Source organism: Pleurodeles waltl, chromosome 3_1 (assembly GCF_031143425.1).
Source record: "Pleurodeles waltl isolate 20211129_DDA chromosome 3_1, aPleWal1.hap1.20221129, whole genome shotgun sequence".
Taxonomy (NCBI): Eukaryota; Metazoa; Chordata; class Amphibia; order Caudata; family Salamandridae; genus Pleurodeles; species Pleurodeles waltl.
In genome coordinates, this window is record NC_090440.1 from 1,169,790,525 (window position 1) to 1,170,367,240 (window position 576,716).

Genomic DNA, 576,716 nt, shown 5'->3' on the forward strand with positions numbered 1-576,716 from the left:
GCCTGGCCCAGGATGGCAGAACAAAGAACTTCCTCTGAGAGAGGGTGTGACACCCTCTCCCTTTGGAAAATGGTGTGAAGGCAGGGGAGGAGTAGCCTCCCCCAGCCTCTGGAAATGCTTTGTTGGGCACAGATGTGCCCAATTCTGCATAAGCCAGTCTACACCGGTTCAGGGACCCCTTAGCCCCTGCTCTGGCGCGAAACTGGACAAAGGAAAGGGGAGTGACCACTCCCCTGACCTGCACCTCCCCTGGGAGGTGTCCAGAGCTCCTCCAGTGTGCTCCAGACCTCTGCCATCTTGGAAACAGAGGTGCTGCTGGCACACTGGACTGCTCTGAGTGGCCAGTGCCACCAGGTGACGTCAGAGACTCCTGCTGATAGGCTCCTTCAGGTGTTAGTAGCCTATCCTCTCTCCTAGGTAGCCAAACCCTCTTTTCTGGCTATTTAGGGTCTCTGTCTCTGGGGAAACTTTAGATAACGAATGCAAGAGCTCATCCGAGTTCCTCTGCATCTCCCTCTTCACCTTCTGATAAGGAATCGACTGCTGACCGCGCTGGAAGCCTGCAAACCTGCAACATAGTAGCAAAGACGACTACTGCAACTCTGTAACGCTGATCCTGCCGCCTTCTCGACTGTTTTCCTGCTTGTGCATGCTGTGGGGGTAGCCTGCCTCCTCTCTGCACCAGAAGCTCCGAAGAAATCTCCCGTGGGTCGACGGAATCTTCCCCCTGCAACCGCAGGCACCAAAAAGCTGCATTACCGGTCCCTTGGGTCTCCTCTCAGCACGACGAGCGAGGTCCCTCGAATCCAGCGACTCTGTCCAAGTGACCCCCACAGTCCAGTGAATCTTCAGTCCAAGTTTGGTGGAGGTAAGTCCTTGCCTCACCTCGCTGGGCTGCATTGCTGGGAACCGCGACTTTGCAGCTACTCCGGCCCCTGTGCACTTCCAGCGGAAATCCTTTGTGCACAGCCAAGCCTGGGTCCACGGCACTCTAACCTGCATTGCACGACTTTCTAAGTTGGTCTCCGGCGACGTGGGACTCCTTTGTGCAACTTCGGCGAGCACCGTTTCACGCATCCTCGTAGTGCCTGTTTCTGGCACTTCTCCGGGTGCTACCTGCTTCAGTGAGGGCTCTTTGTCTTGCTCGACGTCCCCTCTCTCTTCAGGTCCAATTTGCGACCTCCTGGTCCCTCCTGGGCCCCAGCAGCGTCCAAAAACGCCAAACGCACGATTTGCGACTAGCAAGGCTTGTTGTCGTTCTTTCGGCGGGAAAACACTTCAGCACGACTCTCCAAGGCGAGAGGGATCCGTCCACCAAAGGGGAAGTCTCTAGCCCTTTTCGTTCCTGCAGAAACCTCAGCTTCTTCTGTCCAGTAGAAGCTTCTTTGCACCCGCAGCTGGCATTTCCTGGGCATCTGCCCATCTCCGACTTGCTTGTGACTTTTGGACTTGGTCCCCTTGTTCCACAGGTACCCTAGATTGGAAATCCACAGTTGTTGCATTGCTGGTTTGTGTCTTTCCTGCATTATTCCTCTAACACGACTACTTTGTCCTTAGGGGAACTTTAGTGCACTTTGCACTCACTTTTCAGGGTCTTGGGGAGGGTTATTTTTCTAACTCTCACTATTTTCTAATAGTCCCAGCGACCCTCTACAAGGTCACATAGGTTTGGGGTCCATTCGTGGTTCGCATTCCACTTTTGGAGTATATGGTTTGTGTTGCCCCTATCCCTATGTTTCCCCATTGCATCCTATTGTAACTATACATTGTTTGCACTGTTTTCTAAGACTATACTGCATATTTTTGCTATTGTGTATATATATCTTGTGTATATTTCCTATCCTCTCACTGAGGGTACACTCTAAGATACTTTGGCATATTGTCATAAAAATAAAGTACCTTTATTTTTAGTATAACTGTGTATTGTGTTTTCTTATGATATTGTGCATATGACACTAAGTGGTACTGTAGTAGCTTCACACGTCTCCTAGTTCAGCCTAAGCTGCTCTGCTAAGCTACCATTATCTATCAGCCTAAGCTGCTAGACACCCTATACACTAATAAGGGATAACTGGGCCTGGTGCAAGGTGCAAGTACCCCTTGGTACTCACTACAAGCCAGTCCAGCCTCCTACATTGGTTGTGCAGTGGTGGGATAAGTGCTTGAGACTACTTACCACTCTTGTCATTGTACTTTTCATAAGAGAAAAATATACAAAACAAGGTCAGTGTATATACACATAGCCAAAAAGTTTTGCATTTCCTCTTTTCACTCTTTTCTAAGTGCTGAAAAGTACTTCTAAACTTTCAAAAAGTTCTTAAAAGTTTAAAAAGTTTTTTCTGTCTTTCCAAAAAGTTCTGAAAACTTTTTTTCTCTTTTTCTATCACTTTAACTCTCTCTAAAAATGTCTGGCACAGGCCAAAGTGTTGATCTGTCCAAACTTGCATATGACAACCTTAGCTGGAAAAGACCAAGGAGTCTTTGTATAGAGAGAGGTTTGAGTGTAGGGAAGAATCCTTCCTTGGAACTGTTACTTAACATGCTTAGAGAACAGGATAAGGCCATAGGTGCCCCATCTGTTGAAAAAGTACCTAATAGTTCCCAATCTGATTCAGGGACTCCCCCAGGAAAAGATTCAGGAAAGAAACTTCCTAGCCTGCCCATTACTAGACAATCTAGCATAGATGGTAATGATGATGAGCCACACCAAATAAATAGTGTTGTCTCACATCATAGCAAAAGCATTTATTCTCACCATACTGGTAGTAATGTTTCTGTAAACCAAGCTGTTAGGGTGCCTTCTGTAAGGGACAGGTCTCCTTCTGTTCATTCCCATCATAGCTCTGTTTCTAGAAATGTCCCTCCCACCAACCCTGATGACAGAATGTTAGAGAGGGAACTCAATAAGTTGAGGGTGGAACAAACCAGACTGAAGCTTAAAAAGCAACAGCTGGATTTGGATAGACAGTCTTTTGAATTAGAGAAGGAAAGACAGAAGTTGGGTTTAGATACCCATGGTGGCAGCAGCAGTATTCCCCATAGTCATCCTGCAAAAGAGCATGATTCCAGGAATCTGCACAAGATAGTTCCCCCTTATAAGGAGGGGGATGACATTAACAAGTGGTTTGCTGCACTTGAGAGGGCCTGTGTTGTACAGGATGTCCCTCAAAGGCAGTGGGCTGCTATCCTATGGCTATCATTTAGTGGAAAAGGTAGGGATAGGCTCCTTACTGTGAAAGAAAATGATGCTAATAATTTCCAAGTTCTTAAGAATGCACTCCTGGATGGTTATGGCTTAACCACTGAACAGTACAGGATAAAGTTCAGAGAGACCAAAAAGGAGTCTTCACAAGACTGGGTTGATTTCATTGACCAGGCAGTGAAGGCCTTGGAGGGGTGGTTACATGGCAGTAAAGTTACTGATTATGACAGCGTGTATAACTTAATCCTGAGAGAGCATATTCTTAATAATTGTGTGTCTGATTTGTTCCACCAGTACTTGGTGGACTCTGATCTGACCTCTCCCCAAGAATTGGGAAAGAAGGCAGACAAATGGGTCAGAACAAGAGTGAACAGAAAAGTTCATACAGGGGGTGACAAAGATGGCAACAAAAAGAAGGATGGTAAGTCTTCTGACAAGGGTGGGGACAAATCTAAAAATGAGTCTTCATCAGGCCCACAAAAACACTCTGGTGGGGGTGGTGGGCCCAAATCCTCCTTTAATCAGAACAAGGAAAAGAAACCATGGTGCTATTTATGTAAAATAAAAGGCCATTGGACAACAGATCCCAATTGTCCAAAGAAAGGCACCACTGCTCCTACCACTACAACCCCTACTGCTACACCTAGTGTCCCTACTAATAGCAGTGGTGGTGGGAGCAAACCTACTAATAGCCAATCCAAGGGAGTAGCTGGGCTCACTTTTGGTAATTTAGTTGGGGTTGGTCTGATTAGGGAGACCACAGAGGCTACTTTAGTCTCTGAAGGGGCTATTGATTTAGCCACTTTGGTTGCTTGCCCCCATAACTTGGAGAAGTACAAGTAACTAACCCTAATAAATGGTGTTGAGGTCCAGGCCTACAGGGACACAGGTGCCAGTGTCACAATGGTAATTGAGAAACTGGTGCACCCTGAACAACACATACTTGGACACCAGTACCAAGTAACCAATGCTCACAACATAACACAAAGCCACCCCATGGCTGTTGTAAATCTCAACTGGGGGGGGGTAACTGGTCCAAAGAAAGTTGTGGTAGCTTCAGATTTACCTGTAGACTGTCTATTAGGGAATGATTTGGAGACATCAGCTTGGTCAGATGTGGAGTTGGAGGCCCATGCAGCAATGCTGGGCATCCCAGGGCATATTTTTGCTTTGACAAGGGCTCAGGCCAAAAAGCAAAAAGGACAGGGAAGCTTGGATCCTGGAACAATGGACCAAGTGCTCCCTAAAGCTAGGGCTAGTAGAAGCAAACCACTTCCTACTATCTCTCCCTCTACAGTGGATTCAACTTCTGAGGAAGAAGAATTCCCTCCCTGTGCAGAACCTACACCAGAGGAGCTGGAAGCAGACACTGCTGAGCTTTTGGGTGAAGGGGGGCCTGCCAGAGAGGAGCTGAGTGTGGCACAGCAAACCTGTCCCACATTAGAGGGTCTCAGACAGCAAGCTGTCAAACAGGCGAATGGGGATGTCAGTGACTCTCACAGAGTTTACTGGGAGGACAACCTCTTGTACACTGAGCATAGGGATCCTAAACCTGGAGCTGCCAGGAGATTAGTGATTCCTCAGGAGTACAGAAAGTTCCTCCTAACACTGGCACATGACATTCCCTTAGCTGGGCACCTAGGGCAAATGAAAACTTGGGACAGGCTTGTTCCCCTGTTTCATTGGCCTAGGATGTCTGAGGACACAAAGGAATTTTGTAAGTCCTGTGAAACCTGTCAAGCCAGTGGCAAGACAGGTGGCACACCAAAGGCACCCCTTATTCCACTGCCTGTGGTTGGGGTTCCCTTTGAAAGGGTAGGGGTTGACATAGTTGGCCCCCTTGACCCTCCTACTGCTTCAGGCAATAGGTTTATCTTGGTGGTAGTGGACCATGCCACAAGATATCCTGAAGCTATTCCTTTAAGGACCACTACAGCTCCTGCAGTGGCAAAGGCCCTCCTGGGAATATTTTCCAGGGTGGGCTTCCCAAAGGAAGTAGTATCAGACAGAGGAAGCAATTTCATGTCTGCATACTTAAAAGCCATGTGGAAGGAGTATGGTGTAACGTACAAGTTCACAACACCCTATCATCCACAAACAAATGGACTGGTGGAGAGATTTAATAAAACTCTCAAAGGCATGATTATGGGTCTCCCTGAAAAACTCCGCAGGAGATGGGATATCCTTCTACCATGCCTCCTTTTTGCCTACAGGGAGGTACCCCAGAAAGGAGTGGGCTTCAGCCCCTTTGAACTTCTTTTTGGACACCCTGTTAGGGGGTCCACTCACACTTGTAAAGGAGGGTTGGGAACAACCTTTAAAAGCTCCTAAGCAGGATATTGTGGATTATGTACTTGGCCTCAGATCAAGGATGGCTGAGTACATGAAAAAGGCCAGTAAAAACCTTCAGGCCAGCCAAGAGCTCCAGAAGCAATGGCATGATCAGAAGGCTGTTTTGGTTCAGTACCAACCAGGGCAGAAAGTGTGGGTCTTGGAGCCTGTGGCCCCAAGAGCACTCCAAGATAAATGGAGTGGTCCCCACACAATTGTTGAAAAGAAGGGAGAAGTCACCTATTTAGTTGACTTAGGCACTGCCAGGAGTCCCCTTAGGGTGCTCCATGTCAACCGCCTGAAACCCTACTATGACAGGGCTGATCTCACCCTGCTCATGGCAACTGATGAGGGACAGGAAGAAGATAGTGATCCTCTACCTGATCTCTTCTCTTCCACAGAACAAGATGCTCTTGTGGAAGGGGTAGTTTTGGCTGATTGTCTTACTGCTGAGCAGAAAGATAATTGCATAAATCTCCTAGGACAATTTTCAGAACTCTTCTCTACTGTGCCAGGCACCACTTGTGGTGTGAGCACACTATAGATACTGGAGACAGTTTACCTGTCAAAAGTAAGATCTATAGGCAGCCTGACCATGTCAGGGACTGCATAAAGCAAGAAGTTCAGAAAATGTTGGAACTAGGAGTGGTTGAGCACTCTGACAGTCCATGGGCTTCTCCTGTGGTACTGGTACCAAAACCCAATTCTAAAGATGGAAAGAAGGAAATGCGGTTTTGTGTAGATTATAGAGGTCTCAACTTGGTAACCAAAACTGATGCTCACCCTATACCCAGGGCAGATGAGCTCATAGATACACTGGCATCTGCCAAGTATCTAAGCACTTTTGATTTGACTGCAGGGTATTGGCAGATCAAATTGTCAGAAGATGCTAAACCCAAGACTGCATTTTCTACCATTGGAGGACATTACCAGTTTACTGTAATGCCTTTTGGTTTGAAAAATGCACCTGCCACTTTTCAGAGGTTGGTGAACACAGTCCTGCAAGGGCTGGAAGCTTTCAGTGCAGCATATTTGGACGATATAGCTGTATTTAGCTCCAGCTGGGATGATCACCTGGTCCACCTATGGAAAGTTTTGGAGGCCCTGCAAAAGGCAGGCCTCACTATCAAGGCTTCAAAGTGCCAGATAGGGCAGGGTAAGGTGGTTTATCTGGGACACCTTGTTGGTGGGGAACAGATTGCACCACTTCAGGGGAAAATCCAAACAATTATTGATTGGGTTCCCCCTACCACTCAGACTCAGGTGAGAGCCTTCCTAGGCCTCACTGGGTATTACAGGAGGTTCATTAAGAACTATGGCTCCATTGCAGCCCCTCTTAATGACCTCACATCCAAGAAAATGCCTAAAAAGGTATTATGGACAGCAAACTGTCAGAAAGCTTTTGAGGAGCTGAAGCAGGCCATGTGCTCTGCACCTGTCCTGAAAAGCCCTTGTTACTCTAAAAAATTCTATGTCCAAACTGATGCATCTGAATTAGGAGTAGGGGCAGTCCTATCACAACTTAATTCTGAGGGCCAGGATCAACCTGTTGCTTTTATTAGTAGGAGGTTGACCCCTAGAGAAAAGCGTTGGTCTGCCATTGAGAGGGAGGCCTTTGCTGTGGTCTGGGCTCTGAAGAAGTTGAGGCCATACCTGTTTGGCACTCACTTCATTGTTCAGACAGACCACAAACCTCTACTTTGGCTAAAACAAATGAAAGGTGAAAATCCTAAATTGTTGAGGTGGTCCATATCCCTACAGGGAATGGACTATACAGTGGAACATAGACCTGGGAGTAGCCACTCCAATGCAGATGGACTCTCCAGATATTTCCACTTAGACAATGAAGACTCATCAGGTCATGGCTAGTCTTATTGTCCTTCGTTTGGGGGGGGGTTGTGTAGGAAAGTACCATCTTGCCTGGCATGTTACCCCCATTTTTCACTGTATATATGTTGTTTTAGTTGTATGTGTCACTGGGACCCTGGTAACCCAGGGCCCCAGTGCTCATAAGTGTGCCTGAATGTGTTACCTGTGTAGTGACTAACTGTCTCACTGAGGCTCTGCTAACCAGAACCTCAGTGGTTATGCTCTCTCATTTCTTTCCAAATTGTCACTGACAGGCTAGTGACCATTTTTACCAATTTACATTGGCTTACTGGAACACCCTTATAATTCCCTAGTATATGGTACTGAGGTACCCAGGGTATTGGGGTTCCAGGAGATCCCTATGGGCTGCAGCATTTCTTTTGCCACCCATAGGGAGCTCTGACAATTCTTACACAGGCCTGCCACTGCAGCCTGAGTGAAATAACGTCCACGTTATTTCACAGCCATTTTACACTGCACTTAAGTAACTTATAAGTCACCTATATGTCTAACCTTTACCTGGTAAAGGTTAGGTGCAAAGTTACTTAGTGTGAGGGCAAATTGGCACTAGCCAAGGTGCCCCCACATTGTTCAGAACCAATTCCCTGAACTTTGTGAGTGCGGGGACACCATTACACGCGTGCACTACATATAGGTCACTACCTATATGTAGCTTCACAATGGTAACTCCGAATATGGCCATGTAACATGTCTATGATCATGGAATTGCCCCCTCTATGCCATCCTGGCATAGTTGGCACAATCCCATGATCCCAGTGGTCTGTAGCACAGACCCTTGTACTGCCAAACTGCCCTTCCTGGGGTTTCACTGCAGCTGCTGCTGCTGCCAACCCCTCAGACAGGCAGCTGCCATCCTGGGGTCCAGCCAGGCCTGGCCCAGGATGGCAGAACAAAGAACTTCCTCTGAGAGCCTCCCCCAGCCTCTGGAAATGCTTTGTTGGGCACAGATGTGCCCAATTCTGCATAAGCCAGTCTACACCGGTTCAGGGACCCCTTAGCCCCTGCTCTGGCGCGAAACTGGACAAAGGAAAGGGGAGTGACCACTCCCCTGACCTGCACCTCCCCTGGGAGGTGTCCAGAGCTCCTCCAGTGTGCTCCAGACCTCTGCCATCTTGGAAACAGAGGTGCTGCTGGCACACTGGACTGCTCTGAGTGGCCAGTGCCACCAGGTGACGTCAGAGACTCCTGCTGATAGGCTCCTTCAGGTGTTAGTAGCCTATCCTCTCTCCTAGGTAGCCAAACCCTCTTTTCTGGCTATTTAGGGTCTCTGTCTCTGGGGAAACTTTAGATAACGAATGCAAGAGCTCATCCGAGTTCCTCTGCATCTCCCTCTTCACCTTCTGATAAGGAATCGACTGCTGACCGCGCTGGAAGCCTGCAAACCTGCAACATAGTAGCAAAGACGACTACTGCAACTCTGTAACGCTGATCCTGCCGCCTTCTCGACTGTTTTCCTGCTTGTGCATGCTGTGGGGGTAGCCTGCCTCCTCTCTGCACCAGAAGCTCCGAAGAAATCTCCCGTGGGTCGACGGAATCTTCCCCCTGCAACCGCAGGCACCAAAAAGCTGCATTACCGGTCCCTTGGGTCTCCTCTCAGCACAACGAGCGAGGTCCCTCGAATCCAGCGACTCTGTCCAAGTGACCCCCACAGTCCAGTGACTCTTCAGTCCAAGTTTGGTGGAGGTAAGTCCTTGCCTCACCTCGCTGGGCTGCATTGCTGGGAACCGCGACTTTGCAGCTACTCCGGCCCCTGTGCACTTCCGGCGGAAATCCTTTGTGCACAGCCAAGCCTGGGTCCACGGCACTCTAACCTGCATTGCACGACTTTCTAAGTTGGTCTCCGGCGACGTGGGACTCCTTTGTGCAACTTCGGCGAGCACCGTTTCACGCATCCTCGTAGTGCCTGTTTCTGGCACTTCTCCGGGTGCTACCTGCTTCAGTGAGGGCTCTTTGTCTTGCTCGACGTCTCCTCTCTCTTCAGGTCCAACTTGCGACCTCCGGGTCCCTCCTGGGCCCCAGCAGCGTCCAAAAACGCCAAACGCACGATTTGCGACTAGCAAGGCTTGTTGGCGTTCTTTCGGCGGGAAAACACTTCTGCACGACTCTCCAAGGCGAGAGGGATCCGTCCACCAAAGGGGAAGTCTCTAGCCCTTTTCGTTCCTGCAGAAACCTCAGCTTCTTCTGTCCAGTAAAAGCTTCTTTGCACCTGCAGCTGGCATTTCCTGGGCATCTGCCCATCTCCGACTTGCTTGTGACTTTTGGACTTGGTCCCCTTGTTCCACAGGTACCCTAGATTGGAAATCCACAGTTGTTGCATTGCTGGTTTGTGTCTTTCCTGCATTATTCCTCTAACACGACTACTTTGTCCTTAGGGGAACTTTAGTGCACTTTGCACTCACTTTTCAGGGTCTTGGGGAGGGTTATTTTTCTAACTCTCACTATTTTCTAATAGTCCCAGCGACCCTCTACAAGGTCACATAGGTTTGGGGTCCATTCGTGGTTCGCATTCCACTTTTGGAGTATATGGTTTGTGTTGCCCCTATCCCTATGTTTCCCCATTGCATCCTATTGTAACTATACATTGTTTGCACTGTTTTCTAAGACTATACTGCATATTTTTGCTATTGTGTATATATATCTTGTGTATATTTCCTATCCTCTCACTGAGGGTACACTCTAAGATACTTTGGCATATTGTCATAAAAATAAAGTACCTTTATTTTTAGTATAACTGTGTATTGTGTTTTCTTATGATATTGTGCATATGACACTAAGTGGTACTGTAGTAGCTTCACACGTCTCCTAGTTCAGCCTAAGCTGCTCTGCTAAGCTACCATTATCTATCAGCCTAAGATGCTAGACACCCTATACACTAATAAGGGATAACTGGGCCTGGTGAAGGTGCAAGTACCCCTTGGTACTCACTACAAGCCAGTCCAGCCTCCTACACTCCCTGAAATGTCACCTTAATCAATATTCAATGCATTCGTTCCAGTCAAGCATGGATAAATCTCACCATGTATGAAAGCTTTTCCTCATTCTTCATTTTGGTTTTAATCTGGGAAACATTTTGGATAATATATGTTATTAAAACCTTTCAGTTGCAATGGATCCATACTTTATATCTAAAATGTTTTGCAATGAAGAAATATTTTCCCTGATTTACCTCTCCTTCTAGATTCTTTTATGATTTCCAATATCTGATATTGTAAATGGTTTACATTATGTCCCTGTTCTTTCAGGACTTGCTACTGACATCTTTACATTACCCAATCTAAAGTTAAACCTCTGTTCACTCAAACAAATCACATGGATCTTTTATCCAGCCTTGTGTAAATCGTTCCCAATGGCATTTTAATGAGTAGAGACAGAATTTTATTTCTATGTACCAAAGTCTTTTAAACAAATCTTTTGTCCGGTGTATGGTTGTGTTGCGTTTTGATACTTCATTGTGGTATCCACAGTTTAAATATAGGAATGGTGCTGCAGATTTTTCACCAAAAGAAGACTGTGTTCCTTCTATTAGCATATCACTTCTGACAAATTCATATGAAGTACTTCTACTTCAGTCGCCTGCAAACATTGGCTGCTCCTTAAATGGTTTTGACTATTGTAGCTTCGATTCGATGATCATCTAACAGTGCAATGCATTTTATGAATTGACAGCTTCTAGAACTTTGTTACAACCATTGGATGCTCTGATTTAAGTTTGCCAGTTTTTGTTAAAATATCCTGTATTTCAATCCAGCCACCTTTGCTCTTGCTTTATTTAAAATCACTTATGAATATCCCAGATCCAGAACTGTCTGTTCATGAATACTCATGTTGATCAGATATGGTGCTACAACTGCACACATTTTGCCTAATGTTGGGATCCATTTGTCATGTCCATAGTTTACCTAAACATTAAGCCACTCAGTCTTTGTACAACTAATCGTGTAGGTGTAGTGAAGACTCTGGAACCCAAGAAGAGTTCAGTAGCATTACTGTAACGAACCCTGGCACGGCAGCATAAGGATAGCTCCACTATCCAGCATCTCACCTCATCAATTTAACTCCTGGAATACACAATATCCAGGATTCCAGACCTTGTTGTACCCATCACCAGGTTGCCATCTTGAAAGAACATCACATTCTTCATCCCTGGAAATAGTTCATTCATTAACATCTGGAACATTGCTGCAGGTGAGGGTACTCTGACAAATTGAAAGCAACCAAACAGACCTATAATAGCAATTAACCTTTTACTTTCTGGGTGTAATGGGACCTGGTGGTAAGCGGTGGTCAGGTCAATAGTTGTAAGCCATTTTTTACCTTTGGTTAAGGATAACATCTCATTTGGAAGTGGAAACTGGTCTTCTAAAACTTTCCTTTTTAGAACTCCTAGATCTGCACACAATCTTATCTTTTCATCGGCCTGCCGTGCCATCATCAATTGAGCAACCCAATCAGAAGATTCTACCAGTTCTATTATACCAGCTGATTGTAGTTTATGAAGTTCTTTAGAAACCTCTTCCCTTACAGTAATGGGAATATTTTGGGTTTTATGGATGCACAGTATTTTTTAAACACAGTTCTATGTTGAAAACCCTTAAGTTTTTCAATCTTTCCTGAAAAAAACTCCTGCAAATGATTTCAAAATGTGTGATTCTGTCTCAAATTCAGTTTGCACAATCATAACTGGATCAGGGTGAATCATTGATAAATAGCCTTAATCTCTCCACCCCAACATAGTTGGCCTTTCCTTAGAGACGCAGAGTTTGTCATGTTATGTTATGTGACTATCATCTGTAGAGCTTACAAACATCAAACAGTTTCTTGGCGCTGAGGTAACCTAGCACAGATGGCAGCTCAAAATTTTAATTATAGGCTTACTTAAAAACCCATGTTTTTAAAAGCTCTCTGAGTTTCCCATAGCTGGGGATCATCCTAATTTCTAAGAGCAGGGAGTTCCAGACGAAGGGGCAATGACTGAAAATCTGGATCCGCCTGTCCTTTTCCTAACAAATTGACGAATCAATAACTAGACCAGATGGGTAGATCTTAAATTTCTATTTGGAATATTATTGGATGCAAGTTATTACAAAGACGTTTGCTTTTCATGTGAAGGGATTTAAATATGATGCAGCATGTTTTAAGGTATATCTCTGAGCAACCTTGAGCCATTGGAGATTTTTCATTACTGAGGAGATGGGGCAATGTTTGAGATGTTGGTAAATCAGCAATGAAGCCTGCTTTTGGACAATCCGAAGCCTACGAATGAGGCAACCAGGTGAGGCCCAAGTACAGGGAATTGGCAAAGTCTATTCTTGACATGACCAGGCAATCATGACATAAACCTATGTCTCTACAGTAAGAAATGTTCTTATTTTCTTGATCCTGCGGAGTTGAAGGAAGCAGGATGAGATCACAGATAAGAGAGAGTTCCTCATCAATAAGCACTGCTAGCATCTTTACCAACGCCTTGGGTGGAGAGGTAGTACTCATCACAGTGGGACAAAAAGAAGAGCTCCTAAGATCAAGCTTGTTTTTGGTGATAACTATCTCTGTTTTGCCATCCAGTCCCATATGAACAGCATTGTATCTTGGAAGAACTTCTTTGATTCTGGGGTGTTATCAATTGTAAAAAAAAGTTGCATATCATCTGCATATTTAGATATTTTGACCTTCACTTTTTTAGGAGACTGCACCAAGGAGCGTAGGTTGAAAAGATGTGAAGAAAGGGAAGAACCTTTTGGCACCCCACAATTCAGTTGTATGTTAGGTGAATTGAAGGACGTATTGAGATCTATCTTTTAAAAAGGAGGTGATCCATTTGTTTGCAGAGTCCTGCAGCCCTGACACAGTTCACCAGTAGATTGTGGTGGTCCGTGTCAAAGGCCGCTGAGAGGTCAAGAAGGACGAGGGCTTGAGTAATGCCTCTGTCCACTTCCTCCTGCATGTCTGGCATGACCGAAAGGATGACCGCTTCTGTGAATTGGGAGGGGTCCAAAAAATGTGAATGCTCGAGGAATGAGCAAAGATTATGAGCCATATGGGCTTCTAGCATTTTTGCTAAGTAGGAAAGTAGGGAAATAGGATCAATAGTTTTTTTTAAATCGAGAGGGCCCCCACATACTTTCTTTTGAAGAGGTACCACTATTGCCTCTATGAAGGAACAAGAAACATTTCCTTAATTGAGGGACAAGTTGAGAAAGGAGATCACTGTGTCAGAAAAGAGAGTAAATACAGTTTTTAATACATTCGGGGGATGGGTATCATTGGGGGAGCCCGATTTAACTTTAGTCAGTAGATCCATAAGGGTTCCCTACTGATATTGGGCAACGTCGAGGGTGTACATGCGTTCCTACCTTCCGATTACATTGTATTAAGATGAAGGCTGGAGGGAATGTTCTTTCTGATAATCTCAATATCTCTTTCTACTTATTAGTGGAATCCAAAATTTGATTGGTGAAGAAAGTAGCTTTGGCTTGCCTAATGACCAATTTCTACTCTTTACGTTTTTTTAGATACATTTCCTTGGTGTCAGGTAAGTAGTTATTCTGCAATTTGCATTCACAACACAGTTCCACTTTGGCTTTTTCAACTCTTATGAGAACCATTTCGAGGTGTCTTGTTGTCTAATCTGTTTAGTTTTACAAAGGGGGGCATGTGTATTACTGTCTTTGACTAGCCACTCCATAACATCTTCCTCGTAACAGTCTATATTGTCCTTTGGTGTCAGGAGGGTGTTTCCAAGGAGTTGCAAAAGGAATTCAGGTCAGCTTGGGACCAGTTCCTCAAGAGAGTACCAGGACATGAGGGAGGTTTACAGGGGGTAAGAACTAATAGTCAAAATTTGATTGGATGGTGATCAGAAATCGGGGAAATTGTCAGATTCCTCATGGATAGATTGGTGGTCCATACTTGGTCTTAGGTGTGGCCTTTAATATGCATAGGCTGATATACATAAAAGATAATCTAGAAAGATATTCCAGAAAGGTCTAGGCTATTTAGGAGATCAGTTATATCAAAGACCTTTTCCTATGTTAGCATGGTCAATTATCAATGGTCAGTGCTAAAGTTTGCATTCTTCCTGTCTATATTTTAATTTAAAATTAATTTCCCAAACCCAATAATGTCTCTTCTTTCACCAGTAATATTTTTTAATGAAATACCAGGCGGTTGCAAATGTTCTCCCAATGTAGCAGACAATTTGTCTGCCTAAACGTCCTTATTTGCAATGGTATAAGGAGAACCTGAGTCTGCAACTGTCTCTAATTTTACATCACCAAATCCTTTTAACGTATGGATTTATTTTTTGTATCTTGTACATCAGAAGTCAAAACATCATCCTCGATGCCTAATACATACATGAGTGTCATCATCCAAATCATCAGGTTCAGAGTCAGATTCCTTATTTAGAAGTTTCACAGTAATGTCTCTCCTTCTTCTGCATACTTTGAAGAAGTGACCCATAATTCCACACCCAGACCACTTCCGCTTATGTGCAGGATACTTTTTGTCTTAGCAAAATGACCACTGTTCCCACACTTATAACACTTTCTATCAGGCACACTAAAGGTCATTTTTTCTTCCTATTGGATCTTTTGTTATCTTGTAGTTTCCTCATAGAGTCACGCTGGTTTAACAGAATTGTTTTTCCCGGGTTTATCTTAGCAATAGTATCTTTTTCATTCATCTTTCTCCTAAGAAAGTACTCCTTTAGCACATCTTCCTGTTAGTTCTTCCCTATTGACTATGTCAATGACTTGCTGCAATGGAGACGCTCTCTCAGCCCATAGGCTTTCCTGAATAGTAGGTATAGCATCTTCCCCAGCTTGGGTACCTACTGTAGGAGGCTGGCCTGGCTTGTAGTGGGTACCAGAGGTACTTACACCTTGTGCCAGGTCCAGTTATCCCTTATAAGTGCAGAAGCGGTGTTTCTAGCAGCTTAGACTGATAGAAGATAGCTATGGCAAAGCAGCTTAGGCTGAACTAGGAGACATGCAAAGCTCCTACTATACCACTTATATCATATACACAATATCATAAGAAAACACAATACACAGAGTTACTAAAAATAAAGGTACTTTATTTTTATGACAATATGCCAAAAGAATCTCAGTGAGTACCCGCAGTAAGAAGGTAGGTACTATACACAAGTTATATGTACACAAACCAAAATTAGGTAAGTAAGAGCCAGAAAAGTAATGCAAACAGTGTAGGAATACAATAGGTTGCAATAGGAGCACATAGGTATAGGGGCAACACAAACCATATACTCCAAAAGTGGAATGCAAATCCCAAATGGACCCCAGACTTATGTGACCTTGTAGAGGGTCGCTGGGACTGTAAGAAAACAGTGAGGGTTAGAAAAATACCCCACCCCAAGACCCTGAAAAGTAGGAGTAAGTACACCTACTACCCCCAGAGAGCACAGAAGTCGTGATAGGGGGATTCTGCAGGAAGAACAAACATCAGCAGAGCACTGACAACGGATTTCCGGACCTGAGTACCTGTAAGACAAGGGGACCAAGTCCAATAGTCGCAACAGTGTCCAGGTGGGGTAGGAGCCCAGGAAACCCCAGCTGAAGGTGCAAGGAAGCTGCCACCGGTTGGAAGAAGCTTGGAGTTCTGCAAGAAAGAAGAGGACTAGGAACTTCTCCTTTGGAAGACAAATGTCCCACGTCGCAATGAAGCTTGCAGAGGTGTTCCCACGCAGAAAGACCGCAAACAAGCCTTGCTAGCTGCAAGGGTCGCAGTAGAGGTTTTTGGGTGCTGCTGAGGACCAGGAAGGACCAGGGTGTCGCCTTTTGGAAGAGGGGACAGAGGGGGCGCTCAGTAACTCAGAGAGCCCTCACAGAAGCAGGCAGCACCCGTAGAAGTACCCCAACAGGCACTTAGAAGAAAAGTGAACCGGAGTCCACGCAAAGTCACAAAAGGGAGTCCCACGACGCCGGAGGACAACTCAGAAGGTTGCGCACTGCAGGACGAAGTGCTGGGGACCCAGGCTTGGCTGTGCACGAAGTAAATCCTGGAAGAGTGCACAGGAGCCGGAGCAGCTGCAAATCACGCGGTACACAGCTTTGCAGTCTAGCGTGAGGAGGCAAGGGACTTACCTCCACCAAACTTGGACTGAAGAACCCCAATACCCTGGGTACCTCAGTACCATATACAGGGGAATTATATGGGTGTACCAGTATGCCAATGTGAATTGGTAAATTTAGTCACTAGCCTGTTAGTGACAAATTTGGAAAGCAGAGAGAGCATAACCACTGAGGTTCTGGTTAGAAGAGCCTCAGTGAGACAGTTAGGCATCACACAGGGAACACATACAGGGCACATACTTATGAGCACTGGGGCCCTGTGACACATAGACTAAAACAACATATATACAGTGAAATATGGGGGTAACATGCCAGGCAAGATGGTACTTTCCTACACCTACCAATACCTATGCCGCACACTGAGCTGTGTATTACAAGACTTTATTCATCTGTATGAAACTGCAAACTCAACATCCTAAAACTGCATTCACTGCACCACGTTCTAACACTTACATCACAGTTCTACAAAGTCCTTCATTAGCCAAGAGGATTACATCATTCATAACTCACATGACACTACATCTCCCCCTATGTTAATAAAAAAAAATATTATACACAATTATAGTTCTTTAATGAGCCTTTGTGGTGCTCTGATTACTAGTCCCGCTCGTGTCTTAAGAAACTGGGAACCTTCAATAGGAGTGTCCATGATCTGTGTTGGCGATGCATAAGCAACAGCAGTCTGGTGTTTTTCAACTGTCCTTTCCGAATCAGTTTCTACATTGTCATCACTATCTTATGAGTGATGAGTCATATGTTTGAAATGCGAGGAATCTCATGTAGTGGATTTCCCAGGAAGCTGGCAGTCACAATGTTTCCTTTGCTGGTTACTACATGGAATGGCTCAGCATCAAATGGAGCATCAGACTTACATTTTCTTGGCTGACGGACAAGCACTCGATCTCCTCTCATGAAAACAATGTCTTTTACATGTTGTTGCTTGTAGGCATACGCCTTAATTTTCTTTTTACGATCCAAGTCTTTGGGAGGGGTTTCTTCCTCTATACTTGATCTTGTGGTGGTCCATTGAGGTAACTTGGTCGTCATTGCTCTCCCGAACATCAGAGTTGCAGGGCTTTCACCTGTGATCAAGTAAGAAGTTGAATGGTAAGCTGGTAGGGTAGAATTCAAGACAGTTTTAGGGTCAAGCTTTTCCAACACAGCACGCTGAACAGCTTTCTTTAATGTACTCATGAAACGTTCGACAAAGCCATTAGCCTGTGGCTAAAGAAGTGTGATCTTCTGATGCTTCAGATTAAGATGATAGAGAAATTTTCTGAATTCTCAACTGTTGAACGGTGAGCCATTGTCTGATTTTAAGATCGCAGGAATATCCCATGTTGCAAAGATGCCAGCCAATCTCTTGGTGAGTCTCTCTTGAGTGATAGATGGGAGATTTTCTACTAATGGAAAATGGAAGTGTTCATCAACAACCACCATCAGGTGGTGTCCATTGTCAAAAGCACCACTGTCAAGAGGACCGAAAAAGTCAAAAGCAATTCTTTCCCATGATTTGGCAACTCTGACATGCTTAAGAGGGGGTTGAGTGGTTTTCGATGACAGGCAGGTGTATAGATGACAGGCCTGAAATTCTCTTTCAACTCTTTCATTGAGAAGAGGCTACGAAACCCGGTCTCTAAGAGCTCGCTTTGTAGCAACTAATCCATGATGTCCTTCATGTGCCCCTTCAAGTATCTGTTTTTCTCAGACTCTCAGGAATAACAATTCTCAAACCTCTAAGGATAGTGCCTTCTTGAGTCACGGACAGTTCATCTTTGACATCTTGAACTTCTGGTATTCACTGTCACTGGCAAGAGGTTGAGTGTGCTGGTTCCAAGACAGATGTGTAATAATGTTTTTCAGTTTTAACATGTTACTATCTTGACTCATGGCAGTGATAATTGTCTCCAAAAATATGCCTGCTGGTGTGTTTGATTTCACATTGAAGTTTATGTAGGCTTCAGCTGTCTTAGAAGGAGTACTCTGACATAGTATAAGCACTGTGGAGAAGTAGTCGGCAGGGTTTTGATCTTTCCATGGATGATGCACTATTGTGTAATTGTACTCTTGTAATCGTCAACCTCAACGTTCCATGTGAGGAGGAGTCATCTTGGCTTTTTGATTGTCAAAGATGCTCAATTATGCTTGATGATCTGTCACAAGCGTAAAAGGCTTTCTGTATAACAACATGTGAAAATGTTCACAAGCCCACTCCACTGCTAAACTTTCTTTTCCGGGTTGTGAATACATATGTTCAGTTTGAGACAAACCTTTGATTGCATATGCCACAAAATGTCTTTGAGCATTTGGGTGGCCACTCTGCTGTGCAAGTATTGCGCCTAACCTGCCTGGATTAGCTTCAACAACAACCTCTCTATAGAGTTTTGGATCAAACTATGAAATTTCAGTAGTTTTCTCAATAGCTTGTTTTTTTTTGTTTTAAAGCTTTCCTCCCTCGCATTCATGTGACCAATGAAATGAAACATTATTTTTTGTCAAGTCTCTAAATGAAGCACTCACAGTGGAAAAGTCTTGTATATATCTGGAACAGTAACTGGCCCTGCCAAGGAATGAATGCAACATGGAAACATCTTGTGGGGGACTTGGAGTTGACAAAGCTTGCACTTTAGCAGGATCGGGTGTCACACCCCCATCATAAAAAATATAGCCAAAGAACTTTAGGTTTGTTCTCTGGAATTCACATTTCTCAGCATTCAAAATTAAACCTGCATCAACCTGTAACCGACACACTTGCTTGAGAGCTTTATTGTGTTCCTTCTGTGTAGCTCCGATGACTGATATGTCATTACTATAGTTAAAAGGCATTCATGACAAGATGTATGATATGTCGAATGACATCCTGGAAACTCTCTGCAGCTAATGACACACCATAACTTAGGGCCTGATTTAGAACTTGGTGGATGGGTTCCTCCATCACAACATTGACGGATATCCCGTCAGCTGAAATCTAAATCCCTTATAACATAATGGGATTTAGATTTCAGTGGACAGGATATGCATCACTGTTGTGACAGAGTAACTAGTCCGCCAAGTTGGCCCTTCATCTTTTATATAAAAAAAGACCAATATGTGTAGAAAAAGTTGTAATGTAACTGCAATTCTCCTCAAGTTCCAAATGATGAAACCCTATATTTAAATCAAGACGAGAGAACTCTTTCGCGCCATTCAATTGTGCTATCATGTCAGCAATTTGCGGTACTGGATATTGTTCTCTTTCAATTGCCTTGTTCGCTTGACGCACATCCACACACATGCATATAGCTCCTTCACTGTCCTTTTTAGGTACTACCACTATGGGAGAAACCCATGGCATAGGACCAGCAGAACGCTCAATGAAATCATGTTAAAGTAATGATTCAAGCCACTTTTCAACAGCTTCTTGTAAATGAAATTCAATTCTTCTGTGCCTTTGTGCAACAGGACAGACACCCTTATTAATATGCAACTGTACTTTCATAGTCTTGGTTTTCTTAACCCATGAAACAAAGAAGGGAACTAACCTACTATTTTGTGATGTGATTTCATGTAGTAGTTCACTGAGCTCAGTCCCATATCAGCAGCTGTACTGAAACTGAGTAAACAGGCACTTGACGCCATACCTTAGAGCACATGAATGGACACTTGCACTTTCACCTTCTTGTATTTCACTGTCGTTATGAATGGACCTTGACTTTTCAATGGTGTCAATGCAGCCCCTGTGTATACTTTAGTTTTCGATGGTGTCAGTCACATTAATGGAGATAGTTCATTATATTTCTCTTCAGGCATGATATTTATCGATGCACCACTGTCGATAATGAAAGGTATTGAACAACCATTTACTTTCAATCTAATTTTCAGACAATGTTTGAATGACTTTGGTGCTTCTTCATGTTGACTTTTCTTTCACTGGTATTTCTCTTCACATGCGGCCAGTCCCACATGCACACATTTTCCTGAGGTAAACATTGTCATTGCACAATCATCTTCTTCACTTTCACTTGATATTGAAACTGATGAACAGAGTGCATTACATGACCAAGTCTGGTAAGTTGAGAGTTGTACTGTGTCCCAGCATGAATCCACACTTTTCTTCATGCACCAGGGACACCACCACTTCTGCAGCTGCTCCGCCAGTACCTTGCAAAGAATCTTGGCATCTGTGTTGAGCATTGTGAGAGGGTGATATGCTGTCGGGCATGTCACATAACCCCTTGGATTTGGGATCATGCATATCACGCCTTCCCTTACAGATCCAGGCAGAAGCCCTCTCTCCGCCTCACGGAAGATAGTCAATAGTGACTCCATCAGCTGCACTGCATAGATGTGATCAAACTCAACTGAGAAGCCATTCCACCCACCACAACACCAGTGCCTTATTCCTGTTCATTTTGCTCAATGCTCCCCTCAGCTCTTCAAGTGTCACGTCTGCTTCTAGTTCCTCCTGCTGTGGGGCAGTCAGGACCAGTAAAAATGCACTGTGCAGGTAGGCATTCACCAGTTCAGGTGCAGCTGCTGCTCCACCCCTATATAGTGCCTGCAAGTATACCCCCAGCACATTATTAATTTCCTGCTGTGATATCGCCATTGTACTGTCTTGCCGGTGCAAGGCTACTATGGGCTCCATGGCCGTCTCCCACTGCAGCAGCCATGTCAGCATTTTTCTTGGTTTTTCCCCTTCCTGGTAGAGGCGGTTCCTGTTGTCTTTCCACGTCAGTCTGTCCAACCTCTCCCATGAGTCTAATATGCACAGTCACAGTGCCACTGTCGTGTCCCCTTCATCCCCCAGGCCCATCCCTCCCGTTGAACCTCAGCTAATTTAGTTTCCAGTGTTGTGAGCTCACCCTGTAGTTGCCGACGCAGACCACACACCATACCAAGACATTCACCCCTTATCACTACCTTCATCTCCTCCAAATCAGTTCCCCATTTCTCTGTGGTACCCCAGTTGCCCGCCAGATACTTCATAATCACCTCACCAATTGTTTGTCGAAATGGTGCATCAGCTGGCCTGCCTCAGTTTTGGGACCACCTCTCTCAATTCCATCAACAGAGGGGCCTGGTCATGCAGATATCTGCCCCTAAAGGCAATGGAACAGACATTCATTTGAGTAAGTGCATTACCCAGTGTGCGGTCTATTCTGCTGTGAATGTTATGTGTGGTTTAGTAGCCTGAAAAGTCCTTTTCGGTTGGGTAGACCTCTCTCCAAAGATCCCTGCACCCCAAATCATACATAACTGTGGTTAGCGTGTCCACCACACCTGGCTTGGTAAGTGGAGGAGCGGGCATCCTGTCCATTGAAGTATCAAGGACACAGTTAAAGTCTCCAACCCAGAGGAGGCATCCCATCAAATTGTCTGTCACTAATGTCTGCAGTTTCAGATAAAATTCCCTACTGTCTGTGTTGGGGGCATAGATAACGTCAATCTCCACAACATCCAGTGTCCCCTGCACCAGTACATACCGGCCATACATCTGACTAACAGTATATCAGCGTGAACGACACAATAGGTGCCTCCCAGATTGCCACCGCTCAAGCATACGTGGAATATGTGGATGATATAAGTTGGCCCCTCCATTTCCATGTAAGCTTCTCTGCCTTGTCCTCAGTGAGGTGAGATTCCTGCAGGCAGGTGATACCAATTTTGTGCCACCGCAGAAATGATAGAACTCTATGCCTTTTCATGTACCGATCCAGCCCCCTAACATTCCATGAGACTATTCTGTGTATATGTGCCATATCACCAGGTAGTGTTCTCCATTCTCCAGTCCCTAGTGGGTACAAGCACCCCTCCCGTGGGATCCTGTCCAGCTCCGTGGACAATCAATGTACTTCGCATTGATATTTTCATGACTATTGTATGTACCAATAAATCCCCTTCCCTGCAAAAAGTAACACTCCCCATCCATTTCCCTTCCCAGGCAGTCACCAGCCAACAACAAATAACTAAGTAGTGAGTGCCCACCCTCCTGTGCTGTGGTAGCACAGGTACCCCATAAGTCATAACTGGCAGAGTTGTTTTTATTGTGAGTCATCTACTGTCCTCAGTATGAGATTAACAAAAAACCCTACTAAGTTCCAATGTGCAGGAACAAGTCAATCTAGTGTTGTCGCCATGCTATACCAGGCAGTGTCCCGCACCAGGTCTTGCACCAGCCATCCTACCCCACCCACATATGTGCCCCATGTATCCACTCCGAGTCTTCAGAGGGAGCCCCCCATCATTCCCCTAGGGATGCCCTTACCAGCACTCCCAGTTTTGGTTGTAGCAGTCCATGGTGTGTGTTCTTCTTCTCTTTGCATCCCCCGCAGCCCAACCTCTCTACAAAAACTTAGCTTTTCTTTCAGGGTTCACCCCACCCTCACCTGAGTGAGTCAGGGCAACAACTTCCTAGGCATCCCTCTGGTGCACAGAGTTGCCCCCACTGCCCATCATCACATCCACCAGTGTACCATCCTTTGGTACCAGTATCCTGGAGGTCAATCTTCTAATTTCTGGAGACTGGGGTTGACGGCCCCCACTTTGACAGATGCTCATCTGCCCTGTTCCACCTCTGCCGCTTGTCTGCTGCGTCCCTCACTCTCGGCCTGTTACTCTGCCCCATTGCTCCAGCCATCCCCAGACGTCCTTGGGTCATTCCATTGGCAATCACTCTAAGTTTAGCCAGAAACAACAGCATGTAAGTGAGTAGCATTGTACATCATTTTTGTTTGACCTCAATGAACAATTGTCTCTGGTTTTATACTTTGAGTGTGTAGTCCAGGATCACAGCAATGGTGTAATTTTTATATTTCAAGGGCCCCCTTCTCTCTTGCCACCCTGAGGATGCAATCCATGTCATAGTTGAGGATTTACACAATGATAGCCCTGGGAGGGGCCCCAAGAGAAGGGCACGCCGCAAGTGCTCTATGTGCTCTTTCCACCAGAAACACTGCAGAGAGTCCCTCCGGTTTGAAAATGTTAAGTATCCACTGTTCTATGAAGTGTTCTGTTGTAGCACCTTCAGCACATTCCAGGAACCCTACCAGATGGAGGTTATTTCACCTGGACCTTCCTTCAAAATCTTCGGCCCTGTCCTCTAGCGTCTTGGTGACAGTAATTAGTCATGCAATTTTTTCCCTGAGGATGACCATAGCTGTAGTTAGTCCACCTTTTGTTCTATGGTTGTTACCCTTTCTTGTACTTTGCGGAGATCTGTGTGCAGAAGGCAAACCTCAATGGACACTGTATCGATCTTCCACTCTAACGCAACCCAGGATCCTTGGATCGCCTCCAGGAGTGTTGTGCATGAGGGCTTCCCCTCTGTTTCTGTCATCTGCACCCAGTGTTGTGCATACTGCGCATCGAGGTATCCTGCTGTAGAGCATATTGGGTGATCGTATTGGATTGCTGGCCCATGGTTGTTTCATCCTTCCCCATGTTCCATCCACCGGGAAGCGCAGCTCGCTGTTGGATCCGGTGGGCCCTCGCTACCCTGCTCTGGACAGCCTAGTTTAACTGACTACTGTTAGTTTGTTTCCGAATCATGCCTGCCCTGTCAGCGAGGCACAGCGTGCAGGTACAAGGCCCCAAGCAGTAAGTCAGCCCCACCGGCCCCTCTTACAGTGATTCCAGGTCCAGTGACATTCTCACTCCAGTGAGGGCCTAGGTATCTTCTCGGGCGATCAGCACCTAGTCTCCCAGGGGGCAATTCAGTACAATGTAAATTTCCTACTCACCATGGCCATCGGCAACTGTTTATCAGAGAAGGCACTGCAGGCCTCTCAGGTCCTGTAGATGTGTGTGGGTGGGAGAAGGCATTCTCTGGGTATCAAGATCAACCACTCCAGCGCTTGGGGCTCCTCGCCCCATCCGACTCAATTTCAAGCACTGAGTGAGTTTCTTGTTTCACCCTCAGACGGCCTGGTCCGGTTGCAGCGCCGGGTGCCCAACACACTCCTCTCTGGTGCCGCTTCGGGTGCCTAGATGTCACTGCTGCAGAGGGAGGGGGTGGGGCGCCCTGTCTCAGCCTCCCCGTCACCCACTGCTGCTCTTCAGTTCAGCTGTGGGCAGGCGCTGCCCGCCAGCTCCAAGTCCGCAAGTCGGGCCCAGCATTCAGGTTGGGCCAGGTGTCCACTCTCCCGGGCCCAGTGCAGAGATTCTTGGGCCCTACCCCAGTCCCCAGTGTTTCCTCAAGGGGGCCCGCTCCGTAGCACCACCGCCCAAGCCAGTCGCGGCAACTCAGTGCTCCGGCATAGCAGACTCACATCGGCCCTGTCTTCTCACCTCACTCCACGCAGCCTCCGGGCCCAGCCAGCCGCAGCTCTTCTTGTTGCGCTCCTCTCGCTGCAAGATCAAAGGTAGGGGTGGAGGGGGGTACGCTGGACACCGAGCATCCAAAGACTATACAATTAACAACATATTTTGGGCAGGATTATGAAGGATGTACTGATAGAGCATTGGAGCTCGGCTTTAGAGCTGCCGACTGGCCATCTTGCCCGGCTACGCCCCCAACATCTGAAATATTAGCAATTTTGCTAATTTTCTACACAGGAGAACAGTTAGAGGTTTCAGTTCTTGGTACACTTATGAACAGCTTAGCTTGAGGATTGAGATATCTGCATGAAGGAGGACAATTAGCAGAACTTGCAGAACTCTGGTAGACCATCGCCGATGGAGGAGATAATTCTTCTTGGCTCTTCACCACAGATGCAACAATATGTTTCAATAATTGGAAGTCCAAAACTAATTAACTTTCTTCCACAACAGCCTGGATAACATCTGAGTGCACAGCTGGGCAAACACTATTTCCTCGCCAGCTTTTTATTAATTCTTTGACTTTTTTTAATGATCGCACTCTAGTGGGATTTGTGCTATTGTTTTCCAATGTAGCACCTTTTTCATTCTGTTTTTTCCATGAAAAATTGGATAGACAACAGGTTCAAACCCAGATGAATTCTTGAGGATATCTTTTAAAGGAATTATGGGGGTTATTACAACTTTGGAGGAGGTGGTAATCCGTCCCAAAAGTGATGGTAAAGTGACGGATATACCGCCAGCCGTATTACGAGTCCATTATATCCTATGGAACTCGTAATACGGCTGGTGGTATATCCGTCACTTTACCGTCACTTTTGGGACGGATTAACACCTCCTCCAAAGTTGTAATAACCCCCTATGTATTTTAAATGTTACAAATAAATGTTCTAAAAACAATCTCTCAGATCCACTTGGAATAAGTCATACACTTTATTTTCATTTCTTAGGCAATAGGATTCACCAGCTTGTCCCCCAAAGTCTTTAAACTTAATTTGCCAGAAAACAAAGAACCCAGGACCAGGTTCGCTCTCTCATTATGGTATGAGCCAGGTATAGCTTGATTTCAGTAGCACAGTGAGCATGGGACTCACATCTGGGAATACCCATGGCACTTTGGGCAGCAACTGCAAAAACACCAGCGTGATGGATGGAATGCATGAATTAATCTCAGCCACTGGCAATCTCCCTGGACGCATCCCAATCCATCATTTGTCACCCACCATGCCGCCTCAGCATACGCAAATCAGTCTTGGCCCTGCTCCAATAGGAACAGCCCAGCCTGACTTGCCATTCCATTCATCACCTTGTTCTTGGTCTGGGTTCACTGTGCCACTGGAAGCAAGCTATATCTGGCTCAAGAGCCCTAATAAGGGTGAAACCGGTCCTGGGTTGCCTCTGTTCTGCTTCAGGGAGGACCTGGCCTAGCAATTCGGGCTGAACTATTTCCACGAGGAGCAGGGTCGAGGCTGATTTACATATGATTGTGTCCAAACTGAGGTGTCATGGTGGTTGAAAAACAATGGATTGGGATGTAGTCCAAGCGATTACCAGAGGCTGAGATTAATTCAAGTATTCCATCCGTTACCTTGGTGTGTTTGCAGTTGTCTTGCTTGGAAGCACCATTTTGTTAACATTGCTCTTTCAAACTTCAGGGAGCAAAAATGTTAGTGTTTAAAATGTCACATTTGCCCAAAAAGCCGCAAGGGCCCTTTTGTTTATTGAGTTAAATTACAGTACTTCTGACGGACCAGGAGCAATATTAATCCACCAAGGAATTTTGTTGCTCCTCAAATGGATCTTGTCAACAAAATTAAAATGCAAGCTGTAAAGCACACATTACATTTCACCCTTATTCACTCTCTGTTTTACAGACATCTGACTTACCAACATGCTGACGTCCGATCAGCGGTTGCTGGAACGGAGCAGAGCAGTCCAGCGGCAGCTCCCGGCCCAGCGCTCGGCACCTGGGGTAGTTGCCATTGGCCACCGGCTATCAGCCACCATGCCCACAGGTCATGGATCTCGACAGACCGGTCTCTGAGGCCCGGCATCAGCGGCGTGGACCAGAGCCAGAGCTGCGGTGCTGCGTGCCAGGGGATGGACCCACGTCACTGCCCCACGAGGATGAGGCAGCTGGCCGGTTCGAGCTCTGGCTCTGGTTCTAGTGACGAAGCATGAAGCCTGACTACCCACAACACTAATCCTAAAATTGGGGATATTCCGAGGACACCGAGCAGGAAGGAGAAGAAGGAGGAAAATTCTAAAGGTTCTGATTCCATCCAAGGAACTGGTGATGGTGACGGCGATTGGTGAGTGGTGAGCTGCACAGTGCAAGGCGCAAAACATTGAGCACAAAGCAGAAAGCAGGAAGAGGGTACGGCACACAAATCCCTCGGTGGTTCACAGGGCTGAGCAGAGCAACCGGTGCCTTGGGATGCACAAGGCACAGTTTACTCAACAGCTCAGTGCCTAAGGGAGCGACCGCAGGACTAAGGGAGCCACAGCACTATAGTACCACAGTGGGCTTCGCTGAATCGTGCTGTACAGACCATGCTCCCCCCAACTGCTCTGACCACGGTAATTGTGCAGTCACGGACCTGTCTGGGACCGGTCGGATCCCGTTTGGATTTGTTGGGCCACAGCTCCGGTCACTGCTGGTGCGGCAGAAGTTATAGCCAGACCTGCCCCACCCCTGTAAAGTAACAACAGATTCCCATGACACACTCATTGCTACTGCATATGAACAGTGGTCACCATGTGAACTAATTATGGGGTATTACGGAGGAGAAGAGGAGAAGAGGGTGGCTCCAAATACAGAAACAGCAAAGGAATATACACCGTATAAGGAAATTGGGGAAGAGGACAGATCTGATTCCATTATAAACACCATAGATGTCTCCCTTTTAGCTGCAGTGAACGCTCTTACATGGCAATCACATAAAGTGGAGATTTACCTAGAATTAACACACATGCTGGCTGAAAGCGAATACTGAACCTATTAAATGAGACGCTAGATTGGTTGGAAAACAAGTGGAATGAAGGAAAGGCGTCAGGGGGAAGATGCAATGATGAAATAATAGATAAGCTAGCGACCCTGCCTGACATCCTAACAAGTATCATTAACCACTGTAAAACCAGCTATGATGTAGGTAAGAAGTCGAGCTGGCAGACAATGCAAAACAAGCAGCAGGACCTAACGCCACCAGAATCAATAGAACCAATATTAACAGGAAAAGGGGGCATACCAAATTTGTTAGAAATAATGTAGGAGGTCACCCATAATTGCCCAGCCGATGGTGGTACCCCTACCCCCAAGTTCTCAAGCTGACCTGGACTACACAAATTATATAATATTAATAGACAGTATTACACCGATAGACGGGCATGGTATCGGAAATAATATCCATCCACACTTAACAAGATGCCAGCAGAAAAAGTTGAAGAAATCACTTAAAGTGACTAAAAAAAGTAACAGATTGAGCTGTAACAGGCTAGACACAAAGGTTTCCGGAAACACATCAAAGCCTGAGACCTATCCAATTTTCCAACGGAAACCCCCGCCTACACTGGCACCTACCCCTGATATACAACTTCATATTGCAAGTACAACTCCGGAGGTACCGGACTACAGAGGGGATCTCCATACTGTCAACAGTGGGGAAAGTGGGTCTAATGATCAGTCACTATGGCCAACAGCATTAACCAATCAGGCACCTTCGCACATGCTAAAGACGCTGTCCAACGACAACGGATGCGGAAGGCAATTCGGGGTCCCGGCTCCGACATTGAAGACTGTTCAATTGCAGGCTGGGGGTACAGAGATAAAACCAGCCCAAGGACCGCAGCATGTGGCTGAGGGGGTGAAGGTCAAATGGATGGAAGTGTTCCCAGTAGGAACATCTCGATAGAACAGCTGGGAAGTGTGGGAACAACGATCCCCCCAGTGACTTGGCCAGTGTGGGTTCCTCTAACCAATGCTATTATAAATAACAGAGGGCCACTCACACATAAAGCAAGTAAGGGGCAAAGGTCAGTGCAGGTATCACCCAACCGGAGATATATACCCAACCAGAGATATATAGAAGAAGAAATGCTAGCTATATGTAAAAACAAACCATGGAAGGTACAACTATATGATAAACATGGGAAACACAACTTAACTCCCAAACATTGATGCAGTCCGTAAAACTATTTGATCATCAGGATATCCAGGAGATGCCACAAGTTAATTCCCACACATTGACTCAGGCAGCACAACCATGCGATTACCAGGAACTTGTCACCACGCAAGAGGCAACCCCATCCACGGAGGGAGTATTGGCAGACCAGGCACACACCCTGAGTGCAGGGCTAGACCATTGGTTGCCCGCTCGTATAAGTAACAGGGAATCTGTTAACACAAATGGGTCCGCACACACTCAGAAACGCCATTTAGCATAGAGAGGACAAACTGTAAGGAAAACTCCAAGATATCAGCTATTAGTTTAAATTCTCAGATTCCCGCACAAAAGAAAAACCTGTTTGGAAGACACATGAGGTCTAGCAACATATGTTAAATTGGATCTTGTAGTCAGGTTGGAGGCCTGGGAGAAATCAACAAGTGATGTTCATGTGATATATATATATATATATATATATATATATATATGGCCTGGCTTTTTCAAATAAATCAGCGCCTGTATCCATTGTAAATTTATATCTACACCCAAGTCTAGAAATAAAACAAGTTATGGTAAGATCAGTACTTTCTTTAATAAAATAATTTTTCTATGAACATCCAAATCACAAATATGTGATTGATGGAGACTTTAATATCCGTAATTTAGGTGAGGAGACTGGGCTCCCAGGTGATCGTGCCAGAATGACTCTGGAATCTTTCTTCAAAGAATTTGAGCTTAGAATGCCTAATCATAATAAAAACGTGGCTGGTACAAACATACAAACTTTCAGAAATATCTTGACAATAGATTAATTTTTTTAAAGTAGAATACTAACGACCAGATGCTTAAGCCACAATGTTATTAATAGACCTGAAAGTGATCATAATCCCGTAGCAATAGAAATTGACCTTGGAGCAGTGAGGCATTTGCCCTACAAGGCTAGTGGAAAGCAAGTATCTAGTCTAGGCCCCCTTACAAAATGGATAAAATGGAGTATGGCCCGCTCTGTCAAGTATGAATTCTGGAAACAGGCCAATGGCCCGCTAAGACCAGAAACGAGGGCATTATCGGGCACATTACCCAGTGGGGAATTACGATAAAAAAATTGCACGATGCACTTAATAGTTCTGTACAGCTTGGGTGCACTGTTGCAAATAGAAGAGTAGGTGATAAATTCTTTGCACCTAGGGAATATCGGCATAGTAAAAAGGTATGCATGCAGGCAGAATCACGATACAAGAAAAACAAAACGCCAGTTACGGAAGCACATAGAAGGCAGGTAAGAAAAGAGCACAAGAAATTAACGTGGATACTGAAGACACAGGATATAGAGGAATGCTGGAAAAGATTACATGCATTGATGCTTCCAAGGAAAAATAAAGAATTTTGGGCCTATGTTAATACTCTACTATATACATCTTCGAGTAAACACAATGCAATCTCTGCTTGTGACTGGGAATGCCACGTTAAGAAACTGTACGTGGACTCAGATCTTGTAGGTGCAATAGGTCTGCAACACGTATTGGATGGCCTTGTCGATAAGTACTACAGTCGAAACAGTGCAGTCCTTTGTATACTTTGCAGTATACAGCATGATGGGGCCCCTGGCCCCTGGGCCAAATGGCCTTCCACGTATTGTTTTCAGAGATGAGCCTTACTTTTGGGCTGAGCCTTTGTCTGTGCTATTTAACAACTGTTTACATTTCTCTGTGATCCCAGAAGCCTGGAAAGGTTCAATATTGCACCCAGTCTATAAAAGAGGGGATATTACCTGATCCAAGAACTACAGACTGATGGCACTATTGGATGTGGATGAAATGGCATTTGCAAAGGTACTCCTACAAGAGCTTAAAAACTGGATCAATGAAAACAATATTATGCTGATATACCAAACCGGTTTTAGAACCTGCGCTTCCACACTAGACGTACTCGCCCTTTCGTACCTGGAATACAAAGCACAGAAGTTGTTATCCCAGCAGCTCTTTGCTTGCTTTATTGATTACACCACTGCTTTTGATGGTGTTGAGCGCCATATACTTTGGAAGAAACTTGCCGGATGGGGGATACCCAAAAAGTTGCTGACATCGATAATATCGCTTTATTCCGATACATGGGTACAGATTAAGATTTCACAAATGCATGGAACAAAGAAGATATATACTAACAGAGGATTAAAACTAGGTTGTGTTATCGCCCCCACTCTTTTTCATCTTTACACGGCCAACTTGGAGGCGGAACTGCTCAAAGGAAACACATTTCCCCCGAAGCTCAGACAGACGGTACTTCCTATAATTCAATATGCAGACGACTTGGTCCTACTTGCTCACACAAGGATATGGCTGAAAAGGGGCTTGGATAGATTACATAGTTACAATGAAAAGAATGCACTGAGGGCAAATGCGACTAAACTAAAGCCATGATCTCTAGCCACCAAGGACAAATAGTTCAAACTGACTGGAACTTTGGCCCACAAAAAACAGAGGTGGAATCAAAAGACAACTACCTTGGGGTCTGGCTGTCAAATTCAGGGAAGTCTTCATATCATATGTAGGAGGCTGGCTTAGTTTGTAGTAGATACCAAAGGTACTTATACCTTATACCAGGTCCAGTTATCCCTTATTAGTGAAATGTAGTCAGTGTCTAGAAGCCAGGCTGCCTAGAGGTAGCTGTAGGCAGAGCAGCCAAGGCTGAACTAGGAGACATACAAAGCTCTTGCAGTACTACTGTAGTCACACAATACGCACACACATGAAAAACAATACTTAGTGTTACAAAAATAAAGGTACTTTGTAGGCTATACTCCCTTAGGAGGTAAGTAAATCACACAATATATACACGAGTAACGAAAAACAGGTAAGTACACAGTAGGAAAATAGTGCAAATGGTGAAAAACACCCTAGGTTGCAATGGGCCTAGGGGGAACACAAACCATATACTAAAATAGTGGAATGCGAAAGTCAGTTTCCCACCTACGCAAGTGTAGTGTGTAGAGGGGCACTGGGAGTGTAAGAAAGCACCAAAGGTAAGTAAAATATCCTACCCAGAGCCCAGGAAAGCAGGAGTAAAACACAGCAAGTTTCCTAAAACACACGAGAAGTCGTGATAGAAGATAATGCAAGAACCAGAGGACACTGCAAGACACCAACAATGGATTCCTGAACCTGAAGACCTGTGGAAGAAGGGGACCAAGTCCAAGAAGCACTGAAGAGTCCAGGAAGAAGAGGAGCATGAAGTAATTGATGATGATAACACCGCCAATGCTTGAAGATTGATATATTTATTAAGATTTAAGTAGAGCTTATAGAAGCCCCATCCTGTCAGCAAGACGTCCAACTTCAACTGCCACAGTATAAGATTCTCTCTATGTTAGAACACATTCTACATTCTAAGGACTGTCCTGCTAACAAGAATGTGGTGCTCCCATAGTAACAGAACACTGTATAGTTTACAATCTACAACCAGATCATAAGTAAATAGACATTACCACATCATCTCCCTTCTATTACAAACATAACAATAATAATATTAACATATAACAAAGGTAAACTATAATATAATATAAACTGTTAAGAAATTACAGTTACAGCTTAAAATCATAAATAGTCTTGTAACCGTGTTGGTTTCTTTACTACTCTTTTAGGCCTAGAACACAAATCACCAGCTGAATTGGAATCAGGTAAAGGATACTTCCTAACTGTAGATTCTCCTGTTTCACCTGGTTCATGAATATAAAATTTCACCACTCTATTTAAGTTCCAGATCTTATGATCACTTGTTTTCACAGCGTTTTTGAATAAATTTATCACAGCAAATGGGCCTACATACTTAGTAGGTCCCCTCTCATGTCTTGGAGATTTTATTTTTACCCAATCACCAATTTTTATCTTTGTTTCTTCACCCTTTTCCGCACATCATACCATTCTTTCCTCTGAATTTTCCTCTCATGTTCTGTTTTCCTTCATCCATCAACATCACTCACACAAGGGTCAATAATTAACCGTTTTTCTTGTACCCACCCAGGAGCAACTTCATGACAAGGTAGCCTTCCTCTGAACAAGTGAAAAGGTGTTACTCCTGTGGAAGAGTGTGGGGTTAGGCGATATTCTCGCACTTTTTTTTAATTTCATTTTCCCACTTAACTTCTTGTGTCTGCGCCAATTGCATACTTTCCTTAAGCACCTTGATAAAATGTTCCACTACACCATTCGATTCAGGATGGTACAACGCCACCTTTTTGTGCTTAATGGCCCTGTCTTTCAAAAAGGACTCCATCACTTTCGAAGTAAACTGAACCCCATTATCCGTGAGAATGAAAGAAGGGAAGCCTTCCCTTTCAAAGAGTTCTTTAAGAAAGGTAAGCACGTCTCCAGAATCCACCAAATTCACAATCTCTATCTCAGGCCACCTGGAGTACATGTCTACAGAGACCAAAACATAACGATCTACTGATCCCAATTTTACTGGGCCAAGAATATCCAGCGCTACATCCACCCATGGTCCAGAGGACGCCTCCCTTATTACCATGGGTTGAACTCTGCACTTTAAAACTTTATCTGATTGAACACACATTTGACAATCTCTCACCTCTCTCTCCACCATAGTGTGCCTGGCAGGCCACCAATATGTAGCCCTTAACCTCTCTTTCGTTTTGGAAATACCCATGTGGCTAGCATGAGCATATGTAACTAACTTCTTCCTTAAGGAGCTAGGAGGAATTAACTTACTGCCTCTCACTAGTACCTGGTCGACAACTGCCAATTCATCTTTTACTTGCCAAAAAGATATAAGCTGCTCTCCATAACTTTTTTTAGCACCCAACCGTGCATCGTCAAGTCTATTACTTTCTGAAGAATGTCATCTTTCAACAGCTCTTGCTTCCATTCAGATTCCTGGATAACTGTACTCGTTATGAAACAAACTTTGACATCCTGATCGAAATCCTCACCTGCAAAATACTCACCATCACCACCATCACCAGCTTCACCCACTTCCTTGGAAGAATGCATATTGCAAAGTCTAGAAAGGCAGTCGGCTTGCACATTCAATACCCCTGGAATATAAGAGACAGTATACTCAAATTCCTGCAAAGCCACAACCCACTTACGAATCCTATGAGAGATCAAATTGATACGTTTGTTCATAAACACTTCCTTCAATGGTTTGTGATCCGTAATAATTTCAAAGTTGGGATCCCATAAACATTTCCTCAACTTCCTAACTGCCCAATAAACGGCCAGTGCTTCCTTTTCAATCACAGAATAATTGCATTCTGCTCCCCTCAAACTTCTTGACAAAAATAAGATGGTCCTACTTACGCCTTTGGTTTTCTGCATAAGAACAGCACCAATACCTTTGGAACTGGTATCACACATCCATATAATCGCATCTTTGACATCAAAGCTGCCCAAGTCAGATGCACCTTGCAAACTACTCTTAACATCATGAAATTCATCTGTGCACCGATCACACCACAGAAATTCAGCATGCTTCTTCAAGAGACCTCTCATACACCTTGTTCTTTCTGCGAATTTTGGTATAAATTTGTTGTAGAATTCTGCCATACCCACAAGTTTTACTAATTCTTCTTTGTTCTCAGGAATCGGCATATTGGTGATGGTGTTAACTAAAGCCACTTTAGGACGAATCCCCTTTTCTGTAATCTCATGTCCTAAATATTCAATAGCCAGGGTGTCAAACGCACATTTTCCAGATTTTAAAGTTAGACCAGAATCTTTTAATCTATGTAATACCTTTTCCAATTTTTCATCATGTTCATGCAAACTAGCTCCATATACCAATATGTCATCCTGATACATCTTAATGCCTTCTATCCCTTTCAAGACCTTTTCAAGTGGTCTTTAGAAAACAGATGCCGCCGATATGAGACCAAAAGGCATTCTGAGAAATTTTAATGTCCCAAAGGGCGTAATAAGGGTAGTGAGCTCCTGGGATGAAAGATGTAGCTTTATCTGGTGATACGCTGATGAAAGGTCAAGTGTGGAGAAATGCTTGGCGCCATTAAGAGAACACAACATCTCATTAATGTTGGGCAGAGGATGATGATCTACTACAACTGCTTTATTTAATTCTCTAAGGTCTACACAGAGCCTTGCCTCCCCATTAGCCTTCCTAGCCATAACTACAGGGGACACCCACTCTGATGCCTCAACTTCTTCAATTATTCCACTACTGAGTAATTTATCAATCTCTTCCTTTGTTTTCTGTTTCACAGACAAAGGAACAGTCCTTAATTTAGCAACCTTTGGTTGAACTCCAGGCTTTAATTAGACTTCAAGTAGATAATCATTTAAGCAGCCTTTCTTCTCATTGAAGACTTTAGGGAATTTATTTATCCACCTTTTCCCAAAGTCTTCCACCTGGTTAACAGAAGAAACGTCTTTCAGGATAACAGATGGATTTTCATTTGGATCTAGCAAGACCCGTAGATCAAGCTGATGGAACCAGCTGATTAAAGAATCACCCTTTAAAGAAACATAAATCTTTCCAGGAATCAAACGTCCCTTGAATTCAATGGTACCCCAAAAGTACCCAAGTAGTTTGATTGGTACTCCACCATATCCTTTGGGTTTGATGTCAGGATTCATCAACTTAAGTTTACCTTTTAAATGTTGATCATAAAAACTTTTGGGAATAAGGGTTATTTTCGGTCTGGAGTCAAACAATATCTTGACTGCCTCACCATTGACCAGAATGGTTTCAACGGGACCACCCAAACATCCATTCTTAGTTTGCATGATATCAACTTCATTCACGAAATTCACAGCATCATTTAAATCTTCACACTCTACTTCTCTCACTTTCTTAGCATTGATTTTCGCCCTGCAACATTTTGCTAAATGACCCTTTCTACCACAGATTTTGCAGATTACTTTCCAACCACGGTGTACGCAGTGCTCTTAGAAGAATTGTAGTTTTAGAGTCTTTCCATGAAGAACTATGGTTCCAGTGTCTTTCTGCAACTATGGAAAGGTAACGCGTCTCCCCAGCGCGTGTGTTTGTCTCCTCAGTGTGGCGTCTCGCCGTTGCTATGGAAGCAAGACTAGCACGTGTCCTGTCACCATGCTTTCTGTTGCTATGGGTGCAGATAAACAATGCGCAGAGTGGTGCGCGTGTGCCCTGTCTACGTACGCATCTCCTCTCTTCCTCATTGCTCCCTCGAGGACGGGTCCTGCGCCGCTTGTTTTCGTGGTCCTGCCGCAAGACTTCGGCCAATAGAGTAAGAAAATTTAACCTGTCAGAAATCCTCGTACACGGAGCTGCATCCACACCCCCAAGAACTTCTGCAGAGGATTGCGCTCGCAGTACGACGATTCCTCGAGTCCAAAGAGACGAATAGACAGGATAGAGGGCGCCGAGTTGTGGCTTCACGCTCCAGAGTTCCTCGTCGCCAAAATGAAGTAATTGATGATGATAACACCGCCAATGCTTGAAGATTGATATATTTATTAAGATTCAAGCAGAGCTTATAGAAGCCCCATCCTGTCAGCAAGACGTCCAACTTCAACTGCCACAGTATAAGATTCTCTCTTTGTTAGAACACATTCTACATTCTAAGAACTGTCCTGCTAACAAGAATGGTAACAGAACACTGTATAGTTTACAAGCTACAACCAGATCATAAGTAAATAGACATTACCACAGAGCCCCTGCTAACCCGGTTGTGGGTGCAAAAATGGAACCAGCGGTGAGAAGACAAAGTTAGTATTGCACCAAAGAAGACAGATGCAGGTTCCTGGTTGGTGCAGAAGATGTCCCACGCCGGATAGATGAATGAAGTCTGGTTTGTGTTGCTGGATTCCGCCAACAAGCCTTGGCACCCGCAAAGCTCGAGGTTAGCGGAAAATGCCACTGCCCGGGACCAGGAGGGACCGGGTGGTCTCTACCTAGGAGGGGGAGGGAGAGGGGGCTCTCAGCAACTCAGAGAGCTCTCAGAAGACCAGGCAGCGTGCACAGGCATTTTAAGCATGTTTGCTGACTTTATGTTTTCTTGCCATGTTCTCTGATTGGATTTATTTCCTTTTGCCTAGGGTTCGACCAGAAATAATGCTATCTAGCATTCAATGGATGCTTGGATGTTCCTTCCTTCTATGGAATGCAGTGTTTTTCCTTGGATGTTTGGACTTGAGTTTTCCTCGTTGGGATCTCTCTTTGGTAGCCTTTAAGTTGACTTTTATTGACTGAGTCTTGCGTAAAGAAAGAGGAATTTCATTAGCCTCAGATGTTTATATACTGTACTCTCTATGGTTATGACGTTTATATCCTTTGAATGCTGGGATATGTTTTTCTTTAATAACATCTTCTCTGATTGGCTGCTGTCTGGAATAAAGCATAGAAAGAGAAGAAGAATCTGAGACTCCATGTCCTTAACAGAATTGAAAATTCTTGATGCAAGAGTTCGAAAAAAAAATATTGACAAATGAGTGTGATAAGGGCACATGATGTACCAAACCAGCCTTTGTTGCACGTCTCAGACGACCAGAGAATGGCTTTGTATGTTTTAAGTGTTCCAAGTAAGCATGTCTTGCAATGGCCACAGCATGTGGCACTGCTGTAATGCTGGAAAGAGAGGATGACACAGTTCCCAACACCCAACTATGCAGTTTCTTGGAAGCACATATCCCAATACGTCTATAGACCCAGACAGGAAACTCCTGTTTTTTGTGCAAAAAAGCCTTTATTTTAGCTATCTCCATACATGCCAACGTTTTAGAAGCAGTAGTGGGAGATTTGTTAAACAAAATCGTGAGACTGCATTTCCCCCATTGACTGGCAATTTTAGGAGAGAGACTGACAAAATAAAGCCATTTTTGCTTCAAAAATCAGAAGTTACCCGTCTGAATCTGGTTTATTGGCAAGTTTGTCTCTCTAGTTGAAGTTCTTTCTGCTTCAACAGATATCACAGGGGAAAATCGGTTCCCCAGATTTGTTTTCAAAATCTCCTACTTTTCTGTTTTAAGATGATAAATTGCTCTCGTTTATTTGCTATTTGCCTGCTAGTCATTCCTTGGTTGCGCCAAAGACCTGCTTCACTAAAGTTCAGTGGGCCAGATGTTACTTTCTAGCATGGAAGGAAACTGATACATTTTTTTCAAACATTCACAGCACAGATTGTCGGCCCCGGTGAGGCTGGAGCAATCACTTCCGAAACAGATCGCTGTGTCAATGCCGGAGCATTTGTAATCGTCACTTCCGGGGCGGGATGCCGTTCATTCCGGGGTGGATTCCTATCTTTTTTAACGAATTGCAAGCCATGAGGGGGCCGTCTAGCCTCCAAGCCCCTCCCACAACCGCCCCTTAGCGTGTCAGTTAGAATTAAGCGTCTCTCCTATTGGCTCGTCTTGCTTTCAGTTTTCCAAGTACTTTTGGAGTCGAAAACAAGGCAGAGGCAATCGGATTTTTAAGAGCCTCCGGGCCTCCGTCTGGAGACAGGAGGTAAGTTCTGAGTTGGACAGCCTCCTGTCTGTTCTCCGGGGTTTAGCATGTAACAGTACTTGGCTGCAGTGAGGGTTATACAGTTTGGTGATGGCACCAGGGGCTGATCGGGTAGTCTGGAGGTTGGCAGAACTCCCTGTTCGGAGGCAGAATCTGTGGGCCTCTTGGTTGCATAGCTGGAGAGTGGTTGACCTCTTAGTTGATTTGTAGCATTCTGCAATGCTCTTATGGTCCAAAAGTGAAAACAGACCACAGATGTGTCTCTGTTTCTAGCAGACAGAATTATAGGCCTTGTCAGCTGCCACCCTTTTCGGAAACCTGTGACCTCTCCTGTCTGACTATACTGGCTCCAGTCAGATCAGAGTCAAGACTAATGTTTTACGCTTCAGCGACATTTCAGTGTGAAAACGCAGCAAAGCACTTTGCACCGCACCGTAACCAGCTTTACACGTAGCTGGAAATAGATGTAAAGCATTTTTGAGCAATAAAACACAAAAGGGGTAACAACTTCAACCTGTTAATTGAACAAAATGACCAAAAAGCTGATGAAACGCAATAGTCGAAACGTCACTGTATTTGTTTGATTTCCGCAACATTTTCTGTATTTTAAACATTTGAAGTATGAGTATTTTAAACATTTGAAGTATGGGTATTCAAAAAAAATTGACGTAATGAAACATGCTGGATCTCTGTTGGGGCGCCAGAGTAGTGTCAAAGTACTATTGGAGAAGACTCATTAACGAAGGGATATGGCTTTTGCGTTTTGGGGGGAGGTTTTCACTGTAGGTATATTCAAGCTAGACATAGCTGCTAACTGTGGTACTGAAGCACTGACAGTGCACTGTTGCCCACGATCACTTTGATAGGACTCTTCTGAGAGGGAACTTAAATTAACATGATACAGCTAGGAGGGCGGTTTTCCAGTAACGGAGCACTGCGCATAGCGAGCCCCAAGAGCCTTGCTTGGGGCTAATGGAAGAGAAACTACTGACGGGGCCTTTCCATGATTGAGGAAGCATTGACAGATTTCTGTATCGGAGCACTCTCTTACATGGCTCTATTGAGAAGGAAATAGCGCTGCAGCGTACATATGTGAATGAATGTCCGCATGCTAACAGGCTCCTTTCATTAATAAGAATAAACTACAAAGGCCCTTCTAAGAGACAAGACATAACAAGGCATTTCTGAGGCATGGTTTAAGCACTGTGTGTGTAAGACTAGAGATGGGCGAACCACTTAAAGCTCGAGCCAGGCCGGAGCCAGATGCCGGGCTCTGGCTCTGTTTGTGGTCCTCTTCGTATCTCGAGTCCAAAACAAGCTGATCTTTCATGCGGCTTCTACCTACCACCCTCAATCTACCTTCCCTCTCCAAGGTAAACGCACAGCATTACCCTTTGAGGTAAAAAGGATAGACAAATATATACCTTTTTGATTTGTACAAGGTGAAACCGGAAAACCTGGGATTAATTCTGGGTTCCCTGCTTAACCTACTTGCATGATCTTAGGCAAATATTTTATTTCACCAATTCCCCTTTTTCTTCATTACCTGTTAATTAACCTATAGTGTGACTTATTATTGTTCAAAGCTGCCGCATGTTAAAGAAATGCACTTTTTAAAATTTTGAAGCAACTTTATCATATTTTACGTGATGGTTGGTCAGTGCTTTATATGACAAATGTTTCCAGGGCTCAGCTTGTGCAAGGGCTCTTCTAGCCAAACCCAGCCCTTGGCTCTGTCCTGGCTCACCCCTCCCTTTTAATTTGTTGGCTTGCCCACCTCTGTGGAAGACATCAAATTTTAAGTGTGGCCCTCGAGCACATTCGTTTGAAATATATACACATTGATAGTCCAGTCTGCAGACGTAAGATAGGACCTTGTATGAAGTACAAATCTTGATTTTGGGGAAGTAAATGCCCTTCCAACTATTGAAACACTGATGAAATTTCTTGAGAAAGGCTGAAAAGCAGTCTGCGTGCAAGCGATGCTGTAACCAGGCAGTGTATATTTACCTTATTCTGGATTCTCACATTGTGTACTGTCAGACAACTGAAGCCGTATCATGCAAATACCTCTATACACATTTCCAGAGCGAGTGTGGTAAAGATGTTTAGCATCATGAAATGTTTAAAATGCTCAGGCTAAATAAGAAAGGATTGAATTTTGCTCTGAGCGCAGGCTTATTACCTTTAAGGGTGGTTTGGCATCGTATTTGTTATGGTATGGTGCATTATTGAGAAGGTCACTGTTACTCGAGGAGCTGTGTTTGCAGCAGTCAGGTAACTCTTTGATTGATATTGGTGTGCATGTTATTCTCACCTGATCACTTCATGGTACTCACGAACCAGTGCTTCATCCTTGGTCTTTTATTTGCATATCACAGAGGTCTGTTGTTACAGCACCTACAATTAACTGGTTCGTTGAAGAAAAACCTACTATCAGAATATTGCCCCTGGTTATACATTGTCATCGGATACTTCTATATTTAGAGTATTTTGAAAAATAATGTTTTCATTTACTTGTCAAATGAGTCATACATGGATTAGGAAGCAATACATACTTTATCTAATATCAAGCTAAGCTATTATTAATAATTTATTTATAAATGAGTTAGAATGATTAAAACAAAGAGTACAATTCAAAATGAGTTAATATCTTACTGAAAGAGCAGCCTGCATGCACCACATTCGCATTCAACCTGGCCCATTTTAGTTAACTTTCTGTCATTGGATAGCAGCATGTGTTATACTGTACCTGGGCACAGGAGATACAGGTCTGTGTGCTATGTGACCTCTGACTCATTCTTCATTTCTTTTGTATGCTTTTCCTTCTGTTCATTCTAATTCCTTCTTGCAATTTCTCTTCTTGTTATCCTTCATTTCTCCACTCATCTCTCCTTCTTCATTTTGTTGTTCATTTCCATATTAATCCATTCATGTTTCCTTCTGTGTCCTCCTCTTAACCCCATATCCTCCTTCCCTACTATTACTTTCTCTTTTTCATACTTTAATTTTCTCATTCAACTCTGCTGCCATGCCGTATCATTGCTGGCCTCTTCTGACATCTTCCTTTTCATCTTTGTTGTATTCTTTCTTTCTCCAAGGTTTTCTTGTGTCCATCTAATCTTTCCTTTTTTCTTCTACACCTTTTTCACTTCTAGTTCCTTTCTTCCTCAAGTCTCCTCTTGTGCTTCGGTTCCCTGCAAAATGTGGTGTACACGCCACTAGCCTCAGCCTTTTCACAAGCCATTTATTAGAAATACTCTCTGTAACCAGCTTTTACATGGCAACATCCAAACCCATAAACTCCTTGTACTTTTTCATATGCAGTGCATTTAAGTGATTCCACATGAACCTGTGCACCTCTTTACCACTTCTTTGAGAAAAACCCTTCTGTATCCATCAATTTTGAGACATGTCATATATCCCACCGATGTAGGTCACTTCTGTACACAGCAATTTCATGTTAAATACTCCTAGGTCTTTGAGTCCCACAAAAGGTCCCTTTGTATTTGTACATCTTTCCTTCCAAAAGAGGTGCGTCGTACAAGTATCACAACTGCTTTTCCGACAAGACAGTAGTAGCTCCAGAACTCTGAAGTTGGGCAAAGGTTAATATCTGCTAACACTGCATTAAAGGAGAGTGACATGCAAGTCCTGCCTTGCTCGATGTTGCTCTGTGGCGTTATGGGGTGAAGTTTATAACTGAATTTTTCTAAACAATTGGCCAAAGCCATTTGATTCACATGCATTAATGAAGGTACAATCGCAAACTATGTAAATGCATTATGGTTCGATTCTTTGCAAGCCCAAACCAAGTACCTCCGGTGCGTATTAGGTCTTGGCTAGACAGCGCTGTCTCTTTGCAACATGTTGTATAGACTTAGTAGACTTACAGCCTCCCCATTGCTTTTCATTGTCTGGCTCTGTCAGCGCTTTCCTATTCTTTTTCCCAATTTGTCCATGGCATGCATTTGTTCTGCCCCTTCATAGAGCAGGGACTAAGTACTATATCCATCCACAGGTCAGCATTTTTGCATCTGTTTTAGTATCTACTTTCTTCTCTGTTAAAGAGCACTTAACACAAGTGCTTGTGTTTTCACTCGCTGCTCCAAGCTCCTCTTTAAATAGGCCTGTAAATCTTGTTCTTATCTCGTCACTTTTGCTGTGCATTTAAAGACGAAGGTTAGATGTCAGACACTGTTTTCCGAGGGCGCCTGTTTATTTTCTTTATATGAACTGAAAGTGATGAGATTTTTTTATTGTAAATTAATGTCCCGGTGTTGCTTGCATGTTCAACGGCGGCCAGGCGGGGACAAAAGACGGCAGAGTGCAGTCTCATCTGTAGGAAGCAGCTTCTAGTCTGACACTCGAGTTGACACTACAAGCCTCACCCTCCTTGATTACTTGCCACGGCAAGCTCCGGAGCAGTGTCGAGGCACTGCAGCTGCATGCCAGTCAAATGTGCAGGCTTCCTGTCCCCTCCTTTAAAAAAAAAAATATATATATATATATTTCCTTGCTTCTCGCTCGATGCGCCTTCATCACTCTCCTTGAACTCAAAGCACAGCGGGGCTGCCGGGGAGCAGCAAGACTGGAAGTTTGCGAGTGGTGTCTGGTAGAGAGGCAGGCGCCACAAGTGAGCACTGCGCAGACTTGCAGTGGCTAAGAGTGAGCTTTGACAGTGTTACTTTCATCATAAGTCCAGGATTTGGTTGGTAACAAAGCAACCATTTCAAATATTAAAAAAAAAAAAAAAAAAAATACAGCAAGGGCTTGGTTTGGCTTTAGAGTGCACCGCCATGGTGTTCACCCAGAAACTATAACAATACTTACTTTCCCCTTTCATGCAACTCAAACTGACCTACCGCCGGAATAGTACGCCTTAATCCAATACTCAAGTGTCGGTCATTCACTCCCCCATCCTTGTGCCTCTCAATCAGTGAGTAGAATCCCCAAGTTTTAAGAAGGTTCAGCTTTCCTTCTCCACTGCCTATGTTTCTTTTTAATAACACTGCACAGTGCAAGGGTCCTTTAGGCGCATTTAGTTCTCAAAACGGTGGGGGAAAGCCACAGCTCTACTTTAATTTATGCTGTTGAGGCACCACTCCAGTAGTCAGCATTCCAATACACTAGAGGTCAGTATTCTGCTAGAGGAAGTGGGCTGCCTTCTGGGCACAGAGTGCATTCATGTGGCCTAGTGAATACATGATTGTAATTTCCAGGTACCTGTGGCCTGTCCCTGGGGTTTGAGTACCATTTAGTGTGTAACTGTATATTAATGAGACGTCCCTACGGCACACAGCCTACCATCCATGGGTGAAAGAAGGGGGCCTCACATGTGGATGGGTTCTAGAGCTGTGTAAACTTGCAGGATAGGCCTCCCCTCCACTCTTTTGTGAAGTTATCTGAAAAACTTTGCGAACTACATTTAAAATAAAATGTGGGACAATACCTACAAACGTCTGCTGTTACTTATTGAAGAACCAGCAGAATACCATGTTATCGTTTATTTTGCAGCAACATGCTTCGATCTTGTGATGCAAAATTTGAGTCCAAGAGTATATGCTAGGAAAAAAAACACCTGAAGCATAATTAGGAAAAAGTAAAAAAAATCATGAACCTCACCAGATTCTGTTTGGGGAATAAAACCTTAAACCATCCTCAGTGCAGCATGCGCTCAAGGATGATGCGCTATTTTTTTAACGGCCTGTTCTCCGGTGGCAGAACTCAGAGGTGCAAAGCACTTGAGGCTGAGATGGTGCTCTCTGTGCGCCAGGATGCAGGCCCTCTGCTAAGGCTTTTCTCTCTTCAGTCCTGACAGCATGGACTTGTCGGTTCACGTTTTGAGTGTGCTTTTACTGATGGCCACTGTTCCTTGACCATGTTGACTTTTCTTTGCAATGTCACGTGGTTATTTTTTACAAATTGGTGGTGGAGTTTCTTGCACTTATGACGTATGCCACAGGCTTGCAAATGGTGCAACACTAGGTCCAAGTGAGGCTCACTAGCATACCACCAGAATCAATGTGGTATATTTCTAAGACCATTTAGATTCTAGCCTCAGTATTGGAACCTGTTCTGACTTTCATGCCTTCAAATAATGGAACATTGTGCTCCTTTTTTAATGTTGTTCCTAAGTGGCATCTTATGCAGTATTCATATAGTCTATATTGTCCAGTGACTTGAAGCCTTAATGCTGTGTGCATATCATGTATACAGTTGTAGGACTTGCCTTCCGCGAACAGACACTGGCCTCTATTAGTGGACGTGGTATAAAGCTTGTGTCCGGTATTCCCTGTAAAAGGCTTTTGTAAGGCAGGTTGGTCTTACCTCCTGCTGGCTAAATCTGTGTATTTGGTTTGTGCTTGGGTTGTTTCTGTGGGGAAAGTGCTCACTGATTGGTACCCACGAGCTCTCACATCTCGGCTTGAGTAAAAAGTGATGCATGTGACATTGCATCAATAGCTGTATAGGAGCTCTATCAAGCAGATCATTTTACTCTAGTTGAGTGTGGTAGGTTAGAGCTGTTGTAGACTGCTCCAGTGAGTGACTGAGCTTTTTGACCAGTGATCTCTAGCATGGATTCTATCGGTTTCTGTTCTGCCGTTTGAGCTATGGATGGAATGTTCATGTCTGTCTCATGTTTTGAATAATAAATATGTCGAACCTGCAGCCATTTAAATATTTTTATTATCCGGAAGCTGTCACAGACCTGGAGACAGTCACCATATATGCAGTGCAGGAGTTAATGAGTTCTACATTTCCAAAGGTCCACCTTCCTGCAAGAAAGGGCATTCAGGAGGCAGCTTAGTGTGATTGTTTTGTGTATTTTCCTAATTTCTTTTGCCAGAGTGCATATGCACTTATTGCCAAACACCTGGATAAACAGGGGAAACGGGTTTAGTGAGACAGCCAGGCTCAAATTTTACTAACAAAAGTTGTTGTTGGTTCACATTTATGTAGCAAACAAAGTCGTTGAGCGCAATTTGCTTCAGGCAACAGTGACCATGAGGAAAACTAATTGGATCCTGAAAGGTTTATGAAAGAGGTGTCCAAAATAGGTCCAGGAGGGCCAGATCAATGTCATATTTTAGACCGCAGTGAAACTCACTTTTCTAGAATTTGGTTTGATAGTTACGAACAAAACAATGATGGTGCAGATTGAAAAACCCAAAATGTGTTTTCTGTGTACAAGATTAGAAACTGTATGTCTGAAATAGTGAACCTTTGAGGGACAGTGGAAATGGATATTGTATTAGACTGCAACATTGCTGATTGTGCATTATTAACAATGTAGATGTATTGTGTTTACGAAGATTGTGTACGACTGCTTCAGGAACTGATGCATCAGTATGTATGTCAGCGGTGTCTGTCTTCACTGCACTTGTTACTGTTACAAGATTAGTGGTTTACCAAAACGAGCACTTGGGAACAGCAATCTTAAAAACTACTAATGAGTCAGAGAACTCAGATGTGTACGCCAGCTGCCCAAGGTCTCTCGAATTGGTCATGGTTTCTATAATAGCACATTTTTTCTTTTTTAATGAGTTCAAAATCGTCAAAAAGGACCTGTCGAAGTCTCTAGTTCTAATTGCCCAATTGATTTGTTTTCACCTGATGTGTATTTTGCTTTGAGCTTCATTCAGCATTCTTCTTTGCAGCGTGAAGCCCATAACAGATGTTTTAACCAATTAAATAAATTACAGATACATTGCCTTTGCCACTGCCAAAGTAAATAGGTCTTGGATTACAGAGACCTGTTGGCTTTGCCAATGCTTGTTATTTTGTGTGGAGATTCGTTTCTTGATAACATTTGGATACAGTGGAGCAAAATAGTGCTTTTGATAGCACAAGATCCATAAGAACTTAGGGACATATTTATATGTGTTTTGCTCCGAATTTCCATCATTTTTTTTACGCAAATTCTGTGCAAAACTAACTCCATATTTATACTTTGGCCCTAGACCTGTCTAGCGCCAAATTTATGGAGTTAAAATCATTTTTTGGACGTGGAAACCTACTTTGCGTCAATGAGATGCAAAGTAGGCGTTCTTGTGCAAAAAAATTACTCTGTGGCCTTAGTGCCATATTTATCCCCATTCTAAAATCACACACGGGGGGGGGGTGGAGTCAAGCAATGGTGCAAAGCCTTGGTCAGACCACGCGTTAGGAGACGTCTGGGCTTATTTCCATGGTGGAACACCATGGAATAAGCCCACAGGTGCCCGCCCCAGGGACACCCCCACCCACACTAGAGGGACAGCAGAGGATGGGGGACCAAATCCCAGGTAAGTATAGGTAAGTACAGGTAATTTTTTTTTTTTTAAGTGCCATTGGGGGACCTGAAATGGCCCCCCCCCCCCCCCCTACTTGGCACTGGGTTCAATGGCCATTCCCAGGGGACCCTGGTCCCCTGTGCTGGCCATTGGGGCGGTGGGCATGACTCCTGTCTTTTTAAAGACAGGAGTCATTTTATGGATGGTTTTGCATCAGAAAATGACACTAGGCTGGTTAGTCATTTTTTTTTTCACTCTAACCTGCCTGACGTCATTTCTTGGTGCAAAACCCCCTTCTTCCATACCTCCAGCCCCACCCGACTAACGCCATTTAAAAAAAATGTTAGCCTACCCTTTGCACCAGCTTGCACCATTCCCTAAATATGGTGCCCGGCTGGTGCTCAGAAGTGGTGCAAGCCGGTGGTAAACATTTTGGTGCAAAACTTAATGCAGTTTTGCACCAAAAAATATAAATCAGGGCCTTAATTTTAAGTATATTTCAAATAAACACATTGTGCAGTTTGACACGCGTTCCTTTCATTGAAAAAATGAAAACCGCTGTCCTGCTCTCATACCTTCTGTGTTCTGTCATGTTACCATGGCGCTCTCTATTAGTAGCTTATCTGTGATTTAGTGAGAATCACCTTGGAAGTAGGATGGGAAAGTAAAAATTACACACATGATACAGTTTCTGGCGTGAGAAAGCAAAGCTGTCTCCAAGGTAAGACAAATTAGCAAAGTTTGATACAGACTAATGTATCTACGAAGGTATCTACTAACGGCCCAGTTATACAGAGTGATAAGTGGGAGAGGAAATTATTTTGAGAAAATTCTTAATATTAAAAGAAATACTAAAAGGAATGAAAATACCCCTGGTTGGATTGACTATGTTTTTAATGTAGCACAGGGCAATATTGTTATTTTTAACCGCAGTAAAGCTGTGGAAAGGGTTACTATCAGTACTAATACTGCAGATAAATTCTCCGTAGTTACTTAATACTATCAGCAATGCCATGGAGAGAGATTTATATCACTTTTTAACTTCAATATCAATGTTGGATATATGTTGTTTTCTATCTGCACTATTAATTTTGGACTGGGAATAATGTAGTTACTAATGCTCGCAGTCACTTATACGATTAGAAGAACTGAAAAAGACACCACCATTCTTAAGAAGTATATCTAGTAAGACATACATTAATACTATCAAATGGCACGTAAATAATACTAGCAGCCCTACTAACATGCAGTCTTTTTGTCCAGGCTGGTCCAGGTGGTGCTTACTCTTTTTATCCACTTAAAAATTATTCTAATCGTAATTTAAAGAGAGTTGACCCAATATTCAGTTACATTTTTGCTAGTTATTTTTGGTTTGTGACCAAAAAATCGCACTTGCAACAGATTCCTTAATTACTTAATGGCTTTATCGTCTCGTTTCTAGATTCCTTACGGTTCAGTTTAGTTTGTCTTGTGCAAAAAACACCAAGTTCCCAACTACAAGAGGCATTTAGTTGTTTTTGTTATGCTGTTCATAAGTGTGCTTTACCTTCTTTAAGGTTACTCTGTTCATTTGTATTGGTGTAAAATGTTGTGTCTTCTGTCTTGTATTCTTTGTCTTGCTACTTGAGATCTCAGTGTTCGCCATCAGACGTGTGGGGATGGCGTTTTTGAAACACTGTGCATGAAGTTTGATGGCACTGTGCAAATACCGATTTATACATTTGATCGAGGAGAGCAGTATCTTTCCCCTTTTCAAATGTTCTGAGAGTCAAGAAGCATCCACTTGTTTAGTGACATCCACATTCCTGTGTTCAGTCGGTGGGTTTTACATTTGCAACAAGATCTAATCGGAGTGATCTTTGTAAAGTCAAACTTGACTAAAAGGACAAAACTTTGTGTAACTGAGACACAAGTGAACAATATCTGACGCCTCACCAATGCCTAAACCCATCAGTGTACAATTAACAGTCAATATAGCTTTAAGATTAAGTCAGACGTAGCATAAACAGGCTTTTGTTTCATCACGTGAGTAATTTACGTTACATGTACTATTTTTTAAAAATATAACTGTTTGTTTATTGTTTGCTATACTGTATTCCATTTGTGCTGCTGTATAACTAAGCAGCTTAAAAGCGGTTTCCTCAAATTAGCATTTGCATCTGTATGACCTGTATTAAGGCTTCTGTCCTGTATTCTGAGTACTGATAGTATTTCAGGGTATCACTAATTTGGTGACAAGCTGACCATTAGCCTGTGTGCTGTGTCTACCCTTTTACTTCAGTTCTAGTGATGGTGTGAGAAGTACTTACAGGGTCGGGAGGGACGTAGAAAATTAAATATATGTCTACTTATTAACACTTTATGGAGGCCAATGCTTTGTACACTCTCGCGAGGCCATATATAATTGTGCATTCAATCATAATGTGTTTGTTCTTTTAACATATAATTATTAACACAAACGGAAATGTAGTAATGCTAATTATGCACGTGTATTCATTAATTCCTCAAAATAAATTCACGAGTCAGTCAGTATAAACGAAATGCAGTGAGGGAGCCCATGCTTGTGATATAATATATCTTGATTCAGGACTGGAAATCAAAAATAAATTGAAATGAAGTAATAGAAATAATGTACAAATGTGTGGATTGAACAAATGGCAAAATTTACCAGACATACTCTAAATAATCTGTATGACCCCACCCCCATCCGGCTATTTGTACACCATTGCAAATTAGTATGTGACAGACAGCAAAATTATCTAAATGAAATGCAAAGTACTCGCATGATAGACAGGTCCACCGGAATTATGCAGCATGAGAGGGCCAAATTATGCAGCAGGGTTGAGTAAATTATGCAGCAAGAAAAGGCAAATTAGCCGGCACGTTTTGTGATAGTATTACTTTATTGTTTTGTCATTTTTAAACTTAACACTGTCTCAGTATTAGTTACAACTCATTAGTACCAGTTTACACTCGAGCATAGCAATACACTACAGTGACTAGTCAACCTGAACAGCAGGCCTTCCATTGTGCGGCAACACCTGTCGCTGCATTTTTTTGTAGCGTTTGAACTGCTTGAGGTAAAAGCAATTTTTTTTGTCAACATCTGCAGATTATTCGGTAGACATTGACTTATTTGGCAAATCTATTCATATTGGTCTATGATAGACCAATAGCTCAATTTGGATTTGGCAGGGAACTTGTAAAATTGTGCACTTTACTGCTTACAAGAACAGTAATGAGGTGGTTACTTTTTTAACGATATTAGCACAACTACATAGAAGACCTATACCACTACTAATGCAATAAGTATTTATAGTAATCCACTACTTAGAGGGTACTCCTATTAGCCATACTACACTAATATTGTTAAACTGTGTAGTTTACACTACAGAGGAGGAAACCTATTAGATATACAATCAATAATACTACTAAGCCCTGTTCATTACAGTTACCATATTAAAATGGTTTAATATTAGTTGTACCAACACTGATGCTGCTGGGTCACCAAATCAGGAAAAGGACTGTTGTGAAAGAAGTTGGAGAGATTAAAGTGGGCCAACAAAATTATGATTGGGTGAGAAGCTGAATAATATAGTAGACCTCTTTGATGAGAATATTAGTTCTTCTAAGGAAGGACTATGTGGTGGATCCACTCAGCTAATGCTTCACTGTCTAATTTAGAGCTGATAACTATGGGGAGCTCACCGCATGCTCTGCAAACTCTAAAATCAGGCTCACCTTCAGATCCATGCATGCCTAAACTATTAGCAGATGGGACATCCGTAATCAGTCCTCTGGTAAATAGGATGTCTAGCATGTCATCAACAACTGAAACAGTACCCTCCTCCTAAAAGCAAGCAAAGATTTCGTCTCTGCTAAGAAACCTTTGGTTGATTCTTGTACTCCCTAAAACTATAGGCCCATTTTCCTACTTCCAGCTTTCTTTAAGATAATGGAAAAGCATGTCAACCATCAGCTCTCAGGCTACTTGTAAGCCAGTAATCTACGCCACCCTAGTCAGTCAGGCTTTAGGCCTGGCTTTAGCACATAGACTGTGTTAGTGGAAGTTGCAGAATACATCAAAAGCATTCTTGACAGGATGAGCAAGGCAATTCTGATAATGTTTTACACAGTCCCCCACTCAAGATTCCTAGAGCCTCTCCAAGCTATTGATGTAACAGGACTAGCCTTGGAATGGCTTGCCTCCTTTTTGGGTGATCAGAGTCAACAAATTTAGATCTTGCATTACTCGTCGAAACCATGAGAACTATCAGTTGGAATTCCCCAGGGCTCAGCCTTAAGTCCCACTTTACTTAATCTGCATCTCACTCCTTTGGCCCAGATTGTGAAGCCATTGGGACAAACGTTATATCTTATGCTGACGACATTCAGCTGTTGTCCTCATGTGGTAAGGGAGGAGAGTTATTGGAGTGCTCAGATTAAAATCTGTTTGGCCGCCGTTTTCCAGTGGATGGCTATTTACCAGCACAAATGTAATGTGGATAAAATTGAAGTTCTGTTGTTTTGGTAATACTGCGACGGAATTCTGGAAAACCTTTTGCCCTGATGATGCGCCTTTCCCATGCCTGCAAGAAGGCTCCGTAAAGAACCTAGGGTTGACATTTGATGAGAGTTTGTCTTTCAAATGTCAACTTAGATCAGTAACTGGCATGTGCTTTTGGGTGTTACACTCCTCAAGGGAATTTCTACACTCCCTTTCATTCTCAGCAAAATAGTTGGTGCTTCAGGCCTTGATAACTTTTAGACTGGATTACGGCAATGCCTTGCATCTTGGACTACCAGAACAACAGTTGAGTAGGCTTCAAGTAGTCCAAAACACCGCAGTCCGTCTAGTGCTGAACCTGCCAATCAGAACTCAGATGATCCCCCAGCTGCGAGATCTTCACTGGCTCCCCATTAAAAAAAATAACTTTGTTTAAAACTCTGGTACTGTTACATAGGGCCTTCTACCAGTCGGGAGTGGTCTGTCTCAGAGGACGGTTACGTTTCTGTAACCCACAGAGAATTCTGAGGTTGGCGAACAAATTGGTAGCAACTATTCCCCAAATTTCAGGAGGAAGATCTTTGGCATACCAAGGTGCGGTGGCATGGAATAAACTCCAGTTGGAGCATCAAGCTCTAATCAATGCTGCAATGTTTAAAAAAAGTTTAATTTAGCTGTTTGTGCAAAACTAGCTATCTTCCAAGTTCGATGGCAGACCTTGATGCTACTTGCTGGTACACTCTCATGTGTAGCTGTGCACGCTATATGTCGCTCCATCGTCATCATCATCGAGGATTATGTGGTATGAAATCTACAGCTTTAAAGCTTGAGGATCAAATAGTGCTGCAGAATGATCCAAGAGTGTCCGTCCTGGGACTTATTACAAAACTGTAAACGTCTTGAGAACAAGTTGCAGCTTGCAAATCTAAGATTTCAGCGCATATCAGAAGTATTATAAGGCTCCTTATAAGCCTCAGCCACTGAGGAAGGCTTTATTAATTGGGCAGCAGACTCCCTGTTGAAATTTGCCATGGATAGGAACTTTGAAAGTGAAGAGGCAAATTTCTCTTTTACAAGAGCCCACAAAGTCCCCTTCAGCCACCCCCTCAACCCTCCCCCATCAAGAAGGGAACATACGTCAAACCGTGATCGTAAGTCTAATGGTGATTGGATGGGCGATCAAATCTATGTTTTTTACAGATCTAATTACATCAGAAATGTGAGTTTGGGGGGGGGGGGGTGGCTCACCCATGGTGTTTGCAGCTATGAGCATTTAGTATTAGTTCTTCAATTGTAGGAGACGTGGAGGTTAAGGAGCTAAGTATACAGTGTGCTACGTCCTTCTTTCAGTTAAACTTGGCTTTGATCCAATATTTTCGGTTTGAGAGTCATTTAAAACATACATTTGGAACTAATTATAGCAGGCCTGTAAAGACATGCCCTTAATTTGAAAACGGCCAGGTGGATTTACTGTTTCATTATACTGATCAATCGAAATTGAGATATGACCAACAAAAAGTAGAACTCTAAGTTCGACTAAACCAGGAAGAGGTGCAAAACAGGCAAACGTGTAAACAAAACACATGTGAAGACCATAGTAAGATTAGTAAACCTTTGACTTGGCGAAGCGAGGTAATGAATGTGTTTTTGTATATTTCATCAGACCCTCTATGAAGAGAACCATTGGGATAATTGAGATTCAGAAGAGAACATTCCGGGGTGGGGGCTAAAAGTGCCAAAATGGACTTCAGCTCAGTTAGAAATTTTAACAGAAACTGAAGTTACATAGGCTATACAAAACGTATAATAGTGGGAATTATTGTGCTTGGGATATGAATATCTTAAACAACTTAATTCTATAATTGCCACCCCTCTTTAGCAACAATATACTTATATAGTCAGTGCAGTGATTTACTCGTCCCGTTTAGAAAGGAAGTCTTGGCAATATTTTTGGACTTGGTTAAAAAAAAAAAAAAAAAAAAATCCTCAATATTACCTCTATTGATAGAAATACTACTTAATGACTATTAAAGTTAGAAGTTGTGTTGCCGTGGAGAAGGAAGTAGTTGTCACTAATACCAGCAGAATGATGCTTTATACAATTCTAGGCAGTGAATTTGCTTTCTGATACTAAGAGTTGTAGCATTATTTCTATCATTGGCACTGTTTTTGGTATATGAATGAGTTCTCGTGTCAGCAGTCCAGGTGGTATTATTCAGACAGCTACAGTGCTCTTATTTCGGTTACCAGTACTAATATTCATACACAATTATTATTAAAATGGTTGCTGTAAAAGTATTGCTCGGTTATGATTTACTGGCTGGTACTGCCAATGGAATCGAAGTTGTACAACTCTCGACATGTAAATAGAGAATTACGCCATCAATATTTCTGTAAAAGCAAAGATTAACATGGTTTGCTTTAACATAATTTGCGGGAATGTTATTTTAACTATTGTTAGTACATAACTATTGCGAATTAAAAAACAGTAGTAATCATCGTGATAATGACAGCCAATTGACAATAATAGCTTGTTTAATGCTGTTGTTAACACCATTTTTGTTTTCATACTTATCAAATTGATATTATTTCTGCGACCACACTACTTCTAATGACAGCAGTGTTGTTCTTCATATGTGGAGATTACTACAGTGACACCAGATTGCCGAAGCAGCTGCGTGGTGCGATAACCACTCAGTTTCAGATTGGCTGTGTTAACAAATACATTGGAAAACAACCAGGTTTTGTCTGTATTTGGTAGCTTGCGAGGTCTGACTTGCTGTGGCAAGTAGGGGTGCGCCCAGTGCTTAATTTGTGGTTGTTGTTACCGGTGCTGAGGACCGGCACTTATTTTTGAGGGCCGGGGCTTATTCTTCTGCCTCAAGCAGTTGCTGCGAGCAAAGGACACATATGGGACAGACGGAGGAAGGGTAAAACGAAAAGAGTCACAAAGGGAGAAAGTAGAAAGCTGCTAGAGTGAGCTGAAGAGGCAGGGTGGCTGTATATGGATTGAAGAGGGCCGAGATGGCTTTAAGATTACGCTGCCCCAGTATTCCGTGTTCACACATTTAATTCAGCAGCCGTGTATTTAAGAGGAGGGCTTTGGGCACCAGCACCTTTTTATTTACAAATTAAGCACTGGGTGCGCCTGTTTCCTAAGTTTTTCTGCCGTAAATTTCCAGTTGTTCTTGCAAATACTACGATTATTACCCTTTGCTTGTGAAGCTTTCTGTATATGGATTTGCCCACTAAATTATGGCTATTTTAAGTTGTTTAGAGGACAGAATGATTGTTATCATCCACACTGAGAAAACAGCTTATCCATTTTCAGCACCAGTTAACTCTTACAAAGTAATATTATTAGGTTGTGGGGAAAAGCTATATCTGGTCTTTTTGTCTGCCAATCTAAACACACAAAGAGAGTCAGGGAGAGAAAAACAAGAACAACCAACCCATACTATCTCCCTATAACTATAACCATAAACACAAAGAGTATGGGGTTCACTTATATTATGGAGCCGCTGGCGAGAGATTTCGCCTAGGGTTCCTCAAACTCACACTGAGTTTCCGTGTCGGGTGCTGTGGAAGGTTGTATGGTGGGGGGAGTTTCCTTTACGGACTAGGTGGTCTCACACACTATATAGTGTCATGCTTCATCATATGACCACCTAGCCCCACCCAGGTAGGACAGTGCTACCTGGGCGGACTCAACCTCACCGTTAAAAGAACAGGAGGGAGTGCGTAAATTCAGTTTGTCTGGAAAAATATGGGATCCAGCTATACTAGGGAAGAAGTAAAAACACCTGGTCAGTCACCTGTGTAATAATACACTTTTATTTGTGGTGTCTGCTGGTGTGATTTTTGTCTTCCACACAAAGAACTCTGCAAACTATGAGTAGGCAGATAACCGCAATCTACAAAATAGCGCTTGCCTAATAAAAGCTTCTCACACCTATAATGTGGATGTAGGTTGCAGGGGAGAGTTTGCGGCACCAAGGAGATTTCATTGTTTTTTTTTCGTTCGTTTATGTTGAATGACCCCTTAAGGGATTAGTTTTAGCAGGTAGGTATAGAGGGTTTGTTTTAGCTGGAATGAATACTCAGAACTAGATAGTTTGTCAGGTTTTGCCATTTTGATGTTTATGCGATCATACTGGCGGTCACCATAGAAACTTTTATAGGGCTTTGTGTTTTGTGGTTAAATGTATGGGTGGTGTGTCTTCCCTAGCTCCTTGAGACCAAGAAATCTCAGTTGTCGATGTTTGATATGAAAAGTGGTGAAGCCGCTCTTTAGTTTCTCACAAGGTCATGGCTTCCAAGCACTGAAAAAGCTGTCCATTAGTTGAGTTTGTCACGTTTCCTTTGCCGGAAGGAGGGCTCAGATGCATTGTTCTAAATTAATGAGTATTTTAGTTATATAGGTTGTATTCCAGATCTGAATAGACATTACTTCTTAGCTGTCTCTGATGTTTGTAAAGACGTAAGGGTGTGTATGGTTTTTTTTTGTTTTTTGTAAGAGTTTTTTTTTTTGTCTCTTACTGGGGATAATAATTTATGGATATCTGTTGAAGCCAGTTCAGGATCCACTCCACCGCTAACTGTATTACATCTGTCTCCGACTGACCAGTGAATTGTGTCAGAACTGACTGAAGCACATATCATTTTTTATTGGGATAACATCATTAACAATATTTAAATTACACACTGGCCCTAATGCACATGAGACTAAGCATGAACACTAATTAAATTGGGAAAATAGAATGCTATGTTAAGTCTAGAAGTGGAAATATGCCACAAATGCCTTGATTACCAAAGGAATGTAGAGACTTACGAAAGATATGCTTCCATAATTTTTTTTTTTTTAAAGATTTCTCCATGTGCAATCTCCTCTGCTCTTCGTACTGGGTAGAAAATCTAAAAGAGTTGGTTAAAGCATTTGCGCAAACAGTAGCCAACATTTTTCTATTTTTTTTTTTATCCACCAGGAACTTTTTTTCACCTGGAGACATTGTTTCCCTAATTCACTTGTAAAACATGACCATGTTTGCATGGCCAGTTTACATGCTTGTACTAGTTTTTTTTTTTTTTTCCCCCCACACTAGGGCTTCACTTTAGATCCTCCTCAGGCGAGGCGGTAGACATCCTTTCCCCACGGACTCGCTTATCAATGTACCTCTAATTAAAAGGCTGCGGTGGAGATGAAATTATGCCAGTTGAATGACAGTCCACCACCTCACTTGGCAGCTAACGAAACAATTATCTTGTTGAAATGTGGTGATTATATTTGTTGTCTGGGTGTTGCAAACCCCACCTTTAAAGCAGAAGAATGGCGGTGGTTTGGTGGTGGGGCATCATGTGAGCTCTGAGCTGGTTGTTAATGTCTTGTGTCACCCAGGACCAGCAAGCCTGCTTCACGTGGCAATTCGGGGAGTTGTGGGAGAGCATGTAGGTACCTGAATCCTTGGCAGAAGGACATAGTCCATTAATCCGCACTCTAGGGTACCTCAGTCAGATTACCCCTTGTCCAAGCAAGAACCCTCACTCTAGTCAGAGTAAGTCACACCCAATCCAAATTATCCTGTGCCCACCCACTGGTAGCTTGGCACTGAGCAGTCACGCTTAATTTAGAAGACAGTGTGTAAATAATTTGTGCAGTAAATCATGCAATAACACAGTATCGCACCATAAAAATGTACCACACAGTGTTTAGAAAAATATATAATATAATTAAGATGCAGATAAAACGATTAAAATGCAATAAGTATATGTTGAGATATCACTGTAAAAGTGATATAAAGTGTCTTTAGTCTTTTTTTAAAAGCAATATATGTCTCTTACAAGCGCAAAGTACCTGGTTCGCGTTCACAAACTCCACAAAGAACCGCAGAGGAGGAGATGCATGGAAAACAAGGAGGTGTGTGTCGATTTCTCGGGCAGCACACAGCGATGCGTTGTTTAGTTTTCACTCAGGGACGGCTGTGCGTCTGTTCCCGGCGCTCGGTCATGGATCCTCTTCGGGTTGCGGGGTTTTCTGACGCCCTGGGGACGATGCACGGATTGCCGGCGCTGACAGGACAAAGTCTCAGGGGCTGCGTCGTTCCGGTGGGCGTTGGGTGGAAATTTCCACCGCACGGCAGACGCTGCGTCGATTTCTCTCTGGAAGTTGGGCTGCGTCGTTCCGGCTCGCCTGTGCGTCGATCCAGTAAGATGTGCGTCGATTTTCCGGTCGCTATGCTGGCGCTGCGTCGCGTCGATCTTCTCGTTGCAAAGTCGGGCTGCGTTGTTCCGGTTTGGTGTGCAGTGAATTTTTCACCACGATGCAGGCTGTGTGTCGTTTCTGGCAGGCTGTGCGTCGATTTTCACTGCACAAGGAGTCCTTGTAGAGATGAAGCCTTTTTGGTCCTGAGACTTTCAGGGAACAGGAGGCAAGCTCTATCCAACCCCTTGGAGAGCACCTCTCAGCACAGCCTGAGAGCAGCAAGGCAGTAGGGCAACAGCAAGGCAGCAGTCCTTCACAGAAAGTAGTCAGGTGAGTCCTTTGGGCAACCAGGCAGTTCGTCTGGGCAGGTTGCAGATTCTGTTTCAGGTTCTCTTCTCCAGGAAGTGTCTGAGTTGGTAGGGGCAGAAGCCCTGTTTAAATACCCAAATGTGCCTTTGAAGTGGGGGAGACTTCAAAGAGTGGCTTAGAAGTGCACAAGGTCCCCTTTCAGTTCAATCCTGTCTGCCAGGGTCCCAGTATGGTGTGTGACAGTCCTTTGTGTGAGGGCAGGCTACTGTCATTTGACATGTAAGTGTCAATCCCTCGACCTTCCCAGCCCAAGAAGGACCTATTCAAAATGCATATGTTTGCAGGTGAGGCTGAGTATCCTGTGATTGGGGTGTGTCTGAGTGAATGTGCAAGGGAGCTGTGAACAGCCAGTCATGGATTGTAAGGCACAGAAGGATTTAAGTGCAGAGAAATGCTCACTTTCGAAAAGTGGCATTTCTAAAAAATAATATTAAATCCAACTTCACCAGTCAGCAGGATTTTGTATCACCATTCTGGCCATACTTAATATGACCTTCCTACTCCTTTCAGATCAGAAGCTACCACCCAAGCAGTATATGAGGGTTGCCCGAATGTTAGCTTATGAAGGGAGCAGGCCTCACAGCAGTGAAAAACGAATTTAGGAGTTTTACACTACCAGGACTTGTAGACTACACAGGTACATGTCCTGCCTTTTGCCTACACAGCACCCTGCCCTAACGGTTACCTAGGGCATACCGTAGGGGTGACTTATATTTAGAAAAAGGGGAGTCTTAGGCTTGGCAAGTACTTTTAAATGACAAGTCGAATTGGCAGTGAAACTGCACACACAGGCCTTGCAATGGCAGGCCTGAGACAAGGTTAAGGAGCTACTTAAGTGGGTGGCACAATCAGTGCTGCAGGCCCACTAGTGGCATTTAATGTACAGGCCCTGGGCACATATAGTGCACTTTACTAAGGACTTGTAAGTAAATTAAAGAATCCAATTGGGTATGATCCAATGTTATCATGTTTAAAGAGAGAGAGCATATGCACGTTAGCACTGGTTAGCAGTGGTAAAGTGCACAGAGTCTTAAAACCAGCAAAAACAGTATCTAAAAAGTGGAGGGAGGCAGGCAAAAAGTTAGGGGTGACCACCCTAAGGCTGTCAGGTTTAACACCCAGGATTACCTTGCCTGGGGGTTTCTAAGCAGCTCTGTTAAAAGGCAAACCCCTTTTGGTTCCCCTGATAAGGGGCGCATGTGAACGAAGGAATTCCTGAGATCCTGGGCAGTAACAGGTGACCAGAGTTGGTATCCACAAGCACTTTATTCCAATAGGCAGGACAGGAGTCTAGCATGTCAGTGGCCTAAATAGAGCATGTGCTATATAAACCCATCAAGGGTTTACCAGAGGACTTTTCGTTTAAAAAATGTAACATTCAAGTAGCCACTACAACGTTTGCTTACAAAACTTTATGCCTTAAAATAAAACAAAACCAGTAACACATTTTCATCACCATTTAGTTTTAGAAATTGCTTAAAGCAGGTACATGTGAACAACGTGTTAAATACTCCTTGGGTACCCTGTTTTGCAATTCTTGTTTATTGCAAGCACTGTTTATTGTGAGTCCCAACTGAAAAGTGATTCTGTCTCTGAGAGCCGTGCATGGGAAATAATAGGCAACTCTCTGTGTCTTGTTTTTTAGGTCGAGCGCGCAAGAACTTTGACCTGTTGTCAGTATTGTGGGCTTTTAACCACACCGACCTCCCCCCCATTACTTTCACTCGTTTGTGGGATTGTTTTGCGTTTGGCCCGCCTTAGGGGCGGTTTTGTTACCGAGTTGCAGAATGACCCTGTTACACGGATAATTGCATGATTGCCAGTATATTTCAGCGTGGGTGAACTTTTTTTTCTTTTGCCTCTCCCCTTCGTACTCCATGGCAGCCATGGACCTCACAGTGCTCACAGCGCCAACAGTGCAAACTCCATCAGAGCGCTGGTCATATTGTTCACACTGTTACCTAATTCGAGTCATTTCCTTTGGCTCTCCCCTTTACGCTCCATTGCTTTCCCAAAAACACTTATAATTGAATACAGAAATCCGCCGCATGTCTCTCTCAGCGCAGTGGGAGAGCCAATACTACAATATTCCCTGCACTCTGGAAAAGTCACCTTATAATCTTTGCAAGTATTCTTTTTAAAAACATTTTTGCCCATACCTCAGCCTGTGGTGGTTCTAGGAGAATGGGACCACCACCAAAACATCCAGCGTGACACACTCTTTCTGTTTATTTCATCTCTTTGTTCTCCCCACTAGGTTAGTGGGGACCCCCACAATAATAACCCCTCCCATAGTTCAGTTCATTTTTAAGCTCTCTTATGGCTGGAACTGTTGTTTAACAGTTTGGAGTAGTTTGTGTTCTAGGGGCCGTAGTATTGCAGTAGGGCTGCTAGGCCTGAAAATGTGTAAGGCACTATGCCCTCTAGGGGCTAAATATATGCTTACACTACATTACTTTATGCCATTCTATTTTCATGTGGTTATTGTAGGAGGCTGGCCTGGCTTATAGTGGGTACCTTGTAGTACTTACACCATGTGCCAGGTCCAGTTATCCCTTACAAGTAGAATAGAAGTGTTTCTAGCAGCTTCGGCTGTTAGAGGTAGCTATGGCAAAGCAGCTTAGGCTGAACTAGGAGAGTGCAAAGCTCCTACTATACCACTTATATCATATAGCACAATATTATAAGAAAACACAATACTCAGAGTTACTAAAAATAAAGGTACTTTATTTTAGTGACAATATGCCAAAAGTATCACAGAGGATACCCTCACTTAGGAGGTAAGTAATATACACAAATTATATGTACCCAAACCAAAATCAGGTAAGTAACAGTTAGAAAAGTAGTGCAAACAATGTAGAATCACAATAGGATGCAATAGGTAGAAATAGGCCTAGGGGCAACATAAACCATATACTCCAAAAGTGGAATGCGAATCACGAATGGACCCCAGGCCTATGGTAGATTGTAGAGAATCGCTGGGACTGTGAGAAAACAGTAAGGGTGTCCAAAATACCCCACCCCAAGACCCTGAAAAGTAGGAGTAAAGTTATCCTACTACCCCAGAAAGACAGTATAGTCGAGATAGGGGATTCTGCAAGAACCACAACCACCAGCAAAACACTGAAGACGGATTCCTGGACCTGAGGACCTGTAAAGGAAGGGGACCAAGTCCAAGAGTCAAGTAAGTGTCCGGGGGGCAGGAGCCCACTAAACCCCGGATGAAGGTGCAAAAGGGCTGCCTCCGGGTGGAAGAAGCCGAAGATTCTGCAACAACGGAAGGTGCCAGAAACTTCTCCTTTGGTCAGAAGATGTCCCACGGCGTGCTGGAGGATGCAGGAGTGTTTCCACGCAGAAATACCACAAAAAAGCCTTGCTAGCTGCAAGAGTCTCAATTGAGGATTTTGGGTGCTGCTGGGGCCCAGGAAGGACCAGGATATCGCCCCTTGGAGGAGGAGACAGAGGGGGCGCTCAGCAACTCAGAGAGCCCCCACTGAAGCAGTCAGCACCCGGAACAGACACTTAAAAAATCTGAGGACAGCGGTCGACTCAGAGTCACAAAGGAGGGTCCCACGATGTCGGAGCCAATCTCAGCGAGTTGGGCAATGCAGGACGTAGTGCTGGGGACCCAGGCTATGCTGTGCACAAAGGAATCCTTGGAAAAGTGCACAGAAGCCAGAGCAGCTGCAGATCACGCAGTACACAGGATTACTGATGGCGTGGGGAGGCAAGGACTTACCTCCACCAAATTTGGACAGAAGGGCCACTGGAATGTGGGAGACACTTGGACCCAGCTCCTGTGTTCCAGGGACCACACTCGTCCGGATGAGAGGGGACTCAGAGGACCGGTGATGCAGAAGTTTGGTTCCTGCATTGGCGGGGGAAGATTCCGTCGACCCACAGGAGATTTCTTCTTGGCTTTCAGTGCAGGGTGAAAGCAGACAGCCCTCAGAGCATGCACCACCAGGAAACAGTCGAGAAAGCCGGCAGGATGAGGCGCTACAAAGTTGCTGGTAGTCGTCTTGCTACTTTGTTGCGGTTTTGCAGGCGTCCTGGAGCAGTCAGCGGTCGATCCTTGACAGAAGTCAAAGAGGGAAGTGCAGAGGAACTCTGGTGAGCTCTTGCATTCGTTATCTGAGGAATACCAGAGGAGAGACCCTATATAGCCAAAAAAGGAGGATTGGCTACTGAGAGAGGTAAGCACCTATCAGGAGGGGTCTCTGACGTCACCTGCTGGCACTGGCCACTCAGAGCTGTCCCTTGTGCCCCAAAACCTCTGAATGCAAGATGGCAGAGGTCTCGGACACACTGGAGGAGCCCTGGGCTCCTCCCCTGGGAGGTGCTGGTCAGGGGAGTGGTCACTCCCCTTTCCTTTGTCCAGTTTCGCGCCAGAGCAGGGCTGGGGGATCCCTGCACCGGTGTAGACTGGCTTATGCAGAGATGGGCACCATCTGTGCCCATCAAAGCATTTCCAGAAGCTGGGGGAGGCTACTCTTCCCCAGCCCTTCACACCTATTTCCAAAGGGAGAGGGTGTAATACCCTCTCTCAGAGGAAATCCTTTGTTCCGCCTTCCTGGGACCAGGCTGCCCAGGCCCCAGGGGGGCAGAAACCTGTCTGAGGGGTTGGCAGCAGCATCAGCTGCAGTGGAGACCCCGGAAAGCAATTTTGGCAGTGCCCGGGTTCTGTGCTAGAGACCCGGGAATGCATGGAATTGTCCCCCCAATACCAGAATGGTATTGGAGTGACAATTCCATGATCCTAGACATGTTAAATGGCTATGTTCGGAGTTACCATTGTGAAGCTACCTATATGTAGTGCACACGTGTAATGGTGTCCCGCACTCACAAAGTCCGGGGAATTTGCCTTGAACAATGTGGGAGCACCTTGGCAAGTGCCAGGGTGCCCACACACTAAGTAAATTTGCACCTAACCTTCACCATGTGAGGGTTTGACATATAGGTGACTTATAAGTTACTTATGTGCAGTGAAAATGGCTGTGAAATAACATGGACGTTATTTCACTCAGGCTGCAGTGGCAGTCCTCTGTAAGAATTGTCTGAGCTCCCTATGGGTGGCAAAAGAAATGCTGCAGCCCATAGGGATCTCTTGGAACCCCAATACCTATGTACCATATACAAGGGAATTATAAGGGTGTTCCAGTGTGCCAATGAGAATTGGTAAAATGAGTCACTAGCGTGCAGTGACAATTTTAAAAGCAGAGAGAGAGCATAAACACTGAGGCTCTGGTTTGCAGAGCCTCAGTAATACAGTTAGGCACCACCCAGGGAACACATACAGGGCATACATTATGAGCACTGGGGTCCTGCCTGGCAGGATCCCAGTGACACATAGGAAAAAACAAACATACATACAGTGAAAATGGGGGTAACATGCCAGGCAAGATGGTACTTTCCTACAGTTAGGGCCTCTAGGGGCTAATTACATGGTTACATGGCCATGTTTCTTACAAATTATATTTTTATTGCAGTGTTCTCTGGGGGCTGCTCTGAGCATTACAGTCAACATACTACAATATGTGTTGCACTGAACAATGGGACCACCTTCAGAACGTTCACCACAACTTGCTGTTTCTGTCTAGATCATATCTGGATCCCCACACTAGGTTAGTGGGGACCCCAAAATAATAACCCCCCTTCCAGTCAGTGTCTTTGTAACCTTTCTTATGGCTAGAACTTTTGTTTTACAGCTGAGATTAGTTTGTATTTTGAGGGTCTTGTTTGCAATATCATTGCAGTAGGCCTCATGGTCCTGAAAATGTATAATGCTCTGTGTCCTCTAGGGGCTAAATATATCGTTATACTGCAATACCTTCAGTCATTTTCTTTTCATGTGGTTATTGCCCACTATGGGCTAACTATATGGCATTGTGGTGTCCTCTAGGGACTGTTCTGAGCATTACAGTATAATGCCAAACATTTATTTCTGATAAAAAAAAAATATTGGGTTTATATGATCATTGTATATGTTTTATGAATCTCTCTTTATTGCAGTTATGACCATAATTCTGGTTATCTTAACATCCTTATTACACTATGACTGTTTGAACACTCTTGATATATTTGGGTGACCCTTCTAGTTTATTTCTGTCGTCCATGGCTTTCTTGTTTTTGGAATTGTGTTAGCCAGCCAACAACACTTATGGTGGGGTGGTGAAAGTGGTATTTTATTTAAATTAGCATGGCAAATTTAAATTAGGATGCTAAATGGCAACATTTTCATTTTTGGCTGTAGATAAAGGAAGAAGTAAATGGTAATGCTTTAGTTAAATGCAGAGCAACTGGAATTATATGGCAGGAAAAGACATAATTATGAGGCAGGGTTGACCAATTTATGTGTCAAGAAAAGTCCAGTTACTTATAACGCCAATAGCTCTAACTCGAGCGAATGCGAGACCCATTGCATTTCAAATGCTTGTTTTTTTTGTGTGTTATATTTTTTTATTGCATTTAACAGTAGAGAGTATACCAAGCCAATAAAGTGTGACATGTTACAACTTTACAAGGTGAAAAGAAAGATTAGTTGGCATGGATTGAATTAGCAAACAGCTTTCCGAAAACAACATGTTCTTAAGAGAGCATAGAGGTGTCGTCCACAATAGGTCTATAGGTACTTGTCACACAGCTCATTGATTGTGGGTCTCAACCTTTATCGGGGCGGGGGAAGGAGGAGAGAAGGAAGAGAAAGGTAAAGAAAAAGAAAAGAGGGGGAGGAGTGGCGAACAAATAGAAATAGGGACCCACTATAAAGAGCAGGGGATAAGAGCAATAATGATAATGATAGAGCTAATGCTTCTAATAACAATAATAACAACAACAACATCAAAGGCAATCGCTAATAATCAGCAAATCAAGAACAAATTATCAACACATGCTGGGGTGGGGGGGAAGGGGAATGGGAGGTAGGGGATGGGCAATAATGGGAGGAGAGGGAGGCAGGGGTGTGGAGGGAGATAGCAGATGACTTTGGGCACTTTTCTGAAGTTTGTTTGTCTGCCCCTGTCCCAGCGTCTCCGTTCATCGTCTTCTCCCTGGCTTGATCAGATTAGGGAAAACAAGAGTACCTGGCATCGGGGGAGGGGGGGGGAAGAGGGAGGGGGGAAAGGAGGGCGACTAAGAAGAAATAGATAGATCGGCAAATAAGTGGGAATAGAGGGGGGATGTGGGAGGTGGTGGGAGGTCCAGTCAGGTGCATTGATACCAGGGCTAAAGAAAACCAGAGAAAGGGGATAATATGGTATGATAGAGAATAATTAAGTATAAAGGGGGGGGTGTGGGTGGGGGAGGAAGGAAGAGAGAAGAAGGGGAGGATGATGGGGAAGAGAGGAGGGGAGTAGGAGGCATGTTTATGGGACCAGCTGGTGAGCAGCAGTACTGGTTATGTTGTTGATTAAACATCAGGGAGGAAGGGGGCCCATATCTGGGCAAAGATGGCAGCCTGATCTTGAAGATTATAGATGACTCTCTCATGCGCTGCAATGTTAAAAATAGCCACAATCCATTCCTCGGGCGTGGGTGGGGTCACAGACCTCCAGTGTCGCAGGATGCATATTTTGGCAGTTGCCAAGGCTGTGTGTAGGAGTCTTTTTTTTGGTCGTGATAGGGCCGGGAGAGGGGTCATATCATGCAGTATGAGCAACGTGGGGGGGGTAAGGGGGTTGGAAGCTGCATGGAGTCTGCCAGGGCATGCTCCACCGCCTTCCATAGGGGTTGTACAGATGGGCAGCTGCCGAGCACGTGGAGCAGGTCACAACGTGGTTCCGTACAACGCCAGCACGACGCATGCGGGAGGAGGCCGGCCTTACGTAACTTCATCGGGCTCCAATACCAATCATGTAGAATCTTGAAAAGGCAGAACTTTAGGCGAGCCTCGCGGGTCCCTCTATCCAACGCTTCCTCAGTGTCCGTCCAGTCCTCCTCTTCAAAAGTCAGCTGGAGGCGGGTTTGCCATTGTAGACGCAGCTTGTCCCAAACAGGTCGAGAGAATAGGTGGCTGGTAAGGACTTTATAAAGGCCAGCCATGATGCCTTTATGTTTCCCCAATGTCTTCAGGTAGGCGATAATGGGCGAGGGCTGCAGTCCCCAATGAATAGTGTCAGGATTTTGACGCATATAGTTCTGGAGTTGGAAATACTTACACTTCTGCGCGGGGTGGAGATGAAATTCCTCTACCAGGCTAGTGAAGGGTTTGAGCCTGCTGGTCTCCAATATCCGGCCTAGGCTAGTTATGCCGGCATCTCTCCACTGCGACCAGTTCTGGGCTGCCCCCCCCACGTGTATGCTGTCGTTATACCATAGGGGAGCCTGAGCGTGTAGGGAGGGGTAAACCCCTAAAAGGCGGTGGGCCCTCCTCCATGCTACGCTTGTTGCCTTCAGGATCGGGTTTGGGTCATCGTGGGGGACAGCGTCCCTGCGGTACAGTCCATTGAGGCCTCCCCTGTGGGCGAGCAGTTCCCTCTCCACTGATACCCATTGGGGCGAATCCGCAGGGCTATTCAGAGTGGCAGCCATTGGTGAAAGATGTAGGGCCAGAGCATAGTGTTCCACCGAAGGAAGTCTCATTCCGCTGTGTGACCTGCGTGCTATAAGCTTGGCCGATGCTAAGCGGGGCGTGTAGTTCCCCATACAAAGGCCCTGATAGCAGTGTCCAACGACCTCAACGTGGATAAAGGTATCTGGAGAGGGAGAAGACCCAGTATGTATGTGAAACGCGGGACTGTAACCATGCGCACCGCCTGCAACCTGCCCCACATGGAGAGGCCAAGCTGCGCCCATTTGTCAAAATGAAGTCTCATTCGGGCTATGAGAGGTTCTAGGTTGTCCGCTGTCATGCGTTCCAGACCGCGAATGACCAGAACCCCCAGGTATTTAAGACGCTTTGAAGTCCAATGGAAGGGGAAGCCCAGAATCGCTGACTTCATCATCTCTCGCGATAGCGGAAGGGCTTCACTCTTTTCCCAGTTTACCCGGTATCCCGAAAGGGAAGCAAAGCTCTCTATGATTATCATTAGATCGGGCAGTGAGCAATCCAGGTCAGTTAAGGTAAGCAGGATATCGTCGGCATACAGGTAGAGCTTAGAGGTGACGTCGCCCGGCAGTGGGATACCCGCTATCCCAGGGGATATGCGGATTGTAGTTGCTAGCGGCTCGAGTGCCAATAGAAACAGAAAGGGGGAGAGCGGGCAGCCTTGCCTTGTTCCCCTGCCAACAGGGAAAGGGTCTGAGAGGAAGCCTCCACAGTTGACCCGTGCAGTGGGCTGGTCATACAATAGACGTACTTTGGAAATAAATCGGTCACCCAGACCGAATTTTGTTAACGTTGCAAAAAGGTATGGCCATTCTATATGGTCAAACGCTTTTTCGGCGTTGAGGGACAGTGCTAAGGCGGCCTCAGGCATGTTCCGGACCCTCCAGAGGGCATGACAGTGTGCGAAGGTGATTCCGTGAGTTGCGGCCCGGCACAAAGCCGACCTGCGACTGGTGTATAAGGGCCGGAATGACCCTGTGCAAACGGGACGCTAGGGCGCTGGCTAATATTTTAATATCACCGTTCAGGAGGGATATTGGCCGAAAGATGCCGCAGAGCAGAGGGTCCCTGCCCGGTTTTGGTATAACAGCGATGACGGCGGAGTTGGATATCGCACCCAGCAAATTAGTCTGGCAGGCTTCGTCCAGTGCTCCGTGCAGAAATCAAGCGTCTCCTCCCCTCCCCATTTATAGAATTTCGCAGGGAATCCGTCATCACCTGGCGATTTGTGATACGGGAGACCGAAGACAGCCTGTGAAATTTCTTGACGGGTGATGTCTCCCCCTAGCATTTCTCGGCCTTCATCGGAAAGGGAGGGCAGGGTGACAGTACTGAGAAAAGCCTCTATTTGGGTGGGGGAGGACTGTAGTTCCGAAGTATAGAGGCGGCGGTAGAAGGTTGCGAATTCGTCCACTATGTTCTGCGGGTGTGTGAGGATCTCCCCCGACTGAGTCTTGATGGCCGGTATGGGGAGGGCCGACGCTCTTTGACGAAGTTGTGCGGCCAAGAGGCGGCCGGCCTTCTCCACCTGCTTGTAATGACGACCCTGCAGGCCCTCTCCAGATCTCTGCGGGTATGGAGGGAGGGATGGGTTGTATAACGTTGCGTCAGACGTGTAATATTGGTCTCTAAGGTCATTTGTCGCTCCGCCCTTTCTTTATTTGCCAGTGCGGCGTCGCGCATCATCTGACCCCATATTGTTGCTTTGGCAGCGGCCCAGAGTATCCTTTTGGATGACACTGACCCAAGATTGTCCTGAGTATATGTGGATGTGTGTGCTTGCAACTGTGCCTTCGCCTGAGGGGTTCGGTAGCGTTGGGTAGCAAAGCGCCACGGTTTGCGGCCTGTGGACACCATGCTCAGCTGAAGGGTTAATAAGATCGGGGAGTGGTCTGATAGGCCCCCACTCAGTATGTAGGAATACTGGGTTTGTGCTATGAGTTTGTGTGAAACAAGGAAGTAGTCCAATCGGGACTGGGTGCCGTGGACCGGAGATAAGAAGGTATACTCTCTATCACTCGGGTGCATCAGCCTCCATGGATCCACCAGGCCGTTATCGTGCATTACGTCGGACTGCAAGGCTCTATCTCCGTTATTAATAGTGTCCAAAGGTCCTGTCCTGTCTATTACTGCATCGCGGGTCAGGTTCCAGTCCCCGCCAATAATGTACCGGGCTGCTCCGATCTCTGTTTGTAGACGGTTGATGCGGAGGAAGAATTGTCTCTAGTGGCCTATTGGTGCGTAGACTGATCCCACACATAGCGAAGTGCCTCCCAGCTTTAATTTGGCAAATACGTATCGTCCCTCCGGGTCGGTCCATGATTTGGTAATTGTGAAGGGCAGGCTTCTTCGTAGTAATATCGTAGTTCCACATTTCCTTGGCGCTGCACTCTGATCCTCCAGCGGGGGGGTGCTACAGCTGGATATCGCGATCCCCACCCAGTCCCTTTGTAGCTTATCAGATTCAAGTTTAGTCAGGTGAGTTTCCTGGAGGAAGGCTATGTCCACTCGTTTGGTGTTAAGGTATGAGAGTATTTTCTTCCGTTTAATGAAGTGGGTAAGACCATTGACGTTCCAAGAGGCTATCCGTAATGGGGCAGGCAGGGTATGCGCGCATCCAGCCATGGGAGGGAACTATGAGGGATAGGAGGACGAAAGATATAGAGAGAGAGAGCAGAAATGTATGGGGCAAAGTATAGACGACGTGGGGCGTTGTGTAAGTTAGGGTAAAGTAACGTCTGGGTGGATCGGTAGAGTATAGTGGGGTAGTGAAAATAAGGAGGGACGGGATAGAATAGGGAGGGACACCAGGGAGGGGGGGGGTGGAGTGAGCGTGAGGCAGGAAATAAGGCTGTGGAAGAATTGTACGAGAGTAGGGAGTGGGAAGTAACAAGAGACAGAGGAGAAGACAAAAATAAGAGAAAGAAGGAAAGAAGGCAGGAGGAGGGAGGAGAAAGAGAGTGGAGCTAACCAGAGCCCCAGAAAACCTAAACTTTAATCTACGGGTCTATACCCAGATCACACTAGCTGTAGCGCGAGGCAAGGTCGGCCGGACCGCGGCCAGGGGCGGGGGTGCAACGCAGGGCCGCCTTGTCCATTGGTACCAGTTTCCAATGGTCCTGGCATACGGCTCCCCCCAGGAGGGGGATGCGCCGCAAAAAGGAATCCTTTGACTTGATGTACCCTAACGAGGGGGGGGGGCAGCAAGGAAGGGGCAAGGCACCGCAGCGCCGCACCGCCAGGGGGCAGGCACACCCGGGGGGAGGGGGGTGGCGGAGTGAGGCACAAGTGACTATGTCTAGATTCAAATTTAAAGAGAGAGAGTGAGTAAAAACAGCATCGGGGCTAGGGGGAAAAAAAAAACGAAGGCATGTCCATAGGAAATAACCAATCTGCATAGCATTCCTCACTGTATTAACAGCTATGTCGTTAAAACTATTGCAGTGTCCTAAGGCTTAATAAGCATGAGTTGTCCCACGTGACATCAGATCTAACATAGTATAAGCAGGCATTATCAAATTACACAGGTCACTTCTGCTAGGCCTTCGTTTGGTAAGTACAGGACACTTTGCTTGGCAAAACGAACAAGGGTATCATACGGGGGGAGAACAATTAACAATATAGAGAAATGAAAAGAGCTGTACTCAGCCAATCGGCGGGTTCGCAGGGGGTCCACTGTTGCAGGCCACGGAGAGATCATGGTCTCAATGTTCTCAGTTCCAACTGTCACAATGGATAGGGCAGGTTCAGGTGGTCTCCGATAGGGGTTTTAAAGGAGAGCGGGATTTGTCTCTGTCCGCCACTTGTGTATGGAGCGCCACCGCATGCAGCACCTGTCCCCTATCATTGTGGCTGTGAAGAAGTCTCTCCAGGTCTCGCCCCCTGGTGCAGGGGATAGCAGATTGATGGTCGGACCCTTACCCTCCTGCACAAAGGTCTTGCAAGGAAGTGTACTGATCTGTAGCCATCATTTCTCTATGAGGGGTCAGGGTGGAAGACTCCGTAAGGGACAAGCCATCCAGGAAGGCACGCAGGTCTTCCGGGTCGTAGAAGTCTTTGGATATGCCGTTTTTAGTTATCCACATTCTCGTCTGGTCGAACAGGCCGTACTTCATTTCCAGCTGGCGCAGTCACGGACGGAGGGCCAGGATTGCCCTACGTCGGTTGCTGGTTTCCTTGGAGAAGTCCGCCGACATTCGAATTGTGAGTCTGTCTAGCTGACAGGGACCTTGGGTACGCGCTTTCTGTATGAGTTGACGGGCCTGTGTATGGTGAAGAAGGCAGGCTATGATCGGACGCGGACGAGCGTGCGTACCGGTTCTCCGAGGGCCCAGTCTATGGGCTCTTTGAAACTCCAGGGGTGGTTCAGGGACAGTGTTGGTCAGCCTGAGCAGAGTGTCTCGTAGGAATCTGTGGAGGTCCTCCCCCTCGATGTTTTCAGGAAATCCCATAAATCGAACGTTGTCTCTTCGGCTCCTGTCTTCCAAGTCCGTTAATTTGCTACGAAGGAAGAGGAGTTCCTGATCTCTGTCCTGGAAAGAAGAAGCGTGGGCCTCTACCGTTGACACTTGCTGTTCTGGTCCCAGGACGCGTGTCTGAAAGCTTGCGATTTCCGTACGGATGGATTTCGTTTCCGCTGCCATTGAAGCCATTGCATTGTCCATCCCCTCCAGTCTACGGCCAACTGCTGAAATTTCCTGAAGGATACGGTCCATTGAGGGCTCCTGGGCCGGGTTCGCCATCTCGTGATATGTGGTAGAGGGCTGTGTCGCTATCTGTGGGGGAGCCCCCTTCGTCTGGAGTAAGGCCTCAGAGAAAAGTAATTGTCTTGCTAGCTTGCCTGTGGTCTTGTGTCCGCCTGGCATCTCCAGTCGTCGTCGTGGGGCTTGATGATGACCGCGAAGGGGGATGGAGAGTGAAGCGTGGAGAAGGGGGAGACCAAAAGTATCAGAGGCTCCCCTCCCGAAGCTGTAGTTGATCCCACTTTGCGCAGACAGGGGGTGATTGGAGGATGTAAGGGGGGATAGTTTGAAAAGATCCCCAGTCTCGATGTGGTGTGACCGATAAGTGGTTCAGCCCCCTCGGGCAGTCGTTGTGTCACCCGCGCTTCAGCAGTGGGAGAAATCCACGGACCGGAGGGCTCTGTGGTAAGCGTAGCACTGGTACCCACCTTGCTTTGGTGCGCAGTGATTCACCCTGGTTCTGAACCTCAATAACGGACCAGCGGGATAGTGAGGCAGGGACGAAGTTCAGCTGGCAGCCTGGTGAAGGTATCGGTCAGCTCTTGATGATCGGCACCGGCCCTCGTATGCTGGTAGTTCCCCCAGGACCCTCGTTCTTCTCAGGGCACGTTGTGTGGGGGATGGGGCAGGCAACCAGAGTCCAGCAGGCTGGCCGGTCTCTTCTGTCTCTGTCGTGACCCCAGATATGTTGCTGGTCACTGGGTCGCTGTCCCCCTCCCTGATCAGCCAGGTGCGCGGAGGAGGGGGCAGGTATGTACAGGAGGGGAGTAGGAGGGCTCACAGTGGGGGAAAAGGGTGGAGTTTCTTCTCCTCTTTATTCCTTGTTTTTCTCTTATGTGTTTTTCTTTTTCTCTTTCTTCTTTCCTTTCTCTTCTCCTTTTCTTTTTTAGTTTTCCTTTTATGTTTTTCACTTATGCTTCCTTTTCTTCCTTATTTTCCCCCATAGTTCGTCTCTTGTCTTTGTTTCCCGTATTCCCCTTTGCTCTTCCCTCTTTCTTGCTGACTTGCTTGCCGGTTCCTACCCGTGATGCTTGTTGCCCCCTCCTCTTGTGGGGGTGTGATTGTATCCTCTCTTTCCTTCTTCTTCCTTTTGGTCCTTCTCCTTCCCTTTTTCCCTCTTCCTTCTCTTCTTCCTTCTCCTTCCTCTCCCCCCTTTTCCCCTCTTTTGTCCTTTTTCCTTCTCTTTCCCTGTCCTTTTCTTCTTTTTCTCTCTTTCTACCCTCTCTTCTCTCCTTTTTTCTTTCCCCCTTCCTCTTTCCTTCGGAGCTCCGGACTCTCGGAGCTCCCCCTCTCCCCCCGCCCCTCGCTGCCCCCCGGTAGTCACGTGGGGGGAGGGAGGGCGAGCGGCGCAATGGTGGGGGTGTGGCAATCCGGGGCCCGCAAAAGAAAGAGCTCCGTGACATGGCCACCGCCCCCGGGCCGCGCCGGAACTCCGTGGCGACGCCGGGTCCCGGCGTTACCAGAGGCCGCGGCCCCAGGTCCTCTCCCGGGCCGCTGCTCCTCTGTGTCCGTCTCACGGGAGCCCCCGCTCCACGTTAGTCCACAAAGGCGGCGCCACCCGCCTGACATCGCCAGGATAGCCTTGCGCCCCCGGGGGGGGGGGGCATGTACAAGCCCCCGCTGCACCCTCGCTCGTGGCCCGGCGCAGTCGCCTCGCGGAGCGAAGGGATCAGGCGGCCATCACGCTGCGTGGTCAGACCACGTCCCCCGCAAATGCTTGTTTTTATGGCAAGGATTCCCATAACTGGTGCACGATAGCTGGACTCGTATCAGATTTATGGGACAGCCACATGGTATAAATTCATTTATTTGAATTTAAATATGGGGTTACATAAACAGTTATAGATTAGCCCGAAAACCTGTCATGGACCCCAATGTTATTTCCATTGCCAAACCGTTGCACTCCAATCAATGATTTGCTGTTTTTTTTTCTTTGCTTGTTTACTTCGTGTTTTTTTTTCTTTGCTTGTTTCCTTCCTGTTTTTTTGTTCTGCAATCTTGTATTTTGCAAGAAAATAAACATTCCAGTAGAGTCAGAAGCCTGTGGCAGGTACATGATCATATGCAGGTCCTAACGGTGACTGATAGATTCACTGATTTCTATTGATTCAAGTTGTGAACTAAAAAGTACAGAGAAAAGCGCATCCTGGTTTTAAGTGAAGCAGGATAACGAAGCTTGGAAGTTTTGGAGGTTATATGACAGGCAATAAGAAGCCAGAAATTTGAAGAAAAAAACCCATTCTTTGGTCTTTTAACAAATGTAGTAAACTTTACTTTGTTCTCCCTGCTTGTGTGCTTTAAAAGATTGACCATTTTTGGTGTTTATTTAAAGAATATTTAGGAAAACAAAATGTTGGACTTTAATGCTTTTTTTAATGTGCACGTAGCTCTTATATCTAGCTGTTAACCCTTAGTTTCCAGCGTAATATCATGCATCCGCCTCAAAGAGCAGATTAGTACTTCAGTAATACAGATCCATGAAACCATCGAAATTGACCAAGCTCATCATTAAGGATATCTGATCCATAAAGAGGTATTTAAGGATAGGAGCACAAACCTGCTTGTGTCTAATACACACCTGTTTTCAAGTTGCCATGAAAATGTGCCTGCTGAGCAGGATGGAGTTGCTAATGTTGTCAAAAAGTACATGTGCCTTGCTTCTGATACTGCTGTGAACATGTGGTATGATTTCTCATATTCGAAGAAATGTAGAGATTTGTATGATCTGCTTTATTTAGATTTAACCCAGAATCTCTTGATCTCTTCTTTGCTATTGAGAGCAGTATGAAACTCAGGGCCTAATCCACATGCGGCGCTGCTGTTATAAATTGCATTTCTAATTCCAAACACTTGAAATTATTAATGGTCACAAATTCTGGTTTACAAAAGTTGGGATTTGATGTTTGTTTCTGACCCTAAGTCACAATCTACTACTTGTATGTCAGATTTTCTTTTGATGTTAAATGTAGGGTCAGGTATAGGAACAAGTGAAAGGGCAGCAAGTTTCTATTCGGAAAGTAGAGAACACCCACAAGTTATAAATGTTAAAAAATGTCAACCTGAAATGTGCGCCACTAAAGTTAAGCACACATATTTGGGATGAAAGCCATCTTACTTATATGTAGATCAATAAGATTAGGGCACTCCCTGACCTAAACGCCCCATTCCAGTTTTTTGAGTGGATTAGACTGTAATTTGGTTAGTCTTTTTCTTCTTATGAAGAGTTTTTTTTTTTAACTTCCATTGTATCTCCCTGTTTCGCTAGGAGTGATCTTTCTATTAGTAAAAATAAGTGAGGCTGCAAATTAGGAATGACCAACTATTTTAGGGTTTTACTCGGTGGTTTCAGGGAAACAGCACAGGCCTTGAGAATGTACAGTCCTAACTTGGATAAACCCTTATCTAGAGTATACAGGGTTTGTTGCTTCTCCTTATATTATTGCTGTCTGCGAAACATATCCTGCCCTTAGGTATTGCACACAGGTGACTGAGTAGTGGAAGGCTGAAAAGTCTTAGTAAGTATTAACCCTTTAACTGCTGCCACCCCCCTTACCCAGTGCCAAGCCCTTTTTTGGATATTTTAGGTAGTTTTCACTTAGGGCTCTATAACTTTTTTCCACATAATGTATCCACACCAATTGTGTGTCCTTTTTTTCCACACATCCTAGGGTTCTACAAGTGTGGATTCCCCTGGAGGAGACAGAGAAAACAGGCAAAACGTATCAAAATGTTGATTTTTTTTAGGGAAAAAAGTGCTGTGGATAAAAGTGTCTGTTTTTTTCTCCTAAAAATTGAATCAGCAAACGGTTTGTTGTGCTAAAGTCACCATCTTCCCAGCTTTCAGAAACATGCATAGCTGTATTAAAAAAAAAAAAAAAAAAAAAAAACAACTCTAACTTTTTATCTCAGTTTTGGCATTTATTAAAGAGGTAGCCCATTTTCAGGGTCTAGCCTGCGAGTGCGTACGCTAGTGCATGCATATCACTTGCAAAACTCTGTTGTGTACAGTAAAGGGCTTGGAGCCCGCCTATAGCTCACCATTTGATGGTTTGCACAGCACTCTTCTTTACAGCCTTGTAATTTGTCAAGGCAGGAATGGCATCATTTTCGTTCCTCTGAGTGGAGCAGGGACCAATCAGTGGTTGATTCAACTTAATTAGTGCATCTGTCAACTGCTCCTGACGTGATTGAGGTACTATTTTGTTCTTTTTAACTTATAGTGCCCTACAACCAGAAGTCTTTGTGATTGACAAAAACGTGCCCAGCAGGACAAACAAAATTGCAAAGTTATTTTTTATATCTTTCTTCCTTTTTTGCCAAGTTGTCTTCTGTCACTTTGCACTCGTGTTTTCTTTTGTTTTTACTCATGGGCACTGTTCTCAAAAGATGACGTTCTAAATATTACAAATGGTCATTGTTTCTCTATTATGTGTAATTTCTGAAATGATTCTTTAACACAAAATCCTGCAGTACACCCCAATCCAACTGACTCCGATCTGCCCCACGACAATCTACCCCTCCTCACCCCACACTAATCCACCCCACTTTAATCCACTCCACTCCAACCCACCCCACTCCAACCCACCCCAGTCTAATCTGCCCCACCCCAGTTCACCCCACTCCAATCCAAAACAATCTGCTCCGCTCCAATCCAAAACAAAATGCCTCACTCCCATCTACCCCAGTCCAATCTGCCCCACTCCAATTCAAAGCAATCTGCCCCACCGCAATCCAAAACAATATGCCCAACTCCAATCCAAAACAACATGCCTCACTCCCATCTGCCCCTCTCCAATCTGCCCTAATCCATGCCATAACAATCTGCCCCACTCCAATCCAAAACAATCCGCCCCACTCCAATCCATTTGAATGTGCTCCACTCCAATCTGCCCCACTTCAGTCCAAAACAACCTGCCCCACTTTAGTCCACTCCAACCTCCCCCACTCTAGTCCACTCCAACCTCCCCCACTCCACCCTGCCCCACTCCAATCCCAAACAACCCACTCCAATCCAAATAAATCTACCCCACTCCAATTCACCCCTCCCCATTCCACTTTGCTCAATACAATCCACTTTAATCCACCCCACTCCAGTCCAATCCAGTCCACATTAATCCACCCTGTAGTCCAATCCACCACACTTCAAACCATCTTAATCTGCCCCTCTCTAATTCAGGCCACCCCTCTCCAGTTAATCCACCCCCACACAAATCCACCCCACAGTAGTCCATTCCAACCCACTCAATCCAATCCACTCCACTTCAGTCTAATCCAACCCAGTCCAATCCAGCCCCTCCAATACAACTCACTGCAATCCAGTCCACTCCGCTCCACTCCAGTCCACCCTACCCCAATTCACCCAGCCCTAATCCAATACACCACACTCAGTCCAATCCACCCCACCCTAATGCACCCCACTCAATCCAATCCACCCCATTCAATCTGATCCACCTCACTCAGTCCGATCCACCCCACTCCAGTCCACACCACCATGCCAAACCAATCCACCTCACCTTAGTGCAATCCACCCCACTCCAATCCACCCCACTGCAATTCCAGCACTCCAATCCATCCCTCCCCAATCCACCCCAACCTGATCCACCTCACTCAATCGGATCCACCCCACTCAATCGGAGCCACCCCAGTCCAATTCACCCCTCTCCAGTCCACACCACCATGCCAGTCCATTTCACCCGCTCCAATCCATTCCACCTCCCCGCAGTCCACCTCAATCCAATCCATCCCTCCCTAATCCACCCCAACCCAATCCACCCCATTTCACTCCACCCCACTCCAATCCACCTCACTACCCCAATGCAATCCACCCCACCAAACTCCAGTTCAGTCCACCGCATTCCAATCCATTCAATTCAGCCTACCTCACTCCAGTCACCCCAATCCAGTCCCCCATGACTAAAATCCCCCACCACTCTCAAGCCTGCCACACTCCATCCCACCCTGCTCTAATCCACCCACTATAATCCACCCCAATCCAACACACCCACCCCAATTCACTCCACCCCACTCCAATCCAAACCATCCCACTGCAGCCTACCACATCCCAATCCAATCTACCTGACCCCATTTCAGTCCACCCTACTCCAATCCACCCCACTCCATTCTACCACACTCTATCCCAATCCAGACCCCCATCACAGATGTTTCCACCCCGCTTCTGTCCAATCCAGTCCACCCCAATCCAGTTCACCCTACCTCACTCCTCCAAACCACTCCAATCCAGTGAATCTGTCACTGAACTCTACAACACTCTGCTTCCCCTATTCCACTCTGACACTCCAACAAATCTATTCTACAACACATTACTCCACCACTCCACTCTGCACCTCCACGCCACTAACTTTTCCCCATGCTAAACAGCAGCCTCACTGGTGTACAGCATGGCAAAACACATTGCCAAAGCCAATAGCTTTTGTATAGATGAGACCTATTGGCATTGCCAATGCTTGTCCCCATTTTTCGTGCTCCCAACCTATTTCAAGTTTGTGGTGGAAACCAATATGAAATCCATGGGCAATCCAGAAAAGTTATAGATTTCTGAAAAGTAGACAGAATTCAGCAAAAGGTCATGTGTAGATACCTCATGGTTTTCCCAAAGAAACTAACTGCTGAAATAAAAAAATGTTGCAAATGAGTTTGAAGAAATTGGCATTTGTGGCAACGTTTTCATCTGTAACGTTTTGTCGCAATGGCTGATTTACAAAAGCAATATACCATTAGGCCACTAGACCCCTACTAGATTCTCCAAAAACCCAAGGTACCCAGAGCCAACAACTGAGCTGCACTGCACAATGGTTTTCATTGTGTACCAGGTGTAGACCAATTCATTTGGCGATGTATGTAGAGTAAAAATGGGAATCAGTGAAACCTATATGTTTAAGAATGAGCACCAGATAGTGAATTTAGGAGCAGTGGTTATTTGTCCATCTCTGAATTTGTGGGTACGGGTATAGATTAGAGGGTATTTTTCAAAATGTCTCATTTCTTACACACTGCCCTATATTTGAAGGCACAAATGTAGCAAGATCCAGTTGGTAATAACAAATGTTTTACTATTCTTTGCTCCCACATGACTGCCGATAAAAATGGTAGCTCCCTTATAGGGGTAATCCTACTGCCCGCAACAGGAAATGGCCCAAAACGTACCATTGATACATCACATTTTTTCACTCAAAGGTGACCTTTTTTGCAATGTGGATAGTGTGGATTTTGGGCCCTAGCTCAGCTGGCACTTAGGGAAATCTAACAAACTTGCACAATTTTTAAAACTAGACATCTGGGGGAATTGAAGGTGGGGTGCCTTACATGGCTCTCACCAGGTTTTTGTTTTACACTGAATCCCTTGCAAACATCAAACTTAGACTAAAAACATATTTTTGTCACCTCACATTTCTGAGGCAACAAGAGGCCCAAAGCACAAAATGGATACATCACTGTTAGAAATTCGGTCTCCAGTTGGCAGAGGTATACAACCTTGTCCAAGTAGGGACCACAGTCCTAGTCAGGGAAAGTCACAACACAATCCAAATTATCCTGTGTTCACCCTCTGGTAGCTTGGCACAGAGCAGGCAGGTTTAACTTAGAAGGCACTGTGTAAAGTATTTGTACAATACCTCATACAGGAACAGTGAAGACACCACAGAAATACACAACACAGGTTTAGAAAAATAGATAATATTTACCTGTATAATATAAGATTAAAATGACAAAAATCCAATATGCACAAGTTGATATCACTTTTTAATGGTATAAAAGAGTCTCAACCCTTAATAATCAGTGGTTATATCCTTGTAACACACAGTCCCTGAGATGCGTCAACAATAACGATGCATGGGAGACAGAGAGGAGGAGATGCATTGAAAAATAAGGTGCTGCTTTGGATTTTGTGGCGCAGAACAGATGGTGCATTGTTTCTTTCCACATTGAAAGGTGATGCGTCGATTTCCAGGAGCTCAGCCTTGGTTTCTCCCTGCATTGCTGGGACATTTTAACGCCCAGGTATGATGCTTTGAAAGTCCTTGATGCGTTGATAAGAAAGAGCAGGTGCTGTGTCGATCCGGGAGGTGATGTGGTGAATTTTCAGCCACAAGGCAGGCGCTGGGTCGATTTCTGCAGCCGTTGCAGCTCGTCGATTTTCTGACACACAGGGAATTTCTTCTCTGGTGTGAAGTCTTTGTGGCCCTGAAACTTTAGAACAGGGGAAAAGCTCAAACCAAGCCATTGGATAGCACTTGTGGAGAAGGCAGAATCCTTCCAGCAGAGTCAGAGGCCAGCAGATGAGTCTTTTGGGCAGCCAGGCAGTCCCTCTGACAGAGTCCAGGTGTAGATCCAGAAGTGTCTGATTTGGTGGAGTCAGAGACCCTAATGTATATATGTACATATAGAAAAGTGCCTTTGAAGTGGGGGAAACTTCAAAGAGTAGTTTTGAAGTGCATACTTTCCCCTTTCAGCCCAGTACTCTCTGCCAGGATCCCTGTGCTTTCCGTCCTTTGTGTGAGAGCAGGCCACTGGACTTTGAAGTGTAAGAGAGAGCCCATCCTCCCTTCCTGCCCAGGGAGACCCATTCAGTATGCAGATGAATGCATGTGACTAAGTGTCCTGTGTTTATGGCTGTCTGGGTGGAATGCACAAGGGGAGCTGTCAACTAGCACAAAACAGATGTTGATTGTCGACAGGCTGTAAGGCACAGATGGCAGTAAGTGCACAGAAATGCCTACTTTTTTAAAAGTGACATTTATAATACAAAAAAAGTGAGGTATAGTTGTTAATGGAAGACTTGGGCAAAGGCTGGGTGGTATGAAATTTGGATCTCTCCACAGATTACAGAAGCTTTCTACAGACATGTAAGGAAAGTGTGTGTTTTTAGTCTGTTTGTGGTTTGCAGGGCATTGTGGGTTGAAAATGTTGTGGGATCCACATGAAGCGCACCAACCTGGACTCCCCCAGGTGTCTAGTTTTAGGAACTGTCTAGGTCTGGCAAGTTTTTCCAGGTAACAGTCTAACCAAGCCCAACAAGTGCAGACATTCAGCATTACAAGTGGGACGATATTGGGAGTTAGCCACACTCTCCCGGCCTATATGTAAAAACAACACCCAAAGCAATCAAATATCCTCTCCTTTGCCATTGTGGGATTTCGTAGTCTGCAAGGGAGCAGAAAGACTCTCTAGGCTTTAGAGGTGAGGGTGGGATAGGTGTTAGGATTGAGAAGACCCACCCCAATATTTTATTTAAAATGTTCCTGCCAGACAGTGGGCTTTGTGGTTACCAGTGGTAAATTGGGGCAAACCTTCCGTCTGTCCCAGGGCTGCGGGTGGGACGGGGTCAGAATAACTGGTTTATTCCTTTCTGATGATGTAATCTGGTGTTTGTGGTCTTACTGCCCCTCTCGTGGGTGACTGCCCCGAACCGCCACCAGTTGTGGAAGAAAGACGGTTTTATTATTGGGTTGGGGCATGGCCATGCCCATGGTGGGCAGTCCCCACCCCTATATCTTTTTTTTTTTTGTAAGAAAAAAAATCTTGGCTTCTAGTGGGTGGGGGAGGGGCAGATCGGGGGTAATCACCTCCATCTGCTCTCCAGGGGAGCTGAAAGACTGTCCCTGCAGTTTTCTGGTAGATGGGGGGGCATGGCCATGCACATAGTGAGCTGCCCCACCTGTATATTTAATTTAATATTAGACCCTGGTGTTGAGTGGGTGTTCTGCCCGCCGGTGGGGGGGGGGTTAATTACCTACTTGTTAGGATGGGGTATGGCCATAGTGGGCAGACCCCACCCCTGTATTTTTTTAATGAAAATTCTCTGATGTTTGGTGGGCTTTCTGCAAGCAGCAGAGAGAACCATGCCCCATGCCTGCACCTTTGCCAACCCCTCTCCCTCCCTCTTTTTGGTGCGGCATTTGATTTTTAGACGGTCATTTGTGTCTGTGGCTCCTGTCATGTGACCTCTCTCCAAACAGCCAGATAGCAGCCCTCCCCGGGGCCTCGAGATTTGTTTGTAATGAGGGGATCTCGAACACTCATTTCCAAACTTCTTGAGACACTTGTTTTTCATGTCCCTATAGCAAGTGCTGGATGGGTACTTGCAGAGTGCATTTGCAAACACGCTGTGCACATCGTATCATCAAACAGATTAGAGCGAAATATATTTTCTCTCTCTTGTTGTTTCTATTTTAAGGACATGTATTTCCAACTTTCAGTGTATAGACTGAGGCGCCTGTCACCACTTATCCATTTTATGTCAGGGGTGTGGAATTTCATAAAATATCTACTTGTCCATGGGACGTTTTCTTTCATAAATCTACTTGTCCTATGCCAGCTTAGGGCGGTAGCAGCTGGCAGCACTAGAACCACAGGGACTAGACGCAGTGGAAGATTGGAGACTGGGTGCTCACATAGAGCAGCGAAGCAGAACTCCCATTCCCAACCAAACTCATCCTTCCCTCGGGACCGCCCCTGATAACGGTAGTAGGGCATATGGAGGTAGAAAGGGGACAGTACACCCAACAATTGTACTAAAAGCAAGCTGTGGCCAGGAAGGACAGCAGCAATGTAGGTAGGTAGGGGGTTGGAGCAAGGAGGCAACAGATGGCCAGAGTGTTTCAATGCTTAGCAAATTGTGACCAAGATAACAGGCTGATTTTCTGTCCTGTTTCCTGAAACAGTGTTGCAGCTAAGCTGAGAGCAAGAATGTTCTGCACATGAAAAAGGGAAGCTTCGCCAAACACAAGGAGTAAACAAAGAAAAAAATAGTCCCCCAAAGAACAGATAAACAGGACAAAGCGCAAGTATACAGCAGTTGGTCCCTGTTCCTAAAGAGAAAAGGAAGGAACAAAGAGACATGACTCGCTACTAGGTAGCAAGGATTTTTAAATGACACTGAAACAAACAAAATAAATGGCTTTAAGCCCACAAAAGAAGTATACTTAAAAGTATACAAGAGGTCGTACACTTATGCCCCCTCTAAAAATAAATATGCAAATAAAGACTCATTAGCATTTGCAGGAGCTCTCTGAATAATCATGGTGCTGACAAGGCTTTAATTAACAGAAATTGATGCTGAGTTAGGGCTTCAATAGTATGTTTTCTCAGCATTTTATTGTTGTTTCTGCGGGGGCTGGAATGAAGTTCTGCTGTATTTGTACCTTGCCTCAGCTGGGATGTGATGGGACGTGCCAAGTAGCAGAGGCTTCTGGGAACCCTTAACTCCTCAGTGACCTGCACTTCAAGCTCCTTCATTTACTTTCTTTCATTTTAAATAATGTGTGTGACCTTTTTATGAGCAATGCAGAGACAGAAGGAGGGAGAAAGCAATACACAACTAATATTAAACTATCCACTGCACTTCCGATATACTGACAATTTTATTTTCAATGGTGTGTTGGGTGTGTCATAGCCTCCCAGCCATCAAGATCTTGAGTGTCTGCTCTCTTGCAGAATTAATTTCAGTGCACATTGTTACATTTTACCAAAGTTGTCCTGTGTGGATTGCAGGTTTGAGCACCTGTACACCACTTACTAAGGAAATGACAGATTTTTTTTTGTTCCATGTAAAACTCGTTCATGTACCATTTCCTGTTTTTGCTTTTAATATCAACTGAAATGCACCAAACTCACCAGCCCCGTTCTCAATTTTCTGTGGTCTCTTGAAGTGCTGATTGTACCAAGTTTTAGGATGCACCTCTGTTGAACATGCACCTAGGCCATATGGTGAAGCACACAGCATTAACTTGACGGGGATAATGGATGGTGGAATCTGGAAATGATGTTGCCTCCAGCTTCCGATAACTCCTTCTAGCGTTTACATATATATTTGCAGTGCATTACGTTCTGCCATTCTGGTATCATGTGGTTATGCTCTCTAGGGGCTGACTATATGGTTATATGACCATGTTTCTTACAAATGCTATTTTTTATAGTGGTGCCCTCTAGGGGCTGTTCTGAGCATTATAGTCAAAATATAAAACAATATAATAAATAATAACAATATTTTCATTTTTTGCTGCAGATAGAGGAAGAAGGTAAATGGAAGTGCTTTAGTTATTTGCATGGCCACTGGAAGTATGTGACAGAGAGGACCACATTATGCAGCAGAGTTGTCCAATTTATGTGGCAAGAAAAGTCCAGTTATGCATTTACAACGACAGTAGATCTAACTCAGGCAAATGCGAGGCTTATTGCATTGCATTGCATTGCAGTTTAAATTGTCGTTTAAATCACGTTTAAAAGATGTATTGTTAATATATAAATGTTTAAAGCTGCTTGGCTTTCGAAAAGAACAGACAGATGAGCATAATCTTCGAGTTCAGTCCTACCATAGAATCAGTCGAATGTGCCTTGCAAGGCCTAAAATTGTGAGATAAATGTCAAGCCACTTACTTTATTAGTTTTGGTAAACTCCGACCTTTTTTGAGGGAGGTTAAACACTAGAGCCATGTGCTATGTTAAACTATTTTTTCAGAGACAAAGAAGAAACATGCTTGCTGAGTGTCATTTTCTGTGCACATTTACTACTTATCCCACTTAAATTCCAGTATTCTCAGTGCATTTTAAATGCGAAGTTTATATTTTTTCTTTCATTTGTCAGTGTCAGACGTACTAAGTAGACAACGTCATTTAACACTAAGAGCAGAGTAGTCTGACTGTTGACAATTAAGTGCTATCTTAATCAACTACAACATCTGGTTTGCAAAAGAGTTATAGAAGCCTCGATTTGAGAATTACCCGCATTGCCTTTTGCTCCATTAAACTAGCCACTGAACGAAAACGTGTTGCTGCAGGTGTTTTTTTCTGGTGAATGCTAATTAATGGATACAGTTATTTGACCTGTTCTATAAACGGACGAGGGGTGTCACATCAGATGAATTTAATCATTGCATGGCAGTTTTGCTCCAATCATAAACCAACATTTACATCAGTCAGCTAGCATTACCTTTTGGTTTCTAACTGGACATCACTGCAAATGTTGCCGTGTTCCAAACAATTTTTCAGAGGCATTTCGCGAAAACCCCGAAAGATTAACCGAGCACCAGCGCAGTGATCATGCGTCAAAGAGAGCCTATCAACCAGCAGTTAAAAAAAAAAAAACTCATACCCGGGTAAAGTAAGCCTTTTTTTTATATACAACCGTCTAGGTAGATACATCGGGCAAAAATGTTATCAGCAAAACAAAATGCAGCTGTGCCGACTACTGTGGCCTGCAGTGTGATGAGTGCTGAGTCCAGTTTCGTGTTTGTACTGTGCCCTGCAGTTACTCTTTAACGCTGAACAGTGCTGCCTCTGTTAACATTGTTGTATTGACTTTCTGCTCTGGCGCATTCATGCAGTACCTGGAGAGGTCACAAGCTTGCATTCCATGCATTCCTGTCAAGCAGCAGAATGTTGTCCCATAAATTCTGCAACCATAGCCTTTTGTATTTTGGACGTTAAGAGAAAGGAGAATGGCCATCTCTTAAACAGTGTGGGGGTAGTTTTTTTTTTTTTAACGAACCCAGTCTATTTCTGAGTGAGAGTGAATGTCCCTTCAATTTCTTGTAAAGCGATCCTGTCCAATTTGCAAACGAAAACGAATGTCTATAATTATGGCATCTTTTCCTGTAGACCTTAGTAAAGTTTTATTGCCTTAGATTAGAAGTGAGTTACAGGGATCATTCTTTAACAGTTGTCTTTGATGTCTGTTAGATTTGGGTGTTTGGGTTCACTGTTTTTCCGTTTTTAGGGTTAGACCTGCTTGTGCATGAGCTAGGGCATGAGTCTCACTTGTTAGGGTCGAGCCTGCCAGTCCGTGCGCTAGCCCATGTGTTTCGTGTGCAAGACTCTGTTGTGTACAGTAAAAGACTTGGAGCGCACAAGTCACTCTCTATTTGTTGGCTTGCGTGGCACTCTTCTTTACAGCCTCATAATTGGTCTACTTCAGGCCTGGCATCATTGCCTTCCCTCTCTGTGGCACATGGCCCAAGCACTGATTGATTCAACTTAATCAGTGCCTGTCCACTGCTCCCAACTTGATCAAGGTAGTATTTTGCTCTTTTTACCTTCTAGAGCCCTGCAAACGAAAGGCTTGTGACTGGCAAAGGCATTCCCAGCAGGACAAACAAAGTTGCAAAGTTTTCTTTTTTATAGCTAACTTTTTTTTATTTTGCCAAGTCTCCTTTTCTCACTTTCCACTCATGTTTTATTTTGCTTTTGCCGGTGGGCGCTCTTCTCAAAAGTTTATCTTGTTCAAAATATTGCAATGCCACATAGTTTCTTTATTATGTGTAATTTATGAAATTATGCCATAATACATAATTGTGCTGTACACCCCAGTCCACTCCACTCCAATCCACCCATTCTACCCCCCTTTACCCCACACCAATCCACACCACTCCAAATCACTCACTTTGATCCAGTCAAACCCACCCCACTCCAATCCTCCCAACCCACTGCAGTCTAATTTGCCCCACTCGAGTTTGCCCCACTCTAATCTAAAACAATCTTCCCCACTCCAAAACAATCTTCCCCACTTCAATTCTAAACAATCTGCTCCACTCCAACCCAGAACAATCTGCCCCACTCCAATCCAAAACAGTCTGCCCCACTCCAATCCAAAACAAAATGCCCCACTCCCATCTGCCCCACTTCATTCCAAAACCATCTGCCCCACTCCAATCCAAAACCATCTGCCCCACTCCAGACTAAACCAACCTGCCCCAATCCAACCAGCACCACTCAACCTTGCCCCACTCCAATCCTAAACAACCCACTCCGATCCAAAACAATCAGCCCCACTCCAAAACAGTCCACCTCACCGCAGCTCAATCCACTCCACCCACTCAAACCCACTTCATCTCTCTGCAATCCACCCCACTACAATCCAGTCCACCCCACTTCAGTCCAGTCTACCCCCTCCAATCCAATACACCTCACCCCAATCCAATCAACCCTACTACAATCCAGTCCACTCCGCTCCAGTTCATTCCGCCCCACTCCAGTCCATTCTACCCTACTCCAGTCAGATCCACCCTACTCCAGTCTGATCCACCCCTCTCCAGTCCATCCCACCCAGTCCATCCCACCCCACTTCAATCCAACCCACCCTACTCCAGTCATTCCCTATGCAATCCAACCCACCACACTCCAGTCCATCCCATCCAGCTCCAATCAAACGCACCCTACTCCCGTCCAGTCCACCTCACACCAATCCAGTCCACCCACACCACTCCAGTCCATGCCACTTCAGTACAATCCACATTAATCCACCCTACTCCAGTCCAATCCACTCCACTCCAAACCATTTTAATCTACCCCACTTCAATCCAGTCCGCTACTATCCAGTTATTCCACCCCATACCAGTCCAATCTACCCCACTCCAATCCAACCCGCTCCAGTCCAGTTTACCCCACACCAACCACTCCACCTCAGTGCGACCCACCCCACTCTAAATCCAGTCCACCCCAATCCAACCCACCCCACCTCATTTCAATCCACCCCACCCTATTCCAATCCACCCCACCCTATTCCAATCTACCCCACTCAGTCCAAACCAACACATTCTACTCCAGTCCATCCACTCTATCCCAATCCAGTCCACCTACTCCAATCCACCCACCACAACCATATCACTCCAAACCATGCCAGTCCTATTCATCTCATCCCATTTCAATCCACCCCACTAAAATCCAGTCCACCCCACATCGGTCTACCCCACTTCTCTCCATTGCTCCAGTAATTTCCTCTCTGCTCTATTTCAGCGCTTTAAGTGATCTGTGTGTTGTGAAAAAAATTCCACGGCCCAGTGCAGCTTTTCACTGTCGGCTATGCAGATAGTGAAAAGCGCGACGGGTGCAACTGCACCAGTCGCACGGCCGCAACACCGCCGGCTCCATTTGGAGCCGGCTCCTGTGTTGCGGCTGAGATCCCCGCTGGCCCAGCGGGGATCTCCTGATGGCCGCGGCGGGAGTGCGGCTGCATTGGTGGCCGCCCGGCGGTCAGACCTTGGCGGGCGGCTTCAGCTGCCCGCCAAGGTCGTAATGAGTGCCATAATTTTTTGCCCTTGCAAAAAGCATGGGGAGAAATCGTAATTATCTCTTTTTTAACAATATAAGTTCAAACCTGCATTATAAATGATTGTTCCCATGCTATTATTTATCTTACGTAGGCACTTTATTTAATTTACTTTTTTCACATCATTGATGGGAATCATTGTGATTACCGTACATAAAGAAAGAGGTTTATTTTTAACTATTTAATCTGTTCCATCTCCTGATTCCTTAACATCAACAATAAAAGGCTAAAACATTCAGTTACGGGAATTCAGGGAAATTATCGCCACTTTGTATGATTCATGTCCTCTGAAAGGGAATACAAGACTTATCTGCCTCTTTCGTTGTTTTTTTATTTTTTTAATTTTTTTTTAAGGGTACTGCTTCCTTTATCCATTGATCATCGTGACCGCCTTCACTAGCGCTAAATCGATATCAGGTGGGCTTATCTTGAACTATTTACATTTGATTGCTTTGAAATATAAAAGGTCCTGAACAGGGGTTAAATTGCATCAAGACAGAACATTTTTGATTGCTTTATTTAGTTTTACCAGCCCTGTTTAAGGTTAAATATAAGAAAACGAGTCGGGTATTAGGCAGCTGGTGAAGTTTCACAGTTAGCTTTTCTTCCTCACCACCTTGTTTTGGTCAGCGTGTTTCATCACCTTAGTATGTGCTTAAAGTATTAAAGGGCTTTCTTCAGGACCTGGAGACCTTCCCTGACTTTCCTAAGTAGTTTCTACTTGTGTTACAGTCCTTTATGATTACCCTGTTTTTAACCAATTATCATCCTCTTCTGGTATCCCAACTTCCTTTATACTCTGACTTCTGGTGAACAGAACACTGTCTGGCCCTGTCCTGTGGTATATGATGCAGGCTCTTTCTAGGCATTTGCCAGATTAGTTAACCTACATGGTTTCTCAGTATCTGTTTTTAAAAACAGCCTAACAAACAGACAAGAAGTAAATAAATGTAGTAATTCCCTTCCCTTTTGAGAGGATAGAAATCATTGTGAACCACAACATTTTAGAAAAATAACGATAACCCACTGATATTAGAGTAAACGCCTAGAGGAAGATATATCAAGCATTCCACACTGCACTCGCACTGCACCACACCTGAAGGAGCTTCAAAGGCTCCCCGTTCACAATTGAGTAAAATTCAAACTCCACGCCCACACTTTCATAGAGCTAGATAACACTGACCCAGCACACCTCAGAAATTGCATCTGCTTACACAAACCATTCATATCCCTCAGCTCATCCCGACTCTTGCTCAAATTTCGTGAATACAGAAAACCAGATTCAGAAGTCGAGCCTTCTCCTACATCACTCCTAAAGTGTGGAACACCATGCCAATACACATAATAACCTTCTCACGTCTTGAGCTCCACAAGAAACTGAAGGACTGGCTGGCTTTTTGAGAAGTCATCATCATTATTCCTTTATTTCGACTCACATCGGGCCATGAAAGGTGTCAAACATTTATTCATATAAAAACAATATATACATTAAAAGAAATAACTTTTAAATATTGAAAATGTAAAAACAGGCTAGTTTCTAAGTTGATATATAAAGGGATATGTAAAATCATCTGATACAGTGATCTTTAGTCTCTAAGCAAGAATATTTGAACTTGTATGCCATATTATTAGTAAATATTTGACAATTGAAAACACAACCAGGCTTCTGATGTTAGTTTTACATACCCACACAGCTGAATGATGATCCATGAGACCCAGGAGTGTGCACAGAGGTTTGCCCCAGCGAGCATCCCTGAGTTGTCCTGCTACGCACTAGGTGTGCCTAAGTTCACACCTGCTTAGCGCTAGGCTACCTTCCTGGGTGATAGTGTGCTCTACAGATCTGAATAACATAACAACTAAATCTATCCTTAATGACGACTTGGATCAAAGACTGAAAATGCTTAAAAGTAGGATGTTTGTTCTCAATTCAGTATTTTAGAATTAATTGATTTGCAGATAATAGGTGGCTTAAACACGTTTGCTGAAGCTTATTTCTGGTAAATCAAAACAAATGAGAACATAATTCTAACATTCCACATAGAGGAGGTTATGCAATCCACAGCAAATTGTGGCAAAAGCCTTGCCTACTGGTAAAGCCTTACTCCATAAAATGTCCCAAAACCAAGTTTTTCAGCATTTTCTCATCTAATAAAATACAAGGAATGAAACCTGGAGTTTAGTGAAAGATTGTGGTGCAAGCACCTAAACTCTGGAAATCCCTTAACCTGAACTTGAAATCTGAACTCCACCACGAGGAATTCAAAATACGTTTGAAAACAAAGCAATTCACCAACAACCACGGCAGGCACTTAGTGCAAGAAATATGTAATTTATTAGAAATCTTTTTGTTCGCCTGTCTTCTGTGAGCTTTTATAATACTTAGTTAGCCAATATGCTTCATAACATCGTCACTCTTTCAAGATTGTAAAACAAATAACAAAAAGTACTGGGACTGCACCAAAGGCCATAAAGAAAAACTGACTTAAAAAACTGAAATTTTAAACAACAAAATTATACATAATATATTCTGTCCTGGAATTAATACAAAACAATTATATACATATGTCATAACAGTGGCAGACAATGTTTTCACTGATACCTTAAGACAGTGATGAATCAGTATTTAAATAATAGATTAATGTTGTCTCACCAGTTACAAAATCCTGAAAATTAATGAATTAATTAATGAAAAATTACAGAAGTAAAAATAAAGCCAATATAGGACAAGGCCTAACTACATGCTATTAAATGATTATCTTTGTCCACCCAATATAAATGAGTACAGAATGTAAAAATTTACTTAATCAGTTTCAGGATTTACTCAAGCATTGCAGTTTTCAATAGAATATCATGCATGCACTATTTTGCTCTTATTTTACATGTATTGAGGGTTCCAGTAGGTTCACGGTATTCATTGAGAGAGTCCACTCAGGCTTTGGGTTTTAAGACAGTTGATCTCTAGCAAAATTATTTACTGTTGCCTTTAGCTGAACTCAACACAGAGAATGGGTCGCAATTGGAGAACATTGAAATTGGTCTCCTGTCTTGATTGAAGTTGTATCTTTCCTACTGGTCAGCAAGATGCACTTTACATCTTTCAAGATTTCGGAATTAATGAAGGGTAACACGCAATGGTTTGAACAACTTTTAATTAATAAAAAAGTTAATATTAAATGCACTTTTCCCCATTCAGGATTTTCTAAGCAATTCCCTATTCTGGAGCACTAATTAAACTGAAACATAATTCTACACACAATTCAGCATTGTTTAGACCTGACCTCCTTAGCGTGGTTTCGCCTAACTCTTTACCCTCTGACCTCCTGTTTTCTGACTCATTTTTGTTGGCTTTTAGGATTCTGTGTACTTAACCACTGCTGAATAGTGCTAAGGTGCAGGTGCTCTGTGCTCTAAAAAGTGGTAACACTGACTTCTCCCAAGTTGGCATATTTAATGCCTAGGGCTGGTAAATTAAATGCTAAGAGTGGGCCTGCTGCACTAGTTGCACCACCCACTACAGTAGCCTCTCAAACATGTCACAGGCCTACCACTGCAGAGCCTGTGTGGGCAGTTTTAAACTGCCATTTCGACCTGGTTAGTACACCCATTTGCCAGGCAAAACCTTCCTTTTGATTACATGTAATCACATCTAATGTAAGGTTGGCCCTATTTAGCCCCAAGGGCAGGGTGCTTTGTATTTAAAAGGTTGGACAGTTTTTTAAAAGTTTAACATGTCCTTTAGTGAAAAGCCACTACATTTGTTTTTCATTACTGCAAGGCTTGTTTCTCATGTAGGTTAACATAAGCGTTATCTTGAAACATCCTTTTTAGTGGGTATAAGTATTGGACCCCAAACCCCACCAACTCAGAACTCTTCTGGAGCCAAGCAGACTACCAGAAAGGTAGGAGGGACTGCCACTTTGCTACTTGATTTGCTGTGTTGGCCTGCTGCTTCCTGCCTGCAGTGAGAAGGACTGGTCCTGTTCGCTACATCCTTGATCTAAGATTCTCAAAGGGCTTGTGGCTTGCCCTCTGTTCGTATGCAGTATCAGGGACAGTAAGACTGCCTGCAACTCTCCTGGTGCTGCTGGACTCTGCCATCTATGAGTCCTACCCTTGCCTGAGATGCCGCCTCCAGCCCTGGGCCTCAGAAGTGGGTTTCTGCAGCCTTTCCCTCTCGACGTGAAGCATCAGGGACTCTGCGTTGATCGTAACTGTACCATCTCCCCTTCGACGTATCGGTTTCTCGATGACATCACCTCAGTGCCCACTGCAGCACGACGCCGACGGACATCAGATCCACGATCTATTCGGCTCAACGATGACCCTCGGCGCGGCTCAGTCGACTCATTTCCATTCACTTCAACGGAGTTCCACAATGACGTAGGACCCCCTTTGCGCGGCTCGACTGCGACACTGTGGATTCCCAATGTTGACAGGGCTCCATCGAAGGTACTGTTTCAGCAGGACCTTTCTCGGTCCTGTGGCTGGCCTACCCTCCATTGTGGTCGGGCTGGACTTTGGATTTACACCAGTCCCTCAGGACCTCAAGTAACCTTTTGATCGCTATTGACTTCTAAGCGCTGTTTACACACTTGATCTTTTAAAAATTCATATCTCAACTTCTACTTACTGGATGTTTGCCATTTTGGTTTTGTTTTACTTATATAAATATTCTATATTTTTCTAAGAACAATTGAATAGGATTTCACAAAACAAACCTCTCTAATGATATAGTTATTTAACCACAACAGCACATTGGAGTGTCAAACATGTAACCCCCGTCTTCAAGCTCCTTGGATGAGAAAGCCTCAATTTAGACACATAGGAAAATGTCCCTTGTACTAGCTTTCTCTTTTTTCCTCCTTGTAGAGAACAGTTAATGAATTCCAAATATTAGAAAATAAGGTAAAGAGTCAGAGGGTCCTAACAAAAGTAACAATATAAGGAAAATAGGTGTTTAAGAGGAAGAGATTAGGAGACTCTTTTTTGTTAGATTAATAGTAGGAGGAAATGTAAGTAATAAAAAACAAGAATGATGCAAGTATTTAAAATGTATAGTCAATGTTTGTCAGATTATGAATCCTCCATACATCTTTTAAATTATGTGAGCTGCACAAGTTTAATAATTGGGAGTGAGACCTAATGCAGCTCATTAAATGAGCTGCACAAGTTTAATAGTTGGGGGTGAGACCTATTGCATCTGAATTTCACTGGTGAGAATCTGTCTAGGTCACCTTCCAACTGAAGTTTAAAGTCCCCCCCCTACCCGTCAGTAGTATTACTCCAATATTTTATAGTAAGTCAGAGATAACTTTGTTGAGCGAAGATCAAAATTCAGGGTCATTGTTGTTAGGGGCATGAATGTCAATGATACAGGATTCGGTGTTATCTTTTTTTGCCGAGATGATAATCCATCTACCTAGGTCATTCTGTTGGTGAAATGTTACAATATTAAAATTTTTGACAATCAAGGTGTTAACCAAATTTTCCTTTTGTTGTGCATGAGAACTGAAGAATCACTAATCCCATTGTAAATACTTTATAATGCTTCTTTATGGCCAGCCCTAGTCTTTTGTAATAGAATGATGTCCCCTCTACGTTTATTTCAGTAGGCCACTATTATTTTCATTTAACAAGGTAGTTGAGCCACTTTGTGTTCAATGAAAGCATTTTCAGTTTCTGATTAGTGTTGGCAGGCATGAGTACTTAATATAGCAAATTGTGTAGTGATCCTCTCAATCCCACTATGGTTATTAATGTAGATTTGAGTGGGGGAGCGTATATGCAGTCTGTTGATGTATAGACGGTATATACCTTTTGATGCAGGGTGTGAAGTTTTTCCAACAAGGGAGAAGAAGGAGAAAAGAGTGGGGAACAAGTACAGTTTAAAGAAAAGCAACAAACATGTACAATGGTAACAAAAACCACCCCTCCCTGAGGGGGCAACAATGCTCTCCAAACCACTCCTTGCTGATAAGTTGGAGTAAGGGAGCACCACAGGAGTGCCCCGGAAGACTATCAGATTGTTTAGAATTAATATGACTGACAACAGATTGTTGGCAAAGTCCAGTTCGGAAATCTATATCCTCAGAGATAGCAGAGACACAATATTTATCAATGTGATGTAGCAAAACCATAACACATAGTCATCACTGAGACAAAATTAAACATTAAAAAATAAGGAAAAATGCGCCTGCACGTAACTTTGTAGGTACATAAAAAAAGGACCATTGACCTTAAGAGTGCATTAATATGTTTGGGATATTGCACTTACTGATACACTAGCCGTTGTCTCATAGGTGAACCCACAACTAAAGTTAATATTAACGGTCAAACTAGCCTCCATCGAGGGCAAGTTATGGTACCTCAACTCTTCAGTTTCAGACTCCAACCTTGTTTGATATCGAGTTAAGTACATATTCACATCATGAAATGCAAGTCTTCCACAGGGCGAAACATCTTACCACCTGATCACATCTTTCCACTGACCTAGAACAATCCTCCAAGTCTTACTTTGTGGTGAAGTATAGGAGACTGGGAAGCAAATTATTAAAGAGAGGATAATAACCCTAACATCAGTGCTTGAATCACGATTATTTGTACATTTCTGTGTGATTTATGTTTGACAAAACATTTTGAGATCATCCAGATCATTGAGGAATCTTGGCATGCTGTTGAAAATAGTTTTGAAACCGGAATGATCAACTGAAAAGAATGAAATAGAGAAATCTCAGAATTATTCCATGAGTGAAAGAAAACCTTTCCTGCGTAGTACCTTTACTTTGGCATAGTATTGACTTGTGCCGAATTTCCCAGGTTATATGTTATGTTTTTATATGGTTGAGGATTTCTTTATCATGCTTATATCGCAAAAGTCTGGGGATCATGGCTGTAGGGTTTTTCATGTGTTTAAAGATTCTGTTAATTGTTTACCAGATGTGATTCTGTGGACTCTCTCGACCCCAAAGTGTTTTGTGAAGGAGAGGCCTAAGGTGCAAGAGTTGGCTGCATCCTTTGCTCTGTCTGGGAGAATGAAAACTCTCAAGTTGCCCCTGCGGTTGTGGTTTTCTAATTCTGTAACTCCCATTGAGAGGGTGGCAACTTTGGAGCAATTGGATTCTTTCATTTTCAAGGCAAATAATGCTTGATTCAGTGTCAGTGATTCTTTCTGCTAAACATGTAGAGTCTTTACTCAAGCCCTCTATATCCGCTTGCATCATGTCTTGGTTTGTCTTTGTACCCTGGGTCAGTCAGTTCATGAAGGGATGAGGGTCTTTATACTATATGATCCATGTTAGTGGATTGGTCTGACTTGGATTTTACTGATGATTCTGGCAGCATTGGAGAAGATTTGGTTATTTTCTGTCTGACTTTCATGCCTAAGTATCTTTCATCTCTTTCTCTTTGCAATGCCTCAAGATAGATCTCTCATCTCTCACTGTTTATTCAGGGAAATATGTGCAGCAGGGAAACTGAAACTTTCTGTGAGTGCAGTTTGCAGCTTTGGATGCCTACCGTTGTAGTAGCTACTGCTCTGAGACAAGGCAGACCTGAATGAGTGGTAACCGAGAGAACAAACCAGGAATATTCTTGTAAAACAGCCACCACCCCACTGGTGCTGTCTGATATTGGGTTGTCGTTTTAAGTTGGTTTGGAAGACCGCATTTGCCGCTGTAGTGACGCCGCTGACACAAAGTTAAGTAGTATAACTTGTATTTATTATAAGTCCTCATCAATATGCCAACACCTCTGCCTTCCACCCAGGTCTCTACCAACTGCCACCCTCACATTTCATTCCCCACATTCTATTACCTATGCATTCTACAAGAACAGCACGATACTAACATTCTTAATTACACAACACATCTTCCCCCTCTATGTAACAAAACAGAAATAATGATAACCAAAATAAAAAAAAACAAAGAAAAATATAGATTCCCACGGAGTGGTCATGTTAATTTACAACGTAATCTCTTAAATAAACAGGTTTCTTGACAATTCTACCCTGTTTACTTTTGTAAGTTTCGTTCCTCACAACTTGTTCTGAACTGGCCTTGCTAACCCTGGCATCTTCATGTGCAGAATTTCCTTCTTCTGTTGCATTGGCATCATCATTCCCAATGGAAAAGTAATCACTACAGTATCCAGCCAAAAATTATTATTAGTAGATTCCGTAGAAATGTTTCCATCCTTAAAAGTAGATTTGCCTCGAAACTTTGCAAAATGGCTCATTTGCCACACTCGCCCATCACTCAATTTGGGCGAATTTTTGTGAACCTCCAGAACTGTTTTTGGTTCAGAAAATTTGCTATCTCCTTTTTTTAATTTGCCTGGTAATTTAACACAAACTACATCACCCTCCTTTAAGTTTATTTCTTTGGCACCCCTCTTCATGTCCACATAGCTTTTATAATGTTCTTGAGCTTTTTGAATATTTTTTTTGATCTCAGCAGGAGACCATTCTTTCATCCTAGAATTGCCTAACTAACCCTGATTATCCTTCATGAAGGGAATTCTTCCTCTCATGATAGTAAATGGGCTGTAGCCCGTCAAAGTTGGGGTAGTTCTATACATCCAAATCATTTTAATACAGGTTTTCCAGTTAACATTTTTATATGTAGCTAATTGCAAAGAGTCTTTTAAGACCCGATTAAATCTCTCCACTTCACCATTCCCACTTGGATGATAGACTGACACAAACTTGTGTTCAATACCATTCCTATCCAGAAGTTCTTTAATTTCCTTGCTTTTAAATTGAACACAATTGTCAGTAATGATTTTCCTTTGTAAACCTTCCCTCTGAAAAAAGGTAATCCAAAAAAATAAAAATGTTCCCTGAATTTGCCTTGGTTACAAATGTAGTTTCTGGCCATTTTGAAAAGTAATCAACCACCACTATAATGTGCCATTCCATGTTTTCCTCAACGATTGGCCCCATCATATCAATACCAATAACTTCCCAAGCCATTTCAGGAGACGGGACAGGATGCAAAGTTGGCTTTAAGGTTACTAGGGATTTGTCTGCATTCACACATAAATCACAATTTCTAACAATTCTCTCAATATTGATATCCATACCTGGCCACCAGTAATTCTCTTTAACTTTCAGCTTAGTTTTGACAATGCCAAAATGCCCCTCATGATTAATCTTGATGATAGAATCCCTCAATTTTTCAGGTGGTACAATCCTATCACCCCTCATAACCTTATTATGAACCACTGATAACTCACCACGCAACTCTAAAAAAACGTTCAGTTCAGCTTCAATATCCTTTTTTCCCGGCCAACCATTTTGAATGTACTTCTTCAATGTGGATAAAATTGGATCATTTGAACTTGTTTCATCCCAAGTCTTACAACTAATAGCACTCCATTCAGTAGTGCTGGACCATGCAACATTAATACTTTCCACCTCATCCACAGATTCTTGGAGGGGTAAGGGCAATCTTCTTAAACAATCAGCCACTTTGTTCTTTACACCTGGAACATATACTAACTTATACTTGAAGTCCAAAAGTCTTATGGACATCCTAGTTCTTGCCGTAGCTTTAAAAAGTCCCTCAGTGGTTAACACCTTAATTAAGGGTTTATGATCACATCTAACCTCAACGTCAAAACCCCACACAAAATTCCTAAAGTGCTCTAAGCCCCAAACAACAGCAAGAGCTTCCCTCTCAATAACTGAGTACCTTTCTTCTGTGGGAGACAATGCTCTAGAGGCAAACGCTATAGTTACCTCTTCACCATTGGCGCCTTTCTGACTTAGTACAGCACCAATACCTTCATTACTCGCATTAGTGGTGAGAATGGAAGCAAGTTTAGGATCAAAACCAGACAGTGTTTTTCCCAAACATATTTCCTGTTTTATGCTGTCAAAGTCTTCCTGCAAAGTGTCTGTCCATATAAATTTAAAATTTTCCTTTAATAGTTGTCTTAAACCAAAAGTTTTTTCTGAAAAACTCTTAACAAATTTTGCATAAAATTCCGCTAAACCAAGGAATGATCTTAATTCATCCTTGTTTCTAGGTGCCGGTGCATCTTTAATAGCGGATAGCAATTCTTTTTTTGGTTTAATACCACCTGCCGTGATTTCATGTCCCAAGTACTTAAATTGTTGTACACCAAATTTACACTTGGAGAATTCAGCTGTTAAGCCCTTATTCCTCAAAATACCAAGTACACTATCCACTCTAACATGATGTTGCTTCTTGTTCTTCCCCATAATTAAAATGTCGTCCTGAAAAAAGACCACACCATCTACATCTTTGAAAAGTTTGTGCATAAGTTTCTGAAAAACAGCTGCAGTCCAAATGGCATGCGGGCATATCGATAACAACCCTAAGGAGTCATGAAAGCAGTTAGGTTCTTACTATCCTCATTTAATCTGACTTGGTGATAAGCCGATGAAAAGTGAATGGAGGTGAACCATTCCATGTCCTTTGTCAAGGCAAGCATTTCGCATATCCTTGGCAACGGAAATCTCTCCACCACAATGTTGTTATTTAATTCCCTCAAGTCGATGCATAAACAAATCTTCCCATTGGCCTTACGTACTGCCAACAATGGGGAATCCATTCAGATGCATCAACTTCTTCAATTATACCTTTAGTTAAGAGGGACTCTAGCTCTTTATTAACCTCTCCTCTTCTCACCCAAGGTATGTTACGAGATTTGTGAATCTTCGGTACAGCATTTTCCTTTAATAAAATTTTATGTGCAAAATCCCTAAGTGCGCCAATTTTTTCTGGAAATTTGTTTTTTAATGTGAGCCCATAATCTCTGTTGTCACTTACTACTTTAACTTGTTCTGTGTTATTGGGGTCCAACACAATGTTCAAAGCTCTTTGATCCAACCAACTCAAAACTGCCGGGCCTTCTTCAGCAACGTACAATATACCCACTGTTTTCCTGCCTTTAAACTCAACACATCTTCTCTAAACCCAATCATTGGTATAGATTCTCCTGTGAAACTCTCAGGGGAAACATCTGAAGGGAACAAAGTGGACCCAAGAACATTTTTAATTTTTTTCTCCCACAAATTTCTCTTAATTATAGTGAATGGAGAACCAGAGTCAGCCACAATTAATACTTGCACATCACCCAAGAGAATCTCACACACTGGTTTATTCCTGGATTGTACACTCAAGTGTGAAACACAAGAACCTTCCTTAAGATTCATTACCTCAATTTCTTCTAACACCAAGGAATTAATGGCACTGTTGATACCTAAAACACATTCATGTTCTTTTGTGTCTTGACTAGAATCAGAATTACATTCTGAATCGGATTTATAGATAAGTGCTGCAACTTTTTTACCTCTTCTACACACCTTGGCAAAATGCCCTTTAATGCCGCAATTAGCACACAATTGGTCACGTACAGGGCATTTTTTGTAGAACGCTCAATGCTCGTTACTCCCACACCGATAACACTTTTTATCAGTTTTCCTTTTCTCAATTTGTTGTTTTTCTTGTTTCTCCTCTCTATTTTTCTTATATTTGACTTTACTGACAACATCATTCTGTGCTTCTTTTTTATCAAGTGACATAGCCCTGGCACATTTATTGGAAATTTCTGCTTTTTTAACTAAAGCCACAACCTCTTCCAATGGCGACTCACCATGCACCCACAATGTCTCTTGGATATGAGCATTGTTTACATGCATAATAATCTGATCCCTGATCAGCTCATTATTTAACACACCAAACCTACAAGTAATCGCAAGTTTTTTTAGCTCAGAGACATATTCTTCTATAGATTCTGCTTTTTCTTGTTTTCTACTAAATAAATTAAATCTATCAATAGCAATACAAACAGAAGTAGAATAATATCTGTCTAAGTCTTCCAGGGTATGTGCAAAAACATTAGAGTCACCATCTTGTCGAATCTTTTTTTCCGGTGAGTTATACACTTTAAGACCTTTAGGTCCGAGACAGTGTAGCAAAATCTTCTTTTTCTTAGCCGGAGTTAAGTCTTCTTCATCAATCGTGTCCAAGTAATTAAAACATTATTCCTTTCACTCTTGCCATTTTACTTGTTGATCACCTGTAGAGCTCAAAAACGGTTGTGGAGGAGTGAGAGTAAAAGTTTGGGCAGCACACATTTTACTCTGAAAAATTAACACTCCAAAAAACAAATTAGTGCTGAAATCTGAAGAGTTCAAAACAAAAAACAAATTGTAATGCTCCCAAGATGGCTGCCAAAAGGATTCCAAAGTGGGTAGAGGTTACCTCACTAGTATCTCATTAATACTACTAAGATGGACGCCAATAAAGATTCACAGTTCCCACACCAGCATTCCTACAGGAAGTTGTCACCGGGTTCTACACGCCAGACGTTTCGAGAGACTGAATGCGTGCAGACGATGTGCATCGGAAGTAAACACTGTCAGTGTAAGGATCACAGCTCCCGCACGAGGTACAAATGCGCGCGATGATGCCGTACTATGTTGCAAAAATGGCACGTTTCGAATTCCTCGCGCAGGGTGCGGCACAGGCACGAGTGAAGAATTCCGTTGTGATGCTCCGCGCACAGTGCCACAAGCGTGTATTGAGCGTTAAGTTATGGTGGCGCGCGCCACCCTTGCAGTTACGCCGTTTTTTTGTCCGCGGCTAGTAAATCCGCCAAAATCTGTATTAAAGGCGGTGGGATGCGGAGATTGCTCTGTAAAATTGTCTTAAGGGACAATTGAAGCTTTAGGGGTGGGGGGAGGTGTTGGCGTACCGGAGATCCTGATTAATAAGTCGTGCAGGGATTCTAGCGTGGTTCATAGATGAACTCTCGTCACCAAAATTCTTGTAGTGACGCCGCTGACACGAAGTTAAGTTGTATAACTTGTATTTATTATAAGTCTTCATCAATACGCCAACACCTCTGCCTTCAACCCAGGTCTCCGCCAACTGCCAACCTCACATTCCATTCCCCACATTCTATTACCTATGCATTCTACAAGAACAGCACGATACTAACATTCTTTATTACACAACAGCCGCATATCATCCTTTGTGGGTGATTCCAGGATGTGAGAAAATGATCGCTAATTGTTTTGGGCGGCTTCAGATGTAAGATCAAAGCAGTGCTGCGATGCCATCAGTGTGAGCGATGTCTTAGAAGGCTCTGCGCTGGTTGCAAATGCTCACTGGTGTCCCATCTGACAGACTGTTGATGATCTAGGTCATAGGTACTCACAAACATTTTCCCAGGTGCCACACAGTTTGGTCTGTGAGGTGACCCAGGGTCGTATTGATGCCAGGAGAGTGGCAGTCCGAGAGCTGGGGTGGAGCGGGGGGGGGTAGTGGTAAGCTGGATGTAGGGGAAGTGAAGCATGTATATCTAGTGTTTGAATTGCACTGTGTGAAACCAGAAACTTTGGATTAATTCTGGCTTCTCTACCTAACCAAATTGTGTGATCCTAGGCAATTGTTGTATTTCACTTACCTCCTTTTTCTTCATTATCACATATGAGGACCTTGAAATACATGACTTCAGGATGTATGATGTACAAAACCTTCTGTGTCTGACATAATAAGCTATCATGTTGTTCACGTACAGTAGAAGCCCAGGCCTCCCAATGAGTTCATAAACCAACTGAGTAGCCTCTTAGTTCACAGTTCACATTGTAGTCCAGGTTGGGGGAAGAATGAACCTTTCTAAATTCATGTTTGAAAACGATCACTTAAAAAAAGTACTTCTCAGTGCACTGATATAATCTTGTATACTAAGGTGAAACAGTTCTGCATGTTAATGAAATGCACTTATTGAATTTCAAACAGACCTTATCGTTCTTTTGAAGCAAGGTGCCTTTAATAATGAAGGTGTTTCTAAAGTTAAGAAGTCCAGGACACCCTAGTTACTTCCTTTCTTTAACTTCAATTAGCTTTTAAATAAATACTTCCCTGTTTATTTAACATGTCAATGATTTAGGTGATGAAACAGAGCTCTTGAGCAATGAGAATTCATAAACTCTGCGGATCGGGGACGTACATGAGGCCGTGATGGGCAACCATCTTGTCCCATGCCAGGCTGTCAGGCTTCCATCCAACTCTTTCTGTCTCTGCAAACCTCTCCAAGTATTGAGAGTTTCTGCGAGGGTTGTTGTTGTGTAAGCTGCTGTTAGTAGTATTGTATAGTGCTGTTTAGCAGGCCTTGCGATGTGCACGGATGCGAATAGTAGCCTTTGTACAGGTGGGGGCGGCCATTTTGTCATTTACATACCGTCGGGAAGACCTCCAGTCTGTTGTTCCCTCTGGGTGTATGAATTTTCTTGGAAGTTACTGAAGCGTGGTCTAGCGTTGGTTGTGCCACTGTCTTTCAGGACCCAGAAGAATATGTTTAAAATGGGTCCAGGAGCAATTTTCGAATGGTCATTATCCTGTTTTCTCAACTTATAACAGATGGTGGTGCTGTACACATCAGAGACCAGGGAAATAGCTGGTCTGGAATCGGTCTTGAAATTTGGGCATCCAGACCAGAAAATGTTCACTGGAGTGCTTGTCTGTGAGGAGGAATAACTTTATGCTGCCATCTTGCCCGGGCACTAGTTTATAACACACTTTTGGGGGAGTTGGACTCACTTACATGACTGCCTCAGTGACAGCTTTTTACCAATTTGATCCTGACTACAGATGCACATATTGCCGCAGGAGCAGACTGGCAAGAGATGGAGAGAGACAGGAGTGGGGGGGCATAAAGCACAGGAGAAAAGTAAAAGGTGCAGTTAAGAACATGTTTGTGTGATGGAATGCCCGGCTATGCGAAGTAAGGAAAGAAAGACCCAAAACAAAGGGAGTTAGCTGCATTTGCCACAAACTTAGTTGCGTCTGGGTTGCACGCTTCCCATGCTAAAATGTTTGGGGAAGAGTAGCAAAAACAAGCATTTGCAATGTAATGGGTCTCGCATTTGCTCGAGTTAGACCTGTTAACGTTGTAAATTCCTAACTGGACTTTTCTTGCCACTTAAAATGAAAAGTAAAACAGTTGACATAAGTGAGCTGATTCAAAGTGCCAAGGCCGCCATGAGCGTGAGCGCGAAGGAGAGACACAAAAGGAAAAAGAAGTTCTCTCGCAGTCAAACGTATTGGCAAACATGCAGTTATCCTTTTAACAGGGTCGATGGCCAAGGCGGTAACAAAACTGCCCCAAGAAGGGACAAACGAAAGCATTTTCCAATGACCATAAAGGATTTTTGAAAGACAATCCTGTGAACGAGTGATAGTGATGGGTGTGCAGTGGGCATGGTTAAAAGCGTGCTCGACCTAAAAAAAAGTTTAGGTACATGTTTGAAGTGGGAGAGAAGAATAAAAGCAGACTAGATGGGAAATTCACAGCAGGACAGTCACCGCTGTGATACATGTCTCTGGCTCTCCAGTGGTGAAATGTATTTGATCTAAACTTTACATGGTAGATAATAAGTCTTCATCTCAGTATCTTCGTCATAGGTCATAAGTCTGAATATTCCGAAGTGCATTGCTGCTTTCCTAAGATTAGAATGATTTGATGAATGCCAAACGAGGATAATTATTCAAGAGGTTTATTGGAGATAAATAGCACAGCACATCCTCATCCTAGTCTCCCTTCCAACGAATCCCTTTCCCTTCCTCTGACATCATAGTACAAACATTCTACCATCCCTCTGTAAATTCCACAAAGGGAACTTACATACATATCATATTAATATCAGATTAATGTAACACAATACAACACATTTCCCCCCTTAAACAACATGAAACGAAACTATTTACAACAACATTTTGCTATAGAATAAGAATAACATATTAAGAGTTATACAAATGTCCCCAATTTTGAAGGCATTTGTATTGAGACTATTTACACAAACAGTTTGCCATAGAATAAGAATGACCTAAATAAGATTATACAAAATCCGCCAATTTCAAAGGCATTTGTCTTGTACGAGCTTTAGATTTAACTCTCAACGCTATAGAATTCTCTCCCAATGCTCCATCCTTGTTACTCACAGGATTATTCTGAACTTCTCCTGTAAGTGAAAAAGTATCATCAACACCAACATCACACCTCTCACAATCCAACTCTACACAATCCAACTCTACATTCTCATTTCGCCAATCTTTTCACATTCCAGACTTTTCCATCCTGTGTAACAGCCGACTTATTAAATCCTTTCACAATCCTCAATGCTTTACCAAACCTAGACATTCCTTTCCTGATAAATCCTGGCTTCTTCACTCTGACCCAATCCCCTACTTCAAATAATGGTTCCTTTACTTTCCATTTTTTGTCATACCACTCTTTATACTTTTCTTGTTTCTCTCTTGCCTTATTTCTGATCTCACCTATATCAATCTTTTCAAACTCTTCCTTGTGCTTCTTTTTGAACCACCATGGACATAATTTAGAAACAGGCTCTCTACCTCTTAACAACTTAAAAGGACTCACCCCGGTGGTACTTTGGGGAGTAATGCGCTAATGCCACAATTTCTCCCTTAATTTTTCCTTCCAAAGTCCACCAAAACTCCTCGCCCAAGAAACACTCTCTTTCAAGACACGATTGAATCTCTCAACTTGTCCATTCTCCTGAGGTTCATACAAAGACGTGGTCACATCTTTGATGTTACTCTACTTGAAAAATTCCTGCACTACATTAGATACTAACTGAACACCATTGTCAGATACCACAGTTTCTGGATACCCTTCTTTAGCAAAAATGTCCTTGAAAAATTCAACAATAATATTAGATGTTACCTGGGACATCAATTTCACTTCCGGCCACTTAGAACGATAATCAATCAATACCAAAGCATATCGAGCTTCATCAGGCAAGAAATAAAAAGGACCAGAAATATGAAAACCCAACTTCTGCCATGGAGAATCTGGCCATTGTATGGGATGTAACGGAGCCGGTACCGTCTTTAGCATCTTATCAGCATTAACACAAACATTGCATTCCCTGACCTTTCTTTCCGACATTTTATCCATCCCCGGCCACCAAAAACACGTCCGAATAAGTCTTTTCATCTAGGACATTCCAGGATGACCCTCATGAGCTAATTCCAAAATAACCGCTTGCATACATCTTGGCGGAACACACTTACCCCTCTTAAACAAAAGAGTATTATCTATTTCCAATTCATCCTTTACGTGAAAGAAAGGCGCAAACTCTTCCAAAATCCTACTCTTTTCCAGCCAACCATTTTTCACATACTTCCTGTAGAATAGAATCCTCTTGATCACTTTCAATCCATTTCTTGTCTTCTATCGCTCTGAATTCATCAGACATTTAATCCGTAACAGTAGCAACAAAATCCATATCCAAAGTATCACACTTGTCCTCTTTCTCAGATTCATGCTGAGGTAAGCGAGCTAAACAATCAGCAACACTGTTATTCCATCCAGGCACATATTCTACATGGAAGGAATACTCTTGCAATCTAGAAAGTAACCTTACTATAAGGGCAGTGGCATTCCAACCCCCACTAGGAGACAAATCCCAATTAAAGGCTTGTGGTCAGTTTGAAGAACAAAATGTGAGCCCCAAATGTAATTTCTGAAAGGTTCAACACCCCACACACAAGCCAATAATTCTTTCTCAATGACAGCATACCTTCTTTCTGCATCAGATAATGTCCGAGAAGCAAAAGTAACATTCCATATTTCCTTGCCATACTTCTGGGATGACACTCCCCAGTTCCATACATACTCGCATCAACAGTGACAACACACTGTACTTTCACATTGAAAGGTTTAAGATTAAGAGTAGGCGCATCAGCAATCTCCCGCTTGATAATTTCAAAAGCATTCCTTTGTTTTTCCGACCACACAAAATCAACTCCTTTTCTTGTTAGTTCCCTCAATGGTTCCATTTTTGTAGCAAACATTTCCATACATTTGCTGTAATATTGACATAACCCTGCAAAAGACAATAGTTTCTCTCGATTATCTGGAACAGGTGCATTAATAATAGCATTAACAAGGGATCGCTTAGAAATAACTCCATTCCCTGATATAGTGTGTTCAAGGTACTCTACGGATTTAGGAAAGAAATTACATTTTCCATTTTTAATGTTAATCTATGCACTCTGAACTTGTCACACACATTCAACATGTGTTCCTTGTGTTCCCTCTCATTCTTTGAAAACACCAACACATCATCCTGGAAACACTTCACAAAATCCCCAATGCCTTTGAATAAATTAAACATGGCCCTCTGAATCACAGACGCTGCAGAGGCTAATCCAAAAGGCATACTTTTAAATTGGGACAACCCCTGCGGTATGATAAAGGCAGTAAGATGCCTGGAATCTTCAGTAAGCTCTATTTGATGATGTGCCGATCTTAAATCTAAGGTGGAGAAAATCTTTGCCCCATCCAACATACTGACCATTTCATTAATATTCGGCAATGGATGGCAATTTACAATAATGTTGGAATTCAAGGCTCTCAAATCTATACATAATCTCAGAGATTTATCTGGTTTACGAGCTAAAACCATGGGAGAAACCCAATCAGAAGATTCTATCTCTTCAATAACACCATCTTTGACCATCTCTGCTAAAGTTTCCTTCAACTCGTCACACACTCCAATTGGAACATTCCTTAATTTCTGGGCTACAGACTTCGCATCTTCTTTCAGTTTGAACTTGTGACTGTATTTTAACAATTTACCTAATGCATCAGTAAAAACGTGTGGAAATTTGGATACCATCCAACCCCTTTCATCATAATTCCCAAATGTCAAAACAGGTTCCGAAGATCTGGGTTTTAAAATTATTCCCAACTTGGCTTGATCTCTTCAACCAAGTACATTTACTCCCTTGTCTGACACATACAATTTAATGTAAGCAGACATCCCTTTAAACAGAATTACAGTTTCCACAAAACCTATAATATCAAGCACAGAACCATTAAAACTCTCTGCAATAATAGCAGGGCTCTTTAAATCAGCAATTTTCCATATACCCCCAAATTATTCCATGAAATAATCACTAGTGATGATTGTCCAGGGCTACCCAGAGTCGGCCATAACTTCAAGTTCTCTTCCTTCAATGCAGACTTTGCATTTAGGTTGGTTCACCACTTAAGCAACATTGTCATCTTCTCCACTTTCTCCACGATTAGAATTAATGAGAGAGAATATAACCCCTCTTTCTCCTTCTTCGCCAAGATACACAACTTTATTTTTATTGTAACTGTTATTTTTCTTGAGATCCCTGCATACTCTGGCAAAATGTCCCATTCTACCACATTTTTTGCATTCTTTTCCCAAAGCAGGGCATTGTAGGGAATTAGCTAAATGATTCCAACTCCCACATCGATAACAAACTGAACGTTCATTCTTCCCACTTCTATCCTCCTTTTTGTTAAATGCAGCACTCTTGGCACTGGTAACATTGCCCGGAACATTTTGTCCCACTGCTTCTACTACATCAAATTCTGAGCTTTTGTTCTTTTCAGAGTCTTGGACAGTTATGATCCATTTTTCTGATTGCTCTAATGCTTTTGCAGTATTGATGACATCTTGTAATTTTGGATCCCCCATTACCCACAATTGTTCCTGAATCCGTTTACGTCTGACATGAACAATAATTTGATTACGTATCATTTCATCAGAAATGTGTCCAAAATTACAATGCATCGACAAACCCCTTAAAGCTGTGAGAAACTCATCAAAGGTTTCACCAGTTTGTTGCGATCTTGTATAAAATTTGAATCTGTTTAAAGCAATACTTGCTGTGGGTCTGAATCTATTCTCCAATGTATTTAATGCATCATTAAAAACATCAAATTCCTCATCTTGAACAGTAACTAGTGGTAAAGTCCTAAAAATCATCTGACCCTCCAAGCCAAGACAATGTTATAGTATATATTTTTTCCTTTCTTGTGACATTCCATCTTCATCAATTGCTCTCAGATATGTTAAACATTCTTCCTTCCACCTAGCCCAAGGTAAATGTGGATCTCCTTTGTGCTGTAGAAATTTTGTAGGAGGTTCAAATTGCATAGTCTTTTATTTCTACAACTGTAAGATTATAGAATATATAATCTTCAAAGTGCTGAGAAACTCAATAAAGCAAATTAAGGGCCTGATTACAACTTTGGAGGACGGTGTTAATCCGTCCCAAATGTGACGGATATACCACCTGCCGTATTACGAGTCCATTATATCCTATGGAACTCGTAATACGGTAGGTGGTATATCCGTCACATTTGGGACGGATTAACACCGTCCTCCAAAGTTGTAATCAGGCCTATAGTCTTTTTTCAATTTGCAAGGATGCAGAGTATTATTTTTTCCAGTTAATCACTTTCAACTTTCACTCCAGGAAGTGATAAAGTTCCCATAATTCCTAGCAAGGTTTCCTGTCGATAGGAGACACACAGCGTAAACGTGAGGCGAGCACTCTTTAAATAAACCTGTACCAGCACTTCAGGAATGTTTGTAACAAGACTTACACGCGCCGAATAGAAAGCGTAACGTAAGAGAAATAGAGTTTATTGGTCTCCTAGCAACTCCCACGCTCTTTAAAGCATGCGCAATAAATCCTTGGCTGAGTTGATCTGTTGCTAAGCAACTGCAGTCTTGGATTAGCGGCACGCACGTAGCGCTTTATACAACCGCCGCACAGTCAAGGATTATCTTGAAACAAATCATTTAAAGTTCACTGAAACCAACATTACTCGCCTGATCCAAATGATTCTGCGGATAATCAGTACTGTTTGCTGTTCACGAGTTAACACTTTCACTGTACTGCACGGTCGCTTTCCTTTCCCATGATACACATAAGTCATATCTCGTGCTTACTTTGGTATAACTTTTGTACTTCTCTCTCTAGGGCACGAGTTAGGAACGACTGGTTCCACGTTCATGTAAGTGATTGTTACTCCCCCCAGCTAATTGCGGGCTTATAGTAACTTGTATACCTTGTTCGGAAATTTATGTGGCCCTTAGTACTTAGGAGATACACATAGTCATATAAGGTCCTGATGAAGCATCACTGGATCCGTTTGGACCACCAGGATGCGAAACATGTTGACCCATGAGAGGGTAGATTTTGGAAAATTCCCAGACCCCTCCTTTTGATACATTTTTTCACTATAAGAGTGATTGATCTTAATTTCTCTATTCACTCTTCTGACTATATATTTTTAACCTTGGCCCTGACCGTCCATCTGGTCTAATAAAATCCATTGTCTCAGTGGCGGTTTTGGTAGTCAATTTTAAATCACATTCTTTTTTGATCTCCGTTGACACTTCAATTACCTTTGGGGTCACGGCACCACCACATAAAAAGATCTCCGGCAAAGAGCCCCCCTTCACGGGGTGGTGCCCGTCAGACATTGCAGCGCCGGTCTGACGAGGAGCAGTGCCTATGATGAAGCATGACACCCTATGGGTGTGTGAGGCCTCTTGCTCCTAGAATTTAGGACCCCGGTCACTACTTTCTGTTTTACATGGTTGGAACAGTGTATTACTTATTTTTGATGTTTCCATTTGGAGGATATACACTGGACCATAATTCCTCCTGATCCCTCCCGTATTTTGAACATATTAGTACAGCAGTCTAGCTGTGGGATTATTATCATTTTTCAAAACCCCCCCAATATGGATAATTTTCAAGGGTTGAGTTTTGATGACGATATAGTATCTGCTATTTTACAGACCCCTTCTATTTTGGGAAACAATGGCGCTGGACCCTCGGGTCCATCAAAAGAAGAGTGGGACAATTTGTCTTCACTTAAAAGAGACCTGATCAAAACCGTCCTACACGGCACAATTATGACCGAATATCTGAGGGCGAATATAGCCCCTAATGGTCTTCTCGTCTCAAACATGCCTAGGATTTTCTTGCAAGATTTAGCTTTTAGAAAAGACTGGGCCCAGGTAGCATGGAAATGCACTAGAGATTGGCTGGTGCTCATTATCAACACCTCCAAACGTTTGGCTGATTCCATCATGGTACAGATTACACTCATGGAAGGCGCTCTCAAAACTACAGTCTCATTGGCTGCTTTTAAGAGTCGACTAGCTGAAATCAACTCTGAACTTAATGATAATAGGGAGTTCCTAACTCAACAGAAAATTACGAAGTTACAAAAAGACATTACGAGGTTTAGCCGTGACAAAGTCTACCCCTACATCACAGATGACTTTACTACTGAGACACTTCCCTCCTCTTCTGATGAATCATCTGCATCAATGAAGAAACCACGGAAATATAGTAATAGCTCTTCATCCGATGGTTGGAGTACAGATGATGATGGGACTTATCCATTCTACCATTACCCCCAATACCCTCCTGGACATTCCCAGTACCCCCCTGGACAACCCTTAGCATGACAACAACCATTTCCGTTCTATCAACCTCGCCCCTTGCTCCCCTACATGCCTTTTTTAGGCCACGGCCGGGGCAGGGGAAGAGGCAGAAGGAGAGGAAGAGGCAGAAGGGTACACTGGGCCCAGGACGAACCACAGATGGTAACCCGCAGTCAAGGGAAGAATCCACCAAATCGGATCTAGTGGTCAACCTTTCATCACGATCGCTTTCCCCTATTGAACTGCAGGTCCTTAATAAAGGACTAGGCTTTGTCCCTACTCCTAGAGAAGACTCTTTCCGCCTCCATTGTGAAATGTCGCATTTCTTCAGGAAGATTAGATTGCAATTTTTCTTTGAGGATCGAGCTCCACCTGATCAGCCCACAGACACGGGCCTCCGCAAACCATCCACCTTCATGCCCCCTGCCACGGCGATGCCCTGCGAGGTTTTAGCATTTGAAAAAGCAGTATTAAGCGACCTAGCTTCTTTACAACCCAAACAGAGTTTTTCCAACATCTCCAATGTTGAAAGAGATGCCCTCAAAGCACTATCCACAGACACGAGTATTGTCATTAAACCTGCGGATAAAGGGGGAGCCACGGTCATAATTAATTCTTCCGATTATAGACAGGAATGCCTACGTCTATTGGGGGATCAGACCTACTATACACGGATTAATACTGATCCAACGAGACGATTACAAACTGAAATACGAGGCATGATTGAGGAAGCCTTAGGGAATTCTTGGATTTCATGCAACGAGGCTACTTTTTTAGACACCACGAGCCCGCGTATCCCGTATTTCTACTGTCTCCCCAAAATCCACAAGGGCAAGATACCCCCTCCGGGACGCCCTATAGTCTCCGGCATAGGGTCTATTCTCGAACCCCTTTCCACCTTTTGTGACAGATTTCTACAACCGATTTTCCAGTCATCTTCCACCTATTTGAAGGACACTAAAGACGTCCTCAATTTGATTGCAGCCATCAACTTAACCACTGAAGTTCACGCCCTTATCACTCTTGATGTTGAAGCCCTCTACACGAATATCCCACAAGAGGCTACTTTGGAAGTTGTGGAAACTGCACTTCATTCAACTAATGAGACACTTACTTCTCCTATACATTTCATCATGCACTGCGCTTCTCTAGCCTTGAAAGAAAATTTCTTCCAGTTCGAGGACCTCCTTTTTCATCAGACACGCGGAACATCGATGGGTAGCACCTTCGCCCCCAGCTTGGCATGTTTATATATGTTTGACTTTGAATCTAGGTTTATACTTCCTGACATCAACCCCTTTCATATCAACATTAAACTCTGGCGCAGGTATATTGATGACATCTTGATCATATGGCAAGGCGCCCAGTCGGAGGTACAAGCTTTTACTACCTGGATTAATACACTGAATCCATTTCTGAAATTTACATCATCTGTCTCCGAAACAGAGATATCTTTTCTGGACCTCATGATCTGCATCGAGGGTGGGAAATTATATACTCATACTTACCATAAAACTACAGACCGTAACAGTCTCCTTATGTATGAGAGTCACCATCCCAAGACATTGAGAGACAATCTTCCCTACGGCCAGTTCCTCCGACTACGACGGAACTGCAGTACCATACGTATGTTCAATTCCCAAGCTGATGACCTGACCAACAAACTTTGTAACCGCCATTATCCAGATAAGGTGGTTAGGACAGCCTTCAAACGGGCCAAGTTCTGCAATAGAGACATTTTACTATCTACTACTTCACAGGATACAGACCCAAAACTTACGTGTGTATCTACTTTCACTCCTCTTTCTAACGCCATCAAAAGAGTTGTGAATAAGAGATGGTCCATTTTATGTAGTGGTGGTGCACAGATTCCAAAACCTTTATTTGCCTTTAAACGCACCACTAATGTAAAAGATTTACTCGTCCATACTAGACCCAGCCCCATCCAATCACCCCCTGTAAAGAAATGGCTCCCTGTTGCAGTTACCCCCCACTTTTTGCCTGATACTGATGCTGACTTGACTGAGAAGAGTGCTGGGACCCTGCTAACCAGGCCCCAGCACCAGTGTTCCTTCACCTAAAATGTACTTTTGTATCCACAATTGGCAGACCCTGGCATCCAGATAAGTCCCTTGTAACTGGTACTTCTAGTACCAAGGGCCCTGATGCCAAGGAAGGTCTCTAAGGGCTGCAGCATGTCTTATGCCACCCTGGAGACCTCTCACTCAGCACAGACACACTGCTTGCCAGCTTGTGTGTGCTAGTGAGGACAAAACGAGTAAGTCGACATGGCACTCCCCTCAGGGTGCCATGCCAGCCTCTCACTGCCTATGCAGTATAGGTAAGACACCCCTCTAGCAGGCCTTACAGCCCTAAGGCAGGGTGCACTATACCATAGGTGAGGGTACCAGTGCATGAGCATGGTACCCCTACAGTGTCTAAACAAAAACCTTAGACATTGTAAGTACAGGGTAGCCATAAGAGTATATGGTCTGGGAGTCTGTCAAACACGAACTCCACAGCACCATAATGGCTACACTGAAAACTGGGAAGTTTGGTATCAAACTTCTCAGCACAATAAATGCACACTGATGCCAGTGTACATTTTATTGCAAAATACACCACAGAGGGCACCTTAGAGGTGCCCCCTGAAACTTAACCGACTATCTGTGTAGGCTGACTAGTTTTAGCAGCCTGCCACAAACCGAGACATGTTGCTGGCCCCATGGGGAGAGTGCCTTTGTCACTCTGAGGCCAGTAACAAAGCCTGCACTGGGTGGAGATGCTAACACCTCCCCCAGGCAGGAATTGTCACACCTGGCGGTGAGCCTCAAAGGCTCACCTCCTTTGTGCCAACCCAGCAGGACACTCCAGCTAGCGGAGTTGCCCGCCCCCTCCGGCCAGGCCCCACTTTTGGCGGCAAGGCCGGAGAAAATAATGAGAAAAACAAGGAGGAGTCACTGGCCAGTCAGGACAGCCCCTAAGGTGTCCTGAGCTGAAGTGACTCTAACTTTTAGAAATCCTCCATCTTGCAGATGGAGGATTCCCCCAATAGGGTTAGGATTGTGACCCCCTCCCCTTGGGAGGAGGCACAAAGAGGGTGTACCCACCCTCAGGGCTAGTAGCCATTGGCTACTAACCCCCCAGACCTAAAAACACGCCCTTAAATTTAGTATTTAAGGGCTACCCTGAACCCTAGAAAATTAGATTCCTGCAACTACAAGAAGAAGGACTGCCCAGCTGAAAACCCCTGCAGCGGAAGACCAGAAGACGACAACTGCCTTGGCTCCAGAAACTCACCGGCCTGTCTCCTGCCTTCCAAAGATCCTGCTCCAGCGACGCCTTCCCAAGGGACCAGCGACCTCGACATCCTCTGAGGACTGCCCCTGCTTCGAAAAGACAAGAAACTCCCGAGGACAGCGGACCTGCTCCAAGAAAAGCTGCAACTTTGTTTCCAGCAACTTTAAAGAACCCTGCAAGCTCCCCGCAAGAAGCGTGAGACTTGCAACACTGCACCCGGCGACCCCGACTCGGCTGGTGGCGATCCAACACCTCAGGAGGGACCCCAGGACTACTCTGATACTGTGAGTACCAAAACCTGTCCCCCCTGAGCCCCCACAGCGCCGCCTGCAGAGGGAATCCCGAGGCTTCCCCTGACCGCGACTCGTTGAACCTAAAGTCCCGACACCTGGGAGAGACCCTGCACCCGCAGCCCCCAGGACCTGAAGGACCGGACTTTCACTGGAGAAGTGACCCCCAGGAGTCCCTCTCCCTTCCCCAAGTGGAGGTTTCCCCGAGGAATCCCCCCCTTGCCTGCCTGCAGCGCTGAAGAGATCCCGAGATCTCTCATAGACTAACATTGCGAACCCGACGCCTGTTTCTACACTGCACCCGGCCGCCCCCGCGCTGCTGAGGGTGAAATTTCTGTGTGGACTTGTGTCCCCCCCGGTGCCCTACAAAACCCCCCTGGTCTGCCCTCCGAAGACGCGGGTACTTACCTGCAAGCAGACCGGAACCGGGGCATCCCCTTCTCTCCATTCTAGCCTATGTGTTTTGGGCACCACTTTGAACTCTGCACCTGACCGGCCCTGAGCTGCTGTTGTGGTGACTTTGGGGTTGCTCTGAACCCCCAACGGTGGGCTACCTTGGACCAAGAACTAAGCCCTGTAAGTGTCTTACTTACCTGGTAAAACTAACCAAAACTTACCTCCCCTAGGAACTGTGAAAATTGCACTAAGTGTCCACTTTTAAACCAGCTATTTGTCAATAACTTGAAAAGTATACATGCAATTTTTATGATTTGAAGTTCCTAAAGTACTTACCTGCAATACCTTTCGAATGAGATATTACATGTAGAATTTGAACCTGTGGTTCTTAAAATAAACTAAGAAAAGATATTTTTCTATATAAAAACCTATTGGCTGGATTTGTCTCTGAGTGTGTGTACCTCATTTATTGTCTATGTGTATGTACAACAAATGCTTAACACTACTCCTTGGATAAGCCTACTGCTCGACCACACTACCACAAAATAGAGCATTAGTATTATCTCTTTTTGCCACTATCTTACCTCTAAGGGGAACCCTTGGACTCTGTGCATGCTATTCCTTACTTTGAAATAGCACATACAGAGCCAACTTCCTACATTGGTGGATCAGCGGTGGGGTACAAGACTTTGCATTTGCTGGACTACTCAGCCAATACCTGATCACACGACAAATTCCAAAATTGTCATTAGAAATTCATTTTTGCAATTTGAAATTTTTCTAAATTCTTAAAAGTCCTGCTAGGGCCTTGTGTGTTAAGTCCCTGTTTAGCATTTTCTTTTAGAGCTTAAAAGTTTGTTAAAAGTTTGAAATTAGATTCTAGAAACAGTTTTAGATTCTTTTAAAAGTCTTCCAACTTTTAGCAAAATAATGTCTGATACAGAGATGAATGTGGTGGAACTCGACACCACACCTTACCTCCATCTTAAGATGAGGGAGCTAAGGTCTCTCTGTAATATAAAAAAAATAACCATTGGCTCCAGACCTACCAAAATCCAGCTCCAGGAGCTGTTGGCAGAGTTTGAAAAAGCCAACCCCTCTGAGGATGACTTCACAGAGGAAGAAATTAGTGACTTGGAGGGCAATTCCCCCCTTCCAGTCCTAAATAGGGAGACCAGGGCCTCTCAAGCCCTGTCTCCAAAAATGATAGTCAGAAATGTTGCTTCCCTCACAGGAGGGTCCAGCATTTCTGAAATCACTGAGGATGCTCTCAGTGAAGATGACCCCCTGTTAGCCAGGATGGTCAAAAGATTGGCTTTGGAAAAGCAGCTCCTAGCCATAGAAAGGGAAAGAAAAGAGATGGGCCTAGGTCCCATCAATGGTGGCAGCAACTTAAATAGGGTCAGAGATTCTCCTGACATCCTAAAAATCCCCAAAGGGATTGTAACAAAATATGAAGATGGTGATGACATCACCAAATGGTTCACAGCTTTTGAGAGGGCTTGTGTAACCAGAAAAGTGAACAGATCTCACTGGGGTGCTCTCCTTTGGGAAATGTTCACTGGAAAGTGTAGGGATAGACTCCTCACACTCTCTGGAAAAGATGCAGAATCTTATGACCTCATGAAGGGTACCCTGATTGAGGGCTTTGGATTCTCCACTGAGGAGTATAGAATTAGATTCAGGGGGGCTCAAAAATCCTCGAGCCAGACCTGGGTTGATTTTGTAGACTACTCAGTAAAAACACTAGATGGTTGGTTAACTGGAAATGAAGTGTGTGACTATGTTGGGCTTTATAATTTGTTTATGAAAGAACACATTTTAAGTAACTGCTTCAATGAAAAGTTGCATCAGTATCTGGTAGACCTAGGTCCAATTTCTCCCCAAGAATTGGGAAAGAAGGCAGACCACTGGGTCAAGACTAGGGTAACCAAAACTTCCACTGGGGGTGACCAAAAGAAAGGGGTTACAAAAACTCCCCAGGAGAAAGTGGGTGACACTAGAAACAAAGAAAAAGAGTCCTCTGTAGGCCCCCAAAAACCAGAACAGGTGGGTGGGCCCCAAGACACAACCCAAAACAAAGGTGGGTACCAGGGTAAGAACTGGGATGCCACTAAGGCATGGTGCCACAACTGTAAACAGTCTGGGCACCACACCAAGGACACTTCTTGTCCCAAAAACAAACCCCAGAACAAGATTCCAGGGGTAACCAGTGTAGCCATGGGAGATGACTCCTCAGATGAGGAGGTCTTCATAGCCTTCAACTGGAAACAGGGCCCAACAGGTGAGTTGGAGATTCCAGAGGGAAGTAGACACTTCCACCACCTACTGGTGAATGGGATCCCAACCACTGCCCTGAGAGACACTTGTGCCAGTCACACTATTGTGCATGACAGGCTGGTGCTCTCAAACCAGTACATCCCAGGTGAGACTGCCAGGGTAAGAGTTAGCCTAGACAGGGTCACTAAGAGGCCTGTGGCTTTAGTACCCATAGAAGTGGGTGGCACTCTTAGCTGGAGAAGGGTAGTAGTCAGTACAGACCTCCCCCTTGATTGTCTCCTTGGAAATGACTACCCAGAGGTTAGTCAGAGCCCAAGAGAGGAACTGGTCCAGTGCCAGTCCTCTCCCAAGGATTCTGGAAGTCCTGCCTCTGCAGTAAATGCAAGCAGGCCCCAGAAGAAGAAGAAAAGAAAACAGAGTAGGAAGGGTGGACAACCTTTAGCCAAGGTTACAGCAAGCCAAAGAGATTCTGCTCCAGTAGGGGAGAACTCCAAAAATGGCCCTGATAAAGTCCAACCTGACCCACAAGAAGTCCTGGCTAGTCAGGCAACTGTTAAACCTGAGTGGGTGGCTCCTCAGCTAACAGAAGAAAGAGTGGAGGAAGGGTGTTTACTACAAGATGTGGTAACCCCCCACTCTAATACAGCAGACAGGCAACCTGAACCCAAAGAGGCCTGTAACTTAGCCCCTTCCCCTTTAGGTGAAGAGCTAAAGGTGTGGTTCTGGGCACTGACAGCTGTCAGTGGCCTCTGCTGGGTGTTAGCCTTTATGGCTGCACTATCCTTAGCATGGTGGTCTGACCCCATGCCAAATAGCAAGCTAGGCCCCCTGACCCTATTGGTCATGGTGGGGTTACTCCAGCTCTGGGTAACCTCTCTGGGTAAGCTAGGGGTAACCCTGGCCAAGATAAAGTTAGCAGAGGTGGATACCTCTAAGACCAAAATAGAAAGAATGGGTGGAGACATTGAAGAGGCAGACAAGAGGCAATTCAGACTAGGTCCTATCACTGTGGAAGTAGGTCAGTTCCCCAAAGGGAATGACCTGAACAGAAGGATGTAAGGCAGAGTAGGCCCTGCAACTAACCAGACTATTTCTCCTACTCTTCCTCGCCTGACAGACTAGGAAGACTCTCCCAGCTTGGGCTGAGTCTCCTGGCCTGTGGGCTGGGGGGGGCTTGTGTAAAGAAATGGCTCCCTGTTGCAGTTACCCCCCACTTTTTGCCTGATACTGATGCTGACTTGACTGAGAAGAGTGCTGGGACCCTGCTAACCAGGCCCCAGCACCAGTGTTCCTTCACCTAAAATGTACTTTTGTATCCACAATTGGCAGACCCTGGCATCCAGATAAGTCCCTTGTAACTGGTACTTCTAGTACCAAGGGCCCTGATGCCAAGGAAGGTCTCTAAGGGCTGCAGCATGTCTTATGCCACCCTGGAGACCTCTCACTCAGCACAGACACACTGCTTGCCAGCTTGTGTGTGCTAGTGAGGACAAAACGAGTAAGTCGACATGGCACTCCCCTCAGGGTGCCATGCCAGCCTCTCACTGCCTATGCAGTATAGGTAAGACACCCCTCTAGCAGGCCTTACAGCCCTAAGGCAGGGTGCACTATACCATAGGTGAGGGTACCAGTGCATGAGCATGGTACCCCTACAGTGTCTAAACAAAAACCTTAGACATTGTAAGTACAGGGTAGCCATAAGAGTATATGGTCTGGGAGTCTGTCAAACACGAACTCCACAGCACCATAATGGCTACACTGAAAACTGGGAAGTTTGGTATCAAACTTCTCAGCACAATAAATGCACACTGATGCCAGTGTACATTTTATTGCAAAATACACCACAGAGGGCACCTTAGAGGTGCCCCCTGAAACTTAACCGACTATCTGTGTAGGCTGACTAGTTTTAGCAGCCTGCCACAAACCGAGACATGTTGCTGGCCCCATGGGGAGAGTGCCTTTGTCACTCTGAGGCCAGTAACAAAGCCTGCACTGGGTGGAGATGCTAACACCTCCCCCAGGCAGGAATTGTCACACCTGGCGGTGAGCCTCAAAGGCTCACCTCCTTTGTGCCAACCCAGCAGGACACTCCAGCTAGCGGAGTTGCCCGCCCCCTCCAGCCAGGCCCCACTTTTGGCGGCAAGGCCGGAGAAAATAATGAGAAAAACAAGGAGGAGTCACTGGCCAGTCAGGACAGCCCCTAAGGTGTCCTGAGCTGAAGTGACTCTAACTTTTAGAAATCCTCCATCTTGCAGATGGAGGATTCCCCCAATAGGGTTAGGATTGTGACCCCCTCCCCTTGGGAGGAGGCACAAAGAGGGTGTACCCACCCTCAGGGCTAGTAGCCATTGGCTACTAACCCCCCAGACCTAAAAACACGCCCTTAAATTTAGTATTTAAGGGCTACCCTGAACCCTAGAAAATTAGATTCCTGCAACTACAAGAAGAAGGACTGCCCAGCTGAAAACCCCTGCAGCGGAAGACCAGAAGACGACAACTGCCTTGGCTCCAGAAACTCACCGGCCTGTCTCCTGCCTTCCAAAGATCCTGCTCCAGCGACGCCTTCCCAAGGGACCAGCGACCTCGACATCCTCTGAGGACTGCCCCTGCTTCGAAAAGACAAGAAACTCCCGAGGACAGCGGACCTGCTCCAAGAAAAGCTGCAACTTTGTTTCCAGCAACTTTAAAGAACCCTGCAAGCTCCCCGCAAGAAGCGTGAGACTTGCAACACTGCACCCGGCGACCCCGACTCGGCTGGTGGCGATCCAACACCTCAGGAGGGACCCCAGGACTACTCTGATACTGTGAGTACCAAAACCTGTCCCCCCTGAGCCCCCACAGCGCCGCCTGCAGAGGGAATCCCGAGGCTTCCCCTGACCGCGACTCGTTGAACCTAAAGTCCCGACACCTGGGAGAGACCCTGCACCCGCAGCCCCCAGGACCTGAAGGACCGGACTTTCACTGGAGAAGTGACCCCCAGGAGTCCCTCTCCCTTCCCCAAGTGGAGGTTTCCCCGAGGAATCCCCCCCTTGCCTGCCTGCAGCGCTGAAGAGATCCCGAGATCTCTCATAGACTAACATTGCGAACCCGACGCCTGTTTCTACACTGCACCCGGCCGCCCCCGCGCTGCTGAGGGTGAAATTTCTGTGTGGACTTGTGTCCCCCCCGGTGCCCTACAAAACCCCCCTGGTCTGCCCTCCGAAGACGCGGGTACTTACCTGCAAGCAGACCGGAACCGGGGCATCCCCTTCTCTCCATTCTAGCCTATGTGTTTTGGGCACCACTTTGAACTCTGCACCTGACCGGCCCTGAGCTGCTGGTGTGGTGACTTTGGGGTTGCTCTGAACCCCCAACGGTGGGCTACCTTGGACCAAGAACTAAGCCCTGTAAGTGTCTTACTTACCTGGTAAAACTAACCAAAACTTACCTCCCCTAGGAACTGTGAAAATTGCACTAAGTGTCCACTTTTAAACCAGCTATTTGTCAATAACTTGAAAAGTATACATGCAATTTTTATGATTTGAAGTTCCTAAAGTACTTACCTGCAATACCTTTCGAATGAGATATTACATGTAGAATTTGAACCTGTGGTTCTTAAAATAAACTAAGAAAAGATATTTTTCTATATAAAAACCTATTGGCTGGATTTGTCTCTGAGTGTGTGTACCTCATTTATTGTCTATGTGTATGTACAACAAATGCTTAACACTACTCCTTGGATAAGCCTACTGCTCGACCACACTACCACAAAATAGAGCATTAGTATTATCTCTTTTTGCCACTATCTTACCTCTAAGGGGAACCCTTGGACTCTGTGCATGCTATTCCTTACTTTGAAATAGCACATACAGAGCCAACTTCCTACACCCCCCTATTCTCAAACATTATGGGGTATTCCACCTGTGGCCGGACATTTTCCTTGTGGTACATGTAATATATGCATTCTTACCAAACGTTTAAAATCCATCGAATTTGATTCTATAGGTCTCTGGCTTTTAGCCTCACATACGAATTGCAACACAAAGAATTGTGTTTATATGATCACCTGCCCATGTAAACTACAATATATAGGTATGACCACAAGAGCAGTAAAACTGAGAATTAATGAACATCGCAGTAACATCAGATGTGGCCGTGCCACGACCAAACTGGCTCTACACTTCCTTGATAAGAGACATAGCCCTGACGACATGTGGTGGGTAGTATTACAAATTGACTCACGCAATACATCTAACTCTCTGTTTGAGTTAGAACAACGATGGGTGTTTAAGTTACGCACCCATGTGTATGGCTTGAATGATGACATTCCTTGGAACTGTCTATCTAAATAATTCTTCTTTATACTTTTTGACTAGAAAAGTCACTACTGCTGATTTCCACTAGCTTGCCTCCTTCGACTTTGAACTTACATTACCCCATGTCCCAACTATCTTTGACTGATAATTTACTTGGAGTTACCCTTGTATTATTATTGACTTTTTAATACTATTAGCCCTGTGACTTCTGATCCAGTGTTGTGATCTGTGCTCTGAGCTATTCATAGACTTTGCATTCATTTCCCCCTTTCTGCTTCCCGGGCCGCTTCGTAGTCTTTCTTCACTTTCTAGCTTGTTCAGACCAACGCTCCCGCGTTGCCTGACTGCCTGACCTTGCCTCTTGCCGGAAATACTATTCTCCGGCTTCCGTTGTAAGGCTCATTCCAACGCCCCAGCCCGGTCCCCTCCAATCTTCGGGAACCACGGACCGGGGTAGGTTACGTCCTGGTCACAGCAGCAGACAAAAGTAAGTGCACCGCCGATCTCCGTTTTTACATTTCCGAGGCTAGTTTTCTCTCTCGGGACTCGGCCGGTCACACGTGCATTGCGCTCTTTATAAAGAGGCAAGATTCTGCTTATACTCTCCGGCGTTTCTCGCCGTTAGACCTATTACCAAGTGGCCTATTATTATGAACCGGTGCATCGATTAAGGTGATACCTCCATATTTATTGTGATCCACCTCATAGTTGACACTCGTTATTCTACCGGGACATTGACAAATATTTTGTACCATCCCATATACTTTTTGTTGTTTAAACTCTTTTACCAATACGGAACTAATGTTTGTATTGTTGTGTTTTGTTCTGCTTTCCAGAGACACCGTGTCTTTCATTACTGATCATCAGTTATTTGATTAGAATACAGTACTTATGACTTGTACCAGTCACGTTTGAGCTACCATGTTTACTGTGATGTTTCTAATTTAGAACCTACCATTATTACACATTAGACCTCTATGTTATTGGACATTTGAGACAGTTGAGTGGGTAATCTACTTGTCATTTAAACTTTTTGTTCCACATCTCCTCTGTAGACGTCATTTAGCGCTGGACCATTGGTCTATGTATTCCTAGGATGCGCGTCTTCAAGTTTAGGACGGTAAGCTCATATTCACAAGCATTTGCATGTTTGCTGTTCACGAGTTAACACTTTCACTGTACTGCACGGTCGCTTTCCTTTCCCATGATACACATAAGTCATATCTCGTGCTTACTTTGGTATAACTTTTGTACTTCTCTCTCTAGGGCACGAGTTAGGAACGACTGGTTCCACGTTCATGTAAGTGATTGTTACTCCCCCCAGCTAATTGCGGGCTTATAGTAACTTGTATACCTTGTTCGGAAATTTATGTGGCCCTTAGTACTTAGGAGATACACATAGTCATATAAGGTCCTGATGAAGCATCACTGGATCCGTTTGGACCACCAGGATGCGAAACATGTTGACCCATGAGAGGGTAGATTTTGGAAAATTCCCAGACCCCTCCTTTTGATACATTTTTTCACTATAAGAGTGATTGATCTTAATTTCTCTATTCACTCTTCTGACTATATATTTTTAACCTTGGCCCTGACCGTCCATCTGGTCTAATAAAATCCATTGTCTCAGTGGCGGTTTTGGTAGTCAATTTTAAATCACATTCTTTTTTGATCTCCGTTGACACTTCAATTACCTTTGGGGTCACGGCACCACCACATAAAAAGATCTCCGGCAAAGAGCCCCCCCTCACGGGGTGGTGCCCGTCAGACATTGCAGCGCCGGTCTGACGAGGAGCAGTGCCTATGATGAAGCATGACACCCTATGGGTGTGTGAGGCCTCTTGCTCCTAGAATTTAGGACCCCGGTCACTACTTTCTGTTTTACATGGTTGGAACAGTGTATTACTTATTTTTGATGTTTCCATTTGGAGGATATACACTGGACCATAATTCCTCCTGATCCCTCCCGTATTTTGAAGATAATCAGTACTGTACATCAGAAATACCGGCTCAATTTCCACCTGCAGTTTCTCGTAGAGTTGTGGACTGTGAAATAAGATACACTGCACCTATGCTGTTCATTCTCTAGCTGGTGTACTTCCTTGTAACTCATCGCCAAATTTGTAGTAATCCAGTCCAAACGAGGATAATTATTCAAGAGGTTTATTGGAGATAAACCGTACAGCACATCCTCATCCTAGTCTCCCTTCCAACGAACTCCTTTCCCTTCCTCTGATATCATAGTACAAACATTCTACCATCGCTCTGTAAGTTCCACAAAGGGAACTTACATACATATCATATTAATATCATATTAATGTAACAAAATATGAGACATAAGTCTGAATATTCCGAAGTGCAGTGCTGCTTTCCTACGATGAGAATGATGTGATGAATGTGTAAAGTGCCTCCCAGTTATTCACTTGAAGCATGAGACAAAACATTATGAATTAAGCAGACACAAGAAAATTGGTGAGGGAACAAAGGCTTCTTCGCCACTGTCTGCCAAGGTAATATTTACATAATATATTAAAATTTTCTAACCCAAATGATGATATGGAATCTGATATTTTTTCCTAGTTTCTTGTTTTTTTAAAATTATATATATATATATATATATATATATATATATATATATATATAATGTTTTAAATATATGGGTTTCCAGAGCAGCTGTCAAGCAGATCCATTCTTTAAGATATTCCAGGAGACCATAGACAGAGGGGCAATATGCCTTCACCACCCAACCCAAGATTTTCCAGCCCATCCTTCTTTGGCGAGCCCAGTTGCTATGGGGTCCTTTGCAAAATTGTACCACAACACCTTCTCTTTAACCCCTCTGGACTGCAGTTTTAAATATCTTAATCAGGGCTAAAAATGTTTGTATTGACTAGCTAATGCTTTTGGCCTTCATGCACGGTATGTGAATGCCTTTTGAAATAGCCATACTTGCAACCATTGGTCTCTGAGATCACGTGAAGGGCCCATTCCCTCACCTTGTCAGGGACGGTCTTGACACTTCAAAACAAATATGTAAATACAGTTTAGGTTTAGCCGTACTGTGGATTGTTTTTTGACAACAGCAGTGATCTTACTCAGGCTCATCTGGATACTGTCTACTTGATTTTCCAGATTCAAATAGCTTGCTTTAAAAGACTTGCCCTTTCATAGGAAGAAAATATTTGGAGAAAAGGCTGGAGAAATTAGTTGAGAAAACTATCCTTGAAATGGTTCAAGAATAGTCACTAGAACATTTACTGCTTTTTTCCATGAGAGACGAGGATTGTGTGGGACACAGAAGCATAAGCAACTTTAGTCCAAAATACAGCTACTGGTTCTGCTTATGCAGAATGACTCTGATTGGTCTTTTCACACCCATCAAATTCTAGGTGGGGGAGGGAGAAGTCTTACATTCTGAACTAGTGAGACTCCATCACCACAGATGTGAGTGCTTCAGTCGGACTAGGCGGATTTCTTCCTTTTGTTGCCACCCCTCCAGAATTTTCCCCAGCTGCCTCAAAATGTTTCCCAGCACATGCCTCAATTTTGAAGGAGAAAGTCCCCGAGCTTGTTTTTTTTTTTTTAAGTCAAAAGGAGCTGCCAGATATGTGCTTTTTGAGGAGAAGGGTACAAAATTGTATTCCCTTTACTTCCTGGTACGCCAAGGCCTCAATCTAATTCTGAATTGACACTTTCTGTCTTTCCCTATCCTCAGGACAAATTCAAGGTGCTGTCTTTGAGGTGGTGTCTTGGCCCTCATCTGAGAGGACTGGATAGCATTTTTGGACCTTCAGGTTGCCAGTATTCACATCCTGCTTCTTCCAGCCCTCAACTTCACAGTGCACCCCTGCATTAGTAACGCATGGTGCTGACCTTCAGGTTCAAAGCCGCTCTGCAGGTTTTCACCAAAATGTGAATTATGTTAGCTGCCTCGCTCAGAGTCAGAAGTTCACATACTTCTGTAATTGGATAACTGGCTGGTGACAGCGAATTTCAACTCTAGGTTGGTTTCTTAGTACTTGCCATACAGCCAGACTGCAGCATTGCCTGGGATTTTCCCCTAACCAGCAGAAGTTACACCTTACTCCAACTCTGTGTCTGGTCTTCATTGATATGGTGCTAGATACTAGCTGTGTGGAGTCTTTTCCTCCTCTTCAGATGTTCTCAGACATGAGGAAATTACCCCAATATTTTGCACTGCAATGCCAGTCGCAGACCTTACAAATCTGATTGATATGTGTATTCTCCAGGTTCCCCATAACTGGCAGAGAGTAATTTCATTTCACTGGTGGCTCATTCGCTAATGGTTGGAGCTTCAGGGCAGTCTTTAACATGACTATAGATTCTTTGTCTTGGTCTGTCCAGACCTCGTCTGGTGTATGGGTTCCTCCAACCTCACAGTGGGTCATTTGTTCTTCCTTTTGCTGGCAAAGGCTTCTGAGGTGACAGATGCCACCTCTTTGGGTTGGCATGATCACCTGGGAGCAATGACAGTGTGAAGCCTTAAGTTCCCTGCAGAGCAATAATTGTACAACAGCCTACTGGAGCTTCAGGCAATCCCCCTAACCTTGAAGGCATTTCTCCCCTCTATCTTGTACCAAGTGCTGGATGTTATTTTAGTTGCAGAAGGACCACTTACAAGTTATGTTTATGCTTAGTGCTGGAATAAGTTTGTTTCTTGATACCAGGATGAGGAGTAAGACCAATTAGAAATTAGTCTAACAGTTATTCTGCTCTTTGCGATCTCCTTGATCAGTGGGGCTTACCGGTCTCTATGACGAAATGTTACTTTGCTGCAAGGTCTGCCTTTCTGTGCTCACCAGCTGCCTTTCTTGAGGTTACCCAAGGCAGAGAGGTTCTTAAACGTTTTGCTTAAGAGGTTTCCACCCACATCTTTTGTTGTTCAATGTATAATTTAAACACATTTTGAACTTTCCTTAGGGAATTCCTATTTGAGCTGATGTCTTTGACTCTAAAGGCTGAGTTTCTGGTGCTTGATTCTGTGCCCCACAAGGTCAGAAAATTGTGGCTGTTTTAGTACGGTCACCGTATTCTTTGTTTTATCCATGCAAGTTAATTTTGCACACTTTCCCCCTCCTTTTTGGCAAATGTTGCATCTGCTTGAGTATGGGCCAGCCTCTTCCTCTCCCTTCTTTCTTTTTTCCTGCTCACCGTTTTATGGATTATGTTTCCCGTGATCTATACATAGAGTGCCATCTCCTACAAAATTGGTCAGACAAGATTGGATTGGGTGTATCAATAGTTTTGTTCCTTTTTTGGGGACTAAGAAGGCTAAAACAGTGATGTAGTGTGACATCTGTTATTGAGTCACTCTTTTTCAAGGTGTAGTATGTCTTAATGTAAAGAAAGGTCCACCTACAGCATTCAGGCAAATCCCACAAAAGCCTTGCCAGCTTCTACAGCTGTGGCAAGGGATGCTGTGGTGGCTGATATTTTCTTGGTTGCTAGTTGGTCCTTGTTAAAAAGGTTTGCCAAGCATTGTTGCTTGATTGTTTAGGAGGGAAGCAATTACTATTTCGCTAGAAATGTCCTGCATGACCTACTTAATTTGTTTCTATTCAGCCCTGCCTGTCGTAGGTAATGTGCTTCGGGACTCAGTCATATGGTGAAGAATCTGTGGGAAGTATCCACCAGACAAAGCATTACCAAATGTAAGGTTTATTCTTTGTGGTCTGGGCAGTGTTATTTGTTAAACTTGGGTTATAAGTGAAGTGAGTAGCATAATTTTAGGCCTTCTGCAAATTGTTCGGTGTTTTAGTGGGAAGTCCAGCCTACATACTATTAAAGTAATCCAGCAGGATAATTACTACTGTGAGGATATGGGAAATCCTATTTGTCCATTCCTAGTAGAGCATCTGCCAAAGGAGTCTCAGCTGATAAAATTAGACTGGATGTCCACCTTCACTTTGCAGCCTAAAAGTTAGTTAATCAGCAAAGGTTGCACGTACATTGTGATTGTGATTCTTAAGGTACCCACTATAAAAAGTTAAGGTGTTTCAGATTCTGTGACCCCAGTTGGGTGACCTTTCATAAAGTGACTGACATATTGGTCAACTGTATTCAACTGTATTTAAGGCAGCCTATACATCACACATGATCAAGGCACACACCTCTCTCTGGTTTAGAGGAAGTAACTGCCGGAAGGATAAAAGCACGATAAGTTTGATAAATTGTTTTAGGTGATAAGGTACTTTTCATTTTCTGCTGGAGCAACATGAACTTTTTACTGTTATATATTGAAGCAGATTTTTGAGGGTTACAACAATAGAGTCTGTAAAAAGAGTGGACACTGCTTTTTGGCGCCATTTACTTTATCAATTGGTCTTGAAAAGAATCAAGCTTATATGTGTGGTTATCATACCATGCCACATGCTTGCTCCCATCATTTATGTATGGTCTTTGAGAGAAACCGGTGTTTGCTAATGATTTTTAGCATCAAATGTGGGGCAAAAGCCTGAAGTGAGAATATATTTTCAGTAAATTCAAAAAAGTCTCCCTCATCTGTTGGGGAGAAAACGTTCGACCTAATGAACAAAATGTATACTTCCAAAAACAGTCGCTCGCTTATAGTTGCAGTATTTTATTCTGTCTTCCCTGCAGACTTGTAAGAAAGTAAACTAGAATGCCTGCATTCTCTTTGATGACAGACCTCTAGTCAGGCACCTGTGGTTACCCTCTTGTTTGAGTAGCACCTGTAATTTTACAGCATTTCTGGTGGAGAAGCCTGGCAATTGCAATAATGGGTTTTAATCATTATGAAATGCAGATTTGAAACTAGATTTTTTTCAGAAATTAAAATGAAAGTACCTGTTTCATTGTCCAGTTTTAAGCACAAAACCAGTATCTACCCCTCCAACAATTCTATGCAGATGATATTTCATAAAGTTCCTTTTTTAAACAGCTGGAGCTATAAAGCATGATGGGCAATGGCTGAGAATATTTAATTTTTACTTTATGTCTCCAATTGAATTTTTTTATTTTTGGCCGAGCTGCACTTCTGTGCCATAAAGTGAAAATTTGTGGAGTGTTATTTTGGGAAAAATTGACTACATTGAACAAAGTAACGGTTTATGTTACGTCTCTGCTTACCTCAGGCTGCAAGCACAGTGGACTAATTGTGTTGTATGCAAATACGTGTGTCACTGAAATATCGTCAATCAGTCAAGTCCATCAGGATTTATAAAGCGTGGAAAATCGTCTGTGAGGTTCCCAAACTACTGACGTTGCTAGCTGCTTCATGGTGCTCTGTTCATTTGCACAGCCATGTCTTGATTCCCTTTCTAAATTCTCAGAGCGATGCAGAGTCCTTGAGGTGCAAGGAAGGTTGTTCCAGGTTTTGGCCGCCAGGTGAGAGAGTGACCGTCCACTGCTGTTGGTTTGGTGGATCAGGGGTGTCTGTGAGGAAGTGGGAGGTGGATTGAAGGTGTCTGGTCGGTTGGTAGAAGATTATTTGTTTGTTGATATATGCTGGTCCTTGGTTGTGCAGAGCTTTATATGTGCGAGTCAACATCTTCAACTGAAATCTCTTCTGGATCAGGATTCAGTGTAGCTTCTTGCGGTGCGGAATGCTATGAGTCCTTCTGGGGAGGTTAAGAATGAGTGTTGCTGCCGAGTTTTGTATTTTCTGTAGTCTCTTCGGAAGGCGTGCAATGATTCGTATGTAATGAGTGTTACCGTAGTCCAGCCTGCTGGTAACGAGGGCTCGAGTGAGAGTTCTTCTGGTGTTTATTGGGAGCCACCTGAAGATCTTGCGGAACATGCGAAGGGCGTGGAAGGTGGCAGACAAGCCTATGTTTATTTGTTTCTGCATAAATAACTTGCTGCCCAAGATGGTGCAGAGGTTGCGGTCGTGGTCTATCGGGGCATGGGAAGGGACGATTTCAGCAGGCCACAAAGTGTTGTTTCATGACCAAAGACGAGGACTTCCATTTTGTCCTTGTTGAGCTTGAGACAGTTGTCCTTTGACAAGTCGGCAACGTTCATCTTACATCTGTGGAAGTTGGTTCTGGGGGTGCATGGGTTTTCTGACAGCAAGAGGATGAGATGGGTGTTGTTGGCATATGAGATGAGGGCGAGTCTACCATCTGACGGTGTTGGCGGGGGGATCATGTACGTGTTGAAGAGGGTAGGTCTGAGGGACTATCCTTGTAGGACACTGGAGATGATCTTGGTTTCTGAGGTGAATGGTAGGAGACAGATTCTCTTGGTTCTTCTGGTGAGATGTGAGGTGATCTATTTGAGGGTGTCTCCCTGGATTCCCATTTGGAGGAGTCTGTTGATCAAGATGTGGTGAAAGACGATGTTGAAGGTGGCTGACTGGTTCTGGAGGATGAAAGCTGCAGTTTTGCTGCAGTCTAGGAGGGCCCAGTGTTGTCAGTGGCTGCGATCAGGTCTGTCTTGTCACTGTGGTTAGCTCACCCCTTATTGAGAGGGGTACAGGAGGCTGTAGTGTTCCACAAGTTTGGGGAGTTGCTGGTTGATTGAGTTTTTGAGAACCTTCGTCAGAAAGAGAAGCAGAGAGATGGGCTGGTAGTTCTTCTGATCTGCTGGGTCAGCGGATGGTTTCTTCCGGAAGGGCCTCACTTCAGAGTGGTTCCAGTCCTCAGGGAAGGAGGACATGGTGATGGAGATGTTCAGGACTTTCTTGAGCTTGTCGCCAATTGCCTTGCTAAAGAGGTTGAAGATGCCTTGGGGACATGGGTCAATGGGTGCTCCCGAGTATATGGAGTTCATGATGGAGATTGTGGCTTGAGTGGTGAGAGGGTCCCATTGGGTGAGCAGGTGTTCCGCATTTGTGTTCATGGGTATGAGTCAGCTGATGCTGTCAGCGGCAGGGGTTTTGAAGTTCTCAAAAATGGGGGTGATTGTGTCAGCGCATTCCATGATCCCCTGGGAGAAGTACTTTGCAGCTTGTTTCGGGTCAGGTGATGTGTCTGGGAGGAGGGAATTGAGAGTTTTATTCCATTGGTCTTCTAATACATTTTTCCAGTTTCTGCTTGTGAAGCTGGGGGGTGCGTAGATCTTGAGATGGTGAATTGGATTCTGTAGTGGTCCTTCCAAGTGACCTGTGAGACATGGATGTACTTGACTCTGTTGCTGGACGTAAAATGGGGTTGAATGTGTGTCTTGTGATGTGGGTGGGGGTCGGTGGCAATTTGTTGGAGGCCGATGTTGCTCATGCTTTCCAGGAGGTTGGTTGTGTTGGTGTCATCGAGTTGGAAGTTAAGATATCCTTGGAAGATGTAGTGCTCAGAGTCTATGGCGAATGTGGCGAGGAAGTCAGGATGGTGTTGCAGAAGCTGGAGCATGGTCCTGGTGGCCTAAGTACAACGGTGCCTCTTCTATCTGTGTGAAGTTGGAAATTGAAATGCTCCACCATCATGGTTGGGTCATCTCAGAAGTTTATGTAGCGAATGATGTCCTTGTAGATAATAGCAGTTCCATATCTGTGTTTGTTGATTTGGTCCCGGTGTGTGACATTGTAGCCGTCAGGTGTGGCGAAGTTTGGCGCGGAGGTGGGGTTCAGCCATGTCTCTGTGAGAAAGATGACGTCCTGACTGAGGGATGAGATCATGTCCCAGATCTCTGTGTGGTATTTGTTGAGCAATTATGTATAAGGTAGAATGCACTGGAGTTGTGCTATGACGTTCTCAGTTGGCGTGGTGGGCACAGTCTTGTTTGCGGTGTCTCTGGCGTTGTTGGTTGCTTTGGTGTTGCAGGTGAAGTCACAGTGCTAGCAGGAGAATGGTCCTCTGGTGGTGCGTGGAGATGTCCTGCAGCTGTTGTTGATGCTCCTGGGGTTCAGGGCTCTGAGACCTGCAGCACTGTAGCTGTGCGGAGTGAAAGAACCAGGGTTCCTTGCGCTAGGCACAGTCGAAGCACAGGTGGGTGCAGATGGGCTTGACATTGGTGTGCCAGCAGTGCTCTGGTGGTGGTCATCTGCTGCAGCCTCCATTAAGTAGATCCTGGGAGGAGGAAGGGTGCTGGGAGGTGGTTGGAGTAGCTAGGCGGGAGGCAGGAAAAGGGCTGGCTGGCGCAAGCTACAAATGAGGGAAAAACAAGGGGAAGCAGAGAAAGCGGAGAAAAGCAAGAAACAAGCAGTGAAAAACTAAGGAAAAGCAGGAGAAAGCACTCAGAACATGGGGGAAAAGGAAGGAGAAAGCAGTAAAATAATTAGGGAGAAGCAGGAGAAAGCACTCAGAAAATGGGGAAAAGGAGGGAGAAAGCAATGAAAGACGTGGAAAAAGCAAAAGAAGCAAAATAGAGAGGAAGCAGAGTGAAGCTGCAGCATGGGAGAGCTTGGCATGGGACTGTGATTGTGTCTGTCATGTTGCAGAAATAGCTGAAACTAAGAGTCCTATGCCCCTTTCATCAGGCTGAACAAATATCCCCTTACAGGAAAAGACCTAGTGTACCCCTAAAATCTTACAACTCAAAAGCACTCCCATGGGTTGGGTGGATCAGAGATGGTGTTAACCTAAGTGTCATGAGGCAGTGTGTCCCAAGATAAGGTACAAGTCAGTATAAAAAATACAGTCAGATAAGAAAGGACTGATTTCATAAGTGAGTTCTATGACATAATTAGACATTTATAAAGATTTATTACAAAATTGAAAAGGTACAATACAGGATAACTAAATGCAGAAAATGCTTGGTTGTTGGGTGGCAAGATAAGCCTAGGGAGGAAAACACCCCAGGTGATGGATTCTGATGAAACAATTTTAGTAAAAATTCCCCAGATCCACGACCAATCCAACTCATCAGTCTTAGAATCAGGCAGCAGCTACCCTGGAGCATTCGGACTCCAGAAGCCCCACACATTCCAAGAAAGAATCATCATTGAAAAATAACAAGAACCACAGGGTACACATGAAGCATAGAGAACAAACAAATACAGTGCTTATTAATGCTTTGTAAAAACACTAGCCATGCATACTACATTGCTTCCCTTTTTTCCCAGGCAAAAGAAAACCAAAACTTCATGACACATCAAATACAACAGTTTCACTGGCAACTTGGTTTACATGAAGAACGTCTTACAGTGTTACCATCTGAATCCTCCTGGGGAGACCTAATTTAGAAACACCTTTATGAGAAATCTTCACTGCAGGGACTATTTCAACTAAAGAATCGAGTACAGGCCAGTTATTCCCCACATTACCATGCAAAATGTCCTCGCCCCCAAACTCCATAGTCAACACTGAATCATTATCATTCTAGTCAGAACAAGTGCGAAGGACATTTTTGCTTGTTCAACAGAAATAGTAATCTAGATACTCCTGTTTCACCACCCTTTATTTTGAAGGACAAGCTCTCCTGGTTTCATAACCTTAACCCCTTAGCTGCTGGGCCTTTTCCCCCCCCAGTGCTGAGCCCTTTTTTGGCTATTTGGGGTAGTTCGCGCTTAGGGCTTCATAACTTTTTGTCCACATAAGCTAACCACGCCAAATTTGCGTCCTTTTTTTCCAACATCCTAGGGATTCTAATGGTACCCAGAGTTTGTGGTTTACCCTGGAGGAGACCAAGAAAATAGCCAAAATACAGTGAAAATTTAGTTTTTTCCAAAAAAATGGGAAAAAAGGGCCGCCGAAGAAGGCTTGTGGTTTTTCCCCTGAAAATGCCATCAACAAAGGGTTTCTGGTGCTGAAATCACTATCTTCCCACCTTTCAGGAACGGGCAGACTTGAATCAGAAAACCACATTTTCCAACACAAATTTGGCATTTTACTGGGACATACCCCATTTTTACTATTTTTGGTGCTTTCAACCTCCTTCCAGTTAGTGACAGGAATGGGTGTGAATTCAATGCTGGATCCCGGAAAGCTAAACATTTCTGAAAACTAGACAAAATTCTGAATTCAGCAAGGGGTCATTTGTGTAGATCCTACAAGGTTTTCCTACAGAAAATAACAGCTGAAATAAAAAAATATTGAAATTGAGCTGAAAACAACAGCCATTTTTCTTTATGTTTTACTCTGTAACTTTTTCCTGCGATGTCAGATTTCTGAAAGCAATATACCGTTTTGTCTGCTGGACTCTTCTGGTTGCGGGGATATAAAGGGCTTATAGGTTCATCAAGAACCCTAGGTAGCCAGAGCCAATAAATGAGGTGCACCCTGCAGTTGGTTTTCATTCTATACTGGGTATACAGCAATTCATTTGCTGAAATATGAGGAGTGAAAAAGAGGTATCAAGAAAACCTTTGCATTTCCAAAATGGGATCAAGATAAGGTTTTGAGGAGCAGTGGTTATTTGCACATCTTTGAATTCCGAGGTGCCCATACTAGCATGTGAATTGCAGGGCATTTCTCAAATAGACGTCTTTTTTACACACTCTCTTATATTTGGAAGGAAAAAATGTAGAGAAAGATAAGGGGCAATAACACTTGTTTTGCTATTCTATGTTCCCCCAAGTCTCCCGATAAAAATGATACCTCACTTGTGTGGGTAGGCCTAGCGCCCGCGACAGGAAATGCCCCAAAACACAACGTGGACACATCCCATTTTTTCACAAAATACATAGCTGTTTTTTTGCAAAGTGCCTACCTGTAGATTATGGCCTCTAGCTCAGCCGGCACATAGGGAAACCTACCAAACCTGTACATTTTTGAAAACTAGAGACCTAGGGGAATCCAAGATGGGGTGACTCGCGGGGCTCTGACCAGGTTCTGTTACCCAGAATCCTTTGCAAACCTCAAAAAGTGGCTAAAAAAACACGTTTTCCTCACATTTCGGTGACAGAAAGTTCTGGAATCTGAGAGGAGCCTCAAATTTCCTTCCACCCAGCGTCCCCCCAAGTCTCCCGATAAAAATGATACCTCACTTGTGTGGGTAGGCCTAGCGCCCGCGACAGGAAATGCCCCAAAACACAACGTGGACACATCACAGAAAACAGAGCTGTTTTTTGCAAAGTGCCTACCTGTAGATTTTGGCCTCTAGCTCAGCCGGCACCTAGGGAAACCTACCAAACCTGTACATTTTTGAAAACTAGAGACCTAGGGGAATCCAAGATGGGGTGACTCGCGGGGCTCTGACCAGGTTCTGTTACCCAGAATCCTTTGCAAACCTCAAAAAGTGGCTAAAAAAACAAGTTTTCCTCACATTTCGGTGACAGAAAGTTCTGGAATCTGAGAGGAGCCTCAAATTTCCTTCCACCCAGCGTCCCCCCAAGTCTCCCGATAAAAATGATACCTCACTTGTGTGGGTAGGCCTAGCGCCCGCGACAGGAAATGCCCCAAAACACAACGTGGACACATCACAGAAAACAGAGCTGTTTTTTGCAAAGTGCCTACCTGTAGATTTTGGCCTCTAGCTCAGCCGGCACCTAGGGAAACCTACCAAACCTGTACATTTTTGAAAACTAGAGACCTAGGGGAATCCAAGATGGGGTGACTCGCGGGGCTCTGACCAGGTTCTGTTACCCAGAATCCTTTGCAAACCTCAAAAAGTGGCTAAAAAAAACAAGTTTTCCTCACATTTCGGTGACAGAAAGTTCTGGAATCTGAGAGGAGCCTCAAATTTCCTTCCACCCAGCGTCCCCCCAAGTCTCCCGATAAAAATGATACCTCACTTGTGTGGGTAGGCCTAGCGCCCGCGACAGGAAATGCCCCAAAACACAACGTGGACACATCACAGAAAACAGATCTGTTTTTTGCAAAGTGCCTACCTGTAGATTTTGGCCTCTAGCTCAGCCGGCACCTAGGGAAACCTACCAAACCTGTGCATTTCTGAAAACTAGAGACCTAGGGGAATCCAAGGAGGGGTGACTTGCGGGGCTCGGACCAGGTTCTGTTACCCAGAATCCTTTGCAAACCTCAAAAAGTGGCTAAAAAAACAAGTTTTCTCACATTTCGGTGACAGAAAGTTCTGGAATCTGAGAGGAGCCACAAATTTCCTTCCACCCAGCGTTCCCCCAAGCCTCCCGATAAAAATGATACCTCACTTGTGTGGTTAGGCCTGGTGCCTGCGACAGGAATAGATCACACAACGGTCAATGTTGGTCCTTACGTGAGGCAGCTGTTGACCCTGGGGTGATCCATTCCTGACACAGACACTAGGTGTAGGCACTCAAGTGGGGTAGTGTTTTTATCAGGACAGGTGAGGAGTCACTGGGTGGTAGGAATATTGTGGATCCCAGCATATTCCTGTAGTTTGTGTGACAGAAATGCGAGAAAAATTGAGTTTTTTTTCAACATTTCAGCTTTGCAGGGTATTCTGGGTAAGAAAACTTTGGGGAAGCCACACAAGTCACACCTCTGTAGACTCCCCCGAATGTCTAGTTTCCAGAAATGTTTGGGTTTAGTGTGTTTCTCTATATGGCCGCCGAATCCAGGACCAAAAACACAGGTACCTGCCTTACAAAACCAGTTTGTTTTGCCATGGATAATTTTGATGTCTCCACAATATGATTTGGGTGGTGGAATTTGGGGCTGAACTAAATTGGGGAGCTCCCAAGAGAGCACTCTCTCTCTGCTTGCCGCCGCATTCACCTGCTCTCTGGGTTGGCCTAACCCACTATTACCCAGTTGCACAAACAGCTTGCGAAGGGACAGCAGGACTGTCCTCATCACCTCCCTCATAATGTACTGGAAGAGGAGTTATCGAATGGGACTCCTCTGACTGAAAAATCACTCCCAGAGTCTGCGCCATTGTCCTATCCCTCAGATGCTGTCTCAGTATCTGATGTCTCAGTCTCTGATCCTATGTCAGAGCGGTCCTCTATAACCCGAGTGTAGGCAGCAGTCATCCATCAAGATGCCATCTCTGCTATTGGCTAAACTGTTGCTCTAAAACACTAGCCTACGTAGACAGTCACAAAATCGATGGTGTGTGAGATACGTGCAACAGTAGAGGCCACCTTACCTGCGCTTCTTCCCTCAATCAGCACGTACTTTCAAGACACTCAAAAAACACCTTGTCACATACCATTCGTCACAGTCTTTAGCACCTCCTGCGCCCAGTCCAACAATCATTATTGGTGCTCCCACTCCCTCCTCCTCGGATTCCCTCATTACCACCCAGCAAAAGTGCCCTTCATCTCTCCATAGACTTTGCTAATGTACTCAGCTATTTACATAAAATACAGATTTGCTCTTTGCAGTAGGCATATAAACCTTCTGCGCTTCTTTATGGCACTAAAACTGCCACTAGACAAGTCGGACCCTTTTCCCCCCAGGGAAACCACACACATATTGACAAAAGTGATATATATATGACAGCCAATCACCTGAAACTCAACTCAAGCAAAACCGAAATAATCCTCTTTGGCCCACACAAAAACACCTGGGACCCCTCATGGTGGCCCACCACGCTAGGCCCTGCACCCACCCCCGCCAACCACGCACGCAACCTCAGCATCATCCTAGACTCCTCCCTCTCGATGACCCAACAAATCAACGCTCTCACCTCCTCATGCTTCAACACACTCCGTATACTGAAAAACATTCAAATGGATCCCCACAGAGACCAGAAAAACTGTCACTCACGCACACATCAGCAGCAGGCTTGATTACGGAAACGCCCTCTACGCCGGCACCACTCTAAAACTCAAGCGCAAACTACACGCATCTAGAACTCAGCAGCACGACTCATCCTCGACCTCCGCCGACACGAACACATCTCTCCACACCTCAAATCCCTCCACTGGCTCCCCATTGACAAAAGGATCACCTTCAAGATCCTCATCCTCGCACACAAATCACTCCACAACACAGGCCCTGCCTACCTCAACGAGTCACCTTCCACACCCCCACACGAAACGTCCGCTCAGCTGACCTCTCTCTCGCCTCTGTCCCCCGCATCAAACACACCACCACTGGGGGCAGATCCTTCTCCTACCTTGCACCCAAAACCTGGAACGCCCTCACAACCCACCTTCGCAAGACCCAAAACCTACTTCTTTTCAGGAAGGGCCTCAAAACCTGGCTTTTCGAACAGTGAACCTCCCAGCCCCTTTCCCTCCCCCCGCCCCCCCCCCCCAAGCGCCTTGAGACCCTGACAGGTGAGTAGCACACTTTATAAATCTCTTTGGTATATATAGATCTACCTCTATATATATATATATATATATCTATGTACATGGATATATCTATAGATATATCCATGTACATAGATATATCTATCTACATAGATATATAAATATAGATCTATATATAGATCTATTTTTTGTAGTTGTTGTATGGTTTCCTTGGGGGCCAAAATGGCCCCCAGGGAAACCCTACAACATCTAAAAAAAAATTGCCCCCACAGGGGGTCACCCTGCCCACGGGCGACCCCCTGTCATTTTTTTTTTGTTTTAATGAATTTTTTTTTTTTTTTAAAACAATCCCCTGGGATTGCACCCCCCCCCCCCCCCCCAGAGGGCACCTACCTTTTTTTTAAAAATTAATTATGCCCCCGGGGGGGGGCGGCCCGTTTTCCGAGGGGGCCGCCCCCCCAAAGTGAAATCCCTGGCGTCTAGTGGTGTTTCCTGTGTGCTGTGCTGCGATCGGGGGCCAGAAACAGTTTGAGAAGGCCTCGTAAGAAAGGGGAGAGTCTCCCCTTTCTTACGAGGCTTTTTCAAAGTGTTTCCTGGCCCCCCGATCGCAGCTGTGCTGCGATCGGGGGGCGAGGAAACCTGAAAGTGTTTCCTGGCCCCCGATCGCAGCACAGCTGCGACCGGGTGGCCAGGAAACACTTTCAGGAAGGCCTCGTAAGAAAGGGGAGACACTCCCCTTTCTTACGAGGCCTTCCCGAACGTGAGAAAGGCCGTTTTCCCCATCAAAGCAGGAAGCGGCCGCAAGGCTGCTTCCTGCTTTGATGGGGAAAACACCTTTGCAACGTCAGCGCGCCGACGTCACAAAGGGGCGGGTGGGGGGGCGGGGGGAGACACGGAAGCTTCCGTGTCTCCCGGGGGGGGTTTAAAAAAAATAATAAATCCTCGGGTGCGACGCACCCGAGGATTTATTGATACCCTTCCTGGTGTCGGCCACTGGTCGTGACCCGCACCAGGGAGGGTGTGTGGGCGTCGGCCAGTGGCCGACGCCCGCACCTAAGCGGTTAACAGGTAAACTGTATCTCGATTTCCTTTCACAACTTTAAAATGCTTTTTTATTAAAACCCAATCCCCAAAAGCAACATCTGCATCCCTGGCATTTCTCCTATAGTCAAAATCAACCTTATGTACATTCTGTTTCTATACAACTCTCTCTCAAACCATTAATCTCATTCTCAATATGGTTAGTGGCAAAATGTCTTCCTCTAATCAGCCTAGTGTTGTTTTTTGACACCCAAGCAGCCAAAAAATGACTCCTAAGTATAGACAGGAGTAATTATCATCATCCCAATTCACACCACAGGGGACCAGTGTCCCCCTGAGCAAGCCCTACATACCCAGAACTAGCCAGGAGGCTGCATGTAAGGGGCCCTCAGTGGCACACCACTCACATACACAAACACTTGCCTGCAACTTACCTGGGATGGGCCCCATCCTCCTGTAGTGTCTCTGTGGTGTGGATGGTGGTTTTGCTGGGGTTGGGATCTTTGTGCCCATTCCATGGTGTTTCCCCAAGGAAATGGGCCTACCTTCACATTAACACCTGGTCTGACCAGGCGTTAAATAATGACGCTAAGAGGGCTTAGCGTCATTATTTTGATCACCTCTCACCCGCGTGTCTTTTCTTTGCCGGGACCTAAATATGGCGCTGGGGGACTAGCGTCATTTTTTAGGACAGGAACGCCTTCCTTGCATCTCATTGACGCAAGGTAGTTTGGCGCTTCCCCAAAATGACACTAACTCCAATATTTTGACGCTAGACAGGTCTAGCGTCAAAATATAAATATGGAGCTAAGTTAGTGCACCCTGAATTAGCATCAGCAACAGTTACAACACATTCATTCTGAAGTCCATCTATGCATAGTTTCTGCCATGGTAATGGTCGTGGCGAGAGACAGTCCGTCCTGTAATCTTTCCCTCCTTGTATGTACTTAAAATGCATGTAATATTCTTGTAAATTAGACAGCAGTGTCACCAAACGCGCTGATGCTTTACCCAATCTATGTTGCAACAACTGAACTACTATGGTATACCCAGGGACAAACCTGGTATAGTACTCATACAAACACATCAACACACGCAATGCCTCCTTATCCTCTGTAGGTGGCACTTTATTTGTAGCCTCCATCTTAAAAAATATTGGTCGTATAGCCTTCTCTGAAATGGTATGACCCTGATAATCCACTTGTTGAACAAGCAAATGACATATTTGCAGTTTTACAGTCATTCCCCCTTTCATCCAGGATATTTTAACATTATTTGAATTTCGATTGGTGCTCTACACAGAGACTGAAAGTTTGCAGTGTTCTTGCAACTATTACATCTTTTTCCTTGAGCAGGCCAAGTAACACTGTTCTCCATATGCCTTCTGGCCCCACATCTAAAACAATTATATTGCCCCCTTTTATTGTGGGTACTTATAAACTTTACAGCACACAGGCAAGCATCTCATTAACACAATTGATAGGGGCTAAGCCCTCTTGACTGGACAAAGCTTGTGAATATGAAATTGATCTCTCCACACTCCTTGTTATGCCTATTACATTTGTTAAGGTGGGATGTCTAGAAGTCAGAAAGCGTTCTTGCGTTTTGTTTTAGAACACACAAATTGGTCTCTTACGTAGAGTTTCACACTGTTCTCAAATTAGCAAGTGGAAGCTGACACTCGCAGTGCTGCAATAAATTCCTCAACAGACTCATCTCTGCCTTGCCTATTTGTATGATGACTATTGGTGGAATTGAAGTCCAAATGTATGTAGATTCAGGCTCACCTTACACTATTATTAATGAACAGTTGTGGTTTGATAAATTTCAAAAGAAATTGGGGGATATTCTGGTCCTTCCCGATATCGCTCCTGAAGGATTTTCGGGTGAGAAAATTGATTTAGTGGGATTTACCACTAGTTTGTTTGAATTCAAAGATAGATCTAGTTTATGCAAATTGTACGTTGCGAAGAGAGGTCCTGCAATTTTAGGTTGGCAAGATCAAGGCAGTTTAGATATCATATTGAATCCCAATAGTCCTGAACCAGTGATGGTAGTCGATGTGTGCGAATCTGGATCTAGTTCCCTTAAAAAAGAATTCCCTAAAGTCTTTAATGATAGTATTGGCAAGTTAACTGATTTTGTACACAAAATTGTGCTCAAGGATAATGCTTCACCCAAGATTTTCAAAGTAAGGAACATACCCTTAACTGTTAGATGTGAAGTTGAGAAGGAATTAAATGCTTTAGTGAGTGCAGACATTATAGAAAAGATTGAATCTTCTGAGTGGGTTTCTCCCATTGTGGTTGCTAGACGTTCCGATGGCAAAATTAGATTGTGTATTGATTTACGTCTTAATGACAACATTCTTGTTGACCAGTTTCCTTTACCACGCATTTCAGAAATGCTTTCCACAATTAAAGACGCAAAACTGTTTTCCACCATAGATCTTTCGGCCGCTTACCATCAGATTGTGTTACACCAAGATTCAAAAAACTATACAGCATTCATTACTCCTTTTGGATGCTTCCAATACAAGAGGATGAGTTTTGGTTTGGCTTCTGCTGCTGCTGTTTTTCAGAGACTCATGCATTCATTATTTGGTAACATGCCCAACGTACATTGCTTTCAAGATGACATCCTAAACCATGGCAGAGATAAAATTGAACATGATCACTTGTTGGATCGTGTATTAAGTATCCTAAATGAAAGAGGTTTGGTAGTCAAATTTTCGAAGTGCAAATTCGCTGTCAGGAGTGTTACGTATTTGGGTCACGTGTTGAGTGAGGAGGGAATTAGGCCCAAACCTGATTTAATTGATGCAATACGTTTAGCGCCGGAACCCAGTTGTAAAGACGATGTAAAGTCTTTTCTTGGTCTCACAGAGTTTTACTCCAAATACATTATGAATTTTTCTTACAAAACATTCCACATAAGACAGTTACTCAAGAACGGTAGCAAATTTAATTGGTGTAAGGAGTGTGATTATGAATTCAGAAACATTAAAACAGCTATTGCTAATGCTGTCCCTATGTCAGGTTTTGATCCCAATTTGGCCATCATTGTTACCACCGATGCCAGCTCGAAAGGTTTAGGTGCAATATTGTCTCAGAGAAAGAGTGATGGTAGTGAAAATTTAATTGCCAATGCTTCTAGGTCTCTGACTGACGCAGAAGTTAAATATTCTGTGATAGAAAGAGAAACATTGGCATGCGTGTGGGCTTTGGAGCATTTTAGAGCATTTGTCTGGGGCAAACATTGTGAAATTCGTAGTGATCACAAACCTTTGGTTAAATTACTCACCACTAAAGGGATGGCCAAGGCTTCGGCACGTATTGCTAGGTTATCCATGAGAATCCAAGATTTTCTTTACAATGTAACTTATGTTCCTGGTAAGGATAATGTGTCAGCTGATTTCATTTCCAGAATGCCTTTAAGTGGTAAACATGAAACTGAATCTGAGTGGGATGACTACCATATTGCCTGGTTACACGATGAATATATTCCTTTTATCAACCAACAGTCGTGGATTGAGGAGTATTCCAAGGATGCTATAATTCAAGAAGTTTTGAAGTACATGGTTGAGGGATGGCCAGAGAAGAAAGATCTGAGCCCTATTTTGAGGAATTTTTGGGAAGTTAGGAACGAATTGTCTCACTTCAAAAGTATACTATGGAGGGGTGATAGAGCTATTCCACCGACTAACCTTAGGAAATCTATTAATTTACAAAGAGATTGTGTAAAATGTGCTAATGCTGACAAATTTTTAAAAACTTTGAAACCCAATGAGTACTTTTCTTGTAACCCCAAGAATCCTTGGGAAGTCATTGCATTGGATATTATGGGTCCCATTGGCATTAATAGTAAATATATCATCGCAGCTATAGATGTTTTTTCAAAATGGCCGGTTGTTGAAATTGTAAATAGGGTAGACTCTGATGCTGTCCTAAAACTTTTAGACAGGATTTTTACTGATGAAGGTATTCCCTCCAGGATTATCACAGACAATGGGGTACAATTTACATAAAAAAAAGCTAAGGAATATTTTAGTAGAGTTGGAATTAGACATTGTACTACCTCTTTATACAATCCCAGTGGCAATGGTTTTATCGAACGATTTAACAGAGTGCTTAAAGGGGCAATTCAATCTGAAGGTATAGCGGATGAGAACTGGGAATTACAAGTCCTTAAAACAGTGTGGATGTATCGTATTACGTTAAATGAAATGACTGGATGTACTCCCTTCGAGATTATGAGAGGGAGGATTGCTAGAACTAAAGTTAATCCTTCTTGGTTGTTTGAGGATCCTGTAGTTACCATGGACTTAGATGTTGTAAGAAACAAATTAAGTAACACTCATGAGCGTTATCAAACAAAATTTGAGCAAAATTGTAGTAACAAGCACACCCATAGTGTAAAGGTAGGGATGCTAGTTAAAATTAAGAAACCTTGGAAGGTCAGGAAGGGAGAAAGTCAATATTCCAAACCTTTCAGGGTAATTGAAGTGTTAAGAAATTCAGTCAGGTTATCTGATGGTAGAGTCTGGAATTTCAGACGCATTGCCATATTAAAAGGTAATGAGTGGATGTATCCTACTAATAGCCAAGGTGAGCGTGGGACTTTTCTGGACTTTGACCCAGTAATTGAGTCGAGTAGGCCAAATAGCAATGAGGAGAGTGGGGGTCATGAGGCTCAAGATTTAGTAGTACAACAAAATGACCTAGATTTCGAGCCTCATAGACATGAGGAGAATAATTCCTTGAACAGTAACCTGTTATTCAAAGAGTCCGGAGCTAAGTCTTCATCTCCAAATGTACTTGATGATAACTTTGTTACCAAATGTAAAAGGAATAGATGTAAACCAAAATGGCGAGATGACTATGTTAATTAGATCTGCATTATTTTTGTTGACTGTTCTTTAGATTTCATTATTTTTATTTTTATTGTTTTTCTTATAATGTTTATATATTTTGGTTATTAAGAAAAGGGAGATGTGTTATGTCGTGCGCGCGTGGTTGCCACTTTGTGTTCATGGCAACGCGTGTATTGTTATCATGTGTATGTCTGTAACTTTCCACTCTCGGTCCGGCAGTTGTTCTCTGCTCATCCAGGAGTGGGACGCTTCTCTGGAGTGGTGCAATAAACATCATACTTACCTCCTCCACTTGTGTAATACTTGACAACGGGCAAGTCCCATCTTATATTAGAATCCCAGAGTACTGTCCTGTATTTTATCTGGAGTGAAGACTTGATCTGTCAATCTGGTTCCAGTACCAGCATAGTGATGCAAAAAAGTATTGTGATGTCACTGTGTCAGCTGTGAACCTTCCTGATTAAAACTAGCACACTCTCTGCATAAGTCCAGAATGAGGATAATTATACATTTTATCAAATGTAGAAGACCGAGTTACAGAAGCGAATGATATATAGGTTAGCTCTAACCAAACTCTGTAATGTTTTTAGTAGAAGAGATGAATATCTAAAAAAGGAAAACAAAAGCAACACCAGGCCAAATAGATGGTTTAAAGAAAAATCTCAGCAGTCAGCAGATCACATTGGTCCAGAAATTGGGGGCAAGGTAAGATGACTGGCAATGAATGTTTGGCTTATCGATGAGTTCTCAGATGGAGACCCAGCAGCAGATTTGTTTGGGATGGGAAATCCCTCAAATAGTTAAACAGAGCTATTTAAAAAAAAATTAAATCCATAATATATTTTGTTTAGCATATCCTGGCTTTCAATTGATCTTCACCCTTAATAAACGTATACAAACATAAATATATATTCCAATGCACACATGACAGCCTTATTTTGCGAGATATTCTGGAACAAATACCAGAGGTATATCCATAATCTACATTTTAATGTTTACATTGTTTTAACATGCTTTTTGCTGGTTTCTACCAGGCAAGTAGCAATACTAGGAACTCAATTGATTGTGTATGGTGGGATAAGGAGAGAGCGTGGGACCTTTTTAAGTTGGTTTTCTCAATATAATGACAGGTCAACAGCTTCAGTGAATTTTGATGTTGTATTTTAATAACATTAATAGTTACAGTAACAATGCTATTGATCAATAACATCGTCATCTGTTGCATACTGCTTCATACCTTACTTATGACATGCAATTTAATGTTATTCTCTGTATTGTTCTCAGGTTGGTGAAGGGCTGAGTTTTCCTTATCGAGCTCATTAGATCCACCCTGCCAACTGTTATGGTTCCTATTTGCCAGAAGATGAGTCTCACGAGTGCTCTTATTAGTGTGTGGGTATTCACCTTTCCATGCCTTCTTAATTTTCTGTAGGTTTCATCTTGCTGAAGCCCTTAAATGTACCTGCATCTGTTCAAGTGCATTTTCCAGTTTATCACTAGTCTTTGAGTTTCATGTGAGGAAACTCATGTGGAATGCTCTGCTCACACCTACCCCCATGTACAGGGAAAGAGTCCCTCAGTTTGGCACTGTGGAGATGAACTCTTGAGTTAGTGAATCACTTCCCCCTGATTGTAATAATGAATGTGGTCAAAGCTCTGGCATCAGCCACATTGTATGTGTCACTAACTCTGTGGACATTACACCTTTGTTCCTTGTAGCTAATCACTGCAAACGTTTTTTTGAGGCATGAAGGAGATCCTGTGCAATCACTTTTGGGCCCTATTTGATTACCAGACATAGATGCGACGTAATCTCCTGCTTGCCTTCTGTCTGACATTTCATTGACTCCTTTTCATTTTAACTGCAGTAGGTCACCTGCCTACAATTTACTTTATTAATGCAGCTATATTAGTTATTGCACAGATTGAGGGATGACTTTTTCTCAAAAAGACTAGTACAAATCCTCTGTATGAGGCTTGGAAAACATACCTTAAGCCAGCCACCTCCCTAATAACAAGCACCGTATTTGCTGCTGCAGTTGCATTTCTGATGGCTTGTGACTGTTAGCATTTAGTGTACGTGCAGTGCTGAAGGGATATCTAACTGCTTTGGTCTATATAATTGTGCACTTTCTTTAAGTTAGGAGTTTTAGTAGAATGTTGGTAGGTATGTTGGTTGCCATGGGTTCTGACTGTGTTCCGAAGGTGTCAGTTGCGCTGCTGCTTGGGGACAACAGTCGGTAACATGAAATGCTCATTTCCTTGAGGCATAATAACTTACTTACGCTATAACTGTGCCTCCTCTTCATCCTTTGAAGACACTACATAAATTGGCGACAAGTGGAGAAGGAAATTCGCACATCTATAAGAACCCTCGAGCCTCCTTATTTGTTTCCATTTTTGTGACCCCAATCATCGCATTAAAAAATATTGCCAAGAAAGAAGGGGAGCATATATCTGCAGGCCTGGTGTTGTGTAAGCCCTGTGGAACCTTTATCTATTAACATTGCCAAAGTATCCGGCCTGATTTGTTTAGTGCGTGTCTTGCACTTAAAACTACTTGAACACGTATGGGCTGTGCGCAAGGTACTACCCAGTTTTGTGTGCTAAGAACTCAACTGGAACTCCCAGCGCTCCGGCAGTGTGTGATCGCTTGTATTTAGCACTGCTGCCCATGCTGTGTAGTAAATATTCACAAGCTTCAGCACACCACAGCAAGTGCTATTAATCAATGCTCCTTGCTGGTGCCACTCAGAAATCTGGTGCTCAGTGAATGCTACACGTGGTTGTGTCTGCGTATCCAAAAGACATTAACCATGTTATTCAAAACGAAATCAACTTTCACTTGTGACTTTGCCTTGTCTTCTGCCAGCATTCCGTATCGTATTCCTCTGTTCAGATTCTGTTCTCTCTCACTATTGGTCAGTATATAAGGCTGCTGGATTGGTTGCAGAATCAGAGTTAATCAATACCGATTGGTTAGATTTGAGAGTGTCACTTTTCAATTCTTAAGCTTCATAAAGAATTAAGGCCTTCATAACGACCCTGGCAGTCGGTGATAAAGTGGCAGTAAGACCGCCACCAGGCTGCCACTAAGCACTGCCAAATTATGACCATGGCGGTGATATCACCGAAAGACAGCCAACGTACCACACCGACTGCCAGTGCGGAAACAAAACTGCGCTAGCCGCCTATAGCCAGGCGTAAGACAAAGTACCGGCCACCATATTATGACATGCCAATCCGCCACCTTTTCCGGGGCGGTACCAACGACATCAAAAGCCTGCCGGAAACAGAGTATAGAAGTGAAAGGACTCACCATTAGAGACACAGAGAAGAACGCCGCCGCCATGGAACCAGAAATGCAAGTCTTCCCGATGATCTTGTACGTTATGCTCCACCACGAACACCAACGAAGACGACAACGGTGACACAGGAGGGGGGGAGGAAAACGACAGTGACACACACGCACAACACACACCCATACACACACACACACACACACCCCATACTCACAACCAGCTGCACTACAAAAACAATTTATCCCCATAAATCGCCTGAATAATGCAAGGACAACAGGAATTGACTAAAGTGATTGTAATAAGATCAACATCAAAAGTAAAAATTCAGTTTGGCAAGGCAACAGATATGTCCAAATGTACGAAAAAAGGACTCTGCCCAGTCCTCAGTTCACAGGGCCACATGGTCACAGGGCAAAGTCCAAGGCCTCACTGGTTCCCTGCACCTATACAGAGAGAACACTGCAGGGGCATCAGTTGGCAAATAGGCAGGCACCTCAGGGGGAGGAGGGGCACCCCAGCCAGATGCGGAAACAAGACCACTGGTTCTGGAGGGGGCAACATGCCAATTGCTCTTTGTCCTGGGGAGTGCAAGGCCACAGTCTCTCTGGTGGGTGACTTGCCCACTGGTTCTGGAGGGGGCAACATGCCCTGTGCTTGGTCCTGGGGAGTGCAAGGCCACAGTCTTTCAAGTGGGTGACTTGCCCACTGGTTCTTGAGGGGGCAACATGCACCGTGCTTGGTCCTGGGGAGTGCAAGGCCACAGTCTCTGGTGGGTGGCTTGCCCACTGGTCCTGGAGGGGGTAACATGCCCTGTGCTTGGTCCTGGGGAGTGCAAGGCCACAGTCTCTCTGGTGGGTGACTTGCCCACTGGTTCTGGAGGGGGCAATATGCCCTGTGCTTGGTCCTGGGGAGTGCAAGGCCACAGTCTCTGTGGTGGGTGACTTGCCGACTGGTTCTGGAGGGGGCAACATGCCCTGTGGTCTTTGTCCTGGGGAGTGCAAGGCCACAGTCTCTCAAGTGCGTGTCTTGCCCACTAGTTCTGGAGGGGGCAAGCCGCACAGCAGCCCATGGAGGCTAGATCATATGGCGTCCGCTGGCGGTGACGGCTGCACTGTGGTGGTGGTGGTTGTTGGAGGCTCCTGCTCAGCCCCTGCACCCTCAGATGGCGGCACTGTGGTGGTGGAGGTTGTTAGAGGCTCCTGCTCAGCCCCTGCACCCCTCTGATGGCTGCACTGTGGTGGTGGTAGTGGGAGGCTCCTGCTCAGTCCCTGCACCCTTCGATGGCAGCACTGTGGCAGTGGTGGTTGTTGGAGGCTCCTGCTCAGCCCCTGTACAGCCCCTGTACTCACTGATGACTGCACAACCATGTCTGGCGGTGGGGGCTCTGTGACAGCTGGTGGTGCAGGCTCCTTCCCCTATTTCCTGGCTGGTGCAGGCTCCTTCCCCTTTTTGATGGCTGGTGCAGGCTCCTTCCCCTTTCTGCTGGCTGGCGCAGGCTCGTTCCCCTTTTTGATGGCAGGTACAGGGTCCTTCCCCTTTCTGCTGGCTGGTGCAGGCTCCTTTCCCTTTCTGTTGCCGGTGCAGGCTCCTTCCCCTTTTTGATGGCTGGTGCAGGCTCCTTCCCCTTTCTGCTGGTTGGTGCAGACTCCTTCCCCTTCAGTATTTGAGGCCTGGAGTCCTTTCCACCATGAGTAGCTGCTGATGGAACTGGGCCCGTGGACTGTTTGACTGAGGTGCTTGGCTGGGTTCTTGGTACCCTGGTCATAGGTGCAGGATGGAGAGAGGGAGGGGTAGGGAAGAGGTCAATGGTAGAAAAGAAAAGCTTTTTAGGGACATTGGTCGGGAAGAGGGAGAAGAAATGGGACTGGAGGATGAGGGAGTGGTTGTTGGAGGTGTTTGTCTGCTGATTTGGTGCATGGGTTGTATGCTGTTGTGAGGTGGATGGCAGTTGGGGTCTGAGTGCTTGCGTTTGTGTACTTTAGGAGTGGGGACTGACACAGTGGGAGAGGACACAGGGGACGTGTGCATGGATGTTGTGGAGGTGTCTGCCAGTGAGCTGTGTGTTCTGCTTGGTGTGGTGATGATGCAGGTATTGGATGATGATGTACTGCATGCAGGTGTGAGTGTGGCTGTAACTGGGTGGGAGGTGGAGGTGGAGGAGGGGGAGACTGGAAATAGTGGATGTTGTGTCGGCATCTGAATGATGTTTGTGTGAGTGCCTGTGGGATGAAGTGTGGTGCTTTTGTTTGCCTGTGACACTCTTGTGTGTTGTCTTGTGTGCATGCTCGTCTGGCTGTGTGCTTGAGATGGGTTGGGGTTGAGGAGAATGGGACTGGAAAGTGGAAGTTGGAGGGGACGTTTGAAACAGAGACAATGGCTGCCATCAGAGAGGAGGCGAGAGCATGGATTGATCTTTGTTGGGCCGCCAATCCAGTGTGAATGCCCTCCGTGAATGCATTAGATTGTTTCATCTGGGCTACCAGCTCCTGGATGGCATTCACAATGATTGATTGCCCTACAGAGATGGATATCAGCAGGTCAATAGCCTTCTCACTTAGGGCAGCAGGGCTCACTGGGACAGGGCCAGAGGTGCCTGGGGCGAAGGAGATGCCCACCCTCCTGGGTGAGCAGGCACGGGCAACTCGCTGAGGGGGCTGCTGGGAGGGCGATGCTGGTACGGGGGTGGTGGCTGTACCTGTAGCTGGGGTGGTCACAGAAGTGTCTGCCACCACCAGGGAGCTCCCATCGGAGGAGGTATCAGAGTCTGTATTGTCCCCTCCAGTCTCCGCCATGGGGCTCCCCTCACCCTCCGTCCCACTGGTGCCCTCAGCGTTGGTGGACTCTGCCTCCCTGGGTCCTGTGGGATGTAGCTCCCTCCGTCGCCGGTGCCTCTGTTCCTCCGCCAGATGATGCTAATGCACATAAGGACAGGATGACAAAACAAGAAAAGGGTGAGAGAGACAAAGGATACACTGGGTCAGTGACTGTACAAACACCACCGTTGGTGTACACAGCACCCTCACACAAAGGGGACAGGCCTACGCAGTTTCATTGCACTACCAGCAATATTGCTAGCCACCAAGGCATGAGGAGGAGCACACATCGCCAACTGCAGCACACCTGGGACCCACGCAGCCGTGACCAGTAGTAGTTGCTAACAAGCTAGGTAGGCAGTATTTCCCCTTCAGACCCTTAGCCACCAGAGGACCTACGCTGCTATGTCAGGCCTGGCCTAGGGGCACCCACTGACAAACAACCACCACCCGGATACCAACCTTCCAGCCGTGAGCTTCAATGATGGCCACTGTACTCACCCCCTTGAGGCTGCTGTGATGCTCTCAAGTGCCCATCCAGCTCTGGATAGGCCACCGCCAGTATGCCGGCGATCAGAGGGGTCAGGGTTCAACGTTCCTAGTTGAGAGGCCATCCCCAGCTATGCCTTTGCTGTCTTCCGTGCCCAGCGTCTCGGGTCCACCCACCGTTTCTGACAGTGGGTGCTTTGCCTGCCACAGACTCCCAGGGTCCGCACCTCCTTGGCGATGGCACGCTATATACCCTTCTTTTAATGGGCGCTGACCTGCAGAGGCAATACAGACAGGAGAACTCCATTAGACAAACAGTCCAGCCAGTAACACAAATGGCCCCCAATACCCGTTCCCATCACTGTTGGCACACACATAGCCCAGCACTCAGTGTGTACCCAGCCAGGAGGACATCCCTCCCCCCCCTTACACGATGCCTTCACACACACCTCCATACATTCATGCCACATGCATCATGCCCAAAGTGTACTCACCTGTTGGTCTGGAGGCCCATACAATAGTCCGTACTGGGGTAGGACCCCATTCACCAGTTTCTCCAACTCCTCTGAAGTGAAGGCTGGGGACCTTTCCCCGGTCACATGGGCCATGGTTAGTCCCATACACAGGTCACAGCAGCACATGAAGTGTAGGTCCTCTCCTATGGAAGGTCAGGAAACAAGTGAGGAATCAGATAGAAAATGGCGGTCACGTCCGTGCCGGGGCATACCGTCACCGCCGGCGTAGATCACCATTGGCCACTGTACCCCATAGGGCCCAATAATAACCAATGAGGAATTGCACGGCGGTTCCCGACTGCCTCCCGCCACAGTGCACAACGTCAGCAGCATTACCTCACTTTTACTTGTCCCTCCACACAGGACAGGCAGACGCCATTTCAGAGGGGGGCAGGCCTATGGAATAATACTGCGTCACAGGAGAAATAGGCACATACTGGACAAATCACACTGACCCATTAATGTTTACAGATTGCAGACCTCTGTTGTGGCTCCATTGTTCAGTTTGTGACAGCCTCCTCATTCTTTTGTCCCTTAGATTCCTACCGCTGCGGATGAATAGGAGATGGAGACATACCCCCGTGTACAGACCCCTGGTGGACTTGGCTACACTGGAAGACAGGCACATAATACCTATGGACTGGACAGGGCTACAATCACAGAGCTGTGTTCCCAATTGGAGCCTGACCTGATATCTGCTATCCGTCATCCCACTGGGATCCCCCTTCTTGTGCAAGTGCTATCAGTTCTCCATTTCCTGGCAACTGGTTCTTTCCAAGTGACAGTGGACTTGGCAGCAGGAATGTCATAGGCAATGTTCTCAAAAGTGCTGACAAGAGTGTTTTCTGCCCTGATAAAACACATGTGCAGCTACATTGCATTCCCCCAGGTTGAGGATTTAACCACTGTGAAGGCAGAGTTTTGTGCAATGGGACATATCCCCAACATAATTGGTGCGATTGACGGAACAGATATTGCATTTGAGAATGAACAGGTGTTCAGGAATCGTAAGAGTTTCCACTTTATGAATGTGCAGATGGTGTGCTTGGTGGACCAGTATATCTCCCACGTCAGTGCTAAGTATCCTGGGTCGGTGCGTATTGCCTTTGTCCTTAGGAATAGCAGCATCCCAAATGTGATGTCCCAACTACAGAGGCACAGGGTGTGGCTAATATGTGAGCCCTGGTTCCCACCCAGTATATTTTGGTGTATGGCTGTGGTGTTGACCATACAGGATAGTGTGTGGCTAAATGTTGACCCTCAATATTTGCAGATGACTCTGGTTACCCAGTCCCATCATGGCTGCTGACCCCTGTGAGAAATGCCAGGAGAAGGGCAGAAGAACGTTATAATGAGGCACATGGGCGAACAAGAACGATAATTGAGGGAACCTTTGGCCTCCTGAAGGCCATGTTCCGGTGCCTTTATCTAACAGGTGCATCCCTGTGCTACTCACCCCAGAAGGTCTGCCAGATAGTAGTGTCATGCTGCATATTGCACAACCTGACCTTCAGACACCATGTCCCTTTTCTGCAGGAGGAGGAGACTGGAGATGCCCCTGTGGCAGCAGTGGACCCTGTGGACAGTGAGGATGAGGAGGCAGAGGATGAGGACAACAGAACATCTGTAATCCGTGAGTACTTCCAATGGCACACAGGTGAGACAGTGTAACTTTACATTTCAGTGACTTGGTTTGTATTCTGTGTGGCATTGGCATGCTGGTAGTTCCCGCTTCTATGCCCACTTACTGTTCCCTCTGGCTATTCATTTTGCAGATGTTGGTGATTTGACAAATACTCCTGGTGTGATCACAACAGCCAGATACAGGTCATTAATTCTATGCTCATTCTATGTACAGTTCATTTTTAATGTTTGTACCTGTTTCAATCAATACATATTTAAAATACTTGACATACTTGAAATCGATTTTTATCAAAGGGTGTTTATTGAAGTGCTAATATGTAGAGGGGAAAGTGCAATTGGATTGGGTGATGATGGAGGGAAGTCCAGGGTATTGTTCCAGTCTGTTCGTAACACAGGTGCATAGTCCAAGGAGATATAGGAAGGGGAGCAATAGCAGTTAAAGGTGGACAGAATGATTAGGTGGGACACAAGGGGGACAATCAGGAGAGTCTCATTTTCTGTCGGGGGTCTTTGCAAGTGTCTCTGGCTTCTGTTATGATCGCAGGGAGCGTTTGCGGGGTGGTTCACCTTCTGCAGAGTGAGGGGTGCTGGTGGCCTGTGAGTTCTGTGGGGGGGCCTCCGGCCACTAGCGGCAGCCGAAGTGGAATGCTGTTCCGGTGACTGGCTATTGGCAGGAGTCCGCTGGTGTGAGACTGCCTCCTTCATAATGTTGGCCATGTCTGCCAGCACCCCGGCTATGGAGATCAGGGTGCTATTGATGGCCTGCAAGTCTGCCCTGATCCCCTGGTACTGTCCCTCCTGCAGCCGCCTGTTCTCCTGCACCTTGTCTAGTATCTCGCCCATCGTGTCCTGGGAATGTTGATAGGCTCCCTGGATCTCAGAGAGTGCTTCCTGGAGAGTCGGGTTCCTGGTCCTGTCCTCCCAGTGTCCCTGGTGGCCTGTGCCTCTGTCCCCTGAACCGTGTGCCCACTGCCACTGACCCCATGCCCCTGATTGTCTTGGGTGCAAGGTGTAGCCTGGGGTCCCTGTACAGGTGGGCACACTGCCGATTGACGTGTCCTGGGGACTGAGGTTTGGGTACGCTGGGTGGATGCTGTGGTGTTGAATCCTGATGGGGGAGGATCTGTGGTGGTCTGTGACTGGGCTTGGGTAACCGGCTGTCCAGTGGTCCCCAATGGGCCAGGTAGATTGTCCAGATCCTGAAGTCCAGAGTTACTGTCATCACTGTGGGCCTCTTCTGTTGGCAGAACTGGATAGTGTTGGCACCTCCTCTCAGGTGACATTGGCTGGGGTACCTGTGGGCATGTAAATGATGTGTTAGGGTTCATGTGTATGACATATTGTATATCCCTGGCTTCCCCTCTATGGGTGTTGTTGCCCTGCCAGCTTTTACTTATGTATGTTGGTGTATGGTGGGATTGTTAGTTCTCTATTCTCTGCATGCTTTAGTGAGGAGTGTCCATGCAGGGCTGTGACTGGTGTCCATCCATTGGTATGGCATGCAGGGCTTGGCATTGGGATTAGTGAGATGTGATGATGGGGTGTGTGGGATGTAGTGGAGTGATGGGAGTTAGGGTGAGGGTATGTGATGGCATGCAGGTAGAGGGTGATAATAGTAGAGAGTTGACTTACCAGAGTCCAGTCCTCCTCTGACTCCGGTCAGGCCCTCAGGATGCAGTATTGCCAAGACTTGCTTCTCCCATGCTGTGAGTTGTGGGGGAGGAAGTAGGGGTCCACCGTCAGTCCTCTGTACAGCAAGCTGGTGTCTTGCTGCAATGGAATGTACCTTCCCCCGTAGGTTGTTCCAGCTCTTCCTGATGTCGTCCCTTGTTCTGGGGTGCTATTCCACGGCATTGAGCCTGTCCATGATTCTCCGCCATAGCTCCATCTTCCGTGCTATTGATATCTGCTGCACCTTTGCTCTAAACGGCTAAACAGTACCCCAACGATTTCCTCCACCATGACGCTTTCCTCAGTGAAACGGGGGTGTCTTTGTGGTGCCATGGGTGTTACGTGATGTGTGTTGGTGAGGGTGTGTTCGGTAATGAGTTGGGGTGTGTGAAGTGGGGTGCGTGAGGGATGTATGGGTGTATGTGGTGTGTGTATGTAGTTGTGTCAGTGGTCTTGGTGTCAGTCTGGTGGCGCTTATTGGTATTCGTGAAGGGTTGTGGGTAATGTGGGTGTGTGTTTTATAGTGGTGTAGGGGTGTGGTGTGTGTATGGGTGTCAGGTGTGTGTTGTTTGAATTGTCCAATGTAGTGTTGTTTTGTCTGTGGGTTTCCATTGTGAGCGCGGCCGTATGTACCGCCAATGGTTTACCGCAGTTGAACGTCCGCTGTGGTGATTCGTGGGTCATAATGTGATGAGCATTGTTTTGTTGGCGTAACGGGTTGGGTTTTGATACCTCCAGTTTATCACTGACCTTTGGTCCTGTGGATTTGTGTCTGTGGCTGAAGTCAGATTGGTGTGTGTATATGTCATAATATGGTGAATGGATATCCGCCGCCGTGGCGGTAAGCGGTATTTACCACCAGGGTCATAATTAGGGCATAAGTCTTTTAAGCCAGTTTCAGTGATAAACGTGTGCTGTTATTGAATACAACAGGGCTTAGCATGCAGACTGCAAATCTCCCTGTCATTTTTGCCGGAAACTGGCTCCCCAAGAATTAATTAGCAACTATGGTCTGGGACATTTGAAAGGCCAAAGGTTTTTTGACCTATCAACCACAAATCTATCCTCCCTTCAGTTGAATGAGATGCATTTACGAAGGACATCATTTTAAAGAGGACCCTATCATAATAGTTCAAAAGCATAGATTTTTCAATAGAAAAGAATATTCACATAAAACCATCAACAATTATTTAGTGGAATTTTGGAAATTGCCTGCTACTTGTGAATTTGTTGGTCTCCTTGATGAATACCTGAGAGATCAGTTTGTGGTTAATTGCTATGAGAACTAGGTTCAAGAAAGGATCTTATGTTGCAAGAACCCATCCTTTAATTGATCTTTTGAAATCGCAAAATGAATTGAAAGGTTAATGGCTGCATCAAAAGAATTGGGTGGAGCAAAACAGAATAATGCGAGAGTCAAAAAAAGGACAAGACTCATTCAAATGTTTCAGGGGTGTGTTACAGATGCGGTTCGAAAAGTTACATGGCTAATGTTACTCATTGCCCTGCTGCAGGCAAAGTGTGCATGAAGAGGATGAAAACTGGCCATTTTGCGCCGGTTTGTAAAAACAACAAAAGTGAGTTAGGTGGATAGCCAAGAAGACGTAGTTACAGTAAACAAGGTGAGTGAACCAATTGACATGAATAGAGTGGTGCTGTCTTTAAGCGGAATTTCACCTGTGAACATGGTGGCAGAAGGAGAAATTTCAGCAAAAACAGAAGATCCGGTTTGTGAAATCAATATTGGTAAGGTATCTTCGAAGGTCACAGCAGATTATAGATCCTCAATAACCATCATCTCAGACAATTTTTGTGATCAAGAATGGAAACATTTAAAACTTTTTCCACCAGACATTCATACTGTTGCATTCAGTGGTCAAGAAATCGATATGGTGGGATATTTTTTGCAAGGACATTACTTATAAAGACAGAACAAAAAAATACCAAGCTTTGTGTCGCAAAGAGAGAATATAACATTGTGGGAGGAAGGGACGAAGGGAAGTTTGGGACAGTTCTCGGGCCTAGTACATCTCTTCTCACCTCACTGGTGGAGAACGTAGAATTAGAAATGACATCTCTGAATAAAGTTCTGGATGCTCACAGGACTGTCTTTGAGAACAGGTTAGGGATAGTGAAAGACTTCAAACATCCCTGTCATGCATAAGGTTCATAATGTACCCTTGAGTATCAGAAGTAAATTGAAGAAGTATTTGGAAGAATTGTGCAGAGTGAACCTGTGGGCTCATTGCAGTGGATCTCACCAGTGGTAGTGGCTTTAATCTGGTGACCTCAGATTGTGCATAGATCTCAGATCACTGATCAAACGTATCCAAGTAGACTGTTTCACTTTACCAAAGATCCAGGAAATGGTAGCAAAGTTGTAGGGGGAGAAGTTATTCCCTACATTAGACCTCGAGTCTGCCTACTATCATGTTGAGTTGAGTGAAAACTTGCGGTCACTGATGGCATTTAGCACACCTTTTGGAGCTTTCTGCTTCTTGGGCATGCCGTTTGGTTTGGCCTCTGCGGTTTCTGTATTCCTGAAACTAATGTTTCAGTTATTTGGAGAGGAGAACAGTGTCTTAATATACCAAGATGACATTTTGATCTTCTCTGAGTTTCGCCAGACTCATCTGTAAAAACTTAATAGGTTTCTGAGTATTTTGAAAGATTAAGATTAAGAAGGAGAAATGCAGATTTGTGGTGGCGGCGGTAGAATATTTGGGGCACAAAATTTCAGCAGAAGGAATTGCGCCTAAGGAGGACCTCATCAAAGCCATTAAGGATTGGCCTGATATGTCCTGCGGATAAAGATCAGCTGAGATCATCCATGGGACTTTGCGAATACTATTCTACATTAGTTGAAAAATTTGCTGTGCAAACAGACCAGTTGAGAAGGTTGCTGAGGAGTGGTGAAGAACAAACAAAACAACCCCCCTCCTGAAGAAAAAGGTCAAGAGTCATGATTTTTTGGCTGGAATTGACATTTTATTCTATCCTTCTCTCTTTGGATCCCAGACATGATGAGTTTTGATGATCCACTCTAAGAATTCTGAACTTTGATGATGGGAATATAAGGATGTATCAAGCAAATTGGAATTAATTCTTTGGAGTCCAGAAATATTGTGACCTGGATAAAAGAAAATGTTTAATCATTGCTATCAACAATGTATAGTATTTGTGTCTATATTAGGTTTCTAATGTTGGGGGGGGGTCCTCCTGAAAAGAATTGTTTTGTTGGTATCAAACTAGGGTTTTTATTTGGTGAGTTTGGTGTGAGAGTTGTTTGGATGGTATGTATGATGGTTGTATCCATTCAGGAGCATGAGACTTAGTTCCTACAGTTCAATAAAAATATCATGGATGATGTTATTAAGTACAGTCATGAATATAAGCAAATATTTGTTTTTATTACAGCACTGTTGGTTGATATGCAGTTTGTATGACTAACTCTTGTCCTTTTTCTTTTGTTATTTTTTTTATGTGGGACTCCACTTTGTGGACCATTTTTGGAGGTGGGTTGTTTTGCTTGTTCTTGATATAGTCCCTGTCCCGCTACTTTTTCCTTAGTTTTCAGGGAACCCTTTTGAAAGTGATGCTCAGAAGTGGTGTGAAGTATGTCTGGGAGCGTGAACAAAATAGTGCTTTTGATTTGCTCAAACGATTATCGTTAATGCAACAGCTTTTCAACCATTTCTAAATGATGTTCCTTCCATTATCGCTGTGGATGCAAGTAATTTGGTAATGGGGCCGTTTTGAGACTGTTGGTGGATCGAAAGGAATGTACAGTGTTGTTTGATTCAAGGAGACTGCCTATGGCCAAAAATAATTATATTACCATTGAGAGAGAAGCCTTGGTGTGTGTTTGGGTGTGCATCATTTCGTGACGTACATACGGAATGACAATTCACTTTGGTTACTGATCACAAGCCTTTGGTTTATCTCTTTAATGACAAGGGGCTTGGAATTGTGAGCCCAAGATTGGTCCGTCTACTGTCAAAGGTGTACAAATGTAAAGTCAAATTGAAACATATGGCTGGTGGGAAGAATTGCAAGGCTGGCCTTTTGTCCAGGTTCCTGACAAGACAGGCTTGGAAGAGTGAGATTCTGGATGATGAGTGTGTGATCGGGTTGGTGGATGGGGTAAACATAGTGGAAGTTACAATTACACACCAAGAATGTAATGACTGTGTGGTTGAAGATAGTTGCCAAAATCAGCTGATGGAGATGATTTGACAGGGTTGGCCCAGGGAAGCCTACTTTTGCAGGTGAGAAGTTGAGGCAATATTTTAAGGTAATAGATGAATTAAGTGTGGAGGGAGCACTGATATTGAGAGAAGCTGTCTGATTCCTCCTAGTATGTTAAGAAATAAATTAGTGAGACTGGCGCATTTGGTTCATGTGGGAGCCACTGGTACTAAGAAAGGTTTGAGAATATACTAGTGGTGGCTTGCTGTGGTTGTTGAGGTTGATGCATATGTGAGAAGGTATGGAGAGTGTCAAGCTGCAGACAAATCATTACGTACATACAATATGCCAATGAGTCCTGTGGTGTTTCCAGAGATTCTGTGGAGAAACTAGGCATGGACTTTATTGTACCAATTCAGGGGACGACTGAAGGTAAGAGGGCTGTGTTGGTGCTAACTGATTATCACTTGAAGTGGATCTCGGACAGATTCATGAGAGAGCCCAATACTCACAATGGTATTGCTTTTCTCAAGGAGGCATTTCATATGGAGGGGGTGCTGAGGTTTCTTGTTACCGATAACAGATTCCAATTGTTCTGCATCTCGTAAAAAATATTTGGGAAGGTTAGGGATCAAACATCTCACTGTTGCATTGTATAGCCCACAAGGTAATGGAATGGTTGAGAGGATGAATCACATGCTTTAGGAAATAATTCAGTTAGCGTGCAGGGCTGGAAGGCACGTTTGAGAAATAGTGGCAGACAGAATCTGGTGCTACCATAATGCTCCCCATTCTATGACAGGAGTGTCCCCTTTTATGTTGTTTTGAGGAGATATTCCACAATTAGTTGTCACCACAATGGGTCTTGCAGGGGACTAACAAAGGACGAGATAGGCCTAATATTGAGCTTGTCACAGGAAGGGTTGAGAAGACTCAAGAGAAAAGCAGACAAAGGTATGATGAATTGAATAATGTAAAGATGGTTGACTTTTGTGTGGGTGAGCATGTCAGAATTTGGAGGACTCGTGGTGTTAATAAGTCTCTTTCCAGATTTTATCGTAAAAAAATTGTGATTCAAGTTTCTAAACATTCTGAACAGCTGAAAAATGGGAAGTGGTGGAGCAAAAGGAAAAAAAGTGAAAAAAGGCCCGTTGTTCAAGAAACCTCTTCAGTAATGGTAGATTGCAGGGATGGAATTTAGACAGTGACATGTGTCCTAGAGGTCTGGAAGTTGGTGATGCTGGAGGTGAGAAACCAGGAGTATCTGGGACCCCGGTTGGTAATGAATCTAATGCTATGCTGGGTGAAGGAGAGGGAGTGGATGTTTCACAGTTGGGGTGTGATGGAGATTCTGTATTCTGCATTTTTCTCTTGCAAATATTGTTATTTATTGAATTTGTTCTAGCTTTGAGTTATGTTCTTTGTGGTGTAGATGGATGGTTTAGTCTAGTGTGGTTGTGATGTCACTCTGTCTTGTGGTGTTTGTTTTTGAAAGTAGAAACGTGTTATAGTCCGTCGGCTGTGATGTTGTCGTATGTTTTGTGGTGTCTCCTATTGTAAGGAGATAGATGTGTTATCGTCTATATAATTGTGTCATTTCTTCATGTTAGGTGGTTTATTGAAATGTTCGTAGGTATGTTGGTTGGCATGGGTTCTGACTGTGTTCCTGTGGTGTCAGTTGTGCTACTGCCTGGGGACAACATTCGGGAACATGGAGTGCTGATTTCTTTGAGTCATAATAAACTTAATTACGCTCTAACTGTGCCTCCTCTTCACCCTTTCAAGACACTACACTAACTCACTCATAAAGTGCACATAATTAGTTTCCCTCCCCGCCACATCTTCGGACTCACACATCAAATTATGCTGTTTATGTGTTGCTCTTTAAGTGAGTGGTGGTTGAAGTGTGGGGTAATTGTGAGTGCTCTATTTTGCTGTTGGGGTGAGGAAGAGAAACAGAAGTGTACAAAATATCCAAGCCCTTCCTATATATTTTTTGTTTGGTGCTGGTGATCCAGACTTTAATTGAGGGAATTTTGAAGAAAGGATTCAAGCAGTATGTTTCACGCCTTGTGGTTTCATTTCCTGTACAGAAGGAAAATCTTTCTGCTTGTGCATTACTTGGAGAGAGCTTCAGAGTAATTGACAGTTTGTCTGATTCATCTTAGAAAAAAGAATGAGATCTTGTGTTGTAATGAACTTGTTTGTTATTTGGCTTGAATTAAGTGACGAGGCCAAGAATCTTAGTTCTATTTTACTTGCAAAGCCAAACTTCATAACTTTGAAAGGCCCAAAACCAGCAGCATTAGCTGGAACTGTGGACGTGGACCGCAGACACAATGAGCTAGTAATAAAGTGGAATTTATAGGAGTACACATCAGCTGTGAATAAAACACTGCAAGTGATGCCTCTTGATGCTATAGAAGAACATTGTTAGGACACATTAGCTTGCCATTTCCAAGCACAGCCCACAGGGAACCTGGAAACATAAACAGGCCAACCCTATAGAGACTTCTGTTTGAAAGGGACTGAGCACAAGGAGGGTTTTTAGGTGAGTGCCAACAACCATAATAGTCATTGCCATTGGGATTAGATGGACTGAGACCAGAAGAAGGATATGGGTGCAGTAAAGTATAGAAGAGAAGTAAAACAGGGTAGCACGTTTTTTATTGTGTTTCTTCACAGCTATGAAATGTGAGTAAGGGTTCTGTCTCCAAGAAGACTCAAGCCACTTACACGTGGCACACCAATATCTTCCTCTCCTGTTAGGCATTAAAGATGCCTTGAGAATCTTCACCCAGTTTGTCTTATTCAGTGGTTTGGCAAGTATACCCCAAAAAGCCAGAACTCATGACAGGGACCCAGGATGTCCTTTAAAATACCTCAGTCTTTCATAGACTAGGTGCCAGAAGTGGGATCAGAATTCATTGGGTATCTGTTGCAGGCCCTGTTTGAGGGGCCAAAGCTTCTACAGGAACAAGGTTAAATGGACAGGAGGTTTTGGTGAAAAACTATAAATCACGGTAAGCACAACAAAATTAGGTATTTAATAAAAATAGGTTTCACCCCACTGCTCCCTCTGAATAACTAGAAGGAGGAGGATTCAGCCTTATTCTTTACCATCTTCAAAAGGATTGTTACTAGAGCAGGTTGACCTGAGGCGTTGTGGACCTCTGAAATTGCTTCCTTACTAGCCATATCTGCTTGTGCTGCTGGCAACATAGACCATAGCCTGATAGCATTAAGGACTTATTAAATTGTTTGGACTTGGACCCTGAACATTTTAGATTGAACGCTTATCATGTGAAACTTTATGACAGGGACACTCCTCCTATCCCCCCTGTTTTTAGAAAGGAAAGATGCTTTGCAAATAGTGGTTACAATTAGTAATGCATATGGATTATGGCGTAATTGAATGGGATTATCAGGTGCATTTTGTTGAAGTACTGCCACAAAGATTCCAAACCTGGGTTCTCCGACATACAGGAAAGCTTTCACCGAAGGACACCACATCTAACCATGTCAGATCACTGAACCCCATATATTTCCAACCACTCTGAAAAAGTCTCTTTGAACACTCAGTAAAGCACTTGAACAGTTAAATATTCTGAGAAGAGAGCCAGTTTGATTGCTGTCACATGGACTATAGTATTGTGAATGCATAGACAATGATACCTTGCCCAGAACTGCTCTCAACATATGATGGTGTGAAGAATGAAAACCGAGAACTAAGTGCCAATGGGCTTCTGCTGTCCTCATGAACCACAGCAAATGCTGTTACCACATGTCTGTTTGGAAACAACACCATGGTTTAGGATGGTTTGTGTGTTTATATGCATCATTTTTCATGTTCCATTTTATGCTTTTCTGGACTGCACCTCAACAGCAGAACTAAGAATAATCAAGATCCCGTTGACTAGTCTTACCATCAATAAATACTCTCTTGGGGAAGCAGGTGAAGATCTGCTTACTAATTTCTTTCTAGTTTCTTTGGCCTAGAACTGAAGATATCCCTTAGATACAGGGTTAAAATACGGTGGCTAGAACTGTTTATTTGCAGCAATATAAATGAGAACTGTGAACAAGAACGTTGATCATTATTCATGATTTCACACTGTACCAGTACTAATAGGAGTGCGTCCACAAACTGTTGTGTAACGTTGCATTTCTTGTTCAGATCTACCCATTTGGTGAGCTGAATATTAAGACGCCTGAGGGAGCTGTCATTCTTTTTCTTGTTTTTTTGTGAACCAACATACCATTGTGCACACATATGAGACAAGGGGATGGTATCTGAGAGGTGGGAAGCAAAGTTTCCTAACTATTGTATGTGAGGATGACAGAAACATACTGGTCCTGCCTGATGCATACTCTCGCCAGTGAACCATATCAGTAGTGTGGGATGTTAAGGGTCCCAGAGTTTTGGCATCCCACCTTGCTGGGTCCATGAGGTTTGAAAATAATGTCCTCATGTGTGTCTCCATAAAGGTCAACCTCCATTTTCACACCCCAGAAACCTATTGCAACAATGAACCAGAAAAAACAAACATAACTTAATAATTGCTTTCTATTGCCACTTTAGATTCCAGATCACCTTTGAAAAATTAGAAGACAGAGGAGGCTCAAATGGTATCATAAGGTTCCTGTCCATAAATGCTGTTAATGAATACAGGTTAGGAAGTGTCAGCAATCTTATACTTATCTTTTTAAAAGACCAAAGAAGGGAAGAAATGTTCATGATCGCTTTGAAATTGGCATTGGGTTTGAAGGAGCAACGGCGTAGACCCCATTTCTTCGGTGCATCAAAAATACCTATATGACAACAGAAAAGGGGTAGAGTAGAACAGACTTCCTTGCCCTTCCCATTTGGTTCCTTAATGGTGAACATGGTTCATGAGAGGCTTCTAGGGTGGCATATAGGCAAGAAAGATGATAGAAAAGGAGTTTCCAGAGGTTTTGTTGGGCATGCAAACACTATCTAGTCTACTCTGTATGTTAGAAATGTGAGGACGAGACCCACAGAGTACCACTAAAACCCCTACCCATTATAGATGTTAAATTTGAATGGATTGGAGTGGACCTAGGGGAACTTTTGGAGCCATTACTCAGAGGATATAAATATATTTTTGCACTTGTGGATTTTGCCACCATGTTATGATAAAGGCCCTTAAAACGTTATTTGATTTTCTCAGTCCTAAAGGACCAGAATAATGGATACTTCAGACATCTTTTGTCCAGAATTATGCACAATTATTCAAGGAATGATGAAAATATCTGAAAGTGGTGCCTCGGAAGCATCAATGTGAGAGAGACCTCCTGGGCTTTGTTTGCTTTATGACTGGATTTAGCCCATTTCATTAAGTCTGTAGCTGACAGACCCATGGTATGTTTATATGTTGATCTAGAATCTTTCAAAATGGTTTCTTTCTATGTACTAGGGCCAAGCTCACACATGGACGTAGTGTGCACAACCTCCTGAGTTATATGCGACAAAAGTAGTAGTATAATTCTGGTATCATGCAAGAGAGAGGGACTTACACCTATTTCAGTTCTCACTCATTTGACTCCGTAGTGCAATCACTATGCCATTATTGCAGTTATATGAGTCTTCAAATATGAAGGAAATGATTTAAACAAAGACCCGAACTGTGTTTTGTAAGTGATCATAAGAAGTTAGTTGACACAAAGGTAAAGACAAAGTTGTTGCTATATTTACCTCCTTTAATGAAAAGTTGGTAAATCTTTGCTTCGCAGAACAAAAAGTGAATATATACATTCTTGATCATCCCAAACTGTTATCGCCTACCTTTTTCTGTTACATACTGATCTATCCCTCTCTGATCGAGACACCATTCTTTCCACACTGAACAGTGCTCTCTTGTTGGTAGATAAGCACGCCCATTTTTGCTTGAAAAATGTAAACACTAAACCTTATAAATTGTGCTGTACCAAGAAGAAAGGTAACAAAAGGAATATCCTCAAGACATAGTATAAATCTCACACATTGTTAACTTTTCCATCCTTAATAGTACAAGTAAAAGAAAATGTTACTGCCAATGCTAATTATTTCTTAGAAAACATTATCACCGCTAATAACGGTAGTGTAGGAAAGTGAACCTTTTTAACTGTTTCTCTAACTATTTACTGAGTGAATGTAAAGGCATGCATGGATTGTGTTAGCCTGCTAAACTCCTTCAATATATGTGCTCGGACCCATGAAACATGGCATTTAATTGACTAACCCCAAGTGGCATATTTGTTTTGCACAAAAATCTTGAAAATTGTATAAAAGTCAAAAGTTGCATATCAGGTGCAGTGTGGATGCCCCCCCACTTCAAGGGAAAACAAGGCATCAAGACTTTGCGCCAAGCTGCAGCAAACATGCCAGACTAAAGCTTGGTAACAAGTTTGGAAGCCTATTGCTAACATTAAATACATCACCTATAAAAGGAGCTGTGTACCTTGCAAGACCTAGGAGCATAAAATGTAGAAATGAGGAATTCTGAGTATATAATTGTCATGTCTTTACTAATAGAATTCAAAAGTGCTACTTGCTGAAGAGGATAAAGATCTCTTTCCTTTTATTTTCCAAGGCGTTCTTTACTTTTAAAATACACAATTGTATTAGCTTAGCATTTTTCTTGCCTAAGCTAGACAATCAGGCCCTAATTGCCAGTGCTGGCGGTCTACTGGCCGCCATATTACGAGACCTGAAAGGACTTCCGGGTGGAAATCCGACTCAGTCTGCCCGGCCGACGGAGTTAAAGAGGCGGTTCCACCACCAGCACCGCCACGGCAACAAGACTCTGCCCGCTGTCTTATGATATGTAATACGGCATGGCGGAGTCCTGTCTGCGGTGCGGTGCTTGCGGTGGAAAATGCTGGGACCCATCCCCTCCCGGACGACCACCTCGCTGGAAAAGGTAAGTCGATCATCCGAAAGGGGTGGTGGGGGGTGTTGGGCCCATGTGTGTGGTGTGTGCATGTATGTGTGCCAGAATGGGTGTGCATGTGTGTATGTATGTGTGCGTGGAGGCTGTGTATGTCTGCATGTATGCGGAGGGGGAGGGGTGTGTGTCGGGGTGGTAGTGCATGTGTGTTTGTATGCAGAAGGGTGGGGTATCAGTCTCAGTGGGTGTATGTGTGCGAATGGGGGTGCCTGCGTACATGTTTGTGAGCAAGTGGGTGTGTCTGGATGTATGCGTGCGGTTGGGGGGGTGTGCATTTATGCGCCGGAGAGGGGTGTTGGTCGGGTTATGATTGAGTAGGTGTGTATATTGGGATGCATGTGAGTGGGGGTGTCTGTGTGCGGATGAGGGGGAAGTGTGCGGATGGGGGGATGTGTGCAAGTGTGTGGCTGAGGGTGTGTGTGCAAGTCTGCGGATGAGGGGGGGTGCAAGTGTGTGTATGCGGAGGGGGGAGTGTGAATGTATGCGTGCGTGGAGGGGATGGGGTGTGCATTAATGTGGAGGGGGTGGGGGTATGAATGATTGCAGAGGGCGGGTGCGTAGGTGAGAGTGGGGGAGGGGGTGTGTATGTCAGTGTGAGAGCGGGTGGGGGTGTTTGTATGAATAAGTCCGGTTAAGTGGGGGGGGGGGTTTGCATGAATATGTGTGGTTGGGTGGGGGGAATGTTTGCAAGTGTGTGGTTAGGTGGGTGGTGCAGTGAGGTGTGTGAGTGGGTGGGGGGGTACATGGAGGTGTGTGGACGTGTGTAGGTGTGTGTGCCGGCAACAGGAATAGGGATTCCTGTTGCCGGGTGTGTTTCCATCAGGGTTTTCATGGCGTGCCACCGCCACGAAAATCCTGGCAGTTTGTTGCCTCGTAATGTGTGCGGCTACCTGGGGCCTGCTGCTGTTCCTGAGGAGCTCACCACCGGCTGCGTCGGTGCAGCTGCACCGGTGGGCTAGGAGGCATTGTGGCGGTTTGGCTTCCGCCAAATCTCACAACTTGTAATGCAGCGGTATTACTGCCGGGTCCGTGGTGGTAAGGCCAAGAGGCTGGCGGTCTGATGACTGCCGGCCTCGTAATGAGGGTCTCAGTCTTCACAATATGCTCATCTATATTAAAAATGTAATTCAGGGGTGAACTTAGGTTCTTTTTTTTAATACAAACAAATTTTTATAGTTTTCTGTACCATACAACAAAACAAGACCACAGCCCATCAAGCCAGCACAGTATTATACAAAGCACATTTAACGTTCATTCATTCCCCGCATCTAGTCTGTAGTAAGCCCAACACTTGCCCCAGATCTTCTAATGTTTAAGGGGGCAACCCTGTGTGAGAAGGTAGCCTCTTTCTAGCCTTGTTACCCCCACTTTTGGCCTGTTTGTGAGTGTATGTCAGGGTGTTTGTCACTGTTTTCACTGTTTCACTGGGAGCCTGATAGCCAGGCCTCAGTGCTCATAGTGAAAACACTATGTTTTCAGTATGGTTGTTATGTGTCACTGGGATCCTGCTGGTCAGGACCCCAGTGCTCATAGGTTTGTGGCCTATATGTATGTGTCACTGGGACCCTGTCACACAGGGCCCCAGTGCTCATAGGTGTGCATGTATAAGTTCCCTGTGTGGTGCCTAACTGTCTCACTGAGGCTCTGCTAACCAGAACCTCAGTGGTTATGCTCTCTCATTACTTTCAAATTGTCACTAACAGGCTAGTGACCAATTTTACCAATTTACATTGGCTTACTGGAACACCCTTATAATTCCCTAGTATATGGTACTGAGGTACCCAGGGTATTGGGGTTCCAGGAGATCCCTATGGGCTGCAGCATTTCTTTTGCCACCCATAGGGAGCTCTGACAATTCTTACACAGGCCTGCCACTGCAGCCTGAGTGAAATAACGTCCACGTTATTTCACAGCCATTTTACACTGCACTTAAGTAACTTATAAGTCACCTATATGTCTAACCTTTACCTGGTAAAGGTTAGGTGCAAAGTTACTTAGTGTGAGGGCACCCTGGCACTAGCCAAGGTGCCCCCACATTGTTCAGAGCCAATTCACTGAACTTTGTGAGTGCGGGGACACCATTACACGCGTGCACTACATATAGGTCACTACCTATATGTAGCTTCACCATGGTAACTCCGAATATGGCCATGTAACATGTCTATGATCAGGGAATTGCCCCCTCTATGCCATCCTGGCATTGTTGGTACAATTCCATGATCCCAGTGGTCTGTAGCACAGACCCTGGTACTGCCAGACTGCCCTTCCTGGGGTTTCACTGCAGCTGCTGCTGCTGCCAACCCCTCAGACAGGCAGCTGCCCTCCTGGGGTCCAGCCAGGCCTGGCCCAGGATGGCAGAACAAAGAACTTCCTCTGAGAGAGGGTGTGACACCCTCTCCCTTTGGAAAATGGTGTGAAGGCAGGGGAGGAGTAGCCTCCCCCAGCCTCTGGAAATGCTTTGTTGGGCACAGATGTGCCCAATTCTGCATAAGCCAGTCTACACCGGTTCAGGGACCCCTTAGCCCCTGCTCTGGCGCGAAACTGGACAAAGGAAAGGGGAGTGACCACTCCCCTGACCTGCACCTCCCCTGGGAGGTGTCCAGAGCTCCTCCAGTGTGCTCCAGACCTCTGCCATCTTGGAAACAGAGGTGCTGCTGGCACACTGGACTGCTCTGAGTGGCCAGTGCCACCAGGTGACGTCAGAGACTCCTTGTGATAGGCTCCTTCAGGTGTTAGTAGCCTTTCCTCTCTCCTAGGTAGCCAAACCCTCTTTTCCGGCTATTTAGGGTCTCTGTCTCTGGGGAAACTTTAGATAACGAATGCATGAGCTCAGCCGAGTTCCTCTGCATCTCCCTCTTCACCTTCTGATAAGGAATCGACCGCTGACCGCGCTGGAAGCCTGCAAACCTGCAACATAGTAGCAAAGACGACTACTGCAACTCTGTAACGCTGATCCTGCCGCCTTCTCGACTGTTTTCCTGCTTGTGCATGCTGTGGGGGTAGTCTGCCTCCTCTCTGCACCAGAAGCTCCGAAGAAATCTCCCGTGGGTCGACGGAATCTTCCCCCTGCAACCGCAGGCACCAAAAAGCTGCATCTCCGGTCCCTTGGGTCTCCTCTCAGCACGACGAGCGAGGTCCCTCGAATCCAGCGACACCGTCCAAGTGACTCCCACAGTCCAGTGACTCTTCAGCCCGAGTTTGGTGGAGGTAAGTCCTTGCCTCACCTCGCTGGGCTGCATTGCTGGGAACCGCGACTTTGCAAGCTACTCCGGCCCCTGTGCACTTCCGGCGGAAATCCTTCGTGCACAGCCAAGCCTGGGTCCACGGCACTCTAACCTGCATTGCACGACTTTCTAAGTTGGTCTCCGGCGACGTGGGACTCCTTTGTGCAACTTCGGCGAGCACCGTTTCACGCATCCTCGTAGTGCCTGTTTCTGGCACTTCTCCGGGTGCTACCTGCTTCAGTGAGGGCTCTTTGTCTTGCTCGACGTCCCCTCTCTCTGCAGGTCCAATTTGCGACCTCCTGGTCCCTCCTGGGCCCCAGCAGCGTCCAAAAACGCCAAACGCACGATTTGCGTGTAGCAAGGCTTGTTGGCGTCCATCCGGCGGGAAAACACTTCTGCACGACTCTCCAAGGCGTGGGGGATCCATCCTCCAAAGAGGAAGTCTCTAGCCCTTGTCGTTCCTGCAGTATTCACAGTTCTTCAGCCTAGTAAGAGCTTCTTTGCACCAACCGCTGGCATTTCTTGGGCATCTGCCCATCTCCGAGCTGCTTGTGACTTTTGGACTTGGTCCCCTTGTTCCACAGGTACCTTCAGACAGGAATCCATCGTTGTTGCATTGCTGAGTTGTGTTTTCCTTGCATTCTCCCTCTAACACGACTATTTTGTCCTTAGGGGAACTTTGGTGCACTTTGCACTCACTTTTCAGGGTCTTGGGGAGGGTTATTTTTCTAACTCTCACTATTTTCTAATAGTCCCAGCGACCCTCTACAAGGTCACATAGGTTTGGGGTCCATTCGTGGTTCGCATTCCACTTCTGGAGTATATGGTTTGTGTTGCCCCTATCCCTATGTTTCCCCATTGCATCCTATTGTAACTATACATTGTTTGCACTGTTTTCTAAGACTATACTGCATATTTTTGCTATTGTGTATATATATCTTGTGTATATTTCCTATCCTCTCACTGAGGGTACACTCTAAGATACTTTGGCATATTGTCATAAAAATAAAGTACCTTTATTTTTAGTATAACTGTGTATTGTGTTTTCTTATGATATTGTGCATATGACACTAAGTGGTACTGTAGTAGCTTCACACGTCTCCTAGTTCAGCCTAAGCTGCTCTGCTAAGCTACCATTATCTATCAGCCTAAGCTGCTAGACACCCTATACACTAATAAGGGATAACTGGGCCTGGTGCAAGGTGCAAGTACCCCTTGGTACTCACTACAAGCCAGTCCAGCCTCCTACATTGGTTGTGCAGTGGTGGGATAAGTGCTTTGAGACTACTTACCACTCTTGTCATTGTACTTTTCATAAGAGAAAAATATACAAAACAAGGTCAGTGTATATACACATAGCCAAAAAGTTTTGCATTTCCTCTTTTCACTCTTTTCTAAGTGCTGAAAAGTACTTCTAAACTTTCAAAAAGTTCTTAAAAGTTTAAAAAGTTTTTTCTGTCTTTCCAAAAAGTTCTGAAAACTTTTTTCTCTTTGTCTATCACTTTAACTCTCTCTAAAAATGTCTGGCACAGGCCAAAAAGTTGAACTGTCCAAACTTGCATATGATCACCTTAGCTGGAAAGGAGCAAGGAGTCTCTGCATAGAGAGAGGTTTGAGTGTAGGGAGGAATCCTTCTTTAGAACTGTTAATTAATATGCTTAGAGTACAGGATAAGGCCATAAGTGCCCAATCTGTAGAAAAAGTAGCTAATGGTTCTCAATCTGATCCAGGGACTCCCCCAGGAAAAGGTTCAGGAAAGAAACTTCTCAGCCTGCCCATTACTAGACAGTCTAGCATAGTTGGTACAGAGGTTGAATCACATCATACTGATGATGTGCTCTCACATTATACTGGTAGCCAAGCTGTTAGGGTGCCCTCTGTAAGGGACAGGTCTCCTTCTGTTCATTCCCATCATACCTCTGTATCTAGAAATGTCCCTCCCACCCACCCTGATGACAGATTGTTGGAAAGGGAGCTCAATAGATTGAGAGTGGAGCAAACCAGACTGAAGCTCAAGAAGCAACAGCTGGATTTGGATAGACAGTCTTTAGAAATAGAGAGGGAAAGACAGAAAATGGGTTTAGATACCCATGGTGGCAGCAGCAGTATTCCCCATAGTCATCCTGCAAAAGAGCATGATTCCAGGAATCTGCATAAGATAGTTCCCCCTTACAAGGAGGGGGATGACATTAACAAGTGGTTTGCTGCACTTGAGAGGGCCTGTGCTGTACAGGATGTCCCTCAAAAGCAGTGGGCTGCTATCCTATGGCTATCATTTACTGGAAAAGGTAGGGATAGGCTCCTTACTGTAAAAGAAAATGATGCTAACAATTTCCAAGTTCTTAAGAATGCACTCCTGGATGGTTATGGCTTAACCACTGAACAGTACAGGATCAAGTTCAGAGATACCAAAAAGGAGTCTTCACAAGACTGGGTTGATTTCATTGACCAGGCAGTGAAGGCCTTGGAGGGGTGGTTACATGGCAGTAAAGTTACTGATTATGAAAGCCTGTATAACACAATCCTGAGAGAGCATATACTTAATAATTGTGTGTCTGATTTGTTGCACCAGTACCTGGTAGACTCTGATCTGACCTCTCCCCAAGAATTGGGAAAGAAGGCAGACAAATGGGTCAGAACAAGGGTGAACAGAAAAGTTCATACAGGGGGTGACAAAGATGGCAATAAGAAGAAAGATGGTGAAAAATCTCAAGATAAGCATGGGGATAAGGGTAAAACCAAAGATCCCACTTCAAATCTTAAACACTCTTCAGAGGGTGGGGATAAAACAAATTCTTCCTCTTCTTCCCAACCTGCACACATTAAAAAGCCTTGGTGCTTTGTGTGTAAAAATAGAGGCCATAGGCCAGGGGATAAGTCCTGTCCAGGTAAACCCCCTGAGCCTACCACCACTAATACATCAAGCTCTAGTGCCCCTAGCAGTAGTGGTACTAGTGGTGGGACTGCTGGCAACAGTCAAGCAAAGGGTGTAGTTGGGTTCACTTATGGGTCCATAGTGGAAACTGATGTAATCAGTCCCAAGACAGTTTCTGTCACACCTAGTGGCATTGGCCTTGCCACACTGGCTGCTTGTCCCCTTACAATGGATAAGTACAGGCAGACAGTTTCAATAAATGGTGTTGAGGCCTTGGCCTACAGGGACACAGGTGCCAGTTTCACTTTGGTGACTGAAAACCTAGTGCCTCCTGAACAACACATCATTGGACAACAGTATAAGATTATTGATGTCCATAACTCCACTAAGTTTCTTCCCTTAGCTATAATTCAGTTTAGTTGGGGTGGAGTTACTGGCCCTAAGCAGGTGGTGGTATCACCTAGCTTACCTGTAGATTGTCTCTTAGGTAATGACCTAGAGGCCTCAGGTTGGGCTGATGTAGAGTTTTATGCCCATGCAGCCATGCTGGGCATCCCTGAGGAATTGTTCCCTCTCATTTCAAGTGAAATGAAAAAGCAAAGGAGAGAAGGCCTGAAAACTCAGGATCCCTCTCCATCAACAGGGAAAAAGGGTTTCACAGTATCCCCTAACCACCCTACCATTCAGGATACTATTCCTGTGGTGGGAGAAACCTCTCCTGGGGTGGCACCTGTTCCAAGGGAATCATCAGCTGGCAAAGCTGGACTCCCTGAGGTGGAAGTACCTCTCTGTGGGATAACTAACATTGGTGAGAAAAACAGCACCATTTTAGTTAACATGGAGCATCCCTCCAACCCTCCCAGAGAAACTTTAGTGCAGAAACCCTGCACTACCTCCCAACACTTAGGACAGCATCCCTGCCCTAGTGTGGAGCTCATAGGACAGCATCCCTGCCCTGCTCCAACTCAAGAGAAACAGCATCCCTGTTCTCTCTTCCAGCCAGATGGACAAAGTTTTTGCCCAGCTATGGCTTTTCTGAGACAGCATCCCTGTCTGGCATTTCCATCACTACAAATAGGTTCAGTGGACAATTCCCACTGCTCTAAACTAAAACTTACTGATAGAAACTCTGAAAATACATCTTCACATTGTTGCTTAGCTAAAAAACTTCAAACAGGGTGGTTTACATCCCCACAGGGAAGTAACCATATAGTGGATGATAAAGGGAGTAACCAGTCTATTGCAGAGCTACTCTCTACTTATCACCACTTAGACAATAAAGTCTCAACTGGCCAAGGTTAGCCTTATTGTCCTTCGTTTGGGGGGGGGTTGTGTGAGAAGGTAGCCTCTTTCTAGCCTTGTTACCCCCACTTTTGGCCTGTTTGTGAGTGTATGTCAGGGTGTTTGTCACTGTTTTCACTGTTTCACTGGGAGCCTGATAGCCAGGCCTCAGTGCTCATAGTGAAAACACTATGTTTTCAGTATGGTTGTTATGTGTCACTGGGATCCTGCTGGTCAGGACCCCAGTGCTCATAGGTTTGTGGCCTATATGTATGTGTCACTGGGACCCTGTCACACAGGGCCCCAGTGCTCATAGGTGTGCATGTATAAGTTCCCTGTGTGGTGCCTAACTGTCTCACTGAGGCTCTGCTAACCAGAACCTCAGTGGTTATGCTCTCTCATTACTTTCAAATTGTCACTAACAGGCTAGTGACCAATTTTACCAATTTACATTGGCTTACTGGAACACCCTTATAATTCCCTAGTATATGGTACTGAGGTACCCAGGGTATTGGGGTTCCAGGAGATCCCTATGGGCTGCAGCATTTCTTTTGCCACCCATAGGGAGCTCTGACAATTCTTACACAGGCCTGCCACTGCAGCCTGAGTGAAATAACGTCCACGTTATTTCACAGCCATTTTACACTGCACTTAAGTAACTTATAAGTCACCTATATGTCTAACCTTTACCTGGTAAAGGTTAGGTGCAAAGTTACTTAGTGTGAGGGCACCCTGGCACTAGCCAAGGTGCCCCCACATTGTTCAGAGCCAATTCACTGAACTTTGTGAGTGCGGGGACACCATTACACGCGTGCACTACATATAGGTCACTACCTATATGTAGCTTCACCATGGTAACTCCGAATATGGCCATGTAACATGTCTATGATCATGGAATTGCCCCCTCTATGCCATCCTGGCATTGTTGGTACAATTCCATGATCCCAGTGGTCTGTAGCACAGACCCTGGTACTGCCAGACTGCCCTTCCTGGGGTTTCACTGCAGCTGCTGCTGCTGCCAACCCCTCAGACAGGCAGCTGCCCTCCTGGGGTCCAGCCAGGCCTGGCCCAGGATGGCAGAACAAAGAACTTCCTCTGAGAGAGGGTGTGACACCCTCTCCCTTTGGAAAATGGTGTGAAGGCAGGGGAGGAGTAGCCTCCCCCAGCCTCTGGAAATGCTTTGTTGGGCACAGATGTGCCCAATTCTGCATAAGCCAGTCTACACCGGTTCAGGGACCCCTTAGCCCCTGCTCTGGCGCGAAACTGGACAAAGGAAAGGGGAGTGACCACTCCCCTGACCTGCACCTCCCCTGGGAGGTGTCCAGAGCTCCTCCAGTGTGCTCCAGACCTCTGCCATCTTGGAAACAGAGGTGCTGCTGGCACACTGGACTGCTCTGAGTGGCCAGTGCCACCAGGTGACGTCAGAGACTCCTTGTGATAGGCTCCTTCAGGTGTTAGTAGCCTTTCCTCTCTCCTAGGTAGCCAAACCCTCTTTTCCGGCTATTTAGGGTCTCTGTCTCTGGGGAAACTTTAGATAACGAATGCATGAGCTCAGCCGAGTTCCTCTGCATCTCCCTCTTCACCTTCTGATAAGGAATCGACCGCTGACCGCGCTGGAAGCCTGCAAACCTGCAACATAGTAGCAAAGACGACTACTGCAACTCTGTAACGCTGATCCTGCCGCCTTCTCGACTGTTTTCCTGCTTGTGCATGCTGTGGGGGTAGTCTGCCTCCTCTCTGCACCAGAAGCTCCGAAGAAATCTCCCGTGGGTCGACGGAATCTTCCCCCTGCAACCGCAGGCACCAAAAAGCTGCATCTCCGGTCCCTTGGGTCTCCTCTCAGCACGACGAGCGAGGTCCCTCGAATCCAGCGACACCGTCCAAGTGACTCCCACAGTCCAGTGACTCTTCAGCCCGAGTTTGGTGGAGGTAAGTCCTTGCCTCACCTCGCTGGGCTGCATTGCTGGGAACCGCGACTTTGCAAGCTACTCCGGCCCCTGTGCACTTCCGGCGGAAATCCTTCGTGCACAGCCAAGCCTGGGTCCACGGCACTCTAACCTGCATTGCACGACTTTCTAAGTTGGTCTCCGGCGACGTGGGACTCCTTTGTGCAACTTCGGCGAGCACCGTTTCACGCATCCTCGTAGTGCCTGTTTCTGGCACTTCTCCGGGTGCTACCTGCTTCAGTGAGGGCTCTTTGTCTTGCTCGACGTCCCCTCTCTCTGCAGGTCCAATTTGCGACCTCCTGGTCCCTCCTGGGCCCCAGCAGCGTCCAAAAACGCCAAACGCACGATTTGCGTGTAGCAAGGCTTGTTGGCGTCCATCCGGCGGGAAAACACTTCTGCACGACTCTCCAAGGCGTGGGGGATCCATCCTCCAAAGAGGAAGTCTCTAGCCCTTGTCGTTCCTGCAGTATTCACAGTTCTTCAGCCTAGTAAGAGCTTCTTTGCACCAACCGCTGGCATTTCTTGGGCATCTGCCCATCTCCGAGCTGCTTGTGACTTTTGGACTTGGTCCCCTTGTTCCACAGGTACCTTCAGACAGGAATCCATCGTTGTTGCATTGCTGAGTTGTGTTTTCCTTGCATTCTCCCTCTAACACGACTATTTTGTCCTTAGGGGAACTTTGGTGCACTTTGCACTCACTTTTCAGGGTCTTGGGGAGGGTTATTTTTCTAACTCTCACTATTTTCTAATAGTCCCAGCGACCCTCTACAAGGTCACATAGGTTTGGGGTCCATTCGTGGTTCGCATTCCACTTCTGGAGTATATGGTTTGTGTTGCCCCTATCCCTATGTTTCCCCATTGCATCCTATTGTAACTATACATTGTTTGCACTGTTTTCTAAGACTATACTGCATATTTTTGCTATTGTGTATATATATCTTGTGTATATTTCCTATCCTCTCACTGAGGGTACACTCTAAGATACTTTGGCATATTGTCATAAAAATAAAGTACCTTTATTTTTAGTATAACTGTGTATTGTGTTTTCTTATGATATTGTGCATATGACACTAAGTGGTACTGTAGTAGCTTCACACGTCTCCTAGTTCAGCCTAAGCTGCTCTGCTAAGCTACCATTATCTATCAGCCTAAGCTGCTAGACACCCTATACACTAATAAGGGATAACTGGGCCTGGTGCAAGGTGCAAGTACCCCTTGGTACTCACTACAAGCCAGTCCAGCCTCCTACACCCTGGGCTTCATATATGGGTTGTTCCTTCTCAGCACAGCAATCTACTCCTCCCCAGTGTCTACTCCGCCACCGAACGGGGACTCTGGGATCTCAATTTACAGGCGATGTGTCACCTAGCTACTACAGTTGCTACTCCAAAAAAAAGTGATCTATCCTCTTCCAACCTATGTCCTCCAGCAACCCCAACAAAGCACCAATAGGAGTAAGAGTGAGTTAGCAGCCCAAAACTGCAAAAAGATCCCTTGCAATCCCCTCCCAAAAGTAAGCCAGCCCTGGGCAGGACCAAACTATGTGAAAGAAATCTGTATCTGGCAGAGAGCACCTGGTGCAAATGCCTTGAGAGGCCCTACCAGCTCGGTGGAGCTGCAGGGGGATCATGTATGTGATGTATAGGTATTTAAGTTGGACTAGCCGGAGGCGTGTGGAAATAGACAATTCTGAAGGGCCAGTCAAGCTTTGTGGCATTCCGCATCCTCATGCTCTCCTGCCAGGTCTCTCACTTCTTTTGCAGCCTGGGAAAGTAGTCTGGGGCCTTTAAAACTGAACAGCAATAAATCAAGGAGATAGCCCACTCATGTAACCTCCCCATCAACAGTTTTGCCTTAAGGGGACAGAACTTCAGAATCTGCATGTAATGGGAAATATTAGCCGACAGTACGTGTCGCACCTGCAGGTACTTAGGGAACTAGGTATAGGAGAGCTGATAACTCTCCTGCAACTTGTGAAACAGCTGCCATGTGAGTATACACCCAGATGTCCCCAAGGTGGGTGGTGCCTATCTTAACTCACAGCAAAAAGCTCTGCAGTGTCATCACATCTCCTGCCGCAAGTGTGTCAGCCCAGTGAGTCTACGATCCCAACCCTTAAAAGTGAGTGCTGCCCTCCAGCACAGCAACACCACCTGGGTACACTCATGAAGGCCCCGTTGAGCAGGGCCAAGAGCCTATAAAGGCCAAGCAAGGCCAGCTCCATTAGGAGGAAATGATTCAGCATCCTCTTCATCTGGGATTTCAAAAATGTTTGACCTCTGTCATATCGAAACAAGGTGCCAAAACTACCCAAAAAGGCACGCCATTAGCAGGCAAATTTTCCTGGTTCCTCCTACTCTACGCTTTTTTGTGGGGTATTGGATGTTTTTTTACATATTCTTTAAAAATGTATAGCACTTCAGTGCCACCTGGTAGTATCATTCGACCCTAAGAAGTAATAACACTGGCATACATACAGAGTTGCTTGGTGCGTTGGTATTGGTTCCTGTTTTTTTCCATCCCTACTGATATAGGTCCTGAGCCTTCTTTTTCATGAAAGATTCTGAAATATGAACTAGATTCAGCTGATACTGTGGGATGCTCCATAGATATAGCAGTTACCTTTAGCAGGTTTGTTTGGATTCACTCCCCTGGATTTTTTGGAAGAAAAAAATCAAGGCTGTCAGGATATGCCATTTGATACGATATACTTTTCAGCAAGAAAGCATACTCAGGAGAAGATTGGTACAAGTAGAAGATAAATAACTCGGAACTTACAGTTTCTCAGCCCAGATTTGGATAAAGGAAGATGTTAATAGAAGTATTAGCACAATGACCACTGGCTAGAATCAGGAGGCAAAGACATTGAGGGCTATAGTTGTAAAATAGTCCCTCATACAGTTACATGCAATAGGAGACAGCAGGATGATCCAAACAGCCAAAAGAATTAGGTGAGTGAGATGAATACTCTGGGCTGAGCCAAGACGTAATTGACAAAATCCCAAACCAGTGGCTGAAAGCGTCTTGTTAAAGAAAGTTAATGGTTGAAATAGATGGATCCAAAGCCTATTGTCGGAAATAGGTTTGTTTAACAGCTGTGCTATCAAAACCCAGAACTAAAAATGGCAATAAAACTATTGTCAATGATTTTTGCCTGGGTCGTTTGTAATAGCAGTTACTTTGGTGTAAAGATGCTCCTTGTCAGGAAGTCTAAGGTAAGTTTTCTTTATTTGAAGAACATCTAGTAGATAAAAGGAGCCCACCACTTTGCATCCTGTCTTCGTGAGTGCGACTTGCCAACAACCAGCTGCCAAGATATTAACATGAACAGTTTAATGAGCAGGAGCAAATCTAACATTCTACATTCAGGTAACTACTTATTCAACCTTTCCCCGTCATAATACACCAAATAAAATCTAAAATTGTAAAAAGAAAGAACAAAATAACCATGTTGAACTTAAAAAATCATAACAAAAATGAAGCATCTAATGATGATTCGGAGAACAGTCTAATAAGATTAAACATCTAAATCATGTAAATAAACAGGCTTCTTAGAAACGCGACCACACCTAGGGATGATTTGATTACTGTCAGTCATTGCGCTCTGGTCATCACTTATATTTGTGGCCTGTCCCAAATCACCACCACAGTTTCCAAGTTCTTCACTCTGAGTACAAGAAGACAAATCAAAATGTTCACCAAAATCATTCAAATGAACTTATCATGCACAGTTGTATGTTACACATCCCCTGAACTTCTCCGTTTGTCAGAAGTAACCTTTTTCTGAAATTAATCCAAGTATAAGATTACCCTTCACCCACCATCTTCCATCCTCCAACTTGACTGAACTACAACACACCAGTAATCCTAAAATGTCATGAAAAACTAAGCTTAGTTTGAATCACTTAGATTTCATATTTTTTAACATGCCCCAATATCCAGACCTATTTAGAACATCTTTTGGCGAAACAATCATAGTAATCTTTTCTTCCTTGTTTTTCAGCAACTTTGGATTTAAACATATCCAAACACACTCTGTCTTCCCCAACATGACATCTCTTTTTTCTCCAAGCCAACCCAGGACCAACCTGTAAAATATTTCCTCCATCTTAACAGCATAAAAGAAGAAACATTTATGGTATAATGTGGAGTATGCTGATAAGCCCACATGTTTTCGCTTAAAAAATCCACAACATCCACACGTCAAAGCTGATTGTATCCCGTCTTTCAGCATTCTGTGGTACCCAACAAGAGCATCACTCTACAGTATAATGCTTAACACCTTTATCTTTTAAAAAAAGTTTCCTTCCTTTAAGAAATGCATTGCACTCCATTTTCAGTGACAAGCTCGGAAAGAAAGCTTTCCAGTGCAAATAATTTGCTCAAAAAACACATAGCAACTTTCCAGTAATTAGAATCAAATGCCTCATATGCCCAGGCAATGGTTTCACAGCATTTAAGGTTAGTTTATCCCAGGCTCGCCCCGGGAAAGATACCGGTTGAAGAGATGTATCTCTGAACATCCATTGTTTATTAGACAACAATTATTTTCCCAAATATAACCGTGGAGTCTACTAGTTGATTGATTCGTGGCCACCAAAACTTTAGCCTCATACTTTTTTTTAGTAGATGTTTCACCTAAATGACTGGAGTGCACCAGAATAACAAGTCTTTGCCTCAAACCATCAAACCACCTGATGGTACAGTTTTAGAACATCTCTAAAAACAAAAAAATCTACACATAAACCAGAGGACCTAGTGAAAGAACTTTATCAAATCTTGCACATGTTTCATGACTTTAAATATAGTAGAATCCTGTATACTGGCTTCTTGCCACTCTTGTCCCGAAAATGCTTGTTTGACAATGTTCGATCACGTCCAACAAAGCCACAACACATTCATTCCCTGGATCACCATCCTTAGCGGAATGGTCATCTGTCGGCAATCTAGGCAGACTACATGTGCAAATGTTTTTACCTCCATCAATGTACTGTACATTAAAACCAAACTCTTGAAGTTTGAACAAGATTTGTATTAACCTAGAAAAGGCTGAACTCCCTTCTTTCTCACCCAACAAGCACAGAAGGGGTTTTTGATCCGTGCACAAAAACAAATTTGGTTCTCCATATGTCTTAAATTTATCAGTGTTTCACACACGTGATAAGGATTCTCTTTTCTATTGCGCTGTATTTTTTTTCCACGTTGCTTAATTCTCTGGCGGCAGAAGCACTAGTACTTTGGAATTTACCAACACTCTGACACAACATAGCTCCAGCTCAAATAGCATTGGCATCCATAGTGATAACACTTTGATTTCCAGGAACAAAAGTTTTTATAGGAGGAACATAATTGTATTTTGTAAGTTTGCGCTGCTTTTGCGTAAAATAATGACTCAAATGTGGTGCTAAAAAAGTATAAATATGGGCCCTTGTTTGTACATAGACATATTTATCTTTCGTTTTCAACATTTAATCAAATCTCCTAGTCCTGTAAACGATTTTAACTGTTCTTGCTAGGGAGAGGAAGCCTCCCTGAACACTTTGATAAGATCATCTTAGTTATTCGTGTTCCGGTTAATGTACTGAATCTGTTAAAATTTGTCATTTTTCTATTGAGACAGTTGTGCCTCTATCTTCTAGAATATTAAGTACTCTGTTCAGAATACAAATATGTTTAATAGCATCTTTAGTAAAGACTAGTATGTCTTCTTGAAATGTCTGTACCCCTGGTATGTCTTTAGCTAAATGATACATCAACTTCTGGGAAAAGCTTTCCACCAAAGCCAAGCCAAAAGGCAGTCCAAGAGTATTTATATGCTGCAAAAGGAGTTATAAATGTAGTAAGCAACTGGGATTTTGTGTCTAAAGCATCCTGGTGAAATTATGTTTTCAGATCAATAGTGCTAAAACACTTAGCTCTACCAATAAGTGTCAAGAGTTCTTGAACCATAGGCAGAGTATAGCAGTCTATCAAAATATTTTTTACCTCAATTCCGCACATAACAAATTTGTCCTCCTTTATTTTTGGCGATAACCATTCCAATGACCCATTCAGAGGTTCAAAGTTGTTTTTACGCATATCCTCTGAATGGATTTTTAAATCACTCCCAACGCTCAGTGGGACTTCACGCACATTTGCACTAGAGGAATAGCATTGTGTTTCTGTATAATTTGGTGTTCAAAACCATTCACATGAGCAATTCTGTCAGCAAATACCTTCCTGTGTGCTTCTGAAATATCTTGATTACTATCGGTTTTAATTTCCACAAGCATCACTGGTGTGTCTCTGCCATGCTTCAACACATTAACCAGTATCCCCTGGTCCACCTAACCAATGATGTCTCCTCTATTTACAGCAACATAAATTTTAGTAAATATTTCTCTGTCTGAAAAATGAAGACTATCCTTAATAAACCCCAATTTCCCAGTTTTTTTATTAGCATAAGCTACAGCCCTCATATCTGACATCTTTACCAGCCTACTATTATGATATTTTTTTGTAAGGTGGCCTCATCTAACATAGTGACTGATGATCCAGAATCCACCCTTAAACCCAATTTAACCCTTCCAATTCATACTTGTTTCGAATTAGCTAAACTACTACAGGTGGTGTCAACCTCTGCTGTTAAAATAACAGTAGGTAACTTTTTTTTTACATTTCTTGCTGTACCTCACTATTCTCATTGCTAATACTACTCACCTTAATAGTACAAGGCATGCTTTTACAAACTTACATGAAGTGACCAGTTTTTGTTTTACACCTATTACATTTTGTAACTTATAGCTGGACAATGTATATTGCTACCAATATACATTTGAGCCAACTCTTTCACAACTTATGGTCCTGGAAAGACGTTTGCCACTTTTAGTGGTATTGTCCTTGCTAATTACATTGACACTCATACTATTTGGATCACTTATATGCACAGATTCAACAGAATGTTAATTTCCCTTTGCAATCTTAATTGTCCTAACCAAAGTAGGATTGGTGCAACACAATACATTTCCTTGTACTTTCTTGGAAGCACATTTCTAAACAATTTTGTCTCTTACGTATTGGTCTATGCCGTTTTAGAACTTGCATGTGCTTGTCAAAATTTTCAATGCTGCAACATACTGGTCAGTAGTCTCACAACTTGACTGTTTACGGGAATTAAAATCGAAACATTCTACAGTGATGCTTGCTTCCTTTTGAAATGCATTGCTAGCCTTTTCTGATCCTCCACGAACAAGTTTGATCCTTTACGTTCAACTCCCGTTAGTTGAATTTCAGGTAAGTGTTCAAATATCTTTTACCCTTCTGCTCCCAAACTCCACTGGACTGAGCCAAGACGTGCTCCATCAATTGCCAGAAGATACTGCTGAAACTCACAAAACTAACATTTCCATTGCTGTGTTGGCTTTCCTGGATTTTGCAAAAAGTACTGGTGGGGTGTTAAACACGTCCTCCGCTAGCCATAACCACATGAGTGGTAATTATTTCCTTGAACCAGCAGACAATCTTGCTTGCTCCCTCTAGTATTCTCCCTCTTTAATGCAATGCACTTTTTAATTAAAGAAAGAAAGCAAAACTCTTGAAAATGTGCCATAAACCAGAAAATGTGTCACTGTTCTCATTGCTTATACTGTTCACCTTCGCAGTAACAGGCATGCTTTTACAAACCTGTATGAAGTGACCTTTTTCAAATACTTATTACATTTTTTACCAGTAGCTGGACAATTTACATTGCTACCAATATGCGTGCTTGAGCCACATCTATCTATACTTTTTTTTAAATCACTTTATTGTTTTGTACGAAGTATACAACCGACAACTGGCTTGAGCTACAATGAGCATATCTACACTGATAAAGTAGGGGTATAGTTTTGAGAAGGGAGGGTAGGTAAGGAAAGCAGTTCTGAATCCCATGGCAGTTGATTACAGTATAAAACATCTGTGTATAAGCAACCCCATCATTACAGCATATTGCACTGTAATGGAATGTATACACCAAGTAAGTACATTCGAGTGAGTAGTATATGTGGAATGTGTCTCGTAATCTACGTCCAATCTAGTGAGGGGGTTGGTGGTGCCTAGCCCACCGATTTGTGCTTGTATGTCTGGGTATAGAGCCACAGGCCTTTCCAAAAACACTGTGTAGGGGCTATGCTCGCCTCCTGAAATAAGGCATCTTGCTTCTCTATATGCCAGTAGTACCCAGAACGACATTCTAGTCCTAGAGATTTGCGAGTATTTACCTAATTTACTAATTCAACTGCTCTAGTAGCGTTTGATTAATGTAACTAAAATGTACTGGCCTGCTATACCTTGCTCAGGGGGGATGAATATCATTAGTGGCCTCAATTCTGACTATAAAGTTATCCCAGATCCCCAGTCCTATAATCTTCACACCCCTGTCATTGAGAGAACGAAGTGCTTGTGCCTCTGCCCACGCCCCTTGAAACAGATCGCCCAGCCATTTGCGCGTATCTGGGGTACTGCGCGGTTTCCATTACAATGCTGCGTTTGAATAGTACAAATGCCAAATCTATGAACCGGTGTAACTGTTTGTCTCCCTTTGCTTTGGTGTGGATGCCAAGCAGGCAGGACTTGGGTGTAGGGAGTAATGAATGAACTACCAGGTCCCCCGTCAGGGAAGTAATTTGTGCCATTCCTGTCGCACAGGTGGACAACTCCATGTCATGTGGTAAAAGGTGACGTCCTGTTCTCCACAGCACGGGCATTCATGATTGCTATGATGGAACAAGCGGTGGAACTGGTGGGGAGATAAGCAAGTTTGGTGCAGATAATTAAATTGAGTGAAGCGGAATCTTGGGTTACGTAACACCTCCTTTGTCATTCGAAGTGCTGCAGTCCAGGCGGACTGCAGCAGTGGCACGGGAAGGACCTCGTACCAACTCGCCTGAGCTCCCGCCTGGTTTGTGTCGAGGCTCCTGAGGAGAGTACTATACAACAAGGATATAATATGTTTGTGGCCTGCGCCTAATGATAAATTGTTAAGTATAAGAGAGGTTATAGGCTCCGCTTCTCGGCTTCGCCAAGAGTTGTGTATAAGTTGTTTCAGTGTGCAGTAGGTTAGAAACCGCCCTGGGCCTATATCATAAGTGTCTTCTAAGTCCATATACGTCATAATGGAGATGTCTTGAAAAAAGATCACCGATGGTGTGCATTCCTAGTGCTAACCACAGTTCTAAGGTGCGGGTATGTGTAGTTTTCTTGCGCCCTGAATATCAAGCAATGGAATCTTGGGCGAGTAAGGTAGAGTTGGGTCCCTTCCACGTATGTAACGGCGATAGCACATTGGGGCTACATCCATCAAGATATTTCCACGCAGAGGAGGGTAAATATGGTAATGTAACCATGTCAGTACGTCTGTCCTTCCTAGTCTATCTTTTACCATCAATGTCTCCATTTTGAGGGTGTTCTGTAGCCAGGTTTGCTGCCATTGTAGTTGTGCCACCACATAATACAGCTCGTAATTCGGTATACCTGGGCCTCCACACATCTACCATTGCGTATGCTCCTGGAAGTACCTTTCCCACTTTTAGTAGGACTGTCCTTGCTAATTACATTGGCACTCACAATTTGTCTCACACTTCCAGAAACTATGCGCACAAATTCAACAGACCCTTCAATTCCCTTAGCAATCTTAATTGTCTAAACTTAAGTAGGGTTGGTGAAACACAATAAATGTTCTTGTGATTTCTTGGAAGCATATTTCAAAACAATTTGGTCATTTCTGCATTGCTATACGCCGTTTTTGAAATTACAAGTGCTCGCCAATAAACCTATATATTTGTTTTTTTTAGCTTTAGTGTTACACTAAATGCAAAATGGGTTCTAACAGCCTTGCATATATGTCTTCTACCTGTCCTGATTTGGTCAGGTTCTGAGGCAGTGATACAGGCCAACAATAAAAAAAAAAGTTTAAATATGGTATGTGGCCCAAATAGTGTAGTCCTTTTATTTTCATATAAGGAGCTGAAGAATTCACTTGAACGTGTCAGTCTACAACTTTTTAACATTTTCTCGGGACTGAGAGTTCAAAAGTGGTTCAGCGATGATACAACAGTGATTGCAGAGGCAATGACACAATTATAAGTAATGTTTGTATAAACATTTACATTTGATCACAAACAAAAGGGACAGCTTCATCAGTAAAATGTGGCATTATGTTATAGCCTTAGAACCCGCCTTAGCACGCTCTACCGGCTACTAAAGGCCTGCACCCGCGTTAAAGGCCCGAGCCAAAGGCAAGGGCCTTTAACAAGGGAAAGGGCCTTTATTGGCCAGTAGAGCCCGCTACGGCGGGTTCTAAGGCTATTAGAACATTCTGCCACTAGAGGGCAGAATGTTCTATCAAATAAAACAAATTCCTCACGCAGCCCGAGGGGATTAAAATCCCCTCAGGCTCCGTGCGGCTTTGTTCACAGCTTATGCTGTGAACAAAGAACATTTGAATGTTGACGCTCCGGGCTTTTACCAGCGATTGAAAAGCCCAGAGGACTCCATTGTCTGCAATGGAGCCCCCGACATTCCAATGTTCTAACATAGCCTTAGAACCCGCCGTAGCGGGCTCTACCGACTATTAAAGGCCCGCTCCCACGTTGGGCCTTTAACAAGGGAAAGGGCCTTTAATGGCCGGTAGATCCCGCTACGGTGGGTTCTAAGGCTATTAGAACATTCTGCCACTAGAGGGCAGAATGTTCTATCAAATAAAACAAATTCCTCACGCAGCCCGAGGGGATTAAAATCCCCTCAGGCTCCGTGAGGCTTTGTTCACAGTTTATGCTGTGAACAAAAAACATTTGAATGTTGACGCTCTGGGCTTTTACCAACGAGTAAAAGCCCACAGCACTCTATTGTCTGCAATAGAGCCCCCAACATTCCAATGTTCTAATACAAGTTGATGAATGCTTGTGGAGCCTAGCAGCAACGTCACGAAAGGGGAAGTGTGAATAATACCAGGGGTGTGCTGCCAGAACATACGGTGCACTAGCAAAGGTATTTGTCATAATAAATAATGTACAAGATTTGTGGAGAAAACAAACCAGTACAGATTTATACTAGTCCTAAAGTTTATCCTCCAGCCAACAAATCAAAAAGCTTTGTCAAATCTCACAGTAAATCCCTGTTCTCAAATGGCCAACGATCAGGCATCCGAGTTTTTAACTGACTGGCATGTGACTAGGTGCTGCTTGAAATGACTGCTACTGACATACTCAAATTGATGTGTATTTGCAGATTGTGGGGTTTCAGTTCGTAATGCTGCAGGCTACCCACAACATTGTGATTCCCTGTGGAGAAGGTTGGTATACTGAATTATTTTTAGTAACACCTATACTATAAGTTCAGAGACGAACCCACCCTTGAAATGTGACGAACTATTTCACACTTAACAATAGTTTAGAAGACTGTGACTCGTGTGATAAATAATATGACAGGGAAACCTGTATTATGCTTTGGGTGAAATTTACAACCCTTCTCAACTTTCAATCAGAAGGCTGTCACAACTGCATCGTTATCTCACATTTCCTTTCTAAAGAGAACATAGCAGTTCTATACATTCATGTAAAAGAATACAAGTGATCAATGTATTCGTAACATAAAGTTATAGGTAGCCAATACAGGAATTAGAAAAATACATATTGAGGAAATTCATTACTTTAAATGTCTTTCGTAATAAGATTTGTCTATCTTCATACTGTTATATACCAATATGATTTATGAATCTGCAATAAAAGCACAATTAATTTATTTGCTTATTTACACATTGTCACTCATTCCACTTTGTGTGATATTCGAAATAGTAAAGAAGGACATGGTTGCCCAAACTTATTCTTTCACTCTTGCTATCATGAAAGATGTACTTAAAATTAGAACATTGGAATGTTGGGGGCTCCATTGCAGACAATGGAGTGCTCTGGGCTTTTACTCGTTGGTAAAAGCCCGGAGCGTCAACATTCAAATGTTCTTTGTTCACAGCATAAGCTGTGAACAAAGCCTCACGGAGCCTGAGGGTATTTTAATCCCCTTGGGCTGCGTGAGGAATTTGTCTTATTTGACTGAACATTCTGCCCTCTAGTGGCAGAATGTTCTAATAGCCTTAGAACATGCTGTAGGGGGCTCTACCAGCCATTAAAGGCCCTTTCCCTTGTTAAAGGCCATCACCTTCAGCTCGGGCCTTAACACAGGAGCGGGCCTTTAATAGCTGGGAGAGCCCGCTACGGCGGGTTCTAAGGCTATAGTAGTGTGCAGCATTATCAGTTTAGTATTTCTAACGCCAAGTGAGGTTGGAGAGTTCTGTCATACAGTCATTGTAAAGTCCTCAATTATGTTAAATGTGATTTTACAGTCCATACAGTCCAAACAATGCTCAGTATGTAATCAAGTGCACAGTTAATGATTTTGGTCATCATAGATGCGTATTCATATCTTTTCAGGATGTGAATGCCAGGAAGATATTACTGTAGTCAATTTGTGTAAAGCAGCCATATCCACAGGACTGAAAGAGCTCCATTATGTCTAGTATTGCCGTTTCTGGAGTTAGACTCGATGGCCTGTTGGCACTTATCCTTCACTTGGTACAGCTGCTAGCATCTGCAAGCATTCTAATACTTGTAGTATTTTGTAGGTGGGATGTGTGGAGTATGGTGCTACACAGTTGCTATGAAATCCTCAGGTAATGTTTTGCTAGTAGCGTGAAGGCTTAGATCAGTTAATAAATTATTTCCATTATCTTTAAAAAAACAAATGACATTTTTATTTTCAAAGCTTCATAGGATCTATAGTCAAGTCATCTTTTTTTCTTTCTGTTTCAGTGCACGACTAATAACATCATTGAAGCATACTGGAAACAAAAAATGGGATTAAAAACATTTACTCACACCTCCCCTGCCCACAGCCAGGAGATGTTGGGCAAACTCAACATGCTTCGGAATGATGGACATTTCTGTGACATTACAATCCGTGTGCAGGACAAGATCTTTATGGCACACAAGGTGGTCCTGGCTGCCTGTAGTGAGTTCTTTCGCACTCAGCTTGTTGGTAAGGTAGAAGAAAATGCACAATGTGTCTTGGACTTGCATCATGTGACAGTTACAGGCTTCATCCCCCTTTTGGAATATGCGTACACAGCAACACTATCTATTAATACTGAGAACATTATTGATGTGTTGGCTGCAGCTAGCTATATGCAGATGTTTAGTGTGGCAAGTACCTGCTCTGAGTTCATGAAGTCGAGCATTTTATGGAATACGTCAAACAGCCAACAAGAGAAGCTTTTGGATTCTGGTCAGGAGAACAATCCAAGCTGCAACTTTAGAGATGGCAGCCTCTCTCCTGTTTCCTCCGAATGCAGCGTGGCGGAGAGGAGCATACCTGTTTGCAGAGAATCTCGAAGAAAACGTAAAAGTTACATTGTCATGTCTCCCGAGAGTCCACATAAGTGTAGCACACAGACTAACTCTCCCCAAGTACTGAATCCTTCTGCTGGATATTCAGAGTCAAGGAGCCAGCCAGTAGACTCTTCCTTGGCTTTCCCTTGGACCTTTCCCTTTGGTATTGACCGAAGGCTTCAGTCGGAAAAGAAGCACACAGATTCCCGAACTTCGGAATTGCCAGGTCCTTCGGATGTGACCCGGAGGGTTACAGACTATGGGACATATGAGAGCACGAAGGCCAATTCTCCTCTGGTTATGGAAGAAGATATCCGGGTGAAAGTAGAAAGACTTAGCGATGAGGAAGTTCACGAGGAGGTGTCTCAGCCTGTCAGTGCATCCCAGAGTTCTTTGAGTGACCAGCAGACTGTCCCCGGAAGCGAACAAGTACAAGAAGATCTGTTGATAAGTCCACAGTCTTCTTCCATAGGTATATTAACTGTTTCTACTTGATATGCTTTTTTGTGCTGAACGAACTATCACTTAAGTAATGTTTCTGTTTATGGGTTGCTTCTAAATTTATTTTTAGCACGTTGATTCAAGTACCTGAAGCTTCATAAGTATAATCTTAAAAGTTTTCAATGTCATTTTCATGAAATAATGTTAAGGATTTTTTTCCATATTGAGGTTGATCAAGTGTGATCAGATTGAATCAAACATTCTACTTGTAAATACTTCTGAGTTGAATTATAAAAACATTCTGTTCATGGAGTAACAAAAGATTTTTTTCTAAATCTAATTCCTTCCTTTTTTCACAAGAGTACCACTAAGCGTTCATTCATATTGTTACAAATATTTCTCATACATTTAGGCAGATCTCCGTGTTTTAAATGTTTGTTGGGCAAATTGCCAGTGTTCCACTAACCTTTGCTTATTTGAGAAAGGTCATGTTGCTTTCTTTGGCCTGCCACAGTAGAACATTCTAGCATTTCAAATACATTTGCCAGTATTGGCTATAGTTACGATACACTCATGTGTACATGCACTGATGTCCATGTCATTCCTTGTACTACTTTGACACATTCATTCCCCATTTGGTGGTGGAAATAAAGGTGAGCCAGCAGTATTCTGGATCCTGCATCTAGTCCCAGTGAGATGTGCTAACTGTGTCTCAGTTCACTTTGCCTACATGGTACACTTTCAACATAGTCCTCCTTTATCTGCTTTGCATTCAGAGCAGCAAGCTGCTGTGAGTTATTTTCAGTTCAAACAGGGCCCCGCATAAATGCTTCTCTTAAAAGATCTTCAGCAGTCCTATAATTCAAGTCTTATGCTGGCTAGGAGCTAGCTGAAGCATTAATATATTGATGTCAGTGCCATAGGGTAAACAGACACTCGGCTTTTTTCACTTAAGTGTGCTTAAGTGCTTAAGAGGTCAACTGTGATTTGGAGGCAGATTTTTGCGTATTCTGACCTCTGTATTTAAGAAGGTCAGATAAACATGTCTATATGAGTAATTACATTAATAACCCGAAGGCAACCTTCATAGCACCTTAGAAGAAAGATAGAAAAACAGTAAGGTTGTAAACGTATGGCTTTTGTTTGTACGCTGTGAGCTATATTACAAGATTGTACTTTGTGACCGTTAGACAACACATGGATCACTGCAACAAACGCAGCAGCATACATAAAATACAAATCCGATACTTGCACGTTGTGCTTTGTAGAAAACACTTCAACTTTCAATGCTATTTTATGATTATTCAGACATGTGACTAGACAGCACACTGATCACCCCAGCAAGTGTCTTCACCACCAGAGTTATCTTACCCTTATTATGCGCTGGAAATTGCAGGGAACACAAAGATGTCTGCATCAGGTGTCGTAACCCATTACAATACTTAGATTTATTTAGACCTCTGTCCTTGTTGGCAGTTTTTTTTGGGCAGAGTTTTTAAAAATAAATATGTGACTGCACTCCTCTTTGCCCCACCATCGTTCCACTGCTTACCCCGTTACCCCCAATTTATGGGATTCCAGAGTGTTTTTTCTATTTCCAGTACTGACCCCATTGATTTCTGATTGAGAAGACGTTCAATAGATTTGAATGTTGCATGGTTGTTTGTGATTAAGTGCGCACAGCTCACAGCTTTTTAGCCAGTCAGTGAATTAGCATTGCTGGTACTCAAGAACTCCTCTGGAGGGGAGAAATATCAGGAAGCCGAACGATCTGTGTATGTCATTTTACTGTTTTCTTTTTGCTAATGTCAGGTTGTTTTACAGCTGTACTCAGTGGACAGTCTATTATCTCAAGTGTGTTGCCAACTGAATAATGATATATTAGGTTTTTTGACTCCAGGCACTTGAAGCTCTCATGGGCTGGTGGGGCACAGAAAGTGCACACTGAATAGGGCTGACAAGTTTAGTTAATTTTTTATAGTAAATCCTAACATCTGCTGAACCTAACCTATCTCGTATATTTCTTTATAAGGGGTGCTTTCTTTGTACTGCTCCAATTCAGAGGACACCTCTTTTAAAAGTATAAAATGTGCCAACATCATGTGCGTGTTACATATTATGAGTTCATTTGTCACCTATGGACATTTACACGAGTTAAGTGCCACAAAGGGATCTAGACAGGTTTGTACTCTCTTAATAGATTGATCGATTTACTTTGCAGGTGCCACTTTTTGCAAAGCCCACTCTTTCTTGACGCCATATTTACACATATGGCCTGTTTGTCTGGTAACTTTGTTTGTGAAATTGTGAAATGCATTCGCCATTGTAAATGTGTTCTTTCTTCAGTAAACAGTAAATGTGCCCCTATTCTGGACATATCTACAGTATGAGAGAGTGCCATATGCCTCTCTCATACTGTAGATACTGTAGATATGTCCAGAATAGGGGCACCTACACTTATGTACAGCAGCTTTAAACGCTATCGTTCTTTCTTTACTTAAAAATCATATATTTAGTTTCAGCAGAGTTGTGCTGTAGCACTGGACATACGATTTGCGATTATAGTTAGGAATGGGCTCTACTGTTTTCCTGTTCTGCTATCGTTCTTTTTGTTAATTCTAGTCCCCTTTTTAGTTCCTCATTGCCTTAAGTTGTTGATTTGTGCCAGCCTCCGCAGTAACCAACACGGAGCTTCCTGTTCCCCTTTGAAATACCATTTATTCGTGTTTCTTCCATACATTAATAAAAGTTGGTTCATATTGAAAATGGTGTTAAACGGTGCTAAGATTACTTTTGGAGAGGTCATTAAGGTCAAGATCTTTGAAACAGATTGAAAATAGGACTGAATGTTTAAATTGTTCATAAACAACGCTTCTGTCCATGTTCCGATAAACCTGCTGAATGGCAACACTGTTTGTAGTTGGAATATCTCCTTACCATTCAAGATCGAACTCGCTTATAATTTAGAAGTAGTGATGGTAGCATTAGTAATAATAGTAGTAATACTACGGTGGTGGTTGGCATTTCTGATTTTTGGGCGTACCTGAAGTGTCTCTACACCGTATCTGAGGTGGCTCTACACCTGCAGCAAATTACAAAGTGTATGCAAATAACATTTCACTTTGTGCCAGCCAGGGGGTTTTTAGGACCAGATTTTAATTTGGCACTCTTTCAGAAGACCTACTCTTCCATTTTGCAGACTGAAGTTCATTGATAAGCAATTTTCTTTTCATTGGGGGTTGAAGCTTGATTAGCTCACAGATACCTCCTGTTCTGAATATTGAAAGACTTAACTTTATTTTTGGCATGCCACCACAGTTTGTAAGAACAGCCATATAAGAGGGAGCGAAAGAGAAATCCCTTGTTTTTCTTTGCCAGTACCTGCCCCTACGGCACCATGCAGGGCTTACTGTCTGTGGGTTGTAGAGCCATGCCATTTAAACATACTACCGCCTATTCATCATCTCATTGCCACCTAGAAACAGCTGGTTCCACCCAGAGGGAACCTTTTTCATTCACTGTGCTCCATCTAATGCTGTTGACTAGCCTTTCAGTAAGAGCATAGGCTTCTCACTAGTCGTTGAAAATAGCATCTGTTAGAGACTTCTAGTTGCAGATTCCTTATCTTAGAATTTCCCCAGGTGTCAGACTGGATTGGGAGATTTTTTCTTCGAGCAGTACTCCTGCGCGCCGTTAGGTGGCATCAGTCGACTCTGCGGGTGTCGTTGGCATTGTGGTTTCCACATTAACGTCGCGGTTGTATGTAGGCGCCACCCCGGCACGCTGATGTCAGTTCTTTATTTCCGCGACAGCCTACGTGCAGATCCGGAGAAGAGCTACCCCAGTCATTTTTGGACTAACTGCAGTATTTTGTCAAATTCATTTTTGATGAGGTTTGGCTTGCGTCGAGGGATGTCCCGTAATACCGGATTTAAGCCCTGCGACTGCATGATGTCAGTGACGGATCCGCACCTTGTGTGCCTCTGGTGTTTGGAGCACGACCACGACCCGAAGTCGTGCTCTGAGTGTCGGGCCATGAACCTGAAAGCTTTGAGGGAGCGGTCCCTGAAGCTCATGGTGACCTGGCACTCGACTCCGTTCCAGGTCCCGTTCGAGAGGAAGGTCAGGAGACCAGTCGCGGAGTCACCACCATTCTTTTTCGTCCAAGTCATCTGGACATTCGGGTCAGAAGAAGAAGTTGAAGAAGGGGAAATTTTCTTAGACTTTGCCCCATCGCTCGCACGACGCAACGTGGGAAGAGCGTCGATGCTCTAGGCCTCCGTCCTCGGAGCCTCAGTCTGGGTCTGCTCCGCGCATCCCCAATTTTTCCAGGAGCCGGGGCTACCCCGGCCCATCTTAAGGAGGTTTATGAGGCCATGCCCCTTTTATTTGGGCAGCCCTACCCACCCTCGGTGCCTTCGGGCCCAGGGGAGTCGGTGAGGGCCTCCTCGGGTTCAAAGTTGGCAACTTCGGTCCCGACTCTGGAGGGCACCTCAGGATCCGCTTCCAGATCCGTCCTGACATCGGGTGTGCCAGCGTAACCTTCCCCGGCGTTGGGTCAGACGTCGACGCTCCTGGTGCCGATCGGGCCCACAATCGATGTCAACCCTATACTCATTCTCGATTTCCCGATTCGTTCGATGCCGATTCCGTTTTCCATGGACTCTGCAGTGCCCAGGGTTGATCCTGAACCCTATTACTATGGGTATGGCTACGGGAATAGTGTAAAGGGGTTGCTGGACCCTTTAGAAGACCAGCTTGAGCCTGAACTGGTCTGGGTACAGGATTTGGGTGATGCCAGTGGGTTGGACACCTCCCCTGACACTGGCATGTTTTCTCCCTGTACCGTGGCTAAGGAGGATGGAACGTTCTATTCTATGCTGGTGAGAAGGGCGGCTGAGGTTTTGAACCTCAAGCTTCCTTCTGTGGAGGTCAAGCCTAACCTCCTGACCGCAGTGCTTCATCCTGGGGCCTCCAACTCAGAACCCTTTTTCCCTTCAATGGTGCCCTTACAGACGTCCTACTAGGGACCTGGTCCAAACCCAGCACAGTGGCTCCTGTGAATAGGACGATTGCCCGCCACCATCGGCCTGCGCCGAATGACCCAGATTTCCTTACCCAACAGCCTATGCCTGAGAGCTTTGTCATCCAGGCTTCATCATCCTCTGGTGCATTCCCTACCGCTCCCCCGGACAGGGGATCAAAAAGACCGGACAATTTAGGGAAGAAGATGTTTTCTTCTGCCAGTCTAGCGCAGCGGTCCATGAAAACCGCATGCCTTTTGGGCCGCTATTCCCATACCCTCAGGGATACGGTCGCGCAAGTGCTGCCTCAAGTTCCGGAAGAGTCCCAGTACGTTCTCTCCCAAGCCATGACAGATAGAAGTGACGCAGCCAAGTTCATGATCCGTTGTGGACTGGATATGACCAACTCACTAGGCAGATCTGTTCATCGACGGTGGCACTGGGATGCCACGCCTGGTTGAGGACGTCTGGCTTTTCAGGGGATGTCCAGCAATCTTTGATGGACATGCCCTTTGATGGCACTCGTCTCCTCTGAGACAAGGCGGACTCAGCGCTCGAGCGCTTTAAGGATTCCCCGGCTACGGCTCAGTCTCTTGGCCTCACAGCTGCTCCTCGCCCTCCTCAGTCCGTCTCTCGCTCCTTTCGTGGCTATGTAAGGGGCACCCAACGGCGTCCATTTCCTCCAGGCTACTGACCCATGCACGCTGCACAGCCCCCGCGTGGACGTGGGATTCACCAAGCTCATGGATCAGGGAGTCAGCTGGCCGCCCAGTCCAACCCCACCCCCTCCTCTGCCTCAAAACCTTCCTGGTCAGTTGGGAAATCCGGGACCAGTTGGCAGCAGAATTCGTCATCATCTGCCCCACTGGGAATCCATTACCACGGACAGGTGGGTTTTACAGATCGTCCGAAGTGGCTACTCCCTCCCCTCGTGACTGCTCCTCCAGCCGTGCCGCCATCATTTGATCACCTGTCTGAGGATCATTTGGCACTTCTCCGCGAGGAAGTCAAAGCTCTCTTGGCCAGAGGAGCAAAAAGAGAGGGTCCCTTCGCCAGAAGTAGGTCGTGGTTGCTATTCCCTCTACTTTCTGGTGCCCAAAAAGGATAAGGGCCTTTGCCCTATCCTAGACCTCCGGTCCCTCAATCTTTTCCTCAAGAAGGAAAAGTTCCAGATGTTAACCCTGGCTCAAGTCCTTTCTGCCGTGGACCCTGGAGACTGGATGGTTGCGTTGGAGTTGCAGGATGCCTATTTTCATATTCCCGTCCTGCCGGCCCACAGACGTTACATACGATTCGTGGTAGGTCACGAGCACTTTCAGTTTAACGTGCTCCCCTTTGGCCTTACCAGTGCCCCTCGGGTGTTCACAAAAGTGATGGTAGTGGTTGCAGCTTATCTGCGCAGGTTAGGGGTTCCAGTCTTCCCCTACCTTGACGACTTGCTGCTGAAGGTGTACACGCCCCAGAAAATCGTCTCCCACCTCCACACTACGGCAAACCTCCTGCATTTGCTGAGGTTTACTGTCAACATGCCGAAGTCACACCTGACTCCCTTTCAGACACACCCTTTCATCGGAGCTGTTCTGGACACAGTGCAGATTCGGGCTTATCATCCTGAAAAGCGAGACAGGATATTCAGGCTATGATACTGAATTTTCAGCCTCTATCCTGGATTTCAATGAGAATGACTGTGAGGCTGCTGGGCCTCATGCATCCTGCTGGTCCAACATGCCAGATGACATATGCGGGCTGTGCAGTGGGCCCTGAAGTTCCATTGGGCGCAGCATCAGGGGAATCTCCCCGACATGGCTCAGATCTCTGAGGGAACTGCGAAAGACCTGCAGTGTTTGTTGTCGAATCCAGATTGGGTCAATGGCAGATCCCTCTCCCTTCCCCAGCCAGATCTCACAGTAGTGACAGATGCTTCACTCCTGGGATGGGGCGGCCACATGGGAGAGGCAGAGATCAAAGGCCTCTGGTCTCCGGCGGAATTTGGGCGCCACATCAACCTTTTGGAGCTCCGGGCGATCCGACTTGCATTGACAGCATTCCTTCCCTCTCTCAAAGGGAAAGGGGTGCATGTGTTCACCGACAACACCACCGCCATGTGGTACTGCAACAAGCAGGGCGGAGTGGGGTTGTGGACCCTTTATGAAGAGGCTGTTCGCCTCTGGACATGGCTGGAATGCCAGGGCATTTCCCTGGTGGTTCAACATCTGGTGAGCTCTCTGAACGTCAGAGCATAGGAACTCATCCATAGATGTGTAGTCGATCACGAATGGCATCTTCACCTGGAGGTGCCGTAAGGTCTCTTTCACCGGTGGGGAGAGCCTTGGTTAGATCTGTTCGCCTCCGCAGAGAACGCACATTGTCAGCTGTTTTGCACGTTGGAGTTTCCAAGACGCCATTCGCTCTGCAACACTTTTTGTCACAAGTGGAACTCGGGCCTCCTGTACGCCTTCCCGCCAATACCACTTCTGCCCAGAGTTCTGAAGAAGATCAGGCAAGACCGGCCCAAGTAATCTTGGTGGCTCAGGACTGGACACGAAGAGTCTGGTATCCCGAGCTCCTGAGCATGGCCATCGATCCTTTGATCAAACTTCCCCTTGGGGAGGATCTTCTGTCGCAGCAGCAGGGGATGGTTATTCACCCAAACCTGTCCGGTCTCCGCCTCCTTGCTTGGAGATTGAGCAGCGACAGTTGTCAGCTTTTGACCTTCCACCCGAAGTCTATAATGTAATCTTGGCAGCCAGGCCTCCCTCCACCAAAACTGTATACGCCTGTTGTTGGGAGAAATTTGTGGTATGGTGTATCAACAAATCTGTTGATCCGCTGGCTGCACCTCTCTCAGAGGTTCTCCTCTTTATTCTCTCTCTTGCCCAGCAGGGCTGTGCTCTGGGCACCCTCAAGGGATATTTGTCTGCCATCTCTTCCTTCTTATGGCTACCAGACCAACCTTATCTTTTCAAATCTCCCATTGTTGGGAGGTTTCTTAAAGGCCTCACTCGTATGTTTCCTCCCGTCCCGTTCATCATGCCCCAGTGTGATTTGAACTTGGTCCTCACATACCTCATGTGCGCCCCTTTTGAGCCACTCCATGACTGTCCTTTATGGCTCTTAGCCCTTAAAACCGCTTTCTTGAGTGCCATCACTTCTGCTTGCAAATTAAGTGAGCTTCAGGCTTTCTTCGAAGCCACCAAGTGGTGCTTCGTACCAGGGATTCCTTTCTTCCCAAAGTGGTAATGCCCTTTCATGTAGGCCAATCTATCACCTTCTGTAGGAGGCTGGCCTGGCTTGTAGTGGGTACCAAGGGGTACTTACACTCTGTGCCAGGTCCAGTTATCCCCTATTAGTGTAGAAGAGGTGTTTCTAGAGGCTTAGGCTGATAGAAGGTAGCTATAGCAGAGCAGCTTAGGCTGAACTAGGAGACATGCAAAGCTCCTACTATACCACTGGTGTCATATGCACAATATCATAAGAAAGCACAATACACAGATATACTAAAAATAAAGGTACTTTATTTTTATGACAATATGCCAAAAGTATCTCAGTGAGTACCCTCAGTATGAGGATGCCAAATATACACAAGATATGTACACAATACCAAAAATATGCAGTATTAGCAAAAGGAAGTAATGCAAGCAATGTAAAGTTACAGTAGATTGCAATAGGAGCACATAGGTATAGGGGCAACACAAACCATATACTCCAAAAGTGGAATGTGAACCACGAATGGACCCCAAACCTATGTGAGCTTGTAGAGGGTCGCTGGGGCTGTAAGAAAACAGTGGGGGTTAGAAAAATAGCCCACCCCAAGACCCTGAAAACTAGGTGTAAAGTGCACCTATGTTCCCCAGAGAGCACAAAAGTCGTGATAGGGGAATTCTGCAAGGAAGACCAACACCAGCAATGCAACCAACGTGGATTTCCGGACGAGAGTACCTGTGGAACAAGGGGACCAAGTCCAAGAGTCGTGACAAAGTCGAGAGTGGGCAGATGCCCAGGAAATGCCAGCTGAGGGTGCAAAGAAGCTGCCACCGGATGGTAGAAGCTGTGGATTCTGCAAGAACGAAGAGGACTAGGAGCTTCCCCTTTGGAGGATGGATGTCCCACGTCGTGAAGAAGCTTGCAGAGGTGTTCCCACGCAGAAAGACCGCAATCAAGCCTTGCTAGCTGCAAGGGTCGCGGTTAGGGTTTTTGGATGCTGCTGTGGCCCAGGAGGGCCCAATAGGTCGCCACTTGGATGAGGAGACAGAGGGGGCGCCCAGCAAGTCAGGGAGCCCTCACAGAAGCAGGCAGCACCCTCAGAAGTACCGGAACAGGCACTTGGAAGAGGAGTGAACCGGAGCTCACCCGAAGACACAAAAGGGAGTCCCACGACGCCGGAGGACAACTCAGGAGGTTGTGCACTGCAGGTTAGAGTGTCTGGGACCCAGGCTTGGCTGTGCACAAATGAAATCCTGGAAGAGTGCACAGGAGCCGGAGCAGCTGCAGATCACGTGGTACCCAGCAATGCAGTCTAGCGTGGGGAGGCAAGGACTTACCTCTACCAAACTTGGACTGAAGAGTCACTGGACTGTGGGAGTCACTTGGACAGAGTTGCTGAGTTCCAGGGACCATGCTCGTCGTGCTGAGAGGGGACCCAGAGGACCGGTGATGCAGTCTTTTGTTGCCTGCGTTTGCAGGGGGAAGATTTCGTCGACCCACGAGAGATTTCTTCAGAGCTCCTGGTGCAGAGAGGAGGCACGCTACCCCCAAAGCATGCACCACCAGGAAACAGTCGAGAAGGCGGCAGGATCAGCGATACAAGGTTGCAGTAGTCGTCTTTGCTACTTTGTTGCGGTTTTGCAGGCGTCCTGAGCAGTCAGCGGTCGATCCTTTGGCAGAAGGTGGAGAGAGAGATGCAGAGGAACTCTGATGATCTCTTGCATTCGTTATCTAAAGAATACCCCAAAGCAGAGACCCTAAATAGCCAGAAAAGGAGGTTTGGCTACCTAGGAAGGAGGCTAGGCTAGCAACACAGGTAAGAGCCTATCAGAAGGAGTCTCTGACGTCACCTGCTGGCACTGGCCATTCAGAGCAGTCCAGTGTGCCAGCAGCACCTCTGTTTCCAAGATGGCAGAGGTCTGGAGCACACTGGAGGAGCTCTGGGCACCTCCCCTGGGAGGTGCAGGTCAGGGGAGTGGTCACTCCCCTTTCCTTTGTCCAGCTTCGCGCCAGAGCAGGGCTGGGAGATCCCTGAACCGGTTTAGACTGGCTTATGCAGAGATGGGCACCATCTGTGCCCATCAAAGCATTTCCAGAGGCTGGGGGAGGCTACTCCTCCCCAGCCCTGACACCTTTTTCCAAAGGGAGAGGGTGTAACACCCTCTCTCTGAGGATGTCCTTTGTTCTGCCTTCCTGGGCCAAGCCTGGCTGGACCCCAAGAGGGCAGAAACCTGTCTGAGGGGTTGGCAGCAGCAGCAGCTGCAGTGAAACCCCGGGAAAGGTAGTTTGGCAGTACCTGGGTCTGTGCTAGAGACTCGGGGGATCATGGAATTGTCTCCCCAATGCCAGAATAGCATTGGGGTGACAATTCCATGATCTTAGACATGTTACATGGCCATGTTCGATGTTACCATTTTGACGCTATACATAGGTAGTGACCTATGTATAGTGCACGCGTGTAATGATGTCCCCGCACTCCCAAAGTCAGGGGAATTTGCCTGAACGATGTGGGGGCACCTTGGCTAGTGCCAGGGTGCCCACTCACTAAGTAACTTAGCACCCAACCTTTACCAGGTAAAGGTTAGACATATAGGTGACTTATAAGTTACTTAAGTGCAGTGGTAAATGGCTGTGAAATAACGTGGACGTTATTTCACTCAGGCTGCAGTGGCAGGCCTGTGTAAGAATTGTCAGAGCTCCCTATGGGTGGCAAAAGAAATGCTGCAGCCCATAGGGATCTCCTGGAACCCCAAAACCCTGGGTACCTTAGTACCATATACTAGGGAATTATAAGGGTGTTCCAGTATGCCAGTGTGAATTGGTGAAATTGGTCACTAGCCTGTTAGTGACAATTTAGAAAGCAGAGAGAGCATAACCACTGAGGTTCTGGTTAGCAGAGCCTCAGTGAGACAGACAGTCATCACACAGGGAACACATACAGGGCACACTTATGAGCACTGGGGCCCTGGCTGGCAGGGTCCCGGTGACACATACACTAAAACAACATATATACAGTGAAATATGGGGGTAACATGCCAGGCAAGATGGTACTTTCCTACACCTTCCCTACTTTTTACGCACCCCCACATCCCTCTCATGAAGAGGAGAGACTCCCCCGTCTGGATCCAAAAAGAGCGTTGGTGATCTACCTAGATCATACCAAAGATTTCCGGGTGGACGATCAACTCTGTGTGATATGTGGGTGCAAAGAAAGGGAAGGCGGATCAGAAGAGAGGATCATCTTGCGATGGATAATCCTCTGCATCAAGATGTGCTATGCTTTGGTAGAAAAGCAACCACCTGAGGGTTTGCGCGCTCATTCAACCAGAGCAACTGCAGCTACCACAGTGTTAGCACCCGGGGTTCCAGTCCTGGATATCTGCCAGGCCGCAACGTGGGCATCCTTACATACATTCACCAACCATTACTGCCAGGACAGTCAGGTCCGCAGGGATGGCTATTTTGGCCGTTCGGTCCTGCAGGACTTTTTGGTGTGATCTTAGTTAGCAGCTCACCACCGGGGATGGTATTGCTCGGGTATCTATTCTAAGGCAACGAATCTGCAACTAGAAGTCTCAATCAGATGTACAAGTTACTTACCTTCGGTAACGATATATCTGGTAGAGACATATTCTAGTTGCAGATTCCTTATCGACCCGCCATCCTCCCCGCACTGCGAACTGATTTCTAGGGACAGGTACTTCCCTCTAAAAGCCCTAGTTTTGGAGCACAATTCTCAGTGTTTTCATGACTCTGCTCTACTGGCGTGAAAAGTCGTGAAGAGAAACTGACGTCAGCATGCCGGGTGGGGCCTATATATGACCGTGACGTCATCACAGAGACCACAACGCCCGTGGAGTCGACCGATGCCACCTAACGGCACTCAGGGTTACTGCTCAAAGAAAAAATCTCTGTATCCAGTCTGACACCTGGGGAAATTCTCAGGTAAGGAATCTGCAACTAGAATATGTCTCTACCAGACGTATTGTTCCCGAAGGTAAGAAACTTGTACATATCATCCATTTAGAGTATTCCATGCAGTTAATTGAGTTTTGATGGGATGGTTGTTTTTTAGAAATGGATCCTGCCATTGTGATTTGCTTGGCGTTTACCTAGGTGTGCCCTTCTTACAGCAAGAAATGTCCTCAATTTTAATAACAAATATAATCATTCTAAGTATGTGTGTGACTTAAATGGTGCAAGACTATTTACAAGGCAGTGGAGCAGGACGAAGACGGATATGAGGGGAGTATGAGCTTCTCAAGGATACAATCCCAAGCATTACACTTTTAATGGTGGATTGTTCTTACATTGTGTTAAAGGCTTTAGTCAAATATTTTTACTGTACATGAAATCTCACAGATTACCGTTCTGTTCAAATGTTTTGACGTAGCCCTTGTATTAAGGCTGGCAGTGGGATAACCCTTGTTTGGCCCATTGACTAAGGTTTGCATATTGTTTTACTAGCAGACATTTTGTCAATATTTATCATTTTAGCACGTTACACCTGATGGTATGGTTGCAAGTTCATGCACAGTGCAGAAGGCCTGAGCGGTTTATGATAACTCAGTAATAATGACCTTATTGGTTCCTTGGGAAAAGTGACAGTAGATTCCACATGGCTGCTCTATTTATTGTGAAAACTTATGACAAAGGCTGTATATCTTACTTCTTTATTGTGAAATGTATTGGTTGAAGCCAGTAAGATTTAAGGAGGGATTGGCATCACACTGTGTTAAAGTCCATAGGTATTTTGTAATATAAAAGGTCACAGATAATCGGACTAGTCAAGGATGCTGGTAGTACTTACTCCCTTCAACAAAATCTGCAGGTAGATTCCCACTGTTAAGAATCCATGTTTGTCCCCCGTAAAACAGTTGCATATTCTTTTCTTAACTGTAACTTTGTACATATTTACAATGTTATGACTGCCTGATGGTTGCTTTTTGGAGAATGCTTATTCTCAGTGTACCAGACTGGTTTTGTTTACAGTGACAAGCAAATTAAAAAATATATATAGACCTGATTGGATCATTATGAAAAGTTATGTCAGATACTATAAGTCTAATCTGTTATAACAAAGGCAGCAGACCTGACCTTTTTTAGTAAGACAAGCATAATTTAAAGCCAAGAATCCATGAAGGTCGATTGTTATTAGACTCTCAAAACCTGTGGGCTGTTAGCAGATCGAAAGAGAAAGGGGTCACATCTGTCAAGAAAAGATTGAATTCAGAGGCTTACAGTTAAGAAACACATTTCCACTTAGTGTGGTCAGTGTTTAAATGTTAAATAGATACTCTAACGTCCATCCAGAGCCTGGTGCAACCAAAACAAAGGTTTGATTTGAATCCCTAAAATTAAGATGCAGTCTAAAGGAAGCAGGGTTTTTCTGTGGCCAGACCGATGTTTTGGAATGCTCTAATACAGCAGATCGATATGTCTTTTTTCAACTTTAAACTCATTGAAATCACATAATTTTTTAAATCACAGCAACAAGACTACTGCAGAGAGACTTACGAGTACTGTTGTGCTTAGAAATGTTATCATCTATTTGTGTAAGAAGGAAAAAATGAAAATGTCATGCAAAAATACGTCTAAGAGACCCGCATTCACATTTTTCTTCCACCTACTACATTATGGGGTAGTGGATCAGCTCACTTTAGACGTTGGCTAACATCTCTGCAAGTGGCAGCTTTCTGTTCTTTTTCAGTGAACACATTCACACAAAGTAATATCGGTTTGCTTTGTGGGACCCAAAACATTTTGTTGCTTTTAGCCACTGTTAGTTTATTTTATTTTTTTAGTGGTGAGGGTCGGACAGCTCCTAGAAAATTGACAAAGCAGAAGGTCGGCAGACAACACCAGACATATTGGCTTCACCAGTGCTTTTTAACATTGTAAAAGGTTTTATAATTTCCACAATGTTTCCAACTCCCGCAAGGACATTTCAGAACTCGTTGTATGATTACAAAAATAACATCCTTTCCAATGGTGAATAATTTTGCAGTAAATCCTCAGGATTCTTCTTTTACTCAACTCCACTTAACTTCCGTTTCTGCAGTTACTACAGATTTTTAAACTCAGTGCTTACTTTGATGAAGTTAAGTTCTCTGCTGGACCCATGTGTTGCTACATTTGTAGGATGGCTTTCAAAAATGTTACCCCCACTGCAACCAACTTGTGTACATTTGTTTTGAAAACTGTGACATTGGCCCTCGAGTGTTTTTTTTATTTCCACACGCATCTGAGATTTAAGAAAAGAAGGCAAAATTGGGTTGTCCTCCTGCCTAGAGGAGAGTGCAATCTTGTATTTTACCCAGGCTGACTTTTGACCTGTACTTTCAACTAAATCAGCTTTGGCTACCTATGTCTAGGTGTGTATGATGTAGAATAAGGGCAGCTCTGCCACACTGGCCTTTTTTGATTTGCCTACAGCTTTTGACATTCTCACTACACATTTTTACAGGGATTTCGTTCTGTTGTGGTGAGACACAGGATAAAATCAATGTGAAAGTTTGTATCCTCCCTTCAGGACCGGACACAGCCAGTCTCCATGCTCCCGCATCAGTCTCATCCTCCCCCATGTTCGTTTGTGACATCCCACAGGAATAATCTGTGAGGCTTTTAAATATGCATGTTTCCACTCACGGTCATTTCCTTAGTTGTTTTAGTTATGTATTATGCAAACAGAGATCACAGCACACAGTATGCAATGTAAGACAAACTAGAGTCAAATCATAGTCATTGTGAGGTAGAAATGAATGAGAAAAACGAGCACATCGGTGTTCAAATCTTGTCTCTAAAGAAGAGTTCATTTATTCTGAACGAAGTGGAATTTCATAGAACAGGGAACAATTTTTCCAAAGCAAAAAAACAGCCAACACGTGTTTCGTCACACCAGTGACTTTTTCAAGGCTGCAAATAAGCATATACATGCGTATCGGATTAAGCGTAACAGATCATCACATTACATGATTGTGAAACAAACGAAATGATATGGCTGTTTTTTGCATGTATGAGGCAATGTGTCATCATCATCATCACAAAATCTTTATTCGGCACAGAATGCCATAACAGAATACATTTTGCTGTACATTACCACCCTTCATTCATTACAACATAATTTTCTACCATCAAAAGGAAAGCAAAACCCATAACTAAAATGTTAATCATATTGTTTCCTGATTAACAGAGCTCCCCCTAATAAAGTTGATGACAGCACGGCACATTTTGGGGGGAGTCCAAATTTAATAAGAACCTATATCCTTCCTGGTGTAAATTAAAACTGCACGTATGCAATAAAGGGATTAAAAAAACAAATTTGTAAAGTTTTGTAGAGTGCACTGAAGAGTAGAAAGTGCTTAGTGGTTTGTCCAGAAAAATTATCTCTTGGGCAAGGGGGAAGGTTTTTATACTATCTCCCTTGAACTGGGAAAGCCGCCAGAAAGTTTACAGTGCTTAGTCGGGTCGTTGTTAAATTAAATCTATTTTGAAAGTTTTCTCTAAAATAAAGGTAAAATTTAATCTCATGTAAATGTAACCCAACTTCCATGTTTACCAAAGATATGGACTGGAGAGACTGATTCTCACGCTTAAACTGGACCTGTTCATAGTAGGTTGCTTTCATTAAGCGTTTGCTATAGCGAAGATGTTGGTTGGTTCTTCAAAATACTCCATGAATCCCAACTCTCCAAAGATGCACATTACGTACCCATGCCAAGGAATACTTCGGCACTGCACCAGCCTAGGCAATCCAGCAGAACGAGTCTAGATAAGTCAATTTCTGGTGTTACCCTTATATTTATCCATAATAGCAGTGGGTCCAAGCCCACCACATTCTCCAGAAATTCCCCCCCCCTGCACTCCCCTCAGAACAGCAAAAATAGGTTGAGGGTCCTTGAGAAAACATCAGTAATCTTTGGAGGAAGCTGTTTTCTACAGTTTGTCATCTAGGGCAGCCATGATACCCCCACTCTCCAGCCCCATAAGTTGAGATTGAAAGGCACTTTGCTTTATACAGGGCTACCATTTCTCTTGTCTGTCTGTGGCCCAGTTTAGCAGCAAATTGGAAGAATGCCTCCATAGCTCTATTTGTTTGTTTGGGCCTTAATGCAAGCAGGGGATCCTTTTTCAATTGTGTGTTGAAAAGGAGACCCATGTAGCAAAACTTTGTAATCTTACCAAACACATTTCCCTGGATATAGAATGTTTTAGATTTCACCCTTTTTGGACCACAGACCATCATAAAGGACTTCTGATGATTAATTTTTAGATCCAGTGAAAGCATAAACTCAACAAAGGCATCAAGGCCTTTTTTTCCAGCCCATTTGCTGTTCTTGCTAAAATAACTGCATTGTCTGCATAAAGGGGTGTGGAAATAAAACCAGAGCCTACCCTCAGAAAATCCATTTTGTTCTGTAATAGATAAGCTTCCAGGCCATTTAGGTTTACCAGAAACAATAATGGTGCCAGAATACATCCCAGGAATACGCCTTCAATGAAACTAGGGTGTTGAAAGAGGGCGTACACTCACTCCCAGGTCCATAGTATATCTTAAAAGTAGTATTCCAGTGCAGTTTCCGAAGGAGAAAGCAATGTGTCGCTAAGCAGCACCAAAACAAAAAAATTGATGAAGTAACATTTCAATTTTATAAATGTTCAGGAGTCTGCAGGAAAATGAAAATCACTAAGGTTTATATAAACAATGCAGGTGAAATACAGGGACCAATTAAATTGTAGAGAGAATAAGTATAAGGTTCAACTGAATGCAGGAGTAAATATTCTAAGTCCAAATCATAAGACAACTGAACAATGGTTCTGCCTTTAAAATCAAGGAGTCCGTAAACTGACTTGCCTCCAGAAGTGCATCATTTTACACACCTTTTTTCACAGTGTAGGTCAAAGGAAATCGCACAGTAGGCATAGGATGAGCAAATGTATCAATAAATAGACAAATAGTAGCACAGAATTATTCAACATCACACAATACCGCCATTCTAGCACTAGCTCCTAACCTGAATATTAATGTGCCCTATTCTAACTTAATGTCATGAGATGTGGCAGTACAAACATGTTACGAAAAGAATGGAAGTCCCACAAGTTAAAAACTATTGGCAGGAAAAGTCTTGAGTGTTGAAAAGGTTTCCACTGTGATCCTCCAAGAACAGCAGCTGATTCGAGGGTGTAGTACTTTTCCACCTCGACAGCATCCCTGTTGCCAACTGCGATCATATCAGAATCTGATTTATGAGCTGTAAATTCTACCACTGAGATGTCTTAAGCCAGTTTCAGTGATTCTCATAAGTTCAGAATATTTGTTCAATTCCTAATGGTAGTGCCAGAGGATGTCAGAACGCCCCTTTCTGACCACACCATCACTTTCCTCAATTTCCTCATTCCTGTTGGCGAATGGCAAAAGTGTTGCAGGATTCAGGGTATTCCAACTTCTGACTAAAATATGATCAGTCGCCAAATCTATTAGCTCCTATTCAGTGAGACGACTGTTTGTCAGATGCTGAGTTTGTGTATTAGTCAGTAGGCTCTCAGCTGAATGAGGGAGTAACACAGTAATTGCGTACATCATCACAATCCCTTTACTTTGCAAGGCAAACTGCTGCAACCAACTTCAGACATCCAGAAAGTGCAGTGTCAGTTGGCTCTAGGGTGGCAGAAAAATAAGCCACAGGCATGTTGACTTCACTATGTGCCTGAACCAATACTAGAAGAGCACATTTTCTCTCTTGTGACAGAATATGTAGCAATCGTTTTCGTAATTTAGCATTCCTGGAGCGGGTACACTACAGAGTTTATCTCTGAGCTCCAGAAAGGCGCTCATGCATTCATCATTAAATGGCACCGGATCAGAAATATCACTGTGACTAAGCCTCCGTAAAGACTTTGCATTAAGGCAAAAGTTTAAAATCCACTGTCTACAGTAGTCAATCATTTCCAGGACCATCCAAACTTCTGTTCAGGTACTCGGATGACTTATTCACTTTTCTTGCCCCTTCTTCAGTGTTTATCAACATAGATCACTTCTTTCATACAGTATTGTGTTTTTGTGGGGATACATGAAGGCCATTGCTGGCAAAATGGTTCAGGAGCGCAGCTGTATCCAACTTGCAATCTTTTGTTTAAAATGCTACCGCTAGGCCATCAATATACTGCACTAGCACAGAATTACAAGGTAGCTGAGGCCTCTCTGAATCATTCTTCAATATCTGACTAACGATTGAGGAGCTTTCCATATACGCTTTGTGATGCAACACCAAAAAAATACTTTATTGAGGAATCTGAATGTGAAAAGGTGTTGGCTGTCTTCATTAAGTGGGATAGAGAAGAACACCTGGCACAAGTTCTGCACCTGCAGGAATCTGAAACAAAATCACATGATGATTCAGTACCACAGGACAACTTTGAACTGTAATTTATTAATCTTTGCCAAGTCTTTGACCATCCTCTATTAGAGCCTTGTTTTTTCTAACATCTATCAGAGGAGAGTTGCAAGGACTACCATGTACCTCTCTCAGAATTCCCTCTTCTATCATCTTCTCAATTTCCTGTTTTATATCTGTTGGACCTGGCCCTCTCTGCATGGTCACTCCCAAACGTTTTGCCTTCACCGCTCCTGTTTTGCTAAATTCATTCTTTGTTGGCTTTAGGATTCTGCACTTCACCACTGCTAACCAGTGATTAAGTGCATGTGCACTCTGACTAAAACATAGTAAGACTTGCTTATACCTGGTTGGTCATTTAGTTTACTTGTAAGTCCCTAGTAAAGTGGTACAACACGCACCCAGGGTCTGTAAATGAAATACTAATAATGGGCCTGCGGCACTTATTGTGCCACTCACATAAGTAGCCTTTTCAAACATCTCAGGTCTGCCATGCCAGCCCGTGTGCAGCCTTAAACAACCATTTTGACCTGGCAGAGTAAACCTTTTGTCAGGCCTAAGCCTCCCTTTTTAATACATATTAGTCACCTTTTTGGGTTAGGCTCTAAACAGCCTCCAGGGCATGTTACATTGTACTTAATATGTTGGGTGTGTACTTTTAAGTTTCACATGGCCTGGTAGTGAAAAACTGACACATAAGCTTTTCACTACTTTGAGTCCTACATAGCCCATAGGATGATAATGGGTTACCTTATTACATTGAATAAGTGATAACGTTTGTGTGGGAGCAGGTCGGAATCTCATGTTTGGTGCCTAAGGAGTTATAATTTTAAATCCTCTCTGAAAATGCGACTGTAAGAAATTTGGCATTTTCTTGTCTTTACCTATTGGTGCCTGCAGCCTGTTCCTGAGTCACAAAACTAAATATAGTTGGGAGTAGACCTTTGTGTATTCCTCTCAGACAATATCACAAAATGGGGACTGGGTTTTGGCAAGATGGGCCATCCTGACTTCATGGTAGGGGCGGAGCGGTCACCTACCACACTTAGGCTTCAAAGGCCCTGCCTTAGCCACACACACACAAATAACTTTGCACTTTCCTTTTGCAACTGGAAACATCATGGGACCAAGGCAGGGAGGCAAAAAATAATTTCAGACACTTCTGTGGGGAGAAGCCTCCAGATGTTTTTCCCACTTCAAAGCTGGCACTAGGAATACATCTTGGACTCTCAGAACCCCTCTTCATATCACTACTTGACCTGTTGAAGACTCCGAAGAAGGGCTGCTCTGCTTCCCTACTGCTGGAAGGAGTGCCCGCTACAAGAAGGACTGCCCTGCTGCCTGAGGAAGGAAACCCCGACCTGCTCCTTGATCCCAGAACCACCAGAGTGACTTCAAGGGCTAGCAGACTGGGCTCCTGTTAGAAGTTTCGGGGAAGTAACAAGCTCCAGAAACCTGCCCTGCAACTGCCTAGCTGCCTAAACTCAACTAGACCTGCTTGTGCTCTACTGCTGGCCTCTGCTGTAATGGGTTCTGATCCCCAAGAGGTGCACCCCAGGTCTTAGAACCTAGGCTGTCATCAGAGTGTATTTCTCCTGGCCGAATGTGGGTTTCCTCAAAACCACTGCAGCTCGACACAAAACCGTATCTGGCAGCTCGCCGCAGCCCCTGATCGGCGGTCTCATAGGACTGATGCCGCGTGACGCAACTTGACACAGGATCTTGCCTCGCAGCGTCTCATTGGAACTGACACAGCAAGGTGCAGCTCGACGCAGGACCTCGCATCGCAGCCCTGGAAGCTCCTCATTAGAACTGACGTAATGCTCTGTATCAAGGACATAAGGTACAATTCTCATTTGGACTAACCTGGTACCCGGATCTGGCCTACACTCCATTGCAGTCAGATGGAACTTGTGACTTTGTCCCAATCTGGCATGACCAGATTACCACAGTTGGTACTTTGAGCTTCGTGGCGTTACTTTTACCTACAACTTTGAAATTGCATATCTCCAGTTCTACTGATAGGATTTTTGTTGTTTTGGTGTAAAGTCATTTATTACAACTTACTTATTTTACTACATTGGTGTGGTATCTTTCTTGTGTTGTATTTTCACTTTTATTATTGATTGATTGCTGCATAAATACTTTAGACATTGCCTCTAAGTTAAGCATGACATTGTGTCATGCTACCAGAGGATAAAGTGCAGGTTAATTGTTGCTTGATGTGGGTTTTACTCCCTCAACCAATAACCCAATTTCTTACTATGCCCTTCTCTGCTTCCCATGATAGCTTGTACTGATGAGTGCAAGGGTAAACTGCATTTTGCTTTACTGTGATTTTCATTACTTTTTATTAGTCCATTCTCACCCTCTGAGGCTCTCCTGTTGGCCAATCTATGACTGGTTTTTCATTCTGCCCACAAAGTCTTTGGAAATACAGTTTCAAATAATGTATTAAAATCTACCAAAAGCACTTTCAAGATGATCACTGGTCTGTCAACTTCCATATGCTACTTTTCTGGTTCCTCTCCAAGTTTAGAAAATTTGGTTATAAGTGCAAGATCATCAGATCTTGGCCGAGGAACATGCACATAATCACCTCCATGCACTTCTCACAGGGCACATCCACCCACCACTAATCCCTTTTCAGGTTCACTCGTACTTGTATTAGCATCTTTCTCTGTTTCAGCATTTTCTTCTTTCTTACTTTACCACCTTCTTTCCGGACCCATTTTATTCTAAAGCTTTTCAAATTTGACCAAAGTTTGATAATATTTATACGATTCTAATGGGTTCATGTATAGCAGTGACCCCTGTTTCATTCACACTATCAGCGTTCTAAGGATTTTGCACCATCTTTTTCTATGGATATCATGTTTGTCGACTGATTCCTCAAATCTCGCATGTTCATCACGCACACAGTCACCTGCTTCCTTACTCAGAAAACTTAAATAATTTATATTATATGAAATCAATTATTTCTCTATTCTTATTGTACTTTGCAAAATTATCCAAATGCAGTTCTCAATCTGAGGACATCAATTTATCTCCTTTGTGATTGAACTGGTTGAACTACAGTCACAACAGTAACTGTATCAGGAGCCACCATATCAGTAAAAGGAGTCATAATAATTTTACTAGGACTTGCTACATTTTTAGGTGAAGCTGTAGATAGTGGAATGTATTCATACTTGGCTTTTCTGTCCCATATCTTGAGGTGATCTTGGTGTATATAAATCATATGGAGGAGATCTGGAGTGCAGTCAATCATCTATGATATTATCCTCATTTTAAATATTTTCTTTTTCTTTGTCATTTTTATTTTCATCAGTTTTTGTCTTTCGTTTTCTTTTTGCCAGACTCTAACAATTGAAGGAAACACACCTACACTCAGCATGATGTCCCTTCCCCATGCTCTTTTCTGTATGCCCCATCTCGATTCTGACCAGTGGTTCACAGCATTTTAACCTGACCATTCATTCTTTTATATTACTTCTCTATTGCAACACAGTCTATTTCATTTGATGGCTTGAACTGTACACGTCTAGGTTGTGGATTTCTCTCAAGCATCTTTGGTCTCAAATATTTAAGCTTTCTTACATTTAAAGAACCCTCTAAAGCAGTGGTTCTCAAAGTTTTGACTTCTGAGGACTCCCACTTTATCATTACTGGAACCCGGGGACCCCCACTGAATCATAATTGGAATCCTGACCCCCCTCCCCCCCCCGAGTCATTATTGAAAGCTGGGGACCTAATCTGATGACATTATTTAATTTTCCAAGCAGTTGCAGACCCCCTGAGGAGGTTTCGCGGACCTCATCCAAAACAAACACACAAAAGTAAACTAACAGCTAGCCAATCACTGCATAACTGTGGCAAAGTTCACCTATAACATCATGATTCCAACAGCAAATAACTAATGGCAACGCAAATCGCAGTGACATTTTACCAATCCCAGCGCTGCTTCTTACTGGCAGTCAGTAAACTAGAGTATAAAGAGTCGTGTGATTTTTAGCAATCATAGTGCATCTCATTACAATGCAATGCTTTTTAGACCATAAACCGAAAAACAAAACCACTTGTCTGCTTTATTTAAATATTGAAAGGTAAGGAGACCACATCAGTTTAACTCAGAAATAAAATAACATCTTTCAGCACTATCAATCGCAATAAGACATGTTTTCAACAAGTGGTAACCTACCCTTATCAGAGTGCCTACTTCTGCCCAAAAAGAAACAAACTACCTGTAATACAAATTAGAACACATTGAACTAAACATTAGTAATCACAAAACGGTGCCTATTTTGTTTTGTATGCAGCATCTCACAATGCACAGATCCATTTCGCAGGCAAGTTCAACAAAATGCATATTTTGAGATCTCGGATTTAGACAAATCTGTTTTACAAACAAGCATAACCTATAACATGAAAGAAAAATCAACAATACAACATCAAAACCTAATTCAAAGTAAACAGAAAATCATCATATATTTAAGCCACCTAAGATACCATAGATCTGAAGTGCATAACCAAAGAGTTCGCAAGCATTGTAATGAATACCGGACACTTTCAAACTAAAAGTCCCCCAGTGCACTCGTCAAAGCTAAAATCCAGCACAATATATCCAGCCCTAGTGTCACTCACTCTCTTCCGCTCAGGAGCACTGGAAATAATCCATTTTAGCGAGACTAGACAAAATCCTGATTTTGAAATTTTGGGGTAACTAATTTCTAGGGTGCGCATTTTTGGGGTGCAGCCTATTTTTGGGGTGCCTGATTCCTCACCAAAAATATTGATTGTAATTGTATTTATATAGCGCTTACTACCCCTGACGAGGCGTTGAGTCGCATTTTGGCGAGTGGCATGCTACTCTGGAACCCAAAAAGATTAGTGGTGGATTAATATAGGGATATATGAGTATGATATTAGTATAGGGAGGTATGAGTTAATTTGAGCAGAGGACATGTGAGTCTGTTAGTTGATTTGAATAGAATAATAGAGGGCTAAAGGAGGGAAGAATCCAGAAGTGTTAATTGGGAGATCATAGTAGTAAGATGAGGTTTGGGATGAGTAAAGGAGAGGTGGAGGATGTAAGAGTTAGTAGAAAGGTATTAGGGAGATCATAGTAGTTAAATGGGGGTTGGGATGAGACAAAGGAGAGATAAATGAAGGCAAATTTAGTAGGATTGTTTGGGAGTTTGTAGTCGTAAACTGAGGTTTGGGGTGAGCCAGGAGGGGTAGGAGAGAGAAGAGTCTGGGAAGGGTTATTTTGGAGATCATAGTAGTAGCATGGTTATGGGTTGAGTCAGATAGAGGATAGACATAGAGGTAAAGGGTGATGGTCAGACAGAGTAAAGCTTTCGAGAGAGTAAAATGTTTTTTTTTTTCTTTTCTCTTGTACAGTAGGATTAGAGTAGTAAATACAGGCCTCAAAAAATCTACTTGCCCGCTCGCTATGGCGAGACATATTTTACCAGGTCGAGCTATTTTTAGGACCTACTCGCCCCTTCTGGTGTGATGCCCTGAAACCGGTCCCAAGATGCTTGTTTCCGGTCCAGGGAGGACCTGGCCTGGCAGTTCAGGCTGGTGTGAGAACTGATTTGCATATGGCTGGGTCCAGACTGGGGTGGCGTGGTAACCAAAAGAACGATGAATTAAAACCTGATCTGTGACGGCGGGTGAGTGTTTGATTGGTTCCCGGGTGCATTTCTTGCAATCACAGTGTCATTAGACAAGTCCAGGACAGAATTTGAGATCTTCAACTAGCTTTTTACTCTCTGTTCATAATATTTGAAGATCAAGTTTGGGAATGAGTACTTTTCTCCTGTCTCACAAGTAGATCCTGGAACACATTGCCTTTTAATTTGAAGAACTAGCCCAACGTGTGGCTGTTTCATAAAAGATAAAGAACGCATCTCCTGTGAGTTAAATTGCTGATTCGTCTTTACCCAGTCATTATTATCACTAACTGGAAAGCAAATAAACACCAATAACCAATTGATGGCAGAGGCTGTTCAATGGCTATAACGGTCAACGGATTTCTTGCAGATATTGGAAAAGATCTATTTTTTGCCATACACATGTATAGAATAACTGCCTTGAACAAATCTAGCACACACTAATCTCCCATATTAAGATTTTACTGTGAAACAGTTGTAATATATTACTTTTTGCATTGGCAATTATACTGTATCACTTTGTCGTGTGTTTGATTCCTTCCTAATCAAATGACAAGGCAGGTCTTATTTTGGTGCTATGGTGCAGATTGGCACAGTTTTGAACATGCAGAGTAACTATGCAAACTTTCCATGGGCTATATGCAGTTTCTTGCATGTTAAACATATAGCGATGGCGGCATATTTGAATCGGTTTAATTTTCTTTTTAGCTGAATCCCAGTTTGATTGCCGCTTTCATAGAAAGGGAGTGTTATGCAGGGTGAGCATAGAAACACCAATACATTTCTCAGCTGTTGTTGATTGATTGTTGCATTTTAGGAGTGCTTAGTTTACTCCCTTTTAAATGAAGAAAAAAATCTGTATATCTGTTCGTTAATGCTTCATAGAGAACCCTGAGCTTTTGAATGTGAACATTCAAAAGTGTTAGTATATGCTTCTTTGGATTCGCACCATTTAGCGATTAAGAATGTTTTTCAACTTCTGTGCATCTTGGCGTTTTCATCATACCTTGCTGTGGCACTAATATTAACGGATTCTGTTTATACACAATTCATTGCCCGTAAATGATAGGTCAGTTAAAAAAAAAAAGCAAAATAACAAACAGTGTGTGATATGGTATAGGTTATCCATTTATAATACGAACTTGTCTTAGATTCTAGCTTTCAGCGATTGCGTGAAAATGTCTGCCCTCATCTACATCATCTTCAGGAAGTCTTTTCAAGACTGATGCCCTCATTGTGCGTGGTATCGGTAGAAATTGGAATACATGTCTTACTGTGTAGTAATCGCACCAGTCTTTTCTAAATCATAGCAGGAATAGGCGTTCACCTGCAGAAGTCAGTTGGTTTGGTTGAACAGATTACAGATTTCTACGTCATTTCCCATTCCATAGAGGTCCATAGGTGATCAATTTGTGATTAGCTGGTCATAGCAGGCCGTAGGGTACTTTTACTTGGCCCGCAAGACTTATGACGTTCACAAAGTTGTAAAGGTTTTTTCTGCAAGATTAAAAATTCAGCTACAAATATTTGTTCAGTGGAAAACCATCTAGAATTTACCATTAGTGTGTACATTCTTTGGCTAAACGTTATTTTCGATGATTCACCTTTAAAGCCCACAAATTTAAATTTGCACCTTCGTAATCTTCACATAGTTCTGAATATGGAATTTAAAATGTTGACAGGCCTACTTCGGATGAATGCTTTTTCAGTCAATTAACACACCCCTGAAAGAAAGTCTTCCTTTGTAGAGAAGACAGATGTACAGGAGTTTACATTGTGGCGAATATAAACACAAGTATTCTAAAACCAGGGAGTGCAAGCGATATTTCATTTTCATAAACTAGTGTGAGAGTATTAAACAATGTGTTATAGGCAGTTCATTTTTATTAAAACAGGCAACATTAATTTGTGTCTGTGGCTTTCATCTAATTCCATGTTACGGTATATGAATGGGTAGTGAAGGTTTAGGTAAGAAGAGTAGATGAATAAGTAATGCGTGTTGGATTCAGCCGTCCTTAACAACAAAACACAGTCAACAAGATATCAGTAGTCAAATGCGAGCTATCTTCTGAAATAAAAGATAAGCTCCTATTAACCAGCGCTAGGGCATAAAACCCCTTGCCCTCTCCTTTAACGCTGACATGAAAGATTATCATACTCATAATCTTAGATTTATGTCAAAGGCCAAAAAATGCTTCAGTAGTATTGAAAGGAGTCTGGCCATCGTGTTCTGTATCGGTTGAAGACAATGCAAAAAATTACCAGGAAGAAAAAGTGTATTACACTAACCCACCGACTCATAATAAGTGCCAGCACCTGAGTTCTCAGAAAGGAACTGGAAAAAAAAGGGAGACCTTTCTCAGCATCTTCAAAGGGACAAAATATGTTGACATAAGGTCGTTCATGTGAGGCTCAAAGGTTAGATTTGCATCAAAGTTGACGCCCAAGTTATGTGCACTGACTTCAGGCACTGGAAAAGGTCACAGGCGTTGATACCACCACGTCGGTAGTCAAATAGATGGTTTTCCAAACGCCAGGACCTCTGTCTTGACATGGTTAATTGTATCAAAGTCTGCAGGAATGTCTAGCAGCAGCTTTACTGCACAAACGTCCTGTCCCTTGGTGCTCCCTGTTCATCAAGAGGGCCAAAACATTGTCTCAGTACCATGCCCAGCGCAAAATCTAACCTGTGACCATTCTTGGAAACCTTGATTATCCTCTGTATTGGCCAGCCACTTAGCCAGATGTTGTTCCATGATTTTAAAACAGGCTTCGAGCAAATGTATTGGATTCGGTTTTCCAACTTCTTCTGGTCCAGGTCTGCCTCTTTTAATATGGAAGTTACACTCTCCTTCCTACACACCTTTAACTTCGATCTCACTGACAGTGGTTAATTCATAGACTGAAAAGAGAAGTCAGGATATCAAGTACCAGTGTTTGCAGTACAGCAGTTGGACATGGATCTTGAGACAACTGGGCTTGAACTTCATCAAGACTGAACGTGTGATCATTCTATGACATCAAAGATTGGCTTGAAACCCATCCTTGAGGAGACACCACTGCCTGAGTCGAGTGTGTAAGAGGATGAAAGGTAATTGTCCTCATAAATAGTGCTCACCCTCTGCACCATATCAAGAAGTGGTTGAGTAGGTATGATCCTAGATGCGATGCTTGTAGCAGGACAGAACATTTCTCACCAGTAAGAAAAGTTCTTGTGCAATATTAATTGCAGAGGTAACTAGAGTGGGAATGAGTGCAGTTTCAGCTACAGCTAACTTCACTTTGCAATTACTGACTTGTATTTTCCTCCTCGGAGTATCCTCTCCTCCATTTGCACTCAGCTTTTCTAGACTGTGCTTCCTGAACTGAGGGACAAAGAACTGTTTTTGTTAGTATCCTAAGAAGATCGAGTATGAGGTTGGATATAGGAGCATGATGGTCTAAAATGTAGCAATGTCTGCTTAGTTGGTTAAGTTCTTCTGTGGCACCGTCACAATTATTAATGGGGGAAATCAAGTGTATTAGTTAAGCCAACTTAGAACCTATGGCAAGTTTCCTCTACAATATGTATTTCTGTTTGTGAGTGTGACAGTTTCTTTGGCATGGTTTAGTTGCAGGGCCGTAGTTGTCAGTCGGTTTGCACCCTGTCCAAGTAAGGACCCTCACTCGAATCAGGATAAGGGAGATACCTGCTCAGATAACCCCTGCTTCACCCCCTTGGTAGCTTGGCATGAGCAGTCGGGCTTATCTCAGAAGCAATGTGTAAAGCATAACATAACACACAGTAACACAGTGAAAACACTACAAAAGGACACCACACTAGTTTGGGAAAAATAGCCAATATTTATCCATATAAAAAAAGACCAAAACGAGAAAAATCCAACATACAGTAATAAAGATATGAATTTTGCAAGAATTAACGTAAAAATACAGTTCCTTGAAGTTGATAGCTCCACCAGGGGCTATCATGGCGTCGTGATCAACAAATCCAACAGTTCAGGACGGCCGCGGCGTCACAGGCCGGCTACAGTGTTGGGAAAACCTACAAAACTGTACCTTGGAAATGTAGGACATCATGATCCTTGCGATGAGATCTGGAGAGCGGCGTCACAGGCGTCGGTTCTGGAGATCGGTGTGGGGGTCGCCGGCCCTTGAAGTCACACGTGTTGCAGATCGACCTCTGGGCTGATGAAGTCAGGAGCGCTGGGGTGGATGGCGTTGGGGCTGCGGTGCGAAGCGGGATGATACGACGTGCGGTGCCCACAGGTCATGGTGCAAGCAGCGCTCATTGACAGTGTTAAGCGGTGTTGGTGAGACCAGGGCTGCAGTGTAAAGCGATGCGGTGTGATGTGTGGTGTCACTAAGTCGCGGTGCAGGCATCATCGTTGCTGAAGTGCTGTCGTCGGTAGGCCCAAGTCGGCGGTGCCACACGGGTGCAGACAGTGACACCTGGTGACGACACTGAAGTCGATGGTTCTGGCGTCAGTGGACCAGGGCTGCGGTGTGGGACGGGACGGTGCTTCGCGTGCCTCACGAGCCTCTCAAGCAGTGTCCACAGGCCACTGAGCAGGCAGCTGTGCCGGTGTCAGCAGGAGCGTCATCGTCGGCGATGCCCAGGCTGCAGTCTGAGCAAGGCGATGCCGGAGTGCTGGGCCCATAGGTCATGGTGCAAGCAGTGGCTCGATGTTGGCGTCGGTGAGACCAGGGTTGCGGTGCGAAGCGGAGCAGTGCGGCATGGGCAAGTCACAGTGCAGGTCACAGGCGTCGTTGGCGGTGTTACGGTAGTTTCTCTTCTTGGACAGCACAAAAATACACAAATCCCAGTGCTGTATTCAGATGAAACTGAGGTCTTTGATACACCTGAGACTTCCAACAGGAGGCAAGCTCTACTCCATGCTCTTAGAGAACTCCCTCAAGCAGGATACACAGCAAAGTTCACTCTTTGCTCTCTTTTAAGGCAGAAGCAGCAACTGCAGGCCAACCCAGCAAAGCAACACAGCAAAGGGGCAGTACTCCTCCTCCAGCTCTTCTCCTTGGCAGATGTTCCTCTTGATCCAGAACGATTCTGAAAGTCTGGGGTTTTGGGTCCATTACTTATACCCCTTTCTGCCTTTGAAGTAGGCATACTTGAAAGGAAAGTCTCTGTTGTTCACAAGATCCTGCCATGCCCAGGCCTGGCCCCAGACATACTCCAGGGCGACGGAGACTGCATTGTGTGAGGGCAGACACAGCCTTTCCAGGTGTAATTGACCATTCTTCTCTCCACTCTAGCCCAGATGGCCCATGAAGATATGCAGGCTACATCCTAGCTCCCTTTGTTTCACTGCCTAGAGGGAATTCACAACAGCCCAACTTAAAGTCTGACCCAGATGTGGAATACACAAGCAGGCAGAGGCACAGAATGGTTTAAGCAAGAAAATGCCCACTTTCTAAAAGTGGCATTTTCAAACAAACAATTTAAAAACAACTTTACCAAAAGATGTATTTTTAAATTGTGAGTTCAGAGACCCCAAACTCCACATCTCTATCTGCTCTCCAAGGGAAACTGAACTTTAAGGATAATTAAAGGCAGCCCCCATGTTAACCTGTGAGAGAGATAGGTCTTGCAACAGTGAAAACCGAATCTGGCAGTATTTCATGTTAAAAAAACAAATTACATGTCCCACCTTTAACATGCATTGCGTCCTGCCGTAGGGGCTACCCAGGGCCTACCTTAAGGGGGTGCCTTACATGTAGTAAAAGGAAAGGTTTGGGCCTGGCAAGTGGGTGCACTTGCCAGGTCGAATTGGCAGTTTGAAACTGCACACACAGACACTTCATTGGCAGGTCTGAGAGATGTTCACAGCGTTACTCATGTGGGTGGCACAGCCAGTGCTGCAGGCCCACTAGTATAATTTTATTTACAGGCCCTGGGCACCTGTAGTGCACTTTAGGGACTGTTAGTAAATCAACTATGCCAATCATGGCTAAACCAATACAATTTACATAGGGAGCACTTGCACTTTAACACTAATCAGCAGTGGTAAAGTGTGCAGAGACAATAAACCAGCAAAAACAAATCAGAAGACGAAATGTTTGTGCGTAACCCTGCAAAAAGGGCCATTTCAAACAAGGAAAGAGTTACCTCACTTACTAGCTCTAAAAATAATTTGTTAGCCAATCTTCATCAGTGGTAGGTTCACCACATTCCTTCACCTGCATATATATACTACTGTTTCAGACACTGAGCACTGAGGTGGCTTGATGTCTCTCTCATTTACCTCTACTGCTTCAATCTCTCTCTACTTGACGCTGCAGATGTTGTTTTTTCCGATGTGTGTACTAATCATTCTATCACTGCCAAAGCCAATAGGGTGGCCAGATAACTTAGAATGCTATATTTCTACTTCCAAGATGTCATCGTATCGCGCATAAATGCAGCACAGACCCCATCCTGAAGTAAAGAAAACAACATTCCAAGATGACCAGTCCCTGCTTTTCACTATGCCAATGTTGTGACACCATTTTGCATGCTGACCAGGACATCTTGGAAGTATAGAAAATAACGTTCGGCCATCTTGGAACATTGTTTTCTAAACCTCCAAGACAGTTAACTTGGAAGAATAGAATATAATGTTCCAAGGCCGCCGATCATTCTCTGTCATTCTTTTTTATGCTTTGCAGTATGCCTTTAACTTATTGATTCAAAAAGCCAAGAAGGCTCTTGGAGAGGAGTTAGAGAAAATGTGCTCTACTTTCGAGTAGAGCCAAGTACAAGAAGGCTGTGTAAGAATATGTGCAACAAACCTGACTGAATAATAACCTCCCCAAATTTGCCTAGGGGTGTAATTGCACTCATCAGCTTAAACAAAGAGTAACTGTTCTGACTTATATAATAACAAAAATGCCTAGCCCTTTAAGGAGACCCTTCTCCCAGAACACTTATCTGACCTTTTTCATGTAACCTACTGATATTTAAAGGTATACCAAATCTGATTTAATCAAGGTTGGCTTATTACTTGTTTAGGCAAGTAGTAAATGGAATTAGGGTTTTCAGCAAATAATTTTAAAAACATAATGTTGGCTGCCACCAAAATCCACCACGCTGTACATTTAAAGGTTTGTGTGACACTGTAATGGCAGATGCTGTACTCTGTACTAACGGTGCATTCATTTTTCAAATAATTACTGCTAAATATTAATGTTGTCATTAACGAAAGGTTTGCATCTGCGTGTTTCATTTAGTAAGCTATTGTTTTGAGCAATTAACTTGGTAATTAACTTTACAGAGATTTCAGTTTTGCTTGCCCATTTTATTGAAGTCTGTAAGGAAATGCCTCTTTTTGTATGGTCACCCTCAACTTTTTCGACTGATGCTGCTGGTTTTTTTACTCTGAGGGTGCAGTGAGGCCTGCTAACCATGCCTCAGTGCCATTGCTCTTACCCTAAACGTGTATGCTGAATTAGCTTTAGCCAATTGGAAATTACTAACTTACTTAACTTTCAGTCCCTAGTAAATGGGAACCTGTCAAGTTAGAGGGGTACCACAGGGCTTGCAGCACTGATTGTGCCACCCTGGAGGTCCCCCACGTAAAACAAGTCCCCGAGTCCACCACTGCAGACTTATAGAGCAGTCGTGCACTTCAAGCCGGGCTTTGCCATTGAAAGCAATGGCAAAGCCACCACTTCCCCTGGACATGTGTTTAAATCATCCCTCTATCAGGCTTGCAGATCCCTAAAGGCAGGGTGCAACATTTGACACAGGCAGGACATGCACTTTACATGTTCTGATAGTAAAACATGCAAAACAACAGTTTTTACTGTGGAAAGACTTGGTCGCCCAAATGGAGAGTTCAGGGTTACACACTGACCCATCAGCTGTGCTAACTCCTGAATGGTGCGACCAAAGTAAGCACTCCAAGGTATCAATGAACTTGTTACATTTGGCCTGGCTTGTATCTCAAGTCGAAATAAATATACATTGTTGCAGTGTACAACTTTTGCAAAGCTGCTTTTTTGTTGCCTTTAAAACTCCAGTGCTTTCTCGAGCAATCATGGTACCTGCTCCACAAGACAGCTTTCTGCTCTCCTGGTGAGACGTGCCAGCGACTATCGGGAAGGAGAACAATGAGGGATTTTGGGCCTGGGAGGTGTCACCTCCCTCCTGCAGGAAGCCACTTAGATGTTAAAACCAAAAGGCAGGCTTCAAAGGTGAAGCTGCTTTTAAAGAGCAGCTGTGGGACATCGGGGGAGGGCAGCCCCATTGTTGAAGTAGACAGACTGATACAAGGAGGAGAGCGGGGAAACCAGTTGCCAAATCGGTTTCCCCAGGGGCTTGTAGCCCTGAGGTAGCCGCACCCCGGTGGTGGGCTATTGAGATCTGTACACCAAGAGAGGGGTCTTGCCATCTTGGGAGTGGGCAGAATGGTGCATCTGGAATAGCCAGATGCCACACTGTTCAGGAAGAGGTCACGAGGCGGGAGGGAACCTAGTAGCCCATTGGCTACCAGCCGCGTCCTGCCCTGAGTGCACTATCGGAGCATAAAGGGGGACATCAACCCTGTAAACGGGACACCCTCACCGTCTTCGTGGACAGAGGAATCCCTGCATCTCATCCACAGCATCCTTAGAGTATCTTCAGCATCCTTCATCCCTTGCATCTGAACCACTCCATAGGAGTGGTTCTGATAAAGTGCCTGGAACTGCAAAAGAACTGCTTCACCTGTGAAAGTAACTGTTCCTGAGAACCTTGCTGGTCCCCTGACTAGCTCCCTGCCAGAGTTCATCCCTCCAAGTTCTTCTAACCGACCTACGTGACACTGAACTACTTGTGTCTTGAAAAAGTTTTTATGTCCAGTTTGTTGATTTTTGCCAAGGCTTGTTCGTGGTTGACTGAAATTGCACTGATTTATTATTGCTTTTATAATCTACATCTCCGAAACCTTCCATTGATCTTTTTCCTTCTAGTATTTTAAATTATTATAAAATACAGTCTATTTTTAAAAATTGGTGGCAGATTATTTTAAGTGATGTTGAATTTTTCTGCAATTGTTTTGATGCTGTGTAAATGCTTAACACTTGTTTCTCTGTGTAAGCCTTGCTGCTCAGTGCCACAGATAGCCAGGATTGAGCCAAAGGTTTTACAGATGAAGCCTACTCGACCTAAAGGGTTTGGTGAGTGCATTACATGGTGAGGTCGCACAACCACGCAATATAATACAAGTAATTTCCTCACAATGTCTATAATTTTTCTTTTAAAAAAAGTTGAAGGCCATTCCCTTTCACCAGTGAAATTTTATGTTACAGAGATTTTAAGGTAGATTTTTTAAAGTAAGCTTAGACATTTCTTAGTCTTTTTAGCTATATAAAAGATTAGGTATATCCACTACTCTAGTCTGATGTTTTGGAAATAGAGTATGCAATGGGCCAAATGGTCTACATCTATGATCTGTAATGATGTGTCATGGGATTTTCTTCCCAAAGATCTTGAGACTGATATTGACACATATGCTTTTTCATCACGTTGCCAGGTTCTGTGCCTAAATGTTTGATATTTTTTTGTGTTCATAGATTACCTAGTTAGCAAGGACATATTCTGTAGGTTTTGAATACAAGGAAGCTATCCATACTCGAGAACAAAAGCTACAAGTAAGCAACATTTGCTTCTTAATTCACCAATCCTTTTGTGACTGATGAGGCATATAATTCTTACTATTGAAGTCATTTCAAATTTAAATCCAAGGCCTTTTGACTGAATGGCTTGTAACTAATGAACTGACAGGTGTCTCTTGCATCTTGAGGAAAGTTCTTAAGTGTGGACGGAAAGGCACATAACCACTAGCCAGTTTAAATCTAAAATGGTTGCCAAGGCTCTTGCCAAACGTCAGTTTTAAAAGCATAATTCTGTGAAAAGTGTTGTCGGCCTGAGTTGTAGCATTCAAAGCAAGTTGTTAGTCTTTTAAAGCATGTGCCAAATCAAAATTGATTTGACCTTTTCTTTGTAGTCTAATTAGTTTTGTTTTTTCTTGATACAGGGTCCATCGATGAAGGGGTTACTGAGGGATTACCCACACTCCAAAGCACCAGTGGCCCAAATGTACACCCAGACGATGACGATCGGTATGTTCCCAAGCAGAGGACACTCTGTCCGTTGACAAATGTTGCTCTACCATAAATGAGCTACCATGTTTGACTCAGGAGTTTTGTAGATTTGCACATGTGCATCTGTCATACCGTACTGCGATGAAGGCCTCTTGCTTAAAATCAGAAAAAAAGAATAAAGGTAAACTAAAACGTTAAAGGGATCTCCAAACCTTCAAGTGTGTGAATGGCAGGATTAAATTATGAATTGAGTTTTTCACTGTGCCGTTTTTATTGCAAAATCCTTTTTTACCTAGAGGACCTAATATTGAATTAGGTGTAGACCTTTACTGTGGTGTTTTGCACCCCCACATTTCGTGTTATCCATTTGTACAGTAATGATATGTATTATTTGAATTGTTAAGTTTCTTTTGATTCTGCATGTTGATGGTGGTTTATTTCCATTTGATTTCATATTCTTTGCTCGTGAACTAAAATTACAACAATTTAGAAACCTAGCCATCCTAAAGTGATCACCGTGGCCATACCTACCAGCAACACATTGTTGTAAATTTTATTAACATCCCAAAACAAAGAATAATACATTATAGGCTTTCTGCAAACTGAAGTTATTGAAATATTCACTCCCTAATTTGGGAGGAAACTCAAATTTGTGACATTCGTTACTGAGACTTCATACTCCCCCCTTCAGTCCATTGTTTTGAAAATCCCTTGACATCTAGAAAGAATGCGTGCCTGATGTAAATGACCTTGAGGGCAAATCTCTAAAATCATAGGTTGCTCACAACCTCTTTAAATCCAAATATCAAGGTTCATGTTTGAAGATTAACTTTACTTTGGACCAGATCATGACTAAATTTTGTTTGTAATTGATGCATGATCCAATTTCAATTTTTTTGATGTAGTAAGCAAAGCCTTGCAACATGATCTCTTTGCCAAAATATTATTTATTGTTTATTATTTTAGAGCACTACACTCTGCTTTGAAAGACTCTTATTTTTTATTTAAAAAAAGTTGAGAAGACTTCTTTGATAGACCTTGAGACAGTGGATCCACATGAGTGAATTTAAAATTATTGTGATGAACCATAAATACTTGTTTGCTAGGGCTGTTGAATATACTGACATGTAACTGGGCTACTAAAATGATGGTGAATTAATTATAACGGGGCTGTTCTGTCTGCTTAGGACATATCCATTAGAAACAAAGTGACAAAGATAATTGAGAAATTGTGAGTGAGCTTTATATTCTATCAACTATCAGTAGTAGCACTCATGCTGGCAAAAGGTATTTAGTGAAATAGCTTCAGATTTTGGCCATACAACAGATAGATAAAATAAATGTTCCTTTGGGGGATTGATCACTTTAGGCAAGATCGAGAAATATATATGAGCTCAAGTGTGTCTCCTTGATATTGGACAAGGAATTATCGAGGGATTATTTAGTACTTATGCCACTTATTATGAATCCTAATTCTACAAAAATGAAAATAAGTGTACACTCTCTGTTTTAGAATGAATTTCGGGGATTTCCAACATTGATCCAAGATAACTTGTCCATGGTTGGTTTTTGAGATACTATCCGAATTTGTAAATAGGTCCCACTTATATTCATTGTAAGTAAATTATTTGTATATGGATATTGTGAAAATATGGCCTAGATCTACTTTAAGCACCACTGGTATATACAATCTCTAGACATTTCTCAATGAGCAGCTCTTTTCCTAGATGAATGTTTTCTTGGGTCAGTGATACAATACAAATATTTTCCAGTTTAAACCTAAGCATTGGCTCAACAGTCTGAATGAAGTACACATAGCTAGTCTAGATTAAGGCTTATCTTCTTTCCTATCTTGAGGTCCTGTAAATGTATCAATAAATTGTTAAACTTTCTAAAATTCTTCTTTATTCGGTTAGACTTTTTTGCAGAATTGAAATGCAAATCACATACCTTTTGTATGTGATTCATGGATATTGCGTGTGAATTATAAACCATTCAATCAAAGTATATTGTTATAACTGTAGAAAGTCACATTATTAGCCACTGTGGAGAGGCAATTACAGCACCAGACTGCAGCCTCCGTTTTGGTTACCATACTTTTCATATATTAGGAGTGTCTACTAAATGCTTAAATATTCCTGCTCATCTCAGCTTGTTTTGGGCTGTTACACAAATCAAGTTTACTGTGGAGACTGGCTATCCTCCTGAAGGACTGCTCAAGTTATTTATCCCCATGTATATGAAGTGTGAAGTGATTACTAGATTACATTAAGTACGTACAACATTTTCTGCATAGCACCTTGTTGAGATTAAGAATGCAGTAGAAGAGGAAACTTGGAACTTCAAGAAACGGGCATCTGAACAGACTCTGTTGCAGGTCTCAGAAAGGCGATAGCTTATGTATTCAAGAGATATTTTTTTTAGATTAGTTAGACCGAGTGCTCATCTTGCTTCAGGTGCGGGAAGCAGCCTTAAAACGTTATTTACATTGTGTCAGCATGTTTGATTTGTCAGATATTATTGACTGTGGTCCCTGATGGCATACGAAGAAATTTGAGTTCCAGAATGAATTTGAACCAGAATTGTACAATTTCGGCTTATCTCAGCCCTAGAGATTTCTCAGCACAATAAATTGTCATCTTCCAGACACTAACTCATGTAGAATGATGGTACCAAAATGAGGTTCCATTAACCAAAGGAGAATTGTTATGTTAGTCTAATTTCTATAACACATCTGCCATTTGATTGTCTTGTAGCACTCTTGAATGCCTGGGCACAGTTAGCTTCTTATGGATAAAGTGTAAGCAAATCTGCAAAGAGCCTTTGAGGTGCACTAAGGTGTGTGTGTGCTGTGAAGTAGGCCTTTTATTTCGGTCCACATAGCTGAACGATTTTCTGAAAGCTCATCTGAAGCCTGTCTGCTTTGGGGACAGCATTGTTTGCAGGCTATAATCCTCTGGTGCCTTCCTGTGTATGTGCTAATGTGGACAATTTAAGACAATTGGTAGATTCTGTAAAGTATGTTTTTGTAAGGAGTAAGGTGGGTGCTGGTGAGACTGCAACACACGTACCGCGATCCTGAGTTTCCTTTGAACTATGCAAGGAGATAACAAGGCTGGAATTAGCAATTCTGGCTGGGTGTTACCTGGTTACTGAAATTAATTTCTCCATAATGGGGAATAATCTGTTGGACTTGGATTTAGAGTCATGTTTAGGTGATTCTGGGTAGTTTAAAAGAATAAGCAATAGAGACATGCCTCCTTTTTCAGTATCCATCTCTGTGAGATGTGCCATCACTGAACTTCCCATAATCAGCCTCTTTAGGGAATGACATCATTGGTTGCATGCCAAAACCTTCTTTAAAAGAAGTCTGAGAAACTGACCTCGTTTTCGAGCACCAATTTCTAAAGGAAGTGCTCTAATTTCACCTCTCATCAACCACCTTTTCAGGACATGAGATCACGTCACTTCTGAGCATCCACTTCTTGAGGAAGTGACATCACTAAATTTCCTCCAAAACCATCTATACAAAAACAGGGAAGAAAAACTCATTTTACAATATCTACTTCTAATGATTTTGACAATACTCTTCCCAGTTGCCAGAATGTGACATCACAGGTTTCCAGCCAAAAGTGTCAGCACTGCGCTTCCAACCTGAAAATTCTTGCCTCCTCCCTACTTAAGTCAGACTGTTTAGAGTGTCCCACCACCCTGGAGTGCTCTGCAAAAAGGGAACACAGAAAACATTACTTGTTTGGGCCTGTTAGGCAGACACAGACAAAGGTGTTTGGGCTTGTTAGTGTCTGGAAAAGCCTTAGACTAGAACTCCTTGTTACACTACCACCATGACAAGCATTTATAAAGTAAACTTTTGTCATGTTCCCAGCTCAGCACTCCCCGCTACCCATTCCTTCAATCACACCTAGCCTTAGGTCCTGCACACACTCACACCACACCCTCTTAATACATAGACGCAACCCCATACATATCCCACTTACTACCATACACCCTCGCATTACCAACACAACTTCAAACTAATGCTTATGAACGCATGCTGTGCAGTACTCCATGCCCAAGTCATTGGCAGCTGAATTACCTTTGCGCCAGCTTGTTGCACTCTTCATCACAAAAAATGTCTCACCCCCAGCTTCTAGATGTTCAAGTTGTAGTAGCTCACAACATCCAGCATGAGGTCCGCACAAAAAAGACAGGAAGCTCGCCATCATACATAAGTCCACCTGGTCCTGCACCCTAAGCAAGCAGCCCTCCACTCATCAACACACTCAGTGTGGTGCAACAAGGCATGCAATCAACACACTCCAAAGGCCACATAATCAACTTTGTCTTTATGGAAACACCAATCCATGTGTACACTCACAATTCAACTAAAGCATGCAGATGCAAACCAAAGCCTTGTGCATCTTTGTACTCTAAACACTTTTGTGACAAAAAATACTCCACCGTCAGATAAGGAAAAAACAGAACTCCAATGTCCTTAAGCTACTGAAGTCACTTCACGCAACATCCAGACAGCTCATCACATTAGCCAAGGACAAGTACTATACCAGCACCATCTGAATAACAATTAGTAAAGAGGTCCCACTTCGATTAATTGTAAGTAAATTATTACTATCTGGATATTTTGAGAATTCAACATAGAACTGGCCCTACTGGATCTAAGTCAGTCACCCTTGGTATATACAAATTTATAAACATTTCAATATTTCTAGATTGGCCAAGGACATGTACTATACCAATTGTATCAATGAAGCTAGCAGTAGAACATTCATCAAGACAAACAAGCTGTCATCGATCCAATGCCTGATCCTCCTATATTTTGGCCCACAGACAAGCACAAGGCTATCAACCTCTTTTGCAGTGAAGTAATACAAAAGATGCAACAGTTTATTAGTAATGCCAGTCCTGTAGTGGTCGACTCCCAAACCCTATATCTTGCAGATCTCGCCCACAAATTCAACTCCCTTAGAGACACCTTATATGACGATGATGTCTTATGCTCGCCCTTTATCAAAGCCCTCTCTGGAAGAACTTTCATGCTTGCATACTGGCAATGTTTAATGCCTCTGCCGCTCAAGGTATCTTCCTTGAAGCTCTCAATACAGGCAATCCCCCCGTCACATCTTAAGAAACCCACAATACACCCTTATGACCTTGACAGTTACTGTGCATTCACTTGCCTACCCTTAATCAGCAAAAGCATTGAAGAACTAGCTTATACTCCACTTAAAGATGAGACCAGCGTCAAGCATCTCCTGCATGACTTCTGATCTTGCTTCAGATCAAACCAAAGCACGGAGACACCTCCATTGCACATCATAGCCAACACCTACATCACAAAACCCTTAATGATGCTCTCCTGCCAACAGATAAAGATGACAAGTGCCTTCTGGTATTCCTGTACTTCACAGCCTCCTTCAACCCCATTGATCACTTCCTCCGCACCCATCTCCAACTTGAAGTCTCAAGTGAAATTCACTTGCAGTGTGTTTCACTTGTTCGCCTTCTTATCCAACTCCCATCAGTTTGTTCTAATATAGTGGTTTTTAGCCTTTTGACTTCTGTGGACCTCCACTTAATCATTAATTGAGCCCGGGGATGCCCCACTGAATTATTATTGGAATACACGGACCCTCACTGAGTCATTACAAAGTTGGTGCTTTCCTCTGTTGCATGGTAAAGGGAAGACACCAGGCCAGTGTCTGGTGGAATGTTCAGGTCATTAGCATCTTGCAATTCCTCGTACCAGTTATCCTCTGTTTATTAAGGGGCTAAATTCTTCCCCGTCAAAATTATTGTTGTCCGAGTGGATTTGATGGGTTGCTGGAAGGCTGTGTCCCATTGGGATCGGAGCGTGGCCTTGATCAGTATTGAGACAAGTTTGGTGATGGAAGCTGTGGACTCTGGCCTAATCATGTTTCCTGATTTGAACCACAAAAAGTATTTATCAAACAAATGATTAAATATTTTATTTAATTCACAAATATATATAAAAAAACATCTTTTTATTTTAATGGGAAGTTTGGAACTTTTGTAAATTCAGTTTAGGCCGCTCATTGTCCACACTATAATCTGTTTGATGCACTTGCATTGCTCCAAGAAATCAGTCTGAGGATACTAACTTAATTTTCAGACTACAGTTTTGAATTGCTTTACATTTATAGAACATTTTAAAAATGTCAATTTTACACTTCCTTATTTATATACCCTCTTTTAATCTGTTCATATTATTTAATTTTCTAACCAGTCACGGACCCCCTAATTAGACTTTGTGGTTCCTTAGCGGCCCACGGCCCACAAGTAAACAACCACTATTCTGATTGGCACCTCTAGGTCCTCAAAGTTCCCTACCACCTCTGAGTCCCTCCATCTTGTCCTCTGTCATCATCAACCTATACCGCCGCCTTCAACCCCATTGATTACGCTGTAGTCATCCATAACAATAAGTATGCAGAACAGTGATGGAGGGAATGCTTGAATTAATCATACCCACTGGTAATTACTCAGGGCTGCATCCCCCATCCATTGTTACTTTGCACACCATGCCACCTCAGTTTGGACCCAGCGATATACAAATAATTCTTGATCCTGCTCCAGTGGAAACAGTCCAGCCTGAACTGCCAAGCCAGAGCCTCCCTAAACCAGAACAAAAGCAACCCAGGACTGGCTTTGCCCTAGTTATGAGCTCATCAACCAAGTACAGCTTGGTTCCAGTGATACAGTGGTCCCGAGACCTGCATCCAGGCATTCCCGTCCCACTTAGGGCGACACAATAAGTATCCAAAACAGTGATTAATGGAATACTTGTATTAATCTGAAACACTGGATAGGAGAGGCCCCCATAGGATATCAATTAGTTAGTTTTCAATACACAAAACAGCTCATAAATCCTTTATGTTTTATTTGATTTTGATCATGTTTTAAGCTTCAAGAATTTAAAAGGTTGTTACAGTGAACAGTAACAATGTGTTGCACAACTTTAGTGAACAAAAATACACTTAAAAACATACATTAGGTAGGACCAAACATCAATACTGATAATATATAAAGTTCTTTTGTCCAGAGTCATTAATTGAAGGGCTACCCATCTAAAGTCCTGCCGTATGGATTAGCGTAATAGGCCAATTTACTTGTCTCCTAGAAATCGCTATGAGTAGGTGAACCAGTTGCATAGAGTTCAGTTTCCTATATGGCTTGTGGTCCGTATTTCCCTTGTAGCCTGGCAGTGCGGTGCCTATTGGGAAATTGGAAATAAGTCTCTCCACCTCTCTCATGCACACACTTTCCGGTGCGTTTCGACCTCACCGAGGTTGGGAGCGTTATTTTGAGGTCATCATCAGGGCTCAAATTCTTAATGAACATCTGGATATCCTAGATAAGGAAACATGGTGTTGTGGAACACTGATTATCCTTGACAGAAGAGATCAATTTGTGCTCAAACTCCCCTATTATGCACAACCTAAGGTGCCATGAAAGCAAGTCAAGCATATGTGCTTGAAAATATAGTCAAGAAAACTATGTATGCGAGTGAAAACCACTTCGCTGAAAAATAAAGCAAGGATTAAAGGGCTTAGTTCTATATAAAAAAAAAGGTTGTGGTATTTTAACTATTGGTGGATTGATCATGCAGTTATAGTCCGAAGAGAGAGTGTTTTTTTAACAAATTGGGCAAACTACCTGTACAGAGTCCAGTAGAATCCCAGTTGCACCCACCCACGTATGACCAGTTGCTTCTGTTTCAAGGCATTTGCGCTTACCAAAAGGAATCCGTCTTAGTGGTGCCTAGCATGACCTTGCAAAACAAACACATGAGGAGACAGAATGAATTCCCGTATTTGGTGGATGCCAAATAAACAACCATTCAAGGGCTTTAAGCTGCAAGGTAAGAAAGGGTGATTGGCACCTGTGTAGGTGTTGCAGCACTTCTAGTGCTTCATCCATATGGCGTCTAAGTCACACCAGCTTTTATCTGTGTGGCATCTGTAAGCCTGCTCCTCACGTCTGGGCAAGAATGCAAGGGGCTGCCATTTCTAAGGTCAAAGTGCAAGTGTCGCTGGTACCCTTAAGGTATACATAAAATCCATGTCAAGACCAAGAAACACACGGCCGCTGCACTGTGAAACCGATCATGTTATCGCAGCTTATAATAGAGATAGTGCCATTTAAGCTTGTTAAATGTACAAAGTAGCATGATAATAGTCGGTATGGAGACCAGTGAAACAAGAGAAACATTTGTTTGTTCCAACGTTGCTATAAGTAATGTGCTTCTTACTGCCTAGCACATTGTCTGCTTTCACTTCCTGCTCTGCTTTGCCTTCCAGCTTTGCCCAAGGGCAAGCGAGTAGCATTAGTTGCCAACATTTTATGTCTCCTGTTTTTCAGCTTTGATGGTGTATTGCCTAAGGCGGCCCTGGTCTGACAAACAAATACTTTACCTGGAAATGCATGAAAAATAAATCCAGTGGTGGTGTTTTATCATTACATTTTTGTTAACCAAATTAATTATGTGTCTCAGTTCAATGCAGTAGGCAAACCAAGCTGGAATTCAACATGCACCTCTTTTATTAGGTTTTTCCTACAAAGCGCTTGTGCTCTGCTTGCGAAGTCTCTTGAATTTGGAAAAAAAATCTTTAAGAGGGTTTTGAACTCACCCCTTACATGAATTCACCATTTGTTTTTTCCAATGTCACTCTAATTTACCTGCTTCTGATTGGCCAGCATGTGTCTGCTTTCACTTCCTGCTGTGCTTTGCCTTTCATGCCAATGTGTGGGGCCTGGACCAAGTACACCTTCTAGTCACAGGCTGCTAGCCAGTGCTCTTCCTATTACCAGATAATTCCAAAGGTACTTTTTAGGTCAATCAATCAATCAGTCCATTTATAGAGCGCGCTACTCACCTGTGAGGGTCTCAAGGCGCTGGAGGGGTGTTACTGCTGCTCGAAGAGCCATGTTTCCTGAAGGCGAGATGGTCCTGGGTAGTTCTTAGGTGTGCGGGAGGGAGTTCCATGCTTTGGCTGCCAGGTAGGAGAATGATCTTCCACCGGCGGTGGTTCTGTGGATCCGTGGGATGGTGGCGAGGGCGAGGCTGGCTGAGCGGAGCTGACGTGTGGGTGTGTAGAACGAGAGGCGGCTGTTGAGGTATTCGGGGCCCATGTCGTGGAGTGCTTTGTGTGCGTGGGTAAGGAGCCTGAAGGTGATCCTCTTGTTGATGGGGAGCCATTGCAGGTGTTTCAGGTAGGAGGATATGTGGCTGTGGCGAGGAATGTCGAGGATGAGGCGTGCGGAGGCGTTCTCTATGCGTTGTAGTTGTTTCTGTGGTCACGCGCACAAGCCCTTCCGACCTGTTGTAAGTATTGTGGGCTTTTAACCACGCCCATGTCATCACTTTAATTCATTCGGGGGCTTTCCATTTAAAAAATCCCTTGAGGGTGTTGTTAAATGCTTTACGTTTGTCCTGTGTTGGGGCGGTTTTGTTATCGCCTTGCAAACGGACCCTGTTACATGGATTAATGCACGATTGCTGATATGTTTTATGTGAGTGAACTACTTTTTTCTTCTGTGTCTGTCCTTCGCGCTCATGGTGGCTGCGGTGCTTTGAATCGGTTCGCACTGTCATCCCAAACACCTCCCGCCTATCCCTCAGTTTCCTGTTTGTGTCTACCATCCCCACCACCCCCTCCCACATCGTTTTTTAGGGGCGAGCGCAAAGCGCACCGTCCCTCTTCTAATCTCCCTTTAGGGGGATTTTAACCATGCCCATGTTACGTCTGTCACTTACATTCGTTTGTGGGCTTCCCTTCTAAAATCCGCTTGTTTTCATTCGTGAAAGGCATGCATACGTCATGCCTTTCCCAGTGTTTAGCCCTCCTCAAGAGCACCGGTAAACTACAGGAAACCTACGAGGCTCTATGTTTTCTGTATGGTTTCTGGACTACTTTTTCTCTTTACTCCGCAGTGCGATCGCGCTGTGTATTACACAGCGTTATCACTCGTTCTTTTGTTTTCAATTTAATTTGGCAAGAAAAGTCTGATTAGGCGTTTACAACGCTAATAGCTCTAACTCGATGTAACGCGAGACCCAGTGCATTGCAAATGCTTGTTTATTGTGTAATTGTGAAACATTTTCTAGCGTCTTCGAGGTTTTTTTATTACATAGTTGTGAAGCTTTTTTCTGAGTCTTAAAGTTGTTAAAGGAGAAATGCAGACACTTATAAACCAGAGCAATGACATGAATGTGATTGTAGCTCATACCATATATAGGGAATGCTTATTGAAGTAGTCTTCTGTCGAATGGCAGTGTTTGATTTCACAGGGTAGACAGTTTACAGTGCGCTTCTTTCGCAGACATCTTATCTCTTCTACTCTTGCTTGTTCTTTAAAGATACCTGCGTGTGTGCATGTTTGTTTGCCTGGGTTATAGGTTTTTGTTTGTTTTTTTGATGATTGTCATCAAGCAGAGCTACGTAGCACACAGCAAGGAATTGGCCAGTCTGAGTAAATTTTCTTTCCATGTCTGTTTACAAAAAGCACAGTATATCACATAGTTTTGTTTTATATATAAATAAATAAATATGACTTATTTTTTTGTCAAGCCACTTATCATATGTTAAGTTGGGCCCTATAAGTGCGATGTTGTGCGGATGCTGTACTGAGATCAATACCGAGATCGAGATAACGAGACAATCATCCACTTAACAGTTTTCAACAGGATCTAAGGATACAATGTTTGCTGATTGCAAGGCTTGAAAGTATCTCTTGAAAGTCCTGAGATACAACATTTCAGGTGTTTTACAAAACACAAAATATAACAATATAAAACTGTTTAATTCTGAATTACCACTTATATTCAAATACATGTAACATAACTTGTACTTGTAAACCACACGTTTACCCTGAAGGCTACATTCACACTGAAATAAAATATACTTATTGTTACCCAACCCATTTATACAAATTTTATCAAGTTCGAAATGACGAAAGACTAAATTGACACATCAGGATTCAAACGTGTCACCACGAGGTCGAACACAGATGCCTGGAGTGGAATCATTAGTCCACTGAGTCACCAAACCCGAATGTCTCCCTAAATTGTATAGGTGTTGTATTTATATAGCTCTGTGATGTTTTCTTTTTAATAAGCCTGTTAACTGATGTGTTACCGTACTTTTCAGACTTATGTGTTGTAGCCCTTGCCGTTTGTAACTTTATTTTCCATTTAAACCTTTGTTTTGTCATTGAACAAAAAATCATAATTCGTGTTTAAGTGATGCTTGTTACAGCATATTTGCAACTTTGTAGCACTGTAAATGACAAATAGTTCTATTAGTAAACTCAGTTACGCCCAGCTTTATCAATCTCTGAAGGATGAATGCTGAGATGACTTTGCTGGGATTCAAACCAGTCCCCTTCAGGTTGCATATAGATTGCAGCAGTAGGCACAATCCTCACACTCATTTATATGTACCAATGAAGAGCTTGGGAACCCAGTAGCACTGTCCGTAGAATATTCTTTCTTGAACCCAGTGTTAAGATGCATCAATTCTTGGTGTTCAGTACTATAAAATGGGTCACAGGAAGTTATGGTTACAGTGCCTAGAAAAGGTAGAATAATTGTAACACTACATAGAAAAGAGTTATTGTTATATAGCTGGTCATCCCACTAGAAGTTGGGACTGACATTACATCAGGAATTTATTAAATCTACTACTAAGATATGTTTTCTAACTGCATGATTAGCTACCGATGGTGTATTTTTTTTTGCTTCGAGTCTTTCTTTTTTTCTTAAACTGAAAGTATTTTAATAACATTCACAGCACACTCAGTATGGCGGAATCAAGGATGCTTTTAGCTTACTACTTTGAATCCGGATTTTGAGAAAATCGGATCTCAGTCGTGAAAAATAAACGCATAGTTAATGAGTAGATGTATTGTTTGCCATCCGTTTTTTCCAGAGCAACAGCATTCGATTTCCTTCATGACTTGTATTTTTCTTTTTGCGACAATTCTGTTTAGCTGAGGCATATATTTTGTTCTTGGAGGAGACCGTTCCACAGAGGCGATTTAGGGCAGATTACACGTGTTGAGTTTTTAGGTGGAGCGTGCAAGCGCTTTCGACCTGTTGTAAGTATTGTGGGCTTTTACCCATGTCAAGCCTATCACTTTCATTCATGTGAGGGCTTGCCTTCGGTAAGTGGTTTACGTTTGTCCCACCTTGGGGCGGTTTTGTTACTGTTTTGCAGACTGACTCTACGCTCCTGGTGGCTATGGTGCTTTCAGTCGGCTCACACTGCTGTTCCCAGCACCTCCCGCCCAACCCTCAGATTTCTGTTTCTGTCTGCCGTCACCATCACCCCTCCAACATCGTTACAACTTCGGTTACAAGTGGCATCTTGAGTGAAAGTTAAATGTATGACATCTTTAAATGCCAACATTTCCTTGCAATTGTATTAAATTCAGCAGCAAAACAGTTCAAAAGACTTTGATGATATTAGATTGCCTGAATTGTAAGTTTGTTCATATTTGCATTTTATTTATTATTTTTTTGAATGTTGCATTTGAAGAAACACTAGTTTGCAGGCAGGGTTGACCAATTTATATAGCAAGAAAAGTCCAGTTATGAATTTACCACGCTAATAGCTCTAACTCAGGCAAATGTGAGACCCATTGCATTGTAAATGCCTCATTATTTTTTCTTTCACCTTTTTCTTTCACCAATGCAGGCTCTAAGAATGCATGTGTCTGTAGTCTGTCTGCTCAAGCTCACTGTATTCCTTTTTTTTAATCATTATTTGTTGAGCTGCACTTGCGTGACGCCCGTGCACACTTTCTACCGCTTACTACCATCCAACACTTCTTTTATGATCTAGTTGTAAGCGGGCAGCTTCTGTTTTCCCATTTGTATAGACGGAGCCTTTAAAAATACGAGCAGGGAATGTTGTCCTAAGAGGCACTGCTGCCACATGGAGTTTACAGGATGATAGACACCGATTTGTTTCTGACCGACTTTGAGAAGGACGTGGTGTAAATACCCTTTAAAGAATGTTTCTACATCCATGTAATGTAGAAAGATGCTTCCCTTGGTTAAAAAATGGAACACCGCACTGGACCGCCACCACAAAAGCATGGGTTCATACTTGGGTAACCAACCCATCTTCAGGGTAAAGCGTTCATGCTAAGAGGTTTCATTCTTATCCTACCCACACACTGCACCTCACCAACTCCAAAAATGCAGCTGCGAGAAATTTCCAGTACAGAACATCTCCATCACGCATCAGTGTGGGTCAAAGGGAGTGTTTTGTTTGTGGTAATTGTAGGCCTCCCCTACACCAACTACCAAAGAGCTCTTTACCAGGGGCTCGAGAAGTGCTGTGATGGGGCCAGCAAGGTATTGTTTGTCTCCCATTGAGGCGCCCCTCTTCAGTCTAGGATCGATTTTCAATCCCATGAACTTCAATAAAAGTTCTCGCCCGTTTGATGCATAATATCCCCTCACCATTCCCCCACACTCCCAAAATATGTGAATATAGTTTACCATTGGCCTCAAGTGGATCGTTTGAGATTCACCTTGCACACTGAAATTCGTCAATGTTGTGCTCTGCACTCTTACACTTGGTTGTTTTGAGTGGTGGTGCTGCTATATTAATAATTGTGGTGCCTGCCAGTTTCCAATTACCTTTTCTTTCTCCATTAAGTTTTTTATGGGACATACAAAGTAAGATCAGATGCTGGGCTAACAGAAACCCTTTTTGTGGGCATTGCCTCACTCCCCATGCCACCTTCTGTTTTTCTGTCCCAATCCAGCTTGTTCTTCAGGAACAGCCTCTGACACCCACCTCCTCAGGGGTGCCTCAGTTTCCTCTGACTACCTCCTGTCTCTGTGAATGACAGAACTGCCTTACACCAGTTCTATGGCTCTTTGAGAGCGCACGTTCACTAGCATTTTGCTATGGTACTTCCACAGACACCCCCCCATTCCTTTTTAGTGTTATGGGATTATTTTAGGATTTATACTGGCACATTATTTTAGCTCTAGGCCTGGGGCCTGTGCCCTTCCACCTAGTTGCCTTTCATTGTATACCTCTTATTTTAGCAGAAGCTTCATTTTATTGGAGATGTTTTATTATTTTTATCAGTTGCCCTTTCCTGCAGAATTTGTTATTCATTTCTTTGCATGACATTTTCATCCAGTGCATTATCCAAGGCTGCACACAATAGTTTACCGGGTATTTCCGGTACAAAGTGTACATTATACAGGTGTTGTCATGTCTGGGTAGTTCTTGGAACATCAGATGTTTTATTATAAAATACCACACTGCCCCCACCATCTTAGAGGGAACATTCAAGTCAGCTCGCCATCTCATGCTGCATGTGGTTGTCACAGTTTCGGCTGTAACTTTGCCCCTTCGCTTCATCTATGTGGGAGGACTACCAGCAGACCAACATACCTGTGCTTTACCTATTGTACAGGTCTGGGGAGTGGGTGACCTTCTGGGAACTAGATGGACAGATTAAGGTAACACTGCTATTGCTCTCATGTAGAATCTTAGTACTGCAGGTAGGGATTTTAGAATCACTATTGTGACAGTATGGTGGGACTTTTCCTTTGTTTCACTTTCCTTTTCAGCGCTCTGTTGGTATTGTGTTTCATTATCCTAATAATCACAATTCATGCCTTTCTACATAGAATGCAGTTGCTTCAGAAAATGTATTGAACCAGATCCTGCTTCTGTATGTCTTTGCATATATGAGACATGTATAACTGAGAGAAAGGAGTATGATATGTTCCACCACGACTTCCTTGAGGAGTCTTAAAGGGTCATGCACTAGGCTGCCACAAATCACCCTCGGTTCTGGTGCGGTGCTACTAGCTTGCTGAAATGGTTAGGCCAATAGCTGTCTTACGGCGTGGGATGAGGCTCAATCCCCCACGCTCGGTGATACTGCCCCCCAAAATCCAGCATACTCATTGGTACAACAAGAGTACTACGACATTAGAATTCGCATGCACAGCGCTTGCTCTGTTTGTGAAGTCTTTTGAATTCCTAAAAAAAATCTTAAAACGGGCTTAGAACCCTCCCTTTACTTTCCTGCGCTCACCATTTGTTTGTTCCAATGTCACTTTAATTTACGTGCGTCTGATTGGCTAGCACGTTGTCTGCTTTCACTTCCTGCTCTGCTTTGCCTTCCAGCCTGGACCAAGTACACCTTCCCATCATTGGCTACTGGCAGGTGTCCTTCCACTGACCACATGCTTCCTAAGGTACTTTTTAAAATTATTTTTACAAATGCAGGCTCTAGGAATGCACACATCTGCAGTCCATCTGCTCAAGCATTCTGTGTTGGTTTTTTAAAAAGTATCTCCCTTGTGTGACGCCTGTGCACGCTTGCACGCTTTCTACCGCTAACACTGCAGATACCAAAGGGTTATACTGTGGAGCCCACGGTGGTGAGCAGTGTGTCTCATGCCTCATTTTCCCATTTTGCCCATGAGCAGTGGGTACGCAGGGTCCCATTCTCCGCAATGGCAATGCAGTGGCTGCAGGTGGATACAATATAGAGCATGGCAAATGAACACCAGGTGCTGCCTACTGGAGTACTCTGTATTTGCAACAGCCTTCAGCTGTTATTGTGCTCCTCCTTCCCTCCATCGTCGTATTTTTCATGGTGGGTGTTCTTGTCCGCAAGCTGCCCTTGCATGCCTGTGCACTTTTTCCACTGCTGCCGATACCAGAGGGTTATGCTGAAGAGCCCAAGATGGTGAGCGGTGCCTCTCATTCCCCATCTTTCCGTGTTGCATGGGAGGACAACTACCGCACTGAAGCCTGTGAACACGAACGCTGCCGTGCTCATGCCGGCCCCTGTGTTCCTGCACATCTGGAGTCCTATTGGAAGAACTGGGTTAGCTATGAACGAGAGGATCAAGGAACAAGTTTAAACAGACCACGCTGGTCTGGACAGTTGGGGCCAGAGGGCTGCTGTTCTTAAGCCCCACACCCCTGAAATTTGTAGTGAAGGCTCAGTAAGCCTCTTGTCAGCCTGCAGTGAGCCTCTGCGGGATAACGTGCACAACTGTACTGCCCCCCCGCATGGAGCTGTGAGGTGGCTGGTGTACAGTAGTGTTCACGCTGTACCTGCTGAATTGGTCAAGGAGTAACTATTACTACTGACCTCTGCTCTGGTGGCATTAAAGAGAAAGGATAAAAAGGTCCCTTGCTGTATCAAGCCTCTGGGGGCCAAAGTAATGTATAGGAAATAATCTAAGGTCCAAAGAAACCTTTCGATGGTGATAGTGGACCGGCTTCTTGGCGCTAAGGTTTCAAGTAAATTCAGGAAGCAAAGGTAAGTGACTAGGCAGCTTAAGTGCCGAGGTACCTCACCTGCTGTATTAGCCAAAGGAGGATACCTGGGGATCCTGTTTTTGCAACTTTGGGTAACTCATGTGAGTAGCGCAAATAGTGTGGCTACGGGATATTAAGCAAGAGCTGTATTTACCCCTGCAAAGATTGTATTAACAATATAAGCAAAATGGCGCCAGGAAGGGGTAAAATTTAGAAGGGTCTGACCAGCCACCTGAAGAAGGATCTATCCAATGCAGCAGGAAACAAGTCCTTAAAAGAGACTCTAATAACTCACAAAGGAGAAATAAGTCAGTTGCGAGGCAACACAAAGAGACAAAATTACCATAACCTCAGAAGCCCTTCTTGTAGTGAGACGGGGGGCGTCAGTATCCAAATCCATTCGGGACTTTGTGTGTAAAGATTTTAAGATGAAGCAACCCCTTTCTGAACCACGAGGCCCTGGAGAAGGGCAACGAGGAGGATCAGGGAATGATAGCTACCAAATCCCAGACTTCCCTCTATAAATAATCTAAATATGATGGACCAGCATGGACTTGCATTGGAACCAAGGCTATCCTCATTTCCGTGGCTTTTCTCCCCATTAGATAACATTGGGTTGCATCGGGAGGGTGGTGTAGGCGACCAAGAGGAGAGACGAAATGTTGTGGCACCCAAGGATCGTAAAGAGGGCCCGGAAACTCACAGGAGCAGTTGTTGGCTGTAGGGAACAATACTTTAGAAAGATCTGTGCAAAATTCTATTTTAAATTTAGAGATAGCTGCATCCCCTTCAGCCTCTATGCTGGATAAAATGTTGATTTTACAAACATTTTTGCAAGGACTGCTGAAGGTTACTTTGATGAACAATGACATTATAAAATCTCAGAAGGACCAACTGCAAATTATTGCGTCGGAATTAAAGCAAATAAAAGATGACATGCCGACACTTGTAAGACGTGTTAAGGAAGGAATGAAGTTCCCTGCTCTTAGGGTTGTAGAAGAGGGTGGAGTCCCGAATGTTGGTTCACAGTGGTTTTATGTATCCAAATGCCCAATACTGGTAAGGAAACCGGGAGAATCTATCAGGTATAGGCAGTATAAACCCCATACAAGATGAATGTGGAAATGCCAGGGAGGAGGGGGGCGGTGTTTAGGGGTGTAAGGCAGAAGGAGAAAAATTCCCTAGAACTACCCAAAGATCTCCACCAAAAAGTGAAGGTCCAACCCGCTGTGATAATAAAAAGTAGGGCGGATTGGTGGACAGAATTCTTCCACTTCATGTTCCATGTTGTATTAAGCACAGGTTGTTTCCTGGATAACTGGATCAGATCTATACACAAGAGAAGGTAACATGAAAGCCCCAAAGAACTATACGCTGATTAATTTGCTGGACGTTGGAGAAAAATTATTTGCGAACATCATACTAGGGAGACTAAAGGAATGGGCCGAGTCAAACCATATTTAACACCCAGAACCGGGGGGTTTTAAGGAATGCCACTCCACGATAGACCACTGCTTCTAGTCGCTCGTGCGGAAGTCCGTGCAACAAAGGGGCAGTTTTTTCTGCTGCTTCGTAGACTTCCAGACCACGTTTGATCTGGTGGTAATAATGGACACGGAGGAGACCCCTACCCAGAACATTTTAATTGATAACGGGCCAAGGCAGGGCTGTGTCTTGGCCCCCCTGCTTTTCTTCTTGCTTATAGCTGACTTGCCTAATTCCCTTATAGCAACAAGGGGCGTTAGCCCCACAGTGAATGGGAAACATATTGTATGCCTTTTATATGCAGACAATCTTTTGAATCTGGATTTAACAGAGATAGGCATGCAGAGGAAGTTGGATCTGTGCAGGGAATATTGTAATAACAAAAAACTGGTGGTGAACCTGGACATAACGAAGGTACTGAGCTTTGGTAAAAAAAACCTGTAAAGTTCACATGGTATATAGACCCCACCATACAGGAATCGGTTAGTGAATATAAGTACCTAGGAGTTCCGTTTGCGAGGTCCCTAAAATAATATATGCATATGGAAGTTTTAAAAGCAAGAGCGCTTGCTTCATCAGCGGGCTGAAAAATGTAATAGGGTTTATGTGGAGATGTACCTTAGGCCCGCTTTAAAGCCTATACTTCTGTTTAACCTGCCCTCAGTTTCAGTATGTAGCGGAACTGAAGGGTAGGAGTGGAAAAAGTAGTCGCAATTATGAGGAGGGAAAATGGTTGAAAAGTTTACTATATCTGCCAGGCTCGTCAATGGTACAGGCTGAAAGATTAGAGACAGACACAGTGTTATGGAGTGTTATGGCCCAAGCAGCAATAAGTAGATTTTGGCAGACCTTGAACGCTGGTGATGTTCGAAAGGTCTCTCTCTTGTGTAAAAACGAGATGTTGCAAAGTGAATTGAAATGGCCCACGGAGGCAAGGAAGAATCTGGGGGTCACATGCAGGGAAATATGTGTTACAAAGTGCCGCCAGAGGTTGGATATTGAGATCTCAAGGAGTGAACTTCCGGCCCAAATAAAGGTTCTGTTCACAGAACGTGATAGGCAGTACCTAAAGGGGAAAAGCTCAGTCCAGTTCATACTTCACTCCTGGTACAATAAAGAATAGTTTCCGTATGTGGATGTACTACCAAACCGTCAGCTCAGGTATGAGTTACTAAGGCTAAGTACTGGCAGCAACTCATGTTACTCTAGTGAAAAAGTAAAAAATATAATGACCAATTCAGTGGGTAACTGTACATGTTGCCTGAACATTTATTGCGTCAATCTAACATTCTCATGGATTGTCTAAAATTTTTGCCCTCACGAGGATTATTTTATGCCCAGTATTTTTTTTAAATATGGTATCAGTAATCCTGCGCAGGCACTGGCATTTTTAACTGATATGCGTTTTGTGGATGAAGCATGCACTATTGAGCGGTTTATGTTTGCTATAAAAATGTCTTTAGAGGAACATGAGGAGGCTAGCTAATTTTGTATCTATTTTAAGTAGAATTGTAGTAATAAACTCAAAAGGTCTTGGGCAGTGACCCCTCTATACCTTGCATATTTTAGGATGTTATGTTCAAACGGATTATATGTACGGATGTACGGATTTTATGTAAGGTTTAATATGTATGGTTGGTATTTTAATATTTACTGTCTTTTTAGTGTACGTGTTTATGCAAAGTTTAATAATGTTTGTGTGATTATGCCATTTTAATGTATCTTTTTATCTAAAGATGAGATGTTTATATGTTGTATATTGTTTAAAGACTAATGGTCTAAACACTTTTTTGACTGACTGAGCTGACTGACTCCTGCCTGGGAGCAGCAGGCACGCATGTTCCCCTGCTTTGCCTTGAACAATGCGGGCACAGCATTAACTATGGTGAAACAGTATTGTTACGTATACATTTTATTTTCAAAGCGTACCGTACTCTTTATTCAACGCTTGCAGGAACACAGAGCAGTTTCAGGGACAGATGTGATTAATCTAGTCCCACTGAGGAAGCACATGCAGAACGCTTCCTTAGCTCTTTAATATATGGCTTTTTATAATATAGTTTTCCCCCCATCATGCTATCGGTGACACACAGACAGGGGTGTGGAATTCCTACAGCCCAACGCCTAGGGCATATTGTTTTACTTCAAGGACAACAAGTTTTCATGTTAATTTTGTCCTGGCACAAGTAGGCCCAAACCACTGCAGCACAAACCCTTCAGCTGTCAGTTTAAAGGGAAGGGAACTGTCTGCTGTTAAGGTAATACTTGTGTCCGTAAGTTAATCTTATTTGAACTTGTATCAATGCTTCATTAATGCAAAGCCTTTATTATTAGGGTGAGCAATCTAAATAAACATTGTAAGGTCAAACTGCACTATTGACAGTGGTTTCAGTAAAAAAAAAAAGGTGTATACACATTTGAAAGATTTAACAATTTAAGTTGAATGCTCCTATAATGCTGTCTGATTAGATGCAGATGTTTTCAGAAGCTTGTAACCAAGATTGGTTATTCTTTTTTCTTCAAAATTAAATGTTGAGGGAAAAAAGCAAGTGGATAAAAAGATTTTGCTAAATTACTGTGAAATTTTAGGAACTATCTCTTTGAAGCAGCATTTACTAAAATGTGTTGATGCATGCTAGTATTTCCAAAAAATATTAATAATGGAAAATCAGTGTAACCTTTTTCAACAAGATTATGGGAAGCATGAAAAAAAACAAGCACTGGCAAAGTCAACCAACTTGATATTGGTTGTCAGTCTTTTGGTTTTGTCAGTGTGTGTCTTTTTTTGACATGGCTTTTGTAACACTTTATTGTTGTGGGAGCTGCCAGGCCCTCACGACTGTAACAAACATTGGCTAAAAGCAATAAAAGTTTTTTGGGGGTTCAAAAAGCACACATTGCCACTGTAGTTCCTGGCACTGAACAAAACTACTTTGTGTGGCAATGTGACAGATGACTAGAGAGAGAAATAGAATTTGAATAAAACCAAAATGTCTTGGTTAACGCCAGACCTAACTGGGGCCCAATTCTTAAAGAAAGTCACAAAAGTGCACCTACAGTATATGTCTTTGTATTAGTGGCTTTCCTGAATTCCCAAGAATTTACAGAAGTAGACCAGGAAATTGTACTCCTAGAAAATATTTGTGAACTGTATTTTAGCACGAGCAAATATGCATGTGTAGATTTGCTGATGCGAAAATGTATTGAGCGTTTACAAGTTCACTTTCCTTTGAGCCACTTTTGTCGTGACCCTGGCAGAACGTCTACTTCTGCCCTTGCCAGGAGTAAATTTCCAACCTTGCTTAGTATTGGAAAAGATAAGAGAAGAGCTGGTGAAAATCTTTAAAACATGCAAGTTTGTAGGGTTGCACAGTATCAAAGGCATTCCAGCCCTGGAACTATTGTTTACTGTTTCCTCCAGAATGTAGATTTGTGGAAAGGTGGCAAAGTAAGGAAATTGCAAATGTAGGGCCTGGAATGGTAGTATTTAAACCCTACTATTGTAGTAGCCCTGGCATAATCAGAGAGGCTATTATCAGAGTTTTTACATAATGAAATTGCTGCCATACTTTGTCGCCGCACTACATGGCACCAAAGGCACAAGTACATTTTTTTACACGTCAAGTAGATTTAGGAAGCAACTTGTCCCATGGACAAGTAAATATTTTATTAAATTCCACACCCCTGTGCAGATCTCCATAGCAGTCCCTCAACCCAATGAGCCATCCTGTTGTTTACATTAAGAAGTTGCAGTGGCTTCTTTGTGGCCTGTTTGTGAAAGTTATCCCCTTTGACCTAATGGATAAGAAACACCTCATCCTGGTGTTGTGTAAATGTCTACAATTGGTCAATATAATATAACCAAAGTTAACATTGTGTTTTTGCAACTGCCTGGTATGAACTACAGGGGACTATCAGGGTTGTGTTTTATAAAGTGTATTCGGCAGCTGCCTTCCCGCTTTACAGCATGTTGATTCACAGGGATTGTTCATCAACAACTTGGGAGTGCACATTTTATCGACTTCAGAAGGATTAACAAATGAGTTGCCTTGCGCTGGATACACAAGTTCGTTTTGCACAAGAATCTCAGCAGCAGTGCATAAACCTGTATGGCTATTTAACTGCTTTCAAGGCAACACAGGATAAGAGGGGGTGCTTAAATCCGCCTGTAATTTCCATGTTAAACAATATGTTCGATTTTAGATTAACAAAGGGGAGATTTGCATGCCCTTTAAGCTCTGGGATGGCATCCCTACATAAAGTCACCTGGACTTAGATAACTGGGGTGGCAGAGAACAGTGGCTTTCCTGTTACTGCCTTAGGATAGCACTATATTTCGATATAAGATGATTTTTACAGGGAGTGCAGAATTATTAGGCAAATGAGTATTTTGACCACATCATCCTCTTTATGCATGTTGTCTTACTCCAAGCTGTATAGGCTCGAAAGCCTACTACCAATTAAGCATATTAGGTGATGTGCATCTCTGTAATGAGAAGGGGTGTGGTCTAATGACATCAACACCCTAAATCAGGTGTGCATAATTATTAGGCAACTTCCTTTCCTTTGGCAAAATGGGTCAAAAGAAGGACTTGACAGGCTCAGAAAAGTCAAAAATAGTGAGATATCTTGCAGAGGGATGCAGCACTCTTAAAATTGCAAAGCTTCTGAAGCGTGATCATCGAACAATCAAGCGTTTCATTCAAAATAGTCAACAGGGTCGCAAGAAGCGTGTGGAAAAACCAAGGCGCAAAATAACTGCCCATGAACTGAGAAAAGTCAAGCGTGCAGCTGCCACGATGCCACTTGCCACCAGTTTGGCCATATTTCAGAGCTGCAACATCACTGGAGTGCCCAAAAGCACAAGGTGTGCAATACTCAGAGACATGGCCAAGGTAAGAAAGGCTGAAAGACGACCACCACTGAACAAGACACACAAGCTAAAACGTCAAGACTGGGCCAAGAAATATCTCAAGACTGATTTTTCTAAGGTTTTATGGACTGATGAAATGAGAGTGAGTCTTGATGGGCCAGATGGATGGGCCCGTGGCTGGATTGGTAAAGGGCAGAGAGCTCCAGTCCGACTCAGACGCCAGCAAGGTGGAGGTGGAGTACTGGTTTGGGCTGGTATCATCAAATTTGAGCTTGTGGGGCCTTTTCGGGTTGAGGATGGAGTCAAGCTCAACTCCCAGTCCTACTGCCAGTTCCTGGAAGACACCTTCTTCAAGCAGTGGTACAGGAAGAAGTCTGCATCCTTCAAGAAAAACATGATTTTCATGCAGGACAATGCTCCATCACACGCGTCCAAGTACTCCACAGCGTGGCTGGCAAGAAAGGGTATAAAAGAAGGAAATCTAATGACATGGCCTCCTTGTTCACCTGATCTGAACCCCATTGAGAACCTGTGGTCCATCATCAAATGTGAGATTTACAAGGAGGGAAAACAGTACACCTCTCTGAACAGTGTCTGGGAGGCTGTGGTTGCTGCTGCACGCAATGTTGATGGTGAACAGATCAAAACACTGACAGAATCCATGGTTGGCAGGCTTTTGAGTGTCCTTGCAAAGAAAGGTGGCTATATTGGTCACTGATTTGTTTTTGTTTTGTTTTTGAATGTCAGAAATGTATATTTGTGAATGTTGAGATGTTATATTGGTTTCACTGGTAATAATAAATAATTGAAATGGGTATATATATTTTTTTGTTAAGTTGCCTAATAATTATGCACAGTAATAGTCACCTGCACACACAGATATCCCCCTAACATAGCTAAAACTAAAAACAAACTAAAAACTACTTCCAAAAATATTCAGCTTTGATATTAATGAGTTTTTTGGGTTCATTGAGAACATGGTTGTTGTTCAATAATAAAATTAATCCTCAAAAATACAACTTGCCTAATAATTCTGCACTCCCTGTATTATTACAGTTTGGATTATGTTTTTTAATGACATATTCACGCATACCGAGGCTGTTGCAAAATGTCCCATATAGAATCGTGTTAAATCCACCAATCTACCCAACCACATCCATCTATTCAAGTATTTCTCCATCCAAGTAATCATTCATCCAGCCATGCTGCAGACAACACAGCTCAGTGGGTTGGATGCCTACTGATAAGCTCGGTCTTTGGCTTCCAAGTTACAGGTCTTAATCCCGAGGTTACTTTTCAGCCATTTAGAAGAGGTAAAATAAGGAGAAGGACCCGGGCAATGAAAGCGAACAACAGTCAGTGTGAGGGCACAATTGAATCTGTTGTGTTAGTTGCATAAATGGCCAGTGTTCACATTACAATTCAGTCACATGGAATCTAGAAAGACACTGAAAGCTTGGATACAGGGATGTATAAATTGCTGTATGACGTGCATTGCGCACGAAGATTGCACACACGGTATTTTTTATTTTTTGTTGTATATAGCGCAGACTGGCCCAAAGGTACTGATGAGCTTTGCATGCATCCCATTTACATTACACAAGGTCGCATTAAGTAGGTTTGACTTGAGACAGCATTGTCGGCAAAATAATTTGTAAACTAAACAACAAATAACAAGCATGGGTTTCACATTTGCGATATCTAGTGACTTTGTCAATGAGGTTTTAGACATGCTGCACAGCAGCGCAGGCTGAGTAGCAACAAGGCTTTAAGTAAACAAAAAAAAGAAGTGCTGCAACGCGACCAGCGCTGGCAGCTTCATAGCACTATTTTCTTTACTTTCAGCTAGCTATGTTGCTCCGCTACTGTGCAACATATCCATAAAACAGTGACAAAACCAAAAGAGCATTCATAGGCGAAACCTATTGGAACAACCCATGATTTTATATGTAGTTGGCCACTGTGGCGTACGATTGGCCCTGTTTTCGAGGTTCATTTGAAAGTGTTTCCCCCAAGCATCAGTTTGTTCACTATAAATTATTTAATCTATTTTCACCTCAAAAAGATGACATGGTGTACTGAACACAATTCAGTTATAGTGCCACATTTTCTTCCTTTATCATAACTGTAGACTTTTCGTTCTTAAAAGAAACTAAAAATATGTGTTTTAAATTACCTGCCTAAACAGTGTTAAAAAACTATGTAAGACATGGTTGTAAATTTTACAATGAAACTTCAAAGTGCATATGTATTGAGGTCTGAACAATTTTACACTGGACGACATTTCACAGAGGCATGTATGCATTTGAATCAGAAATAGATAATATATTGTTTAACAGGGATATTTTAAATATTCTAAAAATAGAATTATTATACAGTTAAAAAATAGAATTATTATACAGTTATGTTAAACATTCCCAGACATCCTGCTTACCTCTGGTCTTAGATGAGGAATTGAATCCTGACTATATCGTTTTCAGATATGGAATATGATGTTTTTTCTGTGGCTCAACAGGTGCCAACATGTTCAGTACATAGTCTTGCACCAAAATAGTGAGTTTGAGCTTTTCTCTAGCAGATGGCCGAGTTTTTTGTTTTTTTTCTTCTACATTTCTGACGTGCAGTGGGTGACTGGTTCTGATGTTGTCCTTAGTCTCACTGCTGTAGTGTGCATTATTTTGTTCCTTTCCTGAAAACTTCGGTAGCCCAAGTCTATTGTTATTATATGTTTCACTTTGCGCCCATTCGTTCCCTCCTGAAACCTTATGATAGGCAACGCGTGCCTTTATATTGCAAATAAATATTTGTTTGTACATCTTTTCAGAAGGGATCCTTTTTTAACGTTTTTTATTCTTTCAGGTTGGACAATATCCAGTACCCGTACCAACTCTACATCGCTCCCTCCACCAGCAGCACAGAACGGCCCAGCCCAAATGGTCCAGACAGGCCTTTTCAGTGCCCAACTTGCGGAGTCCGTTTCACTCGTATCCAGAATCTGAAACAGCACATGCTCATACATTCTGGTAAGAGGTGCAAGTGCAACATAGAATAAATGTTGCTTCTTTCATATAAAAAAATAAGATAACTTCCAAACCTGGAGGCCAAATGGCTACAGACTATAAGCTGGGATAAAAGCTGAAAGTTACTTTTCCTTATACAGCTTGCAGTGAAGGACAGTTGTCTGATAATCCAAACACAAGCTGGAATTCATTACCGTCCGCACTAAATAGCAATCCAGTTTGGGAGCACTAAGAAAGTCATTACTGTGGTGGCTTGAGACGCCTTCAATGTAGAGTATAACACCTTTCTATTTGAAGATCAGTCTATTTGTGTTCTAAGAACGTGTAAACCATTTCCATTGTTGTGCAAACAGGTGTTTTTTTCTTAGAGGCAGAATTCAAATATGTGTTTTTGTAATGATTCAGAAAAAGTGTAAAACATGATTTGTTAAAAAATTATATTATTCATTTTCGCGTTCATTGAGACACCCAAGAAGAAAAGAGGACACCTTTAGTGCTGTGTTTATTGCTTCCAATTCCATGTAACTTTCTTCTTCTTAGAGTCAGTTATCCTCATCTACTTTATGGGAACAGAGGATAAAGTACATTCAGTCAAACATGTACTTCTATGAGGAATGCTTAATCTGTGGAGCTATATTTACAAGTTTTAAAAGATTTCTTCTGCGGTTATTTATTTTCAACAAGTCTGTACTTTTGATTCTGATTTGCTCTAGAATAGGACTGTGAAAAACTTTGAAAAAAGTATTTAAATTAAGTATTTTTCGTGCATCGTCACTTCCTTTACATCTTGAATTCCTACATCACTTTCCGCAATTCCACCACTCTGCTGTTTGTTGTCTTATCACTGGTAACTATGTAGGGTGTCGATAGGGGGTGCATGGTTCCTTGGCTGTGGCCATTTCATTTCAGTGTGGATAATTCCTGTGGTTGCAGTGCCATTCAGCTTGCATTCCTGTGGTAAAGCATGAACATACTTATCAACCCCAGGGTACTGCTGCAATTAATGACCTTTCATCAGAGGGGTGGTCCATGAGAAGGGTAGGTGAGCAGATTCACCGTTAAATGGACAGCTTACACTGTTGCTTGTTTTTTTTCAAGTCTGCTAAAAATAATGGGTTAGAGACCTTGCTTCAATGCTTAACCTTGCGAAGTTTTAGTGTACTAGTTGCAGTCATGTGTTGTGTGTCATTTTTAGAAAGTGAGTATTTATCTGATATTTATATAGAGAGGCATAGTTCCGTCTTTCTACTATTGTAACGATTAATAAGATTAGACCCCCCACATGTCCACTTCTCCCAGCTGTTGCCTTCTGAATAGACACCCTGCTTATGTTGTTGAGTCAGAGAGGACATTTTACATATTCCATCTTACTCTGTTTTGCAGCCATACCTTAATGCTGACAACCAAACTCTATCAGTAGTTAGTAAATGGAAAAAAATTGATCTTCTCTCCAATAAATATAGCTAAAGCTAAACTTATGCTTCTATGTTTTGTATGACTTCAACAAAACGTATCCCTAGTAGACTTCGCTAGAAGTACCAGACGATTCTGGTTGGTGAATTACATTACCATAGCACTTGAATATAACCAAGTCTGCTCTGGTGAAGTTCATCAAGGTCATACTAACATCTCTTTCTCTTCTTTGGTTTGAGGAAAAACATACTGTTCCTTACTTGGAAAGTTTGCTGTTATACAACCAGCGAGTTTTACATCACACCACATGATGACCTTTGTGACTTTTCTCGATGCAGAGCCACCTGCCAGTTCATACCCAGACCTTTAACACCTCCAACCAAAAATTGTATATTATCCAACATGGTTATTGTCTGGAGCTCACTTCCACACCTCCAAACATTCCACCTCGCAAACACAAACTCTCATCAGAACATCAGCTGTTGTTCAAGGAGGAAGTTCAAGCACTCCCCAAAAAAGGGGGCCATAGACCAGTGACAATATACCAGCAAGACACAGGAGCCTATTTACTCTACTTCCTTATTCCCCAAAAAAGAACTGGTCCTTGAGACCAATCTTGGACCTCAGACCTCAAAACAAATATATTCTCTCAGAGCAACTTCCACATGGTCACTCTTCAAGATGTAATTCCATTACTACAGCAAGGCGACTTTATGGCTACACTTAACCTCAAGGACGCCTATTTCAACATTCCTATTCAAACAGTGCATTGCAATACCTCAGGTTGGTAATAAACAACCAGCATTTCCAATTCAAAGTGCTCCCTTTTGGGTTCCCAACTGCACCCTTGGTCTTCATCAAACATCTCCAGGCCTTGAAAATTCTCGCCCACTCGCTATGGCGAGTCTTATGTTACCAGTTCAAGCTATTTTTTAGGACTTACTCATCCCTTCTGGCGAGTTGACATAGAACAGGTGTTCTGTTTGGTCAGAAAGTGAAGGATTCCTTTAAATATTGTTATTGCCACATTTGCTCTGAGCTCAGAGACAGAGGTAAAAAGTCAGTTTGTCTTAAAATTAATTTTCCTCTGACTGCAGAGTTTGAGGATTTTATCAGTTTTTTCCTAACACACAACATTTAAATAGCCAAGTCATCTGTACACACATTTCAAAATGTATTTCAGTAGTTGTCAAAGCCCATTGTTTGTACTTCTGTGTGATGTAAAAATATTTTAATAGGGTGAAAACAGATCAGAACACTTACTTGGTGATGTGCAAAGAATAAATATGTTTTCTGAAACCAGATTTTCACAGATTTGGTAATACATTATATAGTTTTATTAGTAAAGCAGCAAGTTAGTTGGACGGATTTCGGACATTTCTTTGAAATGTTCTGTCTGTAAATGACAGTGTGTGACCACATCATGCTTTAGTAACATATTTATTAAAAGTGAGTGTTAAAAAAAAAATCCTCCCGCCCTGGTTGCAATGCTATTAGTAAACTAAGAGACAAGTAGTGGATCATGTGTACCCCATATGTGGGCTAGGTTCTTTTTATACGTAGTGCAAACGTTTAGTCTATTTAATGAAACCTAGGAGGTTTTTTTGTACAGCAGAAATACTGCGCTCACATATTTGAAGGTACACTTATATGTGAGAATGAAGAAAAAGGAGACTCTGTAATCTAAAATATTTGCCTAGGATCGCACAATTTGAGACCCATTTACGGGTCAAGTACATTGCAGTTAGGGTTGAATAGATTATTCAAGTTACTCGACCTGCAGGTCTAGTAACATTTTTAAGGTTTTTCGAGGCCTGGTCTTGCAGTGGTAGCTGCTCACCTGTGCATGCAAAACATACACATTTTACCATATTTAACTGTATGGTTGATCAAAAGCGCTACTCGTCAAAAGTGCTTCCAGCACACTCTGGCCACAATGAACTTGCTTCAATAATTAGGCTTTACCATCTGTGTAGTCACATTCCACCTCCAACACCCTTCAAATACAGCCTTACTTGGGGGCAGTCCTAGACTTTCGATGGGGGATTACTTATCCCAGCGCCGCATGGATTTCCACTGAATGTCTGCCTAAGATATATGCATTAATCAATAAAGATATATAAACAATGTACATACCCAGGGTACAGTTGGTATCAAATAGTGTATGCATGTCTCATAACTGCTTACGATCCAGGCACCATATAGAATGCATACATATAATGTAAAGGAATGGCAAAACGTTAACCAGACCTGTGTGTGATGAACTGACACCACTCATCCTGCTTATTGAGTCCATCACGGATAGATTGTGTGTGTTCAATTCATCTACATTTATGAGCCAAAGGTTTGTTGCTGAGACTTCCGCCTCAAGGGTCACATTTAAGTATCTCCACCACTTGCCACTTGATGTCTTCAATGGCATGGCCTTGATGAAGGAAATGTTCTACCAGGGGTGCTCCAGTTGTTCCCCTATAGATTCTACTCCGATGTTGCAATATTCATGTTTTTGTCCGATATACATCGCCAGATAAGGGCACCTTATTGCATTTATGATATTGTTTGAGTTACAGTTAGTAAAGGAACTTAATATTTGATATTTTTATGTTCAAAATATTCAATCTCATGGCAATATTTACACACCAGGCAATTCACACATTTGAAATGTCTGTTTATTGGTGTCAAACTCCATTGAGATTATAATGTGGGAACAACTGGGGCCAGAAAACCTGCTCTCACCTTCCTATCTTTGATGTTGGTACCCCTTTCGAAGGAACACGTAGGAAACTCCTCATGTTCAAGAGTATCGTTAACCAGATGCCAATGTTTGTAATGAATGTTCCTAATGGCATTACTGTTAGTATGATTGTACTAATAAAGATCATACTTTTCTTGTTGGGAGAGCGGATTTTGGGTTTTAGTAATCTTTCTCTGTGCATGTATCATGTTCACTTTTTTGCTTGTTTAGGAGTTGAAACAGGAGATCCCCCTCACCCTATCATGTGGTCAGTGTATCAGTCTTTAAAGTAATCTTCTTTTTTAGTAAAATTCCTATGTGCCATCAAAAACTGCCCGTAGGGTAGATTATCCTGCAGGCCTCTGGGATGATGGCTAGAAAACAAGAGTAGAAAGTTTTTTCTGTGAGTTTTTTCTAGAATGTATTGTACAGTTTGCCTTCCTCTAATTCTTTGGTCAGATCACGAAATTAGATACTTTGATTTTTATAATTCATAGTAAATTGTATGTCAGCAAAACATTAGTCAACCCAGTTGTGGAATAGTTTGAGTGATGTCATCACATTCCCAGATTTAAAGGGCATCATCAATGTAGCCACACCAGTGGGAAATAGTTCGCCTAAATGTATCCATCACTAAACAAATGTGTCTGTTCATAGTTATCCATAAAAAGAATAACTAGATCTGGCACAAACCCATCCCCCTCACTCCCCCGGCTACACCCTTGCTCTGGTAGTAGTATGCATCAATGAGTTGAAAGAAATTACAGGTCAAGGCAATGTCAGTCAATACAACGATAAATTATGTTGGGGCCCAGTGGTGATGTTCCCTTGAGTCCAAATCTTGGCAATAACTTTAAGTGCCTCGTATGGAAGAATAATAATGTATAATACTGGAATGTCATGGTCACCAGTAGTTGGTTTGAGCTGTTGAAATCAAGATCCTCAAGTTGCTGGATAAAATCCATACTGTTGACAAATGACCTTGTAAAAGCTACAAATAATTTCAGGAATAAGTCTACATATTGAGCAACATCCTGAACTAGTAAGGTTTTTGTGAATCTTAGGAAGCGTAAATATCACAGGCATCCAAGTGTTTTTGATAATGAGAAAATTATATTCATGTTTAGATAATCATCCAGGCCCTTCTGTGTCAATCTTGTTTTATCATAAGCATAACCTCAGAAGAGGGATTACCCTTTGTTAGGGTCAAGCCTGCGAGAGCATGTGTTAGCCCATGCGCCTCGCTTGCAAGATACTACTGTGTACAAAAAGGGCTTGGAGCCCTCCCATTGCTTTCCATGTGTGCGCTTTTGCATCACTCTTCTTTGCAGCGTTCCCTAATTGGCTATTCCAGAGAAAATGTCACTTCTGATGCTTGCGGTGGAGTTGGGATCAAGCTCTGATTGCTTAACTTAACCAGTGCCTGTCTACTGCTCCTGGAGGTACTATTAATTTCCCACTCCCACCCACCAGCCTGCTGCTCCTTCTATAGCGTTTTTTATTTGTTCTGTCATTATAAAAACAGATTTCATGTGCTGTGCGTTTCCAGAGTTGTTTTGTTTCATAGCGCGGCATACAACCAGTGCTACTGTTCACTATCTCCAGGGTACTTAACTGATTAACCTCTGAATAAACACAGTGCTAGTACATCACTTCATCATAAGAAAGACTGTTCCAGTGTTACTGCTGCCTCATTTGCAAACATTTAATAATTCATAAACTTCAACCTTAATTCAAGAGTAGGATAAGGAGGATCAATTTCTTCCCGTTAATGCTCATTGCTTACATCCAACTCCACTCTCTCCTTCCCTAGTTGTTGCTTTTTCTCCCATCCTTGTAGAATGCTCTTTTCCCAAAAAGAAAACAACTATGACCCGGCAAGCTCTAGCTGAATCATAGTGTTTTTCCCCGCTGACTTTTAGCTATACTATAGACTAGCAATTAAACAACAAGATTTTGCAGCAAAACTGTACAACTTTTAAACTAAATAGATGAAAAACACTTCTGTGTTTAAATTTCCCAGAATGTACTTGCCTTCGGCCATAGTTAATGAGACGCAGAGGTAGTTTTCGTGAGTAGCTGGTGGTCCATCAGTGGTGAATAGGTTTAAAGGAGGATTAGGGTTTAGGAGATGCCCATATGGAGCTGAGAGTGCCCTGCCTTTGAGAAACATTAATGTTCTCCATGCATGCTGAGATTGTAAAATTTGGATGCTTGGTCTAAGAGCCAGGTTTAGCCTTGAACAATTTCCCTAGTTTCGGTTTCACTCAAAATATTGCCTCAGTAGATAGCGACATTTGCAGTCACCATGATGTTCCCTAGTAAGATATCATGGTAAGTTGACTGCTCACTGTAATATGTGCAATATAGCACGCATGTACAGCTGAATCATGTAAATCTGTTTAGATGCAAGCTTTCCTTTAGTATTCCTTGTGTCATTGTTAGGACACATGTTAACATTCAGTATGCCTCCTCATGTCCTGCGAGCGGTGAGCATGGATTCCAGAGCAGTTGGAGTGACTCACTTCTGGGATCTGAGTTGGTCGGTCACAGCGCATTGGGGGTGATCCAACCTTTGGATAAACGCCTACTTCATCTTTGAACTGAATTGCCCGCTTCTTATTACATTTGGTGACGTAAGATTTTACCTACTTTGTCACCCACCATCGTCCGCTTTTGTTAGGGCATTTTCTCTGTGGACACCTTTCCAGAGTCCCAGCTCCTCTCATCATCTATGCCTTGCCGATCTTGAAGTCCTGTAGCCCAGTCCCGGCACACCGCTTTTAACACTGGTGTGCAGAGATGGTGCCACTCCTGCGTGAGTACACCCGAGTGTGCGCTCTGTTTTTGGCTTCTCTGCGGCTCGTGCTGTCTTGTTGGACTCTCGCCGAACTCTTGAAAACCAGATTGTAGCCATTGATGCAAACGATTACATCCTTGAATGGAAATTTGCGTTGTTGCTTGGCATCCTGGGTCAGATGGTGCAGCAAATCTTTGATAACTTGCTCCATATTTAGGCTCCTTGTGGTCAGTCAGGAGATGCACGATGGAATATGTATGTTGAAGCCGTTGAGAGACTCTAAAAGCCATTTTCAGAGAGCCCGGCATCATGCTGGAACATCCTAACTTCCTTAAACTGAAGCAGTCTGCTGAGGAGGGGGTGGAGGAATACATTTCTGCCTTTAGGATTTTGGCAGGTACTTGTGAATTTGGTCCAAACTTAAACATGTACATCTGTGACCTATTTGTTTTCAGTTGCTCGTCCAGGAAAATACAAGAAAGACTGCTGAGTTGCAGGAACCCTACACTGACAGAAGTAATTGATCTTTCAAAAAGTATAGCGAGGTCTCTCATTTCTTCCAAAGTACTTAATGCAGACGCTTCAATGAGTGTGGTAGCTATTGAAGGGGATCATCAAGTGAAGCCTGAAAAGGGAGAACATACAAGAATGTAAACAAGAAACCCTCTAACGCATTATATAGGTGTTGTTCAAAGAGTCACCTCAGTAACATTATAGAGTGTCTTGCCATTGGCAAATGGTGCATGCTGTTTAAGAAGATGTGGCACTTTCATATTGCATGCAGAAGTAGCAAGACCCCTGTAGGAATTGATTGTGTGGATGCAGAGGTTGATTCCTGCACTATCTGCCAACATTGTAGTACTGACTATTGAATGTAATTCTATGTGTACACCAGTTAAGGATCCATGGCAGACTGAGGATCTCTTATCACTATTCTAATGGATACCACATTTTATGAAAATTGGGACAGACCGCTAACACCTACTGACCTAAATCCAAAAGCATTTGGAGAAAAATAAATTGGAAAGCTGGGATTTTTCTCTGCTAAATTGGTTTGCCTAAGGAGGAAAATTCTCACAAAGGTTTATGTGACCATAAAAGGGAAGGACATCGCAGGGTAGCAAGATCTGTCAGGTAAGGGGCTATTTTCAAGACCAGGTTATGATAATCCATTTGCATTAGGTGAGTTGCCTATGGACATCTGTGGTTTGGTAGATCCACAGAATGAACTGCGGGAGGAGTTCAAGGATCTTTCTCAAGAACAAGTGGGCATGGTGCAGGGTTTTGAACACTGCATCAGGTTGAAACCACAAGCACAACCTGTCATTCACAAGTTACAATCTGTTCCACTGAGCGTCAGGGAAGAATACGACTCACTTTGCAAAATCTGTGTTCTCAGGGCATATCATAACCCTGTGGCAGAGAAGAAGTCAGAAGAGATCAGACTTTGCACTGATCTGAGAGCTCTCAATCCCAACATTCCACCCCCTCCCAAAATCCAGGATCTGTTGGCCAACCTGGGTGGGATAAAGTGATTTTCAATAATTGATTTAAGATCAGCCTATTACCAGATGGCTCTTGTAAGGGGGTCCCAAGTGCTAACGATTTTCGTCATACCCTTTGGTACATACAAGTAACTGAGATTGCCATTTGGACTAACGTTGGCCACTAGTGTATTTCAAAACTAATAGGCCATCTGTTCAGCAATCTCATGGGAGTGCAGGCTTACCAAGATGATATTCTAGTTTTCACTGACAGTCTAGAGAAGCACAACCAGTTTCTAAGACAGGTTCTCATGATTCCTTTACAATGGGGAATGGCTATCAGACGTGATAAGTGCAGGTTTGCTAGAAGTAAACCTGAGTGTCTAGACCACTCAACATCTGCCTCGGGGATTAAGCAGTTTTCCCTTAGCAAGGTCATCAGATAAGCCAGGGTTCTCTTTAATAGAAATGCCTTGCAGTTTTTTTGGGGCCTTGCTGAATACTATGTACAGTTTGTACCTGGTTATGCCCAAACAGTTGAATCATTGAAGGTACTACTTAGGAAAAGGCAGAGGAAAGAGAGGATGTGTTAAAAAAAAGTTTAAAACCTTATATGGCACCAGCGTTGATTGCCTTTCATGAGGGATATACCTCCATCATCACTGTGGATGCCAGTCAGGAAGGTTTGGGGCCATTTTGAGTGAAAACATATCAGGCAAAAAAACAGAATTTGGTCTTCACATCAAGGTCCTGAAGGCAATATGAGAAACAATACAGCACCATAGAGCTGAAGACTTGCCTGTGTGTTGGCTGTTGCTGTTGATAAACTCAAGATGTATGCGTGGGGCTACAGATTTGAGTTACGCTTCAACCACAAGCATTTGGTCCATATTTTCACTGCTGGCACTACCAACAATCCGTCAGCCAGACTCATCAGATTGGTTTATTATCTTCAAGAATACATCTTCATGATCAAACATGTACCAGGTGGGATACATTTTCTCACGGACTGTTTGTCATGAATGCCCATTGAGGACATGAATTATGAGTGTGGTTTGGATGACATCAAATATGTTGCATTGTTAGACGCCGTCAATTGAGAATTCAGTGCAGTTCTGAGTGGATGACAGCATATCAGAATGATGAAACTTTAAATAAGGTTAAAGAATACATTGTTCAAGGTTGACCGGAAAAAAAGGTGTCTCTTAGGTGAGCTGAAGATATTTTGTCACGTTGCAGATGATTTGCCAGCGGTGGATGACCTAGTTTTGAGAGGGAATTCACATGTACCTCCCACTAAACTACATAACGCCATCATTACCCAGGCCCACCAGGGACATTTAAGTGCGACCAAAACCACTATGTGCATCAAACAACATTATTTGTGGACTGGCATTAATACCCAAGATAGTTTTATGATAGGCAAGTGCTCGGAATGGCTGTTCTATGACAAACATTGGCGAGTCAACAAATCCTAATGAGGCTGCTGGATTTGGGTGGCAACATCACCAGAATTGTGGGGCACTGAGTCCAGTCCCACACCATGTGACAACTGTCGGCCTAATCCGTTTCCTGCCAACTAGCAGCGCCTCATCTCTGCCCAAGAGTAGGAATGATTTGTGGCAACCGGGCGTAAGACAAGATGACGTCTTAGGGAAATCGTGGTGTATCAGATCTCATCCTTTTCTCTCTGTTACATTAGTCTCACACATGCAAAGACAAACAGAGGCAGAAAATGGTTAAAAAAGATTTATTGTAACAACTGCATCTTAGATAAAATGGCATAAATTGCAATCATTAGAATGATGAAACATAGTAATAGCAAAATGGTGGCAAGAAAAGTGAAACATAGGAAAACTCCCACTATACTGTCACTATGTGCAATATATGCGGTTCCTGCCTAAGCTATGTTAGAGCACAGCATGATGAGCCCTAATCCGCCCTTCAGGCTTCCGCCCTGGAAGACATCACCCCCCATACCTTAGCAAGGAAGCCTGTTGTCTATAGAGACACCATCCACATGTAGGCGACGGAACCGGTAGTCTCAGCAAGCAGCTGTAGCAAAGTCCATCATCATGCAGTTGTGGTCATCTGGCTGGAATCTCTCTCTAATGTGCATGGAACAGAGAAGTGTTTTTTTAAAATAAAACAGCTGATGTTATGAGAAAATGTCCCCACATCTGGGAACATTGGAGATGCAGTGTACCACTTGTGCTGGCAACCCTCTCTCTCCGCAGCCGTGAGGCAAGCACAAAGTGAAAAGAATGTCTTGCTAAGAAATGCAGTGCTTTCCTAGGCGAAAGAACAACTAGCTAAAAGAAAATAAAACAACACAACGAATGTGGCCTATTCTGAAAAAATAAAAATGAAGCAGAATAAAATGTAACTGGACTAAAGGGCACAAGTGGCAGGCCTAGTTACTAAAATAATGTACCCAGAGGCATCACTAAAATGGCTATACAACATACCTTTACATCTGGAGGCCTTTCCCGATGCAACATGGGAGAAACGTGGGCTAGATTTCTCTGGTCCATATTTGTTGTTACCTGATAATTTGAAGTATTTAATGTTAGTAATCAATTACTTTTCTAAATGGATGTATTTTTCCTTTGTGGGGTCACCCAATACTTAATCTTCTAGGAATCTTTTGAAGCAAACATTTTTTCTGGAAGGTGCTTCGAGAAGCATTGTCACCGACAATGGTACACACTTTGTCGGAGCAGATGCATACATTTTTAAAGTGTCATACTATAACACACTTGCAAGTGGCACTGTACTCCCCTTTTTCCAAAGGGCTGGTTGAGAGAGGTAACAAAATCATCAAGGAGGGGGGGGACAGACCGCTTTACCTTCAGATCTTGGTGTAAAACAATTTCTAAAACAAAAGGTGTGGTGTTACAATATGACACCGCACTGCTACACCGACGGTACCCCATTTTCTCAGAGAGAAAGAAGTACTCATACAGGATTGTTTCCAACTGTGTTAAAAAAAATAAGTAGAAAAAGTGGGTGAGGCGGATGGTTGTGTGACACAGAAGATATCTCTTTTGAAGTGGCATCAAGTCAAATTAAGATGAGGCATAAGTTTGACAAGAGGCACAGTGTTTCCAGTCAGGACATAGCTACAGGAGACTGTGCGCTGATAAAGAGTCCTGTAAAGGTTAGGAAGGGAGAATCGATTTTTTTCTGCCCCAGTCTAAGTCAAGAAGGTCAGTAAGGGTGCAGTGCTACTTGAGAATAAAGGATTTTGGAACAGGTGCCAGCTTGTAAAACTCACTGAACAACAAACCAACAGTATACGTGAAAAAGGGGGTCCCAATGTTGAATCAGATTTGGCTTCACGTGTGCAGCCAGTGGTTGAAACACAGGATAAAGGAAAAAATGTTCCATCTAGCCCTGGTCCTTCAAGTGGACAAGTGAATAGGAGGCTCCTGGAACACACAATGTAAAAGTACGGGTAGGTTCAAAGATTTTGTGATTATTTTTAAGTTTAAAACTTATTATATTTCAGTTGTAGTTATTCATTTTCTTTTCATTTTTGAGGGGAAGGTGATGTAGTATATGTAATGTAGCACGTGTAGCCTCATTATGTGAATGTGTTTAGGTTTGAACTTTGCTTTAGTATTCCTTGTGTCGTTGTTAGGACACACGTTTATATTCAGTGCGTCTCCTTGTGCCCTGCAAGCTGTGACTATGGATTCTAGAGCGGTTGGAGTGATTCACTGGTGGTATCTGAGCTGGCCGGTTGCAGTGTGTTGTGGGAGATCCAACCTTTGAATATACACCTACTCCAACTTTGAACTGAATTGTCCACCTCTTATGACACTCACACAAAGGTAAATAGGAAAGTGGCAGGTTCCAATCAGCACTATGCACAGGCAACCATCCAGGAGGAAAATGTGTTTATTCTTAAGTTTGGGTCTGGCAATATATTTGTTACATTTTATAGGAAAGTGCCTCTTTTTGACATGGTTTCCAACTACTTTTTGCCTGGTACCTGATGTTATTTCGACTGTAAGTACACTACGTTCCTGTTAACCAGGTCCCCAGTGCCAGATCTCTTTAACAAAACTGTACAACTGGAACCCCAATTGGCAAACCCTTTACCACCCTCTGTAAGTCCCTAGTAAATGGCACCCCTGTTACATAGGGCCTCAGATACTAAAGAGAGTCCTTAAGGGTTGCAACACGAATTGTGCCACCCTAGGGGGCCCTTCACCATGCACATGATAGGCTGCCATTGCAGGCTGCGTGTCTTGGTGCAGACAAAAGTGAAAACATGACATGGCACACAGCCTGTGTCTCATGTCCCCTAACATTGCATGCAATATATGTAAGTTACCCCTCCAGCAGGCCTTACTGCCCTAAGGCAGGGTGCTTTATATTACATGTGAGGACATATCTGCAAGAGTAGATATGTCCCTGCTATGTCTTTTCTTAGACATAGTAAGTGGACAGAGAAGCCATTTCAAATACATGTGCTGGACACTGGTCATTATGAGTTCACTAGCTACATGATGCTTCATTGAAAATAGGGATGTTTGGTATCAGACACCTGGTATTGAGAAGCCCACACTGATCCCAGTGATGGATTTATCAATACATGCACCCAGAGAGCACCTTAGAGGTGCCTCCTGAAAACTACCAGCTTCTGGTGTGCTCACTGACTAGTGTGAGCCAGCCTTCCACCACCAGACACGTGTCTGGCCCCTCAGGTAAGAGCCTTTGCTCTTGGGTGGTCAAACACAAAGCCTACTCTGGGAGGGTTGTTACACATCCCCACCCAAAAGGATGACCTGCATATCTACATTCCAAGGTGGGGAGCTTCAAAGAAACCCACTGCCGTTGGTATACAAGGGAAATCCTGACCCCAAGGCCCAATTTGGCACCTGGACAGGTGGAAATTTTGTATGCAGAGAGATGAGTCCCAACCCTAAGGTGAGCTGCCTGATGTGGACACAACATTTCAGAATCTGCCTCCTTGGTGTTTGCACATTTAGGACCTCTGGGGAAGGGTTATATCCACTTCCCACAGTAAGTGGCTATTTAGGGGGTGTAGTGACCCCAAGGGTAAGTAGCCCATTGGCTACTACCCTGTGCTCCCCAAAACGCCCCTAAATTCAGTATTTAGGGGAGCCCCTGGCACCAGAGGAGCAGATCTTGATGACTGAATAATCCCAAGGACCCTGAAGAGCCTTGAAAGCAGAAGAGGAGAAAATAAGCAGCTGATCTAGTACCAACCCTACCGGTTGTGTCTCCAGAATCTCAAAAGGACTGCCTGCTTTTGAAAAAGACTCAAGACCTCCCGTGAACAGTAGACCTGTTCTCTAGCACACTTCAAAGATGTGACTCTGAAGCCTCCGTAACCACCAAAACCTGACACTCAAAGTCACCACTTCATCCGTCGTCTCCAACCTGAGTTGAAGTGGACCACAGGTGCCAGAAAGGTTTCCCAGAGTCCGAGTCCATCATGGTTTCATACGTCCTGGACTCTCCGACAATGCCTGCAGCCTCTGCACGCAGCCCCCTTCTACCACATACTCAGTTAAGGAAAATCTGACACCTGAAGACAACTCTGCACCTGTCGCCCTGAGCCCTGGAAAAGAGAAGGAGCATCATGAGGCCTGAGCCCCGCTGTTGGTTCAGCCTGACTGGCCTTCTGGCCAGAGCCTGCAGCCTCTTTTTTCAGTGACTGATCTCCATTGAAACGCATTGGGCACCCAATGCTGTTTGGCACCCTGCACTCGGCCGCTCCTGTGCTGCTGATGGTGTACTGCTGGTGCTGCCTTGGACCTAGCCCACTACTCACCTTAACTCCTGGAGATTGGTCTTGTAAGTAGCTGTAATCTACCTGTTTGCAGAACCTGTCCTTCCTCTCATAGGATAACATTGCAGAACTCAGAAATTGCACTGTGTCCTCTTTTTAAGGAGAAAAAATACCTATTTAAAAACATGCTTACCTGAACGATTTTTCTCTGATGCCTGAACATATTTAAAGATACTTGCTATTTTTATGAATTGATATGGATCTCCTTTTTTAGTCATGTGTCTAATGTATTGACTGTTGTGTGTATCTGTGGATGTCTTCCACTCCTCTGTGTTAAGCCTAAGGCTGCTCGACCAAACTACCTCCAAATAGAGCACTTTGGGATTGCATATCAAGCCCTGCCCTCTCTCTGGGGAACACCTGGACTCTTTACACTTGGTATTTAGTTATTGATATATACCTAAAGAGCCAGCTTCCTACATATGTTTCAACCACCACGAAACAGCAGCACTGGCACTATTGGATTGTAATTTAGAATGCTGTTTAAAAAGCACCACAGCTAACTTGATAAAGTGCTGCTGTGCTAGCAGTAAAGGTCATACTGCCCTTAGGTGGTTTCATTTGGTGCATTACATTTGCAATTCTTTTGATCAGAGCTCGAACATGTAAAATGTCTAACAGATGTGAACAAGTTATCCTGTGATATTGAAATTGTGGCTCTACATGAACTTTACATTGCAGTGCAAACAATTGCCAGTGTACGGATAGTGTAGTTTGTATTGTGATGTGACTTGGAGAATGTGGTTAATAGCAGCAAGTTTCAGCTTTTCCACTGGTGCCTGCAGCACTGTGGCAGAGGTTGTGCCCAGGAACTGTGAAGCATTATCACAGGCCTAGGTGTGGAAACGCAGGCTGCCTACAAAGGTTTACTTTAAATTTCTCTCAGCAATGCAGGTCATTTTGTTTCTTCTCTAAGTACCATCTTTGAGAGGCATTTCAGTCTGATTGACCTAAATCATGGCAGCCAGGTCACCCCACCTGCTGAGCTTTTGTGTCCTGTCCATCCGCCCTCCCTCTCCTCAGAAAGGTTTTGTGTAGCAATTGCTGAAAATACGAGTCAAGCAGCTGCTGTCATCTGCACTTTTTCATGCTTTTGTGGGAGAGCCTTGAAAGGCTACCACCTCCCTGTTGAGTGGACACGGAGCAGGGAAGACATGAGGGATTATTGAACTTTCTCCGGGACTCCAGTTTCCTTAACAGCAGCACCCTCCACCTGGTCACCCACCCTGATCCCACAAACTTAGACCACACCAACTTTTTGCTTATGGAAGAATTAAGGCTGCAATTTATTAGGCAGGTTTTCAACTTACAAGCGATCCTTCGACGACGATTTCTTTCAGTATTCGGCGATCCTCTGCCCTCATTGCCAAAGCCACAAGCACTTTGCACTACATTCAGGGCCGGCCAGTTTTCCCAGGTGACCAATCATTTTGGGTATAATCATTCACTTACATTCCAGGCAAACGTCAGCTTCCAGCCCATCCTGGTGACCTTTCACTTCAGGTGCAACTACACATTTACTTCGGGGCAAGCGTCTGCTTCAAGCCCATCTGGGTGACCTTTACTTCCGGTGCAACCACATCGTTCCTTCAGGGCAAGCGTTTGCTTTTAGCCCGCCGGGTGACCATTCACTTCCGTTGTTACTAGTTGTTATAATTCAGGGCAATCATCTGCTTCCAGCCCATGATTGAATTGGTATCCTGGGTGAACATCTCTACCCTTTCCTGCAAGGTGACCCGGTCACCTGTACACCAACTTCTTCCAGGCAACAGGCTCTGCCTTTGACTATTTCCTTCCAGTTCAGCCCACAAGGCCATTGCCATAGCCTTTCAGTACCCCCTGGGTCCTCACTATCACCTGTTTGTGGTTTCCTCTGCAGCATCCCCAGGAGAAAGAGGGCCCTATCCCAGGCGCCTGAGTTTAAATACGCTCCACCCCAAGGCCACATTCCTATAGTTAAATTTACGACCGGGCTAACCCAGTGTCCCACTCCATTGCCCAGTATCTTCCTGCCTTCCTTTATCCCTCTCCTTAGCCCTGTCCAGCCTGGGTTCTGCTCCACAGGGGGTGGCCTCCACTAAGGCCCAAGGTCCAGCCATATCCCCTCCACCCCTTCGGGGGGAGGAGGGGGCAGGAATAAGGGGCATTCCCTGTCTTTGAGCTCTTGACTTCAAGCAATATCGAAACCAGCCACTGATTGCAAACCCTGGTCTGCCTCCTGCTGTCCGTCCCAGGGGGACTCGCAGCTGCCAGCCTGCCAGTTTGAAGTTCTGTATACACTTGGCCGAAATTTCTGGTTTCTGCAGCATCGTTTTTTGATATTCATTGTTTTGGAAAATGCTAGGAACTGTCCAACACAGGTTAATCTACCAACTTATTTTCCATCTTTTTTGTTCATTTCATGCATGCTTGTATTTTCTGATTTCACAGGTATGCACTCAAAAAGTTCAAGTCACTTAGTTATGTTTTCCTCTAAATATTTAAAAAACAAAGACTACATGTAACATAATGCAGTGTAAGCTCAAAATGACCCTTTCAAATAGTACCTATTATACTTATTATTTTCTCTAAATTCTGGTATCTGTAGTTTTAAGTTACTAGTTATTTAAATAACGCAGGCATGTACCAGAGTGCAGTGGAAACAGCTGAATGAGCATGTAGCATTTAATATGGTGAGGCAGCTCAAGACATGCTTTATCCCAACACACTCACTTTTGTGCTGGTTCAGTGAAACCTATGACCCTCATTACAACCCTGCCGATAAATGCTGCCTACCGCTGTGCTGACGGCCGCCAACATACCGTGTCCGCGGCGGTATTCCGCTACGGGTATTATGACCCACACTGAGAAATCCGCCACTATACAGACACCCACACAAGTCCGCCACACCAAAGGTCAGTGATAAACTGGCGGTACCAAAACCCACACTGTTACGCCAACAGGAATATGGCCACAGTATCAAGACCCACGAATCACCACGGCGGTCTTTCAAACACGGTAAACCATTGGCGGTACACTCCGCTGCGCTCAAAATACACACCACACACACACACTTACAAAACACCACCACATTGGACAAAATACACACACCTGACACACATACACACACCACACCCACACACCTAATCCAATATAAAACACACACCCACATTACCCACAACCCCTTACAGTGAAGAAAAAAAAGATTGCAAGCAGAGAGAGAGGCATAAGGCAGGAGCACCCAATCAATCAGGGGCACAGAACACCATCACCCATACACCAGCCATGCACCTCACACACAACACATCACCCCACACATCCTCACACCTTCCACTCACACCACTTCCATGGCACCCCAAAGACATCCCAGGTTTTCTGAGGAGGAGCTAAGGGTCATGGTGGAGGAAATCATCCGGGTAGAGCCACAGCTATTCGGATCACAGGTGCAGCAGACGTCCATTGCAAGGAAGATGGAGCTATGGTGGAGAGTCGTGGACAGGGTCAATGCCGTGGGACAGCACCCCAGAACAAGGGATGACATCAGGAAGAGGTGGAACGACCTACGGGGAAAGTGCGTTCCGTGGTTGCAAGACACCAGGTAGCAGTACAGAGGACTGGCGGTGGACCCCCACCTCCTCCCCCACAGCTAACAATATGGGAGGAGCAAGTCTTGGTGATCATGCATCCTGAGGGCCTCGCAGGAGTAGCAGGAGGACTGGACTCTGGTAAGTCAAATCTTTACTACTAAATCCCCCACCCTACCTGCATGCCATCACAAACTCCTACCCGTACCCTCACCGCCATCACTCTACCAATTCACATATACCCCACCATCACAACCCACCCATCCCAATACCAAGCCCTGCATGCAACACCAAAACATGGACACCCATCACAGACCTGCATGGATACCCATCACCACAGCATGCCCATCACAGAGATCCACCCAGCCCATAAAACCACCACCAACACAAGGCTAAGCTGACAGGGAAATCACAATCATACAGGGAAACACACCCGTGCACAAGATGGCACACGCAGATACAATAACACTGCATTTGCATCCCCATAGGACCCCTACTCAACGTCACCGGAGAGGAGGTGCCAGCTACAACCATCAGGGACCTCTGGACAGTTGGTTCCCCTGCCACAGTCCTAAGCCACCACAGAGCCTCCCCCCCTCAGGAAGCACCAGCACATCACTCACCCAGCGGGCCCATCCCTCTGTCCCCAGGACACGTCAATCAGCAGTGTGTCCACCACTACAGGGACCCCAGGCAACCCCACATACACAGGACTATCAGGGACCTGGGGTCAGTGGCAGTGGGCGCACTGTTCAGGGGACAGAGACACAGGACAACAGGGAAGCTGGGAGAACTTCTGTACGACAGGGGGAGGACAGGCCCAGGGGACCCACTCTCCACGAGGCTCTCCAACATCCTGGGAGCATACCACCATTCCCAGGAGACCATGGGCCAGATACTGGCCAAGCTGCAGGAGACCCAGCGGCTGCAGGAGGGACAGTACCTAGGGATCAGGGATGACCAAACAAACATCTACACCATCCTGGTCACCATTGCAGGGGTGCTGGGTGACATGGCCAAGACCATGAGGGAGGCAGTGGCACAACAAAGGGCCCCTGACACTAGCCACACAGCCGGCGGTAGTGGACAGGAGGCACCGCCACAGGGCCAACAGGCCACCAGAACCCCACCCCCTGCAGAAGGAGAACCACCCCGCAAATGGTCCCTGTGATCCAGGCAGAAGACAGGGAACATTGCCAAGACCCCCACCAGGAGATAAGACTCTCCTGATTGTCACCCTTGTGTCCCACACTATCACCCTGTCCACCTTGAACTGCCATTACTCCCCTTCCTATGCCCCCTTGTACAATGCACCTGTGATACCAAGAGACTGGACTCTAACTGGACATTCCTCCACCATCACCCCTGCCCATTGCACATCCCCCTCTACTTATGAGCACTGAAATAAACAGCCTTGGATCAAAAACAAGTACAGAGTCTGTCAATTGATTGCAATATGTATTAGGTTAACAAGCTGTAAACATTTCAATTCATATGTACAGTTATATATATTTTGGTATGACCTGTAGTGGGCAGCAGTACACATAGCCCGAACCAGAGTGGGGCACAGGGATCTGAAAATAGACATGGCAAAGGGTAAAGTCAGTGTCCAGAAACATAGGGTAAGAGCCTGTCTGTTACAATGTCCAACAGTTAAATGAAATGTAATATGAACGTACAATGTCTTACCTGTGTGTCACTGGAAATATTGCAGAATAATGTTGCTCCCGTTGTCAACATCTTCTTCCTCTGCCTCCTCTTCCTCGCTGTCCACAGGCTCCACTGCTGCCACAAGACCATCTCCAGGCTCATCCTCCTGCAGAAAAGGCACCTGGCGTCTCAAGGCCAGGTTGTGCAACATGCAACAGGCAACGATGATCTGGCATACCTTCTTGGGTGAGTAGTACAGGGATCCACCAGTCAGATGGAGGCACCGGAATCTGGCCTTCAGGAGGCCAAAGGTCCATTCGATAATCCTCCTTGTACGCCCATGTGCCTCATTGTAACGTTCCTCTGCCCTTGTCCTGACATTGCTCACTGGGGTCAGTAGCCATGAGAGGTTGGGGCTATTCCTCAAGATAAAGGCATCATGGACAGAGCCAGGGTATGTGGCATTCACATGGGAGATGTACTGGTCCGCCAAACCCACCATCTGCACATTCAGAGAGTGATAGCTTTTTCTATTCATGAAAACGTGCTCATTTCTCCGGGCGGGGGACAAATGCCACATGTGTACCATCAATGGCACCAATGATGTTGGGGATATGTCCCAGGGCATAAAAGTCAGCTTTCACAGTGGTCAAATCCTTCACCTGGGGGAACACGATGTAGCTGCGCATGTGTTTCTGCAGGGCTGACAACACTCTGGTCAACACATTAGAGAACATTGGCTGAGACATCCATGATGCCATGGCCACTGTTGTTTGGATGGAACCACTTGCCAGGAAATGGAGCACTGACAGGACTTGAACTAGAGTGGGGATACCAGTGGGCTGCCGGATAGCTGACATCCAGTCTGTCTCCAATTGGGCACACAGTTCCTGGATTTTGGCACAATCAAGTCTGTAGGTAATGATAATGTGTCTGTCCTTCATTGTTGCAAGGTCCACCAGGGGTCTGTACACCAGAGGATGCCACCATCTCATATGCAGCGTCAGTGGTTGAAGCCTATGGAAGAGAACGTTCAGCAGAGGGTCACATTCCCACATCTATTACACTAATACTGTTTTTATAACTTTACAGAAAAAATATGTGAATCCTAGTATCAGTTGCCGTGCCAATGTCTACTGTGACGCAGTTAGGTGCCATGCCCTGTGGCCCCCTGAAATGGCGGCTTCCTGACCCTTGAGGAGGGACAAGTGGAAATTAGGTAATTGCGCTGGCGTTGTGCACCGTCGCGGTAGGCGTCGACGACCGCCGCGCATCTTCGCATTGGTTATCATCGGGCCCTATGGGTTCCAGGAGGCAATGGCGATGTACGCCGGCGGTAACAGTACGCACCGCTGCGGACGTGACCGCTATTTTTTGTCTATTCACTCACTTGCTACCTGACCTTCAACAGGAGAGGACCTACACTGCAAGTGCTGCTGTGACCTGTGTCTGGAAGCGACAATGGCTCGTGTCTGGGGAAAGGGCCCCTGCCTTCACTGCGGAGGAGTTGGAGAAACTGGTGGATGGGGTCCTACCCCAGTACACTTCACTCTACAGTCCTCCAGACAAACAGGTGAGTACACTGTGAGCATGATATATGGGCCATGAATGTATGGAGTGCTGTGGATGTAAGCCACATGTTGGGGGGTGCTGAGGCGTCCTGGCCAGAGTGCAGCATATAAGGTGGTCATTGTATGTGCGTCAGGGGATGGGTGGGAACTGGTGGCCAATGTGTCTGACGGTCCGGACAGGTGAATAATACCCTTTTCTGCTGTCTTTTCCATGCAGGTCAGCACCCACCAGAAAAAGGGTATTTGGCGTGCCATCGCCAAGGAGGTACGGACCCTGGGGGTCTATCACAGGCGGAGCACCCACTGCCGCAAGAGATAGGAGGACCTGAGCCGCTGATCAAAGAAGACGGCGGAGGCCCAGCTGGGGCTGGCCTCCCAATGAGGAAGGGGTGCCCGTTGCACCATGACCCCCCTGATGTTCTGCATCCTGGCGGTGGCCTATCCGGAGTTGGATGGGCGATTGACGGCATCACAGCAGACACAAGGGGGTGAGTACAGATTCTGAAAGCTGACTTTGCGGGCGTTAGGAGGTACCTGGGTGGGGGATGTGAGCTGTGGGTGCCCCTAGGCCAGGGCGATCATGGCATGGTAGGTCCCTTGTTGGGCAGGCTCTGGTGCACTCCTACCCCAATAGTGTAAGTGGGCATCTACTACTGGGCAGGGTCTTGTGGGTTTCTGGTGTGCAGATGCTGGCATTAGGCATTGTACCCCATGGGCTGGTGACTGTCTTAGGAAATGGTAGTGCATCGCCTAGTGCAATAGGGCTGCTCCCTGTGTGTTGTGTCCGCCAACAGTAGTGTTGTTGCTGGCATTGACCAAGTGTATCCTCTGTCTCTTCCCCACCCCCCCCTTTTTGTTTGGTCACCCTGTCCTTGTGTGCATTACCATCATCTGGCGGAGGAGCAGAGGCACCAGTGACGGAGGGAGCTGCATCCCACATGGGCCTGGAGGCCGAATTCACCGAGGGTAGGGCACCAGTGGAACGGAGGGCGAGGGGAGCACCACGACGGGGACAGGAGAGGAGACCACAGACAGCATCGACTTCTCCGATGGAAGCTCCCTGGCGGTGGCGGACACCTCTGTGCCCACCCCAACAACAGGTACAGCTGCCACCCCCCCTACCAGCACTGCCCTCCCAGCAGCCCCTCATCGTGTTTCCCGTGCCCGCTCACCCAGGAGGGTGGGCATCTCCTTCGCCCCGGTAACCTCAGGCCCTGCCCCAGTCAGCCCTGCTGCCCTCAGTGAGGAGGCTATTGACCTCATGAGATCCCTCACTGTTGGGCAGTCCGCCATTCTGAATGCCATCCAGGGTGTCGAGTGGCATTTGCAACTAACAAATGCATACCTGGAGGGCATGGTGGCCCAACAGAGAGCATTTCAGGCTCTGGCCTCAGCACTAATGGCAGCCATTGTCCCTGTGTCTGGCCTCCCCCCTCCAGTTTTCTCTACTCAGACACAATCCCCTCAAACCCAGCCTATCCCAATCACACCTTCAGACCAGCATTCACCCAAATCACCACACAAAAGTGGCTCGGGCAAACATAAGCACCACACTTCATCTAACAGGCACTCACACAAGCACCATACCCATGCAGACACACCAACATCCATTGCCTCCACTGTGTCCCCCTCCTCCTCCTCGTCCACCTCCCTCACAGTAGCGTCTACACTCACACCTGCATGGACTACATCTTCATCCACTACCTCCATCACCAGCATGCCCATCACAACACACTCCTCACGAGCAGTCATCACCCCCACAACCGTGCACACGTCCCCTGTGTCCTCTCCCAGTGTGTCTGTGACCCCTCCTTCCAGAGTACACAAACGCAATCACCCACCCACCCAACAGCCATCCACCTCCCAACAGCATCCAGCCCATGCACCTTCACCCAAACTCAGCAGACAGACACCTCCTACAACCACTCCCTCTTCCTCCACTCCCAAACCCTCTCCATCTTCCCGTTCCAGTGTGTCTAAAAAACTTTTTCCTAGCAAACATTGACCTGTTCCCTACAGCTCCCCCCACCTGTCCTTCACCTCGGGCCAGGGTGTCCAGATCCCAGGCCAGCACCTCAGCCACCAAATCGGCGTCCGCTGTGGTACCTGCAACTCCCAGGGGATCAAAGGGGGCATCCATCAGGCCAAGCAGTGTGCAACCGACCCCTACAAAGGACCAAACAATTCCACCACCTGCCAAGGTGAAGAAGGGGCCAGCATGCAGCAAGGCCAAGGAGCACGACCCACCCAGCAAGACCTCCTCCAAAACTCCAGCTGCCAGAGCCAAGGTCCCAGCAGCATCTGCCAAGGTGAGGAAGAAAAGCCAAGGCAAGGCACTTCAGGCCTCGGAGGCTCCAGGTGAATGCCTGGTGCCCACCATCAGAACCGACAGCCCAGCCACCAGTACCGTGGCCAGCACCGCCACAACCACCTGCACTGCCACCTGCCCCGCCGCTGCCACCACTACTGTCAGCAGCAGCATCCCCAGTGGGCAGCCGTCCGAGGCTGCAGGAGACGGGCTGGTGCCTCCCACCACCACTGGCACCACCAGCACAGGCACTACCACCAGTTTCCAGCCTTAGTCGCCGCAGGATGGAGTCTGGCCCTGCCTCCATGGAGTATCATGCTACCTGTTCCCTGCAAATCCTGTGCCTCAGACACCCAGGTGAGGGTATGTGAACTGCCACACCCCAAGTGCTGCGTCACTGGGCACAAAGCCCCCTCCAGAACCAGTGGAGAACCACATCCACTCACCCAATCCTTGGCAGGAGGAAGCACACTAGGCACAAAGCCCCCTCCAGAACCAGTGGAGATGCCATCGACTTGAGAGACTGTGGCTTTGCACTCCCCAGGACCAAGCAGTGGGCAAACCACCCACTAGAGAGACTGTGGCCTTGCACTCCCCAGGACCAAGCAGTGGGCAAACCACCCACTTGTGAGACTTGAGAGACTGCGGCTTTGCACTCCCCAGGACCTAGCAGTGGGCACGGAGACCCCTCGAGGAGCAGTGGCGTTAATCCATCTTCCGGCTGAGGTGCCCCCCTTCCCCATCCCCCTGAGGTGCCTGTGTGTTTTCAAGCTGATGCGCCTGCAGAGTTCTCTCTGTATTGAGGCAGGAGTCAAATGTGGGCTTGGCCCATGCTTTTTGGCCCAGTGGGCCACGGACATTCGCAAAGGACAGTGTACGGCCTTCTGTACATATTGTAAATATTTGTATATACTGTTTTTCTATTCGTTACGTATATCTGACTATTTAAAAAATCACTTATTTCACTCAATTCCTTCTGTCCTTGCGTTCTTCCTGGGTTTAACGGGCTGTAACTGTACTGTTGTTGTTGCATGTGTTATTGTATATGGTGTTGTGGGTGAGGGTGGTGGTGTTTCATGTTGCATGTGTGTCACTCTTTCCCCCCCCCCCGTCCCCTGTGTGCTAGGTGCAGTACTCACCATGGTCGTCGCCGTCTCCGCCACCGCCTTTGATATTCCTCATGTATGAGGAGGTAGAACATCATCGGCAGGACCTGCAGCTGGGGCTCCATGGCGTCCTGGTTCTTCGTTGAGTGTTGAGCGGTGAGTGGTTTCCCTTCCAGTTCCTGGTTCCACTGTGCTTTTGATGGCATTGGTACCGCCCCGGAAAAGCTGGCGGTACACTGTCCTCCGCCTGTCTGTTGGCGCTGACCACCGTAATGTTGTTGCTACCGCCGTGGCGGTCGGAGTGTTAAAATGGCTGTCTGTGTGGCGGTTTCCGCCATGGTCGTGATCCAATTTTTTTTTTACCGCCGGTCTGTTGGTGGTATTACCGCCGCTTTAACACCGACCGCCAGGGTTGTAATGAGGGCCTATGTTTCTTGCCTGCATAGAGTGATGCACCCAACCGTTCCAGCAAACAGATGTTTTGGAGGTTACGTTAATCTGCCTCTGAAGTAAGGAACCACGCCTCGACCTGTTCTCCCTCTGAACCAGTTAGTGTTCTGTTTTTTTCAGTTTTATATGGTGTGACATTGATCCGAAAGTATTGAAGCGCTTTATGAGAGCACCTGGTTACACAAGGTAAGATTTCACTGGATTTGAGCTGATACCAGGCCCGAATGTGGTTTCCCCAGTTCCAAAGTTGGCAAATCTGTCCTTAGACCACATCTTCTGCATGTAATCAGTGTTTGGAAAGCACAACAGATCTGTGCAGTCCTGCTCCGTGGCATAGGTATTGGTTCAAATGATTCTTCATACTGTGGTGGGCAGGTACCGCCAATATTCACTCCTCCAGCACGCACAGCCCTTTGACATGGTAAAGGTTGTGTGGGTCCAACCTCTAGCTACGTGTACTCAGCTTTGTTATTTTCATCAGAGATAAGAAACCCACAATTAGTTTAAGGTATCACTCCAGTTAACTGCAACAATTTATAAACAGATCTATTTTTAAATTGAAAAATAGCTACTTTGCAAGTTTTTGTCCACATTAAAATATATGTGCATCATTAAATAGGAAAACTTGTGCCTGTTACATCTAAATATGTATAGCATAATTTTGACACATTTCCCTCACCCTTATCAACCAGTTTGTACTTTGTGTTCTGCATCTAGTTTGCTACTTGACACACCCTCAATAAAAATGTATCTCAATGTTAGATCTTTTAATTTTGTGGTTTTATTGTTTTGAAACATCCTGCTTCTGTAACTTTGCTATATCCAGGATCACCTTTTCCAAAAATCACTAGAAACATTCATATTTGCGAACGCCCTGTGATACTTGCCTAACTTTCCACTGTTTAGACCCCACATATTGTTATCTTATAGTGGGTCTAAGATCCTGGCCATTGTTTACCATTGGTTGGCATCATTGTCACACTCATTTGCTTGCTTTTTATAGTTAGCTATATGGGCTTTACTTGTGTCCTTCCACTGCTCATTTTTCAGGTTCTACGTTTCCCTTTCTGTTTAAGCACTCTATTAGAGTGCATGTTTTTAAGATGGCTCACTCCACCTTCTGTGTTTCTCCTTTGTGTTGCTTGGCCTCACGTGCCAGCCTTCTCTTTCCTCCTCTTGGAAATTGCTTGACACCCCACCCTTCATCCATCCTTCCGTTGTTGTCCCTGTTGTTGCTTGCCCCAGTCTGCTCTCCTTCCCTGTCCTCGTTTGATCCTAAACACCCTCCCTTCCCCAATATTTGTTTTGTTGTTTTCATACTTCCATCTTTGCCTGTGTTAATGCTTGCCCCCACCTGCCCTTCCTACTTCTGCTGTCCGGCAGCTTTCTCCCTGCCCTTTCCTCTCTTCCCTTGTTGTTTGTTTTGCCAGTAGACTACCCCTCGCTCAGAGTTGCCTCCTGCTAGTGCTGAACCCACCATAGCACTTTTTTACCCACACTCTTGGTTGTCAATGTTGCCACCCCCACATCCCCTCGCTCCTTCCATGTTGCCTCAGGCTCCTGAGCCTTAAAAATTGCTGGCCACATCATAACACTTAATATTTTCTCTTAACTTTCAGCTGTGCTCCGCAGCAGTTCGACTGCTGTACAAGATGGCTCAAAGACATTGACAAAGCTAATACCTCTCTCATAGAGGAGACCTATGGGCTTTGCCAGTGCTGGTTTTTGTGTAGTGGTCCTCCGCAGAAAGCTGCCTCATGATTTTTCTACAATAGAAATCTTTGTCTTGGATCACAGTGACACCCCCTTTATCAGCAGATTTGATTATGATTTTCTGATTGGAAGCTAATGTCTGAATGGCCTTTCTTCAAAAGTGATGTTGTATTTGATGTACCTCCGAGTGTAATGCAGTCTCTCTACATCCCTTACATCGGTTTTCTCATAAGTATAAATCTCTGGGGGAATGGTATTTGTTTGGGATTGAAAGTAGAAGCAGAGCGCAGTCTTTTGGCACTTGATAACACGTATAAGGATTATGTAGAAAACAAATGTGTTAATCTAATCTTCTGAAAAAATTATTTGAAATTCCAATTTGACCTGAAAAGGATCAGATTTGTTGGTAGGAACAAAACTCAGTCCCCTATTCAAAACAGATGATTCCTCTGGTCTAAGGGTGTGTTGGGATAACCTAGAGATGGGGGCTTCCACATTGTTGTCCCTGTTATGTCTGTTACCATTCGTATTTCTGTCTTCTTATTTGTCTGTCCATGGGAGTTGTTCTGACACTGGCTGGGTCTGCAGCCCCTTTTTCGTCCTCTGCCCCTGCCTTTCTGACATTGATATCCTCAATTGAAATATTTTCCTGGTGACCATTGATCTCTTCCTTTGTCTCTTAAAAAAATAGAATTACTGGGGTTAATATTCCTCGAATGATGTGATGCTGTGCTTCTGCTGGGTTATGAGTCAGAAACGGAAGCGCCAGACAAAAGTGAAGAACCTTTTGGGTTGTTGTCGTCCTCTGTTGGTAAATCTCCCTTTTGATCCTATTCGTAATACCCTTCCAAAAGGTATGGGTTAATAGCGTTTCTATTTCTGTGGCTGCCGAACTGTGTTTTACCGGCCATGCATCTTCCACGCTGCAGTCTAAAAAAGCTAAGCGGTAAATTCCAGCGCAGTACTGATTTATTTTTCCTATTTCATATATATTATCTTTTAAACATTTGCTGTTCCGTCTTGACATTTGACAGCGAGCCTGGAATACAGAGTTGTATGTGGAAATATACACGCATGGTGTTGGGCTTGAATCATTTAGCACTCATTTGACCCACAACACAGAATTGGGCAACGTTTGATGGCATGTGTAGCTGCAGATACACATGCTGTGCATTATCCTGCCATCTAGTGTTGGGCTCGGAGTGTTACAAGTTGTTTTTCTTCGAAGAAGTCTTTTCGAGTCACAAGATCGAGGGACTCCTTCCCTTTGGCTCCATTGCGCATGGGCGTCAACTCCATCTTAGATTGTTTTCTTTCCGCCATCGGGTTCGGACGTGTTCCTCTTCGCTCCGTATTTCAGTTTGGAAAGTTAGTTAAATCTCGGAAAATTCGACGGTCTGTAATTTGTGTTTGTCCCCCGAACACAAAGAGGATACCTGTGAGGCCTGTTGGGCATTTCGGTCAAAGAAGACGCTACGGTACCGGAGAGCTCGAAGGCTTCAGATGGCGTCGACGCCGGCAGGACACCACGACGCCGAAGAAGAGGAGACTTTTTCCATTCCTGATTCGGACGAGGCCGAAAGTGAGCAGCCGGCGAGGCAACAAACCGTGAGTAAATCTGCCCCGGCCAAAACTCACAGAATGAGGCCTTTCATCACAACTACAAGGCCATAAGTTTGGACATGAGTTAGAGATGGGAGAGCCAGACTATACACAAAGAAGGCTCCATATTCAGAAGGACACAGGGAAAATAAGAACTCTTCCCCCAATTAAAATGAAACGGAAACTCGCTTTCCAAGAAACAGAAAAACAGCCAAAAGCAAAAGTGGCTAAAGAAAAAACTCCACCACGTTTTTCGCCACAGCCATCGCCACAGTACTCACCACAACTGTCACCAATTGCAACACCCCCAATGATGCAATCACCAACGCACACAGGGATGAGCCAGGATGACCAAGATGCATGGGATCTATATGACGCACCAGTATCTGACAATAGTCCTGATTGCTACCCGGCAAGACCATCACCACCAGAAGACAGTACTGCTTACATGCAGGTGGTGTCCAGAGCAGCTACTTTTCACAATGTAGCACTGCATGCAGAAGCTATAGAGGATGACTTTGTATTCAATACCCTGTCATCAACACATAGCCAATACCAGAGTCCGCCTATGTTACCGGGCATGTTAAAACATGCGAAACAGGTGTTTCAAGACCCCGTCAAAAGCAGAGCCATCACACCTAGGGTGGAGAAGAAATACAAACCTCCCCCTACTGACCCTGTGTACATCACACAACAACTAACACCTGACTCTGTAGTAGTAGGAGCAGCCCGGAAAAGGGCAAACTCAAAGACTTCTGGGGATGCACCACCACCCGACAAAGAAAGTCGAAAGTTTGATGCAGCAGGAAAAAGGGTTGCAGCACAAGCAGCCAATCAGTGGCGTATTGCCAATTCCCAAGCTTTATTGGCAAGATATGACAGGGCTCATTGGGACGAAATGCAGCATTTCATTGAACATCTTCCCAAAGAGTTTCAAAAGCGTGCACAACAAGTGGTGGAGGAGGGCCAAAGTATCTCCAACAACCAGATAGGATCGGCTATGGACGCAGCGGACACAGCCGCCAGAACAGTGAACACGGCGGTCACTATTCGGAGACATGCATGGCTACGCACCTCCGGATTTAAGCCAGAGATCCAGCAGGCTGTGCTGAATATGCCTTTTAATGGACAACAGTTGTTTGGGCTGGAGGTGGATACAGCTATAGAAAAGCTGAAGAAAGACACGGACACGGCCAAGGCCATGGGCGCGCTCTACTCCCCACAGAGCAGAGGCACATTTAGGAAGCCACACTTTAGAGGGGGGTTTCGGGCCCAAAGCACAGAACCTTCAACCTCACAGGCCAGACCCACATACCAGGGCCAATACCAAAGAGGAGGCTTTTGGGTACAATATAGGGGTGGACAGTTCCCCAAAACAAGAGGAAAATTCCAAAGCCCAAAAACCCCACAAACTAAACAGTGACTCCAATGTCACAAATCCCCAACACATAACACCAGTGGGGGGGAGACTCACAGATTATTACAAAAATTGGGAAGACATAACTACGGACTCGTGGGTCCTAGCCATTATCCAACATGGTTATTGCATAGAATTCCTACAATTACCTCCAAATGTGCCTCCAAAAACACACAACATGTCCAAACAGCACTTGGATCTATTACAACTAGAAGTCCAAGCGTTATTACAAAAAGAGGCAATAGAACTAGTGCCCAGCCATCAGAAAGGAACAGGCGTTTATTCCCTGTATTTTCTAATACCAAAAAAGGACAAAACACTGAGACCCATCTTAGATCTCAGAACACTAAACCTTTACATCAAATCAGATCATTTTCACATGGTAACACTTCAAGACGTGATTCCCTTACTCAAACAACAAGACTACATGTCAACATTAGACCTCAAGGATGCTTACTTCCATATACCCATACATCCTTCCCACAGGAAATACTTAAGGTTTGTAATCCAAGGAGTAAACTACCAATTCAAAGTGTTACCATTCGGGATAACAACAGCACCAAGGGTATTTACAAAATGCCTTGCAGTAGTAGCTGCACATATCAGAAGACAGCACATACATGTATTCCCGTACCTAGACGATTGGTTAATAAAAACCAGCACTCAGAAACAGTGTTTTCAACACCCTAAATACGTCATAGAAACCCTTCACAAGCTAGGGTTCTCAATAAACTACCTAAAATCACACTTACAACCGTGTCAAATACAACAATACTTAGGAGCAACAATCAACACACAAAAAGGGATTGCCACTCCAATTCCACAAAGGGTACAAGCATTCCAAAACGTAGTACAAAGCATGCACCCAAATCAACAGTATCAAGTAAGGTTTGTGATGAAACTTCTAGGCATGATGTCTTCATGCATAGCCATTGTCCCAAACGCAAGTTTACACATGCGGCCCTTACAACAGTGTCTAGCGACACAATGGACACAAGCACAGGGTCAACTTCAAGATCTAGTGTTGATAGACCGCCAAACACACTCCTCGCTTCAATGGTGGAATCCTATAAATTTAAACCAAGGGTGGCCTTTCCAGGACCCAGTGCCTCAATACGTGATCACAACAGATGCTTCCATGGTAGGATGGGGAGCACACCTCAACCAACACAGCATCCAGGGACAATGGGACACACAACAAAGACAACTTCATATAAATCAACTAGAACTACTAGCAGTGTTTCTAGCATTGAAAGCTTTTCAACCGTTAATAGTCCACAAACACATTCTTGTCAAAACAGACAACATGACAACAATGTATTACCTAAACAAACGGGGAGGAACACACTCATCACAGCTGTGTCTCTTAGCACAGAAGATTTGGCATTGGGCGACTCACAATCACATTCGCCTAATAGCACAATACATCCCAGGAATTCAAAACCAGTTGGCCGACAATCTCAGTCGAGATCACCAACAGATACACGAATGGGAACTTCATCCCCAGATACTGCAACCTACTTTCAAAACTGGGGAACGCCGCAAATAGACCTATTCGCAACAAAAGAAAACACAAAATGCCAAAACTTCGCATCTAGGTACCCGCACCCTCACTCCAAGGGCAATGCGTTATGGATGAGTTGGTCAGGGATATTTGCTTACGCTTTTCCCCCTCTCCCACTCCTTCTGTATCTAGTAAACAAATTGAGTCAAAACAAACTCAAACTAATACTAGTAGCACCAACTTGGGCTCGCCAACCATGGTACACAACACTACTAGGCCTGTCAGTAGTACCTCATATCAAGCTACCAAACAGACCAGATCTGTTAACTCAACACAAACAACAAATCAGACACCCGAATCCAGTATCGCTCAATCTAGCAATCTGGCTCCTGAAGTCTTAGAATTTGGACATCTAGACCTTACACAAGAATGTATGGAGGTCATTAAACAAGCTAGGAAACCTACTACAAGACATTGTTACGCAAATAAATGGAAAAGATTTGTTTATTACTGTCATAATAATCAAATTCAACCACTGCATGTGTCAACAAAAAACATTGTAAGCTACTTATTACACTTACAAAAATCTAAGCTACCTTTTTCATCCATTAAAATACATCTCACGGCAATTTCTGCCTATCTGCAAATTACACATTCAACATCACTCTTTAGAATCCCAGTCATAAAAGCATTTATGGAGGGTCTAAAAAGAATCATTCCCCCAAGAACACCACCAGTTCCTTCATGGAATCTCAATATTGTATTAACACGACTCATGGGTCCACCATTTGAACCCATGCACTCTTGTGAAATGAAATACTTAACATGGAAAGTCGCCTTCCTAATAGCTATCACATCTCTTAGAAGAGTAAGTGAAATACAAGCATTTACCATACAGGAACCCTTTATACAAATACACAAACATAAAGTGGTTCTACGCACAAATCCAAAATGTTTACCAAAAGTTATATCACCGTTCCACTTAAATCAAACTGTGGAACTCCCAGTATTTTTTCCACAACCAGATTCTGTAGCTGAAAGAGCATTACATACATTAGACATCAAAAGGGCACTAATGTATTACATTGTTAGAACCAAACAATTTCGCAAAACAAAACAATTGTTTGTAGCTTTTCAAAAACCTCATGCAGGAAATCCAATATCCAAACAAGGCATTGCCAGATGGATAGTTAAGTGTATTCAAACCTGCTATGTAAAAGCTAAGAGAGACCTGCCTATTACACCAAAGGCACACTCCACTAGAAAGAAAGGCGCCACAATGGCCTTTCTAGGAAATATACCCATGACCGAAATCTGTAAGGCAGCCACATGGTCTACGCCTCATACATTCACGAAACATTACTGTGTGGATGTGTTAACAACACAATAGGCCACAGTAGGACAAGCAGTATTACGGACATTATTTCAAACAACTTCAACTCCTACAGGCTAAACCACCGCTTTTGGGGAGATAACTGCTTACTAGTCTATGCACAGCATGTGTAGCTACACATGCCATGGAACGGAAAATGTCACTTACCCAGTGTACATCTGTTCGTGGCATGAGACGCTGCAGATTCACATGCGCCCTCCCACCTCCCCGGGAGCCTGTAGCTGTTATAAGTTCATAGAAATAAACTTGTACATTTGTAAATATATATCACTTTTAAACACATTATGTACATACATACTTACTCCATTGCATGGGCACTATTACTATATACACAACTCCTACCTCACCCTTTGCGGGGAAAACAATCTAAGATGGAGTCGACGCCCATGCGCAATGGAGCCGAAAGGGGAGGAGTCCCTGGATCTCGTGACTCGAAAAGACTTCTTCGAAGAAAAACAACTTGTAACACTCCGAGCCCAACACTAGATGGCAGGATAATGCACAGCATGTGAATCTGCAGCGTCTCATGCCACGAACAGATGTACACTGGGTAAGTGACATTTTCCTTATGTGACCCTCGTTTGAGTTTCACAGATATGGCACAACTTGTTTGTGCATGATTACCGTTGTCTATTTGAAGTTGTTGACAACACCTGGACCTGACTCAGACTATTGTGCCTTTAGACATACTGCATGAGAGACTAATTATCCTTTAAGGTGCATGAGAGACTAAGCACTTCCCTCTTCTTTTATTACTTTGAGTTGGTTTGTGACTACACGAGGAGTGCATTCATGGCCTTAGCACAGTCTTTGCCTAGGATGCATGGATCATTTTGATACAGAGGTGTTATATTAGACTTTCCTCTCATGAGTTCAATGAGCTTTTACTTATTGGCCAAGAAGGATTTAAGAATATGAACTGATAAAGTTGGTAAGGAGAGCCTTGCGTATTTAAGGGCAATACACACCCTGGTTCATTATATCCTATCGGAATTCTGACAAGCATTCATGTCATTTCTTATAGGTTGCTGCTGTTTTAATTTGTCCTGATGAAGACCCTATGTGATTCCTAACATGGGGTTGAAACGTTGACTTATGAAGCTTCTAACAATTTCATATATTGTTGGACTGTTCAAGCCTGAGTATTAATATTATCTGATTTGAATACAATTTTGTACCGTTTTGACATTTTTTTATTGTAAAGTAAATAATGAAACTCTCCGTTATATATTTGGTTCACCCTTTTGCACTTGCACTGTGCTATCACTTGAAGCACCTACTTTGTTTTCATTGTTTTATGGAAATTTGAATATGAAAGAATGTATAATTCAAGTGGATTATTTATTAATTTGTATTGATTTAATCTACTTGGGACCGAATTAAGGCAAAATATACTTTATTCATAGAGATTCCTAGGGGAATATTGTTCTTGGTTGTCAGAATAAACCACAACAGGACTGAGAATAAAGTCCTTTTGGAGAGTAGGAAAGTAAGGTGGAGGCACATGGCAGATGCAGCTAGCTGTTCCTCCAGGGGCCAGACAAATGCTGTTGCGGTCTGCCCTTCCTGGAAGACTGATGGACTAATTATGATAATACTGACGATATGCGACATGTCAGCCATGAGGAGACACGCAAAGAGATATATCTGCATATGCTTGCTGGTACCGGCATTCACTTTTAAGCACCTGTTGGAAACTGCTTGGCCTACAGGCTCGTGCTGTGCCGGTTGGCGTCTGGAAGCTCAGCGGTGGTAGTAGCGGCTGTATCGCTGGAGACTGTGTTTGGGGAAAGAGACTGGTCACCTCCTGCCTGATTTACTGCCCAGCATAGGGGTGGTGCCTGGTTTCACACTACAGTCACGCTTCCATCAGGAGTGGGGAGGCTGGATCCGAGATGCAGTGCTCTCATGATCGTCAGGCCTTCTCTGGGGTGGACAGAGACTCCCATCAACCCCGCCCACATGGCCCTTCACTGGGAGAGTGCCTGAACAGCTGCCAGCAGAGCAGACGTTGCAGCTTCTGTTACTCCTGTTGTTGCAGCTTTGACTGTTTCAGCGTTGGAGATTGAGGCGTAGGAGCCCAAGCAGATGCCAAAGGAGCGCAGTGAGAGCTGAAGCACTGTACTTAAAGCCCAATGGAGTTGCAGAGGCATTGCAGAACCCTGAATCTTTGGCGCTACTGGATGCTCAAGTGCACTGCTTGGTTGGGACAACTGCAGGCAGAATACAAGACACTACGCCCAGTGGGGTGCTTGGTGTCTGCCCCTGTACATCCATATTATTATCCACAAATAAGACTCCTTCATTAGGAGCCCAAAGTATTTATTTTGCAGTTTCTTCAACTGTTCCTTCAGTTTTCAATGCTTCTTCTCAAATCCCTCTGCATGTATCTACTAATGTCTTGCATGCTTCTACCTACATACCTTACCCTTCAGAGGCTGCATTGGGGGTCAGTACTGTCTAATTGGCTGTCAACTGTTGGGGTTCCATTATAACCAGGAAGCTTTAGAAGCTTGCTTTCACTGTCTGATTTTTAAGGATTGGCAGTCTGGCTATGTCATGGACAAGCTCTGACTCTTGAGAATGAGCCAGTTGGGGGGGGGGGAGGATTCAGATATGCAGTGCTTCTGAGGTGACCAGTTGCCAGACCGCTGGCCAGACTAATGAGGCAAGTGCTGCTAATGAAGATGTGAAGATGAGCTGCTGTGGGATCCTACAGGAGTTAAATTTAATCCTATTAATGTTAAATTAAATCCTATTAATGATAGCCCGAGCTATCTCCAACCACTGCAACAGTAAGTGAACATACCTCCTTGCAATGCAGGCGTTAGATCCACAAAGAGCAACTGAAGTTAACTTGCTAAGGTCGAAACCTGCTGCCACAGATTTATCATCTCTTTCTTCAATGTTCAATTTACTGCTGTTGCACATGGAGGAATAGAAAAAGGACTCTCTGACTTAAAAAGCCCCACACCTAAAACATAGGTGGTATTGGGAAAAATGTCTAAAAATATGGATGTACACAACAGACTATTAAATGACATTGCGGCTCAGTCTTGCCAGTAAGGTGGAGTCTACACATGCTATTAAAAATCTGGCTGATGGCAGACTGCTGGGTTTGTCACAAAAATAAGATGATGTTGGGGAACGCATTTGATGGAACAACTTACCTGTGCTTGGGATCCCTGAAGGGAAGGGGGGTGGTAATTCTAGACGATATATTGTTCATCTATTTCAGAAGGCATTCCCTCAACTCAGCTGGGACAGTGATTGACAGATTCAGCGGGCCCATAGGTTCCCCTTTCGGAAGCCAAAAGAGGGCATCACAGCCCGCATCTGCAGGTCATTCTGATCTCTGATCTTTGTTGGCCATTTTATACTTGGCCTAGTCAACCAGTCAAAGCTCGTGGTATTGAATTTTTTGCCAGATCCGACTTTTGCCAGGAGACTCTTTGAGACAGTTACATCTTTCCAGAAACTTGGGGATACAGTTCTCTTATTAGGGCCTGCTAACTTGAAGTTATCCTTCAATGGTCAAATTATGTATTACCTGCTTAAGCAGTGGGGGGAACCTAACATTGAATGATGCTGAGGTACTTGTTCTTCGTTGCTGTATGCTGATGCTTGTCTACCACAGGTGGTTGTTGGAGGACCCACAGGAATTACATTTTTTTCTCTACTTTTTTTCTCTTTTGGGATTATTGGGTACACGTTGGAAAGTGTCTCTATCCTCTTGTAGTCTTTTCTTTTCCGTTGTTCTGGATTGTTTTTTTGTATGGCTACTTTCAGGCTAATCAGGTGGGGCATATTTAGATTATTCTGCTTATTGAGGAACCCTGGAAAGAGCGTTGCCATCAGCTGTGCCGCAGTCTAATACTATGAGGGTTATTGGTGTGGGATCACATCAAAGTTTTTTAAGTTCTGCTAGGCAGAGTAGGGCAGCAATAGGTTAGGGTGGTGGGAGTGAGTGCAAAGGGGGAAGGGATGTGGGTGGGCTCGAGGTTGGTGGGACAGGTTGGAGTGGGGAATGAGAGGTCACTTTAGGTGTTAGGCTAAAAAAATAGCAACTTGGGAGAGATACCAGCAGTGTTATGGTATAAAAGGAAAAGACACATCACCGATTGTGCTAACTTCCTTAAATTGTGTAGGAAGACATTTCTGCTTGCTTCTAAAGGTCATGGCCAGGATATGCACAACATTTGTTGGAACATTAATGGCATGCACTCCACTGCTGAGATACGGTATATCAGAGACGGATTAAACGTATTGAAGCTCATCTTCTCTTTATACAGGAAAGTCATTTTAGCACCAGGAACTCCATAAGTTGAGTAGTTTAGGATAGCATATATTGCCTGCAACTGAGATCGACATCCCCTAAGAGGGGTGTGGCATTACTCTCTAGAGAGAAGGATTGAGTTGCTCTGCAGGTTAAACTGGACATTTTAGGACTTTGGCTGATTTATCGTATTAAAAATGGTAGCCTACAGTTAACAATCTGTAGTTTGTGCTACAGATACGGATGACCTACTATGTTTAATTTCTTATTAGGCAAGTTCAGTATGTTGCTGGAACCAATCATTATATGTGGAGATTTTAATCTGACTGTTGAGGCAGGGTTCGAATCAACTATAGCTCTAGTTGCAAGTCAGTCACACATGAGAAAGTCTACATCTGCTCTAAAACAAATTCTGGAAACCCATGCCCTGTGCAGTGTCTGGTGGGTCTGTGAGGAGAAGAACCTGGTTTCACTTATTCTCCTGCTTCTCATAGTACGTTTTACTGTATTGATATGTTCCTTGTTAGTCATAGCTGTTTACCTGCTGTGTCGATCAAATTAAACCCTAGTATTGTATTGGTTCATAAGCCAATGTCCTTATTTATTGGAACAAATACAGTCCTGTGGGAGACCTTAGTGTGGGGCCCTTCTATTTGGCCACCCACCCAAGTGGAAAAGGCTAAAAGTCCTGAAGTGCTATTTGATGTTCAGTTTCAGTAACACATTTTCCAAATGTGAATCTTCGACATGCTTTGTTCATCTCATTGAGGTACATAGGATTTTGAGTTGCTTCATCATGCTCTCTGTAATCCATCAGTAATACCAATTGTTAGTTTTAGTCTTGACTATGAGAAGGTCCCCTCTTTAATGCTGTCGAAGTTTCTACTTGGCTTACATCCATTTATTGAGAATGTGTTAATGTACCTCTTAAATTTAATCTTGAAATTTGAGTCTTCTTTGCTTTTCATTCTGTCCTGAATTGACTCCCAGTGAATCGCACTTTTTTAGTTACTATGAGTGTCTGTCAATCTTTACAGATTTTCCTTAGGTACTGGAAGCAGAGGAAGAAAAGGTAGTTATCCTCAGTATTGTTCCCTGGAACAGCTTTCTTTAAACATTCATTACATCTTGACATTTGTCATTTTTTTCTGGAGCACTATCAACTTTCTGGATGTTCTATCAATTGCGTTACCATCTAAGAAAATAGTATTCTATTCCTGTCGGACTGCCCAGGTGTATGGGCTCACTGATAGTGATAGACATTGATATGGATTCTAAAGTTAAATACGCTTAAAATGGAGAACTGGGATAATTGGATTGCACTAAGATTTTCTCAGTACACAGTTCAGCAGTAATGTTATAAAATAATTTCGAAATTGTAGAGAAGGGAAGGAGGCACCTAAACAGAAGGACTTGCCTTTCCGATTAATTATTTGAGGTAATGCATTTCTTGATTAAAAGTACTTACTGAAAACATACTTGTCCGTTTGTTCTATTAATACTTGACTTGCTAAATGATATAATAGTCCAAATTTCTGTGAGTATTCATAATACTTGACAATTTGAGTAATGGTATCTGGTTGTCTTGTTCAGTTACTGCCCATATTGTTAAAGTGTACACTCCTCTTTCACATACTGCATTTTGGAGAAAGTGGTGATTTGTTGTGAAATGGGTCATGACACAGTGTATACTGTTTATTTAAAGAATGGTTTAACTTAAATAAAAATGTGCAAAAGTACTCTACAGCAATTTGATTTTGACGTACTCGGAGACCCGCTTACAAAGTGGACAGATTCAAGTCCGGGCATAACGTGATGCCAGAAATAACGTTTCCAGACAGTATTTGTCCACACACAAATCCAGCTATTATGTGTGTTTGATCCCAGAATGGGGAATAAGGTAGACCTGGAGTTACTGTGTCTAGTTTCTCATGGTACAGTGTCCAGCTTTACATGTGGTGTCCCCATCCAGCGGATAATTGTGCTTTCATTTGCTACCTGCTCTGAGCAGGTAATAAAACGAAGCAAGGGAGGACGTTTCAGTGCAGGATGTGATTGGACAGGGTGGGGATGGTATCGCGGAAGGGCAGAAGCTGTGGGCTGGCAGAGGGTGCATTATATGCTCCCTCTTTGCCACGGGAAGAGGTCTGTTGGGGGCTGCACTTGCAGCTGGAGCTCTTATGGGTTTTTTCCCCTCTGGTGTATTCAGATCCGAGCATTATGGGTGCGGGGACATTTGGCTGGACATACTGGGATCTCACACGGTAATATCAGTCTGCTCAACTTATATTAGGGCCCTAAGATGTTATTCAGCCTTGGCATTTCTGTAAGCCAAATAAAATAAGTGTGTTTACCCTTTTACTTTATCTTGCAACCAGTTGTCAACAACCACTGCCACAACTGTTTACTCTGAGGAGGAAACCCAAACAGCAGCTTTGTTGTTTTATTAATTGGTCTTTTTTAAGACCTTTTGCGTCTCCATAGAGCGGTATTATGTTGATGAGATGTGTTTGTCTGCCTGTCTTTCCGGATAGTGAAGGTAGATCCACACTCCAAGTCCTTCTAGTGTTAAGGACCCCTTTCCGGTATATATCTAATTTATTCCAAGACACAACGTAATGCTACAAGCCCCTTTGCTCATAATGTTTTCCCTGGGTAGCAGTATATTCAGATTCCTCTCATTTTAGGTGGAGATTGAACTGCTTCACTGTTCACAGGTGTTCTTTCAGCAGTGTTTAAAAAAAAGCGTGCCTTTGAGTGTTACAGTTGAGGATGATTAACCCTCCTTTTCTTGTATGACAGAAAGGTCATGATCTAGAAGGGACGTACCCGTGTCATATATATACATTCGGTGGGGGAGGAGTAGATCAATTCAGTGTTATATAGCTGATCAAGTTCGGCATTTACGTTTTGTGATGTTTTTCCTTGTCTTATATTTACCATTCACTTTACTTTTTCACCTCCCGTAGGAGGGTGAGCTTACTTATATTTTTATTTACATTTATGAATACCAGTGATGATCCATGAAGGGGAAGGCATCTTTACGTGTTTATAATTTTATTTCTCCACCTTTAGTGCCTTAATTGAATACATAAGCAACATATTTCCCCAGTAAATCGCACCCAACAATAGCAGATATACGTTTAATAACCCACTGGATGCACGAAAATGAACTGTTTTTCATTTCTTGCTTCATTGTGGTCCAATGCAGTGTAACAACCGTGCAGACTTGTAGCATAGTTTTACACGTCTGCCCTATTTTATCTAGTTATTCTATTTATAAGAATGGAAGAAACAGATTTTCATTTTCAGGTTTTAAATTTGTTATACTGGTTGGTGAGCCTAAAACGAGAATTTTCTCTCCCTAAATTATTCTTCGATTCTACACATATCAAAATGTGCGATGAATAAATAGTATTACACGTATATACATTTTCCTTCACAATACTGTAGCGCAGATTCTCCGTCCTGTACTGCCATGAGTGTGCTTGGTACTCCTGGAAACCTTTTGAGCAGTTCTTTTAGGGCACTCCATCAGCACTTACCTGAAAACCTTTGAGATTATCTTCATTTTTCAGCATGTAGATTTATTCTGCGATTTCCACCTCCACAAAAGTAAAGTAGGCAGACCCCTTTTAAGGTTTCGCTTGCACAGCTCTCAGGGAAGTCTTTTGTTAGTTTAAAAAAAAAAAGTGTCCAAAGGGTCTCACAGCCCGCCTTCAGCTTTCTCCAGCCTTTCGTTTGTTCTGCTGCTTATCACGCTGTTTATCTTTCTTTGTATTGGTTTTTGGTTGTTAGTTCCCGTTTGTTTCTGCTTGCTTTCATGTGTTTTCGAATCTGTGGAGCATCCACAAAGTTCTTATTCCTGTGTCAGATTTAATTCTTTCTTATGCAGCTTGTTTGTGGACTGTTCGTGTTTTGGGAAACTGCTGAGGTAGTAATTGAGCTTGTTGGTTTCTAATTGAGTTTGATGGCAGCATGAGTCGATATTTATTAAATAGCCAATAACAAAACCGGAAAACATCTTTTGGAATGTATGTCACTTTAGCATATGGTGTTCTGCAGCAACTTAAAGTGTTTATGCCAGTATTTATTTATTTGCATGATTAATTAAAATCTTAGCAACTTAAAGTGTTTAGGTCCTATTCACTGTGGAGACTTCAGAAGCTGTTCCAACGCGTAAGATCTGGATGTATTAAACATGCTGGCATTGTGTGCTCTTGCACAAGGAAATAAAAATGATAACTTTTAAAAACGTTTAAAAGAATCAGTCGGATTCAGACAAAACACGAACGTCCTCTCTGTAGTTGTTTACGTCATCACATCCTACCCCTCTGAAGCCTTTCAATCAAGTGTCTGCTACGCACATGGAAAGGGCTTTGGGTTTATCGCTTTTAAACGTGCATATTTAGCAGTTTCTTGATTTATTTAATGTCTTTATTGCATTTTTACAATACTGCCTAATCAGTGAGTACTACAAACAAATTAGTGTGTTCACATTGGATTTAATGTGTAGTAATACAGTTAGAGATACAGCTTAATAGTGCATACTAGGCACTAAAAGAATGGAGTGAAGGAGATCGAGGTTTGGCGTTTCTGAATGCCTGACTGTGTATTCTCACTCTTTCTGAAAGCTAAAACAGGACTGGAACATTTGAAGAAAGTTAGATAAATAAAGCCAAAAGTAAAAACCAAGCTGGCCAAAACATTCTTACAGATTCATGGGTGGCCACATCATTGCAGAATAAATTTGCATTAGTAAACACTTGCAAAAAAAGAACAATAATAAGAAAAGTATCAATCCATGTTGCATGTGTTAACACAACCGGTGTAAGCATGATAACTTGGGGGATATAGTGAGCCAAAGAGAGTAAGTAGTGCAGGCCATTTGACAATCAGTTCGCAATGGTGCATTATCCAAATGTAATTGGCCTAAAGGAAGTAAAGAATTAAATATGCAGAAAGTGAAAAAACAAAGAGGAATAAAACATCAAATATTGCTATATTTTACTATTAAATAGGCAGTCACAAGTGCAGTTACCTTGCAGGCACTAGGCTCATGATTTGAATGGTGCAGCAGGTGCAGTGACACTGGTGCCAAAAGCTCCAGGAACCCCTCCAAATACCTAATATTGCTATATTTTACTACTAAATAGGCAGTTACAAGTGCAGTTATCTTGCAGGCACTAGGGTCATTATTTGAATGGTGTAGCAGGTGCAGTGGCACCAGGCCCAACAGTTGTCAGAACACATCTAAACACCAAATATTGCTATATTCTACTACTAAACATGCAGTCATAAGTGCAGTTATCTTGCAGGCACTAGGGTCATGATTTTGATGGTGCTGCAGGTGTAGTGGCACCGAACGAAAGGGTGTCAGAAACTCTCTAAACAGAGATAATTGCTAAATTCTACTATGGTACAAAAAATAGGTAAAGTCCCACTCAAAACGGTTCTTGACGTTATCAAATTTTATCCATCTGAATAAAGTGTTCTCGGGTCTTTTTCATCGCCAGACCCGAGAACACTTTATTCAGATGGAGCTGGGAGCGGAGGGGCTACAGCAGCTCCTCAGGCTGTGGCGGGCCATTACCATTAGCTGTTGAACATCGCATGTGATTTCTACAGATTTTATAACAGACCTTCTGCCTTCCAAAGGATAGTCTTTGTTAAAGGCATCAAAAGCAGAAGCAATGGACCAACATTTTCTGACTAATATTTTTCATCTTGGTGGATTGCGTCATATGTTCATCTCAGATAAAGCCTTGAGAAAGCCCCGGCGCTTATAGCCAGAGGGGGCGAAACACGTGTCGGCTGATCTTTCCTTTGTCTCTGTGATCGCTTTGGACAATACTTTTGCTTTGAACAAAAACATTTGTTAAATAATATGGAATCAACACGTTTAGTCTGTACAACAATGAAAATAAAAATTTGAAAACATTTGATAACGTCAAGAACTGTTTTGAGTGGGACTTTACCTATTTTTTGTACCTTATACTCTTTCTAGAGGATTTGGGTCCTTGTCCTCTGGCCAAGTCCCCCATCACCATGAACAAGGCATTTTTTACAGGAGAATAGTGACTTTGGACCCTCTCCAGTTTTTGGAGCTTTGGTTTTTCACTAAATTCTACTATTAAACAGGCAGTCACAAGTGCAGTTACATTGCAGGCATTAGGGTCATGATTTGAACGGTACACAGGTGCAATGGCACCATGGCCAAAAGCTCAAGGAACCCCACTAAACTAAAAATATTACTAAATTTTACTACTAAACAGACAGTCGGAAAAGCAAACGCAGTCATCTTGCAGGCACTAAGGCAGGGGTCTTCAAACTGGGGGGCTAGGGTATGGGCTCCTCTAGGGGGGCCTCAAGTGATCCCAGGGGCTCGCCAGGCTCTGGCCAAAAGAAGAATTATGCAGAAAACAGTGTTTTGTTTTAAGCAGAAAACAGTTTATTGCATTTTTAAAAAAGTAACAGAACTTAACTGCAATGTTGAAATGGGTCTAGACATATTTACACATTGGCAACTTAATAGAACAATTGTGAAAAGTTCTGAAGGGGGCCCCATGATTTTTTTTTTCCCCCACCTGGCAGGGCGCAGCATTAAAAAGTTTGAAAACCACTGCACTAAGGTCAGAATTTTAACTGTGCAGCAGGTGCAGTGGCATTGGGCCACAAGGTGTCGAACCCCTCTAAACACAGATTATTGCTAAATTGTACTACTAAAAAGACAGTCACAAGTGCAGTTAGCTTGCAGGCATTATGGTCAAGATTTTAATAGAGCATCACGTGCAGTGGCCCTGGGCCCAAAAGTTGTCCGAACCCCTCTAAACACCCATTATTGATATATTTTACAACTAAACAGACAGTCACAATTGCAGTTATATTGCAGTTAAAAGGAGCATGATTTAAATGGTGCAGCGGGTACAGTTGAACCGGGACCAAAAGTTCTAAGGACCCCATTAAACACAGATTATTCTAAATGTTTCTACTAAACAGTCAGTCACAAGTGCAGCTATCCAACAGGCACTAGGGTCATGATTTGAATGGTGCAGCAGGTGCATTGGCACCATGCCTAAAAGTTGTCGGAACGCCTTTAAAACCAAATATTGCTATATTTTACTACTAAACAGTCGGTCACAAGTGCAGGTATCTTGCAGGCCCTAGAGTCATGATTTTATTGGTGCAGCAGGTGCAGTGGCACCGGGGACACAAGATGTCACAGCCCCTCTAAACAGAGATTATTGGTCAATTCTACTACTAAATAGGCAATCACAAGTGCAGTTACCTTGCAGACATTAGGGTCCTGATTTAATAGTGCAGCAGGTGCAGTGACAACATTACCAAAGGCTCTAGGAGCCCCACTAAACACAAATTATTACAAAATGTTACTTTTAATCAGTCGGTCACGAGTGCAGTTATCTTGTAGGCACTAGGGTCATGATTTAAATGATGCAGCAGGTTCAGTGACACCGGGACCCAAAGCTCTAGCAGTCCCTCTAAACACCAATGATTGCTATATTTTGCTACTAAACAGGCAGTCACAAAAGCCTCCTCAGGAGAACTTCTCTTTTCTCGCTGTTCAGGTTTGGACTTTCAATGGATGTGTAATTAGATCATGTGGAAGGAGGTTGAGCAGATGGAAGTGTTTCTAAACCCCTGTGGGAGGACTCTGCTCTTTTTGGTTGGTCTCATAATTAGCCCCCTGATCTGAAGGCACAGCACATCTTGGGGTTCCCTTTGTTCTTATCCTTTGTTGTTACCATGTGTATTGTAAGTTTGAGGTGATGAGGGGTGTTGCCTTCCCTGGGCACTGCTTCAAAACTGGACCAGGTAATGGCAATTCCATGGCTTCCCAGGAGGTCATGGTCATCTTATGCTGGCGTGCATCTGGTCCTCATGGGTAAAAAGAACTTAAGACTAGTCTGTACAGTGCTGTAGAGCAAATGACCCACTTAGTCAATGTGTTCATGTCTGTCTGTTTTTTTTGCCTTCCGTTCCTGCAACTCTTGCACATCCTGTCACCTTTTCTCCTAGCCCTATGATCCTCAAATTCTCCATAGGGCAAATTATTGGCCCCACTCGACACTGATCCACACACTGTAACTTATTCTAAGGAGAGAGATGAGACTGTTAGCCTTCACTTAATCAGGCTCTTCCATGCCCTTTGAGTGATTCCATGGTGTCCCTGAGCCTTAGGCTAACATTTAAGTATAGGTTCCTGCCTCTTATTTGACAAGGGAGGTTTCATACATACCTTTTGCTCAACAGATATAGTCCTGGTTGCCCTCTCAGTCAGTGACTTAGAAGTCCATTTTGTCTTCATATCTGCGAACGAAGCTCAAAAACTCACAGATTCAAGGTTTAATTTCGCAAGGCTTCTTTGCATGCTTCCGAATGATCTCTGCATTTGCCTATGTTAGTTTTTTATGTGCACCCACCTGCTGTTCAAAGAGAAAAACACATAGATTTGCAAAGAGTATGGAATTGTTGCAATTTCTTCTCAGTCTGAGGACATACCTCCATGCACCTGTGGGTACTTTCTCCAGTGGTACAAAGATTACAATTGCTATCCCACCAATTACCCAACGCTACCCCCCTCTGCATTGTTTTAGTTACCCCGTCCATTCTCAGTGGAGGTGCACTGTGTGGTTTAGAAGGTGCTTAGCATCTGGCCGGCCTGGTGAATCAGAGCCTTTACCACTTAACAATATCTCAGAAGTGTTACTGGCAAAATGCCAGTCTTGTACTAGAATCTTGAAGCCTTTCAACCCAACTATTTATTGTGCATCCTAGAATTCAAGGCTTCCTATTTACAGATTTTTATTTGGTGCCCCCATGGAAGTTTCTTGAGGTTTTTTCAATGGGTGACCAGCTTATTCAATAGAGTGCTGTTCATCCAGAACTTGGTGCTCAGGGTGATCACTAGAGTGAAAAAGTAATAGCGGACTTGCTGTGGCTTCATACTATACCTAGCTACACTGACATAACAATCAGCAGATGAAGACTTCATCTTCTCAGTACCCCCCAAGTCCCTTGGTCTAAACAGCGTTTCTTTTGACCTAGGTCTGTGAGGAAATGTGGCAAACTCCTGCGAGAAACCTAACTTCTTTGCTGTATTGGGCTGGAAGGTAAGAGAGGCATTTTGACTAAGAGAGCGTCAGGAGCCTCTCATGCTTCCATTCTCATTGGCGTTTTTGGCAGAGGCACCTAGATCACTTACTTAAATGTGGTTCCTCTGAGAAGTCTTCAAATAGGGTACAGCTTCACAGGGTTGCATTGAGAAGGTATGAATCAAATCTGAGGTCTATACTAATCCATTTCTCAGTGTAAGAGGGGCCTTGAATGTTTTCCATTTTCTGAGAATTTCAGCCTATGCATCTTCTGTACTGCAGGGCCCACTGCAGTCCATCACAACTAATTTGTTAAAGCTTGGTTGGATGGTCTCAAGAGTCTTCGATGATTGAGATCTCAGGTACTCTTGATCACTTTGTGACGCTAAAAGCTGCCTTCCCCTCAGGAGGGAGAGTTTCTTTGTACACAAGTGTTATGTGACCACTACGTTTTACTTAGAGAAGTCTAGTTCAACTTCTATGTGCCCTCATTTTAGAGCAACAACTGAAACAGGCAGGCTATCTTCACTCTTGAGAGGAGCTTCGCAAAGAATATCCTTTGCAAGATCTGGAATTCAACACAGAGGTCTGCTTACCTCAAAGCCAATACAGAGTGCCTTGCCTGAGGCCTGGTTGAGTGTGGACAACCTGTGTATGGGGTATGTATTTTTCAGCAGCTTCAAAATACGTTTCTTTACACATGCATTTCCACACCCCTTGTTCACAAATTATTTGCAGTCCTGGTATGGTTATGAGGTGACTGATGATCTTGGTGGCTCACGTCTGATCTAACAACTTCTGCTGTGTGGGCAAGAAATGTCATAAGTGGACTATGGGCGTTTTGTTTGTCTAAGCCTTCCTTTGTTTGTCTAAGCCTTCCTTTGTATGCCATTGAGAAGTTAAAGCTATGCATAATGCTGAAGCTAGATACTGACTGTTGGCAGTATTTGAAAGCACTCCATTTCAGTTACATTTGATACAGTGTCACATTCAAACCATGCCTATCAGATCATGTCTGCTGTTTCATTTTGTTACAATATGCTGCATATTTGACGGTTGTAATGGCAAAATATTGGAAATGGAACTTTCTCTGCCTTGGATCCTCAAAACTCCACTGTTATCCACCAAAATAATATTTCCTGTTTAGAAATAAAAGTTACTTTTCATCTTTGAGGATGCTGAGTCGCAATCACACTTAAGCAGATACCCTTATAAATAGGAACAGGGTGATAGAGACAGCCTACCTACAGAGTGGGTGACTACCTCCAGTGCTACATACTCCATTGCCGAGACATGGGGTTTGGCAGAAGCTTACAAAATGTATAGGTGGAACTGATAAAATGGAGAGAGCTGCATCTGTGGTGATTCACTTGTGTTAATTTTTACAAAATCTTTTCTGCTGCAAAGGAATTGTGATACTGCCATTCCTAATTTTTAAGAGTGCTCTAAATTGGTGTCTCCTGATACATTGGTACCACTATGGTGGCAGTGCAAGTCCCATGAGTAGCCATAAATAATGACTGTTTGCTGTTGGTGCAGCTGTGAAGAGTCAATACACAGCACCCGCCACTTTATGAACACAGATGTGGCACAGAAGAGAAGGTGGAAAGTGGGCCTGAGTGAGCAGGTTTTAGGAATTGTTACCCCACAGAGTGTTGTGAGCCTTGTCCCATAATATGAGAGATGAATTTCTAAATTACTTTGCAAATGAGAATAAGTGAGGAACTTTATTAGAGTGCAGTATGCCCAGAGCCCTGGAATATATTGGTGATCACCTCAATTAGTGTCATCACTGATGAGATCTCTATATAATTTTTCTCTTCCACCTACTGAGAATGTTGACAAAAGAAGGTGTGATGACATTTTCATCCCTCGCCCTCTTAAGGTGACTAACAATAGAAGTTTGGATTTTTACAAGGTGAATCACTGTTTATGGTGCCCTTGGTGATCAGCCTGCTGCCTTCTGCAGCACTGAAAATAATGTAATAGCCATGTAGGAGATGCTCGAAATATTGCAGATGACTGAATACGGTCTAAGTGACAATAGCGATTCTCAAAATTAAATGCAAAGAGAATCTGAATTTCATCAAAGACACAAAGGCCAGCATTATGCATTTATCCTTTAATGCCATGTCACTCCATGCTGCACTTTAAAGAACATTACATCATAAACAAGTCAATCTAGAATTTAGCAATGGCAACACATAAATAGTCGGTGCACATAGAGATCTGCCTCTTTAAAATGTTCAAGTCGTAGTCAGAACATGGTTCCTTAGCTTCTTGAAGTATCCTAAATGAGGATCCAACAAAATGTACAGTCTTGGACGATCCCTTCATCCAAATAGCTTATTGCTTATTATTGCTTATTATCTGTAAAGATAAAAACGATTAAAACAACGACAATCATCGCAAATAATTTTTTAAATAAAAGTCTAGTTATTCCAAAATACAAATAAAAATCATATTTCATATTATGGCGTCATTCCTTATTTTAATTAATCCTTCATTTTTTTGTCCCTCAAATCAGTACAAGCAAATTCCTCTCTTCTTTCCTTTTCTCTCACTCTCTTTTATTTTTTAATCAACCCTTCCTGGTGAGGGAGGGTGGGGATAATGTTGGCCTCTGTGTCTTTAATGAAATTCAGATTCTCTTTGCATTTAATTAGGAGAATCGCTATTTCATTACAAGACCGAAGCCCACCATTATACATGTCAGTAGCTCTCCAAGACCACATCAGACATATGCTCAATTGGTTTACAATAATGTTTTGCAAACATGGTTGCAGTAGACCAATCAGCAGCTTTCATAATGTCTTCTAATTTTACTCCTTTACCAAAGACTTCACTGACTATGGCTCCTCTTACAGAATGAGCACCAAAATTTGACAGATCGATACCAGCTTCCTGCATAATGCATTTAACCCACCTAGCAATAAAAGCACTAGTAATCACTTTAAAAGGTTTTGCAAAAGAGATCAATAATTGGTTAGTACTATGTGGACGGAATTCCTCCGTACGGCAACCGTATTCTTTCATACAATTTACTACGCACAATTTCTTACAGGTTCTTACAGGTACCAAATCTTGAATACAAGATAGTATGCAACAGTTTTTGATCTTCTAGTTATTTCAGATATCACCCCAAAGGGGTCATAAAGGTAGTTACTCACCTCCAACGCTTTAACATCTGAAACCCTTCGACATGAGATCAGGCATAGTAAAGTAGCTAGTCTCGGAGAAAGTTTCTTAAGTTATAAAAACCTGCTCCCTGACCATTCAGAAAGCATGTGCAATACCATGTTAACATCCCATAAAGTTCTAAATCTTGGTCTTGGAGGTCTTCTCAACATGATGCTTTTTTATACTCTACATATCAACACATTCTATCCTACGCTCCTGCCATTAACCATACTATGACCTGCAGACATTTCAGATCTATAGCAGTTAATGGATCTGTAAATGAGGCCTCTATCAAATTGCTCTACTATAAAATTTACCACCTGTACTATAGGAGCTTCCACGGGATTCAGATTCCTCTCCATGCACCAACATACCCAGGTTTTCAAGATTCCCTTGGACCTATACCTGGTTCCCGGGGACCCATGATTCTTCAAGGAGTTCTGCATATCTTCCTGAAAGGCCTGACATCTCTGAAGAGCTGTTGAAAGTCCCTGACAGTACTAGAGGGTGTTCCTCTCCAACAACGTCTTTAAGAAGACTCTCCGTAGCAGGAAAGAAAAACGGAATGTCGCAAGCGAGTTCCAAGGTCAATGGGAAACCATGCCTGTGACACCCAAAACGGAGTTACTAGGACGATGGAGCATTCTTCCTTCCTCACTTTCTGAAGAACCCTCTGAATCATCGCCAATGGAGGAAATGCATAAGTGTCTGCTCCTTTCCAGTTCTGAAGGAAGGCATTTACTGCTAGAGCTCCTTGATCTGGCATCCAGCTGTAATAGTTCTTCAATTGAAATGTCAGACTGCTCGCAAAGAGGTCTATCTTTAAGGGAACCCAACATTGGAAAGTGTTCTTGGAACAGTTCTTGTTGAGATTCCAGTCGCTGTAATCCCTTAAAAATCTTGAATGCCAGTCAGAGAGACATTTGCCTTCCCAGGAATGTACTCGGCCTGCAGATTAATTTTGTGTTCTATACAGAACATCCAAAGCTTCTTTACCAAGGTTGTCAGGCCTAATGATTTTGTTCCTCCCAAACAATTTATATAGGCTACTACAGAAACATTGTCTATTTTCAAAAGAATTGTTCTGCCGTGAAGATGATGTCTGAAACTCATGAGGGCATAAAGACCAGCAGTTAATTTTAAATAGTTTATATGGTGTAACCTCTCTGTTTTTGACCATGACCCACCAGTTTCCTTTACATCCAGACGTGCTCTCCAACCATATGAGCTTGCATCCTACTCCAGAATAAAGTCTGGTGATGAACCAAAGACTGCCCGCCCACTCCAGGCCTCAAAGTTCTCTAGCCACCAAGTAATTTCCGTACTTGCATCTGCATCCAAAAATACGTTGTCCCCATACCATGAGCCTTTCTGAAGGGCTCCTGCTTTTGTTCTTTGAAGAGCACGATAGTGTAATGGGCCCGGAAAGATAGCTTGAATAGATGAAGAAAGCAGAACTAGTACTCTTGTTAGTTCTCTCAGAGTAAACAATTCCCGTTTTAAAACATACTTTTTCTTTTTTATGTTGCAAATCTTTTTTGGTGGTAGAAATAAAAGTACTTTGAGAGTGTCTATAGTGAACCACAAAAACTCTAGAGACTGGGAAGGAAACAAAATAGACTTTTCTTTATTTACTATGATCCTCAAACTTAACAGAAGATACATTACCATGTCTAAATCTCTCAAGAGTTTTTTTTTTGGCACTGTGACATGATCAGTATGTCGCTAGATAGCTGATCATACGCACACCTCTTGCTCTTAGGAAGGATGCTACTGTTCTTATCATCTTTGCAAAACACCAAGGTGCAGAAGAGAGACCACAGGGAAAGAGCAAAACTGATAGTCAGCCAAATGAACTGAAGATAAGGTTGGAAATCTTTGGCCATGAGGATAGGAAAATGCGCATCCTTCAGATCCAGTTTCACTAGCCAGTCGTCTCTTAATAGCATGTCTCTTAAAAGATGGATCCCCTCCATCTTGAAATGTCTGTAAACTAAGAAACTGTTTAAGTTTCTCAGATTTATGACAGGTCTCCACCCTTTTGTCCTTCTTCTTCACCAGTAAAAGAGTGCTGACGAAAACCTTACAACTTCCCCCACCTCTATAATCGCCCTTCTTTTTTTAGCATGGACTTTACTTCCTCGTGCACTACTTTCTGTTGGTCTGTGGACAAGGTTAACTTCCTGGGAGTTTTTTTCTGGAAAGGTATTTTTATGAAATCTATTTTAAAACCTCCAACGGTTTCTAAAACCCAGGGATCTTGTGTTATGCTTTCCCACACATGAATAAAATATTTTAATCTACCTCCCACTCTTTCCTGGGAAAAAGAAGAAAGATAAGTGTTCGTACTCACCATGGACATTTGAAGAACTTTTTCTTCTAGTCTTGACTTGTTGGTAACTTTGACCCTCTTTGTGGATAAAAGGCTGCAGGTGAGGATGAATGGAAGCCTCTCCCTCTTTGTCTGTAGTAATAATATTAGGATCTTTGAAGATCTCGGCCGGCAGAAAGTACTTTGTACATATTTGTTTGGGCTTTGTCCTAGGGCAGTGAATGTTGCTACATATTTTCCCAGTGTTTTAACCGTATCCTCTCTGAAGAAAAGACCATTCGGATTCTCTGAGGCTTCGTTTCCTGCCTAATCTCCTAATTTAGGGTTTATTCTCATGACGACTGCTTTGCTTCGTTCCGTAGTCAATGCCACGTTGGCATTGCCCAGGAAAATCATTGTGCGCTGGCTCAAGCCATGCAGGAGGTCCAAATCTAATGGAATTCCTTTGAGCTATGCCTCTTCCGACATATCTATGATTCTAGTGAGAGGACCAACTATGTCCAACAGGCGGTCTTGGCAGAAGTTAAGTGACTTTCCAAGTCCTTTTCTTGGGTCTCTGCCCATTTTAAACAAAAAAGTAATTATTTCTGGATATAAGTTTGGAGTTGAGCAGACCTTTTTATGTACCAGTGGTCTTGAGAAATCTCCCTTAAGCAGGTTTCTGACCTCCTTTTCCAAGGGGTATCTTATCAGTTTTTTAAATAAAATTACCAACATGCTCGAGTTGCCACCACTCAGTTCTTCTTGGGTGTTTTATATTATGAGGAGCGAACAACTTTCCAAGAGGATTTTTTATAACATCCTTAGAGCTAGAAGGATCTGAATCTTCTGTAAGTGAGTAATTATCAACAGAAAAATGTTCATCCTTATCCAGAATATACTCATTGAGCATGCCTGTGTCATCAACATGGTCTTCTGAAAGCTCAATTTCATGAGATTCAAAGGTATCTGAGGCTGTCAAGCCCCCATGATCTATTGTGTCTCATTGGACACCTCTCCTGTTTGTGCAGCGTTGGGGTACCCATCCTTTTCAAGGTGCTTAGACCTTCTTTGAAGTGTTTTGGCCTACCGTATAACTTGAGGTGCTTAGACCCTACAGCGAACTAGAAGGAGCTGAACCTTCTTCCATATGTTTTGTTTTCCTCTTTCTCTTCCCCTCCTTGTTTCCTGAATCAGGATTATTCTCCACATTTGTTGAAGTCTCTATCCCTGAGGCTTTACTTTCTCTTTTTCTTGATTGGACTCAATTACGCACTACATATTGTGTACGTGTCCTAATACTCTCTTCATTAATAAACCCTTCAGAGCCCATAATAGCTTCATTCATTCTGTCTATAGACCTTGTGTAGTAAAAGTCAATTGACTAATGAAGCGCTTCAAATAAATCTAGGTTCACCTAATAATAATTAACATTTCTGAATATTAAAAAAACAACATGCTAGGGAATCTAAATTCCTTAATACTGAACTAAGTTTTGAATTTTTGAGACAGTTGAATCCTCTGGGTTTTTCTTATAAGCTATTGAAACACTTTGTAATGGTGCGCACAACTGTCTCCACAGATGCTCTAACTGACAACTGTCATTCTGTAGCAACACAAAAGGATGATGGACGGAGTGTTGAAACTTTTCAAACACTCGACCCCAGTCAAAGATCTGGGTTTACTCCATTGTTCTTTTGCTCACCATGCCACCCCAGTTTGGACCCAGCCATATGCAAATCAGTCTTGACCCTGTTCCCCTGGAAACAGTCCAGCCCGAACTGCCAGGCCAGATCCTCCCTGGACCAGAAACAAGCATCTTAGGACCGGTTTCAGAGTATCACCCTTCATCAGCCAGGCTAGCTTGAATCCAGTGGCACAGTGAGCACAGGACCCACGTCTGAGCAGACCCTTCCGACTTAGGGCAACTTTAGCAACACAAAAGGATGATGGACGGAGTGTTGAAACTTTTCAAACACTCACCCCCAGTCACAGATATGTGTGTAATCCATTGCTCTTTTGCTCACCATGCCTGTGTCAGTTAAGGCATCGCTAAATATAAACCTGAAACAGGTCTCTTTTATTAGGAGTCTACCAAACTAAAATGGATTGTTAAATACTGTGTTGGGACTCAATACCGTTGCCGAATGCTTTCCTCGAAACATGATCAGCGTGAAGACTGTATCGGTGAAGAAATTTCCTGAGGATGCGTGACGCCCGACTCTGCAATGATGTTCAGTGACGGTCCTTGCGGTAAGTGTCTTTGCACTTGCCCCAAAAAATGTCCACTCACAAAGAAGTCTGTAGCCGTGTCAGTCACACATAGCCTGTTTGAGACGGACGCAACTCGCCTATATTAAAAGAAAAAACCTAATTGCGCACGAAGTACCCCCACGCAGCGACAGTTGGACTAACAGAGATAGGCGGCCTGCACCTGAGCTATCGGTGCAATGAACGCAGGGAAATGCGACAGATAGGCACGTTCTGTGTTCACACGGTCGTCTTGAGTACCTATAATGTATAAATACTTAATATATCGCTATACTAAACCTTCAATCTAGATATAAAACATCTCCATAAACTGGAAATGGAACTAAGAAAAAAACAAACATCAAAATATAGACATTGCTACATAACAGTGCTAAATATACGATTCTAATCGGTAGGCTAAGTAATGTTAATTAATTATACAAATCTAAACACTCATAAATATATACATTTAGACAAAATTAAGTAATCAAGGTAATTAGTCTTAGAAGTAAGAAGTGCTACTTATCTGAGGAGCAGCATTTAAAAGAAGCAGATCTCTATGTGCACGGACTAATGTGTTCCATTGTTACATTCTAGATTGACTTGTTTATGATGTAATGTTCTTTAAAGTGCTGCATGGAGTGGCATGGCATTAAAGGATAAATGCATAATGGTGGCCTCCGGTCTTGTAGTGAAATTGCTAGAAGATGGCTGGGATTGATGCTATGTTGGGTCTGAGTCGATGAAGCCGTTTCAGTACTGTGCTGTAAACTCCAGATGTAGAAACATGGGGCCAGATGTAGGAAGCCTTTTGCATGTCGCAAACTGCGAAAAACGCAGTTTGCGACATGCAAAAGGCCTAACGCGATGCACATCCTCAAATTGCGAGTCGGTACCGACTCGCAATTTGAGGATGCGACTCGCAAATAGGAAGGGGTGTTCCCTTCCTATTTGCGACCGCATCGCCATGCTGAGTTGCTTTGTGACCACGAATGCGGTCGCAAACCAATTCGCAGTTACCACCCACTTGAAGTGGGTGGTAACGCATTCGCAAACGGGAAGGGGTCCCCACGGGACCCCTTCCCCTTTGTGAATGTCGCTGAAAATATTTTTTCAGAGCAGGCAGTGGTCCAATGGACCATTGCCTACTCTGAAAAAATGAAACCAAATGGTTTCATTATTTTTTTGAATTGCAACTCGTTTTCCTTTAAGGAAAACGGGCTGCAATTCAAAAAAAAAAAAACTGCTTTATTAAAAAAAAGCAGTCACAGACATGGAGGTCTGCTGTCTCCAGCAGGCCACCATCCCTGTGAGTGCATGGACTCGCTATAGGGTCGCAATTTGCGACCCACCTCATAAATATTCATGAGGTGGGTCTTTGCGACCCCATAGCGAGTCGCAGAAGGTGTCTCTGACACCTTTCTGCATGCACTTTTGCGAGTTGCAATTTGCGAGTCGGTATGACTCGCAAATTGCAAGTCGCAAAATCTTTTGTACCTACAACTGGCCCTTAGTGTGGTAATGAAGACCTAGTAAACAAAGCAATGTATTCCAATTTTCTTTTCTTTTCACTTTCCTAAGTCAACGAGAACGTCACATACGCAGTAAAACCATTCTCATTTTATCTAACTTGGGAAGGGAAAGAGAGGCAAATATGTCTTGAGTTACAGAACCTGAGGAATCAACTGTTGAACCTAGGTTAGTAGGCCTTTTATGGTGCCCTAATAAACTATTGTTGAGTCACAGACTGAAAGTACACGTGATAGTTAATTAACAGACTGAAAGTACACATGGCTGTACAGGCAGGGCCTGCTCAGGCCTTTTTGAATTATGTTATTAGGGATTAGATTGAAAAGTGAGGCTTCCCAAAGTACTTAATATATTTTTTTGTACGAGATAGGGAAGCTTCTGTAGGATTACCAGGTAAATTCTAGGATGAGGTGACAGCTCAATAGGAGATTATGCAATTGGTTTCTGAATGGATGGCTGTATTGTTTACTGTTTTATTGAGAATAAGTGTATATAATCCATTCCTTCTCACTCCAGTTTGGTTGCCTTAGCACAGAGAAAATAGGTGCCTCTGGAGCTATATTGGTAAGAACAGTATTGTGTAAACACTAACATAAAGACCAACATGCTAAATAGTGGTGGAATATGATGATCTTTTTGACTTCACAACAGAGTTGATTTTGAGTTGGTCCCCTTCTAATTAGATCTTGAGTTTTGTTCCATAAATATATTTTCAAAATAATAGAAACTTGAGTTGAACCTCTGCCTCTTTCTTTCATTCTCCCCCTGAGGGTGTGTGGAGGAGGCTGCAAGGGCTTCTGTCTCAGCTGAGAGGAAGGGAGCTTGGCTGCATGACAATTGAGTATTTGCCAACGTTCATCTATGTTTGTCTTAGTCTATCCTTGATGTTGTCATGGAAGTCAGAAATTCTTCCACTGTGCAACTTTACTAGAGCTAGTGCCTAGTCTCTTTGCGTCTCGTTATCCTTTTTAGGTCTCACCTTCTAGACAGCGTATGCACTGTCTGTTGAGAGATGTATTTTTAGCTTACAGTGGACTTATAGCCTTCCCAATGCTTACCATTGATTCGCTTGTCACTCTCATTTGCTTGCTTCTTATTCTATAGAACGTTTGGGCTTTCCTTCCTGTTCATGAGTTTGTCACTCCCCTGGAGAATTGGCACTCTCCTCTTACCCTTCCACTGCTTCCTTTTCAAGCACTACTTTAACTTATTCTTTTTGTTTAACGTCTCAATGAAAGTGTGTTTTTTTCCATTTGTCTTCATCCTTTGCTTTCTCTCTTCTACTTTGCTGCACTCTGTGTTCTTCTCTCTTGCCTGTATGCTTCCTCCCCAGTCGTATCCCCAACTTATTTTTTTCCCTTTTCAGTTACTGATCATGAGTGAAAAAAAACAGCTGCATCATTCTGTAGGCATTCGTTGTGAGCACGTCTACATAATGACACGATCTGCCCCATCAGAAGTTTTTCTTAGAATTGTTTAGCCGTGCTGCACAGCATCTTAGGTCTGGGCCGGCAGGAAGGCAACTCTCCGGATAAGGCCTCTCGAAATATATGTGTTTTTGCATTTATTATTCCTTTGTGCAGCATTTTAAAAGCACTGCAAAGTTCTTTGTACATTCAGCAGCTTTGGGGCAAAAATAAAAGCATCAAGAAAATTCTGATGATTAATGTACCTGCTGGAGAGAGATGGAACTTTTGTCTAGTGGCAGTTTTGATTCATCTAAGATAGTGCAGCTGGTTAATACGCCTGCTGCAAAGAACGTATATCATGCAAAGAACAGTATTTTATATACATAGCACAGTGAGTTACTGCTTTTGTCACAGAGATTATTTTGTTACTGTACGGTTTCTAAGTTACAATCGTAATCTAGAACAGTGAGCTATGAACTGCCATCAAAGGGTTGCATGCAAACTGCATGGCACCAATTAGAAAGGTATATCTTTTCCCCAGTCTTCCATTTTCCTTCTGCTGCTAATAAAGGTTTGCATGCTTGGAAATACATTCTTATTATTAAATTCAACGCTTACCACTGTGCTATGTTCTGATTCCTGAGTTTCTGCTCCTCCAGACCAAGCACTCTAAGAAAATGCCTACCAGTGTAGATGACATGTGAATCCTAAAGCTTGTAGTCCCCTGTTAAAGTGCTCCAACACCCTACACTGGTATGAGAGGTGCTATAAAACAGATGAATTAAATGTGACAGAGAGGCTCTGGAGAGATGAGAGGCCTTTATGGTTTTACTTCCTTTCCCCACCACATATTTATGTTAAAAAGCTCTCTCAGATCGTATGTACCTAAGAAATAAAAACAGAAATCGCCTGGGAATTGTAAAATATGACCTGAAAATTCAGCTTTCCTAAATAAAACCAAACATTGAAAAGTTTGTCGCAGAGATGCAGCGTCTACCTTCCCACTAAAATGTTTCTATTTTGCATATTTTTCTATACAAAATAATTATATCTTTAGTAATTTGAGTATTTGTTTGGTGTGTACTTGTTAGTGTATTTTTTGTGAATTACTGTTTTAATATTTGAAATTTAAATCATACAAATTGTTTGGGAGTCCTGGACTTTTCAGTAGTGATTCAGCAGGGGTCCTCAGGAGTCAAAAGTATGGGAACCACTGTGGTAAACAATAAAAATCCCAAAACAAATTTGAAAAACAGAGCAAAATATAATGGCCAAATTAAAACCAAAACGACAAAAGTCGAATAAACTGAACTGAAGATATGCATTTTAAAATTCAAGAATCTCTAAATACCAATAAGTCAAAAGTCACAGTATAACAGGACCTAGGTGAAATTCAATACTGACTGTGATGGAGCGCAAGTCAGACACACTAACCAGGTTCATTCTGGTAATAGATTTTAGCTTCTGGCCCTTTAAGTCCAAATCTGCCACATGAGTACACTTCTAAAGCCTTGAAAACCTCAGGGAAGGCACGCAGAGACTCACAGGGTGGCAGGCAGAGGCTAACAGGGGGACCCAGTCCAGTTCCAGTTGCCACGGGTCATCCGGGCAGTTGCAGGAAAAGGCCTCTTGTAGCTTTATGTGCCCTGTAGCTTTCACTGGAGGTCAGTCTTATGACGCTTGGAGTCAGCTTCTTTGTCCTGGGTACAAGAAGGTGAGCTGGCCCATTCTTCTAGACTCTTCTCAGGTCTCAGCAGGTTCTTCCTCTTTTGATCTTCCAAGTGTCCAGAAATGTTCTGAAGTGGACACCTGGAGATGCCACATTTATACCAGGCATGAGGTAGTGGGTGTGAATGACCCCTGGGAATGCTGTAATCAATGGGTTAAAGTTTCCTGGGGCTAATGCTACCCGCTTTGTGCATTTTCAACATGGCCAAGGACTTTATCCGCACTGACCTTAGTCTTTGATGGCTGGGGTGTATGTGAGTTATCCTGATGTCCTCTCAAGTAGAACACTAAAATCCAGTTTTAGGCACCCACTGTACCCCCAACAAAATCAGATGTTGGGTAAAATAAAAGCTGAGCATTGAGCAAATTGACAGTAGATACTTAAAAAAGTGGCTTGGCATTCGGTTTCCCTCCTTTGAAGTGTGACCCTAGTGTTATATGTAAACCCAACAGACCTGTCTAACAGGCTGTGCCACTGTAATGGCAAAGAGAGCCCCTTTATGGTTGGGGCCACTCTGGTTGGCAGGATAAAAGAAGGGCCCTGCTCCAGCATCACCTGACATTTGCCTGTTACAGGGGAGGCCTTTTTGAAGTGGGCCCCAAGTGTCATATTAAAAACCATAGAAGACCTGCCAGGTAGGATGTGACATTCAAGGATGAACATGACATTTTAATGTCAAGTGCATCCTCCCTGCCTCTCCTGCATATTCATGTCAGCCTATTGTTTACTCCTGAGAGCGGTTCACTCCTCACCACAGGCAGAGGCATCAAATGCCAAGTGACAGTTTGAGGGCACCGAAAGGCCTTAAAAGCTTTAAACAGGCAAGAGGTTACTTTTCTTAGTATCTTTTCTGTATTAGACAAAATTTAACTTTACCATTCCATAGAATTTCGTCTAACTATTACAAAGACACCTTGAGATGCTTCTTTGGCTGTTACCTATGAGTAGGCTACCTTCACTATGGACCATTAACATAGACTAATATTTATAATGCATTTTTTATGTAGCGTGTCATTTACGACGTCCCACATTACAACACAATCAAGTCATCCGTGGTGAAGGTAACATAAAATGTTTTTTGGAATTGGTATTGTGTTATGGGGATGGATCTTTGCACCTTGAGAGTGAGATCGGACATTTTATGGCACTAAAGACTGTGCTAAACGAGTGGTAAACAGAAGGCTGCGTACAGACTAGCATTATTTGCTGCTTACGTTTCAGCCAGCAGGCCACCACACCAATACTCGCAATGAAAACCCCTTTTTTGTACATTCGGCCGCTGACTCCCGTTAGAGAACATGTATTGTGCAGATGGCACAATTCTTTTGAACACTAGTAAAAATTGTATTGGACCGGTGTGAAACCCACTTCTGTTTGGGCAATTAAGATTTGTGATAAGAATCATAAATGTGGACTGATACGCATACTCTGCATTGTTGTAGTGCATTTATTTGTAAATAGGTCCCAATATCTGAAAATTCACACACGTGGATACTATTGAAGTCAATAAGAATCTAGTAAATCAGTAACACGTTTCTTGCTTTCAAACTATACAACTTACACATCTCGTCTAGAAGAGAGGGTGAGGCCCAACCATGAATAGCACACGGCAATAAAGAGCCCTCAGGGCATGGAATTCCTAGGCTTAACAGTAAGAATATCAGTAGACATGTACAACAGATTTTAAAGTTATCCAATTTAAAATACATTTTCAACACCTAAGCATTGTAAATGTGTTTTAAATTGAATAACATAACGTGTTGCACATATCTGCGATGTAAAAAATCCGTTGTAAATTAATTATATGTTTTTGTTTTATATGTAATGACAGATATCCACCTGCAGAGATAGCATTTTTATTAAACTTAATATTATATCCCAGTGCTTTCTTATGGAACAAATAACCATGCAAGAGTGAAGATAGACGTATGGACCTATTCACTGTAAGAATATGTTTAACATCAAACTTTCACTTGTCCTACTTTTAAATACTATTCCTTGCACCTTTATGGACCATAAGGTCTACATAGGGGGGAGTTGTACATTTTCTAAAGGAAGGTTTAGGCCTGTCAAAAGGGATTTCTTGGATGTGGCTTGCCAGCTGAACATGGCGGACGCTCTGTAGTAGGCTCCTCCATCTCACCGAGCGGCCTCACTACAACATTTACGTTGAAGGCCTCTAAAGTCCCCAGTTTCCTGGTTACTTTAACACAAACAATAGCAGCTGCAGGCACCTGAAAAGTACAGCATTGTCTCAACTCCTCACTGCATTCTTGGGCTGCACCGCTTTGGCTGTAAAACTAAGATGTGGGCCACCAGTGTGGCTGGAGCGGCGACTGGTGCTTAACAGAATTGGAGTAGCCAGGTCACTATCGCTGCAGCTCGTGGTGTCCACCAAAAGTGCCTGTCGGGGTCTCCACAATGGCATCTTTCCCCCCTCCTGCCTGGTAAGTAGTGATGCTGCCAGCAGCCACACAAAAGTACACTAGAGAGGGCCCTGTGCGTGTGTGGACCAGACCTCTATTTGGGCCCTTTATTGATAGCAGCATCAGCTTGACGGTCGCTGGAACTCTCCCTGGGGAGTCTGGGGCTACCGGCAGGGAGGCGACTGCCAGGATGACCTGGAAGCCACCAGGGCATCCTCCTACATTCTAGTTCCAAGGCCACTGGTCATAGAGGGGGGCCAGTGACGCTACATGATACAGCATCAATTTGAGTTCACACCCCCTGTGTGGCGGCTCACACTGTGCTTCCCCTGTGCCCCTTGGGCTGATCATGGTGCATCCAGTTGATGGACAGGGCCCTGGCTCAGGTTGAGGACCAAGGCAAGGTCCCTGAAGGCAAGTGATTACACGGATGGATCAACATCTTCACTCCAGCCACTCTGGGATCCTCCATGTGCCCTGAGTGGACCACTCCAGACCTCTTTTGACACCTTTTGAGCCAGACTGCAGGTCAAGGGCCCCCCTCCAGGACTATGCTTCTGAAGTGACAACACGCATGAGAGGATGGAGAGATATTTAGTGATTCGGTTGTGATGAGTAACACAAGGGAGCAGGCGCTTTGGCACATGATCCTTTTCCATTTCATTGCTGCCTTACTGGATCTCTTGCTCGGGGTTGCCTATGAGGATGGATCTAACAGGGTGATCACCTTGTGGTCTCTTGGGCCTCACCTCGGGTGCCTGTGTAAGGTGACATCTCAGGACTCACTCATATCAGCTCTAGCATTGTCCAGGAACTGTGAATTGATGGGCAAATCTGGTACCCCTCCCTGCTTGGGGACCGCAAGCACTACTCAGCCCCTGGCATCCATTATGCAGTAATGTTGATTAATTCACTCTGGATGACATGCTCTTGAAATCACGATGGGGACTCGTATTAACTCTTCACCTGTCCGTCTGTCTTTTTTCCCCGCTTATGAGTCGTTTTGATGTAATCGGAAAGCAGGCTGATCCAGGGAAATTCCATTGTGGGATCGCTTACCCAGGATATAGCATGCCTAAGTAGTTGGAGGTTTTGATTAAGCACCACATACTCTCTAGTTTTCTGTCCTGATAATGACCCTTAAATAGACAAAGGTCGAAACGTTGATTATTCTACAGCCAATTGGGGCTATTTTTTGTTGGACCGCCAATTGCAACAATTTAGCAAGGACATTTATTTTGGCTTGTATCCAAATTATTGGTCATAATGATAGCCCATAGGCAGTTTTTTTGTATATATTGTACATATATGTATTGTTTCGTTGCGCCGTTCACAAGCACTAAATTCACTATATTCACTGTCACCATTTTTGGTTTTAGAAATGTGGCTGCTGTCAAATATTTAGTTTCAAATATAGTTTTGCATTTGGTTACTCCCTTCTTTATAATTTGATTCATGGTTTGTTTTCTTCATTGACTTTTAAATGGTTCCCGTTGAGGCATTGTTGCAGATACACGTTATACCCAGGTCTCAACTGGGTTTATTTGGGTATCCCCTATTGTATATACTCCCTCCCTGTTTGGAGACAGTGATAAAGCCCACGGTGGAGCTGGTGCTGATGTGCGCCTTAGAACCACAGGATACACTGCTGATGACACTGCACAAAATATTGAAAGCAGTGATGGACAAAAGGACTTAAATTTTGGCCTTCTGAGAGGTGATAAGTGCAAACTTTCATACAGGGGCTGTACAACAGAATCTGTACTTCATAAGCCTCAACTCGAACTTTACGAACTAGAGTTGCACCTACAGGCTCTCCGGGATCAGGTGCGGTTCCTAGAGGGGAGAGCAGATGCCAAAGGAAAGGTCCAGACTGTCAGGATACTTCAATTCGATTTCCTCAGAAGCAGAAGATAACTCCTCAGTCCTGACCCGAGCTACTCACAACGAATATTAATCCTTCGTGCTGAGTACCCCGGAGGGGGAAAGGGGAATGGGATGGTAGAGAGACTGCCACAGAGATGATGAACGCCAGTACTCAGTCTGCCTCTTCACATCTAAGATTGGATACACCACCTGCAAGAGTCACAGTCGCAATTACTAGGGACATACAACATCAGTTTTTCACTTTCTACTCTCAACATTTAATTCTCTTTAATTCTATTATTTCTACACTCACCCTGAGTTCTCTGTAGCCTTGCTTCTCTCTATAAATGATAGCTCTTCTTAAAAAAATGCTTATTACTGATTCTGGAAGAACTTCTCAACCTTTGTTAGAGATTGGTTTTATGTTGCTATATATATAGTTGGTGATAATGAGTTCTTCAAATCAGCTGATGTTATTTAATTTCTCCTGTCTTATTGTGACTTCTGTCAATACTTGTATTTGTAAATGCTTGTTTATTAAAGTTCGTTTCTCCTTTCTTACTTCGACATTTGTTGCTAACTTGTATTTGTAAATGCTTGTTTATTACAGTTAGTTTCTCCTTCCTTACTTCGACATTTGTCGATAACTTGTAGTTGTAAATGCTTGTTTATTTAAGTTTGTTTCTCTTTTAAACTCTATTTTGGTTTATTACCATTGAATTTGTAAATGCTTATTTGTTAACAGTTGGTTTCTCCTTTAAACTTGGCCTTTGTTGATAACTTTGACATTTGTAGATACTTGCTCTTTTAAAGTTCGTTTTTTCTTTGACTTTAATATCTTAAACAAGAACCTTGTAAACATAAGGTTAATACATACATTAACTCTGTAGCCTTGCCGACTTCCACGGGAACGGTCTACTATCAAACTCTTCGAATAAACCTTGACAATATTTATCCGTTTTCTGTAATATAATCTTCAAATGTAATTTTACCTCACAGGAGTTTCTGTTCTGAAGCGCGCTCTCTCTCCACACAGCTGATTCCTGTCAGATCTCAGTTGAAGTGCAAGGCTTCCAGCTGGAGAGCTCGTAACCTAGCAACCAACCGATTGCAAGACTAGAACTGTAACTACCTTCAGGACTCACAGCGGCCATCTTGGCTCTTCTCTTCTTGATTCTTCCTTTGAAATAAGCGCAAGATTACTCTGCAAACCTTCTTCCAGTTTGGGCTTTGCTGTCTCCACTGAGGATATCTCTTTGCTTTTCTCATGCACTTCTTTGATTTGACTTGGCAAGTTTGTGTGGTCATGACACAGACAGAATAACATCTGCATCTCTGATCTACCTGAAAGGAATGGAGGACCCTAACCCTACCCACTACATTGAGTTCTGGGTGTCTTGAACTGTTGCTCTCAGGTTGCCGCCAGGGTCTCTTTGCTTGCTTCTCAGAGATGGTAGCCCACCTCATGCTCACTAGGCGGATAACCCCCAGGCTCCCTGTCCAATAGTAGCAGAGTTCTCAACTAAAATGAGACATCATTCTACATGGAGCCCGGCAGGAGAGGCACTATGAGGTGAGGGCGACGGGGAAGTTCATCACTGCAACATTTTAGAGTCCATTTTGTGGAGGTGAAACAGAAGCTGCATACACTGGAACTCAAGCATTCTTTTTTACTGAACCAGCTGAAGCCTGGGACAGGGCAGAATAATTCAAGGCCCAGGATTCCAAAAGAGATAGAGACATGGCCTCCTGTTACCAGACCTCATCCACACGATGAAGGGAGGTGACGTAGGAAACCCTTCACAACTAGCCTTCTCTTTCCAACTCACGCCCATTTAGGCAGGCCCACTGCAGGTATCATTTTGATAGAAGTTGGTGGTCTCTACCCCAATGTTTTCGATGGACAACAGTCGAAGGATGTAACTGAATTTGATGCCTGCAGTGAGATGTCAATGCTTATGCCCTCTGGCATCCCACAAACCGAGGACTAACTGTTAAAGATTCAAGTACAAAGGTTGGCATGCTTTAACAAGGTTTCCTGCCTCAAGGAGTAAAATTATACCATCTGAGTTCACTGCTGTCCCCGGCCCTGGGTTGGTGCATGGGAGCATGGATGAGAGGCCACGACTAAAGACTCAGGAAATGTTGCAGAATTTCTTTGCCTCCTCAATGCATCCTTTCTGGTCTGGTGTACCTGGCGACACCCAGAGTGGCTGGGCCAGATGACAACCAATCGACAACGCCTCATCAGGCCCACTGCTGGCACACAGGTCGACAATATATCTAGACCTGAACCCTTTAAACCCCTGTGCATTCTCCCCCACTTGCCCAATGCAATAGGACTATGGCACAAATTTCTCAGTCCACTGAGAAAAAGTGTGCAGCATTAGCAGTGGTTTTTTGTGTTTGGAGTTCACTTTTTCAAAGATTAGGCATGGACAGTTGGGGGTCTCTGCCTTGGGGGGATGAGGGAATGGCTTCACTGGGAGGGGAAACTCTTTGGTTGCACTGGAAGGTTCTTGCACAAGATAGTAACACTAATCGGACCACTGTGTTCCCACTATCACGAAACCGGATGGGCCTAAACACATTCAAGCTTTTGATCTGTAATGCTCGAGGTATGTCCTCTTTATCTAAGCGTTACAAGGTAAATTCATATTTTCACTACTGGGGCATACATGTGGCCATGATTCAAGAGGCTCACTTAACCGACGTCATATTCCTAGGAGTATTCAGCATATGCCAGAGGAACGCTCCTCTAGATAAGCCCAAAGATCCCATTCTAAACTAACCATGAGTTTATAGATCCAAACGACAGATATGATTTTGTCGAGGGCAGACTAGATGAGCAACCCTTTTTAGCGGGTAATGTATATGCGTCAAATGTATGGCGAGCATAGTTTTACGTGTCCCTTTCTCCTTTGCTGTCAGAATGGCCTAACTACTTTGCCTACATGGGGGAGACTTCAGTGGAGTCCTCTATGTACATTCAGATCAGTCTCACCACACACGCAACAACCCAGGCTCTAACAAACTGGCTTTCACAATGGTCATGTGGCACCACAAGCACCCAACATTGGGAGTATTCTTCTACTGTTCATGATGTCCATGTTCACCTCAATTGTGATAAATGTCCTTATGACCAGCTCCCCGAGGTGACCATGGAGGAGGCGCACTATCTCGGGACACAGCCCACTGTTGTTCCCACATTTCCCGGGGGAGGGGACTAGCTCCCATTCCCACTTGGAGACTGCAGTGCAACTCCTTAGAAGACCACACATTTCAAAAACAACTATAAGACTTTATAAGGCACTTTTTTTAAAGAGAACTAGGGTTCGATCTAACTCTTTTTTCCCTATATGTGAAGTGTTCAGGATGACGCTGTAGGGCCATTTTATTCAGACCACATTGGGGGTTCAGTAACCAGTTGTTCAACAGCTTGCCACACTAGCAGGCCAGCTTTGGATCTGGAGCTTAGAGTAGTCTCAGACCGTGTCTATATCACTACCTTACACAAGGCTTGTTAGAAGCACGCAGTTCTAGCTGAACGACAATTCTGCCTTGATTATGCAACATTTGGAACCCTTCAGCATAACACAGGGACAAATCTGTTAGGATCCTGGCGTAGCTGGCGGGTGCAGACAGACAAGAGTCTATCCTTACTAGATTGAGTGACACCAAGGGGACCCTTCAATTGACACACACTGCCATCTTAAAGCCTTCCTGGACTATTGCAGACATCTGTGCTATAATCACAATGAAGTGCCACACACCTAAATTGATGATCTTTTGATATCTATCCATCTTCCTAAGCTAAGAAAACAGAAAGAAGAGAAGCTGGGGCACACAATCTCCGTTCAGGAACTCAAAGAAACAATGACCTCCTTGGCAAGAGACAAAGTCCCTGGCACAGATGATATTCCCTCTGCATTTTACATGGCATCCTCAGATTTACTGCGCCCAAACTGGTAGTACTCTACAATACAGTGTTGGATAGCAAAATCTTCCCTCCCTTGTGCGGTGAAACAGTGGTCAGAGCCTGGGATGTCTCCAGAAGCGTTATCATCTTATCAAACCTCTCCATTCTAAATGTCTATTATAAAATACTTGGGAAAATACTAGCAAATAGGCTACTGCTGCATATGCCTCATCATTTCCATATCAACCAAAATGGCTTTATTTCGGGCCACAACACCTCACACAATATACATTGACTGTTTAAAATCTTTGAGACAGCCCCCAGGGGTGACCGTATTGATGGTAGAAATGAAGAACGCGTTCAACTCCCTTAGTTAATCTTTTCTGTACAAGGTGCCGGACAGCTTTGGGGTAGGCAACAATCACCACAAGTGGATTAGAAACTTCTCCCAGCCGACGGCATGGTTGATGAAGGATGAATAGTATACCAAGTTGCCCTATCTCACTTCTTTTGTTCATGTTAGCAATAGAAACCTTTGCAGCTCACCTTAAGCATAACTGTGGGCTTTGTGCACCTAATGAGGGTGAACATGACATCATCTCTACGCAGATGACCTGTTGGTGTACATAAAAGTGGTTTAGACTGCTTTGCTGTGGTCATTAGGAAATTGGAGGCATTTGTATTTTGGGGGTAAAACAAGTACATTCCTGCTGTGATCCAGGATTCGCATGGCATTGGCTGAGCCTTCTGAACTCCTCCGCAAATGAGAAGCTATTATCTTCAGATACTTGGGGATTCACTTATATCATAAAATTGTTAATGTGATTTATGGCAATATTGGGAATGTGATGATATCCCTCTGCACCAAAGTTACCTTTTGGTACTCCCTTACCTATGCTGTGGCTGACAGCGCAGACTAAAATGATTATGCTACTGCATCTCCTTTACTATTACACAACCATACCATGTATTCTTATCAGCAAACATTTTAAATAGATAGACTATCTGGTGTTAGACCTTATATGGAATGGCAGTCACACCAATGTGGCTTTAGACACACTAAAGCGACGAGTAGACCTGATATATGTGAATTAATGGAAAAACAAAAACTGAGGAGCCACATTGGAAGACACCAAATCAACCAGTTTTAAGGAAATACGAATACACTGAAAATTACAGGAAGCATTTTAAAGGAGAGATATTTTTAAGGAAAATCCACAATTATATTAAGTTTGAGTGCAGTTTAGGGTCAGTGAGAGTTTTTTAGGGTCAGGGATGGGTGGTGTTTAGGGGTGGTGAGTTTTTTTTATGATTCTGGTATTGGTGGAATTTAGGGTGGTAAGGGGCTTCAAGAATCGATGTGCTCTAGGCATAGAAAGGGCTTTTAGGATTCCAGAATGGGTGAAGTTTATGGGTCTGTGACAGTGGAGTTTAGATGTGGTGAGGGATTTTTAGGAGTCCGGGTGTTTAGGAGTGCTGAGAGGCCAGTAGATAAAAGCATCTAAAGTAATTGTTCGACAGTGTAAAAGATATACATCTGAAATCATATCCCCTGAAGTAGAGCACTAAAATAGAAGCACAAAAATACATACCTCTGACAAAAAACGTTTTTAAAAGTAAGACCTGCAGCCATTGCAGTTATACCTTAAAAATATCAATTTTTGGAGAAAAAAAACAATTTCTATGAATGAGGTTCTTGGAAATGGTAAGTGCCATTCAACTTACCAATTTCAATTAAATTGTTTAGTTGAAATGATTTCTCAGTATTGGTATTCTATGAAATTGTTTTTGTATGAAATGACATACAACTCATCACGCCAGGAAGGCAGAGGAGCCCCAGACTTTGAAATGCACTACTTAGAAGCCCAAACAAAATGGCTTTTTGCAATGGTTAGCACAGAGAAACCTGCGTTAGCTCAGACACAATGCACACCATTCAAGCGGTGCAGACTTAGCTTCCTGGGTGCTTGGGTTGGTGCGGCAGAGAACCACCAGCCCATCCATACCTCTTGCATGGAGGTCACTTCTGTCATTGGAGGACGTTTCAGTGGGCACAACTAGCTGTATTGTATGCTCCCAATATACCTCTCATCTTTTTACTAACATGCACACTGGGATATACCAACCTATCAGCAGCACGATGGAAATGATTAAGACTTGTTACTTTGGGAAGCCTATTAAAAAATGGGACGTTAATCCCTTTTTATGCCCAGGTGGCCAATATGGGGTTTCTCCCCAGATTATTCCTGTCTCGTGGAGCAATTTTGGTGCTGAGGTGCAGCCTCTGGTGCATCACAGAATTTGAACAATCTCTTATAACCATGGGACCCTACCAGCGACTGATTAGCTGAGTATACAGGGCTTTACAACCACTGTACAGGAGCCAACCAGCGACTGATTACCTGGGTATACAGGGCTTTACAACCACTGTACACTGCCAAATTGACTAAACTCAGAACCAACTGGAAGTCTGATCTCTGACATCCCCTGTCTGACAAGGACTATCGTAAATTTCTGGAGTACCCAAAGAACGGCTCTCACAATGCCTGACTACAACAGATCCAATATTACCAAGCACACACAGCCTTTCCTTCACCCAGGAGTAATTAGCAAATTGCAGTCCACAGGGATGGTCTGTTGCTCTCTCTGTCACACGAAATGTCAGTCCTTTTTTGTATGTTGTGGAGTTTTCCAGTACTTTCGCAGTTCTGACATGAAGACCAAGCTGTGATCAGCCGAGTGGCTGGCCTTGGATTCTTACACCACTCCAGAAGCATGCCTCATAGACCTGGCTCCTCGCCCTAAGCGGGTAGGCCGGGACTAAATTTGTTGATCTTTTTCTGATATTAGCCAAGCAGGCAGTTAAGATGGAAATCTGTTTCCGGCACCCAAATTAAACAATGGGAGAGCACTGTACGCACATTCGTGGTTAGTGAAGGCACAGCCTTACACACTGAGGAAGCATGAGGCCTCCACAAATATCCAATAGTGGGGCAAACGAGAGGAGCTTTACACAGCCCCCAAGAATAATGCTAACGATGACACAAGGCCCCTTAGAGCCATCAGCTGAATGTTCTCACCAATCCCTAATCAATCAATCAGGAATTTGTAAAGCGCACTACTCAACCATGAGGATCTCAAGGCGCTGTGGAGGAGAGGGGAGAGGGAGAGTGCTGCTACTGCTCGAACAGCCAGGTCTTGAGAAGTTTCCTGAAGGTAAGGACGTCTTTGGTCTGGCGCAGGTGGGTGGGAAGAGTGTTCCACGTTTTGGCGGTGAGGTGCGAGAATGATTTACCGCCAGTTGTAGTTCTGCGGACGCGTGGGACGGTTGCGAGGGTGAGGCCGGTGGAGCGGAGATGCCGGGTCGGGGTGTAGAAGGAGAGTCGTCTGTTGAGGTATTCTGGTCCGATGTTGTTCAGTGCTTTGTGAGCGTGGGTGAGGAGTTTGAAGGTGATTCTCTTGTTGACTTGGAGCCAATGCAAGTTTTTCAGGTGGTCTGTGATGTGGCAGTGGCGGGGGTGTCCAGGATGAGGCGTGCAGAGGCGTTCTGGTTGCGTTGCAGTCTCTTCTGGAGTTTGGCCGTGGTTCCTGCTTAAAGGGCTTTACTGTAGTCCAGCTTGCTGCTTACGAGGGCTTGGGTGACTGTTCTTTTGGTTTCGGTGGGTATCCATTTGTAGATCTTTCGGAGCATGCAGAGGGTGTTGAAGCAGGAGGAGGAGATGGCGTTGACTTGCTGGGTCATGGATAGTGAGGTGTCCAAGATGAATCCTAGGTTGCGTGCGTGGTCGGTGGGAGTCAGAGTGGTTCTGAGAGTGGCAGGCCACCAGGAGTCATCCCATGCGGAGGCAGTGGAGCTGAAGATGAGGACTTCCGTCTTGTTGGAATTGAGTTTGAGGCAGCTGCTCTTCATCCATTCGTCGATGGCCTTCATTCCTTCTTGGAAGTAGGTCTAGGTGGAGTCCTTGAAGAGGGAGAGGATCAGCTGGGTGTCAGCATGTGAGATGATTTTGAGGTTGTAGGATTGGGCGATGTTAGCGAGCAGGGCCATGTAGACGTTGAAGAGGGTCGGGCTGAGGGACGAACCCTAGGGTACGCCGCAGATGATTTTGGTGGCCTCTGAGCGGAATGGGGGGAGGCGGACTATCTGTGTTCTGCCTGTGAGAAAGGAGGTGACCCAGTCTAGGGCTCTGTCACGAATTCCAGCATTGCTGAGGCGTGAGCATAGGGTGTGGTGGCAGATGGTATCGAACACTGCGAGAGGTCCAGGAGGATGAGGGCTGCAATTTCGCCGCTGTCCAGTGTGGTTCTGATGGTGGCAGCAATGAGAACGGTCTTGGTGCTGTGGTTGTTGCGGAATCCGGATTGGGAAGAGTCCAGGGTGCGGTTCTCCTCAAGGAAGCGGGTTAGTTGTCTGTTGATAGCCTTCTCGATTACTTTTGCCGGGCAGGGAGCAGGGATATAGGCCAGAAGTTCTTGACGTCCTTTGGGTCCGCCTTGGGTTTTTTGAGGAGGGTGTTGATCTCGGCATGTTTTCAGCTCTCCGGGAATGTGGCGGACTCAAAGGAGCTGTTGATGAACTTCCGTAGTAGGGGTGCGATAACGGAGCTTGCTTTGTTGAGGATGTGGTGAGGGCAAGGGTCAGATGGAGAGCCGGAGTGGACGGTGTTCATGATTTCGATATTGTCATTGACGGGGGTCCAGGAGAGCAGGAGGTTGGTCGGAGGTGAATCTGTGGTGTTGGTGGTTGCCGGGGGGGTCTGGATGCTGAAGCTATCGTGGATGTCTGCAGTCTTGCGGTGGAAGTAGGAGGTTAGGGAGTCGCATAGGTCTTGGGATTGCGGGATGTCATTGGCGTTGGAGCTGGGGTTAGAGAGTTCATTCACGATGATGAAGAGCTCCTTGTGGCTGTGTGTGTTGTTGTTGATTCGGTCTTTGAAGGCGATTCGCTTGGTGGCTCGGATGAGTTGGTGGTGTCTGCGGATGGCGTTTTTGAAGGCTGTGAGGTTGTCCAGAGTCTGATCTTGGCGCCACTTTTTTTCGAGTCTTCGGCAGCTTTGCTTAGATTCGTGGAAGTCGGCGGTAAACCAGAAGGCCTTTCTGTCGGTGCTTCTGTTGGAGGGATTCTTGATTGGGGCAAGAGTATTGGCACAGGTGTTGACTCATTGCCTGGAGTTGTGGGCAGCTGCATCAGTGTTGGTGGTGTCGATGGGTGGGTTCTGGGAGAGGGTCGCAATAAGTTGGTCTTCGGTGACCCTGTTCCAACTGCGGTGGGGCGTCCGTTATGGGTGGTGATGTGCTGTGGGTTTCTTGAAGAAGTGGATGCAGTGGTGGTCTGTCCAGTGGAGTTCGGTGGTGTGGCTGAAAGAGACGTGATTGCTGGTGGAGAAAATAGGGTCGAGTGTGTGTCCTGCGGAGTGAGTTGGTGTTGTGACGAGCTGTTTGAGGCCGAGGTTGGAGAGTTTTTCGAGCAGGGTGGCGGTGTTGTTGTCGTTGGTGTTCTCGAGGAGGAAATTTAAGTCTCCGAGGAGTATGTAGTCAGTGGATGCGAGAGCGTGCGTACTGATGATGTCGGTAATGGAGTTGCTGAACTGCTGTCGTGGGCTGGGGGGCATATAGACGATGGTCCCTCGGAGGGTGGTGTTTGGGTCAGTGTGGATTTGGAAGTTCAGGGGTTCGGCGGTGCTGAGGGTGTCTTCGGTGTTGGTCATGATCCTGAGGGTGTTCTTGTGGATGATGGCGATGCCTCCTCCTGGTTTGTTGGAGTGGTCCCTGCGGGTGATCTTGTAGCCGTCCAGGATGGCTATGGCGATGTCATGCGCTGAGAAGGGGTTCCTCCAGGTCTCGGTCAGGAAGGCGATGTCTGGGGAGGCTGAGTCGAGTAGATTCCATAGCTCTACTGCATGCTTGTGGACGGAGCGGTTCTTGAGGAGGATACAACTGAGATGGTTGCATCCTGCCTTGGTGTGTGAGTCGTTGGCATGGGGGCTGGCGAAGGTGCAGTTCCGGCAGAAGAAGGGTCTGCAGGTTGTGTGCGGGGAGGCTTGAAGACAGGCGGGGGAGCGGCCGGTGTTCAGGGCGTGGAGGGTGGTGGCATCATAGTGAAGACGTGTGTGGTGGCAGTGGGGAGGACGAGAGCCAGGGGTTCTGGCGCTGGGCGCCATCCAGGCGCAGACGCCAGCGGCACGGCCATGCAGCAGCCGCTATTAAGTAGGGAGGTGGAGGGGAGTAGAGGACAGCTGGGAGGCGGGAGGGGGACGAAAACGGCACGAAAAAGGAGGCGAAGCTGAAAAAAGGGGGAGTGGGCAGCAGCTGCGGGGGAGAGCAAAAGTGTGAGAGAGAGAGCGGGGTGAAAGAGAAACAAGGAAAAGGAGCACTAAGGGACAGTAGTGAAGCAAAGCAAAAGGAGGATAGAGGCAGAAGGCAGCCTAGTAGGAGAGCAGAGCTCTACCACTAGATACCAGGGATGAGGCGCAGGCAGAAGCCTGCAGGTGGAGGAGGGCCTGGAACTCCTGACAGAGGTCAGGAGTTCAGAGGAGCCAGGGAAAGGGCTCTACTTACAGGGTGGAGCCACGGCAGGTAGAGCAATGCACTTACCAATGCACTAATGTGCAGTATTAGCTAAGGACAACCCCTTGCTGTACTTCCTGCAAACACACCCCATTCAACAGCAATTAGCTGACTCCGCTAGGTGATTGTCAAGGTGGGCTTCTGTCATACCTCGCTTGTTCTCTCATCGCCCATCCCAAGATCACATAAAGAATTCCCTAGACTTAAAGAATGATACCCCTTCCCTATGGAAACCGTTGGGGATTGTTCTACCAATCGTGGTTAGGTGTACCCTGTTTGTTTTACTTGTGACTTTATCCTGCACAAAACCATCATCACTTCCATATACCCAGATAGATTTCTACCATGTACAAGGACGAGACGGGCCTGATCTTTCATCAGATTGATGACATGAGTTATGGAATGAGCCAAAATTGGAAGTGTTTTGAGGTACAGCAAAGTGTTTAAATCTGGCAGTATAACTGGTCGACACAGTCTCGTCTTGTTACGTCTCATCATTGTCCATTATTGCTGAATAATTGCATGCTAAATTGTTATTCTGACTGTTTGTATTTGCAGTTAAAAGCTGCAGTCAGGCTAATGATGACATGGCTACAGTCATGTTTACATTGTCACTGTAGTGGATAGCAGAATAGCTGCTGCAGTTTACATATAACCTACAGGCCTTAGGTACACCTTGCTACCTTATACAGTGGTCTTATAGGTAAGTTTAATATGCCAAACAGGCGTATTCGAGTTTTACTAAGTTGAAAGGAGGAGCCCAAGCAATTTACCTCTGGTTAGCCAGGTTGAAGTACACAGAGTTCAATAGCCAGCAAAAATAGGGTCAACAAAAATGCAAAAGAAAATGGGATGACCCTGCAGAAAGGGCAAACTTCCAACATCTCCCTTTCCTTGTCAGCCACATTAGGCACAAGCACAGGCTGACAGGAACGCAAGATGCATGGGGCCAATAACCTTTAGTGAGCACATTGCCCCTTTACCTTTTCTTCCCTACAGAGCCAAATAATTGTCAAATCAGCGGACCATGTGACCTTTACCTTATAAAGGCACTTCGCCTTAGACCTCTGTGACTGGCAACACCCTTATGGGTACTTTATGCCTTATACAATGCTCAGTTGATAGCATGTTATCCCACATTAGTTATTCCACAGTTGTAAATAAATGTACAGCAGCATCATATTACAGCAAGTAATAGATTCCTTCATGGTTCCCTGTAATGTTTTCAGGTGATGAAATACAATACTTTATTGGGGAATGATTCCAGTACCAATATATGCAAATGTCCCTTAATTTTATGTTATATTGGAAATTCACTAAAAACCACGAACTACTTTGAAACAGAAGCTGCGCTTAAAATATTCTATACTATTGTCCCTGTAACTACTTTAAGTGCATTTATGATTTATTTATGGTCATCAATCAGTAAGCAGCACCACCACTGCAAACGTTATGTCTGAGTCCACTCCACCCTTCGCTGAGTGGCTCATGACCAGACCTCCGTAAAGATTCTAATTGGGGTTTAGATTTTTTAGTCCCACATCAACCATTTTCTTCCATCATCCACTTAATTCATAAGTTCATGTCAAGCTCCCAAACTGCTGATATCAGTCTCTCTGTAACATTCTACACGCTCCAACTCATTCTAAACAGCCCAGCGATATTCTCCTCTGTTTATCCAAATGACATATAATGTAGAGTCACTGACCACTTAAAAACAGCCCGAACAGCCTACACAACTGATTTTTTTGTAATATCCTTATGTGCACTGCACTGATTCGTGATAGCATTTAGTGTTTGAATTGTAGCAAAACAGTGTATCCTTACATGGTTTTGCAAGAGTGCATTAATCTTGAGTAATGAGGGATGCTGGGGGTCATTCTGTTGAAGGTGCCTCCAGATATTATATCATGCTTTCTGCAAAACATTAAATCCAGTGCATTTGGGCAAAAATACTAATGGCCCTGCGCTATCTACCTCGTGCATGACCGGTGCCCAGCCTGCTAAATACATTTAAAATAAACAGTTCTTTTCGTAGGGCGCTACTATGCTTCTCACTCACATAAATGATCAAGCATTACTTGTATTCATTGATTGATTCTTATTATTAAGATATTATAGTGAAAGCATTCAATACAATTTGTTTTCCTCTTTCAAAGATGGCATAATATATAATCTAAAGCCACCTATAATTTAAAGCCACCGTGAATCAGCACCTAATTCAGCCTGCATGTTTTGTGGCAAACAGGTCACTTCTTCAGGCCTGAAATAAAGAACAATTGTTATTCTATGACTGCACATAACCATATAATCTTAATATTACTTACTCTCATGATTACTCATAACAACATATGTTTCGTTTTACAGAATTGAGATTGCAATAAAATGGTTAAACAATGGCTACATAAATAGTCACTGTGGTTAGATTTAAAGGTCAATGCAAGGGGGAAGTAACTTAGACTTCCACTGTAATATATGTCTAAAGAAAATCTCTGTGCACAACTAATGTGGTATCAATGGAAATGTATTACATATATTACTTTAAGCATGCTGTTCGAGACATTTGCATGTAAATTCCATCTGTGTATGTAAAGTTTGCGTTTGTCTAGATAGGTGCTCCTAATAAAAACAGTGAAAGTGATAAAAGGTGCAGGAAGGTGAAAGTGATATATACAGTATGTACAAGGGTGGTTAAGAAAATGATGAACTTTTAGTGGCTCCTTCAGTCCAGGAAGCCCTGAAGTCTCACAAGATTTCTTTGTATTTATATAATCCACTCTTAGATATATGTCGACGTTTTGACCCTGTGGTTAAGGGGAGCCAAAGGGGGTCATCATAAGGACAAGGTAATCCAATTGGTAGCACCTATGGGTAGTATAAATTATTTGGTTACTAAAGGTCTGGGTTAGCGGTAGGTGACGTAAATTGTTCAGGGGATATAACACTCACCTAAGCTCCAGTGTGAGAGGACTGTCTGGTGGTCACGAACATCTTCCTGATAGGAACATGAGATTGCTTTGTGATAATCAATTTACATAGTAATTGTATGGAAGATGATCATGAATGATCTGTGGAGACTTACAATTAATGAAATGGTCCCAAGGTCTAGGGGTATGCAAATATCCAGTAAATGGTTTGCAGTCGAAGAACCGATAATATAAATTATCTGGTGCTCGGGTTATCTAGAAAACACAATGGTGATGTATGCCAATTACTGTGAGTATTGCTCTAGAATTAAGGAGAGAATACAAATTATTTGTGAAGAAGGAGGGTGAAAACACTTACTTCTCATAAAATGCTGGTGGTATTGACATTCAATCAGTCTGAGTAAGTAATGACCAGTAATTTGGCATTACCACGGCAAGTCAAAGCGTCCTGGATCTGTACACGATGTATCATGTGTTAGCGAGTCAAGCCGCACGTATTGTGGACGATTTGGCTTAAAAATGCTGCGTGTCAATTTTGGAGCGAGCATTGAGTCGTGTGATTGGTCCAATAAGCAGCCAATCACAGTGCAGGGTCTAGGAAACACTTCCGACCCCCGGAGGACCGTGAAGGGAGAGTTCTCCTTCTGGTCTGCTTCATTAGCATGTGAGCACAGATAGGCTGCGGGGTCTGTGGGTGTCAATATGGATTGATCACCGGGTCATGGAGGGGAGTGTAACAAGTATGCTAGTGTTCATGCTGCTCGATTGAACCATATCGAAAATGGTGAAATTACACTGAATTGGTGTGTTACGCAATGTGAGTTCGAAAGTGTAACAGGGCCGCATCGAGTGCTGTGTGTTCATCACAATACGTGCAAGTATATGTTTGGTAGAAAACAGGATAACTCGTATACCTTCCTGCACCTTTTATCACTTTCACTGTTTTTATTAGGAGCACCTATCTAGACGAACGCAAACTTTACATACACAGATAGAATTTATATGCAAATGTCTGGAACAGCATGCTTAAAGTAATATATGTAATAAATTTCTATTGATACCACATTAGTTGTGCACTGAGATTTTCTTTAGACATATATTACCGTGGAAGTCTAGGTTACTTCCCCCTTGAATTGACCTTTAAATCTAGCCACTTTCATTACCCTGGTCATAAGGGTTAGAGGATATTTGCCTCAATGCTTTACTTAATAAAGAAATAGTCACAACATTCACTGCAAGCCCATAGCAAGATTTAATACATCACCCATATTTATTGCTAGTTATTAAAAATACACATATATATTTACCTACTGGCGGTCGGCAGTTGGTAGGTAAGGTTAGGACCTAGTTTCCAAAGAAAAAGTGTTTTTGACATGCCTATATCTTTGGCACCATTTGACAAATCTTCACGATTTTTTTTAAAGTGCCCTTTAGGATCTTCTTGTGCATGTAAATTTTGGGATGATCCGTCAAGCAGGAGCCAACAAAAAGGAAGGGGGGGGGGGAGTCTAAAAAAGTGCATTTCCAATAGATTCTTTAGACCTGCCTGCAGCCGAACCACTGAACAGAATTACACCAAATTTGGCAACAAGGTAGCTTTTGGCGGCAGATCACCTTTTTCGTTATTATGTGTAAATCCGTTCAGTAGTTTTTGAGATATTCAAGGAAATCCAAATGTGTATATCTGGGCGGAGCCTAAGCACAGATCTCATGGTGAGACTTTATTGGCTGTCAGCATTTCACCCAGAAAGTGATGGCAGTCATCTTGGGACCAATATACATGATAGCACCCCATTAAAAATGCATTGTAGTCAATGGCAAGTTTTGAGGGTCACAAAAAGGAGTATAAAGTGTGATAATAAATTTTAGTTACAGTATTAATCATTTGTTAATGCTTCCATACTAATTTTAGGAATTGTGGGGTGTTCTAAGGTGATTTTACCATGTGAAAAAGCCTTCTGCTCGGATTTCACAGATTTCAGGAATCACGTTTGAGCGTAAACTGTTTTCCCATGTTCTTTCCATAGAGGTTATAGAAGGTGCTCCAGAACCTAAATGAGCGCATATGTTCAGTAAATTCACACTATATGTCCCATCCATATAAGAATGAAGTCTGACATTCACAGTAAAACATGTACTTCCAGCAGAAGAAGCCTATCAATTGATTTCCTTGTGTTCTACTGTAGCCTCCCATAGTGTTCTAAAGAACAACTAGAGCTCTAAGAATCTTGATAATGGCAAAAGTGTGGCACACCCAAAGCCATTGTGATTGAATCAAACTAGTAAAACTTAAAACATTTAACGTAGAAAGGGAAATAGATGAGGGGGTTCATTTTTTCATTGAAATTATGGTTTGTGCTGTAGAAAGAAAGAATAGCACATGTTTTAAGTGAGTTTTTAAATATCTTCCTCTTCTATTTCATAAAAATATTCTGACATGCTGACTGAAACATGCACTATCTGATAGAGACTTCTAGTTGCAGATTCCTTACCTTAGGAATTCCTTGCCTTAAAATTCCTTACTTTACTTTAGAAATTTCCCCCAGGCTTCAGACTGGATCTGGAGATTTTTTAATCGAGCAGTACCCTTGCACGTCGTTAGGTGTACGCCGCCTCAGAGCAGTGACGTCAGTTCTTTTCTTTCCGCACCACGCGCTGATCCTGAGAGAGCTACCCTAGGTCAATTTTTGACCGACTTCAACACTTTTGTAGAGTTTTTTGGTGAAGTTTTTGGTTCGTCGAGGATGTCCCCAAAGGCCGGCTTCAAACCTTGGGAGAACTGTCACCGCATGATGTCGGAGACCGATCCGCATCGGGTCTGTTTGTGGTGCCTGGAGCGCAACCACGACCCAAAGTCCTGTTCTGAGTGCTGAGCTATGCACTCGAAGAGCTTGAGGGAGCAGTCCCTCAAGCTTATGGCGGCCCAGCGCTTGACTCCCGGTCTCGCTCAAGAGGAAGGTCTCGATACTGTTCGCGAAGGCACCACTACTCGTCCTCCTCGAAGCCTTTGGGTCAAGGTAAGAAGAAGAAGTCAAAGAAATCTTGTCATCCTTCGACTTCCCCCCATTGCTCGGCTGAGGCTACCTGGGAGGAGCATCAACGCTCTAGGCCTCCGTCCTTCTTTTGAGTCCGCTCTGCGTCTCCCTGAGTTTCCGGGAGCCAGGGCGACTCCTGCCCAGTTAAAGCAATTCTGTAAGGCCATGCGCCTCATTTTTGGGCAGTTCTTTGGGCCAACAGTGTTAGGTTGGAGGACCTTTGGGTTCTGCTCCGGCGGCTCTGTCCACCAAAATCCCCTCTGGATTCTCTCTCAGATCCGTATCGACACCAGTCATACCATCGAGTCCTTCTCCGTCTTGAATGTCGGCGCTCCCGACGTCTGTGGTGCCCACTATGATGTAGGCCCTAACCCAGACAACTCAGAGTCGTAACGGCATCGGCCGACTCTGCCTTCTTCTTCGATGGGGCCTATTCACCCCAGGTTGGATTCTGACCCTTATTCTTATGGTTTGAGTGATCCCTGGACCATTATGAATGCCAGGTTGATCCTAATATGGACTGGGCACAGGAGTTGGCGAGGCTATTGGTCTGGATACTTCTCCAGAAGATGGCATGCTGTCTTCTCCTACTGTGGCTATGGCAGAGGGAGCTACTTATTCCATGGTGGTCAGTAGGGTGGCTGAGGTCCTCGGCCTTGTGCAACCTACTGTTCTGGTCAGGTCTAATCTCATGACTGAGGTGCTTCAACCAGGGGCTTCAACCTCTGAGCCTCTTCTTCCACTCAATGAAGCCCTCACCGATGTCCTTTTGGGTCCAGCCGCAACACTGGAGCTCCTGTGAACAGGAAAATCGCACGCCACCATCTGCCCACCCCGAATGACCCTAAATCCCTGTCCCAACACCCCACGCCTGAGAGTCTTGTTATCCAGGCATTCTCATCCTCTGGCACATTCTCTTCAGCACCTCCAGATAGGGAATCAAAAAGCCTTGACAATTTGGGAAGAAGATGTTGTCTTCCTCCAGTCTAGCGCTGCGGTCAGTGAACACCACATGGCTTTTGGACTGTTATACTCACTCTTTGTGGGATACGGTCGCGCAAGTCTTGCCTCAGATACCGGAGGAGGCCCGTGCTATCATCTTCCAAGCTGTTAGCGATGGGAGAGACGTGGCAAAGTTCACTATCTGATTTGGGCTGGACACGACCGACTCTCTGGGTAGATTGGTTGTGTTGACGGAGGCCTTGAGGCGCCACAGCTGGTTGCGAACATCTGGTTTTTCAGGAGATTTCCAAAAGACCTTTATGATCATGCCCTTTGATGTCTCGCATCTCTTTGGACTCAGCGCCGGAGAGGTTCAAGGACTCCTGGACTACGGCGAAGTCCCTCGGCTTTCCACTGACCCTCGTCTGCAGCAGCCTGCCTTCCGACCATTTTTGTGGCCACCCATCCACCATGCCACCCATGCTGTTCAGCCGCTGCGTGGCTTGGGACACAGAATCCCACGTGTAAATGGGACAGGGAACCAGAGGTCTGCACAGTCCACCCCTGCCCCTGCTGCAGCCTCCAAACCCTCCTAGTATATACCTTCTCTCTGGTCCAGTTGGCGTCAGGATTCGCCATCACCTGCCCCACTGGGAATCCATCACTACGGACAGGTGGGTTTTGCAGATCGTTCGGAGGGGCTACTCCCTCCCCTTCGAGTCTGCTCCACCAGCCATGCCTCTATTATTTAGCCGTATACCAGAGGATCATTTGGCACTTCTCCACCAGGAAGTCGCGGCTCTTTTGCCCAAGGGAGCCCTATAGAGGGTCCCTGCGCCAGAAGTAGGTCATGGTTGTTATTCCCGCTACTTTCTGGTGCCCAAAAAAGACAAGGGCTTACGTCCTATCCTAGACCTTCGGGCCCTCAGTCTCTTCCTCAAGAAGGAGAAAATCAGAATGCTCACCCTGGCTCAGGGCCTGTCTGCCCTGGACCCAGGAGACTGGATGGAAGCATTGGACTTGCAGGACGCCTATTTCCATATTCCCATCCTGCCTGCCCACAGACTTTATCTACGATTTGTGGTAGGTCACAAGCACTTTCGATTTACCATGCTCCCCTTTGGCCTTACCAGTGCTCCTCGGGTGTTGCAGCACATCTGCACAGGTTGGGGTTTTCAGTCTTCCCCTACCTCGACGACTGGCTGCTGAAGGCGGACTCGCCCCAGAAAGTAATCTCCCACCTTCAGACTTCGGCGAACCTCCTGCACACGCTGGGGTTCACTATAAACGTGCTGAAGTCACACCTGACTCCCTCTCTGGCATTCCCTTTCATCAGAGCTGTTCTGGACACTGTGCAGTTTCAGGCCTATTCTCCCGAAAAGCGAGACCTGGATATTCAGGCTATGATTTCTAACTTTCAGCCTCTAGCTTGGGTTTCAGTGAGACTGACTCTGGGGCTGCTGGGCCTCATGACCTCCTACATCCTGCTAGTACCACATGCCAGATGGCATATGCGGGCTGTGCATTGGGACTTGAAGTTCCAGTGGGCTCAGCATCAGGGAAATCTCTCCGACATGGTCCAGATCTCGGAGGGGACTTCGAAAGACCTGCAGTGGTGGCTTTCGAATCAGCATTGGGTCAATGGCAGATCCCTCTCCCTCTCCCTTCCCCAACCAGATCTATCCATAGTGACAGACGCGTCACTTCTGGAATGTGGCAGCCACATGGGAGAGTCTGGGCTCGATATTAATCTTCTGGAGCTCTTACTTTCCTCTCTCAGAGGGAAGTGGTGCAAGTGTTCACGGACAACACTACCGTTTTGTGGTACTGCAACAAACAGGGCGGAGTATGGTCCTGGACCTTTTGTTAGGAGGCACTGCGCCTCTGAACATGGCTGGCACATCAGAACATCACCCTGGTGGTTCAGCATCTGGCGGGCTCTCTGAACGCCAGAGCAGACAAACTTAGCCGTTGATGCATAGCAGATCACAAATGGCGTCTCCATCTGGAGGTGGCGCAAGGTCTCTTTCAGCAGTGGGGAGAGCCTTAGTTAGATCTGTTCGCCTCCTCAGAGAACGCACAATGTCAGCTGTTTTGCACGTTGGAGTTTCCAAGGCGGCATTTGCTCTGAGACACTTTTTGTCTCGAGTGGAACACCGGCCTCCTTTACGCCTTTCCCCCTATACCGCTTCTATCCAGAGTTCTCAAGAAGATCAAGAATGACCAGGCCCAAGTAATCTTGGTGGCTCCTGACTGGGTACGGGGAGTATGGTATCCGCATTGCCACCGATCCTCCACTCAGACTGCCCCCTCAGGAGGATCTTCTGTCGCAGCAGCAGGGGACTGTTCTCCACCCGAACTTGTCCAATCTCTGCCTTCATGCGTGGAGATTGCGTGGCAGCAGTTGACGGGTTTTGACCTTCCACCCGAAGTCTGTGATGTGATCTTAGCAGCCATGCGTCCCTCCACCAAAATGGTATACGCCTGTCGTTGGCATAAATGTGTGGCATGGTGTACCAGAAAATCTGTTGATCCTCTCTGTGCTCCTCTTTCTGAGGTTCTTTTGTTCATTCTTTCTTTGGCCCAGCAGGGCTCTGCTTTGGGCACCCTTAAAGGCTATTTATCAGCTATCTCTGCATTTCTTAGGTTGCCTGATCAGCCTTCATTCTTTCAGTCTCCTATTGTTAGTAGATTCCTTAAGGGTCTCACCCATTTATTTCCTCCCATTCCGTTTATCATACCTCAGTGGGACCTCAATCTTGTCCTTACTTTGTTAATGTGTGCTCCCTTTGAGCCGATGCACAATTTTCCATTATGGCTCCTTACTTTCAATACTGTTTTTCTTGTGGCCATCACTTCTGCTCGCAGAGTGAGTGAGCTTCAGGCTCTATCTTCTAAGCCCCCATTTGTGTCTGTGCACCCTGACAAAGTGGTGTCACGAACTAAGGTTTCCTTCCTTCCCAAAGTCATTATACCTTTTCATGTAGGCCAGTCCATCACTTTGCCTACTTTTTATGCACCTCCACATCCTTCTCATGACGAGGAGAGACTCCACCGCTTGGATCCAAAAAGATCCGCTTGCGGACTGATTTCTAGAGACCGGGCTTCCCCATTCAGGGCCTTAAGTCTTGCACAACAATTTCCATGTTCTTCTCGGCTCTGCACTTTGGCGTGGAAAGTTGTGAAAAGAAACTGATGTCACCGTGCTGAGGCGGCATCTATGTACTGCTCCCAATGTTGTCATGACGACTACGACGCCCGCGGAGTCGACCTAATGACGCGCAAGGGTATTGCTCAAAGAAAAAATCTCTGGATCCAGTCTGACGCCTGGGGGGAATTTCTAAGGTAAGGAATTTTAACTTAAGGAATTCCTAAGGTAAGGAATGTGCAACTAGAATGTGCTTCTACCAGATATAACGTTACCAAAGGTAAATAACTTGTACTTCAACACCAGCAGCAGACTGCCAGTTTACTTCCTGGTGAACAGCCACTTTATTAGAGGGTTGTAATGAGCAACTAGAGTGCTAACGTTCTGCATTTATGCCAAAAGTGTGGTACATCTGAACTCCATCTTTATGGAATCGAAGTGGAAAACTGAAAGTATTTTCTACTGAGGATGCCACAGTAAATAAGAAAATTAGGGATCTTCATAACAAATAAGTCTCACAACATGGCCATTGAGAAAAAGACTCCAAACACCACCAATATGGAGCCCAATGACAAAAGTGTGCAAAACGCATATTTTTTGCAGTTTCATAATGTGCAGTCATGATTGCCACACTTTTGTAACAAATAAAGAATGCTATCAATCTAGTTGTTAATTAGAATACATTAGGTAGGCAGTCGTCAAGGGCACAGACTCAAACAATTGAGGGCAGGTAGGAGGGTACAGAGGCAATAAGTTGACCACGCTGGGTAGGCGGGAGGGGCAGTGGCAGCACACCGGATCATGGAGGTTAGGGGGCAACGAACAAACAATGAAGGACAGGCATGAGAGATGTGGCAGTATAACAGACCATTGAGGACAGAAGGAAGAGGTAGTTGCAGTACAATCATACATGCCAACAGACCTAATTCAAGTAGGAGAGTCACTGTGTTTTTAAGTTCAAAGGGGCTTTATTTTATCTGTCTCCTGCCTAAAATCTCCTCTTTTTCAATGTAAGTCAATGGGTAAAATCAATTCCCCAAGTTTGTTTCTGTCAGATTCTCCCACTTACCAAGTTGAAAATTTTGACAGCAAAATGACTACACAGCAGGTGGGAGGGGCTGTGGCAGCACAGAAGACCATGCATGACAAGAGGAGGATTAATGACAGCAAGAGGAAGAGGACAGGGGTATGCACAAAGGACCATGGAGGACAGAAGGGAGAGGTAGGGACTGGACACAGTCAAGAGGGGAAAGTGGTTTCACTACAGACCATGCAGGGCAGGCAGGAGGAGCAGTTGCAGTACAGCAGAGCATGGAGGGCAGAAGGGAGTGGCAGCAAAATGGACCATGGAGGACAGGTGGGAGGGGATAGGGGCCTGGAACTCGGACTGGCAGGGTAGAGGTGGCAGGGACAGGCAGCAGCCATCTGACCATTCTAGGTGGGAGGGGCAGTGGCAGCTCAACAGAACACTCAAAGTAGATAGGAGCAGCAGGTCTATGGAACATGGTGGGTTAAAAGAGGGAGCATGGGCACGCACACAGACATCGAAGGGCAAGGGAAGGAGGGCAGGGGCAGCAAGCTAAGCTTAGAGGCTATGATGGGGCATGTAATTGGGCAACGAGGGGCAGAAGAAGTGGGCAGGGTCATCAAGTTAAATGGAGGGCAGTAGCAGCACATTGGACCAGGCAGGGCAGGAGAGAGGGAGCTGGTGCATGGACTCGCACAGCAGAAGGCAGGGAGGAGATGGATGAGGCAGCAAGCTAACTGTTAAGGGCAGGCGGGAAGGGCAGTGACAGAACGACCACAAAGGGCTGTAATGAGGGAGCAGGGGCATTAACTTGGAGAATGGAGAAGCGGGGGCAGGAACAGCATGCTTGCGTGTGGGTAGCACAATGCCAGACCAGGACCTGCCTCCATCTTCCCCACCATGCATTGCGATGGGCATCTTAATTAGCTTTAAAAAAAAAACTAGAAATTCACTGAAAGAAAACAAAGGTTACAGGGACATTATAATTAGGAAATAGAATAAAAAAATCTTAGAAATTCACTAAAATACCAAAGGTAACAGGGACGTTATAGTTAAGTTCACATTTAAGTGCACAAAACCATAGAAGTTCAGCTGTTATAGTTAGAGGTATTTTCAAGTCACTATAACTCATGCCCCAAGGTAACTATAACTCGCGCCTTCGCCATGGACTGCTAATTACCCCAGATATTACATCACTCATGACATCTTCAATGACATTGATAATATCACTGTAACATTTACATAAAATTTTTGATTAGAAAACTGTGCATGATGGGGGCGCAGTTTATAGTTACCTTTAGGCATGAGTTATAGTCACTTGAAATAACTATAACAACTGCATTTCTATGGTTTTGTGCGTGTAAAATCTGAACCTAACTATTATATCCCTGTAACCTTTGTTTTTTTTGAGAATATATATTCCATGGAAGGCGGGCAGCCAAAACACGTTGATGTTTTTTCTGGGGAAGCACTGCACTTTAAATAAATAAGAAGTAACCATGTGCTGCTCCAATTTATAATTCATGGATTGAATGATGTGACCCTTGGATGCTACGGTGCGGCTGTTAGCGGTGTAAAGGAATTCACCAATATCTATTTTTATATATATATATATATATAGGTAACAAATATATATATATATATATATATATATATATATATATATATATATATATATGTTACCTACTGGCAATAGCCCATAGGTAGTTATAGCTAGGCCCACTTTTTTCCATTATCGGAGCGTTTTTTTGTTTTGCCAAAACTTTGGTGCTGTTTGAGGAATCTTCCCAAAATTTTCATAACTAATACAACACTCACTTTAGCTGGTGTCTTGTAAGTTTTGGGGTGATTCATCAAGCGGGGGCTGAGATAAGAGGGAGGGGGGTCCTAAAACACTTTTTCCCCATTCTATGTCTATATGATTTCTCAAATTTTGAACACTACAGCATGAACCACTGAATGGAATTACTCCACATGTGGTAGAAAGCTAGATCTTGGTCCAGAAAGCGTGCTTTTTACAACTTGGTGCAAATCAGTTTAGAAGTTTTCAAGTTATTTAAATTTAAAAAATATATAAATATAGGGATGCAAATCCATCCCCTGTTGATCCTTCGAGGATCCACCAACAGTGGATCTGCGGGAAAGGCAAGGGCCTGATTAGCTGGCTGGAACCTGACAAAAGTTGTGGCTGCCATTTTGTGTTTCACATTGACTGGGAGGGAGGGTGTATGAATAAACAGTGCAAAAACACATAAGGGATCAGCATTAAGGTATCTTGACTTCATAGGACACACAGAGGGGTTCGTTAGGGACCCCTCATGAACAAAAAATTGGCCAATATATATATATATTTTGTCTGATCTGCAGATCCTTCAGGGGGCTCAGCGCAGCCCCCTGTGTAAGTCTGCGGTAGGTGAAGGGAAAAAAACATCTACTGCATCCAACCCAATAATGTGCATGCCCAAAGGCTGTGCACAGCTTGGGTTTGGGTACTTGCGGGAGGGTTGGTCACAGGTCTTGTGGCCAATCCCCGTCACACGTGGCCGAAGAACATGTGTGTTACAGAAACCATAGAAATTCACTGAAAAAGCAAAGGTTATAGCGACATTATAGCTAAATTTAAGTTTTACCTATAAAAAACCATGGAAATTCAGCAGTTATATCTATCCTTTTAGTTATACTTATCTGAGAAAACTCTAACTCGTGCCTGAAAGTAACTTTAGTTTTAAAACACACCAGGGACACCCCAAAGGTACTAAAGGATCAGGGGCACGTATTTTATAAAGTAACAAGGGTCCCTTAGATAAAAGAACTATAGAATTAAATACCACATAGAATCATAATGAAGTCTGTGGAAAACATGCAATAAACCAGTATATTATTCCAGACAAAAATAAGAGAGAACAGTGTAGTGGGAAAACACAAACGTCTTGGAAACCATAAGTCATGATTGCTCCGGCATACCCCATGTGACAGAAAGCATAGTTAAAGTCACAATTTTACGTTACTCTTGCTCATGTCAAAACATATATAATTGTACAGAGTTCAAGCACTAAATGTCGACTTTTCGATCCCTTATTTGATAGTTGGGATCATCATCAAGACATAAACATTGTGCCTGAGATGCACATAAGTAGTCATTGACTATATAACCAAGACCTGTTAAAAGCAAGTGAAGAAAAAAAGGAGAAAATAAAAAAAGGTTAAGAGAGAAAAAAGAAAAAGGAATAGATTAGATATTGCTATATGTCAAAAACATCAAATAAATGTGCTGCCACACCATGCATCACGTGTGGGAAAGATTTGCCATGCAGGGTCTCATGTGGTACCAACACTCGGATTGGGATAATAATTGAAGCTAGTAAACCACTGAATGTGTCCTAGAACAGTAAGGAATCAGGGCTAATGTATATAGTCACCGGTGTCACAAACATTGTGAACCCAATCAGTGCTTGCACAAACCAATCACTTTTTGTTCTGTGGGTACACCAATGCAAGGTTATGTGCCATGAAGCTATGAAGTCATTCCATGCTTAAGCAAACTAATCACTCAGTGAGTAGCACAGCAAAAGGGTTCTAATGGTACAACCCACCAGAATAAACCTTTGTAGGGACATCTGTCAGTTAAGAAGTCCTCAATAAATCGACCGTAGTTATGATCCTCAGTCAAGGCCCTGAATGCTCAATTAGCAGTAATTACTGGAACCCCAAAAAAACAAATGACTACCAAATTATCACTAATAGAACCAATTGTGCAGCATGCGAGCTAATAACTGACCTTAGGGCAAAACAAGTTACCGGATGTCCCCAAGGGAGCCAACTGTGTCTAGAAAATAGCAGGCCAAACCAATTATTACATGCAATAAAATCTGCATTTAGAGTTTAGATGTTGGGCCTTCACCTATCAAAGTCTTTAAACAGAAGGAGAAACAAAAGGCAACGCAACAACGTCAGCCTTCACCATCACATTCTCCTTCCTTTCCTTCTAACCCATTACCACCACCTTCACCTACGCACTCAACACAGTTCTCTCCACAGGAATCTTCTGCATACCCACATAGAGACGATTTAACTGATCCTCAAGAAGAGGTAGACCCCTGGGATATATATGACACAGATCCCATTTTCCCTGATGATCTAGATTTATACCCAGCAAGGCCATCTCCCCCTGAAGATACCACGGCTTATAATCAAATTATAGCCATAGCAGCTGCGTGCCATAACGTACAATTACATACAGATCTTATTGAGGATGATTTTCTGTTTAATATTTTAACATCTACTCATAAAGAGTACCTGTGTATCCCTATGTTTCCAGGCATGTATAGACATGCTGAAGACATTTTTAAAGAACCTGTAAAAGCAAGAATCATGACAGCCAGGGCTGATAACAAAATTCAAACCAGCACCCTCTGATCCAGTTTTTATTAGGGCACAATTATTACCTGATTCTATAGTGGTAAGTGCAGCAAGAAAACAAGGCAATAGCCAGTCTACAGGAGATGCCCCTCCCCCAGACAAAGAAAGTCTAAAATTTGATGCAGCATGTAAAGAGTTGCTGCTCAAGCTGCTATCCACTGGAGGATTGCAAATTCCCAAGCACTCCTAGCAAGGTATGATAGGGCTCATTGGGATCAGATGGAAGACTTGTTACTAGATCTACCACGGAACATCAAAAAAGGGGTTCATCCCCACATCCTACAAGATTACTTTCTACTCTGGGGAACGCCAAAAATAGACCTATTCACAACAAAAGAAAACACAAAATGCCAAAACTTCGCGTTCAGGTACCCACACCCTCAGTCCAAGGGCAATGCATTATGGATCAGTTGGTCAGGGATATTTGCTTACTCTTTTCCCCCTCTCCCACTCATTCCTTTACTGGTAAACAAACTAAGTCACAACAAACTCAAACTAATACTTATAGCACCAACCTGGGCTCACCAACCGTGGTACACAACACTGCTAGATTTATCAGTAGTACCTCACATCAAATTACCGAACAGATCTGTTAACGCAACACAAACAACAGATCAGACACCCGAATCCAGCATCGCTCAATCTAGCAATCTGGCTCCTGAAATCTTAGAATTTGGACATTTAGACCTTACACAAGAATGTATGGAGGTCATTAAACAAGCTAGAAAATCCACTACAAGACTTGCTATGCAAACAACCAGCACCAGCTCATCACAAATCTAAAGTCCTATATGGTCAGACACAACCATTCACTCCAAGAAACTTTCAGCCGAGCTTTCACCTATTTGGATGAATTACTATCAAGGCTTAGGTTACTCAAAGTGGCCCTGATAGTTGAGAGTCTGCTGCAATAGATATGTTTTTATATGCTGTGAGGAAAACTATTAATCAAACTATTTGCATACTACCCAGTGCATAAATTGCACTCCAGATAATGCACACCCATTTTTCGGCCTCATGTACAACATCACAATACAGTACACATAGCTGATCCCCCATCCAATACCCTTTTCCAGATATAGGCAGTACACAGATTATGTACTAAGAAGTCCTCTTGGAAAGTTCTAAGGAGCCTCATCAAAGCATATGAAGTATCTACTGATGTACTACAGTGAGCTATCTGTACATGGAGTGAGAAATAGCTGCACATGTTGACTTTCCAACCATCCAGCAGAGGGTAAGGTTGTAGTTCTATATGTAGTTTTAAGCTGTAGAGGAGCAACCTTCAGTATTGTATTTATTGAAGGCTGGCAGGGTAAATATTCTAAAGTGCATTCAGATGAAAGAGGTCCAACCCACTGGATGCACTGGATATTCAAAGCAGATGATCTGTATAGTCTATTCAACAGTGACGGATAGGCAGCCCAAACAATGCAGTAGTTACAGGCAACCAGATCTATGACCTGCAGGGTTCACACTGCAGCGACAAGGTGGAATCTGCATTACAGACATGTGGCAGCCACAACAATTGCGTGGGTAGTAGTTTCCTTCTCTGGAAGGGATTTTGTTGGTATAATAAATAAAGGAGTAAAAGGAAAGAAGTGGTGTTGGGAAAGATAGGGTTGGAAGTAGTCAAGTGGTATTTTTTGTGCAGACTCTCTCCTCCAGCTGGAGGCGCAATCCATGCTTCAAAGGTTGCAGTGGAGTTGGTTCCAGAGGAGGAACGGGGTCAGGGATGTTATTTGTGTTATTTCCTGATTCCCAAGAAGGACTGTCGTACATCTGACCCTAGACCTCAGGATTTTGAACTGGATTCTCAGGCAGGAAAAAAAATCAAAATGCTGACGCTAGCTCAGGTGCTTCTCATTTTGGAGAATGAAGGCTGGATGGTTTCAGTCGTCTTGTAGGATGCATACTTCACTTCCCTATTTGACAGTCGCACAGGAAGTATTCTTAGTGCACGGTGGGGCCTTAACACTATCAGTTTTCAAGTCTTGTTGTCGCTTTTCGAGTCTTCACAAAGGTGATGGATCCCAGTGGTAACACTGCAGCGACAAGGTGGAATCTGCATTACAGACATGTGGCAGCCACAACAATTGCGTGGGTAGTAGTTTCCTTCTCTGGAAGGGATTTTGTTGGTATAATAAATAAAGGAGTAAAAGGAAAGAAGTGGTGTTGGGAAAGATAGGGTTGGAAGTAGTCAAGTGGTATTTTTTGTGCAGACTCTCTCCTCCAGCTGGAGGCGCAATCCATGCTTCAAAGGTTGCAGTGGAGTTGGTTCCAGAGGAGGAACGGGGTCAGGGATGTTATTTGTGTTATTTCCTGATTCCTAAGAAGGACTGTCGTACATCTGACCCTAGACCTCAGGATTTTGAACTGGATTCTCAGGCAGGAAAAAAAATCAAAATGCTGACGCTAGCTCAGGTGCTTCTCATTTTGGAGAATGAAGGCTGGATGGTTTCAGTCGCCTTGTAGGATGCATACTTCACTTCCCTATTTGACAGTCGCACAGGAAGTATTCTTAGTGCACGGTGGGGCCTTAACACTATCAGTTTTCAAGTCTTGTTGTCGCTTTTCGAGTCTTCACAAAGGTGATGGATCCCAGTGGTTACAGTGCATCTCAGATGTTTAGGAATATCAGTATTCTCTTACCTGCGTGATGGGCTCATCAAAGTCAATTCTCCAAAATTAGCGTTGCCACTTGTGGTTAACGAATCAGTGGTTGTTAAGCCTGGGCAAACCCAATTCTCACCTAGAGCCCTATCGGTGCACCCTTTTCCTAGGGGCATTACTGGACACTACGGTGAGTCAAGCTTTTCCTCCTCTAAGGATTTGATGTTTAAGAATGGAGCAGTGATTCCAGTTCTGAAAGTCTTGTTAGGTCTGTTAGCCTCCTGCATTCTGTTGGTCAACCATACATGTTGGCACATGAGGACCGTCCAGTGGTTTCAGCACAGCGGGAATTTCCAGGCGACTGTCTCCAGAGAGACTGCAGTGGATCTTGCAATGGTAGGGTGTAGGAAAGTGCTCCTTTTTTACATGGTCACCCCAACTTTTTGCATGGAATATGATGCAATTTTGACTGAAAGTGCAGTGGGTTCCCTCTATCCAAGTCCCCAGTGCCAGTTCATTTTCCCTAAAATTGTGCAGTTCACCAGTTGGCAACACCTTTGGCACCCCTGTAAGTCCCTGGTAGATGGTACCTCTGGAACGTACGGCATGGCTACCAAAGAGAGTCTCGAAGGGCTGTAGCATGTATTGTGCCACCCTCAGGTACCCCTCCCCTAGCACTTGCCAACTGCGATTGTAGGCTGTGTGTCTTGGTGCAGCTAAAAAAAAAAAAAACATGGAATGGCACACAGCCTTTTTGCCATGTCCCCTAACACTGCATGCAATATATGTAAGTCACCCCTACAGCAGGCCTTACAGCCCTAAGGCAGGTGCATTAGATTACATGTGAGGACATATCTGCAACAGCAGATATGTCCCTGCTATGTATTTGTCGATTCTTAGCTATAATCATTGAACACAGAAGCCATTTTTAGGTCAAGCGTGCAAGCACTCTGATGTGTTGTGATCTATCTGTGGGCTTTAACCACTCCCACTGCACGCCTATCACTATCACTCGTTCATGGGCTTGCCTTTCAAACATCCTTTATCATCATTCATAAATGCTTTATGTGTGTTCCTCCTTGGGGCGATTTTGTTACCGCCTTGGCCATAAACCCTGTTACATGAATAATTGCACGTTTGCCGATACTTCTGACTGCGAGCGAACTTCTTTTTCCTTTTGTGTCTCTCCTTCATGCTCATGGCGGCCATGGAGCATTGAATTGGCTCACTTATGTCAACTGTTTTACTTTTAATTTTCAATTTATGTTGCAGGAAAAGCCCAGTTAGGGATTTACAACGCTATAGCTCTAACCCGAGCAAATGAGAGACCCATTGCATTGCAAATGCTTGTTAAGTAGATGTGCTGGACATTTAGTAATACAAGTTCCCCAGCTACATGATTGCTTCACTGAAAATAGGGATGTTTGGTCTCAAACATCTGGCATTAATAACCTCTCACTGATGCCAATGATGGATTTAATACATGCACCCAGAGGGCACCTTAGAGGTGCCCCCTAAAAAACCTACCATCTACATTCAAAAAAGAAACCTCCCCTCAAGATTGACACCTCGCCTCAAAACACCACCAAACAAGAAAAAGACAATAGGTGGTACATCTTTCTCTGTTCAAGTGGCCAAACTATAGAATTAATTTCCCCAAATATAAGATCCATGACTAACTATCTCATCTTCAGAAGACTACTCAAGAGTTGGCTCTTTCCTACATAGCCACCGTACTCAAACAGCAAACATTATAAACATTTATAATTTCATTATGTGTATATAGTTAGGTATGTATATTTCTTTGTACAAATAGGTATAACTATTTTATCTTAAAATATATAGATGCTCTTTATGCCGGTTTTAACAAATGTATATTTTACTTATAGTTAAATGTATACATGTACGTATGTATGTGTATGTGTCGCTGTATATATGAGTATACATTTATTGTGTATATTTGTATGTATATATGTGTATATTATTCTACGCTTAACATAGGACTTTGCATAATTTCTATATAAGTTGTTTGATCGGATGCTTAATAGTCTCTGTTTTTATTTTATCTGTTGCAATCGGCAAATATGATCCTGTCCACAAGCATTTCACTATTGAAATATTGAGAAAAGGTCAAATAATGTTATAAAAGTACACAAAAAAATTAACTTCAAATACTGGAACTCTTAAGTCTGTGTTTATAAGATCTTACTTAAATCTCAATATATTATATTCCTTACAAATATATTCCCTTACCATGTAATCATGTATCTATATAGTTATTATTTTAGTCCTGCTGTACAAGAGGAAAATATTTTTTTGTTTTAATGTTCACCCACTTAAAAGTATTCAGAAACATAATTTTGACAAGGACTTTTATTTAAGAGTTAGATAGATACATTAGTGCTTCAGTTCATCACCTCTGTGTGCCAGCCTGGGTCATAAATCTGACTGAGCCCTGCTATCTGCAGCCTTATGATAGTAATGGAAAATAAACCAGCCTTCCGTTAACTTTAAAAGGAGAGTTGATACAGTGCTTATTTAAAAATGAAGTTACGGCTCCAAACCACTCTGAAGGTGTCTGGGAGGTACTGGTAGCTTGCAATCGACTGGTTGGCGACACCTGGTTTGTTCCACGATTATGAATGTGGTGATGATCCCTGTAAACCACCAGTCTCTCCAACACTTGATAATTGAAGTTGTGTTCAGGGGTGGCTCCTCTGCTGTGGCGGGAGAGCGTGTCTCACCTCCCAAGCACACCCCCCCCAGCAGGAGCAGCTGCAAAACTTTTACAAGAAAAGGATAATAAACTTTGTTTATTATCCTTTTCTTGTAAAAGAGGTGGGGCCACGGGCGATGACAGGGATGGAGGGGGAGTGCACAGCACTCCCCCTCAGTGCGCATGTATTTTTGGCCGGCCACCTCGGGCCGGCCAAACACACGTGCACACTAGGCGCTCTTCAACCTGGCATTGCATTGCCGAGTTGGAGACAGCAGGCAGAGACTCTCACTCTGCCTCGAAGCACCCTGGCTAGGTGCTCCGTCCAATCCTAACTCTGCCAGCTGCATGAAAGCAGTGCTAGGATTGGATGCAAGTCAGGCTGAAAGCCTGTGCCTGGAGTGGAGGACCAAGGAGCGAATCGGCGCATTGAGAAATGTAAGTTTAAAAAAAAAAAAAAAAATGGTTGTGTTAGCTTTTAAAATGTACTAATATTTGTACTCGGTCAAGGTATGCCTTTTTAGATTATGTCTGAAACCAGTGAATTTATTATAAGCATTCAACTCTAGGTAAGCGTACCATACCTGGAGGTCAGTTATTACAGAAAAGCATTTTCTTGTTCACTTTATAATATACCGACAAGGAAGAGGTATTTTGGATGAACTTGGGAGTTTGCACTTCTCCCCTGCTCCCTTCCAGTACGCATCCACCCCTGAACATGTCCAGAGGAGTAACACAACTTGAGTGAGCCCTCCTACAAAGTACATGGAGGGTCCCCCTCAGGCCCACCACTAATCACTATGCTCATAGTACTCTGCTGAGCCCCCCCTCCCCCCCCACCAATCACTATGCTCATAGTACTCTGCTGAGTGCCCCTCCCCCCCCCCCCCTCCCTCCCCATTAAGCTCAGATCCCTCCTCCCCGCACTACAGGGGCTAATATTACACTACTCAATATGCCAGTTTGCCTGTGTTAAATTGAAGTGGAGGTACTTTCCCCTCTTTTTCAAATATGTTGCTTTTTCTTTTCAGGCATTAAACCATTTCAGTGTGACCGCTGTGGGAAAAAGTTTACCCGGGCTTACTCCTTAAAGATGCATCGTCTGAAGCACGAAGGTAAACGCTGTTTCCGGTGCCAGATTTGTAGTGCCACATTCACTTCCTTCGGGGAATATAAACACCACATGCGGGTGTCCAGACATATTATCCGCAAGCCTCGGATTTACGAGTGCAAAACATGTGGCGCCATGTTCACCAACTCTGGAAATTTAATCGTGCACCTGAGGAGTCTGAATCACGAAGCATCAGAGCTTGCAAACTACTTCCAGAGCAGGTGAGGTACACAACAAGACACAAAAACAAAACGGAACCCAAATCCAAATAAGGAGACAAATTCTTTACTTGACCTATCTAAATATTCCTACAATTAGGTAAACCTAGCACGGTTTACTGAGGCACTAAGTAACGGGCCTTTGATTCTTGCATAAATTACTCGTTGTCTCTCTCTTGCATGCTCCTTCCTTCCCTGGGTCTGATGTAATTTTCCACACCTAAATCTAGGCCTGGGTTTGGGAACATTCTCCGAATAGCAAAGTCCAGTCAGGTTATCAAGATATCTATAATAAATATGTAAAAGGAAATTCACGTATCCTGTATTTTCAATGAGATTATTGTATTACGTGCTGATTTCACTCTTCAGTGGCTCTATAAGCCCAGTCCTAACTACATCCCTTCTTGAAATCGAAGCCTAATGTTTTGAAATTAAAAGAAGCCTCCCATCTTCCTGAGCACATCTTATACTTTTTTCCCCATCACAAAATTAGTTGTTGCTGGAGTTAAACTTTAGATAAGTCTGAAAATGAACCTGTCTCTGCAGCTGGCTTCCATTTTCCTCTTGTAGCAAACAGACCAAGTTAGCTTTTGGAAGTTGAAGATGTTGCCTGACTCTCAGTTGCACCATGTTTATTTTACAACTGAGAAAAAGTAGTTCAATGTTCAAAAGACAGGTATATGCAAGCATTTTCATGAGTGCAAATTCTTAGTGATTATGAACCCTAACGTAGTTTGTGGATTGTTTGCATATTGTTGTTTTCCTTCTAAAATGTAACATGGTTGATGGCGGACAAAATGATTACACTGTGTGGCACCTTACCCCCACACCCCTCTGGATATTTCAATACGTGTTTTTTTCCAGCTTTGAATATGTGAATTAACTCAATCTTTTATTGCATCATCTTTTGGGATGTTTATGGATTTCCTAAAAAAATATTAATTCTCCTCAGGCACCTTTCATGTTTTAAGTACAAAACGTATGGGCATACATTTAACAGTTCCTGTTCTGTAGGATGTCTCTGGGATGGTTAGTTTCATCCTCTGACTGTTCTCACACCAGAATTAAAAAAACATATCTTAATAATTTGAAAGTCGGTTTCACAGTTTAAAAAGTGGAACAAAGAACAAATTTAACCTAATAATTCGTTAGATTGCCACATAATATCGCATTTTAATATAAACTATAAATCATGTAAAACCATAAACTTCGTCTACAGCATTACTCTTTTCTTCCATTGTTTCCAAATATCTTTCACAAGGAACTAAAGTCTCATCGCCTTTCTGCAGATAATCCCGGAAATCTAAAATCCTAATCTTCTTTCGATAATTCATCATTAGTTTATAGTCCGTTCTTCCCACTTTGGTAACCTAGTATCTTTTTTCCTGATAACCAGTACAAATGTTGCTTTGGTCGTTGCAATGCAAGTTCGTTAGGACTGCTGCCTGAGTCAAGACACTGTACTAAAGGAAATAGAAACAAATGCTGCCAGGATTTCTTCTTTTGTACAATTTAGTTTTTTAGTATTCTGTGTAGTCTCTAATACTACTACTGATGGAGACAGTAGTTTGAATTAATCCAGTTTTACGTACAGTATAGTAAAATATGAGTGATTGAACTACAAAGCATGGCCAGAAGCCTGAAAACAAGCAAAATCAACAACTTTAAAATGGTTGTGATGAGTTTTGAGTTAGTGAAGTGATAAGATACTTGTCCCTGTATTCTATAAAAACGATCAAAGCCGAGTAGATAATGCACACAAATATTGAAAACGTATAACATTCATGAGGACTATATGCTATACTTTAGCATTTTTCAAATTGGTGTCCGTGAATTGCTTGTTAGATTTCAAATCATGCCGTTTCGAACATTGGGCTAAAGATGTATTGGTGCTGACCCACTTCTTTCACAACTTGTCTTATGATAGCAATATACAAAGCAGGTAACTTTCTCTGTTACTTTCACCAGTCAAATTTCTATTGTCCCAAACCTTTTTTTTTTTCCTTTGCACTTAGTAGACGATCTGCATGATTTCATTTCTATTCCTTAATGCAGAGTTAGCTTCTTGGGCATTTACCTGTCCTGTGTCATCCAAGCCATCATGCTCAATAATCACAAATGCCGTCCTGTTCAATACAAAGCAAACACTCTGCAATGTTGGGTAGTATTTCTTTTTCACTTTTCGGAGTGCAACATTAACTTCTCGGAAAGAAGCTTTTAATTAATCCCCAAAGATTGATAGAGTATGTACCATGTGCACCTCTGAAAGAAACAAAGGTGCCTTCTTACCTTAAACTTGTTTGTTTTTTGTGCCTTTGCCAGATTCTTCCATTGTGAGACTAAGTATAGTTGGTGGCATGTAAAATTCAGATCCTTGTTCTTGGAACTCAGCAAATTGATCCCTGAGAAAACAAAATGTCATGTCTTTAGGTTTTTACATCAGTAGCTCTGTTAAATGAGAGTAGAGGCTAAAGGCCGAGCTGAAAAATAAGGAGATTCAACACACATTTCTGATGAGAACTCATTTTCTGCTCAGCTAAGGTAAAAGTTCTGACTAAGAGGTTATTTCTAGCAATTGCTGATTACAAATGACTACCACTTAATGGAGTAATTTTGCGATTTAAATCTGGTCTTTAGAACAGGGTAGTACACTGGTTTATATAATGTCATAGGAACATTGTTGATATTCTAAAAGATCTCAGGGAGTGTCTTCAAAGTTCATATTCAATTCTGTTTGAAATGCTGACAACGTATGAGAAAACCATCAACACTCTTTGTTTTCATCTGGCCACAAATACTCCGTTACGCCCTCCGACCGTTATCTAATGCAGGATCTGAGGAACCATGTTTGTCTAAGTTGACCTTCACACAACATGCCAATGCCCTGGTCAGATATGTGAAACAACATTTCAATTTGACCAAGAAGTGGTTCTGGCTGCTGAAGTCTGTTAAATTAACTAATGAGATCACTGATCCTATCGACGCTTAACTATTTGAACACTCTGTAAATTTGCCTCTGTATATTCTAGATTCAGAGGCTTCAGAATAAGATGGCCAGAATACATCTTATCCTGAAGAAGCACAAGCACAGACGTCTAGCCATAAAAATACACTGTTTGATGGATTATTCTTCCTGATGCATCTTCAACTTATGAATATCCGTTGTGTGCTTGACTGGGTCTGCAAACATTTCATCCTCAGCACTAGCTGTCCAGCCCTTCGAGGTTGCACTGTGTGACTTTAGCCACAGCTTTATGTGCCCAGCATGTGAAAATATTGGACAATATTGACTGATATGCTGGGGTCAGTTCCTGTATTTCCACACCTCATCAACGAGAGTCCACAGCTTACTCAAACCCTTGGTCTGTGCTTCACAAACATTATTCTTCAGCTTTTGATAGTGACTTGGTCAAATGTCTCCTCTTAAGTTCTCAGGGTTTATATCAATACAATAAAAAGATGTCCTCATCAAATCTTCTATGTCTCGCCTCTCTTGACAGGGAACAATCTTTGAAGAGATTTTCTCATAAAAAGCAACATCTAAAAGAGAGATCTGCTTCATTGTCGAGAAAATGGTGCGGTTTCTGGAAACATTTAGAGACCTAGTGTGGGTTTGTTCCTTGCCATCAAAGCTGGTACCGGTAAAAAACAAGATGAAGCCAGATTTCCCAGCTTCACCTGCTTATACTGTGCAGATTGAAGTTTTTTCGTAGGTTATGGTGAGCATATTCAGAATGGACTTTCTGCCCTTGGCCACTCCTCAAGGGAGGGCCTATCTCTGCAGGTTTGCCGATTACTTCCCTAAAACAGCTAGGCTGCTACCATATACTGTGATCTCAGGCTGCTTCCGAAGAAGGATATGCCTTTCAATAAGTCTAATCCCCGTGCTTTCGGTGCCCCCGAAGATCCAACTTTGATGCTTTTACCCCTTGACGTCGGCAGACATTATCTGAGCAGTGATAGAAAAGTTTTGTGCCTCCTAGCAGTAGCAGTGCACCTTCCTGTGACTTTGAGGTACACCCAGTGTGAGCAACTTTTTGGGCCATACTTGGATGCTCTGGCTGTTGCTGACAAACACGACCCTCCATTTCACCTGCAATTGGGCATGATTACAATAGAGCTTGCCCATAAGGGATGCATCCTACCCTTCCTGTCTTCCCCTCTTGACCACCCTTCTTTCACCATTATGTGCTCCCCATCACGTTTGCCTTGCTGAACATAGAATCCATTAAGGGGAAAAGGGGTTTTAGTTGCCTCATTACGTGTTCCCCAAGAAGAACTGAGGCTTGAATTCCATCTTGGGCCTCCTCCTCCTCCTTCTCTTGAATCTGTTCATTCAGCGGTACAGGTTCAAAATGCTGTTGTTGAGCCAGATGCTTTCAGCACTCATCGCTGAGGATTGGCTAATTACTTTCATCTGCACATCTTGACTTCTCCCATGCACTAACCGAAGTTTACTATGGCGCTACATCACTATCAGTACACTATTTTGTCTAAGGATTGCAACTTTTTTCAAAAATTCTAACCCTGGTGTGGTTCCCTAAGTAGGCCATGGGTTCTTGTATTTCCATACTTGGGCCACTGCCTGGTGAAAAATGGTTCCCCTGTATGAGCCATGGTACATGTTCGTCGCCCTTGTCTCCCCAGCACGACTTGGGCATTGTCACCAATGCCCATAACATCCGTGCAAAGAAGTTGACCTTTATATGATCAGGCCTTCAAAACTTTTCTCCAAGTCTCACTCATTCGGTTGCCTCAGGTTTCTTGTTGGTACCACAAGCCTGATGGTGGACAAGGAACTTTAACTGGTACTTGAGGAAATAGCTTTCCCAGGATCAGGGAAGGCTCTCAGTTTGTGAGCATATTAAAATTATTTTTTCCCTTGCACTACAGAGGTCGATGTGCCCATCCACTCTTTTGAAGCACTGTCCCTCCTGCCCTCTGCAGTCGCAGGCTAAAGTGGTTGTGGGTGCTGCCTTATTAGGCAAGTGTGCTCATATAGACATCACTGTAAGGGTTCTCTGGCTCCTGTTGGAGTGATGCCTGTGCATAACTGTATTGAAACTGTGGGTGGTCCAACTTGCTTTTTCTCCCTCAATCCCATCAAGAACCATTCCTTTTGCCACCATCCAGTTTTTAAAGAGTCATACCAGTGTGCAGTCTTGGACCGCTGTGTTTTGAGGTGACGCGACTGCGACGATGGACTCTTCAAGGGAAAATTTTTCCAGATTCAGCCAACCTGGCAAGTACCCTCAATGTGAAAGCAGATGCAAAAGTCATCTCTCCTTAGAGGACCAAAAGTGGGAGCTTCCAAATGATGTCACAGACATGATCTTCTCCAGAATAAGGGGTCCGTGCATGGTTCTCCTCAGCTGTGTTCAGAACAGGAAGTATCCTTGGCTTTGTGCCCTGTACTTTTCCTCAAATGGTTCCCTGGGGGGATGCCTTAAGGTTCACTTGGTCTCAGGGTTTGCTTTTTTCGCACTCGCTGACTTTGCTCATGTTGAGAGCCCTGCAGAGAGTTGAGGAGAAAAGAGCACAACTGATCACCCCGATTGGGCAAGGAGGGCCAAGTCCATCAATATATTGGGACTCTGCATTAAGCCAACTCAGCCAAACTGCCTGTCAGCCAAGCAAGTGTGCTTTCACGGGATGGTAGTTGGGTACTCTGGCTCAGTCCTCTAACACTGCAACAGCAGGCATAGGGATTGAGCATTGCTAATCACAAAGCTACTTTTGCCCACAGAAGTAGAAGACTTAGGGCCTCATTCCGAGGCCGGCGGGCGGGCGAAAGACCGCGGAGGCCATTCTGGCTTTCCCGCTGGGCTGGCGGGCGACCGCCAGAAGGCCGCCCGCCAGCCCAGCGGGAAACCCCTTCCCACGAGGAAGCCGGCTCCGAATGGAGCCGGCGGAGTGGGAAGGTGCGACGGGTGCAGTTGCACCCGTCGCGAATTTCAGTGTCTGCTAAGCAGAAACTGAAATTCTTTGTGGGGCCCTCTTACGGGGGCCCCTGCAGTGCCCATGCCATTGGCATGGGCACTGCAGGGGCCCCCAGGGGCCCCACGACACCCCATATCGCCATCCTGTTCCTGGCGGGCGAACCGCCAGGAACAGGATGGCGGTATGGGGTGTCGGAATCCCAATGGCGGCGCAGCAAGCTGTGCCGCCATGGAGGATTCTTGAGGGCAGCGGAAAACCGGCGGGAGACCGCCGGTTTTCCTGTTCTGACCGCGGCGGTTCAGAATGCCCTGCGGGGCACCGCCAGCCTGTTGGCGGTGCTCCCGCCGACCCCGGCCCCGGCGGTCCTTGACCGCCGGGGTCGGAATGACCCCCTTAATCTCAGTTGCTAGGAAACCCACACTGAACCCAGTTTATGCTAACTGCTGCCGTAAGTTTGTTAAGTAGGGAGAGTTGAAAGGTGTAGATCCTTTCAAGATCTGCCATTTTGATATTCCACTCTCTCTTTCCCAGCAGGGCTTGGCAGTTGCCACTTTTAAAGGCTAGTTGGCTGCCCTGTCTGCCATCATGTGCTTGCCAGACAAAACTTCTTTATTTAAGTTGCAACTTGTCCCACCTTTTCTGAAAAGTTTTGTTATTTCTTTGCTGAATTTAAATTTACTGTTAACGCTTGAATCAGTGCACAGTTGCTTTGTTCGCCTACAGACCAGTTGGCTTGGTAACAGTAACTTTAGCGCATACGATTGGAGAATAGCTGACCTGTTTGGTCCATTCACCTTTCCCCGTATTCTCTCCAAATAAAGGGGTACTTTTCACCTTCCCTTCATTTTTGCATAAGGTTGTGTCTGCTTTTGTCAATCCATTACTATTCCATCTTTCTTTACTCCTCCTCCTCATCCCATCAGAAAGGAGATGGGGGGGGACTGTATAGTATGCCCCAGGTGTACTGAGTCTTATCTCAACCACACACAACCTGACAGAGTGATATCTTCTTCATCTTAGCTTTAGCATGGCAAATATGACTAAACCCCAGTGAGGAGCCACAAGAACAAAATTGTGAAAAATATATTCACGTGGCAACACGTCCCAAATGTGCAGGACCATGAATGGTAAGGGCTGAATTATACACCAAAGTATTAGGCAACCTAATCATTTCGTTAGGTCCTACCCAAATCCCATCAACCTAGGAGCCCTCCTTTTGTCTCAGCTAAGGCAGTAGGTTTAGCAGTGTATTCAGCAAAATTATTACCCCTACTTACATCATCAGTCACTTTCTGACCTGCAGCACATTTAATAACTGCTAAAGCCTTGGGCAAAGCCAGTCCATTGAGGAGGGCACAAATTAAGGTATCATGGTTTTATTTTAGCACAGCTAGAGATCAGGAATCCTCTTTCCTCCCATAGCCTACTAAAATTGGGTGCCGTCCCACAGACATATTGGCTGTAAGTATATATGTTCACTATCACATCTGCAGTTAATTCACATGCTTGAGGGCTATTATTTCTACTGCTTGGGCTGACAATTGTGATGTTAGCCTTATCTCTACTGCTGCTTGTGATGTAGTTCCAGCATAAGCTGCTGTAGTTTCTCCTGTACGTAGTTTAAAACATGACTGATCCACCCATAAATGTAATTTCTTTAAAAAAAAAAAAGCTTTGTCATATTTCAATTCTGCCTTTAGTTTGTTGGTTTGTCACCAAAACACAGTCATGCAAGTTTGTCATTTGATTCCCCACAGGCAGAGGCATCAGTGTGGCTGGATCCAAAGAAGTACAATGATGCAAATTACTAATTTCAGCCAACAGTAGAATTGGTTCATATTTAGTTTATTTTGCATTAGTTAAGTGCTGTCTACGTGTTTTATTTATCAATGTATCAATACAATGAGAAACATATACATTCAGTGTATTTCCCAAAACCAAACTGTCACTGTGTTCTAATAGAACTGCCGCTGCTGGCCTCAGACAGTTGGCAAGAGCTCTGGCTACAAGGTCTAATATTGCAGACAGATATTCACACGGTCTCTTAAGACTGCATGTTCCTGTATGAGTACTGCTAGGACACATCCTTCCCACTCATGTGTAAAGAGGTGGAACTCTTTAGTGTAATCTGGAATCCCCAGTGCTGGAGACTCACAGAAAGCCTTTTTAATAGTATGAAAATGTTCATGATGTATCCGCATCCAGGGGACAGGGTCACTAACATCCTTGTGTGTCAGGTATTGTAACGGTTTAGAACTGAGGGAAATATTCGGAATTCTCTGCCTGCAATACCCTGCTATTCCTAGAAATTAACGTACTTTGTGTTGTGGTAGCAGGGTGTTGCATTATTGCCCAAATACTTTTGAATGATCTTCTCCTCTTCCAGTTAGAAATCATGTGGCCCAAATAGGATAGAAAATGTGGTGGTTGGTGCTAAAACATTCGCACATCTGAACACAAACGAAATAAATGTCACAATAGTCGATCCAATGAGTTCTTGAATGGGTGCAAAGCCTGGTAAGAATACCCAACCACCAAGGGTATTAAACTGCACTAGATCAGAGATCGTTTGTGTTCAGATGTGCAAATGTTTTAGCACCAACCACCACTTTTTCTAGACTTGTCACTTGATGCTATTCAGCACTCTGTTACCTTGACTCTGTATAATATACTTTGTTATTATTACGTTTTCGCTGCACTACTATTAGACATACATTGCAATTTTGTTTGTGAATTATGGCAACCTTTAACGATAACAGAGATACCCTCTTAGAAGAACTGTTCCAGGCAGGTACCCGTAATGCACCGTCTAACACACATAATCCATCTCAGGAAGGCTTAAGAATAAAGTTCATTAAACTTGAGCGACTAAAAAAATAGGAACTCTCACGGTGGTGGGATTATACTATCCTGCAAAGATATATGGATAACAAACAAATCCCCAGGGGTTTGAGGGTCATTTTGTTCCCCTCATTCGATGATCTCAGTCCGGATCTATTTAAAGAATGGGAACAACTTCTCATAGCATCATCATTTGGCATGATGGACATTCTTATTAAAGATGCCAAGGCTAAAAGAGACAAACTCTTACAGGACATTGTCTTGATGGAGAAAGAGATCAATTACATTGACTCACCTGAGACTAAAGCCCAAAACTTCAACATTCTCAAGGATGTCTTACAGAAACACCAACTATATATTAAAGACAAAAAACTTCGTAAACTTAGAAGGGATGACAATGACTATAAAAATGGTAGGGTTTTTACCTTTGCACGTAAATATGCCAATTTTAAATTGGACAAAGGAAATGAGCTCATACCGAAAGATCGTACTTTTTCTAACGATACAACCAGTGATACAGATCTTTCCAGTATTTCCAGTAGTGCAAGTGAAGATACGAGAGACTCTTTACCACAACCCTCTTCCAGTATCTCCCACAGATCGCCTTTTATATTGGAACTGGAGAGATACCGGAAGGGCCAAAAACAAATGCACAGGAGGGAAGAGGTACCTGCAAGGCCATCAGGCGGGGAAAGCATAAATCCAGACATGGGCAAAAAAATCAGAGGGAGTCACCACACATTCGACAACATGCAACCTACAACAGTGATGGCCAACTCCGCTCCTCTGATACACACCCCTAATGAGATCTCGATTGTTAACATTTCAACAGTGATTTTGAACCTTGAACAAATAAACATTCTTAAAAAAGGTTTAGGCTTTGTACCTGCTTCTTTACCTGATTTCACGCAACTACATATGAGTCTTTTCAAGTTTATACGTAAATGTAAACTTTTCAAATATTTCCAAGACAACAACACCCCAATTCAAGTTGCTACTGCTCTGTGTACTACGTCCTGTTCCATGTCCATCAAAGATGTCAAGGATGTCCAAACTTTGCTGTCCATTGACCAAACGGGAGGTCTTCTACCATCACTTTCTGAGATTCTTTCTGACCTTGAAGTAGCCCCTAACACCAGGGTACCTAGCGGTTTGAAAACTGCTTCTAAATTTACACCTGTCATACCTGAGGACAATGTGATTGACTTATTCTATAACAAGGTCACAAATGACCTCTATTCCATGAAGGAACAATGCCAGTTGGGACACAAAACCATTTTGCACAACATCACCAAAGCAGAAAGACTTGCATTACACTCACTCAAGACACTGGAAGACATTGTCATCAAACAGGCCAATAAAGGGGGGAATATTGTCATCATGAACAAAGTGGACTATATATCTGAGTTGGACCGTCAACTCTCAGACGTCACTGCATACCAGAAACTCAATCATAGCCCAATGCGGGAAGTCAATATTTGTGTACAACAAAAATTACAGACATGGCTTGACCGTGATCTTATTTTGGATATGGAGTACAGGTATCTCTACAACACCACTCCCACATCACCATGTATCTATATCTTGCCTAAAATACACAAGTCAGGTACGTTTCCCCCGGGTAGACCTATTATTTCCGGCATAGGTTCCCCTACGGAGAAACTATCTGAATATATTGACATCTTTCTTCAGCCCTTTGTGCACAATCTACCCGCCTACATTAGGGGACACCAAAGATCTTCTATGTAAGATCACCGATTTTGAGTGGACAGCGGGACACTTCCTAGTAACCCTAGATGTTACCTCACTGTACACCAGCATCCCTAGAACAGAGGGTTTGATAGCCATCCAACACTACCTTGACACCAGGGATGCCACATTACTCAAACACTCCAACATGTTGATGGATCTTATCTGTACGGTTTTAGACAATAACATTTTCACCCACAATGGTTGTTGGTATCGTCAAATACAAGGAGTCGCCACGGGGGCTAAGTTTTCTCCATCTTTTGCCAATTTATACATGGGATACCTGGAAAAAACACATAGTTGGCAATTTTGTCCACCCATTCTAACACAACACATCTTGTATTAGGGAAGATACATTGATGATATCCTTTTGTTTTGGTCTGGTGACTCACACTCTTTGATGCTTTTTACTCAACATCTCAATGGGAATACTTTTAACATCAAGTTCACTCATGAATCCAGCCTGTCCTTTATAAACTTCCTTGACCTTACACTCTATATTGACCACAATAAAATCTGCACCAAACTGTTCAGAAAACCCTCAGCATGTAATGCCATTCTATATGCTACAAGCTCACATCCTAAATCACAGATAAAAGCAATCCCCTTCGGGGAAAGCACAAGGATTCGTCGAAACTGCAGTGAAGACGTTTTTTTGTTGTTGAGAGAATTACATAACATGAATCTACGATTCACACAGAGGGGTTACCATCCTACCACCCTGCAAGAGGCTAGTAATAGGATCAAGAAAATTTTGGGCATCACAATACATGGGATCGACTCAGTAAGCAAACAACCAAGAGGGGGGAACAGGACTCTGTCCCTCAGACGCCTTGAGAGCAAGTGGATTATTAAACCGAGGGCTGTGGAAAAGGGCCTGAACATTCATAAGGACCTACACACGTTCTTATGATTCCACATTTTGCCTTGTTATGTATGATTTTGTTCTAGCTGGACTAGACCCATATGATGTTAACTTAGAAATGCATATGTATATATGACTGTACACACCAGTGTATATAGTTAATGTACGGTTGATCATGTCCCCTGAGTTTTTTTCATGTATATCTTTGTAGTAGTGAGTTAACTATAGGGGTTATCTTCTCTTGACCCCAGTTCCGTGCACTGATTTAAGTACTGTTATATTTTATAGGTAGTTTACCTCTAGTCATAATTTTTGTTTATGTGCCTATCCTTTCTCCTTTTCTTTGGTCCACTATCTATTTCTTTTTCACCCCTGATCACGTACTCATCATACCTTGTTCACTTCATCTCGGTGTTCTGTTTAAGTAGTCTCCATAATACTCACCATGACGCCTCTTTCCTAGGGGGAGTTTTTACATATATTTAGTGCGATACGTATACCAGGAAAAGCATTCTCTAATTTTATTTCTGATTATGATCTAATGTCGGTATCTATTTCCCTACACATTGCTAGTTCAACCTGCATTAAGCGCTTCTTTCACCTTCCCAAGATGGCCCCTATTATTCCCCGGTGCTTCGGGCACTAGGCTATTCTTTTCTTGCGCGCTTATCCTTCTTCGATGCTTATTATCAACACACACCTTTAAAATGGCGGGTCGCTGTTTCCTTGCGGTTACAACGCACGCACGCCGACATCGGATTCCAACTCTCAGTGCCCATGAGAGTTACGGGTAAGCTGTTCGGGACGTTGTCAGGGTCCCGTTTCTTTCTTCTTTTTTACTTCTGACGACCTCTTACCGTAATACCCCCTGACATTCTGGCTGTTATTATGCACCGGAATTTGGGCCGTGTTCCACTGCCGGTTCTGGTCGGTCCATGTTTCCCTGTTGTGACTCTCCGTAGCACTGCTCGTTTCTGTTATTCTCATGCGGATATATTCTCATTTTCACTTAGGTTTACATGGAGACCTTTTTTTTCGTTTTTTCTTTTGCATATACAGTGGCCCTTGCCGTATTTTTGTCCATAACTCACTTTGACTGTTTTTTTACACCCCGCTCCATCTCGTTTTAACTACCATACATAGCCTTGGGGTTTTTTCTTATTTTTTATTCTTTGACCATTCAGCTGGTTTCTATTAAACATTTGAACTACCACCTATTCCTGATCCATTAGAGTATATATTCTCTGTTTACACTCCTCAGGGTTTTAAATGTTCACTTTCTCTTTATGTTTTTCATTTTATTTGTGAGCTTACCTCACTTTATATTTCCAACTTTGTTTATAGTTCGAGGGGCTTATCAGGGACCTCCACCATACAGACTGACTCAATTTCAACTACTGCTGCCTCTGAGGCTTCAACGTTCATCATTTTCAGGAACCGCTTTATTATGAAACACTACTAGCCGCCACAGGAATACACGCTCATCTAGTGGCTTCACACGGATACTTCCCTTTTTTTTTTTTTTTACAGTTCTGGTACGTTCTCAATATACTTACCCCCCCCCCCCCTTTTTAAGGGTTATCAAATTTCACAAACGATTTGAAATAATTTCAACTATATGTGAAGTTCACTATCACTCCTATTGGCATATACGGTCATATGCACACGTTTGACTTGTTCACATCTTTGGGCGCGGTTTCTCCTCGTAACCGCGTTGGTGATTTTCGCATGTCTTTCTCACATAACACCGAGCTACCTGCTATCACCAGCAGCTTCATTTTCTGAGGATCACTCTGAGTCTTTTGTTTAAATAATAGTAATTCTTTCTAGAACACTTTCAAATTTGGTTAGTCTCTCGATACACAATTCTCACCGTTTTGACTCCATTCTTTCACCGATCTCTGGCACAATTTTAATAATAACCTGTCTTTCTCATACTGTATGAGGGTATCTCGTAACTTTTCTGTTTTTCTTTGTTTTTCTTCCTTGTAACTTTCTGTTTCTCTTTATTGCATTATTAGACAAGAAATTTGTTTTCTATTTTTTCAGCCTTGAAAAAGTCCCATTGGACGAAACACGTATTGGCTGTATTCTGGATTAATATTTAATATGTTTAACATAAGGAATTAAAGTTCATTACTATGTGACAACGATCTTCTGGAACATTGGACTCTCATTTATTTTTAATTTGATTCTCTTCGGACTACTTTCAGGAGTGCCCTGGTATCTTTGTTTTGAAAATGGCCCAAATAGGATACGTGCTTTCGACAAAACTGTAATTTGGAGATGTTTGGTACCCCTTGGACGCTAAGAAGTTAACCAGGTTTAAAGTGGCCCACATGCATTGTTTTTCCATATGAGCTGCTACAAGAAGATCGTCTACCTATTGCATCAATGCCACCCCAGATTCAAAAACATCTCTGATCAAGGTCTGCATTTATTATTTGTGAATGTTTGGAAGGAGATTCTGTATACCCTTGAGGAGTCAGGGTCCTAGAAAAACTGCACGCCCTAAAGGTAAAGGAAAATAAATATTGACTATCCGTACTGTAGAGGAACGGAGAAGAAACCTTTTGTCAAATCTGCAACTGAAAAAAAACTGGTATAGTGGGAATGGTGGTAAGAATGTTAGTAGGGTTCGGCACCACAGGAAATCTGGCCTGTACTATCTTATTAATCTCACAAAGATCTTGCACAAGACACCACTCATCAGGCTTTCAGCGGTTCTTACTTTGTTTGCGCACCAGGAGAATTAGGGAATTACAAACACTCCTCTTTGTTTCTACCAGGACTTACGCCTTTAACTAGTGCTGATGTTATTTCTTACAATCCCATCTCTCCCTCCTGTGAGATATTGTACTTTGGAATTAGAGGCAACCCACCATTTTTCGTCCAAACAACATGAATAGGCTCATCATTCAATATTCTTCCCACACCAGATTTGTTTAAAGCACAGACATTAACTGTTACATTGTTTAGCACAATATCAGGTAAACAATCCAAAACATCAGATGCAACTTCAGTATGGTGGGCACACATTTGAGATATAAATGGATATTCATCTCTGCATGCAAAGAAATCACCTTCTAGTGTACATTTTATGACAGCATTCACATTTATCAATAAATCAAGACCCAATAAATTAAAGGTACCTTTGTCAGAAACCACAAAAGAAAGTTTGTCCGTAATTGTAGCAATGGTAAATGTCACAGGGTGAGTAATAGAGCTTGTAATGGCAACATTTGAAATCCCCCACTTTGGTGTTGATCATCTCAGGGAGGCGTAAGTAGGGACCAGTATTAGCGGATACTGTGACATAAGTGGCACCAGTGTCTATGAGAAACTTAACATTATGACCATAGACCTCTCCTTGAACATAGGGACCCTCATGGTCAACTGGCAATGCAGGCATCCTTACTCTAGTTTCTCCTCCAGGGCACTCCTGGTCTTCATAGTAATCCTCACCATAGGTGACTTGGGCCATCAGTTGATATGGGTTGTGCTGTTGTCGTTGGTCGAAATGATTCCTGTTTATTGGAGCCGATGTTGGTCGTGAACAGGAAGCGGGGAAAGAACTGGGTTGACATTGCAGGGGGGTGTCCATACCAGATTGGGAATTGATGGGGGTTATTGGGACATTCATTGTTCCCGTGATCATTAACACCACAAATACAAAATCCTTTGTCTGTCTCTGGGGGGCTGTCTTTTTCTACCACGACCTCATCCCCTGAAGCCTCCACCTCTCTAGGTCTGCATGCTGCCACGGAACCCCCTACCCCGTCCCTTATTAGTGGTATTAAACTGCAGTAACTGTCGAATCCCTTACTTGGATTTAGTATCATTTTTTTGCCTCTCTTGTTTGTCCCTTTGTTGTTGTTGACACTCAAAGTAGTATTAACCATTAGCCAGTATCTCCTCAAGGGGTTCCCTCGACCAGTAAGTAATAACTGTCTGGAGTTGTTTCTTAACAATGGGCAATAATCCTTGCACAAATGCATTCAATCGGGCTGAAGTAGAACCAGGATCATCTATATCCATCCCACTGTGGGCTTTAAAAGCCTTTCTCATCCTTTCATAATAGCAATGAACAGATTCATCCTTTTTTAACTATCTGAAATATTGTTTTTCCAATCAGTACATTTACGAGACACAAGTTCATTGAGACATTCTAGAATCTTTTGTGGCTGGTCCAAGGTGTCCTGGGAAAAGGAACTATTGTTTTGTCTGTCTGGCTCTTCCTTTGACCACTGCACCTTTTGATCAGTTTAACCTTAGCTCACAATTGTGAAGGTATAATTATGGAACATAGCATCAATGTCTTTCCAGGTCAGATCACCTAATTTCAATACCTGTTCTACTTTCAATATCATGCATCAAGGCTCTCTCGTAAATTAGGGAAATCTTTAATAAAAATGCATAAGTCCATTGTGGTCTGTGGAGTATAAACATAATGAAACTTCTCATTTGCCATTCCTGGGACTTCCCTCATAGAAAGAATTTACTAGGGGTACTGTCAGGCTACAGAACTATCCGCGGACCAAGTTTACTTTCAGCAGTCCCATTCCCCAGAAAGTGAAATATATGTAACCATCAGGCCTGTAACATGTCTGGTTTTGGCATCTTCAATTTATTTTCCTTTTGATGGCTTTTACCTGCCTTTATCTCTTGTTCTCATTTGTCTGCCCGATCCTGCCATTCCTGTACCTTTGGATACAGTTTATCTCTTGAACGCCTAGCTTCTTCTCTATCCCATTCTCATTTGCCCAGTTCCATACAGTCATTTGTTAATTCAGTATCTCATGGTACTTCTAGTTTCTCTTTATTCTCTTTATTATTAGGAGCAAAGAAAAAGAGCATCAGTATGTGTTCGATATCCAAATTCCCCCATCCTATGTGCCACCCCATTCATTACTCTTTCCTCCAATGTAACTATTATTGAATCATCTCTGTATTTGTAGCAAATGTCCAGCTAACTTCCTCCATCTCTGAATCTCTTGCAGTATCGCTCTTTGACCTTTTTCCTGATCCTACCTTTACCTTTTGTGCTTTTGGCAATGTTGTCTGCCCCTTCATCACCTGCCTTAGTCTCACTGTAGGGAGGAAGCCTTCCGTCCAAAAGGCCCTCTGTTATTAGATCTGCCTCCTCTTCCTGTTGTGGGGCCAAAGGCTGTGCCACAAAAGCCTTACTTTCTGCCAAATCGTCTTTGCACCAGTATTCCTTAATCTTGTGCACACTCTAGGCTTGTCCAAATTCCTGTAACTCCTGTTTCAATGTATTACCTACTATCTCCTTAATTTGTTTCGCAGGCCTCAGTTGTGGGGCATACTCCCATTCATTCAAGCAATCAACCTGTGCCAGTCCAATCTTTTTCCTGTCTTTTTTCACCATGCAGTTTCTTAAATACTGTGTTTTCACAGTCAAATGTTCCCTCCAAGAGGAATTGCAAATAAATGTATTCCTTAGTATACTCATGCCATTGACTTAAAAATAATCCTGTTGATATAGAATCCTTTGACATTATTTCATGGGCTGGAAACCCTTCAGGTGGGGAAGGCTGACTCTGGTCTGACCTATTATATTTTCTTAATGTTTGACCCATTATTGAAATTAACCTTAGTCACTCCAAACATCCTACCAAACCCTGGGAACTTCAAATATCCTATTGTGGAGGACCCGACCTCCTAAATTAAGGTAGAGCCAATTTCCTCAGGGAAACCAATCCCCTTTCTTCCCTTTATCAGCACATCTCTGTCTCCTTTATCCTGTTTGCCACCCTTTTCCAATGACTGTCTTCTCAATAGTTCTTTGGGATAAAGCATAGGTCATTCACCTTGTGTCGAGGACACACAGATGGCGACTCAGAAAACCAGTGCTGTTGTTGAGGTGCACACTTAGAGATATGTAGGAGACCACTCTGTCCCCTTCACAGCTGTGCTGAGAACCAACTGGGGTGGGCTCTACTGATCCCCGTACAGGCCACACCAACTGTTAAAGCTGAAATGAAGAAGTCTTTAAATAGCAGAAGGATAAGGCATGAAGAATCTCCAGTATCATTTATGCGGCTCCTTCTGCAGCAGTGCAGTCTCTGAGCATTTGCACGGAGAGTCTACTTAAGCTTACAAATTACTCAGCATAAATAGATTTGTAGTCACATAGGGGATAGGTAAAAACAATTATCTCTAGTAAAAAATTATCATGAAACACAAGGTCCTTGAGAAATGCAGATGCAGGAGGAAACTTTCAGACAGCTTGCTATTTATCATTAACAACAGATGATTGGTTTCCTCCCTTTTTCACAGTGTCTAGTTACAATTTAAACACACAATTTTTCACTGACCTTCACGACACATTGGGGAGTTTGTAATATTTATAGCTAATCTTATGAGAACATCTGTGCAGCATTCACTTCCTTACTGACACCCAGGCCCTGATGACAGTAGTCCTAGATAAATACACTTCTACTCCAGTCAGACTCCGGCTGACTAGCCACTAGGGAATCTGTTTTTCAAGAACACAGCTCAAGTGTTCTAGATTCTTTGATCTTTTGTGAAAAGGAGAGAGAAAGACTCTTCAGTAATCTCCACTAAGGAATGCCAACTTCACGCTTCCTCCTAACTATTACTGAGGGATGAAGTCACAGAGACATATGCTGCATTATGAAAATACTTCTTGCTCTGACTTTGTTAGGTCTTGCCACATGTTTCAACCTCCTGCTGCATTTCTGCACCCTACATATTTACCACAGGACACTGAGCATTTGGAGACATGTGGAGGTATCCTTTGTTCCTTTTAATCTCTAACAATTTAGCTGCATGACTTTGGAGAGAGGCTACTTCATACGTCGTTGGTTCTTTTTTATTGAAACTATGAAATCACAGATCATGAAGTAATTTTTCAGATGACATTTTGCGACACTGTGGCCTGGCACATTTGTGAATCTATCACCACACGAGACCCAAACTCTGCACAGAACCTCATCACAACTCCTCTGCTAGTACTGTTGCCCAAGCTTTTTTATTTAAATACATTGGCTACAGTGCTTAAATTGTGCCGGTGGTTGCATGTTGGGCCAACCCTGGTGTTCATTTATTGGGAACAGCATGTATTTTCCCTCATCAGGCTTTGACCCAGAGCAGGAGCGAGAAAAGAGTGAAAGAATGTGGAAGAAAAAGATGGAAAACAATAATAAATGCAGAAAGCAGTGGGGAAAAATAAGCTGAGTTAGAGATATAAGGCGAAAGAAAGTGTCTGCTGATAGAGGCATGAGGTTGAATCAACACACTACACAGCTTTGGTACGCTGCACCCCGACTTTCAGTAGCCCCCATAGTGGGCTTCTAAAGAAGCTTTGGGCCCCAGCACTGATTTGCAAATTAAGTACTGCTTTACTCCTACACCAGTTCCTTCGCTCATTTCTAATTACTGATGTTTTCAAAATGGGTTTCTTTTTAGTTCTGCACAAAATGTCATGCCTGATCGGTATCATTCGACTTCTGAACACTGTGATTAGATTTAGCACTTGTCTCAGAAAAACTTGAACTAGCCCCCAGAATGGTGTTCTGGCTTCTGCACTGCTAAGTCAATTTGGAAAATAATATGCTGACACATATACCTTGGTTGCTCAAATCTAAAATTAGCTTAGCTCTTTCCATGTAGCCATCAAGAATATGAATAGCAAGATCAAGATGCTGGCAGCGGCTTAAATGTATTTATTTCCCGAATTGTAGACATGGTTAAATGCTTGTCTGCATCCTCTTTGACACCTCAATGTAATAAAGTGAGGTGCTACAATTGAATGGGAAAAAATGCACCAACTGATGTCTCTTTTCTAAATATTAGAAACATTGCCATCACTATTCGGTTGTTCTTATATGGATTTCTGGAGAACTCTGTGATTGTACACGTACCAAGGGATGTCTAAAAAGGAATGGAACTTTAGAAGTTGCTTCTTCCCTATGACTGGTAGCAAGTGTAGGCCTCTGGGGGAAGCCTTGCTTTATGACCCGTCTTGGAAGAAGAGGAAGCCATTCTGCATGGACAGTAGGTAACCCCTGTACAGGTGGGCACAGAACACAGCCCAGGTAACTAAAGCCCACGTGCAGGTTTGCTTGAAAAATGTATCTACCCCTGTGCTGTGAGGTCCTTATAGCCAAGTTGGTCAAAAACTGAATTATCAGCTTTACAAATGGATAAACGTCATCTAGGGGCCTTTCCTTGATTGTGATTGTGGCAAGCCTGAATTGTGCTTCCACAGCCCATGTCATTCCATAAATTTGTGGGTGCTTGTATCTGTTCATTTCCAGCCAAAGTAAGATGAAAAAGATGATGCCCTTCCCCTTAAAGCTTAGGGTAGTGCAGTGTTCTTTGTGGCTGATTCCAGCACTGTCTGAACCATCCTTCTAACCATTGCAGTTCTGGATATTGGTTGTGACGATGGTGTTCCTCCCCCTGTACATGTATATTGTGCAGAACTCACTATATATGATCGCCCATAGTACCTTCAGGGTACTAGATAGATTGTTAATTTTGTGTGTGTGAGCGGAGATGAGTAGTGGGGTGGTAATGGCAACAGTTAAATTGGACCAAGAAGAGGAGGTCACGGGCTTCCCTGACCTCTAGTTGCATTATTATGGGTCTCTACTGCAGCATGCTGCGCGGTGGATGGCGGAGGACAGTAGGGAGAAATGGCTATTGAGGGAAACATGCGGAACTGCACTCGTTTTGTAATTGTTGATGATGGGGGTGACAGTGCCACGGCACCTCCCACAGTTGGTGAGGAAGACTGCGATGATTTGGGAGAGAGTGATTGTCAGGGTCTTGAAGAGGCCATTGTTTGCGAATGAGTTAAACATATGGTCCCTTGTGCCCTTTAAATGCATTAGTGAAACTTCCGGTACTGTGGATGTGGCTTGCACATCTGTCATAATTGCTTGGAGGGGAGAAGGGACTTATAAGACTCCTGTCAAGTTGGACGTGTCGATAATGTTGTCTGTTGTGATTGTAATAACACCAGTGGTGTCGCTGCTTTCTGTTTTTTTTCTTTGTATCAGTGAAAATAAAAGCACACTAAAAATACATTGCAGACTGTAGCTATTGTGTATAAATATGATATGGGACACTGACATTAAAACTGGCTCCCTAATTGCTACTGGCAACCAGTTGATTCAATAGACCCCTCCCTCAGGTCCTACGGTTGCCCCCACTAGATACAAATCTCATCCATGCTGTGCCATTCATAAGATATATCCCCTAAATATATTAATCTTTTGTGTGATGTATTTTTTTATATGGTGTGTGATAGTCCATGTGCAGCATGAGAAGTCCCCGCTTAGACTTTAGAGACCAATTAGAGCAGCAGCTAAATTCTTATTGAACTGCGTCCCGTGATCACTTTATCACCCTCCTCTGGTGACTGGTTGATTTATTATTTGGACGCTAGAACTTGACTTTGGACCAGTTCATGGTAGTTAGAATTCACTTACTTTCTGTGGATGGAAATCTCCATTCAGTATTGAGTGGGACGATTTTTTGATGTTGAACATATTGTACTGTATTGCATTTCTTTAGGGAATTTTAGGTTGCCTGGGTGTCCCTTACACCTTATTAAATCGCTATCGTCACCATCCACCTCCATGAACACCCCACCCCCAACACCACCCTCCTTCTTTATCAACACTTAGGGTCGCTCAGTAACTAGAACTAGGTGATTTCATATAGCGTACTTGATACATTGCAGCCTTATCTTTAACAGCGTAACTGCCATTGACCAGAAACTGTAAACAAAGCCAGTGGAGAACCGAGTTCCAACTGATTTCAAAAGCAATTGAGATCTCTTGATCCTTGTGTCTTAACATAACATTATCCATAGGAACCAGTTTTCTTTTTGATATAGCACTTCACATTTAAGCACAATAAATATGTTGGATGTTTGTATCTTGGTCTCAGAGGTTGCTAGAACCTTCTCATTTATGTTGATGTTTACCACTTTATTTGCCACCTTGCCGCAGATAACCTGAGAGCATCAGTTTTGGCATGGCATTGATGTTAATGTGAGAGGTCAGTGTATACTGTTGTATCAGAATTCTAATCTGACTAACTCCTCTTTTGTAAATTTGAACTGCTCATTCCTGGCATATTTTGAGAGTGAGGTGTACAAGAGTAACATTCTTAACTATTTGTTATGTAATTTGACCTGTGGTCCGAGGCATGATTGGTAAACACTGTACCCACCAAGGAAAATATACATTTAACTCTGACTTGTCAGTAACCAGGAAAATCACCTCTAATAATTTTTATTATCGGTTTGCAGAGAGCTTCATGCAAATCATTGCATGCATTTGAGAGTGGGGCCGTCTACTTATCTCTCTTCTTTTTCCTGGAATATTTCAGCCTGACCCTATCTGCCTTTCAGTATTACGTTATTGTGCATCTTTGTTGTTAAGTAATGCCTGCTGTAGACCTTATGAACTTCAGTCCTGAAGTGCTGAATGTTTCACAGCATCTGGGGCCAGATGTATCAAAGGGTTTTACCCATTTTGTGTCTATGGGAAAATGTGTTCATACATATTGCCCCTAGTCTTTCTCTTGTTTCCTATTTATTGGGATTTTATGTACCCTTTTTCCATCAGTATGTCTTTGGAGTTAGCAGTGGTATCTTTCAATCAGAACCCCATGCGGGGCAAGAACCAATATTTAGCTGAAAAAGGTGCTTCCAATTGAAGTGCCAGGCGCATTGGTATATGCTTCACAATCCTTTCGTAGTGCAGAAACTGGAGCTCTTACAAGTTCATTCTGCAAGATAAGTTGTACCTCCTTACTGCTGTTAATCTGAACAGCACCCATTCACTATTTCCTGCTCATCATCACAATTGGTTGATACTTCATTCAAGGTGATTCTTAATTCTAAAAGATGCAGTCAGTCTCATATTAGGGTGTCATTCTTTTCAATGCAAAACCAAAACGGTCGATCTCTTCCTGCCCTAGGTAGTTTGTCAGTTTATATATAGCTTTTTGGTAGTGATTGTTGACGATCGTCGCCTCTGGTCACTCAGTGTTTGAAGTGTAGTAGCTCAATCAAAGTATCTCCCTCAATAAGAGAACTGTCTCTATCAGGTCACTTCCTTTTACAGTGCATAATGTGACTCATATGAGGAAATGTAAGCTCTCTGGACACCTACTTGGTTGCCTACCAGTGCGTTTTCTCTTTCCCATCACCAAGTGATTCCATAATCTGTCTAACAAATCATTTATCACAATAGCGTTATCCTTTTTCTCACACTAACACCATCATCTCTTTTGCCGTCCAGAACATGCGCAGTTGTTTTCCCTTTTCCTGATATCAAGCGATAAACCCTATCCAAGGGCTTGCCCTGCACTTAAGAGCTCCCTTGTTCCTGCTGTCTGTTCTATCTCTCGTGAAGCCTTTACTACCCGTCTATCTCCCTGCAATGTCCGCGTCCTCAATGGAAATATTTACACTGAATTGTGTTGATTTTAGGATCTAATTCAGGTATCAAAAGATTTTCCAAAAAAGGTTTTTTTCCCGGGATTTAGTAAATTAGAGTTACACATGCAACTCCTTCAAATAAAGAAATGTTTTGCTTTACACAAAAGAGCCGTGTGTCAGCCTGTTATTGTGTGCGTGTCGTTTTTGGTTCAGACCAGATCAGCGAGGGTGCCTTGTATTAGATATCCATCCAGGGGTGCCTTATCAAAGTCCAAGCACTTGCATCCTAACATATTTAACATCCATTGCATGAAGGCCGATGAGCTGCTTCTTGGATCTGTTCCTCGATTTTGTGGACGAGTTTCACAATAAGTTGGAAGTTAAAAGAAAACAGGATTCCGGCGAAACTACTTGAGTAAACAAGCAAGGTGTCAGCGGATGCTGTGCACCCATGTCAGGTTCATATTATTTAAAGCTCAGAATGCTTTATTGTAAGAATTTTATGTAAAATATTAAAACTGTGATGACTTTTCTTAAATTTAACTATATTCTTGAGAGGCGAGTTGGACGACCAACTTCTATAGCGCAAGAGGGTGGCATAAAACACTGTGTTTGGTTTTAAGTCTGTTGCATTGACCACTTTAGGTAGTCTTTGGTGGTTGTAGGAAGGGTGAGGGAATCAATGCATTTTTCAAATGCTCAAATGAGAAGAGGCTCTGTATTTTGGGCTCTTCCTCAGACCCTTAACTGATTTTGTTGCCCCTGTTCTAAAATGGTAGGGCATTATGAAGTACTAACATCAGAAAATTCAAAATATGGTATATTTGTTGGGTGGCCCTCTTTTATGGAGCTATACTCAGTAGATTTATTTAGTGCCAAAAGAAATGTATATATCAATAACTTCCACCCCGAACTGTGGCCTTTCTTCGGAGACGTTTGGGGGTGTTTGGAATCAGGCCCACCTGCTTTTGCGGAGTACAAATGAGGAACTGTACCCCCGAATCACCAGACCGGCAAACGCACAAACCTCGGTGTTTATAATAAATAGGGCTTACTGTGTGCTTCTCCTGCGTACAGAGTTTGCATTAGGCTCTTCACCATAAAAATGATTAATCCACCAATAATGAATATTATTAGAATATAAACCCCAAACTTTGTTCTTCACACACCCTGAAATAATTTTAAAAGTCCCTATCTGCCTTTCAGCATTATGTTATTGTGCATCTTTGTTGTTAAGTAATGCCTGCTGTACACCTTAAGGTCTTCAGTCCTGAAGTGCTGAATGTTTCATAGCATCTAGTCTTTCTCTCTTTTTTCCTACTAAATGGGACCTTATGTACCCTTTTACCTTTAGCATGTCTTTGGAAGTAGCAGTGGTAGCTCTCAATCAGAACCCCATGCGGGGCAAGAACCAACATTTAGCTGAAAAAAGTGTTTTCATTTGAAGTGTCAGTCGCATTAGTATATGTTTCATAATCATGTGGTAATGCAGAAACGGGAACTCTTACAAGTTCATTCTGCAAGATAAGTTGTACCTCCTTGCTACTCTTACCCTTGAACAGTGAAAGTGGAAAGTTCCTATTCAAACTTAGCATTGCAGAGAAGGCATGAGACAATTTGCACTCACTAAAAAAGACAATTCTGTGGGCTGTGCTCACACAAAGGAATAGCTCATGTTAAATAAACACCCTCGTTCCAAGGCCTCATTCTGTAGTCTGATGTAAACTTGAGCTTCGTAAAAAGGCTCAAGCTCAGAAATACAAAGTAAGCTGCTATATGTATGGGTTTTTGGTGCTTTCAGTCGCCTGCCTCCAAAATCTGTTCTCTGCTGACTTACCAGTCTGTTGCCTGGTGGATTCGTCCTTTCTTCTGCGTCAGTGGTGCTACCTGGAGCCCCGAGGACAGAGGTGACTCTTGGGTGGGATATCTCGTGCCCAGCAAACACTCTCTCCCTCTTCTCTCTCTCTCTCTGGTACCAGATCTCCCTAAGACGTGCTTCTTTTGGTTTCACCATTATGGCCATAGTGAAAGTAAATTAGCCACCTGCCCATTCTTTTATTTAGTTATAACATGTATAGACATGACAGATCTTAATGGTGGAGACTATCATGATCTTTATTTAGGTATATGTTTGTAGTGAGACGATGGTTTACATTATAACTGTAAAATGTGGCTTGTAACAAAACCTGTGTAAACTGCTTGTATTCAATACAAAGTTTTCATTTGTAAAGTTCTGCGAAATCATTTGGGTGTTGTTCATGCAACATAACATTCAAGATAAATAATAAAATAAACGTCAAGGCCTAGCAAGTATATTAAGTTAAACGCAAATCCCGAGCTTGTTACATATCACAGTTTGGTTGTGGAGTAAGTCCGCTTTTGCTGTTGACTTGCTCTTGTCGAACTGGTTGGTTTGCAACTGGTCACAGTGTCTCTCACGAGGGTTGTCTAGACACTTCAGTACACTGTATCGGGCGATCTGGAAACCACCGATAACTGATTATTTAACAGATATGATGTGTCTTAGAGAGCATGTGAATGGCCATGCTGGGACCGCAAGTGCAGGATCGCAATCCGAGTCATATCTTGTTATGTAGACCACTTGATTGTAAAACGTTCTCATGTAATGCCGAGCCTCGTCTTTCTTACGATGGAAACTGTTATAAATGTGTTTTCTGTTGTTGGTATGTTTAGTCTTTGTTTGTGGCTTGTCTTGTTTTAATAAATAATCAGAGATGTATGATTGTTAAATCTCCCAGGAAGAGCAGTTTATGTTTTTATCTGAATACTAAGACTCAGGATTTCCAACATTTTGGGTCTGTGTTGCTGATATTTTGATCTTCTGCTGTGATTGCTAATAAATACTTTTTTTCTCTCCTTTTTTCTAGTGATTTCCTAGTGCCAGACTATCTGAGCCAGGAACAAGAAGAGGCCCTTGGGCAGTACGAGCTGGCAGAGCACAGCTTCGAAAGCAACTCCTCTGTCCAAATGCCTGTCATTTCCCAGGTCTCGTCCACTCAGAACTGTGAAAGCACTTTCCCCCTCGGGTCGCTGGGCGGGCTGGTCGAAAAGGAAGTAGAAGAGGAGGAGGTGGAAACACCTGAGCAGCCGAAAACCAGTGCCAAGGCCGATGCCACCAACGAGGACCCCGCCAGCTCAGAGCTTTGTTCTATTGCTGTTGAGTAGTTAACAGTTTCTTTGCTTGAGACTTTTGAAAATCTCCATCATTTTTTAATTCTTTGGAAGTGCCTGTGATTGGTCCTGTACATTTTTTATTTTATTATCTTAAACGAGGAAAAAGGGGTTGAGAAATCGCCGTGAAGAGAAGTTACCTTGTGAGTTGTTTGTTTCTAGTGAACTTTTTTAAGCTCTGCCTCAGGCAGACCTGCACAGTGTACCATGTTTCACAATGTAAAGGTTTGCTCCTTTGATGGAGCTGAACCAAAGCAACCTAACCTAAATGCACAAAGATCACCTGTAAAATAATCATGAAAGCTGTGACGCGTGTCGTGCCGTAGGCCTCAAAACTTTTGGGCCCTTGCTGTCCCCTGCACCAAAATTGCCCATTTCTGCGTTTTCCATCAATGCGCCTAACCGTATCCAAGTACCTATGAAGGAGGTATGGTGTTAAGATCATTCGTATGATGCAAAGAAGAAAGAATGGAAGGTAGACTATGTAGTGATTTGGATTTATACACTTATAAGGGAAGTGTACAAGTAGAATCTCTTATGCAATTATTAGAATGGACTGGTTGGGAATAAGTGTTGTTGTTTTCCTTGTGTGCTTTCTCATATGTAATTTGCTTAAACAAGATGGTGGTTCTTTGAAGTACATCCAGACAGCAAAGATCCGTCTTCTCAAAAGAATTATTGCACACCAGTAAAACCAGATCACAAAGAGATTTAAGCACTGTGAATCAGTAACATGTCGTATTTCACAAAGTTGAACACATTTTGTTTGATATTTAAAAATACCTATTACTGCATTGAAAGTGTGGCCATCTACTTTACAGTGTTATGGGTTTTGCTGTTGAGTGTGCCTGTAAGTTGGGTTTGTTTTCGGGAACATCCTATGACAGGAGTAAACCTCATTCCTGGGCCAGAGTGTACTCTTGTAAATTTCTGCACTGCAAGTAGCTGAACATCCTTTCCTTGTAAACGTCCTGTGCACAGATTCCAGCACTAGCCGTTGTAAATGTGAGCATTTTCTCTGACTCTGGTCACGCTGTATAGATGTGTAGGTGTGATGTCCTTAGCACATTGCCCAACAGTTTGTACATGCGGGCCTTGTAGGGAGCAGGTGCACAAAAGCAAATGTGTAACCGAAATTATATTTAGACAGCTTTTTTCTTGGATAAACCTCCAAGAGCAGGCTTTGGCACAGTTAGACACAAGGGGGCACATCATGTTTCAATACACCTGTCTGTAAAAACATTCAAATACATCGTAGAGTCTTATAAAAGAGTCACGTTTTCCTCCTAATCTCTTTGTGCAGTATTAGTGTAACATAGGCTACACAAAATAGACTGTGTTTATTCTCACATCCGCATTGGCAAATCTGCCAGCAGAGATGCCGTCTGTAGCTGCACTCTTACCATCAGTGCAGAACTGTCATGCATGCTAGGACTGCTGCCTCTGGCTTCTTAAGAGTCAGGTCAGTGTTGTTTTAAGATTCGGATGGGTATATGTAATATGGTAAAGATTTCCCTCAATATGTTCCTCAAACAAGTAATGTCTACCTGTCCCCTCGGTTATTTGAATGTAGATAATATTGGCTACAGTCGGGTGACCTCTTTTTAAACACTAAAATAATTCCTTCATTATATTGTTCTTCAAATTGTAACAGTTTGTTAATCCTCGACGTGTACACGGATAAGGAGTGATCTGTGACCTTACTTCCCGTCACTCACTATCAGCACTGCCTTCTTTTGTCCGCCATATGCATTCAGTTTCTTTGCACTGGTAATGAGTGTACCTTGTCAAATTATATCCAAGTGAACCTACGTCCCTTGAATGCTGTGCTGATTCAGGTTTAAATTCAGTTGATGCGCAAACGTTTTAGAGGATCGAGTTCAATATAATTAAAGTTCTAAATCCGACTTCCCACCGTTATTTTGTGTATTTGGTAAATGTTTTAAACCATCTAAAAAAAAAGCAGATCAGACGGTGTAGTCCGTCTCAAAACTAAAATCTAAGGTAGTCTGACATATCATACCTGGTTTGGGGCAATGTCAACTTGCCAAAAGGTTCTGCAAGCCCCTGGCTCACAACTAGTGGTGTGCGTGCTTAGTTACCGGATTCCCAGGGGTGTATTTGGTTTCCTGAAACAGAGTTCATAATTTCCGTAAAAAAATACGTTTTGTTTAAGGTAAGCAGTTGTGAGGTTTATTTTCCACTGTATAAATAGTTTCTTGATGTCAAAGCAGGGCTCAAAAACTGTGTTCCTTAACCTAACGCGGATTCGCTGGTTGATGGGACAACGCCAAGCACATGTGCCCTGTGAATTGAGACTTCCTATTTTCTTCTGTAGAAAATATTTTTTCAACTGCCAATCCCCTTTTATAAAGAGATGTTCTTGAAATAACAGATCAAGCAGAAATCGCTTCCTCAAGCCCCATACAGTTCCTTAGTATTTTACCCATACTTGCCAGCGGTATTGCAGATCCACACAGACAACCAAACGTGGGAAACACTGGTTGTTCCAGGAAATAACTGTGGCAACCATTTTGTTGATAAGAGTCACCATGACGAGTGTCTTTCTGCCTCATGTCACCTACCTGTTAACTACAGATTTTAGGATCCAGTCTTGCCAGTTGATTGTTTTCATTGGGGTCTACTGTGCCTGATACCTTGATCAAGATGCTTAAAATGGCATAGCTGTTTTTTGTTTCTAAACTTGGGGCTAAAGATTTTGTCTGTTGCCCCACTCACTCCTGTCAAGTCATACTGTAGAAGGGGGAAGGTTTTTTTTTTTTGCACAGTAGTTTGACTTTGAGAGAAGAATGCGAGCATCACCTCAGAGGCATTCATTTTGGATGTTGAAGAACAGTGGTAAATGTCCTCTTCAGAGATGCCGACTGCCTCTATTGGACACTAATTTTAAGACTGTCGGTGATCTTGTTGCGGGTATCTAAAGGGTTGCAAACAAGAGCTACGTAAACACCTTTAATAACGTCCAGCTTTACTGGATGACTGGAACTGTTAAATTATAGCCTGGCGCAACTTACTGATTGGGCTTGACGGCAATCACACACTTTACTGCAGGCCCAAGAAAAAGTCTGCTCCCTCACAGGTTGTGTGAAATCAGGCTCCTTAACTGAGATCGTTGGCACAAAAAAAAGGAATGGGTACTCACTTGGACATCCTGGCCAATGACCACTATCATTAATTTGCACTCAGTCATCACCACCATTGCAGTTGCACATTACAGAATGAAACCCCTTCCTGTTTAGTTTTTTTTGTACTACTTTCCCCACTTTTGGGGACGTCCACCTAGTGGCACTGTGTAAAACACGAAACATAAGTAAATAAGAATATAGGAAGCAAAAGCAAAAACATTCGAAGAGGAAAAATGAACATGAAAGATGTTATTAATAACAATTAGAATTGCGTTTTATGTAGCTTGACACTACAAACTGAATTGTCTCTAGGTTCTTGAAAAATAACGTCTTATTACTAAAATCATGTGTGCTCATTTCACGGATCTTGGAAGGATGACACACTGAATTATCATTTACCAGTGTTTTAATCTGCAACCTATGCAAGTTACTGGCCTAGTGCTTAGCCCGCTTAGTTATCTTACTGGTGTTGCAAAGATGATTAAGAAGTGAGACTTGTGTATTTAAAGAAGTTAAAGATGCAATTTCCATATTTTGAAAACGCTACTCAAATGTATACCTTCCCTTTTTCGTGTTCATTATTCTTTGGCTGCTTGGACACACATGCTTTATTAGTAAAAGACTGTAGTTATCCCACATCTGTTATGCCAGTAAGTATTCCCATTTGTGTTCTAGTGCCCTACAATACTTTGAGGTAGTTAAATCATACAAGGAACAGGTGTGAAAGGCAGACTGAACAAGCAGGAAGCTCCCAGCTAGGCTAAACAGGAGCTTTGTATGCATGGACATCAGTTAGGGTAACCAAGTGTAGTAGCTGCTCCCTGTGGCACACCCATGTTTCACTCTGTCACTATCCTTGCTAGCTCTGGATTCAAGGATGATAAAGAGAGCTGCATAAAATGAAAGCAAAGTGGGCTCTAAGGGTCATGTTCACTTTTTGTAGTTTTACACCTTGGTCATCCTGAGCCATCCATCAGCAGGGAAGAGAATGAGGAAGGGTTAATGGTGGGACAAGTGGTTATCCCTGTAATGTCAGCCTGAACGGTCAGACGAAGGACCCTAAATTTGTGTTGTCAAGTGTGCTCCGATAGAAATAACTACCAGTCAGTGTTCTGGTTTCTTTTAAACACATAGACTAATCATAGTTTAAGAGAACTCCGCATTTGTTGGCCTGGATACAGATAAGTGTGCCGTGCCACAAGTTCAGCTGATCTGACCCTGTCGCAAGCAGATCTCTAATCCTTCTATCCTCTGCTGCCTTTGATTCACCTTGAGAATCCACTAGCTTGTTTACATCTAGTTGTATGCTTTAGGCAAGCAATAACAATAGTAAAGATAGCGAATTTTGTAACGTTTCACCACACAAGTTTCACACATTGACTAAATATTGTACTGCAAAATGTACTGATTAGAGTAGCAAGCCCATGCTTTTCTGTGAGCTGGAACTACCTTCTTTGTCCCTACTTACTTATGCTATTACTGGCCCAATCGTTAACAAAATATACCCTGCTCTACAAACTAAAGTGCCTTTTTTGTGGGGTCCTTTGTTGAAAAGTGAACTTGAAGTCAATTTCAAGCAAAGTAACTCTCTTGAATCACTGGTTATCAAATTGAGACCCCCCCTCCCCCCCACACACACACACACACCCACACCCACCCTCCCCTCCCCCGGACGTATCTGTTCATGGCCTTGAATGTTGCCAATGAACAGAGTAGGAAGCAATTATGATGAAATAAAGGCCTCCGTTAGTTCACCTGTAAGCCACCAAGCTGCTGGTTTTTAGCTCATCAAGGTTCTGTATTTCACCAAACTCTGCAACTATGACACGCATGCAAAGCATTGGCTGATGGTTGTTTTTTTGTCTTTAGTGCTGTTTAAGTACTCGCACAACACAGTATCTATATGTATGTGCCAGGTTTTCGTCTCTCTCCCTTTACCGTCACTCTAAGGCACTGAATACTCGTGAGGTAGGCTGTTTTCTAAATACCCTAATAGGCACTTAAGTAGTTTACCCAGACACAGAATACCCCCTTGGAAATGTTGTAGCGTGTCTCTGATGATGTGGTTAGCGGAATAATCGGAAGGTTAATTTTGAAGTGTTTCCTTGATCATTTAACAGTACTGTGGGTAATGTCTTCATGTTTTGTTTACTTTTTAAGGGTTTGCTTCAATTTTATACAGCTGTTGCAGTAGGAAATGGACTCATCATGTGTGTTGTGTTCACTAGTAGTAACAGTCCAAACGTACCGTTTTACTTCCAGGTGCAGTAGGTAAAACATTTGCCCTGGCATTTGGTACTGGTGTGAGAGCATGCATAAGCAGATTTCATATGACTCGGATCTTATCTGAAGAGCTGAAGAGCACTAAATTGAGGATGATAAACATGCTCCTCTTTAGCTATACCCACATAGGATGAAACCAGACAGTAAAATGTCTTCTAAGTAGCAGTCGTACTTAACTTCTACTTTAATAAAATTTATCCTGGGCATTTTTTTAGTGGCTGATCACGTATCTTGGCCTTCCCCAGATGGCAAGAATTTTATTGCCTGAGGCTTTTTTATAAACGTTTATGATTAACATTTGTCGCGAAAATATATGTGTGCTATTTTTCTTAAGCACGTGATGCAAAGTTAGTAGCAGTGCTAGGCAGACTTTTAAGTCTAACTTGTGTGCAGCTAAATTTAATGACATTTTACTTTTTACAAAATGACTGGAAAGCCATCTAGTAATAGACAGTAGCATTCAAGTTCTCAGACCTGTGTAACTGTTAGGATTACAATATCCAAACATTTTCTTCCTTCTAATCCTTTTTGGCATTATCAATTTTCACACATTTTGAAAGAATTTGCAATAACTGCGATATAGGAAAGAAAGGCCACAAAGACCTTTGATCAGGAATGATTAAAGGAGTGCATACCTGCCTAAGCTGGTAAACTGAGATGATGTTGCAGTGTTTTACAGCTGTACAGGCTAGACACAAAACAATCCCTTCAAAATGGTATGTGTGTTTCCAGTATCTACGTACCTCTACATACTTACCTGAACAACATAATCACCCGAACGAATAGCACTGAGACAGTACTTATAAACTATATGCAGTATTTAGAATAGCAGTAATTTTATAATTTCTCATCAAAAGAAATGCAATCCTTTATGTGAGGAAGCCAGTAAATTATTAGTTGGCAGCTTAAAGTGGCGTATGAGTGTCTGAGATTGCACAATCATTTTACGGTACGTATTGAAAACCCTATTCATCACATTGCAGTCAGATTTGTCATAGCATTCTCTGCTGGGGCCAGCAACATTTTAAAGCTTTTTTTGCTTAGGTTTTCAAATGCATTCAAGAGATTATTGAAGATGTGCAGCATACACCACTGTGAATGCTGTCATCATCGCAAGTAATGCACATGTATTACTGTATGTAACAACTCTGACACCTGCCCTTCCTCCCTTCACTAGCTATGTTGTTCCCTGGGCGATATTCCAAAGACCTTGAGGATGTGGTATCATCCTGCAGTCCACCCACTAACCATGCCCTGTCTAACCATGACACATGCAGAGATCACCCAAGATAGGATTTATTTTTATCTAATAAGCATAGTTCTTTCAGCTTCAGGGGAGTATGTGAGGTCTCTGTTGTCCAAGAGAACCCACCAGGAAAATGCATCTCTTTTTTACCAAGTGACATGCAAAGTTTTCCATTGCTATAGTGTCCTAAATATGCCCATACCACCTTTCCCATGTAGGAATTGACCTTTGTTCCCAGTGTCGTGCAATCATTATTTTGCCTCCAAAAGTCATTGGAATGTTTGTAGTCTCTGACTTGCAAAGCTTCCATCAACTCTGGTCTTCGGCTCAGCAATACAATTTCTGGTGAGGCGGCTATTAAATCATTATTTTATTGAAGCTAGGAACTGGGCAAAACCACCAAATATATACAGGATTCCCAATGAGAGAGCACACACTATGGCAGTGGTTCCACGTTGTGGAGAAAGGTTTTTCAATTTGTCTGTGATTAGATACTAGACTGTCTTAACTTTGATAACAGCCTCTCTCTGATGAACTTTATTGTGCCTTATAACATCCCTAACAACTTCTCCAACGAGGCGTGTTGCATTATTTCATGTTGTAGGGATTAATATAGTACGCTATCACCTGTGAGGGTACCTTGGCACTGTGCTTTAAGCTTCTTACAGAATTCAAGAAGAGCCGGGGAGGTTCTGGTGTAAAGTTGGAAAGTGACCCAAGCTTTAGGAGGAATGTGGGAGTCCTCTGATATTTCCCTGCCTCAGCCTTTCCCATTTGGCTCAGTATCTCCACTGAGTCACTTTTATGAGTTGTTAGTGATCTATAGAAAGCATAGAAAGCATAACCAAGCCCTAGATACCATTGATGAACGTCATGCTTACCTCAAATTGTTTTCCCTTTTAGCAAGCATCATTTTTAATGTTGGAATTTGTTCTCACTTTGGATAGCACATACCTTTTGAAATAGTCTGTGTTTTTATGGCAGTAGTCAATGAATGAACTTCTGAGGCGTACTGCTTACTGTAACTTTCACTCAAAACCTAAAGGTGCCAAACAATTATTGTACTTGATGATCCCATCACTTTAGCGTTTCTTTATTTCATTTCCCCTTTTCTAGCCTATTTCTCAGAGTCTAACGTATGTTTTCTGTGATACATCTTGTTGTGATGTGTTATGGGAAATGGAAATTCACAACAGTTTCTAGATGCTGGCTTGATAATTATATGGCTAACACACCTTGCACACATTCTTGTTTGTAGTATATTGGAACAAAGGGGTCAATATATTTCTACTAACTACTGTTTACTGACTAGTTTGGGCCACTGCTACTGTTTGTGGCAGATCAGACGCAGCTATGATCGTGACTACTTTTTTAATATGACGTGCTATAATATGTGGCGCCTCGTCACTGATCATATTACACGGCTAAACAACACTTTATACCTTGACCTAGTTTTGAATTCTTGGCATGTAAGTTCTCTGAATCAGCTAGGCTTTGGCATGTTAGCACTGTAAACCACAACCAGATAAGTAAATATGCTATGTGCTATTGCTAATTTATTTCCAGTGTAGACAAACCGAAGACTTCATTTTTTACTTTGAGGTTTACGATAGTGATGTATGACATTACATAAAAATGAAATATTTACTTTTTAAAATGGTCACTGTATTTATTTGACAGAAACAGGAAGCCGTACGTAGCATTTAGTAGGTACATAGTTTAATCTGGCCATACAGGAAAACATTTGTGACCATTTTAAGCAAACAGTATTGAATGGCGAATATAAACCACTGAAGCAGATCAAACGTAGAACACTGTTCAAGCCAACTAACCACAAGTTTGAGCCACAGTGGTGATGCAGACACACTTGCTTTGTTGTTACGGTCAGCTATATTGTTGGTCCGAACAGATAGCAGGAAAAGCACAAACAACACCATAATGTAGTCAAACATACTCTTATCTAGTTAGCCAAATAGAAATTCTTGCACTTTATTCAATTTAACAATATTTTGGAACCTGCGACAGAGTAAGAGGTATTTATGTCATTTAGGCAGCTCCAGCATGCGCTGCTGTTCACTTGAGTGCAGTCATGAGCACATATGGTGGTAATGGGAAAATGAATCCAATATTGCAAGGCCAGTGTACTATATGGAAATTAACTGAGCTGTACTTAAGGTGCTTTAGCTGTAACGGGACTATATATTATGCTGAGGATCTGTAGCTTGACCCCCTTTGTGTTAGAATGAAATACTTTGCCCTAGTTGTAAGAGAGCAAATGTTTGTTCCCTATTGTTGTGCCTTACCTTAAATATAATTATTTAAATTTCACCTTCCTAGTTTCAACATCATAAATCCATGTTAATTGTTCAACCAATATTCTAAATTATTGCTCTATTCAGCTCCACGTCACATTTCATATTATCTAAATGTTGATTACTAACTTTGAAAAGCCCATTTGATGGCTCCCGAAGTTAGACTGGTGCTGGGCTGGTGATAATCCTTAGTGTTTATGTTGGAGCTCCTTCTGGTACCAATCCATCTTTTTCTCTTAGCGTGGTTCTATGCTAGCTCATTTTGTGGACAGTTAAGTTGCTTGACTGAAGCCCAAAGGAAAAGCTAAATGCCCCTTGCCAAACAAGACAGGCAGGAGAAACCTGCCTAAACCAGTCCATGTATATGCGTATAATTCATATGTATATATTAGTGAGTTTAACCAGTTTAAAATCTTGGCTTCACAACCATAAGAGGGGCATTTTTCTCACCTGTGTTTTAGTTGTTCTGATAATATATTTAATCATAAAGTGGGTTTCAGTGCTGGAGAGCGTCCCTGCTAACAAAAACCAGCTGTGGAGTTAAATGAAAATACCATATAGTTTTTAATTACTTGCTAGAGAAAGGCTCTTTACAACTTCAAAATATTAAAAACAACTGTTGTGCCTTTTTAAAATATATTTGATGTTTGTTTCCGCCACAGAGTTCAATTCTGTTCCTGTTCTGTGAATTTAAAACCCCCATTATAAATCAGCGACAACATAAACCTCAGATGGCCAGACCCAATTTCTGATATTTTTAATTACATTTAGGAGCTTAGCTTTTGACATATTTGAGCTTTGTTTGTTGAACCAGGGGCAAGTTGTGGTGTCTAAATAAAAATGCTTGTTAAAGAAAGCACTTTTTACTAAGAATTGTCAGGAGAAAATAATGAGAAATTATTTTTGGAGCTTGTACGATTTGTCATTCCCCCTCAGCCGACCAGTTCCATTGATAGCAATGTCACAAATGTCATAGGCAGACAGTGAGTTAATGACTACTCTAGGAAATAGAGCTGGAACATATCAGCAGATCTTTTTATTCTCTAAATTGTGTGATGTGAATGTTCTAACTCCTAATAAAAGCGAGTTCTTGTTTTAAAAGAACCTATTTAAAGTCAAATAGGTGTAAGGAAACAGCAAATGTGAAATTGAGTGGGCATCGTTGTACGTACCCCAACCTTTGAAGAGAGGGGTGTGTTTGTGTGTGTGTGTGTGTGTGCGTGCATACATGTGTATTTCTCCTGTGTGTTTTTATGTAAAATTACCAGCTGTGTAAACCATTTTTCCCTGCTGTACAGGTGCTGTGCTACACAGCCCTGGTCACAGCTTGAAAGGGTGGTTTATGTTTAATAACTTCTCTGCTGTTAACGCATTTTCGTTTTTCAATGTATACAATGTTTAAATACAGTTAACATTTTATATACTGATGTCTGGCTAATAGTATTTTACAGTTGCCCATTGTTCTTGGTGGCTCAATATATATTTTTGTGACCATTTTTGGAAACTAAGTGCCGTTTTGACGTTACAATCATTTTCTTGTAATCAATGTGAATATCATGTTTTTTCAAAACTTGGTTCTGAGCCTGTAGTGTACGCTAATGTGGTTTTATGTGTCTTGTATATATTCTGTATAGCTACATTGTACTGAAAACTAGCTTGTTTGATATAAGAGGAGTATGTCTTGGATACCTTTTTGCTAGCCTGGTTGTTCTAATCTTTAAAAAAAAAAAAGTAAAAAAGGCAAAAAAATTCTCAACGGTTATGTTGATAGGTCAGAAGTAAAGAAAAACAAGTTAGGTTTGAGTGTCTTTGAATAGAAACAGGAAGCTAAAATTTTACATTAAAATATATTATTATTAATGTTCTTTTGAGTGAACCTTTTATTTCATGTGTAAATGTTGTTGTTTGCTACCACCAGAGGCAAAGTACGTTTCTGGTTGTGCTTACAAAGTTGAAGTCCTTTTGCATCTGTATCTTTTTAGAAGTTCTGTTTGACTTTTTGGATGAAGTGTTTTCTAATAACATTAAAGATATTATATTCTAGTTATTTTCCCTGCTATACCCGGCAACCTTTTCTTAAGAATGTTTTCTCTTGGTACAGATCCACCTAATCAGATGGATGTCTTTCAGTAGGACTTACAAACCATTAACTCCTAACCCCTATACCCCAAACCCTTAACCCTCTACACAAAGCCTTACCCCCCAAGCTCTTCGTCCAGAAAATTTGTGGGAATGTGCATCCTGGACGAGCACCCTGGGCTAAACTGACTTGCTATGGATTTATTAATGAAGTGATCGTCTTATGAAATGTCTATGCTAATACTTGAGCTAAGATTTTAATTCAGCTGTTTATAAAACAGATATGTCACTAACTAGTACAGTCGAAAGGGTCTTCTTCTCCTCTGGAGTAAGTGAGAAAAGAGCATTTTTGGCGAAAGGGAACAAGGAGCCAGTTATTTCGGTCTCAATAAATGCAGCATGTAACATGGGTTCATGGAACATCTTACAGTTTTGTAGAATTCTCCTTCGAAGCTGTCCTGCCCTGCTAATTTACAGGTAGGTTGATCAGTGATTGCCATCATATACTCGTCTATGGTATTTTCACCCTCAATATTGGTTGTCTTTTCTGGTGTTTATGTAGGAAGATACATGGATTTTACAAAGTCTTCCTTGACATGTATGGTATCACCTTTGTCAGAACTGTATAATCTTTCATAGAATGCTGCATAGATTTTGGTAGCGCCTATGGGAAGTGTAGGAAGGTGACTGTAAGCAAAATTATTGAAACATTATTTTTCTTTTGTTTTCAGCGTTGTGTGGATTAATTCCAAATCTTGGACCTAAATCATTTTAGGCTTTAGCCTAACACTGCGTAGCCTTGGGGGTGCATGTTGCTTTAGTCAGTTGATGGGGGTGTCAGGACCCAAGCCAACCCAGCTTCTAAACTTAAATTTCCTTATTTAGAGCCTCATGGAATCTACATTTGTTGTGCTCCTTCTCTTTCAAGGTGCCTTGCATCGGCTTAATTAGCTGAGAGGACTCCTCAACAGACAGAAATATGAACACATTTAAAGACATACAAGGTGCAAGTCCCAATATAATGCCCCAGGAGAGACAAGGTGAAGGATTCTTTGGCTCAGCAAAGCTGAGTGAGCATAAGAGTTAATCCCATTGTTGCTGTCAGCCAAGCAACATTGTGGGATGTATGCATTATGTATTTGCTTTGCTGCTGTGCAGTACACAGCTGGCCTTTGGTTTTCTTTTCCTTTTATGATTTTGTCCTTTACATACTCTTACAGCATCGGGCTCTCCTTGTCAAATTCTGGTTCTGCTGAATCCTGCTCTTCAGTAGTCCAACATGCTGCATTATTTTACTTCCTCAAGACCTCTTATCTGCAGATTTCTGAACCTGTGCTTCACTCGTTAGTTATTTGGTAAGACTCTTAATACTACAGAAATGCAGATGTAGCTTGTGAAGTTTGTAACAGTGAATCATTATTTCCACGCTTTTCTATGTGTTAGACTTTTCATCCTTGGCGTGGTCCCCCTTAACTTTTGCCTTTGTTTCCCAGGTTGTTGATGTGTGCTGGACTCTGTTTTTGCTGTTTTTGTTACTCTGGGCACTTTACCACTGCTAACCAGTGCTAAAGTGCAAGTGCTCCTTCACAAAATGTGTATGTAATTGGCTTATCCATGACTGGCATATTTGATTTACCAGTAAGTCTCTAGTAAAGTGCACTAGAGGTGCCCAGGGCCTATAATTCAAATGCTACTGGTGGGCCTGCAGCACTGGTTGTGCCACCCACATAAGTAGCTCTGTAATCATGTCTCAGACCTGCCACTGCAGTGTCTGTGTGTGCAGTCTTTAACTGTAAATTCGACATGGCAAGTGTACCCATTTGCCAGGCCTAAACCTTCCCTTTTCTTACATGTAAGACACCCCTAAGGTAGGCCCTAGGTTGCCCCAAGAGCAGAGTGCAGTGTATGGTTAAGGTAGGACATATAGTAATGTGTTTTATATGTCCTGACAGTGAAATACTGCTAAATTTGTTTTTCACTGTTGCAAGGCCTGCCCTTCTCATAGGTTAACATGGGGGCTACCTTTAAATATGATTAAAGTGTAGATTCTCTTTGGGAGCGGATAGACATATGGAGTTTGGGGTCTCTGTGCTCACTATTTAAAAATACATCTTTTAGTAAATTTGATTTTGTGATTGTGTGTTTGAAAATGCCACTTTTAGCAAGTGAGCATTTTCTTGCTTGTACCATATCCATGACTCTGCCTGTTTGTGGATTCCCTGTCTGGGTCAGTTTGACAGTTGGGCTGGTTGCACCTCACACTAGACAGTGACATAAAGGGAGCAGGGGTGTAGTCTGCATTTCCTGATGAGCCATCTGTGCAAGGAGGGAGGGGAGGAGTGGTCACTGACACCTGAAAGGGCTGTGCCTGCATTCACACAATGCAGTCTCCAACCCCCTGGTGTGTGTCTGGGGCCTGGCCTCGGCAAGGCAGGATTTGACAATCAAGAGCGACTTTGCTTTGAAGTAGGTCTACTTCAAAAGAGAAAATGGGTATAAGAATGGCACCCAAAACCACAGACTTTAGAACACTTCTGGAAACCCAGAGGAACCTCTGCCTGGAGAAGAGCTGAAGAGCTGAGGAAGAAGAGCTGCCCTGCCTGTGACTGTACTTTGTGGAGCTATCCTGCAGTTGCTGCTTCTACCTGTGCTAGAGGGCAAAGACTGGAGTTTGTGTTGCCTTCCTTCTTGTGAAGATCTCCAAGGGCTTGATTTAGAGCTTGCCTCCTGTTATTTGAAGTCTCAGGGACAGCAATGACTTCAGACTTCTTTCTGCCAGCAGCTGGAGTCTCTGGAGAGTCTCCTACTCTGCCAAGTGGTGCCCATCTGGTTCCTGGGACCCTGAAAGGAAAAGCTAGTAGCCCAAGAGTGAGAAATCCACGCACAGAACGCCGTGGGGGGAAAAGATCCACGCAACTCCGATCTGCGGCTGAAAAATCGATGTGCTGCCAGCTTCGCAGCTGAAAATCGAACCTCGCCAGCAACGCGATGCACTGAGCTAGGGAAACGACGCGCAGCATCGCTGACGGAGACTGGTGAGATTGCAACCCACGCTGCGTGGTTTTCGGATCATCATGCAGCTGGATTCCGTCACAAACACCGATGGGCATGTAACGCAAGGCATGCCCGGACCCAAGAGTGCTGACCGGATCGACGCATCGCTCTCCTGCGGAGAGAAGAAACAACACACGCCGACCCGACTAAAGGAGAAACGATGCAAGGTCTCGTGAGTGAGTGAAATCAACGCATTGCAAGCCCTTTTTGCCACACACTTGCACATGCTGGTTTTTTTTTACACACCCAGGGTACATTTTCACACTAAAAGCGTTATTTTTTGTCATTTTGGTCTTGTTTTATTTAGATACATATTTTCTATTTTTTCTAAACCTATGTTGTGTCATTTTGTAGTGTTTTCATTGAGTTACTGTGTGTGTTGGTACAAATACTTTACACCTAGCACTCTGAAGTTAAGCCTACTGCCTGTGCCAAGCTACCAAGGGGCTAAGCAGGGGTTAGCTGAGAGTGATTTTCTTTTACCCTGACTAGAGTGCGGGTCCTTGCTTGGATGGGGGTAACCTGACTGCCAACCAAAGACCCCATTTCTAACAATGTGTTATTGTCTTTTCTTCTTCTGGCAGGTCTCCCTCATTCAAGGTTGCTTGCAATATCCCCTATATATGTCTCTCATGTTTTGTTTAATGTTCCTCTGGAATTAGACTGGATCCAGAAATTTTTGAGCAGTACCTCTGCGTGCCGTAGGTGGCATTGATCAGCCCACGTCGGCATTTTCTGTGCTGGATGTGAATTGCATGGTGCCAGCATGCTAAAATCAATTCTTTTCTTTCCATGTCATCATCACAGATCGGGAGAGAGCTACCTCAGTCCAGTTTTTGTTCTATTGTTTTCTACATTTTTCTGACCCTTTTTGAGCTTTTCGCTCCCAGTGTAAGGATGTAAAAAAAGTGTGGCATTTAAGCCCTGTGGTTCCTATCACAAGCCCACTTGGTTTTCCTCAGGGGCTTGGAGCTGGGCCATCACTCCAGGACCTGTCCTAACTGCTGCATCATGAATCGAAAGAAGGTCTGGCAGCATTCCCTGAAGCTCCGGGTCGCCTGGCGCCAGTCGACTCTGTGACGCTTCAGGTCCTGGGTTTGTTTGCAGAATCATTATCATTGTGCTTGAAGTCATCATCGGGTAAGTCCCACAAAAAAAACAAGAGGTCAAACCGCTCTTTGACTTCACAGCGCTGGTCGAAATCTTCAGAAAAGGCACAGGAGTAACGGCACCGCCACCAGTCTGAATCCACTCTGCACCTCCCGGAATTTCCTGGAACGACCCCTGCATAGTTAAGAGCTTTTTGAAGCCATGCACCTCTTATTTGGGTGTGCCAAACCCTCTTGACCGCCTTCATACCCCATGGGTTCGCCAGGTGCTCCACTCCATTTTTACTGGTGGGTGAGCCCTTGGCACCAGTCAGGCCCTTGGACCCATTCCTGGATCCAGATTGGCTTTGGTCGCATACCAGAATCTTCCCAGGAGTCATTGCAGTGACATTATTCCCGGTGCTACTGACCTCATCGTCATACCAGACTCTGATACGAAGCTGGACTCGCATCACCTCTCATCTACTCCAGCGCTGGGCAGAAGTCAACCTTCCGAGTTGGAGCCAGCACCTCCTTTTTGCGATAGGTCCTGTAGGGCCTACAATTGGGAGGCATCTGAGGATCCTTATGGCTACCCCAAACCCTTGGAAGATGGAAGAGCCTGAAAAGAAATGGTATGAGGAACTGGCGAATGTCAGTGGTTTGGACACCTCTCCAGACACTGACTTAGTCTCTCTTCCTAGTGTGGCTACAGAGTGAGGGGCTTCATTTACCATAGTGCTGAGGTTGGTGACTGAGGTCCTGGACTTTACACTCCCCTCGGTGGCAGTCAAGATGAACATCTTGATAGAAGTGGTTCAGCCGGGAGTCACCCTCACGGAATCTTACCTCTCCTTTAACAAAGCCCTCACAGATGTTCAGCTAGGGGCATGGCCCAAGCCTTGTACAGGGCCTCTTATGCCCAGAACAATTGCCAAATCCACCACCCTGCTCCTGGGGACCCGGCTTTTCTCAACCTGCACCACACTCTGGAGAGCCCGGTAGTCCTGGCCTCCACATACAAAGTCATCCCTGGGGCATGCCCTACCAAACCACCAGATACTGAATCCAAAAGACTGGAAGCCTTTGACCAGAGGATGTTCTCTTCCACCAACCTTTCACTGTGGTCAGTGAACACCACATGCATCTTCTCATGCAGTTTAGGATTCTGTTGCACAAGTGCTGCCCATGGTGTCAGAGGAGGCTGAGCCATCCTGGCACAGGCTTTGCTGGTGGCAGGGATGCAGCGAAGTTCACCATACTCTGTGGACTGGATACAACCAACATGCAAAGGCAGAGCAATTGCGTTGTCAGTGGCGCCAAGACACCATACTTGTCTGAGATCTACTTGCTTTTTAAGGGATGTTCAGGCATCCCTTATAGACATGCCCTTCGATGTTGTTAGAACTGACAGACTTAGGGTGGTTCCCCTCCCCCAATTTGCTACCTACCTCCTCCACTTCTGTGACCTCATTTGTGCTGGCTTTAGATCTCTGTGCACTTTAGCATTGCAACCAGGTGCTAAAGTGCTTGTGCTCTCTCCCCTAAACATGGTAACATCGGCTTATCCCCAAATTGGCGTATTCAGTTTACTTATATTTGACCCAATAGATGCTTCACAGAAGTGTAATCTGTTACATCCCTTGGACTATACTGGTCACCAGGGTATATCGTGTTTTATGGTTATTGAAAAACAAGCCAATACCCAGAGCCACCAACTGCAGCTTATAATTTTCCATTGTGTACCAACCATGTGTCAATAATGTGTGAAAAATGGGAATGAAATAATCAAAGGAAGCGTGAGAATGCCAGGTGTTAGGAATTTTTTCGATCCCCACAGATCGGGACGTTCCCTCAAATGTGCGAAATGTATGATTTAGTTAAAGTTTGATGTTTGAAGGACAGTCTGGATGAGAAAACAATGGGATAGACCCAGGTCACATCATCCTGGACTGTATAGTTTTCAGAAACAGCTATGTTTGGTAATACGCCAATCACAACTACGTGAAAGCACTATTAACTGCATTTGGATGCAGTCTGAAACCTTTCTCTTTGTTACAGAAAGCACATGCATAGCTGCCAGGATGACTGTAGCATGAAAAGTGTGAGAATGACAAATGAACAATAAGTATGTACAGCATTTATAATAAAAGGCAATAAACATTCCATTGCTCCATATGTGTCCTTTTTTTTTTACTATCATCTAGGATTCAAATTTTGAAGAACGTAGACCGTGTGGCATGCTTCATCATCGTATCCACTCATATATTCCTTGGAACCTCCTTCTGTGTGTCTTGCATTTGCATAAGTGGTATAAACATCCAGATTTTACAGACTGACTTGTATGCTTGGTTAGAGAGGTGTGTTTATAGTATGACCTATACAAGTAACGATGAGTGGAGCGATTGGTATGTCACATCTACCTTGACCATCTGCTGTCTACTTACATGAGATCCCTCTGAAAACAAGACTAGACAGAGCTTTATCTCCTTATGTCTCAATTTGAGTCCTGATTAATATGGCTTGGAGGCCAGAGAAGCCTTCACTTAATCCCTACCCATAGTTGTCTGCTGAGGCTCAGGAGGATATCTTTATTTCGCCTTCAGCACACTCACTGTGCTTCGGGTGGAATTTGGTTCCTGACCAGTAATGAAACTGCCAAAAGTCAACAACTACTAAGTCCATCTTCTTCCACAGCATAGTAGTAAATTGGGGGTATCTGAGGTCCTGTGGACCCATTCCTGGGAGAGTTGAGCAGATCTACATTTGAAAACTGTGGTAAAAATCCTGAGGCACACTATCCTAAGTACCCTAAAAAGCACTTGCAGAAAGGCTAAGGACCTTTACGTTGGACAGACCTTGTACTTCCTAAAAAATGTGGTGGATGTCCTGTCTATAGTTATGTGCAGTGCATTGACTAATGCGCTAATATGGTGAAGAGAACATCTGCCACATTTTGTCAGAAGATGAAGCCAGCATGCTGGCCGAAAATATGCCCTATGCGATAGTGGTGTATGCACTGATCTTTGAATCAGTCCTACCTTGAACAACTTCCTTCTAATCTATAAAAAAAACCCTAGGCTAAGCTTTGACTATTCAATCATGTTTCTATCATTCAGAATCCTGATTAATAATTTGATGGGCCAGTGAACTTTTACTAATCCCTCCTCATGGCAGCCTGCTTAGAGTCAGGAGGATTTGCCTTTCACCGGCCTGAAGCACACTTACTGTGCCAATTCAAACTCCTTCCTGTATGCAGTAGTAAGCAGGTGATGTCTAAGGATGACTTGTTGACCCATTCATCAGACAAGATTAGCATAACTATGTTTGAAAACTAGGGTAAAAATCCTGGGGCCAACTCTCCTCGGTTCCATAAAATAAACTAAGGACCTTACGGTTTTTCAGATAGGGTACTCTGTCAAACCATGGCAATATCCGGTCCACTGTTATGAGCACTACTTTTGGTGGGAACTGTTAGAAACATTTTCAAAATTAGATAGAACAATTTGAAGCCTGCATAGCCGGGCAAGTTATTAGCCATGGAAGCTAAGTATCAATGCACAGCATTTCAAGTCATGTGCTAACTTAATCTGACTGCTTCATTCAGCTTCCCAGAATTTCAGTTTTGTGTGGTAAAGAGTGAAGCAAATTGGAGAATACAGGCAAGGCTGACATGCACACGGTACATCTTTCACACATCTCTTTCCTTGATGAATACAAACTCTGCATTGGCAATATGTCTGACTCTTTTTCTCTATTTCAGATTATACGAATTATGGGATTTCCCACATCTGCAGAGGCTAGATTCCTACCAGACGAGTACAAGCACATAGTTCAATGTACTATGCTGAGGAAGAATGAAATGCTGTTTGCACTGTCGCTAATCCACCAAGCAGTCCTGCATGGGCCGTTATGTCAGGTTACTTATGAGTCCTGTTACATGGACACAGTGGTAATCCAGACCATATTTCATTCTTGAACAACACAAGCAGAGTTCCGGGAGCAGCAGGGATTTGTTTAAAGTTGTTATCTTCAAAGTTTTAATCTAGAATTTATACACAATAACCAGACAGAATGAAAATAGGAAAGCAATTGTGCTTGTAAAAAAGTAGCGATAGTAAAATTAACATTTTTAACATGTTTAAAAAGATTCTTGCACCCTCTAGCTATTTCAAAGATCTACACTGTACTCTAGTCACAGTATTGAATAGCAAACTTGACCGTAGAGTTTCTCGAAGGTGAACGGACATCATACCTGTTGATAGCTAATACATCTCTCTTTTATCAGGGTTCTGCCTGAGAAGAAATGTTCTCTAGGTGAAGAAAAACACCCTCTGCTAGACGTCCAGCCCAAACTCTGACTGAGAGTGGCTGATAAGCAATATGGCGTGACCTCGGGCGATAATCTTAGTGCTTACTTCTAATCAGTGATCAAATCTTCGACGTTGCATAGGGTTCTACCACTGATTTAACTTGTATTTACAAAACAAGTGGAGCTCGGAGACTTGAAATTCATAACAAACTAAGCTATCAGGACACAAAATGCAATAGCTCTCTCCATGTGTTTATTTTACACGGTAATTACTAAAACCTTGAGATCTACACAATAAGTGGCCATGTTAGAACTGTAGCCCCCATCACTGGAGATAATAAGAAACAAGTGACAACCGTCATTATGCCGTTCACATGTTCAAATGAAGACATACATGTGAGAATAATGGGGAAACAATCTAACTCAGTCTAACTAAAATGGTGTCCATCACGGGGTACACATCATCCCCGGAATAGGGATAAGGAAAACTCATCTTTAGTCCTGTGAATTACAGTGTATGATGATAATGTGTAGACAGGGTCACTGGAATTATGCAGTGTGGAAGGGCCAAATTATGCATCAGGGTTATGCAGCAAGAAAAGCTAAATTATGCAACATAATGCGGCACATTCTGTGATAGATCATTATTGTTTAATATTCACACTTGTTAACACTGGGAGTTGGTTGTACCTCATTAGTAGCAATTTAATATCCAAATACAGTAATAAGCATCAGAAATTTGACCAGTCAAACTTAGCAAAGGGCCTTTCACTAAGTGGCAACACTTGTTGCTGCGTTTTTACTAACTTTTTGAACCGTTTGACCTAGAAACATTTTTTTTTGTTAAACTGCAATTTATGCCGCAGATGATGGATTATGTGCCAAATCTATAATTACGTAAAAATCTCATAATTCCAGTGACTTTGCATATACATGAAAACACATGACCAATGAAATATAAGCATAAATGCATATAATGTGTTAGATGTAAAATCATTTAATATAAAAAATAAACCTGCAACCATAAATGCATATAAAACCAGATAGATGACTAAAATGTGTTTTGATACAATAGCAAACCAGGCATTATCTATTGTTTTAAATTAATATAGCTGAGTGCAAATAGTAAAAACAGCAAAGGTACATAAAGTGTCCAAAAGTAGTTTCCTTCATTTGGATTCAGAAAAACAGGAACAGTCCCTTCCCTCTGGGTTGAAGATAAGTCCGGTAGTCCACAGATTTGTTTCCAGTTGCATCATATTACATCATATGATGGCATCATATAGACTCCACATTTTTTAGCGGATGTGGTAGCAACAAGTGAGGTGGAGGCATAGGCATGATTGATGCAAAGATTTGGTTCTGTGTTTAGCACCAGTTGCTAGTAAAGCAGATGGACAGAAAAATCGGAACATGTAGTTCAGTGGCATTCAGAGGTGGTGGTGGTGATGTTTTGTTCTTTATCTTTGTAGCTGCAGATCATTCAAGTGTTCCCTCCTCTAGCTCCCTCGTGCGTGTGCCCGCCCACAGGTCTCGAAGACGCCCTTCACAGGCGCTAAGAGAAAACCTCCCAGAGCTGGTATGTTGGAGCAGGAGGACGGGAGGATTGCAATGGATAGATGAGGCCATTATATCTATCTTGATCGGTCAGATCACTGGGGAGGTGGTCATGGAAGGCAAGGCGGCAGGAGTCGCATGCCGGTGAATGCTTGACCCTAAGGGCTGGAGGACGAAAGTCGGCTGCAGTGGCAGGTCGTGTCCTCGGGTGCACTTTGTCCTGAGGTGATCTGTATGAAGGAGGCCTCCTTCCAGGGCTCCAACGCATGGGGGGAGCTTTAGAAGTTATCCTCCCCCAGCTTCATCCCGACCTCAGGGTTAAAAGTACTGGGCATTTGAATTTCTCAGTACTCCCAATGATTTCCAATGGCTGTGTGACCCCGTGAAATCCCCCAGTGAGATTCTGTGAGCGTGTCATTGTGCCAAACGTGCCATCTGTGCCTACTGTGTATCTACAGAGGGTATTATCGGAGATATGGGAGAGAGAGGTTGAAGGGGCAAAACAAGTGAATCTATGGTGATGCATCATTACCCACTTGTGTTTCTCTGATTACTGCAAAAAATGGGAAAAGCTGTGGGCTAATAACCTAAGAGGAGGTGTATAGTGTGGCATTTATGTTTTCTCATTTGTTTATTTTTATATGTTTTATTTCATTTCTTTTGTCCGTTGTGGTGTACGGGTGTACAGTTATTTTTGGATCTACACATCACTTTCTCTTCTCTCCTGGGACTCCATAGTGTGAAGACTCTGAAGTACAGTGTAGTGGGAGGATTTTTCTATCTACTGGATAATATGGTGAAGCATAAGGTGCCAGGAAGGGGGAGGAGGGTTGGGGGGCTGTGGGCGGTGGAAGGGGTCCCTTCCTGCATCCATTGTGGCTTTCTTGATTCTAGCAGTTTGGGTAATCTCGAAGGAAATTGAAAGAGACGAAGACAGGAGAAACTTCTAATTGACTCAATCATCTATGATTTCCCAGAACCAGTCTTTAGCAAGTCTTGCACCCAATTTGGTACCAGTGGAAGCCCAACTATCTGACTTATTCAGTTCTAACTTCTGTGTAAACTCCATAGGGGTCTCTTGGCTTATCTTGTGGCGGCTAACCCCTGACCCACTGTCCCACTCATTGCCAGAATCTCCTTCTTCTACACTGGGGCCTGTTCCTTCAGGACAAAAAAAACTCTGAGTCCTATACCTTTAATAAATGAGGGTATTGACATCCTTTGACCTGACAGGCATAATGGATTTAATTTGTGCCAAATTTTTAATGCTTTTGGCTGAGAGCCTTAAACCCTTAACCAATCGCCTGAATGCTATTGACTCAGCCCTTCCAAAGTTAGCCACTAATCCTGTGAGTTTTACTAGTTCTCCAGTGACCCAGACTTTTCGAGATATTTGGGGGCAGGGATCCAGGGGAGTGCCACTCAGTTCTTATGATCAATGTCCATCTTCACCATCCAAAGTGCATGGGGAGGTTGACTTTTTGAGGCTCATTATACCCAGGAGCATCTCATTCAATGAATGGTCCTCTTCTGGGATTTAACCGTATTACAACACTGCAGCTTCCCCCTGAATGCACCCTTATGCTTTTGAGCTGGCATCAGCCCCCCCTCTTTCTAACTCTGAAAATTACTTAACCCTAGCGCTGCTAAGCCTTTTCCCCCTCCTGTGCTAAGCCTTATTTTTTGCTATTTGAGGTATTCTGTGCTCAGGCCTTCATAACTTTTTGTCAACATAAGCTATCCATGCAAAATGTGCATCCTTTTCCAAACATCCTGGGGATTCTGCATGTACCCTGGGTTTGAGGATTCCCCTGGAGGGGACCGAGAATTTAACCAAAATACAGCTAAATTTTGTTTTTTGGGGAAGAATTGGAAAACAATGCTGCACAAGAAAGCATCTTTTTTTTATACAGTCCAAAACGCAACATGGATCAATACAATTTTTCCACGCAAAACGGACCTGTTTTTTGCAGTGAGTAGCTGTTGTTTTTTGTTCCTACCTCAGCTGGCACTTAGGGAAACATAGCAATCCTATACATTTCTGAAAACTAGACAACCAGGGGAATCTAGGATGGGTTCACTTGTGTGGCTTTCACCAGGTTGTTTTACCCAGATTCCCTTGCAAACCATTTATTTTTGGCAGGGCATAGTCATGCCTATTCTGGGCAACTCATACTCCTACTCCTACACCACCCAAAAAAATCCCTGGTGCCTAGTGGACTTTCTGCCCCCCTGGGGAGGCCAGATAGGGGCCTACTTAGACTGTGCTGATTTCTTTTGTGAGGGGTGGGGGAATTGCATTGCCCATCTTGGGCAGCCCCCACCCCTAGATGAATAAAAGAAAAATCCCTAGCACCTAGTGGGTTTTTTTGACTGCCCCCTGGGGGTCAGATTGGGGACTATTGCCCCCATCTGCCACCTAGGAAGGCAGAAAGACTGCTGATTTTTCTTTTGGGGTGAAGAGGCATTCTAATGCCCTTTCTGGGCAGCCCCCGCTGCTAGATGAATAAAAAATAAAATCTCTGGTTCCTATTAGGCTTTATGGCCCACTGGAGCCTGTTGCACCTATCTGCCCCACAGAGGAATGGGGCTGAAAGACTGTGCTGCTTTTTGGGAGGGGTGGGGCCATTACAATGCCCATATAGGGTAGCCCCCCCACCCGTAGATGTTTATACAAAATAAATCCCTGGTTTCTAGTGGGCTTTCTGCCCTCCACGGGGGAGCAGAAAGACTGAAAATGCCCCAATAAGCAGGGGGGGGGGGTGGGCAAAAGCCCTTGCTCAAGGGGCCACTCCCCCCTCCCTAGTGCCTAGTGGGTGACTTCATGCTTGGGGATCACCCCCTGCGGTGATACCCAAGCATGGATCCACTAGGGAGGGGTACAATTGGGAAAGAGGAGATTCTCCTCTTTCCACTGATGCCTCTCCTGTCTGCCTCGTTGCTCATGGGGCTGAGATAGCCTCTGAGCACCGAGACAGTGAAAGTGAAATGAGCCCATCGGCTCATTTCATTTTCAGTTTCAGTGAAATTATGTCAGCATGCCGCATGTTTGATAAACTAAGCTTGTTGCCATTTTGATCCTAAAAGAGATGCTTTTGACCTCAGCAGAAGAAACATTTGACTTATTAACAGCTCACTCTGTTTCAGAACTCTTGTAAATACAGTATGCTACTGATTTTTCGCACATTATCATCAACTCATTAAGCACAGCTGGTATAATGCAGTCCTCCAAAACCATCAGATCCATTCTGGTGCCCGGATTTAAAGCTGTGTTCAAACTGATTTTTGCATTCTTTCACTCCCTATTTCAAGTCTGTTTGGCAGATTCCCTACATCCCTTCTGATTCTTGGCTGTGGAATTCTCCTTCTGCTTCTGGCAAAGAGATTGTACCAGTCCCATCAACAACATGGATTATAACTACCCAGCTGAACATAAATTCAGCAAGACCCTGGGTTATGATTGGCATTTGATAGTGAGCCAGTACGGACTTTGTCACTTTGTAAAATGGATGCTCTGTGAGTACAACCTGTCTTTTAGTGCATGGGCAGTATGCAGGAAACCACCCTAAAACTGCTCTGGAAGTACGTCAGATGGCATCCATCAACACAAATTTTGAAACCATTGAAGTTGCACCAAACCTACTGCGGAGAAATCCTGATTTTTTTGTAATCAAAAACACTTTAATTGGGTTGAGGCCTTAAAAGCAAAGAACAAATAAATTGGATACAAAAATATACAAAAGAATAAAACAGACATAAAATTACAGCATTACAGAGTTCCATAATGTTCCCTAATGGTAAGTGTGGCCTTGATAACATTTAATACAGTATAACATATATGAGAGGAAGGTAATTTCTGTAGATATACCAAGTCAGCATGTTGTTGCCGGATGTCACCAGCACACAGATAAGGGTCCAAAAAACGTCTGCACAGAACACTATAAATTATGCAGGATAACAAAGTGGCTTGTGCTTTGAGGTTCAGGTGGATCTCAGTAATATATGGGTAACCAATCAAACCACCTGCGCTGTATTGGGAAAGCAATTAAAAAATACAAAGTACTGAGTCTAAACCAAGTAAGGTAAAATCTATATTGAAAATCTTGGATAAAAGTTAGATATGGTTCTAGCCCTGCCGAATCACATAGGGCCAAATGCGTAACCACTGTCCTGAAAGATTTTACCTTTAAATTATGCATCCTAGCCTTTACATGGTAAATATGTTTTTTTATAGTGTTCTCAGAAACTATACCCAACACTCAGGGGCTATCATAGTTCTGGGGAAGACCCATGCCAGGGTAAATGTTTCAGATTTAAAAAAAAAACTAAATTTGAAGTACATTATTAACCCCTTCGCTGCCAGGCCTTTTCCCCCTCTTGTGCCAGGCCTTTTTTTGCCTATTTGGGGCAGTTCGCGCTTAGGCCCTCATAACTTTTTGTCCACATAAGCTAACCAAGCCAAATTTGCGTCCTTTTTTTCCAACATCCTAGAGATTCTAGAGGTACCCAGACTTTGTGGGTTCCCCTGAAGGAGGCCAAGAAATTGGCCACAATACAGGGAAAATTTCGTTTTTTAAAAACAAAATTGGAAAAAGTGGCTGCAGAAGAAGGCTTGTGGTTTTTCCCCTGAAAATGGCATCAACAAAGGGTTTGCGATGCTACACTCAGCAGCTTCCCAGCTTTCAGGAACAGGCAGACTTGAATCAGAAAACCCAATTTTTCAACACAATTTTGGCATTTTACTGGGACATACCCCATTTTTGCAATTTTTGGTGCTTTCAGCCTCCTTCCAGTCAGTGACAGAAATGGGCATGAAACCAATGCTGGATCCCAGAAACCTAAACATTTCTGAAAAGTAGACAAAATTCTGAATTCAGCAAGGGGTCATTTGTGTAGATCCTACAAGGGTTTCCTACAGAAAATAACAACTGAAAAAGAAAAATATTGAAATTGAGGTGAAAAAAACATAAATGTTTCTCTACGTTTTACTCTTTAACTTTTCCCTGCAATGTCAGATTATCGAAAGCAATATACCGTTACGTCTGCTGGACTCCTCTGGTTGCAGGGATATATAGGGCTTGTAGGTTCATCAAGAACCCAAGGAACCCAGAGCCAATAAATGAGCTGCACCCTGCAGTGCGTTTTCATTCTATACCGGGTATACAGCAATTCATTTGCTGAAATATAAAGAGTAAAAAATTGTTATCAAGAAAACCTTTGTATTTCCAAAAAGGGCACAAGATAAGGTGTTGAGGAGCAGTGGTTATTTGCACATCTCTGAATTCTGGGGTGACCATACTAGCATGTGAATTACAGGGCATTTCTCAAATAGATGTCTTTTTTACACACTCTCCTATATTTGGAAGGAAAAAATGTAGAGAAAGACAAGGGGCAATAACACTTGTTTTGCTAATCTATGTTCCCCCAAGTCTCCCGATAAAAATGATACCTCACTTGTGTGGGTAGGCCTAGCGCCCACGACAGGAAACGCCCCAAAGCGCAACGTGGACACATCCAATTTTTGGAAAGAAAACAGAGGTGTTTTTTGCGGAGTGCCTACCTGTAGATTTTGGCCTCTAGCTCAGCCGGCACCTAGGGAAACCTACCAAACCTGTGCATTTCTGAAAACTAGAGACCTAGGGGAATCCAAGATGGGGTGACTTGCGGGGCTCGGACCAGGTTCTCTTACCCAGAATCCTTTGCAAACCTCAAAATTTGGCTAAAAAAACACATGTTCCTCACATTTCTGTGGCAGAAAGTTCTGGAATCTGAGAGGAGCCACAAATTTCCTTCCACCCAGCGTTCCCCCAAGTCTCCCGATAAAAATGATACCTCACTTGTGTGGGTAGGCCTAGCGCCCGCGACAGGAAACGCCCCAAAGCGCAACGTGGACACATCCAAATTTTTTAAAGAAAACAGAGGTGTTTTTTGCGAAGTGCCTACCTGTAGATTTTGGCCTCTAGCTCAGCCGGCACCTAGGGAAACCTACCAAACCTGTGCATTTCTGAAAACTAGAGACCTAGGGGAATCCAAGATGGGGTGACTTGCGGGACTCGGACCAGGTTCTGTTACCCAGAATCCTTTGCAAACCTCAAAATTTGGCTAAAAAAACACATGTTCCTCACATTTCTGTGGCAGAAAGTTCTGGAATCTGAGAGGAGCCACAAATTTCCTTCCACCCAGCGTTCCCCCAAGTCTCCCGATAAAAATGATACCTCACTTGTGTGGGTAGGCCTAGCGCCCGCGACAGGGAACGCCCCAAAGCGCAACGTGGACACATCCCATTTTTTGAAAGAAAACAGAGGTGTTTTTTGCGAAGTGCCTACCTGTAGATTTTTGCCTCTAGCTCAGCCGGCACCTAGGGAAACCTACCAAACCTGTGCATTTCTGAAAACTAGAGACCTAGGGGAATCTAAGGAGGGGTGACTTGCGGGGCTCGGACCAGGTTCTGTTACCCAGAATCCTTTGCAAACCTCAAAATTTGGCTAAAAAAACACATGTTCCTCACATTTCTGTGGCAGAAAGTTCTGGAATCTGAGAGGAGCCACAAATTTCCTTCCACCCAGCGTTCCCCCAAGTCTCCCGATAAACATGATACCTCACTTGTGTGGGTAGGCCTAGCGCCCACGACAGGAAACGCCCCAAAGCGCAACGTGGACACATCCAAATTTTTGGAAGAAAACAGAGGTGTTTTTTGCAAAGTGCCTACCTGTAGATTTAGGTCTCTAGCTCAGCCGGCACCTAGGGAAACCTACCAAACCTGTGCATTTCTGAAAACTAGAGACCTAGGGGAATCTAAGGAGGGGTGACTTGCGGGGCTCGGACCAGGTTCTGTTACCCAGAATCCTTTGCAAACCTCAAAATTTGGCTAAAAAAACACATGTTCCTCACATTTCTGTGGCAGAAAGTTCTGGAATCTGAGAGGAGCCAATTCCTTCCACCTAGCGTTCCCCCAAGTCTCCCGATAAAAATGATACCTCACTTGTGTGGGTAGGCCTAGCGCCCGCGACAGGAAACGCCCCAAAGCGCAACGTGGACACATCCACATTTTTTAAAGAAAACAGTGCCTACCTGTGGATTTTGGCCTGTAGCTCAGCCGGCACCTAGGGAAACCTACCAACCCTGTGCATTTTTGAAAACTAGAGACCTAGGGGAATCCAAGATGGGGTGACTTGTGGGGCTCGGACCAGGTTCTGTTACCCAGAATCCTTTGCAAACCTCAAAATTTGGCTAAAAAAACACATGTTCCTCACATTTCTGTGGCAGAAAGTTCTGGAATCTGAGAGGAGCCACAAATTTCCTTCCACCCAGCGTTGCCCCAAGTCTCCCGATAAAAATTATACCTCACTTGTGTGGGTAGGCCTAGCGCCCGCGACAGGAAACGCCCCAAAGCGCAACGCGGACACATCCAAATTTTTGGAAGAAAACAGAGGTGTTTTTTGCGAAGTGCCTACCTGTAGATTTTGGCCTCTAGCTCAGCCAGCACCTAGGGAAACCTACCAAACCTGTGCATTTCTGAAAACTAGAGACCTAGGGGAATCCAAGATGGGGTGACTTGCGGGGCTCGGACCAGGTTCTCTTACCCAGAATCCTTTGCATACCTCAAAATTTGGCTAAAAAAACACATGTTCCACACATTTCTGTGGCAGAAAGTTCTGGAATCTGAGAGGAGCCACAAATTTCCTTCCACCCAGCGTTCCCCCAAGTCTCCCGATAAAAATGATACCTCACTTGTGTGGGTAGGCCTAGCGCCCGCAACAGGAAGCGCCCCAAAGCGCAACGTGGACACATCCACATTTTTGAAAGAAAACAGTGCCTACCTGTGGATTTTGGCCTGTAGCTCAGCCGGCACCTAGGGAAACCTACCAACCCTGTGCATTTTTGAAAACTAGAGACCTAGGGGAATCCAAGATGGGATGACTTGTGGGGCTCGGACCAGGTTCTGTTACCCAGAATCCTTTGCAAACCTCAAAATTTGGCTAAAAAAACACATGTTCCTCACATTTCTGTGGCAGAAAGTTCTGGAATCTGAGAGGAGCCACAAATTTCCTTCCACCCAGCGTTCCCCTAAGTCTCTCGATAAAACTGGTACCTCACTTCTGTGGGTAGGCCTAGCGCCCACGAAAGGAAATGGCCAAAACACAACGTGGACACAACATATTTTTTCACAGAAAACAGAGGTGTTTTTTGCAAAGTGCCTACCTGTGGAGTTTGGCCTCTAGCTCAGCCGGCCCCGGGAGGGGGGGGGGCAGAAATGCCCTAAAATAAATTTGACCCCCCCCAACCCCCCCTGCCCGGGAATGACCCTTGCCTACGGGGTCGCTCCCCCTGCGTGACATTGGCGCCAAAAAACAAATGCCCGGTGCCTAGTGGTTTCTGCCCCCTTGGGCGCAGATTGACCTAAAATCGCCCAATCTGCCCCCAAGGGGGGCAGAAATGGCCTAAATGCAATTTGCCCCCCAGGGCAGCAACCCTTGCCTGATGGGTCGCTACCCATCTCTAAAAAAACAAACATACAAACAAAAAAAAAAAAACATTTTTTTTTTTGCCCTGGCGCCTAGAGGGTTCTGTTTTTTTTTTAGCCCTCGGAGAGACTTCAAAGGGAAGGAAATACATTTCCTTCCCTTTGAAGCCCCTCCGGGCCTCCCCCACGTGATTGAAAGAGAAATGCTTAGCATTTCTTCCAGCGCGATGGGGGAGGCCCCTGTGACTAATCAGCGCGCGCTGACGTCACAGGGGGGGGTCGGGGGTGGAAGGGGAAGGTCTTCCCCTTCCATCCCCGGCTTGGGGGGGAGGGGGGTGCACGGGGGGCGCGCTAGCGCTCCCCCAAGTTCCCCTGTGCCATGGACGAGATGATCTCGTCCAAGGCACAGGGGAACTGTAGCCTTGGACGAGATCATCTCGTCCAAGGCACAGAACAGGTTAAGGGCCAGGCAATCAGTCAAAAAGGCTTTTCATAATCCTGACCCTGATTGACCCCATAATTTATGCCATAGTGTAATAGGAGCCAAGCCATTCAAATTCTCAAAGTAGTTCATCCCTACTTTGGCATGACAGATTATGTTCGCTGTGGACCTTGGTCCTTTCAGCTATCTTTAATTCTCTGAAGTAAAAGAGAATTAGTATGCCCCCAAATACCAGCATCACATAAGATCACTGCAGAACAATTTCCCTTTTAAACATGAATAAGTTCCTTCACAGGTCTATGTCGGAGTTTTGATGCAAATCTAAAGACTGCTTCAGTAGTTCTCTGAAACTGGATAGACCTGACGTTAAGAAGATAGGACCGCTTTAGCTCTTCATCAAAGGGAATACCTAGATAGTTAACATTTTTAACCCTGGTTATCAATGAAGTCCCTATTTCATGTGTTTTGATCTTAGTTTTTCTAGGTCCTGAAACTAAAGTGTAAGACTTGGACATATTTCCTTCCATGGCTGTCAATGGTCACTGCATCATGGCTCTTGTAATTGGAGTTCCATTAATGAGCTTTGCCCCCATATAATTTCATCTGATGTTGGCTCTATTGGCGGTTCATAGTAAACCACAGCATTAGTTTGAATTTTTGCAACTCTAGTCAAGACAGCACAAGATGCGTCCAGGGAATCTGTTACTTGGTGTTACGCTGGAGACGCAGCAGATTTGCCAATCTCCCGATTTGGACACAATCTCACATCATCAGTCTATTCATCGTGCAGTGCTTCTTACAGTAGAGCGAGGTAGTGAGGCTCTACTCTGAGGACTCCTTGTTATCAGAGGGAGGCCTGCTATACAGAACTGGCTACATAGTGTTTTAATGTGATCAATGGACACCTTCCTATTTTTCTTTGAACCACGCAACGGAGACAGGGTTACAGTTTGTGTGCATTCTGTCCCAAGTACTGGAACAGGTCAGTAAGACGGGCCAAACACTTGTTTGTCAGGATTTTTTCATAGACTGGATCTCCTACTTCTGGGGAGCCACCCATCAGCAGCTTTAAAAATCTTTTATTTTCTGGTGGCAGACCTGGAAATCTCCAAATTAAATAGCTTGACTGTAACATCTTGGACTCTCTGTAAAATATTGAAATGTTGGACCGGGTCAAATCTTTCTCTTACGCTGCCTTTTCCAGATTATGTAGGTCAGGTACATACTTAGATCATTCAAAGAGCATCTGATATGGAATGTGACTACCCAGTTTTCCTCTAACCAAGTTATTAAATGCTCTCTGGACTCCATATTATAATGATGGGACCAACTCAGTACTAACCTAAGCACCCAATTGCAAGAGTTTGTTTAAATATACCATTGGTGGGCTCGATAATTCTATTGCTCTCTGTGTAACACATGTGTTAGTAGTGGAGGCATACTACCAAAGCAGACATAGCATCTCTGAATGCTTTGGCAGCAAATGCAGGACCATTGTCTGGATAAAAGGTATGAATTGTTCCCACCACTACTAGGCACTGTAAGTCCATTATGACTGCTCAAGTATCAGCACTTTTTGTAATCAAACCAATAAGAAACTGTAGCATGAATCGTAGGATACGGAATGACAGTTTTCATTGTGCCATGTTTGGATTTGTGTTTTACACTGGTTACCACCTGTGCTAAGCAAGATGAATTAATAGGTGGTCTTTCCTGATAGCTTCCTTATTTCCCTGCATCTTGTATTTGTAAAAAAAGGGAAATAGTTTTTCTTGAATGCCATACTCTTCTGTGTTTTTGCCCAGATTTGGATTTACTAACATGATACACTTACGGAGGAACATTCTCCCTTTGTTACCATGTGAACTAAAACATTGTTTTCATTTAGCTATTTTCACCACTGCCTGTTTTAGGTATAGCTTGTTTGCTTTTGATTTGTCTCTTTACTTGTATGTGACTTGGATGCCCTTGCAGGATTAACCTCTTATTTTGAGAATGTTAAAAACAATTGTAAGGAAAAATAAAGTTTGCGAATGAATCTGGTATGCTTCAGACAAGGTTGTCCTTCTCCTGGAGCACAGACACATTATTTGTGTCCATCCACTGCTCATTTTTCAGTTGCTGCTTTTTTTGCTTTTTTCTAAGCTATCAATGAGAATTCATGTGTTTTCCATTTGCCTCCCTAGTCTGTTTCTTTTCCTCCTCCACGCTGCTTGTTGTGCTGTCTGTTCTGCCTGTGTTTTTCTCCCTTACCCTCTCCCATTTCTCTCCCGCCTGTTTAAATTTCCTTCCCTGAGTTCCATGTTCCTCTCCCACTTTGGTTTGTTTCCCTCACTATGTCCTCTGTGTTGCTTCCCCTATACATACCACTGTTTTGCCCTTGCTCTGCTTTCTGTGTTGCTTCTACCATCCTCCTGTTGCTTTTCCCACCCACCCTGTCCTGTGGTACACATTGGGCAACGGATAAATTGGTGGGACCACCTGTAGAGGGGAATAATAAAATATGTGTGTAGGTGTGCGTTATCTATTTTCTCTCTCTCTCTCTCTCTCTATATATATATATATATATATATATATATATATATATATATATATATATATTGAGAGAGAGAGAGAGAGAGAGATGTATGTAGGTTTGTAGGTTACAGGAACATTATAGTTCGGTTCAGAATTTACATGCGCATGCCATAGAAATTCAGCTGTTAGTTATTTTAAGGTATTATAACTCATGCTCTAAGGTAAGTTTAACTCTCGCCGTCACCATGCACAGTTTTCTCATCAATAATTTTACTGCAAATGTCAGAGGGATATTATCAATGATATCAAAGATGTCAAGAGTGATGTAATATCTCAGGAAATTAGTAGTACGGGTGAGGCCGCAAGTTATAGTTACCTTAAGGAACGAGTTAGTTACTTGAAAGAACTATAACTATAACAGCTAAATTTATATGGTTTTGTGTGCGTAAAATTTGAACGTTCATGTAGCCTTTGGTTTTCTAGTGAATTTCTGAGTTTAAAAAAAAATTATATTTGCCAACTATAATGTCCCTGTAACCTTTGTATTGTTTCAGTGAATTCCTTGGGTTCTTCTAACGATAAGTAAGATGTCCATCACAATGCAAGGACGTAGGGCCTGGTTCCCCAATTTCCTTACTTACTGCTGTATCCTCAGTAGAACATGCTTTCAGTTTTCTACTTTGATTCAAACATAATGGCATTCAGATGTGCAACACGTTTGGCATAGGTTCAGAATGTTAGCACTCTAGTTGGTCATTAGAACACTGTGAGCTGCTGATCAACAGAGAGTTAACTGGTGGTCTGCTGCTCGTGTCGAAGTGCATGTTTATGTCCACATGTCAGACTTTTTTAATGAATAGAGGAGAAAGACATTTGACAACTCACTTAAAACAGGTTGTAATTTTTCTTTCCACAGCACTAACCATAATTTCTATGACAAAAAGAACCCGCCCATTTTGTTCCTTTCTAAACTTAATGTTTTAAGTTTTACCAGTTTGATTCAATGTGCCACACTTTTCTCATAAGTAAGACTGTTAGCGCTTTAGCGCTTTAAAACACTTGGGGGGCTGTAGTAGGACACAAGGGAATTATATCAAAGGATGCTCCTGTTGGAAGTACAACAGGAAGATATTTTAGAACTCACTTGAAACATGTCCAAATTTTTCTTTCTACAGCACTAACCATAATTTTTATGACACAATGAACCCCCTCATTTTGTTTCTTTCTAAATTCAATGTTTTGAGTTTTATCAGTTTGATGCAATCAAGATGGCTTTCACGTGTGCCACACTTTTGTCATAAGTAAGACTGTTAGCACTCTAGTTGTTCTTTAGAACACTGGGTGGCTGCAGTAGAACACAAGGGAATCAACTGACAGGCTGCTCCTGTTGGAAGAACTTGTTTTACTGAGAATGTCCGACTTCATTCTCATATGGCTGAGAAAGGTAGTGTAAATTTACAGAAAATATGCTTTCATTTTAGCTTCTAGAGCACTTTCCATAACCTCTATCGGAAAATCATGAGAAAATAGTTTTCTCTCACATGTAATTCATGAAATCTCAGCAGGGTAAAATCACCTTAGAATACACCACAATGCCTAAAATGAGTATGGTACCATGAACAAATGATTTATATTGTAACTAAAATTTGTTATCATCTGTTATACCTTCTGCTTTTTGTGACCCTCAAACCCTGCCATTTTCTCCCATGCATTTCAATGGGGTGCTATTGTGTATGTTGGTCTCAAGATGACTGCCATAACTTTCTGGTTGAAGTGCTGGCAGCCAATCAGATCTCACCATGATATTTGTGCTTAGGCTCTGCCCAGATATACAAATTTAGTTTTACTTTAATATCTAAAAAAATACTGAACAAATTTACACCAAATAAGTAAAAGTGTTATCTTTGAACCAAAAGCTACCTATCTGTCAAATTTGGTGTAATTTCTTCCAGCGGTTCGAGCTGTAGTGGTGTTCAAAACCCTTACGGGAATTGAAAGGGTAAACACACTTCCCCCCCTCCATCCCCCCTTTTCTTGGCCCCTTCTTGATGGATCAACCTGAAACTTTCCATGTACAACAAGACCCTTGGGCACACTTTTTGGGAAAACTTTGTGAAGTTGTCAAACGATGCCAAAGATACAGCCAAGTTAAACGCTTTTTTTCAATGGAAACCAGGTCTTAACTAGGCTTGGGCGGAGTTCGGTTAGCCTTGCAATGCGGAACGCCGCAAAGTCAGAAAAAAACTCTGTTGTGCTATACGAAGTTCCGCTAGCAGGCAGAGTTTCTTGCCAAGCAAGGTCGTGTGACTTTAACGTCACTTGCAATGCGCAGTATGTCTTCACGTTGGAATTCTCGCACAATCTGCACCTCGCAGTTCACATAGCCTTTTTTTTGCTTGTTATGGTGCTGGGGCCTACTTTTATATCCCTCTATATCCGTCCCATCCCACACTTTTAAAACCTATTTTCCCCTAGTTTCTGTTTATTATGTTACTTTTTCTGTTTGTGTTTTTATATTTTAACTTTTCTACTAACTTGTTTGTTTTTTTTGCGACTTTTTTGCTTTTTAAGTTTTTTGCTTTACTTTATTTTTTTCCCTTCCTTCTTCCTTATCTCTTCCCTCCCAAGTCTCCAGTGCCATGGCAAAGCAGGGGAGTGGCAGTGCCAGGGCCCCGAACCACACCTTCAGCCGCCTTCCTTGCAGCCCCGCGCCATTTTTTCTGAGGTGGAGGTGGCTGCCTTGGTGTATAATGTGTAGCGCACCCTACCCTCCACATTGGCAGCAGACGGCATGCCCGGGTCTGGGTACAGCCTCCGGGGACGCCAGTAATGCCGGTCCAGGCCGTGCGCTGCAGCTCTGGGGTCCTGTGCACCCAGCAACAGCTTACGCATCAGTGAGCCGATATTCTGGACTGTGAAACAGACTTGCTCGACCTTCTAGGCGTAGAGGTTGCGGGGCTCGGTGAGTAATACTTATTAGTTGTATTCGATGCTAATAGTTTCTTCCCAAATAGTAAGTATGCTGCTCACACGCAGGTAAGTTAACTTTATGTTACAAATATAATATTATGTGATCGTCATCTAGACAGGTGCTTGGCGCAACCTAATTGCACTAGCTTTTGGCGTTTGCATGGGCTGGTTAACCCCTTAGCTGCTGGGCCGTTTCCCCCCCGTGCTGAGCCCTTTTTTGGCTATTTGGGGTAGTTCGCGCTTAGGCCTTCATAACTTTTTGTCCAGATAAGCTATCCACGCCAAATTTACGTCCTTTTTTTCCAACATCGTAGGGATTCTAATGGTACCCAGAGTTTGTGGTTTCACCTGGAGGAGACCAAGAAATTAGCCAAAATACAGTGAAATTTTTGTTTTTTCCAAAAAAATTGGAAAAAAAGGGCTGCAGAAGAAGGCTTGTGTTTTTTCCCCTGAAAATGGCATCAACAAAGGGTTTCTGGTGCTAAAATCACCATCTTCCCACCTTTCAGGAACGGGCAGAATTGTATCAGAAAACCAAATTTTTCAACACAAATTTGGCATTTTACTGGGACATACCCCATTTTTACTATTTTTGGTGCTTTCAGCCTCCTTCCAGTTAGTGACAGGAATGGGTGTGAAACCAATGCTGGATCCCGGAAAGCTAAACATTTCTGAAAAGTAGAAAAAATTCTGAATTCAGCAAGGGGTCATCCTACAAGGTTTTCCTACAGAAAATAACAGCTGAAATAAAAAAATATTGAAATTGAGCTGAAAACAACAGCCATTTTTCTTTATGTTTTACTCTGTAACTTTTTCCTGCGATGTCAGATTTTTTAAAGCAATATACCGTTATGTCTGCTGGACTCTTCTGGTTGCGGGGATATATAGGGCCTGTAGGTTCATCAAGAACCCTAGGTACCGAGAGCCAATAAATGAGCTGCACCCTGCAGTTGGTTTTCATTCTATACTGGGTATACAGCAATTCATTTGCTGAAATATGAAGAGTGAAAAATAGGTATCAAGAAAACCTTTGCATTTCCAAAATGGGCTCAAGATAAGGTTTTGAGGAGCAGTGGTTATTTGCACATCTCTGAATTCCACGGTGCCCATACTAGCATGTGAATTGCAGGGCATTTCTCAAATAGACGTCTTTTTTACACACTCTCTTATATTTGGAAGGAAAAAATGCAGAGAAAGATAAGGGGCAATAACACCTGTTTTGCTATTCTATGTTCCCCCAAGTCTCCCGATAAAAATGATACCTCACTTGTGTGGGTAGGCCTAGCGCCCGCGACAGGAAATGCCCCAAAACACAACGTGGACACATCCCATTTTTTGACAGAAAACACAGCAGTTTTTTGCAAAGTGCCTACCTGTAGATTTTGGCCTCTAGCTCAGCCGGCACCTAGGGAAACCTACCAAACCTGTGCATTTTTGAAAACTAGAGTCCTAGCGTAATCCAAGATGGGATGACTTGTGGGGCTCTGACCAGGTTCTGTTACCCAGAATCCTTTGCAAACCTCAAAATGTGGCTTAAAAAACACGTTTTCCTCACATTTCGGTGACAGAAAGTTCTGGAATCTGAGAGGAGCCACAAATTTCCTTCCACCCAGCGTTCCCCCAAGTCTCCCGATAAAAATGATACCTCACTTGTGTGGGTAGGCCTAGCACCCGCGACAGGAAATGCCCCAAAACACAACATGGACACATCACATTTTTTGACAGAAAACAGAGCTGTTTTTTGCAAAGTTCCTGCCTGTAGATTTTGGCCTCTAGCTCAGCCGGCACCTAGGGAAACCTACCAAACCTGTGCATTTTTGAAAACTAGAGACCTAGGGGAATCCAAGGTGGGGTGACTTGTGGGGCTCTGGCCAGGTTCTGTTACTCAGAATCCTTTGCAAACCTCAAAATGTGGCTAAAAAAACATGTTTTCCTCACATTTCGGTGACAGAAAGTTCTGGAATCTGAGAGGAGCCACAAATTTCCTTCCACCCAGCGTTCCCCCAAGTCTCCCGATAAAAATGATACCTCACTTGTGTGGGTAGGCCTAGCGCCCGCGACCGGAATGGATCACACAAGGGTCAATGGTAGTCTTTGCATGAGGGCTACTGTTAACCCTGGAGTGATTAATTCCTGAAGCAGGCACTAGGCGCAGGCACTAGGTGCAGGCACACAAGCGGGGTTGTGTTTTTATCAGGACAAGTGGGGAAACACTGGGTTGTAGGAATTTTGAGGATCCCTGCACATTCCTGTAGTTTCTGTGATAAAAAAAGAAAGGAAAAATAGTGGTTTTAATCAACGTTTCACTTTTGCAGGGTATTCTGGGTAAGAAAACTTTGTTACATCCAAACACACCACATTTACGTGTGCTGCCTTGGGTGTCTAGTTTTCAGAAATGTCTGCATTTGGTAGGTTTCCCTACATGGTTGCTGAGCCCAGGACCAAATACTTAGTTAGGTGACTGTCTTAAAAAACGAGGCTGTTTTGTGGTAGGTAATTTTAATGGCTCCCTGCATATCCCTGGACTTCTGCTCATTGGAATGCAAGGAATATGTGTTTTTTAAACACATTTTGTGATTTCAAGGGGATTGTGGGTGAAGGAAAACTGGTGAGAGCCATGCAAGTCCTGCACCCTTGGACTCCCCTGGTACTAGTTTGTTAAAGTTAACCCACCATTCACACTGGTTGGTTTTAGCACCTCCAGAAATTATGGTTTCAAAGCATGATTACTTATCAAAGTATCTGAATATTGAAACGAAGCCTTCTGAAGGTGGGCCATAAAGCCGCGTCCAGGGACCAACCTCTTTATGGTCCATTCACACGCCATTCACGCACAACAAACAACCCTTTCATATCACCAGCCACGGGCCCAATCCAACCAATCACTGCACTCACATTAACTTACCGCTGCCAGACAAGGGCCCATCACATTCACACGCCACAGAACGGAATAAGTTTGACTACATTCTACCACCTGTCAAGTAACTGCCTCCTTCTTCCTTAACATTACCAAATGCATGCGTAACAAACCTTTACTAATGACTCCTGTGAAAGCCACCTGAGGCTTAGGAAGACATGTTTTTCATGCGCCTTTGACGCACTCTCTGTGCTAAATCCAACTCCTTCCAGTTTGTGGATGCAAGTTGGGGGTGTCTGAGTATGCCGTACAAAGCGATTCCTCGAACTGAGTGAGCATATCTACCTTTGAAACTAAGGGAGACATGCTGGGGATTTCTCATGATGTTACCTAAAGAGAAGGTCATAGGCTAACTGCCTCCTTCTTCCTTAACATTACCAAATGCATGCGTAACAAACCTTTACTAATGACTCCTGTGACAGCCACCTGAGGCTCAGGAAGACATGTTTTTGATGCGCTTTTAACGCACTCTCTGTGCTAAATCCAACTCCTTCCAGTTTGTGAATGCAAGTTGGGGGTGTCCGAGTATGCCGTACAAAGCGATTCCTCGAACTGAGAGAGCATATCTACCTTTGAAACTAAGGGAGACATGCTGGGGATTTCTCATGATGTTCCCTAAAGAGAAGGTCATAGGCTATGAAAAAGGGTAGTATTTGGTACATAGGGGAGTCCATGAGAACGTAGCATATGTCCCAGCCAACATTATGTACAGTGATGTGACTATAATGCACTTATACAGCAAACTGAACATCTACTAAGTTCTGATGGAGGATGAACATGAAAAGCAGGTCAAACACTGACCTATACAAGTCATTCTCCTTCAGTGCTGGGATGGCACAAATGGGTTTGAATCCATAGGTGTAGATGATGTACATCTGTACTACCTTTACTATCTGCCTTCTACCTGTGCAGTAACCCTGTGAAGGCACTCCTACCATAAGCTTTCCTTACCCATTCATGTCTCTGTTCTCATCAGAGTCCTGGCTAATCCTGCATAATTGCCAAGTGAACCTATACTAGTTTGTGGAAGCAAGTTGGGTGTTTCCAAGTATGCCGTACAAAGTGATTCCTCAAACTGAGAAAGCATATCTACCGTTGAAAGTAAGGTAGACATGCTGGTGAAGAAAGGGTACTCCGTGGCAATGTGGCATATGTTCTGTCCACTAGTATATGCAGTAGGGGGAATATAATGCATGTTAATTAAACAGAACACCGACCACGCTCTGACGGTAGATTTAGCTGTCAAGCAGTCCAAAAGGAAGTCCATGATGAAGTAAAATTCTGTGGCTCCTTGCCTAACAAAGCAGTGGCCCATGGACGTTCGTTATCCATGCACTGAAACTGAAAGGATTACCCAACGGCAGCTTAACCTCAGTAGATTTCCCAGAACTTTGCTTTAGTATGATACAACGTAAAGCAAGTAGGGATACAGAGGCCTGGTTGTGATGGACACTGGGGACAGTAATACCGACTCTCCTGCCGCTTTCCATGCTTCGAGCACACTTTACAGCGACGACATGGACGATCCTTTTTGGGTGTTTTAGGAATGCGATCAGCAAAGTGTCGCTCCTGCAGCCTTGCCACATCCTCCAGAACATATGAGGTGGCGGCTGCTGCTTCTTCTGTAACAGCAGTGAGGCTTTCAATTACCGAAAACTGGAAGTCAAGGAAAGTCATGAGTCTTCCTGTGGTTGTCTAACGGTAAACAACATACGCATTATATATTGCCATCTGAATCAGGTGGGTAAACAGTTTCTTGTACCAAGTGCGAGTTTTACGACACGCATTGTATGGTTGAAGAACCTGGTCGTTCTTGTCCACTCCGCCCATGTACTTATTGTAATCAAGTATACAGATGGGCTTGTGGACTTCGGCCATCTGACCCCAAAACGTGATGGGAGAAGTGCTCTCAACATGAATTGTAGTGAGCACGCATACATCACGCCTATCTAGGAACTAGACTGCGAGCAGTTCGTTAGAACGCAATGTAGTACTCTGGGATTTCTGGAGCTTCGGGAATCCTTTGCGGTTACAACGAACTGTACCGCAGGCCACAGTGCCAGCTTTGTAGAGCTAACTGAACAGCTCTACTCCTGTATAGAAATTGTCCACATAAAGGTTATAACCTTTGTGAAGAAGTGGCTGGACAAGTTCCCATACAATCTTACCTGTGACCCCTAACGCGGGGGCAACCTACAGGGTTTAGGGTAGAATCCTTCCCTCTATACACTCTCAAGCTGTACACAGAGCCAGAAGAGCTCTCACACAGCATGTACAGCTTTATGCCATAGCGAGCTCTTTTGCTCGCAATGTACTGTCTGAAAAGCAGCCGTCTTTTGTACAGGATCAAGGACTCATCGACTGCTATATTCTTTCCAGGAGTATAGATCTCTGGAAACCTGGCAGACAAATGTTCCACGACAGGCCGAATTTTGAACAACCTGTCATGATCTGGATGGTCCCGGGGCAATGCAGCAGAATTGTCATTGAAATGTAGCATGCGCTGCAGTAGCAAAAAACGATCTCTGCTCATATATGGTGCGAAGATGGGAGTTACCCAAACCGTGCGAGTCGTCCAGTAGGACTGCAAGGTGGGTTTCTGCACTAACCCCATTTTGAGCGTAAGGCCCAAAAATATCTTCAAATCCGCCAGCGAAGTGGGAGTCCACTGGTGTGCCCTAGAACGGGGCCCTAGAGTGCCTCCGCTCTCCCTCAGAAATTGGTCTCCACGCAGATTTGTTTGCTGCACAACTTTCTGAAGGAAGTCAACATCCAAAAATAGATAGATGTAGTCGACTGGCAAAAAGTTAGCTGTATCGACTTTACATCCAGCGTCACCAGTAAAAGGTGGAATTTGGGGCTGAACTAAACAGGGGGGCTGCCAAGAGAGCACTCTCTCTGTGCTTGTGGCCGCAAGCACGTGCTCTCTGGGTTCGGCTAACCCAATGTGGTCCCGCTGCCCAGAATGTGCTTGCGAAGGGACAGCACAGATGTCGTCATTGTCTCCTTCAGACTCACTGGAAGAGGTGTCGTCGGATGGGACTCCGCCGACTGAAAAATCACTCCCAGAATCTGCCCCATTGTCCTCTCCCTCAGATGCTGTCTCAGTGTCTGCTGTCTCAGTCTCTGATCCTACATCAGAACTGTCCTCCATATCCCGAGTTAGGGCTTGATCAGCAGTCATTCAACGAGACACCATCTCTGCTACTAGCTAAACTGTCCCTCTAAATTACTAGCCTACGTAGAAGGCAGATAGTCACAAAATTCCTTGTGGGTATGTTTGTTGTGTACAATAGGAAATGTTGTCACCTTACCTTTGCTTCTTCTCCAATTCTGCAGATTCTCTGAAAACACTGAAAAAAACAAAAAAATAATGTATTACTTCACCTTACCACACACCCTGTGCAACAGTCATTTTTGGTGCTCTGTCTCCCATTACCTCCTCTTCTAATTCCCTCAGTACTACCCAGCAAAAGTGCCACTCATATCTCCATAGTCCCCCTGGCATAACATTTGTTTTAAAGCGCAGGTAACGCTTGCCTTTACTAATCTACTCAGCTAAATACATATAAATGTATCTCCTTTGCAGCAGGACAATAAACCATCTGCGCTACTTTATGGCAACTGCCACTACAGAAAAGACATGCATGCATGCATATATATATATACATTTTGTGAACAAGAATCTCACCGCACTCCACGAGGTTCAAATTGGCATCTTTTATTGCAAGCAACAGCCACGTATGCGTTTCGACTCTCAAGGAGTCTTGATCACAGTAAATGAGCCCCTCTTTTCTTTCATTTTTTATACCTGCAATAAAACATGTCAATTTGAACCTCGTGGAGTGCAGTGAGATTCTTGTTAACATCACTGAGCACCGGCAGTGGAGTGCGCTGCGCAACAATCTTTTAACCAATTTGTGTTGCATATATATATATATATATATAATAATAATATATATATATGTATATATATGTTTAGAAACAAAGTGGTTGAAGGGTTGCTGGGTGGCGCACTCCACTGCCGGTGCCCAGTGACAGAGAAGACTAATCTCGAAATTATGTAATGGTGAAAAATTTCACTGCACTCCACGAGGTACAAATAGACGTGTATTTTATTGTAGTCAATAACCACCAACGCGTTTCAACTCACCAAGGAGTCTTGTTCACGGTCCTCGTGGAGTGCGGTGAAACTGTTCACCATTATAAAACAACACACAAAAGAAAAACAAGCATTTACAATGCAATGGGTCTCGCATCTGCTCGAGTTAGAGCTATTAGCGTTATAAACTCCTAACCCAACTTTTCTTGCCACATAAATTGATAATTGAAAGTTAAACACTTTCACATAAGAGAGCCGATTCACAGCGCCACGGCCACCATGACCATCAGGTGAAGAGATACACAAAAGGAAAAGAAGTTCTCTCGCAGTTAAACCTAACAGCAAAAGTGCAATTAGCCATGTACCAGGGGCGATGACCAAGGCGGTAACAAAACCTCTCCAAGGAGGGACATAGGTAAACCATTTACCAATGTAATCAAAGGATTTTTGAAGGGCAAGCCCACGAATGAGTGGTAGTGATGGGCGCTGCAATGCTCGACCTGAAAAAAAAAAAAAAAATATATATATATATATATATATATATATATATGAGAGAAGAAGACACTCATTTCACATAACTTTTTTTTCATACGTGTGCTTGCCCTTGGCAAACCACACATGTATAAAAAAAAAAAAAATGGCCCCATAGATGGTCACCCTAAGGTGTTTTTGGTACAATTTTTACCCTGGGGGGGGGCGATCGGCCCCCCCAGGGAAAACTACATGTTTTTTTTTAGCCCCAGGGGTCGGTCCGTGTTCTGAGGGCCGACCCCGCCATTTTGGTTTCCCTTTTTTGGGTTTTTTCTTTTTTTTTTTATGTGGGGGGTGCGATCGCCCCCCAAAACAGTTGAAATCATTCAATAATGCCCTCCCGGCCCTTTTACAAGGGGGCCGACCCCCCCAAAGAAGATCCCTGGTGCTTAGGGGCGTTTCCTGGCCATGGATCGCAGCCGCGCTGCGATCCATGGCCAGGAAACGGTGCCAGGGAGGCACCCCTTTCCATCAATGCCTCCCTGGCATCTGGGGAGGCCGTTTTGGCCTTTTTTTCCCTACCGGAGAACAAGAGAACGCTTACCTGATTCTCTTCTTCTCCGGTGGGGAAAAACAGTAACGTCAGCGCGCCAACATCACAAAGGGGCGGGAGGGGGGCGGGATGGAGACGCGAAGTTGTTCCGCGTCTTCTACGGAAAAAAAAAATACAAAATCCTCCGGGATTTTTAAACCCCTCCCTGGTGTTGGCCACTGGTCGTGACCCGCACCAGGGGGATGCCCGCACCTAAAAGGTTAAGAAGTAGTGCAAAGACTCCTCCTGTATCCTGTCTAAAATAGTCATAGTTAATTTTCGTATTAGTGAGTTAGCATGTCCTCCCACTTCTTTGTGCCTTTATTTTTTGTAGCTCGTACAGTGCCAACTGCCAAGCAATTTCCCAGTAATATGTAGTAGTTGTGCATGCATGCATCCAATATATGCATTGTGCGATTGAGAGTGATATGAGAACTGTAGAAATCATTCATTGCAATTTATTAGTAATTCCAAAATATAGTTTAGGAAATTTGGAATAGGAAGGCCCCTGATACTAGTATTATTACTATACCGGCACTCTGAACCTCTGATGTAGGAATGTTACTGCGTTTGCCTTTTCCTTTAAAAAAGAAACCAAAATATTCTTTGAAGATTTCTTATTAACAGTACCACTAATCGTTTCTAAATTGTTTTCTTACATCATCCAGCATCCAGGGGCAGGAAGAGGGCTGGAGAGGTGGGTGAGGTAGCTGAAGGTGGCCCCTCCACAAGTGCTGGGGCAGATGGTTCTGCTGGTCCCAGCAAGTCCTCCTGTTGTTGTTAATATTAATATTTACTTCTCTAATTTTTACCGCTCCACATTTATGTTATTTTCTACCTTTTCACTGTACCTGTCTCCAAATTTATTTCCAACTCCACTTTAATATTTATGTTTCATAAATTCTTCTCCCTGCATAATCCTATTTACTTATTTTCTATATTTCAAGTTTCTTTACTTCAAACTGCCTGGCTGTAGTAGTCTGTCTGTAGCTTCCTTTCTTCTGCTTCGTCACTGAGTTTTCCCTCTTCCCATAAAATGAACTTGAACTATGATGTGTTCTAGAAAAATGAAAGAAGGATAGAAGGAGAAAGGATGGGTGAAAGGATGTGTGGATGAAAGGGTTCACAATAATGACATAGGTGGGTGATGAGAATGATAGGATACATGGGTGGGTGAAGGATGGATGAAAGGGTATATGGGTAAAAGGATGACAGCCCAGGTAGGTGAAAGGGTATGGGTGAAGGGATTCCATGCCTGGATGGGCGAACCAACTCCTCAGTGGGTTAGATTTCTTGGATGGGTGAATCGGTGAAAGGATGCATGGGTAGTTATTGGGTAAATGGATGTTGGTGAAAGGTTAGTAGAGAGACATGTTTGGAATTTTGATGGTTGTAAATGGCGAATGGCTGGATGAGAGAACGTAATGCTTAAATGGTGTGTATCTAAGCCAAGGATCAAGAATAAGAGTACTAGAAGAACAAATTTGCAATGATGAATAGATAAATGCTTGGAATGAAGAAACATGGGAGCTCTTCTGGATAGGGGTGTTCTCACCTCCTTTATTTGCTTGGAATGGTTTTTATCAAAAGTTTGATTCAAAGGATTGGATGGTATTTCAAAATATTCCTTTGACTCACAGTATTTTTCAAGCGAGGCAGGTAATATATATCCCAGCATCCATTAACCATCGCCTCCCTCACTATGGCCTTTTACCAGTGCCCCCCATGATGACCTAACAGCTGCATGGTTCAATTCGGCATAATCGGCACTGCAGTGTTGGCTGTGCAATGTGCTTCTGTCTGCTTAAGTTAAGTTAAGGTGTTAAACACTTCTCAATGCATGGCAATGCAAAAACAAGGTGTGTTTCCCTTTCCTCTCAGTCGCTTCCTAATACTTCACTCCTTTAATCTTTCTTAAGTTCTGTCCCAGAATTTTGAATAATTTGGAAAATCCAACCTCTACTTGCGCCACTTTTTTCTAGCCAAGTGATATAAATATAATCCATTATGGCTTCTATAACGGATTTATTTCTGTTCTAACATTTTCCTTTCAACATTTGCCAACCACTGTGAGTCACGCAACTAGCCAATCTATGGCACATGATGATGATGAGGAATTGATTGATCAGTAAAGTGTGTACGCTACCTACTTATCCTAATCCCCTTTATCTTACCTTGCAGTTGAGTAAGTTAAGATTCCTTTCCTTACTGCAAAGCAAATGCATTTTTGGGGGAAAAAAGTAGTTATTACAAAGTGTGGTGGGGGGGTATGAGGACAGTGAGTAAAGTGGTAAAGGGCCGTTGGAATAAGATAATATTCTAATACATCTGCCCCAGCTGCAGACAGTAACGAGTAGGAATAAGGCGCCAGCTGAGCAACAGTGCCACCATTAATTTAGCACAAAAGGAGAGAGAAGAATACTTGTACCCCATGGTGCATGATGGCTGTGATTCTAATCACTTTAAAACTGAATGGCCTGAGGTGACTACCAAATGTACTGCTACTGTGCCATTGCACTACATGATTTTATACAAGTGTTTTGCTCAGAGCATTGTTTATAAATTCTCTTTTTTCTTTCTTGATACAGCTATTCCTGCTGGTCCACTTTCATGGTAGAAAATAGCAGCCCAGTGGCTTTGACAGAAGCTAGAGGCCATACAGGCCAAGAGCCAGTGGTTTGTGGTCCTCACAGAAGAGGAGGATGCCGCAGCGGCAGTCACTGCTAGTACTCAGGACCCCAGCTAGACCCCAGTGCCTCCAGCCCAACAACACCAGCACCGCAGTACCAGGGCAGCCACCCACCGCTATACCATCCCTGCTGCACCCCCTCGGACACTGTTTTCCAACACCGCGTCCTTCGGAGGCTGGCGATGTTAGCGCTCAGCAGGCACCCATTGAGGGGCTCCTCAGATTAATACTGGCCCGCCTTTAGTGCCTTCTTCTTTTGGGTGGAGAGGGTGGGAATGGGGTTGTGCTGGACTTTTCTACTTTGTTTTGTGTTATATCATGAACAATTGGATGTTTTTGTTTGGGACATTGTTTGGGGGAAAGTACTTTTGTTTGGGGAAAAGGAGGGGGCAGTTGTGGGTGGAAGGGGTGGATGTTTATTCTTTTTTGTTAAGGATGGGGGAAAATAATTTTTTATTTACAGTTGTTTATGCCTAAACTCTTTTTTGGGGTGTTTTACTTCACACTGCTGCCTTTAGGCAGCGTGTTTTTCAAATCTACTGATAGTGTATTCCTTTTAGCGCAGCATGTTTTAAAATCTGCTGATAGTGTATAACAATTATTTATGCAGTTAGATACCATTATGATAACACTGTCCTATTCTCTGCAGTGCATTCTGCAAAATTCAACCCATAGGAATGGGGCAGAGAAATTTGACATTGCTAATTATATTTCCTAAACCAAAAGTACAACAATGCTCCTTAATTATCTTACCTGAATAGATAAAGCGAGGGATGCATGGTTTCTCAAGGTACCATGGTGGTATAGTAGTAGCGTGCTAGCACGCTAGAAGTGAAGCATTGGAAGTGAGGTCCCACTCCACCTAGGTGAACTCAAATGAAGATCCTGCACACTGAATTGATCCTGCTTCTACCACATCCGCCCCACCAAATGTGTGATTAATCAATGGTGTAAATTATTAAGTAACATCTCAATCAATCACACAGCCCGGGGGAAGAGGGTTAGGGATTTGATGAATGGATGGGGAAGGGATTTTTGGAAAGTTGTGACAAAAAGACAAATACTTCACAAACACAATATTCATCTGGGAAATGATCAGCAGCCTATTGTGGGAGGAGTTGAAAAAATGAATATGTATGACACAGATAACTTTACAGTCCGTCAGCCCCAGTGAGACCCAAGTTGTTATAATATATATTTAAAAATGTTTGGTCACCTACGTTTGCAAAACAATAAATATAATAAATCTTGGGGTGAAGCTAACATACACCGTTCTAAAAAAAGATTATTGAAATAAAAATTATACTAGTCTGTATTGCCAAATTAGGTTTTGCATCTGCAATCTTCTTGGATTGCTCTGTCAATCTTCTTGGATGCTTACATGAAGCAATCCGATAAGGTAAGCATGAGTGTTATGCTGCAGGAGAAGAGAAGGCATATAGATTGTAAAATAGAAATGATTATCATGATATTGTGGAATCAAGAAGAATTTAATGGAAGGTAAGCTTCATGAGGAGTAGTGTACCAAGAAGACTCAGAGGTGGCAGAGCAAGAACAAATACCTTTGCGATCATTTATTTTACGATGATGTGTGATCAATTAAGTGACAGCAAATACAGCAACCATCAATCATAGATAAGTGGCTGCATGTATCTGGGCGATCAAACTCGCAACTGTCATGATCATCATAACATTTAGCCTAGAGCACGTGCATAATGTCCAGACAGAACACACACCCCACAGCATTGCATTTCCCAAATCAAGTAATTGACGTACCTCTCACTACCAGTTCATAGATTGGAGTAGTCTTCTGAGACTCATTATCATCCATGTTGATTTCCATGAAATTTAAAACTTCCTTCTTCTGGCAGTTTTTCTAAGTTGTCAATTCACACTCCGATTCCTTACATCATCCGCCAGTCTCTTATTAAAGATTATTATGTCTAACTCCATACCAACTGCTCCGAGAGTCGCAGTCTTCCGACCCAATTGAGATAGAGCGACCTGTAGCAAATTGCTCGGTTTAAGAACAAGAGAAACATTAAGTAGTTGTTTTTTCTGGACTATAATTTTGTTTATTAGCTAAATGGAATGGTCAGGTCTTCTTTAAAAAATGTGAACCAGAAAACAAAGCAGTGTGAAAACACTGGCAAACAAATTTGGCTAAGTGTTAAAGGGGAAGGGAAAAGAAATCACCTTCAGGAAAAACATTTATCACCCATTATTATTATGCCACTAACATTGTAAATCAATCATGACACATACACAGATAAGAGTAATAATATAGTTAAACAATAAACACCCAATTTCACTATCTGCCACCATTAGACATGAGTCACACGAACCATCTCAACATTGAACCAAGTATCCCTCATAATACTCGTTTAGGTATATAGCATTACTTACTTGTTCCAATCACGCATAGTGGCTCATTGCTGATTCTCTTCGATTCAGGAAATGAAACACACATTGACCAGTAATTTGAAAATCAAATATCTGGGGCAGTCTTGCTAGGAACAAAAAGGAAGGTTAGGCACAGAATGGAGGCAGGCATTGTCTCTCAAATCTTCTTTAAGTGATTTTTGTGGGCTTTTTCAATGCACACTACTGCAACGCCAATCCAGCCATACATGTGCCTAAAACAGTTGTGGTTCATTAGTCGTTTAGACAGAAACAAACAATATAAAATAATAAGGTTCCCCCAGCTACCTATATTCGTTCTTTTTCTCAGAGCAGTTCATCAATAAAAGAATGTAGAAAGTTCTATGGTCCCCAGATCGAGTCAGGGAAATAGATTTCGTCCTCAAACTCAGGTGGTTTTCATAGAAGTTGGTCAGCTTTCACACTACCATGACCTGAGTCTGACCAATCACCCTCATCGACCTTCTGGTGTGCTTCAGCTATGTTCTAATTTGGTGGTATAAAGTGCTGATTTATTTTGATCATGGTCCATCTCCCAACGTTTTGGGGTGAGAGACTGGTTCTTCTTACTGTAACAACTGCACCAGCTACACTGAACACACGCTCAGCACAGACCCTGGCTACAGGGCAAGCCATATACTTTATAACTAGCCGGCTGAGCACTGGCCATTGGCGCTTCTTCTCATACTAATACACCAATAGTTTTTGATCCAGATAGACCTCCGTTGGGTCATCAGGTAGGCCTGGACCATCCTCTCAATAGTCATTGGTGCTCCACCTTGCTCGATTTCTTTTTCCTTTGCCTCTGCAGAGGACCTAAGCCCTGCCTTCAGAAACCAATCTAGTCCAGATTTTGGGGCTGCTGCTCCTGTTCCTGTTGTTGTTGCGGGTGTTGATTTTGGCTGCTGTGAGCCAACACCACTGTCCACAGGCTCAATGGAATTTGTAGGCTGCACCCCAGAACTTTTGCCCATGGGTGGGACTAAAATTTCCAGCTGTTCTTTTTCTAGATCTCTGGCTTGCTCAGCAATCTATGTCTTGTTGGTTGAAACATCCCCGCGTCAAAAAAAAAAAAAAATGAAAGTGGCCAGTAACTGTTTATAACGTGGGTCAAGAATTTTGGCACTGATGTAATGTTTGGATGACACAATGTCTCTTTGCAGCCTTTTATTATGGATTAAGCTCTCTGCCAACTCCTGCACATCTGTTTTTTCATCCACACCTGCATAAGTTTCAGTCACCTCTGTTAGCTGTTTCTGCAGCATTCGCACAAATGGGATAGCTTGGCCCATGGTACAGTCCTCCTAGCTGACTTCCAGTGTGAACATTTCAAAAGGAAGTTGCATTTGTGTCAGGCATTTGACCAGGCCGCATTGGTCCAACTCAAAGATTATGCCTTTCACAGTTGCATCCCCTCTTTGCATGACATATTCATTGATCAGTATGTACTTCTCAAACAGACATTGCAACATGTAATAAGTAGAATTACAACGTGTTGGCACCTCCTGTATGAGGGCTTTAACTGGCATTCTGTTATCAAGCTGGATAATCCTCAATAGCTTGCAGGCTTTTAAAGAATGGCTAAAATGAGTGCAGATTCTTCTGCATGTGGACAGTTTCTGACTCAGGGTACTTTTTTGAGAAAGTCCTGTACAATGATTTTTATGCAGTGCACCAAACACAGGACCTTGAAATAGCCACCATCGGACATGGCCTTAACTGTCCGTGGCAACAAATCCAATGTTAAGCCCTCTGGGGCGCAGCCATTCAAAGACCTTGTTGTTAAAATCGTCCAAGAGATTTGCAGCTGTTTGGGATTTCTCTGTGGCGAACATAGCTACTGTTGCATTCTTCCATTAAAACTATCAGCTGTGTCAACACCTACAGATGTAACTTCTGTAACCCCCACAAAAGAGATCCAGTGTGCAGTGATGCACATGTAATCAGTGGTTTGCTAACTGGTCCACATGTCTGTCGTCAGGTGTATTGTGTGGAGAGCACTCTGCTATGAAGCCTGTCCAACCAATTCCAGCACATCGTGAGGTAGCGCTGGAACAGCAACTGTGGCGAAATAGGTCCAGCAGGGAACCTTCCATTTCAGGCAGACGACTGCCACAAATTCTAGAAAACCCACTCCTTCCACAAAATAAAAAGGGAGGTAGTCCAACGCTAACATTTTAGCCAGCTCCCTGTTGTACAAACGTGCCATTGGGTGGTTGTGTTCGTACTATCCCTACTGCCGAAACATGGCAGTAATAGTAGCCTGGATTTTTTTCTTTGCTGTTGCCACTGATGCAGGCGACTTCAAAGCAGAAGGTGGTGGTAGGCTCAATATGCGTCTCGGGGGCAGCCACTGTATGTTCTTGCCTTGGTGTTTCAACCTGACTGTGAGTCATCCTGTGCCATTGCGATGTTGCTAATGTGGGCAACGATACTACTGCACTGCTGGGGACAGAGCTGATTTGTGTTCTTCTTCACCTTCACCTTTCACCATCATTGAATCAGACTCCCTGCTTTCAACACCTTCACTAACACCACTTACAGGGTTTTAGCCTCCAAGGTGTGCCTCCCAGCGGATTGCGTGGTGTTTTCTCAAATGGGTTGTTTGGCCTCCGGTTCCATAGTTTGTACCAAGGTTACCCCGACTAACACTTGCAAGGCAAATAGAACATATGGCAATGTTTGGCTCCTTTTCACTTACCGTAGAGTAGTCCCAAACTGGGTAGGTCCACTTTCTAACACTTGGGCCACTGACAATGCCTGAAGAAGTGGTGGTAGGTGGATGTTGTTTTGATGACATTTGCCCCTCTGCAGTGCCTTCTTCTACTGAGGTGGCTGTTGTAGTAGGTCACGCCCGGGGCCTTGTAAATATGGAAGCTGGTAGAGGTGGAGATGGTGGTATCTGTGCCACATCCCTCGGAGCAAGTTGAGAAGATGGGGTAATGTTTGACTCCACTGGGGCTGGGCTAACATCCTTGATGACTGACTCATCGTCAGACTTGTCATCCTCTTCTTCATCCATAACCCTAAGACTTTCAGGAACCTTCCTGTTAGTCCCTTTCCTTTCCTGGCATGTCTCAGACTGAGGTGGAATTCAAGTGGAGTCTTGATCATCAGAAGGGGGGCTTGAAGAAGAAGATGGAGGAGATCTGGAAGACAGTGGATCTTGTGAAAGAGGGGCTTCTTCAGCTTCCCTACTTCGGGAGGAACTGCTATTGCTGGCTGTGACTGTTGTTGTCCACTGGCCTGAGTTTCCGGCAACGATTGGGTACTACTTTGAGAAAGAGATAAGTCCAATTCAACGTCACTGCTCGTCAGCATTCCTGTGGTTAGAGAGGCTGCCTCTGTGCCAGACATGGGCTTGGGCCTAGTTTGGAATAGGGCTGCTGATGCTGGAGTGCTGCTTCCAGCTTTCTCCCCAGAGACCAAAAAAAGGTCTGGGGCAACATATCAGTGGTAAGAAGCTCCTTCTTATCACTGGCCACCTTCTTGGTAGCAGCTTTCTTTGGGGCCATCTTGAAGCTGTCAGTTGGCAATAGCACTTAGCTTCACAAGCTGAAGAGATGTCCGTGTGGTCATCATTGTGGTCATGCGTCACGTGCACAGGCATTCTGTCTGGCAGTACTGTGGATGATGTCTCTTTCTCTCTTGCATTAGTAGTAGAAACAATATAATTTAATGGTTACTTAACTAAACTTATAAATAATTATAGAATAATTACAGTGTAATAATTTGTAAAACCACACCAACATTAACTTTCATTATCATGTACACTCATGAAGGATAAGAGAGCAATAACTACAACATACAGAATGTAACTGTTAGCTTTATCTGCATCAAGTTGGCATGTGGCACTCAGGGAGGAGCTGGTGATAAATGAAATAATAATCCTTGAATAATGTAATGCAACTGTGCACCTTTGGAAGACATGGGGCTAATGGGGAAAATGGAGAAAAAAAAATACATTGTAATTTTTTTTTTTTACTAATTCTAAAACCAAGAAAAAAAATCTTCAATAATATTATATTGTTATTATAATATTAAATAAACGAAAGTTTGTGAAACAAATTACAAAAAAAAATAACATTTAAAGAAAAATTAAATTAAATTGCTGATATACTAGGGGAAGGGGACTACCATGAAAAACCACAGGAGTTTGGGAGGCAAGGAGTGGTGAAAGTAAAAATGCAAAAAAAAGTATATAATAAAACAGTGCTCATACAGTACATTTAGTAATAAACATTGACCTAATAGGCCTGAAAAATACACAAAATGGCTGCCAGCCACATGGTCAAAAAACAACCAGTAAGGTGGTGTGACCACCACAACAAAGAAGAACACATGCAGGCCTAAAATCAGACTGGCTTCCTACACAAAATGGCCGCCAGCCGCATGGTCAACAACAACCAGCAAGGAGGCATAGCCACCACAACAAAGAAGAACACATGGAGGACAATTGGCTGCCTACACAAAATGCCCACCAGCCACACGGTCAAACAACAAACAGGATGAATAGAAAACAAAAAAACTTATAGGTATAGGACTTTAATTGACTATACAAAAAAGGGCCCCTGGCCACCAGGCATGGGGAACAAAGACAAATGATGGCCTATGACAAACACTCTTATGCACTGCCCAGACAAAGAAGGCATTGGTACAGGAGAAAGAAACAACGTTAAGTCAGTAATTCCAGATTGTAAAATTAAAGGGGCTAAAAATTTCACAACAAAACACATCATACAAAGGCATTAAGCACTATTACCCCATCATACACTGTTTGCAGAAAAAAAATGTAAATACCGCCAAACAACATTTTATCTTTAATCCAGTGCCATCAATGGTGTTTCAGTTCAACAGACACCACAAACAGTTGTTTCATCATGCACCCATGACTAGTACTTGGCCTACAGCTGGAAGGCCTATTCCATTCTTAGACTATGCCACTTAACATTAACATAGTTAATTAAATGAATATATCAAATTTACAAAACAAAACATGGAGAAAATGTAGTGATTTGTAAAACATTTGTACTTTATAGAACAAAAATTACAAGTAAAACTGTAACTAGGCCCCAAATGCAGTCCACTCACCACAATAACTTCTAAAAATTGAATAAAAGTACAGATAAATCTTGGTGCATGCGCTCTATCAAACAAACAAGTTGTACGACACCCTCATACAAGTCTTTTTTTAAACTTACTTGTGAAATCTCAAATACAACAAAGTCCTTAAATCCAGTGATACATCAAAGAGACAAAGAAATTGATCTTTCCAGCTCAAAATCCAAGTGAAAAGTGACCAGGAGATGGAAAAAGCAGTGGGAGGAGTCTGCCGGACTGGAACAGGAAGTTGGAGACTCTGAGGCACTTCCTGTTGTAAAAGAAAAGTACTCCTCGGACAAAAATATCAATGCAAATGGTCCATTAGAGATGATTTTTAACTCTAAGTTGTAGATTTTAGCTGCTTCAGCTTTGTCAGGTTACAGCAGCAGTCAATAGAGTTAAATTGTGCTTGCCTACATCACTAAAGTCACGCCGGAAGTCACTGGCACACCACCAACTCTCTCAAGCGGGTAAAAAAATCTTGTTTGTGCTCGCAACAGACACCGGAAGTCTCTTGTTTTATTCCCACACAAGCAAAATGACAGTAATCGCGCACCAACAGGGGAATCCCAGAAAAAAAGTCCACTACGTTGCAGAGTACAGAGTCTATCGATAACTTCATGTTCTCCAATGGGCGTGGAGTTGCTCAACTCCACAAACTCTGCCAGAGGATTGGAGTTTTTCACCCAGGCCTCGTCCCAACTAGTCCTAACTATAACTACCTACTGGTGACCGGTGGTGGTAGTTATAGTTAGTATTCTGTTCCATAGGAAATTCCTTTCGTGTATTGCAGATAATTTTGGTGCCATTTGACAAATCTCCACAAAACTTTCCAAAGAAGTTTTACTTTTTAACTAGTTTGTGCATGTAAAGTTCTGTGGTGATCTGTCAAGCAGGAGACGAGAAAAAGGAGGGGGTGTTCCAAAACACAATTTCCCCATTTATTTTTTAAAAAGAACTTTAGACATAGCTAAGCCCAAACTTTGGAATGAATTTACATCAAATTTGGAAGAAAACTAGATCTTCGTACAGAAAGAGCACTCATTGGGCTTTGATGTAAATCCATTCAGTAGTTTTGGGAAAATGAAGGTTCAAAAAAATTATATATCACAGTACGGAGGATCTGTGGAGGGACATATCTCATCCAAAAATCTGACAGGCTGCCACCACCTCAACGAGGAACTCTAATAAAAATGCAAAAAATACCATATACTAAGGCCTGCTGTTGGGGTTCATGGGGACTCCGCCTGGGGCAAAACATGTTTTTTAAAAAAGTTTTGATGCAAATTCACAGAGAACCCGTAAATCCGTTGCAAAATTTTTAAAAAGAAAACAAGCACAGACTTCCAAGCTTTTTTAAGCGCCCCACCTCCCAGATTCGCCAGAGCCTGGGAAGGCAAGACACTTTATTTTCTTGGGGAAGGTGGGCACAGGCCCCTCTCCCTGAGCCTCAGAGAGTCCTCGGGGACCCAATATCCTGTGGCCAAGGCAAAAAAATAAGGGAGGGATGCTCACCCACATTCTGGAGCCTAATTAGGCCTCAGGGACCCCATTTCCAGGGGCTATGTATTAGAAAGGGGAGGGGGGCAAGGCTTCCTCCCAGACCCAAATTAGGCCCTGGGGACACCTGCAGCGCCCCTCAAGTGTTACAATGCCCTGGGGAACCCATCCCCCAGGGCTGTAAGTTTAAGTTAAAAGGGAGGGGGCATTCAGCCCCATCCTGAGCTTTTAATGGCCCAAGGGACACCATCCTGCGAGGCCAGCTCACTTGCTGTGTCCTGGCGAGCTGACCCCGGGGCACAGTGGTTTGCCTGCCAGCTCCGGCAGGAAAACTTGTGTTTGCTCCCATCTGGCTGGAGCATTTTCAAATCTACTACCAAACGGGAGCAATCACAAAGTCTGTCGCCAGTGGACGGGAGCTTTCAAAATGCTCCAGCCGGCTGGGAGCAGATTTGAGATTTGTTTGCAGAATAATATATTGCTCCTGCCCAAGGGAAGCAGCTTAAATAGCTTCCCCCTGTGGGCGGAATCCATTCTGGCTTCTGCACCATGCTGGGAGCCTACCTGGGACTCCCCTACATCCCCCAGCATGTGCTTGGTAGGTGCCTCGGGTGGGCACTGGGGTTCACGCACCTTTAAATGATGTGGCCCCTGGTGGATGGGGTCCCCAGGACCAGAATAGACTCTGGCAGGGGGGGGCACAAGTCTTCCGTTCCCCTTTTAAAAAAGCTGAAAGGGGAGTGTGGCCAAGATGGCAGACGGGTGAGACATCTTTCCCGGTCTCTCCATCCCCACCTTTCAGCAACAGCGAGTAGCACCCTGCCTAGCGCCGGATTCCAGCGGGCACCAACTGAGTGGAACCTAGACAGCCCCTGTGCCCGAGCTAGTGGGTTGTGAGCGCATGGGACTTCTGTGCCTGGCCACTACTAATAGTGCCCATGGCTGGGCCTACCCCATGGGAAGAGGACTCAGGCCCGTGATCACTCGCCACTATGCGCTGCCTCCCCAGTGGACTTGGGGAAGGACCTGAGTGCGGCAGTGCTGCTGGCTCAGCAGCTGATGGCACCTGGAGGTGCTGTGTGCCTTGGAGGCATGACTGAGGGCCGCGGTGGCACCCTCTGCAAAACTGGCCCAATAAGAAGAGGCAGGGTCGGAGCACTGATGCTGCCTGACGCCTGCCGGAGTGTGGCGGGCTTGGGAACACTGTTATACGGGGCCTAGCGTGCTGGCACCTGAGACCCACAGGTGGCGGTGGGGCCTACATTGCCCAGTGGCCTGAGGCAGCCCCAGCTGACACGGCACCCCCAGACTAGTGGCCTGGGGTGCAGGAGGACTGGGCAGCCCTGCAGCAGTGACACTTTCCTGCTCGAATAATGAACGTGGGTAGAGCGTGAAGAGTCAGCAAATCCACAAGCAGAGAGGAGCACCTGCAAACTATCGATCAGCGCCTGGGTCAGTGCGGAACTTAACACACATTTCACCCCCCTCCCGGGGGTTGGAGTGCAAGTGGTTGGTTCCTGGCAGACCTCACAGGCCACGGTAGGCCTCTCCTGGGCTCCAGTCTGGGTAGTGCCCGATCATCGCTGCATGACGCGACTCCTCAGAACTGTCCCAGGTCTCAGTGGGATCACCATCTATGGGCCTAATCTCCCCCCACCCCCATGTGCAAAAAACTGACTGAACTGGACATTTGCTAAGCGCACCCTGGTGGTATGATAGGATGACCAGCAGTAGGGGGGAAGAAGTGCCAGTCACCATCAATTGTACTGGCCCTACTGAATTGAAACTAGGCCAGGCTGCCACTGCTTGCTGAAGGCAGCACATGATCAACCTGTGACACAGTCTATATTAGTTGCCCTACCGCTTATGGGACTGGACTACTGGGTCAGGGGCCCCACACTTCTGCATTTCAAAAGTGAGAACGCATCGGCCAGCAGTGTGTCTGACGTGAGAGGGTAGTCAGAGGGTAACACGGCCTCTAGCAAGAATATGGCAACTACAGGCAAGAAGGATAGCTTTGTGTGAGAGAGCCACAGGGGGGTCCAATGGCGGTATAGAGGATGAGGACCACTACATAGAATATTAAGACATTGAAGGCCCAGTAACACAGACCTTCCCAGGAGCTTTGTAAATCTCCCTGGGGAGGACTTGCAAACTGCCCAAAAAAAACTCTCAGCGGACCTGCGGGAGGTGCGCAAAGATATGGTGCGTGATAGGAGAGAGAGTTGCGATGCTGAAATAAAGAAGCAGACAAACGCAACAAAGAAACAGAATGGCTACAACAGAAAATTCTCAGCCTTCAATAGCAACAAATAGAACTTCAGTCTCACAATGAAGATTTGGAGAACTTCTTTTGGTGGAACAACATTCTTCAACATTCGTATTTGAGGGGTCCCAAGTGGGCACTGGGGCAGAAGGAATGGCCCTCAATTCCTACGTGACAGCCTTCTTTATCTTCATCTAAGGAGATGCCGCTCCTGCGACTACAAAATTCGACCAACTGCATAGAGTGGGAGTGTGGTGCCAGGTGCTGAACCCCCTGGCAAAATACTAGTCTGTGTACATGACTTTGGGCTCAATTAAAACATCCTCCACAAGACTCGGGAGCGTCAACCCCTCCACTTCAGAGACCACACACATTTACTCTATCAAGATCTAGCAGCTATCATCCTTCAGAGTCACCAAGTCACGTCCCATCTTCGAAGCTTAGGGATACCCTGCTCCTGGGTCCACCCCTTCTAAATTATTTTCCATCTGGAGGGCAAACTCTACCAGCTACGGTCTCTGCGTGAAGCTTGCAAGGTGCTTGACATCTCAGTGCCTGAGAAATAAGAGGCCCCATCAAGCCAGCGAATGCAGGGCTCAACTCACAGAAATCCAGGACAGCACACTGCCTGGACCCAACGGCAATGACTTTTGAGCGTGAGGCAGTTATAATCATGCTCTCAGGGGACCCATTGTAAGTGACAGCATTCGGGACAGATCTCATGCTCCAAGGGCCAGTTGGGGCAGGCAGTATAGTGGTGGGGATGGATAGTAACTATACAGGACTATATTCTGGCTAGTGCCTCCCCCGCAATGATACTGCACCTACTTGTGACTTACGGAACTAGCTCACCAGTCCTAGGAGGGTCCTATACTATCAGTAATACCACTGTTGTTGGCCTACTGACCTTGGCATGTTGAATTTGTTCTGCTGGGATTTTTGTTGATACTACTCCTGTGTCTCAATTTGCCTTGATGCGAAAGACAAGGCCACTGCATTCCTTAGGACGGGTCCCCTTGTAGGAGGCTGGCCTACTTTGTAGTGGGTACCTAAGGTACTTACACCTTATACCAGGTCCAGTTGTCTCTTATTAGTGAAATGTAGGCAGTGTCTAGAAGCCAGGCTGTGTAGAGGTAGCTGTAGGCAGAGCAGCCAAAGCTGAACTAGGAGACATACAAAGCTCTTGCAATACCACTGTAGTCACACAGTACTCACACACAAGAAAGACAATACTCAGTGTTACCAAAAATAAAGGTAATTTACTTTAGTGACATAAGGCCAAAATATCTTAGAGGCTATACTTCCTTAGGAGGTAAGTAATACACATAAAATACACACTAGCAACTAAAATCAGGTAAGTACACAGTCACATAATAGTGCAAATAGTGAAAATCACCATAGGCTAAAATGGGCCTACGGGCTACACAAAACATATACTAAAATAGTGGAATGTGAATATCGGTTTCCCACCTAGGCAAGAGTAGTGTGTAGAGGGGCGCTGGTAGTTTAAGGAAACACCAAAAGTAAGTAAAATACCCCACCCCAGAGCCCAGGAGTAAAATACAGCAAGTTTCCTCAGAACACACTAGAAGTCGTGGTAAAGAATTATGCAAAAACCAAGGAAGACTGCAAGACACCAACGATGTATTCCTGGACCTGAAGACCTGTGAAGAGAGGAGACCAAGTCTAAGAACAGCTGAAGAGTCCAGGAAGAACAGGAGCCCCTGCTAACCCGGGTGAATGTGCAAAAGTGGATTCTCCGGTTGGAAGAAAAAGTCAGAAATGTACCAAAGAAGACAGCAGGGGGTTCCTGCTTGGTGCAAGAGCTGTCCCACATCGAGTTGTTGGATGCAAGCTGGTTTTTGTCATTAGATTCTGCAAAGAAGCCTTGGCTCACGCAAATGTCGCAGTTGGCAGGAAAAGGTGCTACTGGGCCCAGGACGGACCTGGGGGTCTCAACTCGGACCGAAGAGACAGATGGGGATCTCAGCTCTTCAGAAAGCCCTCAGAAGACCAGGCAGTACCCACAGGAGTCCCAGGACACTGGGACAAAGGAGTTGCAAATCACTGTTGTCGCAGCACTACACAAAGGGTTCCCACACCGCCTTAGTACAACTTAGGGAGCTTGGCATTGCAGGATAGAGTGCTGGGGACCCAGGCTATGTTGTGCATGAAAGATTTCTTGGAGAAGTGCACAGAAGCCCTAGGAGCTGCAAAACACGCTGTGCACAGGGGTACTGTCTGGCTCGGTGAGGCAAGCCCTTACCTTCACTAAATTTGGACAGCTGGACCTTTGGACAGTCAGATTCACTTCGGTCCACCACCTGTGTTCCAAGGATCACTCTTGTCGACAGGAGAGGAGTCTCAGAGTACCGTTTGTCGCTGCAGAGAGGTGCCTGCTGAAGCAGGGAAGTGACTCCGTCACTCCACAGGAGATTCTTTCAGTCCATTGAGTGCAGGATGAAGACCAGCAGTCCTCAGAGCATGCACAACCAGGAAACTGTTTCAGTTGCTGGCAGGAGCTGTAGTTACAGAGTTGCAGTAGCCTTCTTGGATACTATGTTGTAGTTGTAGAGTTCCTGGAGCAGTTCTGCTGTTTATCCAACGGTAGAAGATGAAGTAAAGGATGCAGAGGATCCCTGCTGGAGTCTTGCAATCCGAATCTGAGGAAACACCCACAGGAGAGACCCTAAATAGCCCTCAAAGGGGGATTGGCCACCTAACCAGGTATGGACCTATCAGGAGGGGTCTCTGACGTTACCTGCTGGTACTAGCCACTCAGATGCTCCCAGAGTTCCCTGAACATCCTGAAAATAAGATGGCAGAACCCAGGGACACTCTGGAGGAGCTCTGGGCACTCGTGATGGACAGAGGAGTGGTCACTCTCCTTTCCTTTGACCAGTTTTGTGCCAGAGCAGGGACTGGGGGCCCCTGAACTAGTGTAGACTGGATTATGCAAGGAGGGCACTGTCTGTGCCCTTCAAAGCACTTCCAGAGGCTCTGGGAGGAAAGCCCTCCCATGCCTGTAACACCTATTTCCAAAAGAAATGTGTTGTTCTGCCTTCCTGGGATTGAGCTGCTCAAGCCCCAGAAGGGCAGAAGCCTGTCTGCGAGGTGGCAGCAGCTGGGGCTGCAGTGAAAACCTCAGAAGGCTGGTATGGCAGTACTGGGGGTCCATGGTGGAGCCCCCAGGGTGCATGGAATTGCCCCCCCAATTCCAGAATCAGATTGGGGGTACAATTTCTCACTCCTAGACACCTCACATGGCCATATTCGGAGTTACCATTGTGAAGCTACATATATGTATTGACCTATATATAGTGCACACTTATAATAGCGTCCCCGCATTCACAAAGTCCGTGAAATCAGTCCTGGACAATGTGGGGGCACCTCTGCTAGTGCAGGGGTGCCTTCACACACAGTAACTTTGCACCTAGCCTTCAGGAACTGAAGGTTAGACATATAGGTGACTTATAAGTTACCTGGTGCAGTGAAAATGGCTGTGAAATAGTGCTTGCACTATTCCACTCAGACTGCAATGGCAGTCCTGAAGAAGTGTTTGTATGAGTTCCTTATGGGTGGCAAAAGAAATGCTGCAGCCCATAAGGATCTCCTGGAACCCCAAGATACCATATACTAGGCACTTATAAGCGGGGGGGGGTCCAGTATGCCAATTTGGAGTGGAATACTGGGTTACCAGTCTGTAAGTAGAAATTTGGAATCTGTGACAGCGTAAGCACTGGAGTTCTGGTTAGCAGTACTCCAGTGACACAGTCAAGCATACTGACAAAACAATAAAACATACTGACATGCAGGCCACAAACTATGACCACTGGGGTCCTGGCTAGCAGGATCCTAGTGAGACAGTAAAAACACACTGACAAACAGGCCAAAAATGGGGGTAACCATGCTAGAAAGAGGCTTCTTTCTCACACATGTCACATATATAGGGAAGCACATTACTCTTACACTTCATGTTGTGTGCACTATGGACTTGAAGATTCTTAGCCTTAACATACGGGGTCTTAATAACCCCTCCAAGCACTTGGCGGTCCTCTCTCTCCTGGAACACTCGGCGTGGGCATCTGCCTCTTCAAGAAAATGCACTTATTACTGGAAGACACCCATAGAATGCGCGCTAGTCAATTTCCTAGGCAGCGGTGGTCCTCGGGTCCTGTTATGAAAGGAAGGTGGCCATGCTCTTTCCCGGGGTCCATGGGGGAAATCCTGACTACTGTGAGTGAGGTCAAGGGACGCCGCTATTCCTTAGAATAGGCACTTTCCACATGACCCTGATAAACATTTATGCACCAAACGCCTCCCAAGAAGCATTCCTGTCCTCCCTAGCACCAGTTCACCAGACGCGGCTATACGGTTTGGGGGTGACCTCAACCGAGGCAGGGGCACTCTCTGCTAGAGGACATCAGTGGCTTGCTGACTATGGCTTCCATGATCTATGGCGAAGTCTCCATCTATCGACCTGCAACTATCCTTTTTACTCAGTGGCTCCCAAAACATGCACAAATTGACCACTTCCTAGCCACTTCCCCCTTTATAGAGCTAATCTCTGATGCCTCCATTGCGCCTCGATCCCTCTCAGTCCACACACCTGCGGTAAGGGTCAAGGCCGGAAGGTGAGCACCTCTTGGCTCTGAGACACACTCCTTCAATCCCAGGCCATTGTCATCTCTCTCAAAACACTACTAGCAACATATTTACAACACAATGACACCGCTGTTAGCATCTATATGGGAGGCACTGAAACTGGTGGTACTCGGGGAGCTAATAGCTATAGTGAAAGATAATAACCCGTGCCGGAGGGAGAAACAGGAGGCCCTAGAGAAAGAAGTAGCAGCTTTAGAGACCATCCGTAGGCGTACTGTGGCTCAGAAAGTATGGAGAGAATTGGAAAAGACCTGATGTCTCCTTAAGCACATAGACCAAGATCGAGTACGCAATACTAAACCTCAAGCACAGATTTTATTTAGGCAGCAATCGTGGTGGACAGATGTTCTCCCACCGCTTGTGTAGCCATACCCATGTGAGCACAGTCAAAACAATCCACATAGGGCCCACCACCAAGACGGAAATGTCCACTGACACTTTCCGATCCTTTTATAGCACACTGTATTCCTCCCCTTTGGGGGGATCCTTCAGCATACCTAGAGGATGTGGCACTCACTCCATTACCGGACCATGAGGCCAGAGAGCTAGATTACCCAATAGGCTCAGAAGAAGTCATTTCTGCCATAGCCCAGCTGAAGCCATTGAAAGCTCCTGGTCCAGATGGCTTCACTCCTGAGTTACATAAAACCTTCTGTCAAGAGTTAGCCCCATTGCTAACCTGTCCCTTTAACTCATTTGCTGATACGGGTACAATAACGGATTTCATGGGAGAGGCCACTATATCCATTTTTCCAAAACCAGGCAAGGATCCGACACTGTGGATCCTACCGCCCAATTTCGCACCTCAACATCAATGCGAAGCTCTTTGCCAGCATACTGGCTGCATGCCTTATTCCTCTAATGCCTAGCTTGATTGAGCCAAATCAGACAGGATTCATTCCAACCCGACAATTAAGTGATAACACTAAATGCATACTATACATAGTTGACAAAGTGCACTGGTCACGTCAAGAAGCACTCCTGCTGTCAATTGATGCGGAGAAAGCATTCAGCAGTGTACACTGGCCCTAACTCTATGCCACACTGCGGAGGCTTAACCTCGGCAGCAGCTTTTGCAAATGGGTTGAAAGCATCTAATGCGCCCCTAGAGCATCTGTCAGAGTTACTGGCATGTGCTCAACATCCTTCCCAATTCAGAGGGGGACAAGACAGGGGTGCCTTCTGTCCCCTTTCTTATTTGTGCTGTATATTGAGCCCTTAGCGCAGCAGTTGCTGAACAACCCAGACATCCAGGGCATCCCACTTGGAGGCGCGCAACACCTGACAAGCCTCTACAATGTTATTCTCTGTATTGCAGTCCCTCTATGGTCCCTTCCTGCCCTCACTGACAAACTTTGCCTGTTTGGCGACATGGTGGGCTTCAAAACTAACTTTCAAAGGTCACAGACCTTAGGGCTCCACTGCCCTAGAAACTGCCATCCGTGCCATGTACCCGTTTTGAATGGGCAAGTGACTCCCCTGCCTTACTTGGGCATTAGCATAATGCAAACCGCACATAAAACATTGACTGTCAATTACTCCTACCTCATCTCACAAATGTGTAAAGACTAGTGGCCTGGAGCACACTTCAGCTCTCTTGGATGGGCCGCATTGCAGCGGTCAAGATGACCATACTATGCGCATTCTTTACATATTTCAGACTCTCCCGATCTCTGCTGCCACATGTGTTAAAAACCTTACAATTGTCCATCAATAAATTCATATGGGATGGCAAGAAACCACGTCTTCCCAAACACCTGATGTACCGCCCCAAAGCACAAGGGGCGCTTGTGGTCCCCTAGGTCTTGCGATATACAAAGTGTCCCAACTCTACTATGTGGTCGAATGGAATTGCCCGATGACGGAGAAATATTGGACCTTCATGGACCAAGCTGTCACTGGCTCGTATATCTGGAGGGGGATCTGGCACAGGGCGCATGGTCTCTATTTCTCTCCCATCACCAGCACAAGTGTACGCATTTGGGACATAGTTGTGACTAAGGCAGGCCTTACTACCTTTCTCTCTCCTATGACTCCGATCACGGGCAACCTCGGATTCACCCATGGACTGCACCTTGAATACTTCAAACAATGGCTTGGGGATGTAATTGCTTGGGCTCCCTCTTTGACAAGGTAGGATCATTCCCTTTGAGAACCTAAAAGCTGATCACTCCCTGTCTGACTTAGACTATGTTCAGTACCTTCAATTGTGCCACTGGGCAACTGGCCCCAGGACTCACATGGGGGCGGGAGCCAGCTTCTTTCATTTGCGAAATGGCTGGTACTTAAGACCGATGACTTGCCTCAGACCTCTACTGATTGTTGGACGCTCCCATCCCTTAACTAAGACCAAATGCCAACTACGATGGTAGGCAGAACTGGGTAGGCCTCTCTCCACAAAAGAGTGGAGTGATATTTACTATAGCGCACATCACACATCACACTCTGTAGCAGGGACAAAAACAGCCGATAATATTGCCTCCTATTGGTATTTTACCTGCCGAGGCTCCATAGATGGGCGGCTCACAAACCTTCGGACTGCTGGAGGATCTGTGACAATCCTAACACCTTATTACACCTCTTGTGACACTGCCCCAAGCTCACCCACTCCTGGGACCAGGTCCTTGTAGGAGGCTGGCCTGGCTTGTAGTGGGTACCAGAGGTACTTACACCTTGTGCCAGGTCCAGTTATCCCTTATTAGTGTAGAAGAGGTGTTTCTAGCAGCTTAGGCTGATAGAAGGTAGCTATGTCAAAGCAGCTTAGGCTGAACTAGGAGACATGTAAAGCTCCTACTATACCACTGGTGTCATATGCACAATATCATAAGAAAACACAATACACAGATATGCTAAAAATAAAGGTACTTTATTTTTATGACAAAATGCCAAAAGTATCTCAGTGAGTGCCCTCAGTATGAGGATAAGATATATACACAACATATATGTACACAAACCAAAATTATGCAGATAATAGCAAAAGGAAGTAATGCAAGCAATGTAAAGTTACAGTAGATTGCAATAGGAGCACATAGGTATAGGAGCAACACAAACCATATACTCCAAAAGTGGAATGCGAACCACAAATGGACCCCAAACCCATGTGAGCTTGTAGAGGGTCACTGGGACTGTAAGAAAACAGTGAGGGTTAGAAAAATAGCCCACCCCAAGACCCTGTAAGGTAGGTGTAAAGTGCACCTACAACCCCCAGAGAGCACAGAAGTCGTGATAGGGGGATTCTGCAAGGAAAACGAACACCAGCAATGCAACAACCGATTTCCAGACCTGAGTACCTGTAAGACAAGGGGACCAAGTCCAAGAGTCGCGACAGTGTCAAGAGTGGGCAGGAGCCCAGGAAATGCCAGCTGAGGGTGCAAGGGAGCTGCCACCGGATGGAAGAAACTTGGTGTTTTGCAAGAACGAAGAGGACTAGGAACTTCCCCTTTGGAGGATGGATGTCCCACGTCGTGAAGAAGTTTGCAGAGGTGTTCCGACGCAGAAAGACCACAAACAAGCCTTGCTAGCTGCAAGAGTCGCGGTTAGGGTTTTTGGATGCTGCTGTGGCCCAGGAGGGACCAGGATGTCGCCACTTGGATGAGGAGACAGAGGGGGCGCCCAGCAAGTCAGGGAGCCCTCGCAGAAGCAGGCAGCACCCGCATAAGTACCAGAACAGGCACTTAGCAGAGCAGTGAACCAGAGTCCACCCAAAGTCACAAAAGGGAGTCCCATGACGCCGGAGGACAACTCAGAAGGTTGTGCACTGCAGGTTAGAGTGTCGGGGACCCAGGCTTGGCTGTGCACGAAGGTAGTCCTGGAAGAGTGCACAGGAGCTGGAGCAGCTGCAAATCACGCGGTACCAAGCAATGCAGTCTAGCATGGGGAGGCAAGGACTTACCTCCACCAAACTTGGACTGAAGAGTCACTGGACTGTGGGAGTCACTTGGACAGAGTTGCTGAGTTCCAGGGACCACGCACGTCGTGCTGAGAGGGGACCCAGAGGACCGGTGATGTAGTCTTTTGTTGCCTGCGGTTGCAGGGGGAAGATTCCGTCGACCGGCGGGAGATTTCTTCAGAGCTCCTGGTGCAAGAAGGAGGCAAGCTACCCCCAGAGCATGCACCACCTGGAAACAGTCGAGAAAGCCGGCAGGATGAAGCAATACAAGGTTGCTAGTAGTCGTCTTGCTACTTTGTTGTGGTTTTGCAGGCGTCCTGAGCAGTCAGCGGTCGATCCTTTGGCAGAAGGTGAAGAGGGAGATGCAGAGGAACTCTGGTGAGCTCTTGCATTCGGTATCTGAAGAATTCCCCAAAGCAGAGACCCTAAATAGCCAGAAAAGGAGGTTTGGCTACCTAGGAAGGAGGCTAGGCTAGCAACACAGGTAAGAGCCTATCAGAAGGAGTCTCTGACGTCACCTGCTGGCACTGGCCACTCAGAGCAGTCCAGTGTGCCAGCAGCACCTCTGTTTCCAAGATGGCAGAGGTCTGGAGCACACTGGAGGAGCTCTGGGCACCTCCCCTGGGAGGTGCAGGTCAGGGGAGTGGTCACTCCCCTTTCCTTTGTCCAGTTTTGCGCCAGAGCAGGGCTGGGGGATCCCTGAACCAGTGTAGACTGGCTTATGCAGAGATGGGCAGCATCTGTGCCCATCAAAGCATTTCCAGAGGCTGGGGGAGGCTACTCCTCCCCAGCCTTCCCACCTATTTCCAAAGGGAGAGGGTGTTACACCCTCTCTCAGAGGAAATCCTTTGTTCTGCCTTCCTGGGCCAGGGCTGCCTGGACCCCAGGAGGGCAGAAACCTGTCTGAGGGGTTGGCAACAGCAGCAGCTGCAGTGGAGACTCAAGAAAGGCAGGTTGGCAGTACATGGTTCTGTGCTAAAGACCCGGGTGACAATTCCATGATCTTAGACATATTACATGGCCATGTTCGGAGTTACCATTGTGACGCTATACATAGGTAGTGACCTATGTATAGTGCACGCGTGTAATGGTGTCCCCGCACTCACAAAGTCCGGTGAATTTGCCCTGAATGATGTGGGGGCACCTTGGCTAGTGCCAGGGTGCCCACACACTAAGTAACTTTGCACCCAACCTTCACCAGCTGAAGGTTAGACATATAGGTGACTTATAAGCTACTTAAGTGCAGTGGTAAATGGCTGTGAAATAACGTGGACGTTATTTCACTCAGGCTGCACTGGCAGGCCTGTATAAGAATTGTCAGATCTCCCTATGGGTGGCAAAAGAAATGCTGCAGCCCATAGGGATCTCCTGGAACCCCAATACCCTGGGTACCTCAGTACCATATACTAGGGAATTATATGGGTGTACCAGTATGCCAATGTGAATTGGTGAAATTGGACACTAGCCTGTTAGTGACAATTTGGAAAGCAGAGAGAGCATAACCACTGAGGTTCTGGTTAGCAGAGCCTCAGTGAGACAGTTAGTCATCACACAGGGAACACATACAGGGCACATACTTATGAGCACTGGGGCCCTGCCTGGCAGGGTCCCAGTGATACATAGACTAAAACAACATATATACAGTGAAATATGGGAGTAACATGCCAGGCAAAATGGTACTTTCCTACAGTCCTTGATGATAAAGACGGTGCCTTTAAAACCACCATCCCACGATTACCCTCCAACACCATATTAGGACTCCCTAACGCTTTGACCTATCCTCTACATTCCTCTACATTCATGTAAAGGCAGGCAGATGGCCCTGGCGATCACTGCTGCTCACTCGGTTATACTAGCAATAGCACTAGCTCACATACCTGATCCAACTCGCTGGTTGCACTGATTGTGGTTCCTTTTAGGTATGGAGAAATTGTCTCTAGCAGTAGAACCGAGTCTTGTTAAATACACAGACTGATTGGCCATCTTCATTGAACTTCTCTCAAAGGAGTTCAAAGAGCTGACCTTCTCAAGTTACCTCTGGGTCCTACACCTACTCCCCGTTATACCATAGAGTGGGAATGCTGAAAAGACCGGGGAGCCAACACTACCCACTATCTGAATGTGATGCAAATTACTGTCTGTTGTCGATCATAATGCTACACACAGAAGTGGGGTGGGGCGTATGGGTTGAATTTCTTTTGTTAATAATGTTACTTACTACCTCTACCGTGCTGCCAGCCCCAGGGTTGTAGGCATGTGGCTATGTAGATGACTTACGTCAATTCTCTATTAAGGCGCAGCCGGCCCTTTAGGTTGTAGGTGAAATGCTGAGTTCAGATGCATGAGGTGCCCAATAAAAAATAATTGTTCCATATGAAAGGCTGATCAGTGTGCTTTCTCCACAAGTCCACATTGAAAAACAATCTGAAATCCTTGATGTTGGTGAATTCCTCTTTGATTTACTGGAGCGCAATCTCTTCTTTAGTTACTTTCTAAGATGAGTGTCTTGTCATCTTCTGGTCTGAGAGCACAGTCCACGATTACCCCTTTGGATTGCTGCTGAGTATTAAGAGGCACCCAATCACTTACAAGCTTTGCCCGTTTGACCCCGCCCCTTTCATGTCAGTGTATGCCAGTGTTCCTGCCATTTTCCAGGCTGAAAAACAGCTCAACTTACCAGTGACCTGAGCTCGTTTTCCACCGATTTCAATTGCGGGAATATGAGGATATCTCCACCAAACAAAGAAGCACTTTACTTGTTGGGAGGAGATTCAACTCTTTGTCTTTAGTCTCATTGCCTTCCCTATACAAGGATTCATTTTCTTACTGATTTCTACATGAAGAATCTTGAGGAACAATCACATTGCTAAAATTACTCATACAAAAGGTCACTGGAGACCTTACCTCAGGTGCAGCAGGCATCCATTGCTAGGAAGATGGAGCTATGGTAGAGAATCGTGAACAGGGTCAACGCCATGGGACAGCACCCCTGAACAAAGGACAACATCAGGAAGAGGTGGAACGACCTACGGGGGAAGGTACGTTCCACAGCAGCAAGACACCAACTAGCTGTACAGAGGACTGGCGGTGGACCCCCACCTCCTCCCTCACAACTAACAACCTGGGAGGAGCACGTATTGACAATCATGCATTCTGAGGGCCTGGCAGGAGTAGGAGGAGGACTGGATTCTGGTAAGTCAAATCTCTATTACTATCACCCCCTACCTGCATGCCATCACAAACTCCTGCCGTCATCCTCACACCCATCACTTCGCCACCTCCCACATACCCCACCATCACAACCCACTCATCCCAATACCAAGCCCTGCATGTAACACCAATGCATGGACACCCCTCACAGACCTGCATGGACACCTATCACCACTGCATGCACACTGGAGAGAATCACCTAGCCCACCAAATAGCAACAATCATAGAGGGCAACACACCCATGCAAAATATGTTACACGCAGAAACAATAACACTGCATTTACATCCCCACAGGTCCCCCAGCCAATGTCACAGGAGAAGAGGTGCCAGCATCATCCAGTCCCTCCACAGAAGACGCCCATAGTAATGACAGCAGCTCTGCTCGCCTGGATCTGGATGACCAACCTGGCCCATCAGTGACCTCCGGACAGTCTGTTACCCAGGCACACTCTCACACCACCACAGAGCCTCCCCCATCAGGAAACTCCACCACAGCACCCACCCAGCGGGCCCATACCTCTGTCCCCATGACACGTCAATCAGCAGTGTGTCCACCACTACAGGGACCCCAGGCCACACCACAAACACAGGATGATCAGGGACCTGGGGTCAGTGGCAGTGGGCACACAGTTCAGGGGACAGAGGCACAGGACAACAGGGAAGCTGGGAGGGCTGCTGTGTGCCAGGGGGAGGACAGGCCCAGGGTCCGACTCTCCAGGAGGCACTCACCGCGATCCTGGGAGCATACCACCATTCCCAGGAGACGATGGGCCAGATACTGGACAAGTTGCAGGAGAACATGCGGCGGCAGGAGGGACAGTACCTGGGGATCAGGGAGGACTTGAAGGGCATCAACACCACCCTGGTCTCCATTGCAGGGGTGCTTGCAGACATGGCCAACACTATGAGAGAGGCAGTGGCACCCCACCGGGCCTCTGTCACTAGCCAAACTGATGAACAGCCCTCCACCTCAGCTGCCGCTAGTGAACAGGAGGCCCGTCACAGGAACAACAGGCCACCAGCAATCCTCCCACTGCAGAAGGTGAACCACCACGCAAACGTTCCCTGCGAACCAGGCAGAAGCCAGAGGCTATTGCCAAGACCCTCGCCAGGAAAAACACTCCCGTGATTGTCACCCTTGTGTTCCACTCTGTCACCCTGTCCACCTTGAGCTGCCATTGCTCCCCTTCCTATGCACCCTTGGACAATGCACCTGTGATACAAATAGATTGTACTTCAACCTGGTATGGAGTATGTCAAATGATTTAAGTATGTATTCATTTGACAAGGTTTACACATTGAAAATCAACTGTACAGAAATGTATACATAGGAATGACCTGTAGTTGGCTGCAGTCAACACACGAGGAGCGATAGTGGGGCACAAATATCTGCAAATAGAGATGTCAAAGGCTACAGTGAGTTGCCATATAAGTGGGAAAATCTGCCTGCCAGTGACAATGTCAAACACAAAACTGTCAAGTAAATGTGAAGTTACACTTTCTTACCTGTGTGTCATTGGAAGTATGGACAAATTATTGTACTTCTGATGTCCTCTTCCTCTGCCTCCTCATCTTAACTGTCCACAGGGTCCACTGCTTCCACACGGCCATCTCCAGCCTCATCTTCCTGCAGAAAAGGCACCTGGCAACAGAAGGCAAGGTTGTGCAACATACAGCATGCTACGATGATCTGGCAGACCTTCTTGGGTGAGTAGTACAGGGATCCACCTGTTAGATGGAGGCAACGAAACCTGGCCTTCAGGAGGCCAAAGGTCCTCTCTATAATTCTTCTTGTTCGCCCATGTGCCTCATTGTAACATTCCTCTGCCCTTGTCCTGTCATTCCTCACAGCGGTCAGTAGCCATGAGAGGTTGGGGTAACCAGAGTCACCTTCAAATATCGAGGGATGACTGTTAGCCACACACCAACCCTGAGGGTCCCATCATACCCATACACCAGCATCCACTGGGTGGGAACCAGGGTTCACCTATTAGCCACAACCTGTGCCTCCGGAGTTGAGCCATCACATATGGGATGCTGCTATTCCTCAGGATAAAGGCATCACGCACAGACTAGGATACTTTGCATTGACGTGGGAGATGTACTGGTCCACCAGGCACACCATCTGCACATTCATCGAGTGAAAGCTCTTTTGATTTCTGAACACCTGTTCGTTTCGCCGGTGGGGGACAAATGCTATATGTGTACCATCAGTTGCCCCAATAATGTTGGGGATATGTCCCATTGCATAGAAATCAGCTTTTACTGCGGCCAAATCCTCCACCTGGGGGGAAATGATGTAGCTGCGCATGTGTTTAATCAGGGCAGACAACACTGTAGTCAGCATTACTGAGAACATTGGCTGGGACATTTCTGCTGCCAAGCCCACTGTCACTTGGAAGGAGCCAGTTGCAAGGAAATGGAGCATTGATAGCACTTGCACAAGAGGGGGGATCCCGGTGGGGTGACGGATAGCAGATATTAAGACTGGCTCCAATTGGGCACACAGCTCTGTGATTGTGGCCCTGTCCAGTCTATAGGTGAGGATAATATGCCTGTCCTCCATTGTTGCCAAGTCCACCAGGGGTCTGTACACAGGGGGAATGTCTCCATCTCTTATTCAACCGCAGCGGTTGCAATCTATGGGGCAAAATGGTGAGCAGCTGGTCAGTATCTCTTATTTCCAACCACACACTTAAGTGCATGTTGTGATTGTCACAGTATTTAATTTGAAAGGTCCAAATGGTGCATATGTGTACTGTGACACAGTAAGGAGCAATGGCCTGCCCCCTCCTCCCCCGAAATGGCGTCCGCCTGTCCTGTTTGGAGGGACAGATGGAAATGAGGTAATTCTGCTGACGTTGTGCGCCGTTGCGGGAGGCGGTCGAAAACCGCTGTGCAACTCCTCATTGGTTATCATTGGGCACTATGGGGTACAGTGGCCAATGGTGATGTACGCTGGCGTGACGGTATGCACCGCCGCAGACGTCACTGCCATTTTCTATCTAATTCCTCACTTGCTACCTGACCTTCAACAGGAGAGGACCTACACTGCAAGTGCTGCTGTGACCTGTGTCTGGAAGTGACCATGGCTCGTGTCACTGGGGAATGGGCCCCTGTCTTCACCTCGGTGGAGTTGGAGGGACTGGTGGATGGGGTCCTACCCCAGTACCGAATGCTGTATGAGCCTCCAGACCAACAAGTGAGTACATCGTAAGTACAATGCATGGGACGTGAATGTATGGAGTGCTGTATGTGAAGGCCTCATGTAGGGGGGGTTGGTGGATGGGCCCTGGGCAGCATGCTGTATGTATGGTGGGCCATGTCTGTGCTAATGGGGATGGCAAGGGGCATGGTGGGCCATGAGTGTAACAGGCAGGTTGGTCAGCGCCCATCAGAAAAACTGTATATGGTATGCCATCGCCAAGGACGTGTGGACCCTGGGGGTCTATGGCAGGCGGAGCACCCACTTTCGCAAACGGTGGGAGGACCTGAGACGCTGGGCACGGAAGACGGTGGAGGCCCAGCTGGCGATGGCCTCCCAACGAGGAAGGAGTGTACGTCGAACCCCGACTACCCTGATGGCCCGCATACTGGCGGTGGCCTATCCGGAGCTGGGTGGTCGCTTGGGGGCATCACAGCAGCCTCAAGGGGGTGAGTACAGTGCCCCAATATACAACTTGCGCCTGGTGGGGTGGGATCCGGGTGGGGGATGTGGGCCTGTGGGTGTCCCTAGGCGAGCCCTGACATTGCAGAGTAGGTCCCATGTTGGGCAGGGTTCTGATGTAAAATACCTCCAACCAAGCTAGTAGGCATCCACTACTGGGCAGAGGTCTGTGGGTCTCAGGTATGCTGCAATTAGCGCTAGGTGTCCCTGTCCATGGGCTGATGACTAGCATTGTGACTGGTAGTGCATTGCCTAATGCGTAGGGCTGTTCCCTGTGTGTGTGTGTGGGTCGTGTACGCCAACAGTGGTGTTGTTGCCGCCATTGACCAAGTGTATCCTTTGTCTCTTCCCCCCCCTTTTTCTTTTGTCACCCTGTCCTTATGTGCATTAGCATCATCTGGGGGAGGAGCAGAGGCACCGGCGACTGAGGGAGCTGCATCCCACAGGGCCCAGGAGGCCAAATCTACCGACGGTGACGGCACCAGTGGGACGGTGGGCGAGGGGAGCCCCACAGCCGAGACAGGAGGGGACAGTTTGGACACGGATTCCTCCTCCGATGGAAGCTCCCTGGTTGTGGTGGACAACTCTGTACCCACCCCAGGTACAGCTGCCAACCCCCATACCAGCACTGCCCTCCCAGCAGCCCCTCAGCGTGTTTCCCGTGCTCGCTCACCCAGAAGGGTGGGCATCTCCTTCGCCCCAGGCACCTCAGGCCCTGCCCCAGTGAGCCCTGCTGCCCTGAGTGAGGAGGCTATTGACCTCTTGCAATCCATCTATGTTGGGCAGTCAACCATTGTGAATGCCATCCAGGGGCTGGCAGCCCCAATGCAACAGACAAATGCATTCTTGGAGGGCATTTACACTGGCATGGAGGCCCAACAGAGATCCATCCAGGCTCTGGCCACCTCTCTGATGGCAGCCATTGTCCCTGTTTCTGCCTCCCCCTCCAACTTCCTCTACCCAATCCCATTCCCCTCAACCTATCCCAAGCACACTGTCAGAAAAGCAGGCATCCAGGACAACATACAAGAGTGGATATGGCAAATACAAGCACCGCACTTCATCCCACAGGCACTCACACAAACACCATCCAGATGCAGACATACCAACATCCACTGCCTCCACTGTGGCCCCCTCCTCTTTGTCGTCCACCTCCCTCCCAGTTGCGTCTACACTCACACCTGCATGCACTACATCCTCATCCACTACAGCCATCACCAGCACACCTATCAGCAAACGCCCCTCACTGGCAGTCACCACCCCCACTTCCATGCACACATTCCCTGTGTCCTCTCTCACTGTGTCTGTGCCTCTTCCTCCCCGTCCGAGGCTGCAGGGGATGGGCTGGAGCCTGCCCCCACCACTGCCAGCACCGACATCTGCACCGCCACTGCCACCACTGAGCATCTGTCACCACTGGTGGACAGTGTGTAGTCCTGCGTCTGTGGGCTGTTGTGCGGCCTGGCCCCTGCAAATCCTGTGGGTCTGACACCCAGCTGGGAGACTGTGACCTTGCACTCCCCAATACCGGCATCACATGGCACAATGCCCCCTCCAGAACCAGTGGAGAAGCCATCCACTCACCCCATCCTTCCCGGGATGAAGCACACTGGGCACAATGCACTCTCCTGAACCAGTGGAGAAGCCATCCACTCACTCCATCCTTCCCAGGATGAAGCACACTGGGCACAATGCCCCCTCCAGAACCAGTGGAGAAGCCATCCACCCACCCGATCTTTCACAGGAAGAAACACACTGGGCACAATGCCCCCTCCAGAACCAGTGGAAGTAGTCACCCACTAGGGAGACTGTGGCCTTGCACTCCCCAGGACCAAGCACAGGGCATGTTGGCCCCTCCAGAGCGAGTGGGAAAGTCACCCACTTAAGAAACTGTGGACTTGCACTCCTCAGGACCAAGCACAGGGCATGTTGCCCCCTCCAGAGCCAGTGGGCCAGTCACCCACTTGAGAGACTGTGGCCTTGCACTCACCAGGACCAAGCACAGGGCATATTTCCCTCTCCAGAGCATGTGGGCAAGTCACCCACTTGAGAGACTGTGGCCCTGCACTCACCAGGACCAAACACAGGGCATTTTGGCACCTCCAGGACCGTGGCGTTGTACCATCTTCCGGCTGAGGTGCCTCCCCCTTCCCCGTCTCCCTGAGGTGCCTGTCTATTTTCGACCTGATGCCCCTGCAGTGTTCTCTCTGTGTTGTTGCAGGAGTGAGGTTGGGCCTTGGAATTTGTGATGTGGTCCTGTGGCCCACAGACATTGAGGACTGGGCAGTGTCCCTTGCATTGTAAATATGTATATACTTTTTTAATTGGATGCACAAACTCCACCTATATTTATCTTATTACAGCCTTTTTACACTATAGTAGTTGTCCTTGCTTTATTTCTGAGGGGTACGGGGTGTATATGTTATGTTACCGCATCTGGTTGTGTGTGTGGTGTTGAGGGTGGGGGTGTTGTGTGGTGCGTGTCACTCTCTTTTTCCTCCCACCGTCCCCTGTGTGCTAGGCAGCTGAACTCACCGTGGTCGTCTTCGCTGGTGTTGGTGTGCGTAATGGAGCAGAAGGTAGAAAAGCATAGAGAAGACATGCAACTTGGGCTCCATGGCGGCGTGGTTCTTCCTTGTGTGTCCAGAGGTGAGTCGTTTCCCTTCGCTGCAGTGTTTCCGCAAGGCTTTTGATGTTGTTGCTACCGCCCCAGAAAAGGTGGCGGATAGGTGTCACATCCCTGTGGGCAGTACATTGTCTTCTGCCTGGCTGTTGGCGGTTACCGCCGTGGTGCCTGTTGATTTTGCCCTGGCGGTCGGTGTGTTCAAGTGGCTGTCTGCCTGAGCAGTTTCCACCGTTGTCATAATGTCATATTTATTACAGCGGCCTGTTTGCGGTATTACCGCCTCTCAAATCCCGTAAGGCCAGAGTCTCCTGCCCGAAGACCAGAAGATTTAATTAATTTACAATTTATGGTTGTTTGACAAATATACTAACCTATTTAATAGGGGCGGGGTAATGTGACTGAGGATGTGTGTGGTTGCCTCATTAAACATGAGCCATTATCCGTCTGTTATCGAACTGTGTTGTCCACATGTTGCACCATAATATACAAGTGACAAGTGAAATATTGAAGGTAAACAATTGTTTTAAAACGTGATAAAGTCAATATCCATTACCATTTTCTTGCATGTTATTAGCTGGGTAATTTGCTATGACATCTTTGGATGAGATTTAGGAAAACACTTTAAAGAAATTATATAAAGTGTACAGCTTTTGAGGCGTTCATATTGAAGAGTCAACGAGATGGAAGAATATTTCTACTCGATGTTCCTCAATACAAAAGTGTAATGATTTTTTATGACCAGCTTTCAGTGGCAGCTTACAGTAACTGCTTTCTGCAGCTTTTAAGTGAATATAAACATATTCACTTGAAATATCTACAAATAAAACTAAAATATAACTGAAGTCAAGAAAAAAAAAACACTATGACGCGGCCAGCATGGACCACATCAAAGTGCGTTCTTTTTACCTTTACTTTTAGTCATATTGCATAGCAGCCTGTGCTATGACATTAGCACCATGCCTTAAAATATATTTACAAAGCTAATAGATCTTGCATGGACAAAACCTACTGGCTTTATCAATGCTTGTTAAATTGGCTTTACATTCGGTGTCGGGGTCCCTGGGGCCTGTTAAGGCTTTGGGGTGGGGGGGGGGGGAGGCTGTGCAACTCCCTCCCCTTTTAAACAAAATAAGGCTCCAGGGGACTGGGGTCCATGGGAACTATGAAGGCTTGGAGTTTTTATTATATGTAGCCCAGGGGGTCGGGTCTCCCCTGTTAAATTGTATTGAGTCCCCGGGTCCTTCCACAGTCTGGTGAGGGGTCCACACAGCCCTGTTCCATTTTTATTGGAACTGGACCTGGGGGATGGGGTCCCAGGCCAATTAACAGTTGGAGAGGAGCTGCAGGCCACCCTCCCTTTATATATATGTTTTGGCCTAAGGGGATGGGGTCTATTATGAACATCCTTCCATACTTAGAACTCATCCAGATACCTACATGTGACTCATCTCACATGTACCATACAAGCCTTTGAAAACACAGTAGCTCAGTCTTTTAGAGCCAAGGCCTATTGACTTTGCCAATACTTACTAAAGTAAATAACAATGCAAAATTGCATTAACCCCTTCGCTGCCAGGCCTTTTCCCCCTCCTGTGCCAGGCCTTTTTTTGCCTATTTGGAGCAGTTCGCACTTAGGCCCTCATAACATTTTGTCCACATAAGCTAACCAAGCCAAATTTGCGTCCTTTTTTTCCAACATCCTAGGGATTCTAGAGGTACCCAGACTTTGTGGGTTCCCCTGAAGGAGGCCAAGAAAATAGCCAAAATACAGTGAAAATTTCGTTTTTTTCAAACAAATTGGAAAAAGTGGCTGCAGAAGAAGGCTTGTGGTTTTTCCCCAGAAAATGGCATCAACAAAGGGTTTGCGGTGCTAAACTCAGCAGCTTCCCAGCTTTCAGGAACAGGCAGACTTGAATCAGAAAACCGAAGTTTTCAACACAATTTTTGTATTTTACTGGGACATACCCCATTTTTGCAATTTTTTGTGCTTTCAGCCTCCTTCCAGTCAGTGACAGAAATGGGCATGAAACCAATGCTGGATCCCAGACACCTAAACATTTCTGAAAAGTAGACAAAATACTGAATTCAGCAAGGGGTCATTTGTGTAGATCCTACAAGGGTTTCCTACAGAAAACAACAACTGAAAAAGAAAGATATTGAAATTGAGGTGAAAAAAACATCAATTTTACTCTGTAACTTTTCCCTGCAAGGTCAGATTATCGAAAGCAATATACCGTTACGTCTGCTGGACTCCTCTGGTTGTGGGGATATATAGGGCTTGTAGGTTCATCAAGAACCCGAGGAATCCAGAGCCAATAAATGAGCTGCACCCTGCAGCGCGTTTTCATTCTATACCGGGTATACAGCAATTCATTTGCTGAAATATAAAGAGTAAAAAATTGCTATCAAGAAAACCTTTGTATTTCCAAAAAGGGCACAAGATAAGGTGTTGAGGAGCAGTGGTTATTTGCACATCTCTGAATTCCGGGGTGACCATACTAGCATGTGAATTACAGAGCATTTCTCAAATAGATGGCTTTTTTACACATTCTCCTATATTTGGAAGGAAAAAATGTAGAGAAAGACAAGAGGCAATAACACTTGTTTTGCTAATCTATGTTCCCCCAAGTCTCCCGATAAAAATGATACCTCACTTGTGCGGGTAGGCCTAGCGCCCGCGACAGGAAACGCCCCAAAGCGCAACGTGGACACATCCAAATTTTTGAACGAAAACAGAGGTGTTTTTTGCGAAGTGCCTACCTGTAGATTTTGGCCTCTAGCTCAGCCGGCACCTAGGGAAACCTACCATACCTGTGCATTTCTGAAAACTAAAGACCTAGGGGAATCCAAGGAGGGGTGACTTGCGGGGCTCGGACCAGGTTCTGTTACCCAGAATCCTTTGCAAACCTCAAAATTTGGCTAAAAAAACACATGTTCCTCACATTTCTGTGGCAGAAAGTTCTGGAATCTGAGAGGAGCCACAAATTTCCTTCCACCCAGCGTTCCCCCAAGTCTCCCGATAAAAATGATACCTCACTTGTGTGGGTAGGCCTAGCGCCCGCGACAGGAAACGCCCCAAAGCGCAACATGGACACATCCACATTTTTGAAAGAAAACAGAGGTGTTTTTTGCGAAGTGCCTACCTGTAGATTTTGGCCTCTAGCTCAGCCGGCACCTAGGGAAACCTACCAAACCTGTGCATTTCTGAAAACTAGAGACCTAGGGGAATCCAAGATGGGGTGACTTGCGGGGCTCGGACCAGGTTCTGTTACCCAGAATCCTTTGGAAACCTCAAAATTTGGCTAAAAAAACACATGTTCCTCACATTTCTGTGGTGAAAGTTCTGGAATCTGAGAGGAGCCACAAATTTCCTTCCACCCAGCGTTCCCCCAAATCTCCCGATAAAAATGATACCTCACTTCTGTGGGTAGGCCTAGCGCCCGCGACAGGAAATGCCCCAAAGCGCAACGTGGACACATCCACATTTTTGGAAGAAAACAGAGGTGTTTTTTGCGAAGTGCCTACCTGTAGATTTTGGCCTCTAGCTCAGCCGGCACCTAGGAAACCTACCAAACCTGTGCATTTCTGAAAACTAGAGACCTAGGGGAATCCAAGATGGGGTGACTTGTGGGGCTCGGACCAGGTTCTGTTACCCAGAATCCTTTGCAAACCTCAAAATGTGGCTAAAAAAACACATGTTCCTCACATTTCTGTGGCAGAAAGTTCTGGAATCTGAGAGGAGCCACAAATTTCCTTCCACCCAGCGTTCCCCCAAGTCTCCGGATAACAATGATACCTCACTTGTGTGGGAAGGCCTAGCGCCCGCGACAGGAAACGCCCCAAAGCGCAACGTGGACACATCCACATTTTTTAAAGAAAACAGAGGTGTTTTTTGCGAAGTGCCTACCTGTAGATTTTGGCTTCTAGCTCAGCCGGCACCTAGGGAAACCTACCAAACCTGTGCATTTCTGAAAACTAGAGACCTAGGGGAATCCAAGATGGGGTGACTTGCGGGGCTCGGACCAGGTTCTGTTACCCAGAATCCTTTGCAAACCTCAAAATTTGGCTAAAAAAACACATGTTCCTCACATTTCTGTGGCAGAAAGTTCTGGAATCTGAGAGGAGCCACGAATTTCTTTCCACCCAGCGTTCCCCCAAGTCTCCCGATAAAAATGATACCTCACTTGTGTGGGTAGGCCTAGCGCCCGCGACAGGAAACGCCCCAAAGCGCAACGTGGACACATCAAAATTTTTGAAAGAAAACAGAGGTGTTTTTTGCGAAGTGCCTACCTGTAGATTTTGGCCTCTAGCTCAGCCGGCACCTAGGGAAACCTACCAAACCTGTGCATTTCTGAAAACTAGAGACCTAGGGGAATCCAAGATGGGGTGACTTGCGGGGCTCGGACCAGGTTCTGTTACCCAGAATCCTTTGCAAACCTCACAATTTGGCAAAAAAACACATGTTCCTCACATTTCTGTGGCAGAAAGTTCTGGAATCTGAGAGGAGCCACAAATTTCCTTCCACCCAGCGTTCCCCCAAGTCTCCCGATAAAAATGATACCTCACTTGTGTGGGTAGGCCTAGCGCCCGCGACAGGAAACGCCCCAAAGCGCAACGTGGACACATCCACATTTTTGGAAGAAAACAGAGGTGTTTTTTGCGAAGTGCCTACCTGTAGATTTTGGCCTGTAGCTCAGCCGGCACCTAGGGAAACCTACCAAACCTGTGCATTCCTGAAAACTAGAGACCTAGGGGAATCTAAGGAGGGGTGACTTGCGGGGCTCGGACCAGGTTCTGTTACCCAGAATCCTTTGCAAACCTCAAAATTTGGCTAAAAAAACACATGTTCCTCACATTTCTGCGGCAGAAAGTTCTGGAATCTGAGAGGAGCCACAAATTTCCTTCCACCCAGCGTTCCCCCAAGTCTCCCGATAAAAATGATACCTCACTTGTGTGGGTAGGCCTAGCGCCCGCGACAGGAAACGCCCCAAAGCGCAACGTGGACACATCCACATTTTTTAAAGAAAACAGAGGTGTTTTTTGCGAAGTGCCTACCTGTAGATTTTGGCTTCTAGCTCAGCCGGCACCTGGGAAACCTACCAAACCTGTGCATTTCTGAAAACTAGAGACCTAGGGGAATCCAAGATGGGGTGACTTGCGGGGCTCGGACCAGGTTCTGTTACCCAGAATCCTTTGCAAACCTCAAAATTTGGCTAAAAAAACACGTTCCTCACATTTCTGTGGTGAAAGTTCTGGAATCTGAGAGGAGCCACAAATTTCCTTCCACCCAGCGTTCCCCCAAATCTCCCGATAAAAATGATACCTCACTTGTGTGGGTAGGCCTAGCGCCCGCGACAGGGAACGCCCCAAAGCGCAACGTGGACACATCCCATTTTTTGAAAGAAAACAGAGGTGTTTTTTGCGAAGTGCCTACCTGTAGATTTTTGCCTCTAGCTCAGCCGGCACCTAGGGAAACCTACCCAACCTGTGCATTTCTGAAAACTAGAGACCTAGGGGAATCTAAGGAGGGGTGACTTGTGGGGCTCGGACCAGGTTCTGTTACCCAGAATCCTTTGCAAACCTCAAAAAGTCTCCCGATAAAAATTATACCTCACTTGTGTCGGTAGGCCTAGCGCCCGCGACAGGAAACGCCCCAAAGCGCAACGTGGACACATCCACATTTTTGAAAGAAAACAGAGGTGTTTTTTGCGAAGTGCCTACCTGTAGATTTTGGCCTGTAGCTCAGCCGGCACCTAGGGAAACCTACCAAACCTGTGCATTTCTGAAAACTAGAGACCTAGGGGAATCTAAGGAGGGGTGACTTGCGGGGCTCGGACCAGGTTCTGTTACCCAGAATCCTTTGCAAACCTCAAAATTTGGCTAAAAAAACACATGTTCCTCACATTTCTGTGGCAGAAAGTTCTGGAATCTGAGAGGAGCCACAAATTTCCTTCCACCCAGCGTTCCCCCAAATCTCCCGATAAAAATGATACCTCACTTGTGGGGGTAGGCCTAGCGCCCGCGACAGGAAACGCCCCAAATAGCAACGTGGACACATCAAAATTTTTGGAAGAAAACAGAGGTGTTTTTTGCGAAGTGCTTACCTGTAGATTTTGGCCTCTAGCTCAGCCGGCACCTAGGGAAACCTACCAAACCTGTGCATTTCTGAAAACTAGAGACCTAGGGGAATCCATGATGGGGTGACTTGCGGGGCTCGGACCAGGTTCTGTTACCCAGAATCCTTTGGAAACCTCAAAATTTGGCTAAAAAAACACATGTTCCTCACATTTCTGTGCAGAAAGTTCTGGAATCTGAGAGGAGCCACAAATTTCCTTCCACCCAGCGTTCCCCGAAATCTCCCGATAAAAACGATACCTCACTTCTGTGGGTAAGCCTAGCGCCCGCGACAGGAGACGCCCCAAAGCGCAACGTGGACACATCCAAATTTTTGGAAGAAAACAGAGGTGTTTTTTGCGAAGTGCCTACCTGTAGATTTTTGCCTCTAGCTCAGCCGGCACCTAGGGAAACCTACCAAACCTGTGCATTTCTGAAAACTAGAGACCTAGGGGAATCCAAGATGGGGAGACTTGCGGGGCTCGGACCAGGTTCTGTTACCCAGAATCCTTTGCAAACCTCAAAATTTGGCTAGAAAAACACATGTTCCTCACATTTCTGTGGCAGAAAGTTATGGAATCTGAGAGGAGCCACAAATTTCCTTCCACCCAGCGTTCCCCCAAGTCTCCCGATAAAAATTATACCTCACTTGTGTGGGTAGGTCTAGCGCCCGCGACAGGAAACGCCCCAAAGCGCAACGTGGACACATCCACATTTTTGAAAGAAAACAGAGGTGTTTTATGCGAAGTGCCTACCTGTAGATTTTGGCCTCTAGCTCAGCCGGCACCTAGGGAAACCTACTAAACCTGTGCATTTCTGAAAACTAGAGACCTAGGGGAATCCAAGATGGGGTGACTTGCGGGGCTCGGACCAGGTTCTGTTACCCAGAATCCTTTGCAAACCTCAAAATTTGGCTACAAAAACACATGTTCCTCACATTTCTGTGGCAGAAAGTTCTGGAATCTGAGAGGAGCCACAAATTTCCTTCCACCCAGCGTTCCCCCAAGTCTCCCGATAAAAATGATACCTCACTTGTGTGGGTAGGCCTAGCGCCCGCGACAGGAAACGCCCCAAAGCGCAACGTGGACACATCCACATTTTTGAAAGAAAACAGAGGTGTTTTATGCGAAGTGCCTACCTGTAGATTTTGGCCTCTAGCTCAGCCGGCACCTAGGGAAACCTACCAAACCTGTGCATTTCTGAAAACTAGAGACCTAGGGGAATCCAAGATGGGGTGACTTGCGGGGCTCGGACCAGGTTCTGTTACCCAGAATCCTTTGCAAACCTCAAAATTTGGCTAAAAAAACACATGTTCCTCACATTTCTGTGGTGAAAGTTCTGGAATCTGAGAGGAGCCACAAATTTCCTTCCACCCAGCGTTCCCCCAAATCTCCCGATAAAAATGATACCTCACTTGTGTGGGTAGGCCTAGCGCCCGCGACAGGGAACGCCCCAAAGCGCAACGTGGACACATCCCATTTTTTGAAAGAAAACAGAGGTGTTTTTTGCGAAGTACATACCTGTAGATTTTTGCCTCTAGCTCAGCCGGCACCTAGGGAAACCTACCCAACCTGTGCATTTCTGAAAACTAGAGACCTAGGGGAATCTAAGGAGGGGTGACTTGTGGGGCTCGGACCAGGTTCTGTTACCCAGAATCCTTTGCAAACCTCAAAAAGTCTCCCGATAAAAATTATACCTCACTTGTGTCGGTAGGCCTAGCGCCCGCGAAAGGAAACGCCCTAAAGCGCAACGTGGACACATCCACATTTTTTAAAGAAAACAGAGGTGTTTTTTGCGAAGTGCCTACCTGTAGATTTTGGCCTGTAGCTCAGCCGGCACCTAGGGAAACCTACCAAACCTGTGCATTTCTGAAAACTAGAGACCTAGGGGAATCTAAGGAGGGGTGACTTGCGGGGCTCGGACCAGGTTCTGTTACCCAGAATCCTTTGCAAACCTCAAAATTTGGCTAAAAAAACACATGTTCCTCACATTTCTGTGGCAGAAAGTTCTGGAATCTGAGAGGAGCCACAAATTTTCTTCCACCCAGCGTTCCCCCAAGTCTCCCGATAAAAATGATACCTCACTTGTGGGGGTAGGCCTAGCACCCACGACAGGAAACGCCCCAAATAGCAACGTGGACACATCCAAATTTGTGGAAGAAAACAGAGGTGTTTTTTGAGAAGTGCTTACCTGTAGATTTTGGCCTCTAGCTCAGCCGGCACCTAGGGAAACCTACCAAACCTGTGCATTTCTGAAAAGTAGAGACCTAGGGGAATCCAAGATGGGGTGACTTGCGGGGCTCGGACCAGGTTCTGTTACCCAGAATCCTTTGCAAACCTCAAAATTTGGCTAAAAAAACACATGTTCCTCACATTTCTGTGGCAGAAAGTTCTGGAATCTGAGAGGAGCCACAAATTTCCTTCCACCCAGCGTTCCCCGAAATCTCCCGATAAAAACGATACCTCACTTCTGTGGGTAAGCCTAGCGCCCGCGACAGGAGACGCCCCAAAGCGCAACGTGGACACATCCCATTTTTTGAAAGAAAACAGAGGTGCTTTTTGCGAAGTGCCTACCTGTAGATTTTTGCCTCTAGCTCAGCCGGCACCTAGGGAAACCTACCAAACCTGTGCATTTCTGAAAACTAGAGACCTAGGGGAATCTAAGGAGGGGTGACTTGCGGGGCTCGGACTAGGTTCTGTTACCCAGAATCCTTTGCAAACCTCAAAATTTGGCTAAAAAAACACATGTTCCTCCCATTTCTGTGGCAGAAAGTTCTGGAATCTGAGAGGAGCCACAAATTTCCTTCCACCCAGCGTTCCCTCAAGTCTCCCGATAAAAATGATACCTCACTTGTGTCGGTAGGCCTAGCGCCCGCGACAGGAAACGCCCCAAAGCTCAACGTCGACACATCCAAATTTTTGAAAGAAAACAGAGGTGTTTTTTGCGAAGTGCCTACCTGTAGATTTTGGCCTGTAGCTCAGCCGGCACCTAGGGAAACCTACCCAACCTGTGCATTTCTGAAAACTAGAGACCTAGGGGAATCTAAGGAGGGGTGACTTGCGGGGCTCGGACCAGGTTCTGTTACCCAGAATCCTTTGCAAACCTCAAAAAGTCTCCCGATAAAAATGATACCTCACTTGTGTCGGTAGGCCTAGCGCCCGCGACAGGAAACGCCCCAAAGCGCAACGTGGACACATCCAAATTTTTGAAAGAAAACAGAGGTGTTTTTTGCGAAGTGCCTACCTGTAGATTTTTGCCTCTAGCTCAGCCGGCACCTAGGGAAACCTACCCAACCTGTGCATTTCTGAAAACTAGAGACCTAGGGGAATCTAAGGAGGGGTGACTTGCGGGGCTCGGACCAGGTTCTGTTACCCAGAATCCTTTGCAAACCTCAAAAAGTCTCCCGATAAAAATGATACCTCACTTGTGTCGGTAGGCCTAGCGCCCGCGACAGGAAACGCCCCAAAGCGCAACGTGGACACATCCACATTTTTGAAAGAAAACAGAGGTGTTTTTTGCGAAGTGCCTACCTGTAGATCTTTGCCTCTAGCTCAGCCGGCACCTAGGGAAACCTACCAAACCTGTGCATTTCTGAAAACTAGAGACCTAGGGGAATCCAAGATGGGGTGACTAGCGGGGCTCGGACCAGGTTCTGTTACCCAGAATCCTTTGCAAACCTCAAAATTTGGCTAAAAAAACACATGTTCCTCACATTTCTGTGGCAGAAAGTTCTGGAATCTGAGAGGAGCCACAAATTTCCTTCCACCCAGCGTTCCCCCAAATCTCCCGATAAAAATGATACCTCACTTGTGGGGGTAGGCCTAGCGCCCGCGGCAGGAAACGCCCCAAATAGCAACGTGGACACATCAAAATTTTTGGAAGAAAACAGAGGTGTTTTTTGCGAAGTGCTTACCTGTAGATTTTGGCCTCTAGCTCAGCCGGCACCTAGGGAAACCTACCAAACCTGTGCATTTCTGAAAACTAGAGACCTAGGGGAATCCATGATGGGGTGACTTGCGGGGCTCGGACCAGGTTCTGTTACCCAGAATCCTTTGGAAACCTCAAAATTTGGCTAAAAAAACACATGTTCCTCACATTTCTGTGCAGAAAGTTCTGGAATCTGAGAGGAGCCACAAATTTCCTTCCACCCAGCGTTCCCCGAAATCTCCCGATAAAAACGATACCTCACTTCTGTGGGTAAGCCTAGCGCCCGCGACAGGAGACGCCCCAAAGCGCAACGTGGACACATCCAAATTTTTGGAAGAAAACAGAGGTGTTTTTTGCGAAGTGCCTACCTGTAGATTTTTGCCTCTAGCTCAGCCGGCACCTAGGGAAACCTACCAAACCTGTGCATTTCTGAAAACTAGAGACCTAGGGGAATCCAAGATGGGGTGACTTGCGGGGCTCGGACCAGGTTCTGTTACCCAGAATCCTTTGCAAACCTCAAAATTTGGCTAGAAAAACACATGTTCCTCACATTTCTGTGGCAGAAAGTTATGGAATCTGAGAGGAGCCACAAATTTCCTTCCACCCAGCGTTCCCCCAAGTCTCCCGATAAAAATTATACCTCACTTGTGTGGGTAGGCCTAGCGCCCGCGACAGGAAACGCCCCAAAGCGCAACGTGGACACATCCACATTTTTGAAAGAAAACAGAGGTGTTTTATGCGAAGTGCCTACCTGTAGATTTTGGCCTCTAGCTCAGCCGGCACCTAGGGAAACCTACTAAACCTGTGCATTTCTGAAAACTAGAGACCTAGGGGAATCCAAGATGGGGTGACTTGCGGGGCTCGGACCAGGTTCTGTTACCCAGAATCCTTTGCAAACCTCAAAATTTGGCTACAAAAACACATGTTCCTCACATTTCTGTGGCAGAAAGTTCTGGAATCTGAGAGGAGCCACAAATTTCCTTCCACCCAGCGTTCCCCCAAGTCTCCCGATAAAAATGATACCTCACTTGTGTGGGTAGGCCTAGCGCCCGCGACAGGAAACGCCCCAAAGCGCAACGTGGACACATCCACATTTTTGAAAGAAAACAGAGGTGTTTTATGCGAAGTGCCTACCTGTAGATTTTGGCCTCTAGCTCAGCCGGCACCTAGGGAAACCTACCAAACCTGTGCATTTCTGAAAACTAGAGACCTAGGGGAATCCAAGATGGGGTGACTTGCGGGGCTCGGACCAGGTTCTGTTACCCAGAATCCTTTGCAAACCTCAAAATTTGGCTAAAAAAACACATGTTCCTCACATTTCTGTGGTGAAAGTTCTGGAATCTGAGAGGAGCCACAAATTTCCTTCCACCCAGCGTTCCCCCAAATCTCCCGATAAAAATGATACCTCACTTGTGTGGGTAGGCCTAGCGCCCGTGACAGGGAACGCCCCAAAGCGCAACGTGGACACATCCCATTTTTTGAAAGAAAACAGAGGTGTTTTTTGCGAAGTACATACCTGTAGATTTTTGCCTCTAGCTCAGCCGGCACCTAGGGAAACCTACCCAACCTGTGCATTTCTGAAAACTAGAGACCTAGGGGAATCTAAGGAGGGGTGACTTGTGGGGCTCGGACCAGGTTCTGTTACCCAGAATCCTTTGCAAACCTCAAAAAGTCTCCCGATAAAAATTATACCTCACTTGTGTCGGTAGGCCTAGCGCCCGCGAAAGGAAACGCCCTAAAGCGCAACGTGGACACATCCACATTTTTTAAAGAAAACAGAGGTGTTTTTTGCGAAGTGCCTACCTGTAGATTTTGGCCTGTAGCTCAGCCGGCACCTAGGGAAACCTACCAAACCTGTGCATTTCTGAAAACTAGAGACCTAGGGGAATCTAAGGAGGGGTGACTTGCGGGGCTCGGACCAGGTTCTGTTACCCAGAATCCTTTGCAAACCTCAAAATTTGGCTAAAAAAACACATGTTCCTCACATTTCTGTGGCAGAAAGTTCTGGAATCTGAGAGGAGCCACAAATTTTCTTCCACCCAGCGTTCCCCCAAGTCTCCCGATAAAAATGATACCTCACTTGTGGGGGTAGGCCTAGCGCCCGCGACAGGAAACGCCCCAAATAGCAACGTGGACACATCCAAATTTTTGGAAGAAAACAGAGGTGTTTTTTGCGAAGTGCTTACCTGTAGATTTTGGCCTCTAGCTCAGCCGGCACCTAGGGAAACCTACCAAACCTGTGCATTTCTGAAAAGTAGAGACCTAGGGGAATCCAAGATGGGGTGACTTGCGGGGCTCGGACCAGGTTCTGTTACCCAGAATCCTTTGCAAACCTCAAAATTTGGCTAAAAAAACACATGTTCCTCACATTTCTGTGGCAGAAAGTTCTGGAATCTGAGAGGAGCCACAAATTTCCTTCCACCCAGCGTTCCCCGAAATCTCCCGATAAAAACGATACCTCACTTCTGTGGGTAAGCCTAGCGCCCGCGACAGGAGACGCCCCAAAGCGCAACGTGGACACATCCAAATTTTTGGAAGAAAACAGAGGTGTTTTTTGCGAAGTGCCTACCTGTAGATCTTTGCCTCTAGCTCAGCCGGCACCTAGGGAAACCTACCAAACCTGTGCATTTCTGAAAACTAGAGACCTAGGGGAATCCAACATGGGGTGACTAGCGGGGCTCGGACCAGGTTCTGTTACCCAGAATCCTTTGCAAACCTCAAAATTTGGCTAGAAAAACACATGTTCCTCACATTTCTGTGGCAGAAAGTTCTGGAATCTGAGAGGAGCCACAAATTTCCTTCCACCCAGCGCTCCCCCAAGTCTCCCGATAAAAATGATACCTCACTTGTGTGGGTAGGCCTAGCGCCCGCGACAGGAAACGCCCCAAAGCGCAACGTGGACACATCCAGATTTTTGAAAGAAAACAGAGGTGTTTTATGCGAAGTGCCTACCTGTAGATTTTGGCCTCTAGCTCAGCCGGCACCTAGGGAAACCTACCAAACCTGTGCATTTCTGAAAACTAGAGACCTAGGGGAATCCAAGATGGGGTGACTTGCGGGGCTCGGACCAGGTTCTGTTACCCAGAATCCTTTGCAAATCTCAAAATTTGGCTAAAAAAACACATGTTCCTCACATTTCTGTGGTGAAAGTTCTGGAATCTGAGAGGAGCCACAAATTTCCTTCCACCCAGCGTTCCCCCAAATCTCCCGATAAAAACGATACCTCACTTCTGTGGGTAGGCCTAGCGCCCGCGACAGGAAATGCCCCAAAGCGCAACGTGGACACATCCAAATTTTTGGAAGAAAACAGAGGTGTTTTTTGCGAAGTGCCTACCTGTAGATTTTGGCCTCTAGCTCAGCCGGCACCTAGGGAAACCTACCAAACCTGTGCATTTCTGAAAACTAAAGACCTAGGGGAATCCAAGATGGGGTGACTTGCGGGGCTCGGACCAGGTTCTGTTACCCAGAATCCTTTGCAAACCTCAAAATGTGGCTAAAAAAACACATGTTCCTCACATTTCTGTGGCAGAAAGTTCTGGAATCTGAGAGGAGCCACAAATTTCCTTCCACCCAGCGTTCCCCCAAGTCTCCCGATAAAAATGATACCTCACTTGTGTGGGTAGGCCTAGCGCCCGCGACAGGAAACGCCCCAAAGCGCAACGTGGAGACATCCAAATTTTTGAAAGAAAACAGAGGTGTTTTTTGCGAAGTGCCTACCTGTAGATTTTGGCCTTTAGCTCAGCCGGCACCTAGGGAAACCTACCAAACCTGTGCATTCCTGAAAACTAGAGACCTAGGGGAATCCAAGGAGGGGTGACTTGCCGGGCTCGGACCAGGTTCTGTTACCCAGAATCCTTTGCAAACCTCAAATTTTGGCTAAAAAAACACATGTTCTTCACATTTCTGTGGCAGAAAGTTCTGGAATCTGAGAGGAGCCACAAATTTCCTTCCACCCAGCGTTCCCCCAAGTCTCCCGATAAAAATGATACCTCACTTGTGTGGGTAGGCCTAGCGCCCGCGACAGGGAACGCCCCAAAGCGCAACGTGGACACATCCCATTTTTTGAAAGAAAACAGAGGTGCTTTTTGCGAAGTGCCTACCTGTAGATTTTTGCCTCTAGCTCAGCCGGCACCTAGGGAAACCTACCAAACCTGTGCATTTCTGAAAACTAGAGACCTAGGGGAATCTAAGGAGGGGTGACTTGCGGGGCTCGGACTAGGTTCTGTTACCCAGAATCCTTTGCAAACCTCAAAATTTAGCTAAAAAAACACATGTTCCTCCCATTTCTGTGGCAGAAAGTTCTGGAATCTGAGAGGAGCCACAAATTTCCTTCCACCCAGCGTTCCCTCAAGTCTCCCGATAAAAATGATACCTCACTTGTGTCGGTAGGCCTAGCGCCCGCGACAGGAAACGCCCCAAAGCTCAACGTCGACACATCCAAATTTTTGAAAGAAAACAGAGGTGTTTTTTGCGAAGTGCCTACCTGTAGATTTTGGCCTGTAGCTCAGCCGGCACCTAGGGAAACCTACCCAACCTGTGCATTTCTGAAAACTAGAGACCTAGGGGAATCTAAGGAGGGGTGACTTGCGGGGCTCGGACCAGGTTCTGTTACCCAGAATCCTTTGCAAACCTCAAAAAGTCTCCCGATAAAAATGATACCTCACTTGTGTCGGTAGGCCTAGCGCCCGCGACAGGAAACGCCCCAAAGCGCAACGTGGACACATCCAAATTTTTGAAAGAAAACAGAGGTGTTTTTTGCGAAGTGCCTACCTGTAGATTTTTGCCTCTAGCTCAGCCGGCACCTAGGGAAACCTACCCAACCTGTGCATTTCTGAAAACTAGAGACCTAGGGGAATCTAAGGAGGGGTGACTTGCGGGGCTCGGACCAGGTTCTGTTACCCAGAATCCTTTGCAAACCTCAAAAAGTCTCCCGATAAAAATGATACCTCACTTGTGTCGGTAGGCCTAGCGCCCGCGACAGGAAACGCCCCAAAGCGCAACGTGGACACATCCACATTTTTGAAAGAAAACAGAGGTGTTTTTTGCGAAGTGCCTACCTGTAGATTTTGGCCTGTAGCTCAGCCGGCACCTAGGGAAACCTACCAAACCTGTGCATTTCTGAAAACTAGAGACCTAGGGGAATCTAAGGAGGGGTGACTTGCGGGGCTCGGACCAGGTTCTGTTACCCAGAATCCTTTGCAAACCTCAAAATTTGGCTAAAAAAACACATGTTCCTCACATTTCTGTGGCAGAAAGTTCTGGAATCTGAGAGGAGCCACAAATTTTCTTCCACCCAGCGTTCCCCCAAGTCTCCCGATAAAAATGATACCTCACTTGTGGGGGTAGGCCTAGCGCCCGCGACAGGAAACGCCCCAAATAGCAACGTGGACACATCAAAATTTTTGGAAGAAAACAGAGGTGTTTTTTGCGAAGTGCTTACCTGTAGATTTTGGCCTCTAGCTCAGCCGGCACCTAGGGAAACCTACCAAACCTGTGCATTTCTGAAAACTAGAGACCTAGGGGAATCCAAGATGGGGTGACTTGCGGGGCTCGGACCAGGTTCTGTTACCCAGAATCCTTTGCAAACCTCAAAATTTCGCTAAAAAAACACATGTTCCTCACATTTCTGTGGCAGAAAGTTCTGGAATCTGAGAGGAGCCACAAATTTCCTTCTACCCAGCGTTCCCCGAAATCTCCCGATAAAAACGATACCTCACTTCTGTGGGTAAGCCTAGCGCCCGCGACAGGAGACGCCCCAAAGCGCAACGTGGACACATCCACATTTTTGAAAGAAAACAGAGGTGTTTTATGCGAAGTGCCTACCTGTAGATTTTGGCCTCTAGCTCAGCCGGCACCTAGGGAAACCTACCAAACCTGTGCATTTCTGAAAACTAGAGACCTAAGGGAATCCAAGATGGGGTGACTTGCGGGGCTCGGACCAGGTTCTGTTACCCAGAATCCTTTGCAAACCTCAAAATTTGGCTAAAAAAACACATGTTCCTCACATTTCTGTGGTGAAAGTTCTGGAATCTGAGAGGAGCCACAAATTTCCTTCCACCCAGCGTTCCCCCAAATCTCCCGATAAAAATGATACCTCACTTCTGTGGGTAGGCCTAGCGCCCGCGACAGGAAATGCCCCAAAGCGCAACGTGGACACATCCAAATTTTTGGAAGAAAACAGAGGTGTTTTTTGCGAAGTGCCTACCTGTAGATTTTGGCCTCTAGCTCAGCCGGCACCTAGGGAAACCTACCAAACCTGTGCATTTCTGAAAACTAAAGACCTAGGGGAATCCAAGATGGGGTGACTTGCGGGGCTCGGACCAGGTTCTGTAACCCAGAATCCTTTGCAAACCTCAAAATGTGGCTAAAAAAACACATGTTCCTCACATTTCTGTGGCAGAAAGTTCTGGAATCTGAGAGGAGCCACAAATTTCCTTCCACCCAGCGTTCCCCCAAGTCTCCCGATAAAAATGATACCTCACTTGTGTGGGTAGGCCTAGCGCCCGCGACAGGAAACGCCCCAAAGCGCAACGTGGACACATCCAAATTTTTGAAAGAAAACAGAGGTGTTTTTTGCGAAGTGCCTACCTGTAGATTTTGGCCTTTAGCTCAGCCGGCACCTAGGGAAACCTACCAAACCTGTGCATTCCTGAAAACTAGAGACCTAGGGGAATCCAAGGAGGGGTGACTTGCCGGGCTCGGACCAGGTTCTGTTACCCAGAATCCTTTGCAAACCTCAAATTTTGGCTAAAAAAACACATGTTCTTCACATTTCTGTGGCAGAAAGTTCTGGAATCTGAGAGGAGCCACAAATTTCCTTCCACCCAGCGTTCCCCCAAGTCTCCCGATAAAAATGATACCTCACTTGTGTGGGTAGGCCTAGCGCCCGCGACAGGGAACGCCCCAAAGCGCAACGTGGACACATCCCATTTTTTGAAAGAAAACAGAGGTGCTTTTTGCGAAGTGCCTACCTGTAGATTATTGCCTCTAGCTCAGCCGGCACCTAGGGAAACCTACCAAACCTGTGCATTTCTGAAAACTAGAGACCTAGGGGAATCTAAGGAGGGGTGACTTGCGGGGCTCGGACCAGGTTCTGTTACCCAGAATCCTTTGCAAACCTCAAAATTTGGCTAAAAAAACACATGTTCCTCCCATTTCTGTGGCAGAAAGTTCTGGAATCTGAGAGGAGCCACAAATTTCCTTCCACCCAGCGTTCCCTCAAGTCTCCCGATAAAAATGATACCTCACTTGTGTCGGTAGGCCTAGCGCCCGCGACAGGAAACGCCCCAAAGCGCAACGTGGACACATCCAAATTTTTGAAAGAAAACAGAGGTGTTTTTTGCGAAGTGCCTACCTGTAGATTTTGGCCTGTAGCTCAGCCGGCACCTAGGGAAACCTACCAAACCTTTGCATTTCTGAAAACTAGAGACCTAGGGGAATCTAAGGAGGGGTGACTTGCGAGGCTCGGACCAGGTTCTGTTACCCAGAATCCTTTGCAAACCTCAAAATTTGGCTAAAAAAACACATGTTCCTCACATTTCTGTGGCAGAAAGTTCTGGAATCTGAGAGGAGCCACAAATTTCCTTCCACCCAGCGTTCCCCCAAGTCTCCCGATAAAAATGATACCTCACTTGTGTGGGTAGGCCTAGCGCCCGCGACAGAAAACGCCCCAAAGCGCAACGTGGACACATCCACATTTTTTAAAGAAAACAGAGGTGTTTTGTGCGAAGTGCCTACCTGTAGATTTTGGCCTCTAGCTCAGCCGGCACCTAGGGAAACCTACCAAACCTGTGCATTCCTGAAAACTAGAGACCTAGGGGAATCCAAGGAGGGGTGACTTGCGGGGCTCGGACCAGGTTCTGTTACCCAGAATCCTTTGCCACCCTCAAATTTTGGCTAAAAAAACACATGTTCTTCACATTTCTGTGGCAGAAAGTTCTGGAATCTGAGAGGAGCCACAAATTTCCTTCCACCCAGCGTTCCCCCAAGTCTCCCGATAAAAATGATACCTCACTTGTGTGGGTAGGCCTAGCGCCCGCGACAGGGAACGCCCCAAAGCGCAACGTGGACACATCCCATTTTTTTAAAGAAAACAGAGGTGTTTTTTGCGAAGTGCCTACCTGTAGATTTTTGCCTCTAGCTCAGCCGGCACCTAGGGAAACCTACCAAACCTGTGCATTTCTGAAAACTAGAGATCTAGGGGAATCCAAGATGGGGTGACTTGCGGGGCTCGGACCAGGTTCTGTTACCCAGAATCCTTTGCAAACCTCACAATTTGGCTAAAAATACACATGTTCCTCACATTTCTGTGGCAGAAAGTTCTGGAATCTGAGAGGAGCCACAAATTTCCTTCCACCCAGCGTTCCCCCAAGTCTCCCGATAAAAATGATACCTCACTTGTGTGGGTAGGCCTAGCGCCCGCGACAGGAAACGCCCCAAAGCGCAACGTGGACACATCCACATTTTTGAAAGAAAACAGAGGTGTTTTGTGCGAAGTGCCTACCTGTAGATTTTGGCCTCTAGCTCAGCCGGCACCTAGGGAAACCTACCAAACCTGTGCATTCCTGAAAACTAGAGACCTAGGGGAATCCAAGGAGGGGTGACTTGCGGGGCTCGGACCAGGTTCTGTTACCCAGAATCCTTTGCCACCCTCAAATTTTGGCTAAAAAAACACATGTTCTTCACATTTCTGTGGCAGAAAGTTCTGGAATCTGAGAGGAGCCACAAATTTCCTTCCACCCAGCGTTCCCCCAAGTCTCCTGATAAAAATGATACCTCACTTGTGTGGGTAGGCCTAGCGCCCGCGACAGGGAACGCCCCAAAGCGCAACGTGGACACATCCCATTTTTTGAAAGAAAACAGAGGTGTTTTTTGCGAAGTGCCTACCTGTAGATTTTTGCATCTAGCTCAGCCGGCACCTAGAGAAACCTACCAAACCTGTGCCTTTCTGAAAACTAGAGACCTAGGGGAATCTAAGGAGGGGTGACTTGCGGGGCTCGGACCAGGTTCTGTTACCCAGAATCCTTTGCAAACCTCAAAATTTGGCTAAAAAAACACATGTTCCTCACATTTCTGTGGCAGAAAGTTCTGGAATCTGAGAGGAGCCTCAAATTTCCTTCCACCCAGCGTTCCCCCAAGTCTCCCGATAAAAATGATACCTCAATTGTGTGGGTAGGCCTAGCGCCCGCGACAGGAAACGCCCCAAAGCGCAACGTGGACACATCCAAATTTTTGAAAGAAAACAGAGGTGTTTTTTGCGAAGTGCCTACCTGTAGATTTTGGCCTCTAGCTCAGCCGGCACCTAGGGAAACCTACCAAACCTGTGCATTTCTGAAAACTAGAGACCTAGGGGAATCTAAGGAGGGGTGACTTGCGGGGCTCGGACCAGGTTCTGTTACCCAGAATCCTTTTGCAAACCTCAAAATTTGGCTAAAAAAACACATGTTCCTCACATTTCTGTGGCAGAAAGTTCTGGAATCTGAGAGGAGCCACAAATTTCCTTCCACCCAGCGTTCCCCCAAGTCTCCCAATAAAAATGATACCTCACTTGTGTGGGTAGGCCTAGCGCCCGCGACAGGAAACGCCCCAAAGCGCAACGTGGACACATCCACATTTTTGAAAGAAAACAGAGGTGTTTTGTGCGAAGTGCCTACCTGTAGATTTTGGCCTCTAGCTCAGCCGGCACCTAGGGAAACCTACCAAACCTGTGCATTCCTGAAAACTAGAGACCTAGGGGAATCCAAGGAGGGGTGACTTGCGGGGCTCGGACCAGGTTCTGTTACCCAGAATCCTTTGCCACCCTCAAATTTTGGCTAAAAAAACACATGTTCTTCACATTTCTGTGGCAGAAAGTTCTGGAATCTGAGAGGAGCCACAAATTTCCTTCCACCCAGCGTTCCCCCAAGTCTCCTGATAAAAATGATACCTCACTTGTGTGGGTAGGCCTAGCGCCCGCGACAGGGAACGCCCCAAAGCGCAACGTGGACACATCCCATTTTTTGAAAGAAAACAGAGGTGTTTTTTGCGAAGTGCCTACCTGTAGATTTTTGCATCTAGCTCAGCCGGCACCTAGAGAAACCTACCAAACCTGTGCCTTTCTGAAAACTAGAGACCTAGGGGAATCTAAGGAGGGGTGACTTGCGGGGCTCGGACCAGGTTCTGTTACCCAGAATCCTTTGCAAACCTCAAAATTTGGCTAAAAAAACACATGTTCCTCACATTTCTGTGGCAGAAAGTTCTGGAATCTGAGAGGAGCCTCAAATTTCCTTCCACCCAGCGTTCCCCCAAGTCTCCCGATAAAAATGATACCTCAATTGTGTGGGTAGGCCTAGCGCCCGCGACAGGAAACGCCCCAAAGCGCAACGTGGACACATCCAAATTTTTGAAAGAAAACAGAGGTGTTTTTTGCGAAGTGCCTACCTGTAGATTTTGGCCTCTAGCTCAGCCGGCACCTAGGGAAACCTACCAAACCTGTGCATTTCTGAAAACTAGAGACCTAGGGGAATCTAAGGAGGGGTGACTTGCGGGGCTCGGACCAGGTTCTGTTACCCAGAATCCTTTTGCAAACCTCAAAATTTGGCTAAAAAAACACATGTTCCTCACATTTCTGTGGCAGAAAGTTCTGGAATCTGAGAGGAGCCACAAATTTCCTTCCACCCAGCGTTCCCCCAAGTCTCCCAATAAAAATGATACCTCACTTGTGTGGGTAGGCCTAGCGCCCGCGACAGGAAACGCCCCAAAGCGCAACGTGGACACATCCACATTTTTTAAAGAAAACAGTGCCTACCTGTGGATTTTGGCCTGTAGCTCAGCCGGCATCTAGGGAAACCTACCAACCCTGTGCATGTTTGAAAACTAGAGACCTAGGGGAATCCAAGATGGGGTGACTTGTGGGGCTCGGACCAGGTTCTGTTACCCAGAATCCTTTGCAAACCTCAAAATTTGGCTAAAAAAACACATGTTCCTCACATTTCTGTGGTGAAAGTTCTGGAATCTGAGAGGAGCCACAAATTTCCTTCCACCCAGCGTTCCCCCAAATCTCCCGATAAAAATGATACCTCACTTCTGTGGGTAGGCCTAGCGCCCGCGACAGGAAATGCCCCAAAGCGCAACGTGGACACATCCAAATTTTTGGAAGAAAACAGAGGTGTTTTTTGCGAAGTGCCTACCTGTAGATTTTGGCCTCTAGCTCAGCCGGCACCTAGGGAAACCTACCAAACCTGTGCATTTCTGAAAACTAAAGACCTAGGGGAATCCAAGATGGGGTGACTTGCGGGGCTCGGACCAGGTTCTGTTACCCAGAATCCTTTGCAAACCTCAAAATGTGGCTAAAAAAACACATGTTCCTCACATTTCTGTGGCAGAAAGTTCTGGAATCTGAGAGGAGCCACAAATTTCCTTCCACCCAGCGTTCCCCCAAGTCTCCCGATAAAAATGATACCTCACTTGTGTGGGTAGGCCTAGCGCCCGCGACAGGAAACGCCCCAAAGCGCAACGTGGACACATCCAAATTTTTGAAAGAAAACAGAGGTGTTTTTTGCGAAGTGCCTACCTGTAGATTTTGGCCTTTAGCTCAGCCGGCACCTAGGGAAACCTACCAAACCTGTGCATTCCTGAAAACTAGAGACCTAGGGGAATCCAAGGAGGGGTGACTTGCCGGGCTCGGACCAGGTTCTGTTACCCAGAATCCTTTGCAAACCTCAAATTTTGGCTAAAAAAACACATGTTCTTCACATTTCTGTGGCAGAAAGTTCTGGAATCTGAGAGGAGCCACAAATTTCCTTCCACCCAGCGTTCCCCCAAGTCTCCCGATAAAAATGATACCTCACTTGTGTGGGTAGGCCTAGCGCCCGCGACAGGGAACGCCCCAAAGCGCAACGTGGACACATCCCATTTTTTTAAAGAAAACAGAGGTGCTTTTTGCGAAGTGCCTACCTGTAGATTTTTGCCTCTAGCTCAGCCGGCACCTAGGGAAACCTACCAAACCTGTGCATTTCTGAAAACTAGAGACCTAGGGGAATCTAAGGAGGGGTGACTTGCGGGGCTCGGACCAGGTTCTGTTACCCAGAATCCTTTGCAAACCTCAAAATTTGGCTAAAAAAACACATGTTCCTCCCATTTCTGTGGCAGAAAGTTCTGGAATCTGAGAGGAGCCACAAATTTCCTTCCACCCAGCGTTCCCTCAAGTCTCCCGATAAAAATGATACCTCACTTGTGTCGGTAGGCCTAGCGCCCGCGACAGGAAACGCCCCAAAGCGCAACGTGGACACATCCAAATTTTTGAAAGAAAACAGAGGTGTTTTTTGCGAAGTGCCTACCTGTAGATTTTGGCCTGTAGCTCAGCCGGCACCTAGGGAAACCTACCAAACCTTTGCATTTCTGAAAACTAGAGACCTAGGGGAATCTAAGGAGGGGTGACTTGCGGGGCTCGGACCAGGTTCTGTTACCCAGAATCCTTTGCAAACCTCAAAATTTGGCTAAAAAAACACATGTTCCTCACATTTCTGTGGCAGAAAGTTCTGGAATCTGAGAGGAGCCACAAATTTCCTTCCACCCAGCGTTCCCCCAAGTCTCCCGATAAAAATGATACCTCACTTGTGTGGGTAGGCCTAGCGCCCGCGACAGGAAACGCCCCAAAGCGCAACGTGGACACATCCACATTTTTGAAAGAAAACAGAGGTGTTTTGTGCGAAGTGCCTACCTGTAGATTTTGGCCTCTAGCTCAGCCGGCACCTAGGGAAACCTACCAAACCTGTGCATTCCTGAAAACTAGAGACCTAGGGGAATCCAAGGAGGGGTGACTTGCGGGGCTCGGACCAGGTTCTGTTACCCAGAATCCTTTGCCACCCTCAAATTTTGGCTAAAAAAACACATGTTCTTCACATTTCTGTGGCAGAAAGTTCTGGAATCTGAGAGGAGCCACAAATTTCCTTCCACCCAGCGTTCCCCCAAGTCTCCTGATAAAAATGATACCTCACTTGTGTGGGTAGGCCTAGCGCCCGCGACAGGGAACGCCCCAAAGCGCAACGTGGACACATCCCATTTTTTGAAAGAAAACAGAGGTGTTTTTTGCGAAGTGCCTACCTGTAGATTTTTGCATCTAGCTCAGCCGGCACCTAGAGAAACCTACCAAACCTGTGCCTTTCTGAAAACTAGAGACCTAGGGGAATCTAAGGAGGGGTGACTTGCGGGGCTCGGACCAGGTTCTGTTACCCAGAATCCTTTGCAAACCTCAAAATTTGGCTAAAAAAACACATGTTCCTCACATTTCTGTGGCAGAAAGTTCTGGAATCTGAGAGGAGCCTCAAATTTCCTTCCACCCAGCGTTCCCCCAAGTCTCCCGATAAAAATGATACCTCAATTGTGTGGGTAGGCCTAGCGCCCGCGACAGGAAACGCCCCAAAGCGCAACGTGGACACATCCAAATTTTTGAAAGAAAACAGAGGTGTTTTTTGCGAAGTGCCTACCTGTAGATTTTGGCCTCTAGCTCAGCCGGCACCTAGGGAAACCTACCAAACCTGTGCATTTCTGAAAACTAGAGACCTAGGGGAATCTAAGGAGGGGTGACTTGCGGGGCTCGGACCAGGTTCTGTTACCCAGAATCCTTTTGCAAACCTCAAAATTTGGCTAAAAAAACACATGTTCCTCACATTTCTGTGGCAGAAAGTTCTGGAATCTGAGAGGAGCCACAAATTTCCTTCCACCCAGCGTTCCCCCAAGTCTCCCAATAAAAATGATACCTCACTTGTGTGGGTAGGCCTAGCGCCCGCGACAGGAAACGCCCCAAAGCGCAACGTGGACACATCCACATTTTTTAAAGAAAACAGTGCCTACCTGTGGATTTTGGCCTGTAGCTCAGCCGGCATCTAGGGAAACCTACCAACCCTGTGCATGTTTGAAAACTAGAGACCTAGGGGAATCCAAGATGGGGTGACTTGTGGGGCTCGGACCAGGTTCTGTTACCCAGAATCCTTTGCAAACCTCAAAATTTGGCTAAAAAAACACATGTTCCTCACATTTCTGTGGTGAAAGTTCTGGAATCTGAGAGGAGCCACAAATTTCCTTCCACCCAGCGTTCCCCCAAATCTCCCGATAAAAATGATACCTCACTTCTGTGGGTAGGCCTAGCGCCCGCGACAGGAAATGCCCCAAAGCGCAACGTGGACACATCCAAATTTTTGGAAGAAAACAGAGGTGTTTTTTGCGAAGTGCCTACCTGTAGATTTTGGCCTCTAGCTCAGCCGGCACCTAGGGAAACCTACCAAACCTGTGCATTTCTGAAAACTAAAGACCTAGGGGAATCCAAGATGGGGTGACTTGCGGGGCTCGGACCAGGTTCTGTTACCCAGAATCCTTTGCAAACCTCAAAATGTGGCTAAAAAAACACATGTTCCTCACATTTCTGTGGCAGAAAGTTCTGGAATCTGAGAGGAGCCACAAATTTCCTTCCACCCAGCGTTCCCCCAAGTCTCCCGATAAAAATGATACCTCACTTGTGTGGGTAGGCCTAGCGCCCGCGACAGGAAACGCCCCAAAGCGCAACGTGGACACATCCAAATTTTTGAAAGAAAACAGAGGTGTTTTTTGCGAAGTGCCTACCTGTAGATTTTGGCCTTTAGCTCAGCCGGCACCTAGGGAAACCTACCAAACCTGTGCATTCCTGAAAACTAGAGACCTAGGGGAATCCAAGGAGGGGTGACTTGCCGGGCTCGGACCAGGTTCTGTTACCCAGAATCCTTTGCAAACCTCAAATTTTGGCTAAAAAAACACATGTTCTTCACATTTCTGTGGCAGAAAGTTCTGGAATCTGAGAGGAGCCACAAATTTCCTTCCACCCAGCGTTCCCCCAAGTCTCCCGATAAAAATGATACCTCACTTGTGTGGGTAGGCCTAGCGCCCGCGACAGGGAACGCCCCAAAGCGCAACGTGGACACATCCCATTTTTTTAAAGAAAACAGAGGTGCTTTTTGCGAAGTGCCTACCTGTAGATTTTTGCCTCTAGCTCAGCCGGCACCTAGGGAAACCTACCAAACCTGTGCATTTCTGAAAACTAGAGACCTAGGGGAATCTAAGGAGGGGTGACTTGCGGGGCTCGGACCAGGTTCTGTTACCCAGAATCCTTTGCAAACCTCAAAATTTGGCTAAAAAAACACATGTTCCTCCCATTTCTGTGGCAGAAAGTTCTGGAATCTGAGAGGAGCCACAAATTTCCTTCCACCCAGCGTTCCCTCAAGTCTCCCGATAAAAATGATACCTCACTTGTGTCGGTAGGCCTAGCGCCCGCGACAGGAAACGCCCCAAAGCGCAACGTGGACACATCCAAATTTTTGAAAGAAAACAGAGGTGTTTTTTGCGAAGTGCCTACCTGTAGATTTTGGCCTGTAGCTCAGCCGGCACCTAGGGAAACCTACCAAACCTTTGCATTTCTGAAAACTAGAGACCTAGGGGAATCTAAGGAGGGGTGACTTGCGGGGCTCGGACCAGGTTCTGTTACCCAGAATCCTTTGCAAACCTCAAAATTTGGCAAAAAAAACACATGTTCCTCACATTTCTGTGGCAGAAAGTTCTGGAATCTGAGAGGAGCCACAAATTTCCTTCCACCCAGCGTTCCCCCAAGTCTCCCGATAAAAATGATACCTCACTTGTGTGGGTAGGCCTAGCGCCCGCGACAGGAAACGCCCCAAAGCGCAACGTGGACACATCCACATTTTTTAAAGAAAACAGAGGTGTTTTGTGCGAAGTGCCTACCTGTAGATTTTGGCCTCTAGCTCAGCCGGCACCTAGGGAAACCTACCAAACCTGTGCATTCCTGAAAACTAGAGACCTAGGGGAATCCAAGGAGGGGTGACTTGCGGGACTCGGACCAGGTTCTGTTACCCAGAATCCTTTGCCACCCTCAAATTTTGGCTAAAAAAACACATGTTCTTCACATTTCTGTGGCAGAAAGTTCTGGAATCTGAGAGGAGCCACAAATTTCCTTCCACCCAGCGTTCCCCCAAATCTCCCGATAAAAATGATACCTCACTTCTGTGGGTAGGCCTAGCGCCCGCGACAGGAAATGCCCCAAAGCGCAACGTGGACACATCCAAATTTTTGGAAGAAAACAGAGGTGTTTTTTGCGAAGTGCCTACCTGTAGATTTTGGCCTCTAGCTCAGCCGGCACCTAGGGAAACCTACCAAACCTGTGCATTTCTGAAAACTAAAGACCTAGGGGAATCCAAGATGGGGTGACTTGCGGGGCTCGGACCAGGTTCTGTTACCCAGAATCCTTTGCAAACCTCAAAATGTGGCTAAAAAAACACATGTTCCTCACATTTCTGTGGCAGAAAGTTCTGGAATCTGAGAGGAGCCACAAATTTCCTTCCACCCAGCGTTCCCCCAAGTCTCCTGATAAAAATGATACCTCACTTGTGTGGGTAGGCCTAGCGCCCGCGACAGGAAACGCCCCAAAGCGCAACGTGGACACATCCAAATTTTTGAAAGAAAACAGAAGTGTTTTTTGCGAAGTGCCTACCTGTAGATTTTGGCCTTTAGCTCAGCCGGCACCTAGGGAAACCTACCAAACCTGTGCATTCCTGAAAACTAGAGACCTAGGGGAATCCAAGGAGGGGTGACTTGCCGGGCTCGGACCAGGTTCTGTTACCCAGAATCCTTTGCAAACCTCAAATTTTGGCTAAAAAAACACATGTTCTTCACATTTCTGTGGCAGAAAGTTCTGGAATCTGAGAGGAGCCACAAATTTCCTTCCACCCAGCGTTCCCCCAAGTCTCCCGATAAAAATGATACCTCACTTGTGTGGGTAGGCCTAGCGCCCGCGACAGGGAACGCCCCAAAGCGCAACGTGGACACATCCCATTTTTTTAAAGAAAACAGAGGTGCTTTTTGCGAAGTGCCTACCTGTAGATTTTTGCCTCTAGCTCAGCCGGCACCTAGGGAAACCTACCAAACCTGTGCATTTCTGAAAACTAGAGACCTAGGGGAATCTAAGGAGGGGTGACTTGCGGGGCTCGGACCAGGTTCTGTTACCCAGAATCCTTTGCAAACCTCAAAATTTGGCTAAAAAAACACATGTTCCTCCCATTTCTGTGGCAGAAAGTTCTGGAATCTGAGAGGAGCCACAAATTTCCTTCCACCCAGCGTTCCCTCAAGTCTCCCGATAAAAATGATACCTCACTTGTGTCGGTAGGCCTAGCGCCCGCGACAGGAAACGCCCCAAAGCGCAACGTGGACACATCCAAATTTTTGAAAGAAAACAGAGGTGTTTTTTGCGAAGTGCCTACCTGTAGATTTTGGCCTGTAGCTCAGCCGGCACCTAGGGAAACCTACCAAACCTTTGCATTTCTGAAAACTAGAGACCTAGGGGAATCTAAGGAGGGGTGACTTGCGGGGCTCGGACCAGGTTCTGTTACCCAGAATCCTTTGCAAACCTCAAAATTTGGCTAAAAAAACACATGTTCCTCACATTTCTGTGGCAGAAAGTTCTGGAATCTGAGAGGAGCCACAAATTTCCTTCCACCCAGCGTTCCCCCAAGTCTCCCGATAAAAATGATACCTCACTTGTGTGGGTAGGCCTAGCGCCCGCGACAGGAAACGCCCCAAAGCGCAACGTGGACACATCCACATTTTTTAAAGAAAACAGAGGTGTTTTGTGCGAAGTGCCTACCTGTAGATTTTGGCCTCTAGCTCAGCCGGCACCTAGGGAAACCTACCAAACCTGTGCATTCCTGAAAACTAGAGACCTAGGGGAATCCAAGGAGGGGTGACTTGCGGGACTCGGACCAGGTTCTGTTACCCAGAATCCTTTGCCACCCTCAAATTTTGGCTAAAAAAACACATGTTCTTCACATTTCTGTGGCAGAAAGTTCTGGAATCTGAGAGGAGCCACAAATTTCCTTCCACCCAGCGTTCCCCCAAGTCTCCCGATAAAAATGATACCTCACTTGTGTGGGTAGGCCTAGCGCCCGCGACAGGGAACGCCCCAAAGCGCAACGTGGACACATCCCATTTTTTTAAAGAAAACAGAGGTGTTTTTTGCGAAGTGCCTACCTGTAGATTTTTGCCTCTAGCTCAGCCGGCACCTAGGGAAACCTACCAAACCTGTGCATTTCCGAAAACTAGAGATCTAGGGGAATCCAAGATGGGGTGACTTGCGGGGCTCGGACCAGGTTCTGTTACCCAGAATCCTTTGCCACCCTCAAATTTTTGGCTAAAAAAACACATGTTCCTCACATTTCTGTGGCAGAAAGTTCTGGAATCTGAGAGGAGCCACAAATTTCCTTCCACCCAGCGTTCCCCCAAGTCTCCTGATAAAAATGATACCTCACTTGTGTGGGTAGGCCTAGCGCCCGCGACAGGAAACGCCCCAAAGCGCAACGTGGACACATCCACATTTTTTAAAGAAAACAGAGGTGTTTTGTGCGAAGTGCCTACCTGTAGATTTTGGCCTCTAGCTCAGCCGGCACCTAGGGAAACCTACCAAACCTGTGCATTCCTGAAAACTAGAGACCTAGGGGAATCCAAGGAGGGGTGACTTGCGGGGCTCGGACCAGGTTCTGTTACCCAGAATCCTTTGCCACCCTCAAATTTTTGGCTAAAAAAACACATGTTCTTCACATTTCTGTGGCAGAAAGTTCTGGAATCTGAGAGGAGCCACAAATTTCCTTCCACCCAGCGTTCCCCCAAGTCTCCTGATAAAAATGATACCTCACTTGTGTGGGTAGGCCTAGCGCCCGCGACAGGGAACGCCCCAAAGCGCAACGTGGACACATCCCATTTTTTTAAAGAAAACAGAGGTGTTTTTTGCGAAGTGCCTACCTGTAGATTTTTGCCTCTAGCTCAGCCGGCACCTAGGGAAACCTACCAAACCTGTGCATTTCTGAAAACTAGAGACCTAGGGGAATCTAAGGAGGGGTGACTTGCGGGGCTCGGACCAGGTTCTGTTACCCAGAATCCTTTGCAAACCTCAAAATTTGGCTAAAAAAACACATGTTCTTCACATTTCTGTGGCAGAAAGTTCTGGAATCTGAGAGGAGCCACAAATTTCCTTCCACCCAGCGTTCCCTCAAGTCTCCCGATAAAAATGATACCTCACTTGTGTCGGTAGGCCTAGCGCCCGCGACAGGAAACGCCCCAAAGCGCAACGTGGACACATCCAAATTTTTGAAAGAAAACAGAGGTGTTTTTTGCGAAGTGCCTACCTGTAGATTTTGGCCTGTAGCTCAGCCGGCACCTAGGGAAACCTACCAAACCTTTGCATTTCTGAAAACTAGAGACCTAGGGGAATCTAAGGAGGGGTGACTTGCGAGGCTCGGACCAGGTTCTGTTACCCAGAATCCTTTGCAAACCTCAAAATTTGGCTAAAAAAACACATGTTCCTCACATTTCTGTGGCAGAAAGTTCTGGAATCTGAGAGGAGCCACAAATTTCCTTCCACCCAGCGTTCCCCCAAGTCTCCCGATAAAAATGATACCTCACTTGTGTGGGTAGGCCTAGCGCCCGCGACAGGAAACGCCCCAAAGCGCAACGTGGACACATCCACATTTTTTAAAGAAAACAGAGGTGTTTTGTGCGAAGTGCCTACCTGTAGATTTTGGCCTCTAGCTCAGCCGGCACCTAGGGAAACCTACCAAACCTGTGCATTCCTGAAAACTAGAGACCTAGGGGAATCCAAGGAGGGGTGACTTGCGGGGCTCGGACCAGGTTCTGTTACCCAGAATCCTTTGCCACCCTCAAATTTTGGCTAAAAAAACACATGTTCTTCACATTTCTGTGGCAGAAAGTTCTGGAATCTGAGAGGAGCCACAAATTTCCTTCCACCCAGCGTTCCCTCAAGTCTCCCGATAAAAATGATACCTCACTTGTGTCGGTAGGCCTAGCGCCCGCGACAGGAAACGCCCCAAAGCGCAACGTGGACACATCCAAATTTTTGAAAGAAAACAGAGGTGTTTTTTGCGAAGTGCCTACCTGTAGATTTTGGCCTGTAGCTCAGCCGGCACCTAGGGAAACCTACCAAACCTTTGCATTTCTGAAAACTAGAGACCTAGGGGAATCTAAGGAGGGGTGACTTGCGGGGCTCGGACCAGGTTCTGTTACCCAGAATCCTTTGCAAACCTCAAAATTTGGCTAAAAAAACACATGTTCCTCACATTTCTGTGGCAGAAAGTTCTGGAATCTGAGAGGAGCCACAAATTTCCTTCCACCCAGCGTTCCCCCAAGTCTCCCGATAAAAATGATACCTCACTTGTGTGGGTAGGCCTAGCGCCCGCGACAGGAAACGCCCCAAAGCGCAACGTGGACACATCCACATTTTTTAAAGAAAACAGAGGTGTTTTGTGCGAAGTGCCTACCTGTAGATTTTGGCCTCTAGCTCAGCCGGCACCTAGGGAAACCTACCAAACCTGTGCATTCCTGAAAACTAGAGACCTAGGGGAATCCAAGGAGGGGTGACTTGCGGGACTCGGACCAGGTTCTGTTACCCAGAATCCTTTGCCACCCTCAAATTTTGGCTAAAAAAACACATGTTCTTCACATTTCTGTGGCAGAAAGTTCTGGAATCTGAGAGGAGCCACAAATTTCCTTCCACCCAGCGTTCCCCCAAGTCTCCCGATAAAAATGATACCTCACTTGTGTGGGTAGGCCTAGCGCCCGCGACAGGGAACGCCCCAAAGCGCAACGTGGACACATCCCATTTTTTTAAAGAAAACAGAGGTGTTTTTTGCGAAGTGCCTACCTGTAGATTTTTGCCTCTAGCTCAGCCGGCACCTAGGGAAACCTACCAAACCTGTGCATTTCCGAAAACTAGAGATCTAGGGGAATCCAAGATGGGGTGACTTGCGGGGCTCGGACCAGGTTCTGTTACCCAGAATCCTTTGCCACCCTCAAATTTTTGGCTAAAAAAACACATGTTCCTCACATTTCTGTGGCAGAAAGTTCTGGAATCTGAGAGGAGCCACAAATTTCCTTCCACCCAGCGTTCCCCCAAGTCTCCTGATAAAAATGATACCTCACTTGTGTGGGTAGGCCTAGCGCCCGCGACAGGAAACGCCCCAAAGCGCAACGTGGACACATCCACATTTTTTAAAGAAAACAGAGGTGTTTTGTGCGAAGTGCCTACCTGTAGATTTTGGCCTCTAGCTCAGCCGGCACCTAGGGAAACCTACCAAACCTGTGCATTCCTGAAAACTAGAGACCTAGGGGAATCCAAGGAGGGGTGACTTGCGGGGCTCGGACCAGGTTCTGTTACCCAGAATCCTTTGCCACCCTCAAATTTTTGGCTAAAAAAACACATGTTCTTCACATTTCTGTGGCAGAAAGTTCTGGAATCTGAGAGGAGCCACAAATTTCCTTCCACCCAGCGTTCCCCCAAGTCTCCTGATAAAAATGATACCTCACTTGTGTGGGTAGGCCTAGCGCCCGCGACAGGGAACGCCCCAAAGCGCAACGTGGACACATCCCATTTTTTTAAAGAAAACAGAGGTGTTTTTTGCGAAGTGCCTACCTGTAGATTTTTGCCTCTAGCTCAGCCGGCACCTAGGGAAACCTACCAAACCTGTGCATTTCTGAAAACTAGAGACCTAGGGGAATCTAAGGAGGGGTGACTTGCGGGGCTCGGACCAGGTTCTGTTACCCAGAATCCTTTGCAAACCTCAAAATTTGGCTAAAAAAACACATGTTCTTCACATTTCTGTGGCAGAAAGTTCTGGAATCTGAGAGGAGCCACAAATTTCCTTCCACCCAGCGTTCCCTCAAGTCTCCCGATAAAAATGATACCTCACTTGTGTCGGTAGGCCTAGCGCCCGCGACAGGAAACGCCCCAAAGCGCAACGTGGACACATCCAAATTTTTGAAAGAAAACAGAGGTGTTTTTTGCGAAGTGCCTACCTGTAGATTTTGGCCTGTAGCTCAGCCGGCACCTAGGGAAACCTACCAAACCTTTGCATTTCTGAAAACTAGAGACCTAGGGGAATCTAAGGAGGGGTGACTTGCGAGGCTCGGACCAGGTTCTGTTACCCAGAATCCTTTGCAAACCTCAAAATTTGGCTAAAAAAACACATGTTCCTCACATTTCTGTGGCAGAAAGTTCTGGAATCTGAGAGGAGCCACAAATTTCCTTCCACCCAGCGTTCCCCCAAGTCTCCCGATAAAAATGATACCTCACTTGTGTGGGTAGGCCTAGCGCCCGCGACAGGAAACGCCCCAAAGCGCAACGTGGACACATCCACATTTTTTAAAGAAAACAGAGGTGTTTTGTGCGAAGTGCCTACCTGTAGATTTTGGCCTCTAGCTCAGCCGGCACCTAGGGAAACCTACCAAACCTGTGCATTCCTGAAAACTAGAGACCTAGGGGAATCCAAGGAGGGGTGACTTGCGGGGCTCGGACCAGGTTCTGTTACCCAGAATCCTTTGCCACCCTCAAATTTTGGCTAAAAAAACACATGTTCTTCACATTTCTGTGGCAGAAAGTTCTGGAATCTGAGAGGAGCCACAAATTTCCTTCCACCCAGCGTTCCCCCAAGTCTCCCGATAAAAATGATACCTCACTTGTGTGGGTAGGCCTAGCGCCCGCGACAGGGAACGCCCCAAAGCGCAACGTGGACACATCCCATTTTTTTAAAGAAAACAGAGGTGTTTTTTGCGAAGTGCCTACCTGTAGATTTTTGCCTCTAGCTCAGCCGGCACCTAGGGAAACCTACCAAACCTGTGCATTTCTGAAAACTAGAGATCTAGGGGAATCCAAGATGGGGTGACTTGCGGGGCTCGGACCAGGTTCTGTTACCCAGAATCCTTTGCAAACCTCACAATTTGGCTAAAAATACACATGTTCCTCACATTTCTGTGGCAGAAAGTTCTGGAATCTGAGAGGAGCCACAAATTTCCTTCCACCCAGCGTTCCCCCAAGTCTCCCGATAAAAATGATACCTCACTTGTGTGGGTAGGCCTAGCGCCCGCGACAGGAAACGCCCCAAAGCGCAACGTGGACACATCCACATTTTTGAAAGAAAACAGAGGTGTTTTGTGCGAAGTGCCTACCTGTAGATTTTGGCCTCTAGCTCAGCCGGCACCTAGGGAAACCTACCAAACCTGTGCATTCCTGAAAACTAGAGACCTAGGGGAATCCAAGGAGGGGTGACTTGCGGGGCTCGGACCAGGTTCTGTTACCCAGAATCCTTTGCCACCCTCAAATTTTGGCTAAAAAAACACATGTTCTTCACATTTCTGTGGCAGAAAGTTCTGGAATCTGAGAGGAGCCACAAATTTCCTTCCACCCAGCGTTCCCCCAAGTCTCCTGATAAAAATGATACCTCACTTGTGTGGGTAGGCCTAGCGCCCGCGACAGGGAACGCCCCAAAGCGCAACGTGGACACATCCCATTTTTTGAAAGAAAACAGAGGTGTTTTTTGCGAAGTGCCTACCTGTAGATTTTTGCATCTAGCTCAGCCGGCACCTAGAGAAACCTACCAAACCTGTGCCTTTCTGAAAACTAGAGACCTAGGGGAATCTAAGGAGGGGTGACTTGCGGGGCTCGGACCAGGTTCTGTTACCCAGAATCCTTTGCAAACCTCAAAATTTGGCTAAAAAAACACATGTTCCTCACATTTCTGTGGCAGAAAGTTCTGGAATCTGAGAGGAGCCTCAAATTTCCTTCCACCCAGCGTTCCCCCAAGTCTCCCGATAAAAATGATACCTCAATTGTGTGGGTAGGCCTAGCGCCCGCGACAGGAAACGCCCCAAAGCGCAACGTGGACACATCCAAATTTTTGAAAGAAAACAGAGGTGTTTTTTGCGAAGTGCCTACCTGTAGATTTTGGCCTCTAGCTCAGCCGGCACCTAGGGAAACCTACCAAACCTGTGCATTTCTGAAAACTAGAGACCTAGGGGAATCTAAGGAGGGGTGACTTGCGGGGCTCGGACCAGGTTCTGTTACCCAGAATCCTTTTGCAAACCTCAAAATTTGGCTAAAAAAACACATGTTCCTCACATTTCTGTGGCAGAAAGTTCTGGAATCTGAGAGGAGCCACAAATTTCCTTCCACCCAGCGTTCCCCCAAGTCTCCCAATAAAAATGATACCTCACTTGTGTGGGTAGGCCTAGCGCCCGCGACAGGAAACGCCCCAAAGCGCAACGTGGACACATCCACATTTTTTAAAGAAAACAGTGCCTACCTGTGGATTTTGGCCTGTAGCTCAGCCGGCATCTAGGGAAACCTACCAACCCTGTGCATGTTTGAAAACTAGAGACCTAGGGGAATCCAAGATGGGGTGACTTGTGGGGCTCGGACCAGGTTCTGTTACCCAGAATCCTTTGCAAACCTCAAAATTTGGCTAAAAAAACACATGTTCCTCACATTTCTGTGGTGAAAGTTCTGGAATCTGAGAGGAGCCACAAATTTCCTTCCACCCAGCGTTCCCCCAAATCTCCCGATAAAAATGATACCTCACTTCTGTGGGTAGGCCTAGCGCCCGCGACAGGAAATGCCCCAAAGCGCAACGTGGACACATCCAAATTTTTGGAAGAAAACAGAGGTGTTTTTTGCGAAGTGCCTACCTGTAGATTTTGGCCTCTAGCTCAGCCGGCACCTAGGGAAACCTACCAAACCTGTGCATTTCTGAAAACTAAAGACCTAGGGGAATCCAAGATGGGGTGACTTGCGGGGCTCGGACCAGGTTCTGTTACCCAGAATCCTTTGCAAACCTCAAAATGTGGCTAAAAAAACACATGTTCCTCACATTTCTGTGGCAGAAAGTTCTGGAATCTGAGAGGAGCCACAAATTTCCTTCCACCCAGCGTTCCCCCAAGTCTCCCGATAAAAATGATACCTCACTTGTGTGGGTAGGCCTAGCGCCCGCGACAGGAAACGCCCCAAAGCGCAACGTGGACACATCCAAATTTTTGAAAGAAAACAGAGGTGTTTTTTGCGAAGTGCCTACCTGTAGATTTTGGCCTTTAGCTCAGCCGGCACCTAGGGAAACCTACCAAACCTGTGCATTCCTGAAAACTAGAGACCTAGGGGAATCCAAGGAGGGGTGACTTGCCGGGCTCGGACCAGGTTCTGTTACCCAGAATCCTTTGCAAACCTCAAATTTTGGCTAAAAAAACACATGTTCTTCACATTTCTGTGGCAGAAAGTTCTGGAATCTGAGAGGAGCCACAAATTTCCTTCCACCCAGCGTTCCCCCAAGTCTCCCGATAAAAATGATACCTCACTTGTGTGGGTAGGCCTAGCGCCCGCGACAGGGAACGCCCCAAAGCGCAACGTGGACACATCCCATTTTTTTAAAGAAAACAGAGGTGCTTTTTGCGAAGTGCCTACCTGTAGATTTTTGCCTCTAGCTCAGCCGGCACCTAGGGAAAACTACCAAACCTGTGCATTTCTGAAAACTAGAGACCTAGGGGAATCTAAGGAGGGGTGACTTGCGGGGCTCGGACCAGGTTCTGTTACCCAGAATCCTTTGCAAACCTCAAAATTTGGCTAAAAAAACACATGTTCCTCCCATTTCTGTGGCAGAAAGTTCTGGAATCTGAGAGGAGCCACAAATTTCCTTCCACCCAGCGTTCCCTCAAGTCTCCCGATAAAAATGATACCTCACTTGTGTCGGTAGGCCTAGCGCCCGCGACAGGAAACGCCCCAAAGCGCAACGTGGACACATCCAAATTTTTTAAAGAAAACAGAGGTGTTTTTTGCGAAGTGCCTACCTGTAGATTTTGGCCTGTAGCTCAGCCGGCACCTAGGGAAACCTACCAAACCTTTGCATTTCTGAAAACTAGAGACCTAGGGGAATCTAAGGAGGGGTGACTTGCGGGGCTCGGACCAGGTTCTGTTACCCAGAATCCTTTGCAAACCTCAAAATTTGGCTAAAAAAACACATGTTCCTCACATTTCTGTGGCAGAAAGTTCTGGAATCTGAGAGGAGCCACAAATTTCCTTCCACCCAGCGTTCCCTCAAGTCTCCCGATAAAAATGATACCTCACTTGTGTGGGTAGGCCTAGCGCCCGCGACAGGAAACGCCCCAAAGCGCAACGTGGACACATCCACATTTTTGAAAGAAAACAGAGGTGTTTTGTGCGAAGTGCCTACCTGTAGATTTTGGCCTCTAGCTCAGCCGGCACCTAGGGAAACCTACCAAACCTGTGCATTCCTGAAAACTAGAGACCTAGGGGAATCCAAGGAGGGGTGACTTGCGGGGCTCGGACCAGGTTCTGTTACCCAGAATCCTTTGCCACCCTCAAATTTTTGGCTAAAAAAACACATGTTCTTCACATTTCTGTGGCAGAAAGTTCTGGAATCTGAGAGGAGCCACAAATTTCCTTCCACCCAGCGTTCCCCCAAGTCTCCTGATAAAAATGATACCTCACTTGTGTGGGTAGGCCTAGCGCCCGCGACAGGGAACGCCCCAAAGCGCAACGTGGACACATCCCATTTTTTGAAAGAAAACAGAGGTGTTTTTTGCGAAGTGCCTACCTGTAGATTTTTGCATCTAGCTCAGCCGGCACCTAGGGAAACCTACCAAACCTGTGCCTTTCTGAAAACTAGAGACCTAGGGGAATCTAAGGAGGGGTGACTTGCGGGGCTCGGACCAGGTTCTGTTACCCAGAATCCTTTGCAAACCTCAAAATTTGGCTAAAAAAACACATGTTCCTCACATTTCTGTGGCAGAAAGTTCTGGAATCTGAGAGGAGCCTCAAATTTCCTTCCACCCAGCGTTCCCCCAAGTCTCCCGATAAAAATGATACCTCAATTGTGTGGGTAGGCCTAGCGCCCGCGACAGGAAACGCCCCAAAGCGCAACGTGGACACATCCAAATTTTTGAAAGAAAACAGAGGTGTTTTTTGCGAAGTGCCTACCTGTAGATTTTGGCCTTTAGCTCAGCCGGCACCTAGGGAAACCTACCAAACCTGTGCATTCCTGAAAACTAGAGACCTAGGGGAATCTAAGGAGGGGTGACTTGCGGGGCTCGGACCAGGTTCTGTTACCCAGAATCCTTTGCAAACCTCAAAATTTGGCTAAAAAAACACATGTTCTTCACATTTCTGTGGCAGAAAGTTCTGGAATCTGAGAGGAGCCACAAATTTCCTTCCACCCAGCGTTCCCTCAAGTCTCCCGATAAAAATGATACCTCACTTGTGTCGGTAGGCCTAGCGCCCGCGACAGGAAACGCCCCAAAGCGCAACGTGGACACATCCAAATTTTTGAAAGAAAACAGAGGTGTTTTTTGCGAAGTGCCTACCTGTAGATTTTGGCCTGTAGCTCAGCCGGCACCTAGGGAAACCTACCAAACCTTTGCATTTCTGAAAACTAGAGACCTAGGGGAATCTAAGGAGGGGTGACTTGCGAGGCTCGGACCAGGTTCTGTTACCCAGAATCCTTTGCAAACCTCAAAATTTGGCTAAAAAAACACATGTTCCTCACATTTCTGTGGCAGAAAGTTCTGGAATCTGAGAGGAGCCACAAATTTCCTTCCACCCAGCGTTCCCCCAAGTCTCCCGATAAAAATGATACCTCACTTGTGTGGGTAGGCCTAGCGCCCGCGACAGGAAACGCCCCAAAGCGCAACGTGGACACATCCACATTTTTTAAAGAAAACAGAGGTGTTTTGTGCGAAGTGCCTACCTGTAGATTTTGGCCTCTAGCTCAGCCGGCACCTAGGGAAACCTACCAAACCTGTGCATTCCTGAAAACTAGAGACCTAGGGGAATCCAAGGAGGGGTGACTTGCGGGGCTCGGACCAGGTTCTGTTACCCAGAATCCTTTGCCACCCTCAAATTTTGGCTAAAAAAACACATGTTCTTCACATTTCTGTGGCAGAAAGTTCTGGAATCTGAGAGGAGCCACAAATTTCCTTCCACCCAGCGTTCCCCCAAGTCTCCCGATAAAAATGATACCTCACTTGTGTGGGTAGGCCTAGCGCCCGCGACAGGGAACGCCCCAAAGCGCAACGTGGACACATCCCATTTTTTTAAAGAAAACAGAGGTGTTTTTTGCGAAGTGCCTACCTGTAGATTTTTGCCTCTAGCTCAGCCGGCACCTAGGGAAACCTACCAAACCTGTGCATTTCTGAAAACTAGAGATCTAGGGGAATCCAAGATGGGGTGACTTGCGGGGCTCGGACCAGGTTCTGTTACCCAGAATCCTTTGCAAACCTCACAATTTGGCTAAAAATACACATGTTCCTCACATTTCTGTGGCAGAAAGTTCTGGAATCTGAGAGGAGCCACAAATTTCCTTCCACCCAGCGTTCCCCCAAGTCTCCCGATAAAAATGATACCTCACTTGTGTGGGTAGGCCTAGCGCCCGCGACAGGAAACGCCCCAAAGCGCAACGTGGACACATCCACATTTTTGAAAGAAAACAGAGGTGTTTTGTGCGAAGTGCCTACCTGTAGATTTTGGCCTCTAGCTCAGCCGGCACCTAGGGAAACCTACCAAACCTGTGCATTCCTGAAAACTAGAGACCTAGGGGAATCCAAGGAGGGGTGACTTGCGGGGCTCGGACCAGGTTCTGTTACCCAGAATCCTTTGCCACCCTCAAATTTTGGCTAAAAAAACACATGTTCTTCACATTTCTGTGGCAGAAAGTTCTGGAATCTGAGAGGAGCCACAAATTTCCTTCCACCCAGCGTTCCCCCAAGTCTCCTGATAAAAATGATACCTCACTTGTGTGGGTAGGCCTAGCGCCCGCGACAGGGAACGCCCCAAAGCGCAACGTGGACACATCCCATTTTTTGAAAGAAAACAGAGGTGTTTTTTGCGAAGTGCCTACCTGTAGATTTTTGCATCTAGCTCAGCCGGCACCTAGAGAAACCTACCAAACCTGTGCCTTTCTGAAAACTAGAGACCTAGGGGAATCTAAGGAGGGGTGACTTGCGGGGCTCGGACCAGGTTCTGTTACCCAGAATCCTTTGCAAACCTCAAAATTTGGCTAAAAAAACACATGTTCCTCACATTTCTGTGGCAGAAAGTTCTGGAATCTGAGAGGAGCCTCAAATTTCCTTCCACCCAGCGTTCCCCCAAGTCTCCCGATAAAAATGATACCTCAATTGTGTGGGTAGGCCTAGCGCCCGCGACAGGAAACGCCCCAAAGCGCAACGTGGACACATCCAAATTTTTGAAAGAAAACAGAGGTGTTTTTTGCGAAGTGCCTACCTGTAGATTTTGGCCTCTAGCTCAGCCGGCACCTAGGGAAACCTACCAAACCTGTGCATTTCTGAAAACTAGAGACCTAGGGGAATCTAAGGAGGGGTGACTTGCGGGGCTCGGACCAGGTTCTGTTACCCAGAATCCTTTTGCAAACCTCAAAATTTGGCTAAAAAAACACATGTTCCTCACATTTCTGTGGCAGAAAGTTCTGGAATCTGAGAGGAGCCACAAATTTCCTTCCACCCAGCGTTCCCCCAAGTCTCCCAATAAAAATGATACCTCACTTGTGTGGGTAGGCCTAGCGCCCGCGACAGGAAACGCCCCAAAGCGCAACGTGGACACATCCACATTTTTTAAAGAAAACAGTGCCTACCTGTGGATTTTGGCCTGTAGCTCAGCCGGCATCTAGGGAAACCTACCAACCCTGTGCATGTTTGAAAACTAGAGACCTAGGGGAATCCAAGATGGGGTGACTTGTGGGGCTCGGACCAGGTTCTGTTACCCAGAATCCTTTGCAAACCTCAAAATTTGGCTAAAAAAACACATGTTCCTCACATTTCTGTGGTGAAAGTTCTGGAATCTGAGAGGAGCCACAAATTTCCTTCCACCCAGCGTTCCCCCAAATCTCCCGATAAAAATGATACCTCACTTCTGTGGGTAGGCCTAGCGCCCGCGACAGGAAATGCCCCAAAGCGCAACGTGGACACATCCAAATTTTTGGAAGAAAACAGAGGTGTTTTTTGCGAAGTGCCTACCTGTAGATTTTGGCCTCTAGCTCAGCCGGCACCTAGGGAAACCTACCAAACCTGTGCATTTCTGAAAACTAAAGACCTAGGGGAATCCAAGATGGGGTGACTTGCGGGGCTCGGACCAGGTTCTGTTACCCAGAATCCTTTGCAAACCTCAAAATGTGGCTAAAAAAACACATGTTCCTCACATTTCTGTGGCAGAAAGTTCTGGAATCTGAGAGGAGCCACAAATTTCCTTCCACCCAGCGTTCCCCCAAGTCTCCCGATAAAAATGATACCTCACTTGTGTGGGTAGGCCTAGCGCCCGCGACAGGAAACGCCCCAAAGCGCAACGTGGACACATCCAAATTTTTGAAAGAAAACAGAGGTGTTTTTTGCGAAGTGCCTACCTGTAGATTTTGGCCTTTAGCTCAGCCGGCACCTAGGGAAACCTACCAAACCTGTGCATTCCTGAAAACTAGAGACCTAGGGGAATCCAAGGAGGGGTGACTTGCCGGGCTCGGACCAGGTTCTGTTACCCAGAATCCTTTGCAAACCTCAAATTTTGGCTAAAAAAACACATGTTCTTCACATTTCTGTGGCAGAAAGTTCTGGAATCTGAGAGGAGCCACAAATTTCCTTCCACCCAGCGTTCCCCCAAGTCTCCCGATAAAAATGATACCTCACTTGTGTGGGTAGGCCTAGCGCCCGCGACAGGGAACGCCCCAAAGCGCAACGTGGACACATCCCATTTTTTTAAAGAAAACAGAGGTGCTTTTTGCGAAGTGCCTACCTGTAGATTTTTGCCTCTAGCTCAGCCGGCACCTAGGGAAAACTACCAAACCTGTGCATTTCTGAAAACTAGAGACCTAGGGGAATCTAAGGAGGGGTGACTTGCGGGGCTCGGACCAGGTTCTGTTACCCAGAATCCTTTGCAAACCTCAAAATTTGGCTAAAAAAACACATGTTCCTCCCATTTCTGTGGCAGAAAGTTCTGGAATCTGAGAGGAGCCACAAATTTCCTTCCACCCAGCGTTCCCTCAAGTCTCCCGATAAAAATGATACCTCACTTGTGTCGGTAGGCCTAGCGCCCGCGACAGGAAACGCCCCAAAGCGCAACGTGGACACATCCAAATTTTTGAAAGAAAACAGAGGTGTTTTTTGTGAAGTGCCTACCTGTAGATTTTGGCCTGTAGCTCAGCCGGCACCTAGGGAAACCTACCAAACCTTTGCATTTCTGAAAACTAGAGACCTAGGGGAATCTAAGGAGGGGTGACTTGCGGGGCTCTGACCAGGTTCTGTTACCCAGAATCCTTTGCAAACCTCAAAATTTGGCTAAAAAAACACATGTTCCTCACATTTCTGTGGCAGAAAGTTCTGGAATCTGAGAGGAGCCACAAATTTCCTTCCACCCAGCGTTCCCTCAAGTCTCCCGATAAAAATGATACCTCACTTGTGTGGGTAGGCCTAGCGCCCGCGACAGGATAACGCCCCAAAGCGCAACGTGGACACATCCACATTTTTGAAAGAAAACAGAGGTGTTTTGTGCGAAGTGCCTACCTGTAGATTTTGGCCTCTAGCTCAGCCGGCACCTAGGGAAACCTACCAAACCTGTGCATTCCTGAAAACTAGAGACCTAGGGGAATCCAAGGAGGGGTGACTTGCGGGGCTCGGACCAGGTTCTGTTACCCAGAATCCTTTGCCACCCTCAAATTTTGGCTAAAAAAACACATGTTCTTCACATTTCTGTGGCAGAAAGTTCTGGAATCTGAGAGGAGCCACAAATTTCCTTCCACCCAGCGTTCCCCCAAGTCTCCCGATAAAAATGATACCTCACTTGTGTGGGTAGGCCTAGTGCCCGCGACAGGGAACGCCCCAAAGCGCAACGTGGACACATCCCATTTTTTTAAAGAAAACAGAGGTGTTTTTTGCGAAGTGCCTACCTGTAGATTTTTGCCTCTAGCTCAGCCGGCACCTAGGGAAACCTACCAAACCTGTGCATTTCTGAAAACTAGAGATCTAGGGGAATCCAAGATGGGGTGACTTGCGGGGCTCGGACCAGGTTCTGTTACCCAGAATCCTTTGCAAACCTCACAATTTGGCTAAAAATACACATGTTCCTCACATTTCTGTGGCAGAAAGTTCTGGAATCTGAGAGGAGCCACAAATTTCCTTCCACCCAGCGTTCCCCCAAGTCTCCCGATAAAAATTATACCTCACTTGTGTGGGTAGGCCTAGCGCCCGCGACAGGAAACGCCCCAAAGCGCAACGTGGACACATCCACATTTTTGAAAGAAAACAGAGGTGTTTTGTGCGAAGTGCCTACCTGTAGATTTTGGCCTCTAGCTCAGCCGGCACCTAGGGAAACCTACCAAACCTGTGCATTCCTGAAAACTAGAGACCTAGGGGAATCCAAGGAGGGGTGACTTGCGGGGCTCGGACCAGGTTCTGTTACCCAGAATCCTTTGCCACCCTCAAATTTTGGCAAAAAAAACACATGTTCTTCACATTTCTGTGGCAGAAAGTTCTGGAATCTGAGAGGAGCCACAAATTTCCTTCCACCCAGCGTTCCCCCAAGTCTCCTGATAAAAATGATACCTCACTTGTGTGGGTAGGCCTAGCGCCCGCGACAGGGAACGCCCCAAAGCGCAACGTGGACACATCCCATTTTTTGAAAGAAAACAGAGGTGTTTTTTGCGAAGTGCCTACCTGTAGATTTTTGCATCTAGCTCAGCCGGCACCTAGAGAAACCTACCAAACCTGTGCCTTTCTGAAAACTAGAGACCTAGGGGAATCTAAGGAGGGGTGACTTGCGGGGCTCGGACCAGGTTCTGTTACCCAGAATCCTTTGCAAACCTCAAAATTTGGCTAAAAAAACACATGTTCCTCACATTTCTGTGGCAGAAAGTTCTGGAATCTGAGAGGAGCCTCAAATTTTCTTCCACCCAGCGTTCCCCCAAGTCTCCCGATAAAAATGATACCTCAATTGTGTGGGTAGGCCTAGCGCCCGCGACAGGAAACGCCCCAAAGCGCAACGTGGACACATCCACATTTTTGAAAGAAAACAGAGGTGTTTTTTGCGAAGTGCCTACCTGTAGATTTTGGCCTCTAGCTCAGCCGGCACCTAGGGAAACCTACCAAACCTGTGCATTTCTGAAAACTAGAGACCTAGGGGAATCTAAGGAGGGGTGACTTGCGGGGCTCGGACCAGGTTCTGTTACCCAGAATCCTTTTGCAAACCTCAAAATTTGGCTAAAAAAACACATGTTCCTCACATTTCTGTGGCAGAAAGTTCTGGAATCTGAGAGGAGCCACAAATTTCCTTCCACCCAGCGTTCCCCCAAGTCTCCCAATAAAAATGATACCTCACTTGTGTGGGTAGGCCTAGCGCCCGCGACAGGAAACGCCCCAAAGCGCAACGTGGACACATCCACATTTTTTAAAGAAAACAGTGCCTACCTGTGGATTTTGGCCTGTAGCTCAGCCGGCATCTAGGGAAACCTACCAACCCTGTGCATGTTTGAAAACTAGAGACCTAGGGGAATCCAAGATGGGGTGACTTGTGGGGCTCGGACCAGGTTCTGTTACCCAGAATCCTTTGCAAACCTCAAAATTTGGCTAAAAAAACACATGTTCCTCACATTTCTGTGGTGAAAGTTCTGGAATCTGAGAGGAGCCACAAATTTCCTTCCACCCAGCGTTCCCCCAAATCTCCCGATAAAAATGATACCTCACTTCTGTGGGTAGGCCTAGCGCCCGCGACAGGAAATGCCCCAAAGCGCAACGTGGACACATCCAAATTTTTGGAAGAAAACAGAGGTGTTTTTTGCGAAGTGCCTACCTGTAGATTTTGGCCTCTAGCTCAGCCGGCACCTAGGGAAACCTACCAAACCTGTGCATTTCTGAAAACTAAAGACCTAGGGGAATCCAAGATGGGGTGACTTGCGGGGCTCGGACCAGGTTCTGTTACCCAGAATCCTTTGCAAACCTCAAAATGTGGCTAAAAAAACACATGTTCCTCACATTTCTGTGGCAGAAAGTTCTGGAATCTGAGAGGAGCCACAAATTTCCTTCCACCCAGCGTTCCCCCAAGTCTCCCGATAAAAATGATACCTCACTTGTGTGGGTAGGCCTAGCGCCCGCGACAGGAAACGCCCCAAAGCGCAACGTGGACACATCCAAATTTTTGAAAGAAAACAGAGGTGTTTTTTGCGAAGTGCCTACCTGTAGATTTTGGCCTTTAGCTCAGCCGGCACCTAGGGAAACCTACCAAACCTGTGCATTCCTGAAAACTAGAGACCTAGGGGAATCCAAGGAGGGGTGACTTGCCGGGCTCGGACCAGGTTCTGTTACCCAGAATCCTTTGCAAACCTCAAATTTTGGCTAAAAAAACACATGTTCTTCACATTTCTGTGGCAGAAAGTTCTGGAATCTGAGAGGAGCCACAAATTTCCTTCCACCCAGCGTTCCCCCAAGTCTCCCGATAAAAATGATACCTCACTTGTGTGGGTAGGCCTAGCGCCCGCGACAGGGAACGCCCCAAAGCGCAACGTGGACACATCCCATTTTTTTAAAGAAAACAGAGGTGCTTTTTGCGAAGTGCCTACCTGTAGATTTTTGCCTCTAGCTCAGCCGGCACCTAGGGAAAACTACCAAACCTGTGCATTTCTGAAAACTAGAGACCTAGGGGAATCTAAGGAGGGGTGACTTGCGGGGCTCGGACCAGGTTCTGTTACCCAGAATCCTTTGCAAACCTCAAAATTTGGCTAAAAAAACACATGTTCCTCCCATTTCTGTGGCAGAAAGTTCTGGAATCTGAGAGGAGCCACAAATTTCCTTCCACCCAGCGTTCCCTCAAGTCTCCCGATAAAAATGATACCTCACTTGTGTCGGTAGGCCTAGCGCCCGCGACAGGAAACGCCCCAAAGCTCAACGTGGACACATCCAAATTTTTGAAAGAAAACAGAGGTGTTTTTTGCGAAGTGCCTACCTGTAGATTTTGGCCTGTAGCTCAGCCGGCACCTAGGGAAACCTACCAAACCTTTGCATTTCTGAAAACTAGAGACCTAGGGGAATCTAAGGAGGGGTGACTTGTGGGGCTCGGACCAGGTTCTGTTACCCAGAATCCTTTGCAAACCTCAAAATTTGGCTAAAAAAACACATGTTCCTCACATTTCTGTGGCAGAAAGTTCTGGAATCTGAGAGGAGCCACAAATTTCCTTCCACCCAGCGTTCCCTCAAGTCTCCCGATAAAAATGATACCTCACTTGTGTGGGTAGGCCTAGCGCCCGCGACAGGATAACGCCCCAAAGCGCAACGTGGACACATCCACATTTTTGAAAGAAAACAGAGGTGTTTTGTGCGAAGTGCCTACCTGTAGATTTTGGCCTCTAGCTCAGCCGGCACCTAGGGAAACCTACCAAACCTGTGCATTCCTGAAAACTAGAGACCTAGGGGAATCCAAGGAGGGGTGACTTGCGGGGCTCGGACCAGGTTCTGTTACCCAGAATCCTTTGCCACCCTCAAATTTTTGGCTAAAAAAACACATGTTCTTCACATTTCTGTGGCAGAAAGTTCTGGAATCTGAGAGGAGCCACAAATTTCCTTCCACCCAGCGTTCCCCCAAGTCTCCTGATAAAAATGATACCTCACTTGTGTGGGTAGGCCTAGCGCCCGCGACAGGGAACGCCCCAAAGCGCAACGTGGACACATCCCATTTTTTGAAAGAAAACAGAGGTGTTTTTTGCGAAGTGCCTACCTGTAGATTTTTGCATCTAGCTCAGCCGGCACCTAGGGAAACCTACCAAACCTGTGCCTTTCTGAAAACTAGAGACCTAGGGGAATCTAAGGAGGGGTGACTTGCGGGGCTCGGACCAGGTTCTGTTACCCAGAATCCTTTGCAAACCTCAAAATTTGGCTAAAAAAACACATGTTCCTCACATTTCTGTGGCAGAAAGTTCTGGAATCTGAGAGGAGCCTCAAATTTCCTTCCACCCAGCGTTCCCCCAAGTCTCCCGATAAAAATGATACCTCAATTGTGTGGGTAGGCCTAGCGCCCGCGACAGGAAACGCCCCAAAGCGCAACGTGGACACATCCAAATTTTTGAAAGAAAACAGAGGTGTTTTTTGCGAAGTGCCTACCTGTAGATTTTGGCCTCTAGCTCAGCCGGCACCTAGGGAAACCTACCAAACCTGTGCATTTCTGAAAACTAGAGACCTAGGGGAATCTAAGGAGGGGTGACTTGCGGGGCTCGGACCAGGTTCTGTTACCCAGAATCCTTTTGCAAACCTCAAAATTTGGCTAAAAAAACACATGTTCCTCACATTTCTGTGGCAGAAAGTTCTGGAATCTGAGAGGAGCCACAAATTTCCTTCCACCCAGCGTTCCCCCAAGTCTCCCAATAAAAATGATACCTCACTTGTTTGGGTAGGCCTAGCGCCCGCGACAGGAAACGCCCCAAAGCGCAACGTGGACACATCCACATTTTTGAAAGAAAACAGAGGTGTTTTGTGCGAAGTGCCTACCTGTAGATTTTGGCCTCTAGCTCAGCCGGCACCTAGGGAAACCTACCAAACCTGTGCATTTCTGAAAACTAGAGACCTAGGGGAATCCAAGGAGGGGTGACTTGCGGGGCTCGGACCAGGTTCTGTTACCCAGAATCCTTTGCAAACCTCAAATTTTGGCTAAAAAAACACATGTTCCTCACATTTCTGTGGCAGAAAGTTCTGGAATCTGAGAGGAGCCACAAATTTCCTTCCACCCAGCGTTCCCCCAAGTCTCCCGATAAAAATGATACCTCACTTGTGTGGGTAGGCCTAGCGCCCGCGACAGGCAACGCCCCAAAGCGCAACGTGGACTCATCCCATTTTTTGAAAGAAAACAGTGCCTACCTGTGGATTTTGGCCTGTAGCTCAGCCGGCATCTAGGGAAACCTACCAACCCTGTGCATGTTTGAAAACTAGAGACCTAGGGGAATCCAAGATGGGGTGACTTGTGGGGCTCGGACCAGGTTCTGTTACCCAGAATCCTTTGCAAACCTCAAAGTTTGGCTAAAAAAACACCCTTTCCTCTCATTTCGGTGACAGAAAGTTCTGGAATCTGAGAGGAGCCACAAATCTTCCACCCTGCGTTCCCCCAAGTCTCCCGATAAAAATGATACCTCACTTGTGTGGGTGGGCCAGGTGCCTGCAACAGAATAAGGCCCAAAACTTGAAGAGATAGAAGGGATAGCACAGCGAGTTTATAAGGGCATATTCTTTTATACATCTTTAGACGGACTCTGCTTTGGGGACCCACATAAGTGAGGTGTCATTTTACTTGGGAGACTGAGGGGAAAACTGGGGAGTAGGAATTTTGTGCTGGAGCGGTGATCCTACTAAGAAAAGTCAGGAAAATATACTTTTTTATGCAAATTTTGAGGTTTACAAAGGAGTCTGGGTAAGAAAATGTTGGGGGAGCCACGCAAGCCACACCTCCCTGGACTCCTTGGGGTGTCTAGTTTTAAAAAATGTCTGGGTTTTGTAGGTTTCCCTAGATGAAGGCCGCACCCAGGACCAAAAACATAGGTGGGCCCTCCCCCCCCCAAAAACAGGTATTTTTGTAATATATCATATTGATGTGTGCACATACGTCCGTGATGTGCCAAACACTAAAATTGTGAAAAGAAACACACTTAGGTTATGTGAAGAAGACCCCTCACTCACCAACCAAGTTGGTGGCATGCTTCATCATCGGGGTCCCACCCGAGGCACCTAGCGTGTCACAAGTGTGCTGCGACGCCTGATTACAGCGGAGCAGGTTTTGTCATTTTTACCACACATACTGGTTGGATTTGGCACGAGGGTGAGTGATGGTTCAGTGGATCAAATTTTATTAACAAGAGATTTCACAAAAATGAAATGCACTGCTAATAACTGAAAGGCAAAAAACTGAACCAATGACTCACAGCTTGTGAGCTGTAAAGCCGCGACAAGGCACCAACCACTTTACAGCCCATTCACACACCTTTCATACATGACATGCACAAGACCATTCACACCGCCAGCCACGGGCCCAGCACATTACAACACTCACATCGACAGACCGCGCCACTCAAGGGCCCATCACTTACATACGCCCACAGGCCTGATACAAGAATCACACCAGCTGATGGGAGTGTGGACTGCCGTTTGGCTGGCACTGCCAGCCAAGCGTCACCCCGCGCACACCGCCAGCCAAGCGCCACCCCGCGCACACCGCCAGCCAAGCGCCACCCCACGCACACTGCCAGCCAAGCGCCACCCCACGCACACCACCAGCCAAGCGCCACCCCACGCACACCGCCAGCCGAGCGCCAACCCCACGCACACCGCCAGCCAAGCGCCACCCCAAGCACACCGCCAGCCAAGCGCCACCCCAAGCACACCGCCAGCCAAGCGCCACCCCAAGCACACCGCCAGCCAAGCGCCACCCCAAGGACACCGCCAGCCAAGCGCCACCCCAAGGACACCGCCAGCCAAGCGCCACCCCAAGCACACCGCCAGCCAAGCGCCACCCCAAGGACACCGCCAGCCAAGCGCCACCCCAAGCACACCGCCAGCCAAGCGCCACCCCACGCACACCGCCAGCCAAGCGCCACCCCACGCACACTGCCAGCCAAGCGCCACCCCACGCACACTGCCAGCCAAGCGCCACCCCACGCACACTGCCAGCCAAGCACCACCCCAAGCACACCGCCAGCCAAGTGCCACCCCAAGCACACCGCCAGCCAAGCGCCACCCCAAGCACACCACCATCACTTTTTTTGTTTATAAACAACAAAGAAACCACTAATTATAAAATAAGCACAAAACTACAAACACAAAAGCTCTAACTAAATACATGACAGAGATGCCAACCGTGAAACATATGAAAATATAAAACAGACAGCTTACGCTCACGGTATTTCCCAGAATTTTTTTTTGGTATGGTAACTTCTGTAACAGCCGGGCACACACAGCCCAGGCTTTGAAGGGCATTCGGGGCAGTACATCCGGCTCTCCCTCCGGATTAATCTCCGGGCACATACTCTACATTTCTTTGTGGGCAAGTCTTTTTTTGGGAGTGGGAGGAATGTGATCTGGAAAGTGCTGATCTTTCAATCTAGCCACATCCTCCACCACTTCTACTCTAGGAACTCTTGCCGGTTCCACCACAATAAGGCTTTCTATCACCTACTCCTGAAATTTAACAAATGTCATCCTTGACTCAGGTGAACAATCCTTGTATACAATAAAGGCATTAAAAGTTGCCAAATGAAATAAATGTAGGGCCAACTTTTTATACCACACATAAGACTTACGAAGAGCAGTGTAAGGTTCCAACCTCTGATCTACTCTATCAACACCACCCATGTGCCTATTGTAGTCCAAAATGCACGCAGGTTTGCGCACTTCTGCAACCTGACCCCAAACAGCCACAGGGGAAGTACTCTCATCATGGATGGTTGATAGCATGTACACATCCCTCCTGTCTAAAAATTTCAGAGCTAGCAGCTCATTATTCCGCAAGGCACTGCACTGTCCCCTCTCAAGTTTTTTACAGACAAGCTCCCTTGGATAGCCTTTCCGGTTAGAACGGATTGTGCCACAAGCAACAGTGTCCACCCTAAACAACTCCTTGAACATCTGCACTCCAGTGTAGAAATTATCTACGTACAAATGGTGACCTTTGTTAAACAGCCGTCTAGCAAGTTCCCACACAATTTTTTCGCTAACTCCAAAAGTGGCCGGACAACCAGGAGGGTCAATACTGGAATCCCTACCAGTGTAGACCCGGAAATTATACACATATCCTGTACTGCTTTCAGACAGCAGATACAATTTAATCCCATACCGTGCCCTCTTACTAGGAATGTACTGCTTAAAAACTAAACGCCCCTTGAAAAGGACCAAAGACTCGTCCACACTTATCTCTTTGCCTGGAACATAGACCTCTGAAAACCGATCCACAAAATGATCAAGGACAGGCCTAATCTTAAAAAGACAGTCACAATCAGGGTGATCTCGTGGCAAGGCTAAAGCATTGTCTACAAAATGCAGCATACGAAGAAGAAGCAAATACCGATTACGTGTCATAGTTGCAGGAAATATAGCAGTTGCCATCAAGGGACTAGTAGACCACTAAGAAGCCAGTGACGGCTTCCTGATCAACCCCATCAAAAAAGACAAACCTAAAAAACTTTTCATCTCTTCCAGATATGTGGGAACCCACTGAGTAGCTCTAGACTGAGGCTTAAGTCTGGCAGCGTTCTCCCGCAAATATTGCTCTGCATACACATTTGTCTGCTCCACAATCTCTTCCAAAAATACATCGTCCATAAACAAGTGAATGAAATGGACGGGCAAAAAGTTTTCCGTATTAACTCTACACCCTGGGAGACCAGTAAATGCAGGTAACTGTGGCTGCTCCATTTTTGGGGCAATCCAGGTGTCAGGTCTTCTAATGGGAAACCCTTCAGCCGCAGGCTGCTGCACTCTTGGCACATCAATGTCCTCCTCTAACACAGGCCCTTCATCTGCACTGAGAGTAGCTTCCTCATCAGAAGAATACTCTCGGACAGAAAACTCACTTCCAGAATTTCCTGCTTCCTCCTCTGCCTCAGATGCAGAGTCAGTGTCGTAATCATGGTCTGAAGACGACTCAAAGAGCATGCGAACAACCTGCTGAGCAGTCACTTTGCGGCTAGCCATGATCCTAACAACAAATGGATTGCCAACAACAACTAGCACTAAAATAAGTAATAAACAAAGTGTAGCTTTATCACAAAGAGTTATGTACTACAAAAAACTATACCACTCACTTGCCTGAAAAAGCTACTCACCAAGCAACTACTCTGCACAGACACAGCAATCACCAATGATATCCCACTAAAAAGAAAAAAAAAAAGCAAATTAGACATATGACAACACAAACATCACTGTGCTCAAATCTAAGGACAATGTCAAACACACAATACTGCATTTAGTACACCACCTACATACATGTCATTCATGCATGTCAACAATACTCCTTTGGAGTAAATTGCTTTCACTCACCTAAAACATGCAACTATGAAAACCGCAGGACAACTACTGCCAAAACCACAAAGATCCACAGCAAAGGAAGCAAAAGCGTTGAACTAGAAGAAAAAGAAGAAATAAATTGTTATAATCACAAATACAAATACTTTGCCAGTTGACAAACACCCCACCACCAAGAACTTAGAAGTTGTCCCTGGTACCTAAGTGGATCCTGCCCCCCTTGGGGGTAGATGGGCGTAGAAAAATTGGCCAATCTGCCCCCAAGGGGGGCAGAAATGGGCAACACCTCTGTGCCCCCTTTCGGGGGCGACCCTTCCCAAAGGGGGCACACCCAGCACAACACAAAACAAAACAAAAAAATTCCCTGCCGTATTGGTGGTTTCTGCCCTCCTTGGGGGCAGATGGGCCTACAAAAATAGGGGCAGAGATGGCCAATACGAACTTTCCCCACTTTAGGGGGGCGACCGTTGCCCAAGGGGTGCCCCCAAACACACACCACACACACACATACCACACAATCCCTGGCGCCTTGTGTGCTTCCACCCCCCCGGGGGCCAGATTGTCCAAAAAATGGCTGGTCTGCCATCAGGGGGCAGAAACAGGGGAGCGACCCTTGCCCAAGGGGTTGCCCCCAAAATAAACAATAAAAACAAAATCCCTGGTGTCTAGTGGATTTCGCCCCCCCCCCTTGGGGGCAGATCAGCCCAAAAATTGGCAATCTGCCCCCAGGGGGGGGCCAAATACAAAAAAAATAGCCCCCCAGTGGGGCGACCCTTGCCCAAGGGGTCGCCCCCAAAAGAAACTTTACAATAAAAATAAATCCCTGGTGTCTAGTGGATTTCGCCCCCCCCTGGGGGCAGATCCACCGAAAAAAAGGCGATCTGCACCCAAGGGGGGGGGGCGAAATACTAAAAAAAAAAAAATGCCCCCGGGGGGGCGACCCTTGTCCAAGGGGTCGCCCCCAAAATACACACCCAAAATAAAATCCCTGGTGTCTAGTGGTTTTCGCCCCCCCCCCCCTGGGGGCAGATCTGCCGAAAAATCGGCAGATCTGCCCCCAAGGGGGGGGGGCGAAATACTAAAAAGAATTGCCCCCGGGGGGGCAACCCTTGCCCAAGGGGTCACCCCCAAAATAAACAACCAAAATAAAATCCCTGGTGTCTAGTGGTTTTCGCCCCCCCCCCCGGGGGCAGATCCACCGAAAAATCTGCGGATCTGCCCCCAGAGGGGGCGAAATACTATTAAAAATTGCCCCTGGGGGGGCGACCCTTGCCCAAGGGGTCGCCCCCAAAATATACACCCAAAATAAAATCCCTGGTGTCTAGTGGTTTTTGCCCCCCCCCCCTGGGGGCAGATCCGCCGAAAAATCGGCGGATCTGCCCCCGGGGGGGGCGAAATACTATAAAAAATTGCCCCCAGGGGAGGGCGACCCTTGCCCAAGGGGTCGCCCACAAAATATACACCCAAAATAAAATCCCTGGTGTCTAGTGGTTTTCGCCCCCCCTCGGGGGCAGATCCGCCGAAAAATCGGCGGATCTGCCCCCAGGGGGGGGGCGAAATACTAAAAACAATTGCCCCTGGGGTGGGGCGACCCTTGCCCAAGGGGTCGCCCCCAAAATATACACCCAAAATAAAATCCCTGGTGTCTAGTGGTTTTTGCCCCCCCCCCGGGGGCAGATCCGCCGAAAAATCAGCGGATCTGCCCCCGGGGGGGGCGAAATACTAAAAACAATTGCCCAAGGGGTCGCTCCCAAAATAAACAAAGAAGAAAATCCCTGGTGTCCTAGTGGAGATTCCTGCTCCACGATCGCAAGCAGGAATCTTGTGAAAACAGGCACCACCCCGCCCCCCAAAAACGGAAAGGACTCACCTTTCCTCCTCGCACGCTGGAAGCAAATGGCTTCCAGCGCGCCCGGCAACACTGGATGACGTCGGCGCGCTGTGCGCGCGCTGTGCGCGCGCTGACGTCATCGGATTGCCGGGGGGGTCGGGGGTGGAAGGGGAAGGTCTTCCCCTTCTATCCCCGCCTTGGGGGGGGGAGGGGGGTGCACAGGGGGGAGGGCTAGCGCTCCCCCAAGTTCCCCTGTGCCTTGGACGAGGTGACCTCGTCCAAGGCACAGGGGAACTGTAGCCTTGGACGAGGTCACCTCATCCAAGGCACAGAACAGGTTAAAGCAAAGAGAGTTACTAATGTTAGTAAGTTAAAAGTCTTCACCTACGTAAAATATGGAGAGAAATATTTACAGTAACGTATTGCTATAGCTATATTGCTAAGGCCTGTTGTCTTTTTTATTGCTTGATGTATTAAGCAATGAAGCTGATGCTAGTTGATGGTATTTATAGTGGAAACATTTTAAGTCCACTGGTTTTAATTAATTTCCCCTACAACTTGAATTGACTGATAAATGGCAACCTGTGTTCTGATTGTCTACTGGTACTTGGTGGTCCAGGACTCACATGTTGAAGGATCATGGTCAGGCCCCCAACAACATATACATATACACATAGATATCACCCTAATCTGACAAGGACATCCTATTGTAGCAACATCAAACAGGTTTTGAACTCCCAGCTATTTGGATACTTTGTATTCAAAGCAACATTCTAAACAATGTTGCCGGTTAAATAAAGCAGCACGCTAAATCAACATGCAATTTCTCAACTTCGAAGGTCGGAGATGAGATTGCAACTATTACAGTTGCTTGGTAACTGACACAAACACCATTAGGGAAAACCCCAATGCAATGGAACGGGCTCACCGTGAACGAGTTGGAACACTCGTTATTAGTTTCTTTGGCAGAGTCTGGAAAAGGAGTCAGCTTAATGAAGGCTCCAGAATAGTGTGCACTGGAGATTGGGTGTGGCTGGTTTATATAGCAGAGCCACACCCTAAAAATGGCATGGATATGTAGTCCCAGATACAATGTGTGAAGGGTGAATGCAAGTCAGCCACCACCTAGTGCTTCCCCCTGGCCAATGAACCTTGCCACAAAGGGGGCGGGAGGAGAACCCTTTGTGTTTAGACAGAATGGAACAAGTACATAGTTTATCCTCCCATAACATGGGGTTGAAACCGCACCAACACCGGAGTCTGACAGTATACCCCTTCCCCGAGCGCGGTTGAAAGCCAGGCTTAGTGGGGTGAAGACGATGAAACCGCTGTATCAGTTGCGGAGCATGTACTTGAGTGGCAGGCTCCCAGGAATTTTCTTCAGGTCCATATCCTTTCCCTGCCACTAGATACCATAATGAGGACCCTTGAAATCGAGAATCTAAAATGGACTGCACTTCATATTCCCATTGCCCTTTCACCAATATTGGAGGTGGACGAGATATGCTAGAGGAATTGGCGGGTTTCAATAAGGATGTATGAAAGACCGGATGCATTTTTAAAGAGGGTGGTAGTTTCAATTTGTATGTCACTGGGTTGATTTGACGAATCACCTCACACGGACCGATGAATTTATGATTAAACATTTTATGATCTTTAAACATAATTTTTTTTCGTAGATAACCAGACTTTGTCCTTTTCTTTATATATTGGACCAATTTGATGTTTCTTATCATATTGCAATTTGTAATCTGCTTTTGCTTGTTGCAAATTGTTTTTTAATCTTGAATGTATTTTTACCATGTGAGATAATGCATCTTGGACCGCGGGTAGAGTTTGAACTGTGATTGGCAAATCAATTGACAATATTTTAGGTTGTCTACCATATACTCCATAGAAAGGGGTTTCTTTAATGGAAGAATGGTACGAATTATTATATGCCAATTCAGCGAGCCAAAGAAGATCAGGCCACGTTGTAGGGGCGTCAGAAGCGTAACAGCGCAAGTACTGTTTTAAAGTTTGGTTTAACCTTTCTGTTTGACCATCAGTCTGTGGATGGTAACTGGTAGATAGAGCAGAATTTATCTGTAATCCTTTGCACCATGCTTGCCACAAACGGGCAGAGAATTGTGTTCCTCTATCAGAGAGAATGGTCTTGGGGAGTCCGTGAAGACGGACGACATTTTGGAGGATAAGGGTGGGTAAATGACTAGATGTTGATCGACCTTTACAAGCAATAAAATGTACATATTTTGTGAAACTGTCTATGACCACTAAAATGGTATTCTGATGACATGCTTCTGGAAGTCCAGTGATGAAGTCCATGCTAATATGTTCCCAAGGATGACTTGGAGTTGGCAAGAAGATTAACAATCCTTTTGGTTTATTGTGAGTGTTTTTACAACAAGCACAAACTTCACATGATTGTATGAAAGATTTAATATCTTTAGAAAAAGAGGGCCACCAGAAAGTATCGTTTCATGAGATTTATAGTCTTTTGAGGACCTGGATGTCCTGCTATTGGATGGGTATGTAACCACTGAAAGGCAGTTTGTCTTAAATCCAAAGTTGGTAGAAAAACTCAAGATGCATATAATGGTAAGCTTTGTTGATGGTATACATGGTACCTTGTTGTAACCATTTTTTCCATTCTGTAATATGAAAGTGTGAACGAATGAGGTCAAGAAAGTCTTCTGCAACTATCAAACATAAAACCTTTGTAGGATCTATGATCGGTTGTGGTTTTGTTCTTTTGTGCGAGAAAGAAGCGTCTTGTCTGGTTAAGGCATCTGCTTTTCTATTCTCTGTGCCAGGTCTGAAGGTTACAATAAAATCATATTCTGAGAAGAATAACATCCATCGTAGTTGTCGAAGAGTTAACACCCTAGCTGAGCTCATGAATTGTAAGTTCTGGTGATCAGTGTATACTGTGATTTTATGCTGTCTCCCAGATAAATAATGCCTCCATTCCTTAAAAGAGTCTCGAATTGCTAATAATTCTTTTCCAGCAATAGTGTAGTTTTGTTCAGCAGCATTTAACTTTCGTGACATATAGGCTACAGGATGTAATTGCCCTGTATATGGATAACGCTGTGATAATATAGCTCCTATTGCTACATCAGAGGCATCTGCTTCTACAATAAAAGGTTCTGTGACTCTAGGGTGGGCTAGAACTGGGGCAGTAGTGAAGGACTTTTTGAGTTAAAAAAAGCTTCATTGGCTTCAGTAGACCACTGGAAAGGAATGTTTTTACGTAACAATCTAGTGATAGGAGCTACTTTTAAAGAAAAATGGTATATAAAACGCCGATGAAAATTTGCAAAACCTAGCAAACATTGCACGTCTTTTACTGATTTAGGCGTAGGCCAATCAACTACTGCTTGAATTTTTCGTTCTGTCATCAGCATCCCATCAGGAGTTAGAGTTACACCTAGAAATTCTACTTTTCTGACATGGAATTCACATTTACTCAATTTACAGAATAAGCAATGGTTTTGTAAAGTGCGTAATACTTGTATTACATGTTTTCTATGAAGAACATCTGAATAAATCAGGATGTCATCAATGTAGACAATAACAAAAATATCAAGATATTCTCTTAGTACATCATTAAGAAAATATTGGAAAGCAGCAGGAGCGTTACACAGTCTGAAAGGCATTACTTGATACTCAAAGAGCCCATAACGAGTTTTAAACGCTATCTTCCACTTATCTCCCTCGCGTATGCAGACCAAATGGTAGGCTCCACGTAAATCCAATTTGGTATAAATCACTGCACTTTTGACTTGGTCCAAAAAGACGGGGATTAACGGCAGAGGATATTTATTCTTGACAGTGATTTTATTTATCGCTCTGTAGTCTATACATGGTCTTAACTCTCCATTTGCCTTTGGTACAAAAAACAAAGGAGAAGCTGCAGGTGAATGTGAGGGGCGGATTAATTTGTTTTCTAAACATTGATCAAGATATTCTCACAGATAAGAGTTTTCTTTTTCCGACAAGGCGTATGTTCTGCAATTTGGTATGGCAGCACCTGATAAGAGGTCTATTTGGCAATCGTACGGCCCATGAGGAGGTAAAGTACTTGCAGCTTTCTCGCAGATAACATCGGCATACTCGGAATATATGTCAGGTAAATCAATAGCTTTTTCTGCTGCAGTGGCTATGTATTGTGGTAATTCTTCTTGTCTATCATGCAAACAATTCTCTAAACAGAATGCAGAGGAAAACTTTAAGGTTTGTTTTTGCCAATCTATGTAAGGATTGTGCAGTATTAACCAAGGAATATCAAGTATAAAGCCTTTTTGAGGGGCTTGAATTATATCAAAAAGGAGTTTCTCAGAATGATTATGACCATCAATATCTTGACAAATCGTGTGAATGGAAGAAGTACACATAGTTACTGGTCCTCCGGATAATTCGCTCCCATCCACGGCTTGCACAATTTCCGGTAACTTTTTTCGTACAGAAGGAAATTGTAGGGTTTTGACTGTTCGTGAATCTACAAAATTTCCTGTTGCACCAGAATCTATTAAGGCTTGAACTTTTTGCCATTTCCCCAAAACCAGGATTTGCATGGAGATCCGTAGATGTCCGATATGGCACTTAGAGTCAGAATGTACTGAAGGGATCATTAAACTACCCAAGAGGTCCCCTTCTTTGATTCTTGGGTGTCCTAGTTTTCCTCTGGATTATCTAACATGGCTATCTTTTTCTGTGGAGTGTTTATAGAATCTGTTTTATTTCTTGGTTTGGCTAGACAATCTCTTACAAAATGTCCTTTCTTTCCGCAATAAAGACATTGTCCATTGCGACGACAAAGATCCTTTTCCTCCTTGGTTAATGGTTGACGGAGAGTTCCTATCTCCATAGGTTCTCCCACGTTCCCCGATGATGTTGAAGATAATGGATTTCTGTATCTATCTTGATACCACGTGTTACGCTCAGTGCGTTTTTTGTTTCCCTTACGTTCAGAAAGTCTATGGTCTAATCTCAAAGTGAGGTTAATTAGATCCGTATATGTTTTGGGTTGTGGATCTATTTGTGCCAGAATGTCTTTTAATTCCTCTTTAAGTCCTTGATAAAAAAGGGCTGATCTCTTCTCCTCTGGCCAAGAAGTCAAACTACCAAATGATTGAAATGAGATAGATAAGAGATAAGGTCTTTATTACCTTGTTTTAACTCAAGAAGTTCTCTGTCAGCCGACATGGTGACAGCACGTCGATCAAATACTTTTTCAAATTCTTCAACAAAAAGATGCCAGTTATATAATAATCGACTGTCTTGACGTACCAGAGGGACTACCCAAGAAGCAGCATCACCAGACAAATACGAAATGAGAAAGGCTATTCTGGACTGTGGATCCGGAAAAGCAGTAGAGAGGCATGTAAAATGCAACTCCACCTGAGTAAGAAAAACCTGCACTTTTGAAGGGTCTCCTGAAAAGCGTTCAGGTGCCGCAAGAGGAATCTGTGTAGGAACATTTACAGATATATTACTAGGAGGTACACGTGGTTGGGGTGTGGCCCTGTCTACTTTGGCTTGTAACTGCATCACCTTTGTGACTAAGGTCGCTGTGGTGTTTTTAGAGTCTTGGAGTTCTTTTTGTAATTGTGTAATAGCTTGCATCACTGTATCTAAGGTGGCCATCTTAAACAACAACCACACAGACCAAGAGGAATGTAAAAACTTGTGGGCACACTATTCTGTCAAGGACCAATTCCTCGGAGTCTGTGCGTTGATGATTTAGAGGCCCCCCTCCAGGCAGCACCAACTCAGAATGCTGTAATAGCACTGATGATTGGAGCAGCCAGGTGGGGGGAAGGGAATTAGGATGGGAACAGCCAGGAGGGAGACCTAAAAGGAAAAACTGTTAGACTTACCATAGAACAACAAACACAGTATTTATAAATCAAACAATATAAAATTGTAAATATGTTTTCCATCACACATATTAAATAAACTAAACTCCCTATTCTCACTTGACAATCTAATAATTGGCACTCCAAACCAGCACCATAATGTACCAGAGAGCATATGTCAGAAACTCAAGAGAAATAGTAAGTCCCAAAATAGAAACCAGGAAATCAAGGGTTAATATCACAAGAAAATTGTTATAAATAGAAGTCCACTCATTTTCTTTTTAGTGATTACAAGAATGAACGAGATGCTGCAAAGGAAAACTATTACAAGGTCAATTCTCTTATTCTATTTAACATGTGTAAAACAAATAGCACAAGCGATCCAAAAATCAATAAACAAGAACAAATGTGACTCTTTAGCAAAACGGCAGCTATTTTGGAAAATCAATAAACAAGAACAAATGTTATTCTTTAGCAAAGCGGCAGCTATTTGGAAAATCAATAAACAAGAACAAATGTTATTCTTTAGCAAAGCAGCAGCTATTTGGATACTTTGTATTCAAAGCAACATTCTAAACAATGTTGCCGGTTAAATAAAGCCGCACGCTAAATCAACATGCAATTTCTCAACTTCGAAGGTCGGAGATGAGATTACAACTATTACAGTTGCTTAGTAACTGACACAAACACCATTAGGGAAAACCCCAATGGAACGGGCTCACCGTGAACGAGTTGGAACACTCGTTATTAGTTTCTCTAGCAGAGTCTGGAAACAGAGTCAGCTTGATGAAGGCTCCAGAATAGTGTGCACTTGAGATTGGGTGTGGCTGGTTTATATAGCAGAGCCACACCCTAAAAATGGCTAACCTTGAGGGTTGCTGGGATATGTAGTCCCAGATACAATGTGTGAAGGGTGAATGCAAGTCAGCCAACACCTAGTGCTTCCCCCTGGCCAATGAACCTTGCCACAAAGGGGGCGGGAGGAGAACCCTTTGTGTTTAGACAGAATGGAACAAGTACATAGTTCATCCTCCGATAACATAGGGTTGAAACCGCGCCAACACCGGAGTCTGACAAAGGGGGAGCAAAAAAGAGAGTGACACACACACACACACACACAACACGCAACACCCCCACCCCCACCCTCACCCCCAACACCATACACAGAAACACATGCAACAACATTACATATACACCCCGTAACCCTCTGGAATAACGAAAGGACAAAAGGTATTGAGTCAAATGAGTGTCATATTAGAAATAGTCAGATATACGTTACAAATTCAAAAACAGTATTTACAATAGCAAGTCAACGCCGTGTCCTCCGCCTGCTTCCTCACCCTCCGCATGCTCCGCAAGATCTTCCGCTGGATCCCCGCCGACACCAGAAAAACCGTGACCCACGCCCTCGTCACGAGCCGCCTGGACTACGGCAACACCCTCTACGCCGGGACCACAGCCAAACTCCAAAATCGCCTACAACGCATTCAAAACGCCTCGGCCCGCCTCATCCTCGACGTACCCCGCAGCAGCCACATCTCCGCACACCTGAGACACCTGCATTGGCTCCCAGTCAGCAAAAGGATCACCTTCCGACTTCTCACCCACGCACACAAAGCCCTCCACGACAAGGGACCGGAACACCTCAACAGACGCCTCAACTTCTACGTCCCCACCCGCCCCCTCCGCCCCCTCCGCTCCTCTGGCCTCGCACTCGCCGCCGTCCCTCGCATCCGACGCTCCACGGCGGGTGGGAGATCTTTCTCCTTCCTGGCGGCCAAGACCTGGAACTCCCTCCCCACCAGCCTCAGGACCACCCAGGACCACTCCGCTTTCCGGAGACTCCTAAAGACCTGGCTGTTCGAGCAGCGATAACCACCCCCTTTGTCCCTAGCGCCTTGAGACCCGCACAGGTGAGTAGCGCGCTTTGTAAATACTAATGATTTGATTTGATTTGACAATATATACAATATGTACATAAGGTGGTACATTGTCCACTCAAAATGTCTGAAGGCCACAGGGACATATCACGTAGGCCAAGCCCACACTTGACTCCTGCCTCAATACGGAGAGAACTCTGCAGGGGCATCAGGTTGAAAACACACAGGCACCTCAGGGGGACGGGGAAGGGTGGGGCACCTCAGCCGGAAGATGGGACAGCGCCACTGCTCCTGGTGGGGGTTCTATGCCCACAGCAATGTCCCAGGGAGTGCAAGGCCACGGTCTCTCAAGTCTCTCAAGTGGGTGGTTTGCCCACTCTCTGGTCCTGGGGAGTTCAAAGCCACAGTCTCTCAAGTCTCTCAAGTGGGTGGTTTGCCCACTGCCTGGTCCTGGGGAGTTCAAAGCCACAGTCTCTCAAGTCTCTCAAGTGGGTGGTTTGCCCACTGCCTGGTCCTGGGGAGTTCAAAGCCACAGTCTCTCAAGTGGGTGGTTTGCCCACTGCCTGGTCCTGGAGAGTTCCAAGCCACAGTATCTCAAGTCTCTCAAGTGGGTGGTTTGCCCACTGCCTGGTCCTGGGGAGTGCGAAGCCACAGTCTGTCAAGTGGATGCCTTTCTCCACTGGTTCGGGAGGGGGCTTTGTGCCCAGTGTGCTTCATCCTGCCAAGGATAGGGTAAGTGGATGCATTTCTCCGCTGATTCTGGAGGGGGCTTTGTGCCCAGTGTGCTTCATCCTGCCAAGGATAGGGTGAATGGATGCCTTTCTCCACTGGTTCTGGAGGGGGCTTTGTGCCCAGTGTGCTTCATCCTGCCAAGGATAGGGTGAGTGGATGCATTTCTTCACTGGTTCTGGATGGGGCTTAGTGCCCAGTATGCTTCATCCTGCCTAGGATCGGGTGAGTGGATGCATTTCTCCACTGGTTCAGGTGGCGGCTCTGTGCTCAGTGATGCAACACTTGGGGTGTGGCAGTTCACAGGCCCTCACCTGGGTGTCTGAGCCACGAGATTTGTAGTGACCAGAATGCATGACAGTCCATGGAGGCAGGGCTAGAGTTCATCCGGCGGTGGCTATGGCTGCACAGTGATGGTAGTGCTGGTGCAGGTGCTGCCAGTGGTGGAGGGAGGCACCAGCCTGTCTCCTGCAGCCTTGGACGGCTGCCCACTGGGGCTGCTGCTGCTGACAGTAGTGGTGCATGCGGCGGTGCAGGTGGCGGTGCAGGTGGCACTGCTTGCGGTGGTGCTAGCGGCGGGGCTGGTGGTTGTGCTGGTAGCCACCAGGCCGTCACCTGCAGCCTCGGATGGCTGAAGTGCCTTGCCTGGTGTTTTGTGCCCCTACCTCACCTTGGCAGATGGTGGTGTCACCTTGGGTCTGGCAGCTGGACTCTTTTAGGTGGCTTTGCTGGGTGGTTGTGACTTCTTCCCTTTGCTGGATGCTGTCCCCTTCTTCACCTTGCCAGGTGGTGGAATGGATTTTGCCTTGGCAGGGGTTGGTGGCACACTGGCTGGGCTGACTGGTGCCCCCTTTGATCCTCTGACAACTACAAGAACCACAGCGGACGTGGACTTGGTGGCTGAGGTGCTGGGCTGGGTTTTAGACACCCTGGCCCAAGAGGAAGGATGGAGGGGGTAGGGAAGAGGTCAATGTTTGCCAGGAAAATCCTCTTAGGGACACTGGGGCGGGAAGAGGGAGAAGGTAAGGTAGTGGAGGAAGAGGAAGTGGTTGTAGGAGGTGTCTGTCTGCTGAATTTGGGTACAGGAGCATGGGCTGGATGCTGTTGTGAGGTGGATGGCTGCTGGGTGGGTGGGTGCTTGCGTTTGTGTACTTTGGGAGGAGGGGTCACAGACACACCGGGAGAGGACACAGGGGAAGTGTGCATGGATGTGGGGGTGGTGACTGCCAGTGAGGGGTGTGTAGTGATGGGCATGCTGGTGATGGAAGTAGTGGATGAGGATATAGTGCATGCAAGTGTGAGTGGAGATGCTACTGGGAGGGAGGTGGACGACGAGGAGGAGGGCGACACAGTGGAGGCACTGGATATTGGTGTGTCTGCATGGGGATGGTGCTTGTGTGAGTGCCTGTGAGATGATGTATGGTGCTTGTGTTTGCCTGAGCCACTTCTGTGTGTTGATTTTGGTGAATGCTGGTCTGAAGGTGTGCTTGGGAAAGGCTGGGGTTGAGGGGATTGGGACTGGGTAGAGGAAGTTCGAGGGGGTAGGCTGGATACAAGGGCAATGGCTGCTATCAGTGATGGGGCCAGAGCCTGAAATGCTCTCCGTTGGACCGCCACGCTAGAGTGAATGCCCTCCAGGTATGCATTTGTTTGTTGCAAATGCCTCTCGACACCCTGGATGGCATTCAGAATGGTTTACTGCCCGACAGTGAGGGATGTCAGGAGGTCTATAGCCTCCTCACTGAGGGCAGCAGGGCTGACAGGGGCAGGGCCTGAGGTGCCTGGGGTGAAGGAGATGCCCACCCTCCTGGGTGAGTGGGCACGGGAAACATGCTGAGGGGCTGCTGGGAGGGCGGTGCTGTACCTGATGTTGGGGTGGGCACAGAGGTGTCTGCCACCGCCAGGGAGCTTCCATCGGAGGAGGAGTCGCTGTCTGTTGTGTCCCCTCCTGCCCCCGTTGTGGTGCTCCCCTCACCCTCCATCCCACTGGTGCCCTCACCGTCTGTGGATTCAGCATCCAGGCCCATGTGGGATGCAGCTCCCTCTGTCGCCGGTGCCTCTGCTCCTCCGCCAGATGATGCTAATGCACACAAGGACAGGGTGACAAAACAAAAAGGGGGGGAGAGAAAGAGGATACACTTGGTCAATGCCAGCAACAACACTACTGTTGGCACACACAACTCACAGAGAACAGCCCTAGCCAGTCCCCAGCCCATGGGGTACAATGCCTAGCGCCATCAGCTGCACACCTGAAACAAACAGGGCCCTGACCAGTAGTAGATGCCCACTAACACTATTGGGTTTGGAGTGCTTCAGAGCCTGCCCAACAAGGAACCTACCCTGCCATGTTCGCCCTGGCCTAGGGGCACCCACAGTCCACATCCCCACCCAGGTAAAAGCTTACCGCGCGCAAAGTAATGAATCAGAATTCGTACTCACCCCCTTGTGGCTCAAGCGCCCATCCAACTCTGGATAGGCCACCGCCAGGATGCGGAACATTTGGGGGTCAGGGTACGACGGGCACCCCTTCCTCGTTGGGAGGCCAGCCCCAGCTGGGCCTCCGCCATCTTCCTTGCCCAGCGGCACAGGTCCTCCCACCGTTTGCGGCAGTGGGTGTTCCGTCTGTCAAAGACCCCCAGGGTACGCAACTCCTTGGTGATGGCACACCAAAGACCCTTTTTCTGATGGGCGCTGACCTGCAGGAAAAAGACAGCAGAAAAGGGAACCGTCTGCACCATCACTCTCATAGGCCACCATATCCCTCTCATCCCCTGACTCACATACATTGACCGCCATACATGCAGATCTCTGGCCTCGACGCCTCAGCCCCCCCCCACATGTGGCTTACACAGCACTCGATACATTCATGGCCCTCGCATCATGCTCAAAGTGTACTCACCTGTTTGTCTGGTGGACCATAGAGTAACGTGTACTGGGGTAGGACCCCATCCATCAGTCTCTCCAACTCTTCCGCAGTGAAGGCAGGAGCCCTTTCCCCAGACACATGAGCCATTGTCGCTTCCAGACACAGGTCACAGCAGCATTTGCAGTGTAGGTCCTCTCCTTTTGAAGGTCAGGTAGCAAGTGAGTGAAGAGTTAGAAAATGGCAGTCACGTCCTCGGCTGTGCGTACCGTCACCGCCGATGTACATCTCCATTGGCTCCTGGAAGCCATATGGCCCAATGATAACCAATTCGAAGTTATGCGGCGGTCATCAACCGCCTACCGCAACGGCTCACAACGCCAGCAGAGTTACCTTGTTTCCACTTGTCCCTCCTCACAGGTCAGACAGCTCCCATTTCAGGGGGGGCACAGGCCATGGCACCTAACTGTGTCACAGCAGACATTGGCACAGCAACTGACTCTCGGATTCATATACGGGTTCTGTAAATGTAGAAATGCATCCTTATTGGACCTTGCGACAATGGAGGAAAGACACATTATACTAACATACAGACTTGATCGGGCCACAATCCAAGAACTGTGTGCCCATTTGGACCCAGACCTGATGTCAGCTATCCGCCAGCCCACAGGTATCCCCCCTCTCGTGCAGGTCCTGGCAGTGCTCCATTTCCTGGCAAGTGGTTCCTTCCAAACAACAGTGGCCAAGGCATCAAGGATGTCTCAGCCAGTGTTCTCCAACGTGTTGACCAGAGTGTTGTCAGCCCTGCTTAAACACATGCACAGCTACATTGTATTCCCCCAGGTGGAGGATCTGGCCACGGTGAAAGCTGACGTTTATGCCCTGGGACATATCCCTAACATCATTGGTGCCATAGATGGTACACATGTAGTATTTGTACTCCCTCCCCCGGAGAAATGAACAAGTGTTTAGGAATAGAAAAAGCTATCACTCTCTGAATGTGCAGATGGTGTGTTTGGCTGACCAGTACATCTCCCATGTGAATGCCAAGTATCCTGGCTCTGTGCATGACACCTTTATCTTGAGGAATAGCAGCATCCCATATGTGATGGGCCAACTCCAGAGGCACCGGGTGTGGCTAATAGGTGAGCCCAAGGTCCCCACCCAGTATATGTTGGTGTCTGGGTATGGGGTTGTCCCTAAGGGTTAGTGTGTGTCTAACAGTTGTCCCTCAATATTTGCTGGTGACTCTGGTTACCCCAACCTCTCATGGCTACTGACCCCAGTGAGGAATGCCAGGACAAGGGCAGAGGAAAGTTACAATGAGGCACATGGGCGAACAAGGGGGATTATTGAGAGAACCTTCCGCCTCCTGAAGGCCAGGTTCTGGTGCCTCCATCTGACAGGTGGATCCCTGTACTGCTCACCCAAGAAGGTGTGCCAGATCATCATTGCATGTTGCACAACCTGGCCTTGAGAAGCCAGGTGCCTTTTCTGAAGGAGGATGAGCCTGGAGATGGTCTTGTGGCAGTGGTGGAGCCTGTGGACAGTGAGGAAGAGGAGGCAGAGGAAGAAGATGTGGACAACAGAAGTAATATCATACTGCAGTACTTCCAGTGACACACAGGTAAGACACTGTAACTTCACTTTACTTTTCACTTTTCTGTTGGACATTGTACATGGCAGCCGGATTTCCCTATGTCTATGGCCACCTACTGTACCCTTTGGCATCTCTATTTTCAGATATCTGTGGCCCACTCTGTCTCCTGGTATGTTTACTGCTGCCCACTAAAGGTCATACCAATGTATATATAACTGTACATATGACTTGCAATGTTTTCAGAATGTTGTACTAATACATATTTCAATCATTTGACAGACTCCAGATTTGTATTTGTTCCAAGGGTGTTTATTTAAGCGCTCATTCATAGAGGGGGATGTGCAATGGGCTGGGGTGATGGTGGAGGAATGTCCATTTAGAGTCCAGTCTCTTGGTATCACAGGTGCATTGTCCAATGGGGCATAGGAAGGGGAGTAATGGCAGTTCAAGATGACAGGGTGACAGAGTGGGACAAAAGGGTGACAATCAGGAGAGTCCTATTTCCTGGTGAGGGTCTTGGCAATGTTCTCTGGCTTCTGCCTGGATCGCAGGGACCATTTGCGGGGTGATTCTCTTTCTGCAGGGGGTGGGGTGCTGGTGGCCTGTTGTTCCTGTGGCAGGGCCTCCTGCCCACTAGCGCCAGCAGAGGTGGAGAGCTGTTCTTCGGTGTGGCTAGTGTCAGTGGCCCATTGTTGTGCCACTGCCTCCCTCATGGTGTTCCCATGTCAGCCAGCACCCTTGCAATGGTGACCAGGATGGTGTAGATGTTTTTTAGGTCCTCCCTGATCCCCATGTACAGTCCCCCCTGCAGCCAGTGGGACTCCTGCAACTTGGCCAGTATCTGGCCCATCATCTCCTGGGAATGGTGGTATGCTCCCAGGATGTTGGTGAGTGCCTCCTGGAGAGTGGGTTCCCTGGGCCTGTCCTCCCCCTGTTGCACAGCAGTCCTCCCAGCTTCCCTGTTGTCCTGTGCCTCTGTCCCCTGAACTGTGTGCCCACTGCCACTGACCCCAGGTCCCTGATATCCTGTGTTTGTGGGGTTGGCTGGGGTCCCTGTAGTGGTGGACACACTGCTGATAGACTTGTCCTGGGGACAGTGGCATGGGCCCGCTGGGTGGGTACTGTGCTGGTGTTTCCTGAGGGGGAGGGTCTGTGGTGGGTTGGGACTGTGGCAGGGTAACTGACTGTCCAAAGATCCCTGATGGGCCAGGTTGGTCATCGTGATCCAGGCGTGCAGAGCTGCTGTCATCACTGTGGGCCTCCTCTGGGGGGACTGGATGTTGCTGGCAACTCCTCTCCGGTGACGTTGAGTAGGGGGTCCTGTGGGAATGAAAATGCAGTGTTAATGTATCTGCGTGTGCCATCTTGTGCATGGGTGTGTTTCCCTGTATGGTTGTGATTGCACTGTCAGCTTTGCCTTGTGTGCATGGTGATTTTATGGGCTAGGTGATTCTCTCTAACGGGCATGCTGTGGTGATGGGTGACCATACAGGTCTGTGATGGGGGTCAATGGATTTTTGTGGCATGCAGGGCTTGGTATTGGGATGGGTGGGTTGCGATAGTGGGGTATACGTGAGATAGTGTAGTGATGGGGGTGAGGGTAGGGGTAGGAGTTTGTGATGGCATGCAGGTAGGGTGGGGGATATAGTAGTAAAGATTTGACTTACCAGAGTCCAGTCCTCCTGCTACTCCTGCAAGGCCCTCAGGACGCATTATCGCCAAGACTTCCTCCTTCCATGTTGTTAGTTGTGGGGGAGGAGGTGGGGGTCCACCGCCAGTCCTCTGTACAGCTACCTGGTGTCTTGCAACCACGGAACACACCTTCCCCCGTAGGTTGTTCCACCTCTTCCTGGTGTCATCCCTTGTTCTGGGGTGCTGTCCTACGGCGCTGACCCTGTCCATAATTCTCTGCCATAGCTCCGTCTTCCTAGCAATGGACGTCTGCTGCACATGTGATCCGAATAGCTGTGGCTCTACCCGGATGATTTCCTCCACCATGACCCTTAGCTCCTCCTCTGAAAACCTGGGGTGTCTTTGGGGTGCCATGGATGTGGTGTGAGTGATATGTGTGAGGATGTGTGGGGTGATGTGTTGTGGTGTGTGCTGTGAGGTGCGTGGATGGTGTATGGGTGATGGTGTACTGTGGCTCAGATTGAGTGGGTGCTCCTGGCTTGTGTATCTCTCTGTTGGCAATCTTTTTTTTTCATTGAAAGGGTTGTGGGTAATGTGGGTGTGTGTTTTATAGTGGTCTGAGTGTGTGGGTGTAGTGTGTATATGTATGTCAGGTGTGTGTAGTTTGAATTGTCCAATGTGGTGCAGTTTTGTTAGTTTGTGTGTATTTTGAGCGCATCGGTGTGTACCGCCAAAGGTTTACCGCGGTTGAATGACTGCCACGGTGATTCGTGGGTCATGATGCTGTGGGCGTAACGGTATGGGTTTTGGTACTGCCATGTTATCACTGACCTTTAGTCTGGCGGAATTGTGTGGGTGTCTGTGTAGTGGCGGATTTCTCTGTGTGGGTCATAATACCCGTAGCGGTATGCCGCCGAGGTCATGGTATCTTGGCAGCTGTCAGCAAGGCGGTAGGTGGCTTTTACCGCCAGGGTTGTAATGAGGGCCAAAGTGTTTTATACAACATGGTTCTCCTCACTCCATAGTCTTTTCACAGTATCTGTTGTAGTTTTCTCAGGTGTGTAAGTTTTTACATCCTTATGTATCATTCCATTTTCAATTCACTCCCAAAGTGATTGTCATATTTTATTGTTCCTCACAAAATATATACTTCAATGCTTATACTTTATTAAACATCAATTTAATTTATATCCTTAAATATTGTTCACTGTCTTTCATTATTAATATCTTTTTGCACTCCTGTATTTCTTCTCTATAAATTGTAGAGTGTATCAACATTCAACCTTCATTGTCTCAACACAAATTATTACAATTTAATTAAATAAAAATTGTAAATGAACTCTCAGTCATTCCTTTTTGATAATATGATTGAAGATCCATCCACCACAACTCTCTTTTCCTGGTCCCCTTCCCTCTTTGTTGGTGATACCACTTTGCATCTTTGAAATCTAATTTGAGATGTATTGTGTCTTTTTTTGTGAAAATTCCTTGCTACACTTGATTTTATGTTTTTTCGTTCTCTTATCAGATTTGTAGCCCACAACTCTTAGTCTCATTGTACATGATGTTTGGTGTATATTGCTCAAACGATGTGGGCATTTCAGTAAGTAAACCACATTCTGTATTTCACTCCTTACATAATGTTTCGAATATATTTTTTTACCATTGCATTGCTTTCTAATGATGTAGCTAACTGAAGCATCCAAGTACTCTCCCTGGAGCAAGTAACAATTACTTTGCAGTGCAGTGATTTCTTTTGTATTTTCTGCTCTTTCTGTGTTTATTTTTCGATGATATTACATTGATACATTTTCTTTGACATTTCTCTCACGTTTCTACTTCTCCTTTCATATGTTTCTGCCTCAGATGCAATGCTTTTGAGCCTTAACAGATGACTGTAAAAACACTTCAGAGCATGCAGTAAGCTGTTCTCATCTGTTTTCAGAACTTGTCACTCTTTCATAAATTGTTTATTACTGATTTCAATCTTTATATCTAAAATGTTAAATTGAGGTTCTCCATTTTGTGACAAAATATAATTGTGTGAGACAAATACTGTATTTGAATATTGTCCAAACTAATCTAGTTGCTTTACTGAACAGCTTCATATTAACAGAATAGCCTCTATAAATTGTCACCACTTGACAATATGTTATTTCTTTCCTGGATGTTTTAATACTTTTTTCAGTTTTAATTTTGTGCATGTACATTTTTGCATAGTGAGTACAATGTTGCTTCCCATTATGTTGTCAACTCAAAATAATAATTATTTTCAGATTTGAAATGTAACTGACAGAAAATCATTTGGAGGTTTGTAGTAAGAATAATCATTTTTTCATAGTTATAAACTTGTTTTAATAATAGTTGTTAACAGTCAATAACAATTCATTGACTGCTTTTTTACCCTCCTCATGAGGGATAGTTTCATAAAGGTTTATTAAATCACAGTTGAACCAAATATATTCTTAATTACAAATATACTCTCAAAATGTGATCAACATGTCTGTAGAATCTTAGATTAACATATGGTGCAATTATCGTTTATGGCATTCAGCTAGATACATTGTCAGTGGTACAAAAGAAGATTTTTGTCAGAGACAATAGGGGTAATGGTGGGTCCTGAACACTTTTAGCTACACAGTATTGGGTGAAACATTCAGTTTGCAATAAATATCTCTTTTTCATCTATAAAGCCATTTGTCTCTTCAGTAAGTGATAGCATTTTTTGTTGCACCAATATTTGTCCATTAGCACTTCTGTGCCTCCTTTACCTGCATTCTTCACTATTACAGCCTTATTTTCTGCCAATTTTGCAGCACTTTCAATTTCAGTGAGTTACAATTACAAACTATATATTTTAGAGTGTCAGAGATTTTTTCCAAATATTCTATGACTGTTTTATGGTAAGTATATATCATTTATATTGATGATTAGAAGCCCCTTGTAGAGTTTTTAATTTGAATGTACCTCTTTGTTTACTCACATTCTTTTGCGTGTTATAAAAAGAACATTCTCCAATTTGTTTTTTTTTCACAAACGTATGCATCTGTACAGTAGTTTCAAATACATTTGTGTCTTGTGTAGGGACAAATGTTAGCCCTTTTTGTACTGTAATATTTTGAAGATGTCAATAAAATAAAAAACTAGTTAATAGGACAAATTAAATCATTCCAAATCTAACATTCTTACAGAAGTTCTTCAGCAGATTTCAGTAGCTCAAAAGCCTTTTCTTTGTTTTAAAAAACCTCAAGTGGAACCAGTTTTCGCCGCCTAGGAGAAACCCTTTTCATGCATAACAGCTCACAGGCCTATTGCTTGTAGCCCTCTGCCTGCAATTTCTGATCTAAAGTTCTTATTGGCTCACCTGTCTCCCTAAAGCCTGGTGGAGCAAACATCTTGGGCAAAACTGAACCCCACAGTAGCACCATGAGACCAATCATCTAAAAGGCTTGACTTCAAAGGTTGCAAAATGTTGTCTTGTTGCAGCCTTGCTACAGCACTGCCAAAGCTACTTGCTTCCTTTGATGGTATGTTCATGCCCTGTGGGAAATGGCAAAGCTACCTGTAATTAGTCTTCTCAAATTATTAGATTAAGTCTAGTGGTTCAGTGCCCAGATGCAGCTACTTTAGGAATCTGTTTTCAACCACATGGCCACAGAATCTAATCCTGACAGAGCCAGTCAGCCATTCATCCTTCTGATGTTGATAAAAATGAGTAGAATTGGAATGAGTAGCAAAAACAGAAAGATGGACAAAGACATCTGATTCTATCCCTCTACTTCTTAGTTACCAAGACGGGATGGGCCCCAGGCCCTTTTTTTTATATGAGCACTGCTCCTTAACCACTCTAATTTGCCTGCTGTTGGGGGCCCGGACTACATGCCCCAGATCTCCCAACTGGACAGGAGGTGGCCACATTAGTCCTTGCATTGGCTGGTGCCTTAAAAGCACCAGAGGATTCCTGCAGTGTGAGACGTGCCCGACAGCGTATCTTGACTGTGACTGGGCCAAGAGCAGACTAAGAGCTGGCCCGTCTGCACTCAAATGAGACCGACCAAGTCTCATGATTATTACTTTTACCAACATTTTTTGCATGACTTTCACGATTGATAAGTAAAACCTCCCAGTCACAATCCTCTAATAGGAGAGGCCGAAATGGTCCAAATATATTATTGTATCTGAACTCAGTGGTTGAGGCTATTAATGAGGAGATTACCACAGTGGAAGAAGAACTTGGTTTTAGCTGTTAGCCCTGCAGCACATGTTCCTTCTAATACTCCCTCAGCCTCTGTAGGTTCTCACACCAAGAACCGCACCAGTCTTCCAACAGACCACATTTCAGTATTGTCTACTTCCCTCCGCCTTGCACCAGGTGTTTAACCACAAATGCGATTATTCACCAGCAATGTGATCCCCCCTTACTCAACCCATATGCGCCTCCTAGGAAAAAGGGTGGAGTAAAGGCTCCAATTCAGAGCAAGGCCTCACAACATAACCCTAGCACTGACTGTGTTTCTTGCCCCTCTTGCAGTTCTCAATTGGGCAGTATGTTAAAGAATATTGAGAAACCTATCACTGAATCATTTAAAGTACACTGCGATAGACTGTCTATTATTGAAAAATTTCTTGGTGACCTCTCAGCAGCTATATTTTCCATCCTCAATTCATCATCTATTGCTTCAGCAATCTCTGTTGCTTAGCAGTGCCCAGGGCATACTCTAAACACTCTGCTGCGTCAGTGGAGTGCGTGGGCCCAAATGTCACAGTTAGTGTCTTCCTCTGCCACTCACCTTCCTAGTGAGACACTGCCTGATGGTCATTGTGTGCAATCTTGTGATGCTTCTCTTCAATTTAATTCAGGAATCATCTTGCCTAGCGGAAGGCCAAATCCAGATAATAAAATGTCCCAGATCAATAGAAACCAAGTGTATTTAGATCTTCCACCGGTAGTTGTAGTGTTCCATCTTATACTGACCAAAGTTCCACAACTGAAGGCCAGTTCAACCAAAGCCTGCTATCAACTTAGGAGCAAGGTTGGTCACTGGCTTCATGGATAGTTGGGCTCTAGCCTGTACCTGTTTAATCGTGCTACCATGGTCAGACGTGTTACATGGCTAGTTATGAATCCTAAAACTTTGCCCAGGGATTGCAGAATTATTCATTTTAATAGCATGTTAAGTGTGAAGAATATTTTAAGGTCACTAACTTTGCAACACAAACCTGAAACAAGTATCCTTGCAGTGTTATTGGACTTCTTTTATAAACACCTTTGCCTACACCCTAGTACACATCCTAGTGTTCCTTGCATAGCTGGGTCCCCTATGGCACTGTTTCTTCTTCAGCTCTTCCAATTCAACCCAAAAATGGTGTGTTCAATATACCTATCTCAAATTTATTTGACCCCTTGGGTACCCTGGACATCATTGATTGACATAAACCATCAACTGTACCTTCGGAGCCACAGGAACTTTCACCTTCAGAGTCAAAGAGTCATATCAACATTCCCCTTTGCATGCTGGGCATGCTTTCCTGGAACATTGCTGGGTTCTTGGGTCTTAGAGATGACTCTTCCTGGCTGGCCTTTTTAAGGAAATATGAAATCATTTGCCTTCAAAAGACCTGAAAAAATAGCCACAGCTTCCTTCGTGGTGGCTATAGCAATCTTTAGCACCTGCCTGGAGTTCCCAGTCTGGGAGAGCTTAAGGTAGTCACATGACTTTACTTTATCTTGCTCTTAAATCTAAAATAAACGAAGTAGATCTTGGTTGCCCCAATCTATTAGTTTTATGGTTGTCCTTGTCTAGCTCCTGCGAGTTGCTTGTCATTAACTTTCATAATACTAATGGCCACCTTGTTACTGTTGACCATGTTAGCACACTTAGATCCCTGCTTAATAGTTATTAACTAAGATCCCTGTTTAATAGTTATTCCCAATCTGGTAAAGTCCTCACTCCAGTTGTTCTGATGGGTGTTTGAAGGTGAAGCACAGTTTGATGACAATGTGCTTCAACCTATATTCATGGAGAGAGGTGATTCTATTTTTATAGTTTTTTATTTTTGTCTGCACCACTGTGCTGACCTTCTAATAAATTCTGGTGTCTTACGGAACACAAAAAGCAACCATAATACCATATTTACCACCTTGTCTTGGAGGCACACGTTGATTTTTCCTGGAATTTATCTCACATGTAATTGCCTACACATGATGAGGAGTGAAGACTTAGATGGCAAGGCATTGACCCTGAACTTTTTCATCATAAGTTGTTTGATTATTGGTTTGATTTTTTCATGCTTTATCTTGACCCTCAATGTTCAGATATGACTTTTCTCCGCTTGTACGAGCATTTAATTTAAGCAGACATGTAGTGGTCCTCCTCACTTCTGCCCCACCGAGCCAACCTACTAATGTTAAATGGTTTGATTGCTCCTCTTCCAGGGCACATGATGTGCTGTTGGCAGCTCTTAAGGAAATGCCATGGGATAGATGTAAAGTTGCCTCCTTTGGAACCCAGTACAAACTCATTGTACGGGGCAGGAAGCATTTACTGAAACAAGTTGCTTGGCATGATCTTATTTCTGCCAGTTCATCTAGGTGAAGTGCTATTTTTTGGGAGATCTTAAATCGTTGATGAGGACAGCTCTTTGTTGCAGCACATCATGGATGACACATAGGTGAAACATTTCCAAGCAATTTATGACTGCCTCATTCACCTGCAGAACATTTTCAATCAATCAATCAGTGTATTTGTAGAGCACGGCTATTCACTGGTTAGGGTCTCAAGGCGGTGGGTAGGGGGAGCAGAAATGAAGATTAGAGGGTATCAGATGAAGAGCCAAGTTTTGAGGTCCTTTCTGAATTGTGATAGAGTGGGAGATCTTCTGAGGTGGGTAGGAAGGGAGTTCCAGGTCTTGGCGACGTGGTGGGAGAAGGATCTTCCGGCTGTGGCCTTCCGGACACCTGGGACGGCGGCGAGGGCAAGGTCGGCATAAAGGAGTTGCCTGCTGGGTATTTGGAAGTGGAGTCTTTGGTTGAGATATTCTGGTCCAGCGTTGTGAGGACTTTGTATGTGTGGGTGAGAAGTTTGAATGTGATTTACTTGTCTATTGCGAGCCAGTGGAGGTTTTCTCAGTAGGGCAGAGGTGTGGCTGTGTTTGGGGGCATTCTTGATGAGACAGACAGAGGCTTTCTGGATGCGTTGTAGTCTATTCTGTACCTTGGTGGTGGTTCCAGCGTAGAGTTCATTGCCGTAGTCCAAGCGGCTGCTGACGAGGGCCGGGGTGACTGTTCTTTTGGATTCAGTTAGGATCCATTTCAAGATCTTCCAGAGCATGCGCATAGTGTTGTTGTCAAAACAGGCGGAGGAGACTGCACTGACTTGACGGTTCATTGAGGGTGCTGAGTCCAGGATGAAACTGAGGTTGTGGGTGTGGTGGGTGGGGGCCGGAGCACTTCTGAGGGCAGAGGGCCACCAGGAGATGTCACATGGTGAGGGGTTGTTGCCGATGACGAGGACTTCTGTTTTTTCGGTATTTGGCTTAAGGCAACTCTCCTTCATCCAGGTTACGACTGCCCTTGTTCCATTGTGGAAGTTGGCTTTGGCTGTGAGTGGGTCGTTGGTGAGGGAGATGATTAGCTGAGTTTTGAGCCCTCTCTGTGACTGGTTTCCTTACAGGATTCTTTTTTATCTTTTGAATGGACACAAATAATTGAAGCAATTTTGTCTTACCTAGTCAAAAGGCCTAGGCCCAATGGGGCTCCAATGGGCTTATTTAAATATATTATTCAATTATGGCTAATTATGGATAATAACAAAAACACCATGGCCAGACCTGGAGCATGACACCTTGCATTTATGGACTTAAGCTCCACCTTTGATAGGGTTAAAAGAGACAAGTTGTGGTGTTTCGTGCTGGACATGGAGATTGGTGAACACATTGGCCCTTATTACGACTTTAGCGGTCTTTTTATAAGGGGAGGAGAGTGGGGTGTGTGTGTGAGTCTGTGAGTGTCATGAATGAGGGGGAGGGGGGTGAATGCATGTTGGTGAATGCGGATGGATGGGGTGAGTGCATGTGTGAGATGCAGAAAGGGGAGGAGTGAATGGGTCTGTGCGTTATGGAGGAGGGTGTGAATGGATGCATGCGGGTGAGGGGGCGTGAATGTGGGTATGCGCTGGATGGGGTAAGGGGCATGAGTGCGGGCGTATCAGCGGTGTTTGTGTATGTATGTCAGTGTGACTGGGTGTGTATGTCACGTTTGAGTGGGTGAGTGGGGGTGTGTTTGTGTGTAGAAGTGTGTGAGTGCATGTGTGTGCGAGTGTATCCTGGCACAGGAATGCTCATTCCTGTGGCCAGGATGCAAGACCACCAGCTTTTTCTGACGGTGCGACCCCCACAAAAATGCTGGTGGTCTCTTGTTTTGTAATACCACTAGCGGTATTATTGCGTCTGCCGTGCTGGAGGTGTTCACCTCCAGCCTGGCGGACCATGGAAAAGCATTGGGACGGGCAGTGTATCGGGGGTTTTGATTCGTAATTTGGCGGTCTTCACCGCCAACAGGAGAGCCACTGCAGCTCTAGCAGTCTTCTGACTGCCGGGGTTGTATTGAGGGTCCTTGTCTTTTTTACGTGTTCTGCTCTCTAACTTGAGTGCTTCTGTCAGGTATGGTCCGAACAGGGAATGCAATGAGCACTTTACACTGAACAGAGGGGTCAGACAGGACTGCATTTTAGCTCCTTTTTCTATTTATCTTACATGTTAACAAATTGCAGCAAATTCTTAACTCTGGAAGTCGTTACCTACCCATGTTGAATGGTTGTTCTGTCCCTGCTCTTTTATATGCATACAATACTGTTTTAATCTCGAGGACAGCACAAGGCCTTCATGTTTTTCTGGACCTTTTTAACAACTTCATGGACTCACTTGACCTTGGTATAATTCGATCAAATCACACACTATGGTGATAGGGCCCAGAAACATCAAAAGCAGAGCCCACCTATGCAAGGGCCATATACTTACCAGAGTAAATGCATATCTTGGCATTATATTTGATTCCTCTATCAGTTGGCCTCCTTTGGTTAGGGCAAGCAGATGTGCCTTTTCTGGAAGTACTGCTGCTGTTTTTGACTTTGCTAGGAATGCAAAGGGATCTACCCAATTCACCCTACTAGACCTGGGTAGAACCAAACCAAAATATCAAAAACAATTGGTCAAATAGTAGGAAAAGATATACATTTGTAATTCACATTCAATGAAGCAATAAATTTATCATTGGAAACACAGTTTAATTACCCTTAATCAAATCATATTTGTTACTTCCAGCAGTTAGGACAAACATCCAATTTGCAACAATATATTACAAAAAGTTGTGTGTAGACATTGTGAAAAACCATACATAAAATTTCCACCATTAAACATAGATTAATGATCCAACAAAACTCTCCTTATTCACAATACCATGTGGTAGTCACTAATACTTATACCAGGAATCCACATATAAGAGATGGTTGCCTAGTCTATCATAGCCCTAAATCAAACTTATTTCCATCCCTGTTCGGACAAAGCTGGGATACAGAGTCCTTGGAGGGCAAATTAAATCTTCCTCGCAACCTCTCAATGTACGAAAAGTCGACGCTTTTCGGCCCCTTCACGTGTGGGCCTCCTCATGACTAATGGAGAGAGTCAAACCTAATAAATACAAACAATGTATATTACTGCACTACAACTCATCTTGGACCCTAGTACCCTACACCATAAAGAATCACCAAGTGAAATTTTATTAAACAAATTTAGAAGCCTAAATGCTCTATGCAATCTGTTACACCACAAAGGTGCTTGTACATATATTACATGCTGCATAAAACTGATCTAAGAATATGCAAATCTTCTATTGTGCATAACCACTTGTGCAACTTATTTCTTTTTCAAGTGGGAGCCCATTACCAAGTTTTTAAAAACTCCTTTAAATCGCTGTTTTTGACTTTGCCAGTAGATTAGGCCACAAACCAGCGGGAGCTAGGCTAGAGATTTACAAAGCCAAGTGCATATCTTTAGCATCCCATGGCTGCGATATTTGGGGTTAGGGTAATATAGCCTCTTTTCGGTGTACTGAGAACATGTTCTTTAGAAGATTATTTGCATTATTCAGCAGTTTATCGACTTTCATTGTACACGAAGAGTTGGGGCTCGAATTTCTGGCTGACATGATTTGACTGAGACCACTTTTCTGGTTGACTGCTTGGATTAAATCGGAATTAGAATTTAATAGGAAATTATTTAAGGACTGCCTAGGTTTGGATGGTGTGTCTTGCATACCTTGGATCCAGTGCTTAATTTGTAAATAAAGAGGTGCCGCTGCTCAAAGCCCTTCTGTTAAACAAGAGGCTGCTGTAATTAAATCTGCCAGCACTGAATACTGAGGCAGCGTAATCCTGAAGCCATCTCGGGCCTCTTCAATCCATTTACGGCCACCCCTACCCCTTCAGCTCATCCTGCAACTTTCTACTTTCTCCTTTATGATGCTTTTTCGTTTTTCCTTCTTCCGTCTTTCCCATATGTGTCTTTTGCTCGCAGCAAATGCTTGAGGCATGAGAATAAGCCCAGGCCCTCACAAATAAGTGCCGGTGCTCAGCACCGGAAACAACAAGCACAAATTAAGCACTGCTTGGATCACTTATGTTAGAAATTGCCTGTTTAAATGAGAGCGACCTTCCCTTTTCTGCTTCCCTGAGAGCATTAAGAAGGCTGATCTTGTCTGGATCAAATATGCTTTTCGTATACAGCAGCACGAAGATAGAGAACCTTTTGCCCTTACTAAGGTCTCAGTCAGGTCATATTGCCTTGTGCAGTCCATTTTGTCAACAGAACCTTACCTTTTATTAGATATGTCTAATCATCATCATTATTTGTTAAACTGTTTTAGGTTAAATATGGTTCACTTTTTACTTAGCCCCCCAAGGGATGGTCTCGCAAAGCGGACTGCCCTTCATGTATCTGTAATGCCACATGTACTCAAGATACTATGCACTTTATTTTATTTTGACCTGTTTACAAGTACCTTAGATTTCGTTTTTTGAAAGCACTTTTAGTGGAAAGAAATGTTACTCAAGCTTTGTTGTTCTTACAGCTGTTAAGTAATCCTATTACATGTTATTCTGTTGCTTATTTTTTAAATTGTCCCATTAAATTAAGAAATTCTATGGTTGACAGTTTGTAATTGCTCATCGTATTCTATATTGTCATGTGTTGCGCAGCATGTTTGTAACTGACTTTTATGGTTTGTAATTGAGAGAGCGTAGTTTAAATATCATATATTATAGACGTGAAATGCTTACATTTGACAATGCAATATTAATAATTAATAATTGAAATATATTAATAAACGTAAAGATTTACTCATTTATGAACATTAATGCTGAATTAATCTTTCAATTATATGTATTATTACGATCAAAACTGTATTCATTAGAACTCGTATGTCTTAAGTTAGCATGAGTCGCGAACTAGCTGTGTAACTCTAATTTTAAAGCGTATTTTTCTGCTTCTCCAGTATGCGGACTTGCAAATGACCATGACCCAGCTATTGTTCTTTCTGTACTCGTTAGTAACATAAAGGAATGTTCACATTCGTATGCTAGTAGCTTCTAGCTCAAAATTATGTGATTTGAAACAAACATGGACACTTCCAAGGACAATGAGACGAGGGGAAGAGAACTTTTGACCTGAAACGTGTGCCAAGATGGGAAATAACCCCGGACATGCCACCTACGAAATGTCGATTATGAAGACCAATTAGAAGACGAGCTAATATCAAGAAATGACAAATGCATTACTTAATGTATAATTTGATTGGTTACCAATAGTGGGGTGTAGTTATTAACCAATAGAATTTTGGGGGAATGTATTACGAAAAGGGGATAAAAACTCATGACACGAAAGACGAGACACATTAGGTAGGGAATGATATCGATTGCATCCAGAAACTCTGTCACTCTATTTGGTGATTTGAGACTTAGACAAAATCATCCTAGCCCATAGACTGCCCTATTACACTTTCCTCCTTATGAGGAGAGTGTCCCTTGCCTCTAATTTAGATAGATTGACGGTGAACTAACCGATGTCCTGAAGACAAAGACTGATCCTGTATGCTGACCTATCTCGAGGAGGGTAATTATATTGCTAATGGAATCTATTTGCCTTTCTTTCTAGGTACCAACTGCTGTATGTTTAATTAGGTATCTTAGTTAGATGTTTTCAAAATTGATATTCTAAATTTATTTTGCATGAAGCCCAACATGCTAATGCTAATTTGAGGTTAGGTAAGGTGCTCATTTGACTGACGGAACTGACGTGACTGACATGTAGCTATGCTGAACTGATATTCTATGGTTTATTATGCACTATGTTCTATTTACGTTGACGCATCTATCTTATGTTTCTGATCATCGCATTATTGAAAGCTTATCGTAGTTGCTACCTTGTGATTATGTTCTTGTGCTTCTTGCTTTTGAGACTAATACGTTCACCATTAGATTGTAATCAATAGGGAATAAATTCACAGAATCATCCTTCAAGGTGTGGTTATTTGAGTCTGAGAACTAATGAATGCGCTGAAGGTTCATTAATGGTTATTGTGAAATATATTTTGATGCTAACTTTAATAATGCTATTGATTTAATAATTGGTAATCTCGTCTTACGGAGACTCACCACTGGGTCCAAAGATTCATCGACCTAAACCGAGTCCTGATGTGTATAAATTGACATAAACGGACGCGTTAGCAGTTCTGGTAGCACAGCGACGGTTTGGCCCTTGGGGGCCCTAGGACGGAGTTTTCATTGTTAATTTTGTTTTCTGTGATAATGAAATTTGGCAAAACAATGAGTGGCTAGGTTCGCCATGGACTTTCCCGGGATCTCGGAGCCTGTCTAGATGAGTTGGGAATGTTCTTGGCGCCATAGTATGTGTGGTTAGGGCCTTTGCGCTTGCTCAAAGCTTATGCATCTTGCAGGAGATTGTGAAGATTTGTGTGTATTTAGGCCAAATTAAGTGTTGTTTAGCAGGAGTGGGCGTACTCCACAGTATGAGAGTAGGGAAGTCGGCGTACTTCATGTGAATGCAGCGCTTATTTGTTCAAAATTATCCACGTGGTTGGTTAAGGTCTAAGACTCCGGAGTAGGATGAGAATTATGGTTCGTGTTGTAATCTGTGCGGTTTAATAGGTCAATCGGGCGTGATTGACAACTCAGGTTTGAGTCATAACGTATGTATGAAACCTTCGATGGAGATTTGACGAGCTCTAAAGTGCACTAGAGGGAGTCATTGACAAGTCGAGAGTAGGATTTGCGGGTCGAATTCTGCTTGCACATGTGGGAACTGAGAAGGAAAGAGTAGCGGCCGAGGCTTCAAGTGAAATCTCCGTAAAGTTCTGAAGCGAACGTGTTACCCTTCCTGTAGTAAACCGGCAGATTTGTATTGTCATTTTAAAGTGTCTGCAATAAATCGCATTAGTTTGTATGAATTATATGAGTTAGTGAGGTGTGGACAAGCCGCAGGACTTTGTCAGCTGCAGAGTGTGTGAGTGTGACGTCAGTGGTGCCGCGCTGAGATAGGTCAGATGTTAAGAGGGGTCGCGCACGGATTGGCTGCCGTCCGTGAGAGGCAACAGGTTGAGAAAAGGGTAGGTGAAGAGTGTCCTGGGAATTAAGCCATTTTCTGATTAAAACGAATTAAAAGAATTGCAAAAATGAATTTTGTTAAGGCATTCAAAAGCGCTTTGAGGGGAGATGTGTACATTGTTGCAACCGATGGGGAACCTACACTACCCGAGGGTACTCCAGCTTATACAGTTATGGAGGAAAAGGGTGTTGCACCTTGTTTATGGATAAAACAATGGCGCAAATTGACGGAAAAAGAGGGGTGTCTGGCGTTTCCAGAACATGGGACATTCAATCCAAAGGTATTAGAAAACTTGAGGTGGATGTTAAGTACGCAGAAACCACCTCCGAGACCGGCACAATATGAGGCTCTAGCAATCTGGGATCTGATGGCTCTTAAACATAGGCAGGAAAGGTTTCACAGGAGGTTGACAAGGGCAGAAAAATCTTATGCAGAAGCAAGATGGGACAACGAACATAAGATGTGGAGACGGGGAATAGTAGATGGGTTAAAGCTGTTTCCAGCGATAACACAGGGAGAAGAGACACAGGGAAAGAAAGCTTCTTGCAAAACTAACAAAGATTCAGGCAAAGTTAAAGAACAAAAAAGGTCCTGGGAAGAAGAGGATGATTCAGAGGATGAGGAGTTTATGGATAGATTGCTGCATGATCGACCACCACCTTATGCGGTGAGTGACGATGTTCCGAGTACTAGCTTGGATCCTGGGAACCAGATGCAGGAGAAGGGAGTTACTGATACGGTACAGACTAGCGATACAGCCTTGATACAGAATGGTGACAGTGTACCTACTGCACCAGACGTGCCGATACAGTTACAGTCTCCACCGCAGATAAAAAGAATTTATCCCGATGTTCCAGTGCTTGAGACTACTACGAACTTGGTGGTGCCGCCAGACCCGATATATACCAAACCAAGATTGATTCAGATTGAGTCAACCCCAAAGCTAGTGTCTCAACCGCCACAGCTGATACCAGGATATAACCCTGTAGCAGGACCCCCGTTGGTACCTGTACCAGGTACCTTAGAACAGACCTATGGTGTTGCGGCTCCTAGAAGTCTGGGTGCAGGTCAGACACCTGCCGCTATATCACTACCTATCACCGTCGGTCCTCCAGTACCGTTATATGCCCAAGAGAGAACAAGGACATGTGAACAGGGAGTCATGACTCATGAAGCGATAAGAGGAGGGTCTATTAGAACTCCACAGATAATGGCCCAGGAAGAACAGGTGTGTGAGTAACAGAGACCCTTAATGAACCTTAGTCCAATAGGGGCACCTCTTGAAGCAATGCGACAAGCAGGGTTGGGAGTTTTGACTCCCCAAACTATGAGTACGAATACCTCACATACTCCAATGATACATGCAGGAAACATCTCACTGCAAGGTTTTACAATACAGCAATTAAACAAGTGGTTGGAAAAAAATTCTACTTCTCGAAAAACTACAGTAACCGAAGCTAATCCTGAAAGGGAAAAACAAGATGAATATCTGAATCTTGTACAGCTAGGAGCAGAAGCTGCTGAGTTAATGGAAGGGACAATGGGGGTGAACAGGTTGGAATCCTACACTGAGGCAGAACTGAGATACTTATGCCCTAAGATTACCAAAGAAGTAGGGAAAATACACCAGAGATTAGCAAACTTGGCAGACAAATACAATATTGATATTGGTAACACGAAGCATTTGAAAAGAAGCTACAGATTAGACTTTGACACTAAAGATTTTGATCACATGAGATCTGCAGGCATGAAGACACACCTGAAAGAATTGCTGCAGAGTGCGCAAATCTGGGGAGCATTAGAAAAATGGGAAAACCGATGGGCAAAGAAAAGAGACAAAGGGAAGAGGGATAGCCCAGGGTCTATTGAAACAGCGACCACACTCAATGTGGATTCAGTAAAAATCCTGCCCATGAGAGAAACAGCTGGTGGTGTTTTAGTCCATGTGCCTTGGTCCAGGGGAGATATTTTGTCCTTTACGAATGATTACCCAAGGTTGAGAGAAAAACCGATCGAGTGGTATCAACAGACAGATAGATTTGTGAAGCTTGCAAAATGTCTTTGGGAGGATTTAAATACTTTGTTTGAGATTATTGTTCCACCGGATTTGTGGCTTGAGTGCAAAAGAGGGTAGATTGGCCCACAAAGGAACCAGCAAGGGATAAGGCGACTGGAGCACCTTCTGAAGAGGTGATGAAATATTATCATAAAGTCATTGAATTTTTGAAACAAAAAGTGTCACCGAAGGTGACCGGTTGGCAGAAAATCGACCGGACTTCGCAAGAGTTTAAAGAATCAATACATGCCTATTATGAGAGATTGTTAAAAGCATTTAAACATTACAGTGGTACTGAGACGATCGAGCCGAAAGACATGAATCATCTTGTGTTCAGATTTGTTGAAGGGCTGAGACCAGAGGTTGGTCAGATGATTAAGAACCATTTGATTTGTTGGCAAGCTAAACCGATTGATGAGGTGTTGCAGTATGCAAAATACTGTAGTGATGAAATTGAGTTGAAACAGAAAAAGCTGAAAGAGAAAGTGATGGTGATGCAGATAAGAGCTGCACATGCTGGAATTCAGGGAAATGGTGTTCAGCAGATGATGCACCAGCAACCGCAAATGAACGGTGGGTTTCAGGCACAGCCGAGAGGTAGAGGCCGAGGTTTTGTGAATCGTAGTTTGGACATGAATAATGTTGTCGTTCAAATTGACGGGCAAGTAGTAAAAAGGATGTCACCATGCCATGCATGCGGGGGCATGGGACATTGGAAGCGGGATTGTCCAAATATGGTCCATGATGGTACAGTTCAGCAGAGCATGAGTGTCGGTGCACAGCAGAATCCGCGGGGTCCAAGAATGAGACAACAGAACCCAAACGTACAGAATAATTTGATGCAAATGCCAGGGGTACAACCTATGCAACAAATGTTACTGCCGCGTTTTCAAAACGTGCCCATACAATCGATGCAACAGCAGATTCCTATGGTGCCTAGACAGCAAATGCAGTTACCCCTAGCCCCGATGGGTCAGCAACAGGTGACACTTCCTCAGCAGGTCACAGGTCAGGTGACAAGTCAAAACAATACTGTACAACAATTCCCATTACGAGGTGAAAATGAGATGAATGAAGAATGGTCAGATGACAGTTCAGACAGTGAAGAGTGCAGGCTTGCAGCCTCATTAGAAGTAGATCGGAAAGGCCCATATGTAGAGGGAAAAGTAATGGGCTATAAAGTTTCATTTTTGGTTGACACTGGAGCTACACGCTCTACAGTCCGCAGTGTGGAAGTACCGAGACTACCCTTATCAGGACGCACTATACGAGTGGTTGGTGTGGCTAACCAGTATTTGACAAATCCAATTACTGACCCAGTACAGGTTGAAATTGGAAATTTCCAAGGCCTGCACAGGTTTGTCGTATGTGACTCAAATCCAGTATCCCTACTGGGAAGTGACTTACTATGTAAGACCAAATGTTCAATTACCTGTTCCAACGATGGAATAGAAGTTCAGACAAACAGTGATGATGAAGGAGATGAGGGCCAGCTCATAGAAGGAGGGGAGACGAGTGAAGATTACCCTCTAATTACTTTATTCCCAGTGTTCCCTCTAATGGACTTACCTGCTGACCTACAAGGGTCCGTAACAGAGAGAGTGTGGGACTTGACAGGAACAGAGGTTGGATTAATTAAAGGAGTTAAACCAGTCAAGGTGCAGATAAGACCAAATGCAGTATTCCCACAAGTACCAAAATATCACATGACTCAAGATGTACTCATTGAAGTGACACAGATAATTGCAGATTTTCTCAGGCAAGGAGTTTTGAAAGAAGTTTTGAGCAGTCCGTGTAATTCACCTATTGTGGGTTTGAAAAAGCCCTGTGGGAAGGTTCGAATTGTGCAGGATTTGAGAAAAATAAATGAAATCGTGATAAAATGTTGCCCTGTGGTACCTAACCCAGCGGTAATAATGTTCCAAGTCCCTTGTGATGCTGAATGGTTTACCGTAGTAGACCTATCACGGGGATTTTTCTCAATACCGCTACATGAGGATAGCCAATTTTTGTTCAGTTTCAAATTCCTGGATAAGGTGTACAGTTGGTGCAGAATCCCTCAAGGATTTTCTGTGTCACCATCCATCTTTAATCAGATATTAAAGAAGGATCTGGAACCTCTTGTGCTGCCTTTTAATTAAACTCTTGTGCAGTACATTGATGACTTGTTGATTGCATCCAAAACCAGAGACAGTTGTAAATATGATACTATTGCATTGTTGAACCATTTGGGAAAGAACGGGCATAAGGTGTCACCTAAGAAACTGCAATACTGTCAGAAAGAAGTAAAATAGTTGTGGCATCTAATTGAGAAAGGATCCCGAAGGATATCAAAGGAGAGAATAACAGCTGTCATACAGATGAATCCCCCAACAACAAAAAGAGATGTCAGGATGTTTTTGGGAATGGTGGGTTATTGCCGTCAATGGATACCCAACTTCTCAATCATCGCAAAGCCCCTAATAAAATTGACAGGGAAAGATGTCAAAGATGAACCATATACAATCACTTTGACAAAAGAAGAACTTGAGTCATTTTTAGAGCTGAAGGAATGTATGTGCAGGGCACCAGCATTAGGAATGCCCGATTATGAGAAACCTTTTCTGTTGTTTTGTCATGAACGTGATGCTTGTTCTTTGTCTGTTTTAACACAGGTCCACGGAGATGCAAATCGCCCTGTAGCATATTTTTCAGCTACTTTGGACCCTGTCGCAGCAGCCCTACCGGGTTGTTTGCGAGCAGTTGCAGCAGTTGGTCAAAGCCTTTCCCAATGTGAAGGCATAGTCATGGGATACCCTTTGACAGTATTAGTCCCACATTCTGTTGAAATCTTGTTGACAAGAACGAAAACACAACACATGACAAATGCACGACTTACCAAATATGAGACGATTATTTTGGGATCACCAAATGTTACACTGAAAAGATGCACAGTACTGAACCCGGCAACTCTACTTCCCAATGAGAATACAGAAATCAAAGAGGGGGAAGAATTTGAGCTTGATTGTCTTGAGGTGACTGACCTCTGTACCAAACCTCGCCCAGACATACAGGACACCCAATTAAAAGAAAACGATTGCATTATGTTTGTGGATGGGTCCTGTTTAAGAGATTCAACAGGGACATTGAGAGCCGGCTATGCAGTATATACAATATCTGGCATAGTTGAGGCCTCTTGGCTTGAAAAGGTATTCTCTGCACAAGTGGCAGAATTAATAGCTCTTACAAAGCCCTGCCATGCTTCTGTGAATTTGAAAGTTACAATCTATAATGACAGCAGGTACGGATTTGGAATTGTACATGATTTTGGTCAGATCTGGTCACAAAGGAGTTTTATGACTTCCTCCGGATCACCAGTGAAAAATGGAGAACAAATAAGAGATTTGTTACATGCAATTCAGTTACCTCTTGAAATTGCCGTGGTAAAGTGCAGTGCTCACACCAGATCACAAGATTTTGTGTCAATGGGGAATGGTTATGCAGATCAGGTTGCAAGATTTTGTGCATTGAATTGTATATCATTCAAAGAGCAGTGGGAATTGCTACCTCAGCCTGAAAATGACACAACTTTGAATCTAGCATTACAAGTGGTTGATACTTTAGATGAATTAAAGACACTACAAAACCGTGCTAACAAAGAAGAAAAATGTTCCTGGCAGAAAATGCAATGTGTACAAAGAGCAGATGATATATGGGTCTCAGATGATGGAAAGTTGGTCTTACCTAATAGTCTTCTGTCACAATTTGCCCGATTATATCATGAGCAAGCACATTTAGGAAGAGATGCCATGATCAGATCTTTTAAAGTTGATTGGTTTAATCCAAAATTCAGACATGCCGCAGAAATTACTTGTCACAGGTGCATCATCTGTCAACAGATGAATGCTGGAAAGGGAACAGTGGTAAATTTGAGCCACATTGAAGAGCTGGAGGTCCATTTAATAGAATACAAATGGATTTCATTGAAATGCCTGTTTGTGGAGGATTGACGTACGTGTTGGTAATTGTATGTGTTTTCAGTCATTGGATTGAGGCATACCCTACACGTAGAAATGACAGTCTCACAGTTGCAAAACTATTACTCAGGGAATTAATACCACGATTCGGGTTCCCGATTTCTATAGAATCAGATAGGGGAAGACACTTCGACAACGAGGTGATCAAGCTTCTGTGCGCAGCACTCAACATCGAGCAGAAGTTACACTGTAGCTATCGCCCTGAAGCATCAGGACTAGTTGAACAGATGAATGGTACCTTAAAATCAAGAATAGCGAAAATATGTGCAGCAACAAACATGAAGTGGCCAGATGCATTACCGCTAGTACTGATGTCCATGAGAAACACACCAGATAAGAAATCCTCATGGGTAGAGCAATGAGGTTACCAGCGGTACCTGCAAATGCCCTAGTGAATATTACAGATGATATGGTGTTGGATTACTGCAAAAGTTTGGCTGACGTGATTCGCTCTTTCTCTCACCAGGTGGAAGCTAACACGTTACCACCAATCGGCGAACCAGGACACTCTCTGCAAGCTGGAGATTGGGTGGTTGTCAAAAAGCACGTAAGAAAATCGTGTCTTGAGCCGCGTTGGAAAGGGCCATATCAAGTGATATTGACGACCACTACTGCTGTGAAGTGTGCCGGGGTTCCCAACTGGATACATGCCAGCCATACAAAAAAGGTAACGTGTCCTGTTGAAGAGGAACTTGAAAATTCCGGTACAGCAACTTCAAGAGGAGAAGTCTCAGAGTCAGAGATCAGTCAAGAAAGATCTGAGACTACAGGAGAGCCCGCTGAAAACAGCTGTGTCCCTCAAACTATCAGTGAGTTTGAGAGAGGTGACAGAGTGCCAATCTCAGTGGAGGCAGCAGGAGAACAAAGGCAAGGAGAGGTTCTCCCAGAAGCAGACAAATACAATTCAGAGCCTGAATACATTATCGAACAGGAAGGAGAGAGAGACGGAGAAGTGGTAAATTTAAATCAGAACGAATCAGAATCTTCTGAACAAGTTCCAAGCTTATCAGGAGAAAACACCATATCACAAGAGGAGGGTGCTGTCCAGCGTCCTGAAGGAAAACACCGAAACAAGACACATAGAGGTGATAAATGGCCAGAAAAGTCACCTTTTAGAATAAGAGAATTAACAAACAAGACAATAATAGAAGAAAGCGATGCCTCACAGGCAGATGATCTGAGTGAAGGGGAACAGCAAGGTGAACGAAGATTAAAAAGAAAGAGAATAGCAAACCGAAGGTACACAGGTCCTGAATGGGCATATGCTACAACTTCTGAATGGCAACAAGAATTCTTAGCATTCTGTTTTGATCGAGAAGTGCCAGGCCAATACTACGGTACCTGAAGGTAAACAACAAAAGAAAACCTTGAAAAAAAAATATATTTAAAGGAAAGAGACTTTATAAATCTACCGGAAAGAGACATTAAACCTGGATTTGACATCAAGAAACAGAATTACGACAAGCTGCTAATCTGAACTGACGAAAAAGGGTCCTGGAGTGAGAGAAGACGCTGTAAATACGCAGAAAGAGTTTGCCATCTTAAGTTGATTGTCGATCTACTATTCTGATTCTATACAAACATGGCTTATAGTAACAAAGGAAGTAAGGTGTGTGGTTGGTTAGGGTTTATGATAGGTGTTGTATGTGCAATAATGATTGTAGGAGTGATTGTAGGAATGCCGTGGAAAGAGAGAGAAACCATTAATGCAACTTCAAAACCAGAAACTACTACTATTACTAATAAATTATCACCGTGGGAGAAATTTGAACAGGATGCTAGACATCTGCATGAGGGAACTAATACAAAAGGGGAACTTTCTACTAATGTCTTCTATCGCTTATTAAATGAATATGTGGAAACTATGGATACGAAAGATTGTTATGTGTGTACTAAAATTCCTTCATCTGTGCAGGAGGGAGTTACTTAACATAGCCTCCCTCTTACTTATTGGATTAGCTGCAGCTTACTACTAACAAGATTTTATAATCAAGAGCATGTACAATACTTTTATTCAAATCTGGATGTGCCTGTAATTGAATTTTTGAATAAGCTAGCTAAAGAACATGATATTAAACTAGTTAGAGGATTTTTTGAGCCGACACTTACATTTGGAACTGCTTACGCACATCGCAATATTCTGACTTGCTTATTGTCTTCAGTGGAGAAAAGCTTTTTAGATCACACAGATGATAGACGCAAAGCATTAAAGGAGAAGTTAGAGAAAGGTTTAGAAAAACGTACTTATGCAAATGATTATGCTTACACAGCAATTAAAACCCAAGGCAAATTAGCTATAGATGCATTACACGTAGGTAGGCTATGTATATACAGACCAAAATCCGATCAAGACAATTTGTTTGTGGGTACGAGTGAATGTAGACATGTGTTTTTGTTTCAGAGTAAATGGACCTTCATGTTAAATGGACAAGACTCAGCGATTCCTGGAATCTATTACATCTGTGGGTTAAATGCATATTGCCGTCTCCCAAAGGGATGGTATGGGACATGTTATTTGGGAATAGTTTTCCCAAAGATATACCAGATTGATAACTTAAAACAAATACCTAAATCTTCTGAAATACAACATTCTAGACAGAAACGAGAATCAGTGGCTGCTGTCATTGGTGACATATTTGGAGCAATAATCCCATCAGTTGGGGTTATCTTAAATTCTATGAAAATTCAAAAGTTGTCTACTATTGTGGATAACATGCTGACAAATTTTACAGGAGCAATACTATTGATGGATACTGAACTGGCGGCAGAAAGAGCCATGACTCTTCAAAATCGTCTTGCTTTAGACATTCTTTTAGCAAAGAATGGAGGTGTGTGCAAAATGCTTAATGAACGTCACTGCTGTTCATTTATACCTGATAATAGTAAGAAAATTAGAAGTATGCTTACTAACCTTACTAGAGATAGTATAGATTTGAAGGATCTAAAAGAACCTGGAGTTTGGGAAAAATTTGGAAAAGGAATTGCCCGGGTAGGGAACTGGTTTACCAACATTTGGAATGGAGTTCTTGCAAAAATTATGTTAGGTCTACTAATTGTTTTGATTTGTCTATTAGGTTTATGGGGAGCATGCAAAGTTAATGACAAAATTAAAAGGAACCTGTCAAAAAGAGCCAGACGGAATGAAGAAAGTGAAAGAGAGAAAATGTTCAATGAAATATGGGAAAGTTCACATAAAGGGCAAGATGTTGAAATGCGTATAATGCGCAAGGTGAAAAATTGAAAATTAAGGATTGTATGATGACGAGCGTCATCAGAGGAGGGACTGAGAGAGCGTAGTTTAAATATCATATATTATAGACGTGAAATGCTTACATTTGACAATGCAATATTAATAATTAATAATTGAAATATATTAATAAACGTAAAGATTTACTCATTTATGAACATTAATGCTGAATTAATCTTTCAATTATATGTATTATTACGATCAAAACTGTATTAATTAGAACTCGTATGTCTTAAGTTAGCATGAGTCGCGAACTAGCTGTGTAACTCTCATTTTAAAGCGTATTTTTCTGCTTCTCCAGTGTGCGGACTTGCAAATGACCATGACCCAGCTATTGTTCTTTCTGTACTCGTTAGTAACATAAAGGAATGTTCACATTCGTATGCTAGTAGCTTCTAGCTCAAAATTATGTGATTTGAAACAAACATGGACACTTCCAAGGACAATGAGACGAGGGGAAGAGAACTTTTGACCTGAAACTTGTGCCAAGATGGTGAAGTAACCCCGGACATGCCACCTACGAAATGTTGATTATGAAGACCAATTAGAAGACGAGCTAATATCAAGAAATGACAAATGCATTACTTAATGTATAATTTGATTGGTTACCAATAGTGGGGTGTAGTTATTAACCAATAGAATTTTTGGGGAATGTATTATGAAAAGGGGATAAAAACTCATGACACGAAAGACGAGACACATTAGGTAGGGAATGATATCGATTGCATCCAGAAACTCTGTCACTCTATTTGGTGATTTGAGACTTAGACAAAATCATCCTAGCCCATAGACTGCCCTATTACACTTTCCTCCTTATGAGGAGAGTGTCCCTTGCCTCTAATTTAGATAGATTGACGGTGAACTAACCGATGTCCTGAAGACGAAGACTGATCCTGTATGCTGACCTATCTCGAGGAGGGTAATTATATTGCTAATGGAATCTATTTGCCTTTCTTTCTAGGTACCAACTGCTGTATGTTTAATTAGGTATCTTAGTTAGATGTTTTCAAAATTGATATTCTAAATTTGACTGACGGAACTGACGTGACTGACATGTAGCTATGCTGAACTGATATTCTATGGTTTATTATGCACTATGTTCTATTTACGTTGACGCCTCTATCTTATGTTTCTGATCATCGCATTATTGAAAGCTTATCGTAGTTGCTACCTTGTGATTATGTTCTTGTGCTTCTTGCTTTTGAGACTAATACGTTCACCATTAGATTGTAATCAATAGGGAATAAATTCACAGAATCATCCTTCAAGGTGTGGTTATTTGAGTCTGAGAACTAATGAATGCGCCGAAGGTTCATTAATGGTTATTGTGAAATGTATTTTGATGCTAACTTTAATAATGCTATTGATTTAATAATTGGCAATCTCGTTTTACGGAGACTCACCACTGGGTCCAAAGATTCATCGACCTAAAACGAGTCCTGATGTGTATAAATTGACATAAACGGACGCGTTAGCATAATTTTAAACAAAATAAAATACATAATGATTGATTGGCACAAGGCTCTTGAACTTTTTTTTATCCTTCAGGACTACATCTAAATTGTGTCCTTGAGTCAGGCACTACTGGCCCTGACTTAGTGGGACTGGATGATGTCCCACGATGCCTATTCCTACTTTCAGATCTTTCTAGCTCACAGACAATACTTCTACTTTACTCTGGAGTCCCAGCACTATAACTCTGCAGGAGTGCCTTTTGGTTGCACTCCTCCTCAGCTACGCTTCACCAAAGTACTGGCCATCCATGGAAGCTGCTTCCCTTGAGATGCAACGGGCTAATGTTTTTCCGTACTCTGAGGCTTGACTGGCAAAGGCGGGCGCCCCAGCTGTTTTCAAACTTTCTGTGGTGTGCCCTCACCTTACTTCATTGGATGGAGCACTCCATCAACCCACCAACTTAAAGGTTAGCTTTCATTGGAGTGACCCTGGGCACAACCTGTCTGAGGACTTTTGCTCTGACAATCTTGGACATTCTGCTTATGATCCTGATGTTTCAGACTCCATTTCCAGTTCCATAGGTTTTTTGCTTGTTGAACTTGATGATCTCACACATCTCTAAGTTGCTGCATGACAGGTGGCAGATAAGGTTCTTTCAGTGGTATCTCAGGACAAAGTTGATCCAGATCCCAAAGCACCACTCTGCTTGCTTAGACATCTTCTGCTTCGTCATTGCTGATCTTAATTGGTGGATGTGCTCCGTCAATCTCATTGTGAATTTTTCTCTCAGTTCTTTGCTGTCGCTCAGTCCCTTCAGTTATTTATTGTCATAGATGGTTTATTTTCTTATTGTATAAATTCATAACAATGGTTCCAAGGAGAACAAAAACGTTAGATTGCAATCAGTTATTCCTGATCAGTCAATCAATGACAGTTAACCAAAGTGACTGGAAAATAGTCTGTCAGTTATAATGAATAAAAAGCAGGCCCACTTGATAGTTACACAAAGTTGTTTAGATTTACATATTGTTACATAAAGGGGATGTGTACATGCTCTGTGTTCAGGTAAACGAACACACAGTGCCTATCAATTTAGACAATACACAGTGTTGAACAGAAATGACAATGCAACATTTCAATGACCTTGCCAGGAAATATAGTTTCATATATATTCATGATATAGTTTTAACCATTCTCCAATTTGCTGGGAGCATCGACGGCGTTTCGACCCATTAAATAAAAGGGTAGATTAAGTGAGCGAGTACAAGAAATGCTCCGGATAATTTGTGATTATAATGCGAGGGGTGAATCAAAGTTCTGAGAAAGTAATTCCTGGGAGTTCTGCATGGTATGTCGACTGATGTGGACGAACAACAGAAGCTGACTTCAGCAGTTTACCGGTGGTCAATCTTAGCCCTGCTTTCCCATAATATCCCGAATGGGAGCAGGGTTCAATCCTAAAAGAGCTCGCCCGCTGTCAGAAGGGCTATGCCCGCCAGGAGTTTCAATGATAATTTAGAAAGGTCACACCTACATTTAGGAATGCTTTGTAGGGGAATTACATAGTCATTTTGGATGAAGCGACTGGTGATTTGAAGACTCTTCTTATAACAGTGCATGCTACATGTAGCAGAGAGAGGAGGTGATTATCAAAAGGGAGATTCGAAGAAGAAACAGATTTTATATTTCCCTTTCTTTGAGGCTGCCCGGAGCACATTCCACCTGTGCCAACGAATGGTCAGCAACCACCAGGAAGCACACTGAAGTTGCCCGTCTAAGTAGTGGTAGTGTTCAGAATCAGGAGGACTTTAGCTTGGGCAATGGCACCCTATATCTGCTGACATTCTAAATAAAGGTGGTCATTATGAACACAGTGGTAAACACCGTCGACCTACGTGGCAACGGTGAACAGAAGCCCGCCATTGGCGGTGACCAGAAACCCACCATATAAAGATGCAAAAATCAGAATCTGCCAAAAAAATCCCAGCCACCAGTCACTACCAGGATCTTGTTGGCAGAAATGCAGGACCTCCCACCCCGCCACCGCTGAGCACACAAACTCCCACCCTCAAAATAATGATGCACAAATCACCGCAGGGGTCAGTGGAAGCTGAACGACCATTGGCGGTACAGACCACCACAGCCACCAGTGGGACCCAACAGTAAGAAATGCACACATTGGCAAGTCTGAAACACACACACTTGGCCACACATCCACAACACTTTAAAACACTCACAGACACACCCCACGATCCTTTGTAACGACATTCGGACAACTGATACAGAGAACTCCAGAAGCAGACACTGAACGCCACAATACACAATACATACACCCAACCACACAAGAGCACCCTCACCTAGATCCACAAAATACACCACTCACAACACACACCATGGCACCCTCCAAACACCCACGCTTCACAGAAAGGGAGTTAAGGACCATGGTGGACGAGATACTGAAGGTCGAGCCACAATTATTCGGGGCACAGCTCCAGCACACACCCATCACCAGGAAGATGGAGCTATGGCAGACAATAGTGAACAAGGTCAATGCAGTGGGACACCATCCACGCATGAGGGACGTCATCCGCAAGAGATGGAACGACCTGAGCGGGAAGATGAGGTCCATGGCATCCAGGCACAATATTGCAGTCCAGAAGACTGGGGGAGGACCTCTACCAACACCACCTGACTACACTGACTGGGAGAAAGAGGTACTGGCCATCCTGCGCCCTGAGGGACTCACTGGAGGAATGGACTTGGGTAAGTCGTCTACAATTACCCCATATCCACCACACCTGTAATGCATGCACCAACCCACCCCTCCAACATCCACCGGGACCACTACCCCACCCAGCCCACATTAACAACATCCAGTCACCCTGCATGCCCACAAACCCACTAACATGCCCACATCCCTCCCCCTGTGCACTGCCACATACCCCTGCAAGGAGTCACAAAGGCACTGCACCACCCACAATGCACCTCCACATCCTTAGCAAAATGCAATGGCAACCTCACAAAGGCACCCTGCATGGCCCAAAAGCGGAAAACCTGCACAAAACAGCCCAGACCTGTGCACCCCATCCGATCATGCAATTGTTACAGACATGTCCATTCCCCCAAACGGCACCACCACACATGCCACCCTGACGGACAGGACAAGGAGTGGCAGTGCCCCACATGGAGACAGAGGCACCACCCAGGACACTGGAGAGGGAACCCTGGACATTGACAAACACCCTGGCCCTTCACACAGTCCTGGACTATCACCATCCAGCAGCCCCACCCAGGACACCACTGGCACCCCTACCACCCACCCAACAACATCAGCCCAGGGCAACCGTCCCCACACCTGTGTATCCAGGCCACAGACTGGTCTAACACATGGACAGGGGCCACAGTCACCCCCTACCAACAGGCAGGAAGACGATGGCCCCAGTACAAGTGGTACTGCCAGACCTGTGCAGGGGACACAGGCACAGGGGGCTAGGCCCAGTGGGAGGGCCTCAGTGGCCCAGGGGGGAGGCCACAGGATGGATGCTGGAGCCCAGGACATGATATCTGAGGTCTTGGGAGCATACCACCATACCCAGGACAGATTGGCCCAGATAGTTTCCACCCTGGAGCAGAGTCAAAGGATGCAGGTAACACACCACCAAGAGGCCATGGAGCAGGGAAAACTGCACAATGCCACCATGGCCACCATAGCAGGTGCGCTGCTGCACCTTGTCCCAACACAGCCTGAGGCCCCCACAGACCAGGAAGCCCCTACTACTGGCCAAGATATTGACCAGCAACAACATCAGCAGCAGCAACTGGACTTGTGCCACCATCTCAGGACACATAGGAGACCTGCATCTCAACCCCTACAGGCCAACCCCAGGCACCCAAATGGTTCCTCTGGCCCAGATATAGCACAGGAACACCTGCCAAGACCAAGGCCCCCTCAAATAAGTGACTCTGGCAAGAACTGTCCTCCAAGTGTGCCACTGAACCAACGTCCACACCGTGTAAAAACAACCCAAAAACTGGAAATGATAGATGGACATACCACTACTGCCAACAAACGCTGCGACCATGTAGGCATATTGGACATCCACCAGTAGCCCACTCTGTAAGGAAATGCCTCCTTGGCATGGTTACCCCCGACGTTTTGCCTTTTTCTGATGCCAGTTGTGATTGAAAGTGTGCTGGGACCCTGCTAACTGGGCCCCAACACCAGTGTTCTTTCCCTAAATTGTACCTTTGCTTCCACAATTGGCACAGCCCTGGCACCCAGATAAGTCCCTTGTAAATGGTACCCCTGGTACCAAGGGCCCTGATGCCAGGGAAGGTCTCTAAGGACTGCAGCATGTCTTATGCCACCCTGGGGGCCCCTCACTCAGCACACTGCCTCACAGCTTGTGTGTGCTGTTGGGGAGAAAATGACTAAGTCGACATGGCACTCCCCTCAGAGTGCCATGCCAACCTCACACTGCCTGTGGCATAGGTAAGGCACCCCTCTAGCAGGCCTAACAGCCCTAAGGCAAGGTGCACTATACCACAGGTGAGGGCATATGTGCATGAGCACTATGCCCCTGCAGTGTCTAAGCAAAACCTTAGACATTGTAAGTGCAGGGTAACGATAAAGAGTATATGGTCTGGGAGTTTGTCAAACACGAACTCCACAGTTCCATAATGGCTACACTGAAATCTGGGAAGTTTGGTATCAAACTTCGCAGCACAATAAATGCACACTAATGCCAGTGTGGAATTCATTGTAAAATACACCCAGAGGGCATCTTAGAGATGCCCCCTGAATACCAGTCCGACTCCTAGTGCTAGGTTGACCAGTTTGTGCCAGCCTGCCACAACCAGACAAGATGCTGGCCAAATGGGGAGAGTGCCTTTGTCACTCTGTGGCCAGCAACAAAGCCTGTACTGGGTGGAGGTGCTTCTCACCTCCCCCTGCAGGAACTGTAACACCTGGCAGTGAGCCTCAAAGGCTCATGCCTTTTGTTACAGCACCCCAGGGAATCCCAGCTAGTGGAGATGCCCACCCCTACGGCCCCTGCCCCCACTTTTGGCAGCAAGGCTGGAGGAGATAATGAGAAAAACAAGGAGGAGTCACCCACCAGTCAGGACAGCCCCTAAGGTGTCCTGAGCTGAGGTGACCCCTGCCTTTAGAAATCCTCCATCTTAATTTTTGAGGATTCCCCCAATAGGATTAGGGATGTGCCCCCCTCCCCTCAGGGAGGAGGCACGAAGAGGGTGTAGCCACACTCCAGGACAGTAGCCATTGGCTACTGCCCTCAGACCTAAACGCATCCCTAAATCTACTATTTAAGGGTACCCAAGAACCCAGGAAATCAGATTCCTGCAACCTGAAACAAGAAGGAGGACTGCTGACCTGAAAGCCCTGCAGAGACAACTGAGACGACAACTGCTTTGGCCCCAGCCCTACTGGCCTGTCTCCTGACTCGAAGAAAACTGCAACGGCGACGCATCCAACAGGGACCAGCGACCTCTGAAGCCTCAGAGGACTGCCCTGAACCAAAGGACCAATAAACTCCAGTGAGCAGTGGCTCTGCTCAACAACAGCAACATCTTTTGCAACAAAGAAGCGACTTTTAAAGAACTCTCTCTTCCTGCCGGAAGCGTGAGACTTCACCCTCTGCATCCAATGCCCCCGGCTCAAGCTCCAGAGAACCAACACTACAGGGAGGACTCCAAGGCGACTGCGACCTCGTGAGTAGCCTGAGATGACTGTCCTGGACCCCCACAGCGACGCATGCAGACAGAATCCAGAGGCTCCCCCCGACTGCGACTGCCTGTAACAAAGAATCCAACGCCAGGACCAAGCACTGCACCCGCAGCCCCCAGGACCAGAAGGAACCAAACCTCATTGCAGGAGTGGCCACCATCTGCGTAGCCCAGTTGGTGGCTGGCCCGAGAAGCCCCCTTGTGCCCTGCCTGCACCACTAGAGTGACCCCCGGGTCCCTCCATTTATTCTAATACAAAACCCGACCCTGCTTTGCACACTGCACCCGGCCGCCCCTGTGCCGCTGAGGGTGTGTTTTGTGTGCCTACTTGTGTCCCCCTCAGTGCTCTAAAAAAAAAAACCTGGTCTGCCCTCCGAGGACGCGGGTACTTACCTGCTGGCAGACTGGAACTGGAGCACCCTTGTTCTTCATAGACGCCTATGTGTTTTGGGCACCTCTTTGACCTCTTCACCTTACCAGCCCTGTGCTCCTTGTGTGGTAACTTTTGGGTTGCCTTGAAACCCCAATTGGGGGCTGCCTGTTCCCAGGAACTTAGACTTGTAAGTGTCTTACTTAACTGACAAACTAACCATTACTTACCTCCCCCAGGAACTGTTGATTTTTGCAGTGTCCACTTCTAAAATAGCTTATTGCTGTTTTTTACTAAAACTGTGTATGCTATTGCTCTAATTCAAAGTTCCTAACTTACCTGTGTGGAGTACCTTGCATTTTATGTATTTACTTAAAATCTTGAACTTGTGGTTCTAAAAATAAATTAAGAAAATATATTTTTCTATATAAAAACTATTGGCCTGGAGTTATGTCTTTGAGTGTGTGTTCCTCATTTATTGCCTGTGTGTGTACAACAAATGCTTAACACTACCCTCTGATAAGCCTACTGCTCGACCACACTACCACAAAATAGAGCATTAGAATTATCTAATTTTGCCACTATCTTACCTCTAAGGGGAACCCTTGGACTCTGTGCACACTCTCTCTCACTTTGAGATAGTATATGCTGGGCCAACTTCCTACACACTCCCATCACTGTAAACTGCACGATGTAATCCCTGCAACAAATAAAACACCTGTTCACCAATTACAATGTCCCCTGTCATTATGTTGAAACAAATGGAAGTGTGGACGCAATTGTCTTATAAATTATTTATTCGTATCTGAGTAGCAGGAATTGCACCCCACGCATAACATGTGGTTGTGCCAACAGAACTGTCAAACAATTTGACCATAATATTACATGTCCTATGCAAACCTGGTCACAGTGATAAAGTCTATAGACCCAACACCCCCATAGATGAAAAGGCACACTGACAGTATGCTGCACGGACTGCAATCTCATTGAATAGTCCCACATAGTTACTGGAAGTAGAGTTGTATCAGTTGGTTCCTGGAATGTACATCTTCCCCCTCCTCATCATCACTCTCATCTCCTCTCTGAGGAAGCTGATCTGGATATACAGCACCCTCCTCCGAGAGGGGGATGGAATTTCTCACAGCCACGTTGTGTAGCATGCAGCAGGCCACCACTATTCTACACACCTTTTAAGGCTCATAGGCCAGGGATCCGCCAGAGATATGGAGGCAACGGAATCTAGCCTTCAGGAGACCTATTGTGCGCTCTATCACCCTCCTAGTCTGTCCATGGGCCTCATTGTAATTCCTCTCTGCATCTGTCCTAGGATTCCACACTGGTGTCAGGAGCCAACGCATATTAGGGTAGCCAGAATCACCTGAGAAAGGGGGCAAAACAGGACTGTCACTGACAACCCTCAGTGGCAGACAGCCTGGCTATATGATGTGCCAAAAAGTGTCAGACACACCTACCTATGATCCATCCTCTGTCCCCTTGTAGTTGTTCCATCTTGTGTGGCACACTACTGTTCCTCAGCACAAAGGAATCATGGACTGATCCAGGGAACATGGCATTCACATGTGAGATGAACTGGTCTGCAGTACACACCAACTGAATGTTCATGGAGTGAAAATTCTTCCTGTTTCTGTACACTTGTTCACTGACTCCTGGGGGATGAGAGCAATGTGGGTTCCATCGATGGCACCTATCACATGGGCTATGTTGGCAAAGGCATTGAAGTCCGACTTGATGGCAGGGAGGTCAGCACTTTGGGGAAACCTCACATAGGACTGCAGGTGTCGTAAAAATGCATTCGGGAATCTGGACAGTATAATGCTAAACATTGGCTGTGAAAAACCTACACCCATGCCCACTGTCACTTGAAATGAGCCTGTGGCAGGAAATAGAGTGCAGAGAGCACCTGCACTTCAGTAGGGATGGCATGCTGATTACAATTAGCCAGTCTCAGTGCTGGATCCAGTAATGCACAAAGTTCATGAACAGTAGCATAAGTGAGTCTGTAATTGATAATGATGTGACCGTCCACCATGGTCCGCAAATCAACAAGTGGTCTGTACACGATGGGGCCCTCCCTATTCCACAAGGGTCTGTATCTAGGTCGAATATAGAACACATGTGAGGAACACACATACATCTGCCCACAATGTTTCCTATTCAGCTCAGCTGGCATGATTGTTGACAACACATATGCATAGTAGGTGTGAAACTGTAGTAACATATCCTCAATGATACATCAGGACTGTTCAGGTGGGTAAATGTATATTTGTTCATGACTATGGGGGTTTGGGGACAATAGGGCCTGCATGGGGCAGAAGAGGATTTAACAACTGCGTAGTAAAGGCCAAAATGTCTGCCCCCTGTAATCCTGAAATGTTGTAGTGGAAGTGACCTCATACCGCCAGCGGTTGACGTAATAGCATAAGGTGGTGTTCACCGCAGTGCGCCAATTCATTGGTTAACATGGTTGTCAATGGGGATTCTTAGTGTATCATAATCGCCGCCGGCGGTGATGGTGCACACCGCCGTGGTGGGTATGCTAACTCGTCACCCCAACTTCACTTGACTCCCGGATCTCGTGCATGGAGGTACTCCACTGAGTGTGCTGCTGTGTCCTGCCTCTGTTCATGGAAATGGCACGTGTGGCAGGGGAAAGGGCCCTGGCCTTCACCAGTGAGGAATTCGAGGAGCTTGTGGACGGGGTCCTGCCTCTGTACGCCAATCTCTACAGTCGACCAGAGGTACAGGTGAGTAGGAGGATTGGGGGGCATGGATGTGTGTAATGGTGGTAGATGTCTGTAAACATGTATGCACGTTTGACACTGTATAGTCCTGGGTTCCTGACACGCTTGGGTGTGTGTGTGCTGTGATGCTGCTGTAAATGTCTGTCCCATAGTTGACGTGTAGCCAGCTGTATGTAATGACCATTGTCTGACCTCTGTGTACCTTTTTCTGTGTTTCCCATAAAGGTCAGCGCTTAGGGAGGTGTGGACCCTGAGGGTCTACAACCAGTGGAGCACCCATTGCAGGAAGCGGTGGGAGGACCTGCGGCGCTGGGCGAGGAAGATCTGCGAGGCCCAGCTGGGGAAGTCCTCCCAATGAGGAAGGGCTGCCCGTCGGGCAATGACCCCTCTTATGCAACGCATTCTGGCCGTGGTGTATCCGGACCAGGATGGGCGCTTGAAGGCTGCACAGCAGTCACAAGTGGGTGAGTACAGAAACCATAGTGTGGCTCCTTGATGGATGTGTGAGTGTGCGGTGGTATGAATGCTGTCTAGAGGCAGGGACTCTGACTGATGTCCATCTACATAATGGCCCCGTGGGGAGTAGGGTTTTAAGGGTCAGGTCTGCGGTACTCCATGCCCTTCAGTGCTGTGGGGGATGGCTGTAGAGCAGGGTTGTGGCCACTAGTCAGGGGCATAGCCATGTGTATAGCAGTATGTGCTGCATGGTCTTAAAGTTGTAGGGTGGGTATATGTGTGAACCACTTATGTATCTCCATCAGCTATTTACAATTGTCTCCCCTTTTTTGTCTCCCCATCCCTGTTCTCTTGTGTTGTCTGTGTACATCAGCATCATCTGGCGAGGGAGCTGAGGCACCGGTGAGTGGGGATGCAGCAGCCCCCGTTCCACAGAGGCAGAGTCGTCCAACGCCAAGGGGACCAGTGGGTTGGAGGGCGAGGGGAGTATCATGGGGAAGGCAACTACCTCTTGAGGTAGTGACTCTGATACCTCCTCCGATGGGAGCTCCCTGGTGGTGGTGGACCCACCCATTCTGTTTCATCTTCCGCCACCCCCATACCATCACCGCCCTCCCATTTGCACCCCACCCATTTGCCCGTGTCTGCTCACCCAGAAGGATGGCCGTCTCCTTTGCCCCAGGTACCTCATCACCTGCCCCAGTCAGCCCTGCTGCCCTCTCGGAGGAGGCTATTGACCTCCTGAGAACCATCTCTGTAGGGCAGACAACAATCATCAATACCATCCAGGGGCTAGCATCAGAGGTGCAGCAGACCAATGCCTATCTGGATGGCATTCACGGTGCTGTGTCTGGCCTACAGAGATTTTTTCAGGCTCTGGCCTCCTCTTTGACGGCAGCCAGTGTCCCTGGTCATTCGGTCCCCCCCTCCAACCACCCGTCCAAAGCACACATTCTGACACGCAGGCACACACCTCAACACACAAGAAGCACACTTCAAAACACAAGCACCACACCTCTCATCACAGGCATACCCACAGCCAACATACACAGGCAGACCCACCAGACACACGAACATCCACTTCCTCCAGTGTGTACGCATTCATTCACCACAAAATCAGACATCCATTCATGCACCCCAGACACCACACCTGCACTCACCCAACAACTTTATTTGACAAGTGCAGCACACTCACCAAACTTGCAGACACACAGACAACATACATTTACACTGCCAGCCTGTCTTGTCCCACTGTGTCCACCCTCTCCTCCCAAGACACTCAAACGCACCAAAACATCCACCCATCACACAGCCACCACATCCATCACACCTCAGCATACTTTCCAGTCACCTGCAGCCATGTCACGCACACCTACACCTGTCACGACCACTCCCTCTACCTCCACTCCCACGGCTTCCTCCAGGTCCACCCCAATTGCCCCTAAAAAACTTTTACTATCCCGTGTTGACCTATGCAAACCCACTAGCCCACCCCGTCTCGACCCACCTCCTTGCCCTGTCCACTTCTTCCACGTCACAGCCCCCTGTCCGCACTTCCTATTCCTGTGCTTCCTCCCTGTGAGCAAGAGACCCCGTGCTGGCTCTGGAACATGTGCCGCACCCCAGGCCAAGTCCGCTCCACCTTCTTCAAGGTCTAGATCCAAGTCCCCCCACTCACAGTCATAAATTGCCACCCCACCACCCCTTGCCCCTGTTCCCTGAGGTGCCTGGATGCCCCATTGTTGCCCCTATGAGGTGGAGTGTTTCCTTTTATTTGTTTCATTTCTGCCTGGCTCTGCATGGCGGTGGTTCCCACCCCGAAACTGACAGTGGTCTAGTGCTTCATTATTTGATGGGCGGGTAGGACTTTTCCGTCGCCCTGTGGGTGGGCTCTGCCATTGTTGCTGGCACTCCTCTGCTGGCGGTGAGTGATTTTCAGGCTGCCTGTTTTTAGGGTGGTTCATAATTTGGCGGTCCAGACCACACAACTGTTGGTGGTTGTTACCCCCACTGCCGCCGGAGTGGTGTTTACCGCTGTGTTAATAATGAAGGCCTAAGTCTTCCAACATCCTTTGAATAGTACAAAAGAATTTCCTGGGAAGTTGCAAATAGTAATTTAGCAACTGGTGAAGCATTATAACTTTGGGTAGGGCAGTTCTGTTGATTGTAGGCTTAGGTAAAGATTTCTTAAAGACAATTTGCGACCTAAGTGAAGCAATTGCTTTTATTAGATTGCTATCAAGTAGATCTTGGTTAGAATAATATACATAATTCCCGTAATATGGAATGTTAGAGGTTCCATTTAATTAGTTTCTTACCCATCTTCATTATAAATTGTGGACAAGCAGGGTGTACTGGAAAAAAGGCACAACCTGGACCAGTTAACACCCAAGCCTGATGGTAATAGATCCCTTTTGTTGTGCTGTGGAGCTCCTCTGTGGGAGATGATGGTGCAACTCATTTGATCTTTCTCAGAACAACAAATGCATGTCAGAGGTCCGTTCGCTAAGCACCGAACACATTTCTGCCCTCCATCTTACGTTGTGTTGTGCTGGTTCTTCGGGACAAAACTAACACTGTACACTACCTTAACCATAAGGGTGGAGTGGGTTCATAATGCTTGTGACAGGCGGCTCAGAATCGGTGTCTTTTCCTGGTGGCAGCTCATCTTTGGGCACTCTTAATGTGAAGACAAATGCCTTGAGCTATCTGTCCCCAGAGAATCATTTTTAGAAATTGGGTTTCTGGTTGGCAGAAGTATGCATCCTGTCCAAGCAGGAACCACAACCCTAGTCAGGATACGCCAGATACATACCTTAAATTAACCAGTGCTCACCCGCTGGTAGCTTGGCACAGAGCAGGCAGGCTTAATTTAGGAGGCAATGGGTAAAGCATTTGTGCAACACTTAAACAGTGAAAACTCCACATAAAAATAACCCACATAAGGTTAGAAAAATAGCACTTAATTTAATGAACAAAACAAGACCAAAATGACAAAAATTAAATCCTTAGAAGTCTAGATATAATTTTTTAAAGATTATTTGCAAACACAGTGCTTAGAATCATATACATCCAACTGGGACTATCTGGCCGTGCTAGACTGGGGTAAATCCAAAAGATCAGGTTGACCGTGATGGAGTGCAAGCCGGCTACAGGGACCAACCTTGACCTGCTGAAAGAGTACTTTGTATGCAGGGTTGTGTTGATTTCAAGGACCCAATGTGAGGAGCAGGGGGAGCGATGCTTCGGTTACGATATGCGTAGTCAGGGATGCGTTGTCGTCATGGAGCTGCGTAGTCGTTGAAGCAATGTCCTTGAGGTGCAGGGTTGAACCCTTCGCAATGAAGGTGATGTGTCCTTGGCGAGCTGCACAGCCAGCAATGCGAAGACGATGCGCTGGGACTAAGGGCAATGCACCGGTTCCGAGCCATGCAGTTGGTGCTGCAATGTCTTTTTCCTCGGTGGTAAAGACAATGCATCAGTGTTGAGGAGAGTTGCAGCATTTCTGATCGGCGCAGTGACAAAGGTGCCTGGATTTCTTTAGAAAACAGCTGCAGAACCCACTTGACAGGATAGGACTCACAGTTTGCAGAGTCCTGAAGTTGTAGCAGAGGTGAGGGAAGGGCGTCTTTGATGTCCCTGAGACTTCAGAACAGGAGGCAAGCCAGCAAGCTCTTGGAGTCACTTTGGTTCTGGGCATGTAGAGATGCAGATCCAGTACTTCTCACTTCCAGGCAAGGAGGGCAGCAAGGCAGACATAACAAGGCAGGAGTTGAAAAAAGTCCAGGAGAGTAACAGCCCCTTCAGCAGCACAGCAGTCATTATTCCTAGCAATGTATTGGTTTGCTAGGGTCAGAAGTCCAGTTCTTACACCAAGTTCTGCCTTTGAAGTGGGGAGACTTCAAAAAGAGGCCTTTGAAATGCACAAAGTACCCGCCCTTCCTGCCCTGGCTCCAGACACACTACATGAGGTTATGCAGCCCTTTGTAAGGGCTTGGGACCCAGCCCATTCAGGGATGTCAGTTCCTCCCTCCCATCCTTCCCCTGCCAAGGTTGGGCCATCAACATGCAGATGTCCACTCAGTCACACCTAAGCTCCTTTGTATGTGACTGTCTACAGTGAATGCACAAGAGCCCAGCAGTCACCCACCAAGATGTGTATTCAGAGACAGGCAGAAGGCACTAGATGATTTAAAGCAAGAAAATGCCAACTTTCTAAAAATTAGATTTTGAGAATTACCATTCAAAATTCAACTTCATCATAAGTTGCGATTTTAAATTTTAGATTGTGATTCCAGAGACTCCAAACTTGAGGATATTATCTCTTCCCAGTGGGAAATTACTACCTATACATGTAAATCTTAAAAGTACATGTCCAACTTTTTAAATACACTCCACCCTGTCCTTGTGGCTGTCCAGAGCGTATTTTAGAGGTGACTTATATGTATTAAAAAGGAAGGTTTGGGCCTGGCAAGAGATTTAACTGGCCAGGTCGACATGGCAGTTTAAAACTGCACACACACGTTCTGTAATGGCAGGCCTGAGTCATGTTTAAAGGGCTACTTAAGTGGGTGGCACAATTAGTGTTGGAGGCCCACTAGTAGCATTTAATTTACAGGCCCTAGGCATATCTAGTGCACTTTACTAGGTGCTTATAAGTAAATTAAACATGCATACATCAATGGTAATATGTTTTAGGGAAAGAGCACATGCACTTTAGCACTGGTCAACAGTGGTAAAGTGCCCAGAGTTCTCAAGTAAGAAAATATGTAGACAGCAAACAGGAGGTCAGAAGGCAACAAAGTAAGGGGAAACCATGCCAAGGATGTCAGGTCTAACAATCATCGTTGGGAGCTCTACCCAAATGTGACAGATGTGATCTTCTCCTAGCGGGGTATTTCCTGCATCAACTTTTGTGCGATGGAACTGAACAGGAAAAGGCCTCTATTCTGTGTCATTCACTTCCCACCATGTGGTTGTCTAGTTGATGCCTTCTAACTGAGCTGATCTCCACTTTATGACTTCTCCACAAATTCACTGCTTGCAGGAGTCCTGCAGAATGTCAGAGGACAGCAGGTTGGTCTAAAAAGATTTGGTGGACAGATCTTTTAGAACATTCAACCTCTCCCTCCACTTCTGGCAGAACAGATCTGCTTTTGGGTCCTCCACCCCTAATCTCAAATGCTTCTTTTGCATGCATGGAGATTGACTGGTGCCAGCTAAAGTCCATTTGCTTACAACCAGAGGTAGCAGATTTCACTTTAGCTGCCTGGAAACTAGCAACCAAATCAGTCTGTGAGGATTACTGAAGAAAATTTGACTCTTAGTGTCTGACATTTGGCACAAAGTTTTTTCCACATTCAACAGAACATAGCCATTTATGTGCACGACATGTATCTACACTATCTGTTTTTTCATATCTTTCTGACCAGTCTTCAGCTTTCAGGTCACCTCTAGTTTTGAGTTTCTTGAAAGATTTACTGTATATATTCCACCCACGCCATTTATTGTTTCGTAGTAGAACTTAAACTAAGTTCTTACTTTTGTCATGGTATTACAATTTAAGCTGATAAACAGCTGCTTTGTTCACCTCTGTAAACACAAGGGTCTTCTGTGTGGTGATTACCTCAGCCTGTAGGGTGAGAGAGCTGTTGGCCTTCTTCGTCTGGTCACCTTTTACTGTTTTCTACTAATAGATGTTAATCTTATGTAATTGCTCTCCTTTCTCCTCAAGATGATATTTGAATTGTACATGGACCAGACTATCACTCTTACATCTTTTCTCCCTCTTCATCTTTTCAAAGAAAAAGAGGGATTGTGCAGGCTGTATCCTAGGAACCTGTCTCTTTTTTGTGATGATGGGACAATATCACAGTGAGAAGATGACCAGCTTATAGTCGGCTTCACCTGGGCTAAGAAGGGCTAAGTGGTGGCATGGCAAAACAGGGGCAATATGTTCTATTTCCCATTGCGTCATATTTTGCATTAAGGTCTGCTATGTTCTGGCCTAGAAAGAGCCTCTGCCTGGCACTTGTGGGCATTCAACGAGAGCCATGACCGCTTTGACTGTCCTCACCAAGGCTTTCCTTTTGACTTATATTTTGCAGGCTGCGGCTTTCTCTTTTTGCACAGGAATTTACCACAAATGCCGGCACAGAGAGATGACTAATTCATCAAACATGTGTTCTATAATTTTCGTGGTAAATTTGCATGACTTAATCCCACTACCCAAAGGATTTGGCTTTCAAACTCATTCATGATGTAAAAAAATATCTGTGGAAAAAAGTATCTACCAGAAGAATATATCACTTATCTTTGGTAGAGATGTTTCTGGTGGATACAATATCTTCAATGGATTCCTTATCACCCCTACTCTTCACCTGGATACAGTGCTATTCTTAATAGGGTTCTGACACTCACGACAGAATACTGCCACAAACACAAATCCACCAGATCAAAGGTAAGTGTTAAACTGTCAGTACAAACACCCACACCGTTACGCCAACAAACAACGCCCTCCACATTATGAACCACACGGCGGACATTCAACAGTGGTAAACCATAGACGGTACACACCGGTGCGGTTAGAATGGCCACCCAAATACAAAACAACACAACAATGGCCAACACCAAAAACACACACCTGACACAAATAGATTCACCACACCCACTCACCAACAGCACTATAAAACACACATCCGCATTACCCACAACCCTTTACGAACAGGACAAATAGCCACGAGTCAGACATGCAAATCAAAGACACAACTACACATACCACTAACACCCAGCCATCCGTCACGCACCCCACACTCCACCACAATATGCAAATTGCACTGCAAAACACACACCACACAACACCCATGTCTCCACAAAGACACCCCCATTTTACAGCTGAGGAGTTGCAGGTCATGGTGGAGGAAATAGTCAGGGTAGAGCCACAGCTGTTTGGAGGATAGTTACAGCAAATATCCATTGCAAGGAAGATGGAGCTATTGTGGAGAATTGTGGACCAGGTGAAAGCTGTGGGATAGCATCCAAGAACAAGGGACGACATCAGGGAGAGGTGGAACGACCTACGGGGGAAGGTACGTTCCATGGTAGCAAGGCACCAGCTCACCATCCAGAGAACTGGCGATGGACCCCCACTTCCTCCCACACAGCTAACATTATGGGAGGAGCAAGTCTTGGCAATCCTGCATCCTGAGGGACTCACTTGAGTAGCCGTAGGGCTGGACACTGGCGAATCAAAATGTACTACCCCCCCATACCTCCATGCCATCTCACCCCCTCACCCTGACTCCCATCACTCCACTCCATCCCACACACTGCACCTACACATATTACTAATCCCAATGCCAAGCCCTGCATGCCATACCCACTGCATGTACAGCTCTCCCAGCCCTGCATGTACACCCACCACCTATGCATACACAGCATGGAGAACTAACAATCACACAATACATCACCATACACAAACAAAGGTGGCAGGGCAACAACAATGATATAGGGGAAGCTAGGGATGTACAATATGTCACAGGCATGAAGCATAATACATCACTCACATCCCCGCAGGTGCCCCCGCCAATCCCAGTGGCGAGGTGCTGCCACGGCTATCCAGTCCCCCAACGGAAGATGCCTCCAGTGATGACAGTAACTTTGGCCATCTGGATTTGGATGAACTTCCTGGCCCATCAGAGACCACCGGTCAATCGGCCACCCCAGCCCACTCCCAGTCCACCACAGAGCCTCCCCCCTGAGTTTCTAACACCACAGCACCAAGACAATCAGGGTCCTGGGGTCAGTGGCAGTGAGCACACCGTTCAGGGGACAAAGGCACAGGGGGACAGGGACACTGGGAGGACAGTTGTGCACCAGGGGTAGGACAGGCTCAGGGAACCAACTGTCCTGGAGGCACTCACTAATGTCCTGGGGGCTTACCAGCAATCCCAGGACAACAACACTACCATAGTCTCCATAGCAGGGGTGCTGGCTGACATGGCCAACATCATGAGGGAATATACCGCAAATCACTAGCCAGTCAACTGAACAGCCCACCATCTCTGCTGCAGCTAGTGGACAGGAGGCCCTGCCACAGGACCCAGAGGCCACCAGCACCCTTCCCCCCGTAGAAGGTGAACCACCTCACAAACTGTCCCTATGACCCAGACAGATGCCTGATACACTTGCCAAGACCAAGACCACCACCAGGAAATGAGACCCTCCTGAATGTACCTCTTGTGTCCCACTCTGTCGCCTTGTCCACTATGAACTGCCTTTGCTCCCCTTCCTGTGGCCCCTTGGACACTAGACTTGTCCTACAAACAGACTCGACCAATACCCTGGACTTACCTCTACCATCACCCCATTCCATTGCACTATTCTATCTATAAATTTCACTACAATACAATAAACACCCTGGAACACAACTTGAGTGATAGTGCTTTATGTGAAGAAAATTTGCAATTATGGTAACAGTTACATCTTGTATAAATGACCTGAACTCTGTGATAGCATACAAATAATGACCTGTAGCTGTCTGTAGTCATCACATCAGTACACAATAGTTATAACACCAACATCTGCAAAATGAGAAGGCATAGGTGACAGTCAGATGAGATGCAAATAAATTGACTGCCATCATGCTACAGCCACACTGAAAGGATAAATAATCAGAGGAACGGTCAGTTCCACTGTCTCACCTGTGTTTCATTGGAAATACTGCCATATAACTGATGTTCTGTTGTCCACATCCACATCCTCATCCTCTGCCTCCTTATCCTCACTGTCAGGGTCAACTGCTGCCACAGGGCCATTTCCAATATCCTCCTCCTGCAGATAAGGCACCTGTCATCTGGGGGCCAGGGTGTGCAACATGCAGCATGCTACAACTATTTGGCAAACTTTGTCAGGGGAGTAGCACAGGGATCCACCTGCCAGATGGAGGCATCTGAACCTAGCCTTCAGAAGTCCAAAGGTATGTTCTTTGATCTGGTTTGCCCATGTGCATCAATATACCGATTCTCAGCCCTGTCCTGGCATTCCTCACAGATGTCAGGAGCCACAATAGGTTTGGGTAGCCAGAGTCACCTGCAAGTATTGAGGGAGAAACATTATCCTTACACAATGGTATGGGGGATGACTCCTGAAGGCATACACTGACATAAAGTGGGTGGGGACTCTGGCTCACCTATTAGCCACACTGTGTGCCTCTGTAGTTGTGCCATCTCATTTGGGATGCTGCTATTCCTCAGGACAAAAGCGTCATGCACCGACCCAGGTTACTTGGCAGCGACGTGGGAGATGTACTGGTCAGCCAGGCACACAAGTTGCACAATGAGTGAGTGGAAACTCATCAGATTCCTGAATACCTGTTCATTGTGCCGGGGGGGACAAATGCAATATGTGTTTCGTCAATCGCCCCACTAATATTTGGTATATGTCCCATTGCATAGAAACCAGCCTTCACAGTGGCCAAATCTTTCAAATGGGCGAAAGCGATGTAGCTGCACATGTGTTTGAGCAAGGCAGACAAAACCCTTGCCAGCACTATTGAGAACATTGACTGTGACATTCCTGCTGCCAAGCCCACTGTCACTTGGAAAGAACCAGTAGCCAGGAAATGGAGCACTGATAGAACTTGCACCAGAAGGGGGTCCCAGTGGGATGACGGATAGCTGATATCAGATCAGGCTCCAATTGGGCACACAGCTCTGTGATTGTGGCCCTGTCCAGTCTATAGGTCAGTATTATGTGCTTGTCCTCCAGTGTAGGCAAGTCCACAAGGGGTCTGTATACCGACTCTTGTCTCCTCCTCCTATTCCTCCGCAGTGATAGGTATCTAAGGGACACAAGAGTGAGTAGGGTGTCACAATCTAAACAATGGAACCACCACCTCAGTGTACATAGAGCATGTATGTAATCGGACAAAATGATTGGCAATGTATGTGCAATTTATAGCAATGACGCAGTTTAATATTTCTGAATGTTGTCCATCTCCATAAAATGGCGACCACCTGTCCTGTAAGGATGGACAGGTGAAAGTTATGTAACTCCGCCGGCGTTGGGCGTCATGGTGGAAGGCAGTCTTGCAACGACGGGCTATTCCTCATTGGCTAAAATTGGGGTCTATGGAGTATAGTGTCCAATGGGGATCACCAGCAGGGTGGCGGTGTACACCGCCGCGGACGTGACTGCTATTTTCTGTCTAAAACCTCACTTGATTCCTGACTTTCCACAGGACAACACCTACATTGCGTGTGCTGCTGTGACCTGTGTCTAGATCCTGTCAGGCCCATGTGACAGGGGAAAGGGGCCCTGCCTTCACTTCGAAGGAGTTAGAGTGCCTGGTGGATGGGGTCCTACCCCTGTATTGACAGCTGTATGGGCCTCCAGACCAACAGGTGAGTACACCATGGGCATGATGCATGTGACAAGGTTGCTTGGAGATGTGTGTGCTAGCAGTGTGTAATGTGGGTGGGGGGTATGTCTGGTAGTAGTGTACATACAGTGCTCTGGGTGATGTGTGTGCCAATGGAGATGGAAATTGTATTTTTGGGCCACATGTCTGACAGGCTGGATTGTATGGTTAATGGAGGCCTCCGATCTGTATTACCTCTGCAGGTCAGCGCCCATTAGAAGAAGGGATTATGGTGTGCCATCGCCAAGGACATGCAGACCCTGGGGGTCTATAGCAGGCGGAGCACCCACTGTAGGAAAAGGTGGGAGAACCTGAGATGCTGGGCCCGGAAGACTGTGGAGGCCCAGTTCGGGATGGTCCCCCAATGAGGGCGGGGTGCCTGTCGGAACCTGACCCCCCTGATGGCCTGCATACTGGCGGTGTCCTACCCAGAGCTGGATTTGCGCTTGAGGGCAGCACAGCAGCCACAAGGGGGTGAGTACAATGAGCGTGACAACAATTGTATTTTTGGTGGCATGGGATCATGGTGGTGGGTTTCAGTTAGTGGGTGTCTCTTAATGCCAGCTCAGCCATTGCTGTGTGATCCAGCTCAAGGTAAATGGGCGTATAGCAAAATCTGGTAACCTAGATAGGTATCATTCCATGTCAGACAGGGCTTAATGGGTTCCAGGAGTGGTGCAGATGGTGTTGGTTGGCTCTCATCTTGCTGTGGCACTTAGCCAATGTAATGTGAGTGCGATGTATAGTGCTCAATCCTTATCCCTGTGTGTGATGGTAATGTGTATGCCAACTGTGGTGTTGTTGCTGTAATTGACCCAGTGCTCCCTTTCTCTTTCTCCCCCTATTATCTTCTGTCATCCTGTCCATGTGTGCATTAGCATCATCTGGGGGAGAAGTAGGGGCACTGGCGACTGAGGGAGATGGATCCCACAGGACCCAGAAGGCAGAGTCCACCGACGCCGAGGGAACCATTGGGACCGAGGGCAAGGGGAGCACCACGGCGTAGACAGGAGGTGACAACACTGACTGTGATTCCTCCTCCGATGGAAGCTCCCTGGTGGTGGCGGATACCTGTGGAACCACCGCAGGTACAGCCCCCAACCCCTGTACCAGCACTGCCCTCACTCTAGCCCCCACCGAGTTGCCCGTGCCAGCTCACCCAGGAGGGTGGGCATCTCCTTCGCCCCAGGCACCTTAGGCCCTGCCCCAGTGAGCCCTGCTACCCTCAGTGAGGAGGCTATTGACCTTCTGAGATCCATTTCTGTAGGGCAGTCAACCATAGTGAATGCCATTCAGGGGCTGGCATCACAGATTCAGCAATGCAATACATGCTTGGAGGGCATCCACAGGAAGTAGGTGGCCCTACAGAGATCATTTCATGCTCTGGCCTCCTCTCTGATGACAACCAGTGTCCCTGTTCCTACTGCCCCCTCTCCAACTACCTCTTCCCATTCCCAGTCTCCTCAATCACAACCCATCCAAGACACTGATACAGACAAGCATGCACACACAACATCACACAAGAGTAGCACAGTCAAACACAGTCAGCACACTTCATGCCACATGCACTCACACAAACAACAGACAGTTGCACACACAACCACCTCCACTGTCTCCATTGTCTCCCCCTCCTCCCTCACAGTCACACCCACACTCACACTAGCATAAACTGCATCAACAGCCAACACCACCATCACCACATCATGCAGCACACACCTCACTTGCAGACACCTCAACAACATCCATCCACGTGTCCCCTTTGCCCTCTCCGAACCTGTCTGCCCCCCTCCTAAGAGACACAAACGCACGCACACAGATACCCAACAGCCATCCACCTCACACATGCACACTGTCCATGCACCTGCACCCAAGTCCAGCAGATGTACACCTCCGACAACCACTTCAATCCCTCCTCCCACATCACGCCCCAGCACTCCCAAGAAGCTTTTCATTGCATGTCTTGACCTCTTCCCTCCTTCTCCACCCCGTCCTGCTCGTAAGAGCAGGGTCCCAACGATCCAGGCCTGCACCTCAGGCAAACAGTTTGCCACTGCTCTCATCAAATCATCAGCTGCTGGCACAAAGGGGCCCCAGAGTGTGACGGCGGCCACTGCTAATGAGAGCACACATCTGGCTCAGAAAGGGAGGGCTAGGGTGGTGAAAAGCCAGGGAAATGAGACAGGGACAGTGAAGGCACCTCCTAGTCCTGAGGCAAGGACACAAGTGACATGTCTAGGGCCAAGGGGACCCGCCACAAGACGGGACACATGGATTCTCCTCCACCAGCAAAGAAAGTGAAGGTTCCCACTCCACCACCAATGAAAGTGAGGTTTCCCATTCAATCACAAATGAGAGCGAAGGTTCCCACTCAACCACCAATGAAAGGCAAGAGGCCCATTCAACCACCAATGAAAGGCAAGAGGCCCACTCCACCAGCAAAGGGCAAGGAGTCTCTACCTCCAGCAGAAACACAGCAGCCCTCACATCCAGCAGAGGGCAGGGTGCCCCCACCCCCAGCAGAAACACAGCAGCCCTCACCTCCAGCAGAAACACAGCAGTCCTCACTTCCAGCAGAGACACAGCCGCCCTCGCCTCCAGCAGAGGGCAGGGATCCCCCACCTCCAGCAGAAACACAGCAGCCCTCACCTCCAGCATAAATGTAGCAGCCCTCACCTCCAGCAGAGAGCATTTGGGCCACCCTCCAGGGATTGTTGTACAAGGAGCCCCCTCCAGAACCAGTGGGCAGGTTCCCCAATCAGTGAGAGTGGCCTTGCACTCCCCAGCAAAGACAAATTGGCAAGGAGCCCCCTCCAGAACCAGTGGGCAAGTTCTTCACTTCAGTGACTGTGGCCTTGCACTCCCCAGCAAAGACAAATGGGCATGGAGCCCCCTCCAGAACCAGTGGGCAAGTTCCTCACTTCAGTGACTGTGGCCTTGCACTCCCCAGCAAAGACAAATGGGCATTGAGCCCCCTCCAGAATCAGTTGGCAAGTTCCCCACTTTAGCTGAGGGGCCCCCCCACCTGTCTCCCCTTTCCCCTGAGGTGTCTGCCCATTTCCATCATGATGCCCCTGAACAGTGGATTCCAGAAGTTGTCAGGAGTCCAGTTGGGCCTTGGACTGTGCCCTGTGGCCATGTGGCGCTTTTGTACTTTGTACTGGCCATTGACCCATTCTGAACATTGTCACCTGCATTCGTAATCAAATGGACAATATGGTGACTGTTGGTATCAAATTACAGTGCTTGCTGATTCTCATAGTTGTCCTTGTTTTATCATAATGCATGTCCTGTGAGATTGGTTTAACTCTTCAGCTGGTTCTGTGTATGGTGTGTGTGTGAATGGTATATGTTCTGCGTGTGTGTGTGTCACTCTCCTTTTACTCCCTCCCTCCTTGTGTGCTAGGCAGCTGTACTCACCATCATTGTCTTCATCAGCGCTGGTGTTCCATGAGGGCCATGGCGTAGAATAGCATTGGGATGACTTGAAGTTCCAGTTCCATGGCGGTGGTGGAGTCCTTTGTGTACCTGTTGGTGAGTCTTTCGTTTACTGTGTACTGTTTCCGCCAGGATTTTGATGGCATTGGTACCGCCCCGGAAATCATGAAGGTTTGCTATGTCATAATATGGTGGGCAGTACCTTGGCTGTTGATGGCTACCGTCGTGGTCAGTGGTGTCAACGCCCTGGCGGTGGGTGTGGTACATTGTCTGTGTATGGGAGGTATCACCGCCATGGTCATAATTTAGAGGCATTCACCGCCAGCCTGTTGGCAGTATTACCGCCACTTTAACAGTCACCACCAATGTCATAATGACCACCATAGTTCTCAACCTTCGTAAACACACACATTGGTGAACTTCACTGTAATAAACATAATATTGAGAACCTATCTGCCCCATTTTCTAGTTTCTCCTGTTCTGACGGATCTGTTTAGAAGTTCAGAGAAGTAAGGAGAATCAAATCAACACACTCAAATCAATTGACAGTGCAACCCATTTGGTCACGAACTGAATCTCTGAAGCGGAAGTTCAAGTTTAAAGATTTATTACCATTTCAAGGCCTGACTAATGTAAATGAGTCTAAGAAACATGCTATCTAAGTTCAGAATCACCAAGGGTGAAGTAAAGTGTTGAATCAGATTAAATCGTACAAGCATAAGGCACACAAGTATCTCTGTTGCAGCAGCACAAAAGATGGTGGTCAGAATCTAAATTGCGATCCTCGTGTCTAACCATTTTAAAGCTAATCAAATATAATTATACTAACTACGCTATGAGTAAACCTAATTATCTCTTTTGTAATTGGTAATAGTCAAAAAGTGCAAGCATAACAGAAACCCAAGTAGAATTTCTGCAAGAGAGATGTGCGTAGCATGAAGCCACTCAGGTTAGGAATAGAGATCTTTACCTCTCTAAGGGCCAGATGTAGCAAAGGGTTTTTCCCATTCTGTGTCAATGGGAAAATGTGTTCGTACATATGGCCCCAAGTCTCAAGGGAATCCGCTCTAGTCAAAGGGTAGAAAGGGTCTGCCTCACCTAACTGAAAGAACACTACTTTAGATCTTGTAGAATCTTTGCGAATCCACGTCATCATTACCAGTAGTTTTCCATCTTCCATGCGTAGTTTGGAATTTGCAACTCCCATTAGACTTTCATTCCACAAACCAAACACCAGGATGACCTTGGGTATCTCCCAGGTCAGGAGCACACAAAGGGAGATCTCTTCATCCGCTTGTTAGCACTCCTTGTCCTTGCCAACATAACATTATGCATCCCTTTATCTCAATTACACAACATGCCTTTCATTAACTGTAAACTTGTGCAGAAACACCTGCAAATAAAGAATAATACAACGCGAGCAAAACACTTAGTTGAAGGGTAAACAGAGAAAAACATTTCAGGACTTCACTTGAGTCAACTTAACAAAGATTTCTATGCACATTTGAAATGCATAATTACACATGCATTTGTCCTCCTAAGTATAATAAATTGTGAATAACTTTTATACAACTTTCGGCTGTAATACTGTAATCCAAATATATTTAATATACATGCATGTACTATGTTTCAATCGATTAATGTCATTATCAAAACATGCATTTAAAATTTCTTTGTTTCTAGGTGTTAGTGCACCTTGACTAATATGAATTTGATGCACCACTCAATATCAATACATTAAGGCACATGTTACATATGTTGTTGATTACATTTTTATGGCCCTTCTCCAGTGCATAATGGCACAGCCAAGTCATGCGTTCTCAACATACATAAAGTCTAGACATTATTATAAACTATATCAGGAGTATAATCTTTGTTAAGTTGACTCAAGTGAAGGCCTGAAATGTTTTCTATGTTTACCCTTCAATAGAGAGTTGATAATGCCCTGATTACCTACTGATAATCTTTGTTACTCTTAGTCCTGCTTGCCTTCTTCACAGTAATTGCTTTTGAGGTGCTCTCACTTCCAAGGCAGAAAATAGCAGAATTCTGTGAATGAAAGCCCCACTCACACTCCTGGGTGCTTTAAGAGGGCTAGCATTCCCCAAAGAGGGAGGGTGGGAGGGATTGTAATGACTGTGATGAGGACGAGTAAATCTAAGAGTAATGAAGAATATGTACACAGTCCTCATCCTAGTCAATACTTTTAAGGCATACCAAAGAACAAGCCTTTGACTTTACAGTAGAAACAATACCACTTGAAGTGTAAGTATGCATACTCATGACATTTCATGCATACTTAAACATGATAACCAGTGGCATGAAATAGATTAGTTGTCCATCTCATAAAAAAGTTCCAATTTATGAACACCAGTACCAATTTTGCATGGTTATTGACCACACTATTTAGTCAATAGTGTTTCACAAATGCATTGCCTGAAGACCAAGTTGCTGTTCTAAAGGTTTTGTGAATGGAGACACCCTCTAATCCTGCCACAAAGCACCCATGTTTCTTGCACATCAGTCCACTATTAGATGCAATCTGATTGGCTTGCATGATTGTACTTTACTACACCTGCTTAATGTAGTTTTTGCCTCGCTCCTTCTTCTTCCTGCTTGACCAAAATTCAGAAACAGATGATCGAACTTCCAGAAATTGCATAACTTGCCAAGATAAATATTGAGTGCAGTTTTAGAGTCCAATGTGTGTAAAGCACATTTTTTCTCTGAACATGGTATGAGAAAGAAGGAATGAAGCACCATCGCTTATAATAAATGAAAATAAGATATGAGCTTCAGAGTTAATATTAAGAAGGGTAGGCAACATTGTTAAGCCAAAAGTGTCCCAATCCTACTTACAGAAGGTAATAGCCACCAAAAAGCAAACATAGTGGAAACAAATTTGTGGTCCATTGACTTTAAACATTCAAAAGCAGACCCCACTAAACACTTTAGGACTGAAGAAAATTCCTAAGATGGAGAAGAGGAATCTAGAATACGTTTAGTGATAAAGAAACTCTTAAAAGTCCTAGGGTCTGATTTAGATTTCAGCAGACAGGTTGCTCTGTCACAATGGTGGTGGAAAGCCTGTCCACCAAAATCTAATTCACAAAGGATATAATAGGGTTCAGTTTTTGGCGGACAAGCTAATCGTCACAGTTGTGATGAAGTAACCTGTCCACCAAAATCTAAATCAGGCCCCTAGTCACTGATGAATCAATCTCATTCTATGTTTTCACAAATTCTCTGAATGATCACAAATCATTATGATTTTAAAGTGGAAAGAGAGGGGTTGAGTTGACAACCATCCACCAGTAATTGCAAAACTTCAAAAAAGGGACAAGATGATGCTAATAAATCATATGAAGAACACTAACTATCTAACAATGGTCAGTGCTTTGCATATGCCTTCAAGGTGAATGGCCTTCTAGAATTATGAATTGTAAAAACCAAATTAGCTTGCTTACTTAATACATTCAACCTCTAAAACTCCAATGCATCAGATTTAGAGGAAGAAGTTGGGATGATGTTTTGAGGGAAGAAGAGAAGAGGGGAAGAACCGAAGGAGGGTACATCACCAGAGTCAACAGACAGGCCACCATACGCCCATAGAACTCCATACAAAATCCACATAAAAATTCTGTTTTGGTCCAGAGTAGCCTGATAAAACGTTGGGGGTGCATGATTCTTTCTTCCAGTAGAAAGACCTTCCCCACTTTGATTCAAAATCTTGCCCTTTGAGATATTTCGAGGAAAGGAGTGGAAACTCATGTTCAAAAGAAGACCTAGCCTTTTGATCAAATATTTTTCTTGTCCAAGAGCCAAAGAGTCTCTTGTTCAGGAGGAGCTTGGAGAAACCAATCATCCGGGCAAGGATAAACATGAATTCTCTGACGATGGAGATGAACAGTTTCTGGCACCATCACCTTTGTAAAGACTCTTGGTGCTGTTTGTAGCTCAAATGACAGGACCATAAACTGCTAATGTCTCTTCCCTACAGCAAATCTTAGCTATTTCCAATTTTAGTTAGAATGGAATATGGAGGTACACGTCCATGAGGTCTACCATAATCATGAAATGCTCCATAGGTTTAAATGTATAATCCTCTCCAAGGTCTCCATCTTGTACTTCCTATCCGAAATTAATAAGTTCAGTCTTTTGAAGTCTGTCACCAGATGAAAACTTCCTTTTCCTTTATTGACCAGGGAACCAATGAAGTAAACATCCAGACCCATTTCCTTCAAAGTACTGGATAAATTGCTCCCTTCTGAATCAGGGATATTATAATTTCCAGGAGGGCCTTTGAACGCATCCCACAGTACAGGCATGGGAATGGTCACTGGTATGCCTGGTAATGAGTGGAATTCAATTTGGTATCTTATTATCACAATGTTGGGTACCTATCTGTTCCTCATTATCTTTTACAATTCTGGGAAAAATCACCTTATCCTACTTCCAACGTTTAAGTGTTGGCCACTCTATCCCAACTTGGCATAGACAAGAGCAATGATTCTTGCATGCTATATCCTGCCTCTGTTTCTAGAAGGATTGCAAGGAGAAAAACCTTCTTGGAATTTTGATGAGTAATCATATCCCTGTTTCCTAAAAGATTGTCTGAAGGATTTCCACTTTTATGACTTTGAAGACTCTCAGACTCTCGCCTAAAGGATGAAAGATGCTTGAGCTTCATGAATAAATGATAAAACTTACCTCCAATTCTGCACCAAACTATCTGGACCCTTGAAAAGGTATTTAAAAAGCAGTTGTTCTTTGAGTCTGATCTGTATCCCAGTCCTTTAAATAAAGGTTCTTTCTTGCAGCAATTAAAGTTCCACTTGCGGAGGCCGTAGGTCTCACAACTTCAAAAGCTATATCCGATAATAACTCTACTTGTGCTTCATTGCCTTTAAAAGGTCAGAACAATCTGAGCCCTGCTGAATGACCATGAAAACCGATTTAAAATCTCAAATTAAAGATTGAGTTGCATATTCTACATACACCTCAGGCCTCATAGTAATATTGGAATCTGAAAATACTTTGAGGAGGACGCAATATATTTGTCAGTTGTATTTTTTAAAATGTTCTACTCAGCCATCAAAGACCTCCCAACCAAACTAGCCACCACCAAATCTTCATGAATATCATCGAGTAGGGCAGATTCCTTCTCCTCCAATGGATAAAGTTTAGACATAAATCTCTGAAGGGCAATCATTTCAGCATCTTTACATTCTTGTTTAATCCTCTCTAACGCAAACTCTTGAATAGGCTGTCCTGAATTCAAGATTGTTTGAAAATGTTGTAGAACCAAATCCTGGATGATGGATGGTTTCATGGTCGGAACAAAACCCATGTTTTCTTTCACATGGATTCAAACAAAACAACCAGTAACATTTCTTTAGAGATGTACTTCCCCTTATGTTCTGCAGTAGGGAAAGAATCATCACTATCAGAGGAAATGTCTGATGTGACCAGTAACTTCCAGCTGATTTTTTTTACCAGTATCTGCCCCTTATTTGTCTTTGTTAAATGTAGCCAAAGTCTCTAACATAAGCCTTTTGATTCGCTCCTTGTCCTGTTTCTGTCTTTCCTCTGTCTTTTGGTGAGGGTGAGGAATCCACAGAGGAATTATTAGATACTTTCGACCATGAGTGTCTCCTTTTAAGAGAATGCTTGCCCAAAATAATCCTGAAGAATAGGCTATCAAGTAACTCCTGCGACACACCCAGTCATAAATTCCCATTTCTTTTTACTCCAGAATTCAATATGCCCACAATTAGGCTAACACTTACTTTAAAACTTCCTGCCTTTAAATGAACTTAGCCACGGGTTCCTTCAGTCATAGATGCTGCTAGTATGACCACTTTATTTCAGGTCACTACTGACACTGTTTCCAGTCGTGGGCTTTTGTGTGAGAGCCTACTCTATTCTGGTTGTTGTAATCTTGTTTTACTTCCATTGGAGTAATTAGACTAGTATGCCTGTAAAAGTGATTTGTAGGTGAAAAGTTCAAGATTGGAGACAGTGTCTGTAATGACAGAGTATATATACATAGATGCGTTCTTGCATATAGGTTTCTGCTACTTTCTAGGCTAATACATATACATCAGAGTAGAGTATGTAAATATAATAAGTGGGGACAGTAACTATAATAAAAGTGCATGACAATATATTTTGGCATGAAAAAAACTTATGTTTATAAAAAATTATGGAAAATACAGTCATGATTATGTCTGAACATGTAACTATTACTACAAGCATAGCTAAATATGTATATGGGGAGGAATGTATTTATACACCAGTCTTATGATCATGAATAAGCTAAACCAATCATAGCATTTTTTCAAAAATTATTTCTATAGTTATTCAATAATGTATTAAATATTAGACAGATATTCTGAATAAAAACTATTAAACCTTGTATTGCTAGCCCCCCCCCCCCACCACCCCATTGGTAAGCCCTTTTTTCTTTTTACTATTTAGGGTAGTTCACACTCATGCTTCCATAACGTTTGTCCACATCAACTATCCATGCCAAATTTGCGTCCTTTTTTTCCAAACATCCTAGGAGTTCTATTGGTACCCAGGGCTTTTGGATTCTCCTGAAGAAGACAGAGAAAATAGCTAAAATATAGCTATGTTTTGAGTTTTTTGGGAAAAATAGGAAAAAAGTCTTCTGGATAAAAGTGTCCTTTTTCATAAAAATGGCATCAATGAATGGTGTGATGTACTAAAGTCAGAAGCTTCCCAGCTTTCAGGAATGTGCAGAACTAAATAAAAACAAATTACGACAGTTTTGTCATCTTCCAAAGAGGTAGCCCATTTTCCCTATTTTTTGTGCTTTCAACCTACTTCCAGTTTGTGGTGTAAACCAGTTTGAAACCCATGGGTAATCCACGAAAGCTATGAATTTCTGAAAAGTAGACAACATTCGAAATTCAGCAAGGGGTAATATGAGTAGATCCCTCAGGGTTTTCTCAAAGTAACTAACTGTTGAAATAAATATTGAAACAAGTAAGAAAAAAACAGCCAGTTGTGACAATGTTTTCATTTGTAACTTCTTGTCACCATGACCAGTTTACAAAAGCAATGTATTAATATTTTTGCTAGACCCTATTGGTTGTGGGGATATATAGGGGTTGTAGGTTCTCCAAGAACCTGAAGTACCCAATGCCAACAACTAGCTGCACCGTGCAATGGTCTTTCAGTGTGTACTGAGTGTAGACTTATGGTGAAATATGTAGAGTGAAAAACAGGTATCAAGGTATCCTATGTATTTATGAAATTGGCACAAGATATAGCTTAGGAGCAATGTTTATTTGTACAACTCTGAATTTGAGGGTACCCATACAAGCATATGATTTAGAGGATAATTTTAAAAATATGTCTTCTTTCTTACACACTGGTTTACATTTAGAAGGCACAAATACAGCAAAATCCAATGGTAATAATACATTCCTTACTATTCTATGCCTCCACATGTCTTCTGATAAAAATGGCACCTCACTTGTACAGGCAAGCCTACTGCGTGCAACAGGAAATGCATCATGGATACATCACATTCTTCCTCTCAAAACAGGCCTGTTTTTTGCAAAGTGGGTAGCTGTGGGTTTTGGGCTCTAGCTCAGCTGGCACAAAGGGAAACCTAGCAAACCTGTATATTTTTTAAATCTAGACACCTATGGAAATTGAGGATGGGGATGGCTTGTGTGTCTCTCACCAAGCTGTTTTTCCAAGAACCTCCTTGCAGTTCTCAAACTTTGACTAGAAAACACATTTTCTCAACATTTCTGTGATAGAAAGTTCTGGGATCTGCAAGGAGCCACAAACTTCCTTCCACCTAGCATTACCCAACGTTTTCTGATAAAAACAATACCTCACTTATGTGCCTGCAACAGGGAACAGCCCAAAACACAACAAGGGCACATCACATTTCTCCACTCAAAGCTGACCTGTCTTTTGCAAAATGGGAAGCTGTGGGTTTTGGGCTCTAGCTCAGCTGGCAACAAGGAAAACCTAGAAAACATGTAATTTTTTTAAAACAAGACACCTAGGGGAAATCCAGTATGAGGTAACTTGTGTGGCTCTCACCAGGTTGTTTTACCCAGAATATCCTGTAAACCCCAAACTTTGACTAAAAAACACAATTACTTCACATTTCTGTGATGGAAAGCATTCCCCTACGTCTTCTGATAAAAATGGTACCTCACTTGTGTGGATAGGCCTAGTGCCTGAACAGCAAAGGCCCTAAAATACAATGTGGAGACATCAACATTTCTTGTTGAAAAAATGATCTGATTTGGCATTTGGGGTGGCAACATTTGTTTGGCCGGAGATAGACGGCCATCCAGGGAAACCTTCCAAACCCAGAAATTTCTGAAACCTATACACCCAGGGAAGTCTAGGATGGTATGCCTTGCTTTGATCCCACAAATATTTCTTGCCCACAATGCCCTGCATCCCTCAAACTTTGCCTAAAAATGCATATTTCCCTTGCATTTCTGTGACGTAAACTTCCGACATCAGCAGGAATCAACAAAATTCCTACCATCCATCGTTTTTCCTGATAAAAATGCTACCTCACAAGGGTGGCTGAGCCTAGTGCATGCAACAGGCAAGCATTGTTCATGAGAGTCTTGTGGAGCATCTTCTGGAGCACCTCTCATTGATCCTGGTTTGATATGTGTCTGTGTAGGGGACCTGGCCAAGTCACACAGGTGGGGTAGCATTTTTTTGGGCACAAGTGGGGGAACACTGGGTTGTAGGAATTTTGTGGATTCCTGATGATTCCAGAAGTTGACATCACAGAAATGCAAGCCCATGGTTCAACTTTAGTTAAGGTTTGTGGTGTACAGAGCATTGTGGGTAAGAAACGTCCATGAGATCCACTAGAGGCATACCACCCTTGACTCCCCTGGATGTCTAGATGTCAGAAATGTATGCGTTTGGTAGATTTCCTCAGGTGGCAGATGACGTGAGCCCCAAAGGTGTAGCCTTTCAGCATAGAAGTAGGATGATATTGGGACTTAGTCCAACTCTGCTACCCGTTTGTATATACAAGCATCCAAAGTCACAGTTTCTCTTCTTGCCAAAAACATGGGGATGCTTTAGTCCACAGGGGGGCAGAAAGACTATTGGGTTCATATTGGAGGTGGACGCTAGGCCCAATGTGTGAACGGTGGGCAGACCACTCCATAACTTGTAGCAAATAAAAAACAGCCTGGTGTCTAGTAGGCTTTCTGCCCCTCCCACTGGGGAAGATTGGTAGGATTGCATAATGAGTGTTGCAGGTCATTTGAGTAGTGGGGTTAGGCCCACTCTCTAGGTGGGCCACCCTCTCCCATTTCTTTACAAAAATAAATCCATGATGGCGCGAGCTATAGTTACCTTAAGACACGAGTTATATTTACTTGAAATGACTCTTATCTATACCTGTTGAATTTATATGGTTTTGTACGTTTGAAATGTGAGCCTATCTATAACATCACTGTAATCTTTAGTTTTTTAAGTGTTTAAAACAAAATCTATTTCCTAACAATAATGTTCCTGTAATTTTTGTTTTTTTCAGTGAATTTCTGTGGTACGTTTAATGTTAAGCAATTTTAATTACTTTATGTTAATGCAACTACCACCACGCATGACATTCTGCTGTGCGTGGCGGGTGTTGGCCCCAGGGCCTGTCCTGCAGCCAACCCCTATAACCAGCCAACCCCATGCCACATACTGCCTTCTGCTGTGAGCGATGGGGATTCACCACAGGGCCTGGCCTCTGGACAGATCCTACGGACTACACTGATAACCACTCAACTTCACACCATGCAAGGCCTGTGGCCATGCATGTCAGAGCTGGCCACAGGGCCTGGCCTGCAGACAGGGACTATGGCCTACCCCCTATAAACACCCAACCCCACGCCACTCATGAAGTGCTTTTTTTGTTTACTGGAGATGTGATCATATTACTGTGCATCAAGAACGCATCTACAAAATCGTCGGGAAACACGCCCGGAGGGGTGCTTTTAGTTAGCTGCCCATCACTCTGGGAAAAGGGTGGAAAGACGTTTCTTGACACTAATGTATATGGGGCGGGCTGCTAGGGTATTTTACATGCTTGTGATAGCACTACATATGATATTGCGCTTGAAAAGGCAATGCTGCAAACATCTCCGTTAAGGATTTCAGGTAACTTTCCAAGGTGTAACTGCATGGAAAAAACACTTGATTTGCCTTGGCCATGTGCATGATGTGAGGATAATTTGTACTTTACAGAAGTAAGAGCTTCTTAGATTGGTGGAGATTCGATTATATTCCTGTGCATCATGATCGCATCTGCAAAATCGGCATGAAACATACTTGAGAGGCCTTTAAGTAAGCTTTCCATCATCCAGGCGAGGTCCCAGGGAGGCCTGCAGCACTAGGGCTGGGGGGTTGGGGTATTCATACCCTGCCCCCGTTTCTTCTTTTTTTTGGACTTGGCTGAAGCCTTCCTGGTTAAAGTGTTGGCAGCCATTCAGATGTGAGCACTGGGACTGTTGGATCCGCGGACGATCTGCCTGCCTATATCTACATTTCATTTTTCCTTTAATATCTCTAAAACTACTGAACGGATTTACAGCCAACTCCCCTGTCACATTAGGAAACAACATAGAAATTCACTGCAAAAACCAAAGGTTACTGGTATGTTATAGTTAGAAAATATAATTTAAAAAACCTTAGAAATTCACTGTAAAAAACAAAGGTTACAGGCGCTTTATAGTTACCTTAGGGCATTAGTTATAGTTTCTTGAGTTAAGTAGAACTATAACTGCTGAATTTCTATGATTTTGTGTCAGTAAATTCTGAACCCAACTATAATGTCCCTGTAATCCATAGTTTTTTTAGTGATATATATATATATATATATATATATATATATATATATATATATATATATATATATATATATTTGTTTGTCATCCACCCCACGATTTGCCAAGCTCACCACGCTGGAGGCCGGAAACAAGACAGACTCTCAAAATATTTTGCTTTTATTTTTTATTTAATTGCTCATTACAAAGTGCAGTGACAAAGAAAGGTTGACGCATTTTGGTGTTATGCCTTCGACTGGACGTAGAGTCCTTAGTTATAAACAGTCTCATATAAAGTGTCCACACAGTTCAGTCCCTCGCCCCTATCATTTAAAAACTAAAACATGTAAGCCTGCTCTTTTTGATGGCATGGATACAGCACCATAGTCGTGAAAGATCCTTGTAAAGTACAGTCAAATTGAATTTGAGCAGGACACTAATCCATAACATGACGTGTCTGAATTGAAAACTCAAATAACAATTCATTAATTTCCTCTTATCATTCATCATATACATATTCACTGAAAAAACAGAAGGTTACAGGGACAGTATAGTTAGGCTCACATTTTATTTGTACAAAACCATAGAAATTCAGCAGTTATATTTAGCTGACATAACTATAACTTATGTCCTCGCAATGCACTGCTTTTGACCTCACACATTACATTACTCATGACATGGTCAGTGACATCACTGATGACATCTCAACAGACATCGGGAATCTCCTGCCTGAATTGAGCCTGTTGGCATGTATGGTTGTACTGCCTCTTCCTTCTGCCCTCAATGGTCTGTTATATTGCCACAGCCTCTCTTGCCTGTCCTGCATGGTTGGTTTGTTGCCCATGCCCCCTTTTTCCCTGCCCTCCATGGTCCATTCTGCTGCCACTTTACCTTACAGCTGCTCAGCATGATCAGTGTTTTGTCTCTGCACACTCTTCCCTGCCCTCAGGCATCTGAGTCTGTGCCCCTGTCCTCTGCCTCCCCACAGTATTCTAATGAACAACTAGGTTGCTACTATTCTATATTTATTACAACAGTGTGGCACGCCAGACGTGACCTTGATGTAACCAAATCTGTAATAACTAAAACATTTCCTTTATAAATTATAATAATGAGAGGGTCTTGTTCCTATAGAATTATGGTTAGTGCTGTAAAAAACTAAAATGATTACATATTTTCTGAGTTCTCAAATAGCGACAGAGCGTATTTAAATTATTTCCTATCTTTATGTTTTTTTAATCAAGTTGATCACTTGATTATTTTTTGTACTTAGGGGCTCCTGTAAAGCACTCCAGTACCTTCGGGTCAAGTCTGTGCTACATAAAACTGCAAAAGAACAACAAAATACGTGTTTTGCACACTTGTGTCATTGGGCATTCTTGAGCTACATTTGGCTGATATATGTGCTACAGCTGGGCTCTTTTTGCTCTAGTGGCCATCTTGGGAGACTCATTTGTTATGAAGATCGCTAATGTCCTCAATACTACAGTATCCTTAGTAGAAAATGCTTTCAGTTTTCCACTTCAATTCCATCAAGATGGTGGTCAGATGTGCCACACTTTTGGAATAATTCCAGAATGTTAGTACTCTAGTTGCACATTAAAACTGTGCAGAGAGGCTGCTGATCACTAGGGAGTGAACTGGCAGTCTGTTGCTGTTTGTGTGAAAGTGCATGTTTCAGTCTGCACGTCAGAATCTTTTAATGAAATAAAAGAGGAAGATGTTTGAGAACTGACTTAAAACGTCCTAATTTTTTCAGCACAAACCATAATTTAATTTTGGTCCCTACTAAATTAGATGTTTTCATTTTTACCAGTTTGATTCAATCAAGATGGCTTCAGGTGTGCTACACTTTTGTCATAAATAAGACTGTTAGCGCTCTAGGTGTTCTTTAAAACACTCTAGGAGGCTGCAGTAGAACATAAGGGAATCATCAACTGACAGGCTGCTCCTGTTGGAAGCACATGTATTACTCAGAATGTCAGAATCATATGGCTGAGAAAGATGGTGTGAATTTACAGAAAATATGCTCTTATTTGAGCTTCTGGAGCACCTTCCATAACCACTATGAGAAAATCATGAGAAAACAGTTTTCTCTCAAACATGATTCATGAAATACCAGCAGAGTAAAATCACTTTAGAACATGCTACAATTCTTAAAATTATTATGGCATCATCAACAAATGTATTTATATTGTAAGTAAAATGTAGATTTTCCTAGTAGTTTATGAAGGAACGTCTTAATTTTATTAAAGACACAGAGGCAAGTATTATGCTTTCTTTTCCTGCTTTATTTTAAATAGCAGCCGCAGTCAACAGAAAAAACTACAATCCCTGAAAGGCAAAGCAACACGTGGCCAATGGGAAACAACATTGAACCAACCCATATATCCAATCAGTGTCAAGGAATCCCAAGATATACCTAACTTGACTGCAAGAAGCCCTCTTTTCTTGTGCGAGAAAGATCATGAATAAGTATTAAACATTGGAAAAATACAACCAATAATAGAAATAGCCAAAACAATGGAGAAAAAGTCTTGAACCAAGTCATCCGAAAATATCCAGAAGGTATGCCAGGAACCAGAAGTGATCAGTATCAGTATGGATAAGATGACCCATGGGATCTGTGTTCGGAGAATCCAGAAATTGTTGGTGCTTCTTAGTTGATGGTGTTGGAGCTGATGGAATTGTTCGGGCAGGCAAAAGACATGATTAATACCATGTTGTGGTGGGATAATACGTGCCTCTGTGTCTTTAATAAAATTAAGACTTGTCTTCAGAAACAACTAGGAAAATCTTCATTTTATGTCAAGACAGGTGCTCCTATTATGCTTGTTTAAAGCATATCAGTTACCAATGAAGATGCTGTATTAACAGATCTACAATAAAAGATATGAAAAGTGACATCATTAGACCAATCTGCCGATCTCAGAATGCCCTCTAATCGGGATCCTGCCCAGAAGGCTTTTGAAGCCTCTGGAGGAATAGGCCCCAAATTTTGAAGTATCAATACTGCCAAGGACATAACCCAATTACCCCATCAAGCTAGATTGAAAGAGGAAACTGGTCTGTGGGGTTTTCTGAAGGATATAAGTAGTTGAATATCAGAGACGTTCAGAGATGAATTGTTCTTTGTTCATAAGATTTAAGACAATTTCCTATGCATAACTTCGGTTGATTGGAAAAATAAGGGTAGAAAACAGTCAAATATTAGCTTTGGTCCATCTCCTGACATTGAAGAGAATACCTATGGGAGTAAAATGATGAGCCAAAATGTCTAGACCCTTTACATCTGACAAACGTTAATTGGATATCAAACACAATAACATTGTTAACTTAGCAGAAAGCATTTTACGCAATAAGGAGGCATTGTCCGGCCAGGACAAAAACAGTTGTAAAACCACATTGATATCCCATATTTCACTGTATTTAGGAATAGGACGGTTAGAAAACTTTACTCCCTTCAACAGACGAAAGGTGATATGATGTTCACCAACAGGTGCATCATTAATATGAGGATGACTGTTTGAAATAGCTGAACAATAGAGGTTTATTGTTCTATATGTATTGCCTGAACTAGCTTGAGCAGCTAAAAGTTAGCAATTAGGGTGATATGTGCTGAAAAGGGATTGCAAGATTTTCCCATACACCAGCTAGCCCAAATCGACCAGGCTGATTTATATGCTTTGTTAGTGCCTGGTGCCCATGATTTGTTGATGTAGACGAAATTCCTGGACAAGGTTAGGAGGTCCTGCTACTTGCCAAGCTGATAGTTGGAGGACATTGTTGAGGATCAGATTGTGAGGAAGACCCTGTGGTTTGAGAAGGAGTTCAGGACAGGAAGGAAGAGGGATGGGAAAATCTATTGCCAGTTCTAGGAGGGAATGATACCATACGTGAGACTGCCAGAAAAGAACTGGAATGGCCTTCTACCGCTGAACTTGGGAGAGCAATCAGAAAAGGGGGGAAAGCGTAGTTAGTCACCAGGGAACAATCTTGCAGAAAAGCATCCTTGCTAAGGCTAGAAGATTTGGGGGGTTATTCCAACTTTGGAGGAGGTGGTAATCCGTCCCAAATGTGACGGATTTACCACCAGCCGTATTACGAGTTCCATAGGATATAATGGACTCGTAATACGGCTGGTGGTATATCCGTCACTTTACCGTCACTTTTGGGACGGATTACCACTTCCTCCAAAGTTGGAATAACCCCCTTGGTCTCTTGCTGGAAAACTGAGGAAGCTTATAATTCAACCGGTACACGAAGAGATCTACATGTAGAGGTCCCCTTTTGTGAAAAAGAATATTGAAAATGGATAGATGGACCCTCCAATCGCTGGAGTCACATAGGTAGTGGGTATACCAGTCTGCCACTGAATTGAGGTCCCCTGGTAAGTATTCTGCCCGAAAAGATATTTTCTGATGGAGGAAAAACTCCCAGAAAATTGTAGCCAGTTCTGCCAATGGCTTTGATCTGGTCCCTCTGAGGTGATTGATGTATTTGACTGCTGACAGATTGTCCATTCAAAGGAGAATGAAACATTGGAGTTTGTTCTTTGCAAAACATTTTGGGGGTTATTCTAACTTTGGAGGAGTGTTAATCCGTCCCAAAAGTGACGGTAAAGTGACGGGTATACCACCAGCCGTATTACGAGTTCCATAGGATATAATGAACTCGTAATACGGCTGGTGGTAAATCCGTCACTTTTCCGTCACTTTTGGGATGGATTAACACCTCCTCCAAAGTTAGAATAACCCCCTTTATCTCAAAGGAGCCTGTTTGATGTGCAATGAAGACTCCTGTGGGGACTATGCACCTCCAGTTGACATTTGACCACATATTGAGCTCTAACTTGTCAGGCTTGCATCAGATTCTATTATAAGATCTGGGGCTGAGGCAAAGATAGTTCTGCTGTTCCATGCGTCTAGATGATCTAGCCACCATTGGAGTCTGTGAGGGATTCTTGACCGAGGGGGATGGAATCTGAATAAGCAAGACCCCTGCATAGATGACAAATGTTTAATCTCTGAAGTGCCTGATAATGTAGAGGACCTGGAAATATGGCTTGAATCGAGGAAAAAAGCAGCCCAACAATCCTTGCATGAGATCTGAGGGAGATGGAAGGAAGGCATAAAGAGTGGGTTATCTCTGATTTTATTGCTTTCACTTTTGACTTGGGAAAGTGAAGAGTTGCTTCTGTGGAGTTTACAAAACAAACCAGGAACTCCATGTGCAGGGATGGAGAGAGAACAGATTTTTCCTTGCTTATGAAGAAACCCAGATCCTATAAGAGAGAGCAAATGTAGAGTATCTTTTTGTGAAGAGTTTGAAGATTCTGATCCAATAACAAAATGTCGTCTAGATAAATAATTAGTCTGATTCCCTAAGCTTTGAGATGCACCACCACTGGTTTCATCAATTTGTTGAAGCACCATGGGGCTGATGAAAGACCAAAGGGAAGACAAGAAAATGTCTATGTTTTTCCTTGTCACTGGAATTGTAGAAATTTCCTGTGATTGTGAAGAATAGGAATGGTGAGATATGCACCATGTAGAGCCAGACAAACCATCCAATCATTCTGTAACAAAGCATCCCTGAGAAGCAAAATGGTCTCTATTTTGAAATGACAGGAGACTGCAAACTGGTTGAAGTGCTTCAAGTTTATGACTGGTCTAATTTTTTTGTTTTTCTTCTGAACTAGAAAAATTGAACTCAGAAAACCTGAAGGGTGAAGAGAGGTATGTTGAATTGCATGCTTGTGAAGAAGTAATTGATTTTGTTGTGAAACCAGAGAAGTTATTTCTGTTGAGATTTTTAGTGGAGGTGGAAAATAATTTTGAAAAGACTGTTCGTAAAGCTCTATGGAATAGACCTGTGCTGTGTTTAAGACCCAAGGGTCTGCAGTGATGGAAGAATTTTAGATGACCCCCTACATAAAGATGGCCAAAAGGAACACTTACTTTTGGGCAGGGATGACTTGAAGTTCCGTTGACCCCAACCTCTGAATCCTCTTGATCTTTGTGGGTAGAATTGTGGATGAAATTCCAGTTGAGAAGCATAGAAGAAGCCTTTGGAACCTTGAGATCTAGGGATAAGGCCATTAAAGCGACTCCTCCCTCTACCGGCCCTGGCTAAAACACAGTTGGCGAACACATTCTTCAAAGACTGTTGTGCCTTATCCAAAGAGGCAAAAGTTGTTACATATTTACTTAGTCCCTTGATGAAGTATTCCTCAAACTGTAAATCCGTCAGCCTTATCACCAGGATCCATTGATGCTAGGTTGGCCAACTTTGACTCCAATTTAAGCAACAGACCTTTACGTCTCTCATGAGTTATTGCCGAATTGGAGTTTCCCAATAGACAGAAGACTCTTTGTGCCCACAAAGATAATTATTCTGGGTCTATGGAGGCCTTATCCAGTCTGGCTGTCTCAGCCATATTGAAGGTATGGGATGATGGTCCGACGATGTCCGGCATTTTGTCCTGGCACACAGATCCTGCTCTGTCTACTCCTTTGTGGGGATCTTTCCCTAATTTAGTGAAGAAAGTTACCATTGAGAAATCAATAGCAGGAGTAGCAGTTATATGAAGAGGTAGGGAAGGTCTGGGGCACTCAGACCTACGTTTTGCTCTTGTTTTCTTATCAAAAGGTAAACGCAATTTAGCTGTGATATATTTCCCCACATGTTCGGAAGGAAGTCATTCAGTAGAGTTGGGGTGGTGGATTCATTTGGGATAAACATGGGGTTGCCCTCCGAGTCTAGAATTGTTTTGGAATAGAAAGGATCAGTGGGAGGAACAGATAATTTCTGTTTTTTAGCTGCTCGCCCAAACCAAAAATCAGAGTTGTCCAGGCCGTCCGGATCATTATCAGTATCAGGATTGTCCATATCGTCAACCATGTCTTGAATAGTAGAAATCACAATATTTTGAGCACCATCCTCTAAGTGCTTTCAATTCATTTTGCATTGAGCACTTAGAACATTCCCTTCCTTGCTAGGAGGCCTGTGAGGAACTTTGTCTTCTATCCTATTTGAGGAAGACTCTCCATCCAAAAGTACAGTTTTTGTTTTATTTGTGGACTTTGAGGAGCCACCATGGCTTTGCGCTTTTTGCCTTTCCCCGCAGATAGGGCAATATCAGATAGTGACATAATAGACATTACTGTATTCTCAAGTAGTTTAGAAACTTTATTCATTGAAGCTGAAACAGCTTTGGCAACAGAAGAGTGAATAAACTTGTTAAGATTATGTCAGTCATTATGATAACTCG

General features: G+C 44.5%; 1 protein-coding gene across 3 annotated transcripts; it reads left to right on the forward strand.

Annotated features, from left to right (window-relative positions):
- The first annotated feature begins 38,354 nt into the window (after nt 1–38,354).
- On the forward strand, nt 38,355–378,885 carry ZBTB44 (zinc finger and BTB domain containing 44). Of its 3 annotated transcripts, XM_069224465.1 has the most exons (7): nt 38,362–38,426; nt 184,030–184,093; nt 185,607–186,654; nt 220,937–221,021; nt 246,576–246,739; nt 341,706–342,006; nt 367,733–378,885. In XM_069224465.1, the coding sequence occupies exons 3-7, from the start codon at nt 185,649–185,651 to the stop codon at nt 368,028–368,030; spliced, it is 1,854 nt and encodes a 617-aa protein (XP_069080566.1). In that variant the 5' UTR covers nt 38,362–38,426; nt 184,030–184,093; nt 185,607–185,648; the 3' UTR covers nt 368,031–378,885. The 3 variants fall into 3 exon arrangements, with proteins under 3 accessions (XP_069080565.1, XP_069080567.1, XP_069080566.1); XM_069224464.1 differs by lacking the exon at nt 184,030–184,093 and having other exon boundaries at nt 38,355–38,426; XM_069224466.1 differs by lacking the exon at nt 184,030–184,093 and having other exon boundaries at nt 38,357–38,426; nt 341,706–341,789.
- Nucleotides 378,886–576,716: the final 197,831 nt, after the last annotated feature.

Excerpts from the sequence above, each read along its gene's own strand:
- ZBTB44 (XM_069224464.1), top strand. The coding sequence starts at position 185,649 with ATGGGATTAAAAACATTTACTCACACCTCCCCTGCCCACAGCCAGGAG. Across the intron at positions 186,655-220,936 it reads TCCACAGTCTTCTTCCATAG|GGTCCATCGATGAAGGGGTT; the intron begins GTATATTAACTG and ends TTCTTGATACAG. Across the intron at positions 246,740-341,705 it reads GCACATGCTCATACATTCTG|GCATTAAACCATTTCAGTGT; the intron begins GTAAGAGGTGCA and ends TTTTCTTTTCAG.